At 42.0% G+C, this 576716-nt stretch overlaps 1 protein-coding gene and 1 pseudogene across 1 annotated transcript; both read right to left on the bottom strand.

The window, feature by feature from the left end:
- Nucleotides 1-189802: 189802 nt before the first annotated feature.
- Nucleotides 189803-544892, bottom strand: LOC124788693 (uncharacterized protein YMR317W-like). The gene is made up of 2 exons (XM_047255974.1): nt 544850-544892; nt 189803-192291 (listed from the first exon to the last, which is right to left on the bottom strand). Exon 2 carries the CDS (start codon nt 192224-192226, stop codon nt 189803-189805), a length of 2424 nt encoding a protein of 807 aa, XP_047111930.1. The 5' UTR covers nt 192227-192291; nt 544850-544892.
- On the bottom strand, nt 505450-505567 carry LOC124790695 (annotated as a pseudogene).
- Nucleotides 544893-576716: the final 31824 nt, after the last annotated feature.

The following is a 576716-nucleotide window of genomic DNA, read 5'->3' as shown; positions in this document are numbered from 1 at the left end:
CATGGACTATCAGCTCGGAGACCATGGCTGCGGTTACCCTTGACGCTGCATCACAGACAGGAGCGCCTGCGATGGTGTATTCAACGACGAACCTGGGTGCACGAAAGGCAAAACGTCATTTTTTCAGATGAATCCTGATTCTGTTTACAGCATCATGATGGTCGCATCCGTGATTCGCGACAATGCGGTGAACGCACATTGGAAGCGTGTATTCGTCATCGCCATACTGGCGTATCACCGGGCGTGATGGTATGGGGTGCCATTGGTGACACGTCTTGGTCACCTCTTGTTCGCATTGACGGCACTATGAACGGTGGACGTTACATTTCAGATGTGTTACGACCCGTGGCTGTATCCTTCATTCGATCCCTTCGAAACCCTACATGTCAGCAGGATAATGCACGACCGCATGTTGCAGATCCTGTACGGGCCTTTCTGGATGCAGAAAATGATCTACTGCTGCCCTGGCAAGCACATTCTCCAGATCTCTCACCAATTGAAAACGTCTGGTCAATGGTGGCCGAGCTACTGGCTCGTCACAATACGGGAGTCTCTACTCTTGATGAACAGTGGTATCGTGTTGAAGCTGAAGCTGCATGGGTAGCTTTACCTGTAGACCCCATCCAAGCTCTGTTTCACTCAATGCCCAGGCGCATCAAGGCCGTTATTATGGCCAGAGGTGGTTGTTCTGGGTACTGATTTCTCAGGATCTATGCAACCAAATTGCGTGAAAATGTAATAAAATGTCAGTTCTAGTATAATACACTCCTGGAAATTGAAATAAGAACACCGTGAATTCATTGTCCCAGGAAGGGGAAACTTTATTGACACATTCCTGGGGTCAGATACATCACATGATCACACTGACAGAACCACAGGCACATAGACACAGGCAACAGAGCATGCACAATGTCGGCACTAGTACAGTGTATATCCACCTTTCGCAGCAATCCAGGCTGCTATTCTCCCATGGAGACGATCGTAGAGATGCTGGATGTAGTCCTGTGGAACGGCTTGCCATGCCATTTCCACCTGGCGCCTCAGTTGGACCAGCGTTCGTGCTGGACGTGCAGACCGCGTGAGACGACGCTTCATCCAGTCCCAAACATGCTCAATGGAGGACAGATCCGGAGATCTTGCTGGCCAGGGTAGTTGACTTACACCTTCTAGAGCACGTTGGGTGGCACGGGATACATGCGGACGTTCATTGTCCGGTTGGAACAGCAAGTTCCCCTCGACGATCACCAGTGGTGTACGGCCAGTGTAGGAGATCGCTCCCCACACCATGATGCCGGGTGTTGGCCCTTTGTGCCTCGGTCGTATGCAGTCCTGATTGTGGCGCTCACCCGCACGGCGCCAAACACGCATACGACCATCATTGGCACCAAGGCAGAGGCGACTCTCATCGCTGAAGACGACACGTCTCCATTCGTCCCTCCATTCACGCCTGTCGCGACACCACTGGAGGCGGGCTGCGCGATGTTGGGGCGTGAGCGGAAGACGGCCTAACGGTGTGCGGGACCGTAGCCCAGCTTCATGGAGACGGTTACGAATGGTCCTCGCCGATACCCCAGGAGCAACAGTGTCCCTAATTTGCTGGGAAGTGGCGGTGCGGTCCCCTACGGCACTGCGTAGGATCCTACGGTCTTGGCGTGCATCCGTGCGTCGCTGCGGTCCGGTCCCAGGTCGATGGGCACGTGCACCTACCGCCGACCACTGGCGACAACATCGATGTACTGTGGAGACCTCACGCCCCACGTGTTGAGCAATTCGGCGGTACGTCCACCCGGCCTCCCGCATGCCCACTATACGCCCTCGCTCAAAGTCCGTCAACTGCACATACGGTTCACGTCCACACTGTCGCGGCATGCTACCAGTGTTAAAGACTGCGATGGAGCTCCGTATGCCACGGCAAACTGGCTGACACTGACGGCGGCGGTGCACAAATGCTGCGCAGCTAGCGCCATTCGACGGCCAACACCGCGGTTCCTGGTGTGTCCGCTGTGCCGTGCGTGTGATCATTGCTTGTACAGCCCTCTCGCAGTGTCCGGAGCAAGTATGGTGGGTCTGACACACCGGTGTCAATGTGTTCTTTTTTCCATTTCCAGGAGTGTATATTTGTCCAATGAATGTCTATCATCTGCATTTCTTCTCGGTGTATCAGTTTTAATGGCCAGTAGTGTACCATTGATTACAAGGTCGAAGCATTGTTCCTGGAAGAAATAATTTCATGGAGTTAGAGTTAACTGATAATGAAATATAGTTAAGATAGTTAATAAAAAAACGTAAGATCATTTGAATGTCAAAATTATTTCTTTAAATTTTACAATTCCAGTTAATACTTTCTTTTTGCAATTACTATTTTATATTTTTTGTAAATATATCTTGAATATAGGTGTGAATAAGTGTGAGGGAATTAGATTATGAAATGAGACACTTAAAGTAGTAAAGGAGTTTTGCTATTTGTGGGGCAAAATAACTGATGATGGTCGAAGTAGAGATGATATAAAATGTAGACTGGCAATGGCAAGGAAAGCGTTTCTGAAGAAGAGAAATTTGTTAACATCGAGTATAGATTTAAGTGTCAGGAAGTCGTTTCTGAAAGTATTTGTATGGAGTGTAGCCATGTATGGAAGCGAAACATGGACAATAAATAGTTTGAGTAAGAAGAGAATAGAAGCTTTCGAAATGTGGTGCTACATGAAAATGCAGAAGATTAGATGGGTAGATCACGTAATTAATGAGGAGGTATTGAATAGGATTGGGGAGAAGAGAAGTTTATGGCACAACTTGACTAGAAGAAGGGATGGGTTGGTAGGACATGTTCTGAGGCATGAAGGGATCACAAATTTAGCATTGGAGGGCAGTGTGGAGGGTAAAAATCGTAGAGGGAGACCAAGAGATGAGTACACTAAGCAGATTCAGAATGATGTAGGTTGCAGTAGGTACTGGGAGATGAAGGAGCTTGCACAGAATAGATTAGTTTGGAGAGCTGCATCAAACTAGTCTCAGGACTGAAGACCACAACAACAACAAGTGCGCCTTGTGTGAATAAATATGACATGCACCACAGGGTGGGGGGGGGGGATTTGTTACCAATCTGGATAGCATGATACTATTCCAAGGTTAAATAGAGTTTCATATTGGGAACTTGTGAGAATTTGAAATAATGTTTCGCAACGCGACCGTTCGGTTAGGGACTGGTAACTGGTTGTACTTACACTAATGTCCTACACACCAGGAATAAATGACAAAACAAAAAAATGAACAAGAGCTATATTAGTAAATAATCTGGGCAACAGCATTGTAAACCTGAACCGTTGGCTCGTCCAGATGGCTGTTTAGCTGACGCTTTCCCGAGACACTACGAGGGATGTTTATTATGTGTAACGCTGGGTTGCCAATAAAAAAACTTCACTTGATTATCGCCATTATTAAATGATTACAGTTTCATTTTGTGAAAGACTGTTGTCAGCGGACTAGTGCATTTTGTAAAAGGACTGTTGCTGTTTCAAACGACGCTTTAGTGATCTGTGAAATGAACAGCGTTATATAACCGTATTAAATGTTGTGGTCACCGTATATGACGGAAAAACAAGTACATCAGCTGATGTGGTGGATCTGGATTAGTGATACAAATCAGTGCACGTTGCTATAGACGTCAGTGACGGTGTAGCCAACCGCATCCGTTGTGTGTCAACACGGAATGGTGAAATATGTGCAGGAAACATACACTGGATACCCACCACAGTGCGTGTGTGTGGAATGAACCCACTTTCCTAAATTGTGCTGTGTGAAATATGGAGAAAGATTGTTACACTTTTAAATAATTAAGTCACGTGTAGACGAAAAGAACTGGACGAAGTAAATAAGTTCACAAACAAATACGAACATTAACTACACGGAAGCGGACACAATATAAAATGTGCTAATAAAACTTCTTTCCAGATGTAGGCTGTGTAAGTGTGAATTCTAATGCACATGAGACTTATTTCATGTATACGACTGTACTGATGTAGGCGAGACGCGCGAGCGGGCTAGCGGATGGACAACAATGCAGAGCGCGTGGGCGGGCGACTGCAGTCTCAACGCCACAGCAGCACGCCGTCTCCATCTCGCCGCGGACCGACACAACAAATCATCACCAACGAAAAAGACAACCTTTTCGTCATGAAAAATAAATAATGACTTTATTGTTTCTACAACTTCCATTTCGATGAGGGCAACCTAACTATTTTCTACCTATATTCCAAATGTAAAACGTTTCTAAAATAGAATTTTCTCATATAATATGTTACTTGTTATAACAACTGCATTCATGGGAAATTACAGTATGTGTCTTTATATTGAAGCAAATTAGACGCTTGTTTCGTGCGTAGTCTGAGGCCCTGGGGTGGTTTTTTTCCGTGTTTTCCCACTCCCAGCATAACCTGAATGGGAGGGGGGGGGGGTACTTTTTTTAACCTGTGGACTTCGTTATCTTCGTAACAGACTACACGCAAGTCAAGCAAGGGAGTAGTAAAGATAATCGAAGTACGTAGAGGGATAATACTTGTTACTTTGTACAACTTGTCCCTATAAAATACTGATGTTTAATTAAGAGAGAAATGTAATAATACAAATTTTAAAATGGACTCTAGATTTAAAAGTGTGGGTAGCCTTTGTAGTTTTCTAAGGGACAAATAACTACCATTTTTTGTGTGGGGGTGGTGAAGTTATTGTGAATATTTACGACACTAGTACGACGATATAAAAACAATCGTAATAACGAAAATATTGATAAAAACCAAATAGATAATGTGATTATTGCAGTGAAATATTCTGAATGAGCCAGCCGGGGTGGCCGTGCGGTTCTAGGCGCTGCAGTCTGGAGCCGAGTGACCGCTACGGTCGCAGGTTCGAATCCATGCCTCGGGCATGGATGTGTGTGACGTTCTTAGATTAGTTAGGTTTAATTAATTCTAAGTTCAAATCGACTGATGACCTCAGAAGTTAAGTCATATAGTGCTCAGAGCCATTTGAACCATTTTATTGTGAATGATACAGAAAAAGTACAATGAAAATTACTATTAATACGAAAACTATGTATTTCAAGGATAATCTGTGAAGGAAGATAAGATTGAATGGACAGTCCTCTAACGAGGAAGAAAGAGAAAAAACTAACTACTCGTCTCATAACATGTAAGCTTTCACGGCCGGAGTCTTCATTAATTAAAACATCCGGGCTCAGTTGCCGTGGTCCATATATGTAACTTCTTCTCCTTCCTGACGTTTCGTTGCCTACTGCGGGCAACATCTTCCAAGGTGAGTCTGTGACGCTGCTAGGCGCTGGATATCCCGCTTATATAGAGCGCTTAGGTGGCGCCACCACTCATCACGTGCTTTCGACTTTAACTCTGACTAGTGCGATCTCTCTCGATTACAGGTAATCGATTGTCACTTCGTTGGTGCCAAGTCGACCGCCGTTTGTTGTCTAGTTTTAATCCTTCTTCTTTTTTATTAAAGTTATTTTCGTGCTTGTAGATCTCTATAGGTTCTCTATACATGCGGGTATAATAATGTGAGATCCTAGCTATCACGTTTGTCTCACTAAATTTTATTTCATGATCACCGTCTTTGGAAACGTGTTCCGCTACAGCTAATTTGTCAACGTGTCCCAATCTACAGTTCCTTTTGTTTTCCGTTAGGTGGGTATTAACACTCCTTTTAGTTGTTCCAATATAAACCATCCCACAGCAACACGGAATTTTATACACACCTGGGGTAGCTAAGGGGTGTCGTGCGTCTTTCACCGATCTTAAACTTTCACTAAATTTCTTGGTAGGTCGATTCGTGATGAGAATGGTATGTGTTTGTTACTAATACTGTAAGAAAAACCATTATTATGATAATAATAATTAGTTCTAAAAATGTGTAAATCTGTGTTTTCCTTTTATTAGTGTAGGGACAGGCATCCCATAACTCTTACTGAATAATTTGCAGTTTTCATATACTGAGCTGATTTTGTTTCAATGACGCCTTTACGGACGAGAACATAATTTTAAGTTTTTCATTTCGCCACACGGCTTAAAAATAGCAACACACTCACTGAGAATTATCTGCTTAAGTGTTTCACTTGAAAATGAATTAATATTTCATTACAGAAACAGTTTTTGTGTTAGCCTGGACCAGTCAGCACGGATCTATAACGAGATTTCAATGCCAACCTCACAGAAAGCCCAGAGTCTCATCTCTCTAACAGAACAATGAAATTGGTCGGATTTTAATGTGCGCAACATCTAGCTTTGCTAAATTTCACGTCTAATACGTTCAACAAACACATGCTAGACTGCTTAAACTGCCTTTCACACAACCGTCCAGATTCTGGTGCACTTTAACAAAGAATTTCAGCTTCGTGTTGCAGAGTGGCACTTCGCTTCTGCAAACTACGAAAGGTACGTGAAACATAATGTTCTAATATCGACTGGCCCTCAGAAATCGAAAGTGTCTGGGGCCAAGGCGCCCAAGGTAAAGTACACTTCTTTTTAGTGAAAGTAGCAAAGCTCCAGTAAGGTGGTTTTAATGGTGTTGCACTTTCTAATTTGCTACCTTTCATATCAGAGAACATTATTAAGTTTTTGTAGAATTTAGTATTCTGCATTTTCAACGGCATTTACCATTGATACTGAGACTAAGTCATCTGAATTATTTCTTGTGCTACACGAACATTGACAATAACATCATAAAAATCGGATAATAGTACAGGGAAAACAGAAATTGGAATAAACCCAGCTAAACTGATACCTAGTTGAGTCAACATGATCTTAGGGGGAGGTTAAATATGTTTGGGTCTGTAGTCTAATATACAGGATGTTACAAAAAGATACTGCCAAACTTTCAGGAAACATTCCTCCCACACAAATAAAGAAAAGATGTGTCCGGAAACGCTTAATCTCCATGTTGGAGCTCATTTTAGTTTCGTCAGTATGTACTGTATTTCCTCGATTCACCGTCATGATTTCGTACGGGATACTCTACCTGTGCTGCTACAACCTGTGCCTTTACATGTACGACACAACTTGTGGTTCATGCACGATGGAGCTCCTCTACATTTCAGTCGAAGAGTTCGTACGCTTCTCAACAACTGATTCGGTGACCGATGGATTCGTAGAGGCGGACCAATTCCATGGCCTCCACGCTCTCCTGACCTCAACCCTCTTGACTTTCATTTATGGGGGCATTTGAAAGCTCTTGTCTACCCAACCCCGGTACCAAATGTAGAGACTCTTCGTGCTCGTATTGTGAACGGCTGGGATACAATACGTCATCCTCCAGAGCTGCATCAGCGCATCTGGGATTCCATGCGACGGAGGGTGGATGCATATATCCTCGCTAACGGAGGACATTTTGAACATTTGCTGTAACAAAGTGAAGTCACGCTGGTACGTTCTGTTGCTGTGTGTTTCCATTCCACGATTTATGTGATTTGAAGAGAAGTAATAAAATGAGCTCTAACATGGAAAGTAAGCGTTTCCGGACACATGTCCACATAACATATTTTCTTTCTTTGTGTGTGAGGAATGTTTCCTGAAAGTTTGGCCGTACCTTTTTGCAACACCCTGTATACCACAAGATAAATCGTTTAAACACATTTACATGACTTCAAAAGATATATTTATTTAACATGCAAACTGATGTGAGTGATAAGTGCAAAGACGAATGTTCCTGTAACGTAAAGAAAAGTCGTAGCAAGTGACACACTGAGATAAAGGAAAGTCGGAGAAGGTGAATAGTTCTACGAGTAGGTTGTGTCGTTTGCAAATACAAAAATTCGTGATTATCGGCATAAGAGAGGTAGAGTACTTTCACATTGCATTGTTACGCTGGAAGAAAGCTACATGTTCTTCCTGTTTAATAACGTCGTCTTCAAGTTCAACTGTTCTCTTAGTTCTCTTCAAATGAACTGAGGCTTAACGCAAGCAATATCAACGAATTTTCCATTACTTGGGCGTTTGGGGGAGGGGGGGGGGTGAGAACGATGGAAGAGCTTTTTGTCCAATATAAAAAGATTAAAAATAAAAAATCCAGTTTATTGTCGTTAGCTTTTATTATCAACATCCTATTTAAGTAGGGATTTATGTGTAAGTAGAGTCCAGGACGTGAAAATTTCTTTTAGCACAATATTAGCAATACAAAGCATTTTCCGTAATGCTTACACAGAGGGGGGACACCCCATGATCAAAACAAAATAATGTTTAAAAAATACAGATTTCGTTAACTGTCTAAGATTTTCGTTCACAACATAGTTCTTAAAGATATTCGGATGTGTAAGAAGGGTAATGGACTTGAACATATGAATATTATAATCGTTGCGAAAAGTCACATTAACTACTATGACTTAAATTTTTGGGTCTCGTTCTACGTCAAAGTGTAAAACAATTAAGCAATCTGGTATAAGAATTCATTAGCAAATTAAATATTTTTTCAGAATTTTGAAACTTACAGTATATGGCTACATTAAAAAATTCTTGAAAGGTGGGTATAAAGTTCCCCCCCCCCCTTTCCAAAACCGCCCTTGCGTGTTGCTGTACTTAGCGATTTCATGTCTTCGATTAGAAATACGGAAATATTAATAATTAATGTGGTGCGGTTGTACTTGAGCACTGATGAGTAAAAATTTAGAATGAAAGTAACTTTCGCTAGATGTGGAAGTGCTACGCGACGTAGCTCGATGAAACTTAACAATGCATTGAGAAAAATGGTGCAGTGTAGTACGGAAGATGAGAAGCTATGAGACCTAAAGAAATGACACTTTTACTCAAAGACATTATTTATACTACAATTGAACGTCACATTTGGCGGAACATTTGATCACCACGGACAGAAATGCATGCTGCTCAACGCACTTCCATGCTGGCCGGAATGTTGTTAAGGACTTCTCGTGATAAGGCGTTCCATAACTCCACCACCGCTGGTTGAAACTGCGGAATGGTCGTTTTTTCACGTGCTCGTGGTGCAATACGCCTTCCCAACGCATCCCACACATGCTCGATATCACTTAAGTCGGGAAAGCGGGCGGGACTATTCATTTACTGAATGCCCTCTCCACCAGCTGCAGTATTCGATGCAATCGGGTATTATAATCCATGAAGATGACGTCAGTGCGGAAAGTACCCCTGAAAAGATGCAGGCGAGGAAGTAGTCGGGCATTATCATCTATAAAAATGACGACACTGTCGTATGTCACATCTGAAAAGACGCATGTGTTGTAGTAGTATAGTGTCACAATAGCGTTGACCTGTGAGTGTACCGTGTGCAGTAATCTGGAGATACTACGTCTCCTTACACCATAATAGCGGTGTCATGTTCGACAAAACTGAACGTATCCTCATATGGCGAAAGAACAGGTCATTGTCCAATACATTCGTTTTTGTGGTCCATGTGTTATTGTGTTGGGAAATGTAGTGTTACTTTGAACACGTTGAGCATTGAGCCCTGACCGCATAGAAGAGCGCAGGTGAACAAGCTCTTGGAACTGGAGGATATTCAATGGACGAACTGGCCTGCCTTTACCCCCCGCTTAAATCCCATCTAGGAACACCCCGCCTTAAGAACTTTTTACCAACATTTTGGACAGCGTGGGAACGTATTGCACACCCTGTTAAAAACCATATTCAGTTCTTTGCAATGTCCAGCAAGCTATTATGAATCAAGGTGACTTCAGTGTTATTATTGTCCTCGAATAAGCCTGTCATTTCTATTCATGTCTCTGCGTATTTATTTTAGTTACTTTCTGTACTATTATATAGCAGTTTTGTTCTATGTATGGTGACTTACACCGAACTACATTACATGGTAGTGGTATATCAAGCGAATGTTACTTTCGTTCATGAATTTTGCAAGAGTTTCATCGAAATACGTTACTTGGGGGTGACACAAGAAGCGAATATTGTTCCGTTCTTAACTTTTTAACCCCAGTCTATACAGCGTGTTCGGAAATTCCAGGTACGAACTTCTAGGACTTGTAGAGGGGGAATGGGTACATAATATTTCGAGTAAGAACACGTGTCCGGAAATGTACCTTTCCCGTGCAACTATCATTTGGAAACACGTTGCTGACGTGACCACTTGTAGAAGTAATTTATTAGCCCTCACTCAACACATCACTTGTTGTGCAGCTCTACTCGTTAATAATCGAAGAAACAAAAAAGAAACTTAATCAGGTTTCGTAAATACTGCGCCTCTTCCAATTCGGGCGCGCAGCATCTCCTTGAAGCACCACGATCACGCGTGCTGAAGATGAACGCATCCCTTTCTCGAAGCTGTTGTGTAATTGTGGCGAATATGGTATGCGATGGAGTCCGACTTTGTGGGTAACGATCTTGACAAAGAATACGAACAGATCATCCAATACGTTGAGTTTCGCCATACAGAAGTATCATGTCGTTCTGCAAACGTGTAGTCATCCGTGTTGCTTAAACGCCCTGAGACACGTAAATGAGACTCCAACCAGGTCAGAGAGGTAGGATAGAAGTCTAATGACTTCAGATGATCCCACGTAAGCACCCCGCTCCCTTCCGCTTCCCCTCGCCCCTTGCATACCTGCCTAACAAAAACATTTTCAGACTGCTCTAGTACGGTAACGACACGTTTTTGGACATGGGTTCCCATTCAAAATACCAGGGTTGCCCAGAAAGTAGTGCATCACATTTTTCTTGTTCAACAATTCTTTACTGAACGTAATGGGAATTACACACACCCGAAAGAAGGCCACACATCCTATTTTTCCTTGCAATCTCCATGTCGCTCTATGACCTTCCTCCAGCAGGGAACGAGGGCATTTATACCCTTTCAGTACCAGTCCTGGTCTGGTGGTGGAGCCAGTGCTTCACTGTGTGAATCACCTTCTCATCTTCCTCAAAGTGGTATCCTTTAATAGCCCAAACAAGTGTAACTTCGAGGGGATAGGTCAGCTCTCTCAGGTGTGACAGCCGTGAATGGTCTCCCCGACCGTCGCAAATCGTGGAGCTCGTCCGACACGCCTTCTGATGAATTCATCCTCGATGCCCAGCGACTAACTGTACTTCTGTCGACAGCAGATGCTCCACAGTCTTTGCACAAGCGTTTCTTTCTCTGCGGTGAGAAATTTAATGACGACACGTTGCTTGTAACGAACACCACCTAAAGACGCCATTTTGAAACTGTCCTGCAGCTATGCTATCTTTCGGAAGTGATAGAAACTTGGCGCACTCAGTCAGGAGACTTCAAATAATACATATCTAACGTTTCGCATTCGTAGCATTGTTTCCGGCTGAGAAAAAAAAAATAGCTGCATTACTTTCTGGCCAACCCTTGTATTTTTTACTCACGTTCCTCTATAAGTACTAGAAGTTAATAACAGGAGTTCCCCAAAACGCTGTATACTTAAACAGTACAGCTTTTAGATAATATTTTAGTAATAATTTCGGTACCTGAAGGTACGCCCTTCTGTTTTCACCTAAGCCATCTCCATCTCTGAGATTCCTCCACTCACTGCTCCTTTCCTACACTGCCACCGGCAATGATTGAGCTGACGAGTTACGTGTAGAGTAGATAAAACGTGTTGTCGCCCACATTAATAATATATATGGCAGGCACGCCACAAGCAAACAACGCCTTACCAGCTGGAGATCGTCGGCCGCGTATGATGCGAGCAGGTGCATCAGGTGTCAATTTGCACAGAGCGATGGTTTGCGTGACTCGGCGGGCTCCGCAGTTTGTTTTTGTTGTCACAGGTGGGCCCCGGCTCCATTAGTCGACCAATAGCAGGCCCAGGATTACGTGCCAAGCAAAACAGCGCCGGTCGGATCACGGCGACGGCGACCGCGACCGCAGCTCTCGCCCCCTGGTGCAGCAGGAGGTTGCGTGACCACTAGTCCTCGTGCGGACTGGCGTTCTCTACACCGCGACCGCCCTGTTATCTGTCACAGCAGGTCAATATTTATGATCTGAACGAGGCAGACCAGCCACGAACAATGACTTTCACCGCGTTGCTACGAGGGACGTTCAATAATAAAAAATAAAAGAATTACGGAAAGAGGTTGGTTTTATTCTGGATTCCAATACAATGTATTATTCCCCACTCTTTCGGCTGTAAAACCCTATTTTTAAACATAATAACCTTTTAATGCGATGGCATTACTACACTTTAAGGGGAGGGCCTCTAACCGTACGTCGTACCATCTACTTGTCGATACTGGAGACAATATCTCGCAGCATCAATAACATCCGCAATAATCCATGTACCGATTCTCTCGGAGTGAATTCTCCATTCGGTCAAACAGGTGTGAGATCCGGGCTGTACACTGGGTGAGGAAGAACCGTCCACACCTTTGAGTACCCCAACTTGTGTTTAATTGTGTTCTGTCGATCACCTCGAATGAGAGTGTCCGCTCGTTCCAGCATTGCAGTTTTAACAGTTGTGTGCTGCCAGCTGGCAAGCGGGAATCGTACTAGTACACGCGATCTTGTTGCTATATGCTCAGACGCCTCGCCCAACTTTTTGTCGTACTCTTGTTCACTGCCAGGTCTCGACAGACATTCTGCAAGATACTCTTAAAATCCGTGGTGCTGAGGTTTTCCATCAAGAAAAAAAAAAAAAAACCAGTGACAGCCCTCTGCTTTTTCAAATGGCACTGAGCACTATGGGACGTAGCTTCTGAGGTCATCAGTCCTCTAGAACTTAGAACTACTTAAACCGAACTAACCTAAGGACATCACACACATCCATGCGCGAAGCAGGATTCGAACCTCCGACCGTAGCGGTCGCGCGTTTCCAGACTGTACCGCCTAGAACCGCTCGGCCACCCCGGCCAGCCTCTGCGTTTTACGCACCTCCGTTGCAGACGCTATTTTCAAGGCTACTTACAGGGCTTCCACCTACCAGAACAACAAGAAACTATAGGAGCTGAAGTAGAAAGGTTCCACGTTGTCCCACAAAAAATTCCGCGTTTTTTTCAAGGTAAATTGGCTGAAAAAAAGATGTGTTGTGTTACTTATTGAATGCCTCTCATGCATCCCCCCTTCACGAAAGGTAGTCTTAGAGCTTAAATTATCATCTGTAAAATGTCATGCTGCGACCTTAGCTACACATACATCCTTCGATGCGATAAATTTTCCTCACCTGATTTGGTATAGACATTGGCTGTATCAGCTATTTTGGCCATTCAGGAAATGTTACACCTCTTCATCGTCCTGGAAGCGTACCTTTAGCGACGTTTTATTCATCCGAAGAAACCGTGAAGAAGTCACGCAGTGCCATCTTAGGATAGTGCCGGTGATGAGACAATAAGGGGCAGTATAACGAAGATGCATGTGTGACTGCGTTCTGTGTAGAAGGAGTTGGGCCCAAACATTCTCTTGGTCAATTACCCACAACTCACACTGTTGATAGTGCCCTTTACTCTTGTCAGGGTATGTCAGTAATAGCATACCACCAAATTGCAGTCCAAAAGTACACAGAAACGAAGAGGCTAGGCAGTTTTCGATTCTTGAGAATTCAATAATGTTGTCGCTGCTTGCTTTCCTATTTCGTCTCGGGGTCATAGATGTACAGCAAAGACGCGGCTGATATGATTACATGCATTAGCCTGACACAACTGCAGTATTTCCGCTTCTGCTTCCGCTCGGCAGGCTTCCTGAACGTGTGTGAGCAGTAGCGGAATACAGCTGACAGCGAGAAAATATCGCGCAAAATGTTGAAAACTTATCCGTGACATTTTGATAGCCCGATTGTGATACATCGGTTTTCAGTCACCATAGTTTTCGGCACAATACTCCGTTTTATCAAATGGTGGCACCAAACAGTTCTGGCTTCTGTGGCGGTGTGTCATAACATTGAGGCGCGAGGATTACAACGAGATTTACAACGTGTACCGCGACCAGAAACATGTCCCTTCAAACTAACACAGAAGTAACTATGTTACTAATTTTTATACTTCATAGTTAAAAATTTATGACCAGGTATCTAGACACTAACTGGTATCTTAAATGCGAAACCAATGTCATCATGGTTCAAATTGTTCAAATGGCTCTGAGCACTATGGGACTTAACATCCGTGGTCATCAGTCCCCTAGAACTTAGAACTACTTAAACCTCACTAACCTAAGGACATCACACTCATCCATGCCCGAGGCAGGATTCGAACCTGCGATCGTAGCGGTCACGCGGTTCCAGACTGAAGCGCCTAGAACCGCACGGCCATACCGGCCGGCGAAATGTCATCATCAAAGATATTTTTACGCCGTCTTCAGGTCAATGATACATAAAAATTTGACATTATCTTTGGATAAGGACATACTGACAAAGAACCTTAAATAATTATGCAAATAGGTTTCGTAGACGAATACAGGAATGGTGATAACATGAAAATCGAAGAAACGAAATACCGGTACAGAAATATTACTCGACCAGGGAGTCATCGGAATAATTCAAGATATGCATCGTTAACATTCAATGGTTCGCAATACTGCTAACTGGCTGAAATTGGGAATTCCACACCTTCACTTTTCACCACACCTACGAAACCTTGTTCCGACCTGTTCTTTCCTGTGAGAATGTAGCATGGATATACACTACATCTAAGTTCTCTAAGTGCCACCAAATTCTTCAGTGGCTTGCTGTCTGTCTCACTTTCCACATCCATTTACATTCCCCCCCACCCCATATGAATCCTATACCTTGTCATCAAATACCTCGTCTCCACACTCACAGTGAACATCTTCAAACAATTTACCACTGCAAACACGACTACTAAAATCCTACTGTCTCACATTTATTTTCCACTCCTTATAGGATTGTCTACCGATACATGCCAACAACCTTAAAGCTGCACACCCACTTCCAACTGTTTGCCTCTTCAGTACCATGAACTCTTTCCCAAAAACTACTCATCCTGCCAAACATACATCCTCCGCATTCATTCCATCTCACTGCTCCCTTTCCCCTCTCCACCCTCCTTTCCCTACTCCCTTTTTCCCCTTAAAATTATGGCCTTACGAAGACTACCAACTACTCCTCCTTCCTTGTCGCCCACCATCCATTCCATCGATACTACGCATCAATGGTCCATGCCCCTACCCTCCTCAACGCCAAATCTTTCCTTCAACAACAGACACACCCTTTCTCAAGGACACGTATTTTCAGTTTTAGTGACAGTGAATTGTCTTTCCTTGTTATCAGTGGTTCGTATCGTGTTTTAAACGTGGATTTTCGTTTTACCTTTTTAGTATTGCTGTGTTAAATTGAAAGCCAAGAAAATCATTTTTGTGGTATGCAAAACCTTACATTGATTTCTAGTTCCAAATTTTTATTCATCTGTAAATCTTCCACCTTTATTTTACGTTTATTATGTCTTAATTTTGGCGGGTACTTGTCTGAAGATCGGGGGGAATGTACCGCTGACAGAACACTCCCTACATGGGCGAGAGGGATAAAATTACACCAAAAGAGAAAAAAAAAATATTTTGGGTTCGCTTTAGGAAAACATTGCTCACGGCTTTGAGAGACTTGACCTGAAACCACAGGGAGGAAGTTGCAGCAAGCTACAGTTACCACCCTTTTTGACTCATGATTCACACAACTCACTACATTGTATGACATTCGCTAATAACGATACACCATGAAGCCGAAGACGATCAGCGTACAGCGAGAAGGCTCTTCAGTTCATGCTGAACAACATACGAAGAAATTATTCTCGCTGGAATGTATTTTCCATAAACGAGATACAGCTTATTTGATAAGCTCCAGCCCATGGTCATTCCGACATGCTCTCCAGTTATGCTGCACTCACCTCTTTGAGCCTTTACCCCGGAATGATTCCTCAAATGTTTTCCGCACTGGGAATGTGTTGAGAAGCGTCTTCGATGCCAACCGTTGATAAATGATTCTTCGGTCGCTCTTATGAGATCACATAAGCGAAAATGCTGAAGCGTACTGGTTACTGAGCCTTGTACGGAATAGATTTCTGCCTACAAAGTGCGGGAGGAAGGTTATACCTCTCAGTATCTGCAGGGGCCCCACTAAGGAACCATGGTAATTTATAAAAAAGGTAGCAATCAGCATACACAATTTATGGAAGTATTGAAACAGTAATGCTCCAACCGATAAATATGACCATAACCTTCGACTAATTCATGTTTATAATGCTTTACGTTGGTGCCTTTGTAGTATGGTCAACCGGTCAAGGAGTCTTGTTCACAATATAGACACAGGCTCTGATTTTGCATGTCTCCTTTTGAATAAATTTGAAACTGCCGGAATATTTGGACAAGAAAAATGATAAATCGCCCTCCTCCGTCCCCTCTGTTCTGTTTTTCTCTATTCTTGGTCAAGAGATGCACGTCCGGCTATGTCATGTATTAAAATGTTCACCGTTATCTACAAGTGACGTATTTACTTACTACAACTTGCTTAAATTTATCATAAAAATCTTCAGATAAGATTACATTCAGAAACGGTGGCAGAAGGTTTCAAGTTTAAAGAGTTTCTGCAATACGCTAGAGGACGAGATCGGATTGTTTCAGGACACCATCTTACCTTTGGGGTGAGCAACCGCTCCTAAAGACCGAAGGAAATTGAAACCACAGCCGTAAAAGCTCACACTGTGCGTCTCCAGTACCTGCAGCTGGTAATTTAAAAAAAGTGTGATGATCACATCTACATCGATAAAAGGTTCCTACACACTCACCTATTCACATCTCCCTAACCGGGCTAACATACAACCATGAGAAAGAGATGAAAAGTCTACGAAAGAGCAAAATATTACGACTCGGAGAGTGGAATATCAGAATAAAGAAACGCAAAGTTTCAGTCTAGAAAAAGGACCAATAAAGCAAAACAGAAAGATCCGAACACGTAATAACTGTCTTATATAAACAGCAACAGGAAAAGAATAACGGGAATAATATTGTTATAACAGGGATGGGTAACGAAGGGTGAGACAGTGTGAACAGTTCAGTAACAGGATCTGTCCAGTCAGAATCGACACCAGAGCAACGCCAAGTAGAATATTTCAGCCATTTATTAAGACGTCACAATCGATATATCAAAAGCAGGGATGTATGAAGCTATTGAGTTTGCAGCTCAGTACGAGACAGGAGATACAAATTTAAAAACCATAGGGGATTGGAATGTTATAATAGGGGAAGGAACACAACAGACATGTAGAACAGAAGAATATGAAATCGGTAGTGGCAATGAGATACGAGGAAGTTTTCTTGAGTACAGCAATAAATTTAAGCCAATAATAAAAAGGACATTGTTCAGGAAGCAGAAGGGTGGGAGCTATACTTTCAATAAGCCTGGACAACGATGCCAGCTGCAGTATGTTCTGGTGAGATAGATTCCCAAATAAGACAGAGTTCAATAACGGGTACCCATAAGTAGATACAAAACGGAGATAATAATTTAGTAACGAGAAAGAGTAGGCTAAGATAGGAAGAATCAATGGGTCCAGAAGAGGAACACTGAAGTACTGAAGAATGGTGGCGAGCGTTTGAAATTTTCTTAAGGTGCAATGCCTTCGGTAAAAATACCAAATTAAGCAGGTCATTTTAATAAGGCGATCACTGAAATGCGGCAAATCAAAATAGAAAAGCAACTGTGATTAAAACTTGGGATAATGAAGAAATATATCAATTAATCGACAAAAGAACCAAGTACAATAACGTTACAGAAAACAGAGAATGGGAGTTTTATGTCTTTTAAGTGCTTCAAAATAGTTTCAAGAAAAATCTGAAGAAATCGAAAGAAATGGACGACATGTAGGGAAGCAGCCTACTCACGCCGTATAAAATTCACATCAGTCTTACCACTGTGTGCCAGCCAGTCCGCTGTAACTAGCTCTGACGTCATAAATGTTGCGCAATACTTTAAAAATCAAGTAAATAACCTGAAACGTTTCTAGCAAGTCAAGAGAAATACTAAATCAATGTGTGTTGAATATCAGTTCAATAACTTTAACCATTTTCGAAATTTGGACGTTTTTCTCTAAAAATCATTGGCGCAACAGGAAAGAGCTAGAAACTTAAAAATTTATATTTAGATTCCTTTTTCATAATAATTTAGTAGAAACAGTATTCTGGATCTCACGAATTAAAATTTTAGTTGAAATTCATGATTTTCTGGTTTTTGTCTTAAAAATTAGGGAAGCAAGATAGATTAAGTAGGCGAATAAGTAAAGCTAGGATATTTAAATTTAAGTAGAAGGGAGATCCGCTATAAACATAAAGATGTGAGAAGTTTCAACTAAATAACTATAGCTACAGCCTATCTCCAAAGAGCAAGTTCTGAGCTCGTCTACTGCGTGTAGTGCTATTAAATTAATTCTCTCGCCCAAAATATTTGACTTAGCCACGTCAGACTTTTATTATGATTACTTACCTGTGAGCTGATTGCACATTTCAATTGAGAGCTTCATCGGCATCAGCAAAAGAAGCAATGATTTATATATAAGTACGCTGCGTGAAAAAGAAGGGCCCCAGTTCTCTCCAGACGCTGAGTAGCGCACCACCTGTGCCGGGAGTCGCGTCGCGTCAGTATCATTGCTATAAACAGCCTCGGATGCCGTAATAAGTTACTCGGGATATGCGTACCCATGAAATCGTTTTCGAGTGAAGTGTTAATTCTGGGATGACTTTAATGATCTATCTTCAGTTTGCGTATGTCGTATTTTCACGTGCCGCTGCGGAACAGACGTTCTACCATTATTTAGCGTGGTGTTTGATGAACATAATCATCAAATTACGGCGAGCATTCACTGAAACATTTAATTTGAACAATTATAGTTGCATCAGCGCATTAGAGTCTGAACTGCTCTGGTAGTTGGATTGTGTGGATTCTTTTTGGTCTGTGACTTTCAGAATATAGTGGACATTTTAGAGAAAATGGTTTTTGATCATGAATCCCAGACAATCTCCTAATTCCTCAGAGCTATAAGCTGTAGCTATAAATGTATTTCTCAGATGAAGTGGGCACTAGGAATTCTAATTACAGGCTTCACGTTTTGCTAATCACTTTCTGGTTGCCAATATTGTAGTTAGAGAGCCAGTGTTGAAAATGGCAAACAACAGCATTAAATAAATAAATAGTAGGAACATTAGTATAACAATAATTCCACCGACCGCCCCACAGACAGATTAAGTAAATAGAAAAGTCAAGATATATCTGGGTGGAATTACAATCAATGGTGTCGGCGTTAAAATTACGAAGTAATTCCACCGTTAAAACTACAGGAGGGAACGAATGGACAAATAAAGTATGTTGAGGGCCTCTACGATGGAAACTAATTGTCTGATAACCGAAAACGCGATAAGATAAATAGTGTCGGTGTAGTTTGACAGAGTTCTAGCAATTCTAAGATCGAGAAAGTCAGAAACATAGATAACATATCAGTGGAATTTTTAAAACTATTGAGGAAAGTGACAACCAAACGATTGTTGAATTTGATGTATAGAACCTGTGAAACTCAAGACATGACATCAGGCTTTCTAGAGATTATGATCTACACCATCCAAATAGTGGAAAGAATCGATTTATGTGAAGACTTTCACACGTTATGAATGAATGTGGCGACCAGTGTAAATTACAGAAGAATGGAGGATACAACTAGGATTCAGTTACTTGAGGCTCTAAATTCCTCTCCATTTGCTATAAGGTCTGAGAGCGGAGGAGTCAGTCCCCTCACTACCTAGATCCATTGTAGGAGTTGGCTCCGCAGCCATTCAGACACTAGACAATAATCTAGAGTCTCTACATGTAATCATACCAGATTTATAATTTTTGAGGTTCCATCAGGTTACTAAATGTGAGTGCTTGGGTAGTTCTTTCTGTACTTTGCATGTGATATATTTCCCTGTTTTCATCAAAATCTGAAGAAGAGGAAATCAGGGGAGAAGGCCTCTTTCGAGTAATGGTGGTTTCCTCTTTTGCCTAGGCGTCATTGTATGTCATTATGGAGTAATATTTGGTCAGATAATCACTCTCCCGTCGTGTGTCTCAGATTTCAAGGGCAGTCGCTGAGTCTATTTCAGATAGCTCTCCTGTTGTTCTTACCAACAGAGTTTGCAACATTCCATTCTCTTCTTCAAGGAAAATTCCGTGGTAGGTATTCTGTTGTTGTTATTGTGGTCTTCAGTCCTGAGACTCGTTTGGTGCAGCTCTCCATGCTACTCTATCCTGTGGAAGCTTCTTCATCTCCCAGTACTTACTGCAACCTACATCCTTCTGAATCTGCTTAATGTATTCATCTCTTGGTCTCCCTCTACGATTTTTACCCTCCACGCTGCCCTCCAATGCTAAGGCAAACAATGAGTAAAACGTAATAGAGGCCATTAATAGAGCAACTTGACCATTCCGGTCAAGGAAGGAAATTATCACAATAATGAAGATTTCCACTAAAAGTTAACTTGTTTCCTTAGAATTATTAGAAAGTACTCTGACCAAACTTTCATCAGAGTTTTAGTGATACAGATTAATACAAAGTTCTATACTGTCAAATTCGTGGCAAGAAGTTGTAACCAAAACTGATCGCACACAGCAGGTAAAGTGGACCCCTAGAACCCACTAGCTTGTGTCAGGCCGCCACCCACAGAGAAGGATTCGACATTGCTAAGCTGACGACTTATATCCTTAGGAGATAAGTGTGAATAGCTGTATCCGTGATTAATGAAAATACAGTAGCCTAATATTAAGAGTATGTTACTTGTGCATCCTCCTTTCTAGTTCTAGGCACGAACACCCAAACCATTATTTAGTCAATTTGACACTCAACCTTAAGACTTGATTCAGGCTGCTCTGTTTAACGAAACCCGTACAGGGAACATATGGAAATACCGATTCTATTTCTCTACAACATAAAGAATTCTTAAAGCTTGCGTGCGTTACCCATGTGCAACAGAACCGATAAGTAAATCACGTCAACTTTTATTTTAATTACTGAAACGATAGGTTAGGGCAAACAAGAGAATAAACTAGTTAGGGAGGGGATTGTTAACTTTAATTGATCATGGATTGTGTCGCATTAACGTTGACACCGGCCAATTAGTACGTAAGCTGTGGAAAATCGGCTTTCGAATACACTTCATAATAATGCAGCAGAGCCATTTACGGATTCAATCACATGCAGCATAAAGAGCAGAGATTGATAAATGGTAATGTCAATTTCTTCACAACAGGACAGAAATACATATATATTGACGTTAGTGAACGATGTTGTGTGTGTTGATTCTCTCTGATGTGAATGAGTTAGCTGGTCCTATGTACCAAATTTTCTTCATTATGCTTTCGGATTCTTTTCTCGAAACGATATACGTGTACACATTTTACGTCTCACTAACAGTAAGTATATAATACCCACCTCTTATTTCTCCAGTGTTATCAACAGATACAAAATTAATTCATCAATATATCATACAGAAACACCCAACTTCAATAAGAACAGCTATGTAATAACAGTTCACGAGATGATAATTGTCCAGTCGAGACAAAGTGGCGTACACTTTTAGGAAAGAATATGCCACTGAAACACACTGCCCCAAGTCGTTTATTACACAATGAATTTGAAGGAAGTCTCTGTACAAGTTGTTACCGATAACTGTATACAGAAGTGTAGCGGAAGTGGAACCGAACAATTTCATACACTTGTGCTAGATGAAATGGAAACGTGGTATTCCGGCACATCAAGTCGGGAAACTACCACAAACTAATCTACAAAAACGATATACGCTACAGCGCATATATCTACATGGTGCACGAGATGTTATTTAGCTTTATACACCCGCTACTGGTCCTAGATGGAAATGAATATGACCTTTTTTTTGCGACACGTAATTTAGTTTAATCTGATTTGATCCATTATAAATGGTTTTTGAAATCCTGCGACTGTGAAAACAATAGATTTGTTTATAAATAAATATTCTGCTACCAGCCACGATTTTTCTTAATTTACTTTTCGCTCGACGCGTTTCGGCAAATGATTCCCATATTCAAGTGCTTTTGTTGTGTGTATTAAGCCATTTCTACTGATGTTGTCAATGTGTTAGAGTCAGCTTCATTTCGTTTACTTTTAAGTTTTGTAATGGTATTTTTGTGCAGTCTCACACACACCAAACATCACACACAACTTGTTATACACTATACACATCGAAAATATCTTTATATGAGATATTTACGATGTGTGTGATGTTTAGTGTCTGTGAGACTCTGCACCCTCAGAAAACTTAAAAGTCAACGAAATGAAGCTGACTCACATACATTGACAACATCAATAGAAATGGCTTATTGCACACAACAAAAGCACTTGAAAACAGGAATCATTTCCCGAAACGGGTCGTGCGAAAATTAAATAAAGAAAAATCGTGACTGGTAGCAGAAGATTTACGTATAAACAAATCTATAGTTTAATCTAGTAATGTGATACGTTTTCATTAGATGCCACAGATTATGAGTTACTCAAGAAAACCCGGCAAAAGTGGCCTTCACACAACCACAAACAGCACCAGCACCCTCCCCCCCACCCCCCGTTCACGATTTTAGGATTTTTGGTAAGTCGTTCCAAGCACTATCTGTTTCCTTGTAGTCGTCAGTCTTCTGATTGGTGTGATCGTGCCCACCAAGAATTCCTCTCCTATAGCAAACTTTTCATCTGCCGTCCTCACTTATTTGATACATGTATTCCACTCTCTGTCTTCCACTACAGTTTTTACCTTTTACATTTTCCTTTAGTACCAAGGAAATTATTCCCTGCTGAATCAAAACATGAACACCTTTTCCTTCTTCTTGTCAGTGTTTTCAATATAATGCTTTCCTCGCAGGTTCTGCGAAGAATCTCCTCATTCCTTACCTTATCAGTCCACCTAATTTTCGACATTCTGCTGTAGCACATTCGATTCTCTTGTGTTGCGGTTTACCTACAGTCCATGTCTCATTACCATATAATGCTGTGCTCCAAACGTACATTCTCAGAAATTTCATCCTCAACACCTATGTTTGATACTAGCAGACTTCTCTTGGTCAAAAATGTCTCCTTTGCCTGTGCTAGTCTGCTTTTTACGTTCCTTGCTTCGTCCGTCACGGATTATTTTGCTGCCTAGGTAGCAGAATTTCTTAACTTCATGTTCTTCGTGATCAGCAATACGATGTGACGTTTCTAGCTGTTCTCATTTTTGCTATTTCTCATTACGTTCATCTTTCTTCGATTCACTGTCAGTCCATATTCTACACTCATTAGGCTGTTCATCCGGTGCAGCAGATCCTGTAACTCCTCTTCACTGAAACTGAGGATAGCAACGTCGCCACAAAATCTTACCACTGATAACTTTTCACCTTGAATTTTAATTCCACTTTTGATCCTTTCTTTTATTTCCTTCATTAATTGTTCGATGCGTAGATTGAACACTAGAGACGAAAGAATTCATCCCTGTGCTATACCCATTTTAGTCTGTGCACTTCATTCTTCGTCTTCCACTCTTACATTTCCCGCTGGCCTCTTGTACATACTGAATATTACCCGTTTTCCCCTATAGCATATTCTATTTTTTCTCAGAATTTTGAAGCCTTGCACTACTTGACACTGTCGAACGCTTTTTCCAGGTCAAAAAATCCTATGAACGTGTCTTGATATCTCTTTAGTCTTGCTTCCATTATCAACTGCAACGTCAGAAGAGCCTCTGTGGTGACTTTACCTTTCCCAAATTCAAACAGATTATCTAAAACATCGTCATTATCCTTTTCCCTTCTTCTGTGTATTACTCTTTTCAGCAGTTGAGCTGTTATGCTGCTTTTGCGATAACTCTCGCACTTGTCGGCTCTTTCAAGCTGTCAGGACCGGGCGTGAGTCGTGCTTCGGTAGCTCAGATGGTAGAGCACTTGCCCGCGAAAGGCAATGGTCGAGTCTCCGTCGGGCACACAGATTTAATCTGCCAGGAAGTTTCATATCAGCCCACACTCCACTGCAGAGTGATAATCTCATTCTGGAAACATCCCCCAGGCTGTGGCTAAGCCATGTCTCCGCAGTATCCTTTCTTTCATGAGCGCTAGTTCTGCAAGGTTCGCAGGAGAGCCTCTGTAAAGTTTGGAAGGTAGGAGACGAGATACTGGCAGAAGTAAAGCTTTGAGGCCGGGCGTGAGTCGTGCTTCGGTAGCTCAGATGGTAGAGCACTTGCCCGCGTAAGGCAAAGTTCCTGAGTTCGAGTCTCGGTCGGACACATAGTTTTAACCCGTCAGGAAGTTTCGTATCATTTGGTTGGTTTTTCAGTCTTTGTCTCATCGTCACCTTCCCCTTGGCAGCCCTCCCGGTATCCGAATGGGTGACTAATACAAAATTTTTGACAATGCAGAAATCATCATGGCGTTTTTTCAAGTACAGGCTACATGTCTTGCGGGCACAAGTGTATCTAATGCAATGGTCTCAACTGTCTACTGCATCCTCATGCCGTTGAGGATTGCTGATTCTTCCGCCTTCAGGGGCAGTTCCCCTCCCATAGGGCAAGCGAGTGCCCTGAACGTGTCCGCTCCTCCGCCCCCTTTGACAACGGCGTTGGCAAGGTGAGCGGGATACCATACCGGCAGTCATTGGCCGCCGTTGCTTGATGATTTTTATTGAAAATTTAATCGGTGGCGGGGTTAAAACCTGGGACCGAGGACGTTTTCATCACTAATCAAAGATGCGTACCCAGTCTTCTTTTCTATGTTTGTTCGTGTCTCTTCATCAGAGAATCCTTTTTTTAATTACATAGGGCAGTCAGCGAAGGCTCAGGGCACTCCCTGATCGACAGTGCTGAGCCGTCTCAGTAATAAGTTCCTCATGAGGTAGTTGGAAGAAAGAAAATTTTGTAAACAGCAGAGAAACCGGTTGCAAATATTTTTTTTATTCATTGACACAGACTGCGGCCCCTCTAAGTATGCTTTCATCAGAATGAAACTTTAACAACCGTTAAGTTACATTGTGAGCAGACAGTGGGCCGCTCTAAGTATGCGTTCATCAGAATGAAACTTTAACAACCGTTAAGTTACATTGTGAGCAGACAGTGGTCAAAATTACGAGCAGACATGCTCAAATCAAAAATTAAAATTCAAAATGTTACAGCGTTTGGTACGTACACCTTGTGATGAATAATATCAGTCCCAGTCTGAATCTGATGCTACTCGTCAGCAACTCCAATTCGCATGGACTCGACAAGTCGATATAAGTCCTCTGCAGAAATATTGAGCCATATTTCCTCTAAAGCCACACATAAACGAGAAAGTGTTAATGAGTGTACGATTTTGTACACGAACTAACCTCTCGATTATGTCACATAAATGTTCGATGGGATTCATGTCGGGCAATCTGTGTGAACAAACCATTCATTAAACTGTTTAGAATGCTCTTCGAAGCAACCGCGAACTGTTATGAACCGGTGACATGACGAATTGTCAAGAAGTCCATGAACGGCTGCCATGGCGCTCTGTAAGTAGCCGAACATAACCACTCCCATTTACTTATCGGTTCTGTTGGACCAGATGACCCAGTCCATTCCACGTACACAGCCCCCTCCATTACAGAGTCGCCACTATCTCGCATCGCTCCTCGTTGAGAACTTGGATGGATTCGTTGGGTCTGTGCCACATTCCAACCCTGCAAACAGAAATTTGGACTCATACGACGAAGCCACTGTTTTCCAGTCGACTAGTGTCCAGCCAATAGGATCACGTGTCCAGGAGATACGCTGCAGGCGATGTCGTGCTTTTAGCAAAGACACTAACGTCGGTCTTCTGTTGCCACAGCCCATTAACGGCAAAATTCGCCGCACTGTCCGAATGGATACGATCGTCGTACGTTCCACATTGATTTGTGCGGTAATTTTATGCAGTGTTTCTTGTCTGTTAGCACTGGCAACTAACTGTACGCAAACGCCTCTACTCTTCTGAAATTTGGTTTTCTCGGCACCCTCTTGAGACTGTGGATCTCAGAAAATCTGATCTCAGAATACCGAATTACCTGACGGTTTTCGATATGGAATGTCTCATTCTCCTAGCCCCAACTACCGATCCACGTCCATTGTCTGTTAATTCACGACGTGCGTCCTTAATGACGTCGGAAACTTCTTCATATGAATCTCCTGAGCAAAAATGACAGCTCCGCTATTATACTGACCTTTTATAACTCGTTTACGTGACACTACTGGAATATGTATACGTGCATATCGCTATTTGATGACTTTTGTCACCTCAATGTACAGATTCCTCCTAATATGACCTATTTAATCTTCCGGTTTCTGAGGTATAATATTGTTTTCTGTCACATGTATGTCTCGTTGCTTTATAAATTTCTCTAAACTCAGCTATAAAGAATTTGACAAGCAACATGAAACTCAGATTATCCGACGGAAAACGGACACTGATTCAAGAGCTATTCTGTAAAGTATAACGAAACGCTGACTTATTATAATGTCCTAAATAACTGAAAAATTCGATTGGTGATTATTAAAATCCCCCGCATTTCAGAACCATTGCACTTGTTGTTGTTGTTGTTGTGGTCTTCAGTCCTGAGACTGGTTGGATGCAGCTCTCCATGCTACTCTATACTGTGCAAGCTTCTTCATCTCCCAGTACCTACTGCAACCTACATCCTTCTGAATCTGCTTGGTGTATTCATCTCTTGGTCTCCTTCTAAAATTTTTACCCTCCACGCTGCCCTCCAATACTAAATTGGTGATCCCTTGATGCCTCAGAACATGTCCTACCAACCGATCCCTTCTTCTAGTCAAGTGGTGCCATAAACTTCTCTTCTCCCCAATCCTATTCAATACTTCCTCATTACTTGTGTGATCTACCCATCTAATTTTCTGCATTCTTCTGTAGCACCACATTTCTAAAGCTTCTATTCTCTTCTTGTCCAAACTATTTATCGTCCATGTTTCACTTCCATACATGGCTACACTCCATACAAATACTTTCAGATGTTAACAAATTTCTCTTCTTCAGAAACGCTTTCCTTCCCATCGCCAGTCTACATTTTATATCCTCTCTACTTCGACCATCATCAGTTAGTTTGCTCCCCAAATAGCAAAACTCCTTTACTACTTTAAGTGTCTCATTTCCTAATCTAATTCCCTCAGCATCACCTGACTTAATTCGACTACACTCCATTATCCTCGTTTTGCTTTTGTTGATTTTCATCTTATACCCTCCTTTCAAGACACTATCCATTCCAGTCAACTGCTCTTTCAAGTCCTTTGCTGTCTCTGAGAGAATTACAATGTCATTGGCGAACCTCAATGTATTTATTTCTTCTCCATGGATTTTAATACCTACTCCGAATGTTTCTTTTGTTTCCTTTACTGCTTGCTCAAAATACAGATTGAATAACATCGGGGAGAGACTACAACCCGGTCTCACTCCCTTCCCAATCACTGCTTCCCTTTCATGCCCCTCCACTCTTATAACTGCCATCTGGTTTCTGTACAAATTATAAGTAGCCTTTCGCTCCCTGTATTTTACCCTTGCCACCTTCAGAATTTGAGAGAGCGTATTCCAGTCAATATTGTCAAAAGCTTTCTCTAAGTCTACAAATGCTAGAAATGTAGGTTTGCCTTTCCTTAATCTAGCTTCTAAGGTAAGTCGTAGGGTCAGTATTGACTCACGTGTCCCAACATTTCTACGGAATCCAAACTGATCTTCCGCGAGGTCGGCTTCTACTAGTTTTTCCATTCGTCTGTAAAGAATCCGCGGTAGTATTTTGCAGCCGTGACATATTAAACTGATAGTTCGCTAATTTTCACATTTGTCAACACCTGCTTTCTTTCGGATTGGAATAATTATATTCTTCTCGAAGTCTGAGGGTATTTCGCCCGTTTCATAGATCTTGCTCACCAGATGAGAGAGTTACGTCAGGACTGGTTCTCCCAAGGGTGTCAGTAGTTTGTATTGCTTTTTGCCTGCTTCATTTACTGCACTTTTATATTTTCTCCTTTCGTCAATGAAATTCAGTACTTCTTCCGTCACCCAAGGACTTCTACTAGCCCTCGTCTTTTAGCTACTTGCTCCTCTAGTGCCTTCACTACTTCACCCTCAAAGCTACCCTTTCTTCTTCTACTGTATTTCTTTCCCCCATTACTGTCAATTGTTCCCTTATGCTCTCCATGAAACTCTGTACAACCTCTGGTTTAGTCAGTTTATCCAGGTCCCATCTCCTTAAATTCCCACCTTTTTGCAGTTTCTTCAGTTTTAATCTACAGGTCATAACCGACAGATTGTGGCCAGAACCCACATCTGCCCCTGGAAATGTCTTACAGTTTAAAACCTGGTTCCTAAATCTCTGTCTTACCATTATATAATATATGTGATACCTTTTAGTATCTTCAGGTTTCTTCCATGTATACAACCTTCTTTTATGATTCTTGAACCAAGTGTTAGCTATGATTAAGTTGTGCTCTGTGCATAATTCTACCAGGCGGCTTCCTCTTTCATTTCTTACCCCCAATCCATATTCACCTACTACGTTTCCTTCTCTCCCTTTTCCTACTGCCGAATTCCAGTCACCCATGACTATTAAATTTTTGTCTCCCTTCACAATCTGAATAATTTCTTTTATTTCATCATACATTTCTTCAACTTCTTCGTCATCTGCAGAGTTAGTTGGCATATAAACTTGTACTACTGTAGTAGTCGTGGGCTTCGTTTCTATCTTGGCCACAATAGCGCGTTCACTATGCTGTTTGTAGTAGCTTACCCGCATTCCTATTTTCCTATTCATGATTAAACCTACTCCTGCATTACCCCTATTTGATTTTGTGTTTATGACCCTGTAGTCACCTGACCAGAAGTCTTGTTCCTCCTTCCACCGAACTTCACTAATTCACACTATATCTAACTTTAACCTATCCATTTCCCTTTTAATTTCTCTAACCTACCTGCCCGTTAAAGGGATCTGACATTCCACGCTCCGATCCGTAGAACGCCAGTTTTCTTTCTCCTGATAACGTCATCCTCTTGAGTAGTCCCCGCCCGGAGATCCGAATGGGGGACTATTTTACCTCCGGAATATTTTACCCAAGAGGGCGCCACCATCTTCAGGCACGCAAGCCTCCCACCAACGGCAAGGTCCATGGTTCATGCACTTATTGCAGATGAACTTCAGAGTATTAAGCCACACCGGACCAAACTATGAAATATCAACTGCAATGAATTCAAAACGGCTCACATCACCGATATCAGACTGATACAAAATATCATTCACAATAAGTTTGTAAACGGTTGAATCTAAGGGCCCTGTAACTCTTTATCTACATTTGCATACGCACTCTGAAAATAGCTAAGTAGTTTATGACAGAGGGTGCTCCTCGTTGTACCACCTATTGGGCACTCTTCTCGTACCATTTACTGAGGATGAATGACCGACTAGATGCCTCTGTGAGCTCTGTAATTGATATGTGGTTGTTTTTACGCTTCATTTCGGAGTAGACACGTGAGTCTTGTAGTATATTCCTCGACTAGTCCGTCAATACTGGTTCGTGAAATTTTATGAGTAGGCTCTCAGGGGACAGCAGTCTTTATTTTCTATCGTCTGCCAGTTCACATGTCTCACATTTCTTTGACACTCTTTCGCGAGTATGGTATGCGTCAGTACAGTCTCACGGTTGTTTTCTTTTATTTTTTACTTTTTTACAAGCAGTCTGCTTTGTCACTGTATTTACCGAGTACATCTGAGGACATAAGCTTTACGAACGGATCGGCCTACGTGATCATTCAGTTCTATATCCTCACAACTAGTAAAGTCCGCCACCGTAGCTGAGTGGACAGCGCACCGTCTTGTCATGCCGACGGGGCCCGGTTTCTATTCCCGGCTGGGTCGGAGATTTTCTCCGCTCAGGGACTAGGTGTTTGTCTCGCCTTCATCATCATCACTCATCCTCATCGATGCGCACCTCAAAAGACTTGCACCAGGCGATCAGGTATACCCACTAGTAGGCCCTCGCCCCACGGCATTTCATTTCGATGCTAATAAAAGTGTACATCACATCTGTTGCCTGCACTAAAGCGTCTAAATTACAGCAATGCGGAAAATCAAACTTTCGATATCCATCGTGTAAGGCGCATTTCGATAACTTAGCAAGACTTGAAGTAATGCAATAGCCTAAATAGTGTGCACTGGGTGTGGGCAAGTGGTGCTCTGGTGGAGGAGCAGGACTAGATGCAGAATACGATGGCAGATGCAGGTGCTACATCTCTGCCTGTCCAACTTACAAGTGAATAAATAATTTGTCACCACTGGCTCCTCCCATCTTACGCTCTGATTCTCTGCTGAAGAAGGGTGAGGAGTGCAGCCGAAGAAGTTTCGATCAGCGTAACATTAACTTATTTATTGTAGCCTGTTTACAATCAATGGCTAGGAACGAAAAAAAAGGATGGCGGGCAGAATGAATATTACGGCGTTTCTCAGTGCAATGAGAACCGGCTGCTGGAAGTGCGCGCCTCTGCTGCCGTTGCTGTTGCGGCGTCTCTAAGATTCCAGGTATCCTGGTCGGCGCCAATTTGGCCGACAGCCGTTGCAGTTAGTACGTCAGGCTGCGGCACGCTGACACTCCAGCGAGGGCAGGGATAGCTGTACCCTCACTTCCAACATCTGGGACGGTTGAAAAGGAGTTGCTCTGGTGCCCAGGCAACGGGCTATGTCCCGGCTGTGGTAGAAGCGTCAACACCATCAGCATGGCACTGAGTAACACAGGCTCGACATCACGTAGCTGATTAGAAGTGCGAATGATGACGGGGCAGTCCGGCTTCTGTGTGTCATGTCGAATTATCTGTCAAAGATGCAATGTTCAGCTTAACCAGCAGTGCGTTGGCACATGGAATGGTATGACGTGGAAGAGGTGTTGATACACTCAGCACGAGGGCAACTGATCCTTGCCTGACTAAGTACATTGTACATAGATTACTAACCTGGTGCACAATTGCTGCCTTCAAGTCTCATTTTACTTTTGCAGTTCATCCACTCTAGGGAAAAAAATTCGGTCTCGGTTTGTGATTCAACAAAGACGCTGATTTATGTACACTTATTTATACTTTAGATTTCCGCCTACACGCAGACTATCATTCTGTTCTTCGCAATATTTACGTTGTCTGTTCGACTTCACAAGTACTTGTCTCTATACAGAGACGTTCCTTCTTTCATTTTTCGCTTTATCCTACGTCAAATTGGTTCTTATTTCAGAGTAGCTTTTAACTCCACAGCATGGGAAGGAAGAGGTATTCGGGTGGCTTCCTATCACTACAATCCGATTTGCTCTTATGTACTCCTCCCTATATAAATTTACACTAATAACTTACTACTTACCTTAAACGACTAACAAGGATAATAGATATATTGTGCACTCAGTCATATCTTAAACTATGAGGAACAAAACTGGCCTTTTTGAACAGAGTGGTTCGTGCTCTGGTCTCTTCTTTAGTCATAAGAGCCAGTATAATGTTTGTGGTTGATGCAGTGTCCTTTTGGTACATGCTAAAAGTTTGTTTACAACTGTAGGAGTGGGTGGTAAACTTGCTTTGGTCGCGGTTTCAGGTTATAGTGACTGGGGAATCTATCCGAACTTCCGTAAGTCTTACTCCTTTATTGATTCCGTAATAATTCCTCTCGTCCTGTGAGATTTATCCAGTAGCCTCACTTCAAAGAGCTGTCCGATACCACTATATCAGCGCCGTATGTGTTGCACACTAATCCTATAATTCTCCGAGCTACAGGCGTTATGGCAGGCCCACCTGTGCTATAATTTAACCCCGTAATTCTCCCACCTACAGACCCTACACCAGCCCGACCTGTCCGCAATCCGACAGTCTCACCTGTGCTGTGTATCATTTTCTTTAAACTCTTCCCCAATCACAGGCCCTACATGAGCACCACCAGAGCCATACAATAAAAAAATCATTTAATTTCTCTATTCCACATCCATCACCTAAGAGACTGTCCCACTAAGTCGCTTTTTTGGTTGGTTGGCTATTGCTGGTAGATCTGTAGCTGTCATTAACACTTCTTCTCGATGGACGCGGAACAGTTTAACTGATTACGTGATTTCTACTGATCATCTCGCAACTATGAGCTATCTCAGCACTGTTGCTGTTTCTAGACAATGTTGCGAGATGTGAAAGCAGTAAAATGTAACCTAGTATTACTGTTGTAATTTCTTCTTCTTCTTCTTCTTCTTCTTCTTACTTCTCGAACTGTACCAAGGCTTAGAGCTGTCTTAATGAACCAAATAATAACGGTTAACTATTTTACCAGAAAGCTCATTTTCCCACATTACATGTTTTAATATTTCTTTCTTAGCCATCATCTTAAATCGTACATGAGCCAATTTTTAATACTGATATATACTACTGGCCATTAAAATTGCTACAGCACGAAGATGACATGCTACAGACGCGAAATTTAACCGACAGGAAAAAGATGCTGTGATATGCAAATTATCAGCTTTTCAGAGCACTCACACAAGGTTGGCGCCGGTGGCGACACCTTCAACGTGCTGAGATGAGGAAAGTTTCCAACCGATTTTTCATACACAAACAGCAGTTGACCAGCTTTGCTTGGTGAAACGTTGTTGTGATGCCTCGTGTAAGTAGGCTTCCGCGCTTGCTGTTTATCGTATCGTGACATTGCTATTGGCGGTGGTCGAGATCCAATGACTGTTAGCAGAAATTGGAATCGGTGGGTTCAGGAGGGTAATACGGAACGCCGTGCTGGATCCCAACGGCCTCGTATCACTAGCAGTCGAGATGAGAGGCATCTTATCCGCATGACTATAACGAATCGTGCAGCCACGTCTCGATCCCAGAGTCAATAGACAGGGACCTTTGCAAGACAACAATCATCTGCATGAAAGGTTCGACGACGTTTGGCAGCAGCATGGACTATCAGCTCGGAGACCATGGCAGCGGTAACCCTTGACACTGCATCACAGGCAGGAGCGCCTGCGATGGTGTACTCAACGACGAACCTGGGTGCACGAATGGCAAAACGTCATTTTTTCGGATGAATCCAGGTTCTGTTTATAGTATCATCATAATGGTCGCATCCGTGTTTGGCGACTTCGCAGTGAACGCACATTGGAAGAGTGTATTCGTCATCGCCATACTGGCGTATCACCCGTCCTCATGGTATGGGGTGCCATTGGTTACACGTCTCGTTCGCCTCTTGTTCGCATTGACGGCACTTTGTACAGTGGACGTAACATTTCAGATGTGTTACGACCGGTGGCTCTACCCTTCGTTCGATCTCTGCGTAACCCTACATTTCAGCAGGATACTGCAGGACCGCATGTTGCAGGTCCTGTACGGGCCTTTGTGGATACAGAAAATGTTCGACTGCTGCCCTGGCCAGTACATTATCTATATCTCTCACCAACTGAAAACGTCTGGTCAATGGTCACCGAGCAACTGGCTCGTCACAATAGGCCAGTCACTACTCTTGATGAACTGTGGCATCGTGTTGAAACTGCATTGGCAGCTGTACCTGTACACGCCATCCAAGCTCTGTTTGACTCAATGCCCGAGCGCACCACCGTCGTTATTGCGGCCAGAGGTGGTTGTTCTGGGTATTGATTTCTGAGGATCTATGCACCCATATTGCGTGAAAATATAATCACATGTCAGTTGTAGTATATTTGTTCAACGAATACCCGTTTATCATCTGCATTTCTCCTTTGTATAGCAATTTTAATGGCTAGTAGTGTACATGTTACTCCTACCGCCCTCACTAATACTAAAACCTTTACTCAATACATTTATTATTTAAAGTAAAATCTGAAGTCTATTCTGCCTCAATTAAAAAAAAAAAGATAAAAGGAAAAAATTCCGAGGTCTATTACAGGAGTTAAAGGTACAGTCCTTAGTCCCTTATTAAACTCTGCAGCAGTATCTACTTTTGAGAGTATGCGAAAATAGGGAAAAATCAGACCAAAGGGTGTACGAATCCCACAAATCAAAATTAAATTTCACCTGCTATTTATATATAGTCCTCCCCGATGGCTGAGTGGTTAGCACGGCGGTCTGTCACGCCAAGGTGCCCTGGTTCGCTTCCCAGCTTGGTCGGAGATTTTCTCCGCTCTGGGACTGTGTGTTGTGTTGTACTCATTGTCATTTCATCATCATCAGTGGAAGGCAACGAGAAACATTTCATCATCATCAGTGGAAGGAAACGAGAAACCACCACTGGAATCACTTCCCTAGACGCTCATGTGGTGGATCTCTCTAATAAGGCTTCCCCCATGACAAGACCTGCGGTAAAGCAGAACACAAAATAATAATATTGATATATTTTGCTGTCCTACACAATTCTTCAGCTTTATGTCTTGTGGTCGCTCCCCTTAGGAAGGTGCTGCTACGGACTACGTAAAGCGGCGAGGTCGGGGAAGGTCCGATCATGCGTTACAACATCTTCTTTACAGTATCTTTCATCTCAGCACCACCATGTAACTGGTCAGAAGTGGCTGTGAACAGGCATGAGAAATAACACAAACAAATCTTTAGTTAACGCATCCAAATTTTATAGTTATTCGAGCGTGTTTCCATCTGCACATAATAATATGGCGTTGTAGCAGCAGACGTAGCCACACAGTGGAATGCCGACGGCGACTATCCGGACACTACACGTGGCTTAGCTGTGGCGCACTGTGGGGCAAGGTAGTGACGGCCCGTACTGAGCGGCAGGTTGCGGCCCTGTAGTGACACGGTGACGAAGTCACCCAGCGTTGAAGCCTGAACTGACAGCTGAAGAGCGGGGCAACCTGCTGGCGGAGTGTTGGCTGCCACAGCTGGGCAGCCCCGTGATGGCATAGTGATGGCGAGGACTGCAGCTGACACAGAGTGGGTGTCACACACTGCACAGCTTGCTAAAAGTTGACAGGCTAGTTCAGGTGGGCTTAAGTGCGGCTACTCACTGCCCACTCTGCGGCAGTCACTGCGTTTATGTGTCATATCGAATTATCTGGAAAAGGGCCTATGACCGGTTTTCGCAGCCATCAGCGGGTCGGCGGTAGTTCTTCCTGGTGACTGGCCTGGTTTTGACGGGAGACTGTCCACTCAGCTTGAAGGTTGCTGACCAGTTCTTATCTGACTCTAGATTACTATACTGGCATTCCATTGCTGACGTCAAGTCCTGTTACAAGTAACTTTATGTCAGAAAGTTATGGACGAAACACAAAAATGGTTTACAGCAGTAAACCACAAGCTGTCTTTCCCTTTTAAGCCTAAATGTAAGAGGAAATCATTCACACCATAGGAGCTAAGCTACTAGAATATTTATCAGAGCTAATGTGTGGGATGTTGTTGAAATATGGCATCAAAATGTGCGTTGCTAGAAAGAAAAATTACGTATTTTCGGTTAATGTGTCTAAAAATATTATATGAGTTTTAATAAATCTGACGTTATATTTGACGTTACTAAGTTACGTGAGAAACAGTTTACTTAACCCTGTTAATGACTCAAGCGGTCGGTGATCATTTCAGATTGAAAGCTCTGGTATCCACCTTTATGAGCGTCTGTGTTACTAGTGAAAAGCAGACAGTGTTTATAGTGACACAGGCCAGTTTTTAGCATAGATAATAAGAAAGTAAGTTCCCTCGTATGTCCTTCATGAGCGAACTGAAGATTTCATGAGCTGCGGTTTGGTATTTAAATAACCACCTAAAACCGCATCATATGAAATTTGCCATATTTTGCCAACAATAGACATTTAAAAATTTCAAGCAACCCTGATGACAAGTTCAGTTTCAGTGTGTAAAACATTATTTAGAACATACCGAATTCATGCATGAAACTTCTGACTGGTTTGATGCAACCTGCCACGAATTCCTCTCTTGTGCAAACTCCTCATCTCAGAGTATCACCTGCAACCCACGTCCTCAATTATTTGCTGTCTCTTCCTCTAGAGATTCATTTTGGAAAAGGGGATTCTGTATATCAAGAGGAGCAACACCAGATTGTTTCTGCAGTTGACGCCTCCACGCTGGTGGTTTTATGGCTGATCAAGTGCATTTGTTGGTATAAGACCAACGCACTGCGTGTATTTTCTAGCGACAACATTATGCACGAAGCTGATGGTTATCGTGTGACACGTTGTTGCTTATAAATGGCACACAGGAACATCGATATGTGGACTGTGAGCGAGAACTCCTCAGTTTTTTAACTACACGCTATGTGCGTTATTAATTGTATAAATCGTAAAGTGTTTTGTTTAAACTATGTCGTGAGCTGCACTTTTAAGTGGAAATTAAGTAAGCTTTAGCCTTGTACCGTACATGAGACATGGTTGTCCGTAGGTCTAATTTTTGTGGCTTTGCAAATAGAGAAGTTTCCAGTTGCGCAGTTGTGAAAAGTGTTTTTAAGTTTTAAATCTATGGTGCAATGCACAGTAAGTGAGAATGGTTGCCGCTGTGGAGTAGGTTGACAGGAGGTGTTATGTGAAGACTGAGGGCTACAGTTCCATTGGTGCAATTGTAGTTGAGAACTGTGTGGGAAATTCGGTAAGGCACTCTCTGTTGCACCTGAAGCAAAGGCTAGTGTTCTTCACGCTAACTTAGCCTACGTAAAATTTGAGCTACAGAGGCTGCAGGGGGAAAAGGCTGTGGGCAAATTGATGAAGGTAACAAGTAATGAATGAAAAGCGAAAATCTCAGTTACACCTCAGTTTCCAGTATCAAAAATTCTTGTCTTTTGGGCTGAAGTATGTGGGGAAAAGCATTATCCAGGAGTAGTTAATAATAATGTGCAGCATATTTCTAGCAAAAACTGGGTGTAGATCGGTAGCAAAACCGTCTTGTTACTAGTTAGTAGCTATGTTAGGAGCGTAGGAAGATGGTTCGGGATTACTGATTACAGGGTATCAGGTCACAAATATTGTGAAACCTTGACCGGGTGAGTAGAGGATATAGGGAAGTCGCATGAGGATTTTGACAAAGAGGAACAGGCTGAGTACAGACAGACATTGTCGCATTTGGGGTGACCTGGATGGAATAGGATTTGTAGCTGCCCGGCCAAGTGTGAGATTTGTGTGGAGGCCCTATAGCGCCATGACCAGCGCTTTCAACACTTCCATGAGGATTGTGAACACGAAGTTGAGCAGGCTGCTGTTGATTGAAATGCAACCTCGCATAAATTCAGTGCCTATTGCTACATTTTGAGACAGGGTGTTTTGTATAGATCACCACATAGATATTTCTGTTTCTGTATTAATACCAAAAAATTGCTCATTTGTAATTGTTTCTGTGGGTAGATCCTCGCTGAGACTCTGAAGTATTTATGAGGCTTGTGTATCCCTACAATAATATATGTATAATGAGAAGAAACAGATAATAGTTGTGATTGTAGTGTAGATTTCCTAAAAAATTCTGACAGGAAAGCCGATTTGGAAAGGTTACGTGGAACCTACTATTTGATTTCAGTAATAAACATTCCAACGTGGATGTAACTATGATGGAAAATGGTACTGTACATGTGGAACCCTCCGATGTAATACAGGACCAGAAGCCCCTAATCACATCAAGTTAAATAAATAAATATAAAGACAGTTGATCTTTGACTGATATTTTTTGCTTCGCTGAAGCTACAATATAACTGTAAGTCCGGTAACCAACGCTCATTTAATTGCGATATGTATGGAAGTCTATTATAGTATGGATATCGACCAGTGGAAATCAGTTATACTAAATACACAAGTGGTCCAGGACCAAAGTTTTCAAGATTAACTGACAAGAGAAATGTATACTGAACCAAATGTTGACTTTGTGAGAAAATATAAGTGTGAAATTTTCTTGTAAAATTTCCCACTTATATTTTCTCACAAACTAATCACGAAGAACCCGTAAAACCAGCAAGAATCATTACAGGCAATACTGTGTCTTATAAAAGGGATGAGGACATGTATCTTTTGACAGGAACAAATAAAGATCCTATAGTATTTACCCACTACAAAAACGACTCAAAATTTCTAAAAAAATACAGACAGACCAACAAACACCTTCCGAACAGGCGATGAACACGCAATGGAACCGACCGACACGCGCGTCATCCTCACTCCTTCGACGTCATCGGATGCGGCTACAGAGGGGCATGTGGTCAGCAAACCGCTCTCCCGGCCGTTGTCAGTTTTCGCGACAGATCCCGCCCCACACCTCAGTCAAGTAGCTCCTCAACTGTCCTCACAAGGGCTGAGTGCACCCTGCTTGCCAACAGCATTCGGCAGACTGGATGGTGGCACATCCAAATGTTAGCCTATACCGACAGCGCTTAACTTCGGTGATCTAACGGGAAATAGTGTTACCAATTAGGCAAGGCCATTGGCAAAATTACTAATAAAGGGAATCAGTGTATTTCATGTCAGAAATCAACAACTCCGACAACAGAGTTAAGTCTGTATGGAGTGTAGTGAAACAAGAACAACAGTCATAGACCGGGATAACACCACCAACAGTTGGAATGACAGATACATTCTCCCTTCCGAAGAAATTATTTTTGTGTAAAAATTTATGTAAATACTTTGAAACGCGTACGTTTCATAGGCAGCGATGGCGAGCCACAGAATCTCTGATCAGAGAGCATGTAGTTCAGTTGCGAGTTAGCAATGGGAGAGTGCAGTTCTGTGGCAGTCGAGTTACGAGACAGTTCAGTGGCGATCGAGTTGCGGGTTAGCAGTTGTGTGTGAGCAATCGGCGGGCGTCGACATGGCATTCTGGTCAAGATTCAGGACGAGGTATATTACTTTTAAATAAGGTAATGAAGCAGCATTGCGCTCAGCTAATGATGTAAATTAACTGTAACTAATTTATTCAAGAATCGCCCCAATAATAATTTTGTTTTTAAACCAACCATTTTTAATAAAGAATCCTTTTTTGTAAGAATATTTGCCTTACATTTCCATAAACAAAAGTTCCCTTTAACTTCAAAAAATATATATTTTGCGATGCATTTCCTCCAAGCTATGGCGAAAAATAAGAGCAGAGGCAGTTTTACTAAGGTAAGAATTACAGTTTAATTAGTGAACAGGGCTTAAGATCGACATTTCGGTCTATTTGTGTTTTCATTGTCACTGAGATTTTTTATCACTGAATTGACTTTCATTTTTATTGTGAGGAACTTATACTTGGGTCAGATAGCTAGTTTTCATTTAATTGTCATTGTCTTTAAACTTATTTACTGGGAGGTTACATTAGGTTGTATTGTCGTTAACATTTAAATTTTTTACTTTTTCAAATATTTGCGGGGAGGTTACACTTAGCTCTATGTCTATCCTCATTTAAAATATTATTCTAAATTTCTCTGGGGAGGTTACACTTAGCTCTAGGTCCATTTCCATTAGAGTAAGATTAGACTTACATTTCTGTGGGGAGGTTACACTTGGCGACATCCAGTCCAGGATCGTATTTCGTTGAGAATCTTCTGAAACGTAGCCAGATATCTGCTCTTATTTGTTTAAATATAATTAGCATTTGGCGCAACGCTTTTACTAATTTGTGAATTTCTTTCCTCAGACCATCGGCAATTCTTTGCTCTGTTGTATTTGTGTTTGTTGCTATTTGCATTTGTGCTTATTTCTTTTGTGAGTAATTGTGACTACTGTAAAAATGCCGCGAAAGACTGTGAATAGTGTATCGCGAGGTATAATGAACGAAATTACCGACTTAAACAATTTCACCAATGGTACTAGTGACACGCAGTGTAATGATGACAATCCTGCGTTCACTGACAATCAGTGCGTTCCAACTACTAATAATAATTTTTGTCTTAATGATGAACAAACGAACTCGGTTATGTCCTCTGTTGATTTGACGACAATTGATGACGCGGGGCGCTCTATTGTAATGAGCGCTGCCCAGCTTAACACAACCGGTTTACTAAATTTACGTGACGAACACACAAATTTGTCTAATGAAAATGAACAGGATACACAAAGTACGACGGATTTATTTAATCCCGAAATAACGTCTGACAGTGTACATCCGACTGACAAACCTTTTTGTGAATCTCAGAATAACCAAAAGGTTACGGAAAGCGAGACAATTCCAGGTACACCACTAAACAACACGAAGAATAGAAATGATAATTTTGTGTCGGATCCAATTAGGGCATTATTGCTACAAATTCTTGAATCAAACAAACAACAGAGTGAAGATTTCAAACAACAATGAAAAACCAGACAACAATGATGAAAATTTCAAACAACTTAATGAACAGGTCAGACAACAGAATGAAAAACCAGACAAACTTAACGAAAAATTAGACAACAATTCCAGACAGCTTAGTGAACAGATTAGAGACGTTGCCGCGCAGTGTCATGATACCAAGGAACAGTTACGCGAGGAAACAGAGGCTTGTTCAAGAAAAAGTAGCGAAGAAATGAAGTCTGTTGCTCAGGAATTACGGAAATTGCAAACAGCTGCAGCAGAAACACTCAGAGACGAAATTAGCGGAGTCGCTAAACAATGCTCTAAAAAAGCTACACAATTACGTGACGAGTTTAAAGCAATGACAGCAGAACTTTCGCGCACAATGGATGAAAAGATTGACGCGAAATTCGAACAACAGAACACTTAGTCTTCACATACAAAACAGTGATACGCGTTTCCGCAAATTTATTCAGGATCAAAATAAAGTCAAACGTCAAGTCATGGAAACAATCACTGCTCAGAGACAAGAAGACAAACGTAAAATGTTTGCGAGGACAAAAACGTATGTAGACAATAATATTGCCACAGTGTCCGACGAAATTAATACTATCAAACAGTCGAACACAGAATTACGTGACGAAATTTCGGATCTTAAATCGAAAACAGGCACATACACAACCGATTTTCAAACAGTCACCGACAGACTCGAACAATTAGAACTAACACAGGATTCGGATGTCGTCAAAGCTGACGTTAAAAAACTGAACGAAACTACACGTAAATTGCAAAAACAGATTAATGCCACTGACACTAAAACCGATGATCAGGTAAAAATACTGACGGAAAAATGTGATGAACTGGCCAGTCGTATTGACGCCATTGAAAGTAATAATGACAGCAAATCAGACGATACTTCACCGGTTTCATTTAATCAAACACCTGATTTTCAAAATTTACAGCAGACAATTAATGAGATCGATTCGTCTAATAACACGTTGCGTAGAAAGTTGTCAAGTTTACAACAAGAAGTAACAGAGATGAAAAGTATTTCAGTTAATAACACAACACAGCAGACGCCACCTTGCGAACATTTGTCAGACTCGCGCAACGCGTATAATTTGGGTAATCTACAGAGAGTACGGGACTTAGATTCCGAACAACCACAGTTCAACAGATTCTCTTACAATCCTGAACCTGTTCCATCACAGAGAGACGATAATTTCGATTACAAACATTTTCTGTCAGTAAGAAAATTTACAGTGTTTAAGAATGACAGAACACAGATTCACCCACTGGATTGGATACAACAATTTAGCTTTGCTTTTCCACCGACTTGGCCCGTTACGCTTAAACTTGAATTTATTTGCAGTTTTTTGGAAGGCGAACCGGCAACTCGAATGAGACCGATCGCGAGACAATGTTACTCGGTAGAAGAGTTTCAGAATGCTTTTCTGTCAGCGTATTGGTCGAAGACGACACAGCGCGGTATTAAAGATCAGTTAATTAGTTTACAGAATTACGAGAACTCAAATTTTCCTAGTGTGACGCAATTTTTTGAGCACATGGTGCAACAAAACCAGTATTTAAGTGAACCCTATAGTGAATCTGCACTAATTCAATTATGTATCTCTAAATTACCACGATCATTAGGAGTGTCACTCTTAACAGGTCAGCAAAAAGAAAATATTTCGGCATTCAGGGATCTGCTGCAGCTTTTAGAAGTACAACAATCTGATTATTCCTTTGTAAACAAAAATTTTTCGTATAATAACCAAGGCCAACAAACTTACAGTAATTATGATCAGGCAAGTAATTTTAATAGGAAAGGCAACAGACGCTTTAGGAATGACAACCACCAAAACTTTAATAACAGACAAAATACTAATTATCAATATCGTCAAAATTTTGAGCAACAGGAAACACATTTTGGTAACAATAGACGTTTTCCACCGCAACAGCATGAAAGTCATCCGGTTAGCATACCTAACCAACAATGTAATGCACAAGGTCAACAAGGCTTTAATGTTTCGCCGCGTGCACGTGTAGTCCCAGATCCAACAAATAGTAACGCACGGCAGCAAAGGAATAACTACGTACAGAAAACGCAGTATTTCAATGCCTATCGCAATGCACCGTATAGGAATGACTATCACGACAGACGTAAAAACGATGAGCACAATTATCAGCGTACATATAATAACAGTCGGTCTTACCAACAGCAAAATCGTCCGCAAGAACATATTCTCATCAATGAACCCGACAGTAGGTATCATCCAGAGCGTAATACGTCTGGAAGAAATGATAGAACAGTTCAAATAGTAGAAATGCCACAACATCCTCCTGAAAACAGTAACACGTCAGATAGAATTTGACTAGATACAGTAAAGATCGCATCTTCCAGTAACGCGAGCACTACTTTAGACACGCAGAATGTTGTTCACGAAAATGTAATTACTTTTGACGACATCAGAGACACACTTTTGCAGGAAAGACCAGTTGTTCAGAAAACCATTTCACATCCTGTCATCGAAATTAAGATTGGTTCATCCAAATTTTCAGCAGTAATCGATTCCGGATGACCTATGTCAGTTATAAATGAGGAGACTTTCGAGTGCAACAAAGAGAATACTTATCCCACATTACCTTTAGGCAAAACGAAAGTGAAAGGAGCAGTATCGAGTAAAGGAGTAGACGTTAAATTACAGACGCATTTATCATTTTGTATTGCAGGTCACACATTTCACTCAAATTTTTGGATTGTTCCCTTATTGACAACAGACGTTATTTTAGGCACGAACTTTCTGGTAAAACACGACGCAGTGGTTGATTTTCAGAATTCTTATTTAATGTTGAAGGACGAAAATATACAATTTGCTATAGATTTTCAGCACTCATTATCGGCAGAAGAAGAAACAATTAATTGTACACAGGTCATTTCCGTGTTACGTAACATGGACTGTAATTCCGCATTGTTCACAGACACGTACGTACATAACTATAATACTCCAGACGAAGCTGACTACGACGTAATGCAGATGATTTCCGATAAGGTTAAACAAAGCAGTGCAAATACAGACGACGAACGCACGCAACTACGCAAAATTCTTTTACAGCAAGCTCCAGTTTTCGACAACATTCCTGGTACTATGTCCGAATTTATGTATGAATTTCAAGTCAAACAGCACGACACATTTAAAGCAAAGCATTATCCCATTCCATATATCCACCGAGAACAGGTTAAGAAAGAATTGCAGGATATGCTTGACCAAGGAATTATTGAACCAGCAGTTAGTCCGTACATAAACCCGCTACATATTGTTAAGAAAAAAGATGGCTCACTTCGCCTCGTACTTGATTCACGTCACATTAATGACATTATTATTAATGAAACAGATCGACCACAGACATTAGACGAACTTCTACAGAAATTTCACGGTACAGCTATTTATTCCACACTAGATTTTAACTCGGGATTTTGGCAAATTCAGCTTCATCCAAATTGCAGAAAGTACACAGCTTTTCTCTGTTTTGGCGATTGTTATCAATTTTGTAAATTACCGTTCGGCTTAACTATTTCTTCTGCAGCTTTTATTCGCGGTTTGAACACAATACTTCCAACAGAACTTAAAGACAGAATCACGACGTACGTAGACGACATTCTTATTGCAGAAGCTAACTGGTCTGAACACAATATGATTCTAGAACGACTGTTGCAAACTTTTCATGCACAAGGACTCACAGTTAATCTCAGTAAATCGCATTTTGGCAAAACTTCTATAAAATTTCTTGGACACGTAATTTCAGCAGAAGGCATTGCACCTGATCCGGTAAAACTTCAAGCTCTACGTGACATTACTGTTCCTGCGACGAAGAAACAACTACGCAGTATTTTGGGCTTAATTAACTTTTTTCGTAAATTTATTCATCATTCTGCTTTAGACACAATTAGATTATGCCAATTAACAGTTAAAAACACTATTTGGTCATGGGATAAGCAAGCACATTCTGAATTTGTGAACTTGAAAGAAGCTTTGTTGAATGCACCACTTTTATCGCACCCAGATCTTACTAGAAATTTTTCCATTGCCACCGACAGTTCTAACACCGCTTTGGGCGTACACATTTTTCAGGAAATTGAAGAAGATGGCTCTACAGTAATTAAAAACATCGCATTTGCAACCCGCATTTTGTCACTTGCTGAACGAAATTATTCCGTTACAGATTTGGAAACATTATGTGTTGTATGGGATTTTACGAGATTTCGGCACTTTCTTTATGGCAGACATACCACCGTCTACACAGACCGCAGAGCGATACAATTCTTACTTTCGGCTAAATTCACTCACGACAGATTAAGCAGATGGAAACTTTATGTATAGGAATTTAATTTTACGATTGTCCACATTCCCGGCACACAAAATGTTATAGCAGACGCACTATCGCGTACTCTCAGCAAGAATCAGCAAGACGTAGCAACCAACTTCTGCAAAGCAAATTTCAGTGTCATGTACATTCAGCAAGTTGCCTTTGAAAATTTTATTTCATCGTCATTACAGGACATAGCAAAAGAGCAAAGTAAAGACAATGTGTGGAAAGAAATTAAACACCTTTGGCAAGATAAGAATAATGTTACGATTAGGAACCAATACACTGTACGCAATGACATTCTGTTTCGCCGCTCTCATCCAGACAGCAACAATTGGTTATTATGCATTCCTGACGAACTTGTTAACAAATTAATCTGGTACACTCATTTAAGCTACGCACATTACGGAGCCAGAAAATGTTTTCTTATACTGAGACAGAACTGTTATTTTGCCAACATGGACAAACGTATACGACGAGTTTTAGCGTCATGTAAAATTTGCCAGAAAGCTAAGTCAGACACCACTTCACATATTCCTCCATTATATCCCATTATACCTATTAAATTAAGACATATGGCCGCAGTAGACATTTTTGGTCCAATTCCGAGAACTAATAGAGGTTATTGCTACATCTTTGTCGCTGTTGAACTCACTTCAAAATTTGTTACTATCACTCCGTTACGCAAAGCTACTGCTAAAACTGTTTCGAAAGCATTTGTAAAACATTTTCTATTTCATGTAGGGCATGTGGTGAGAGTAATTTCTGACAATGGATCACAATTTCGCTCTGCTATATGGACACGCATGTTACGAGCTAGAAGCATTTCTCCGATCTATATATCCAAGTACCACGCTTCTTCGAACCCTTGTGAACGATTAATGAAAGAAATTGGTAAACTGTGTAGAATATACTGCCACAAAAGGCACATTAATTGGGATACACACATATTCTCATTCCAAGATGTAATTAATTCCATTCCAAATGAATCCACTATGCTATCTCCGTTTGTTATACTGAAAAACGTTGAACCACCAAACAAAATTAAAGAATTAGTAAACTTCCCTACCTGTCGTCGACTAAGACACCACGAAATAATTGATGTTGCGCTGAACAACATCAAACGTGCCGCAGAGCGCCGGAGAAGACAGCAAAAACAGGTTTGTACATGCTGTGAATTTCACATTGGACAGAAGATATTAGTACGAACACACTATTTATCCAGCAAATTAAAAGGTAAGTGCAGTAAATTTGAACTTCTATACGCAGGTCCATATCGGATTCGCAGCATTCCTCACCCCAATGTTGTACACGTCGAAACATTGAGAACCAAAAAATCGAAAGGCAATCACCATAACACCAATGTTAAACCGTTTATTGAATGAACATACTTTAGGATTTATCACACTGTAATACATTTTCCAGATATTTATGTGAACAATTATTGATGATTATCGTATTTTTTCTTGGCAAGTGCCCGGCAAGGTAAGGTTAGCAGGTCGCTTTTCTTGTCGTTACACATCAGACTGTGAACATTTTTCCATTTTTTATGTATGTACGATTGTTTTCATATTTTGTTTGTATGCACTGTGATATAGTTAAGGTATAACACACCAGTTGACTTTGACATTTTTTGCCCTGTGATATCTCAACATCATGACTATTTTACATTTTCCTTTTTTTTGCTGCTGCATTGCGATATTCTCTGTACATTTTTGCCTTTGAACACTGTCTATGCTTTTGACATATTACGTTTTCTGTCATGTTATGCTGTATGGTTAATTATGTTACCATAAACCAGTCATTATTTAGTGGGTATATGATATAAATGCAAGGCATTAATCTTTGTTCATCAATTTCAGAAAGTAATGATGCGTAAAGGAAATAAATTAAACAGAAATGGGAATTTCAACTACGGAATAGACGAAAGAAGATACAAACACCTTATGAGGAAGAGTAAATGGATCAGAATTAACAAGCATTAACAAGAATATACTATACACATCGTAGAATAGCAGTCTTAACTAAGTTTTTCTTTCAGAATACAAGGCGATTGATGCAGGCTGTCAGACAGAACTACACATCTTTGTTTTAAGTGATGAAATATGATAGAGATAAGGAATAGTTGTATAATTATTAATGAAGTGATTTTTTGCAGATGATAATGAATGCTGATGAATAATGATGAAGAATATGCTACTATGAAAAATGAGGTTTTTCTTTACAGGTGATGATAATAATGAAGTTATGATAATATGGATAATGAAGTTTTTCTTTACAGATGAGGATGATGTTGAAGTTTATGTATTTATGCTATGTAGTTATTTAAGTATTTGTTGCAGTTTGTTTTGACAGTATGTTTTATTTCTATTGGTATGATGACTGAAGGTTTTGGAAAGGACAGCTATGGAACACATTTTTATACACATTTCACCACCTGTTAATTCGAAATTCACTACATTTCAGCATAGTCTGCGTTTCTTCTTTCAGCTCAATAATCCATTTTGTATTCTTTTCAGGAGAAACTTTTCATGATACTTACTAAACCTGTTACTTATTACACCTGTTCTAGTACTTGCATTTTTATTTTACCCATTTGTGTCTATCATTTATAAATGTGATCACATATACTGTCTTGTTACATAACCTTGCTACAGCTGACTCATGACGAATGATGTTACCTATCCTCATTTACAGCAATAGGTCACAAGCAAATATTGTTATGCCTCAGCAATTAATTATTGATCCTGATGCAATGCATTGCTAACACAAAAAAACAGTCCCAAATAATGTTACTAGTTTAAGAGAATTCTGAATAATACTGATCAGCTCTGAATAGTATGTCACTTCAGTAATGACTTCTTAATGATAATATATATATATATAAAATAATGCTTTGTAAATGGCTAATAACAGCCACTGTTTATTGTAAAGAGACTACTTATAATGCCCATGATGATTAATGCTATGATTGTAAGTAACTGATTTTTAATAATGACTTCTTAATGATCTGAATAATACTGAATGATGAACAATGTTTTATACTATTCAATACTTGCTGGCCACTGAGTGCCAATAATTAACATAACTAAATGAATTATCACTTTTCATATTTTGCTAACTGGCCAATAATTAATGTCACTAAATGAATTATGTTATAAATTATGCCATTAATTAGCTCCTGTTTTCAATTATGACTTTTCATGTTTTGGTAACTGGCCACTGAGTGCCAATAATTAATGTAACTAAATGAATTATGTAATTAATTGTCATCAATTAGCTCTTGTTTTCAATTATGACTTTTCATGAATTGGTAACTGGCCACTGAGTGCCAATAATTAATGTCACTAAATGAATTATGTTATTAATTATGCCATTAATTAGCTACTGTTTTCAATGATGACTTTTCATGTTATATAACTGGGCACTGAGTGCCAATAATTAATGTCACTAGATGAATTATGTTAATAATTATGCCATTAATTAGCTCTTGTTTTCAATGATGACTTTTCATGTTTTGGTAACTGCCCAATGAGTGCCAATAATTTGTATAACTCAATGTATTATGTTAATGCTAGGCCAATAATTGACTCTTTTTTTTTAATGAAGACTTCTGATGAACATTATTCTGTCATACTAAATATGTTTGGTAACTGGCCAAAGACTGCCGCTGTTTATTGTAATACGATTACCCATGATGCCAATAATTTAATTTTATGAACATTATTCTGTAATACTAAATACATGGTACAGAAATGTTCAATAACTGGGCTATGAATGCCGCAAACTACTAATGTAATTCCTAATCAAGACTAGTCTGTGATTTAATGTCCTTCACCTTCTGACCTAACTACCTGGAATTACTGTAATATCCATTTGTCTTGTCCATCCTCATGATCATGGAGCACTATATTTGGTTTTTGCTCTAATTCTACGTTGGTGTGCCTTGTAAGAGCGTGGTGTTGACACGACATGCTGTCCACCACCGTGAGCGATGAAGACGTTATTATGGTCACACTGTTTGGTGTACCTAATGTACTGCCTAAATGATAACAGGAAATATTACTACGACAGTTCAGTGTCTTGGATACGCTGATAAATACTAATGGAAAAAGAACTTCAAATTGTGTCACTTGGTGTTGTACTTCTGTGGAAAGATATGGACTTTCAGAGCAGCTATGTGCAATCTAAAGTGCTACAACCATGATGCAATCCTTCCCTTTCCTATCCTAATTCTTGTCACATAGTGAAAATCATTTTTTGCTAACATCATTTATGTTCATGGCCTATACATTTTTTTCGATTTGCTGAACTCCAATGCAAGTACACTTATGTCACCTGTCGACATGATTTTTTGCCATGCTAAAGACATTTTTCGATTTGTTCCGAAGTACAGTATATGTGCACTCGTATCTTTTATATTGTATATATATTCTTCTGATTTGCTGATACGCTCTGTACTCATTGTATACATTTTTTGTCATTGTCTAATGTTTTGTACTCGGTGCATGTGCACCACTTTTAATTCATGTACTATATCTGTATATATGCTGTAACTGTAAAGTTAATTAGTTAAAAAAAATTTCTTGCGATGGCAATTCCAAATGACTCACCATCGCTGCAAAAATTTTTGCCCCCCCAGTGGAGGGTTATGAAACGCGTACGTTTCATAGGCAGCGATGGCGAGCCACAGAATCTCTGACCAGAGAGCATGTAGTTCAGTTGCGAGTTAGCAATGGGAGAGTGCAGTTCTGTGGCAGTCGAGTTACGAGACAGTTCAGTGGCGATCGAGTTGCGGGTTAGCAGTTGTGTGTGAGCAGTCGGCGGGCGTCGACATGGCATTCTGGTCAAGATTCAGGACGAGGTATATTATTTTTAAATAAGGTAATGAAGCAGCATTGCGCTCAGCTAATGATGTAAATTAACTGTAACTAATTTATTCAAGAATCGCCCCAATAATAATTTTGTTTTTAAACCAACCATTTTTAACAAAGAATCCCTTTTTGAAAGAATATTTGCCTTACATTTCCATAAACAAAAGTTCCCTTTAACTTCAAAAAAAATATATTTTGCGATGCATTTCCTCCAAGCTATGGCGAAAAACAAGATCAGATGCAGTTTTACTAAGGTAAGAATTACAGTTTAATTAGTGAACAGGGCCTAAGATCGACATTTCGGTCTATTTGTGTTTTGTCACTGAGATTTTTTATCACTGAATTGACTTTCATTTTTTTTGTGAGGAACTTATACTTGGGCCAGATAGCTAGTTTTCATTTAATTGTCATTGTCTTTAAATTTATTTGCTGGGAGGTTACACTAGGTTGTATTGTCGTTAAAATTTAAATTTTTTACTTTTTCAAATATCTGTGGGGAGGTTACACTTAGCTCTATGTCTATCCTCATTTAAAATATTATTCTAAATTTCTCTGGGGAGGTTACACTTAGCTCTAGGTCCATTTCCATTAGAGTAAGATTAGACTTACATTTCTGTGGGGAGGTTACAACTTATATACATGGAATCGATCTTAATATTTGCGTTTCCGTGTAATTGAAAGAAGCCACAGCCTTCAAACATTTCGGTGAACAGCCAGGAGAAGCTATCTGTCCGCGCTTGTCTTTTTGCTTTTAGGATTTCGATGTGAAACGATCGCGATCTGTAGTTGAACTGACTGCACAATGTACTAACTTATATTGTGTTACTTAAAAGCTGTTTGGTTACTAATTGATTGGTCCACATGTTTGTTTCATTATTCACTGTATTACGAGTTTTATTTCTCAGAAGTTTTTAGCAGGGAAGTCCCAACACTTCGATTTGGCACCTGTCTGTCATCGGCGCGATATCATTACTAATTCGCAATGTCCATTCTTTCTTATTGTATATGCAGAACCTGCGGTCATTCTGAAAAGAAGTTCGAGTTTTTTCTAAATCAATCGTAAAGTATAAAGCCATTGCCTAATCGTGATACCCAATTAAAATTTCCTAAAGATTCAATCGGTCCACATCCTCTGTTTCGCCGCTCCCACCACCAATCTGGGATTACGGTCTTCATTGTGGTGAAAACCTTTCGAAATATTTAACCTGGCGGAGGTGGAAACCAACTCACACAGGACTATACATGATCAATCACAGGTACCAGGTTCGTTTTATAATTATTTCTTAAATATAGTAAAAATCATAATGGTACAACCTCAAGAAAGATCTCAGCGTACGTTCATTCTAAAATTTCATATAGACTAATGTTCTTGGTTATCTCATTTTTAATGAAAAAAGTCTTCATTGGTCCAAAACATAATGGAACAATAATACGCTGTGCTCACTCATTACCACCTTGTAGAAATCTGTCTAAGGAGTTACCTTTTTTCTCAACTGAAGTCTATTGTAAAAAATTATTACAGTTCAAAAGCGAGAATGATGTACATATTTACAATATCAGAAGAAATTATGAGACTCAGTAACTTACTTCTGGGTGGTTTTTAGCACAAGATGGTCTACATTATGCTGGCACCAATTTTTTTTATCAGTTACTTAATGACATAAAATATCTGGTAGACAAAGAAGTTAAATTTAAAACCACACTGAAAGAAAGAATTTCACGCTGAAAATGTCTTGTATTCAGTAGAGGAATGGTTACTTGTGTTATAAGTAAAGGCTGCTGGTAGGAATTACAAATTTGCATCTGTATTTCAAAAAACCTCTTATAAATGGTCAACATACACCCACATCCACCTTTAAGTCATAGGGGCCTATCTAACTGCAATAAGAGTTACTTATTACTGTCTGTCGTATTTTATTTTTCACAAAAATATGCTGTAAAAAATACTCGATGTGTGAAATCATGGTGTGATATAAGAGAGTGTCTTAAATTCCTCTTCCGTTGTGCTTAAATAAATAAATTACCTAAATGTAAAATGACTTGTTCCACCTCAATACGATCATTTATACAACGTATCAATGAAACAAGAAACTAACTAATTACAAGTAAAGCCAGTAAAGTGCAATTTAAGAGCACAGAAAGAAAACAGAACTGTAATATCATCAGGCACCTTTTGGTAAAAATTTGTTTGTTTTAGAAATTAATTGAATAAAAACAATCGTCGTGACGCTATTGGTATTTCTCTTTATATTGTATGGATGTTTACAGGTGATGAAGTTGTCGGTGACGACATTTTTGCAAGAAACTTATATATTGCCTGGTAGAGTGTGCACATAAACGCCGCACACACGAATACGCATGCGTGTTTGCGAATATTGGAGTACTGGTTATCAGAACGGGAGATGGCTAGCCCTGAAGCATTACAATATACCAAGTGCCTTCTGCGCATGTGTTGGTTTCTTGGGAGGTGAGATCTTTGTTATTGACTTTTTTTATTTCTTTTTTTAGTCAACATAGCCCGTACGAAAATTGTAGAGGGCGATAGGGGAATTGGGGGAAGGAAGGTGGAATCGTACAGCGGCGTATCCATCGCGATAGCCCGGGACGTCCGCCGTTACCTCTCTGCCCACGGCGAGCAGTGGGGTCCAATCACCAGAAAACACGTGAGGGACCAAGAAACCTATCCCAGAAGCCCAGTAATCCGATTGAAGGGAAGAAGAGGCGGCTGCTGTCTCTCGGTTCGCCAAATTGTGTGTGTGTACCATGCGACGGTCGCGCGTCTGCAGTAAGGGAGCGCCGACGATGTGAGAAAGGATCTCGATATTTCTAATGAAAAATAAATTAAACGAACATTTGGCATCACATATGTGAGATGTGTAAAACATTTTAATTTTAAATTACCCATGCATTTCTTATCATATTTCTTTTCTCAATATCATTTCAGCTTTTCTTATGTTTCATGAGGCCTGGTGAGAGGAAGTTTTTCACGCGAGAAGACTAATCTGATATATATATCTGCGGTAATTATTGTTGACGAGTAGTTAATTTGAGGTAGGCCTACATATTTCCTAATATCCATGTCTGCCAGAAGGCGCGAAAGAAAAGCGCAAAGCATAAAATGGTTTTTACACAGATACTTTAGAAAATCCAACAATCAGCACGGCACTATTGAAATGTTCAATGATAGCTTGATATAGAGTATGCAGTTTATAGCCCTCAATCATTATCAAATTTGGTGAAAGATTCTGACTAGGTCGTTTAATGTATTTTGTAAGTATCATATTACCAGTGAACCCGGTAGTATTTCGCAATTGTTAAATTTATATGGTAATTGCACATACACACTGAATTCCTCCCCCCCCCCTTCTCAGCCCATCTCTTCATCCCTCCTCTCCCTCCGTACATCTCCTCCCCCCCCCCCCCCCCCCCCCGGCCAATCTGTGCACAACATCCTCCACGTTCTCTACGTTCATTTACGTCTGAATGTTCAGCAGAGTACTGTGTAAAAATTCGAAGTGAAGCCGTCACGTCCTTTTCGCAATTTTTGGTATGAGCGTTTCTCTGTTACGTATTACAAATTACTACCCATATATTTATATATATTCATTGGAGTACCGTGTAAAAACTGGAAGTCTATCGGCCAAGAATTGCTCGTACTTTGTGCCAAAATACATTTATATATGTAATACGTTACATAAATATACACATTATCTGCCTGTTAGCGTCTGAAGGTTGGTTAGAATATCGTGTAAACTTCTGAAGTAAATCGGTCAAGAAATGTTCGAGATTTTCGGTTACAAAGTTTCCAGTATATATAATATATACACTCCTGGAAATGGAAAAAAGAACACATTGACACCGGTGTGTCAGACCCACCATACTTGCTCCGGACACTGCGAGAGGGCTGTACAAGCAATGATCACACGCACGGCACAGCGGACACACCAGGAACCGCGGTGTTGGCCGTCGAATGGCGCTAGCTGCGCAGCATTTGTGCACCGCCGCCGTCAGTGTCAGCCAGTTTGCCGTGGCATACGGAGCTCCATCGCAGTCTTTAACACTGGTAGCATGCCGCGACAGCGTGGACGTGAACCGTATGTGCAGTTGACGGACTTTGAGCGAGGGCGTATAGTGGGCATGCGGGAGGCCGGGTGGACGTACCGCCGAATTGCTCAACACGTGGGGCGTGAGGTCTCCACACTACATCGATGTTGTCGTCAGTGGTCGGCGGAAGGTGCACGTGCCCGTCGACCTGGGACCGGACCGCAGCGACGCACGGATGCACGCCAAGACCGTAGGATCCTACGCAGTGACGTAGGGGACTGCACCGCCACTTCCCAGCAAATGAGGGACACTGTTGCTCCTGGGGTATCGGCGAAGACCATTCGCAACCGTCTCCATGAAGCTGGGCTACGGTCCCGCACACCGTTAGGCCGTCTTCCGCTCACGCCCCAACATCGTGCAGCCCGCCTCCAGTGGTGTCGCGACAGGCGTGAATGGAGGGACGAATGGAGACGTGTCGTCTTCAGCGATGAGAGTCGCTTCTGCCTTGGTGCCAATGATGGTCGTATGCGTGTTTGGCGCCGTGCAGGTGAGCGCCACAATCAGGACTGCATACGACCGAGGCACACAGGGCCAACACCCGGCATCATGGTGTGGGGAGCGATCTCCTACACTGGCCGTACACCACTGGTGATCGTCGAGGGGACACTGAATAGTGCACGGTACATCCAAACCGTCATCGAACCCATCGTTCTACCATTCCTAGTCCGGCAAGGGAACTTGCTGTTCCAACAGGACAATGCACGTCCGCATGTATCCCGTGCCACCCAACGTGCTCTAGAAGGTGTAAGTCAACTACCCTGGCCAGCAAGATCTCCGGATCTGTCCCCCATTGAGCGTGTTTGGGACTGGATGAAGCGTCGTCTCACGCGGTCTGCACGTCCAGCACGAACGCTGGTCCAACTGAGGCGCCAGGTGGAAATGGCATGGCAAGCCGTTCCACAGGACTACATCCAGCATCTCTACGATCGTCTCTATCGGAGAATAGCAGCCTGCATTGCTGCGAAAGGTGGATATACACTGTACTAGTGCCGACATTGTGCATGCTCTGTTGCCTGTGTCTATGTGCCTGTGGTTCTGTCAGTGTGATCATGCGATGTATCTGACCCCAGGAATGTGTCAATAAAGTTTCCCCTTCCTGGGACAATGAATTCACGGTGTTCTTATTTCAATTTCCAGGAGTATATATATATATATATATATATATACATATATATATATATATATAAATATTACGTAAGTATTTACATATAACTGTAAAACTTATTTTTTTGTTATCAGAATATCTAGCAGCAGAACTGTCGAACTGAACGTAAAGTTTAGTTTCTTTTTATACCTAATATACCATTTCAAATACACCACTACATAAAAAATAATCTATTTCAACAGTTTTGAGTTTGGCTGTCATGACGGTAGTAGCCTAAAAATGTCAATAACGAAGTAGATAACAGTCTAGGCAGCACTGTTCGAAAAAAATTTTCAGTTCGTTTTCTTAATGGAAATGAATCATCCTCGGAAACTAGGTATTATGTTTTTATCATTTTGATAGCAAGAAAATACAGGTAGTTTCCCCTATCAAGACTATTTGTTGCTGGCATAGAATGAAATTTTTTATACCACCATGACCAATGCTGGCTTTGTACAAGCAGCTTCGTACCTGTTAACGACGTATCAACGTTGGTTAAGGATGCGAAGCACTAACTTCGTTTTTATCTGCAGTTAAACACCACGTGTCGTTTGCTCTCCATCCACATGCATGTACCTACAAAGAGAATGTATTACAGAGCGTCATCATCTTGTGTACATACCTTTGGAACCGCTCTTCACTGGTCACCACTACGTGATCGTCTGAGAAAAACAAGGTGTACATCTCTTGTTACCAGAATGGCCAACCCACCACATCTACTTTGTAAATGTTTATTATAAACAATATAGAAGAAAATCCCCTTATAAATTTGAAAATCTGTCGCTGTTGGTCCTGTTCTTTCAGGATATTTTTCCTGCCGCAGCGGTGTGGGAGATTTGATGTTTTACCGGATTCCTGATATTCACGGTACACTCGTGATATAGTCGTACGGCAAAATCCGCACTTCATCGCTACCTCGGAGATACTGTGTCCCATCACTCATGCGGTTACTATAACACCACTTTCAAACTCACTTAAATCTTGATAACCTGCCATTGTAGCAGCAGTGAACTATACAACAACTGCGCCAGACAGAAGGTAGTTTTACTAAGGCGTTGCCGACCGCAGTGCCGTATTCTTCCTGTTTACGTATCTGTGTATTTGAATGCCCAAGCCTATACCAGTCTCTTTGGTGCTTCTGTGTAACATCCTAACCAATGTTATGATTACAGGGAAAACTTGCATCTCCCACGTGGGGCCAGACGCAAACGCTTCAATAATTTAGGAAAACTGGGTAGCCTTTTGCACAGACTACACATGATGGGAAGAAGTGTAACCAGATCCCATATAATGTTGTAAAGCAAACAATGCCAGCCCTTATACGAGTGGGCCAAATAGAAAAAAATGAACAAATCATAACTTTTCGTAACCTCGGCAAATCAGACGAGCAGCAGCAAGTGACACGACAACGACAGGGGAGCTGAATGGGCCACATTTCGGGATAGCACTTCGCATCCCACTCGAAGAACACTCGTCTTGTTCCACGCCGATCGGTAATCCACAAATCCCGTAGCACCCAGCAGTGTTTGTTCCATGGTCCCGACAGTTCAGCAGTTTACGCAATTCTCAACGGTGGCTGTCGATAATAGAATCAGACCAACTTGCACTAACGATCCAGTTTCTACATCCAAAGTGAACACTCTGAGACAGGGTGTAACTAAAGGCTTCAGTAACGGATCAAACGTGTCACCATGTGGTAGATGCAACTGTATGCATCACTCAGTATCACGTTTGAAGGCATGCCTGGACAAATCCGACTGATCTGCTACAATGACTTTAAGAACTCGCACTGACAACCAGTCTAGATCACCACTCATATACAGTCTTTAAAAAAAGGAGAGAACAACCTTCTTTCAACGCGTAATAAAATACTTAGTTTCCGACTTCACCCAGTTCTCATAATGTCCGCGTATCTTCAGAGCTCCTGCACACGCGACCGCATCACTAGCGTGATTTCTTTTTGCGAACAACGACAGTCATACTGGTAGTGCGAAGTATTAGCCTTGTAATATCGTTCTGTAAATTAAATTTCCACAATATTAATCCTGGTCGTGGATGATTTTCAATGACCATAATTTACAAAGAATAAAAATACCTGGCACTATACGACATTACCAAAATCAAATAAATAATATACATGGTGATAATGTGGTTCAGGCAACGGAGAAAAGACACAAACCAAAGAATAAAATGCAATGATAGTAGGGATGCAGTTGAGGGGACTGTGCACTTCCATCGTGACTAACCGATCGGAGAAGACAAGTCTTAGGAGCAGTAATTTGATAATTTCGGCTTGTCTCCTGTATCTCATAGTTGGGCTATATCTGCTGATGATGCAGTGTGTCACCTCACCAAACACAATTTTTGTAACAAAAGAAACGTACAGGTACTTGCTTCTGGATGTTTTCCCAGAAGTTGATTCTTTTAAGAAGTTAATTGACCCGTGAATCACGTTTATGGGAAGGCACCAACAAACACAATCACATAGGATTGATAATTTGTGACATTTATGAGTACGGTAGTGCGTTGACAAGTAAGTGGGACAGAAATAAAAGATGATTTGTGTACTCCTTTGCCCAAGTGAATAGGCAGAAGAGGCACTAGATAACTTTGCAATCAAGTCAATTACTTTTAGTTTTAAAACCAAATTCCACTATACCAACAGCGACGCTTCTTCGCTACAATCATGCCACATATTCTGTAGAAATGTTTACAGCATTGAGATTGCTCCTTTCGCCCATCCGTGTGCCTGCATATAATTGAGAGACTTTTTGACAATGTGAAAAGAGACCAACTCTCTTCCAAATACCACCACTGAACAATTTGTTGGTTCATACGCCATTTGATTACACGTCGTTGCATCACGAACTGTATACCATCAGGTTTAATGTAGTCACATGAAATTTTCAGACTGTTAAAAGAGTTTATAGTTGTGGACCCCAACACTGAACTTATTAGGAAGAAAATATTAAATGGTTCTCCGTAGGGTTGCATCCTGTTGAGTCCATGAATTACGTAAATGTGGTTTCATTCACAAATTACTGATATGAAATTTTTATTAAAACATGAAACTGTCACATAGGCTAGATGTGCTGCATCAGTTGTGCCACCATGCTGGTATCAGTGGTCCCGTAACATTCTCACAACCGTAGATGAGATTCTGGGCGTCCACGCATCACAGACGCCCGCCAGAATCGTCTTATTGTTAGGGCAGCAGTAGCATATCGTACAGCTACCACAGTAACACTGTAAGACGTGTGTGTTTCTATTGTCAAACCATAATTTATAAAAGATGTTTATATTTTATTAATAGGATTAAGTAGGAATAATTAATGTTTCTCATGATGGAAATAATTGTGGTAGCAGAGAATGTCTGCACCGAAGTACTGTTGGCAGGAGAGGCCGCACATTGATATAATTTTAAAAAGGGCTGGAGAGACAGCGTATGGATACATTATAAGAAAAGAGCGGCAAAGGCGGCGCATTGATACATTTTGTAATGGTAGCAGGGACTGTCTGCACCAAAAAGCATTCTTGGCGGGAGAGACCACACTTCTAGCGTTCGTAGAAAGTCAATAGTAAGCGAGAAGTGAAGCGAGTCGGTAGCAGGTGTGAAGCGAGAGGTTGAGAGGAGCGGTGTGCCTGCCAGCCACCAGCTATGATTTACAAGAGACTATAAACGGATGTACAGAGACATAAGCTAACTATTATTATAAGAGGAACTAATATTATTGAATTTTTTTTTTTTTTTTGAGAAACTCAAGACTACTGAAGGTATGTTTGCGCAATGCTAGTTGTAAGATTATTGTAAAAAGTAGGTCCCATTTGAACGTTTGTAAAATCATTTCATTCGGAATATAATTAATTTTGGCCAGCAATATTGCATTACTGATTATAATCCATCCCAAGAACCGTCAAAGTAAAACTTTGGAAAATTTTACTGTTGTCAAGAAAAAGTTTAACTGTGAATTGCGTAACGTCAGTCTAATTAATTAAAGAATAACGTCAGCTTTGCTATTAAAGAATAACGTCAGCTTTGGTAATAAATAGAGCCACTTATTATGATAGCCCACCAGCAGCTAATAGAGTATAGTAAAACATAGTACGTATATTCATGTCGCAGTTCGATGTAGCTGTCAGGCGAGGATCCAGTAACAGCAATAAAGGAAAGGAACAGTTTTGGGTTATTGCAGATAACGGCTGAGGGCCACGACGACGACACGTTCTATGTTTCGTTGAAATAATCAGAAAATCAGTTTTAATAAGCAGCAATTAAATTTGTATGCGAAGATTGAGAAAGATAGTAAATTTCAAAGGAAAGGTTTCATTTGTTATTATTAAGCAAGAGATAGAAATCCGGAGGAAAGGTTTCATAGGTTATTGTAGAAGGGAAGGTTTCGTAACGAAAGAGACATATAGAGGAGACGGGAAGGTTTCAACACCACGGCATCGATGAACACGGTTCGACTGGTGCCATCAGAGGATCACTTGGAAGATGGAGCGGCGCGCCGTGGTCTTCAGCAATGAAAGTACTTTCTGGCTGAACGCAAGTGATGGTGGTTTGTGCGTACGACATAGACCACGGGAGCACTGTCACATACAATGTATTTGTCCAAGATACAGTGGACCAATCCCAGGCCATAAGTCTGTGGTGCGACAAGCTGCAACTCAAGTCCTTCTTTGATGTTTCTGTAGGGGACGCTAACCAGTGCTCCGTATACCCAGAATGTTGCTAGTTCCATTATTTTGCCCTTTTTTTAAAATAGAAAGATGATGTTTCCTTCGAACAGGACAATGCTCGCCCACACGCTCGTGAAATTAACGTCCTCTGCAAGACAAGCAGCAACTTCCGTGGTCAACACATTCTCTAATCGATCATGCTTGTGATATGATAGGACGAGAAGTCACTCATAGGACCTGACCAACAATTCGTATAAAAGAACGTCAACAGGTCAAGCAGGCGAGGCATAATGTGTCCCAGGACAGTATTCACCATGTGTACGATCGGCTAACCGACTATGTTGCCGCCCGTGGAGGCGACACCACGTTCTAACGTGGGCGTTTCAGAATGCTCAATAATCGGTACTTCAGAACTGCTCGTGCTATTGATCTGTAAATACAATCCTTTCACGTACTTCCTACGCTTTGCTGTAACATTAAATTCTGAGTGAATAGGAAACCTCTAAAGTGGTCTATAAATTTTTTCCGACCGCGTATTTTAGTTCTCGTTAAACTAGTAATGAAAAAATTTTACGCAGTTATCATTAGATCGTTCCAACACAGTAATATTTCTTATGATACCAAGAAATTATCTAATACTTGATATTGTTACCGACACTATAGCAATATAAAAATAGCATTCACGTTCGTTTCAGTATATACAGGGTGGTCCATTGATCATGACCGGGCCAAATATCTCACGAAATAAGAATAAAACGAAAAAACTACAAAGAACGAAACTCGTCTAGCTTGAAGGGGGAAACCAGATGGCGCTATCGTTGGCCCGCTAGATGGTGCTGTCACAGGTCAAACGGATATCAACGGCGTTTTTTTAAATAGGAACCCCCATTTTTTACTACATATTCTTGTAGTACGTAAAGAAATATGAATGTTTTTTTCGTTATGTGTTAGATGGTGCTGTAATAGTCACAAATGTAAGGCTCACAGTTTTAGGCGTACAGTTGGTAACAGGTAGGCTTTTCAAATTAAAATACAGAACGTAGGTACGTTTGAACATTTTATTTCGGTTGTTCCTGATGTGTCGGCAGCTGGGCCAACACCTTGTAGATCGAGATGGCTGAAAATGCACGCTAGACTAACGCAGACGGGCGTGAAGTACTGGAACAGGCTACGTAATTAATGCTATGAAGAAAAGTACGTAGCTGGATTAATACTTATCTTTAATCAATCATTGTGGTACATCGCTCTTGACTATACACAGGAGACTTTAATTACAATCACTGTAAGGCTAATGGCGCCTTGCTAGTTCGTAGCCATTAACTTAGCTGAAGGCTATTCTGTCTCTCGGCTAATGAGAGAGAAAGGATTCGTACATCTAGTCGCTAGCTAGGTCGTCCGTACAACTGGGGCGAGTCCTTGTTCGTATCACGAGACCTGCCTTGTGGTGGCGCTAGATCTGCGATCACACAGTGGCGACACGCGGGTCCGACATGTACTAAATGGACCGCGGCCGATTTAATCTACCACCTAGCAAGTGTGGTGTCTGGCGGTGACACCACAGTTCCAATGTCATACATGTACCTGTGTGAAATTATCATTTCTCAGAACGCATGCTGCTACAGCGCGATTACCTGTAAATACCACATTAATGCAATAAACGCTCAAAATTATGTCCGTCATCCCCACTGCATGTGGCAATACGTATAACGACATCCTCTCAACAGCGAATAGCTCGCCTCCCATAATGTTCGCACATGCATTGACAATGCGCTGACGCATGTTCTCAGGAGTTGTCGGTGGATCACGATAGCAAATATCCTTCAACTTTCTCCACAGACAGAAATCCGGGGACGTCAGATCCGGTGAGCGTGCTTCGACGACCAATCCACCTGTCATGAAATTTGCTATTCAATACCGCTTCAACCCGACGCGAGCTATGTGCCGGACATCCATTCCATCATGTTGGAAGTACATTGCCATTCAGTCATGGAGTGAAACATCTTGTAGTAACATCGGTAGAACATTACGTAGGAAATCAGCGTACATTGCACCATTTAGATTGCCATCGATAAAATGGGGGTCAAATATCCTTCCTCCCATACTGCTGCACCATACAGTAACCCGCTAAGGTCTCTGACGTTCCACTTGTCGCAGCCATCGTGGTTTTTCGGTTGCCCAACAGTGCATATTATGCCGGGTTACGTTACCGCTGTTGGTGAATGAAGGTTCGTCGCTAAATAGAACGCGTGCAAAAAAACTGTCATCGTCAAGTAATTTATCTTGTGCCCAGTGGCAGAACTGTACACGACGTTCAAACAAGTCGCCATGCAATTCCTGGTGCATAGAAATATGGTACGGGTGCAATCGATGTTGATGTAGCATTCTCAACAGCGACGTTTTTGAGATTCCCGATTCTCGTGCACTTTGCCTGCTATTGATGTGCGGATCAGCCGCGACAGCAGCTAAAACACCTACTTGGCCATCATGATTTGTTGCAGGTCGTGGCTGACGTTTCACATGTGGCTGAACACTTCCTGTTTCCTTGAATAACGTTACTATCCGGCGAACGGTCCGGAAACTTGGGTGATGGCCAGGATACCGAGCACCATACATGGCACACGCCCGTTGTTCATTTTCATCACAATAGCCTTACATCAACACGATATCGATTTTTTCCGCAATTGGTAAACGGTCCAAACAGTCACGGGTAATGTATCACGAAGCAAACACCGTCCGCACTGGCGGAATATTACGTGATACCACGTACTTACACGTTTGTGACTATTACAACGCCATCTATCACAAAGCGAAAGAAGTGGTCGAACTAAAACATTCATATTTCTTTACGTACTACTCGAATATGTAATAAAAATGGGGGTTCCTATTTAAAGAAACGCAGTTGGTATCTGTTTGACCTATGGCAGCGCCATCTAGCGGGCCAACCATAGCTCCATCTGGTTTCCCCCTTCAAGGTAGACGAGTTTCGTTCTTTGTAGTTTTTTCGTTTGATGCTTATTTCGCGAGATATTTGGCCCGGTCAATATCAATGGACCACCCTGTATATCTGTAAGTCTACTTAGCGGTAGAGTAGAGGAGAACAACAAGCGGACTGAAGATTCAAGAAGGCTGTAAGCTTAATCTGGATCTGACAATTCGAAAGAGGATTTCCTTATAAGGCATAACTTAGGATGCATGTCCTGGTCCGGTATACTGTTTTAATTTCCAAGTAAATGTCATTGCAGAGCATACACAGATATTACGAGTGGAGGATTCTCGAACACGTGCTGTTGGTAGAGGGTTATTCATTGTGATCTTCTCCTCCAGTTAAAAGTAAATGAAAATTATCTACCTCGTATTCCTTCTAGATACGACTGCCACCTTACAGCAAATAAAAGACGTTCAACCTGTCGCCGCCATTTATATGACATTAACAACCCAAGCAAACACAGAGTGTATCCCGGCTCCGCTTACATCCTCTAAAGTCAAATAACACTCAAGAAACGATTCAGGAAAGGAGACACTGTTCTTTAACAACGAAGTTGTCGCGGAGTAAAGTCATTATTTGCTAAGTGTTCTTGCTAGCGGCTTCATTAATATAATTTAATCGGTGCAGGGAGAGAGAGAGAGACAGAGAGAGAGAGAGAGAGAGAGAGAGAGAGATATCGGCGCTGCGTTTCGAGACTAACTACATGCGTCGTGGTAACAGAGGAAGGCAGTTCTGTTTCGCAGGATAAAACAGTGCAATACGTTGGATTGCCACCACCGTGTAAACATCTGGCGGCTACCCCAGAAAGCAAATTTCCTTGCGTACGAAAGGACTACTTTCTGCAGTTCTGTGAAGATGAAGGCAAACTGGAGACTGCGAGTCAATTTGTTCCTCTCTCAAAGGAACTGTTGAGAACCTGGCAAGCCAATAATAGCGGAACTCGAAATAGCGGTGGAATGTTCCCTTTGTAATGCTTGCTTTAGCCATCTCGCTCGGCATGCTGCGATAAGCATACGTAAGGAGCACAAAAGGCCGCTACCAGCAACAGGGCACTCCTGTCTCACAGACCTAAGCATCAAAGTTAAACGAAACTTTAAGTGTAAACGAGGTGTAATTAACTTAATACGAAATGTATGGTATTCTGGATATATACGGTTACATACGCGAGATAGCTGCAGTTGGCTACCGAGTAGGCTAAATATGACACTAAGTGCGAAAAATACTTTTGCATGCAACGTATAAAAGATTGTGTCATATATGCTGCTTCTGGTTCATGCATTAAATTTCCCGAAAACAAAAAGTGAATAGTATTCGACACGTTACAATCAGAATAAAATTTTCTTCTTACTGAAAATCATTTTGCTCTGTCTTTTTTTATTTTTACATGTTGCGATTGTCACTAATCATCGTAATGCACAGAAAGTTCTCGAATCACGTCTTCCGTGAGGATACATGCGTGGTATTCTGTCACTCTTTAAGTACGCTGAAAACTAAAATTAAAAATATCAGACCGTTATACAGAAATTCAAACCAAATTCAGAGTATTCAGTTCGTTCGTAATATCATAGTCCAACATATCCACCTGCTGGTTGCTTGTGAACAGAAGCGAGGGAATGTTATTCCAAATGACGGACCATCCTCACTATTCATTCAAAAACCAAAGTACCACCTTTGTAAGCAATCGAATTAGGAACATGTAGTACTTATGAAAGAGGGAAATGTCGCCATCGCAATTGGAATAGCTTGGTGTGTCACGTGGCTGGAATTTTGTTATACATTGGCCGTCTGCGCCACGTCATTTGCTGTACGCTTAACGTACTAATCGTCAGTGCATTAGATCGCTGCCGGACTTCTTTAAACTGGGACGTAAACGAAAGTGACGAAAGTTGTGAAAATTTTATTTATTGGATCTTAATTTCGTAGATGGTATGGAAATTTCGATTCCTGAATATTATATTCGAATTACACTCCAAATTGTGACAAAATAATGATTACCTAAAGCTTTCACTATGTACGCCCCTTTGTTGTTCTGTGTTTCCACATATTATTTATTCCTGCGGGGTTTTCTTCCAGTTTCCTGGGGTCACGATGTGGAGAATATTTCGGTTTTTAGCAGATCCTGAACTTATACGTAAATGTGTGCATGAAAAAACTCAAAATTCTAATGCGGGAAAATATGCTCCGAGGCAATATTACTTTCCATAACTGCTGACGAAACTGGGCTAATCTTTAACTGCGCCAGTCTTGGAAGACTTGATCCAGGAGCTTTCATACTATCGATAATGAAAGAAATCGATAACAGGAGAGATGGTTCACCTGACGTGGTTGTTACTCAGTTTGAAAATCAGGTTAATCTAAGAAGACAAGTTAATAAAAGACTACTTGAGGATGAAGAGGAGAATGCATATGGTTTGCATCAGTGCGCCTACATAAGGTAAGGCCTAATACAAACACTGTCAAATCTTTGATTCAGGTATTCGTAATTTATGTTTTGGCTACTTTATGTACCTTTCCCTCACAAACCACTGATATTATAGTACAAAAATTTTACAAAACGCTAGTCCTTACGATACTGAAACATCCTGTGGCAGGAATTTTCATTAGCTATAATAGTGAGACATTTATGTAAGGCTTTTATGTAAGGGAAAAACCATAAGATGTGGTACATTTTTTCACAGAAATTTGGAGCGCAATAAAAATCTAGCAAAAGAAGATTTCAATATTCTGTTCCACAGACATTTGTAATAATGGCATATCAAAATTTGCACAAAAATACATTAATTTTGTTCTGAGAGATTTTTCAAAAGAGGAATATTTGTAGTCACCTTGTTGAAAAAATTTCAGTTGTTTACAGTTAAAAACATATAGCTTCAATAAGCATGAAAACGTATGTGTGAACCTACACAACATTTCTTAACAACATTGCCCAGTTTAGTTACATTATCTTGTAGAATTTAATAAGGTTTTTCAGAGACGCAATTAGGAGGACATACTGTTAGTCTTAATTTGTTAGGGCGCATAAAGTAAAAGATATTTTTATCGTAAATGGTGACACGAAGAAAGGCAGGAAATAAATGAAACCACAGAGAAAAATTATTTAGTTCGCCATTCAGTGAAAGAATACCGTCAAAATATCTCAATAGCAAGCCTTACTTCTATAACCCTCAAGTCGTCGGAGACAAGTGTTCTCGCATGCCCGTGGTAGACACACATCTTTCTCACAAAGAGAATACACGGCTATTTGATTTTTGGAACTCTTTTGTATTTATGGTACGTGAAGTTTAGAACAAACATAATTCTCACAAAGCATTTGGTTCATTTCTTAAAAATTATCTGGAATATTGACTTAGATTTTTCAGAGGGACTTTAGTACTCTACAGTAAAATCCATATTTCAAGAAGTAGAATGAGTGTGTTGTAGAATCCGAGGGACACTTCAACGGTCCTGCACACCGTAAGATGGAATTTAAGAGAATAATTTATTTCACAAAATACCTTTACAGGTCTTCATTATAATCTCCGTTCTGACAGCTCCACAAAGTTTTTGACAATTTCTGTATTGGAGACAGGGCAGCTTCAATGTTGATTTGTATAATTATTTGTATCACTCCACTGGAATATTAATCAGTTGTATTAGGACTTTTACCCCTGAGTTGCTCCTTCACATTGGCAAACAAATCAAACGTTAGGGGCCCATACCAGGACTGTATGGTGGACGAGGAAGTATTTTCCACCCACATTTGTCTAGTGTTTCTCCCACTGGCAGGGCAGTTTGCAGTCTTTCATTATCGTGAAAAATGAGGACACCATCTGCGAGCGTTTCAAGCCTCCTTCGACGGATTTTCGGATCAAAATATTTCGCTAACAGCTGCTAGCACGCCGGCCTGAGTGGCCGTGCGGTTCTAGGCGCTACAGTCTGGAGCCGCGTGACCGCTAGGGTCGCAGGTTCGAATTCTGCCTCGGGCATGGATGTGTGTGATGTCCTTAGGTTAGTTAGGTTTAAGTAGTTCTAGGTTCTAGGGGACTGTTGACCACAGCAGTTAAGTCCCGTAGTGCTCAGAGCCATTTGAGCCAGCTGCTAGCACGAGCCTATTACAGGCGTCCCCTGGGGCACTCGATTTGTAGCTATAACTCCGATTGTGTTACACGCAAAGATCGTCATCAATTTCACCTGCGATTGCTGACAGTTGAAATTTCCACTGTGACGACTGAAACCTCAGTTCTGGCTCAAAATCTCGTATCCAGGTTTCATCAAGTGCAAAAATCCTTTTCAGATACTTTCCTCCTCCTGTTCGATAACGTTGAAGCAACGCTTTCCGCTCTTCACTCAAATCCTGCGGAACTCATCTGACATCAAATTTTCTCCTCTTTAACTTTTCAGCTGTGATTCTGTAAACTGAAATGACATACATTAGACATTCTGGCCGCAGATGCTATTTCCTCACATATTTTTTGTCGATCCTCTCACAAAATATCTTTAACAATGATCTCAGAGCTCTTGCAGTTGATGGCCTACCATTTGTGGGGTTGTCATCAGAGCTTACCTGACCTTCATGGAAGCGAATAGACTACCCTGATACAGTGTCACGATTCATTACACTATTCCCACACACCTCCCTCAAAGCATTGTCAATTTCATTCGGATTCTATCCACGTAATGATTCGATTTTGATGTAATAACGCTAGTCACTATGTGTAATCCAACCTGACTGGCTTTCAGCTTCCATTTTACAACTGAATTAGTAACGACACTGGCATGCGAACCAGCAAACACATATAAGACCGTTTCACCTAAAGTTCCGCTCACTGCAGTTACGAATTTCAACTTGATCACGCCACTGTAACGGTCGCGCATGCGCAGTGTACAGAACTTTTCAAATTCCCCTCGTACTTGCTTGCCACGTGGATTGGCTGTGTTCGATTCCTCGCTATCGTAAATTTTTAATCCAAGTTGCCTGTTAAACGAGCATTCCTGAGAAGAAGAATTTTTTTATAAATTTAAATTATCTTCGTCAATAATCTTTTGCAAAATATCGGTAAATAACAATATATATATTTGCAACAGGAACTGGATTTTGGTGTATAGTACGTATTTAGAAACCAGGCGATGTGCCAAAATGAAAATTAGATATGTGCCAATCAGCACATATTTGACGAATCTTATTTTAACAGATGTACGGAATGGAAAAAAATTTAAAAGAATAATGTTCCAGCGATTACCAGTTTCGAGCGCTTCCCACTTCCAGGAATCGAGATCAGGCTATCAACTTCGCAGTTGAACACTCTACCACAGAGCAATGGATGATGAACGCCCGTTTAGTGTAACCAGTAGCTCCCCGAATTTTTAAATTTATACTTATATCGACACAAATCAACAAAGAATTTAATACAAATTTACGTGACAACTGTGTAACGTCGATTTAATATAAAGTGCTTGGTCTGATACATGAAATTTAATCTTTGCAAATGTTATCGAAATGGAAAGAAAAGTTGAAGAGATGGACCTAAAGGAGACGTCAGTTGATATACGGAGGAATAAGTTTTTTTTGTGGAAAGTAGTTGTTTCCTTCGTCGTAACTGATAGATGGTAAAATGTGGAGACGAGAACCAGAGTACTGATGTGTGGGCAGTAGAACAGAGGAGGCTGAAATGTGGAGACGAGCAAGGAGGGCTGCCTGAGATACCCTCCTGGAAATTGAAATTAGAACACCGTGAATTCATTGTCCCAGGAAGGGGAAACTTTATTGACACATTCCTGGGGTCAGATACATCACATGATCACACTGACAGAACCACAGGCACATAGACACAGGCAACAGAGCATGCACAATGTCGGCACTAGTACAGTGTATATCCACCTTTCGCAGCAATGCAGGCTGCTATTCTCCCATGGAGACGATCGTAGAGATGCTGGATGTAGTCCTGTGGAACGGCTTGCCATGCCATTTCCACCTGGCGCCTCAGTTGGACCAGCGTTCGTGCTGGACGTGCAGACCGCGTGAGACGACGCTTCATCCAGTCCCAAACATGCTCAATGGGGGACAGATCCGGAGATCTTGCTGGCCAGGGTAGTTGACTTACACCTTCTAGAGCACGTTGGGTGGCACGGGATACATGCGGACGTGCATTGTCCTGTTGGAACAGCAAGTTCCCTTGCCGGTCTGGGAATGGTAGAACGATGGGTTCGATGACGGTTTGGATGTACCGTGCACTATTCAGTGTCCCCTCGACGATCACCAGTGGTGTACGGCCAGTGTAGGAGATCGCTCCCCACACCATGATGCCGGGTGTTGGCCCTGTGTGCCTCGGTCGTATGCAGTCCTGATTGTGGCGCTCACCTGCACGGCGCCAAACACGCATACGACCATCATTGGCACCAAGGCAGAAGCGACTCTCATCGCTGAAGACGACACGTCTCCATTCGTCCCTCCATTCACGCCTGTCGCGACACCACTGGAGGCGGGCTGCACGATGTTGGGGCGTGAGCGGAAGACGGCCTAACGGTGTGCGGGACCGTAGCCCAGCTTCATGGAGACGGTTGCGAATGGTCCTCGCCGATACCCCAGGAGCAACAGTGTCCCTCATTTGCTGGGAAGTGGCGGTGCGGTCCCCTACGGCACTGTGTAGGATCCTACGGTCTTGGCGTGCATCCGTGCGTCGCTGCGGTCCGGTCCCAGGTCGGCGGGCACGTGCACCTTCCGCCGACCACTGGCGACAACATCGATGTACTGTGGAGACCTCACACCCCACGTGTTGAGCAATTCGGCGGTACGTCCACCCGGCCTCCCGCATGTCCACTATACGCCCTCGCTCAAAGTCCGTCAACTGCACGTACGGTTCACGTCCACGCTGTCGCGGCATGCTACCAGTGTTAAAGACTGCGATGGAGCTCCGTATGCCACGGCAAACTGGCTGACGCTGACGGCGGCGGTGCACAAATGCTGCGCAGCTAGCGCCATTCGACGGCCAACACCGCGGTTCCTGGTGTGTCCGCTGTGCCGTGCGTGTGATCATTGCTTGTACAGCCCTCTCGCAGTGTCCGGAGCAAGTATGGTGGGTCTGACACACCGGTGTCAATGTGTTCTTTTTTCTATTTCCAGGAGTGTATTTTTAATGGGAAGGGGGTGATATTTTATGGATCAAAGTAATTTTCGGTGTGGTAATAGCTGGATTGTGTAATGTGAGGAGAAGAGTAAAAATTTCGAGGCAGTGGAAGAATTTCATTGAAGTTCAGGAACGAGAGGAACGTAAACGTAGCATGAATCTTATCATGACAGCATTTCTGTAATAATTACTAAATTTTAATAGGAAAGACTGATTTTGGAAATTCTTAATGGAGAAGAGCGTCTGGCGGGAGGAAACGCAAGATAGAAGTCAGAAGACTCGAAGATTCAGCTTTAGGATCTACAAAAAAGGCAACAGGGGATAGAAAGTTACAGGCTGCTGGAAAGAAGAGTGTCATAGGTAGCTTCCGTCACAAAATGCGCGTACATGGTGCATTAACAGAGAATGTGTAAGAAGCTAATAATGGCGTTACTTCGATTACACCCGGGATCTAGGGATAGCTTCTTTGATTAGTAATCAATATGTCACCCGTCCTGGGGTCGAAGCATGCGGCTGCCTAAATTTTGAATAACATTCATCCACAATGGCGACTGAAGACTTCCAGCATTAGAAGTTAACCTCGTTCGGTAGTGGCCATGTCAAAGCGGGCGGAAGCGGAAAGAGGTTCAGGGTACTCGTTTGCCCTTGGGGTGCGAAACTGCCTGTAAATGCGAAAGAATCAGCAATGATGAATGGCATGAGGATGCAGGGGCAATGGAAACCACCTCGTTAAAGATACATAATGTGTATCCACAGGACATGAGGCTTGAGGAAAAGTTTCATAACGGTCTCTCGATTGGAAAAAAATTACGGACTAGCCCCCATTCGGATCTCTGGAAAGGAACTTCCAAGGGAGATGTGACCGCGGGAAAAACATTGAATAGCCAACGAAAGAACAACGTTCTGCAAGTCGGGGTGAGAAATATCAGAAGTTTGAACTTGGTAGGGAAGTTAGAACATCTGAAAAGGCAAGTGTTAAGGCTCATTCTAGATTTAGCGCGGTCAATGAAGTGAAATGAAAGACGACAGGGCTTTGTGGTCAAAAATGGCATGACAAGAGTAGAATTCGTTATGAACAGTTAGTAGGACCCAGTGTGAGTGATTGCTGAAGTGTTCAAACTCAGAAGAGTCTTCCTGGAGCCACTCTGTAACAATTCTGGACATATGGGGTGTCACAGTGTCCCGCTGGATCGTAGGAATTCACAGTGCACTTGAACGTATGCAGATGGTGAGACACGATGCTTCCGTACGTGTCACCTGTCGGAGTTGTATCTAGACATATCAGGGATCCCATATCACTCCGACTGAAGACGCCCAATACCATTACAGAGCCTCCACCAGCTTGAACAGTCCCCTGCTGATATGCAGGGTCTATGGATTCATGAGGTGGTCTCCATAGCCGTATACGCCGTATACGGCCATCCGCTCATTACAATTTGAAAGCCGCGTGGAGTGTCCGCGCGGTTTCATGAGCCATGTTATGATTTGCACGGCCTCTTCCGCCGGAGATTCGAATCCTCCCTCGTGCATGGGTGTATGTGATGTCTTGTTCTTAGCATAAGTTAGTTTAAGCGGTATGTAAGTCTAGGGACCGATGACCTCAGCAGTTTGGTCACTTAGGAATTCACACACATTTGAACATTTAAACAGTGTGAAACGAGACTCGTCCGATCAGCCTACATGTTTCAGTTACCAACAGTCCAATGTCGATGTCGACGGGCGAAGGCGAGGCGCAAGCTTTGTCATAAAGGGAACACAAGTGGGACTTGGCCTCCGTAAGTGGTGGCTCAGCATTGAAATCTGCAGCAATTTGAGGAAGGATTACACTTCTGTCACATTGAACGATTCTCTTCAGTCCTCGACTGTCTCGTTCTTGCAGGATCTTTTTCAGACCGCAGCGATGTCGGAGATTTCATGTTTTACCGGATTCCGTACATTCGCGGTCCACTCGTGAAATGATCATACGGGAAAATCCCCACTTCATCGCTACCTCGGAGATGCTGTGTCCCATCGCTCATGCACCGACTGTAACACCACGTCCAAACTCACTCAAATCTTGATAACCTGTAGTTGTAGCAGTAACCGATCTTAACAACTGTGCCAGACACTTCTCTTATATAGGCTTTGCTGACCCAGTCCCGTATTCTGCCTGTTTACGTATTTGAATAAGCATGCCTACAGAGTTTCTTTGGCGCTGCGGTGTAGTAAGGTATCGTTTGCTTCGAAGCGAAGTACGCGCTGCAGCAAACACTTGCAGTTCCTAGATCGTGGTACCACATGGCGCGGAACGACAGGAAATCCTGTCCCCTTCTCTTGTGGCAACTCAATCTCCGGCGAGAAGGAAACTTGGTCTGCCTCCTTAAATTGGCTCTCGCGGGGACGCGGCTCCGAGAGAGGTAATTAATTTAACTTTTAAGCGCTGCCGGCCCTCGGAATTGCGGCGGGCTTTGGACAGTCCGGTGGGGGCAGAGCGAGCTGTGACGGCGTCGGCCTGCAGTGCCCCGCCGTGTCAGCAGCGCGGCGCCACAAAGCAAGCCGCTTGCAAATTAGCGGCGGCGGCGGCGGCGGCGGCGGCGGCGGCGGCGGCGCAGCTAGGGAGCGCCTTAACAAGCAGCCGGGGCAGCTAACGAGAACCGGAGGCGCCAAGCTGCCTCGAGGGCGGATCACCGTCCGCCTGCACCCGGTCCGCTGTCGGGTGGCGCTGCTGCATAGCCGCATTTCTGCAGCTGCCGGTAGGCTCACCGTGCCTGCTACATTTGCTCGATAACGCCTTTTCGTTGCATAGAAATCCTGGCAGACTGCTCTAATGACACTAAACTGATGTACACTACTGGCCATTAAAATTGCTACACCAAAAGGAAATGTAGATGATAAACGGTTATTCATTGAACAAATATATAACACTAGAACTGATATGTGATTACATTTTCGCGCAATTTGGGTGCATAGATCCAGAGAAATCAGGACCCAGAACAACCACCTCTGCCCGTAATAACGGCCTTGATACGCCTGGGCATTGAGTCGAACAGAGCTTGGATGGGGTCTACAGGTAAAGCTACCCATGCAGCTTCAGCTTCAACACGATACCACAGTTCATCAAGAGTAGTGACTCTCGTATTGTGACGAGCCAGTTGCTCGGCCACCACTGGCCAGATGTTTTCAATTGGTGACAGATCTGGAGAATGTGCTGGTCAGACCAGCAGTCGAACATTTTCTGTAACCAGAAAGGCCCGTACAGTACCTGCAACATGCGGTCGTGCAATATCCTGCTGAAATGTAGGGTTTCGCAGGGATCGAATGAACGTTAGTGCCACGGGTCGTAACACCTCTGAAATGTAACGTCCACTGTTCAAAGTGCCGTCAATGCGAACAAGAAGTGGCCGAGACGTGTAACCAATGGCACCCCATACCATGACGCTGGGTGATACACCAATATGGCGATGACGAATACACGCTTCCAATGTGTCTTCATCGCGATGTCGCTAAACACGGATGCGACCATCATGATGCTGTAAACAGAACTTGGATTCATCCGAACAAATGAAGTTTTTCCATTAGTGCACCCAGGTTCGTCGTTGAGTACACCATCGTAGACTCTCCTGTCTGTGATGCAGCGTCAAGGGTAACCGCTGCAATGGATTCCGAGCTGATAGTCCATGCTGCTGCAGACATCGTCGAACTGTTCGCGCAGAAGGTTGTTGTCTTGCAAATGTCCCTACCTGTTGACTTAGAGATCACGACGTGGCTGCACGATCCGTTACAGCCATCCGGATAAGATGCCTCTCATCTCGACTGCTAGTGATACGACACCGTAGGGATCCAGCATTGCGTTCCGTATTACCTTCCTGAACCCACCGATTCCATATTCTGCTAACAGTCATTGGATCTCGACCAACGCGAGCATAATGTCTCGATACGATAAACCGCAATCACGACAGGCTACAATCCGACCGTTATCAAAGTAGGAAACGTGATGGGACGCATTTCTCCTCCTTACACGAGGCATCACAACAACGTTTCACCAGGCAACGCCCGTCAGCTACTTTTTGTGTATGAGAAAGCGTTTGGAAACATTCTTCATGCCATCATCTTGTAGGTGTCGCTACCGGCGCCATCGTTGTGTCAATGTTCTGAAAAGCTAATCATTTGCATATCACATCATCTTCTTCCTGCCGGTTAAATTTCGCATCTGTAGCACGTCGTCTTCGTGGTGTAGCAGTTTTAATGGCCGGTAGTGTAAAAAAAAAAAAAATCGCAACACAAAGTAGAAGTTGTACGACATAAACAAATGTCTGTTCATAGATCTGTAAGATGTCTATTGAAATTTCGCTTTAGTTGCGAACGAGGTTGCAAATCAGGGTTGCTAACTTAAATAGACGTTGTAAAGATCTTTAGCGTTAGATACCTTTGAGATTGGACTTGGTGAGTTGATGTCAGTCAAGAAAGCTGAGCCGTGGGCGGCTCGCGGTCATGCCGTTTATTGCTCGTCATCTTGTTTTTGTGGTTCTGTAGCCTGGTTTTTCTTTTAATTCGATTTACTGGCATCACAAGGCTGCTGGTTTGCTTGCCCGTGAGTGGCAGCAGCAGCGCATATCGATAAGGGCACCATCGTACCATCTCTGGAGCGACCGCTAATATTTCCGGGTCGTCGTGTGTTTGGAGTTCGGTCGGGGACGGAGCGCCAGTGAGGCGCGGACAGCCAGTACATGCCGACCGATGTCCACACACATCAACTGACCGACGGAAGGAGACTGGAGCGGGAACGACTTCCGGTTGCTCGTTCGGTTGGTCGTCTCATTGAGCGACGTGTATTTGGTCTTTTGACCGTTTCTGGGCCTCGTCAGCTGGTCATCCTGCCGGATGTGGGGCGGTTTCTTCCTTGTGCAGAGATGTCGAGTGGCCAATGGGCAAGTGTTCCTTCTGCATGGTTGGGTCCGAGCCAGTGTTCCCGGGTAGCCGTGTCTCCGAGCTCCGAACGGACGTGGATTGAGTCGGTATGGAGCTGCTATGAGCTCCGGACAGCCAAAACTCGCCCGACCGTTGGTGACACACATGCCTTGAGTGGGGACGACTTTGGTTGGTCGTTCGGTAGGTCGTCTCATCGGACGATGTATATTTGGTCGCCGACCACTTCGAGTTCTCTGTGTGTGTCGACTTTTCATTCGTCCTTGTTGTTCCACAGTGTTTGCTTTTACGATTGCTCGAGTTCTTTTGGAAGTGTTTTCGTGGAACTGTGTCTGGCTTGTGTAATTTCGACTGAGCGGTTATGTTAATGCTGTCTGCGTATTAGAGTAGGCAGTCGGTCGGTTGGGACAGAGCAGCGACGAAGTCTCGCCGGTGTCATTAGCGTAGTGTTCTGCAGTGTGTTTTTCCTCGCGGTGTTGATGCGTCGACTGTATTTAGACGTCAATTGACGAGACGTAGTGTGCTGGTATCTTCGTCCTTGCTGTCATGCCGTTGGTCGGGTGAAGGGGAATTGATTAGGTTGTTGGTTGGTTGGTCGTGTTGCAATCCAATTATTTAGTATTACGCTTGGCTGCCTGTGTCACCTAAACTTATGTTAGAGTTTCCTCCCCAGGCCGACCCTTGGAACACTTCTAAGCACCACTGTTCTGTTGTTTGTGATAGTCAGCTTCTTTTGTCGCAAGTACTGTGCCAGGCCTTCAGCCAAAAATGTTCAAATGTGTGTGAAATCTTATGGGACTTGACTGCTAAGGTCATCAGTCCCTAAGCTTACACAGTGCTTAACCTAAATTATCTTAAGGACAAACACACACACCCATCCAAGAGGGAGGACTCGAACCTCCGCCGGGACCAGCCGCACAGTCCATGACTGCAGCGCCCTAGACCGCTCAGCTAATCCAGCTCGGCGGCCTTCAGCCGTGTATTAATATGTCTGCTTTTGTTCAGTATATGGCCTTCAGCCGAACCTTATGTCAAGTATTTTAAGATTAGGATTTCAGCCGTGATTTATTTAAAATTCTTGTTGGCTCTGTATTTAGACTTTCAGCCGCGTTTGTTTTAAAATTTGAGGCTTTCAGCCGTAATGTGTAAATTCCTGTCTGTAGGGTTTCTCTTTAACGATTCTGCGTAGAACCTCCTCATTCCTTACCTTATCAGTCCACCCAATTTTCATCATTCGTCTATAGCACCACATCTCAAATGCTTCGATTCTCTTCTGTTCCGGTTTTCCCACAGTCCATGTTTCACTACCATACAATTCTGTACTCCAGATGTACATCCTCAGAAATTTCTTCCTCAAATTAAGGCCGGTATTTGATATTAGTAGACTTCCCTTGGCCAGAAATGCCTTTTTTCCATAGCGAGTCTGCTTTTGATGTCCTCCTTGCTCCGTCCGTCATTGGTTATTTTACTGCCTAGGTAGCGGAATTCCTTAACTTCACTGACTTCGTGACCATCAATCCTGATGTTAAGTTTCTCGCTGTTCTCGTTTCTACTACTTCTCATTACCTTCGTCTTTCTCCGATTTACTCTCAAACCATACTGTGTACTCATTAGTCTGTTCATTCCGTTCAGCAGATCATTTAATTCTTCTTCACTTTCACTGAGGATAGCAATGTCATCAGCGAATCTTATCGTTGATATCCTTTCACCTTGTATTTTAATTCCACTCCTGAACCATTCTTTTATTTCCGTCATTGCTTCCTCGATGTACAGATTGAAGAGTAGGGGCGAAAGGCTACAGCCTTGTCTTACAACCTTCTTAATACGAGCACTTCGTTCTTGATCGTCCACTCTTATTATTCCCTCTTGGTTGTTGTACATATTGTATATGACCCGTCTCTCCCTATAGCTTTCCCCTACTTTTTTCAGAATCTGGAACAGCTTGCACTATTTTATATTGTCGAACGCTTTTTCCAGTTCGACAAATCCTATGAAAATGTCTTGATTTTTCTTTAGCCTTGTTTCCATTATTAGCCGTTACGTCAGAATTGACTCTCTCGTTCCTTTACTTTTCCGAAAGCCAAACTGATCGTCACCTAGCGCATTCTCAATTTTCTTTTCCATTCTTCTGTATATTATTCTTGTATGCAGCTTCGATGCATGAACTGTTAAGCTGATTGTGCGATAATTCTCGCACTTGTCAGCTCTTGCCGTCTTCGGAATTGTGTGGATGATGCTTTTCCGAAAGTCAGATGGTATATCGCCAGACTCATATATTCTACACACCAACATGAATAGTCGTTTTGTGGCCACTTCCCTCAATGATTTTAGAAATTCTGATGGAATGATATCTATCCCTTCTGCCTTATTCGACCGTAAGTCCTACAAAGCTCTTTTACAGCTATGTGTGCAAAACTCAGGTGTACTGAGAAGTACCTGAAACTAAAAGTGAAAGCTCGTTTTGCGAAAATATAACATCAATGGAAGTATCAAAAGAAGCGAGTGGAGCAGAAGGTGGCAGAAATATTAGGCAGACTTATCTTGAACAACGCAGACAAACTGCTTGCTGAGTGGAAACAAACAAGCAAAGTGGCAAAGAGAAGACGTTTGTAGATCAGTTATTCTTAGTGCTATATCTAGGAAGTGTTATTTGTTTGTAAGGAATAGGGTTGGATTCCCACTTCTAGGACGATCAACACTGAAAAGGTGGACATCACAGTCTTACATTCCGCTCTTTCAGATGCTTTTCTGGTGTGCTTAAGGTTGTTTGACATCTAATGAAAGCCCAGTCATTTGTATTGTCAAATACTGAACATGTGTGTGTGTGTGTGTGTGTGTGTGTATGTGTGTGTGTGTGTGTGTGCTTTCATACAACGAAATGAATGTCGAAGATAGTTTTGTAGGGCCGCACACTAAAGTGTTATTTGTTGTGGAAAGCGGTTTGTTTTCTGGAGGGAACAAACCAGTCTACTCTGATTTTGACACACAGATAACAGCTAATCAGTTAAAACACTGTCGTCTGCTCCATACACGATGCTGACTATAATGTTGTTACGGTAATATGTGACCTCGGCAAAAAAAAATCGCTCCATGTGCAAAGATCTTAATGTAACAGAGACAAATTCCTGCTTTCCAAGTCCACAATATGAAAATAAGCGAATCTGGGGTTTCCAGATGTTCTTCATTTATTCAAATTAATAAGGACTCACTTTCTGAAGGATGGAATGAATATTCCAAGTGTAAAAAACTGTTAATAAATCTGTTGTAGAAAGTTTTCTCGCATTAGAGAGGAGTGAAATGAAATTGTGTCATAAGCTGTCACAAATTCACCTCAGCGTCAAGGGCAGAGAAGGTCAAACGGTTTGTTTAGCTATTCATCTTTTTTTCGAACACTACGTCTAATTCCTTAACACACGTGGTGCCCGAAGAAAAGGAAGCAGCAAATATTTTTCAACTTGCAAACGAAGCATTTGACTTCCTTAATGACCGATGATGCAACGACAAGGCCGGCCAGAGTGGCCGAGCGGTTCTAGGCGCTACAGACTGGAACCGCGCGACCGCTACGGTCGCAGGTTCGAATCTTGCCTCGGGCATGGATATGTGTAATGTCCTTAGGTTAGTTAGGTTTAAGTAGTTCTAAGTTCTAGGGGACTGATGACCTCAGCAGTTAAGTTCAAAATGGTTCAAATGGCTCTGAGCACTATGGGACTCAACTGCTGTGGTCATAAGTCCCCTAGAACTTAGAACTACTTATACCTAACTAACCTAAGGACATCACACACGTCCATCCCCGAGGCATGATTCGAACCTGCGACCGCAGCGGAAGCGCGGTTCCAAACTGAAGCGCCTAGAACCGCTCGGCCACTCGGGCCGGCAGCAGTTAAGTCCTATAGTGCTCAGAGCCATTTTGGCAACGACAAGAATACGATATCCTGTGGTTGTGGGATGGACAAGGATGTTCAGGAGAGAATATTAAGGGAACTATACACGTGTGCAGAAAAAAGGCACTTAGGCAGCACAAACCGTTTGCTTCCATTTCAGAAAGGGGCCAGAAGAATCAACTGTCAGCGAGGGACTCGACTAGTCTACAGCATTCCGATACCTGCACTGCGTGTCGTGCAAAGAAGTATGACGACACACTGGGAACGCCGTCTAGTGATATTTTAACTCCTTCTCCAACAGATGTGGAAGATTTAGGCTGGATTTAAGTTATATCACTCGCGTTGAGCTTACAGTCCCGCCCGATGCCTGGCATCATAAAGCGTCACAGTTGGAACTTCCTTTTTATGAATTTAACGGTTGACAGAGTATTTCGAAGGAAGAAATATAGAATAAACAGTTTGTGCTGCTGTCGAAACTGAATATGCTGGTTTTTCACCCCAAAAAATCAAACCGTGTGTTAGAACAAGACTTTTCATTCCCATGCGCTTCCGTAATACGAAGCTGGAAATGCAAAAGGCGGCAGCAGCACAAAAGTGGAAATCCCGACAGTGGCGCTCTTCATCGACAACTAACATCTAAATAGGTAAATCAACTGTTTAAAATAATTGTATGAGAACTTATTGCTGCTATATGTAGTTATTTGTGCTTAAGAACCTTCCGCTCCACCAGCTGCTGCTTCGCGTTGCTCCTATACTGACGTCACTGCTCCAGTCGCAGTCCGTTTAGCTTTGAGCCCAACCTCCTTTTTAATAACCGTCATGAATACGTGACTGGGTGCGGCTAGCGCCAATCATATCTCTTTGTGGCACAAAGGCCTGGTGCTCAAAAATTGCTCCCCACTTCGGCGACGTGTGTGCCTTCAACCAACATAGGCTGTCGAGGGGAAGGGAGACACAAAACTTAAAATGCATCCTTCTAGAGGTGGAATGTGGTCGGAGTGAGGGAAACGCTGCCCCCGATCCCTTTCCCTCCTCAGTCTAACACAAACGCTGCATCCACCAGCAGTCAATCAGACAGCCCACCCATGGGCGTGCGCCACAGCTATGGAAGCGGACAGACTTTGCCTTTACTTTACAATAATAATGAAAATTTTGTGTAGTAGAGAGGTCTAGTGGACGTCAAAACTTGCATGCCACTTCGGCCACTTGCATGTCCCTCAACATCCATTGTAATCATTGTAATCACACTGGTGGAATGGGATCTACACTTATAATGGTTTCAGAACACCGTGTCGTTAGAGGCCACATGAGTGAAATGTGGGCTGAAATATTCAGTGGTCCGGGATTCGCGATCACTGTATTTCGGTTTCCAGATACCCACGTTACCACCATAGTCAGATTCACGACCGTTGGCGGTTCGCAAAAGTCGTGGCATGTACGAGATTGCAAAGTTGCCGGTTCCAAATGACTACTGCGGTACGCACATCTCGGTGCTTTGCTTACAAGAAAGTCTGTATCGTGTAGGTTATGTCTCGCGATTGCTTATGTAAAATTCGTCGCTTATCACCACCATCTGCCGATGTAGCCCATAACAAGCAGAATAAAAATCCATTAATAGCTCGCTACGATCGCGTTAATTGCTTGCACTGGCACTGCGTGACGTCATGTACGCAGAATGTGTCTAAATTCGACGGCTGTTGTTCGTGATTCCCATTATCGATCAGCAGGGGCGATACGTCACAGCCGGCCGCGGTGGTCTAGCGGTTCTAGGCGCGCAGTCCGGAACCGTGCGACTGCTACGGTCGCAGGTTCGAACCTGCCTCGGGCATGGATGTGTGTGATGTCCTTAGGTTAGTTAGGTTTAACTAGTTCTAAGTTCTTGGGGACTAATGACCTCAGCAGTTGAGTCCCATAGTGCTCAGAGCCATTTGAACCCTTTGACACGTCACAAATATTGCACTCTACATCAAAAAATGTGTAATCAGTGATGGAATTAGTAAGAGGAAAGAACAGTTGAAAACTATTACACTGAAGCGCCAAAGAAACTGGTGTAGGCATGCGTATTCAAATAGAGAGATATGTAAACGGGAAGAATACGGCGCTGCGGTAGAAAACACCTAAATAAAACAAGTGCCTGGCGCAGTTGTTAGATCGGTTACTGCTGCTACAATGCCAGTTTATTAAGATGTATGTGAGTTTGAACATAGTGTTATAGTCGGCGCACGAGCCACGGGACACAGCATCTCCGAGGTACTGATGAATTGGGGATTTTCCCATACGACCTTTTCACGAGTGTACCGTGAATATCAGGATTCCGGTAAAATCTCGCTGCGGCCGGAAAAAGACATGCAAGAACGGGACCAGCGAAGACTGAAGAGAATCTTTCAACATGACAGAAGTGCAACCCTTCCACAAATTCCTGCATATTTCAATGCTAGGTCACCAACAAGTGTCAGCGTGGGAACCATTCAACGAAACATCATCGATCTCGGTTTCTTGGAGCCAAAGGCCCGCTCATGTACCCCTGATGTTTGAAGCCATCAGCAGTCCAATGTCGCTGTTGGCGGGCCCAGGCGAGGCGTAAAGTTTTGTGTTATACAAAGCCTTATGCCTCACCTCGGCCCTCAACCCCGACATTGGACTGTTGATGACTGGCATGTTGGCTGGTCGGACGAGTCTCTTTTCAGACTGTATTCAGCGGATGGACGTGTAAGGGTACGGTGACAACCTCATGAACCAATAGACCCTGCATGTCAGCTGTTCAAGCTTGTGGATGCTCTGTAATGGTGTCGACTTATGCAGTTGGTGTGATACGGGACCCCTGTTACGACTAGGTACGACTACGACAGGTGGCACGTGTCTCAGTATCAATTGCATCCATTCCTGTCCACTGTGCATTCCGACGGATTTGGGCAATTCCAGCAGTACAATGCGACACTCCACGCGTCCACAATTGCTACAGAGTGTCTCGAGCAACACTCTTCTGAGTTTAAACACTTTCGGTGGCCACCAAGCCCTCCCCATCCCCGACATGAACACTACTGAGCATATCTGAGATGCCTTACAACGTGATGTTCAGAAAGGATCACCACCCGTTCGTACTTTTACGGAATTGTGGACAGCCCTGCAAGCCTCATGGTGTCAATTCCGTGCAGCACAACTTCAGACATCAGTCGAGTCCAGTGATGCTGCGGCATTTCTGCGTGCTTGCGGGGGGCCGTACATGATCTTAGGCAGGTGTACCACTTTCTTTGGCTCTTAAGTGTATTTTTGTATTTTATGCTATCGTTCTCCCGTGATTTGAACGTTTCTTACGTGGTGTCGAGTTTTGGATGGGAAGAGGATCCGGAGAAGGGAACCTCAGCACCCATTTACACCTTAGAATAACAATAAAGTAAATAAGTCTTACTTAGTTCAGTGTGAAATCATCAACATAAACATGATGGCAGGAAGCATTGCATGTAGAATTTTTATTTCCAGCAAAGCCACCGTTGCGTAATCACAGTTCCTCAAAACGGTTTTTTCGCGAAACAGTACCGAGTAAATCATCTCGCAGCGTTTCATGGCGAGCCGAAGTAATCTAAAACTCTAGGGATCCCAGCCACCTCAGTTCGTCAAAGTGGCATCCGCTGCTAAACAGCATCAGCTCAATGGCCAAATATCGGGCATAATTGTTGCAGGCTTTACTGGGGCACTGTGTCCAACACCGAAGAACTAGTATGAGTTTCTTATATTCCTGGCCGATATTGGACGAGAAAAAGATGACGATCTGATCAGTTTTCGTTCGCAATGCTGGTCCAACATTCCTAGCCATAAAATGTTAGTCGTTTCCAGTAAGCTCTCACTACAACTTACTTTCAGTGCGGAGGGTGTAGGATGTGTCTATGGGATCTCCGGGGCTGATACAAGGAACAGCCAATTCATACATGGACATCGAAAAAGAATCAATGTCAGTATCAATATCGACTGGGCCAACGAGTTTGAGATACTTCGGAAGAATTATTTTTCATACTGAACAATTTTTACTTTTTTTATTTTCGTTTGCAGATACGGATTTAGCAAATTTTACAGTTGTCGCTTTTTTTCGCCGTCTCTATTATTAGCAATACTACGATATTTTTCAATCAATTCTAATACTATCAAAGCTGTAAAGACCGACATACGAAACATTTGTATCCCATACGTCAGTTGACCCATAGAAAGCGACATACGTACCTCAGTTCAACTACGAAGCTCAACTGTTCAACTGTTCTTTAGTTAACTCACGTAACACTGGCATCCTGTAACTCAGTTGAACTACGAAGGTAGTATCCCGTTATTCAGCTGACCTATACAACTCAACTGAAGTACCGGAAACATGTGTATGTCGCTATTTTTCAACTTCACTATCACCAGTAGTCCATATACCTAGTAGGTCAACAGAAGAATAGAATACAAATTTTTCCATTTTTTTTTTTACTTCACTAGCACTAGTATCCCGTTCTTCGGCTGATTTATGTAGCTCAACTCAAGAAGATGATATTACCTTCGTGGTTATACTCAGATGCAGGACGCCTTTGTTACGTATGTTGGTTTCTTCATCCTCGCTAGCGGTAGTATCCCACTCTTCAGTTAACCTATATAGGTCACCTTTACTAGCACTAGCATCCTATTCTTCAGTCGACCTGAGTAGGTCAACTGAAGTACGGAATACATATTTTAACCTTTGTCGGTTTCCTCACCTTTGCTAGTACTACTATGATACTTTTCAGTCGATACTATTGCTACTGAAGAGAACAATTAAATTCTATCCCAACCTTCGGTTGACTTGTATAGGTATGTAGCTGTTTTTGGCCTTTGCGTACTTCAACTGAGGTATAGGATTCCAATGTTACGGGCGTCGATATTACCTTTAATTATTCTACAATGTCTTTAATGAATTATCATATACCTAGTCACAACAGGGATTCGAATATTACTTTCAGTGATGCATACACAAATCTGACGAAACCCCTCCAGTACGCAAACAAGCAACAAATACACGCAGCAAAAATGCAATTTAACAAAAATACTCGATTAATACAAAAATCTGCTCTGGCGCCACTAGCACGATCAGGGCAGGCTGCGAACTCTCCTGAAGCGCGGATTGTCTCCACACCAGTCTGTGTCCGACTGCTCTCTACAATTGTTCTCTCGCTACCACTAGGGATAATAGTATTTCAGACTCAGAGTTTATGTATGTACACAGTAGCAGAATCAATGTCCAACTTCCCAAAAAAGATATGAATGTCCAACTTTCAGGTGTTCCAAAAACAAATTTTCCGAACGATGCAAATATTTCTGTCTCATCATCCACTCTTCTAAGGTGACGGGACCTAAAAGGATGATACTGATCATGCCGCAACAAACGTTGGTCGAAAAAGACCTTGTAAATTGGTTTCCAGTGTAGCGTGTGGCTTTCCCACAGACGATGGTAAGTTGGTTATAAGATGATTATTCCGGGTAAAAGTAGCTTGAGGGGTGAATAGTATTAATGGACTCAAATGAATATTGACATTTATCCAGAGACAAAATTCAAACAGCATGGCATTGTCGCCAGTGTGAAGATTGTGGATACGCTGCATGTCATATTGCGATAGGTGCAGGAAGTTGACGCGTGTTGGTAGTAGGACAGTACTGCACCATTTCAATGATATGTTGCTATGTCTACACGGATTACTAGGCTACATGTTCGGAAGTAAACTGGAAACTTTGAAGGATATTGTTCCACAAAATTTGCTGAAAACTCTGCTAAACACTGTACGAACAGAAGTTCGACGTGACGGAAAATGCTGACAGTTTTCTTCGTAAGCTTACCATCGCAGAAGCCGCAAACATAAACCACGTCTGCATGTTCTTCATTGATGTAGGTAAGTGGTATTATAGCCAGCTCGTGTACAAACACAGTTAACCGAAGCTTCTCTCTGACACATTCTGATTACCTCGCACTGCTTAACTCACAAAAGACCGTGAACAACTTCACGTTAAGCGGCCCAGTTTAATGGCAGAAAGGCTTCACGAGCAAAGGTATTGAAAGCAATAGCGTACCTTGAGATAGAATAAAAAGTGAAACTGGCTGACTGGGTAAGAAACGTACGTGGGTGCCGTTACTGCAAAAACAAATGTACATAAAAAGTGTTCAATCTCGTAAACCATTCGGAGTAGGGCATATTTCGATAGGAAATTTTTTGCTTCAGATGAGCGTTCCTGTCACGTCGCTGAATGTTGACCATCCCTGCCTGGACACTCCGTGTAGCAGGACAACATGTGGTGACATTGGTAGGGCGTGATCGGCTATGTCTACACCTGCCGCACGCGACGCAACCAGCACGCCGCGCCAAAGGCTTCCGAGGCTAGCAACTCTACGCTGACTACCAAAGGGCGAAGCGCTCACTCCATTTTCTCCGTCAACGGCCCCAAGACCGATGGATGACGTTACCTATGAAGGCAGAGATCACCGCAAATGGACACGTCCACAACAGAGCAATTAGCATCCTTTCGCGCCTATTGATATTTCGTTAAAGGCAGAGATCAGACAGACGACACATGCCGAATCTTGGAAGCCTCTCATCGACGCAGACACTACAAGCATCAGTTACTACAAGCAATTACTCGGAATCGAGGACAATACTGTTGTGAGACAAACCATTGCAGATAACACGGAAGAAGTGTTTGTCTTTGCCACTTCTGGTTAAATGTGACTATACTAAATAGAAGGGTGCGAATTTTAACAATAAGCCACACGTCCTCGTGTTGGCAGATTAAATATCTACACCAAATCCGCCACCAAAACGTACGGACACTGCTGGAGGTAAGGGTGAAAACATGAACGTGGTGCGTGCATGTATAGTGTAACTGATAGTGCACTGCCCTTACACAGTGAGGCAAATGCTGCGTGAACCTCAACACCACCCACAAAACTGAGCCGTATATCGGCTTGTACGATAGATGTCTTTCCCATGTCGTATCTTTGATTCTGTAACCTAGCAACGATTGCCATGGATGGTCCACCGGGGCAGCTGCAGGGTATGCACTGCAGATTGCTAAGGGAAGGGTCTTGGTTTCGATTCCTAGCCAGGTCGCAGTTTTTCTCCGCTAGGGGACCTTGTTGTGTTGTCCTTACGTTCGTATCATAATAACTGACAGTACTCAGTTGAAACAGCTGAATAGTGCTCAGAGCCATTAGAGCCAAGTAAGGGATACAGATTTTACAGCAGTAGCTTTTACCGCCTTCGCTGCTACTAGCATCGTATCTTCAGCTGATACTAATCAAAACGCGGAAGGAGAAAAAGGTCTGAGTAAAGTTGTCAGTGTGTGAATCGTCCATTTTTTGAATATAGTGAATTAAGAGATTTCATTGGTTCCTTTTATTTTTTTCCATCACATATAGCTTGTTGACAAAACCCCTCCTGATCTTTCAGCTTCAGTAAAGAAAAGGGCAATAGTTACATCAGTAGTTGTGAGCTTGCACTGTACTCTGCATGGGTAGCAGTGTTTCTTTTGAATTATTTTAGCATGCTGCTGGATGCTCTATACTCAAGCAGCTGACAAGCTGTACGGCTACATCTCAGGTTTTATGATACCGATAAAAAAGTTTCACTAGACAGTGTAGCAATTTTTAGAGGAAATAGTATAGATAACGATTATATTGACACATTTCCGTGTGTCTATTGCCATAATAATAATTTTTGACAGGAGTCTTTCACAAGGCTAATAATAATTACAGTTTTTGATAATAAAACTTTCACATCTTGTCGATTATGGTTTGCCTATATGGGCTTTAATGTACTTCAAGAAATACGGAGACCCACCACATTTCACCAGACGTGTGAAGCAACATCTCAAAAGCACGTACCCTAACCGCTGGATTCGTCTTGATAGCACAATTTGGTAGCCTCCATGATCGCCAGACCTTATGCCATTAGGTTTTTGCCTATGGGGTTGGATAAAATGTCAGGTATACAAACTAAAGGTGAATATGCGAGATGAACCGTTTGGTCGCATAATGAACGCTGCCGCCCCCATTAGCGAACGTGCAGAGACACTCAGATAAGCAACACAACGTTTTCTCCCTCGAGTATACAGACGCACTGAACTTGAAGGTGCGGTAATCGAACATTTAATTTGCACTGTGCAATAGCAGTAATGTGACGTGTACGATAATGCTTGGAGGTAAATACGTTAAAAACACCAATTTTTTCAATCGATACTTCATAAAAGATGTGGTGTAATGGAACTTCCTGGCATATTAAAACGGTGTGCCGGACTTAGTCTCGATATCAAGACATTTTTCGTGCACAGGCGAGTGCTCTACCTACTAATCTATCCAAGTACTACCCACGGTTTTACTTCGGCCAGTTGCTTATCTCTTACCTACCAAACGTAACAGAAGCTCTTCTGTGAACCTAGCAAGGGCTAGCCCTACTGCAAGAAACGATGCTGAAATGTTTACTAAATGTTATACATGTCTACGTGTGTGAACCTAACGATGTGGTGAATAATACGGAAAATAAATAACACTCTACATTAAGTGCACTCTACGCAGGAACGATTGGGAATATGGTGTAGGTACATATGAAGTATTTTGCTTCAAATGATAGTTCCTTTCTTATCCCTGACTGTTGACCATTCCTCCTGGGACAACCGTATGGGTGGACAAGGAGGACATTGCGAACTCCAAGTAATTTATTCATCCCTCACACTGAATCCTAAGGATAGGTTCTAGGATACGTAGACATGCGTGTGCTGTATGAAGAAGCGACTCAGAACTCTTTCAAGGCTCATATACTACAAACGCTACTCCAGTAGACAGTACAAAATATCCCTGACTTATGCTAGTAGGGAAATGCTTCTGGATGAAAGAGAGGGGCGTGTCCATCCCCATTCCTTAAGTAACAGCCGATGAGGTACGTACACAATCAGGAGATAGCGTTAGACTTAGGGAGTTATATAACTGATGATGGTCGAAGTAGAGAGGATATAAAATGTAGACTGGCAATGACAAGGAAATCGTTTCTGAAGAAGAGAAATTTGTTAACATCGAGTATAGATTTAAGTGTCAGGAAGTCGTTTCTGAAAGTAGTTGTATGGAGTGTAGCCATGTATGGAAGTGAAACATGGACGATAACCAGTTTGGACAAGAAGAGAATAGAAGCTTTAGAAATGTGGTGCTACAGAAGAATGCTGAAGATAAGGTGGGTAGATCACGTAACTAATGAGGAGGTCTTGAATAGGATTGGGGAGAAGAGAAGTTTGTGGCACAACTTGACTAGAAGAAGGGATCGGTTGGTAGGACATGTTTTGAGGCATCAAGGGATCACAAATTTAGCATTGGAGGGCAGTGTGGAGGGTAAAAATCGTGAGGGAGACCAAGAGATGAATACACTAAGCAGATTCAGAAGGATGTAGGTTGCAGTAGGTACTGGGAGATGAAGAAGCTTGCACAGGATGGAGTAGCATGGAGAGCTGCATGAAACCAGTCTCAGGACTGAAGACCACAACAACAACAACAACAACAACTGTTCCACATGATCCTCTCAAGAACAAACGAGGATTTTCACAGGCGTAGAATTACAGCCGCGCATATGATATTCGGGCTTTGAAAATCCATTGCTCTCCTATCTACCAGCCACAATCACATCTGGAACTTCGTAATCATGACTCTCACCCGCGGGTGTTCTTATGTCTGAGGAAATAGAACATTTTGTACAATGAGTGAGCACCGTTTTAACATTTCCGAACTAATGATGATTCGCTAACGATAGAATAATTATTCTTCCTCGTTCTCCGCTCTCTGAAAGCGAATAATACTCAATGGATACATCAGACACAATTCTTCTTTAAAAGAAAGAGGGTGAGATAGTTTTTCGATAACGAATTTTGTCCTTATAATGTGACTTTATTCGATATAACTGACCTATTATACGGCTGTGGGCTAGTGGTGGGCTCCACTTGTGTTCTAAGACTTCACTGACAAATGAGTACGTAATTAATGTTTTTAATTGGCAGAAAGCACAGTGAATGTTGGACCCATTTCGAAAAAAATTATTCCCGATGTTTCTCAGCTGCCTCGATAGCCAAGATGCCACAGCGTACGTACAAGTTCTTACGTTGGCACTACGACACCGACACCGACGACAGCGCCCTCTAGCCGGCGCTGTGCAGCTCTACAAGCGCCGCTCCATATTCTACCCATTTCATTCAGAGTTGAACAACAAGCAACATTTTTTCGATTTCATAGTGGGCGAGCCACTTCAGATTTTGCCTGTGTAACTTCTGTGAGCTTTGATACATCCGGCTTCGCACCTACGCGCTCCTCAGTAGGTATTCACATTATGTATTAAAGTTAATATTCTTGTGATATAGTTAATCCATTTCTAATAGCAGTACCGAGAGATTTTTACCTCACCTGCTCCTACTCGCTTCCTAGATTCGGCCTACTCTTCAGTTTACAGGAGGAGACCCACACGCCGCCTATCAGGCGGGATACAAAACCTTTATATTGGTTTCCGTAATTGTATGAAGGACCTCTCCCACTCTGCACTGTTGCTAAGTTAACCTATTTTGAAATCTGTGATGAACCACCACTCATTTATACACCACGACAAGTAGGTTCATACGCCTGGTAAGTGACTTTATTCAGTTTTACTGTCAGATTTCAGAACACAGGTGACCATTTCTGTGTATGACACAAAATCATTATATGAGTCCATGATCATTAAGACCATTTATATCCACATTAAGAAAAAATAACGTACCATGAAAGATTTACCTGATTCGGACGAAATTAGGTAGATGTAATGCACGTGTACAGACAAACAAATGATTTAAATCACAAAAAATTAGGTGATTTACTTAAAAGGAAGAGCTTCATTAATTGAGCGAGTCGATAACGCATTGTCATTACTTGATGGAGAAATATAACCATGGTAGAGGCAGGGGACCACTCAGATTCGGCACAACTTTCAAATATAGTAATTTCTTGATCCCACAACATCTTTCTACATTTCAAAGTTGCGCCAAATAATGTGTTGAGACACCTGTGGTCCTTATACCAGCTGTTATTCTTTATACAAGCTTATATTCGGCTTGACATTAATTGAAAGCGTTATTAGAATTCCTACTGAGGGATTTCGCCAAATTCTGCCCTATTGGAGCATTATAAAGTCAAAATCCTGCGCTTGTTGAGGGGTCCTGACCATAATGCTCCATCGGGTCGTCATGGCCAAGATAGAGTTTGGCAAACACGGAGGTAAGCATTAGGAGCTCCTGCCATATGCGGGCAGCCATTATCTCGCTGAAATATAAGCTGGTCATCTAAGCGGGAATCTCACTGAAGGCAGTTCTGCTCCAGTCAATGAGATTTCAGGTCTAAGATGTGACGGGAGACGCCCCAGGCAGCGGTGGGAACCCAGCCTGACTGCCGCCCGCCATACGGCCCGACACCCAGGAGTTATGATGGTCTCGGGGGCCAAGCCAATTCCCTTCGTAGCAGGACACCTTTGGATGGTATACGCCGCACCCTATACTACAGAGGTACGCTACATTTTGTTACCCTTCAAGGCAAGCCATTGTGGGCTTATGTTTCAGCAACATAATGCCCACCCGCACACGTCGTGACTTCCTTCTGGTTGACTCCATGCCTGCCAATCCCGACCTAGGCCAGCCAAATCGCTGGATCTCTCTCCAATTCAGAATGTTTGGAGCATTGTGGCCATGACCCTCGCATCTGCTCCGGATTTTCACGATCTAACGCGCCAATCGGACAGAATTTGGCACGATATTAGACTACTGACCACTAAAATTGCTACACCACGAAGATGACGTGCTACAGACGCGAAACTTAACCGACAGGGAGAAGATGCTGTGATATGCAAATGATTAGCTTTCCAGAGCATTCACACAAAGTTGGCGCCGGTGGCGACACCTTCAACGTGCTGACATGAGGAAAGTTTCCAACAAATTTCTCATACACAAACAGCAATTGACCGGCGTTGCCCGCTGAAATGTTATTGTGATGCCTCGTGTAAGGAGGAGAAATGCGTACCATCACGATTCCGACTTTGATAAAGGTCGGATTGTAGCCTATCGCGATTGCGGTTTATCGTATCGCGACATTGCTGCTCGCGTTGATCAAGATCCTATGACTGTTCGCAGAATATGGAATAGGTGGGTTCAGGAGGGTATTACGGAACGCCGTGCTGAAACCCAACGTCCTCGTATCACTAGCAGTCGAGATGACAGCCATCTTATCCGCATGGCTGTAACGGATCGTGCAGCCACGTCTCGACCCCTGAGTCAACAGATGGGGACGTTTGCAAGACAACAACCATCTGTACGAACAGTTCGACGGCGTTTGCAGCAGCATCGACTATCAGCTCGGAGACCATGGTTGCGGTTACCATTGACGCTGCATTACAAACAGGAGCGCCTGCGATGGTGTACTCAACGACGAACCTGGCTGCACGAATGGCTAAACGTCATTTTTTCGGATGAATCTAGATTCTGTTTACAGTATCATGATGGTCGCTTTCGTATTTGGCCACATCTCGGTGAACGCACATTGGAAGCTTGTATTCGTCATCGCCATACTGGCCTATCACCCGGCGTGATAGTATGAGGTGCCATTGGTTACACGTCTCGGTCACCTCTTGTTCGCATTGAAGGCACTTTGAACAGTGGACGTTAAATTTTAGATGTGTTACGACCCGTGGCTCTACCGTTCATTCGATCTCTGCGCCTACATATGAGCAGGATAATGCACGACCGCATGTTGCAGGTCCTGTACGGGCCTTTCTGGATACAGAAAATGTTCGACTGCTGCCCTGGCCAGCACATTCTCCAATCTCTCACGAACTGAAAACGTCTGGTGAATGGAGGCCGAACAACTGGCTGGTCACAATACGCAAGTTACTAATCTTGATGAGAACTGTGGTATCGTGTTGAAACTGCATGGACAGCTGCACCTGTACACGCCATCCAAGCTCTGTTTGACTCAATGCCCAGGCGTATCAAGGCCGTTATTACGGCCAGAGGGCCGTCCGTTGTGGCCGAGCGGTTCTAGGCGCTTCAGTCTGGAACCGCGCGACCGCTACGGTCACAGGTTCGAATCCTGCCTCGGGCATGGATGTGTGTGATGCCCTTAGGTTAGTTAGGCATGAGTGGTTCTACGTTCTAGGGGACTGATGACCTCAGATGTTAAGTCCCATAGTGCCCAGAGCCACTTGAACCATTTTAACGGCCAGAGGTGGTTGTTCAGGGTATTGATTTCTCAGGATCTATGCACCGAAATTGAATGACAATTACTCACATGTCAGTTCTAGTATAATAAATTTTCTCCAATGAATACCCGTTTATCATCTTGTTCTTCTTGGTGTAGCTATTTTAATGGCCAGTGGTGTATTTAGGTCGACATCCAACACCCCTATCAACCAGTGCCGAACACATTAACTGCTTGCATAAATGCCAGAGATAGACCAGAGGGTTATAAACTTGCTCAAATCATGAAGCGCTTTCTCTTAAATAAATAACGTAATTTTTCTGAAATTGTTATTATTTCTTTGTTCGTACACGTGTATCACGTATACCGATTTCCATCTCTTTTTGATAATTTCATCATGGTGCATGTTTTTGTATTATTTTCCTTGTTTGTCTCAGAGTATGCTTACTTTTTAAAAATAAAGCTTAACGTGTTTTGGCCAGGCTCATAATCAGAATCGCGTTTAAGAATTTTATACATTGTACCTCTCAGTTCACAGTATCCTTGTAACCATGGTACGTCGAGTTTTAAACGTGACTGTGATTTTGGCAGTGGCCAAAACTCGTTGAGGTGTATTCGTAAAAAATTATACATGTAATATGTGTGCGGAGGACACGTGGCCTCTAACTGAAAAATTGTCATGATGATCTCTCCACTAGAAAAAGGGAAGAGTCCCCCATTCGGATCTCCTAGAGGGGATTACCCAATGAGAGGTGACCGTGAGAAAAAGAATGAACAACCAATGAAAGGGTAGCGTTTTACTATTAGGAGTGTGGAATCTCAGAGGTTTGAGAGTGGTAAAGAAGTTAGAAAATCAGAAAAGTGAGAAGCTAAGGCTCAATCTAGATGCTGTGGGGATCAGTTACGTGAAATGGAAGGAAGACAAGGCTTTCTGGTCAGATCAGTATGGGTTAATAACAAGAGCAACAGAAATTGGTATAACGGGAGTAGGATTCGTTACGAATAGGACGGTGCCGCTGAGAGTGATAAGGCTATTGTCATCAGAATCGGCAGCAAACCAACACCAACAACGATACTCCAGATTACGTGCCGACGTCTGAAACCGAATGCCAAGAGATGCATGAAGTACATAAAGATAATAAACGGGTAATTCAGTACGTAAAGGAAAATGAAAATCTAAGAGTTAAGAGGCATCGGAATGCCGTTGACGGGGAAGGAGTAGACGGAAGGGTTACAGTAGAACGTGTTCTTGGCACCAGGAGTGGTAGAGGAGAAAGACTAAATGAGCTCTGCACTAAATTTCAGCTGGTAATAACGAACATACTGCTCAAGAAATACAAGAGGAGCAGGTATACTTAGAAAAGGCCGGTAGATACGGGAAGATTTCAGTTAGATTACGCCATGGTCAGCCAAAATTCCGAAGTCAGATATTGGAATGTAAGGCTTACCCAGAAGCGGATATAGATTCAGATCACATTATAGTAGTGATAAAGAGAAGACTGAAGTTTATGAGAATACTCAGAAAGAATCAATGTGCAAAGAACTGGGATACCGAACTACTAAGGAACTGAGGGACGCGGTTGTTAGTTCTCTAACGCTTTCAGATACTGCGATAAGGTATAGCTCAATAGTCAGTTCAGTAGAAGAGGAACGAATATCTCTAAAAAGTTGAAAAAAAAACATATATACGAAGAAGGTAACCGCGAAGGAACTACGAGTAACACAAGGAATAATTCAGTTGATCAATAAAAGAAGGAAATACAAACAATAATCGTGGAAATTCGGGGATGCAGGAAAGCTAAAGCAAAATGGATGCAAGAAAAATGTCAAGAAATTTAAAAAGAATTGATTATCGGAAGGACGGGTTCAGCATATAGAAAAGTCAAAACCCCCTCCAATACTAAATTGGTGATTCCTTGATGCCTCAGAACATGTCCTACCAACCGATCCCTTCTTATAGTCATGTTGTGTCAGAAATTTCTCTTCTCCCTAATTCTAATCAATACCTCTTCAGTCGTTATGAAATATACCCATGTAATCTTCAACTTTCTTCTGTAACACCACACTTCGAAAGCTTCTATTCTCTTATTGCGCAAAGTATTTATCGCCACACTCCAAACAAATATTTTCAGAAACGACTTCCTGACACTTAAATCTACACTCGATGTTACAAACTTCTCTTCTTCAGAAACGCTTTCCTTGCCATTGACAGTGTACATGTTATATCCTCTCTACTTCGACCATCATAAGTTATTTTGCTATCCAAACAGCAAAACACATCTGCTACTTTTAGTGCCTCATTTCCTAATCTAATTCCCTCAGCATCACCTGACTTTATTCGACTACATTCAATTATCCTCGTTTTGCTTTTGTTGGTGTTCATCTTATATCCTCCTTTCAAGACAATGTCCATTCCGTTCAACTGTTCTTCCAGGTCCTTTACTGATAGAATTACAATGTAATCGGCGAACGTCAAAGTTTTTATTTCTTCTCTATGGGTTTTAATTCCTACTCCGAATTTTTCTTTTGTTTTCTTCACTGCTTGCTCGATATACAGATTGAATAACATCGGGGATAGGCTACAACCATGTCTCACTCCCTTCCCAACCACTGCTTCCCTTTCATGTCCCTGAACTCTTATAACTGGCTTCTGGTTTCTGTACAAATTGAATTATCTTTCGCTCCCTGTATTTTACCCCTGCCATATTAAGAATTTGAAAGAGATTATTCCAGTCAACATTGTCAAAAGCTTTCTCTAAGTCTACAAATGCTAGAAACGTAGGTTTGCCTTTCCTTAAACTAAGATAAGTGGTAGGGTCAGTATTACCTCACGTGTTCCAACATTTCTAGGGAATCCAAACTGATCTTCCCCGAAGTTGGCTTCTACCAGTTTCTCCATTCGTCTGTAAAGAATTCGCGTTAGTATTTTGCAGCCGTGACTTATTAAACTGATAGTTCGGTAATTTTCACATCTGTCAACACCTGCTTTCTTTGGGATTGTAATTATTATATTCTTCTTAAAGTCTGCAATTAACTGAGGACGTAGGTTTCAGCTGCTACTCTGGGATGAAATTAGTGATTCGTGGCTGGCCACGTCGAACCAGCCAGAAGACTGATGACTCAAAACAACTGTACCGCTTTCCTTACAGAGTTTCTCAATAAACATTCTCTGTTGTTGGCAGTTGTTCGACAATAGGAAGGTAGATTTAGTGGTTTGAATATAATGCGGTTTCTTCACATCAATATGTGTTTCAAACTACTCTTGCTATGTATAAAACTTTAATAAAAAGAAAAAGGTTTAAGCCACGTCTACCCACCCGAATAGTCAGATTGTCTGAAGGAAGTACAGTATTATGTAAGTCTGAAGGCTTTTGTGGCCACTGTCACTGAAGTTAAAGTCTTCTGAGTAGTTACGCAGCGTCATATTTCTTCTATACATCGACGTTTTGAAAGCATTGCTGGGATTTTCTTCAGGAGCTTCTGGTGTTCACGGGTGACTGAACGCACCTAATCCTAATCACTTTCGACGACACACTTTCCAGTCACATTAATGTGACCACCTATAAAATCCTGTGGAAGCAACGTTTGCAGCACGGACATACAGAAAGAGAGACAATGAGGTTACGAAATCTTTCTTATCGTATCATTATTATGCAGCATTATTTCTCGTCTTTGCAATCAATGTTACTTTTCAAAATGAGTTTTATTAGTTTTGATATTCGTTCCATGCATTTTGTTTCCAATATCGATTGTTCTTTAGAGTCTATAGTATCTGCTGTCTTCTAGCGAGCAAACTCGTCCATCGAGTTGCATTTCCCTCGTCTGCGAATAAGGCTGAATGTCTGATAAAATGTCTATAAAATGAGGGCTGCGTAAAACTGAAGCAGAGGGAGCCGACAGTCAGTTGCACCAGTCCCCGGAAAGTGAAATTAGATTTCGTCTCGATTCAGTGCAGCTCGTTATTTTGAAAACTTTACAAAGCACAGCTAGCAATCTATCTTTCGTATACCGTGGAATACAGCAATTTGTTCAATGGTGTACATCTACTGTTACCCTGTAGCTTTTGCGTTGCCAGTGATTGTTTCCAGGGAAACAAGGCAAATTTGATCGCTAACTCTGAATTCCAGGAACTATACGTGTGCGTGTGTGTGTGTGTGTGTGTGTGTGTGTGTGCGAGCGCATACGTTTTATTTCTGTGGGTGGAGGGTGGGTTGTCTGGATGGCATGCTCGCGCAGGCGTATGAGAATGAATGTACGCCTGTGTGTGTGTGTGTGTGTGTGTGTGTTTGTGTGTGTGTATGTCAGAGAGTGGGGGAAAGGGGGGGGGGAGAGAGAGTGAGGCGATGGGTGGGAGTAGTCGGGGGCGGGGTTGACAGGGGCTGATCCATCATTTTGGAAGTGCTCGCTACACGACGATCAACTGTTGACAAAAGTTAACTGTATTCGAGTACACGTGGCAGTCAAACAAGATACTGGATGTGTTCCCCGCAAAGCATGAAGTATGATTGCGAACAACAAGAATATTCAATAATAAATAAAACTTTGTTATTTAATGTACTGTATGAAAAACTTGGCGATGAATTGCTTTCTTCTAATTTGCGGCGTTAAAGCGTCCGGTATAATAACTCCACTGATAGGTGTTGACGAAATGTCTCTGACGAGTCCTGCAATGCAAACCACGATACAGAATGTGACAAACTTCGGCATTACGCCATGTTAACATCCATTATTTATTTAAATTCAACATCACCAGGTTTTATGTTGATTATAATCAACAAATGGTTCAAATGGCTCCGAGCACTATGGGACTTAACATCATAGGTCGTCAGTCCCCTAGAACTTAGAACTACTTAAACCTAACTGACCTAAGGACATCCTGACACACATCCATGCCCGAGGCAGGATTCGAACCGGCGACCGTAGCAGTCTAGCGGTTCCGGACTGAAGCGCCTAGAACTCGGTCACAGCGGCAGGCGATTATAATCAACAATGAAGAACTTCGTGCGTGTCAGGACGAAACTGGTAAAAATAAAACCATTGGTTACTCTTACACAGTTTAAACAAAGCTTTCTTATCACAGCCTTTGGCATACCACTGAGCGTCTAACGAAGTGATTCAAGAAGTCAAACAGTGAGGCAATATTAATAGTTTTTGCCTTTGTCATTTCATTGTAGGACAGTTCTATGTGATGGAATCGTATTATTTTATTAGCATTCCTTTCTCTCCGTGAAGAGCAGTACCACAGTAATACTCTTTTTGTTTTTTAATGTATTTTTATTTTAACTTTGTGATTAATTCCGAGGTAGATACTCCATTCTCGACTATAGTTCGTATGATTAGTAAAGCTGTCTATCCCGAAACAGACATCATCACTGGTCAACGACTAACTGCGATACAGTGTAACAGTGACCTGTATTGCCGTCTTTATCCAGGTTGACAGCCTTCCTTATTACAAGATAGACAGCTCCAGAAAGAGGCTTTGTGTTGCGTTAAGGTAACGTGTGGTACCAAAAAAAAAAAAAAAAAAAATTCCCTCCGTGTTCTTTATGTTTGCAGTTTGAAACTTACGGGTTTTACCTAACTGGAGAAGAAAGAAAATTAAATGGTATTTCTATCGTCATTCAAGTATTCATGTTAACTTTTATTATATGCAATTAAAACGTAGTCATTAGTTAGCTGAATATTATTAGTTATTATTACTATCGCAGCTATTATTATTATTATTATTATTATTATTATTACATGGTTTCGAAATTGCTGTAGCCTACATGATATCATGAGAACTGACTAGGTTTCCGCAGTAAGGAACGGTCCAAACACAGTTTCGTGAAAAGGAATATGGTGACGTAAGGTTTGGTAGCTGCAAATGAGATACGTTAGTTTCGGTCTTTCCACTGCTATCAATAGGGCAACGTGTAAATCTCTCAGACTTTGATTCAGTTGTCAAATAAGCTCCTAATTGTTTACATGCTTATCAAATATTTTTATGACGTTAATTTCTCTAGCAATTAGCAACAAGAAAGTTCTTTCTGATACTTCCGTCTTTATATACAGGGTGACAATTGTTGAACTACATGAAAAACACGTAAATTAGTTACGAACTGTGGTGTGCAAACACTTTATGCAACGTGTAAACGCCACTACAGATATTGAGATTTAGTTTATGAGCTGTTCGATATGCCTAGCATCACTGACGATGATGTGGCGCAGGCGAATGGCGAAATTTTGCATGATCCGCTGAAGGATCAGAACGTCGATTCTGTCGATGACCTGAATAGCTGTTTTCAGCTCAGCAATGGTTTTGGGGTTATTGCTGGCCACCTTGTCTTTGATACAGTTCCACAAATAGGGTCGCATGTTTTCAGATCCGGGAAATTTGGTGGCCATTCGAGGCCCATTCCAGTGGCCTCTGGGTATTCCAGAGCGAGAATGCGTTCCACAAAGTGCTTCTCCAGGACATCAGTGTCCTGCTTCGATGAGGTCGAGGTCCGTTTTGCATGGCCGCGCGGGGTAGCCGTATGGTCTCAGGCGTCTTGTCACGGTTCACGCGGCCCCCCTACGTCGGAGGTTCGAGTCCTCCCTCGGGGCAAAGGTGTGTGTGTGTGTGTGTGTGTGTGTGTGTGTGTGTGTGTGTGTGTGTGTTGTCCTTAACATACATTAGGTTAAGTTAGATTATGTAGTACGTAAACCTAGTACCGATGACCTCAGCAGCTTGGTCCTATAGTCCTTACCACAAATTTCCATTTTTTCCGTGTTTCATGAACCACATCTTGAAATCAGGGTCACTTTGGATAATGTGGATGAAATCACCTTCCAAAACTTTCGCTTACCGTTGGTTAGTCACTGTGCCATCAAAGAAATATCGCACCGATTAATCTGTGACTGGACATTGCACACCGTGCTGTCACCTGTTGAGGGCGAAGAGACTTCTCGACACGAAATGCGGATTTTCAGTTCCCCAAATACAACGATTTTACTTATTGACTAACCCATCCAAAAGAAGACGAGCTTTGTCGCTAAGGCAAACCATATAGAAATCAAAGGCCTGTTCGTCACTTCTGTGGACAATAGTGTGGGCGAAACATAATCGCTGTTCGATGGCTTAATGGCTGACGGGTTTGAATTTTGTATGGAAAAAGATGCAGGTCTGCAACAAAAATTTGTTTCAGTGTTCGTCGGTTGATTCCCACCTGTTGTGCAGCTCGTCTGATCGATTTTCAGGGGCTGGTTTGAAAAATAGCGCTTGTCTTCTTGAAGTTTCCAGATGTTTTCACCCTTTATTGACGACCGATACTGCTAACACTGTCATCACGAACACTACCCGTTCTCTCAAACTTGCAAATCAATTTCTTGATTATTAGCACACTCGGACCGGTTGTGTTCAGCTCGAACTCGATCGCAAACTTTCTTTGAGCCGCGGTTGGGCTGTTATTGACGGCATAGTAGGCCTTCACAAGCGCTATACGCTCAGGCACATGACATTTTCACTTGCAAATGGTCAACAACCTCTTGGTGCTTATGGATGCGCATACTAATTCCCAACATTAATGATTATGAAGAAGCCGCATCGATTGGAAATAGAAACCGGATGTTGACCTAGGTTTCGGCGCGGATAACCACGCCTCCTTCGGAACACACTAAAACTACAAACTGCCTAAAGAGGCATGGTCCAACATTAATACAGAACGCCCAAATGGGCAAAAGACTCGCATGAAACGTAAAATAAACGGTACGTGTGTACCATGTCAACAGCTGTACCGTTTATTTTACATTTCATACGAGTCTTTGTCCCATTTGGGCATTCTGTATTAATGTTGGACCATGCCTCTTTAGGCAGTTTTAGTGTGTTCCGAAGAAGGGCTGGTTATCCGCACCGAAACCTAGGTCAATATCTGGTTTCTATTTGCAATCGAGGTGCATTCTTCAAGACCATTAAATTATTCACGATTGCTGACGCGCTGCAATGTTAAAAGTTTCCATAGGTGAATGCGATTTAAATTTCCTTTAGACGATTTGTCGACAATGTCTGAAATATTCCTTTGGCTGCGAGAAATAGTATTTAGCCGCATATGAGCAATACAGTTGTGATATAGCCCACTGCAGAAAATTCTTCCTTTTGTGTTATCTTTTTGAATCTTGGGGAATATTGGAGAGGTGGTAAAAGCAAGGAAATAATAACGAAATTACCTAATATATGCCAAAATTCTGCGTATTTACTTCTAGTGGTAAGCTTCAGCGCCTTATTTGATGCTGTATGTCTCTATTCTAAAGTTTTCTGTATCTTTACAAGATTGTCGTACTGTGTGGCTATTCTGTGGAGAAGACAACCTAATGTTTACACTCTAATAATGTTGTTTCTAAATTGGAAAAACTACTAGATTATCATGGAATAGTAGACCATTTAGCTGGAACACAACAACTATAAGAAAATGCATGTCTCTCACCAGACGCATTTCGCTTTATTGAGGTACAGTATCATCAGTGGTCTGTGATGAAAGATATTTACAATCTGTTTTCTAGATAGAAAACAGTTCGTTAACAAATTTTTGGCTTTTATCTACGTAATTTCTGCTTGGTTTCTCGCCTACGTCAGGAAATACCATCTGCTAACACGTTTTTGTTTCGTTTCTTGGTTGGGCACTGATAACTGTAGTCTAATATTACGCTATTTTGCAGAACTGTGCATTTTTACGTTTAAGAGAGCACAATTTCGAACACCATTGTTAATGTTTATTTTTATACTTGTAAGTGGTTGTCATGCTATGTAGTGTTGCCGTCATTCCCACTAGCTTTGCTTTGCCCTATATTTTTTCCTTTCTCTGTAGTTCACTTTAAGTGCCTAACGAACAGAGGAATCCAAAACGTACAAACAGACGCCATTTCCTGCTGTAGGCTAAAAACCAAACAGATATTACCGTAAGCAAAATCCAACAATTTTTAACGGACTTTTTTTCGATCTAGAAAAGAAATCAGTTTCTGAATATCTTTAATTAAAGACCACTGAAGATGATGCACTTCAATAAAGCAAAACGCATCTGGTGAGAAAAACGCATTTTCTTGTAGTTGTAACGGCGGGACAAAAATACAGTCAGAAATTGTGAATCATTTGCGGATGATATGACCACACAAATAAAGGATTTAGTTTTTGCAAAAACTTGGATCTTAAGACTCCCCAAAGACCAAAACTATAAAGAAATGGATAACCGAAATACGACTGCGAAAACTGTCGAATTGAGATGTTAATTGACTGAACTCTGTAGCGAATACATATTAAACGGTATCGAAATTTCTTGCGTAGAACAGTATATTCGAGATTATTCGCCCTCTGATTTGGTATCTCAAGGAGAGATGTTACCAGCTATCTCTTCATTGGTGTAACATCTACCGTCCTTTAACGACAGCAAAATTTTTAACAAAACTAAGAGTAGTTATGAGACTGAAACTCAAAAGTAACGATTGATCACGGTCGCCATCTAGCGTATAAGGAAGGGCGTTGTGTCACATGTCTTTTCTTCAACATTTGACAGTAGCAAGATATGTCGCACTGAAAATCATCTTATAAATTTATGTGAAAGTTACGCTCAGAATTTCCTTATGAAATTATTGAGGTATAATGTGCATGTCAGGATGATATCAGATGGGCATCCGGGATGTCTGCGCTACACGGAAAATGATAAAAGCCAGGATTCAGGGATAAATGGGTTATATTCCCAAGGTCTATCACTCAAGGATACGATGTTCATGAGAACTGGCTGCCGTCGCAGTGTGAACCGCACATGGTAAGGAAACAGCATTTTGCCCTCAATAGGAAGGACGGGTGGACACATTCACTATCATTTCACAGTTTGTATCCCAGGTCTGTTAGACTATCGAGAATGCTACTTATACATTCACTCACTGTTGCACTTTGATTTTTTTGTGATATGACGAAGGTATTTTATTTCGTAGAACACGTTATGCAGAAATACTTAAGTAATATGGAACTGATGCCTTTAGAAGCAACCGGGCTGAATCATACTTGACTGTCAGAATTCAAAACGCTACGTTGAATAATTCAAGATACGTTTGAAGGAGAGGAAACTTAGGCGACTGAAGAAAAACCGCGTAGCGAGTTTAACAGTACTTAACTTTGAATCCAGTCCTATTCCTTATAAATGTGAATTACTTTCGACTTTTCATTCATTTACCAGAAATGATACTCTTCGCAGACGACGCTTGTAATAGATACTATTGGAGAGAAAGCAACAGGAAAAACGCCAATGTTATTGTTTTCAAAACAATGGCAGTCTGAAAATTGATTTTTCCTTACTTTTGTGAAAACAAATGGTTCAAATGGCTCTGAGCACTATGGGACTTAACTGCTGAGGTCATCAGTCCCCTAGAACTTAGGACTACTTAAACCTCACTAACCTAAGGACATCACACACACCCATGCTCGAGTCAGGATTCGAACCTCCGACCGTAGCGGTCACGCGGTTACAGTCTATAGCGCCTAGAACCGATCGGCCACTTTGTGAAAACATTCACTACTTACTTCTGTACAGCAAAGACAGTCATACTAGCAACTGGTGTAGCACATGAGCAGCAACCAGTAAACAGTGCTGAACGTTCAAACTTTTCGCCTGTACATTTGATAAAATCTTGAACTGGAACCAAAATATCGCTGAGCTGCTCAAACAGCTAAGTTCAGCTACCTTTCCTCTTTGTGTAATTGCTAACATGTTTTGCGTATTTAGCTCACTACTGTGTTGTGGACTATTTTTCTGGGATATTTCATGAGTTAGACAGAAACCACAGGTCGTAGGAAAAAAAGTGCTAAGAATAATGTGTGCTGTTCATCCGCAGTCATCTTATACGTTCTTTTCCAAGGAGTCAGTCATTTAACTACACCTTCAAAAGAATGTTTAAGTCCATGCCTATAACACTAGAAGAAAAAAATTACTTTTATTACTCAGTATTGAAGGTAACATTGGCTTCAAAACGATTTAAATAGGAATGGCTACATCTACATCTAACATGTACATCCCACATATATCTACCTCTATACTCTGCAAACTACTGTGAAGTGCACGATAGAGCGTACGTCCCATTGTACAACTCGTGAGGGTTTCTTCCTGTTCGATTCACGTATGGAGCACGGGAAGAATGTTTAAGTGTCTCTTCGCATACTGTATCAATGTAATCTTGTCCTCAAGGTCCCTAAGTGAGCGATACATAGGGATGTTGTAGTTCCTAGAGTTATAATTTAAATCCAGTTGTTGAAACCCTGTAAGTGGGTTTTTTCGGGGTAGTTCATCTTCAAGAGCCTGTCGTTACAGTTCCTTCAGCATCTCTGTGACACTCTCTCGAGGGTCAAACAAACCTGTGACCATTCGTGCTGCCATTCTATTTATACGCTTATACGCTTAGTTCTTTTGGATTTGTGTCCCATACACTTGTGCAATATTATTCATAAGAAGTCTCCTATCTAGCCGATTACAGTAGTATTCTACCATGTAACGAAGTCTATCACGTGCTTTACCACGACCGAACCTATATGATCATTAAATTTCGCATCCGTACGAAGTGTTACATCCAGGTATTTGTACGAGTTGGTCGAGTCCTACTGCGACCCATAACAAGTGCACAACAAAAATTTTTCATCATTTGTCCGACAACACGAAATATCTTGCAGGTGGTAAAGCAAGCATTAAATCTAACCTCCATTCTTCATCTATACCTACATGTACATCCATACTCTGCAAACCGCTTTACATTGCATGGGAGAGGGAACTTCAAACTGCAACAGTTATTAACGCAACTTTCCGCTTCATTCACGCACGGAGTGCACAATGATTGTGTAAGTTCCTCTGTGCGCGCTTCAGTTAATCTAATCACGATCTCTTGGGGTTAGTATATTCTTTGAGTTACCATTTCAGACTTTGCATGTCTGCTTTCCCGGGATAGTTTGCGTCAGATGTTAAGTCCCATAGTGCTCAGAGCCATTTTATCTGAGTTGACAGATTCCTAGTACATTTCGCTGACAACTAAGTCACAGGATACCACGTTTTTCATTTTGTGAGATGCAAAATTGTTGATTTGTGAACATTTAAAGCAAATTGCGTCTTCGCACCGCTTCGGAATCTATCAAGATCTGACTGAATATTTGTAATTTTTTTTTCTTTTGTTTCTCACACTGTCCTTCAAGTTCATGAATAGACAAGATGAGCACTAAGGGTGTCAACAGAGTATCCTGGGGCACACCCGAAGTTCTACATGAGTCAGCGGCCCTCCATTCAACATATGTTACATCCTCCTTACAAAAAAATGCTAAATACAGTTAATTATTTCGCTTGATACCTATGCGACCATATTTCCGATAATAAGCGTGGTATTGAATAAAATGCTTTTCGAACATCGAGAAATACTGCATCTACCCGAATGCCTTGATCCATGATTTTCAAGATGTAATGTGAGCAAAATCTGAGTTGGACTTTAAATGACCGATGCTCATTATCTTGGAAGAGATCATTCGAGGTTCTTTATTCCGTTTGCATCCAGAATATGCTACCCATCTTGCAGACGGGTGTGCCTTCCTCCAACTGATGGGCGTGGTGTTTTCTTCCAGGGATCAACGACGATTGCTGTTGAAAGATGGAATAACTCAGCCGCAAATTCTGTGTAATATGTCTTAGGGTTTCAATCGGGCCCTGGAGCTTTGCTCAATTTTCTCGTTTTCGGATGTTTCTCAAAACCGCTCACTAATATCTCTATCATTCAACTTGGCAGTTATGTGAGAATTAAACTGGGTCAGTACCCTTGAATTTTCATTTGCAATGGGATGTTTGAAAACAGAATCCAGCGTTTCTGTTGTTTCTTTGCTACCTTCAGTTTCTGTCCCTATCTCGTCCATGAGTGGACAATAACATTCGTACCAGTACATATGACCGGAATTTCTTTGCGGTTGGTGAGGGAGCGTACAATAATATATCGCTACAGTATTTGCTGAAGGTTTCATGCATTGTCCTCTTGACAGTGAAATGCATTTCATTCAGTATCTCCGTATCTCTAGCCCTATGCTTTGGTTTACGCCAATTATACACAGGTTTTTTTGCTGTGACAGTATGCCATGGAGGGTCCTTCTCAGTATTTCTTCTGGACAACTTTTAGTCAAGAGGCGAATTTTTATTAAAAGCGGGAAGCCTATAAAGAAAACCTTGTTTTAATTTTCTTTGTACGAGTAGGGCTGAACCAGTATCTTTACTAACGTTGAATTTAGGCCGGTGTGAACTTTACGAACTTCTAAATGGCCAGAAAGTAGCCATTGACAGAAACTAATCATGTACAGGGTGACGCAAAAGGCCATGAACCATTAAAATTTTAATACTTCACTAAATTATGCAACTAGAGAGGAAAAAATTGTTACACATGCTTCAAATGACATGGGGTTTTATTGAAAGCAAAACATTATGCACAAAATAATCAACAGATGGCGTTTTACGTGATAAAAAAGCAATACTTACCATAAAAATTGATGCTTAGCAAAGACGATATTATTTATAATAAATGCTTAATATGTCGGTCGTCATTCACCAACAATAGGGTGCCTGTAGTCGAAGCACAATATTGTGAACAGCACTGTGCGGCATGGTGAGAAATTGCCGTCGGGTGTCGTGTTTTACCATCCCTAATGACGTCGGACAATTGCAGTAGACTTTCGAGATTTAACTCCACAAGTAATAATCACACGGATTGAGGTCTAGAGACCTTGGAGGCCATAGACGACGAAAGTGGTGACTCAGCACGCGATCCTCACCAAACGATGTGCAAAAGAAAATCTTTGACATATGTAGCAGTATGGAGCGTCATCTAGCAGGTAATTGTAGGCTTGGCTATTGATGATGCGATTTGTAACATATCAACAAACTTCGCACCCTTAACGCTATGACTTTATACACGATTTTCACGCGGCGTCACTTATGCGTCGCTGCCGGTCGCCATCTGTTGGCCTGTTTTCGCAGCCGCTTCCGGTTTTACCAAAACCCTGCGTCAGGTGTTACCACCCTACCTACATTGTTCTGTGGAGAAGTGTATTTTCAAATGTTAACGGACTTTTGGGTCATCCTCTATAAATATCCTGAAAAATGACTCGTTCCAGAACAGATCGATGAAAAAATTTTCAAATTGTCTACTGAACATGTAACTAAATAACCACCGGGCTGCGAATCGTGCATGAAAACTATGCTAATAAGATCAAACAAAGGAAAATCCAGGATGGAATGTAACAACATTAAAGAAGGAAAATTGCTACTCACCATATAGCGGAGATTCTGAGTCGCGATAGGCACAACAAATAGATTCACACAGTTGTAACTTTCGGCCATTAAGGCCTTTGTCAGCGATAGACACACATATACACAGGCACACATACACTCACTCAAGCAAACGCTACTGGCACACCTGTCTGCAGTCTCAGGCGGTGTGCTTTCAGTTGCAGAGACTGCAGACGTGTGTACGAGTTGCGTTTGCCTGAGTGCGTGTGTGTATGGGTGTCTATTGTTGACATAGGCCTTAAATGCCGAAAACTACAATTGTGTGAATCCCTTTGTTGTCTCTATATAGCGACTCTGCTAATAAGAGCATTTCAAAGACAACCATCCCGGTTCTGTGCACTGTCCATTAGAATTATTAATGTACCTGCGAGTTTCAAAACAGCGCACTCTCCACTACATAGCGCAATACTCATTCGTTCGGAGTATCTTCTCTTCAATGAGTTGCTATCAGGCAAGGAGGGCGGGAGAGCTTCTGCGAAGTTTACAAAACTATTCTTTCAAACTAATGGTTCAAATGGCTCTGAGCACTATGGGACTCAACATCTGAGGTCATCAGTCCCCTAGAACTTAGAACTACTTAAACCTAACTAACCTAAGGACATCCTGACACACATCCATGCCCGAGGCAGGATTCGAACCTGCGACCGTAGCGGTCGCGCGGTTCCAGACTGTAGCGCCTAGAACCGCTCGGCCACAACGGCCGGTTTTCAAACTAATACAGTAGGTATTTCAATACGGAACATACGGACTCTGAAGTCGTTTTGTATTGTAAGGTAACATTTTGTTAGTCGTGCTGACATAAGTTGTTGTGCCGGTGTCGCTGACTGGGAATTTGTACTGCTATTCAAATATCCAAAATTCCCATGTTTGGGCATATGTGAGTAGACAACGTACTCGATCTTTTGCTCATCGACAGCGATTCGGTGTTAATGTGTGAGCCGGTATTCACGATGCGAGGTTGACTGGACCACACATTCTATCATTCTGCCTCAGCGGATGGAGATATCACATCTTCGTGGAACGCGTGTAGCGAGAACTGCTGGAGGAGGTATTGCATGGGGGCTTAATTAAATATGATTGAAAATATTTTTTCAGTTTTTAGTAGCTGTAAGTCCGATTACGATGTTTCGTAAACGGTTGGCCCTGACTAGTTTTATTACGCAATCTGACTGCTTAGAACAACAACAAAGAATGAAATGAAAATTTTCGTTAACACAATTAATTAATTAAGTCCCCAGCAACTATAATAACTACGAAGCCAACAAAGCACAAGTGTAGCTGTTCTGTATGTGGTAGTATGACTCAACGCACATCTGGCACGGGTCTTCTTCAACAAGACAAGAATTTTTAAATACCAATTATACTGACGTGATAAAAGAAACTTAGAAACACTATAATTACGCAAGAAAACCAGAATTACACTCTAATACAAGAACACAAGCCAGATGCTTTGTTGACTGAACCTGTAATGATGCATTATTTGAGACACACAAATAATAAAAGAACATAGTGGTTTTTACCTTCATATATATTGACGAAATGCACTCTGATCATTACAGTATTTCCATTAGAATAACATCTGCTATCTCTCCCATCAAATAACTGCATAAAACATGTAACAACACTCTCCACTATCACATCTCACTCCGACTTCACGACAAGCTGTGCCCACTAGCACATCTCGGCACGAACTGACTACTACGAGCTCTGGACAAGCACTGACTGCTACGAGTTCTTAACAAGCACTGACTACTACGAGCTCTCAACAAGCACTGTGGAGGCGGCAGAATAATACTCTTTGGCGCAATCTCTGGCGCAGTGGCTCAGTGTAGCCACCTTTCATATGCCCCTCCTCCACAGGCCAAAATTTGATGGTATTTTTGCCAGCATTGGTGGTGAAAATACCACCAAATTCGTCCACAAAAATACAGACAAAAATAAAAGATAATATTAATACCTAAATATCACATAATTAGTTAAAATTTTGGCTTTGCACTGACCTTTCAATAACCTAATATATAAAATACAGTAGGCAATACAAATTCTTTCATACATGTGGCTTTACATAATAGTTTACAAAATACACAAAGAATCAGTTTATACAAATGTTCACATAAAATGCTTTCAATGATTAGTTCCAGTAGTAGCACCCAGCGATTGTCAACAGGTGCAAACACCAACAAGTGACATCGTTTCACCAGAAGCAGTCCATCAGTTGCACCCAGCAATGTTGAGCAGGTGCAGACACCAACAAGTGACATCATTTCAGTAGAAGCAGTCCATCAGTTGCACCCAGCAATGTTGAGCAGGTGCAGACACCAACAAGTGACATCATTTCAGTAGAAACAGTTCTAACAGTGGCACCCAGCAATGTTGAGTAGGTTCAGAGAGCAGTCCATAATATTCACTATCACTGATCACACAGTTCATCAGCAGAAATTAAACGTGTCCTAGTGGCACCAATCATGTAGAAAAAGTGCAAGTAACAGTCCATAATATTCACTATCCCTGATCACACTGTTCATCAGCAGAAATTAAACATGTCCTAGTGGCACCAATCATGTAGAAAAAGTACAAGTAACAGTCCATAATGTTCACTATCACTGATCACACAGTTCATCAGCAGAAATTAAACATTTCTAAGTGTCACACATCATGTTGAAAAGTGCAGGTAACAGTTCATAATATTTACCATCACTAATCAGACAGTTCAGGCATGAACAATAGTTTGAATGCACATACAAATGCTTTTACACTAAACATACAAATCATAACAAACACACAAATGATGTCAGATAATTTTCATATTAACTATTACAAATACTCAAATATCAGTAAACCTATAATATTTATGGGTGTCAGTGCAAGCCACTACAAACAAATAAAATAATATTTAGGAGATAGGTGGGTAGGATTAGGAAAGGAAAACACACAAAACACACTCACTCATCTTTCATCCACATTAAGTACTACTGTGTAATTGAATAGTGTTAACTGTGTAAATGCAATTCTGTCAAAATCTGATGTTCATCATGTGTATCAAGTAGTAGTGGCATCAATGTATAACAGTCAATAATAGTTAAGTCAACGTCATAGTCATCATGTCAAGACCAATGTTTGCCAAGCCAGATCAAATGTACTGTTGTTGAACAACTGTCAGTCAGCCAAGATATGCAAATACTTCCTCTCTTCAAAAAAAAATATATACTGCTTAGTGATTTAACAAAGTGTGTGTATAGACTGTCTTCCTTCTACTTTAGTGTTCTAGTCTGCTATCTTCATCCTCCTTGTTCCATTAAGACCAACAAAAAAAAAAATGCTCCTCACTTACTTTACCTCTTATACACCAAAACTCCAATAATCATCAACTTCACACAATCTCAATAATACCTCAATAATACCTCTTCAATACGTCGATACATATAAACCTTATTGCCAATATATGCTCCTCACTTACTTTACCTCTTATCCACCAAAACTCCAATAATCATCAACTTCACACAATCTCAATAATACCTCAATAATACCTCTTCAATGCGTCGATACATATAAACCTTATTACCAATATCATTTCATTTCCATAACAACTCTTTCCTCTAGTCAGTCTCCTCGAACAAGTACAGATAAAATCCTAATACAAACCTCATCATCCCATACAATCCGAAGACACACTGTCAACACACAACCTCTGTGTAATCCATCTGACTCAAATCTTCTACTCATTGTGAATTATAAACGAAGAAATGCATACATGACCTCTAACAGACTTAGTTCGGATAACTCTCAGTAATTAAGTACGATTACGGAGTGTGAATGATCATAATATTTCACAGTGTGTACATCACTTCAAGAATTATGGCAGAAGCAAACATGTGGAGTATTTTTTATGTCAAGTGTCACTTACTATTTCAATTGCTCACGAAAAATGCAGCGTAATAACTGTCAATGGTCTAAACCTAGTTTTGGTATGTCATGTCGTTAGCTTCCTTCCTATTAGCATAAATTTATACAACTTCCATAAAACCTCCAGGTCATGTGACTTCTATGAAGTTTCTTGTACTAATGTCGTTCGTCGAATTATAGCAGTTCGTTTTCTTATCTTAAAAATATAAGGCACTGAGCGTAAGCAAAACATGCAATAGCGAGTAAATATACCAGTAGAGAACTGAATGTCAACAAGTGGATGCAGCACAATTCCTACAACGAGGCTCTGCCAAGCGAACAATCTATAATTAATACCATAGTGTGACCTAAACTCTATGTTTGTACACCTTATATCAGCATTTCTATATACCAAATTAAAGAGTAGTTATGACAACAACAGATAAGTATAAATATGCAATCCATACGCAAAGCAGTAAACATGTCATTAGCATCATATCAGCATAAGCAAATAAATGTTCATATGTCATCTTAATAAGTAAACATGAAGGCGCAAGCAGATAAATCACAAAGTGTAACTTACATACATATCAGCACAACTAATCAGGTGACAATTATAATTTAAATAAATAAGCACAGCAGGCACATAATTAAAAAATATGACATCAGTGAAAAAGCAGTGCAGCCAAGCGATGCATAATATGTACAAATAACAATCCTGTTCATTAATAAAACATTGACAAAAATCAGCAAATGTACGCAAGCACGTCGCTTCACACGTAAATTCATAGAACATGAAATTAGCACAAAGTATGAATCACGTAATCGCGAGCAGCAAATTACGTCTAAAGTACGTACCTAAGTGGAAATATGTTACCTGAAAAATGAACTCAATTAATCGTTACCTTTTTTAGTTTATTAGTTTCTTCTTCAAAATTACATTCTTCCTGAAAATTTCTCGATAGCAAGTCGTCTTAACGTCGGACACGAACAGAATTTACCTGAACTTCTTAAATATTTTATAGAACCGTATCCTGAAAAATACTGAATGTTAATAACATAATTCTTCAAGTCACTATAGCTTTATACTGAATTTAAACGGAGAAATTAATCTGTTTATTTGTTTACGGCTGTCAGAGCATTCGCACTGAGCGCTCGATCAGCTGTAAGCGCGTGACGTAGGAAGCAATTGTTCGCGGTCAACGACTGCCTTGTGCGGCGCGCAGACTTGACTGTTGCTTTGAGTATGTGCCGCCGCCAAAACACAGCGCGGTATCCTTGTGCTCTCCGCATGTTTACATCTAGCTGTTAGTTTCTATAAAGTATGTCATTCCACAAAAATTTTGACGTTAGATGTATGATGTATTCCTTTAGAGCGTCGAGATTTAAGAGTTTCTACTTCGACAGTGTTATCATGAATAATTTTGCGAATTCTATATGGACCGTTATAAAGCAGAAAAAATTTGCGACACAAGCCTTTTCCTTTGTGCGACAAACGATGAGACTTAATCAACACCTTCTGACCAACTGACAAGATTTTTGAACGACCAGGGTGCTTAGCTGATTTCTCTCTTCGAGCAGCCGCAGATGCAATATTTCGTAGAGCCAGGTTGACAACTTCAGAATGCCGCAGTTTCCGTGTAGGAGGAAAAGGAACGATTTCAGAAATGGGATTTGTCGGTGCTTTATTTTTTAATACCATTATAGGCGGTAAAGAAGTTGAATCATTAGAGAGTTCATTCAGAATGTTTTGAAAAATATGAAGATACTGATCCCACGTTCTGTGATTCTGATGACAATAAAGTCGACACAATTTATTGATTTCCTTCATCCATCTCTCTGAAGCGTTAGATTGAGGGTGAAAAAGTGAAATGAAAATTGGTTTAATTTTACGACGCTGTAGAGTACGAAGCCAAATTTTAGAACGAAACTGTGATCCATTATCTGATATAACCTTATCAACATCACCAACTTCTTTAAGAAAATGTTTGATAAAAGCGTTAGATACTGAACGAGCTGTTGCTTTGCGTAACGGTGTAAAACACACATATTTTGACGTCAACTCCACTGCTACGAAAATGTACGCAAAACCATTAGTAGATCGAACCACTGGACCGAACAAATCGACTGCAGCCATCTCCTTTAATTTCGCTGGAATGATAGGAAACAACGGTGCTCTGTGAGAAACTGTTGGCGGCTTAGCCTTTTGACATAATTTGCATTTGGCCAGAACAGATCGAATACGTTTTTCCATATTACTGAAATAACAATTTTCTCGTAATTTTTGAAAGCATTTTCTGGGACCAAAGTGTGCAGAACTGAAATGCGTATACCAAATCAATTTAATGACCCACTCATCAGGAATACAAACTAACCAAACAGAGTTGTCGACCGATTTTCGTTTAAAAAGAATGTCATTGCGAACTAAATAATGCTGTCTAATCGCTACGCTTTCCTTTCTCCTCCACTTCTCCTTAATGTCCTTCCAGATTGGATCCTTATTTTGCTCCTTAGCGATGTCCTGGAGCGAAGACGAAATAAAGTTCTCAAACGCAACACCTTGAATACACATCAAACAATAATTGTTTCCTATGCAATCCTCTTCAGCACTTTGTTTCAAACCCATAGGTGCACGTGATAAAGCATCAGCAACAATGTTTGAAGAACCCTGTATATAAACAATACTAAAATCAAATTCCTGTAGATACAACGCCCATCGTGACAATCTGCCGTGAGTTAATTTTGTTGACATAAGAAATTCCAGAGCTCGATGATCGGTGTAAACCTTACTATGTCTGCCAAACAAAAATGTGCGAAATTTTGTGAAATCCCAAACAACAGCCAAAGCTTCAAGTTCCGTAATCGAATAATTCTTTTCTGATTTAGAAAGAACGCGACTTCCAAATGCAATAGTTTTCTGTACTACAACGCCGTCTTCTTCTATCTCTTGAAATAAGTGTGCCCCTAGGTCCTTGTATGATGAGTCCGTTACCAAACAAAATTCTTTAGATAAATCCGGATGTGAAAGAAGTGGAGCAGCAACTAAAGCATCACGAAGCTGTTCAAATTCTGACTGAGCTTCCTCATCCCAACACCAATTAGAATTCTTTCCGCATAGTTCACATAAACGAGGTATGGCCAAATTGTCCAATCTAACAAAGCGTCGAAGAAAATTACAGACACCAAGGAAACCTTACTGTAATGCCAACTTTTGCAAAGATACCTAATAATGAGTCCAAAATTTTGTTGTTCTCACTCCAAGAACGTTTAGCAATAAGAATATCGTCAACATATGAAGTAATATTGTCACGAAGATAAACAGGTAAAATTTCATTTAAGCTACGAATGAATGCTGCTGAAGATACAGTAAGTCCAAACGGTAATTTCCGAAACTGGTAACAGTTACCAAAGGCTAAAAAGGCAGTATATTTTCTACAGTCAGGGCGGAGTTCTATTTGCCAAAAACTTGCGCGCATATCAATCGTGGATAAAACTTTAATTCCATGAAAATGTTGAAGAAGTTCATCTAAATTTTGTGGACGGTCAGTTTCAGGAATGATGATATTATTTATGTCTGGAATCCAAAACCAAACGAATTGACCCATCCTTTTTAAGATCAACGTGTAATGGGCTAGTATAAGGACTGACTGCAGGCTCAATAATGCCCTGATCTAACATGTACTGAAGTTCATTCTTAACCTTGTCTCTGTAAGCCAAAGGAATAGCGTACGTTTTCCCGCGAAATGGTGTGTGTTCTTTTACTTTAAATAAATATTGTAAGCCTTGTATAGTTCCTGTGTGATGACTAAACACTGTAGCATGTGAAGTCAAAATGTGGTGCAGCTCTTCTCTTGCAACGTCATCTGGCACTTCAGCTTTCTTAACCTTTTCATTAATTAATTCTTCGCTATTAATTATATCATCCATCGCGTCTCTGTATCTATTGTCATTGTCATGAATAAACACACTGTCGTCATAATGCTCAACGAAAACATCAGAAGTAAGAAACCTTAGACATTTTGTATCTGACTCAGATCTTGTTAAACACTCGAAAAATTTCTAACATTTCGGCATTCCGGCAACAGTCAAATTTACACTTCCTTCTTTAAAGTTCAAAATTGCCTTATGTGCGTTAAGAAACTCCATACCTAATATAATTTGGGTACCGAGTAATGGAACAATAATAAAATTAGCAGAAAATTCGTATCCTTGACAAATGAAATTTAAGTTGGTCTGTTGTTTGACTTCCACACTTTTTCCAGAAATAGCACCTCGAATTGTAGTTTTAGAAATAGGTAACACAGGACAGGCAATAGTTCTTTCACATATACGAAAAACTGACTCACTAATGACATTCAATGGGCTCCCAGAATCTAAAACTGCAGTGAACTTATTCTTACCCACACATACTTCAATAACAGGATGTAAAAATGCGTCTACATTATTTTCCTTTTCATCTAACAAAATGTCTCTCATGTCTTCCAGGCGTACGTAGTGTAAAGTCGTAGTGTCACTACTTTCTGAACCGTCTATATTGCTGCCAGAAGCCGAAGCTGCAAGTCATTGTCGATTGTTTGCGTCACGTCTTTGATTATTCGCGTCATTTCGCGGATCAATTTCTACTATTTGCACTTGTCTCTCTGAAGTTCTGTTACGTGGAGGATGCCAATTAGGTCCCTCCTGTCTGTTAGATGCAAATTCTTGGTTGTGTCTGTTATTAAAATTTCTGTTTTCCTGTCTGTCTACATAACTACTTCTTGTGTAATTTCGACTGTCACTTCTGAAATTATTGTTGTATCTACTACCTTGGTTATTTCTGTAGTAAGAATTTCTATTATTGTATGAATAATTTCTGTCTTGATGATACCGATTACTGTTTCCGTATGATTGATCATTCCGGTAGGAATTACCGTTATTATGATTGTCTGTGTAATTTCTGTTAGAACGTCTGTTATTGTCATAAGGCTGGTATCTATTGTCCTGTCTGTTTCGTCTGTAATTATCAACATTACCCATATAACGCCCGTTCCGATCACTATCCCTTTTCTCTGAAAATCTATTGTAATTACTGTTACTGAAAAAATTACAGTAAGTCCCATCGTCGTTGTCATACTCTAGTTCTTGCAACAAAGTCTTAAAAGTCTCAATGTCGTCTTTACATCTTCCGGCTAAAGCAATTTGTCTTATGGATTGTGGCAGCTTAGTTAAACAAATGCGAATTAATTCAGTCGGGCTATAAGGGTTGGAAAGGAACTGATTCTTTCGAATCGTGTCTTCAAAATATTCTGCTGGCGTGCGGAACTCAGACTGTTTGAAATTACGCTGCATAATAAGACTGTGTTTGACTCTGTCTTGTGTGTTTTCGGACCAATATGCCGATAGAAATGCATGATAAAAATCATTCAGATTATCACAATCTCTAATGAGTGCGCGCATCCGCGTCGCCGGTTCGTTTTCTAAATATCCACACATAAATTCCAGTTTGTGACTTAGTGGCCAATTTGGTGGAAGTGCGTACATAAATTGATCTAACCATGCACACGGATGTATGTCATTCTTAGAGTTGCGGAAGATCTTAAATTTCCGAACAGTCAAAAAGTGTTTAGTGTCAAAGTTTTCGCCTCGTGGCGACAAAGACCTACCGCGTCTGTCCCAGTCCCAATGACGATTATTGTCAAGTTCGCGCGCCTGGCGCTCTCTTGTCGCATCCCGTAAATGAAACAAATTATTTTCTTCAAACCCCTCTGGTATCTGTGATTCTAAATTTCTTTTGCCGTCTTTTCCTACGATTTCGCCCTCAATCTGTTTGACTTGCTTTTTTAAAGCCTCAAATTCCCTTTTCACGCGTTCATTAAATTTTCCATGATTTTCAACATGTTTATTTATGTCCTAATACTCTTCGGTTTCTGCAAATGGCAATGGTGCTGTATCATCCGAATCTCTGTCCCCATGTAAACTAAGATTTGTCAGTTTATCTGAAATTTCCTCAACTCTTTCCGATAAGTCACCTAATTGTTCTTTCTGTTTATTTACGTCTTCCGTAAGTGTCGCGACTCGGGTTTCAGTATTAACACATTTGGTAGTTAACTGTTCATATTGTTGTGTTAGGTTATTTATTCTGTCATTAGGTACGGATTCCTCGATTCTCTCAAATATTACTTTCTTATCGTGTGCACGTTGTAAATTTAACTCTGAAAATTTCTGTACTATCACGCGATCTCTTTCTTCCTGTTCTCTATCCTGTCCCCTTTGTCTGATTTCTACTGCAATTAATCTATTATTGTGAGCATTCAAAATTGGTTGTACTTCTTCTCTGATTTCTTTCTTTAATTCATCTTTCATATTTTTGAAACATGTCCCTATTCGTGAATCTATCCTTGTTTCCAAAGTTCCCATCACTGTTTTAAATTCAGATCCTAACCGTGTTTCCATTGTTCCCATATCAGTTTTTAATTCAGATCGTAAAGTTCCCATCTCAGTTTTAATAGTTCCTATTTGTGATTCCACTGAGTCTAACCCTGTTTTTAATTCAGATCGTAACTGTGATCCCAAATTTAATATTGCACTCATCAACTGCTCCGTACTAACTTGTTCCAAATTCTTTTCGCCCCTAACATTTCCCACAAAACCAGTTTCCTTCGTCATAGCTGTAAAGCTATCTGTGTTCGATACTATTCCAGAATCTTCTGTCGTCAATATCGGATTCTGTGAATTTTCTGATTGAGAAAAAATTTGAAATGGTTCCGGACTATTTTCCCGACTTATTACATTGTTGTCCCCTTCATTATCCATCATACTGTCTTCCTCTGTCGGCGAGTTCGCCATGATAACAATTTCGTCATTCTCACTATTCATCATTTTTGCCTTTTTCATTGATCAAGTAATCATTTACAAAATATACAAAACTCGTCACTATATGAAAATTGCACACAATGACACTTATCTCCAACAATACCATTCACACAAAATATTTCCCTCAAACACGATTAACAAACAATTGAAATAATTGCACAAAATTGTCAAAATCGTATACAAGACAACAAATCAAATTCTGAGAAAAAAAATACCATTAGAAGAATGACAATTACCAAATCTACACATGCGAAATAGACTACAATTACTAACTACAAATTATTACAACAATACTACTGTCTACTATTTTTACAATCAGAAGAATCCAAGGGACGATCCGAAGCAGCGGTCGCCACGTGCATGGGGGCTTAATTAAATATGATTGAAAATATTTTTTCAGTTTTTAGTAGCTGTAAGTCCGATTACGATGTTTCGTAAACGGTTGGCCCTGACTAGTTTTATTACGCAATCTGACTGCTTAGAACAACAACAAAGAATGAAATGAAAATTTTCGTTAACACAATTAATTAATTAATTAAGTCCCCAGCAACTATAAAATCTACGAAGCCAACAAAGCACAAGTGTAGCTGTTCTGTATGTGGTAGTATGACTCAACGCACATCTGGCACGGTTCTTCTTCAACAAGACAAGAATTTTTAAATACCAATTATACTGACGTGATAAAAGAAACTTAGAAAAACTATAATTACGCAAGAAAACCAGAATTACACTCTAATACAAGAACACAAGCCAGATGCTTTGTTGACTGAACCTGTAATGATGCATTATTTGAGACACACAAATAAGAAAAGAACATAGTGGTTTTTACCTTCATATATATTGACGAAATGCACTCTGATCATTACAGTATTTCCATTAGAATAACATCTGCTACCTCTCCCATCAAATAACTGCATAAAACATGTAACAACACTCTCCACTATCACATCTCACTCCGACTTCACGACAAGCAGTGCCCACTAGCACATCTCGGCACGAACTAACTACTACGAGCTCTGGACAAGCACTGACTGCTACGAGTTCTTAACAAGCACTGACTACTACGAGCTCTCAACAAGCACTGTGGAGGCGGCAGAATAATACTCTTTGGCGCAATCTCTGGCGCAGTGGCTCAGTGTAGCCACCTTTCAGTATCTCCGAATGTTAGACAAAGGATATACTTTCAGCACGATGGGGTGCCAGCCAATATCAAAATTGCTGTGAGGGTGAGGATTGATCTGAGAGCCAGCTTCTGGAATTGACGGATCGATGATGATGATGATGATGATGATGATGATGTTTGGTATGTGGGGCGCTCAACTGCGCGGTTATCAGCGCCCGTACAGATTCCCAACCTCTGCTCTGTCCGAACTCGCTACCTTCAGGAATGATGAAGAAATGATGAGGACAACACAAACACCCAGTTATTTCATGGCAGGTGTAAATCCCTGACCCCGCCGGGAATCGAATCTGTGTCCCCGTGCTCGGGAAGCGAGAACGCTACCGCGAGACCACGAGCTGCGGACTTGACGGATCGCTCGCGGTGGCTCAGTGACCTGGCCAAGTCACCTGACCTCACGTGTCTGGAATTATTTCTCTGGCGCTCATGAAACAGTTGATGTATAGAACCGTTGTGGAACCAGAGCAAGACGTCATTGACAGAATTGACGTCGCTGCTGGTACCATTGCGGACGTGCCAGACAATCAATGGTTCGATAATGAACAGCTGGCATATGGACCAATGGTCAACTATTCGAGCAGTTCTTGCGAGTGCCACTGCTGTAATTAGCATGCTAAACTACCATCAGTAGAAATCGTCTCTAGAATAAAAAACTACCATCAGGTACTATATGCACCATAACTAAATATATTTGTTTTGATGTTCTCTTCCTCTTGTTTTAATCCGAACGAATAGTTCAAGAACAACTTGCGTAGCTCAGTTGGTGCTCGCTTCAACCGCCACTGACTGGAGCTTCGACTCAGTCGCGCACAAAAATTTCAATACCACTGCCAGTAACATGCAAAATGGCCTTGGCGATCCGTTAACACACCAACATGTTGATATGGGATGTATTATTGCGTGGTTTGTAGTACGTGTTACCAGTGTACGCTTGATCAGCTGTAGGCAGCAGGTGATAACGCTAGCAGTCCCTGTTTAGTAGGCAGCCGAGCGAGCGGCTGCCAGCACGTGCCACGGGACGTCAGGTAGACACGGGCAACGCACACGCCCACTATCGATTCCCGGCAGTCATCAGCATCGCGTGTGGAGGCGGCGCCGCCCCCAGCTGCAAGCCGCCTCCGGCATGCCTGCCCTCCAGCTTACCCAGGGGACTCCATGAATACTCGAGTGCGACGCTCGTGGCTAACTCCGTTAAAAATTCCTGACCGAAAGATGCAACGTCCTGGAGAGTCGATATTTTTTTTCCGTCGCAAACCAAGTGGTTAAATGACTGTCTGAGTCTAAAAATGTAAGATATTTTCAAAATTTCAGAGTAAACAGTGAGCAGTTGGCGAAACGGATTTCGCATGTAGAATTTATTGGCATCCTCCGTTACCGTGAACGCAGGAAGTGAACTTGCATTGATATGGAATTCAATCCGAAAACTAGAGTGATGCTGCTCTTCACGTAAGTCTTTCCTCTGCAAGCCTTTTTATCTACGAATAATTACGTTATCAAACTGACAAATGCCTCAGGGTGTGTCATATCAACCGGTTTCTTCTTTCAGGCAATTGTGTGTGTGTGAAATCTTATGGGACTTAACTGTTAAGGTCATCAGTCCCTAAGGTTACACACTACTTAACCTCAATTATCCTAAGGACAAACACACACACCCATGCCCGGGGGAGGACACGAACCACCGCCGGGACCAGCCGCACAGTCCATGACTGCAGCGCCCTAGACCGTTCGGCTAATCTCGCGCGGTTCAGCCAGTTGTACCACGCGATCTTTCCATATAACCTTCACCTTCGTTTTGCAACACTACATTTCAAAAGATTATATTCTCTTGTTTTCTATACTACTTTCCGTTCATGTTTCACTTGCGTACAAGGCTACACACCAAAAATTACTCTTCAGAGCGGATTTCGTAACATTTACATTAAATGTTTAAAAATTCCTCTTTTTCAAAAATACTTTCCTTGTTATAGCCAGTCTGCACTTTGTGTCCTCTCTACTTCAGCCGTTATCAATTATTTACTACCAAGACAGAAAAATTCTTCTACCACCTTTATTGACTCATTTCCTGATTTAAACCAATCATCCTTCCCTGACTTAGACTATATTCTGTTCCACTTGCTTTACTTCCATTGACGTACATCTTAATACCTATTTCCATGACACTACCGAGTTCATTTAATTCCTCTTGCAGATCGCCGGCCGGGGTGGCCGAGTGGTTCTAGGCGCTACAGTGTGGAACCGCGCGACCGCTACGGTCGCACGTTCGAATCCTGCCTCGGGCATGGATGTGTGTAATGTCCATAGGTTCGTTCTAAGTACTAGGGGACTGATGACCTTAGAAGTTAAGTTCCATAGTGCTCAGAGCCATCTAAACCTCTTGCAGATCCTTTGCTGTCTCTGGCAGAAATACAGTGTCATCAGCAAAACTCAAAGTTTCTATTTCGACAGGCAACACAGTAACAAGAGAGAAATGTTCCAACATTCTATTCTTCTCGCACATATTCCATAACTTAGACACAGCGAAAACTTGAAAATATGTAACAATACACAATAACAGCAACTGTAAATCTTATACCTTTGTCAAATCAATGCTAAGACATTTACAAAAACAGTGTACGTAACATCTGGTTTGAAACGTATTCACCTATTTTCGTAATTAGTCCTGTTTGTTTAACGCGATAGCGCAATAGGAGTGACTCAAAAGATTACCAACATACCTGTTGATCACGGATTTTGAAGAGTCGTATTTATGTAGAAGAGAGACCTATCTTATCTTTGCAGCGGCTTTACATACGACAGCTGCTAGTTTCTGAGGAAATCGACGTTGAAATGTCGAGCGTACCCTTTATACTGGTAACGCTGCTCACACTTCGACATAGCGAGCTTAGCGTAACTACAACCCCGGCGGTACGAATTTTCCAACCCTGTGATGTTTAGTTTAGAAGGCAGGTGAAAATTTTAACAGTTGCTTACCAATGCTGTATGTTGCACTGGCCAACGCCAATGGGAGGGGTCAGGGACTAACCCCACAACCATCACACATTCTCAATCTAGGATAAATCACGTTACTTATGTATATCCATAATTTTGGCAGATAAGATTAAAATGTTGATTATTATTACTGGGAAAGGGTTTCTGGGACATTTTTAGTAAAAATTAAATAGTTTTTTTTTACATTTATTTGCATTAATTTCACAATTGCAAGGATTAATCAGACTCACATTCAGAACACTTTACAATACGAACTATTACTTCTTTCTTGGTGTGTGCAGAGCAGATATACTTCCTGCAAGAAGTGCAAGATTTCATGTACTTACGGTCTTTGCTTCTGGCGCATAAGTAACAGCGTCCTTTCTTTGGCAGATTATGCACAGCTGCACGTATTACTTTCCGTCGCGGCTCCGTAACGTTGTTTCCTCTGCTCACAGCACCTTGATTTTGATCACACTAATACCCAAAAGTTGATAACGCTGTAGTGTATTTTGATTGTAGGCCTACAGAATTTTGAGCGCGTCTTTTCATGTTGAGTTCACAACGTTCACGAGCAAAATCTTTCAGGTACTTCTTTCTTCCAGAACTCTTTGTCAGGTAATTCTTTGTCCATTCCTTGTGTGTATCTTGAAATACAACAGATGAATTGTATGCTTCAATGTCAATCAAGTTGAAAAACACCGCCATTGGCCATCGACGCATTGCTCGACGGCAGCTGTACGTTCTTATACACTTATCGAATGTATCCACTCTTGACTTCCTACAATTGTAGAAAAGGATGATGTCTGCCTTCTCTTCCGTCACATTCATATCATGATGTTGGGATGACAGCACTGTGACAACCTTTCCTTTCTTAGGCACGTAACTGACTAAAGTGGCATCATCACTAAAGGCAATTCGGATTGTTCCCGGTGTACCTTTTTTTTTTAGAGAAACAGGACGGAGTTCTGTAGGAACATGACGTTTGTCACTTCGATTTGTACCAACTGTAGCTATTTTCTCTTTCAGAAGATCAGATGCGAGTGGAACGGTAGTGAACTTTCTGTCCATAGTAGCATTTCTTCCAGATTGTTTCAAGTTAGACATTTCATTCAATCTTATAACTATTTCCGGGCCACTGTTATGGCTCTTCTCCTTAGAATGCTTTACAGCGTAGGGATCCGCAGCGAAGCAGTATTTCGTATCTGAATCACATAACAGGTTTACCTCTATTACATATTTTCCTGATTTTGTGGGAATATATAGCCTGAATGGGCATCGCCCATGGAAGGTCACAAGTTCTTCATCCACTGTGACTGACTCACTAGGATTATAAAACTCAGGAAATGTACTAACTATCATGTTCCATATATCCCTGATAGCAACAAATTTGTCGGTCCGTCTTCCAGCTGCTCGGTTACAGCATAATCAAAACGCAAGTACTTATGTAAGAGCCTCAGTTTATGCTCCAAAAATGACGTTAGGTGCATCGGAAAGTTTTCTTTACTAATTATATCACGTAAACTGTCCTTGTTCTGTCTACGGACTCCACAGTTCAATAGAATTCCAATTGCTGACACAATTTCTTCCCTTTCAAATGCTTTCGAATTTTTTATGAAAATATCTTCAAATGATTCCCTAAGGTTTACAAGCTTTTGATTGTTACACATCAAAATATTATCCAGGATGTTATCATCGAAGTACATTAGAAAAGCTTTACCTGGTGTATCAGGTTTTATCCCTGGCTTAGTTCCTTTCGGGGATCTCATTACGTTAACAACAGACCTCCTCCTTTGATTTACGTGAGGGCTTCTCTTCCATATCATACTTAACGGGGTCACCATGTCTTTTTCAAGTTGATCAATTTGTGCTTTCGGCCTGGGTCGTCTTCTTGTTGGCTGAATATCTATAAAAATATGAAAACATAACCGAACACTAGCAAACTAAGCACTCTACCGAGACACACGTCCTAATATACTCCAAAATATCTGCAAAAAGTAATAAAAATCAATACTTACCCTGCTCACTTTCACCCAACTCGCTACTGTCAGAAACTACTTGATCTGGAGTTTCCATGTGTTGTGTACATAGTTCCGTGTAGTCAGCGCGTACACGGATTTCCCACTGGAGCGCGCCCCGCTAAGCACAACCGCGCAGGCGCAGCGCTCATCCGTCTCCGCTCTACAAGGTGGCGCTGCTATAAAGACGGACCAAATTCTGCTTCCGCCGATCCGCGTATTAATATGTAACGCACCCAATGAGATTGCTGATAACGTAGAACCTTTTCTCGTCGCGGATCACACTCGCGCAGTGATACCTGAACGCGCGAGGTATTATAACGAGTGTAAAGACCTCCGATCAGTCAGTCTGCATTTGTCTGCACCAGTCTGTACCAGTTTGCGTTAGTCTGTACCAGTCTATAGTGAAGTTTCAGTCTGCACCAATAAGATTATCATATTCCTGTACATAGCCATGAAAAGAAATGTATAGAAACTTTGTCAAGTATCAGAGATATGTGAGAATAAGATTAACGTACCAAGACCAAAGGAACTTCGGATTGTCAATTGCAAATAGCATCCAGAATCAAGTTACGTAATGTCTATGCTTTTTATTATTTTAATAAATGTGTGTGAAAATTAATCAAGTTCTGTTTAAAGTTGGTCACCGTCAATCTGCTACTCTAATCGTGCAAGTGTCATTTCTATCGTCTGACCTAAAGGCAGAAGATAAACACGCCACGCTAAGACCAAAGACATATTGCTGACACTCGCCTACTTCGTTAGAGCGACAAGTCAAATAATCTGATGGTGTGTGTACCGAAGGTCTTACAGTACGCACACAAAACCATGACTACATCTTCAGTTTCACTGCTTGAGCTTTCGGATAGTTCAGCACTAGATTCATAGTCTGAACTCTCCTGCAAATTTCTAATTTCGTCATCTGTCAATTTCATCTTCTTATACATTCAGTCAAATGCCACAAAAATATTACCCTCCACTCACCACACTGTTTACCAGTTGACTGTGAGTGGTGAATGTTGAACAGCTACACCTTCAGTTATAACAATCGCTATAACTCAACAATGAGTGTAAACCAAAAGCTGTTCTTATTGTCGATTGTAGCAATTATAATTACGATAAATGTCATGTATAGCCTAAAAACGTCTTTTGGGTCAGTTACTGACCCCCCCACAATTGGTATTCTACAAGATTTCGAAATGTTCCCGGCTTACCAAAGATTAATAAATAAATCTTTTGGAGGGGAGATAACATAAAAATTAGTTCTTTACTTTTGCATCAAATTACTGCATCTCATTTCATAGGAATGAAGAAATACTGGTAGTCTGCATCGACATTGGTCCAATAAAAGCAATAATTTTGAACTAAAGCGAACTATGTTTTGTATCGCTTCTGAAATGTCTGTGCCTGCAAGATAGTAGTTTTCATGAAATATGCTTTGTGCTCTATGGAGTTGATTCGCTTATTTCCACTACAAATACCATCCAGAATAGTGTCCTAGCACTGCAAGCGGAACGAGTAAGCAGATTCAGTAATCCATTGTGTTAAAAACAAAATACATTCTTGAAGGAAGATTACTATAATTTACTAACGAAATTCCTTTGGCGAAAATGACTGTTTTTGAATAAAACAAAATTTTCACTTTGCAACGGAGTGTTAGCCCATATGAAACTTCCTGGCGGATTGAAACTGTATGCTGAGACGAGACTCGAACTCTGGACATTTGTCTTTCGCATACAAGAGATCTAATGAGCTTTTCATTAGTTTTGCATGACATGTACTATTCAATAACATGCTTTACGTTGCAACTGAAGAAAGAAAGGTAAAATTAGACGGGCAGGGTTTCAACCTGTACCACCAACAGCCAGCATGGTTGCTATGTACCTTAACCTCTGCACTAAGGTCGCGCGCTCAAAACATGACTAACATTACCGTTATCAGAGGCAAACATGAAACTTCAACATTGATTTTTATAACTTGACGTACAAATACTTCCGTAGTAGAGTTAGGTGACCATAGAGATTTGGCACACTTTCAAATGTTGCAAAGTATTGAGAGCACATTTCTTTACTAAGCGTTACACGTTTCTAAATTCCATCGTCAGACTGAAGCTGTGGAATGAAGCGTACAAGAAATTAATGACAAAAAATAACCATAAAAGTGCATCTAAGTATTCCAATTTACAGATATTATAAGTAGTATTGCACTTACGTAAAAAACAGATTTTAGTTCTAAGCTCACGAAAGTGAACACATAAACTGAATACAATGTAAGTCGCATCTCGTGTAGGCATATTTGATGGTGCCATCGTCTGTCAAACAGTACCAAAGACAAACTAATTGCGGCGATTGAACTATCAAAGAGGTTAACGATGGCCAGTAGGTGGTGACAGCATTGACCATAGATAGTAAGTCAAAGAGTTACTTCACAATCTTCTGAACACTGGGATTAAGTACATGTCAGCATCTCAGGAACAAGTTTGACAAAAACATTTTTGCTACTTTCATAGAAAATAAACTCATAGTAACAGCATGAAAAGTGCGTCGTTATGTAATATCGTAAACAATATTACAGAGGCAGCCTTTAGTCAGTAATCAAAACAGAAGACCATTTCAACCAATAACTGGAGTGGTACAATGTAAACATGAAACCAATATGAATAATAAGTGAAAGGTAAGTGTGAAAGAATAAGTTCACAACCATCTCAAATTAAATGATCCGTTTATTAAGACCTCAACTACTGATCTTCACTTCATCCGCAAGAAATAACATTTTCAATAACGACTTTATTTAGTCTGTTTCTGCTGTTGTTCTGAACAGTAACGAAATTTCACAGACTTGAAAAGTAACCAATTCACAAATGACCCTACTGCAGCTATCAGAATTTCGATCACATTTGTCATGTTATTGTGTTGTTAATTTCAAGATCCTACTAACAACTCTCATGACACCCCTTCCAGGCTTTGTACACTCTTCCGCGTATGTTCTATGAACATCTATCAAATCACCTCATTTCTTCTGGTGCGTTTCGCTGATTCAGCATTACGTTCTACTCTTCTCTGAAAACTATTTATATTCGCCTCAAATGTCCGGAACCGCACTGCTGCTACGGTCGCAGGTTCGAATCCTCCCTCGAGCATGGATGTGTGTGATATCCTTAGGTTAGTTAGGTTTAAGTAGTTCTAAGTCTAGAGTACTTATGACCTCAGATGTTAAGTCCCATAGTGCTTAGAGCCATTTTATCCATTTTTTTGTAACTATGTTAATATTCCGGGAAAGGGAGCTTAATATTGTAATGACATGTAGTGATGACAACCAGCAGCACGTTGAACTTCCAAAGTAGGTAAGATGTCGTTATTGGAGGACAAGCCATGGAATGGTGTGCGCGTATTATCATCTACGTAGACTGCTGTGTACGAACGACTAAAAGCATTAAACCTCCTTCATAGTCTAGAATATCAGAAAATATTTTGAGAGCTACGATGTATCAGTACTGAAAGATAACTTTGTTAAGTATTCCATTTTTGACGCAGAGCACGTTCTGTAACCAAATTTTCTCTATAACGTCGATTACAGTTACTTTAAATCAGAAGGACACTGTAAATGAGGTTAAATTTTATCGTGACGTAAGTGAAAGTCTTATACATATATTCCCTTTGGCCATTGCTTTCATTTTTATCGCATTCACATGTGTTATGCATTCCTGGAACCGTCTGCTGCGAGGTGTAATTTTTAATTTCCTGTTTCCATTGGCTTTTACAAAATTTTAATCACTGTATTTGTTGGCGTACCTGCTCTATGTCTATACGAACTTGGTTTCAATTTTTTGTGGTATTTTATGACATAACTTGATGAAATGTGGCAAATAGGATCTGCTATGAAGCCTTCTTAGTTCAGGAAAGAGTAGATGAATTTTCATTGGTGAAGTGTTTGTACCGCAAGAAGAATCTGAGAATACCGGATACTTAATGCCTCTAGAGTTAGTTCGCACAAATTACTGAATTATCAACGGCCAGATGCATATGGTCTCTGTCAAATTCGAGAGATATTTTCATGCTAATTTGCAAAATGCCGCGCATCTCTTGTCAGACAGTGCCAACGTGTAGCGTTCTGCTTGATGTCGTAAGCGTCGTTTCGCCATTACTCAGCAGCCACATAAAGTACGGGACTGAATTCTGTATTTGGTGTTTAAAAATATTTTTAAAAAAATATGAATGTGTTTCTCAAACGGAGAAACAGTCTATTGTGAGCTATATATTAATGTTCTTTATTTAATTTTTGCGATTACCTAATTTCGACTTTCCGTCATTTTCAAAAATATGTGTAACATCAGGTTTTACATCATGTCACAATCGGATTCGTCTCACACATATGCAGAGTGTTAGTAAGAGGAGAGTGAATACATAATATTTTTAATAGTAACCTATGACCACTCTGCGACGTTTTCAGTTCAGATGTTTAACTCACCCATTTCTGCTTACAGAATTGAATTAGGCGTGGCGCCGTACAGTTATCAGTTATTAGATAACACTTTGAAAGGAATCATAAAGAAGGATCCATTTATCACTTAAGCGCATTTATTTGTATTAAAACTTAAACATTACGCATTTTTATGAAGGTGGTATCTGTTCTATCGAACATATCCCAAAGAACAGATACCATCGGTGATGATGCAGCCCTTTAGAATGAAATGATAATTAAATCTATACCCTAAGCTGTCGAGAGGCGTTGATATAAATCAACCGGGACAGTTGAAAATGTGTACCTCGACCGGAACTAGAACCCGGGATCTCCTCCTTACGTGGCAGACGCTCTATCCATCTGAGCCACCGAGGGCACAGAGGATAGTGCGACTGCAGGGACGTATCCCTTGCACGCCCACCGTGAGACCCACATTCTCAAATTAATGTCCACACATTACATTCGTAGTACCCCTGCCCATTACACTCAATACTCGAGGCAGACAATTTTACCGAGTCCCATATGAGTTCGGGCAATGCGAGTGCATCAACACAGAAGAAGGAGGTCAATGGCCGGTTAGCCTTAACTATATGAAGTTGGTATCTGTTCATTCGGACATGTCCGAAAGAACAGATACCATCGGTGATCAAGCAGCTCTTTAGAATGCAATGATTATTAAATCAGTAGCACTATCCTCTGTGCTCTCGGTGGCTAAGATGGATAGAGCGCCTGCTATTTAAGCAGGAGTTCGCAGGTTCGAGTCCCGGTCGAGGCACTCAACTGTCCCCGTTGATGTATATCAACTCCTGGGGCAGCTAAGGGTATTGATTTACTTATCATTTCACTCTAAAGAGCTGCATGGTCACCGATGGTATCTGTCCTTGGGGACATGTCCGAAAGGACACATACCATCTTCATATACTTAAGGCTAACCCGCCATTGACCTTCTTCTTCTGCGTGGATGCACACACATTACCCGAACTCTTGTGGGACTCGGTGAGATTGTCTGCCGCGAGTAATGAGTATAACGGGCAGGGGCACTTCGAATGTAGTGTGTGGACATTACTTTGGGAATGTGGGTCACACGGGGAGCGTGCAAGGGATACATCCCTGCAGTCGCACTCTCCTTTGTGCCCTCGGTGGCTCAGATGGATAGATTGTCTGCCACACAAGCAGGAGATCCCGCGTTGAAATCCCGGTTACGGCACACATTTTCAATTGTTCCTGTTGATGTACACTCCTGGAAATTGAAATAAGAACACCGTGAATTCATTGTCCCAGGAAGGGGAAACTTTATTGACACATTCCTGGGGTCAGATACATCACATGATCACACTGACAGAACCACAGGCACATAGACACAGGCAACAGAGCATGCACAATGTCGGCACTAGTACAGTGTATATCCACCTTTCGCAGCAATGCAGGCTGCTATTCTCCCATGGAGACGATCGTAGAGATGCTGGATGTAGTCCTGTGGAACGGCTTGCCATGCCATTTCCACCTGGCGCCTCAGTTGGACCAGCGTTCGTGCTGGACGTGCAGACCTCGTGAGACGACGCTTCATCCACTCCCAAACATGCTCAATGGGGGACAGATCCGGAGATCTTGCTGGCCAGGGTAGTTGCCTTACACCTTCTAGAGCACGTCGGGTGGCACGGGATACATGCGGACGTGCATTGTCCTGTTGGATCAGCAAGTTGCCTTGCCGGTCTAGGAATGGTAGAACGATGGGTTCGATGACGGTTTGGATGTACCGTGCATTATTCAGTGTCCCCTCGACGATCACCAGTGGTGTACGGCCAGTGTAGGAGATCGCTCCCCACACCATGATGCCGGGTGTTGGCCCTGTGTGCCTCGGTCGTATGCAGTCCTGATTGTGGCGCTCACCTGCACGGCGCCAAACACGCATACGACCATCATTGGCACCAAGGCAGAAGCGACTCTCATCGCTGAAGACGACACGTCTCCATTCGTCCCTCCATTCACGCCTGTCGCGACACCACTGGAGGCGGGCTGCACGATGTTGGGGCGTGAGCGGAAGACGGCCTAACGGTGTGCGGGACCGTAGCCCAGCTTCATGGAGACGGTTGCGAATGGTCCTCGCCGATACCCCAGGAGCAACAGTGTCCCTAATTTGCTGGGAAGTGGCGGTGCGGTCCCCTACGGCACTGCGTAGGATCCTACGGTCTTGGCGTGCATCCGTGCGTCGCTGCGGTCCGGTCCCAGGTCGACGGGCACGTGCACCTTTCGCCGACCACTGGCGACAACATCGATGTACTGTGGAGACCTCACGCCCCACGTGTTGAGCAATTCGGCGGTACGTCCACTCGGCCTCCCGCATGCCCACTATACGCCCTCGCTCAAAGTCCGTCAACTGCACATACGGTTCACGTCCACGCTGTCGCGGCATGCTACCAGTGTTAAAGACTGCGATGGAGCTCCGTATGCCACGGCAAACTGGCTGACACTGACGGCGGCGGTGCACAAATGCTGCGCAGCTAGCGCCATTCGACGGCCAACACCGCGGTTCCTGGTGTGTCCGCTGTGCCGTGCGTGTGATCATTGCTTGTACAGCCCTCTCGCAGTGTCCGGAGCAAGTATGGTGGGTCTGACACACCGGTGTCAATGTGTTCTTTTTTCCATTTCCAGGAGTGTATATCAACGCCTGTCGACAGCTTAGGGTATTGATTTATTTATCATTTCATTACGTGTTTACGTTCTTCCAAAAGAAGAAAAGAACCTAGCACCCTCTACGTACCGAACAGTACAGATGCATTACAACAGCTGCTCGATGTGCCAACCAGCAACGTTGTTATGGACGTTGTACCTGCGAAGCAAGTTCTTGCACACACTCTCCATCCCACCTCGTTTATCTTCAGTTTATAGTGCAGCAGCCAGAACTCGTGCCAGAAGACCTTACTTTGTTTCTATAGGTCTCTTGTAAACTAAACCTTGCATACAACCATACAAGAGGTAATCCATAGGATCTAAATCCGACGATCGCTCCGGGCACTCGGTTGGACCAACTCGGTCTATCCACCTTTCACCACACAGTCTGTTGAGATGTGTGCGAACTGCACATGGGAACTGAGGTGGTGCAACATCGTGCTGAAACGACATTTCTTGACGGAAATTAAGTGGTACGTCATCCAGTCTGCCCAACTGCATACCAGGACAAGCAACTATGGGACTTTCCACTTTCCCTCAACAGACGTCTCCGCATTACGTAGCTGAAGTGAAACCGTCGTAGAACAGAAACGGTATCTATCTGGAAATGGATTCCTACACAAAGTATTATGTACTCACTCTCCTCTACAGGATCTAAAAGTTTGTAACGGCAATTTCCGAACATCCTGTATGAGAACACTCCATAATTCTCTAATACGAATCCGATACTTAGATAACGTAGAATGCAATATACAAACGTTGGTGTCGTGAAAGTGCTTAATATGACGCAAAGTGTAGATCAGAAAATGACACAAATTAAATAATGAAAATTAATTTGCAGCCTACAACTGATCACGATTTCATTTGTGGCATATTCAGAGGCTGTGGACCCACACAGAAACAAAACAAATTAATGATTGCGTTTTGTTATATCTCGATAAATGCTGCACAGATTAACAGGTGTTGACTGTCGCGTTTAATCATGAGAACTAAATCACTCGAAAATTGTGCCGGTCTCTGGGTAATGCAATAGGTTGTTTAGGTCTGATTACTGGAATGATACACCCCTCAAGTATTTTATACAATTATGTATAAAAAGGGACAGCCTGATATTCATGACATTTAGCCGTTCGTTAAGGTATCAGCTTTTACTGAAGAATTTATATTAAAAATTTAATTTTATTTTATTTTCTAAAATTTCCTTTCGACATAGTTGTGAAAAAAAATTTCTGGTCCACTTACTTCACTAGTTAGTGAATGTTTTACGATGCAACTAAATAATAATTCACAGAACTCAGCACAACGAATAGTTTTTCGATCTTACAATGAAGATTGCTGTATACACAGCAATGAAAATAATCGATATAATTTCAGCTTTTGTTGCATGTGGGCCTCGGAGGAATATCAGAAGTTATCACTGTTACCTTCCACATTGTATGACAGAAGAAAATTTTAATACTGCAAGACAAATGTTTTTTGAACTATTCATATCTGAAGTAATGTAACCTGAGGAGAGCTACCCAAAATAGTATTTTCTTTGCTAAAGCGTGTTTGTTGTTGTAAATCGCTTTAATTGATTTATAGTCTCATGAAACAGGAAAATGGCGTGAAATTTCTTACACGTAATATGATCAGTGTCAATTTCCTTTTGTTGTGCCCCAGTTAATTTTGCCCTTTTGTGCTCTTTTATCGCTCAACTCCATCGATTATGAATTAACAGTCAGAGACTTTTCGTATGAAATGAATCACGCTTTTGATGTTGAGCTTTACGAAGAGCGTGCTTGTAGTCATAAATGGATTGCCAAATGCAGTATGCCACTGGGAATTAATAGGAAAGACTGTGTAGCTGAATTTCTTTACAGAACAAACTGATGGATTATTTTTATTAGTGAAAGACGTATGTATTCATTACCAGCGATGGCGAGGCATGACAGAATCTCTGACCAGAGAGTTATGTATCGTTGCTAGTCTGCGCTTGACCGTGCGAGACGACAGTTGCGTGTAGCGAGTCGGCAGGGACAGTCCTGTTGTACTCTGTCTGTAGTACCGAGTGGACGGTTGTACTGAGCAGGCGTCGGCATGCGTCGACGGCGCGTTCTTCTCGCGACTCTGGTCACGATTCGGGACGATGAGTATTATTGTAGAAGGTAATGAAGCAGCATTGCGCACACCTAGTAATGTACGTTAATTGTAATTAATTTGTTCAAAAAAACGCCCCAATATTTTTTTTATAAAGTAACTGTTTTAAAAAAATATTCATTTCAATTTAAAGAATTTTTCCATTCTTTTGAAGAAAAAGCATTCATTTCAATTTAAAGTATTTTTCCTATGCATTCCTTGCAAGAATAAAAGAAATACACTCCTGGAAATGGAAAAAAGAACACATTGACACCGGTGTGTCAGACCCACCATACTTGCTCCGGACACTGCGAGAGGGCTGTACAAGCAATGATCACACGCACGGCACAGCGGACACACCAGGAACCGCGGTGTTGGCCGTCGAATGGCGCTAGCTGCGCAGCATTTGTGCACCGCCGCCGTCAGTGTCAGCCAGTTAGCCGTGGCATACGGAGCTCCATCGCAGTCTTTAACACTGGTAGCATGCCGCGACAGCGTGGACGTGAACCGTATGTGCAGTTGACGGACTTTGAGCGAGGGCGTATAGTGGGCATGCGGGAGGCCGGGTGGACGTACCGCCGAATTGCTCAACACGTGGGGCGTGAGGTCTCCACAGTACATCGATGTTGTCGCCAGTGGTCGGCGGAAGGTGCACGTGCCCGTCGACCTGGGACCGGACCGCAGCGACGCACGGATGCACGCCAAGACCGTAGGATCCTACGCAGTGCCGTAGGGGACCGCACCGCCACTTCCCAGCAAATTAGGGACACTGTTGCTCCTGGGGTATCGGCGAGGACCATTCGCAACCGTCTCCGTGAAGCTGGTCTACGGTCCCGCACACCGTTAGGCCGTCTTCCGCTCACGCCCCAACATCATGCAGCCCGCCTCCAGTGTTGTCGCGACAGGCGTGAATGGAGGGACGAATGGAGACGTGTCGTCTTCAGCGATGAGAGTCGCTTCTGCCTTGGTGCCAATGATGGTCGTATGCGTGTTTGGCGCCGTGCAGGTGAGCGCCACAATCAGGACTGCATACGACCGAGGCACACAGGGCCAACACCCGGCATCATGGTGTGGGGAGCGATCTCCTACACTGGCCGTACACCACTGGTGATCGTCGAGGGGACACTGAATAGTGCACGGTACATCCAAACCGTCATCGAACCCATCGTTCTACCATTCCTAGACCGGCAAGGGAACTTGCTGTTCCAACAGGACAATACACGTCCGCATGTATCCCGTGCCACCCAGCGTCCTCTAGAAGGTGTAAGTCAACTACCCTGGCCAGCAAGATCTCCGGATCTGTCCACCATTGAGCATGTTTGGGACTGGATGAAGCGTCGTCTCACGCGCTCTGCACGTCCAGCACGAACGCTGGTCCAACTGAGGCGCCAGGTGGAAATGGCATGGCAAGCTGTTCCACAGGACTACATCCAGCATCTCTACGATCGTCTCCATGGGAGAATAGCAGCCTGCATTGCTGCGAAAGGTGGATATACACTGTACTAGTGCCGACATTGTGCATGCTCTGTTGCCTGTGTCTATGTGCCTGTGGTTCTGTCAGTGTGATCATGTGATGTATCTGACCCCAGGAATGTGTCAATAAAGTTTCCCCTTCCTGGGACAATGAATTCACGGTGTTCTTATTTCAATTTCCAGGAGTGTATATATAGGCCAGCATTGCACGAAGCTGTGTCGATAAATAAGAGCAGATATAGATGCAGTTTTTTTATTGAGGTAAGAATTTTTGCTTTTTTTTTTATTCATAATACAGGGCCGAAGGTCAGCGCTGCTGTCCTTATAAAATTTATCAGGTTTAATTATTGCACAGGGCCGAAGGTCAGCGCTGCTGTCCTTATAAAATTTACCAGATATTATTATTTCTGTTAGGAGGTTACATGTCATTCATGGTTCATTATTTAATTAATATAATTGTGTGGTTTTTGGTCAATTTTCATTTATCAATTTTGTGGGGAGTTCACGCATGGTCCCATTTTGCATTTTCATTTAACAATAATTACTGTGGGGAGGCTACACTTGGCGACATCCGGACCAGGATCGTATTTCTTTGTGAATCTTCTGATAAGTAGTCATATATCTGCTCTTATTTACTTGAATGTAATTAGCATTTGGCGCAACGCATTTACTAATTTGTTTCTCTTTCTTCCACAGATCATCGGCAATTTGTAGCTCTTTATTGTAATCGTGTTTGTTGGTTTTGCATTGTCTTTGTTTCATTTGTGAATAATTGTGATTTGTGTAAAAATGCCGCAAAAAACTGTTAACAGTACATCGCGATGTGTAATGAATGAAATAGCCGATTCTAATAATTTGAACGATAGTACTTGTGACACACAGTGTAATGATGAGAATCCTCCGTTTACTGACAATCAGTGCGTATTGACCATTAATAATTATTTTTATCTTAACGTTGAACAAACGAGTTCAATTGTGTCCTCTGTTAATTTGACGACATTTGATGACGTTGGGCGTTCTGTTGCAATGAGCGCTGCCCAGCTTAACACACACGGTTTGCAGGATTTACGTGACGAACGGACAAATTTTTCTCATGAAAATGAACAGTGTAAGCTGAGTACGAGAGATTTATTTAATTCCGGTGTAGTGACTAACAGGGCACATCCGATTAGCAAACAATTTCAAGAATCACAAAATGACCGAATGGTTACACAAAACGTGACAACTGCAGGTACGCCATCAAACAGCACAGAGATTAGAGTTGTTAATTTTATATTGGAACAAATTATGGCATTATTGCTACAACGTAATGAAAATTTCAAACAATTCATGAAAGAACAAGAAGACTTTCTCAAACAACTTAGAGAACAGAACAAACAACTTAGAGAACAGAACAAACAGTTTAGAGAACAGAACAAACAATTTTCTGAAAGCATTAAACAGCCGAAAGAAAAACACGACAACCTTAACGAACAGAACAAACAAGTTAGTGAACAGATTACAGCTGTTACCGTGCGACGTCACGACACGAAAGAACAATCATGTGAAGAAAGTAAGGGTCATGCTAGGAACAGTTATGAAGAAATTACATTTGTTGTACAGGAATAAAGTAGTACACGTGTAGACACAACAGAATCACTTAAAGACGAAATTAATGCAGTCACTGAACAATGTTCAGAAAACGCAACACAGATACGCGACGAGTTTAATTTAAAGTCACTAGAAGTTTCACACACTCTGAATACGGAAGTCGATAATAAATGTGAACAACAGAACAACCAAATTGACGAACATATTAAAGTGACAGTAATGAAAAATGTTTCAGTCACTAATACGTCACAGAACACGCCACGTTGCGAGCATTTGTCACACACAGCCAGTGTCATTTAGGCAATTTACAGAGACTACGTGACTTAGAATACGAAGTGACAGAGACAAATTGATTATTATGCAATCTTGAACCTGTTCACACGTTCAGAGACGATAACGTTGATCACGAGCAATTCTTATCCGTAAGAAAATCTAAAGTATTTGAAAATGACAGAGCACAGGTACACGCTTTGAACCATATACGACAATTTGTTTTAGTATTTTCAATAGCATTGCCTGTAATGCAGAAACTAGAATTAGCATGGACACAGCAATTTATTTTTGAATTTTCACCGGCATTGCCTGTAACGCAAAAGCTAAAATTTATTTGCAGCGCGTAATAGACCTCAGGGTATTCATTACGTTTTAATGAATATGTGCCGTAGCGTGCATAGGGCCCCAAGCCGTAGTAGTGCTGTTTCATCTTTAGTTTTCTGCACTACTGCCTTCTCTTTCACTATCTTTTATATCAAAACAGCTCTTCAACTATTGCTCTACCTAGGATTAAGAAATGAGTCAAGAAAACCCGATATGACAAGTTTTTACCGAAAGTGACATTTGATCATTAGACGCTCCAGGAATGACAAACACGAGAACTTTAATAACAGATTAAATTATAATCATTAGTATGTGTAAAATTATTAGCAACAGGAACCACATTTTAGTAACAATAAAGGTTTTTCACAACAACAGCAACAAAACCAGCCGGTTAGCATACCTAACCAACAATGTAATGTACAAGGTCAACCAAGCTTTAATGTATCGCCGCGTGCACGTATACCTTCAGCTCCAACAAATAGTAACACACAGCAACAAGGAAATCAGTACGTACAGAAAACACACTATTTCAATTCCTATCGCAATGCACCGTAAAGAAATGACTATCACGACAGACGTAAAACTAATGAGCACAATTTTCAGCGTACATCTAATAACAGTCGATCTTACCAACAGCAAAATCATCCGCAAGAACATATTCTCATGAATGAACCAGACAGTAGATATCATCCAGAACGTAATACGTCTGGAAGAAATGACAGAACAGTTCAAATAGTCGAAATGCCACAGCATCCTCCCGAAAATAATAACACGACAGATAGAATTTGATTAAATACAGTACAGGTTGGATATTCCAGTAACGCAAGCAATAATTTTGACACGCAGAATCTTGTTCACGAGAATGTTATTTGAAACATGCTTTGTTGAATGCACCACTTTTATCGCACCCAGATCTTACCAGAAAATTTTCCATTGCCACCGACAGTTCTAACACCGCTTTAGGCGTACATATTTTTCAGGAAATTGAAGAAGATGGTTGTACAGTCATTAAAAACATCGCTTTGGCAAGTCGCATTCTGTCAGCTGCGGAACGAAATTATTCTGTTACTGAAATTGAAACAGTATGTGTTGTTTGGGCATTTACGAGATTTCGGCACTTTCTTTATGGAAAACACACTACTGTTTACACAGACCACAGAGCTATACAATTTATACTTTCGGCTAAATTTACACACGACAGATTAAGCAGATGGAAACTTTACTTGCAGGAATTTAATTTTACAATTGATCACATTCCCGGCGCTAAAAATGTTGTAGCAGATGCACTATCCCGTTCTCTTAACAACAATCAGCAAGACATCGCAACCAACTTCTGCAAAGCAAATTTCAGCGTCATGTACATTCCACAAGTTGCATTTGAAAATTTCATTTCGTCGTCATTACAAGACATAGCACAAGAGCAGAGTAAAGACAACGTATGGAAAGAGATTAAACACCTTTGACAAGATAGAAAAAATGTTACGATTAGAAACCATTACACTGTACGCAATGACATTCTGTTTCGCCGCTCTCATCCTGACAGCAACAATTGGTTATTATGCATTCCTGACGAACTTGTTAACAAATTAATCTGGTATACTCATTTAAGTTACGCACATTACGGAGCCAGAAAATGTTTTCTTATACTGAGACAGAACTGTTATTTTACGAACATGGAGAAACGTATTCGACAAGTTTTAGCCTCATGTAAAATCTGCCAGAAAGCTATATCAGATACGACTTCACATATTCCTCCATTACATCCCATCGTACCTGTTAAATTGAGACATATAGCCGCTGTAGACATTTTTGGTCCGATTCCCAGAACTAATAGAGGTTTTTGCTACATCTTTGTCGCTATTGAACTCACTTCAAAATTTGTTACCGTTACGCAAAGCTACTGCTAAAACTGTTTCGAAAGCATTTGTAAAACATTTTCTATTTCATGTAGGGCATGTGTTGAAAGCAATTTCTGACAATGGATCACAGTTTCGATCTGCTATATGGACACTTATGTTACGAGCTAGAAACATTTCTCCGATCTATATATCCAGGTACCATGCTTCTTCGAACCCTTGTGAACGATTAATGAAAGAAAATGGTAAACTGTGTAGAATATACTGCCATAAAAGACATATTGATTGGGACACACACTTACTCTCATTCCAGGATGTAATTAATTCCATACCAAATGAATCCACTATGCTAACTCCGACTGTTATACTGAAAAATGTTGAACCACCTAACAAAATTAAAGAATTAGTAACATTTCCTACATCTCGTCGACTACGACACCATGAAATAATTGACATTGCGCTGAACAACTTCAAACGTGCCGCAGAGCGCCGGAGAAGACAGCAAAAACAGGTTTGTACACGCCGTGAATTTCACATTGGACAGAAGATATTAGTACGTACACACTATTTATCCAATAGAGTGAAAGGTAGGTGCAGTAAATTTGAACTTCTATACGCAGGTCCATATCGGATTCGCAGCATTCCTCACCCCAATGTTGTACATGTCGAAACTTTGAGAACCAGAAAAACCAAAGGAAACCACCACATATCGAATATCAAACCTTTTATTGAATGAAGATACTATATGATTTACTATGCTGTAATGCCATTTGCTAATTTTTATGACCACTTATGCAGTTATATTCACATGCATACTTACTGATGATTGTCGTATTTTTTCTTGGCAAGTGCTCGGCAAGGTAAGTTTAGCAGGTCGCTTTTCTTTTCGTTATACACCCTAGAACGTGCATATTTTCCATTTTTTATGTATGTATGATTGTTTTCCTGTTTTGTTGGTATGGACTATGAAATAGTTAAGAAATAGCTAACACCAGTTGACTTTGACATTTTGCCTTATGATATCTCAACATCATGACTACTTTACTTCTCTTTTTTGCTGCTACATTGTGATACATTGGGTACATTTTTGCCTCTGAACACTATCTATGTTTTTGACATATTACGTTTTCTGTCATGCTATACTGTATGCTCAATTATGCTACTATAAACCAGTTTTTATCTAATAGGTATATGAATTAAATGCAAGACATTAATCTTTGTTCATCATTTTCAGAAAGAAATAACGTATAAACGAAATATATTAAATAGAAATGGGAATTTCACCTTCGGAATGAACGAAAGAGGATGCAATACTTTGTGATGAAGAGTAAATGGATCAGAATTAACAAGCATTAACAAGAATATACTATACACATCGTAGAATAGCAGTCTTAACTAATTTTTTCTTTCAGAATACGAGGCGATTGATGCAGGCTGTCAGACAGAACTACACATCTTAGTTTTAGTGATGAAATATGCTAGAAATAAGGAATAGTAGTGTAATGAGTAATGAAGTGATTTTTTTGCAGATGATAATGAATGGTGATGAATAATGATGAAGAAAATGATACTATGGATAATGAAGTTTTTCTTTACAGTTGATGATAATAATGGAGTTATGGTAATATGGATAATGAAGTTTTTCTTTGCAGATGAAAACAGTGATGAAGTTTATATATTTGCTGTTAGTTAAGGGGTGCTATGTAGTTATTTAAGTATTTGTTGCAGTTCCTTTAGACAGTATGTGTTAAATTGCATAGTATGATGACTGAAGGTTTTGGAAAGGACAGCTAGGGAACACATTTTTTTATACACATTTCACTACCTGTTAATTCGAAGTTCACTACTTTTCAGCATAAAATGCGTTTCTTCTTTCAGTTTAATAATCCATTTTTGTATTTTGCAGGAGAAATTATTTATGAAATTAATGTGCTATAAGCAGTTGTTCATTAAACCTATGTCATTTATGAATGTGATTACATATACTCTACTTGTTTCATAATTTTGCTACAGCTGACTCATGACGAATGACGTTACACATCTTCATTTGCAGCAACAACTCAAAAGGAAATATTTTCATTCTTCAGTAATTACCCAACGCAATGCATTGTTTAATATATATATATATATATATATATATATATATATATATATATATATATATATATATATATATATAATGCTTTGTAATTAGGCAATGAGTGCCAATGTTCTCTGTAAAACAACTCATGAACATTATTCTGTAATACTATGTCATTTATTACCTCCTGTTTTCAATGATGACTTGTGATGGTTTATAATTAGGCAATGAGTGCCAATGTTCTCTGTAAAACGACTCATGAACATTATTCTGTAAAACTATGTCATTTATTAGCTCTTGTTTTCAATGATGACTTCTGATGGTTTGTAATTAGGCAATGAGTGCCAATGTTCTCTGTAAATCGACTCATGAACATTATTCTGTAATACTATGTCATTTATTAGCTCTTGTTTTCAATGAGGACTTCTGATGGTTTGTAATTAGGCAATGAGTGCCAATGTTCTCTGTGAAACAACTCATGAACATTATTCTGTCATACTATGTCATTTATTAGCTCTTGTTTTCAATGATGACTTCTGATGGTTTGTAATTAGGCAATGAGTGCCAATGTTCTCTGTAAAACGACTAATGAACATTATTCTGTAATACTATGTCATTTATTAGCTCTTGTTTTCAATGAGGACTTCTGATGGTTTGTAAATAGGCAATGAGTGCCAATGTTTTCTGTGAAACAACTCATGAACATTATTCTGTAATACTATGTCATTTATTAGCTCTTGTTTTCAATGATGACTTCTGATGGTTTGCAATTAGGCAATGAGTGCCAATGTTCTCTGTAAAACGACTCATGAACATTATTCTGTAATACTATGTCATTTATTAGCTCTTGTTTTCAATGATGACTTCTGATGGTTTGTAATTAGGCAATGAGTGCCAATGTTCTCTGTAAAACGACTCATGAACATTATTCTGTAATACTATGTCATTTATTAGCTACTGTTTTCAATGATGACCTCTGATGGTTTGTAATTAGGCAATGAGTGCCAATGTTCTCTGTAAAACAACTCATGAACATTATTTTGTAATAATATGACATTTATTAGCTCCTGTTTTCAATGATGACTTCTGATGTTTTATAATCAGACAATGAGTACCAATGTTCTCTGTAAAACAACTCATGAACATTATTCTGTAATACTATGTACATGGTACAGAAATGTTCAATAACTGGGCAATGAGTGCCACCAACGATTAGTGTAATTCTCAATGAAGACTAGTATGTGACTTAATGTCCTTCACCTTCTGACCTAATTACCTGGAATTATTGCAATATCCGTTTGTCCTGTACACCCTCATGATCATGGAGCACTATATTTCGTTTATGCACTAATTCCACGTTGGTGTACCTTGCAAGAGCGTGGTGTTGACACGACATGCTGTCCACTACCGTGAGCGATGGAGACGCTATTATGGCCCACTGTTTGGTGTACCTAATGTACCACCAAAAGGATAACATGGAATATTACTACGACATTTCAGTGTCTTGGCTACGCTGGTTAATACTTCTGGGAAAAGAACTTCAGATTGTCTCACTTGGAGTTGTGCTTCTGTAGAAAGATATGGACTTTCAGTGCAGCTGCGTGCAACCTAATGTGCTACAACCATGATGCAATCCTTCCCTTTCCTATCCTAATTCTTGTAACATAGTGAAAATCATTTTTGCTAACAAGATTTGTATTCATGATCTATACATGTTTTTTGATTTGCTGATATGTTCTGAACTACGGTGCGTGTGCACTTTTGTCATTTGATAACATTATTTCCACTAATTGCATATACAATTTTGATTTGCTGATATGGTCTGAACTACAGTGCATGTGCACTTATGTCATTTGTTAATTTGTTTTGTACTCATTGTACATATACGAGGGCAGTTCAATAAGTAATGCAACACATTTTTTTTCTGAAACAGGGGTTGTTTTATTCAGCATTGAAATACACCAGGTTATTCCCCAATCTTTTAGCTACACAACACTATTTTTCAACGTAATCTCCATTCAATGCTACGGCCTTATGCCACCTTGAAATGAGGGCCTGTATGCCTGCACGGTACCATTCCACTGGTCGATGTTGGAGCCAACGTCGTACTGCATCAATAACTTCTTCATCATCCGCGTAGTGCCTCCCACGGATTGCGTCCTTCATTGGGCCAAACATATGGAAATCCGACGGTGCGAGATCGGGGCTGTAGGGTGCATGAGGAAGAACAGTCCACTGAAGTTTTGTGAGCTCCTCTCGGGTGCGAAGACTTGTGTGAGGTCTTGCGTTGTCATGAAGAAGGAGAAGTTCGTTCAGATTTTTGTGCCTACTAACACGCTGAAGTCGTTTCTTCAATTTCTGAAGAGTAGCACAATACACTTCAGAGTTGATCGTTTGACCATGGGGAAGGACATCGAACAGAATAACCCCTTCAGCGTCCCAGAAGCATTGAAATACACCAGGTTATTCCCCAATCTTTTAGCTACACAACACTATTTTTCAACGTAATCTCAATTCAATGCTACGGCCTTACTCTGAAGTGTATTGTGCTACTCTTCAGAAATTGAAGAAACGACTTCAGCGTGTTAGTAGGCACAAAAATCTGAACGAACTTCTCCTTCTTCATGACAACGCAAGACCTCACACAAGTTTTCGCACCCGAGAGGAGCTCACAAAACTTCAGTGGACTGAGGGTATGGCTGAGGGTATGGCTTTAAACTTTTTCTTGGTAGGGGAGTGGGTGTGGCGCCACTCCATTGATTGCCGTTTTGCTTCAGGTTCGAAGTGATGAACCCATGTTTCATCGCCTGTAACAATCTTTGACAAGAAATTGTCACCCTCAGCCACATGACGAGCAAGCAATTCCGCACAGATGGTTCTCCTTTGCTCTTTATGGTGTTCGGTTAGACAACGAGGGACCCAGCGGGAACAAACCTTTGAATATCCCAACTGGTGAACAATTGTGACAGCGCTACCAACAGAGATGTCAAGTTGAGCACTGAGTTGTTTGATGGTGATCCGTCAATCATCTCGAACGAGTGTGTTCGCACGCTCCGCCACTGCAGGAGTCACAGCTGTGCAAGGCCGGCCCACACGCGGGAGATCAGACAGTCTTGCTTGACCTTGCGGCGATGATGACACACGCTTTGCCCAACGACTCAGCGTGCTTTTGTCCACTGCCAGATCACCGTAGACATTCTGCAAGCGCCTATGAATATCTGAGATGCCCTGGTTTTCCGCCAAAAGAAACTCGGTCACTGCCCGTTGTTTGCAACGCACATCCGTTACAGACGCCATTTTAACAGCTCCGTACAGCGCTGCCACCTGTCGGAAGACAATGAAACTATACGAGACGAAGCGGGAATGTTTGAAAATATTCCACAAGAAATTTCCGGTTTTTTCAACCAAAAATTGGCCGAGAAAAAAAATGTGTTGCATTACTTATTGAACTGCCCTCGTATTTTGTCATTACCTGATATCGTCAGTACTCGGTGCATGTGCACTATATTTACTTCATGTTCTACACCTATATATCTGTATCTTCTGTAATTCTGTAATTGTAAAGTTAGTTACTTAACAAAAAATTGTTGCTCATGGCAAGTCCAAATGAGTCACCATCACTGCCATATTTTTGCCCCCCCCCCAGTGGAGGGTTATGAAAGACGTATGTATTCATTACCAGCGATGGCGAGGCACGACAGAATCTCTGACCAGAGAGTTATTTATCGTTGCTAGTCTCCGCTTGACCGTGCGAGACGACAGTTGCATGTAGCGAGTCGGCAGGAACAGTTCTGTTGTACTCTGTCTGTAGTACCGAGTGGACGGTTGTACTGAGCAGGCGTCGGCATGCGTCGACGGCGTGTTCTTCTCGCGACTCTGGTCACGATTCGGGACGATGAGTAATGTTGTAGAAGGTAATGAAGCAGCATTGCGCACACCTAGTAATGCATGTTAATTGTAATTAATTTGCTCAAAAAAACGCCCCAATAATTTTTTTTATAAAGTAACTGTTTTAAAAAAATATTCATTTCAATTTAAAGAATTTTTCCATTCTTTTGAAGAAAAAACATCCATTTCAATCTAAAGTATTTTTCCTATGCATTCCCTGCAAGAATAAAAAAAATATATATAGGCCAGCATTGCACGAAGCTGTGTCGATAGATAAGAGCAGATATAGATGCAGTTTTTTTATTGAGGTAAGAATTTTTGCTTTTTTTTTGTTCATAATACAGGGCCGAAGGTCAGCACTGCTGTCCTTAGAAAATTTATCAGGTTTAATTATTGCACAGGGCCGAAGGTCAGCGCTGCTGTCCTTATAAAATTTAAAAGATATTATTATTTCTGTTAGGAGGTTACATGTCATTCATGGTTCATTATTTAATTAATATTGTTGTTGATTTATGGTCAATTTTCATTCCGTAATTTTGTGGGGAGTTTACATTTGGGCCATTATCATTCCTTAATTTTAATTTAATTCTTGTGGTTAGTATAAGCATGGCTCCATTTCCATTTTTAATATAACATTTTTTGTGCGGAGAGGTTACACTCGCCTCATTATCATTGTCTTATATTTGTGCGGGGAGGTTACATTTGGCTCCAATTTGCATTCTTATTTAACAATATTATTTGCAGGGAGGTTACGCTTGGCTCCATTTCCATTTACATTCAAATAAATGTGCGGGGAGGTTACATTAGTGAGGTCGAATGTATTCAAGGGAAATGAAACCAGACTACGAGGGGGTGCTGCAACGTAATATCTCCAAATTTCTTATATGAAAACTCTTAAAGCTTTTTAAATAAAACAAACATTATTAACGTTCAACATATTTATTCTTCAAGTCAATATATTTATTTGCCAACGTATTGACCCTTGCGACAAACACTATTGTCCCAATGAGGGAGTAGTTAACAAACTACCATAACTCTAGAATGTTTGACGCTTATAATGGAGCCTCAACCTCGCGTATGATTGGCCCACCTCATCACCATCGAAGAGCAGTTCTAGAAGGTGTTCAATAAGTTTTGGAAAGATGAAAATCGGATGGGACCAAGTCGGAACTGTGTTGGGCACGATCGGTGACAATGAACACCAAGTGGTCGGATGGTTGCTGATGTCGCAACTCTCGTGTGCGGTCTGTCATTGTAAAGCTTAATCAGATGGTGCCCAATGTGTGAGCGAACTCTTCGAAACCGAAACTTGATCACGAAGCGCTGTTTCTCATGCATCGATATACGAGGTGCATTCAAGTTCCTGGACCGATTTTTTTTCTAATTAACTACTCACCCAAAATCGATGAAACTGGCGAAACTTCTCGACGTAATCGCCATGCAGATGTACACATTTCTCACAACGCTGACGCCATGATTCCATAGCAGCGGCGAAGGCTTCTTTAGGAATCTGTTTTGACCACTGGAAAATCGCTGAGGCAATAGCAGCACGGCTGGTGAATGAGGGGCCACGGAGAGTGTCTTTCATTGTTGGAAAAAGCCAAAGGTCACTAGGAGCCAGGTCAGGTGAGTAGGGAGCATGAGGAATCACTTCAAAGTTGTTATCACGAAGAAACTGTTGCGGTAACGTTAGCTCGATGTGCGGGTGCATTGTCTTGGTGAAACAGCACACGCTCAGCCCTTCCCGGACGTTTTTGTTGCAGTGCAGGAAGGAATTTGTTCTTCAAAACATTTTCGTAGGATGCACCTGTTACCGTAGTGCCCTTTGGAACACAATGGGTAAGGATTATGCCCTCACTGTGCCAGAACATGGACACCATAATTTTTTCAGAACTGGCAGTTACTCGAAATTTTTTTGGTGGCGGTGAATCTGTGTGCTTCCATTAGCTGACTGGCGCATTGTTTCTGGATTGAAAAATGGCACCCACGTCTCATTCATTGTCACAACCGACGAAAAGAAAGTCCCATTCATGCTGTCATTGCACGTCAACATTGCTTGGCAACATGCCACATGGGCAGCCGTGTGGTCGCCCGTCAGCATCCGTGGCACCCACCTGGATGACACTTTTCGCGTTTTCAGGTCGTCATGCAGGATTGTGTACACACAACCCTCAGAAATGCCAACTGTGTAGGCGATCTGTTCAACAGTCATTCGGCCATCCCCCAAAACAATTCTCTCCACTTTCTCGATCAAGTTGTCAGACTGGCTTGTGCGAGCCCGAGGTTGTTTCGGTTTGTTGTCACACGATGTTCTGCCTTCATTAAACTGTTGCACCCACGAACGCACTTTCGACACATCCATAACTCCATCACCACATGTCTCCTTCAACTGTCGATGAATTTCAGTTGGTTTCACACCACGAAAATTCTGAAAGCTAATGATTGCACGCTGTTCAAGTAAGGAAAACGTCGCCATTTTAAGTATTTAAAACAGTTCTCATTCTCACCGTTGGCGGTAAAATTCCATCTGCCGTACGGTGCTGCCATCACTGGGACGTATTGACAATGAACGCGGCCTCATTTTAAAACAATGCACAGGTTTCTATCTCTTTCCAGTCCGGAGAAAAAAAATCGGAGGCCTTAGAACTTGAATGCACCTCGTAGTTATGTTACGTACGAAAATGTTACACGCTACAAATCGGAGTCCTCTAACAGTATAAGGTTGCAACTTACGTCAGCGAAGCTAGGAAAGTCAACCAAGAAATACTCAATATATGTAATATCTCGACCGGTACTAAGAACACAATAAAATAAATGTTGGAGGCATTACTTTTCATCAAACCTTCGTATATCTAAGTTGTATAAAATGAATGGGATCTCTTTATGGGGTATCTTAATGTAGTTAATAATAAGTGCGTATTGCTTAAGCAGACATCGCTATGAAGGGCGCATTCCACATGCAAAATCCTAATCAAATTTATAAACACTAAACATAAAAAATACTACCTTTTATGCTTTGGACGTACATGAACACCTGGAACCCAGAAGCCACCGAACGGAATGTGTGTAAAAAAGAGCACTATAGGTCTAAAATCATTGGGGGAAGTGGCAACAAAACGACTATTCACGTTGGTGTGTGGAATATATGAGTCTGTACAATCCGACTTTCGGAAATGCATCATCCACACAATTCCGAAGACGGCAAGAGCTGACAAGTGCGAGAATTATCGCACAATCAGCTTAACAGCTCATGCATCGATGCTGCTTACAAGAATAATATACAGAAGAATGGAAAAGATAATTGAGAATGCGCTGGGTGACGATCAGTTTGGCTTTAGGAAAAGTAAAGGGCGAGAGAGGCAATTCTGACGTTACGGCTAATAATGGAAGCAAGGCTATAGAAAAATCAAGACACTTTCATAGGAATTGTCGACCTGGAAAAAGCGTTCGACAATATAAAATGGTGCAAGCTGTTGGAGATTCTGAAAAATGTAGGGGTAAGCTATAGGGAGAGACGGGTCATATACAATATGTACAACAACCAAGAGGGAGTAATAAGAGTGGACGATCAAGAACGAAGTGCTCGTATTAAGAAGGGTGTAAGACAAGGCTGCAGCCTTTCGCCCCTACTCTTCAATCTGTACATCGAGGAAGCAATGACGGAAATAAAAGAAAGGTTCAGGAGTGGAAAATACAAGGTGGAAGGATATCAATGATACGATTCGCTGATGACATTGCTATCCTGAGTGAAAATGAAGAATAATTAAATGATCTGCTGAACGGAATGAACAGTCTAATGAGTACACAGTACCGTTTGAGAGTAAATCGGAGAAAGACGAAGGTAATGAGAAGTAGTAGAAATGAGAACAGCGAGAAACTTAACATCAGGATTGATGGTCACGATTGGCAATGAAGTTAAGGAATTCTGCTACCTAGGCAGTAAAATAACCAATGACGGACGGAGCAAGGAGGACATCAAAAGCAGACTCGCTATGGCAAAAAAGGCATTTCTGGCCAAGAGAAGTCTACTAATATCAAATACCGGCCTTAATTAGAGGAAGAAATTTCTGAGGATGTACGTCTGGAGTACTGCATTGTTTGGTAGTGAAACATGGGCAGTGGGAAAACCGGAACAGAAGAGAATCGAAGCATTTGGGATGTGGTGCTATAGACGAATGTTGAAAATTAGGTGGACTGATAAGGTAAGGAATGAGGAGGTTCTACGCAGAATCGGAGAGGAAAGGAATATGTGGAAAACAGTGATAAAGAGAAGGGACAGGATGATAGGACATCTGCTAAGACATGGGGGAACGACTTCCATGGTACTAGATGGAGCTGTAGAGGGCAAAAACTGTAGAGGAAGACAGAGACTGGAATACGTCAAGCAAATAATTGAGGACGTAGGTTGCAAGTGCTACTTTGAGATGAAGAGGTTGGCACAGGAAAGGAATTCGTGGCGGCCCGTATCAAACCAGTCAGTAGACTGATGACAAAAAAAAGAGGTCTACACTCCTTTTTGTTGCATTTGTTGACTTCTTTAATCATAGCATCGTAATCATTAAAGGTAAGCTGACACATAATCGATCATGGGAAATCGGTATTTTGAGTGGAATTCAGACCATAGTGCACAATACCACCTTGTATGGAATCCCATAGTATTTGTCTGAACATTTTAAAATGATGTCGCTAAGAAAACCAGAAAAAATCCATCAGCGCTTCTTACAGTCTTCTTTGTTTATTTTTGGTAATCCACCTTGGTAAGTGTCACGGAAAAACGAGAAATACCTAATAATTTCTCATTAACTTATCTATCTTGAAAAAGCGGAATAGCGACGCTCTAAGAGTCTGAGTCTGAATAGTGATAAAATCAATTTCGAAACCCAGCCTTTGCGAATTGTCGGTAGTAATTATTTACATTCATTGCTTTAATAGTACTTCATATAATTCAGCTACTCGACACTTTTCTATAGCAAATGATCTTATCATTAAGTTGCTGATACTCAGTTTGTGGTGTTCATTACATAAATTAAGATAAATGGCACTTAATATAGATCATTTCATATATTGCAGCCGTGCAGTAAGTCGTAATCTTTCTCAAGCATTGGGTACCATGAATATGCTCCTGACACTTCTGGAGTCCGAGAAAGTTGTGAGCTAATATGTCTGAGGGACTATTGTGCATGCCCCGCTTGTGTTTGTATTTCAAAGATGTGATAACGGGTAGTTAAATGAAAACGAGACAGATGGAAAAATAGTAAGTAAACTGTTCAATCTTTCAAAGGTAATCGCCGTAACTATTAATACATTCACCCCATTTTCTGACAAGCCGATCAATGCCTTCATGGGAAAATGTTTGCGGATGCTCGCGGAAACATGATTGTACCCATGTGCGCATCTCGTGGCCCGAAGCAAATCGACGGCCATGAACATATTTCTACAACGGTATAAAAATTTGTAAATCACATGAAGAGGGATCGAGAGTGTATGGAGGGTATATACGGGCTCCCCAGCGAAACTTCTGCAGTGTAATAGAAACAACATTGGAAATATGTAGGAGAGGTCACATCATCCACACATCTCCGATGTTAAACAATGCGACTTCAGAGGCCTGAAGAAAAACATTCACGGTCGTCGATTTGCTTCGTACAAAGGGATGCACGCCTGGATACGATCATGGTTCAGAACACAGCAAACTTTTTTCCATGAAGACCTGTTGTCTCACATTAGGATAAATCTGTTAAAAGTTAAGGCGATTACTTTTGTAATATTTAACAGTCAACTTACTTTTTCCATCTGTCTCATTTGAATTTGACTGCCCCTTATATTTGGTCAACATTCAGCCATTACTTCTATGGAATATTTAATGTTTATAACACTTCTATTGCATTAAAACGAATCGTTACTACCACCGGACATGAAGAGAACCAGCTAATTGACATGATTTAACCGACTGCCAAATAAGAGAACACAGCCCGCTGTGCGGTTGCGGTTTGTCAAGTGGACGATTTTATGTAAGGGGAGGGCCCATAGACTAACACGTCTTTTATCTGATGAACGTCACAAACTGAGTTTCAACAGTGAGATGCTATCTTAGCTCATGAAATACGTAGTTGGTTTGTAAGAAATGGTATTAACGTGACTGAATGCAAGTAATTATTAATGACAATGTATCACAAGCACTACATTATATCCGAATAACTGGTAATATTAAATCATTAAATCACTGTTAACTGATTTATTTGCCACATTAAGAACGCTAGTTTCTATTAACATCAAATGTGGTGAAGATAACAAATTATTCACAAAAGTGTATAACACAAATGGTCACCTAGGTTTCATAAGAAATTTTATTAATAGTCTAATTTGTAACCTTACTGCACTTGATAACAGAAGCCGACCTTCTTAAACATTTAGAGTATCCAATAACTGATCCACAGTGAGAGAAGCAAAACGTCTCTTTTAACACAGTTAGAAAGTGCTGAAATTAAGATTTTTGAACTTGCGAGTCATCATTTAAATGCGTTTCCTTGGAATGCGTATGATATTTACCTTTTCCATGACTAAATTTCTGCGATTACTGCACCGTAAATCACATCATACCCAGATATGTTACTCACAGAGTTTACTAAATTGTGAAATCGCTGAGACTGCATTTTCCCTTGTGGCGACTGGAGGGCAAGTCATTTCCAAACTCCGTTTCAACCCAGCGAGCCGTAGTAATTAGGTGGTTTCTTGACATGCGCCTAGCAAGCCGCTAGTGCGGCGCGCACCCCATTACTGGCAGCGACCACTGTTACCACACCCATAGCAACCTCTCGCTGAGTGAGAACCTTGCGGGAACGGTGCGGTCGGCTGTGTCGCGCTGTGTAAAGGTCATTGGGGCGTGCCGCCGTAGCTATGGCAACTGAGCAGATGACGTCACGACGCACGCGGTGAGGAATTCGAAAGGAGGTGAAGAGTGAGCCCTAATAAGGTTGTCACTGCCGGCGCGTCTGCATCTGGTACTCAGACTAAGTCAACAACTGGAGCTAAAGAGAAAAATTAAAAGGGTAATCGTATGAGAATAAGTAATGTTTCACATTAATAGCAGGTCGCGTGAATCAAAGCACTGGGACAAAATTATCCAAGCGAATTATTATGAGTGTAAAGGGATGATAATATGTTACTAGTTCCTGTATATATTAGTAGCTGTAAGGAAAATAATAGTCAATGTTATTACCTTAAAATGATTTATATGTGTTATGTCGCCAAAGTAGTGTTAAGTGCTACAAATACTTAGCATTTTTGACAAAGTTGCATTGATTAAAAGTTCACTGTCAGTAACATACAGTACAAAATTACAAACCATTTTGTCAACTTGACGTTTTATTGAGTGTACCGCCCTGACGGAACTGGTGCGACTTCGCAGATGACTCCCGAAGTTCATAATGTTGGAAAATTGATAAGATCTTGAGAACCGCCTTTTATTCAGGTCAAATTTTGTGTGTGGATCATCCTTCATCGTAAATTAGTTTCTTCATACGGCATCGACTTAAAGCGATCGGAACATGGAAACCGATATAAATAATCAACTACTAAAGTAATGAACATTGGTCGTTGCTCTGAATATACAGCTGCAATACTAGACCCTAACGGTATATTCACAGCAGCACGACATTCGTCACTGTTTATGTACTTTGTATACGAAAATATCCTCTTGAGTAAAGGAACTATATTACCGCAGACAGTCGCACAGTATTTGGCCTTTAGGAAATCTCATATACGAAACTCGTTGGAACATAATCGATACTACGTAATTATTTACTACGGCGCGCATGCCGTTGCATCGATCAAAATACTAACCGTTATCATGCGTCATTACGTTTAACAATGAAAACGTAAAGCCACTGCAACTCTTTAACACACTGAAAACGATGTTTTGGAAAAAAGTATGTCAGTTCCGAAACTGTTTAAACTACAGTCTCAAAAGTATACAAAGTCTTTTGTGTAGCGAAAAATATAACAACATTCTCTGCCTAACATTTTGGCATTGCTGACAAGAAAACCTATATCCACCATCTAGTTACGTATAGCCTCATTAAATAGCATAAAAATCTTTGAGAAACACATAATCTGGTGCGACAATGAATATCAGTACCTGTATTGTTGCAGTATGCTTTCATATGGTGTAGTTAATGTCGTTCTGTGCATTGCTTTCATGTGGGATTTAGAAAAGGACCATTCTGTTGTAAGAATTAGATTACACATAACCATCCTGCAGTACACGCTTATGATTTAAATGCAAAGCATTTCCGGGTAATCGAGGACATGCTGTTGCATCATTTTGAAACTATTAAAGATATTGATCAAAGCTGAGGGACATTGCATTTACTGAAACTCTGAGAGAAGTATCTAAGCGTACATTTCACATCTAAGTAGTGATTTACATATACATAATAAATTACAACAAGCAACATATTGGTTCGACCAAATAAGGGCTACCAGTTAAAGATGAAGCGACCACATCCATTTAGTGAACACAAGAGAAGTCATACTGTTTTAAGAGTTAGAGAGGAACATGTGATGTAACGGAGTTGCTCCGTTTTGATTTGTTGTCGAAACACAATCATTCTCATGTACAGCCTTCTCTTTCGTAGTGGGACAGTGGAAAAAATAAAAAGGCACAAGTATTTGCCACGTTTTCCTTCTAACGGTCGATCTGTACCCACATGCATTCCAATATGTTTCCCAGACGATGGAAACATTCCATATTTCACCATGTCCTAATATCCCGCAACTAATATCCCCATACCTAATACTGCTAGACTTCTGTATAGGACAGTATACAGTAGTTCACGTAAAAAAAACTTAATATGTGAAATTAGCAGCTAAGTTGTCTGATCGACAGTGCATCCCTCTTAAAGGAATGCATAAAAGCACAAAAACAACAACGAGGAAATTGTTTTCCTGAGAGTAGGAAAATTTAGTGAAGTTCATAGCGTTTATTTCAGATGTTATTAACTATTTAAAACAGATTGTGAGCTGCCGTCATTCTGTTATGCACAATTATAAACTGTTGTAAATTATACATTGTTGTAAACTTATAAAGCAACATACACTAAAAATTAATACATTAAGTAAAATAATGGAAATATAGCGTTTCGCAGCGAATACATGTAGTTCCATATGATTATCTCCACATCATTCAAACAGGGATCATCTCTCTACGACGTCTTTCACTTCATTCTCGTAACGTCCAGGAATATTAAAATTTCCTTTTCGGTCCCAATATATGATGGCAACATGTGTCGCCTTGTAACTTCTTGTCAAAGCGACAATCGTACGACAGAGAGTGTAAGGGAAGACAGATGTCGGTTTGTAGCCGCACGTGATGTCCTAGACCTCGTAGTATTACGAAACAACGAAAACTTCATGCGTGAGAAACTTTAAGACCTGTTGGAAACCTTTCGTAACTGATACTCCAACTAATACGGTAACTGGGTTGCGGGTGTACCTCTGAAACATACAAATCCATAATGTCACTAATACATGGTACTGGTTCTTTCGTAAAGCGACTGATTTACGGACCCGCCGCTCATCATTTCATTGCAGGTGCTGCTCTCTCTTGGTTCGGAGTAGAATCTTCCGGCAATTCTGCGCGTGCGCACCCCGTACGGACTCGGAAAACGGCCGACAGATGGCAAGCAAGTCTTACACCCACAAGCTCTTCTGAAAGCTGTCGTTCAGGCAGCGCGAAATCGACGTTGGTCGCTAAGCTAACACGAGGTATACGCCACCTAGTCTAAATAACGATTATTTCCAACGCATATTAATTGTGGTCGCCACTGTTAAGGCTTTATAGTTCTGTACTTCGGATCGCCTCGCTGTCTCACAAACATACAGTGTCATATGTTAGGCGTCTGAACCGTTACGCTGTGCGAACGACATAAACGATAAACATCGCTCTAACAGCCACGCACAATGCACATCCACGTGTACAAATCGAAATAGCTTGAAACGTGTTCACTGAAACACTTATAAACTCACATCTACGGTAAATTACTTAAATTTTAACCTTCTTTTTCACAGACACCTGGAGTTACTGTTCAAACTGATTCGCCTGACTGGTAATTTTATTAGTGATACAAGCTTTGCCTTTGTCTCAGTTCTACGAAGAAACTTTACCCGACAAGAATAACACGTAAATGGCCACAGCCAGGTTGCAAGTAAAGCAATTAAGTAGGTCCAACTGAATATCTGTCGTTCTTATCATACCTACAACTATTCATTCTACATATCCGAGTGACGTGATAGTAATTTGTAACTACATATTTCCTCGAAAAAAAAATTTAATGAGATTTACTATGGCGATAAAAAGTACGGCGGAAAAACAAGGCAAATGGAGTCAATTTTAAGGTATTTATTAATAGCAAACCACCGCCAGAAAACCATCACATTGCCCTTACACATCAAGAACTTTTTCGAGGTGATGTAAATAGATTCAACGAAAAATTGATGCAAGTACTGATTTAAACAGTTTATGAAAGAAACTGTGTCTAAAGATATGCCGCTATTTCATGGTGGCATGCCAAAGTTGTTACAAACAGCAACATAAACTAACATAATTTAAGGATTTCATTCAATGTTCATACAGCTAAGAAGATGAATAGCAGAAACAGACAGCTAATAAGTAAATTAAGACATTGCAGAATTAATTCAGTGATGTGAATAATGGTATAACATGTAAGGAGGAAACCAAAGTGCCTGGAAAGACTGTGTTTCAGCAAAAATTATAATTACCTGAAAGGAAAGCGATATGACATGAGTTATCAAATTTGTGTACTAGTCGTCTAAGAACAAAGATAATTTTTCTTAATTGAATCAATTATTAAATGTTGTTATACTTTTCAACGATAGACAGGAGCGGGGGAAGGGGAAGAGAGAGAAAGGCAGACAATACAGGAAGACATGTCTATGTATAAATATCTGTCCATCATCTAGTAAGTATTCCCCAGAATTGTCGTCAACCACATAGAAAACACACTGGATTTAAATGAGGCAAAGGAACAAACTGAATCTGTAAGTGGATAATGCAAATAATATTGTATCAAGACATTCGGAGAAAGGGATAAAAATTAACAATGAATTCACAGAACCAATTAATGATGATTTAAGTCTAGGCAAACTGTAGAAGTCTGATAGAACCAACTACATTCTCCTGGATGTAAATCTACATAAGCGCCAAAGTATCACCAGGAGCTCCCAGGGAAGTGTTATACGACTTCGTATGTTCTTGACAAACAGTTCTTCTTATGCGGCAGCCGCAACTGTGTTAGTCCATTTTTGTAAAATGAAGGAACCGCACAAGAGCTGATTAATCCGCAATCTTTTCTTGTGTACACGTCCGGTTTCAGGACGCCTAGAGTGCCCCATCATTTGGTGTAAAAAGTGAAATCATTTAACCAGCAGAAGTCATCCTCACCCAAATGTTATCCGAAAGCGGTCGTGTACACAATAAGAGAGTGCTGATTAAGCAACTGTATGCAGTTTCTTTATTTTACAAAACTTCTGTTTTCCATGTTGATAAACGATCTGTCGAATAGGGTGAGCAGTATCTCAGACTATTTCTCGATGACTCAGATGTGGCCTGGGTAAATGTCTTGGCTGCGTAACTATTTTGAGATTATGAATGGTCACTTACTTTAAATACGGGTCAATGTTAGTAAATAAATAGGTGATATACACCTACAATTTCTGAAACAGTAATAAAGGTACGGCGAATGATACTGCCATGTGGATCAAATAGTAAAGCGTTGTAATTGTTGTGGACTACAGTGCGAAGACTCATTTCACTCATTTGTAGGTTACATGCTAACTGATTTGTAAAACCCTTATCATCGTGGCATAACTATTGTAACCTACACCCCCTCGAACGCGCTTAGGTCTACTGTAGTCAAAGCTTTGTCTTCTACTACGATTTCTACTCTTCACACTTCCTTGAATTACAAAATTGACTGTTCCTTAAGGCCTCGAGATGTGGTCTATGAGTCGATCACTTCTTTTAGTCAGATTGTACCTTAAATTTTTTTCCCAACTCGATTCATTGCTTCTTCATTATTCGATCTACTGGTCTAGCCTTTAGCGTCATTTCTCGGCACCACACTCTAAGGGTCTCGATTTTCTCCACGTCTGCACTATTATAAAGTTGACGTACCACTTCTGCCTAGAGCCACTCTCCAGAGAAATAAACTAAAAACAAGACCAAATAATACATGAATTTATATTATTTCAAGTTTTCGGAAACAGTATCCTTACTTTATCAGCCAGATATTTACACCCTCCCCTGTTCAGTTATTTGCTGCCCAAATATCAAAATTCATCAACAACATCTAGCATCTCTTTTTCTAATTTGATTCCATCAGCATCTCCTGATGTAATTCCACCAAACTGAGTTACCTTTGGTTTAATTTGGTTGACATTCACTCCCAAGACACTATCCATTCCATTAGGCTGATTATTGAAGTGATTTTCCATCTCTGACAGAATTAGTCACCCACAGAAATGGGAAATGACATAAACTCTGATATCGGGTGCAACTGTACACTTAAATGAACTCACTGGGCCGGCCGGAGTGGCCGTGCGGTTCTAGGCGCTACAGTCTGGAGCCGCGCGACCGCTACGGTCGTAGGTTCGAATCCTGCCTCGGGCATAGATGCGTGTGATGTCCTTAGGTTAGGTTTAAGTAGTTCTAAGTTCTAGGGGACTTATGACCCCAGCAGTTGAGTCCCATAGTGCTCAGAGCCATTTTAACCAAGTGAAAATCTGTGTTGGACCGTAACTCCAAGTCAGATTTCTCGTTTCAAGCGAGCGGTCGTCTTAATAGCCTCTGCTATCCGAGAACAGTTTTCGTCCAACCCAAAGTCCTAACTTTTCGCTCACTACCTACGTAGCGCTCCGTGTCCGACATACTCATCGTCCACCTCGTCACACTCGATTCTGATGAGTTCCGGAGAGAGGTTGTATCCGCACAAAAGTGATCTTAATGGCCGTCAAGCCGTATATTTTGATGTATGTTTGGTGTCCGATACCGCAGTCAGACTGACGGTCATTAAAATCATTTCAGTGTGGATCCAGTCTCTCTCCTACACTCTTGGAGGAGTCGAGCTTTCTGAGGTGAGCAATGAGTGTGGTCGGCACAGAGTGCTACATATATAGTGAGCGTAAAGTTAAGAATCTGAGTTCAACGGAGCGCTTAGATAGCCGAAGCGGTTACGGTGCCCACTTAATCGCTAAACCCGGCTGTTAACGTCAGTCCGATCCTAATTTTCACTAGTCCCGTTGCGGCCGATCTTAGATTTTGTTTCATGTGTATCTACGGCTGAGAGGATAAGAATGGTGTCTGTTTTTTCGGACTTGTCTGAAAGAACAGATACTACACACGTACACACTGAAGATCGAAAGAAAGTGCTATAGGCATGCGTATTTAACAACAGAGATATGTAAACAGGCAGAATACGGCGCTGCCGTTGGCAAGGCCTGTAGAAGACAATAAGTGTCTGGCGCAGTTGTTAGATCTGCTACAATGGCAGGTTTTCAAGTTTTAAGTGAGTTTGAAAGTAGTGTTATAGTCGTCGCACGAGCGATGGGACACAACATCTCCGAGGCCGTGATGAAGTGGGGATTTTCCCGTACGACCATTCCACGAGTGTATCTTCAATATCAGGAATCCGGTAAAACATCTACTCTCCGACATTGTTGTGGCCAGAGAAAGATCCTGCAAGAACGGGACCAACGACAACCGAAGAGAATCGTTGACAGAAGTGCAAACCTTCCGCAAATTGCTGTAGGCCAACAACAACTGTCAGCGTGAGAACCTTACAACGAAGCATCATCGATATGGACTTTCGGAGGCTGGCCGTGGTGGTCTAGCAGTTCTAGGCGCGCAGTCCGGAACCGCGCGACTGCTACGGTCGCAGGTTCGAATCCTGCCCCTGGCATGGATGTGTGTGATGTCCTTAGATTAGTTAGGTTTAAGTAGTTCTAAGTTCTATGGGACTGATGACCTCAGATGTTAAGTCCCATAATGCTCAGAGCCATTTGAACCATTTGAGCCATTTGACTTTCGGAGCCGAAGACGCACTCGTATACCCTTGATGACTGCACAACAGAAAGCTTTAGGCCTCGTCTGGCCCGTCAACACCGACATTGGACTGTTGATGACTTGAAACTTGATTCCTGACCGGACGGGTAACGTTTCAAATTCTATGGCGCGGATGTACATATACTGGTATGGACACAACCTCATGAATCCATGGACCTCTGCATGTCTGTAGGGGATAGTTCAAGCTGGTGGAGGCTCTGTTATGATGTGAGGCGTGAGCAGATGGAGTGATATGGGACCCCTAATAGGTATAGATACGACTATGACAGGTGACACGTACGTAAGCATCCTGTATTATCACCTGCATCCATTCATGTCCATCGTGAATTCCGACCGACTTTGGGAATTCGAGCAGGACAATGCGGCACCCCATATGTCCAGAATTACTACACAGTGGCTCCCGGAACACTCTTCTGATTTTAAACACTTCCGCTGGCCACCAAACTCCCCAGACATGAACATTATTGCCCATATGTGGGATGCCTTGCAACGTGCTATTCAGAAGTGATCTCCACCCTCTCTTACTCTTAAGGAATAATGGACAGCGCTGCAGGATTAATGGTGTCAGTTCCCTCGAGCACCACTTCAAACATTTATCGAGTCCATGCCACGTCATATTTTGCACTTCTGTGTGCTGAAATGGTTCAAATTGGTCTGAGCACTATGGGACTTAACATCTGAGGTCATCAGTTCCCTAGAACTTAGAACTAATTAAACCTAACTAACCTAAGGACTTCACACACTTCCATGCCCGAAGCAGGATTGGAATGTGCGACAGTAACGGTTGTGCGTTTCTAGACTGAAGCGCCTAGAACCGCTCGACCACAGCGGCCGGCTCTGTATGCTCGCGGTACCCTACGCGATGTTATGCAGGTGTGAGCATCTTAAAGGAACTCTCAGGTCTATCTTTCGTCAGTCTAGTCCTTGTACGTGGTAAAGCAGGACGCGTTCATATGAATTTGCTACGCTACCAGTTTTTCCTGGCGGGACCGAGAATGTTGACGTTATAAATGTACGTCACCTCAGAATGAGTTCGCAAAGGAGATATAAGTATGCCTTTAACCAGCTGGATGCCAGTGCCAGAGAAGTTTATGTCTTGGAACAGACAGTCTTCGGTGGCCACTGGCAGTCAATAAGTTATCGCCTTCCCACGATCCCTACAGGTTACACAGTAAGATCTCGTGATGATCCTACGAATTTTCAGGGATAATTGAGAAGGTTCATGTACCCAATTCGGAAATCTTTCTGATATCTCTGACAGTGGAATTTGTCTACTGGTGCTGTCGTTGCTAAGACGATAGGGAAGCAACTTTCTGCGGTGGAAGTACGGACCATAATAAGAAATAAGTCCAGTAAACGTGAGCATACTTTACGAGCTATAGGCACTTGTTCATTAGCAAAGATACGTTTCAGACAAGTGAAGATGAACAAGGGCCCATTTTAGAATCAAAGATTACTAGACTTGTTTTCTTATTCGGTCCTTACTGCCTCCTCCAAAAATGTGGAAATGAAAGAGCTTCCAGTACAACAGACACGTTTCACAGCGTCGAATATGGACAATTTCTCATAGCTTTTACTGTATGCTTTTCAGAGCTGAAGATTACTGAATGTTTTTACTTCTTTTGGTGTCTGCTACCACCTCAGAAAGTAAACTATCATACAGTCTTAGCAACAACGCCACCGGTACATCTATTCCGCTGCCAGAGGTATCAGAACGATTTTCGCTTATCATTTTCGATTCGTTTGTATCTGAGCCAAGGTCCCTTACCTCAAATGGATACATTTATCCTTCTCCATCGTCCCTGAGTGCTTCTAACATCATAACGGTATCACCACGTACACACACACATAATGTATGGATTACGGCTATATTGTCGGAAATACAGGTTTTAAGGGCACAAGAAACATCTGCTGAGCGAAGCTCTTACTTTATTCTTAGGCAATGCTGAATAACGATCTGATAATAATAGAAGAAAATTTTTTCAGGACAGGCCCTTGGTAATATTATACGCGCTGGTTGGTTTATACGGATAACGTTTCCCTCTCTGTAATTTACCACTGACCCTTCCCGTGCTGTTAATGGTTTATTCTGTCCAATATTGGCAAAGTTTTTCTCTCGGAATCTACAAAAGCTATAAAAATAGGTTTGCGTACTTTCCGTCTGTTTCCTGAGGTAAGTTAAGTTTTTTCATGCGTATTTCTACATTTTTCCATATTCAGACTTACTTTCAGCTATTCCGTCTACTACTAGCGACCACCCCCCGTAAAAAATTCGTGACACTATTGAATGAGCACTCCGCTTTCAGGCCACAAGTGGCCTATCGCGACCATCCGACCGGCGTGTCATCCTCACTGAGGACGTGGATAGGAGGGGCGTGTGGTCAGCACACTGCTCTCTCCGTCGTTACGATGGTTTTCTTTGACCGGAGCTGCTACTATTCGGTCGAGTAGCTCCTCAATAGGCATCACGAGGCTGAGTGAACCCCGAAAAATGGCAACAGCGCATGGCAGCCCGGACGGTCACCCATCCAAGTGCTGGCCACGCCCGACTGTGCTTAATTTCTGTAATCTGACGGGAACTGGTGTTTGCAACGCCACTGCCAGTATTGAATAATAATGGCATATTCACCCTTTCGTTGTTGTGAACGTGTGTAGACGTACTGCTCCGCCATTCTGCAGGTACTGTGGATGTGTACATGTGCATCGTTTTGTGTTTTGCTACAGTGCTGCGGAGACGAGATACTTCCCTATCTCAGTGAATAAAAAAGCTTCGAGTACTTAACATACAACGTTTGTGCATTTTACAGCGTGCTAACAGTTACAAAAAACTTCGTTTCGATGCCTTTGAGAAACATGATGACCGTCATGGCTACATAAATCCTGATTCGGAGGGCCAGAAATTTGGGCGTCGTACGCAACTGTACAAAGGATGTAGAAATCAATAACTTGAGAACGAAAGCTCTCAATTTGAAATAAAGTTTCGACATCTTAGCTGCCTTTTATATACAGCAATGTATGACGTAAAATTAACCATAAGCGAAGTTTACACAATGCGGTTTTTTGTCTGCAAGCTCTTTAACATTTTGCACAGTGTTTTACTTCATTTGATGCAGTGAAGTAACTGTGACAAACAACGAAAAGAAATTCAGTCCTTTATCGAGCAAGAGAGAACACTACGGCATTGTTCCCTTACCTACCTTACCTTTATCGCGAATCTCTCGCCCAGCACAAAATCCCAAGCGACTGGAGAAAAGCGCAGATGGCTCAAAATGGTTCAAATGGCTCTGAGCACTGTGGGACTCAACTGCTGAGGTCATTAGTCCCCTAGAAGTTAGAACTAGTTCAGCCTAACTAACCTAAGGACATCATATACATCCATGCCCGAGGCAGGATTCGAACCTGCGACCGTAGTGGTCTCGCAGTTCCAGACTGCAGCGCCTAGAACCGCACGGCCACTTCGGCCGGCAAAAGCGCAGATGACTCCTATATAAAAGAAGTGTAACAGAATGAACCCGCAAAATTACGACCAATATACATAACTTTGGTTTGCAGCAGATTTCTTGAATATATTCTCAGCTCGAATATAATAAATATTCTTGGGACTGAGAATTCTGTGTCCACGAATGAGCATGGTTTTAGAAAACATTGAACTCGGCTTGCTTTCTTCTCGCATGACATACTGCGAACAATGAATGAAGGGCAACAAGCGTATTCCATATATCTACATTTCTGGAAAGTATTTGACACGGTGCCCCACTGCAGGCTGTTAACTGAGATACGAGCCTATGGAATGAGTTCACACATACGTGAGTAGCTTGGTAACTTCTTAAGCAATAGAGCACTGTATGTTGTCCTCGATAACGAGTGTTTATCAAAGAGTAGATTGTCGTCAGGAGTTTAAATGGTTCAAATGGCTCTGACTTAACTTCTGAGGTCATCAGTCTCCTAGAACTTAGAACTACTTAAACGTAACTAACCTAAGGACATCACACACATTCATGCCCGTGCCAAGATTCGAACCTGCTACCGTAGCGGTCGCGCGGTTCCAGACTGTAGTGCCTAGAACCGTTCGGCCACCCCGGCCGGCTCGTCAGGAGTGCCCCAGGAAAGTGTGATGCGACCGTTATTGTTCTCCATATAAATGAATCATTTGGCGGGCTGGGTGGGCAGAAATCTGCGGTTGTTTGCTGATGATGCTACGGTTTGTGGTAAGATGTCGACGTTGATGAAGCTGACTGCAGACTTGGAAAAAATTTGTAGTTGGTATGACGAATGGCAGCTGGCTCTAAATGTGCAAAATGTAAATTAATGAGGGTGAATAGGAAAAATAAACCGGTAATATTCGGATACAGAAACAGTCCTGCTTGACCCTTCCGTTTAAATACCTGGGCGCAACGTTGTGTTGGGACATGGAATGGAACGAGCATGTGACGACTGTGATAGGAAAGGCGAACGGTTGACTTCGGTTTATTGGGAGAAGTTTAGGAAATTGTGGTTTATCTGTAAAGGAGACGACTTATAGGACACTGGTGCAACCTATTCTTTAGTACTGCTCGAGTGTTTGGGATCCATACCAGGAGCGATTGAACGAAGACCTAGAAGCACTTCAGAGGCGGGGGCTGCCAGGTTTGTTACCAGTAGCTACGAACAACATGTAAGTTTTACGAATATGCTTCGGTAACTCAAACGGGAATTCCTGGAGGGAGGATGACGTTCTTTTCGTGGAACACTACTAAAAAAATTTTGAGAACAGGGATTTGAAGCTGACTGCAGAACGATTCTGCTGCCACCAACACACATTGCTGTCGGTGAAGTTGGGTCGTTCCAGTGTTTGGATTGCCACTTAGTTTTTTGAATTCTAAGTGAAAAATCGACATTTGTCACATGCTATGGCTTTTTTCAAGAAATTAAGACTATTTCAAATGACATTCAAATGTCAGTACATACATGAGCTTCTTTTTGTTCGATCGTGAAAATTTTCGGCACCGGTTTCGCAAAAACCTTTCCTCACGTTAAACTGGATATGTGAAATTTTCGATACGCATCTTTCGTCAATTCCTACAGTATCAGCAATCGATCGAAGACTCTACCGTCGGACAGATCGAATCAGATCGCCTATATTTTTCGATACTTATAACCGTTGTTGATGTTGAAGGGCGTCTCACGAGGGACTCATCTTCAACGTCGTCTCGGTCATCTTGGAAACGCTTGAACCACTTAATAACTTACGTATATCTTCAATAGTATTCGATAAACACTTTTAGTAGAAGGTAGGTTTCGGGAGAAATTTTACTAAGTTTCCTGTGAAACTTCACAATAGGGTACGTTGTTCTGTTGTTACACTCATCACATTTCCGGCAAAACAAAATAATAGCACTTAAACAAAAAAAGACCATGGCCACAGCGATTTTTCTACAGACACCAGAGATTAAGCATTCTACTGAAAAGACTTCATTGTTCTCAATTATTGGTTGCTCATGTTTCGTGCAAGCGTACTTACTCCGTGACAGCTACAGCCACATTATTTTATAGTCACAACTCGTATTTATTTATTATTCCTTAAAAGGTGCATTTCGAAGAACATAAGGGCATCCATATAAAATGTTTCCTATTAGATTGTTTCGTGACTCTTATCGTTAGTAAATTGTTGCGGAGATTTCGTATGATTTTAACGGGCCAGCTTCGCCGACTGTTGTGACCGAGCGGTTCTAGGCGCTTCAGTCCGGAACCGCGCTGCTGCTACGAGGCCAGGTTCGAATGCTGCCTCGGTCATGGATGTGTAATGTCCTTAGGCTAGTTAGGTTTAAGTAGTTCTAAGTCTAGGGACTGATGACCTCAGATGTTAAGTCCCATAGTGATTAGGGTCATTTGAACCATTTTTGAGCCAGCTCCTTACCATTCAACCTTTCAGCTGTTTATCGCATCAAAGTTCTCGGCGAAGACTAATGATAAGGTGTGGCACTGCAGTATGTGATCTAGACCTGATCCACCCAAGTCCAAAAAGAAGGGTCTCAAAGCTAAGCTGTGATTTGATACTTTTCAAGACTATCTTACGTCCTGCCTCGAAAGCGCGTTAATTCGTATGGTTATCAGTGTTTCTGATGTTACCTAGATTATGTTGAATACCAGTGTATGGTCTGATTTTCTTTGTTTGTTACTTGTACGACCAGAAGCAAACACAACGATGACGAGATTTCCGACTCGGGTACTGCACGCAGAAAACTGGACTTTCAGATCCCACAGCGACATCCCGAAGGTAAAGCCGCCTTTACTGTGGCTGTTTCCTGAGTCAGTTATTTGTATATGAAACGAATTTGTTGACACTGAAACAATATTTTCCTAGCATTAAAAACTGAATCATCCTCTATTTGTATTCCACCAAGGCAACATCATGTTGTGTAAAACAATAGATTGGCAGTATGTTGTGTAGGCCCACTATAAAATAATATTACTGAGAGAAACAATACAGTACAACGAACAATGTGGTGTAAATCAAAACATCTTCGTTTTGTGAGATTATTTCACATTTATGATCGGCATAAGAAGACTGAGTTGTTTCGGTGTCAGCAAGTATATCCTGCCAAATATTTCAGTGCACATTTGATTAGTCCAATAAATTACGAAGAGCGAATCTTTCAACTATATCAATTCCATCAACTGAAATTTGTCATGACAGAAAGAGTGGTATAACACTTAAAATAGTGAATATTCGTCTGATTCGTCACTGATTTTCAAACAAAGCCAGTTACAGCATCTAATTCTGAGCGGTTTCAGAAATATTGCTACAATAGTTCCGTTCTTTAATAAGGTCATGTATTGAGCACTATCTTTGGTACGAGTAACTATAGCATAGGAGATACACTTAAGATTTAGTTAGCTCGAACTGCAGGGTGTTGATCAGTGTTTCGTCAGTCAGTAATAGCTGTACGTTTCATGCACCTGGTCTACAAAACAGAACATCTGCAGCAGTGGAAATTACTTTGGAGAGGAAAATTTACATCGCCTCCCTGAGCCTACTTACTAAATATTAGAAAAATGTTTCGCATTGTGCGACTATGCGTTGATTTCAGCTATTAACAACAAATGAAAATTTGTGTCGGACGGGAACTCCAACTCGGATTTCCTGCTATCACGAACAGTGGCTGTAATCACATCTGCTATCCGAGCAAGCCTCCAGGACCGATTCAAACTTCCTTCTGTCACGTTTTCCAAGACGTGCGCTCGTACAACTCATGATTCCCACATAAGGAGTCAAATATTATATCATCATTTAACTCCATAGAGACATGGATACATAGTCGATTGTTCGAATGTCTGTGTTTATACTGAGACTGTATGTTCACAATACATTGTTCTTCTGACATGTATGAGTGCATTCAAATCTCAAGAACATTGTATCTAGAAGATACAGACCCTGTATAACTACCGTCATGCATTCTTGTCTTTAGGGCATTGTATTATGAAGATACAGACGTATAAACACAGACATTGTAGGCATCAATGATGTACTTAATAGTCTACTGAGTGTCACGGATTTACCATAAGGCTATGAAGTGAAGCTTATTGTTAGTGGGACAGGTAGCGCAAAAAGACTTAATCTGGCCTCACAAAAATGGTTCAAATGGCTCTAAGAACTATGGGACTTCACGTCTGAGGTCATCAGTCCCCTAGACTTAGAGCTACTTATACTTCACTGACCTAAGGACAGCATACACATCCATGCCCGATGCAGGATTCGAACCTGCGCCCGTAGCAGCATCGCGGTTTCTGGCCTCACAGATTTGCAGTTGAATACAGCCGTCAGCGTAGCAGAACCTGCTTAACAGTTGGCGTTGCCAAAATGCCATTACAGATGAATTAATTACGTGCCCAGTTAGAGGGGCGACACTACTTGAATGAAGCCATCTGTGATTCAAGGAGGAGGAACAACATAAACCCAGTATAGACAAATGTATTCTTGATTTCGTGTGAAACAACACGATTGCTCACAATGCTTGAAAGCGATGGGTTATTACGCTTCTAGGGACAAGGCCGCCCTGGGATCCTTGGAAAGCAGAGCTCCTGCGAGCTGCATTTGTTACGCAGGCAGACGCAGGAGGTTGAGAGGACTGCGTACACGCATCAGCGGCTCATGAATTACGCAGCCCGGGAGCTGTAAAGCTGCAAGGAGCCGGGACCAGCGCTCGGGCCGCCCCCGCGAGTGCAGCGTCGTAATGAATTTTTGAGGGGGCGGGCGGCTCGCCACGGCACGTAGTCCACCTCTCCCCTCCTCCCCGCTGCTCCTCTGCGCCGCTGCCAAAGCTACTGTCACCCTGAACCAGCGATAAAATGCCGCCACCCCCACCTCACCCTGTTGCCAGCAGCCGAAACAGGGCGCGGCTCGTTACGGTAAACTCGCTGTGACAAATGAGTGGCAGCTGGTGGCAAACACTTTACAGGCAGCAGGGAGCTTCCCAAGGGACAGAGAGCAAAACGGCGCCAGGGGTGCGTGGAACAGGGCTGAATTCCGGCGGAAACGGGGATTCGGATTGGCGGCTCAGGCAAGCGAGCTCTCATTTGAACTACTATGGGTAATACCTGTCACTAGGATTCCTGTGTCAGGTGTAGACGCTTTCTGACGGCTACTGTAAACGATTTGCTCGTTTTCAAAGTTCCGTATTTCCCAAAGTGTTAGACGTACATTTATGACTGTCGCATGAATAGGGCCGTAATCCCACCGAGTTAGCATAGTGCCCATCAGTTACCGTTACGAGTGTAATCCCTTGACAAAATGGCGACAAATCAAGGAAAGAGTTTTTATGTGTGGAAATATGCGAGATGTTTATGTGCTATAAAACTGCAGCGTATATTCAGAAGGAGTTATGGAAACGAGCTGTGATATAAGCGCAGCATTTTTAGTCAGTATCGACAGTTTAAGGACATTGGTTCTCACTGTAAACAGAAAGGTACCTGTTTATCAAGAGTGCCATATGTAACTGTGGAGAGGGCGAGGCAGCGTTATCTAAGTGCGTGTAGGGCTTGCACTTTGAGAATTGCGTATAAACTTAATTATGCAGTTAGATCATTCATCTACCCCGTCATTCGAGAATCTCGACGATTTTTACCCTTTATTCATATCGATACGGGCAATTCATTGGCATTTTCAATTGTAATTCCTGAGGAAAAGGGGTCTTCACAGAAGGACTGACGGACAGTGAATCGGTTAGCAAATGACAAAATATTTTTCGTTTGACATACTTATATGTTAACGATTTTCGGGTTTATTTCCCTTACTCCTCCAGTGAGACCTTGTTCCTTGCTGAATTTCGTGACTGTAGACCAACAAGAAGAACTCCGAAAGTTTTTGTTGAGTGAGTTTGCTAGAATCGAGATATGTGACATGAATTGCCGTATTTATTGACTGCATTGCCTCAGAAGCTGACTCATCTTGCAGTTCCAAGCCAACGCAGATCTTAGTCTCTGGCATAAATTTGAACGTGGTACGGGTACCCGTTCTTGAGGAAAAGAAGAAATGTACAGAGAGACCTTTCGATTATCATTTTTCTCCTTCAATTCAAGTACCTACATCATTTGAATAGAACATTCATCAACTATACGTAATCAACACATCTAATTGTCATCTTTATCGAAATTGCATGTCATCTTACTTCAATATACTGAACACAAAAATCCATTATTCAGTGCAACCAAAAATTCTTACTACTGACTTTTTATAAAATATCGCTAATGAAGGTTTGTGTAATTAAAAGACTACACATTAACTTTTCCTGTATTTCTGTATTTAACGCTTCATGTATAGGTTCATAGAACACTCATTATTGTTTAAAAATTGTAATCCTCCTTGTATTAAGCCCAGGGCCCCTACGTCTCAAGCAAGGACTGTACAATATAGCTACACCACTTATCGAAATAAAGTTACATCACTCTATATTAAACGTGGTTGAAAACGTTAGTAGTCGATTGTCTACAGAATATTTGAGAGTTGCATTGAACTGCATTGGGGTACGCGTATTTTAGTTTTGAACTGCACATACCATAAACAAAAAATTACGAAATTCCGTTGAAAGGTAACTACACTGTGTCACAGCGCCAGAGATTCCGCCAAAGGGTATTATTCCGCCGCCTCCACTGGCAGTGCTTGTTGAGAAGTCGTAGTGGAGAGTGCTTGTCGAGAAGTCGTGGTGGAGAGTGCTTATTGAGAAGTGGGCAGTAGGAGTTCTGATGTAGCCGTGACTAGTTGTGAGCATGTTGTATGCAGTTGTTCTGATGGGCTAGACAGCCGATGCTGTTCGATTGCGGATGTTGTAATGATCAGAGTGTATGTTACGTCAATATATATGAAGGTAAAAAAAATTTTCTTTTTTTTATTATTTCAAATGTCCTAACTAACAATGTCTCTTCGTCACAGGTTCAGTAAACCAAGCATCTGGCTTGTGTTCATGTATTAGAGTGTAATTATGGTTTTTATGTGCAATTATAGTATTTCTGTTTTATTTTAATTACTTCAGTGTAAATGGTGCTTAAATACCTTGTCTTATTGAGGAAGAACCGTGCCAGATGTGTACGTTGAATCACACTTCCACACACAGAAGTGTTACACTTGTGTTTTGTTGTTCCGTAGTTTTTGTTCCGTAGCTTTTATAGTTGCTGGGGACTTAATTAATTAATTGTGTTAACGGAAGTTTTGCTTCATTTCTTGTTGTTATTCTATGCAGTCAGATTGCGTACTAATACTAGTCAGGGCCAACCGGTTACGAGACTGCGTAATCGGACAGACAGCTACTAAAATTAAAAATAATTTGCATTCTATATTTAATTAAGCCCCCATGCACCGTCTGCTGTATGGTACCCTCGCTATAAAAGGCAGGCAGTGTGGTCACAGGGACGGAAGGGTGGATTGGGGGGATGGGGGGGGGGGGGAGGAGCCACAATTAAATTCTACTCATGGAATGATTGATACTTAAATTAATAAATTTTAGGGTTCATCTTAAGCGTAGGGTATGGCATACAATGCCTTGAGTATCATTCAGTGAAGTGAACATGACGGCATCTTAATACCATACGCTGGTAAGACTCAGGTCATCTCTAAAAAATCGGGAATGAGCTGTGGTAAATTTAACAGAAGTCAGCTCGCCGTTTAATTTTGATCGAGGTTAGTGCACCAGAATTTTGCGGCGGACAGGATTTTTTACCGTGTTTAACTTTTAATCGATCGAGAATGTTGCTACACAAGATACGAAATCAATGTTAACTATCACTCGGACGTGTGTCTATACGACAAGAGAAGCACTCATGGAGCATGCGTGCATCAGAGGTAGCACATTGTAACATATAGCACTGGACTTTATCCGCGTTGCTTGTGGCAATACTGTAAGCAAGCTGGCCTGTTTTCGTTGTGCTGCTCCTTTGTTTGTAATCTACCATCCCCGGCACAGACCCAGTGCACTTCTCTCGTAGTTGGCGGAGGGAAAATTATGTCAGTATCTTTTATTATTCGAGGAAATGGATATTCACTGTTTCAGCCAATCATGATTGCCAGCGGGATTTCAACAGGTACACTGTGTGATGAGAAGTTTCCGAACAACTGGCTGAAAATGACAAGTTTGTGGCGCCCTTCGTCGGTAATGCTGGACTTCAATATGGTGTTGGCCCACCCTTAGCCTTGATGATAGCTTACACGCTTGCAGGCATACGTTCAATCAGGTGATGGACGGTTTATTGGGCAATTGCAACCGATTCATCACAGAGTGTTGCACTGAGGAGAGGCATCGATGTCGGTCGGTGAGGCCTGGCGCGAAGTCGGCGTTCCAAAACATTCCAGTGGTGTTCTATAGGAATCAGGTCGGGACTGCGTGCAGACCAGTCCATTACAGGGAAATTATTGTGGTATAAAACACGACCACACCATAACACCACCGCATCCGAATTTTACAGTTGGCACTACACACGCTGGCAAAAGACATTCATCACGCATTGTCCATACCCACAGCCTCCTATCGGATTGCCTCTCTGTGTACAGTGACTCGCCACTCCACACAATGTTTTTCCACTGTTCAATTGTCCAATGTTCACACTCCTTACACCAAGCCTGGCATCGTTTGGCATTTGCCGGTGTCATGTGTGGCTTATGAGCTGCCGCTCGACCATGATATACAAGTTTTCTCACCTCCCGCCTAACTGTCATAGTGCTTGCAGTGGATCCTGATGCAGCTTGGAATTCCTGTGTTATGATCTGGATAGATGTCCGTCTATCAGACGTTACGAACCTCTTCAACTGTCGGCGGTCTCTGTCAGTCAGCAGACGAGATCGACATGTAAGCTTTTGTGCTACACGGGTCCGTTCACGTTTCCACTTCACTATCACATCGGAAACAGTGGGCTTAGAGATGTTTTGGAGTGTGGATATCTCACGTACAGACGTATGACACAAGTGACACCCAATCACCTGACCACGCTCGAAATCCGCGAGTTTCGCCGAGCGCTCCATTCTGCTCTCTCACGATGTCTAATGACTACTAAGGTCTCTACCTGGCAGTTGGTGGCATCACAATGCACCTGTGGGTGTCCGGATACTTTAGAACACATAGTGTAGCTGTCTTCCATAGGAAGATAGTTTCGTTAAGCTATCCTTCCTGCAGTTCAGGAAGAGGACGGTTCAAGCAGTGACACCAAAGTCTCGATTGGTAGTATATTGTTAGCCATCCCAGTAATCATGTTAAATTTTCCAGTGAGAGTACTTTAAATAACGCTTGCGGATCCTTAAGACGACGGAAGTTTTGCAATGGACGCCCTACGAGAACAATAATGGTTGAAACAGAGACAGTTAATAAATAATTCATAATAAAACATAGAAACATCACTCTTAATGATTTCCAAGGAAAGAAAATGTCTATTTCTTAGAAAACAACAATCAGTAGTAGCTGCTTGTCTTCATCCAGGGCGTATGAGAAGCTTGTAAAATTTGTTAATGGAGGTGAATACTCATTTAACGCTTTGCAATTTTACGCGGTCCGTGTAGGTGACATGTTCGAAATCATATTGTTTATTGTACAGTGGTCTACTAACCTGCAGTTGTTGACGAAGACGGAGTGATTTATCACAAGCGGAAAGTTATTGTCAGGAACCATTGTGGCTTCAAGGCTACGAAACCGATCGTTAGATCAATTACTAAAAAAGAACTGCCAAGCGGTTATTATTCAAGAGAAACCACACTGGTCACGAACTAATGTAACAGCCACGTGTAGCGTTGAACGCTCTATGTCTCTCTTTCCATGGGTGGGCCACTCCTTGTACAGCTGCTACAATGGTACTTAGTGATGGAGAAATATAACAGATGAAGCTAATGTATAATTTATTTTCCATTCTACAACTGTTTCGGTCAGAGACAATTTTCTAGTACCTTTTGTACAGCGTTATGTATACAGGATGATTTTCATGTAAAAGTGATGTTTGAATAATACACTAAAAGACAATCAATACTTAAAACACTTTTTATGATAGCAGATGTCAAATATGATGTTGTGGCCTCCACTCCGAAGACTGGATTCATCCATCTCTCTACATTACTCTATTCTCAGCAAGGCTCTTCATCTCCGAATAACTGCTGCGTACAGCACTTGTCTGTCAAAATATAATATTTATGAATAATATTTCATTATGCAAAAGTAGACGAGTGATGTGGCAATTACGTAACTATCAAACGAAACCCAAAGCAGGGGAATATAGATCTACAATCACACAAAAGTGACAGAAACTTTCCACATTATGCTGAGGATCAGAATTTCATTTTGAGTGGCCACTTTGAACTGAAGAAACAAAATACCTTTTGAAAATGTTGGTAATATTTGACTACAGAGACAATATTTGTCATGATGGCAGCCAAAGAAATTGAATAATCTCTTTGGGGACAATTCTTTGCTCATTTCAATTGTATGTTCTTTAGTTAGATGCGTAACTGAAGCTCCTTTCAACTTATTTCCATAATAAAACATTAATTAAAAATTTCATGTTCGTTTGAAGAGTCATCAGGTGCAATTTCTTTGGTGTTTCGGCAGGGATTTACAGTTTCTTGTTGGCAGTGTGTAGCTGGGGTTAGCCCAGACACGTACTACTTGTCACTTCTTTCGGATGACGCCAAGTGTCAACGGAAAGCATCGCTTTGCTTCCCGTTTCAAATGATTTTTAAAGGGGGGTTTTACGTGCCCTTTCCATAGAGGCGGTCTAAATTAATGTAGTAGGATAATCGTTGTATCGATATGTATTAAGAGAAACAGTAAAACGCAAAAATTACCAATACTCTAACAGCTACTGCGCAGCGCTGTTACATGACAGAGCAGTCAGCGCAAGCCATGGCGGTGTTGTAACTGCTCGAGCACTGGTTATTCCAGCTTGTTATTGTCCCTGTTAATACATACCGGTAAAACACATATCGCACAAGACTAATTTGCTAATTTGTGATTGCTCTATTTAACGGACAGAATTCAACTTTATAAATAATTTTGCTTCTATCAGGAAACCAACGACGCTTTCTGCCGACACTATGAGCAATATTCTAGGCGGTGAGGGGGAAGGGCACGCCGTGATTCCAGATGCACAATGTATCTCCGAAATCGTAAATTCCTGACCAAAAGCCAGAGAAAGTGCACCTGACGTCTTTTAAGAGGGACATCCGATGTGTGTAATACCTGATATCAGCAAATATTTGTAAGTATTACTTGTATTTAGCTACAGGTTTCAAACATAATTCTGTTATATTGGATTCATGCTGACATCGTCAGCAGGAGGTCGATCTCTAAAATCTCTCTCAACTTTCTTGATAGAGAAGTTTATTTCCCAGGTCTACATCTACATCTACATCTACATCCATACTCCGCAAGCCACCTGACGGTGTGTGGCGAAGGGTACCTTGAGTACCTCTATCGGTTTTCCCTTCTTTTCCTGTCTCGTATTGTTCGTGGAAAGAAGGATTGTCGGTATGCCTCTGTGTGGGCTCTAATCTCTCAGATTTTTTCCCCATGGTCTCTTCGCGAGATATACGTAGGAGGGAGCAATATACTGCTTGACCCCTCGGTGAAGGTATATTCTCGAAACTTCAACAAAAGCCCGTACCGAGCTACTGAGCGTCTCTCCTACAGAGTCTTCTACTGGAGTTAATCTATCACCTCCGTAGCACTTCCGCGATTACTAAATGATCCTGTAACGAAGCGCTCTGCTCTCTGTAGGATCTTCTATATGTGCAAGTTAAATGGCTATCTTCAGATAAACTATATACACAGACCATTGAGCCACTTTGTGTGTTCTGCACGGTCATTTCAGTTGTTCGATTGTGTGTGAAGTCCTAAGGGAACAAACTGCTGAGGTCATCTCACACAATACTTTAAGTATTTAAACAAACTAATGCTGAGAACAAGACACACACACCCATACCCGAGGGAGGACTCGAACCTCCGGCGGGAGGGGCCGCACAATCCGTTCATGGCGCCTCTAACCGCGCGGCCATTCCGCGCGGGGCACGATCATTTAGTCACGGACACATAACGATTTAACTCACTGAAGGGGAGGTGCCATTGTGGCACGTGGGCACTATTAACAATCTTACATTATTGACATGCGATGATTTACTGCGGAACACCTGGCTTGCATGTTTAAACTAATCAGTAAATTGTATCCACCAAGAACGATGTATATCAAAGTTCTGAATTGGCGCGAGTTCACTAAACTTCATTTAAATTCTTACTTTAGTCAACAGTTTTACAAGCTTGCTCGAAAGGAATAAAGTTATGGCAAGCAGTTGCCGACAACACTGAATTCACACATTCACAAAGCGTCCGCTCGCCAGCGTCAATAGTCTTCCATATCTCAGCAGTGTCTCTGCACTACTGTGCGTCGATAAGATGTTCAAAGTTTCACGTGCTTCTCGGCCTTAATGTGCGCTAGATTTCGAAATCCGAAGAAGGCGACGCAGATACTCTCTCAAACCGCAATTGCTTCGCTACTGTTTAGCGACCAAATTGGTGCTGCTTTAATTGTTCTTTGGTTGGCCCTTATACAAACTTGTCCGACTCTCAACTTCCGGGATATGGCCAGCAATAATCAAAATGTAATATCAAATTTCTAACATGTACACGTTTTCAATTGCAGTGCTCGAACACACCACGACATATGCGTCGTTCTGCAAGCTTTACATTACTACCAATACTACTAGACCTATTATTTTGCATATGAGCCGTACGAGTATATTGTCGTATGAATGATTACAAAGAAAAGTTGGTGCATCTAACACAGAATGGAGAGGTAAGACACTAATTTATAGTATCATCTGTTCACTTGTAACCAGTGGACATAAATATGTTGCCGTAAATAGTGTGCGTATTATTACTTGAATTCAGTTTCATCACATTTTTCATTTAAAGTTGCTTATCCAAATATTGTCTACTGCAATGTCAGGGACGAAAATAACTTATTTCTTAACTACATCTTATTGTATTGCATGCTGTTGTGGTTCTGTGGAGTAGTGTATCTGTTTTTGTTCACATATTTCCGAAAAAATCTCTTGTGTTGCCAAAGACCTTGCCGCAGTGATAACACCGTTTCCCGTCAGATCTCAGAAGTTAAGCGCTGTTGGGCTGGGCTACCATTTGGGTGGGTGACCATCCAGTCTGCCGTGCGCTGTAGACAAGCGGGGCGCACTCAGCCCTTATGAAGCAAACAGAGGAGCTAATTGAGAAGTAGCGGTTCCGCTCTTGGAAACTGACATACGGCCGGGAGAGTGGTATGCTGACCACATGCCCATCCGTATCCGTATCCAGTGACGCCTATGTTCTGAGGATGACACGGCGGCCGGTCGGCACCGTTCGGCTTTTATGGCCTGTTCGGGAGGAGTTTCGTTTTAGTTTAGTAAATGGTGCGTGTTGGACTGAACGACGAATTTGAAACGAGATTTTGCTACTGACATAACTAAAGGTGAACAAAATCAGTTGTTGAATGTTTCGTGAATGGAACCGTTAATGCACACAAGAAAATGGAGGAATTTGTTTGGTGATGTCAAAACCAAACGTGTCGTTCAGTGCAAGGCCTATGTGATGAATACCTTATTATGTGTCTAACACAAGCGGATAAAACAGTAGCAGCAGAGCACGGTCTCAATAGAAGCAACACATCATGTACGGAAAGACAAAATTTTATACTCTCAGCTTAGTCTTTCTGAGACAGTAAGAAAAAAAAAAAAAAAAAAAAAAACGCCTGTGAATGAAACTGTTAGTGCAGTCAAGAAAAACTGACGTATGTAGTACGTAGCTAACTCTGCCACTGAATCTATTACATCCAACTTCCAGTTTTAAAATAACTCTTAATGGAACGTTAAAATGTGATTGTAATTGACTTGATTTGCCACATGTGAAAGAGAAACCTCAGCCATAAGTGCGCATAACGCGCGACCAGAAAGTCGAGTGTGGTGCGACGTAGCTAGTTGTGGCTAAACAGCAAAACGTAACGCTTACCTACTCAGGACTGGAAAGAAATGTGGTTCCCCTTCTAGTTTTATCGCCATTTTGTACTCAGCAATATATGATCTAACTCCCACCAAACGTAACCTGTCCAGCGACTACATCCTTCACTCCAAACTTCTCAAAATTTAGTACTTACTTGCAAAGTATCACATTAACTATTGACAATAACGAAATAAAAACCAGTTCATTATCAAGGTGTGATGTCTGTCTGTAAGATGTGAAAAAATAAACTTATTTACCGAATGTTTTCCTCATAATAGAAGGACGAACAGCAGCAGACGCGAGAATTATGAAATAGTGGTTTTTCATTTTTTTTACACGAGAAATTTATATTTCGAACTACATAGACGAATATAGTTCTACTTTACCTTGTAGTTTAACACTTCAAACTAATGAAAACAGCAGCGCGCCACTTGAACGTCTCCACTTCGCATCACTTTGGTGCACCACTGATGGATGCAAAGGAGCGTGGTGCGAACCACCAAATGACCCGACTCGGCCACGGCACCTTTTGTGGATTGCATGTAGGATGTGCAAAATGTAACACGGTAACAGCAGAAAAATATTTGCACTCTAAGGCTAAACGAATTAAACGATAGTAGGACAAATTGTTGGTAGTAAATTATCTTTTTATCTGTAAATGGCAATTTCTGGCGAAATACTTTAAAGCCAGCTGAATGCATACTGTAAATAAGACATTTGTGTACACATACTTATATGTACAGATATTTGATCATCATTCCGGTTTATAAGTTAGTTGCAAGAAACACTAAATTAGAAAGTTGGAGGGTGAGATGAGAGCAAGACATTAATTAGGCAGTTCATCATGGTAGTTTATATTCACAGAATTATATGCTGATGGCCGACCGCGGTGGTCTAGCGGTTCTAGGCGCTCAGTCCGGATCCGCGCGACTGCTACGGTCGCAAGTTCGAATCCTGCCTCGGGCATGGATGTGTGTGATGTCCTTAGGTTGGTTAGTTTTAAGTAGTTCTAAGTTCTAGGGGACTGATGACCACAGATGTTAAGTCCCATAGTGCTCAGAGCCATTTGAACCATTTTTATATGCTGATGTCTACACTGCAGTGATGTGAATGTTAGGGGTCCAATCTGTATCTGATTCCTGCGTTTGATTTCTGTGAACAGCCCACTAAAATCATTTAGAAAGTGTTGGTATGATCGGAGAGTGTCAATATATTTTTGTAGTTGTTCTAAGTGGTCCATTTTCTTGCCTTTTTCAGTGGGGTCCAATCTGTATTTGATTCCTGTGATTGATTTCTGTGAACAGCCCATTGAAATCATTTCGAATGTGTTGGTATGATCAGAGAGTGTCAATATATTTTTGTAGTAGTTCTAAGTGGTACATTTTCTTGCCTTTTTGAGTGGTACGTAAAATCTGTAATTCATCATTAACGTTCGAAGCAGAGTGTCCATATTGATACATGTGTCCGCAGCTCGTGGTCTCGCGGTAGCGTTCTCGCCTCCCGAGCACAGGGTCCCGGGTTCCATTGCCGGTGGGGTCAGGCATTTTCACTTGTCTCGAGATGATTGGGTGTTGTTGTGTCATCATCATCATTCATACCGACTACAGTCGGAGGAAGGCAATGGCAAACCACCTCCACCAGGACCTTGCCTTGTACGGCGGTGCGGGTCCCTCGCATCGTTCCCGTACGCTCTGTCAGGGAGTATGGGACTTCATCATCCTTGATTCATGTGAGAGACAATTGCAGACATATTTAATTTTCTGTATAAAGGCCTGCATATGTTCACAATACTTTATACTAAAGCTTCTGCCTCTCTATCCAAGATAAAAGATGGGGTAGTTGTCACAAATAATTTTGTAAATTCGTAATTTTCCTAGGGCTAGGCTGGAGATTTGGTGCTTAGGTAATATTATGTTACACAGTGTTATTGGTGCGGATACTTATGTGAACTCTTCTCTTTAGGAAAAGATTGACAATTTGGTTTGAGATTGTACCTAGGAAGGGACTGCATGCAAATAATTGATTTTCTGCTGCTGACTCTGAATGTACTGCAGGTGATTTAGTATCTTTAATTTTATTGTACATGTGGTCAATTATTCGTGACTATTGGTCGCTATGGTTCTGATAATATTCATTTCTTTCTCCTTGGCAGATGAACTGAGGGTAATTCTATATATACAGATAATGGATCTAAAATAGGCCATTCAGTGTTGTGTAGTGTGGTATGAAGAAATATCTATAATTACATCTGTGGTGGTTGGTTTTCTATGAACTTCAAAGGCACACTTTTGTTTCAGCTTTTTCATTCTCGGATCAAGAAAACTGATATTATCTTCTGACTGAGGCTCCACAATGAATTTGATACTGGAGTGGATGTCATTCATGGTAATTGCAAATGATTCTGTTTCTTCTACTGTACAATCTTCCCATAATGACTACCTCTGCACTATAAACATAAACATCAAGCATACTGCGCATGTGGGATTCTCAGTACTGACATTAAGAATATTATTAAGTGTACCACAGTAATATGTTTACAATATGTGTGCTGTGTAGAATTCAACAACATATACATCGATCTGTGAAACCACATGGACCACTACAAAACAACTCGCCATTTACAGAGACACACGTAAGGGATTACAACTATTCTGCATCATACATAAATAGATGCTGATACTTCAGGGTATTTTCATTAATGAAAGAACTTGTAAAATTGCACTAAATACTCAAGTATTCCTATGAAGTGTAGGGGCAGACCACATACTGTTGGTCAAAACATCTGTGGAACCAAAAATATTAGCCATCTAAAGACGGATATGGTACCCCAAAACCGGTTATGACACTAAAATAAAACATTTAAAAAGTATCTGTGGCTGGTTGCGTCATTCAGCAACAATCATTAACTGCCACAGATTGTCGAAGATCCGACATGGATATACAGGTTGTTACAAAAAGGTACGGCCAAACTTTGAGGAAACATTCCTCACACACAAATAAAGAAAAGATGTTATGTGGACATGTGTCCGGAAACGCGTAATTTCCATGTTAGAGCTCATTTTAGTTTCGTCCACCTACGCTCAATGGAGCATTTTATCATGATTTCATACAGGATACTCTACCTGTGCTGCTAGAACATGTGCATTTACAAGTCCGACACAACATGTGGTTCATGCACGATGGAGCTCCTGCACATTTCAGTCGAAGTGTTCGTACGCTTCTCAACAACAGATTCGGTGTCCGATGGATTGGTAGAGCGGACCAATTCCATGGCCTCCACGCTCTCCTGACCTCAACCCTCTTGACTTTCATTTATGGGGGCATTTGGAAGCTCTTGTCTACGCAACCCCGGTACCAAATGTAGAGACTCTTCGTGCTCGTATTGTGGACGGCTGTACGCCATTCTCCAGGGCTGCATCAGCGCATCATGGATTCCATGCGACGGAGGGTGGATGCATGTATCCTCGCTATCGGAGGACATGTTGAACATTTCCTGTAACAAAGTGTTTGAAGTCACGCTGGTACGTTCTGTTGCTGTGTGTTTCCATTCCATGATTAATGTGATTTGAAGAGAAGTAATAAAATGAGCTCTAACATGGGAAGTAAGCGCTTCCGGACACATGTCCACATATCATATTTTCTTCCTTTGTGTGTGAGGATTGTTTCCTGGAAGTTTGGCCGTGCCTTTTTGTAACACCCTGAATAACATTAAGCTGAAATTCTTTTACTGTTACTACTGTTGCCTTTTCTGTTGTCAGCAGTGAGATGTATCGAACTTTATCAGAATCTCTCTAATAAATGACTAACACCGTAGCGAAAACTAAATTTACAAAGGAACAGAAAAAACCGTTTTGATTAAGAGAAGCTAGGAGAATAAATATAAGAGTGACGTATGACTGAGACTAACAGATGGGTTTACCATATACGCAATTCAATTTAACAGTAGCGTAATGTCATTCCTCTCGCTTGATGTCAGACCTCTAAAGTAAACATGGTAGACGTAAATTAAGTGTTTGTTCTAATTAACTCTTTGGTTCCATAGCTAGTTTAACTGCATAACCAGCAATTAATGCTAATCATACAGTAATGTTTTGCATGTGACATGTGGAGAAATAGTACAGAAGCACAGTTAAAGTAATTTAGTAATGCATTAAAATTTGGTGAAAGATACATGTATCCAAAAGTAGGCAGAAATGAGTAAAGATCTTAAATTCTCTTGAAGTTTCCAAACGAGGGTATTGTTAATCAATATTGTCTCATATTTGCTATAAATGTTGTAATATTTCTTATTATCTTAAAAAGCAGTTAAGCACGACACGAAAATTTTTAACTTCAATAGAACATAGTGGTCATATTAGTATTATAAATAACGACATATTTAATAGTGAAAGTTCCTTGTTCAATTGTAAATCCATTTTCTGTCAGAATATTTTGCGTTCTAAGATTGCCAGTTTGTCCTGTGGTCAGTTTCGATTAGGCAAGCCAAGCTCTTTGTCTACACTGATGCATAGGGACACAAGCCTTGGTCTGTAATTGTACAAAGTCACGTTTGCTGCCGAAATGGTGGCTTACTGAGAGGTGCGGTGGCTGTAACTTCTACGCTCTGTAGCAGCGTTGGATGACGTTTCCAGTCAAGGGATCAAAACTTCGAACTGCTTCTCAAAACAGCATCTACAACCCCTCAAACGATTTCATTTTCTGCTAAGAAAATAATTTGAGAGATAACTGCACTGCCTCACGGTACAATAATGATCATCACCCAGAAAGGGTGGTAAATATCAGCACAAAAATACATTTGAACTCGTTAACGACACTTTTGCGGTAGTGTAAGAGCTACTTACAAAATAGGAGCTACACATAAAAAAATTGTAGCTAACAGTTTCGGATACTATGGGTTGTAGATTAGTTTTTAGTCGATATACGTAATTATATGACAATTCGTCAATTTGAACAGAAATCAGAGGGCAGTTATAGGAGTTGAGGGGCACGAAAGGGAAACAGTAGTTGAGAAGGGAGTGCGACAGCGTTGTAGCCTATCACCAGTGTTATTCAATCTGTATATCGAACAAGGAAATAAAAGAAAAATTTGGAGTGTGAATTAAAGGCCATGGAGAAGAAATATAAACTTTGAGATTTGCCGACGACATTGTAACTCTCTCAGAGACAGCAAAGGACCTGGAAGAGCAGTTGAACGGAATGGACAGTATCTTGAAAGGAGAATGTAAGCTGAACATCAACAAAAGCAAAACGAGGATAATGGAATGTAATCGAATTAAATCAGGTGATGCTGAGGGAACTTGATTAGGAAATGAGACACGTAAAGTGGTAAATTAGTTTTTCTATTACGGGAGGAAAATAACTGATGATGGCCGAAGTAGTGAGGATATAATATGCGGACTGGCAATGGCAAGAAAAGCGTTTCTGAAGAAGGGAAATTTGTTGACGTCGGGTATAGATTTAACTGTCTGGAAGACCTTTCTGAAAGTATTTGTATGTAGTGTAGCCACATATAGAAGTAAAATATGGACGATGAATAGCTTAGACAAGAAGAGAATAGAAACTATTGGAATGAAGAAGAATTCTGAAGATTAGATGTATAGATCACGTGACGAATGAAGAGGCACTGAATAGAACTGGAGAGAAGAGAATTTTGTGGTACAACCTGACCAAAAGAAGGGATCGGTTGCTGAAATGTCAAGTGATCACCAATTTGGTACTGCAGGTAAGCGCATGGGGTAAAAATCATAGAGGGAAACCAAGAGATGCATACAGTAAGCAGATTCAAAGGGATACAGGCTGTAGTAGTTACTCGAAGATGAATTGGCTTGCTCAGGATTGAGTAGTATGGAGAGCTGCATCAAACCAGTCTTCGAACAACATTATACCGGTTAAAACATATACATACCTTCTGATGTGCTATCCATCTCATTTTATCGTGACAACTAGGCAGGATCACTGTCATTTATTAAACAGACCACACAAACAGTAACTGTCTACTGTTGCGGCACGCGTCATGTCCTCTCGAGACTGGAATGACACTGCAGCATCCGGCAGGTATGTACCAGTATAGTCTACATAAGATTTCACGTGGCCAAAGACGGAACACAAACATTGTTTTTCTATTCTGTGCTGGTTTTGAAGCGCATTGGCCCACTGTGCGTGGGAAGGTGGTCCTATTCGTCTATATTAATATAATGACCTTTTATTTTGAAAGTGTCTTTTTAAACAGCGAGAGATCATAGACGATAGTTTTACACCACATTAATTGTTAATTATGAGGTACCTCATTTGTTCAGGGAGGTCTCTCGGTGATGTGTTACACATTTTGGTATTCAAAGTAGTTAGTGTGTCCTTGCAGATAGCTAATACATCATACTTTTAGTGTGTGGCCGGTACAAAAACTGGTAATGTGGAGCGTGAGCCACTGGTGGTACACGACTATGTGAATATGTTAATATGTTGGTGTTCTGAAGTTGAGGAGTATTTATTACAAAGGAAAGAGGCCGTGGTTGGCAAAATTACACAACATTTTGTTTTATTTCATTATACTATAATTTCACAGTTCAGTTACAAAGACTTTAGTTAGCATCACGGTGTGGTCTCCTTTCTGAGCAATAGCTGTTAATATATTTAATACGCACCACTTTCCTTTAACTCGTATTTCATTATTAGTCTTCAGGTTTCTGATATTGTCTTTCCTTTCCAACTCAAGGCAATGAACATAAAAGATTCATCTCCGAAGAAACTGAAATGGAATCTAATATTGCTGGCTGCGTATAGGAAAATGAACAAGACCGTGTGTAAGTAGGCTATTTAGTTTTTTATGTTGGTGACGCCAGGTAGCGCTCTGTATTGAAATCGCTGACTGCGCTGTGTGCAATCTGTGGCTGGTTGGACTCATTGTTGGATTCTTCGCTAGTGTAATGTTGGGCTGTAGGATGTGGACAGCGCGTAGCGTTGAGCAGTTGGAGGTGAGTCGCTAGCAGTAGTGTATGTGGGGAGAGAGATGCCAGAGATTTGAGAGGTTACTACGAGTGGACGATTTGGACGTGTGTTCGTCAGAAAATGGAAATTTGTTTAATTAATTACTCTTGTACACTATTAAGGTGAATACATTGTTTGTTCTCTATCAAAATCTTTCATTTGCTAACTGTGCCTAACAGTAGTTAATGCCTTCAGTAGTTAGAATCTTTTATTTAGCTGGCACTATTGGCGCTAGCTGTATTGCAGTAGTTCGAGTAACCAAGATTTTTGTGAGGTAAGTGATTCACGGTTATTGTTGGTCAGGGCTACTCTTTAGTAGGGTTTATGGAAAGTCAGATTGCGTTGCGCTAAGATATATTGTGTCAGTTTAGTCATGATCAGAAAAAGTAAAGAGAAAACTGTCTGAGTACGTTTAGTTTTACTCAACTGTTTCAGTATCAAATAACGTAGAAATTTACCAGCACAGTCATTACTAATTTTTCGAAGGGGAAGTTTCAAGCGTTATAACCTATTTACCACAGAGGTCAGACAAGATGGTCACATTCAGCGTTCCTTATGCGATAAACAAACGAACTTTCACTCTGCTAAATCTAGCGAAAGTACAGTAGTGTGCAGCCGAGTTGATAAGTCCAAGCCGGCCGAAGTGGCCGCGCGGTTCTGGCGCTGCAGTCTGGAACCGCGAGACCGCTACGGTCGCAGGTTCGAATCCTGCCTCGGGCATGGATGTGTGTGATGTCCTTAGGTTAGTTAGGTTTAACTAGTTCTAAGTTCTAGGGGACTAATGACCTCAGCAGTTGAGTCCCATAGTGCTCAGAGCCATTTGAACCATTTGATAAGTCCATAGCGCATTGGACTCTCATTCTTGTGTACGACGGTTGGAGCTTACATCCGGCAATACTGCTTTACTGATAGCTGCTATTAAAATTAGCCTTGGTCACAAATTTATTTGTTCTGGTAACCAGTTTCGACCACGCCTGCGGTCATCTTCAACCCTACAAGTCAAATACAATGTCTGATGAGAGGGCTGCTTACATTAAAGATAATTATATAAAACTACAAAGTTATAATTCGACGAATTACCAAAATGCTGTATGAGCAGGGGCCTCCTTCTGGTGGTAAATCGCTGCCAGATAGAGCAGTGCATGTCTTACTTATATATTCGAGGCATCGTCCACTTTTGACAGAATGATATCATCGCTAACGAATGGGTTGAAAACCAAATAATAGCGCAAAATATGATAATTAAAACAACAATGACAAGAATGGAAAATAAAAATATGACGAAATTAGGTGGTTCAACAGCTATTGCGAGATAAAATAAGCAAAAATATTAAACATATGAGATAAATAAAAATCGTTTCGACAGTACATGAGTTGCCCTCTCTGGGCCTGTTGGAGAACCATTTAGAAACTACTGTTGCCATAGTAAGTATAGACGCTATTCCAAAGATGTGGCAGCAGGCTACTCTCCAACGAGGTTGTTGTAATCTATAGCCAAAGGCTGTCACGTCAGACGACGTACCATGAACAGCAGCATGTTGTTATGGAAACGATAGACGCTCTACCAGGGCCGCTTTCTATTAGGGAGGCTCCAAAAAACGTTGACTGACGTTTTGTAAGAAATGCTGCACAGATACAATTTCAAGGTGTAACAAGAGACATCCATTTGTGTAGATTATTCGATATATAATAATTAGTTCTTGTAGACGGAAACTGAGAAAGAAAGTAATCGAGAATGCAGAGTGCTTGTGCATGTACTTAAAATAGTGCCTATGACGCATCTGTATGTATTACAAATTTTACATGTGGCAATATTAAACGGCATTGCTATGTTTTATTTTACATGCCAACGTTATAATAAATATTGTAGTTAAAGTATAAAAAATAGTACTATAAGACTAAGAATAAAGCAATGAGAGTGTAAGGTACGGCATTATCAGGTACCTGAGACAAACACTGAAGCAGGTAACATCGATAAATAAAGCATATACATTAAATAACAGTTTATATAAGATTCATTTCTTTATAAAATGTGAAGGAAAGGGAAAAACTGAAGAGTGGATAAGACTTATGAGACAGACTATGTTATCAGAGAATAAGACCTCTGACACATATGTATACAAAAATGTTTATGGAACGAATATAGAAACATAAATCGTGTATACACCATTAGTCAGAAAGTAGAGGGAATTTAAAATACAATACTACAAGCCATAAAGTCAAAATATTAAAAGTATTTTAATTTCCATAATGCAGTCCTGAAGCGAGACAGAAGTAAACATTCTAAAAACAGATTGGCAGTCATAAAATAATATTTGGCAAAATAATGAAGGTTACAAAGTATAAAATGTTATTTAAAAGTTTAAATAATTTTTTACAAATGAGAGACAGAAAAGTGAGGATTCTAAAGCAAATCGTCAAAATCTGAAAGAAGTACACCGTTATCTGTTTTAAATGAGCAGCTTGAATTCAAAGACAAGCATTTGTGTCGCAGTATGTACCACCGGCGAAGCAGTAGCAGGTGTCAACCGCGCTGTTGAAGGAAGGGAATGCCCCACCACAAAATCCTCTTACCAAATTTGTGGCGAGCATGGTACAACGTCACAGAGCTTGCTTTGACTACGGTAGTGATCAAACACCCTGTTAAAAACCATGTCCCCCTATTTGTAACGTCGAAGGGACCATCGTACATTGCCATGGCCCCAGTGTAATTATTGTCTTTGAATAAAAGTGTCAAATCTGTTCGTGTCATTGAGTATTTTATCAAAACCTTGTGTAGCTGCGTGTCTGAAGTGTAGTGTGGTGACACACTGGAATGTCGCAAATACACGTCAGGTGTGTCGCGAATTTTAGTGTCTTCTAATCTTGCGGAGACAAAATACGTAAAACATAAAAAGTGCATCGCGAAGTCGTGTCTTGGATTAGAGGAATTTGCAATAAATCACTCAGAGAGTTGTATCTCACTAGTTTTCATTTTAGTGTCTTTTTATACTTCTTTTGTTAATGATTATTTTTATGTCATAAGTATCTTTTATTGGTTTGTGAGATTTGTATATCATAGTCGTACCACAACAACAAGGTATGTATTGTATGTACTTTCTTGTACTTTTTGTTTTTGTGTTCCTATGTAACAGTAATAAATAACTTTTATAGTATGTCTTTTGCCTATGTTGGTAAGTTCCTACTCAGGAGCCTTTGCAATAAGTTTGTAAAGTTTGTATTTAGTAACCACCCCATGAAAAGTACGTACTCTATGTGTTTGATTCTGTGCATGTATGATGAAAATCACATGTAGAAGTTTGTGTCGTATTTCCATGTGTATCAAAAGGGAAAAAGAACCAAATCAAAAAGTTGAGTAACCAGATTATGCGCACTGTTGTAGCAGTAGTTGCCAGTATAGTGCACGTTGTTCGAGTTATGTTACTCGGCAGTGACACATCAGGCGAAATTTACTTTTGTCCTTAAATTCTCAACACCAGCGTATTTTGAAGTAATAGTAGGCTTCTCTTTTACTTCGAAACTATATCAAGATATTAGCCAAGGTACATTCAGCGTTTATAAGGAACAGTAGCGGAGATATCAACCTTCGGTACTTTCTCCAATTCCCGTTTCCAGTCTTCAGTTGTAAAGGAATTAAACATGAGTGCGCGGTGCGCTGAGACGAGAGCGTCAGCATTTACGTCACCACAAAGAGCACCTCCGCCTGTGTCACCAACCGTGTATTCAGTCATCCGTGATTAAAACTTTACTTTTACGTAAACTGATGGGGAAAGAGGCAGAAAGGAAAAGAAAGGGAAAGAACTAATGGTATAAGCTACATCGGGACGCTGTGCGGCATCAGCGGTGAGGAGTGAAAATGTGTGCAGCACCTGGGCAGGGACCCGGGATCTCCTGTTTACCAGGCCGTAGCATTAGCCACTGTGATGCCCTTACAAAGTGTTTGTCTCAAATACGTGAAGTATCTTGGCACGCTCCTCAGCCGACTCACATTTCCATACAGCACCACCTGTCCACGGTCCCCGTACATGTCCTCCACGCCCGCGAATATTATTTTCGCGCAGGCGAAGCAATTACATGAATGTGTGGTGTCTGTTCATTCGGACATGTCCGAAAGGAAAGACACCACGCGTTCATACACTCATCAACCATAATATTATAACCACCGACCCGTCCAGTCCATAGCAGCGTCACCTGGCGATCAATGACTGCTAGTCAGACACACGTACTGTGCATGTAGGATTAGTGACCGCGATGTCCGTCTGTAGAATGGGGAAGGCGCGCGATCTATCTGAATTTGACGGAGGACAGGTTGTGATGGCCCAGAGGTTCGGCACGAGCTTTTCGGAAACTGCAAGACTTGTCAGATGTACGAGGGTTCGTGTGGTGAATGTTTGCAACAAGTGGCAAAACCAAGATAAACCACGCTCAGACGTCGTAGGGTTGCGTAACCACCCGTCATTACAGGCCGGGAACTCTGGTAAAACAGAACAGGCTATGAATTATGGCGGAACTAACATCAGACTGCTATGCTTGGTACAGTACAAGTATGTCTCAACACACAGTACGCCTCCACAGCCGACGAACTACGCTTGTGCTAATCTTAACACCACGACATCGGCCACAGCTTCCGAAATGGGCACGTGACCAGCGGCACTATGCGTCGGTGCAGTGATAGGGGACTGATGAATCCCGATAGCTTCTCCATCATCCCGAAGCAGGACGTCTTACAGGGAAACAGCTCCTTGACATCTATACTGCGGCACGGAGACAAGCTGGCCGCAGCTCCATTATGCTCTGGGGAATATCCACGTGTGTATTCCTGGGTCTAGTAGTGCTAGCGAAAGGCACTCTGACGGTCAAGGAGTATCGTACATTTCTTGCAGCCCACGTACACCCGATCGTGATGATAAAGTTTACAGATGTCAGTAACATTTTTCACCAGGATAATGCGCCGTGTCACAGGGCCAGGAGCGTGACGGAGTGGTTAGAGGAACACAGTGATGTGCTAGCCTGCCAACTCGCCAGATCTGAACCTGATCGAACACATCTGGGATGTGAGTGAACTTAGCATCAGAGATCATGCCCCCCGTCCCGGGGTATTTACAGGAATTAGGTGACTTGTGTGTGCAGATGTAATGCTAACTCCGTCCAGTGACCTACCAAGGCCTCATTGGTTCCATGCCACGACACGCCGCCGCTGTACACGTAGCGGATATTAAGAAGGTAGTCATAGTGTTTTGGCAGATCAGTATATAAAGCTGTACTGCTGACCCGCAACAGATTTTTAAATTCAAATTTATGTGAATTCCTAAGGCACCAAACTGCTGTGGTCATCGACCCCTAAACACTAGGTAAACTTACATTAAGCTAAGGACAACACGTACACACTGTAACGCCCCAATGACCACCTTAAAGTCAATTAAGAAAGAACATGAAATAGGGAAAGTTATCTTGGCAGTTACGACATCTTTGCCGATGAGCTAACACGAAAGAGTTTTGTCAACAACTACATTGTACATCACTGAATGCTCAGTGAGCGAAAGAGAAAGACGAAACATCGTATTTCAGCAATGGACAAATATCCATGTGAAAAATGTGAAATTAATATCGCAAAAGTTAAGTCCACAGTAATGTCATCAGAGATAACTTTTACGTGGAAGAGAGTTGTAAGCGCAACGAAGAAATTCAATGCGCCTACAATGCTCTTCCACAGAAGAAGTCGCTTGCTAGAACTCATCCAGTGCAGACGTACGAGAGCAGTTCTGATCTGAATTATTGATATTACAAATCGTGACGAGATTGTTTTCGAGTTTACAAGTGTTTGTTGCGTGACGGGATTCACGGCTTAAGAAACTGATTTTATGAACTGAAACAGGAACAGATAGTCTCATTTAACAGTGCACTACGGGTTACTTGAAATCTAATAACGGAATTAGTGAACATTGGAATTGATTTTAAATTAGTTGACCTTAAGGAGAAGTGAACATTCTATGAAAGAATACACGCAGTTAGTCCTGAGTAGGACCCAAGTACACGTCATCATGAAGATAAAACAACTACGCTAAAGTGTCGAGTTGTGGTAATTGCCAAGAAACTGTAACTCAATCGGACTGACTTAACTAAACTACTCCGTATGCGTGTGGTGCACGAGTTATAAGCTTTTAGTGACAAAATAACAATAAACTGTTCGTTACCAGTTAAATACCCGGTGTGGACTACATCATTAAATAGTTTGATAAATGACTAAATCAACGACTATTCATGAAAGACTACTTCATTGAAGTGCAAATATTCACGTCATTAGTTGAGCAGTGAACTTTAAAATATTTTCGAATTACGACGCAATCTTACAAAGACTGAATCAAAGAGTATCTCTGGATCTCGCTGCATACCAGCACAGCAATTCCGTAGCAACGAGACAACAGCGTAAGAAAAAAACTGTTAACTGTAATATTTCCTCAATATCAGTGGTGTGTGCTATGCGAATGAGAGAAGAATTAATAACTACTGCAAATCCGGGCAATGAACAATAAAACATTAATAATAAAAAGCATCAGTTATACGAGTACGCATAAGTGGAAACGCTGAGGACATGTAATTGAGAGACAACGACTACGCGAGGAACGCCTTTTCGGAAGATTTTCAGGTTTTTTTTCCCGTTAACTTACGGGTAGTGACGTTATATCGCATCGTGTCTCTACTCTGCCGCGAGAGCTGTGGCACTAACAGCTCCACCGCGTCGACTACATCAGCACGCGGTTGGAGTCCGAGGGCACGCGGCACACACACCATTTTGACTACCTATATGTTCATTATCTGGTTTTGCGTCATTATAAAATTGTCGCTCTGATACTCGCGCGAGCTGTACATGACAATCACGAACAACTTGATTTTTAATATGATTAAATTCATCAATAAACTTATATGTCAATTCTTGAAATTGTTTACCTTGACCGATTAAATAATTATCGATCCTTTAATCCGTCTTTTGTTCAGTTTCATTCAGGTGGTCCTTGATATTACTAAAATTATCTGTTAATGAATTAACTCTTATGGATACCACATCGCATTGTTCCAATAATTTACTAAGATTCTCTTGCAATTTATCGATACAATCGATAATTTTATCATCCTGTTTTTCTTATTTGGTTAACCTGGATTCAACATCTTCAAATTTGTTATCTACTTTAACTTTTTGATCCTCAAATCTAGCTTCAACATCCTCTACCCGACTCTCTACTTCTGAAATTTTACTATTTACGGTTGCCTGTAATATTGCCTGTTGTTCGGCTAATTCGGAAAATTTACTATTAAATAATGCTTGCTGTTCTGAGAATTTAATAGCTTGCTGTTCGAGTACTTCAGAAAATTTATTATTGAAAAATGCTTGCTGTATTGCCTGCTGTTCTGAAAAATTCTCACTAATCGTATTTAATTTTGATAACATAGTACTAAATACGTCTACACCTCCAGAGATGTTCGGTGCGATGTTCATTCTACAGTCTCGATCGGTACCTACTCTAACATCAGAATTATTGTCTGGTAATTCTACGACTTTATGCCTTGTTCTAATCCCCGATACACTTGGTATCGCTTCCTTCTCTTTTTCAGTAAACATGTCATCGGACCCTAGACATAAACACTACCTAAACTTACTTTAAGCTAAGGACAACACGTACACACCCATGCCCGAGGGAGGACTCGAACCTCCAGGGGAGAGGCCGTGTAATCCGTGACATGGTGCCTCTAACCACGCGGCCAATCAGCGGGTCACGGCAATAGATTGGGTATTACAGCAACCTGCTCCAGATCAAGTACAAGTTGGGCACCTACCTTTGATGAAGTCGACCGCCATCTCCAGCCCGTACGTGTCCTTGTCGCAGTCGTCAAGTATGTGCGCGCCGATTGTGACGTTGGGCAGCAGCGAGGGCGGCGCGTTGATCCTGTCCAGCGTGTAGAGCATGGTCTCGAGCGCCTGCACGCCGCCCTGCGGCATCACGGGCCCGCACGTCACCGTGTCGGAGCGCTCGTGCACCATCATGAGCCCGCCCAGCACCAGCTCGCCCTCGACCACCGCCGACAGCTTCACCGGCCACCCCGACACCGAGTCGTTCCCCGACGCGCCCCCGCCCGATTTCGCTGTGCTCGAATTACCGCCGGCCGTTAGAGTTTCGTTCGAGTCGTCATCCAGATTAGCATCCGTTGGCTTAAAGTCAAACTCATTCTCCGTTTCCGCACTGATTGCTGACAAATCCGCCGTACTAGTGGTGTAAACATCCTCCGTGTTTCGGTATTTACTGCTAGTCCCTTCGGGAAAACGTCTTTCTGTTTCGGGTGGTGGAACACTCACCGATATATGTTCCCGTGTACTAGGCGCTGATGTAACAGACCACTTTTCGACTGTACTTGTCACCTGTTTATTTAGCATCACGCTTAAAACTGGCGTTACTGGTGTCGTGACAGTAAGTCTGCTACTTCCTACGGATCGCTCGTTATTGTACAATAGTGGTTTCTTGGACTTCAACGCAGTTCTTAGAGATTCCGTTATCGCACCGTTACCTGTAGCTGCTGTTATCGCCATTGCGGGACCGTCGTTTTGCATACCTTCATTCCACAAATACTCTTTTATACTTGGTAAATGGTCGTTCACAACACTGCTAGGACGTATGGTAAGTGCTGCGGGTGTTGCTGCTGTTACTTCTTCTGATACCTTGTTCGGCAACTGAGCGGTAACCTGGTGATGTTTCGTCAACTTACGGTCAATCGTTGGTCTTTCACTTCTTCTTGAGATAGTGCTGACGTATTTCTCGTTAATACTGCCGCCTCCTTCAATTTCTGCAGTCGCCTCGACGGCATTCAAGTCTGGCTTTTGTAACGTCGAATCTGCAGATTCTGCGATAAGGCTGAACAGTGTTATGTCCTTGTTATTAAATCGACGTAAATATGTCGACCTACTTGGAAAACTTCCTAATCCAGCACTTTTGGACTGGGTACTGAAACGATTCGAAAGAGTCGTGCTGAATGTGGTATCGACAGATAGAGTACGTTGCGTGCCCATACCTTCACTTGCGGTCGTTGTTATTTCATTGAAGTTATCGGAATTGGACGAAATTCTGAAGTTTTGCTTTTGCTGCTGAGGCGTCGCGTACGTAAGTGAATTTTCATTTGATAAAGATGTTGTGTTCACTTGGAAATATTCGTCGAATTCTCCTTTGTCTTGCTTGAGGTTCGTATAATTAGTGGTGCCAAAAGTCTTATTAGGGTTGAGGTTGGCTAGGCGCGACGTAATGATTGTGCTTTTTACGTTACCTCCAGCGTCTTGGATCGTGCGAGAAGTTTTGATACTTTGTGCGTTATCGTCGTCGGGCGCAGACGTCGACATCCCGTGGTCACTGCTTCCTTCGCTATAGACATCCCCGGTGGTGCGGTTGCCGTTTACGAGGCTCTTGGGGCGATCTGCGGCGCGTAAACCGGTCCCCGTAATGTCCCCATCAGCCGTGTGCACAGGCTCCACCGGCGGTTTCTGCCGGGAGAACACTTCGCCCGACCCACCAGAGACACTATTCGTATAATCCCGTCCATTTTGTGGCACATTCCGTAGCGGCTGAACTGAGGCCTCCTCTGTTGACACCTGTTCCACTGGGGAAAGCGCCTCAGTCTGCGATTCAGTATCGAAGGTGATGAGACTTGCTGGAGACGATGCTTCATCTCTTACGCTACGAAGAAACCGATCACGGCGCCGCCTTAGGCCAAGAGGCATTGCAGCTGTGGCCGGCTTAGCATGGCGAAATTTCTTCAGACTGACTGACCAGCTGAGAGCTTCATCGGATTTTCTCTTCGACGGAGAAACAATCGAACCGAATTCTTTTATCGGGTTAGCTTCTTTCGTTCTGGTCCCAGCCTTTTCTGTAGACGGTCTGTACGCATCGCGAAATCCGTTACTGTCTTGGAAGGTGTAATAACCATTCGATGCAACCTCGGTATAATTCGATATATCATTCTCTAAATCTGTCGATCGCTTGCCGTGCTGTCTGTCCGGACTCGATGTCGATGTAGTGAATCCAAAACTGGAGGGAACGTGGGATGTTTCGACGGTACGCTGGCGTTGTTTCAACGATGGGTCGGAAGACATGCGTCTGTGATGGTCTTGCAGCTGGTCCCTGACGGCTGACCCACTCAGGTGAATGTTGGCGTTGACGATGAGCAGCAGCTGAAGGATGGTTGGGCTACCCATGTCGTCCGTCCAGACCTCAAGGCAAGCTCACAGCCGCACGCGTTGCCATCCCAAGCGGTTCACGCCTGCAACAAAGCAACCAAACACACTGTATACAGGAAAGTATTGATAACTGTACGCAGAAAAATGCAACGATGTATAGAAGAGGGTGAATATTAGCCCTCTTAAAGTAACAGAATTGTTTTATATTTCATAATAGTGATCGTGGAAACAGGGTGTAGCAGAAGATCCACTAACAGTCACAATTGAAGGTGATTTATTTAAGACAACACCAGTTTCGCCCTTGTGCCCATCTTTAAGTGATTATGTTCTCTAACATACACAAGCAAAAGAAAGACGCACCACAGAGGAATTATGCGGATGGGACGAAATTCTGTAGATGTACACATACAGACAAACAAATCACTGCAGTTTCAGAAAAATTGGCTGATTTATTCAAGAAAAACTCCTTCACAGATTGAGAAGGTCAATAACGCATTGGTCAATTTCTGGCCTTGTGCAAGCAGTTACTGACTAAGTTGTTGGATTTCTTCCTGAGGGATATCGTCCCAAACTGTATAATTGCGGCGTTAGATCGTCAAAATCCTGAGATGTTTGGAGGGCCCAGCCCATAATGCTAAAATTATCATCAGTGTTGGAGGGATGAGCCCTGGAACCTCATTGAATCCAGTAGGACTGTCTTCGTATTGAATCCTGATGACCAGTAAGAACGTGTCTGGAGATGTCTTAGACAGCGTTCGTATATCGTACGGCCCGACAATCACGAGGGACAGTCTGCCGTGCCGTTGCTTTTCATAATATTTTGGTGGTATTCTGCCCAACCTTTGGTACAACGATAAGTCAATGATATTGTACTTTCTTTTTTCTAGCCACTCATGGCAAGCAATCCTGGGCATACAGTTCAGCAAGATAATTCCCGCTCGCACACGGCTCGAGCTCCTAATGCTTGTCTTCATGCCACAACAAGTTCACCACATCTCTCCCCAACTGGGAGCTTAGGATTCTGAAGATCTAACGCACCAGATTAGCAGAATTTGTCACCTCAACTGCCAGGAGGACATCCGGCAAGTGGATCAAACTATGCCAAGCCGAATAGCTGCATGCGTAAGGGCCAGAGGCAGACGAACGTGTTATTGACTTGCTCAAACGAAATGGCTCTGAGTACTATGGGACATAACATCTGAGGTCATCAGTCCCCTAGAAATTAGAACTACTTAAATCTAACCAACCTAAGGACATCACACACATCCATGTGCGAGGCAGGATTCGAACCTGTTACTGTAGCGGTCTCGCGGTTCCAGACTGAAGGGCCTAGAACCGCTTGACCACCCCAGCCGACTTGACTTGCTCAATGTGTGAGGGTATTTCTCTTGGATGAATCACCCCATTCTTCTGAAACAGTATTTATCTCTTTCTCTGAACTTGTACATTATATTTACTTTCGGATAATTACTTCGTGTTACGTCATTGTCTTGTCTTAATTTGTACATTCATTTACATATTTCAACATTCAGAGCTGGAGCTCAATGTTTAAATAAAATGTAAATTACCTGATGTTTACTGAAAAACGAAATGAAATAATTGGAAGAGGCAAACTAATGTGTGTAGAAAATATTTATGTACTTACAACTGGATTTCGATACGCCACCCATACTGAAGTACATTGCAATTTTTAACGCATGTGATTTTCCACGTCTAATTCCTTCAGTTGTGTTATTGAGCCAACTTCACGTATTTGCCTTTCATTTGAAGAGTAAACTCAAACAATGAATGTAGAAACATGTAAACGAATGCATGACCTTCCGAAGACGGGTTCAAGCGCAAAACCTTTCGCATTTTCAATAAATCACATTCAGTTGTGACTGGTAGCGGATCTTACTCTACATCCTATAGAGGAACGGTCACAGAGTTCAACAGCATCCATTATGTATAAAATTCACGATTCTGAAAATAATTGCCACCACACATACCTGACTTATAATTAATTCACATATGATACAGTATCATTATGTGGTTTCTGTCATGTATGACTTGGTCTTCTCAAATGAGATACCCTCTACGCCCCTTGCGAAAGAATCTCCAGATTGAGGTAAAAGTTTACCCCTCAAATATATTAAAATCATAACTTAAACGTCTTCTGTGTTTCACTTTCGACACAACTGACCAATTCGTGAGAGACGCAACAGCCTCATAAAATACAGGAAGAAAACATTATCCTTCTTCTCTGTCTCCGTGTGAAATAAATATCGAATTACAAGGACGTGTTGACACATAATGGCTCCGAATTTTTTACGTGTAAACTGTTAAACCTTTTTAAATAAGAAACTTTACTAACATTCTACATCTTTATTCTTCATCTGTACATATTTGTTTCTGAACATAGTACCCCTGGAGATTACCCTGGAGACGAACACACATCTCCAGACGAAAGAAAAGCTTGATGACACCGCCACTGTGGACGGTTTGTTGACGGAGCCCCAATCTTACTCCGCTTGCGCCGGTGCACCACTGCCAAAGTGAATTCCTCGTAGATGTTCTTTCAGTTTGCGAAGCAGATGAAAATCGGATGGGTCCATGTCGGAGCTGTGTGGAGGAAACGATTACCAAAAACGTGGTAGCATCTGTACATGGGCATTAGGACAGGATACACCGTATCTACCGTGTTTCTTAGCTTGTAATGAAGACTCATTTACCAGTCACCGCCAGATAAACCGCTTTAACGTGCACTACTGATATGTTTATAACCATCGTTAGCTTCGTCAGGTGGAACGTCTGCGTCTATGGAGTGTAAACGTGTGGTGTGGGATAGGGAACCGTCAGCTCATAGGCCCGTTGTTCATAGACGGAACACTGGACGGGCACAAGTGTCGCAGCCTTCTAACACACCATTTACCACGGATGCTAGAAGAAGTTGGTCTGCAGAGTAGGTGGAGCACGTAGTACCAACATGATGGCCGTCCAGCGCATAATGCACGACATACTACAGCATGTCTCCACGAATTTTTTACAGATGTTGTGACCGGTAACTTGGCTGGCCCGTTCCCCGGATTTGACACCTGTAGATGTTCCCTTCGGGAAAGCTGAAAGACGCTCTCTACGTGTGCATATCAGCTACACCCTATGATATATGGTACAACGAGGGATTATTGCAGCCCGTTAGGACATCTCCGCTAAAAAGTTGGGATGTGTGTGTCAGATGTTCCGTACCAGATTGGTGGTCATTGTGAACACAACCTGCGATTGTTGATTGTCTCATTATTGATCAGAATTCAGATAACTGACGTATGCAGTTGTGTTGTTGTTTATTGTATGCTACCGCAGGTATTGTACAAGAGTCGGTGTGTGAAGTTTTCAATATATAATATCTCGTAAACGACTCGAACTAGAATCCTGCAACAGACATCACTATTCTAATGTATACTACTTTTAGCCTGTTAATGTCAGTAAGCACTGTTCCATTAAAAAAAAGTTTACAAAAAATACGCTTTCTAAAGATTATTACAATTTGTTTATTTGCTAACAGTACGAGCCCCTGACAAACAACCCATTCTCTAAGAAAAAGCACTTTCCATTTTTGCAATATTAACGGTGAAATTTTTAGGTGATTCGCCCTGTACAGTAGTACAGTTTTGAAATTTGATTTCTTAGACCAATTTCAACATGTTAAATATCCAGTCATTAAACGGTATCAATGTGTATTATAAAAATGGAATAAATACAATATCCATAGAAATATTTCTAAAACCTCCCATTGTTGCTACTCTTGTAGTCGTCAGTCTCAAGACAGTTCTGATGCAGCTATCCATTCTGATTTGTCCCGTACAAGCCTCTTTAACTCTGCATGACTACTGCAAGTGAAGTCTATCTACACTTGCATACTGTAGCTAATCCATATCTCTCTCCATAATAAAATTCACGAAATGCTTTCTGCTCTGGATGTACCCTGTCAACCGATTGCTCTTTGAAGGAAGTTTTGCTATAAATTTCGTTTACCCCGATTTGATACAAGCACCCCTCCATTTCTTATCCGTATTACTCATTTACTCTCGAGCATTCTTTTGTAGTCGGAGTACTTTTCAGGTCTGTAGATTACCTACTGCGAACTCAAGCATGTCAGGGTGAATGTTTAGTATCTTCATAATAAATAACGTACATGAAATCCGTCCTTAAATAAATTGTTCACTCCTTCCTCTCTCCAGCAGCCCAGAACAGGCTTAGTCCTTTTCCCAATATTATTCGACTCCAGACCGCCATCTTGGATTATATCACAGGAGAGATTGAGGCACACTCTGCTGGCAGTGCTGTGTACTAGGTGAGTTGGACTCTGGACCCCATGGTCAACAGAATGCATGGAGGCACTTGCCTCAAATTGTTTAAATAAAGACTGTTTAAATGAAAACATGTGTCCATCCTATGCAGCACAGACTGAGTCCTTTTCCTGCCAGTTCACTGTAGGTTGTGGTGGTGGTGGTTGGAGGGAGGGGATGTTAACACATCGCTGCGACAAGGACATTCCCACCAATAAAGCGAAATTCCCGCCAAAATTCAAAATATCTCCCAATTGTGTAGGTTGGGGAGAGGGGTGGGGGTGGGAGGGAGGGAGAGGGAGGTGGGAGACGGGGATGAGGTGGCTGGGACCATGTGCAGCTGGAAAAACAGGTGACATCGTGCAGGGGGCGTGATCAATTTAATTAATTTGCTTATAAATTTGATTTCAAAAGCTTCCTGACCCTACCACTACACCAATACTTATAAAATCTATACACAGGTCGCTGTTTTACCTTTTAAGACGAAGGGAAATATATTCACCCAGTTTAGTACTGGCGATTGTCGTATTTAATTATAATTTCATTTGCATTTTTTATATGTCATGTCAAAAGCGGAACCTCTGCCAAACGAAATTACTTAAATGGGAACGTTTAGAATGAAAACAAGACTGTGAAATCAATTGGCGCCAATGATATAGCATGCGCAGGCTGCACTCTGTTGTATAATGTAATAATATATTACTGTATTTTCTCACATGTTGCGTATTATTTGATGAGGCATTTACATGTGATAATAAAGTATCTTTGAAGAAATAACAAATGCCTGAGAATGACAAATAATCCAATGTGAAAAATATTTCCCTGTTGTCCACAAGTGATATCTTTCTGAATCTAATGTTTTGCTTTTTATCGTAATAATCATCATATTTACATATATATTTGGGTTTTATTCACAGATATTGCTAGAAGAGGGCGCACAGAAATCCGTATGTTAGGTGATGACGTATTACATTTACTCATTGCAGACAACAGTGATGAAGAAGAGGAGAGTCAATTGGGTAAGGAAGATCAGATGTTCATAGATAAAGATGTCGAAAATGGTATCGCTGTAGTAAAAATAGAGGAGTCTATTAAGGTAACGCATTAAAGCGTTATTCCACGCACCGTTTCGCGCGAGACTTCGGAAGCTGTCTTCTACTTTCGATGGGGAAAGAAATCCTATTCATCTTGCGCATTTTATGATAGTGCAAATGAATTGGGTTGTATAAATGTATTCTCTTATCGGCAAGATACGTTGATACCAACGCATTTTTTTATAGAGATGACACAACTAGGTAAGATAGTGACTGACATTGTGTTAAAATCAGGAATGAAGCGTGCGGAAAAAAAACGGACGTCCTTTTACCATTGACTCTGAGGAAATGAAGGCGTTCTTGGGCACGAATTTTGCAATGAATTATCACATTTTGCCAACAGTTGAGAATTACTGGTCAACTGGTGAAGACATGGGCCTCCCTTTAGTTGCTAATGTTGTACCAAGAAGAAGGTCTGAGACAATACGTCCAAATTTATGTTTTTGTGATAATGATGGTCACTTACAAACGAGTGAAATAACATATAAAATTAGATCAGTCATGCTGAACTTGAGTTTATATTTTGAAAAAGCTATGAACAACGAACATCTCTGAGGGACAGTCCATCGGTCAACAAATGAACATGGTCAAAGGTCACAAAATAGTGAAACGATACATCAAGAACGAACCTATGAAATGAGGACTCAAAACTTGGCACATGGCTGAGACTTGCACATGGTAACCATCTGAATTTGATTTGCACGTAGGCAAGAAGATGAACACGAAGTATTAAGTTTAACGGAACAGCTAAAAGTCTTGGATGCAAAGTGTACTTTGATAACCTTTTCAATTCCCCATTTTTCCAATACAAGTTGATGAAACAAAATACTAAGGTCTGTGGTAGTGTTTGCACTAATAGTAAAATTGTGCGCAAGTCTTTGTCGTTGGACAGTAATATGCAGAAAGACGACATTCATTCCGAAATTTCAAATAGCATATCAACTGTAAAATGAAACGACTCCAAATCGATTCATGAAAAAAAAAGTTATTTGTCCAGGAATCGTCGTATGCTAGAATAAACGTATAGGCAGTGCCTACCTCATGGCTTATCGGAAAGCATGCTGTGGTGTTAACAGTAAAGGTAAAATAAAATAATACCGGCGTCTAATGTTTGATTTATTGATCATAGCGCGAAGCAATGCTTATGTAATATTTTTAAAGTAGCGTGAGGGACAACGGATGGTAGGATCGCTTCTGACCAGCCTCGAGTAGCGCCGACGCACACCACGAGGAGTAATAAATAGTTATACATGCCGACAGCGGTCAAGTTCCACTGTAGTCACTACTGAAATGAGTATTGGTATAAAACGCAGTTTACCAGCACACAACGTGCAAAAAGTGGAAAAAATGCCTCTCAGAAGGTAGGACACATTGTATGAGTACCATGTGCAATGTCCGTGTTTTCTTCAGAACTAAAGAAAATTACTTCGCACAACATCATAATTAGAACATCAGTTCGTATAGTAATAAATTTGTGGTTATTAATTTTCACTATTTTTGGTACCATTTTGTTATAAATTACCAGTAAATAAATAATGAGGTAAACTATAATATATGGCCATTGGGAAACTAGCTCCCATCAAATACATATTTTTATGTATTTTTCTTGTTGCTCTTACTTATTTTACGTTCAAGCAAACTAAAATCAAGCGTGACATACTAACATTTACTCTTAGCAAACTTACGATCCTGTAAAGGGTTAACCGTTTAACGTTGCTACCAAAATTCTCGGAAACTTGTTGTCCAATCTGTTTCACATTTTCAGAAGATATTCTAATAATGTCTGACTGACATAGGCTACATATTATATGACATATATGGTACATAAATATACATGTAATATATCAAGAGGTAAAGCTGTTAGCAAAAATCTCGAGAAGTTGTGGACGATTCTATTTGAAATTTTTACGTGATGTTATATATAATGTCTAAAGGGGAACGTTTTTAGCATAAATACCGAAAAGTTCTTGACAGTTTTGCCTCAAATTTAATATACGCATAAAGAAATTGGTACATCTGCCTATTATCGCGTAGGGCCCCTTGCGACCAAGCAGAAGTGTTGCAACACAGCATGGCCTCGACTAATGTCTGAAACAGTGCTGGAGGGAACTTATACTACGAATCCTGCAAGGATCTGTAGGAGTACAAGGGTGTGGAAGTCCCTTCCGAACAGCACGTTCCAAGGCAGCCCACATATGATCAGTAATGTTCATGCCTGGGGAGTTTGGTGGCCAGAGGAAGTGTTTAAACTCAGAAGAGAGTTCCTGGAACCACTCTGTAGCAATTCTGCACGTGTGGAGTGTCGCATTGTCCATCTGGAAATGCCCAAGTCCGTCGAAATGCACAATGGACATGAATGGAAGCAGATGGTCGGAGAGGATGCTTACGTACGTTTCACAAACGGATCGAGACGTATCAGGGGTCAAATATCACTCCAATGGCTCACACCCAACACAATTACAGAGCCTCCACCAGCTTCAACGGGCCCTGTTGACATGCAGGGTCCATGGATTCATAACGTTGTCTCTATACCCGTACACGGCCATCCGCTCGATACAATTTGAAACGAGGCTCGTCTGACCAGGCAACACCTTTCCAGTTATCAACTGTCCAATGTCGGTGCTGTTGTGACCAGTCGGGGCGTAAAGCTTCGTGCCGTGCAGTCAAAAGGGGTACACGAGAGGGTCTTCGGCTCCGAAGGCCCATATCGATGATTTTTCGTTGAGTTGTTCGCACGCTGACACTAGTTAACTGCCCAGCACTGAATTCTGCAGTAATTTGTGGAAGAGTTGCACTTCAGTCACGTTGAACGATTCTCTTCAATCGTCGTAGGTCCCGTTCTTGCAGGATCTTCTTGCGGCCGCAGCGATGTGGGAATATTGATGTTTTACCGGATTCCAGATATTCATGGTACACTCGTGAAATGGTTACACGGGAAGGTCCCCTCGGAGATGCTGTGTCCCATTCCTCGTGCGCCGACCTTAACACCACTTTCAAACTAACTCAAATCTTGATGAACTGCCATTGTAGCAGCAGTAACCGACCTAACAACTGCACCAGACACTTGTCTTATATACACATTGACGACCGCAGTGCCGTATTCTACCTGTTTTCGTACCTCTGTATTTGAATACACATGGCTATACCAGTTCCTTTGCTGCTTCAGTGTATATGTATATATGCGTAGCAACTTATGATTCGAATACTCTTGTGCAATAGAATCTTGCATTAATGAACCCAAATGATTTTCCTATTTATTTTAAGTGACTTCATTTCCCATTCAAGGTTTTGTTTACAGTAGGAGTGCATAAGGGTCAAGGTCAGAGAGAGAGAGAGAGAGAGAGAGGGGGGGGGGGGAAGCGAGATGACCAATGGGGAGTGAGAGCAAATGGACAGAGAGAGGTGGAAGGGGAGATGGACAGACAGAGAGAGACACGTGAGGAAGAGAAGGAGAGACATTGCGGGGGGGGGGGGGGGAGGGTGGAGGAGGAGATGGACAGGGGGAGGAGTGAAGTAGAAGTGATGAAAAGAGAGAGGAAGGAGAAGGGGATTAGGACGTATATAAAGTTACTAAACATGTTAAACAGTTCTGAAGCAGTTCCAGGTTCAGTAGTACAGATACAAAAATAACTTGCAACTAAGCAGAAATGATTAAAAGAGTACTTCATTCACAATGAACCTCACAAATATCATCACCTCTTAAATTATGGTGATGACGCTAGGAAATTTACACCAACACATATCTTTGAATCAGGTGATGAGTCTCATCGGATACACTGAAAACATAAATTTGTTATATTATTAGGGCGTGGGAATGAGGAATTGCATGTAGTGACCCAAAATATTTTTATAGTAATTGAAACATTAATATATATACTAATGCCTTGGGTCACTGACGTAATAGTATCTCTGACAGCTGTGTTACTGAAGATTGTACTCAGCATTAATCTTTAAGTAAGCAAGCATGTCCGCTGAATTGTAAGTAATCTATTGGCAGCACATGTAGACAACAGGTGTTACTTTCAGTCTTTGCCAACTTCCACGCCTCCTCGGCTTGCTGCCTCATCCAACTGAAGTGTTCACACTTATACTCCCAACGCACTGCTTCAGTTTCTAGGCAATAGAGAAAAGAAATCGTACTTTGATACATCCGTATCCAATTGCGGCTGCTCAGAATCGTAAATTCTTCAACCGTAATTCTCAACCTCCAGATTCTAGAGTTTCATATAACTGCAGTACCATTTTAACTTTTCTTTTACGCATAGAGGGATGTGGTACCGTTGAAGTAAAATATAGCAAACGTGTTGAAATTTCCGTAGCAGCCTTCACCGCATTAAATTGTATAAATCCAATTTCTCGTTCTATAATATTCTCCCTGGGGTTATTAAAGGACAGTAGAAACGCCAATAAGTACGTAATATCCTCACATGCACAGCGAACACGAGTATGCGATAGAAATCCAAAGTCGTTAAGGAGCGATGCGATGCGATATTAAAATGCGGGCACTGGCACCGCATGCGGAATGTGGACGGGCACCGTAAGCGGAAGCAGTTGGCCACCCTTATTGGAGGGTGTGCAGGTATGCCCGGCACGGTTGCCATCCGGGTGACATGTGCTGCGGTCGGCTACGGATGGCCCCAACGGCCGTTGCCAAGCAACCAGCTACGTCTCTCCTCTGCCGTTGTCTCTATCGACTGTACTACGAAGTAAGAGGGGATCAATTATTAAAGCAAAAATTTTGTGGTAGTTAACAAAGATAAGTGTTTGGTTGAATGTCACACGAATTCAGTTTCACCCAGTGAATAAGTAGTCGCGTTCCAGTGTACAGTGGTTCCTTTCGTTACTTCCTTGTTGCATATACATCGAAAATGAAAATGAGTTTGGTGTCGAGTGTGACAGAGTCCAGTGAACACTATTACATTATTGACTTCAATAACATTATACACACCGAGCGAGGCAGCAGAATGCTGTCATTCAGAACTCTCATTCAGGGGGGAATCGATTCTAATCTCCATTCCATTTTATACATTCAGGTCTCACATAATTTTCCCGAAACATGTATGGTGAGATGATTCCTTTGAAACACCCCTACGAGTTTCCTTACCAGTCTGAGCTCGTGTTGCTCAATAAACTAATTTTCGACAACACGTTAAACCCTACTACTTTTTTGTGCAGGAATGGAAGGGTTAGTCCTGGTACAGTCAATCTACCTCTAAATGAACGAAGTTGGAGGCTATAACAATTGGTGAAAGCAGCAGAACAATTGTATAATTACACCAAGAAACTGAAATTAATTTCATTCCGTTGCAGGTGCTATGAAGGTGTATGTTTTGCTTCAGTATTATTCGCATCTTTTCTTTAAACCAACGAAACTGCCCTTCAAAATAATGTACCCAGTGTTACGGTTTACTGACGATATGGACGTGTTATGTAATTGACTGAAGTCACAGTTAAAGTTGGATAAAGTGTCTTAATCCATCATGGATGACCCAAGTGCTGATCGTGTGGGGTCCAAGGTTTCCATTCTCAAACTATTTCCTGTGTACTATTAAATGAAAATTGCTTGATTCTGCAGACTACTGTGTTGCATCATTGATATGTTAGAAGTAACTGATATGACTATGTTACTGCAGAGTCTATACCCTTCCAAATTTACGATATTGTATGGCAACAGGCTGTGAATGTATTTGTATGATTGCAAAGCTGTGCAACATTATGTAAAAAATACTAGTGCGGTACCGGTTTCATATTTTGTACTAAGCCGATGCCATATGACAAATTTGTGTCATATAAGGAATACATGATACTAGGTGGCGCCTTGGTAGTGATTGTGAAAAGTGAGGATAAAGGAGACGACAAATTCAGAATGTGGGTGTTCCATAGGTAATCTGCTATCAAGCAACTGTTTGCATTATCATTACCAAATCCTTGGCAGCTTTATTAAGGACAATTATTTTCTCATTGTTATTCATTTGCAAAAGAAGCTAGAACCGCCGAAGGCCAACAGTGATCTGTGAAACATAGTTGCCAACCACAGCATTCATATTAAATCTAAGGATAACGTTGCAAGTTGTTTGTCACATATGTCAACTTACAGCTTACTATTTTCGGCGGCTGTTAACTCGCGAACATTACTGCTAACTAACATATTCTGTGTCCACTAGTCGATGTCTGAAATGAGTACAGTCTATGCTCAGTCGAGAGCAGTAGAACAACGATATCAGGAACTGAGTCCGCCATGATGCAAAACACCTTGTTTTGGCGGACTCAGTTTCTGATTTTGTTGTTTTTCCTATGCAAATATTGACCAAATGGAATAGTTCCAGGACAAAATTATCGAGAGTATTAGCTTAGGCACATTCTTTGGCGATCTGCGTCTCTGCCAGTAAGAGATCAACGTGCCTTTGCTGGTACAGCGTGGTTGGTGTTCGAATGGAGTCACAACAGTCTTTATGTACTCTGGTTGGAAGAAGTGTGTCGTGGTATGGTAACTAGAGGAAAGAGGCTGCCTGATTATTGCTGCTTGTTTATTGATTTATTTATTTATTGATTTATTTAACCTGGCAAGATTAGGGCCATAAGACCCTCTCTTACATCTAACCAGGCTTGTGTCTGTATATGTAGGTTTTGTGCCGGCACGTTCCTTGAAGAGAAGACTGGTGTGCAAATTAACAATGAGATTTGCTTCCTGCATTCTCTAGTTACGAGCTACGAGTTATAATGAGGTAACGCATTGCACAGCATCACTTAACGTATCATTTCAGGGCAAGGATTTCACATCTGTAGCGAGCGATTGTGGGGAATAGGATTTAATAATGTACTGTATACTTTGTAAAGGAACGTACTCAGTCTTGATTCAAGTGGGCCACAAATCTACCGTAAATCTCATTCGAGTCATAAGTGAACTACATAAAGCCCTTCCTCACTCACATAACAATTCTTGACATTTTTATGGGTCTCTTGAAACCTCATTGTGTAAATCTTTCTCCATGCAGTAGCGTAGTATTCTACCAATTGATCCGTGCAGCAACAACTCAGTTCTTCCAGATATTATGAGTGATGTTTTGAGTGAAAGCAATCAATGATTTTAACACGACCTCTCTGAATTTATTTAAATAACTTGCCACTGTTATACAGGTACCGGTAGCTAAAATTTAACGATACTATTTAGGACGCCGGGTTCTCATTTGCTTTGCAAATTAAAGAGCAGTAGAGATGACGACGTCCCCCTGATGCGAAAAGGGTGTCTATGGGGTGAGGGGACTATTCTGTCTCCGTAATATTTTACCCAAGCGGATGCCATCATCATTGAACCATACCGTAGAGCTGTATGCCTTCATGAAAAATAGCGACTGTAAATTCCCCGTTGGTTTCAACCGTTCGCAGTACCATCTCAGCACTGACATGTTGGTTGATGATACAAAGCCAGATCACTCACTCATCCTCACTCTTGCTCGTGCAACTAGTAAAAAGATTGCAGCCCTTCTTTAGGACCACACGTACGTCTGGCTGCGCAACAGATACTCCTCCGTCCGAATTTTTTATGTGAATACTTTTCCAATAAAGCAAACGTTATAAACGTTCTACATCTTTATTCTTTATTCGTCAGAATGGCAACGAACACATTTCTTTTGTGTTAGCAGAAGGGCCAACACCGTGTTAGGAGTGGAGGCCGAAATGGACGCGTTTCAGCTCACGCAGCCTGGCGTGAGGAGGGTAGAACGATACTGACATGAGGTCTGGAACATGACAAGGAATGAGAATTCAGAAAGCGAACGTAATTAGTTTCATACTTAACTTTAATCCATTAATGATGAACGTCCCTCTTGACGGTACATGATCCACAATATTATCAGTTCGGAATACATATTTGAAGTAATTATAGTAACTGAATATGGAGCCTTGCTAGGTCGTAGCAAATGACGTAGCTGAAGGCTATGCTAAACTGTCGTCTCTGCAAAGGAGAGCGTATGTAGAGAGTGAACCATCGCTAACAAAGTCGGCTGTACAACTGGAGCGAGTGCTAGGGAGTCTCTCTAGACTAGACCTGCCGTGTGGCGGCGCTCGGTCTGCAAGCACTGATAGTGGCGACACGCGGGACCGACGTATACTAACGGACCGCGGTCGATTTAAAGGCTACCACCTAGCAACTGTTGTGTGTGGGGGTGACACCATAATTTTTATCAACGAGAGACCTATTTTTGGCAGCGTTTTCGTAAAATGTTTGACTTTGTGACGGAGCCGCAGCCTCACCTCTGCTTGCTCCTCTTCGTATACTATGTGAATTTCAGACTTATTCCAAAATCCCAGATTCCCGTCTTGACGTAATACATTGTACAAGACTATTGCAATCTTACGTAACGTAATGTATCCTTCTGAATTTCAGATTCGAGATGTACGTTTCTGATAGTCATTTGCTTTCTTTCCATTGATTCTATCGACTGTTGACGGCATCGTATTCACCAAGGCTGCGTGTTACTTTACGTACAAAATTCCAGGGTAACAGTCTAGATGAGTTACTGATCTGGCGTTGTAACATCAAATATCTGATCACTCATATTCCCGTTATGAGTTGGAAATGATATTAATTTTGATCGTCCTCTCTTTCAGCATGATAGCTGCGGATCACACACGAATGCTGCGGCATCAGCAAGAATACGATGCCTTGGGTTCACTGTCGTCGTTGATCGTCCATGTAGTACCGACCTGGCAACATTCGAGTTTCATTTGATCTCCATGGTTAAAGAACATATTCGAGGATTTAGCTTCGACAGTGATGAACTAATTTTGTTGTTATAGTAAATGAGGGAAGTTTATATCGAGATGTAAACTTCTACGGACATGGCGGCAGTAAAAATGTTGTCAACAGCGAACGCAAAATGAGAAAACGCTCTGTGGTTTATCAGCTACACATATGATCCATGTTACAAAGTTTTAGACATAATTTAAAAATTTCAAACTTAGACTTGTGCAAATCGTTCGGGGAAACCTGAGAAACGACACAATGGGGTCGGTCTGCTACTATGATTGAGAAGGGACTATCTATGTCGTGTGGCTAGGGCCTCCCGTCGGGTAGACCGTTCGCCTGGTGCAGGTCTTTCGATGTGACGCCACTTCGGCGACCTGCATGTCGATGGGGATGAAATGATGATGATTAGGACAACACAACACCCAGTCCCTGAGCGGAGAAAATTTCCGACCCAGCCGGGAATCGAACCCGGGCCCTTTGGATTGACAGTCTGTCACGCTGACCACTCAGCTACCGGGGCGGACGAGAAGGGACTAAGAAATAGGTAATCGATAAATAAGGTTTCCAATTGGAATACCCACTCTGGATTGACAAGCAGTGACTGTGCAGCAGTGTCTGTGTCTGTGACTACATTTTCGATTAATAATAAAAATAATATCAGTCAATACTTACTTAACGAAAAAAATTTAACATTAAAAATTTAATTAAAGCAAGCTACGCGAAATAGTATCCGGGGTAAGAAAAACATGCGCAGTATAGGTACAAGGGATGCAGCTGTGCAAGATATACCGTAACACAAAAATCCACAAGTAGAATGTAGACCAGAAGCTGCAGTCACAGAACTGAAGTTAATTACCTGATCACTTGTGATGATAATTACTATTTGAGTTAGAAACAACTACCAAATTTCCTTCACACCAATCATCAATGTAGCACGTCTGCCACAATACAGAAATCTTAAGTCTCAATACCGAGAACTTTTTGGGCAGCACAGAGGTACAATGGGAAGGCTGTCTCAGAGACCAGTTAATGATCGAATCGTGGAGTAAGTCGTAAGAAATACCGACAGTCTTTAGTTGTTCTAACAACAACGAAAACTAAAGATCTATCGATGTCGTATGCATAAAGACAGTGTGAAACAGGTTTAGACAAACACTTCCCGGACTACGATTCAGATGCTAATCAACCACAAGGGCACCCTTGATGCGCGGCACGCTTTTTCAACGTCAACAAATTTGATTACACAGTTTCCTGAAAATTATTCTAACCTAGGAAAACGAAGCTGAAAAACGGAAACGCTGTAAGGATGGATGATACTCATTCCGAGGATTCTCAAATACCATTGCTAATAGTTTTTCTAATTAATAGTAACACGGGGAACTGGGCTGTCACTGAATATTAGAAGAAGATAGAGCAATGCCTAAGTCCGTAGATAAACATCCAGCTTATCGTGAATGCAACAAACCAATCGGTCTCATTAATACACCTGCAATAGCTCATAACAGGCTACTGTGTGACAATTATTGTCGCACAACTAACTTAATCAATACGGACTTAATCAATACCAGTTTCTTGAAATTACTGCAAACAGTAGCCGTTTCTTTTTTTTCTTCAAATTTTTTATCACTCCATTACCGGTTTCGAACCGCCTAGCGATTCAGCATCAGATCATCAAGAAACCTTTATTCATCACAGTTGCAGCATTCCTCGTGCATATTGGATAGAAGTTTTAATCAGTGCCGCTTTTGTTGTAGGACTTGGAAAATAATTGAAGACGCATCCAAGAAGGCGATCGAAAGAACAGACGCGTTATCTATTGTGAGGTCATACTGCAAGCTATAAGTAAAGAGATTACGGCGTACAAATTCTCCAGATGGTTGATTCATTTAATTTAAAATAAAACATGCTTCAGGACGACAGGATTCAACAGCAAGTTCTATTCACAAGGAAAACATATTTGGTTATTTCAAATTAATTAACATACTAACATAACAAGTAATTGATGTCTACAATGTTAATGTATTAGCAATAGATACATATAATTAAAAGTATACAACTGCTTTATTAACTGACATGGCGTGAGTATCTGAGAGTTTAGGGTGGTTTGCGTTCATTGCAAAGAAACTATAGCTTCAGGCGGCTCACCCTCTAGATATTTTTTTTTTGTCACCATCACAAAAACAAAACGAGTATCCCAATATCTGTACTCCATTTTTGCCAATTACTTTAGGAGCGTGAAATGTTCAGCTGGCACTAAGAAAAATAAAAGATAAAGTTGCATAACACATTCATGCAATCACGCACAAAGTAAGCAACAGTATTCACAAAGATGCCAGCGCCTTCACATCTACTGAAATGCTACCGCTGCATGTAAACAAGGACACATCGCGATGTTATTTTCAAGGTCCTCACATGCTACACAGGAGGTAACTGACAAAAAGACATGTTCGCACGGAACTGCAGAATTCTGCAACGTCCACAAAGGGGCGTGCATCACAGACGAACAGCCGCCTTTGGCATCACGCCAACCGATGCTTGATTGGTGGCACTCTGAATCTACCCAGTAGACGTTACGGTAAGATGTTGTGCAGCCTCCTTCCGGTCCCGTAACGGTAATCTGCAAAATCCTACAAATCACTGAATGAAGGGTAACAACCGCAATCCAGCGTTTGAACTGTAAGGTATGTGCGTGGCTCGCGTGAGATAACAGTTACACGGACCGAAGGGTTGATTAATTTTTGTCCGTGCAGCCCTCAGTCAGAGCATAGACATTCCTTAAGGGGGCGCCGCAGAAATCAAATTTTTCCTGTACGGATTCAATAGCAAAAATAGCAATTACCGTCAGTTTGATCATATGTGAACACCCCACCACATCATCTGTAAATGTTATGTCTACAGGGTGTTACAAAAAGGTACGGCCAAACTTTCTGGAAACATTCCTCACACACAAAGAAAGAAAATATGTTATGTGGACATGTGTCTGGAAACGCTTACTTTCCATGTTAGAGCTCATTTTATTACTTCTCTTCAAATCACATTAATCATGGAATGGAAACACGCAACAACAGAACGTACCAGCGTGACTTCAAACACTCTGTTACAGTAAATGTTCAAAATGTCCTCCGTTAGCGAGGATACATGCATCCACCCTCCGTCGCATGGAATCCCTGACGCGCTGATGCAGCCGTGGAGAATGGCGTATTGTATCACAGCCGTCCACAATACGAGCACGAAGAGCCTCTACATTTGGTACCGGGGTTGCGTAGACAAGAGCTTTCAGATGGCTCCATAAATGAAAGTCAAGAGGGTTGAGGTCAGGAGAGCGTGGAGACCATGGAATTGGTCCTCCCTTACCAATCCATCGGTCATCGAACCTGTTGTTGCGAAGCGTACGAACACTTCGACTGAAATGTGCAGGAGCTCCCTCGTGCATGAACCACATGTTGTGTCGTACTTGTAAACGCACATGTTCTAGCAGCACAGGTAGAGAATCCCGTATTAAATCATGATAACGTGCTCCATTGAGCGTAGGTGGAAGAACATGGGCCCCAATCAAGACATCACTAACAATGCCTGACCAAACGTTCACGGAAAATCTGTGTTGATGACGTGATTGCACAATTGCGTGCGGATTCTCGTCAGCCCACACATGTTGATTGTGAAAATTTACAATTTGATCACGTTGGAATGAAACCTCATCCGTAAAGAGAACATTTGCACTGAAATGAGGATTGATACGTTGTTGGATGAACCATTCGCAGAAGTGTACCCGTGGAGACCAATCAGCTGCTGATAGTGCCTGCACATGCTGTAAATGGTACGGAAAAAACTGGTTCTCCCGTAGTACTCTCCATACAGTGACGTGGTCAACGTTACCTTGTACAGCAGTAACTTTTCTGACGCTGACATTAGGGTTATCGTCAACTGCACGAAGAATTTCCTCGTCCATTGCAGGTGTCCTCGTCGTTCTAGGTCTTCCCCCAGTCGCGAGTCATAGGCTGGAATGTTCTGTGCTCCCTAAGACACCAATCAATTGCTTCGAACGTGTTCCTGTCGGGACACCTTCGTTCTGGAAATCTGTCTCGATACAAACGTACCGCGCCACGGCTATTGCCCCGTGCTAATCCATACATCAAATGGGCATCTGCCAACTCCGCATTTGTAAACATTGCACTGACTGCAAAACCACGTTCGTGATGAACACTAACCTGTTGATGCTACGTACTGATGTGCTTGATGCTAGTACTGTAGAGCAATGAGTCGCATGTCAACACAAGTACCGAAGTCAACATTACCTTCCTTCTGTTGGGCCAACTGGCGGTGAATCGAGGAAGTACTGTACATACTGACGATATTAAAATAAGCTCTAACATGCAAATTACGCGTTTCCGGACACATGTCCACATAACATCTTTATTTTTGTGTGAGGAGTGTTTCCTGAAAGTTTGGCCGTACCTTTTTGTAACACTCTGTATAATGGAATTAAGCTTACCAACCTTTACCCGAATAGTGGACAATAGACAATGTCGATGAAGCTATTTCCCCATACGAAGAATTACAAAATGCCAGGATACACATATTTAGATAATTCTTCCAATCCCATATAAAATTTGAATTGTAGCGTGTAAGTGAATGACGTACTGCTAGAGAGTGCATCTAGTGTTTTAGATGAAGTGAATGGTAGTATTGTGTTAGGAAACGCGCGTTTGCAGTCACTATCACAGTGCCACATCAGGCGGAAAACGCAGTACCACCTCAGCCCCAAGCCACCAAAACTTAGTGATCAAACTTAGCGATGGTGGTGATGAACTGCACGTCGGAAGCTGATGCGTAACACGTGGCGAGTAATACAGTGCCGTAAACAGTCAGTTTTATTTAATTTTTTGGGTCATCGGTCTTCTCACTGCTTTGATGCTGCCGCCACGAATTCCCCTCCTGTGACCACCTCTTTGTCTCAGAGTAGCACTTGCACCCTACGTCCTTAGTTATTTTCTGGATATATTCCAATCTCTGTCTTCGTCTACAAGTGTTGCCCTCTACGTCTCCCTCTAGAACCATGGGTATTAGTCCCCGAGGTCTTGACAGATTTTCTACCATTCTGTCTCTTCTTCTTTTCGGTGTTTTCCATATATTACATTCCTCACCGATTGTGCGAATAATTTTCTCATTACAAAGCTTGTCAGCCCACTAGTTTTCATTTTAAATTTTTTTGTAGTACCACATCTCAAACGCTTCGATTCTCTTCCTTTCCCTTTTTGCCCACTGTCCGTGTTTCACTACCATACAATGGTGCGCTCCAAACGTACATTTTCTGGAATTTATTTTGCACAGGAATGCGCTTTTTGTCTGTACTAGACTGCTTTTGGTATCCTCCTTGCACCCTCAGTCACGGGTTATTTTGTTGCCTAGGTAGCAGAATTCCTTAATTTCATCTGCTTCGTTGTTCCAATCCCTTTGTTATGTTTCTCATCGCTTTCAATTCTGCTAGTATTCATTTTCATTTTTTTTTTCGATTTATTGTCTGTCCATATCCTGTACTCACTACACTGTTCATTCCGTTCGGCAGATCCTGTACTTCTTTTTCACTTTTACTGAAGTTAACGATGTCATCAGCGAAAGTTATTAGACATCCTATCGCCTTGAATTTTAATTCCACTCTTGTACCTTTCTTCTAATTCCGACGTAGCTTCTTCATTGTACAGATTGAACAGTAAAGACGAAAGAGTACATCCCTGTTTTACACCCTTTCAATCCGAGCACTTCGTTCTTGGTCGTCCACTCTTATTTTTTCCCCTCTTAGCTCTTGTACATATTCTATGTTACCCGTTTTTCCCTATTGTTTTTCCCTATTTTTCTCAGAATTTCGAACTCCTTGCAGCGTTTTACATTGTTGAATGCGTTTTCAAGATCAACAAATCCTTTGAATTTGTATTTATTTTTCTTCAGTCTCCCTTCCATTATCAACCGCAACGTCAGAACAGCCTCTTTGGTGCGTTTAACTTCTCTAAAGGCAAACTGATCAAGGTCTGACACTATCTCAAATTATTTTCACAGTCAGTATACTCTTCCGAAATTGTTTTTAAACCAAAAAATACTGATAGGTAAGTATTGTAATGCTTGCCGACGCCATTTTGTGCATACATATAACCACCGATATCTTTGTAAGGTGGTTGTACTCACACTGACTCCTCTTTGGGGTTACATCTCTTATTTAGAACCACGTTAAAATGTCTCTTATTGTCAAATTGTATCTGTCTAGATTTCATTCTTTTCAAACATCCAATGTTTTTTTTTGAGGCAATGTTCTCTGAATTAACACTGCTACTAATGAATACACTTTCAACGTAACTTAATTCTTCTTCTCCTTCTTCTTCTTCTTCTTCTTCTTCTTCTTCTTCTTGTTTCATATAAGGCACCTGAGAACTACGACGGTCAATTACTGTTTTTTGTTGAATTTTGTCATATTGAGAAAATTGGAGGAGAGATCTATATTTAAGTTAAAATACTTTCTGTACCCAAGAAAGCATTAACTGATATTTTATACTGACGACCGGTTTCGACACTCCAAACTGTCATCTTCTGATATTCAAAACCTTTTGACTATAAATCGTGTTACATTATGCAACGCAGAGATCCACCTTGTACTTCGACTGAAATGCACTCATGATATATAAAACATCTCATGTCAACGTAAACCTTTGGACAATTATGCATTTTTACTATATACAGTAGGAAATCAGTATAAAGGCGTGGATACTTGCAGGAAAATTAATATTGTTCTTTGCACTGAAGTCACTTTTCTTCTTTATTGGTATTTTGTCCTGGAACTTCATTTACTTCAGCATTACCCTACCTCATCAGCACAAGATTCCTCTAATATGGCGTTGGAGAAAATCTTGTATGTGACAGGTATCAGCGAGATTCCTTGATAACTACTAATGGCAGTCAGTCTCATTTATTGTGCAAGGGACTAATCAAAGCGGAATTCGAATTAGTAAGTAATGTTTGTCTCCCAAGAGTTTTGTAGTATTCCGTCAACCTGTTTACTGTCCTCCTTCCTGTTCTTATACCTATTATTATTATAATTATTATTATTGTAATATTAATATTTTAATATCGTAATTATTTATATCCTCAAAGTAAACTTAACAATTAATGATAAGGTGTAACAGTCCGCCACCGTAGATGAATGGACAGCGCGCCACCTTTTCATGCCTGGGGTCCCGGGTTCGTTGTCCAGCTGTGCTACAGATTTTATCCGCTCAGGGACTCGGCGTTTCTGTCGTCTTCCTCGTCATCATTTCATCCTAACGGACGCGCAAGTCGCCGAAATGGCGTCACCTCAAAAGACTTGCACCAGGCGATCAGATCTGCCCGCCGTGAGGCCCTCGTCACAGACATTTCATTTCACAGTTAAACAAATGTTAAAAATACGTCGTATTACATAGTTATACACAGTAGGTTCAAAGCCAGCAATAGATGGATAAATAAATAGATTGTCTTTATTGCTCAATGATTTCGACTTGTAGGATACGGTTGACAACATGTACCTTTTACTGTGTTCATTATTCAATTCGTGAATCGTTCCATAATTTGTTTACTATTATAAAAAATTTAATTGCTACTGTTATTAGTTTTAGTGATATATTTACTCTGGACAACCACAGTTACTCGGTTATCTTCTTTTTCAGTAATGTTCGTGTATATTATGATGTAATCATTAACATTATAACATGTTTCCCATATTGGAAGGAACATTTTACAGTTCTCCTTCCTGTTAGTGATCTAACTGTCGTGATTTTTTGCATTAACGTATTTAGACACACTACCTGGTTCCACTCTCCTGCCCCAAGTCAACAACCAAATGCTTTCAGCAGAGAACATTAGAAATACGAGCAGGTTGGTACTGGCGTGTCAGAAAACGAACTGATAACCAGGCGATAACGGCGCTGCAGGGAAACGGGGGATGGTATTACTATAAAGACAGGTCTCGTGATTTCTTCCGTGATACTTCTTTCTGCGCTGTTCGATTGACGGTCATTCTCAGAAATCGTCAAAGTGATCACGAGCTTATCTATGTCATTTGCCGCAGCGTGGTCATTTGCTCTGCTCACGGCAACACACTGTGTCAGGAATGGTCTCTTGTTATCGCCACCGTTCCATTCGGCTCCGCCATTCAGTTTCATCGGCAGCGGTTTCCTCGCCTGTCGTTGATATGGCGCAACAATGGAGTATCATACTGAGCTGCGAACGTAGCAGTTTCGGTCGACGGGAGGGAGACAGAGAGAGAGAATGCAGTAGCAAGTGATGGCAGTATGGGAAGAGAACCGACCATTCGCACTGGACATCAACGAAAAAAATTAAACAGAAGGGTGTGTCACTGTTAATGGAAGGGTGTTCATTCTGGATGGAACGTCAACCCAACACCACTTCTCTTAGCCCAGTGCGAAATGGTGAAATTGAGATTATTAGATATTAAACGTGGTGTACAGCTCGGAATATAATTCCAGAACTAACATCATAGTAGCATCAGCAGCTTGTTAATAGCGAGCGCAAAATTCATAAGCGATGTTCTTGATAAAGACTGAACTGTAGATTTTCCGATCTCCTGATTAAAGAAAGTATTGGAAATGTGTCGTACAAACATTTTTATTTACTCTTTCGATAAAAATATGCACATGACAAAGTGAAACTATATTCCAACTAAATGCATTAAGTCAACTTTATCGATTATATTTGCTTTTCTTTCTTAGCCAAAAATGTCAAAAACTACACTAGTTTTCTCTTTCAGTAGTATTGCGTTTTTCGCTGTTAAACGAAATGGTTCAAGGAAGGCCATTTCATCTATTCGCTTTCTTATTTACGATCTGTGTGGTATTTTTATTTGCGCAGGTCCTGTAAAATACAATTCTTTTTCGTGTTCAGGGATGTGGTCTCTTTTGTGGAATAACCCTAAATAACTTGTACTACTGTTCTCAGATTTGCAGGCTGATTTTCGACAAAATTTGACAGAATATCTCTAAGCACAAACTGGCTGCGTGTTCAGGTGAGACTCGACAGTTGCTGGAGGGAGTGACATTTGTAGGCCAGCAGCCATCAGAGAGTACACCGCGTGTGTTCAAAATGCCGCGAGTGGTGTCCCCACTGTACACGCTACGGGCAGCACCGCCGGCATTGAGAGTAAACAAATACGAGGTATAGCAGCTGTAACTAATCGTCCCGCACTGTTCCTATGACGGCTTGGTTGATTACCGCTGTTTGAATTGCATTCTGGAATGTTTCGGCGTCGCGTTCTTTTCTGGGACACCCAGCGTAAATCGACCTTGGGGTTTCCGACTAGTTTGATGGCACGTTCTCCCTTCTCAGAACTGAAGTGTTTCATTCGCAGAGGGACACTAACTTTATGAGTACGTTCTCCCTTCTCAAAATGAACGTGTTTCATTGGGAGAGGGACAGCCGGCTTACCATCTCGTTTTCCCATCTAAATATGACGATGTTTGATTGAGAGAGGGACATGGATCTCGAGGCGTTTCTGAAAGTGAAACGGCTGCACACCAAGTTGTATACACTAGTACCTGATCAGATTAAAGGAATACGTGTATTGAATTCAGAGGCACGCTGCGAGATCTATTACCAGTTGGGTCGATAAACATGCAAGTATTATTGAGATTCTTCGCAAACTCCAAAGACAAGCTCTGTAAGGCAAATGAGCTCATTTTCAGGAAACAATACTACAGAACTAGCATTTGTATGTGAATGCAGGACTGTTATACTGCCGCCATCATCTCTTTCGATGTATGACGTAGGCAAGATAAAACAAACTGGGATCGCGAAGAGATGTATAGTCAGTAATTTCTCTCTTCTTCCATTTGTGAGTGGTAAGACACAGGACTAATATTGGTACAAGGTACTCTCCACCTTGTTCTGTATGGTCGTGAGCTGCACGGGGTAGCCGAACGATCTCAGGCGTCCGCGTGGCTTCCCCCGTTGGAGGTTCGAGTACTCCCTGGGGCATTAGTGTGTTTGTGTCGTCCTTAGCGTACGTTAGTTTAACTTAGATTAAGTATTGTGTATGCTTAAGGACCGATGACTCAGCAGTTTGGTGCCATAAGACGTTACCACAAATTTCCAATTTCCATGCTTGTGTAGCTGTAGCCTTTTTCAAGTTTTTCTCCTCACATTTTATGATATTTGCGTAATGAATTTTCATACGAGTCTTTCTTGCTTCATTTACTTTCCGATTCGGCTTTTGCTCGACGATTTTTCTCTTGCATTGCGCTCTTATTGTATGAGTGGTTAGAGGGTAGCTTGCACCAATGAAGGTTACCCACCTCTCCATGCCTAATCTAACATCTCATTCCTGTACTGACTTTTTCCTTAAATGCATCTGGTTCTGATCAGGGGAATTCCTTTTCGATGGGGCGAAAGCTTATGGAACTTAAACGCGCTGTGATTGAGCTGCTTGTCACTTCGAATGTATAGTCACGTGTTCAGTAGGCCTCAAGGACAGTCGAGCTAGACTTTCATGGATTATCCTTCTGGCTTAGCTTCCGCAGGCAATGAGCGGTGGAACGGAAGACTTGTGTCCCCTATACAAAAACTGCAAACCACTGGTGAAATGGGTGAGAACTTCGCTTTTTAGTAAACTTTGGGTGGAGTCCTTAGCTGTCCATTTGCCATTATCCTGCTGTGGTGCTCTCTAGACACGTTTCCTCAAGCAAAACACGTAGCCACTCGTACATCTGCAGATTTTCAAATATTGCTCTTCCCGTAGTGACGTTGTGCGAAGCCCAACATTTCCAGAATTCCATACGAACAAAGTCTGTATGTGTGAATAGGTCGAGACTCGTTCCCCATTCCATATACACATATCTCAATGGCGGACCACTGGACCCCAGAAATCTGGCTGGAAAAGCATTTACTCTTTTCAGGGATTGGCTAGAAAGATTGTGTGGATGCTTTTCTGAAATCTGAAAGAACGCTATCAAAATTGAGAAACAGTAGTCCATTCTGATTCGAACTTCTAATTGGTGATTCTACTCTGGACCCCTTTCTCGTACGAGTTATTAATCAACGTCAGCTTTCTGCTAAATCTTCGTAGTTTCACTTTGAACTGAAGCACATCTGTGACTGTTAATCAGGAAGGTGGCGAGATTCGCGATTCGCAGTCATACCACATTGGCTCAGCCCAGCAACAGTTAGCAGCTGCCGCAGTTCGGCGCTGGGCGACGTGTCCGCTGCCTCGTTGACAGCAATCACGGCAAGACCGCATTTGCAATGCATACTCGCGACTTCGGAAAGCGCAACAGAGTGAAGGGAGAGGACTTCATTCCCGGCTTCTGTTTTTAGTCTCCATACCTTGATGCATGCACCTCATGCACTAGTATGCGTATTTTTCTGCAGTCTAGTTCTTTTGTCATGGGGATTCTTCTCCGTAACCACTCATGGTTTGTTTGGTTACCGAGTTAAATTCATTGGAGCTCTCCCAGCTCCTGATTATCCTTCCTGAGTCTTCCTTTATTCACTTATATGTTGTGTGCTCCGTTCTAATTTATATTCTTTTTTGTGTAATCTTATATATTTACAATCACAGCTGAAAGTGTAATTCGTGTCCCTTACGTGTCTGGGCTTCACCTCATCCGTAATTGGCTGGTTGGTTCAAATGGCTCTGAGCACTATGGGACTCAACTGCTGTGGTCATCAGTCCCCTAGAACTTAGAACTACTTAAACCTAACTAACCTAAGGACATCACACACATCCATGCCCGAGGCAGGATTCGAACCTGCGACCGTAGCAGTCGCACGGTTCTGGACTGCGCGCCTAGAACCGCGAGACCACCGCGGCCGGCATTCGTAATTGTCCAACATCTCCATCTTCAGCTACATCTATACTCCTCAAGCCGCCTGACTGTGTGTGGCGGAGGGTACCTTGAGTATCTATCGGTTCTGCCTTCTATTCCAGTCTCGTATTGTTCGTGGAAAGAAAGATTGTTGGAATTCCTATGTGTGGAATCTAATCTCTCTGATTTTATCCTCATAGTCTCTTCGCGAAATGTACGTAGGAGGGAGCAATATACTGCTTGACTCCTCAGTGAAGGTATGTTTTCAAAACTTCAACAAAAGCCCGTACAGTGATAGTCTCTCTTGCAGAGTCTTCCACTGTAGTTTATCTATCATCTCCGTAACGCTTCGCGATCACTACATGACCTTTTAACGAAGCGCGCTGCTCTCCGTTCGCTTTTCTCTATCTCTTCTATCAACCCCTTTTCTTATGGATCTCACATCAGTGACAAGTATTCAAGCAGTGGGCGAACAAGTGTACTGTAACCTACTTCCTTTGTTTTCGTACTGCATTTTATTAGGATTCCTCTAATGAATCTCAGTCCGGCATCTGCTTTACCGAAGATTTATTTTATAAGGTCATCCCATTTTAAATCCCTCCTAGTGCCTACTACAGATAATTTATGGAATTAACTGCTTCCAGTTGCTGACCTGCTATATTGTAGCTAAATGTTAAAGGATATTTCTTTCCATGTATTCTCAGCACATTACACTTGTCTACACTGAGATTCAGTTGCCATTTCCTGCTCCATCCGTCAGTTCGTTGCAGATTCTCCTGATTCCGCAAAAAGCCTCAGTGAACTTCCGATGTTATCCATAAGGTCATTTATATATATTATGAATTGCAACGGTCCTACGACACTCCCCTGCGGCACAATTGAAATCACTCTTACTTCGGAAGATTTCTCTCCATGCTGCGTTCTGTTATCTAGGAACTCTTCAATTCAATCACATGACTGGTCAGATAGTCCATATGTTCTTACTTTGTTCATTAAACGACTGTGGGATACTCTGTCAAACGCCTTTTGGAAGTCATGAAACAAGGCATCTACCTTTGAACCCGTGCCTATGGCCCCCTGAGTCTCGTGGACGAATAGCGTGAGTTAGGTTTCACATGAACGTCTTTTTCGAAACCCATGCTGATTCCTACAGAGTAGACTTCTAGTATCTAGTAAAGTCATTATACTCGAACATAATAGATGTTTCAAAATTGTACAAGTGATTGACGTTAGAGATATAGGTCTATAGTTCTGCACATCTGTTCGACGTCCCTTCTTCAAAACGGGGATGACCTGTGTCCTTTTCGAAACTTTTGGAACGCTACGCTCTTCTAGATACCTACGGTACACCGCTGCAAGAAGGGGGACACGTTCCTTCGCGTACTCTGTGTAAAATCGAACTGGTATCCCATCAGGTCCAGCGGGATTTGCTCTTTTGACCGATTTTAATAGTTTTTCTATCCCTCTGTCATCTATTTCGATGTATACCATTTTGTCATCTGTGCAACAATCTAGAGAAGGAACTACAGTGCAGTCTTCCTCTGTTAAACAGCTTTGGAAAATGACATTTAGTGTTTCGGCTTTTAGTCTGTCATCCTCTGTTTCAGTACCATTTTGGCCACAGAGTGTTTGGACACTGTGATTTTGTCCACTTACCGCTTTGACGTTAGAGCAGAATTTCTTAGGATTTTCTGCCAAGTCAGTACATAGAACTTTACTTCCGAATTCGTTGAACGCCTCTCGCATAGCCCTCTTCACACTACATTTCGCTTCGTGTAATTTTTGTTTGTCTTCAAGGCTTTGGCTATGTTTATATTTGCTGTGAAGTTCCCTTTGCTTCCGCAGCAGTTTTCTAACTCGTTTGTTGTACCACGGTGGCTCTTTTCCATCTCTTACGACCATGCTTGGCACATACTCATCTAATACGTATTCTACGATGGTTTTGAACTTTGTCCACTCATCCTCAGCACTATCTGTACTTGAGATAAAAATTTGGTGTTGAGCCGTCAAGTACTCTGAAATTTGTTCTTTGTCCTTTTGCTAAGCCGAAAAATTTTTCTACCTTTTTTAATATTTCTAAGTACGGCTGAAATCACCGATGTTGTAACCGCCTTATGATCGCTGATTCCATGTTCTGCATTAACTGTTTCAAATAGTTCGAGTCGCTTTGAAACCAGAAGGTTAAAGATAGTTTTCAGATGATGCACTTAAAAATATTTCAAAGTTTGAGTCTCCCAGTCTATATCTGGTAAATTAAAATCTTCACCCTAAACTGTAACATGGTCGGGAAATCTACTCGAAATATTTTCCAAATTTTCCCTCAGGTGTTCTGCCACAACAGCTACTGAGCCAGGGGGCCTATAGAGACATCCAATTAACCACGAATTTTACACAAATTATGTCACATCTCGGATCTCCGTCAATTTCCTTCGATACTATTGCACTTTTTATCGCTATAAACACGCCTGCCTCTTCACTGTCCACCCTGCCTATGCAGTATACATTCCAATCTGAGTTTAGAATTTCATTACTGTTTACATCTGGTTTCAGCCAACTTTCCGGCCCTAGTACTATGTGGGCATTGTGACCGTTTATTAATGAGAGCAGTTCTGGGGCCTTTCTATAGACGCCTCTGCAGTTCACTATTACCACATTAGTATTGTCATTCCCTGTGGCGCTTTGCCTGCTGCTACCTTCTCGCGTCTCAGGAGGCGTCTTGTCGGGCTTAAGGAGGGAATTCTCTAACATAAAAAACCCACATGCGCACTCCACACGTACTCCACTACCGTTGTAGCAGCTTCCTGCGTGTAGTGCACGCCTGACATATTCAGAGGTACCCTACATTTCTCTACCCGATAGCGGAGGTCGAGAAATTTGCACCCCAGATCTCCGCAGGATCGTCTGAGCCTCTGGTTTAAACCTTCTACTCGGCTACAAACCAGAGGGCCGCGACCGGTTCTGAGAACGATGCTACAAATAGTTGGCTCAGATTCCACCCCGCGAGCAAGGCTTTCCGCCTTCACAAACTCCGCCAACCGCCTTTATGAACTGTGGATGACCTCTGAACCCAGACGGCAGGAATCATTGGTGCCGACATAAGCAACAATTTGCATTCGCGTGCACCCAGTGATCTATCGCCGCCGGCAGACCCCTCCGGCAAGCAGAGTGAACACTGGCCTTCTTCCCCGACCTTTCCGCTATTTCCCTAAGGGGCTCCATCACCCGCCTAACATTGGAGCTCCCAATCACTAATACTGGTAGCGACCCTAATAACCATTAATTTCTGGTATCGTTGTTCTATTTGAATTATGTAAATTCATTCCCAAATTGTCTCATAGCCTCAAAGTTTATGTGGCCTGAGTAATTTTTCATCATTGCTTGACTAAATTTTATTTCACAGACTAAACTCTATCATTCAGCAACCATTAAAGTAAACTATTCAATTTAAGCACCCAGGTCCTTCAACCATTGGCAACAGGTAGGGCCCCTGAGCTGTTCAGGAACATCTCAAATAACGTTTCCGATGTGCGCAGGAGTTGATATTTGCAAGTATTCTGTTGGCTTAAGTGAGGTATTCTATGATTTTTTTATATTCTGGGATACACACGGTGCACCTGTTGGGCAAGAGTTCGCGTTCACAGCACACTCTGTGTTGGCTTATGGAGACTATATGTGGAGGTAGATAGAACGAATTGGGGAAAAAAGTGTCATTGACGTTCCGTGCCAACATCTTTCTCATGTAACCCCACGTTCGCATTAGGCACGCAATTTAATCTCTAATAGTGGTGCTCTGTGTGGCACATTGGCTACACTGTGGAGCAGTATGGCGTCCTAAGGTGTAAGCGAAACATGAGTGTTCTGGACTAATGTCATTATCACCTTCAGGTTAAAGTCCTAGGGGTGGGCCTTTCTAAACTAGGTAAGGAGACTGAACAACTCCAGCTGACGCCTTCAGTAAGCAGACAAGGATGGTGGAAGAAATGGCCAGTACGCGATTGAGAGACGGTTATTCAGCGAATGGCTGGAAAACATTAAATCAGATTAACCAGACAATAACTCAAATCCTGGTCGCCAAGAAAATACGTTTCAGGTTGAACTTACCTGAAAGGACGAGTTCTTTAAAGATGGAAACCAACTTCGTATCCAACTTACATGACCTAGGAAATCAGCAACGACATTATTCAAGAATGAACTGCTACAAGATAACACAACGGATGCCACGAAAACTTTTCCCAGGCAGAAAGCTCCGTCCTCCAGCGAGGACCTTCCACTTCACGCGGCACATGCGAACAGCTATCTGTCTGATGGCTTCAGTGGACGCCCAGTGTCGGTACTCGTGTGCAGATTCCAGTCTTCGTCGCCGATAAACAGCAGTCAGCACGGGTGCTTGAACGGGGCGCATACTGCGGAGACCTAAACCGGCCGGTGTGGCCGAGCGGTTCTAGGCGCTTCAGTCTGGAACCGCGCGACCGCTACAGTCGCAGGTTCGAATCCTAACTCCGGGAAGGATGTGTGTGATGTCCTTAGGTTAGTTAGGTTTAAGTAGTTCTAAGTTCTAGGGGACTGATGACCTCAGATGTTAAGTCCCATAGTGCTCAGTGCCATTTTTTGCGGAGACCTATACGCAGCAGCGTTTGGTGGAATGTCGTTGAGCGGGTACTGTTGGTAGCCCCGTGGTTGATGTGGGCGATAAGTTCCTCAACGGTTGCACGTCTATTCGCTCGTACACATCTCTGCAGCCGGCGTTCACCCTGATGGCCCGTGATGCACTACAGTTGCCTCGGTGTCGGGTTTAGATAGCGGCATTTTGCCATGCGCGGAAAACTTTAACAACTGAGGCACGCGAACAGTTTGCAAAGTTAGCCGTTTCGGAAACGCTTCCACCCCAGCGACTGCACTGTTTTACATGTCCGCGTAATAGGCTTTATAGACCTAGCTAGTGTTGCCAACTGCCCTTTGGGAGTCGTTAATCTATATAGAAGGTGGTCACTTTAATGTGACTAGAGCGGGTATACAACCGTTAGCAACGAATACAGCTCCACAACGCGTGTTGGTCGAGTTCCTATAACAACAGATAAATTTTATCAATATGTCATTCTGAACCAATAATTTCTAAATCTAAATATTTTATCAGACAACTACTTATAACAAAAAGTTTTTTTTTAATCATATTCACAAATTGCAAGCACAGTATTTATCATACGAAAAGTGATCAATAATGCTGCATTCACTTACAACAAATAAAAGTAAGGAAATCATACATGCCTATACTCCATGTTCACCTTGAAATTCAACTGGGTAGACACCAGTTGGCGACGGAGAAGCAATTATAGAAATTTTGTAGTTTCCGAACATAAAAAAAAATTTTAGTTTCAAATTAACAGAGAAGAATATCAAGTATCAAGGGCATGTCATACTGGGAACACGCCATCACTTGGTTACGTTTCCAACGTAGTACTGCAACTTGAGATAACTTGTTAGATAGCAAGAAAACTAAGACTGCTGTGTAGTTCCCCCTTTTAAGCGTCACACGTACGACAAATTTCAGATGTAAAATTAGTCTCAGTCGTGCTCCAGAGGGTGTTTTCGGGCAATTTACTTTTCGGAATGTATCAGGGGCAGATAAATGAAAACGAGACATTTGGAGGAAAGTAAGTCAACTGTTTATTATTTCAAATGTAGTCGCCTTCACTATTAACGCACGTATCCCATTGCGAGACAAGACAGTCAATGCCTTCATGGTAAAATGTTTGCGGTTGCCTGCGAAAGAGTGTACTCAAGTGTCCTCCTCTCCGACCGAAGACAATCGAAGGATGAGTGTTCTTCTCCAGGGCTTTAAGAATATGGAAATTGAATGGGGAGAGATCGGTACTGTATGAAGGACTTGGAAAGCCTTCCCACCGAAAGTTCTGAACCGTGATCGTGGCAACCTTGGTAACATCAAGATGAAATTGAGATATCGTTACCAACACCGAAGCATACGAACATTCGTTCTTACGGCGAACATAACGCGACTAGAACAGGAAACGGGGTAGATGACACTCGTACACAAAGCACCCTCAGCCACATACCGTAAGGAGGCTTACGGAGTACAGATGTAGATGAATTAGATTAAGATATAACGTACCGTAGACGAAAAGTTCATTAGTAACGGAGCACAAATTCGGCTGTGAGACGCAGTAGGGAATCGACCACGTCCCTTTCAGAGGTACCATTCCGGTAGTTGCCGTAAGCGATTTCTGGAAACCAGTGAGAACATAAATCTGGACACCCGAACGGAGATTCGTACAGTGGCACCCCTAAAAGGGAGTTACGTGATAAACACTGCTCGATTCGATCGCGCATGGCAGATAACACGACCTCAACATACTGACAACAGGGAAGTGAAAGTTGTTGCCACTTTATGTACACACAGACTTAATGCCAACAATTTATTTTCATAATTCTGCTACGGATACCTTTTTCTCTTCGATTTTTCCTAATTGCCGTAAATTTTTATGATTTTTAATATAGAACTCGCACTAATTCTGTACGTTTATTCGTGAGTTACGCACAAAAGTTATATTCAACCGTGGTTAAAAGGCGTACATGGCTTGCGCAGTGTCTGCAGTGAAAATACTATAATCTAGACATATTCTCATCATTATGCGTTTTGTATTCATCTTTGATAAATCACATTTGTATGCATAATGACATATCGTGAAGTGATCCAGCCGTCTGCATGTTCAGAAGAGGAAGAAGATTTAATCTACTTCCCAAGCGGAAACGCTGCAGCCTCCGACGAGATACACCGGTACGACCGGCTGCTGTGATGCTTTTAATAAAAGCTGGCTCGATTGCTCCTTTCCGCTGCATATTGGAAGCTAAAATTATGGCACTGCTAAAACCTGCACTGAACCTACCACAAAGCTACAAACAAGTTTCGGTACTCTCTATCACCTAGCATTGACGTCAACGACTGATACTGGACAGAATAGTATTAGTAAGTCAATCGTTTATCATAGATTCAACCAGAACTTTGGCTTAAAGTAAGTAGGCTTTATTAGAAACACAGTATAACGACGAAGAAGTGTTGCTGTCTTCCTAAAGGTGTCCGCAGTCTTGTAATTAAAATGGTACAAGCTATTTCTGACACAAATATTATCTCTTCATTGGCTCAGTGGATTTATTAACGACACACACAGGCTCAGCAGAGTGAATTACAAAAAACAAGTAACGAATGGCATCAACGTTAAGCTCTTTTCTCTATACTGTTAAATATACACTCCTGGAAATTGAAATAAGAACACCGTGAATTCATTGTCCCAGGAAGGGGAAACTTTATTGACACATTCCTGGGGTCAGATACATCACATGATCACACTGACAGAACCACAGGCACATAGACACAGGCAACAGAGCATGCACAATGTCGGCACTGGTACAGTGTATATCCACCTTTCGCAGCAATGCAGGCTGCTATTCTCCCATGGAGACGATCGTAGAGATGCTGGATGTAGTCCTGTGGAACGGCTTGCCATGCCATTTCCACCTGGCGCCTCAGTTGGACCAGCGTTCGTGCTGGATGTGCAGACCGCGTGAGACGACGCTTCATCCAGTCCCAAACATGCTCAATGGGGGACAGATCCGGAGATCTTGCTGGCCAGGGTAGTTGACTTACACCTTCTAGAGCACGTTGGGTGGCACGGGATACATGCGGACGTGCATTGTCCTGTTTGAACAGCAAGTTCCCTTGCCGGTCTAGGAATGGTAGAACGATGGGTTCGATGACGGTTTGGATGTACCGTGCACTATTCAGTGTCCCCTCGACGATCACCAGTGGTGTACGGCCAGTGTAGGAGATCGCTCCCCACACCATGATGCCGGGTGTTGGCCTTGTGTGCCTCGGTCGTATGCAGTCCTGATTGTGGCGCTCACCTGCACGGCGCCAAACACGCATACGACCATCATTGGCACCAAGGCAGAAGCGACTCTCATCGCTGAAGACGACACGTCTCCATTCGTCCCTCCATTCACGCCTGTCGCGACACCACTGAAGGCGGGCTGCACGATGTTGGGGCGTGAGCGGAAGACGGCCTAACGGTGTGCGGGACCGTAGCCCAGCTTCATGGAGACGGTTGCGAATGGTCCTCGCCGATACCCCAGGAGCAACAGTGTCCCTAATTTGCTGGGAAGTGGCGGTGCGGTCCCCTACGGCACTGCGTAGGATCCTACGGTCTTGGCGTGCATCCGTGCGTCGCTGCGGTCCGGTCCCAGGTCGACGGGCACGTGCACCTTCCGCCGACCACTGGCGACAACATCGATGTACTGTGGAGACCTCACGCCCCACGTGTTGAGCAATTCGGCGGTACGTCCACCCGGCCTCCCGCATGCCCACTATACGCCCTCGCTCAAAGTCCGTCAACTGCACATACGGTTCACGTCCACGCTGTCGCGGCATGCTACCAGTGTTAAAGACTGAGATGGAGCTCCGTATGCCACGGCAAACTGGCTGACACTGACGGCGGCGGTGCACAAATGCTGCGCAGCTAGCGCCATTCGACGGCCAACACCGCGGTTCCTGGTGTGTCCGCTGTGCCGTGCGTGTGATCATTGCTTGTACAGCCCACTCGCAGTGTCCGGAGCAAGTATGGTGGGTCTGACACACCGGTGTCAATGTGTTCTTTTTTCCATTTCCAGGAGTGTATATGCCCAATATCCATCACAAATTGATCTCGCAAGCATGTATCCTCCAAAGACAATTCTCTGGTAGCTCAATTTGTTAAATTGTTAGAGGCAGAATATGAAATACATTAAAGAAATGGGGAATAATTGTGACCTGCACATTTACTATGTCATCAAAGTATCCGGACACCCCGAAAAACATACGTTTTTGATATCAGGTACATTGTGCTGCTACCTACTGCGAGGTACTCCATATCGGCGACCTCAGTAGTCATTAGACATCGTGAGAGAGCAGAATGGGGCGCTCCACGGAACTTACGGACTTTGAACGTGGTCAGGTGGTTGGGCATCGCTTATGTTATATGTCTGTTTGCGAGATTTCCGCACTCCTAGGGCTACTATTTCCGATGTGATAGTGAAGTGAAAACGTGAAGGGACACGTACAGCACAAAAGCGTACAGGCCGACCTCGTCTGTTGACTGACAGAGACCGCCGAGAGTTGAAGAGGGTCGTAATGTGCAATAGGCAGACATCTATCCAGACCATCACTGACGGATTCCTAACTGCATCAGGATCCACTGCAAGTACTATGACAGTTAGCGGGAAGTGAGAAAACTTGGATTTCTTGTTGGAGCGGCTGCTCATAAGCCACACATCACGCTGGTAAATGCCAGACGACGCCTCGCCTGGTGTAAGGAGCGTAAACATTGTACGATTGAACAGTGGAAAAGCGTTGTGTGGAGTGACGAATCATGGTACACAATGAGGCGATCCGATGGCAGGGTGTGGGTATGGAAACTGCCCGGTGAACGTAACCTGTCAGTGTGTGTAGTGCCAACGGTAGAATTCGTAGGCGGAGGTCTTACCGTATGGCCCTGTCTTTCATGGAGGGGACTTGCACCTCTTAACGTTTTGCGTGGCACTATCACAGCATAGGCCGACATTGATGTTTTAAGCACATTCTTGCTTCACACTGTCGAAGAGCAATTCAGGGATGGCAACTGCATCTTTCAACACCATCAAACACCTTTTCGTAATGCGTGGCCTACGGCGGAGTGGCTACACGACAGTAACATCCCTGTAGTTTACTCGCCTACACAGAGTCCTAACCTGAATCCTACAGAATAACTGTGGGATGTTGTGCAAGTCCGACTTCGTGCCAGGCCTCATCGACCGACATCGATACCTCACGTCAGTGCAGCACTCTGAGAAGAATGGGCTGTCATTCCCCAAGAAATCTTCCAGCACCTGACTGAATATATGCCTGCGACATTTGAAGCTGTCATCAAGGCTAAGGGTGAGCTACACCGTATTCAATTCCAGCATTACCTATAGAGGGTGCAACTAACTTGTAAGTCACTTTCACCCAGGTGTTCGGATACTTTTGATCAAATAGTGTACGTGGGCAAGGATGCGGGTAACAAGTTGCTCCTGAACGCGTGCATCAATTTCAGCCAAATTTTGTACACATATTACTTTCTATCTAGAAAGAAATACCGTGGGCGAAGAACCACCAACCCCATAATGGGTTGATGTGACGGACAAAGAAGAGTGTCGGAGGAGTTGGAACTGTGCGGGAAGTAGGAGATGGACTGACAGATGGGAAAGGACTGAGTGAGAAGGAGATAGATATAGGTAAGAGAAAATAGAGAAAGTGGAGGAGATGGAAAAAAGCAGAAGAAGATGTACAGGCGGAGTGGATGGGTGGAGATAGAAGAGATGGGATGGAGAGAGAGGTACGTAGAGAGAGGGGAGGAGGAGATATACGGCATGGAGGTGACTAGCAGATAAAAAATAAATAAATCGCCAGGTCCTGATGGGATCCTAGTTCAGTTTTACGGAGAGTACTCTACTGCATTGGCTCCTTACTTAGCTTGCATTTATCGCAGATCTCTTGCCCAACGTCAAGTCCCGAGCGACTGGAAAAAAGCGCAGGTGACGCCTGTATATAGGAAGGGTAGAACGACGGATCCTCAGAATTGCAGACCAATATCGTTAACATCGGTTTGTTGCAGGATTCTCGAACATATTATCAGTTCCAGTATAATGAATTTCCTTGAGGCAGAGAAGTTGCTGTCAATGCTTCAGCACGGCTTTAGAAAGGATCGCACCTGCGAAACGCAACTCGCCCTTTTTTCACATGATATCTTGAGAATCATGGATGAAGTGTATCAGACGGATGCCATATTCCTTGACTTCAGGAGAGCGTTTGACTCGCTGCCCCAGTGCAGACTCCTAACGAAGGTACGAGCATATGGGATTGGTTCCCAATTATGTGAGTGGCTCGGAGGCTTCTTAAGCAATAGAACACAGTCCGTTGTCCTCGATGGTGAGCGTTCATCGGAGGTGGAGTGCCCCAGGGAAGTGTAGTAGGTCCACTGTTGTTTTCTATCTACATAAATAATCTTTTGGATAGGGTGGATAGCAACGTGCTGCTGTTTGCTGATGATGATGTGGTGTACGGAAAGGTGTCGTCGTTACCTGACTGTAGGAGGATACAAGATGACTTGGACAGGATTTGTGATTGGTGTAAAGAATGGCAGCTAACTCTAAATATAGATAAATTTAAATGAATACAGATGAATAGGAAAAAGAATCCCGTAATGTTTGAATGCTCCATTAGTAGTGTAGCGCTTGACAGAGTCACGTTGATTAAATATTTGGGCGTAACAATGCAGATCGATATGAAGTGGGACAAGCATGTAATGGCAGTTGTGGGGAAGGCGGATGGTGGTCTTCGGTTCATTGGTAGAATTTTGGGAAGATGTGGTTCATCTGTAAAGGAGATTGCTTATAGAACGCTGGTGCGACCTATTCTTGAGTATTGGTCGAGCGTTTCGGATCCCTATCAGGTCGGATTGAGGGAGGACATAGAAGCAATTCAGAGGCGGGCTGCTAGATTTGTTACTGGTAGGTTTGATCATCACGCGAGTGTCACGGAAATGCTTCAAGAACTCGGGTGGGAGTCTCTACAGGAAATGAGGCGTCCTTTTCGTGAATCGTGTTATATCCTAGCCAGTAATGCCACCCGAGCCCGCTGCCAAAAGGTTGGCAGCATCAAAGTCCGGACGCCGTCCGCATAAGCAGCGCCAGCGAGACAGGAAATCGCCGCAAGTCTGCGCGCGCCACCGCTGGCTTCTGGTTTCTTAAGCGCTGGAGTCGCGAGCGCTAGGACAGTTCTGTATTCGCCGCTCAGTTGTATACTCGCCACCGAATTGTGTACTTGCTAGTCAGTTGTGTGTTTCTCACAGCAGAGTTGTTGTTTGTCGTCAGCCGACGCTGACCTAGCCGCTCCGACTCGAACTAGACAGATCTCTGTAGTCACGGAGTTCACTATTGTGTTTCTGTATGTTCATCAATAAAGATAAGTACCGACTTTTATTTAATCAGAGTGTTTGGGTTTTCATCTTTCTGTTCACTGTTCCAGCGGACCGGTCGGCCCGCTATTAAAAGTGTGGCGGTGACTTCGTAAGCCGTTTGTCGCTACGAACGCCGCCACAAAAAATCGCTACTGAGGAAATATAGAGAACCAGCATTTGAGGCTGATTGCAGTACAATATTACTGCCGCCAACTTAAATTTCGCTGAAAGACTACAAAGATAAGATAAGAGAGATTAGGGTTTGTACAGAGGCATATAGGCAGTCATTTTTCTCTCGTTCTGTTTGGGAGTGGAACAGGGACAGAAGGTGTGTATGGCGTTATGGTCACTATGTGTGGCATTATTTAGTACTTCTCAAGTGTCGACTTTCGCATTTGCTAGTGAAATGTCGATGTAGCTGGTTCCTCCAGCATTGTTGCAGTATCTAGGTGTTTGTGTGGCTTTGTTAAGAGAAGAGAGGCAGCATTTATTTATTGTTTCAACGTAATCTGTCCCCTGTTGTCCTTTCGACCGTACCTTAACATCGCTAAGCAGATCTTTTGTACCGGGAAAACTGTGCTACGTCTCTTACTTAGCAAAGAGCTGTACTATATAGTAATACTGTTTAGACATGTGTGTGGCTACATGATCAGAAGTTTGGGAAGGCCTGGAAGTTTCCCGCTATTCACTTACGGCTCTTGAAGTCAATTTATATTCAGATTATATCCACCTCTTTCAGGAACCCAACCAGTTCTAAGCCAAACGAGGTGCTCCTAACGCAGTTTAGGTGCGTAACCTTAACAGCGAATATCTAGTAAAAGTAAAACCGATTTTTCTCCTTAGGGCCGAAATAAACGCGCCCATGCGCCCCCACCGAATCCTTCTAAGGTTTATCTATGTTGATACCTATACCTCTTCGTAAGCATCTTTCTTATAAGAGCTTGCAGAGTTCACGATGATCGGTTACCTGTTTTCTGTCATTTGTATTACTCTGTCTTTCTGTTCCGTAGTCGAGAAATATATTTTTCTGCGATTCGGGTACTTGTACCTTATCACCAGACGCAGTCTGAAAATGTGTCCTATTTTCTAACCGAGATAGGTGTAAGTCACCACTAAGATCGGCACAATAAATTACAGTGTTTTCTCCGTTATTTAAGGATTTTGTCTGTGTCCTGTGAGACATCCAGACATTTGTCTTCCTCTGTTGTTAGTTTACAATGCGAATTGTGTGCGGATGAAGTATTTGTATTATTAGATATACTGTCTGTATTTTGCATTTGGCTTTGGTCTCTTTGTTATTAGAATGCTGTTAGCCTACATCCAGGTTATTTGGCAACACAGTGCCTTCTTTATGGTTATTTCCTTTTGTGTCTGTACAGTGTGTACTGCCACCATGCATATATTGGATTGGCTAGACACATATTCTGAATTAGCTTTTAATGATGATTTTTCAAGTAGCGAAGCTATAACTGGTGTTGTATTCTTTTGTGTTTCTTGTATTAGTGTGTCAGTATGTCTATATGTTTCTTGTAAATCGGTGTCAAAAAAAATGGTTCAAATGGCTGTGATCACTACGAAACTTAATTGCTGAGGTCATCAGTCCCCTAGAACTTAGAACTACTTAAACCTAACTAACCTAAGGACATACACACATCCACGTCCGAGGCAGGATTCGAACCTGCGACCGTAGCGGTCGCGCGGTTCCAGACTGTAGTGCCTAGAACCGGTGTCAATACGTCTATCTGTTTATCTGTTTCTTGTTTTTCGGCATACTCTTGCATACGATTTTTCCATTGCTTTCTTACATTCTACGCTGCTTTGGTGGAAAACATTCTCTTCCAACTCCTCCACTCATAGCACAAGTCAGGTTTCAAAGATAGCACACTAGGACATCTAGTGACTTGTTTGCCTAGCTGAGTGACAGTCAGTGGCTACCTACACACACATGTCGTCGAGTAAGCAGTGACGTTAAAATACTTTCGGTGCGTTATGTCACACGTTTGCGGCGAATGAAGAATGTTCGTTTCTTGTTCTTTCAATTGTGCTATACCAATGTGGTGTCGCCAGGAGACCGTACGCCTCCCATCTCTCCCATCTCTTGTTCTAGTTGACAGAAAGGTAATGTTTGTGCATGCGTGTATTGTTAATTTGCATATCTATACCAGATGCAAGTTTTCGCGACGTATGTATGTAACCAACGGTAAGTGTCAAAATGTTGGCTTCCAGTAATAGTGATGTGTGCTTTGTTCGTACCAGGAACACGTTTATCAGGAACAAATTCGAGAATGATGTAAATAATTGCGACTCAGCTAGACTTCCGGAAAACGTTATTGAACGCAAAAGCGCTGGAAAAGATTTTTGTAATCACGTAAATATTTGTAATTATTGAAGCCAGTAAACAGTGTCAAGTTGTGTTTCTTACCGCTGTTCACGTGATTTTACGTGACAGTGTGAGAGAAAAACGTTAAGGGACAGATTGTTTACGTGATGTAGCAAGGCAGAATAAAATTAATTTTATACTATGCTAAATCACAGATTCGATTTGAAGTGGTTAGACGTAATTACTTCACAAACTGTTGCCGATAATCTTATTTGGACATTTCAGATTCATTTTTTTTTTAAATTTGCTAGCAAGTTAACAGTGCTACGTCAATACTAGTCGATGTTAAGCACAGTCAGACTACTAGTAGATAATATTAGATACCTATCGATAAATTTTTAAGAGGAAAATTTTGAATAGAAATTAAGGTTTAAAAATTATGAGGGCATCCTACAAAGTATGGTCTCCGAATCTGTTATGTGAAAAATCTCAAAACCTAAACAAAACCAACGTTGTTAACCTTCCACTTCAGTATTCCTCATGTGTACATATCTATTTCTCAACATACTGACCCTGGCAACGGACAAATGTCTCCCAACGATGATACCGTCACTGTACAGTATTTGACTTCGTTGACGAAGCCACAGCCTCACATGTGCTTACGCCGCTTCATCAATATCAAAGTGAAGTCGCCGAAAGCGTTTTTTAAGTTTTGGGGACTGTATGGAGGATGATGGATAAAAATGAACCCAAGGCATCGGATTGTTGCAGATGTCACAGAGTTCGTGCGTGGTCTTGCTTTCTCATGTGGAAAGAGAGAGTGCTCCATTTATGGATGAACTCTTTGAATTCCAAAGTTGATTACAGCATGCTGCACCTCACCCAGCGACACGATTAGGTTACACACCAGATGGCAGCAAAGAGGTAGATATGAAGACTATAGATGTAGAATGTTTGTAAAACTTGTTTTGTTGGAAAAGCTTTAAGAGGGTTCACATACAAAATTCGCCGGTATCATTTCTCAGCACACCCTCCTAGATACATACGTATATCCACTTTCATAATATGTATGGATACTGTAATATCTCCTATTTTGCAAATTTACAGCAAACTGTCACCACAATAAATTATCTTTTATTGCAAAGGCTGATTAATTTGAAATAAAATATTTAACTACGTTGTTGTAATTTTCTGTTGATTTTGAATAGAAATTGACTTTTTAATCATTCACAAGTTCCAATAAAACAACAGTAGCGAAAACTGTGATTCCCGTAAAGAAATACGGATGCGCTCCGTGCCATGCTCGCAGGATTGTAATGCCCGACCACTTTTTTCGAGGCTTGTGAATTAATAAAAAACGGTCTGCAGGCTCGCTCGCAGTCATCTCGAGCTCTTAGTTACCCCATACGAGAACGAATGCCTTAATTCTTCAAATATTTGATTAAAAATAATCAGGATGCGTAAATAATCTGATTAAGTGTCAGTTTATGTTCGGAGCGGCATTCCGTCATGAAATTCAACAAGTTGTACAATGAGCAAACGCATCAATAACGATTGTGAAATTTCACCTCGATCTCCAATACAGTTGCGGAACCAAAGGTAATAATATTACATGCTGCTTCTCAATAAAGAATAGAGACAACATAACGTAGCATAAGATCAATCTTATATGTCGACCCCAGCCAGCAATTTGGTGCATTGTTAGTAAACATATTTGCTTTGAATACATAAGTGAAATATAACAAAAAGTCATAGTTACGAGCTGTGGTTGTGATGAGGGTAGTCGCCATTCCCAGAATGACACTTCAATGACCGTACAGTTTCGCGAAGTATCAATTTTATGTCAGGCAGTGTAGTCATTTCTTCGATCGTTATGCTAGTTACTAATTTCTATACTCCGTTTAGTGTTGACGCATTTATTGGAAAACACTCTCCAGCAGTCTCTACGCATTGCGTTGTCACTGGTTAAAAAGGAACGCAGCGGAATAGTCAGCGTAAAGTTGTGGAACAACCTTTAGTTGCTCTTTGTGACACTGCGAGGTAGACACGCATGCTCGCTTTTCAGGTTCCAGACTACATAAAAAAAAAAAGAATGTAATTCGCCGCGAAGCAGTTTTATGCACATAAGTTTCTAGCCTTCTGAAAATGTTTCTGCCAGGCAGCACAACTACCTGTGTTTCTGTTACATCCTCGTCTACATATGATTACTTCGGCTGCTGATGATGGTAAGAGCCAGTTTGCTTGTTTCGAGAAATTGTGCAGTGAAGTTTCAATGACATCTTATAAACTTTGTATTTCACGTACATCCATTGGGATATTTTTATTCAGAGAAGTCATGGTTTTCCAATATTTCCAGAGTAGCGACATACGAAGATATGGACTCATCAAGAAGTAATGGTCTCATAGAGATGAAAAATGAAGAAGGCAATACTGAAATAACGAGAGATTCCTTTATAGCGGCCTGTAGTTCGCCAATAGTGTGGAGTCCAGGTGCGGAGCTGTTGAAGATCCTGGATACACCCAAACGAAAGAGCGCAGATGTGAGTATTTCACAACGTTAATGAAAATGCTTTAGAAGGTATTCGAAGATAGTGCTAGTAGGATACAACATACTAATAAATAAACAGTACAAACTAATAAGTAGTTTGAACAAATTAGTGAGAAAGCGGAGCAGAAGAGCAAAAATGTGGAAACGAATAGTAAAGAAATGGAACAGAATAGTAACCAAATGAAACAGAAAAGGATAGACGCATTCACGGCTCGGTTAGGCCAGCTGGTCGAAGAGTATACGAAACGTTTTGTGTAGGTCGAATGTTAAATCGACGAAGTGCCAAAGAAAGTCAGCTGAAACTTCGGTCTACGATGATCATTTGGAGAGACTGGGTGGGGAAATACGAGAGTGTAAACTTAAGGAGAAAGCCGTTGTACTGACATAAGGTGCTTACGTACGCCGTGTGGAGCCGGTGTGCGCTAAGGTAACGAAGAAACGATCACTTATTGGCAATATTAATCAGTAGGTTGAACAATGAGTCACAGATGACGTACAATCATGATTACGTTACGGGCACGTAAAAGGAAGCAACGTAATAGGTATACAAAATGACGAAGTCTTCCTTAATATCGGGAACTTTGAAAAATTTGATCCCAACGGAAGATGGTTTCCGAGGGACAGTTACGTCAGTTTCAAGGGGTTCTACATAGTCGAAGCATTATGGACAAGTGATTGCAAAAATTATTTTCCGGAGAACAAACATATGAGCGAATAGAAAATTAAATTTTAAATAGTATTTGTTTATTCTGAAATTCGTTTTAATACAATATTCGTCCACGCGAAAACATACAGGTGCTACCGAAACCTAAAGACTTTTTTCGAAGACCACTGCAAAGGAAATCTGTATTTAGACGAACCTGTCAAAATTGAGGTGACAGCTTCTTTGATCATTTCCACACCGCCGGTAGCAAGTCAGGAAAAGTTGCTGGCGATCCCCCAGGACGGTCGAAAAGCAATAAGGACAGCTGTGAGACAAGTACACATGTTGTATGAACTAAGAGGAAGAGAAGAATCCGAATTCGATAGAGGGCCGTCGGGAAACGGCGAAAGGAACACTGGAGCGTGATCAACTGTTGACAGAATATGTAATGGCCAGTGTTGTAATGAAGTAGACGATAGATTTGAAGGAAGTTTTCGAGGTCGTGAAGTGTACCGCGTGCAGCGCGGCGGCTACGGGCGCAACAAAATGGAGCGCGTGACGATACTGGGATTTCAGCCTGGTGACTGAGAACGGAATTCAAATTCGACCCTGAAATGGTGCTACATGATGAAAGCGAGGAAATCTACATCAGGGGCATGACGCGGTTCGCTAGGAAACAGATGAAGAAGGACCAGTGGTTAATGTCAATTCGCAAGATAGATGACACAACAGATCTGACAATTTGATGGCGGGAAATGGCGGAGAGCCTGCGAACGTATGCAGACTTTAGTAGATGTGTTGTTTATGGAACTCGGATAGATGCACTGGTCGACTCAGGTAGAGAAGTCAATGCTGTCTGACGGATACTCTACAAGCATAAAGTGCTTAGAGCAGAGAAGAGGAATACCAAACTTTTCAGTGCATCGAATAAGTCATACAAATGCTGTGATTGCGAAAGAAAGATATTTACGGGGTAAATACTAATTAAAGTGACGCTAAATTTTGAAGATTATCGTGTATCAGCACATGTGGTATCTGGGTTAGTCGTGGAATGTGTAACAGAGCAGAAATATCTTCAGAATTTTGGAAGAGGTAGTCCAGAAGTAAGGGAAGCATATCGTTATTTACTTTAAAGGGGAATTATTGTTGAAGAGGCGGTAGGAGCCATTAAAGATATGTTCTATATCTAATTTGCAATTAGCACCACAGAGTACCGCAAGTACAGACTCCACAGCATTACGTAAGATGCAATAGAATTTGGATGGAATGCAGACGCAGAATCTCCTAAACTTGTAGTAAAGCAGAAACTCAAGTCCCTGGAACAACGAAAACGGGCATAAATGAGGGAGAGAGATCCTGAGGAGGGATAAGTAGATTTTCTAGAGCAAACGAGGAGAGATTAAGGCAACATGATGTAAGCAGCAGGTCTGAGAACTTGAGCTATTTCTTTTATACGACTATAAGCGATCTCGCTGTCAAAACGTGAACCAGTGGAAGAAATTCAAGAGGTCATACAGAAGAACAATGTAGGGCTATAACTCATAACTGAATGTAGCCCTACCTCTAATTCAGTTGGAAGAATTATGAAGGAAGTCTACCACAGGTGTTGAAAGTATTGCCCCTGCAAACAGAGTAGATGAAAGAAAAGTTCAGAGAAATTGAAAGCGGAATGAAAATTTGCAATGAATGTGACTCTGTGGCTAGCCAACATTGTGTACTGACAATTTATGAAAATTGTGCAGAACTATCATACTTTCTTTAACAATTTAGTAGGAATTTCCTTTGTACGTTTTGGACTTGTAGAGTGCGGACGCTCATGTAGAGAGATACTTAGTGCAGTACTGAGAAGTTTTTTAATTCTAAGTCATCCGACATTCTCTCCATATTTTATGTGTATATAATAAGGGTTGTTTCATGTATATATTTTTGCTGTGGAGGAGCCAGCTGCCTAGAGTCTAACTTTGAAAATATGTTCCATAATTTTTAGGTATGTTGGATGGTTTTTCTCCAACAAAGACATTAACTCTTATGTTATTTGGGCATAACACCTCATATTTACGATGGGCACAGTATTTGCTATGTGCACATGATCATTTAAAGTTTTTCAGATGATATTTAAGTTCGTTTTTTGTTGTTTAATATTTGTTGAGAACATAATAAGGGCTACTTCTGCTAAATTTAGACAACATTTATGATGAGTAGGCTAGGAATAGGTCAGTGCTGTCAGGGCGCTGCCATGCTTGCTTCATGTACACCATGTACTGATTACCACGAATCGGAGGTGCTGATTTGATGAGTTATCTGCTTGTGTAAGCGGGCAGGGCCAAGACACAACATCCCCTCCCCACATTTCTATGTGGCGAACGCTCCAATGGTGCAGTGCTGTGAGTAGTGAAAATCTGTCGTGTGTGCATAGCCAAGCTGTGAAGGGGGAGTGGATGCCTTACTTTGTGATACTTTCAGCGATGCTTAACATGAATGCATCTTCTTTCGTATTTTTGCATCTGAACTCAATTTTTTTGGGATTTAAATAATATTATATTTTGTTTTATTTTCTTTCTTTTTCTGAACAAGATAAAACATAATTAATGTTTTTGTTAACTTTCTCGTAACGGACTGCACAGTAGGTAGAAGCGTACATGTTTCCTTTGCACATGGATTATAATATTTTATTTTCTGATGATTGGTCCAAGTTTCATTGTATGACTATATGGTCATCATCTAGCTAAGGATGCGGCAACGTTCCCCACCCCACCACCATTCTTATTTTTCAATATAGTCTCCGTTCTTAGGAAAGCAGTTGGCCCAGCGGTCCACAGCTTGTGTATCCTTGCCGAAAAGACGGTTTTTGGATGGTTGCAAGGCCACTCATTTACCGCTTCCTGCACCTCTGTGTCGGAGGAAAGCTCATCACCTCGCAAAGCGTCTTTCAAAGCCAAAAAAAAAAGTCTGATGGAGCAAGTTGTGTACTGTAAGGTAGTTATTTCACCAGCAAGTAAGCAAGTTCCTGGATGGTTTCAAGGGTGCTGTGAGCCATGTAAAGACGGGCATTATAGTGCAGGAGCATCTCGTATTTTGCTGCGATTTGCTCCATTAAATTTGGTAATCTTTGTTGATGGTTTTCTGCTTCTTCATGTAATCTTCCAGTATACGGCCTTTTGCGTACCGAAACACAGTTAGCATAACCTTTGTGGCCATGCCACAGACTCTAATTTTTTTCTTCCCTGGTGATTCAGCATTCCGATTCTGCCTCATAGAGATGGGCTCACGTCAAATCACAAGTCATTAATCTTTCCAAAAAATGCTCGGCTTCTCTGTTGTAACGGTCAAATAAGCGTTGGGAGATCTGAAGACGTTTGAGTTTGTGTTCTTTAGTGAGTTGTCTCGGCACCCATCGCGAACAAATTTTACGAAAGCCAAGCTCGTCATAGATGGTGGTGTAGGCAGAACCATGACTTAAACGCAGACTCTACGCCATCGATTGTAATCCGTTCATTCATCCAAATCATCAGTTGAGGTTGCTACATTCTGTCGGCCGCTTAGGACCTTGGTGGGCTGCCTGATTCCTGTTGTGCGTCACATCTGTCAGGCCACATTTGAGCTTCTCCATCCACTCGAGAACACTTGATCACTTCAATGTACTGTCTCCATAGTCTACAAACAGTCTACGACGTATTCCAGCCCCATTCACTGTTCCTGACAGAAGAAGTATCATTGCCCTTTGTTCTGTCTTCGCGCAAAATGCTAGCGGAGCTGACGTGTTTGCACTGCCACTGCCGCCTCACTTCTGCTGCGATGAAGATCAAATGAGCCGCACGTCACCATTGTAGTACCAACTACACCCGCATTAGCTGGCTGGTGACTGTTTTCGGGGGAGGTGACCAAACAGCGAGGTTACCCGTCCCATCGCATTAGGGAGGGATAAGGAAGAAATTCAGCCTGCCCTTTCAGTGGAACCACCTCGGCATTCGCCTGAAGCGCTTTAGGGAAACCACAGAAAACTTAAATCAGGATGGCCGGACACGAGTTGAACCGTCTTCCTCCCGAATGCGAGTCCAGAGAGCTACCCACTGCGCCATATTGCTCGGTCTACGCACACACTCGTGGCACGTAATACGAATACTGAAAGATGTTTTAAATTTTCGCAGAAAGCTAATTTAAAAGAGTCGTGGCTTCGCTTCCGTGGTGTGCTGATCATGCAGCGCCAAGGCTGCGGCTGCAGAATGCAGTTCACAGTAACTTGTTGAAGTAATTAAAATTCTCGCCACGGAAGTATTTTATACACTACCGGCCAGTAAAACTGCTACATCAAGAAGAAATGCAGATGATAAACGGGTATTCATTGAACAAATATATTGTACTCGAACTGACATGTGATTACATTTTCACGCAATTTGGATGAAAAGATCCTGAAAAATAAGTACCCAGAGCCATCACCTCTGGCCGTAATAACGGCCTTGATATGCCTGAGCATTGAGTCAAACAGAGCTTGGATGGCGTGTACAGATACAGTTGCCAATACAGCTTCAACACGATACCACAGTTCATAAAGTGTAGTGACTGATGTATTGTGGCGAGCCAGTTGCTCGGCCACCATTGACCAGACGCTTTCAGTTGGTGAGAGATCTGGAGTATGTGCTGGCCAGGGCAGCAGTCGAACATTTTCTGTATCCTGAAACGCCCGTACATGACCTGCAACATGCGGTCGTGCATTATCCTGCTGAAATGTAGGGTTTAGCAGGCATCGAATGAAGAGTAGAGCCACGGGTGGTAACACATCTGAAATGTAATGTCCACTGTTCAAAGTGCCGTCAATGAGAACAAGAGGTGACCGAGACGTGTAACCAATGGCACCCCATACCATCACGCCGGGTGATACGGCAGTATGGCGATGACGAATACACGCTTCCAATGTGCGTTCACCGGGATGTCGCCAAACACGGATGCGACCAACATGATGCTGTAAACAGAACCTGGATTCATCCGAAAAAATGACGTTTCGCCATTCGTGCACACAGGTTCGTCGTTGAGCACTCCATCGCAGGCGCTCCTGTCTGTGATGCAGCGTCAAGGGTAACCGTAGCCATGGTCTCCGAGCTCATAGTCCCTGCTGCTGCAAACGTCCTCGAACTGTTCGTGCATATGGTTGTTGTCTTGCAAACGTCCACATCTGTTGACGGGGATAGAGACTTGGCGTCACGACCCGTTGCAGCCATGCGGATAAGATGCCTATTATCTCCACTGATGTGACATGAGGCCGTTGGCACCCAGCACGGCGTTCCGTATTACCCTCCTGAAGCCACCGATTCCATATTCTGCTAACAGTCATTGGATCTCGACCAACGCGAGCAGCAATGTCGCGATACCATAAGCCGCAATGGCGATAGGCTAAAATCCGATCTTTATCAAAGTCGGAAGCGTGATGGTACGCATTTCTCCTCCTTACACGACACATCATAACAACGTTTCACCAGGTAACGTCGGTCTACTGCTGTTTGTGTTTGAGAAATCGGTTGGAAACTTTCCTCATGTCAGCACGTTGTAGGTGTCGCCAGCGGCGCCGGCCTTGTGTGAATGCTCTGAAAAGCTAATCATTTGCCTATCACAGCATCTTCTTCCTGGCGGTTAAATTTCGCGTCGGTGGCACGTCATCTCCGTGGTGTAGCAATTGTAATGGCCAGTTGTGTGTAAGCGTCGACGGTTTAGTATTGGTGACTTATTCGCCAGTGATAATTCCGAAATCGTATGTTGCGTCACGAGATCAAGAATCAACCGCCTAGCGACTGTTATGGGACAAGTAAGATTTACTGGATAATTACCTGCATTAACACTAAAAGTGAGAGACATGTAATCGGAATCACAAAATCTCACGTGCGCATATACTTTCCGTTCGGATATCTTATCACCAAATGCCCAAGCAGCCCCGCCACGATGGATCATGCGTACGTGCGTCAAAATAACTTGTAACGCCACTAGAAATGATTTATGCTGATTGTCAGAACTGAGCCTCCATTTAGACTGAGCTTGTTTTAAGAGTGCATTTCATGTGTATCAAAACTGAGTGTTCAACTTCGAGTGGGCGAAGTGACTTAAGTGCCAATATGTGAGTAACGTCAACGACTTTGATAATATAGTTCTTAACAGTTCAGTCCCAATGTACTATGTTTTATTAATTGAATGTATTTGAATCATTCCAGATAAAGTTAATTAATTAACATTACTGGAAGGTATCCTTAAATGGTTGTGGGAGAACCATCTATACGTACATGGACAGGAATACTCTGCAAATCACTTTTAAATGCCTCGCAGAGGGTTTATGGAACCGCATTCACAACAATTTTGTGTTTTTTCAATCTTGTATAGCGCGTGGAGAGAACGAACACATATATCTTTCAGTGCGAGCTCTGATTTCCCTTATTTTATTATGAGGATAGTTTCTCGCTATGTAGGTTGGTGTCCACAAACTGTCTTCACATACGGAGGAAAAAATTGGTGATTGAAATTCCGTGAGAAGATCTGCCGCAATGAAAAACGCCTTCATTTTAAAGATGTCCACCCCAAATCCTGTATCATTTCAGTGACACACTCTCCCCTCTTTCTCTATAATGCAAAACGTGCTGCCGTTCTTTCAACTTTCTCTATGTACTCCATCACTCGTATCTGGCAATTATCCCACACCGCGCAGCAGTATTCTAGAAGACGACGGACCAGTGTAGAACAGACAGTCGCTTTCGTAAATCTGTTACATTTTCTAAATGTCCTGCCAACAAAACGCAGTCCCCCACAATTTCTTCCGTGTGTTCCTTCCAATTTAAGTTGTTCGTAATTGTAATTCCTAGGTATTTAATTGAATTGACGGCCTTTAGAATTGACTGATTTATCGTGTAACCGATGTTTAACGGATTAGCACTCATGTTCATGACCTCACGCTTTTCGTTATTTAAGGTCGATTGCCAAGATTTGCCCCACACAGACAATTTTTCTAAATAGTTTTGTAATTTTTTTGATCTTCTGTTGAATTTATTAATCAACAAACCACAACGTCATCTGCAAACAACCTAACGGCTGCTTATATTGTCACCTAAATCGTTTATATAGATAAGGAGCAGCAAAGGGCCTATAACACTACCTTGGGGAACGCCAGAAATCACTTCTGTTTTACTCTGTTTAACGTCAGTAATTACGAACTGTTACCTCTCTTACAGGAAATCACGAATCAAGTGAATTAACTGACACGATAATTCCATAAGCACGCAATTTTACTATAAGCCGCTTGTGTGGCACATTGTAAAAAACCTTCTGGAAATCTAGAAATACGAACTGCATTTGAAAACCCTTGTGAATAGCACTCGAGACTTGAGTTTCACAAGAACGATGATTGCTAAATCCTTGTTGACTGTGTGTCCATGGACCGTTCTCTTCTAGGTAATGCATAATGCTCCAATACAATACATGTTCCAAAATCCTGTTGCATATCACCTGTAATGATATAAGCATTTAATTTAGTGGATTGTTTCTACTACCTGTCTTGAATATTGGTGTGATCTGTGCATCTGTCCAGTCTTTGGGTACGGATATTTCGTCGAGCGAAGGGTTGTATATGATTGCTAAGCACGGAGCTATTGAATAAGCATATTCTGATATGGATCTAACTGGTATACAGTCCGGACTGGAAGACTTGCTTTTGTTAAATGACTTAAGTTGCTTCACTACTCCTGGGACATTTAGTTCTACGTTACTCAAGTAGGCAGCTGTTTTTGATTCGAATTCTGGACTATTTATTCGTCTTCTCTGGTGAAGGAATTTCGGAAGGCTGTGTCTAATAACTCGCTTTGGCGGCACTGTAGTATTTCCATTGCTGTCGCGCAGAGAAAGCATTGATTGTGTCTTGCTGCTAGCATACTTCACATACGACCTGAATCTTTTTGGATTTTCTGCATGGTTGCGAGACAAAGCTTCGTTGTGAAAACAATCATAAGTGTCTCTCATTGAAGTCCGCTCCAAATTTCGAATATCTGTAAATGATCGCCAATCTTGGAGATTTTACGTAAGTTTAAATTTGGCATGTTTTTTTCGTTGTTTCTGCGACAGTGTTCTGACCTGTTTTGTGTACCAAAGAGGAGCAGCTCCGTCATTTGTTAATCGACTTGGTATTAATCTCTTAGTTGCTGCCGATACTGTTTCATTGAATTCAGGCCGTACCTGGTGTACATTTACACTATTAATTTGGAAAGAGTGGAGATTTACTCTCAGGGAGGAGCCAAGTGAATTTTTATCTGCTTTATTTTGAATAGGTATATATTTCGTTTATTTTTGGATGATTTGATGGGTTACAATATTCAGTCTCGCTACGACAGCCTTGTGTTCACTAATCCCTGCATCCCTTTCGATGCTCGTTATTAAAGCAGGATTATTTGTTGCTAAGAGGTCAAGTGTATTTTCACAACAGTTTACTATTCGCGTGGACTCGTGAATTAACTGTTCGAAATAGTTTTCAGAGAACGCGTTCAGCACAATTTCGGATGATGTTTTATGCGTACCTCTGGATTTAATCATCTAATTTCGCCAACGTATCGAAGGTAAACTAAAGTCACCATGAACTATAATATTATGAGTCGGGTATGTGTTTGAAATTAAACTCAAGTTTCTTTGAGCCCGTCAGTATTTATATCGTCTGAACAGGGAGGTCAGTATAAAGGATCCAATTATAACTTTTCCCCGTTGCCAAGAATGACCTCTGCCAATACTAACTCACTGAAACTATCTTCTTCAATGGTTCAAATGGCTCTGAGCACTATGCGACTTAACATCTAAGGTCATCGGTCCCCTAGAACTTAGAACTACTTAAGCCTAACTAACCTAAGGACATCAAACACATCCATTCCCGAGACAGGATTCGAACCAGCGACCGCAGCGGCCGCGCGGTTTGGGACTAGAGCATCTAGAACCACTCGGCCACAGCAGACGGCTGTCTACTTCTATTTGGGGACAAGATAGACTATTGCAACACCAACAAATAGGCCACTGCCAGCTAAGTTCAGCTTATCATGTAGGAATGCTGTTAGATTTTTTGTAAAAGTTTCGGCTGCACTTAACTCCGGCTTTATCCAGCTTTCAGTGCCCAAAACGATTTCAGCATCAGTGTTTCTATCAGCGCTCGGAGCTCTGGTACTTTCCCAACAGAGCTACGACAATTTACAACTGTTATACAGATGGTTCCTGTATCTATGTTCTTTTTGTGTTCGGCGTGCACCCTTTGTGACCGAACCCCTTTTTTGTTTCACCGAGACCCTCTAACCTAAAATACCACCCGGTTCTCGCCACACAGCTACCTGAGGTGCCGCCTCTTGCGTGTAGTGGACTCATGATCCATTCGGCGGAACCATAAACCCTACCACCGTATGGCCAAGTCCCTGGGAAGTCTCCCACAGTCCCACTCGACCACGGATGAGTGGTCAACCTAAGTGAGAGCGGTAATGGGGCTGGCGGCATGTGAGGATCGATCCGATGACTCTGACGTGCTGGACGTTCGTTAGATCCTCATGGCCGGCTCACAGCAATGATGCCCACTCACTGCAGCTTAAAGCTGTGTAATAGAAGCCATCACAGCCTGGAGCTGAGAGCGAAGTGTCACCAATTCGTCCTGTATTCGCACACAACACTTATGCTCCCTATCGATACTAAAGACCAAGGAAAACTTCACTACACAAAAAACGGACTATCCACACATGCTGCGGAGCTGTCCCGTAGACCCTGACGAAAACGCAAGAACTATGTCAAATAACTTGGATTAATACGTGGAGATTCTAAAATCGAAATACCGAATCACTCACTTGAGAGCACATATTCGCTCTTGATTTGGAACTTGTAAAATAGGTTTACTGTCCGATGCAAACTAAAACGAGAAAACTGGGTATAGCAGAATTTAATTAACAAGCAGTAACTCAAGAAACTGAACAATCAGAGCACACAGATGAAGTTATGCAATTCGCTCCTGATTACGAACTCGTAAGAATCACGAAATCGGCCTCTTCCTTGTTGCCGCTTCTTTCAAGGCTGGTTGCTGCTGCCTGTCTGGCTGGCTGACGCCAACGAGAGCAACTACCGCATTGAAAGCAGTACGTGCAGCTTAACCGCGCTGTCGTAAAATGTCTAACACTCGTCCCTGCGTACGGAACTTCGTGCAGCATTCGAAGTGAGAGAAACCAATTACTTCAGGAAGAGTTATCCTCCAGGTGTGAAATAAGTGATATAATGGGCACAGGACGTTACCTTCTTGCAAACAAGTGCCTGCAGTAACGAGTACAGTTTAAATATGAAAATTAGTTTCAGTAAAGTGAGTTCTTTGTGAACTTATTTTTTACAATGGTTCGTAGCAATGACGTCGCAGAATTAGGCAGCCATTTTAATGGAAATTGTAGCAAATAAAAAAGTTACTCAACAGAGCAACAGACAGAGAGCTCGAATTAAAGCATCTGTTCTCTAACGCTCTAAGCGACAGAAATTAATGTCAGCGCAGAGGTTTCTCCCTCCGTGTTTCATCTTCTTCCTTCAAAGTACTTCTAATTTACACCATCTGAGCACAAAGATACTACACGAAAAGGGTCAGTTTCTGTGACTTTGCGGCAGTATAACGGCACAGTGCCATCCTCCGACACAGACTATATTTATACATGGAGAACTTACTCGCACACTCGGACGCAACAGAGCTGCTACTTGCATACTGACAGTACAAACATGTCTCAAAGAAAATTTCGTGCCGTGCAACCTTGTGGTATAAAACGTCCGAAAAAGAAAGGCAATTTGGCAACTTCGTAATCAAATGTATGATAATTAACCTGATAGGATACTATGTATGTCTTACAATTAATGCAGTAGGTGTCGTTTTGCGTTAGTATGCTCAGGTTCTGGAGAGTTCAATGTTGGGCCCAGGAGCAATCATTTTTATTTTGTAACGTTAAACTGCGTGCTATAGTATCTGGCATCTTAAAAGTTATACAATACTTACAGCAGGCCTTACAAGAAGCTCTCCAAATTATTTAATATCAGCACAGAAATGGTAGTGCTATTTTTTTTTTGTGCCACTTTTAGAGACGCTTTTCGTTTTTAAAGATTTACTGTTTTCTCTTCCCTGGACGACATCACTCCATGCTCTCTGGTCTATTGCCAGCGTTGCTTACTTTTTCTGCAGTTATTCTCTTTCCCCTAATCTAAAAATAACAAAATAAAAAAATCTGACTCAGCCGCTTTCCTTATTGCTCTTTTCCTATTTTCTTTATACTAGGTTGTTCTCTAGCAACAATACAAATCACAGGGTGTATCATTCAAGTGAGTTGCTTCGCCGCCACGCGGAGTGGCCGTGCGGTTAGAGACGCCATGTCACTAATAGTGCGGCCGCTCACGCCGGAGGTTCGATTCCTCCCTCGGGCATGGGTGTGAGTGTTGACTTTAGCGTTATGTTAGTTTAAGTAGTGTGTAAGTCTAGGGACTGGTGACCTCAGCAGTTTGGTCCCCTAGGAATTCACACAGTAGCTTCGCCCTCTTTCATCAACCACATTCGAAATCAATCTCCAGTGTACCCTCGTGCCACAGGTTCTGTCGATTAGTACTCCCTATTTCTTTATAAGAAGACATTTTAAAGGTCGCCGCCTCGGCTGTTGTTGACAACTATTTACTTTAATACATATTGCACGACTGGCAGCTTTACTAGAACAGTATGTGTCAATACACTCTAAAACTATCCGATTGCAATATATGACACTACTGCACTTGCAAATGGCTTGCAAGGCCGAAGTGGCTATTCGTGTATGATGTGCAATACACTGAATACTTCTCAACAAAAGTTGAGTTGAAAATCTTTAAAATGTCTTACAACAAATACAGGATTGAGGTACCCCACATTAACAAATATTTCTTTATGATATTACGTAGAGCATTCGATCTAGCAGTTAACTAACGCTCACTCTTACATTTATTCTACTTCGTTTAATATATTATTATTGGTTAGTTAAAACAGTCTTTATTTAGTATTACAAATAAATATTCTTTATGTGTGATTTTATTTTAATTCCTGTTTTAGTTATTAGTTTTAGTTGCTTTACCCTAGTTCCGTATTTCCTCTTATCTTTACTCTCCTGAAAACGTTGAAAATATAGATATTTCGTTTTAAATACCACAGGAGATCAAGAGATGTATTTCGCAGTGGTGACATCGAGGAAATTCCTCGTCGTTATCTGCTCCACCTGAAATCTCTAAAACCTTTATCCGCTATGCAGATCGCTCGGGACATCTATGTGCTGTGTTGTTTGATGAGTCCGGATGATCGGTCCAACAATTTAGACAGTTAAATTTTATTAATTCGGAGATAATCTCTCAATGAACTCTGACCATGGAAAATGCAGGTACACTCTATCGTTTCAAACTTCAACTACGATCGATGTACGTCTCGTAATATCTGTACCGTGAGAATTAACTAATTTCGGTATGGAGATATACACACCTGAATACTTGATGTTAGCTACCGGATTTATTTTGTGCAAAACAACTATTAGAACATTTACTACATACCGTAATGGCGTCTCGCAACAATACAATCTCTCTCTTCCTCTCACATGTCCGATCTCTCCATTTTTCTTCAAAAAGAGTCGCCAAAACGATATCTTTGGTTCGATAAGACGCAGAGATGTGTTCGTTACACGAAACGTCTAATTCTCCCTATCATTATATGCCGTTGACTACAATATCCATGCATTGCACCCGAACTAGCACTTTGCGTACGTTGATACATGATATCCGCTAATGAATGTGGATTATTACCTGCACACTTGTATGCTCCTTTTGTAACTGTGATTACAACTATGGTACAACGAGAAGCGTGATTCAATGGGTCGCTAAATACCAGGCTTTGCATGGAGACTATGTATGCTTTGTGAAGGTCTTATTGTGACTGATAATTTAAAGTATTACAGAAGGCTGTTCTGAATGTAGTATGAATGTTTAACATCTCCAATGACTAGTAATTTATTCGTAAGTGGTTATTACCTTTCATGTATATGTGTGGAATGACCAGCAATTAATATGTTGTACATTAAAAAATCTGTAGTTGATGTATCGTTTAAGAAACAGTGTACGCTACAGGTTATTGGGCAGATGAAAATTATAAACATACAAAAAAATTCACCTAGAACCGGAACAGAACTTTAGTAATCGAACGCAAAACTCCAACCACTGGTATACCCAGGCAACACAGTTACTCAGTATAGAATCAGAGTAAGTGTTTCACGTGCTCACGTTGATGTTAAATTGCCTTCCTACCGAAAATTTGCATGAAAGGAAATTTTATTAGATATCTTTTGTTATCAGCATGAAAGGAATGACGTCGGTGTGCGGGATATTTTGTCTTCCATACATACAAGAGGGGCGTTCAAATAAGTAATGCAATAATTTATTTCTGAAAGCACGCTGATTTTACTCTGTATCCCATTATTTCTACAAAACCTGTAAGTCGGCTGTTTAGGTTTGTATGTTGGTAACGCCACGTAGTGCTCTGTATGAAAATCGATGACTGTGCTGTGTGCAGTCTGTGGCAGGTGTGACTCATTGTTGGAATATTCACTAGTGTAGCGTTGGGCAATTGGATGTGAGCCACCAGCAGTGGTGGATGTGGGGAGAGAGATGCCAGAGGTTTGAGAGCGGACGATATACATAATGACTTTGGAACACTATTAAGGTAAATACATTGTTTGTTCTCTATCAAAATCTTTCATTTGCTAATTATGCCTGTCAGTAGTTAGTGCTTTCAGTGGTTAGAATCTTTTATTTAGCTGGCAGTATTGGCGTTCCCTGTATTGCAGTAGTTCGAATAAAGACGATTTTTGTGAGGTAAGTGATTCATGAAGGGTATAAGTTATTGTTAGTCAGGGCCATTCTTTAGTAGGGATTATTGAAAGTCAGACTGCGTTGGGCTAAAATACTGTGTGTCAATTTAGTGATGATCAGAATAAGTAAAGAGAGAAATATTTGAGTACGTTCAGTTTTACTCAGCTGTTTGAAAATCAAATAACGTAAGAGTTTTTCCAGCATTGCCATTCTTTGCATGCAGAGGGGAAGTTTCAAACCCTATTTTTCAACGCAATCTCCGTTCAATGCGACAGCCTTGCGCCATCTTACCTGTGGGGCCTGCATCTCCGTATGGTATCACTTGGCTGGCTAACCTCAGAACCATCGTCTTCTTGCATAAATAACCTCGACATCATCTACATACTGCTTCCCATGGGGTGAATCTTTCTGTGGGCCAAAAGGATGGAAGTTGGAAGGTGCGAGATCCGGGCTGTAGGGTGGATAAGGAAGAACAATCCAATTACGTTTTCTGAGGATGTCCGACAAAAAATGTTCAATATCAGCCTCGTAACACACAAGAAAATCCGCAAAGATGGTCCTTCGTTGCTGTTTATGGTCTTCTGTCACACGGCGAGGAACCCTGCCTGAACACAATTTGGAGTTTCCCAACTGGTGAACAGGTGTGTCAGAACCATCGTCTTCTTGCATAAATAACCTCGACATCATCTACATACTGCTTCCCATGGGGTGCGTCTTTCTTTGGGCCAAAAGGATGGAAGTTGGAAGGTGCGAGATCCGGGCTGTAGGGTGGATCAGGAAGAACAATCCAGTTACGTTTTCTGAGGATGTCCGACAAGAAATGTTCACTATCAGCCTCGTAACACACAAGAAAATCCGCAAAGATGGTCCTTCGTTGCTGTTTATGGTCTTCTGTCACACGGCGAGGAACCCTGCCTGAACACAATTTGGAGTTTCCCAACTGGTGGACCGTTTGTGTCAGCAATAGCAAGGACACATCCAGTTGTGCAGGGAGGTGCTTGATTATGATCCGTCGATCACCTCAAATGAGAGTGTGCACAAGTTCCAACATTACAAGAGTCACAACTGCGTGCGGCTGAACGGCACGCAGCAGATCAGACATGTTAGTGCTACCTTGTTGCGATGATTGCAGATACCTCGCCCAATGATTCACCGTGACTTTGATCACTACCAGATCGTCGTAGACATTCTGCAAGTCTCTGTGAATATTCGCCATCCTCTGGTTTTCCACCCAAAGAGACCAAATGACAGCTCTCACCTTGGAAAGCGTCTCCGTTATAGTAGTTATTTTGAAGGCGTCGCCACCCATCAGAATGTTATGAAACTGTAGGGGCTGTAACGGGAATATTTCATGATGTCCTACAACAAATTTTGCATTTTTGCCACCGAAACTAGCCGAGATAAAAAAGTTGCCGAAATATGTATAGGACGCCCCTCGTAGTTTGTAATTTCTTGGTGAACTAGCACAAAATATAGAGTTCTGGTACAATATTAATTACAAGCTAACGAAGATATGTGACTTATAATATAATGGAGTCTACAAACCGAACTGATTCGGAATCGATTCTATGCAATATTTCTAGGGATATGGGAGAAACATGCAAGTTACAGTCCAGGACGTTATATTCAATCAACATTTTGGACCGAAGTCTAAGCGTATATTACAATGTTTCGGCGAAACATAGGTTCTTACACTGACATACTAATATCGTCTTTGAAAATTTAACATGTGTGAAGTTCGATATTGGACTGCTTGAATGCAGAAGTGACGCCGAATGTGAAAAAGTGGCTCAATTCAATACTTCACTGAAATCCTACAGCTGCGCTTTGAAGACCCAACAGATGTGCCACACTATCACACCATGTGATAGAGATTGTTGTTCAGATAGCTTAATAATTTCAAGTGAACAGGAATGTAGATAATTGCCACATTGAAATATATGAGATTCGGATCGTATTACGTTGACATTTTGTTTCTTCGCATTGCCAAAGTTTCTCTCTTAGTCTTTGAACAGGTGACCATTCAAATGTCTGCCTACCTACTGCTAAAAGCACGTTTCAGGATGAGCGTTTTATATTTTCAGTATATTTTCGTGCTTTTCTAGCATTAGAAGTTACTCTGGTCACTTGTAAGATGGACCCTATCTGTTCACCTGCATCTATTGTTTGGCGGATATCGCACATAAATAAAGCATTCCATACTGCATACAAAGTTTTCTCGACTGAGTGAAAACACTGAACGGAGCTTAATTTCTTCCAGTAACGTGATGTTGTTTGAGTTTAGTTTACTGTGCCACATAGCGACACATTGTCGCTGACGCGAATTATTGTGATCTTTGTCTCCTTGCGGCGGCTCTTCCGATAAGGTGAAGCCAAAATGGCTGTGAAGACAGTTTGGTATATGCCTACGATAAGGAAGAATATGAGGTGACAGTAAACAGATTGCAGGGAATCGAAGTGTGAACTCGGAGTGTTATAGTACTGTAGAAGAATGTGGGGGCCCAGTGGTAGGCCATGGTGTTCGTAACACAAGGTTGGTTTTCATCAGTCCTGAATTTCAGATTAGCGGCCACTGCTGTGGATGTAGGAAAAGCAACCATCTCAAAGAAGCTTTGGTTCATCTGTTTCAAAGTAGTCGGATTTTTGGAAGCGTACAGATGCATTCTACTCAACGTTATATACCGGCTGTTTATAACACGGAAACTGATTACCGTACGAGTACCAAACTCGACAGCTTTAATGTCCAGAGTATGGGTTGCATGATTTCCATGCGTCATAGCACCACCGTCCATTCCAACTATGGCCACCAGGTGCCATGATGAGTCATCGTGATTCATCGCCTCAAACACTGACCAGTGGCAGCTGACTTGTTGACTTGTCGACATGAACTTGAACAAAAGGTACAGGGAATTACTGGTGAAACTCTTTTATCAAAACAACAGTAATACTGGAGCTGCGCTTCGAGAATATTGCTGGGTGAAAGGATTACTGAAGGGTCGTCTTTCTCCACTTGATGTACGAATCATGATGAAGTAGTTCGAATTAACTAGAGAGCTGTGCTTCGCTCCGGGACGAGCCCGACGACCTATGGCGCCACAGGTGGTTGATGAAATCACTGTTGCTATGGCTGACAACTCAGCGCGCATTTCCCGCTCATCAGGGAGTGCGCATGCTGTGTCACGACAGTTGAACATTCCGTGGTCCACTGTGCGGAAGGTGTATCAAACCACTCTCAAATGGTACCCGTACAAGAACCATATCGTACAGCAGCTTGCATCACAGGACGCAGAACAACCTGTTGACTTCGCTCTCCACTTTCTCGCAAGGACTGAAGTTGACAAGGCATGGCCCTGGACCATCCTATGGACAGACAAAGCTCATTTTTATCTGATGGGTGGGGTGAACACACTGAATTGCCGAGTGTGGGGATCTTCATCTCCAGTGACTGGGCCTGAAGTTCCTCTGTATGGTGAACGTGTCACTGTACGATGTGACTTCACGATTACGTTCATCATTGACCGATTCTGTTTTGATCATGTTGGCGCTCAAGGAGCAAAGACGTACAGTGTGACTGGCCAACGTTACTGCGATACGCTTCGCCAGCATGTCATACCCGCCCTACAAGAGAGAGAGAGACTGGTTGACCTCAACAGTTTTCGTGCAAAATGGAGCCCCACCGCAGACCGCTCGTGACGTTTACCTGCTTCTGACAAACGCATCTGGAAACGATCGAATTATCAGCCGATCGTTTCCAAATGCTAGGCCGGGACGAAGAGCACCTAATCTCACTCTCTGTGATTTGTAGTTGTGGGACTACCTTAAGGACAGAATTTACCAGAGGAACATTTAGACATGTGCGGATCTGAAGCGGAGTGTAACACGAGAGGTAGCGCGCATAACTACTGACATGCTTTGTTCTGCTTTGTAGAGTGCAATAAGGCGCTTTCAGACTCTTGTGGACACTGATGGGCCCCATGTTGAACCCCTTTTGTAGCAATAATGGTGCCGGTATGAAATGGTATGATGTACCGTAACAGAGCATTAAAAGGTTTCAATTGAACTGATTCTGCCTTATTTCTCCTCCCCATGTACTTGGCATTAGTGCTACCAACTTAGATACTCGTACGGTTATCAGTCTTGCGTGTTATAAAGTGTTAAATAGGGAAATTTTAATGTAAACGTAGGCTTCCGCGGGCTTTGTCACATAAAATTCTTCTGGGTTTGAGGCGCTTTGCAATAGTCGTCAAAACGTCGGAATTTTACAGATGGCAAAAAAATGGCTCTGAGCACTATGGGACTTAACATCTGTGGTCATCAGTCCCCTAGAACTTAGAACTACTTAAACCTAACTAACCTACGGACATCACACACATCCATGCCCGAGGCAGGATTCGAACCTGCGACCGTAGCAGTCGCGCGGTTCCGGACTGAGCGCCTAGAACCGCTAGACCACCGCGGCCGGCTTACAGATGGCAATGCGGCGTCAAACCCAGAAGAATTTTACTGACAGGGAAGATTTAATTTTAGCCACCCGGTAGAATGCAATTAGTACGCTTTCATTGTTATCTATTGTAGACTCTTTAATCGTAGACTGCGTTTCAAGTCGGTCCACTCCCTATGGATTGTGGAGTTGGAACTGACAGTATCTACAGCGCGTTCGTTTCCAGGTTCATCGTGTTTTGGTTGGGGGAGGCGAAGTAGGCTGGAATTAGTTCAAAAATGACTCTGAGCACTATGAGACTTAACATGTGGGGTCATCAGTCCCCTTGAACTAGGAACTACTTAAACCTAACGAACCTAAGGACATCACACACACCCATGCCCGAAGAAGGATTCGAGCCTGCGACCGTAGGGGTCGCGCGGTTCTAGACAGAAGTGCCTAGAACCGCTTGGCCATAGCCGCCGGCCAGGAATTAGTAACCGGTCACAGTGTTCGAGATGAAGACCGCAACAACCACATGCTGTTACTTACCCAGTTATCACTCCTCTATCGACCTGTGGTACAAAATGCTTCAGCATCCAACAGCAGAAGGACGTCAGCAACGTTCGCTATAAGTTGGGGCCGGCCGGAGTGGCCGTGAGGTTCTAGGCGCTGCAGTCTGGAGCAGAGCGACCGCTACGGTCCCTGGTTCGAATCCTGCCTCGGGCATGGATGTGTGTGATGTCCTTAGGTTAGTAAGGTTTAATTAGTTCTAAGTTCTAGGCGACTGATGACCTCAGAAGTTAAGTCGCATAGTGCTCAGAGCCATTTGAACCATATAAGTTGGGGCATTCGACCTTTCACCACGGGTTTGGAAATATATTCTCTACTTTTGATTATAGTACCGTGTTTGCCTTACACTGTGAATGTAATACGTCAAGAAGAGTAAGCTTTACAAATATTGTCATCTGCATCGCCTGGATCTGCTTGACAATGAACTGAGCAGTGGCTGTCACATTTTGCTGCCTCGTGGCATCTTCCCCTCTCCAGTGCACGGATGAACGGCAGCAGGTGGAGGGCCGGTTCACTGCGCAGTATCTGTGCGAACAACATCGTTGGCCCCCGTGCCGGCCTGGGCCCGCAAGACGAATGGCGGCGCAATAAACTCAATTTGGCCGCAGGCGACGGGAGGGGTGTGGCGCGGCCCGCCGTGGGGGCGGCGCTAATACGCGCGGTGAGGGCTAAGTGGGATGGATAGCCCTGCCACCCCCACATAAGTTAATACTGCCGCTGCCGCCGCATTAGCGTCTTCGGTGGTCGGTCGCCTGTGGCCTGGCGCGGCCCACACAGAAACCCGTGGCCGCTGCCCACCGCGGCAGCTGCTCCGAAATGTTGCTGGATTGGCTGCTCGACGCCTCATAGCGGTAAACTCCCTAAGTGGATAGTTAAAATGCCAGAATTAAAAAAAGGTTATAAGACGGAGATAACTGTTAATGAAGCACTTCGAAATTCTGAAGGAAACAGAGGTGTATTACAACGAACGAAATGGTATCAGCAACCTGTACATCAACCAGACAATATTTGTAAGAGTCAATGGACGTGAAATTGGTGCAATAGTTGACATGGGAGTATGATACGGCTGTAACGTATGAGCGATGTTAGATATCTTTCCCCACGCCATTTCTGCCTGGTTTAGCAACAGTAATTCAATTTTAAAATTAAAAGGCAGAGTATGTCTCTGATATTTAACTTAAAATTGACGCCCTTCCCGCTGGTGGCGCGTCTTCAGTACGCCGATCGACTGATGTCGTTTGACATCCTTCCTACCTCTCTGACCTGGTTCAAACCTAATCCACGTATCTGTAAGTGTTAAGAGAAATATGTCTGTGTTCCCATTTGCAGAATATACTGACATGATGCCTCTGATGGAGCTCATGGCAATGGACATGATGTACTGGGTCGCAATTATTCAGTTACTTGCATAAGTGGTTGTGTTACCAACATATTTTCAAATGGTAGTAGCATAGAAGCGGGAGGTTTCTGCACATGTGTTCCTATTCAAAAGCCCTAGCAGTTCGAAATGGGAATTTCCCAACACCCCGTATATAGACAATAATGTATGTATTACACAAATTTGTAACTGATAGCATAACTAGCCCCTGCTAAGTACATTCCGCGCAAAATGCCGTGGCCGAAAGATGCGCAGTTGGCTGTGGAAGTGTGGGAAGTGTGGCAGTGGTGGGAGGTCGTTCAGAGCGCTGTATGGCAAATGCTGAGAATTGAAGGCGAGGTGCCGTTCTGAACTGAAGCCTACACACACGTTTATGGCAACCATTAAGTGGGGCCCCTCCGCAGCCACACTCGCATGGTGACCAATCAAAAAGATGTGCCACCTCTCCTGTTGTTTGTATCTAAAATGCAGCGATTTACTTTCGCCTGGTTTGTTAGCCATTTCAAACTTTCAGAAGTGTGTCACAACTGGAGAATTTTGAGTAAAAATTACACATTTCTCTGAATACCATGTTAAAACTTGATTCTTTTGCCAAAACTCAACGGAGTTTACATATCTTACCCTACTAACATCTTGTGCAGACACAATTGTGAGAGAATTCTGAAACAGTGGTTCATTAAGTTTATTATGTGAGGAACTGAGGAAATGTATGGTCAGCATATCATGAAAATGCACATCCTTGGTACACATTAAACTTGTCATTACAAAACTCATAGCATTTCTTGTTTCACCAACCATCGATTGTCCTTAAAGTGCCGGCCGCGGTGGCCGACAGGTTCTAGGCACTTCAGTCCGGAACCTCGCGACTGCTACGGCTGCAGGTTCGAATCCTGTCTCGGGCATGGATGTGTGTTATGTCCTTAGGTTAGTTAGGTTTAAGTAGTTCTAAGTTCTAGGGGACTGATGACCTCAGATGTTAAGTACCATAGTGCTCAGAGCCATATTTTTTTTGCCCTTAAAAATTATATTCTTTCGTCAGAAAAGTCTGTAGTTAGTAGAATAACATGGTAGATAAATAGGTTTTACATAATAACCGTACGAGAAAATACTCTCCTCTTTGTTTGGTATCATTTGCCAAAATCGCATGTCGATATCTCAAATAGTATACATAATATGAGGAATGTTGTGTATATTTCATTCTGCCTTTATCGCTGGTGCGGTGCGATCGCAAATGAGTACACTACATCAAATCAGTTTTATCGAGGCCAGTGACACACAGATACGTCCAATAACGTCTACTGGAAAATTCAATATGTTATCTAAATTTCATATGCAGCAACATACATTAAGGACACAAAGAAACTGGTACACCTGCCCGATATCGTGTAGGGTCCCCGCGAGCACGCAGAATTGTCATAACGCAACGTCACATGAACTCGACTAATGCATGAAGTACTGCTGGAAGGATTTGACACCGTGAATCCTGCAGGTCTGTCCATAAATCCGTAAGAGTACGAGAGGGTGTAGATCTATTCTAAACAGACGTTGCAAGGCATCCCAGATATGATCAATAATGTTCCAGTCTGGGGAGTTTGGTGGCCAGCGGAAGTATTTAAATTCAAAAGTGTTTTTCTGGAGCAACTCTGTAGCAATTGTCGCCGTGTGGGGTGTGGCATTGTCCTGCTGGAATTGCCCAAGTCAATCGGATTGCACAATGGACATGAATGGATGCAGGTGATCAGACAACCTGTCAGAGTCGTATCTAGATGTATCAGGGGTTCCACATTACTCCAACTGCTCAGGCCCCACACCATTACGGAGCCGCCACCAGCTTGATAGTTCCCCTGTTGACATACAGCGTCCATCGATTCATGACGTTTTCCCCACACACGTACACGTCCATCTGCTCGACACAATTGTAAATGAGACTCATCCGACCACGCAACATTTTTCCAGTCATCAACAGTCCAATGTCGGTGTTGACGGGTCCAGGCGAGGCGTAAAGCGTTGTGTCGTGTCGTGTAGAGTACACGAGCGGGCCTTCGGTTCCTAAAGCCCATGATGTATCGTTGTATGGTTCGCACGCTGACACATGTTGATGGTCTGTCATTGACATCTGCAGCAATTTGTGGAAGGGTTGCACTTCTGTCACGTTGAACCAATCTCTTGAGTCGTCGTTGGTCCAGTAATTGGTGGATCTTTTCCAGCCGCAGCGATGTCGGAGATTTGATGTTTTACCGGATTCCTGATATTCACGGTACACTCGTGAAACAGTCGTAAGAGGAAACCCCCTCTTCATCTCTATCTCGGAGTTGCTATGTCCCATCACTCGTGGGCCAACTATAACACCACGATCAAACTTACTTGAATCTTGATAACATACTATTGTATCAGTAGTAACCCTTTTAACAAATGCGCCATATACTTGTTGTCGTATATAGGCGTTGCCGACCGCAGCGAGGTTTTGTACCTGTTTACATATCTCTGTATTTGAATACGCATGCCTATACCAGTGTCTTTGCCATTTCAGTATACTATGTAATATGCGACAGACTCAAAAGTTATAGTGATCCCTGTTTTTCATTGCAATGACGTGTGTCGCTTTGGATCAGAGGAGATTCTCTCTGGTTTCGGTCGGCTAGCGGACATGTTGAAGACTGCCAGTCTTGCTTGCGAAATTAAGGCGGAGCTCACCATCTGCGGCATCGTTGATGGAAACGACTGTGGCCCTTTGGTGCAGAGCCGAGTGGAGGGTCTCAATCAGAGGCTCCAGTGGTTCTGTGACCGTGTGGGCAGCAGATTCCTTGACTTGCGACATAGGGTGGTGGGTTTCCGTGTTTCGCTTAATAGGTCAGGAGTCCACAACACACTGGAAGCGGATACACGGGTAGCGGGGGCTGTGTGGAAGAGACTGGGTGATTTTTTACGACTCAGGAAACCACAGAAAGGGCGTCCGTCTAAAAGGGGCAGGTAAAACACTGTAAGGTAGTTGAAACACCAATTGTTATTGCAGTTGTAAATTTTCATTGCCGTGTTGGGAAAGAACCAGAGCTCCAAGGCCTAATAGAAAGCACTGAAGCTCAAATATTTATAGGTACGGTAAGCTGGCTAAAGGCGGAAATAATGTCTGCTGAAATTTTTTCAAACGACCTAACAGTGTTCACAAAGAATAGATCAAACACAGTTGATGGTGGAGTATTTATTGCTGTTACAAGTAGTTTACCTTGTAGTGAAATTGAAGTAGATAGTTACTGAAATAGTATTGGTAGAGGTTATATTTGACAGTCCAACTAAGCTATTAATTGGATCGTTTCACCGACCCCCCCACCCCGAGGAGTTCAAAGAAAAAGAGAAAAAGAGTCTCATTTCAAATAGGTAACAAACTCAGAGAATTATAGTCGATGGTGACTTAATTCTACCCTACACTGGAAAAATTATGCGTTTAAAGGCGGTGGCAGGCCTGAAACGTCACTTGAAACTGTACTGAATGCTTTCTCAGAAAATTGTCAACAATTAGTTCATGAGCCCATTCGAAGCGCAAATGGTTGCGAAAGTATACTTCATCTCTTAGCAAAATTTGTAAATTTGTGGTAAAATCTTATGGGACCAAATTGCTTAGATCATCGGTCCCTAAGATTATGCACTACTTAATCTAACTGGAACTAACTTACGGTATTGACAACATACACCAACGCCCGAGGCAGGACTGGAACCTCCAACGGGAAGAACCGTGAAAAGACGCCTCTGACGGCGCGGCTATCCCGCGGCCATCTCTTAGCAACAAATAATCCTGGACAAATAGGGAGTATCACGATGGATACAGGGATTAGCGACCACAAGGCAGTTGCTGCTCAGCTGAATATCACGATAAAATAAGAGAAATCAGGTCTCGCACAGAAAAATTTAAGTGCTCGTTTTTCCCTCGCTCCGTTCGAGAGTGGAACGGAAGATTGACGGCTTGAAGGTGGTTCATTGAACCCTCTGCCTGTCACATTATTGTGAATAGGAAAGTAATTACTTAGATGAAACTTTTTCGAATTTCACGCAGTGTCTAACTTCCACATAAATTTCTAAATAACTATGACCATTAAGGAAATGATGGGCTCATCATAATGAACGTGAGATATAGAGCTACAAGTACAGCAAAAATGAATTTTGTCTGTCGAATAGTCTCTGTAAAATCCTTTGAGAGAGAGTGCGCGTCGATCCTGTCGTCATCGACCGGCCGGGAGATGGCAAACGCTTATCGGTCTCACCTTCTGAACTAACTAATGAACTCGCTCTTTGCACGAAAACTGGTCACTGCCCATTGATCACCGTATCACGTGCGACCTACTGCTATTGACTTATGTAACTTATAAAACAGATTACTTACAAATCCTTCATGTGTCAATTTATGGTAAAAATTATCTGTACTAGATGAATTTCTAGTAACAAAATTTTTGTAGCTTTGGGAAGATTTGTGTCTCAATGAGCGACTTGTCACAAAGACCAAAATTTTTTGTGTGACTGTGATGACAGATTTAGAAAATAAAATTAGTAGCCAATTTTTCTATGGCTAAGTGACCATGAGCAGGTTTGTTGCTGGACGCCTACCACCATGACCTCGTGCTTACTCTTTTAATTTTCTACTTCATACTTGTTTTAACTCCTTTTAAAGCATTATTTGATAACCATTAATTTATTTGAATAGGTACGTCAGGCATTGTTTTGTATTATTGTTTTTCGTTGCCTTTCGTTATGTAAATGATGGCACTATTAGCACTACCACTTGGCACTTACAATCAGCTGTTCTCTCACGTCAGATCGGCACACGGCACGCTGTCCCAGCCAACATCCTGCGTAAGGTAGTTCTTGTACACTATTGTGCGATATGCCTATTTGCCGCATGCCTATCCACACGCTGATTTTCTCCATGATTTGGTGTGACTGTCTAATAACTCCCGGTTACGTTCTTCCAGCCCACAGATACGGAAACTGCGTTCAAGAATTTATCTGGGTTAGACGGAGTTTTTATAAGAATTTTATGGTCTCCTCAAGCTTCTGGTTTTATACTTGACGATTGTGATTACTCTCCATTCAAAATTATCTTTATGACTAGTGCTGTCTACGCCTTGTATGACAAGTCCCTTTTGTAACTTAGTTAAGTCAATAGGGCCTTATGAGGAGTTGGATAGGCTAGTGGTCACAACTTCATGTAATATATACGTTGTTTTTAATTAACAGATATTTCGAAGATTTGACATTAGCGCGAAAAGCGTCAATTTTAAGTTGAATACTTGCAATAGAGACTGCCTTTTATTTTAAAAATATGGCCGATATCATTCAATCTATACATTGACAATCAATACAGGGAACTAAGGATAAATTTGGAAATAGGAATTAATTGCAGGGCAGTGAAATAATATTTGTTGATGTCTTCGTAATCCACATCTAGATGTGTACTCCGCAAGCCACTTTATGGTGTTCGGCGGAGGGTACATCCCCTCACAATTGCCTGTAGTTCACAGGAATGGCACGTGTGAAGAATTATTCTCCATAAATCTCCGTAGTAGCTCAAATTTTTCTGATTTTCTCGTTCTAGCTACTTCTAGAGATGTATATGCTAGGAAGCCGCATGTAGCCCGAATCTTTAAAAGGACATTCTCTGTCCAAATTCCAAACGTAAACCACTGGGTGACGAAAAACGTCTCTATTGCAGCGTCTTCCACTGGAGTTTGTCGAGTATCTCAGTAACTCTCTCGCTCCAATAGAGCGATTCCGTCATGATACGTGCTGCTCTTCGTTGGATCGTTTTCATCTATTTAATTAGTGTAAGACAGTAAGGATTCCAGACTGATGAAGAGTGATCGGCACACTGTCAAAAAGACTGTTTTACGAGCAGGTTCTTCCTTCGATCAATTACATTTCTTTAGTATTCTTCTAATCAGTCCCATCCTTGCGTCTGCGTTTTCTTCCACTTCTATTATGCGATCATGCCACTTCAGGTTGCTCCATGTGCATTACCCACCACGTCATTTCTGTTTAGGATGAATCACCTAAAACTTACACTGCAAATACTGTGGAAACGGAAAGTGCTATGGACGTGCAGTTTTCGCAGAATGGGTTGGTAGTCACGTGATGGTATATTCAGCTAACAAACAGATTGTAACAATACTTAGAAATTGTACTTTGTGCAAACGCACTTTTTAAAATAATAATTATTGATATTAAGAAATTAAAACTAGTATAAATAAGAATGTCAACAGTGTCTGTTGCAGGATTCTAATGCTAGTCATTTACGAGCTATAATATTAAAATAAGTTCCCACGTCGACATTTGTTTGTGCCATTCAACCCTCATAATTGCTAGGTTACTATGTTGTTATGTTTGCTTACAGTGTGCTTGTGTGTTCCCTGAGTGCAGTGCAATTTGCTAGTCAATTAGTATGTGGTAGTCTAAGCAATAGGTCTTGAGTGGATGACGCTATTTACGAGTGCAGAGAAAACCGGCTGCCCATGGTGTTTGCAGATTGAAGGAAGAATGAAGTTCCTTCTTGTACGTTGTATACGGCAAGATATCCCAATAGACGTGAACCATCTCGGCAATTATTTATCAACCTTTTTAAGCAGCTGTGTGACACCTAGACAACGTAACAAAAGGAAACGAGTGACGAAATAAGAGGCAGAATTAATGTTATTGCTGCTGCTGTAGTTGATTCGCAATTACACCTGGCAGTGGCATGAGTCAGGCAGGTGTCCTAAGCATCGTTCCCTCTCCCTCTCCCTCCATTAAGAGCTGCATGGAAACTATAATGAGATTCGTATTAACTTCTGTAAACGAGCATTAAGACATGATACTTCATATGTATCATGTATCGTATTTCATTTTCCAACCACGGCTACGTAACGCGTCGAAATATGCGCTATTGGTCTGTTGACAATCTTCTGCATACGCTAGATGTGTTGATAAGTAAGGAGATTGCTGAACACTATAGGGTGTGTTTCAGATGGACACCGGCAACGACAAAACACGCTTGCCGTCTGGTGTGGAACGACTGCTGTACATGTGCTAGTATTTCAGTGGAGATGTCCGCGTAACACGTCACTGAATCTTATCGGGTGTCGTTGGTATGTTCTAGTAGACAGCGTCTTTCAGCTATCTCCACAGAGAGGAGGAACGTCATCATAATGCGTGGTTTGGGACAGTGAAGGATCAGCTCATAGGCTCTTTTTTCATGGATGGTACGGTCAATGCGTTTCTGTGTAGACTACGAGGAATCTATGGTACCAATACTATGGCCTTTCTGCCCATAGTGCGCGAAGTACTACAGTGAACCTGTAAGTTGGCTGGTTCATTCCTCGGATTTCACTGCTGTAAATTTTTACTCCGTCGGGAAAGCTGGAAAATGATGTCTACAAGGACATACAAACTACACCCGTTGATATTCAATGACGTTTTACAGCAGCCTGCTCGGGCATCTCCGCTGCTATGCTAGCACGTGTGCAGCAATCGTTCCATCCGACTTCAAGCGTGTATTGCCGTTGCCGTTAGTCGTTTTAAGTACATTCCGTGGTCATAAGCTGTCTCGTTAATTGTCAGAATCCACATAACTAGTGAATGCACTTATTTAGTGTCTGTTATCACAGACAATGAACAAGTGTCAGTGTGGGAACTTTTCAAAATGAGATATCTTGTAAACGACTCGCTCTAGAAACCTGCAGTAAATGGTTAAAATGGCTCTGAGCACTATTTGCCTTAACTGCTGAGGTCATGAGTCCCCTAGAACTTAGAACTACTTAAACCTAACTATCCTAAGGACTTCACACACATCCATGCCCGAGGCAGGATTCGAACCTGCGACCGTAGTCGTCGCGCAGTTCCAGACTGTACCGCCTAGAACCGCTCTGCCAACCTGGCCGGCAAACCTGCAGTAAACATTGCTGACTTTCTAATTGACTAGACTTTTAGTTTGTTAAAGTCAATAAGCATTATTGCATTTAGAATCTAAAAGCTCTTTACACTTCCTTAGGGTACTTCTGAAAATACCTTCCCATCCGTCTAAACGGCAACGGAGCTCGAGAATGTTGAATCGAATGGATAATGTCTTCTAAAGAGATTATAAGATGAATACCAACTAAAGAAGAACAAGAGCAATGGAGGCTGCCGAATGAAAGAGGTGATGCTGAGCAAATAGACTAAGAAAACAGTAATGGGTACATGAGTTTTTCTATTTGGGCAGCAAATAAGTAAAGATTGTCGAATTATGGAAGATATAAAGCCTACTTTCACTACAAAATGAAAATTAGTCCACTAAATTACGAGCATGCAGCTGCGCAAATAAAATTTTCTCCACCGATATTTCGGCCGCGTATCGTCCGGCCATCCTGAGAGTGAGTCACAAGACTGACGACAAGATGCCAAGCGCAGCCTTATATGTTCCACCGCGGCTGTACTGCGCTTGAGGGTGACAGATGCTGGTCGGCGGCAGAGAAAAACGCTTACACATGTGCCACTTGTGGCGAAGGCGTACAGTAATTCGATTCACTTATCTATGTATGATCGGCGGCGGTGACACCATGACGACTTCTCTGCAGTTTAATTACGCCAAGAGCTGGATTCTATTCTTTGTCCAAATTAAAAACATTATCTCTATTTATTAAATTATTAACTAATTTAATCTCTATAGCTTCCTTGAAGACAGATTCCCAAAAAGAAGAGGTGGATGTTAAAATCTTCACATCACTGTAATTCATGGAATGCCCTCTATCAATACATCGTTAGGCCACAGCTGACTTGTCTGGCTGTAATAAGCGTGTGTATCTTCTATGCTGCACGCACCTCTCATGAACGGTGCGTATTGTTTGACCTATGTACGACTTCTCACAAATTCCGCAAGGGATCTGGTACACATTCGCTTTACGAGCTGTAAATCGTCCTTCACAGAGCCGAGTAAAGCTGCAATCTTCGTGGGGAGCCGGAAGATCACCTTAACACAGTGTTTTTCAAGAATACGGCCTATCTACGAGGAAAGAGCACGCACATAGAAATTATTATCTTCTTCCTCATCACATACCTGAATTTTAGGTTTTCCATCGAAATCTCTACGAATTTGTTGTGGAGAAAATCCATTCGACTTAAAAATGCTCTTGAGGTATGTGAGCCCTTCTTGCAAATTGTCTTTATCGGATATACAGTACGCCAGATGCACTAACGTCTTAAGGACACCAATGGTCTGTGAAGGGTGATGGCAGCTACTGCCGTGAAGATATAGATTTGTGTGTGTTGGTTTCCGATTTATGGCATGTCCTAATGTGCCATCACCTTAACGGCAGACGACAACATCCAAAAAGGGGAGGCAGCCGTCTTTTTCTATTTCCATATTAAATTTAATGCTAGCGTGGATGGAATTCAAATGCTCAAGAGATCGATGTATTTCATCCAACCCATGGGAACCTTACCACGAATGTGTCGTCGACGTACCTACAGAAGTGATTTAAAAAAAAAAAAAGAAATTGAACTCCTTCTATATGAAACTCCAACATGAATTAACCATATGTTTCTTCTTCTCTTTAAAGGTCTGTTACATCACACAACACTCTCAAATGTATCAGGTCTATATCCTATGCACATCCAATGCACATAAAAAACACGAACCTTGTTAGCATGCATGCCTACTTTGCACCATTTGGTGTCCATCTTCCTGGACCAATGGACCATAATGTGTTAATGTCAGTTTGTCACCTAACACAGACCTCAAAGTCATGGTAGAACAACAAAATTTATGCCGATGTACAAAGCAGTAGTCATGCATTGCTTTGATGTTTTACAGCAAAAATCAATGCATCAAACTGCTTATGAAACAACAGTTTAAATAAATGGTCTTGCTCCATTACAGGTGACAAAACTGTACACAGGTCTGTGGAAGTGACTTCGATCACTACTGGACACCTGCTGCAATTGCCCAATACATATATATTTCATGAGATCACTACATATGGTCGCTGTCACTATGCAGATGGTATATGTTTTCGATACATCGAAAGAGAGATAATCAGTAAAAATCTTCTGAGTTCTCTACCAGATGACATTAGTGATGTTTATAGAGTCCATAGTCTTACTCCACTGGATTTTATAAAAATGCAGAAGACAGAGACAGACAGACAGAAAGAGAGAGAGCGAGAGAGAGGAAAACACTGGGCTGTTGAAGAAGACTATTACGCCATTGCACAGTTGTATATCTGGTTTAGTAATCATAGGAATATAATAAAGGAGGTTACAATACTAATAGACAGTCGTTTGATATCAATAAACTGTAGGTGCTATGCTTCTCAGTTTCTTTCTGCAGTCCATGTATACTCTGTATGGCTGTGGATTTCCTTCTGTATGTTAGGGTGCTATAATTCTCACTGTAATTTCTCTCTAAGCTTTCGAAAGAATTAGAAATGGTCTGTTACTTGACAGGTGACTTCTCTCGCTCGTCAAAATCAGGTGGAGTCAAATACTATATATCGAAGAATGGAGGATTACTGAGGAAACCATAGGTAAGCGATAATCTGACGAAAGGGGATTTGATAGGTTACGTCTATATAGTGACTCAAGTAAAGTTGACAAACATATTAGAAACTCTCACAAACGTCTCATGAAATACTGCAGTAAGAAAATTATGGGCTACTATGAAGGTTCTTAGCGAGAGGCAATGTGCAGCAGAAGTTCTGTCTTTTGTTTTCTCGATTAAAAAGAGAGAACATTCTCCTGTGGATTCTGTGTACCTATAAATGGATTGGCTAACATCTTCATAGGTACCCTAAATTGGAATTTATATCCACATGCATACTTTGCAACCCATCATACACTGTGTCACAGAGGCTAGACTGCACGAGTACTAGTCATTATCTTTTCTATTCCACTCGAAAATAGTGCTAGGGAAAGAAACACTGTATATACGCCTCCATAGCGTTAAATTCTCGTATCTTGTCTTTGTGGTTATTAAATGAAATGTATGTTGGTGGCGGTAGAATGCTTCTGGATTCAGCTTCAAAAGTCGGTTCTCAATAGTGTTCCTCGAACAGAACATTCAACACATTCCCTCCAGGGATCTAATCCTAATGCAGGAAACAAATTACTCACCATGCAGAGAGCATCCCACCATCAATTTAATTAATTAGTCAACCAGTTTGATATCGATGATGTCCCACTGAGCGGGTGGAAGCAAGGGTACCACCGATGCTATTTGCGAGTTGGTATTGGTAATCAGGCGTTTTTTCGATGCGGTGAGACCATTTCACGAAATTTCAATCTCCCACATACGTTCCTCGTAATAAAATGAGGTATATTAAAGAATTTATAAACGGATACCTAGACAAGCCCCTTATCACCTCATCATGAGCCCAAAATGAGATTAATATTCTAGTCCCAAAATGCAGTAAATAAGAGATGTTAAGCTGATTTTTTTTTACCAAATGAGAAAATACTTAGAGGATGTATAGCCTACACCATATGGTTGTACTGTTCTTTCACAACAAATTATAATACTTTAGTGATGTGAAAGTGTATTTATGGTACAATTCCGTCTGTCTTCGAAAATAACTCATATAAAAGGAATCAATCTACATTTCCCATGAGAAATGGATAACAACATCTCCATTTTGGATTTAGTATAGTGGTCTTTTTTAAAATGGAGTGTTTACGGGAGGGTGGAGTTGCTGTTAGAACAATATGTCCAATCTGCTTGTCTAGCAGCGTCAAAATGAATACTGTGGCTTGACCTTGCTTGAGCCACCTGTAGAAAGAATGCTCTGATCTGTCAGCACCTGCCCTCAGCCATTGGGACAGGTCTCGTTGGTGGTTCTCACAGTGTGCTCTGGATGGCTGGACAATGAACTAGCCAGTATGATGGTAGAGTGGTGACAGAAGCGGATGTGTGTTGAGTAAGAAGATTGAATATGGGAAGAGTTTGCGCTATATGATTATTTCCCCTTGTGCAAATTAATATGTTGATGGCTGAGTAGCCACAGAGAGAGTCTCTCCAGCCTCAGCATCTGGTGCCACCATGGCGTGGATACCTGCAGATGAGCTTCTAACTGCCAGCATGGTTGGTGTGACCGCACCTCCATGGCAGTTGGAAAAGATGCGTTTTTTTTTTTTTTCGCCAGGTAAGTGTAATGCCAGGTGGCAACATTGTGGTGGCAGATCGAGCGTATATTCTCAAACATCAGTGCATACCAGACCTGAGATATATTTGTCACTCTGTCTGTTTGTGGAGGAAATTTAATGAAATGATTTGCAAAATGTTTGCGTGAGTGCCCCAGAAATTAAAAATATGTTTCATTACAAACAAGAATCATCGTATTGTGGTGATGAGGGTTTTAAGTAATCTGTGAAACAACTGATCTGATAAGGGGCTACAAATGGATTATTTCCTGACATTCCTGATATTGAGGTCACACCAGCAGTTCCTTCATTCCTAATATTAGGCAATAGAATATGGTATTCCAAGGATTGATGATATCCACTGTCTGTATGCTTGGACACATTGATTCATGCATGTGTTGACACAAACAGGAAGCAACCACATGAGAGAGACAGAGACAGGAAATAAGTCTGGATACACCTCATCAACGAATTGCCACCACCTAATGCTTTCTTCAGGGGTCATAGAGCTAATGGAGGTCCACTTGGTGGAATTAGGACACTGGGCGGTTTTTGAGCTCTGAGGCGACTCCTGGATGAAAGTCACACATGAAGAGGACCCTAAACGGCAGCTTCATTGCATTTTTTGGGAATTATTATGTCATGAGAAGTTGGGGCACCGAGTGCAGAGATGAGCCTCACAGAATTGGAGGAGCCCTGTTTCCCACAAACACATTAAACGAAGCATATGCAAACAGAATAGAACTATATGTTATTCACACTGAACTGAATTTTTTGTCAAGAGATTCTTCCTCTTCAGCACAGTCTTTTTCCCACTAATTTCCAGATGGATGTGGGGGAAGTGGGTGGAGAGGAGAGGAGGGCTGTGGGATTTCTCATATACGGAGGAGCAATTTATAGATCAATTTAATTAATTGGTTAAGTAATTTGATATCAAAAGTGTGCTCATAACAGTGAGGGGGAGGGGGTGGGGTTGGGGATTTTCCAGACGTTTGTGGAGGAGGAGGGCGAGGTGGAGGGTTTTGAGAAGGACATATTATACCCTGTGGGTCAAAAATCAATCAACATAACAATAGGTTAATATGAGGGGTATAGTTCTACCTCCTACATGAATGATGTCTGAAACTGCAGTAAATTTTATTTGACATATTGAATCTGAATTGTGGTACCTGTTGTACAGTACATTGCTGCTTAATACAGTTGCTTGTACTCTCCCTTGTTCATTAACAGATGTGTGCCTAGTTGGTAGTAACACGCCAAAGAGGTCACTCATTGTTCTTTGTTACCTGAGCAATTCGATTACAACTGCGTAGATGGCGTAATTTTCGCTGATGTGTGCCACTGCACCTCCTAGAGCAGAATCATTCCATGAAGGCACCAGTAGTTTCAAGGTCGTCCTCGTAAATAATCATTCAAAGGTTGTCCTGAATAGTCGTTCAAGAAATAGAGCTCCTTCAGTGGGAGTTTCTCCTACCACAGAGATCGAAACGTCTAACCATTGTGACATGTGAGAACCATTCATTATATGTCTTGTCTGGCTTGTTTTGCGAGGGCGCTTGCTACAAGTCTTTGGTGATTTACAGTTTCGTAATTTCATTATATGTGTAAAGACTGAAAATAACGATTTCCTCTCACGTCTAGTGTTAAGTAAAGATATCAGAGTTCATTTAAGTTGGCAAGTGCACCACCATAATGTAAGCGTATGGGAAACACAGAAACAAATACCGTTGTCGAGCTAGAGAGAGACTCTTCAAAGCATAATAGGTTTTTCTCCGTTTGTGAAAGACTCCACGTGCTTTCCCTTTCCACACCTATAGGGAACTAAAACTCTGGATAGTAACTGTAAGGGCAGACATGCAGGGAAACTATGAGACGAGTTTGATTGTCATCTGGATGTCTATCATGTGTCCAGTGGATGTACACTAAATGTTTCAGAAGAACGAGTGAAAACTTTGACGCTAACCGTAAATGTGGAAACCACGTCGATGTCTTATATGCATGCACGACAAAATGAGATATAAAACGATACGGCTCTCATGAAAATTATAAATTCATAGTCCTGTATGTGAGTTACAGTTTTGATCTTCATGCCTTTAGGAGATAAAGTCTCCATGAAATCGAATAAATATTTTTAAAATACCCTATATATTTCATTAACCAATAAGTCATCTGTTTCAACTTCAAAGCTGTCAAGCCCATTTTTTGTTTACATGCTGGACACAGCTCATACGTCCAGATACATCACACATTTAAACTGAAGAAATGATTGTACTTCTTGATCAAGCTGTCTCCTTAATTCCGTGTGGTCATTCTTCCTTAACGCTGATTATAAAAAGTTATAAGAATAAATGGTCATGGTTTCATCGGATAAACTACCTCTGAGCACGAAGAACGACACATCACGGTTTAGAACGATCAAAACCAATTCTTTGTGCATTGTTCATTGTAGAATGAGGCAACAGTAATACTGACAGTTCATAAGCTGTCTTATAGATTGGTATACAACACTAAAGGACCAAATTGGAGCAATATGCATGAAAGACAAAGACAGCAGTGCTCGGATTAAAAGTAAGGCAAGGATGATTTCTTCCTCGGAGCTGTTCCACCTGTCAACACTGAAGAAGCTGTAATATCAATAAAATGAAGAATCATGAATGGGATTTAATTTCGGGTTGAAATCAGAAGATTCATTGAACCTGCTGAACTAAATGCACTGTCTAATGGGCACAGAATATTGGTGAGAGCAATCCAACTAAGGACGAAAATAATGAGAAGTGGCAGAACCGATATTAGTCATGATCTTCAATTAAATTGAGGATTACATAGTAGACGAAGTGAAAGGATTCAGCTAATTGAAACCAAAATATTGCACATGATTCAAGCATGGAAGGTATAAGAAGCGCTCAGCACGGGCAAAGAGGATATTCCTTGCTAGAAGAAGTCTGCTAATATCAAACGTATACTGTAATTTCAGGAAGACATTTCTAACTGGAGCCCATTTTTGCGCGGAAGTGAATTAGGGACTGTGGAAAGCTGTAAATGAGGAGAATCTGGTGTGACAGAAGTATGTCGGAAATAAGTCGAAAGATAAGAAATGAAGAGGTCCACCGCAAAATTGACGAGGACAGGGATATGTGGAAAAAAGCTAGAAGAAGAATCAGGACCTAAAGGCATCAGCGAATCACCTCCATGGTACTATCGAAGAGGGCAAAGCCTGTGTGTGGAGATAGATGTCGAAATATATCAACATATAATTAACGACTTTTGGTGTATGCGCTGCTCTGAGAAGAACAGTTTGGAGCAAAAGAGAAAGATACCGTGGTCGCATTAAATCAATCGGAAGACTTAGAGGGAAAAAAAGCTACCGACAAAATGGGGAGTACATTGGATTTATAACAATTTACGTAATCCATAACGGCATCACAATGTCGATATGTGATACTGATTCCCTTACCTTTGGTAATATGAGGGATGAAGGAATGAAGTCTATACAAAAATACAAGTTTACTGTTTTCCTAATGAATGTAATGATTCTATTTGTATAGACATAATAAAGGAGAAAGGCTCTATAACGTATGTATTTGAACGACGGTTATTTCCTTGCACTGATTACTACTGTCAAATTTAGTTTCACTAACGTAGTTTTGATCTTATTCTGTGAGACATCCGAATATGGTCAGTTCCTGCAGTACAGGCGTTAAGTTTACCTGCGGTGAAACGAAGCTATGTACAGAAAGCGAATCTGTAACACCTCAAACGTGACAATGACAACCAGAGCAGAGGGTAACTTGAAACAGTTGGTAGACGTGTAACGGAATTAAAAGAAAGAACAATGAGGTAGTTTAACTAAATTAAACTGGAAATAACGGCTGGTATAATAGTATCTTGCAGAAAGTTCGCGAGCAGTCGGACTTCTGGAATGGAATTCTCAACAGGTGCTTCAGACAGTATTCGTTTCCTCTTCTGAAGGCTGAAATTAAATAACTCCTGCAAGAGTGGACGATTTATTGCTCTAGAGACCGATTCCTCTAATTTTCTGAATTTGCTTTAAGGAGTATAGAAATCTCTCAGCAAGATGCAGCTGTTACGGCTTAGTGTCGAAAACATGTATTCTGTTAGAAAACCTATCAGGGCCGTTGTGAAATTTGGAGTCACGAAAGGAAAATATAGCTCTCTTCAGACTTCGTTCGAATTGTATTCGATATTCTCGGATGTGGAGAAAAGTTAATCCGAATTTGATTCTTGTTTGCATCGACTTTTATTCAATAACTAACATTTTCACAATATTTGTTTTCCCATCCAAACATGGAAAATATATATTTCCTATTTATAATAGAATTAGTGAAGTTCGGTGGCAGGAGGAACAAGACTTCTGGTCAGGTGACTACAGGGTTATAAACACAAAATCAAATAGGGGTAATGCAGGAGTAGGTTTAATAATGAATAGGAAAATAGGAATGCGGGTAAGCTACTACAAACAGCATAGTGAACGCATTATTGTGGCCAAGATAGATACGAAGCCCACACCTACTACAGTAGCACAAGTTTATATGCCAACTAGCTCTGCAGATGACGAAGAAATTGAAGAAATGTATGATGAAATAAAAGAAATTAGTCAGATTGTGAAGGGAGACGAAAATTTAATAGTCATAGGTGACTGGAATTCGAGTGTAGGAAAAGGGAGAGAAGGAAACATAGTAGGTGAATATGGATTGGGGGACAGAAATGAAAGAGGAAGCCGCCTGGTAGAATTTTGCACAGAGCACAACATAATCATAACTAACACTTGGTTTAAGAATCATAAAAGAAGGTTGTATACATGGAAGAACCCTGGAGATACTAAAAGGTATCAGATAGATTATATAATGGTAAGACAGAGATTTAGGAACCAGGTTTTAAATTGTAAGACATTTCCAGGGGCAGATGTGGACTCTGACCACAATCTATTGGTTATGACCTGTAGATTAAAACTGAAGAAACTGCAAAAAGATGGGAATTTAAGGAGATGGGACCTGGATAAACTAAAAGAACCAGAGGTTGTACAGAGATTCAGGGAGAGCATAAGGGAGCAATTGACAGGAATGGGGGAAATAAATACAGTAGAAGAAGAATGGGTAGCTTTGAGGGATGAAGTAGTGAAGGCAGCAGAGGATCAAGTAGGTAAAAAGACGAAGGCTAGTAGAAATCCTTGGGTAACAGAAGAAATATTAAATTTAATTGATGAAAGGAGAAAATATAAAAATGCAGTAAGTGAAACGGGCAAAAAGGAATACAAACGTCTCAAAAATGAGATCGACAGGAAGTGCAAAATGGCTAAGCAGGGATGGCTAGAGGACAAATGTAAGGATGTAGAGGCCTATCTCACTAGGGGTAAGATAGATACCGCCTACAGGAAAATTAAAGAGACCTTTGGAGATAAGAGAACGACTTGTATGAATATTAAGAGCTCAGATGGAAACCCAGTTCTGAGCAAAGAAGGGAAAGCAGAAAGGTGGAAGGAGTATATAGAGGGTCTATACAAGGGCGATGTACTTGAGGACAATATTATGGAAATGGAAGAGGATGTAGATGAAGATGAAATGGGAGATACGATACTGCGTGAAGAGTTTGACAGAGCACTGAAAGACCTGAGTCGAAACAAGGCCCCCGGAGTAGACAATATTCCATTGGAACTACTGACGGCCGTGGGAGAGCCAGTCCTGACAAAACTCTACCATCTGGTGAGCAAGATGTATGAAACAGGTGAAATACCCTCAGACTTCAAGAAGAATATAATAATTCCAATCCCAAAGAAAGCAGGTGTTGACAGATGTGAAAATTACCGAACTATCAGCTTAATAAGTCACAGCTGCAAAATACTAACACGAATTCTTTACAGACGAATGGAAAAACTAGTAGAAGCCAACCTCGGGGAAGATCAGTTTGGATTCCGTAGAAACACTGGAACACGTGAGGCAATACTGACCTTACGACTTATCTTAGAAGAAAGATTAAGGAAAGGCAAACCTACGTTTCTAGCATTTGTAGACTTAGAGAAAGCTTTTGACAATGTTGACTTGAATACTCTCTTTCAAATTCTGAAGGTGGCAGGGGTAAAATACAGGGAGCGAAAGGCTATTTACAATTTGTACAGAAACCAGATGGCAGTTATAAGAGTCGAGGGACATGAAAGGGAAGCAGTGGTTGGGAAGGGAGTAAGAAAGGGTTGTTGCCTCTCCCCGATGTTGTTCAATCTGTATATTGAGCAAGCAGTAAAGGAAACAAAAGAAAAATTCGGGGTAGGTATTAAAATTCATGGAGAAGAAATAAAAACTTTGAGGTTCGCCGATGACATTGTAATTCTGTCAGAGACAGCAAAGGACTTGGAAGAGCAGTTGAATGGAATGGACAGTGTCTTGAAAGGAGGATATAAGATGAACATCAACAAAAGCAAAACAAGGATAATGGAATGTAGTCTAATTAAGTCGGGTGATGCTGAGGGAATTAGATTAGGAAATGAGGCACTTAAAGTAGTAAAGGAGTTTTGCTATTTGGGGAGCAAAATAACTAATGATGGTCGAAGTAGAGAGGATATAAAATGTAGGCTGGCAATGGCAAGGAAAGCGTTTCTGAAGAAGAGAAATTTGTTAACATCCAGTATTGATTTAAGTGTCAGGAAGTCATTTCTGAAAGTATTCGTATGGAGTGTAGCCATGTATGGAAGTGAAACATGGACGATAAATAGTTTGGACAAGAAGAGAATAGAAGCTTTCGAAATGTGGTGCTACAGAAGAATGCTGAAGATTAGATGGGTAGATCACATAACTAATGAGGAAGTATTGAATAGGTTTGGGGAGAAGAGAAGTTTGTGGCACAACTTGACCAGAAGAAGGGATCGGTTGGTAGGACATGTTCTGAGGCATCAAGGTATCACCAATTTAGTATTGGAGGGCTGCGTGGAGGGTAAAAATCGTAGAGGGAGACCAAGAGATGAATACACTAAGCAGATTCAGAAGGATGTAGGTTGCAGTAGGTACTGGGAGATGAAGAAGCTTGCACAGGATAGAGTACCATGGAGAGCTGCATCAAACCAGTCTCAGGACTGAAGACCACAACAACAACAACTCATTAACTGGATAGAAACAGATTTTGTTTAGTCAACGGATTTTTTTATAGGTTGTATTTCTCTTAAGAAATTTAGAGTCGTACTAGACGATCACCTAATAAAATCGAACGCAAATCAAATACCGATCAGCTTCCGTGTATGGATAACGGAAATATTAGCTCTTATTTTAATGCCAATACTGCTTAATAGATTTTACTTGCTTATAAGTGTCGGTGAGGCCACGCGAGCCAAACCTACTTGGTGTTGGAATTTCTCAGTGCATACTACAAAGAATTGTGAATAAGATACACATAATCTGCATAAAATAAAAAAAAGACAGGGTGAAAAAAACGTGAGACAGTAAGCGAAACCCGGCCGCGGTGGTCTAGTGGTTCTCGGCGCGCAGTCCGGAACCGCGGGACTGCTACGGTCGCAGGTTCGAATCCTGCCTCGGGCATGGATGTGTGTGATGTCCTTAGGTTACTTAGGTTTATGTAGTTCTAAGTACTAGGGGACAGATGACCACTGATGTTAAGTCCCATAGTGCTCAGAGCCATTTGAAGTAAGCGAAGAAGTAAGTTAGTAGCAGAGAAGCATTTTCAGCTACTGTGAAGCACTCGTGTGCTGAACAGAGGTAACGTAGCCTATTACCGAGGTAACGTAGCTTATTACCCCAAGGAAACATTTCGATCTAGATTGGAAAACTGGGATATATCATACAATTTTTCAGTTCTGGTGAATGAAACCTAGTCAATACTGCATAACCTTATAACCTTCTGCATAACGCTTCGGTAAGTCTTAAACCTAAATTGTTACCCCAAACCGATACCTTTTCCTTATAGTATACTGTACATGAATGTTATTGTACACTGTGAATTAGTCGGTATTGTCAACAACAAATTCCATAACGGAGAATACGCACAGCGATAGAAGGAATAGAATTCCGAGGTATTTCATCGATTGTCTACATAAAGTTCGTGAACTAACACTACAGAACTACGTAATCAGCTTTTTTCGGGCTTCGGATCTCCTTGATTGGTGTAGATAATTGCCTCTAAAGACTGTTTCGTAGGAGATAATATAGTGAAGACAAGTGAACCTAAGAAACCTTTGGTTTCCGGGGTTGTAGGATGTGGATATTCTTCTTACTCCCATCAAGAGACTTAGTGATTGAGGTAGCTACAGTATTAATACACACTTTTGATGAACAATATGTCAGTTTCAGCAAAACCAAAATATTTTCGCTAAACTGAACCCCACTGAGGTCGCTTTAATTTTCAGCGACAGAAGTGAAACGAAATATTAATGTAGTATGAAATTTAATTTTTCTCTTACATGGCGCATTGTTATATTGCTGTTTTGTTATTACTGTACTTAACTTACAGTTCAAGAGACTACATTAAAGTAAGTTTATTACAGATCTGGTTAGTGCAAAATGTTATTTAGTGCGTGTACCTTTCCTCGGCTGTTCCGCGAAGAATTTGCGCCCTTCCAACCAGTCTACTTAATTTCTGTGTTCTACTTTAACGTCACAATTCAAACACTTCAGTTATCCATTTTTATAAATTTTCTACAGTTCATAATCAGTGTTATGATGCGCACTAACATTTTCAGAAATGCTTTCTTCCAATTAAAGCCTTTGTATGATACTAGTAAATAGCTTTTGGCGTGAAATGACCTGTTTGGCTGTGCTACTCCCCTTTTTTTCTCCCAGTGTCGACCATAATTCGTTATTTTGCTTTGAAGGTAAGACGATTTCTACGCCTCTGTTCGTCACTATTCTAATTACTGGCGCTCCACAATAACAGAGTCTTATCTTCGATTACTCTCTGTCTATTACGTGCACAGTAGATTGTTCATGCCTTGTAACAGATCCTACAATTAATCCTCAATTTCACACACTACAGAACTCTAAACCATAAACCTTACGACTAAGATCGTTTTACGCCAACTTTAATTCCACTTCTGAATGTTGCTTTTATTTCTGTCGTTGCTTCCATGACTTTTTTAAACTGTCAGTAAATGAGAACATGATGCTGCCATTGTAACGGTTCGCCTAGGATCATTGTTAATTTTACTCTGCATTTAAAAGATAATGATAGCGGGAAGTATGAAGTATACTACTGGCCATTAAAATTGCTACACCACGAAGATGACATGCTACAGACGCGAAGCTTAACCGACAGGAAGAAGATGCTGTGATATGTAAATGATTTGCATTTCATAGCATTCACACAAGGTTGGCGCCGGTGGCGACACCTACAACGTGCTGACATGAGGGAAGTTTCCAACTGATTTCTCATACACAAACAGCAGTTGGCCGGCGTTGCCTGGTGAAAAGTTGTTGTGATGCCTCGTGTAAGGAGCAGAAATGCGTACCATCACGTTTCCGACTTTGATAAAGGTCGGATTGTAGCCTATCGCGATCGCGGCTCTTCGTAGTGCGACATTGCTGCTCGCGTTGGTCGAGACCAATGATTGTTAGCAGAATATGGAATCGGTGGGCTCAGGAGGGTAATACGGAACGCCGTGATCGATTCGAACGGCCTCGTATCACTACCAGTCGAGATGAGAGGCATCTTATCCGCATGGATGTAACGATTGTGCAGCCACGTCTCTATCCCTGGGTCAACAGATGGGGACGTTTGCAAGACAACAGTCATCTTTACGAACAGTTCGACGACGTTTGCAGCAGCATGGACTATCAGCTCGGAGACCATGGCTGCGGTTACCCTTGACACTGCATCACAGACAAGAGCGCCTGCGATGGTGTACTCAACGATGAAACTGGGTGCAACAATGGCAAAACGTCATTTTTTCCGATGAATCCAGCAATTTTAAAGGCCAGTAGTGTTCATTGCTGGTCGGCCGGACAAAGCACAGATATGGGGATATATCTTATACTCATGACGGTCTCATCCGTGTTTGGCGACATCCCGGTGAACGCACATTGGAACCGTGTATTCGTCATCGCCACACTGGCATACCACCCGGCGCGGCGTGATGGTATGGGGTGCCATTGGTTACACGTCTCGGTCACCTCTTGTTCGCATTGACGGCACTTTGAACAGTGGACGTTACATTTCGGATATGTTACGACCCGTGGCTCTACCCTTCATTCGATCCCTGCGAAACCCTACATTTCAGCAGGATAATGCACGACCGAGTGTTGCAGTTCCGGGTCGGGCCTTTCTGGATACAGAAAATTTTCGACTGCTAACCATGTCAGCACATTCTCCAGATCTCTCATCAATTGAGAACGTCTGGTCAATGGTGGCTGAGCAACTGGCTCATCACAACACGCCAGTCACTACTCTTGATGAACTGTGGTATCGTGTAGAAGCTGCATGGGCAGCTGTACCTGTACACGCCATCCTAGCTCAGTTTGACTCAATGCCCGGACTTATCAAGGCCGTCATAACGGTCAGAGGTGGTTATTCTGAATACTAATTTCTCAGGATCTATGCACCCAAACTGCATGAAAATGTAATCACATTCCAGTTCTAGTGTAATATATTTGTCCAATGAATACCCGTTTATCATCTGCATTTCTTCTTGGTGTAGCAATTTCAATGGCCAGTAGTGTACATTGCTGGTCGGGCGGACAAAGCACATATATGGGGATATATCTTATACTCATTTCCTATAAAAACGAAGTAGAAGGAATATTTGCGACGCCTTGTAGTATACGATAGCGCTGATGGAGGTATAGTGCCCAGTGTAATATGTGTGTTTGTACTGACAGTATGGCGACAATACTCCAGCCGCCATGGAGATTCGGGGCACCGCTGATGCTACCAATATACACTGACCAGCCAAAACATTATTATCAATGCCCACCGCGACGCTGGGTGCCACTTGATGTAAATCCTGTGAAACCTATCTTGGCCGCCCTCGGGCGCCATCACCTCGTACGCAAAGCAGTGGCTCATAATTTACACGAATTACGTCACCTGCGCGGAGACATCTAAAGCCACATACCTCCAAAAACCTAGCAACAAACTGTCGGATCCCTGATACGCAGAATCAGTGATGTCTTTCGTTCCAAAGACGGACACTCAAGCAATTAAGCAGGTTGTCATAATGTTTTGGCTCACCAGTGTAAAGTGTAGGTAGCGTCGCATTTGTAGAATGACTGACGCAGTAGTTTATGTTGCGCCAGGCGAACCTTAATGTTACAGAGAACGAAAGTTCTGAAATGGAATGACTAAGGATCAGCGGAAAAATGCTCCTTTCTTAGCACAAAAAGGTGGATAAGCTCCTGTTCAAAAGAACCTGACACTTTTAAAAGTGTGGTACCAGCTGCCTCATTCTACATTCCTCAGCACATTTAAAAATTCTCGCAAGCTTTTTAGCATACGAACATCTTCACACGCTTTTTAACATGCAACTCACTTTCCACTCCCACAAGCCCCCCAATCTGTATCTCTCGCACTCTCACTTGTCCACCGCTGTAAGTCGGTCATACCCATGCGCACCCTATTGTCCATTCTCACTCACCCATTCAGCCCAACTCATTACCATTGTCTCTTTGAGTCGCTGTCACTGTCTCCCGTCTCAGAGCCACAGTCTCCTTCATTACGTTCTGCTACTACTGCCTCCTCTCACTGTAGCTGTCTCCCTCATGTTATCTCTTACTGCTACTATCTCATTCATTCCTGTCCACTGGTGCTGGCTCTTCCAACTGTCTCCTTCTTCCCCGTTATCAGTGTCACAGACTCTGGCTACACTGTCATCACTGGCTCTCACCCAATTCTACTTTCTCCTGCGCTTTATCCCTTTGTCATTGGCACTGTCTCCTTCACTCTTTTCATAGCACTGTTCTGTCACTATGTTCCACTGCCAACCTTTCTCTCTTACTGCCTATACCTCCTTCGCCCTTTCTATACCACAGCTACTGTCTACTATATCCCGGTATTTACTACCTCTCCGTCTCTTTGCCACTGCCACTGTCTCCTTCTCTGTCAGCAAAGAAAAGTGCGAATGGGTTTATGTGCCAAAACATTTTTGAAGGTGCTGTGGATGATAGACTGAGGCTGGCGTTATTCCACTTTTCACTCAGAGTCTTTTAAACAAGGGCGTATTCGCTTTTATAATGCTCCAATAAAAGCTTTTTACTGCTGGTTCCATTTTCTGCTGGTTCATTCTCATAAAAATAACTTTATGGATCAGCAAAATCTTGATAGTTTACTTACGTGAAATCGGAATGACGCAAAAGTAATTTAGCACCTCAGACTGTATTTTCGTTGGCAAAAATTTTTAATTTGCTTCAGTACTACAATATCGGGTTCCCACAACAGAAACACTTTAGAACACATATCTCAGTGCTACGTCACTTTATAAACTACGTTTTCGCCACACGCTGGATTTTACGTGTTAAATTACGTGTTCAATTAGTGCAACCTCGAACTTCTGCATCTCCGAAATGGATAAAGATATCTAGTTAATTTTGTAGGTTGTTGGAGATTTGGATCGTAGGAATATATCGTAAAAATTACAGGCATTTGTTGCACATAGCAGTCTTGGAACCCGTTGCTCGTTTCTGGTACCAAATCACCAAGTTTTCAGGGCGTTTCTCGACAACGATAAATAATTCTGTGAGCAGGAATGACTAGGGAATATATCTTTGAAATTTGCGCAGTTTGCTGCGATTGGTTACTTAGGCACCCGCTGCTATCGGCGAAAAGATGGTGAAAAGCGCTTTTTTTGGGTTTTCTCAGGAACAGCCCATGATCTAAATGGTGCCTTCCTGAGCCCCTTATGGCACACCGTAGACTGCATCTAATGAAAAAATTACCAGTCGATTTGTTCGATTTGCTTAGGCTGAAGGAAGAGCGTACTATTTAAACCTTGACGCCTTACTACAGGATACAGTAAGACGATTCTTCTGTTGGGTATACAAATGGTCCGTAGCGCAAGGGCGCTCTTCATTCTACATGTGTGTCACCAGTAGGATCCGAGGTATGATCCACAGAGAAAATCCCGTTTATATGCGTGACGTTTTGAACATACTAGTAACACATGCTGTCACATGTCCACCGATGCACAGCGAAAACGTATGGAGCAGGGAGCACTTTATAAGAAATTAAAACATAATTAAAATGTGTTACAGTAGTTAACCTCATTGCTGTAGGTACTTTCCAACTGCAACGCAGTCAGATTGAAATACGGGAGCAAGTATTAACACTTCAAGAGCATAAGTTATTGCACATGTACTGGATCTTTAATTTTAAATCTCATGTGGATCGGATTGTGATAAAACGTTCAGGACCGTGATTCTGTGAGCAGATAGTTTCAAAATCACTCGTGATCACCCCGACGACAGAAAAACTTCTCACCGTAAAAAAATGGATCAGTATGTTCATGACATAGGGTGCTGCCCAGCGCAGAATACCCCAAATATCTCTTCCTTGCACACTCCCTGCGAACGACTACTGGTGCCATTGCTGCTTAGGGCAACTACACTTTATGCGACTGAAAACCTGCGCACTGCTATTGAAATTACTTTGTTACTATCGTATCGGCGAGGCGAGTGGTAGGGCACAGCCGCCATCCAATCGTAGTTTTTTGTCGAGCACCACGTGTTCGCTGTGTTGCCTCTTTTGCAGGTACGAGCAGTGCCTTGTGAAGCGTGGCTGGCAGCACGGCGATACCACTGCCGCCGGGCACTGCCATATCTCAGTGACAAAGCAATTTTAATCGACGTATAGGATTTAGATGCTTTATCACGGTCGCCACGAACGTGCCTTGGAGCGCATACGTACTTAAAAATAGTCCGATACCAATAGACAGGTGAAAATAGGTGTAATAAACCAAACCTGGTCTGTGAAAAAACCTTTCACAAGTTGAGGGGTCACGTCATGCCACGCTGAATACTGCCCATTTAAGAGTGCCGTGGAGGCACAGAGGTATATTTTGCAAGAGTCCGATGTTGGCTCGCTGGCGCGGCACAGCTCGCCAGCTCCGCGTCGGTGTGGATGACTGTGCTGACACATAACGGCTCCTGGCAGGCGTCATACACGCCTTTATGTGACGCAGCAGTGTTCACGCTGCGCAGGGCGGCTGTTATGCTAATTAGAGGTCGTTACTAGTCTGGCAGTTTGCCTGACAATGCGCCGGTCAAGGACGGCCCTATCTGTCTGAAGGGCTCCCACAGCAGCAACTGACAATCCAGCTGGAGTGCCAAAGAGAAGGGGGTGGCGGAAGTTCGTATTAATGGCACTACTGAGCTGCGTTTCACCGGTACTTGCACATGCCGTCCCAAGAGCCCGCGAAATAGAAATAGGTATTTGTATCCTGTGATAAATGCCTACTTCTACTGGCGGGAGTGAGTATCTGAGTGAAATCGCCATTACAATACGTCAGGTTTTCACCCCACCTCTTCTCCTTCGTTGACGTTACACTGTTCATTAATCTGGAAACATTTTCTGTGACTAGCATCTGTTCTTCGAAGCAACATTGTCCTTTTCATTGAGAATACAAAACAGAAATATCTGGCAGAGGGATAATGATTACAGAAGCGACGAACTGAGCAGTAAACTGTGTAAATTAGCCTTTAGGCACTACGATTACTACGTGTAGACAATCGTAACAGCGTAGGATTCCCGATGACAGTGCCATTAAGGCAGAGCTATTAAACACGGTTTTCCGAAACTCTTTCACCAAAGAGGGCGAAGTCAGTATTCCTGGCTTCCAATGAAGAACAACTGCCAAGAGGAGAATCGTAGAACTAGATATCCTCGGGTTAACAAAGCAGCTTAAACCACAAAATAAAGGCAAGGCCTCCGTTCCAGATTGTATACAAGTCAGGTTCCTTTCTGACTATGCTGAAACAATAGCACCATATTTAGCATTTACATACAACCGCTCGCTCTCAGAAAGAGCCGAACCTAAAGTCTGGAAAATTGCTCAAGTGAGACCAATAACTAAAGAGGGGTTTAGGAGTAACCCGCTGAATTACAGGCCCATATGGCTAACGTCGATTTGATGTACGGTTTTGGGACATATACTGTGTTCGAAAATTATGAAGAACCTCGAAAAAAAAAATGATTTATTGACAAATAGTTAGCACGGATTCAGGAAATATCGTTCTTGTGAAACATAAATAGCACATAATACTCATGAAATAATGAGTGCTATCGACAGGGGATGTCAAACTGAATCAATATTTTTAGATTTCCAGGAGGCTTTCGACAGTGTCCCTCACAAGCGTCTCCTTACCATACTGCTTGCCTAAGGAATATCGCCTTAGCTGTGAAAACTGTGTAACACCATAGCTCTAATGCTGTACTGATTCATTTTGCTTTTTTTCGATTAATGTTACATTGCTGAGCTTCTGTAAATGTGTTTTTCTGAATCAATAACACAAAACTGTATACTCCTTTTTTTTGTAAGAACTTTGATGTCATGATTTGATTGTATGCAATGTAGTGTATCTGTCATTTAAATTCTTTGTCCCATTTGGAGGGAACAAAACTTACTGTATATAACTGTAATTTCTGTGTAAATAATTTTTTGAAGAAATGTCAATATGTGCAAATGTTCTGTTTTATTTAATGTATTTGGTTACTGTTATGTAAACTGCTGACCTTCACTTAGGGTTCTTAGTTAGTTTGTATGTAATAGGTGTAGTGGCTCCTCTCTGGAACGGAACTGTGTAGCGCGCGCAAATTGTGGTTGGCCTAGGTAGAAAAGGTGGATCAAGAGTCAGTCGGGGACGAGCTATGAGTCGGGGACAAGCTACCAAACTGTGCACTGCCATGTAAAAGTTGCATATTGTGCTGGTTCCGAGAGAGGCTTTTTCTGCTACTTTCCCATGCCTCGGATGGATGGATAAATAGCTGCAACTATTCTGGAATTTGTATCTATCATCGCCACCAAGAACTGACAGAGTCCAGCAATTCTACCTGCAATTCCACCTACCAACATGCAGTTGCCACCACATTGCGCAATCATTGCATCGGAAAACTACAATTATGTACAGTGAAGGATCAGCTTAATGGATGGGTTAGTGTGCTCAAATATAAGGTAATTTATATCTGAATTTATGTACCTACCTTGATTTTTCTCCTCATCATAACACCTCTCAGGTTCCTCTCCGTTTGAACTAAAGTGATATCCGCGTGTCCTTACTGAAAGAACATTAAAGGCCAGTGTTTTGCTGATTGATGCCTCTTGAACATAGTTAAAAGAAAGTTAAAGTTAATGTGGAAGAGAGTGAGTTAAAGTTAATGATGCATGATAAAAATAATTTTCCTAGTAAAACAGCTTATTAATGTGTTGTTGCCAACTTCAAATTAAAAGTTCTTAAGACTGAGGCTTATAAAGTTTTGCTTAATAAATGATCACATTACTGCCTGTTATAAATCGCAAAAGGTGAGTCAGTTTCTTACGTATATGTTAATTTTGTGTCTCACGGTAGTATAAGCGGAAAACTGCAGTTGTGAAACGTTATATACTCATGTTTGCTAAGTGTTTGTCTCTCTTGTGTATTAGAAGTGCATATTAATAGTATAACAGGATCCACAGTTTGTCTATTGTGTTAATACTCGGTAACAAGTAACGGAAAGACCACTAATTAGGAAAACCATAATACCTGTATTCAAATGATAGTGAGAAGCAACCTGTTAGTGGATTCCAATTAACTTTCATTTTGAATAGTAAAGTATTTAACTGAGAGAGACCTAAACCATATCCAGTTAATGATTCTGCATTGAATAGTAATAATAACGTTATAAAGACCATTCAGTTTGTGTAAGCCCTGAAAGTAATAGTGTGTTTCGGTATCTGTTATAATTCTACAAATAGTTTGTGCTGCTCTAACTGTTAAATTCAATCTTACCGTAAACATATGTATGTGTCAGAGTTCACTGCACTCGCGTGTGACAAAGTATAGATTGTGTTTATCCATTAAAGTTACTAATAATTATATTCTTGAACGAGAATGTTAATCATTTTTTGCCTAGTTAGGCTGGCGACCGTTTTCTTTATCCGTTAAACAGTGCAGATAGGCCAAATTTCGTTTGTTACTGTTCAAATATTTACGTAATTCTGACTTTCACTTCCGATAAGCCACCTCCGTTAGGTACAACACGGTCAACACAACAAAATTTCTCTCAGATGGTAACACTGCTCTGTTGCTTTATACCATAATTGCTTTAACAAGACAGTTTTATTTCACGACCTGCCTACAACTTTAAGGTTATGGTGTAGCAGTAGCGGACAGGAAGTGTTATAACTGGATTCGTAATTTTCTGTCATAAAGGTCAAAGTTCGTAGTAATAGACGGAAAGTCATCGAGTTCTAGGGGACTGATGGCGTCAGCAGTTAAGTCCCATAGTGCTCAGAGCCATTCGAACCTTTTCTTAGAAATTTTTAAGAAGTGACGTTTTCTACTGGTATGTAGAATATCTTCGTTGCAATGGAAAGTATGTATTTCAAATATCTGATTCTCATTATTATTAAATGTTGCTTTTAAAAATTGTTCCACTACACAGATTCGCTTTCCTATTGAGAATTAATCGCATTATATACAGCCGGAAAGAAACGCAACGCCCTAAGGACAGTGTTCAGTGGCACTAAGATGCAATATGTGCATAGTGGGGGTTTTTGTTAGTAATTCTTTTATTATGGTCATCAGCAATCGGATGGCACTCAGGAGCCATGACTGTAGGCGCTCTGTTTCGGATCTGCAAGCAGTAGCTATGCTGCGTTCTGACCATTCAGACGAGTAAATGCTCTTATTGAACAGCTTCGGCCATTTGAACGTGGTCGCGTTGTGGGCTTTCAGCAAGCTGGATGTGAGTCGAGCACACTATGTCGGTGATGTAAAATATTTGTACACTGGCAGACCTGTTCTGGACAATCGCGTAGTACAGATGCACGTTAAGATCCACGTATTGTGTGAGCATCTGTGGCTGTTCCGACCATCATCAAGGGACGAAATTCGTACACATGTTGCACTTGCTGTGTCATTATGGGCATCTGGAATCGTCTCGTGGCGGCAGGACGAAGTTCACGTATGCTTCTGGCTAGGCTATAACTCATACCATGACGCTACCAGGCATGATTACTGTGGTGTCGTGAAAAACGTGACTGGAGATTGGAATTGCCCTCTGTTGTCTTTAGTGATGAGAATAGGTTCTGTTTGATTGGGAGTGACTCACGTACACGTGCGTGGCCTAGACCAACTGAGCGGCCAGCGGCCTATTCCAGAGTGCATTCCCTTGCGACATGCAGCTCGCACCCAGGATTTATGGCATGTATGTGTGTGAGGGGATGGAGCTTCAGTTACAACATTTACTCACACTTGATATTTCTGCAGGATACAGTAACCAGTGCCCACCACACTGCAAAGGCACGGAGCGAAGTGGTGCTGTTAAATCGCTCCAGGCAAATGGCGGGACGGTTCAAAATGACTCTGAGCACTATGGGAGTTAACATCTGTGGTCATCAGTCCCCTAGAACTTAGAACTACTTAAACCTGAGTAACCTAAGGACATTACACACATCCATGCCCGAGGCAGGATTCGAACCTGTGACCGTAGCGGTTGCGTGGTTCCAGACTGAAGCGCCTAGAACCGCTCGGCCGCACAGACCGGCAATTTCTAACAAGAGCATAGTCTAGCAATTTCTTTAACTAAGTTGCTTTTCTGATTTTCCTGACGTAAAAACATCGCCTTAAGTCGATGGACAATGTGGTGCCATCTGTCAATGAATTAGAGTAATTTTTCTCAATTCGTTTCTGTGTGTAATGTGATTATGCATGCTGTAACTGCCGATTTCGAAACGGTGGGGACCAGCTCGACATTCACTTGAACGAATACCGAAATTAACTTACAATCGAGAGTGTACTAGGCGAATTGTTAACATGGTGGCTTTATCTTTTACGAATCTGATTCAGGTCGATGATTTAGATACAGACTTTTGGAGGAACACCACTGCTTACCGCCCTTCTAATTTCCGGACAGAAACAAAATATGAATTCTTTCTTATTGATCTGCAGTCTGATACTACTCATCGTCCACTTTTCTGTTAGATTAAAGGAGAAGGAGATTCGCTATGGGCTGAAAGATTATCTACAAGTTGAACAGTAACCAGACTGTAAGTGTGGAAGCCGTAGTTGACCGCAGAATACGACAGTGTTTTAGTCTATCCATTATGATATTCAATCTGTATATTGAGGAAGCTATGAGGAGCAAGCAGAGTAGAATTGGAAACGAAGTTAATGTTGGAGGAGAAGAAACAAAAAAAAAAAAAAAAAAAAAAAAAAAAATCGATGTTTTGGGACGAAATTGTAATTCTGTCGAAGATAGAAAATAACTTGGAACAGCCGTTTAACGGAATGGATAGCGTAAAATGACGCAAAAAGTAGAGCGTGCTTAACACGAATTATTTACCAAACTGTAGGTAGACGCACTAAAAGTGTCAGCCTTCATGGAGGGGCAGTTACTATATTGCTTTGGAATAAAAAGTGCTACATGTACAAAACATAGATAAAATAAAGATACAGCTGAAAGAAATTAACTGCAATTAGAATAAATGTATTTTCTGTAACCAAAATTTTTGTGTATATTGAGCGGTAGTGAAGTTAGCTTTGAAAACGGCGCCGCAGCGCGTAGCGTGAAGCAGTCGCCCTCCGTTGTCGGGCGGTGGCGCCTTTGTCGCAATTTGAAGGCTTCGGTGTCTCCCTCTAGCCGGAAAGGGGCTGTATGGGCTCTCTTGGACAGTTGGCAGTCGGGGCGTCAAGAAGCAGGTGCTAGAGGGACAGCACGCAGACCGCGGCATCAGCGCAAGCGACGCGAGCAGCGGCCCCGTGGTATGGGGCGTTAACTGCTCGTCGTGAAAGGAATCTTCCTGAGCTTGAGCCCGCAAGGAGCCTAATCTGGAGTTCGGCGGTATGCTGTCGACCGGCGAGGAGGTTCTGAAAATCGGCGCGCCTTCCTGCGTTATTGATTGTTAACAGATTTTATGAAGGTTAATTCAATTCAATTTACTTATTCTTGTTAATTACACCAGCCGTATGTTTTGGGGGTTTCCCGCCATTCATTCTCGTCTGCCCACCCCCGGGAAGGTGGTAATATTAGAAAGGGTGGTCCGTTTGTCCCCTTTTGAGGACGAAAGGGGGGGAGTCAGAGTAAATCTGTGGTTCGGATTGCTTGTTTCCCCTTCCAGCTTACCTACGGGTTTATTCGACTGTTAGCCCCTGCCATGTCTGTGACGGCACCAATGACTGTACTGTTTAAATTGCTAGGCACTAAGACCTGATCCATTCTCTCGCCTGCTGTAACTAGTATTACTAGACTCACGTGTAAAAGGTACTCTAAGAAATAAGAAAAACTCCTTTTGCCTCGTGGTAAGAACTAGTCAATTGCATAACGTAATCCTGCTCATCTGGAAGCTGTAACTTACGTAAATTTGTGTTTATGTATATTTGGCTATAAAAAGCAAGGTTGTTGATGTATACCGTAGTGGATTTTTTTATATTGTTTCTAGACAGCAAAAACTGTTGTGTGTTTTTCCAATTCAGTACCTTTTAAGGCTTTTACGCAACGTGCTTATGTGTTCTACACAGGTAGTTTGTTATTAGTGCGTTTTCTTGCCATGTAAAAGTTTGCCGTTTCATTACGGGTAGAAATTGTTGCCTTGAAAAGAGAATGTTGTAAAAGATCGCAAGTCCTGCCTGGCGAGCGTGTGTGTTTGCCGTACGTTAACTGGCAGAAATTTGTGAAATTTGTTTTTTTATTTATTTTGGAAATGTTAGTGTTATTAACTGTGACAGCCCCCCCCCCCCCCCCCAAACCTCCGTGTACATGACTCATGCGTTTTGATTTTTTGTTTTGAGAACTGTTGTAAACAGGATTGTCTTTATATGTTGCAGACAAGTTAGATTCTTCGCCATTTAATGAATGGAGTGAAATTCACCTGTAATTTAGCTGAGCTTGAAATATTATACAGCATCGCGTTGTATACGTTCAATTGTTTGCCTGTAATTGGATTTTACTGGCGTGAAATTCTTTTAATGATAATTTAATAATTTAAAAGTCCTTTCCTTTCGTAAATTGTGACTTATTTGTTAAATGATTGTTGTTTCTTCTTGAAATATCGTAAAGGCTTGCACCAAATTTGAATGAAGTATGTTGTTGAAAATGTGTGTAATTTCACCAGTTATTCCTTGGCACCTACTTCCACTTTACATTTTGTGTATTGATTGAGATTAACAAACTTTGGTGAACCAGTAGTAATTTTACGGTTCATACATTATAGTATGAAAGTGTTAAATGGGCCTTCTTGACGTTCCATATTTGGTGCTCAGACTATAAGTAGCTACACAAGAAAACGTAATAACGAGAATCATGAATGTGCTAAGTATCATGTAGTTAAACATGTATTTAGTAAATGTTTCGATGCATGATTCTCGCTGGCAGTGAACTCTGTCATTTATGCACTTGGGTATGCATCGACAATCATTTCCCCCTTGACAAAGAAATTGAGGCAGCGTGTTATTTTCCATCAATAAAACTTGTAACATTAAGGTGCCAAGATGGTGGGATGGTACACGTCCAGAGGGTCGCCATGTATTCTCTGTAAGTTATTGTAGTTCATAGTGTGTCGGGGATGCAATGATCACTATAGAGGGGAGGCGATCGTCTCATTGTCTTGACGGCAGTGATTCTCCGGCCTCTCCATTGTTGGTTCGATGATTTGGTAAGAGCTACAGTGTCTGACAGAGGTGAAGACGGCTGCAGCGAGATAAACGGTATGCATATAAACTCTTTTTATGGCATACAGTAGTAAAGAGTAGAAATTAGGCAAAAATGTTATTAAAACTCTCTCATATTGCCTCAGGCAAACTCAAGTCATACCAGAGGCATAGGCGGATGCAGGAAGAGAGCCATTATGACGCAAGTAGGTCATGTAGATGACGCTGTCTGCCGAGTACGATATAAGCATTCAGCAGAGAAGAAGACGCAAAATCAAAGGAAGTGAGACAAGTATATTTGTTAGCTCGTAAGGCATGTTGAATGCTAGTGTATTTCGTAAGAGCCCTTAGCGAGGGACTGACACAGTAATTAGTAACCTGTTAAGTAAACGTAACAGAATAAGGAAAGCACATTCGGTCATTAAGAAGTGAACTTTTCGTGCCACACAACTGCCCTTAAATAATCCAGCTCTCCAGCTCTGTGATCATTTGCTCATTCGGATCGACAGCATTCACAGTAATAGCAATCGATTCCATGATTACGACACTGTAGTGAATCTATGTTCTAGATACTCTAGTACAGTCAAGAAGTAGTCGAAGATGTACTCAAGACAATCGCCTTTACATGACGAACTTCCTGCAGCTCACCGCCTAATCCTACTGATGGAGAAACTGTCTTTTGTGGTGCTGCTCCATAGCATAAACCTCTTGCGGGCCCATGTCCCGATTCAACACTGAGGCGCTTTCGGATGCTGAAATCTACCAGGGGTAGAGAGGATATTCTTCGACCACACTACTACCGACTCTAGGTACGTTGCGGAAGGGTCATCAAGGGTAATCGAAAAATTCGGAGTGGGACTGCGGACACTCCGCAGCCGGCACGATTAACACTTCGCGCAGCCGCCACTCTGCTCGCAGGCAGCCCCCACGCCGCCAGGGTTGCTGACATCACCACCTGCGCGAGCTGATTCAACGGACTTCAGCTAGAATCCAACAAACAGTTGAGTTAGTAACAGCCGAGGCTACTGTAGAAGAACGACGACTTATAACCATTGTAAATAAATGACTGAAATCTAATAATGTTTCACCAGCGTCGACCGACGCTGATCAAGTTCCACAGCGTGGTCAGTCGTCGATCTCGCGGTCCATGATGACGAGAAGCGGTACCACGATGACAGCTGCTGTTCTTGTTGTTCCAAGGCCTTACATGGGCGGCATACCTCGACAATACTGCTACACCAGATGCAGGAGTTATGTTATAGTTACGCTGCTGTCCGCGGCGGGGGGGTTAGGGGTGGGGGGAGATTATGTCTCATCCGGTTGAGATGAATGTCAGACGCCGGCAGTCGTCCCCGGATCGAGTACTAGGAGATTACCGGTTAGTGCCTTGGCAGTGGCAACCTGTAGCAGGAATAACGTTGGCAGCCTCACGGCGGAAGCCAACGAACGTTAGACGTCGATTCTAAGCCCAGATACGTTGACCATACGCCCTCCTTTCATACGGGACAGGTCACGTGTTGCTGAAATTTAGGCCAGGTACGTGACCAGTAAGAGCCGTCGAAATGTCACGAAACGCCGGTTACTGCCCCGGTTACGTTCCGTGTTCCGATATCGGCGTCAGGCTCCATATTTTGCCTGTGCAGCTCAGTAGTTATTAACGTAGTTTGATTAACTGCTACAGACATGAAAGAGCGCTAAGGCCTATATGAACACCAAAAGGCCCAAATTCAATGAATACAGCCGGTCGGAGTGGCCGCGCCGTTCTAAGAGCTACAGTCTGGAACCGCGCACCGCTTCGGACGCAGGTTCGAATCCTGCCTCGGGCATGGATGTGTGTGATGTCCTTAGGTTAGTTAGGTATAAGTAGTTCTAAGTTCTAGGGGACTGATGACCACTGTAGTTAAGTCCTATAGTGCTCAGAGCCATTTATTTTTTCAATGCATACAGCCGTAATGTTGGTGTGTAGCAATGCATTTGTTGGGAGTATGACTGCAGAATTTGTGGGATATTACGTACACTGAGGTGTGGAACCAACCTTCTGAAACAAAAAAATTGGATGAATACAAAATTAAATTCACGTAGTATGAATTCAAGGGAGGGGGGGGGGGGGGGGAAGGCCATGACGGGAGGATGCTAGCAATATGATGGCCATTTTGGAAGCAGCCAGTTTATCTAATTGTAATTTGCAAATAGAAAGGACGTAAAGTGACAGGGACATATCAAACAAAAGGAGAACTACATCAGAAAAACAATGGTGCCTTTCGTTCGGTCATTCATTCTTGAATTATGACATGTTTCTTTCGCACAGTTAACACGAATTATGACGGCATTAACACCACCCGAATGCACAGATATCGGGAGAGGGGCCACCAGTGTTGTTACGGAGGACCTGAAACACTGCTATAGTGCGACATTGTAACATCTCGTGAAATGCTGTGAAACAGAGTGCATCGCATACAAGCCGGATTCTATGTGATCGTAAACGGCTATTGATGAAGCAAGACCAAGCCGATCTGGCGACGATCAGTCGGAGTGCAGAACGCTGTACTCTGCACACATAAGATATTGAGATCAGCCACACTTAAAACACGGCGCCTTTGCATCTCACTGAGAACGATCCAAACTCTGAAGTTAAATTTTTAGCATGGCTTAGACATATGCAGGACGAAAATCGTCGTTGACATTGTGACGTACTGTATACAAATGCTCACTGATGTACGAGGTGTAACAAAAAATGTACAGCACAAATTGCCGTATCATTTCTTACACGTTGGCGAAGAAATTATTTTATATGACCATGGCTCTGGAAACGATTTATTTCTGTGTTACACTCATTTTCTCCAACGAGTTTCAACGAGATAACATTGTAAATTTTTCGCAAACGGCATGTATTGGCAGATATCAATCATCATGCAACTGTTGAAGCAACTTATCAACAGATATTTTCTGTCCGTGTTTGGGGCGGCATTGTAGATGATTGTTTGGTAGGGTCTCATTTTTTTCCACCCACACCCAACGAACCAAATTGTCATAATTTCACAGAGAATGTTCTACATGATCTGTTATCAGATGTGCCTTTAGTTGTGCGGCAAAACATCTACTTCATTCACGATGGAGCATATCCCAATTCTAATGTTAATGTCAGTCGGCTACTAAAGGACACATTCGGTGACAGATGGATAGGTAGAGATGCATCAATTGCCTCCACGCTCTCCGGATCTAAACCTACTGGACTTTTAACTGTGGGGAATTTGAAATCTCCTGTGTGTGGAACCGCAGAACAACATGTTCAGGGTCTCCATACCCATATTGAGGAAAGCATCGTAGCCATACACAATATTCCAGGGCTACATCTGCGCCATCAAGGTTCACTACAACAGTGTGTTGGTGCATGTATGAATGCATACTGAGGGTGTTGTGAACATCCCATATTAGAGAGAGTTGCAATGGGTATGCTGGTGCGTTCTGTTGGTGCGTGTTGCCATGATTAATAAGATGGAGAAAATGAGCTGCAGCATGGAATCAAAGCATTTCCAAATTCATGTTCATAAAACATTATTCCTCCATCTACGTGTGAGGAATGTGTCCTGTAATTTGTGCCATACGTTTTTGTTTCATCCTGTAGATAAAGCTAACTTTGAACACAGAGATAAAGCTAAGTATCAAGAGATATTTGTTGAATGCCGCCCCTCAGTGGAAGTATAAGTGGAAGATATCAAATAATTTGATTTGGTCAGGAATGCTGGTTTCCTAATACACCACATCAGTCGCTTGTCTGGTGTATGAGGACAGGACATCTCCAGCTTTCTTTCAGCACAATGATGTTCCTCGTCATTGTGGTGCACCTGTTTTGGCATAACAGGATATACAGATATCCTTGAAGATGAATAGATCGCAGTATGATGGTGCTGCTCCCACTTTTCTCACATTTAACTCCTTAACGTCTTAATCGATGGGAACTTTTGAAATTATTGGGGTATGCTGTGAAGACCAGTATGTAGAATTTCTCCACGTGATATGTTGGAACGAGACTCTTTGCATCAATATGGAGAACAGTATTTGCCATTTCTTATCAATGTGAATGTAATGTATTCCACTACTTAATTACAGCAACTTGTGGCAGAAGTAATGTAATTGACGCCATAGATTTTATGTCGTCTTGTTACTTATTCTACGTGTCTTGACATACTCGACGACAATCTGAGGATTGAAACCGTTTGTAAGAAATAAATTAATATTAGAAGTAGTTAACGGCGAAAATATGACCACATCTGACAGTAAAATGTTGCTTGGGTTGATTGGTCACATTTCCCAGTCAAGGTTTGATTAAGTTATGCCGCGGCGGCTTTCCGAAGTTGTTTCCAAGTGGGTCACAGTGGAAGTTCCCATGAAATCATCGAATATACTGCTTGTAACCTCCCCACAAAATTTTAATGAAAATATTGTAAATGCGAATTGGTCATCGGGCTTAGTGTAACCTCCCCGTGAAAATATGAAAGTGAAAAGAATTTAATAGAATTACGAATAGGGCCAAATGTTAGCTTCCCACAGTAATAAAACTCAATGATAATAAAAATGTGCAAAATTAACGTTAAGATCAACCTGATGAATTTTATAAGGGCAGCATCGCTGACCTTAGGCCCTGTGCAATAATTAATCTGATAAATTGAAGGGCAGCATCGCTGACCTTAGGCCCTGTGCAATAATTAATCTGATAAATTGAAAGGCAGCATCGCTGACCTTAGGCCCTGTGCAATAATTAATCTGATAAATTGACTCTGGGAGGAAAAGCATAGGAAATATTGTTTCAATTGGAATGATTCTTTTCTTAAAAAAAGATTGCTTTGAAAACAAAATTATTATTGGGGCATTTCTTGAACAAATTAATTACAATTAACAGATGTTATTGGCTGAGCGCAATGCTGCTTCATTACCTTATTTAACAATATACCTCGTCCCGAACCGTGACCAGAGACCCATGTCGACGCCCGCCGACTCCTCACACACGACTCCTAGCACTGCCTGAGTGCAACTCGCAACTGAACTACATGCTCTCGCGACTCGCTACGTACAACTACTGCACTCACGCGCGGTCAAGCGCAGACAAGCAACGATAAATAACTCTCTGGTCAGAGATTCTGTCATGCCTCGCCATCGCTGCTACTGAATACATACGTGTTTCATGCTTTAACTTAAATAATCATACACTAAAATATTGGTAGGGGCGGAATTCTTTTTTTTTTCTCTCCGGCATCATATGTTAAATCTTATTTCAACCTCAGCGAATCTAAAATATAGTGAGTACATTAAAATAAGCTCAATGGTTTGGAAATCTCTTGAGTCCGATGGTGGTGACGCCATCTGATAAAAATAAATCTTATTTACAACGAAAATTCTTCAAATGAGTGTACATTCAACGCATTGACTGATACCGCAGTCGATCACTGTCATATCAGTACAGTGTCATTAATGTATGGAAATATTATCACATATATTAGGCCAATGATATTTAATCCTTATTATACTCTCCCTCGATATATTCCCACATTCAAAATCTCGCATACTCGTGTAATAATAATTAGACGTTTGAGATAAGTAACTTTTCGTATTCTGGCGTATTTTCCATTTGCAGCAGTAGCAGCAATATATTTATTTTCCGTTGCTACTAAACTTCCGTTGCAAGTGAATGTAATATTAAAGTTTCGTTCATTACGCAAATATCGACGTTATTATGAGTTCATGGAACTATTGTGATTTGATGTCGGCAGAATGGGCAGTACGTTTTGCTCTTTCCACTGATAATCATATTTCATGAAATTTACACACTGTACTTATTAAATGAAAGTACAGTAAGGCAGAGACTCGAGGAGAATTTCGACTGTATTACTAGAAAATATCATTAGAAATGAAAAACTGTTTACTTAAGTATCATTCGTTAAGCTTCAGTGAAGGTGAAAGAGTGAGAAGATATTTTAATGATCTGCATGAGAACCCGATTTTAAAATCTCTATTTCAAGCATGTCAGGAAGCACAATATGTTGTTGCAGTCACAAACATGAGATTCTCGTTAGCTTTCAAATAGATTATGGTCCTATTATACACATAATCTTTGTCTAGCGAAAGACAATGCAGGAATGCGATGCTGTTGCCCTACTTCTGCGAAACTCATTGTGCACTGAGAGTATTACGTAGCATTGTTTCATAAGGTTTTCATTCCTTCTTCGGTTGAATACTGCGTCAACCATCGTAATATTGCGAGAGTACGTGTATAGGGTAATGGTGAGAGGCGTCTCCCAAACGTATTACCCGCACGCGTGTTAAATTTTCTCATGTCGTGTAGGCCTGAGTAGGTACGAGAGAAGCTATCACGCAGAACTGTCAAGTAGCAGCCAGGCAACGTGATGTCAGAAAGGAGGGAGACGAGGGGGAGAAAAGCCGCCTCAGCGCCGTTGCGCCTGGCATCACCTGGTCCTGTCTCGGGGATGGGGAGCCCTGAGTAATGGCCGCTCTTGACACAACGACGCCCAGGGGATCCCCTAAAACACCGACCATCACTCACCGGGGGAGCACGTCACCTTGCCACTGCATACCACCGCATCTCAGTTACGAGAATTCGGCGACCAAGAAAGCCTTGCGGAAACGCATCGACTGGTGGTGGCGAATGCTACAAGAATTCAAATATTACTCAATTTTCGGAAAGTTTGTTTACCGGCCATTCACTCTCCCTACGTACACTGAAGAGCGACGTGCCATGGACTCGACTAATGTGTGACTCAGTGCTGGAGGGAAATGACACTATGAATCCTGAAGGGCTGTCCATAAATCAGCAAGAGTACGAGGGGATGGAGATCTCTTCTAAACAAGACGTTGCAAGGCATCCCAGATATGTTCATTAATGTTCATGTCTGGGGAGCCTGGCGGCCAGCGAAAGTTTAAACTCAGAAGAGTGTATGCCTAGAGCCACTCTACAGCAATTCTTACTTGTGGGGTGTCGCATTGTCCTGCTGGAACTGTCCAAGTCCGTCGGAATGCACAGTGGACGTGAATGGATGTAGGTGATCTGACAGGATGCTTACGTCCTTGTCACTTGTCAGAGTCGTATCTAGACCTATCAGAGGTCCCACACTTCAACTGAACACACCGCACACCAGTACAGAGCCTCCACCAGCTTGAACAGCTCCCTGATGACACTGCGGTTTTATCGATTCATTTGGTTGTCTCCATACCAGTACACGTTCATCAAAATGGTTCAAATGGCTCCGAACATCTATGGTCATCAGTCCCATAGAACTTAGAACTACTTAAACCTAACCTAAGGGCATCACCCACATCCATGCCCGAGACAGGATTCGAACCTGCGACAGTAGCGGTCACGCGGTTCCAGACTGAAGCGCCTAGAACCGCACGGTCTCACCGGCCGGCTACACGTTCATCCGCGCGATACAATTTGAAATGAGACTCGTCCGTTCAGGCAACATGTTTGCAGTCATCAGCAGTTTACTGTCGGTGCTGACGAGCCAGGCGAGGCGTAAAGCTTTGTGTCGTGAAGTCATCAAGGGTACACGAGTGGGCCTTTAGTTACGAAAGCCCATACTGTTGATGTTTAGTTGAATGGTTCACTCACTGACACTTGTTGATGGCCCAGCGTTGAAATCTGCAAGGGTTGCACTTCTGCCACGTTGAACGAATCTCTTCAGTCGTCGTTGGTGCCGTTCTTGCTAGACCTTTTTCCTACCGCAGCGATGTCGGAGATTTGATGTTTCACGGGATTCCTGATATTCACAGTACACTTGTGAAAAGGTCGACGGGAAAATTCCCATTTCATCGCTACCTCTGAACTGCTGAATAGTATCGCTCGTGCGCCGACTATAACACCACGTTCAAACTCACTTAAACCTTGATAGCATACCAGTGTAGCAGCAGTAACAGATCTAACAAACGCGCCAGATATTTGTTGTCTATTGCAGCGCCGTATTTTGCCTGTTTACATATGTATTTCTGTATTTGAATACGCATGCCTACAGCAATTTCTTTGGCGCTTCATTGTAGTACAGGTAATGTGGTGCGTAGTCAACTGAAACTGAAACCTTTCCACAGGATAATTACAGCAATGATACAGTAAATAAATGTCAAAATAGTCCCATAATCAAGAAATGAGTGCAGAGAGCGGATAGACGAAAACTTCATCGCCACCCTTGGAAGGGTCGTAGTGGAGGAGATTAAACGATTTTCGGGCTTGCAGCCGGTCGTCGATTAATGCATAGCACTATTTCGACTGGGCACCTGACAGTCGGCTACAGGTGAGCCATCGAAGTTTGGAGAATATTTTCTCCGTTCTGCCCTACATATCGCTATCGGTGTATTCCGTGCGTGCGTCAGAATTCAGGTCTTAGAGACGGACCGCACTTCACGGCTGCAGCGTCACAGCGACGTTACTCAGCTATCCCTTGTGTTACCACTCGCCGCCGCTATTGGCGCACTTTGTCGTCTTCGATTAGAACATATTTTGGAGATGACGGTGTTCCACGCATTGTCCAACTGCCAGCCGCTATTAGGGTTTGTCAGATTTTTCGCCAGGCGTAATTCCACGGATTCTTGAATAATAGAAACCAAAAAAAGATGTATCTGTGGTCAGAACCGCTGTTCTATCAAACTCCATTGACCATGTGCGGGCACAGGGACGTAGCCAAACGATAGGGGGGGGGGGGGGGGGGGGGGCGGCGCTTCAAGTGTCTGGAGCCGCCCTTTAACTTAAATGAAATTACACGTCACTGTTGCCATGTACAGAGATTGAAAGATATTTTGACTTTCAATCATACGACGAAAATGTGATACTCACTATTCGATAGTTAGGAAGCAATAATGCCAACAGCAAGGCCGACGACTAACTGTCTTTACATCCATAGCAATATTGGCATTCGCCTATGCTTATTTCAGGCAAGACCAATTTGTTGACCTTGCTTGAGCTCCGTTGTTGTTATGTTAATTAATTCAGTTCTTACTTGCACTTAAATTTAAATTGTTAGCATTTATTGTTTTTGTACTGTGTGCTATTGTAAGAGTTTTTACTGATGGATAAGTAAGTGAAAAGAAAGAAGAACAAAACGGAATATGAATGGTCCGCTAGCGTTATCGTAAGCTAGAAATATGCACGCACTGTTACAGCAGCGTCCGCAGCTCGTGGTCGTGCGGTAGCGTTCTCGCTTCCTGCACCCGGGTTCCCGGCGGGGTCAGGGATTTTCTCTGCCTCGTGATGACTGGGTGTTGTGTGATATCTTTAGGTTAGTTAGGTTTAAGTAGTTCTAAGTTCTAGGGGAGATGACCATAGATCTTTAGTCCCATAGTGCTCAGAACCATTTGAACCATTATCTTATAGCAGCCTAATTAACTATCGACAGCAGTTTAACGTTAGCTTTTGAGTTGTTATTTGGTGTCTGGTAGAACATTGGAGTTGCAGTACCTTCATTTTAATATTTCACAAGTCAACGGATCGTTAAATATCATTACAAACAACTTTAAATTAAAACCAGTGCATAAAAATACAACTGGATATGTCTGTGTTGCCCAAAAATCGCGTTCATCAACAAGAATATTAACCGAACGGCGATGGTTGTATTCATTTAAAAAAATTGCTCAATGTCATTACAAGCCTAAGTGGCGAAATATCGTCCAGTATGATCACCCGGGCGGTTGTCAGTTACGAAAACCAGTTCCGGTGCGGAACGATGGGGAGGGATTTGTGGTGAATAGAAGGGGTATGTGATGACCGCATATTCTATCCCTTTCGTTCAAAATTTCTCGTAATACTGTAATAACTGAAGCCAGTAATTCCAAGCGCAATTAAATCTCATAATGTCCATGAATTCATGATCTATAAATGAGTAAACACCCACAACTAAAGGAAAATATTAAATGTCAGAATTCAGTTTTTTGTTGGAATGTATTTTATTTAAATTGAAAACAATGTAGGCCTACAACAACGAGTATTTCCAAATTTTCCTCCGACTCTGAGCAGCTCTGCGTGTTGAGCTGCTGAGCTAGCGATCCGTGGATTTGAGAGACGAGGTGGCTTGAATCCATCCACCAGCAACATTGAAAGTTGTTTTACGTTGTTTCCCATTTTAAATTTAAAGATATTCTGGGATTGGTCCCTTACTAAGTGACACAGCTAATTCCTTTCGATTTATGTTCTTTCCTGACAGATTTCAGTCCCGTCCTGTACTTAAATGAAAAGAGCTGCACCCAAGATGATCCGAACATCTCTTCGGAAAATCCCAGCATTAAAAGACACACGATAAATAAGTAGTACTAAATTCTCCTCATTTAGGCTCATGCCTTTTTTGTGCCAGTCCATTCTTCAATACAGAAAATGATTTTTCTCACATGGCAAGTAGTGACATATACGTAAATAAGGAAATTTGTAAAAGTTTAAGTTTGAATAATTCCATTTCCTTTGCATTTTCGCGACCAAACATTGTTCTAGCTTCTCTGTCGAACAAAGATCTGCTTGATCAACAGACCTTCCACCATTATCGTAGAGGTCTCTTTATTCCGAAAACCTGTCGGAAGTATCCATGGTGTACCACAAATTTGCGCTCATCCGTTTCTAACAACTTCCTCAGTTCAAATCCAGACTGAAAGAAGAAGATTGTAAAATGAGATACGAGGGAGAAAGGAGATTGGAGCCTGACTGCTTCTTAAGATTTTGCCACACTACAGCGCTCCTTTGTCATAATATCAGTTCTCTACTTGATAAAATGTCTGAGATCACTGATGAAGAAAATGCTTTATCATTCTTTATGGAAATTTTCAGAATAAATTCAAAACACGAGTCTTTTTAATGTCTTCTGTAACCAATCGAATCCACGTCTTCTTTGAGAAAATCCTGGATACGTCTTTGAAATACAGTGTTCGGCAATAGCGGACTTGGTTGGTTTCAAAATGCTAGTGCAACATTGATACTGAGGGTAGCGTTCTTTCAATGCTTGCGGTCTGTCCTATGTTAGCTGTACCACACTGATAAGGTATTTGTAAATTTCTATGTTCCGCAATAACAAGTGATACTTCACCGATCCGCAAATGTCTGCTATCTTAGACCGCAGATTCTTTGGCACTAGCTGAGAAAAAATTTCAGGCAGATGTCACAGCTTTGTTTATGCATGCTCCATCATCAACCCATTTTAAGTTCAATCATGAACGTTTTTAGGAGACTGATGTCGCTGCCATGGGCAGCTCTGTGTTTCCCTTGTTGGCCAACTTTCTTGTGGAGGATTTCGAGGACAGAGGACTTGAACCAGCTCCCTTACACCATGTACATTTTGAAGGAATGTGGACGAACCTTCATGGCGTGGTCTCACGGACAAATTAAATTCATCACCTCAAGTCCATTCATGACAATATTCGTTTCACCATGGAAGTAGTAAAAGATGATTGTCCACCTTTCTTGAATGTCTTGGTTTAACGAAAGAATGATGGTTCGTTGCGACGTTCAGTTGGTCGTAAACCCACTCAGGATGGGTGTATTTGCAAGCGTCTAGTCTTCATCACCTGTCGCAAACTACGAACTTGCTTTAAACACTCATACACAATGTTCACACTGTCTTAAAACTAGACAGTTTATCTAAGGAGCTCGCTCACCAGAAGGTGGTGGTAAGAAAAACTGGACGTTCCATCCAGCAGATTAAAAGGGGACTGTCAGCTAAAATTATGATTCAGGAAACGGATAAAGAGGAGTTTCTTCTATGGACAAAAATTTTGTTTAAAATAACAAGAACCCTCTTTAAATTTCAAGTGAACGTGGTTTTCCGTCTTCCATCTAAGACTGTAAACCTTTTGGCATCGGCGATGGACGATTTGTTACTGTGGAAGGCAGGAATTTATAAAGTACCTTGTCAGTGTGGTATTGCTTACATAGGACTGTCCACACGCACTATGAAAGAACCCTGCGCTGAGCATCAGCGTTGACTCGCCTTTTGCAACCATGCAAGTCCGATATTGCCGAACACTGTATTTCCACTGGACATTCAATGTGGTACGATAGAACTGTGATTCAGACCACAGGTACATCTTTTTGGGACTCCACTATTAAAGAATCTCGAAATACGCCTGGCGGAAAATCTGATGAACCGTGATAGCCCCTACCAATAGGATAGCGAGTGGAACCCGTAATGACAAAAGTAGGACCAATGTAAGTATTGATCCATTTCATTTCATAGAAATTATTTAGTTATTCTCTACCATAGCTGAAAAAATACGATCGGTACGAAGGCAGTTGTAAAAACCTGCGTAAAGCAGTGAGACGACATAGCACTGAGGGCGCATATGCCATCTAATGGCAGCAGGGTAAGGTAAGGCAGATTGCCGCTAAGGTGCTGCCACCAGCATACGAAGAACGGAGACAATAATCTGTAACAGTGTTTTAAATATATAACTGTAAATAATATTCTTTTGAATTAATATCTATACATTGTTAAGTAGATATTACTTTTAAAAGTATCATAAACCTTTGTATGTAAAGCTGTAACAAGTCATGGAATTAGGCTTAAGGTAAAATCTACAGGAACTTCTTCGTGGAAAGATAAGGCGGGAGAAACTTTCTGTCAAAACGTTACAGATCAGTCTTCTTTGTGAGTGAGAAGTGTTCCGGAGTAGCGTGTGGTGCGTACTGTATTGTGTGGTGCTTAAAGTGAGCACAACCGTTGTTAAACGGCCTCAAATGCATGGGAAATCATTGCTACACATAACTCCACAGTATTAAACACCTATTTTTTTACCCAAAAAGAAGTGACAATGCTATTACGAGAGCTAGTGGGAAGTCGTCGTTTGCTGTGAAGGAGGCAGACATTATGATGAAGCATTACCCACTGTACTGGCCAAATATTTCGGTAGGAATTACCACTTGAACACCAGTGTGTAAAATTTGCTTAACAGCAGCAAATCTAGGCAGAGGATGCAATACTTTGCTCAACGCAGCAAAAGAGAAGTTTAGTATATTCTAATTATCATAGCGACAGACATATTGTAAAAGTCATAGAAATTCCTTCGAATCCATATGTGGCATACAGTAAACCAGTGCTTAACAGTATTGGTTAAAAACAGTTTTGGTTGCAATTTTAGTTTTTTTCTTTTTCAACTACGCGTTTCGCCTTATCTACGCATCTTCCGGTTAACTTAATTTGGTATTTCTTAGAAGCATCCTATAATCAGTGTAGCCAAAGGGCATCATCGAATAAATCTGGCCAACATCGCCTTCGTTAAACTCAGTAAAAACTTTTCTAGATGAACGCGAGTGACACCAAGATGCGCCTAACGCGTTCCCGCTCACAGGATAACCGGAAGATGCCTAAATAAGGCGAAACGCGTAGTTGAAAAATAAAAACTAAAATTGCGACCAAGACTGTTTGTAACCAATACTGTAAAAGTCATGATTCGTCATCCTCTTGTACAAATTAATACAAGTTAAGCGTTTAAAAGCCAAAAGCTTTTTCGCAGTGTTGTTCTTTTGGTAGATGTTTAGTGAGTCCTTTTTACATACTTTGATGTTTAATCAGCAACAGTTTCAGATCATAAGCTGGTTGTACATAGACGGCTACAATGCGCTTATAATTGTTATTGACATGTTAAGCAAAGCATCAGATAGTGTACAAAGTGCCAGCTCTATATCACACTGCCAAGGATAGTAAAAGCAGTTGCAGAATAAGACAACAGAAGGTATTGTGCACATTTTCATTACTACAAAAAATATTATTGCTGTCGCGTTCAGAATATACGATTTTACTGATTCATGGCTTGTGACAAACTTAATTTATGTTTCAGCTAAAGTGCAAGAAAGTGTTTTTTGTTATGGTGCATGAAGTACCCTTAGTTCGAAAGTTCTGCACTTTGAAAACTATCAGGAAACATTGGTGTAAGAATTCATTTTCAGTCAGTGGTCAATTCTGTGTAAAGAGAGTGTTAAAGAAAGATGTTTATTAGTTAGGAAAATTACAAAAAAGACCATCACAGTAACTTTGCGTCTTCATTGTTTAGCAGGATCTTTTTCCCCTCAACATTTCAGTGCCATTTTACATAAAAGAGTCTCAAGTTTAAAATAGATTATTCTGTACTGATGGAAGTGTCTTTTGCTGCGGTAACGAATGTAATACACGTGCAGGATCCATATTATCCGCATGCAGCACATGCCACTATTTCAAAGGGGTTATGACTTACGTTCATTACTCTCCTCCCCGTTGTTTGCTTGTCAAGTTACTATATCGGTTCCAGTTATTCAATAATTAAATATTGTATGGTAAGCTGTGCAATTCTTGGAGCGATTAGTGAAATCAACACTGAGGTCTTACTACACGCGTGTGTCCGCCCACTATAATTACTAGTCCGATCTCCAACCAAGGTCATTTGTAAGGATAGAACTGGGTGGTTCATCGCAAACACCATTACCTCGATGATTTGTTCTAACCGAAGAAGGCAGAGTGAGTCAACGGAAGCGGCAGTCGCAGGAGAGCTGAGTTACCCGATTCCACCAGCGAGATCGCTGCTGCTGTGAAGTGTGTGGTCCTTCGGACAACTTTAATTTTGAAGCATGCGCTTAATACTCGCAGTGGGCTAGATAGGGCGGAACGGAGTCTTTGTCAGTCTTCGATGGCTCACCGGAAGACGACTGACTGGTACCCAGCGGAAATACGAGGGGGAACCCAAAAGTAACCGGTTTGTTGTCATAGAAAATTTATTGATTAACCTTTTTACAAAATTACTTCAGTGACCTTCAAAATACTCTCCATTACGTGCGATGCACTTGTGAAGTCTCTTTTCCCACTGTTGGAAGCATGTTTGGAACTCTTTTAGTTAGTCCAGTTCCCTTTGGGCAGCTGTTTTTACCGCCTCCACATCGTCATAACGCTCCCCTTTTAGTGTTTTTTTTTTTCATTCGTGGAGATAGGAAAAAGTCGCACGGGGCTATGTCCGGCGAATACGGAGCGTGGGGAACGACAGACCACCTCTGAGATGCCAAATAGTTGGTCACTCGTACGGCCGTGTGTGCTGGAGCGTTGTCGTGATGCAGAAGCCAGTCACCTGATCGCCAAAGTTCCGGGCGTTTCCTCCTCACATCCTCTCGCAGACGCCTTAAAACATCCAAGTAAAAGTGCTGGTTAACTGTCTGGCCAGGGGGTACGAATTCCCGATGCACAATTCCACGATCATCAAAACTGACAATGATCATCGTCTTCACATTTGACCTCAGTTGCCTTGCTTTTTTTTGGTCTGGGAGAGTTGGGAGTCCACCACTGGCTTGACGCTTGCTTGGTTTCTGGGTCATACCCGTAACACCAACTCTCATCCCCTGTAATGACTTTGTTCAAGAAGTTTGGATCAAGTGCAATCTCTGTTTTCAAGTCCTGACACACATTCATGCGGATGGTTTTTTGCTTCTGTGTGAGAAGGCGCGGAACAAATTTAGTAGCAACAAGTGTCATGTGCAAATCCTCACTCAAAATCGCTGGCACGAGCTGCAACTGATTCCTGTCTCTGCTGACATTTGGTCGATCGTTTGACGACGATCCTCGTTGATCTTTTGGCGGACTTTTTCAATTTTCTCCTCATTTCGCGACGTTGAAGGGCGTCCAGAACGAGCTTGGTCATCAACACACATCTCACCACGTCTAAAGCGCCCAAACCACTCGAAAACCTGTGTGTGACTGGTAGCGTCCTCCAGGAAAGCTTCCTGAAGCATCTGGTGTGTCTCCGTTGCAGTTTTTTTAAGCAGGAAACAAAATTTCACACACTCTCTTTGTTCTTTTAAAGTTGCCATAACGACTTCGCAGAGGTAACCCGCCAACAGTCAGAGAAACACAATATCACACTTGCACTGTCAGCTCTACACTGACGCCGTCTGCACAGCTGTTTTCATAAAGGTCTGTACTTACACCATCTAGCGTGAGAACCCTGCACTACGTCTACGAGTGGCAGCGCCCTCGGAGTCCGGTTTCTTTTGGGTCCCCCCTCGTATAGCGCAATCGACGACCGGCTGGTCGGAAATATGAAGATTCAGTTTGCAGGGAAAATTTTAAAATTCATATTCCAGTGGAGGTGGTTTGCCATCGCCGTCCACCACCCTGTTACGAAGTGTCAGGAGTGAATGTGAGTCGTGTCTAAGATTGTGCTGAGTGGGTGGACGGTGTAGTGTTGCAAATGTGTTGTTATGGATGAAGGGTAGGAAGAGGGCGAAACCTTGTGTTGCAAGTAGCCTACTCCACTCGAACAGCACCTAGAGCGCAGCAGAGCCTAACAGCCACATCTGCCCGATGGATCACTACAAACAGAACCTCATGTCTTCAGTTCATGAGACATTGCGGAGAGGTTTGGAAATTCATCTATGAAATAGTCTCCTTCACGTTCTACCACCTCATGATCAGTGTGGTGTAAGAGCAAGCGTTTGCTGATGGTAATAGCTGTTGTCCTATTGAGACGAATGTATGTATTTGTGTGGCCTCTTGATTAGTATTTGATGATATGTCTGTGCCAAATGAACCCTTCCATACAGTTCTTATCCTAAAGACGAGCTTGTCCCATATTTTAAAAGATAGCTTTCCGAATTATTATTCTATTTGGTCAGCATTTTTTTTGATACTTAAATTATCATTTTATTTTTTCTATTGTTTCTTGGGAATCAATTTTCTTGCATTCCCGCTTTATCTCGGAAAACATAAATTATCCTAGGAAGTGAGTAATGTTTCCTCTGTCAATTATCGGCTGATAATCTTGTTTTTGGAAATACACAAGTTACTAAAATCTGTTTACTGAAATTATATTTCAAATTATTAAGTCATTTATTCTCAGCTAAATACGTTTGACTTCCGCATAACGTGTCTATGCAAAGGTTATCGTAGACTTGCTGCAGTAAGACTACCAAACTCTTATACTATCAAACTGTAATGTACTTGTTTACTGTGAAATAACGAGTCTGAAGACGTCTGTGTGAGATGGTGGGGGAGACTGGAAATGTGTATCTGTGTGATTATATGTTAGCTGAAATTCGACTGTCAGCAAATAAGTATGTGTAGAAGAATTATTCCACAACTGTTTATGAGAAAGGTACAGATTCACTACGATGAATCATCTCTAACACGTTAATGTTCTATCCTCAAACACATCAGGATCAGGGCCTCAGAAGAATGATATCCCAGTTCGTTTTACAACGAGCCGAGCCAACAACAACATCGAGTATATTCCTTGTCCTCTGTTTAATTGCAATAAACAACGCTGATTCCCAAAACTTTTCTACGTCTGCTGGTGCCGACTGATGGTTGAAATGGCTCTAAGCACTATGCGACGCAGCATCTGAGGTCATCTGCCCACAGACGTAGAACTACGTAAACCTTACTAACCTAAGGACATCCCACACATCCATGCCCGAGGCAGGATTCGAACATGTGACCGTAGCAGCGGCGCGGTTCTGGACTGAAGCGCCTAGAACCGCTCTGTCACAGCGGCCGGCGATGCCAACTGAGATATTGAGAAAGTAGTTACGTTTTCAATTAATCACGTTTCGTGTTTATTGGTCTGAGAGAATGGGGACGTTAGACTGTGGTTGTATTCATATTTTCGTTGTGTGAATCATCTCATCATTTTTATTGTGTGCCCAAGGTAGAGAATGGCCTAAGAAGTTGGTTCCAGGTCTGAGATTGCTGTGTGCATTCATGGAACTAACCTTGAGCAAAGTTTTAAATATCCGAGAGTCTCAGTCGTTGCTGAGGCACTTCTAATGCTCACCAATCGCTGCAGAGGCAATTCTTAAGCTTTGAAACGCTGCTCTTCATCAATATTCCACCAACGCGATCAACTGGTAGATGTAAAATGATTTCCTGTAAGTGGCACATCATGGTGCTCAGTATCTGCTATTCTGACAGGAACTCTCTTCTCCTGTGGCCCAACAGCATTCCTACTCTTGTCAAGTGCGTCATTACCAAACACTACACGAAAACATTTATGGGTGTTCACTGTGGTACAGTGCCAATGTAGTAACCGAACAGTAAAGGATGTTTCACGCTATTTACGCACAGTATGATGTTGGTGCAGTGTAAATTCCTACACGAACTGTCGATTGCCCGATAGTACTCCAGCATTTCGCGACAGAAGTAACGTGCGAGTAAAAGCCTGTAGCTATCGGATGAATATCCTGATAACTCAATCTTGGTAACTGCCGACTGTAATAGTAAACAGAAGGACAGAGGCATCATTTGAAGACATAGTGTGTGAGGATCAGATTTGCTTACAAATGAAAACAACGGTGACACTGGATTTTTTAACCTGGGTAGAGTGAAGAGAAATCAGAACACGCTATGTACGAAGGTGTGGAAAGTATTGCTTACGAATTTCGTAAGTGAAAGCTTTCAAATCGTTATAAATAAAACAAACGTTATTAATACGTAGATATTTATTCATCCTGTCTACATGTTTGCAGCTCTCTACCATTAGAGGGCTCCGAACTCTAGCGTCTAACATGATGCTATGTTACGTAACTATGCACCTGTGTGAGAAACAGCTTTCTCTAATCCACTATCTATGTAGAAGAGTTCTTCCACATATGGAGCACCCTCTCATTCAGCGTGACAATGCCAGGCCACACACGAATGGTGCAACTTCTACATCAATCCGACTTCTTGGGTTCACTGTCATCGATAATCCTCCATTCAGCCCTGACTTGGCTGTATCCGATTTTCATCTATTTCCAAAACTCAAGGAAGACCCTCGACAATTAGACTTTGACAGTGACCAAGCGGTGCAAGCAGAGATGAGGTTGTGATCCTGTCAACGAAGTCAAACATTCAACAGCGGCAGTATTAACAAAACGGTCCCCGATGGGCGAAATGTATTCGTCCCCACGGTGACTACGCTGAAAAAGAAGTATACGCACCTGAAGAATAAAAATGTAGGATCTAAATGATGTTTGTTTTTTATTTTTAAAAATTTAGGCGTTTTTGCTTTAAAAATTCGGACTCATTACTTGTCAGCAGGCTCTCGTACTTACAGTAAACCTTCAACTATCAGTACGTACGTAAAATACGATTATGACAATCGTCAGAAAACTGGCGGTTAGCTGCAGAGATAGATGAGTAATTACATCAAGGAACCTACCTGAGACTAATAACCGTAAAAGGCCAAGAATGTCCACTTCATTTGTTGATGAGTACATGGCAGAGATGCAGCTTTTCGGCTGTGCTGAACGACTTCTCCTTCGGAGATACAATGAGCGAGTGGAAAGACATTTCGGAAGAGGAGTAACATAAGATGTGGAGTCAATTTTGTGAATTCTGCCCTTGAATGTAAGACAAATTTAACAGAACTGAGCAACGAATTTAACGGTATGTTCAGGAAAAATTTTGGTTTGAGGATAAACAAAGCAAAGAGAACGGAAATGAAGAATAGTAGAAGGGAAAATAATAATTTTCTTATCGACATTTGCAACGAAATATGGGTAACACGATGTGTGAGAGGATAATGGCAATGTATAACGGTGTGTGGTTGGGGCCTGAAGACAGGAAAGTTTGTGATGTGATTGTATCGAAGTGCGTTAAAAATTAAGTAAATAGCCTGAAAGAAAGAAGTACTGAAAAGAACAGATAAAAAAATAAACATATGGATACTTATTCACAGAATAAGATATCGTGGAATAGCAGTGGAAGATACAGAAGTGGTGAGTATTACTGTTAGAAGTGCCACGTAGAAACAAGAATATGTAGTAGTAATTGTAGAAAACTATGGGCATACGTGTTGATAAAAAGAGTAACCCTAGAGAAGATAATGTGAACAGCATCGAAACTGGTGCAATATTGATGACTACAAAGGAAAACGAAATGTCATGACTGATAGTTTCAAACACGCACTGTATGAATGGGTGGAAGGAGCATGCAGTATGAAACTCGGTCATGTAGAAGAAAACTCGTTAAATTACACTAAACAATATTGCTCTATGATTTTACTATCCGGCAAGATCGTCATCCGAAATTGAATCAAGCGACTACACCTTTCCAAAGCGGTAATGTGAAAAAAGTGCCCTAACATAAGAGTAGTATTATCATCATCATTGACCTCCAGAACTATGACCCAGGTATCCTCATGAAAATAATTAGGAAGAACTAACAATTTCGTAGAGATTTTATATATGAAAATACCAGAGTCGGTTTTCATGTCCTTCATACTTCGCATTATATGACTTACTGATTATTTTGAGACCTGAAAACGTGCTGCACACAGATGACTATTTCATGACTGAAATATACACTACTCACTAGTCCTCTATATGATGGAAACAAAAAGTTACTGCACAAAGAGCTTAATTGAGATCACGAGGGTGTATAGCCATCATATGTGTGTGAAACTAGTGCTAGTTAATAGCAGACAACACGTAAATCTGTAGAGAATGCTAACGGATGTGACGCAGGATGCTGCACACGCTCATTAGCACCGCCAAAGGAAGGTCAAGAAATGTCGACAGAGAAAAATAATTCGTGTATAAACAAATTCTCGTACATTTTGAGGATGGAGTGTAATGAACAACATACTTAGAATCCTGACCGCTGGAGTTTGAGCGTGGGGTTGGAGGCGAGGCGTGTAAAGGCCACATTTTAGATTTTTCTTTAATAATTCCAAACCCGTGAGTTCTAGCAAAATATTTTCCACTTAGATTATATTAAATTTTCTACAAAGAAGTACTGTTCATCTTTTCTCCACAACTAATATTTCACACGGCAGGGGATGAAAAGATCACCACAGATTACTAAAGTTATCGTTTCATGGTATAATCCTCATATTTGCTGTTAAATAAAGTTGATTAAGAACAAATGTTGAACGAGGGAAGCACATATAAATGCAGTAGAACTGTATTGCGGGATAAATTGTATTCTGTGAGTGTAACAAGGTGGAAAGGCGTTGGTAAATGTTAGGTGTGAGGGAAGGTAGTTTCGAGATTGTGGTCATGCGCTTCCCTCCTAGATAGGTCTGCGAAATGAAGAGCTAGCAGGTTATTCGCCAGTCTGCCTACCATATTACGTCATAAAAAGCAACTACAGGGTCTTTCGCTTATGAATCGCTGGTGACGCTGTGTGCGGGAACGCGTGAGATGCCTTTATCTTCCATAAAGTACGTTAGAACTATATCGAATACAGATATCAGCTCCCCATAACACAAACCCAAGAAAACCACGTGGACAGATTCTACGTAAATCTATGTACAGTGTTCTACACTGTTAGAAGGGAAATGGGTTCTTAGTCAACTTGTGTGGCGTTTGCAGCGTTCTTCAGAAAAAGGTGACTTCCTCCACAATGAGCGCGTTTTGCTTTTCAGTTTACAGACAGATCGTATCTCGCCAGCACTTCCTGATCTGTCCTCTCATGTAAGTAAACGAAATAACATGTTAACTTCGATGTTATCTTGTTTAATAGAGCACTTATTTTCAGTTTATTAAATGAGTAGTTATTTTCAGTTGATAAGTGATATTATATGTGAATTACTTTCCGAAATCAATGTGTGAGAATTGCTTAATTTGTAAATGTGATGTCAGTGACCTATGTAGTTTTGGAGGCTAAGGGACTGAACTGGTAAATGGGGCATTTTACACTTGTCTGTCGTCGATAGCATATTGCTCTGCTGTATAAGTAGCTTGGTGGAGAGGTACTGAATGACTAGAAAGTTACTTTATTTCTCTCACCATTAATTGAGTTGCTGACAGACTGCAAAAATCTTTTCCATTCGGAAAAGGGAGCTGCGGAAGGGTCGGTATAACTCTGAAAAACATCCTGTAGATGCTTCCTGTGACGTAGTGCAGTAGACAGTATGAGGAACTGCCAGCTCACTCTTCATTAACCACGCCGTTTCACCCCGTTACAGCCCCAGAACACAGTTAACCCCTTAATATGGTTCTACGGCACTTACTTGCTGTACAGGCATTTAGTCTTTGTTCTTAACCCACATTATTTAACAACGTCATTAATTTTATATAATTAAAACCCCATTTTTAATAATCTGTGATTATTCAGTCTCCCACAACACGGAAACTATTACGCCCAGAGAAAAAAAGACTAGGGTTTTGAAAAATTAATTTAGTTTAATTTTTTACTGGAAAGCATCTTCGTTTGAAGCCACAGTTTCCGAGATAGTTAAGAAAATTATAGAAAACTGGACGCTTAGACACACACATGCCCCCCCCTCCCCACCTTCTCGCTAATACTCTACTGGTGACGATATTTTATTCTTTACACTGTCTCCTACTACTGTACAAACATTTGCGACCACAGTAATTCATCCCCCCCGTTTCCTTCGCTGGCTAAACTACGTTGCCTTATTCCTTTACTGTTAGTATGTAATGCCAAAACATTTCGCTTCGGCGTAGTGTTTTATATTCTTTTTAAACTGAAACTGTGAGTGATTTTCTGTTAAAAATCGGTGTAGTGTTTTATATTCTTTTTAAACTGAAACTGTGAGTGATTTTCTGTTAAAAAAGAGAAAGATAGGCTGCGCGTCAATGACTCGTGATTCGGTTCCAATTACAGAAGCTTTCATCTGTAAAATCTAAGGAGAATACGAGGTCATACGATAGAGCACCCTTTAGCGATTTTATATTTTCACGGCCGTAGGGGCGATGTACAAAAAAATATAAACGTAGAATTCTGTCGGAGATTTTTCAGGTTCATTCTCTACCGAAGAAGGTTAGAAACGGCACGTAGCGCTTACAATATAAAACTGGTGAATTTAACTGTCACGAATTCACGTGTAGCCTTGGGGAACGAGCAGTAACAAAGTTTAAGGGAGATATTGACATTTCAGTTGTAACCTTCCACCCCCTATAAGTCATTTCATCTACATTACCGGTCACAGATTTAAGTAAGGTAATTTGAAATTATTTTGTCGTTGGGGAATAACAGCAACAGTCGACCCACTTTCAACCACTACACAAATTGGTTAGTAGCCCTTTAATCCTATACGTTCCTTTGAATCGCTAGTCAGTGTTCTTCCTCTCATGACGTTTCTCCCGTTTTCCTGTCATCGACATTAAATTCACATTTCATCCTCAGTAATCATTCCACGTAAATATGTAAATTCTTCAAAACCCTGATTGCCTCCACCAGTGCCAGTGACACAATGACAATGTAAAAAAGGAAATCATGCAGACATCCGAAACTTCACACTGACAGCACTAAAAAGTCCAACACGCAAAGGAATTTTGTCCCAGTATATACAGTACGCTTTTACAACACTTATGTTGTTCTATTATTTGCAACTGTGGTTGTCTAGGAAGCACATTAAGTCTAGTATCGTAATACTCGACTTTGGAGACACTAATCTTCCTCAAAAAGTACTTATTCTGTAATACATTAATATCATAAAACTTTCACACTTTGGAGGAAATGACATTCCTTTTAACGAAATTGGTGATTGAGTTACTGTCCATCTTTTTCTTGTTTTTGAGACCTTCATAGAAAGTGAGTGTGTCAAAAACAGAAAGAAGTTAATTTTCATACTATTTGCGTTTCTGCAGCCCAATGAAGACGCTCAGAATAAAAAGAACAGAAGTTTTACTGTCATAGTTGCACGTTATAAATAAGTAACATTGTGGAACCATGTAGCAGTAAATAAACATTTTGAAAACTCATCCATCTTGGAAATGTCCCATGTCACATTCTGCGTAAAGCAACATTATTCATCTTTTTTTTTACATATTTTTAACCCCAAGTAGATAATATCTTTGGGGAAGTGTTGTGCGGAACACTAAATTAGTATTTTGTCCGAAAACCTTAATTATGAGCGAATAAAGAATGTTATACGTACGCACAGAGAAATGGGTAACCCAAATTTAATATGAGACATGAAATCTAAACCACCTCAATCCAGTATAATCTTCTTTCTTTTGATAATATAATTTCCGGTAGTGTAAGAGATGAGACTAGTTCAAGCAACAGAAAATTTTATTTCTGTGGTAGATCCTTGATACTTTGCCATTTGCTATGAGTCTGAGATACTGTTCTTTTCATCAGACGAACTGATAGACGCAGTCTTTTAAAACACTTATCCTGCTTATCGACTTCGTATCCTAGGGATCCCCCAAATCGTTTGAGATGATGCGATGATAGTTTCTGTGAAAAGGAAACGACGGACCCTTGGCGTTGTCTTTACCCAGTTAGGCACTGAACTGTCGTTCCTATTTATGTGTTGGGAAGACACTGAAACATACAATTACACTTTTTCCTCACCACGTAACTTTTCAATAAATCAATCTGCGTCTGAGAGTTAAGTTCAACAAGTTAAAATTTCATGACGTTGCTAACACGCTGATTAAAGCGCTAGTGGTTGCAATCAATACTAATTCGGCCGCTATGAGTTATCAGTCAAAGAATTACGACAAGCCAATATGCTTTTTGTTTTCGAAGTATTAGCTGCTCTTTTATCAGCGAAATATTCAATTTTTCTAGAAGAATTGTATATGTTGTCGTAAACTTCAGTCCACAGATTGGTTTGAAGCAGCCCTACATGCTTCTTTATCCTGAGCTAGCCTCTTCATATCCCAGTAGCTACTGCGCCTTCATCCTTCTGAACCTGCTTAGTGCATTCATCTCTTGGTCTCCCACTACGATGTTTACCCTCCACGCTTCCCCTCCAATAATAAGCTGGTGATCCCGTGATACCTCAGAACATGTCCTACCAACCGATCCCTTCTTCTAGTCAAGTTGTGCTACAATTTCCTCTTCATCCCAATTCTGTTCAGTACCGCCTCGTTAATTACGTGATCTAACCACTTAATCTTCAAAATTCTTCTGCAGCACCACATTTAAAAAGCTTCTATTCTCTTCTTGTCCACGATATTTATCGTCCATGTTTCACGTCCTTACATGGCTTCACACCATACAAATACTTTCAGAAAAGACTTCCTGACACTTAAGTCTATACTAGATTTTAAAACATTTCTTTTCTTCAGAAACTCTTTCCTTGCCACAGCCAGTCTACGTTTTATATCTTCTCTACTTCGACCATCATTAGTTATTTTGCTCCCCAGTTAGGAAAACTCATCTACTTCTTTAATGGCTCGTTTCCTAATCTAATTCCCTCATCCTCACCTGATTTAATTCCACGGCATTCCATTATCTTCGTCTTGCTTTTGTTGATGTTCATTTGATAAACTCCTTTCAAGACACTGTCCATTCCGTTCAACTGCTCTTCCAGGTACTTTGCTGTCTCTGACAGAATTACAATATCGTTCGATGAACCTGAAAGTTTTTATTTCTTCTGCATGGATTTTACTTCCTACTCCCAATATTTCTTTTGTGTCCTTTACTGCTTGCTCAATATACAGATTGAATAACAACGGGATACGCTACAAGCCTGTATCACTCCCTTCTCAACCACAGCTTCCTTTCCGTGCCCCTCGAAGCTTATGACTGCCATCTGGTTTCAGTAAAAATTGTACATGGCCTTTCGCTCCTTGTAATTTACCCTGCCACTAACAGAATTTGAAAGACAGTATTCCACTCAGCATCGTCAAGAATTTACAAATGCTAGAAACGTAGCTCTGCCTTTCCTTAGCCTGTCTTCTAAGATAAGTCGTAGGGTCAGTATTGCCTCGCGTGTTCCAGCATTTCTACGGAATCCAATCTGATCTTCCCCGTGTTCGGCTTCTACCGGTGTTTCCATTCTTCTGTAAAGAATTCGTGTTAGTATATTCCTTCCGTGAATTATTAGAGCAATAGTTTGAAAATTTTCACACCTATCAACATCTGCTCTCTTTGGGATAGGAATTATTATATTCTTCTTGAAGTCTGAGGGTATTTCGCCTGTCTCATACACCTTGGTCACCAGATGGAAGAGGTGTTACGGCTGGCTCTTCTAGCTCTAACGGAATGTAGTCTACTCCCAGGGCCTTGATTCGACTTATGTCTTTTAGTGCTTTATCAAGTTCTTCACGCAGTATCTTATCTCCCTTCTCATCTTCTGTACGTCCTCTTCCACTTGCATAATACTGTTCGACAGTACATCTCCCTCGTATAGACCCTCTATATACTTCTACCACCTTTCTGCTTTCAATCTTTTGTTTATGATGGTTTTCCATCTGAGCTCTTGATATTCAAACAGGTGGTTGTATTTTCTGCAAAGGTCTCTTTAATTCCACTGTAGTCAGCATCTATTATGTATGCTTCTAGATCCTCAAATTTCTCCCCTAGCCATTCCTGCTTAGCTATTTTGAACTTCGTGTTGATATCATTTTTGAGACATTTGTATTCCCTTTCGCCTGCTTCATTGACTGCATTTTTAAATTTTCCCTTTTCATCGATTAAATTCAATATCTCTTGAGTTACCCAAGGATTGCTAATATCCCTCGTCTTTTTACCTGCTTGACCCCATGCTGTCTTCACTATTTCATCTCTCAAAGCTACCCATTCTTCTTCTATTGGATTCATTTCCCTTGTTCTTGTCAATCGTTCCCTAATGCTCTCTCTGAAACTACCTACAACCTCTGGTTCTTTCTGTTTATCCAGGTGCCACCTATTTATATTCCTACCTATTGCTGTGTCTTTACTTTTAACTTACAGTCCATATCCAACAAATCGTGGTCAGAGTCCACATCTGCTGCAGTAAATGTCTTACAGCTTAAAACCCAGTTCCTAAATCTCTGACTTACCATTATATAATCTACCTGAAATCCAGATTCTCCAGGCCTCTTCCATGTATACAACCTTCTATCATGGAGGTTACGAAAGTGTTGTGTAAAAATAATTTAAATCATAAATTCACACAGAGTGTTCAGAATTCTGTTGCACAATTCGAAGCGATAAAATAAATATTTCATGTTACTGACGAGCGTATTCTTTCTTTCTTTCGCTTGTGCCTTTTCCCACAATTAGGCAGGGTCGGCATGGTTAGTCGGATTTGGCACTGTTATTGGAAGGGGTGGCTGGATGCCCTTCCTGCCGCCACCACGTACCCCCCCCCCCCCCCCCCCCAGGATGGAATTAGTGTACCCCAACTGTCTGCCACTAGTGTAGTCCATGGAATAGTACGAAAGTGGTCAAATGTCTGCGAGTCGTGTAACTGAGGCGGGATGTGGGGATCAGCCCGGTATTCACCTAGGAGGATGTGGAAAACTGCCTAAAAACCACATCCAGGTTGGCTGGCACACCGTCCGTCGTCGTTAATCCGTCGGGCGGACTCGAGCCGTGGACGGCGCACCTACCCGAGTCCAGGAAGCAGCGCATTAGCGCTCCCGGTTAACCTGGTGGGTGTTACTGGCGAGTGTATGAGTGCTACAAAAGTACAAGCAACATTTTTTAGCGTTTATTAAAGAGCCAACTGCTAAACTGCAATTGTAGTTATGCTTAAGATAATGCAGGAAGGTACGTTTGTTTTCAATAATTACAGGTTTCCTTTAAAAGACAAGCAACTAACAAAATGGAGAATTCTACGTACGAAAGAAGACATATGGTTTCTGACTACAGTCAGTTGCCTACGTGCAACTCAGTGTACAGAAGACCATAGGTGCTTTATTGTCGAAGGCAACACCACCTGTAATTTTCTACTACACTTGCCAAAGATAAGGGAGAACTTGTGACCGCTACCTAGAAAAGGAGCTTTCGACGATTTGTAAGAAAATGATATTAATGAGACATCAGTTGTACACAGTAAGTCTACCATATAATTTTATTCCATGCTCTTATGACGGTTGCGTAGATAATTCACAGTTTTATGTAGTGACTTTCGTAGTATAATCTTATGTTAGATAATCCCTGTGCCTGATACATATATTTATGATGGCCAAAGTTTTTTATCTTCCAAGCACAGAAATACCGATGACACAATATGTCAGAGTACAAACGGAAAATGTGCTACGAAGAAGCACATAAACCAAATGAAACAACTTCGGGCGCAAAAGAAGAGTAGCATTTTGCAGATAGCTAATTTACTTGCTGGTTTTTGGAAACAACGAGAGCATAATATCAAAATATCAGAGAAATGTTGTTTTGAGGCTATAAATGTGATACAGTTGTTGAAAATATTATTAGTTACAAATGGTAATCATCTTTTCACACAACTCAATTTGTGGAAGAAAACTTTTATAAAATATTCTCGAGCATTATTTTATCTGCTGAATTCATCCCTTATGTAAATCTAAATCTTTCGGCATGGTAAAGTATAAAACTGTAAACTATTTTATTTAAATGTAAGTTGAAGCATTGCAAAAATGTTAATTTTCCTTTTTAAAGACGAATTACAAATGGAAACCTTACAAAAATGAAATGTTAATGGAACATTATAAAATGAAATGTTAACTGTAACTCGTTACTGTTATTGAATTACTTGTGTTAATTACAAGCAACACGTAACTTTTTTAAATATTCTCATCCATAACAGACTGGCTTGTGAGGCTCCAAATTAAAAAAAATACACAATTTCTGCGCCAGTCGCTGCTTCTCCTAGCTAATCATAGACCTAATAGAGGTCTACTCCATTATCTTCAGGTGGTCCCTACTCAGGTCGCATTCAGTTACAGACAGTTTGTGAGGTCAACGGTAAATTACTGGGTAGACGAACAGGATGTTTTAAGTCGTCTTGCAAGTTTGTCTGCATCGAAAAGTTTATCCTTGTTCAGATTAAATCATTCCTCAATGTTACCGCTGTACACTGAAATCACCGCTGTTTACTGCTTTCTGAGTTAAAATAAAAATAGCATTAGCTATAGTGATGTGGCGTTACATACTAGATGACGCTCTTCACCAAAAAAAGAGGAAAATTGCGGACGGGAATTCATTTCACTTCAAACATGGGGTACAGCCACTCTATGACATTTTATCTCGTTGGTGAAGTATTAGTGCAAAAGATCTATGGTTAGATCCCATAAGCCCGGACTAAATAAAATATCACCAATCAGACAGCGGACGCCATTTGCGACACAAGCGTCAGCAGAAGCGTTATGGGCAGAACTGTTATATTCTCATTTATGATATCCTAGTGCGTAAAGTAAATAATGAACTACAGTTTTTAAATTTTCCTCGGTTTTTACCAGAAATATATAGTGAATAAAATCACGTCTTTCGAAATTCTGTCTCTGAGATTATGGCTTTTTATTTTTCTTGTAATAAGGGTAAAATTTACTTGCAATTTGTTTTGTGGTAAGTAATACACTCACTGATGCCCATTCAGTTGGAGGGAAATACTCGTATTTGTGAATTGCAGATCATTTTGAAACACAAATGCATACTTCTGTTTTCATGTTACCGTCTTTAAAGTTTATGTTCGTTTTGCAGATTATAACTCTTTTAAATAACATGATTAGCGAAAATAAAAAGAAATTATCTTCCTGGTGACCTCCTATTAAAGTAACCTACAGTATTTAGCATGCCTATACTTACCTGTCACACTTTACAGTGGTGTTCATGTCTGACTGGCGGTTATATTTTCTCAAAACAATATGCACTCGTTCGTCTAGAACATACGTACAATTTTCTCTGCTACAATGTGACAACTCATAATACTATGCAGGGCTCCCATGGCTGCTTTACATGCACCTCCATGCTGTACTTGAAACGGAAACTTCGATTCCAAAACTTATTTTTCATAGATATGGAAATCCTCTTCTGCAATTTCAATAATGTTTAACACTGCTTCCAATACAGATTCTAATCTGTTGTCAGTCAAGTAATTTTGAGTTCGAATAATCTACGAATTTTGTCTCATTCAGAATGTTCACTTTTCTGAAATTTGTACACCGTACAAAAAATGGCTCTGAGCACAATGAGACTTAACATCTGAGGTCATCAGTCCCCTGGAAGTTAGAACTACTTCAACCTAACTCACCTAAGGACATCACACACATCCATGCCCGAGGCAGAATTCGAATCATCGACCGTAGCGGTCGCGCGGATCCAGATTGAAGTGCCTAGAACCGCTCTGCCACACCGGCCGGCTGTACATCGTACACATCACATAACACTTATCTCTTCTTTGGTTCTTTTACGTTTCCCCGGCTAGATAATTGAGAACAGTACTTCTTGGTATGGAAACTTATGTATGTCGCTTGTTTGTAAATTTTTTCTTACAGGCCTGGCTGCGTCGTTGTTGTTTTGTGACTCATCACAATTACGCTGGTTATAGGTAGTCGATGGGTAACTAAGCAATTTTTGTCTTTCAGTTCCAATGCGTCAAGGTAGGAGATATGAAAATACTGTTATACAGCAAAACGCTGCAGAGGTGTGGTTGTTGCCATATGTAGTACTGTTTTCAAGCAGCCTAATAACACTCATGTGGAACTGCAGAGCATCGTCGTATTTACCTACAAAAGCTTTACAATTCAAATCAGTGAACAATCTTTGTTACAATTATGTAATGGTCTTATTGGTTTCAGTTACTCATTTCACGCGATTACCCAGCATCAGAGTGGCCCGGTTGTCATGTAAAACAGTGTAGAGTGGCGGTGGGAAACGCTCTTGTTGTAATCTAAAAGTTAACGTAAAGGAACCCATAGCGCTAATATTTAGCTGACAAAGGTGTTCTCGATCACCGTTTTACGTAACAGCCGCTCCCTATACCTAACACTTTCAGCGTCTTAACCAATCTGATGGTGCACTAACCACGTAAAACGTGTAATTTGACTTAATAAAGTGATTACACAGTTACAGCAGACATTGTTCACTCATTTCGGTCATTTCTTTACTGGTGCTGCTTCTGTCATTATCGGATGGGATATGTTCAACAGCTTTCCACATTAGAGTTTGCATTTGTCTCCAGGTCATTAATTTAAACCACTGGGAAATTATGTCTATAACATATGCAGTTGATGCAGTATAATTAGCTTTTGCTGAAACATTACGATTTAAAATTTCTTAAGCAAGGTGTATTTACATTTTATCGAAATTTCCGGTAAATTTTCTCGTAGGTTCCAAGCAGTGTCCAGTTCTTTCTCTCTGCCAGAAAAATTTACGGCTTTACAAAAGGCTCAATGGACATAACTGAAAATGGCAAGTCATTGACTTCGGCGACTTGTTTGGAAATAATTATTGTCGGTAATTGCTGAATATTTTTTTCATGTTCCTCAGAATAAGAGCAATATCAGGCATGAAATGCAGCCAGTTAACAACATTAGTGTTATCGATTTCAAGCTGATTGATGTAAAATGAAGATAATATATCACAACAGATTTGAAATGCAATATGATAGGGAATTTAAAGGTTTTAGGTAATCGTATTACGAATAAAGTAATCTCAAAAAGGTAGTAGTATTAAGCGAACAGCAATGAAAAAATAAAAACCTTCTCGCTCTGACTGACACTCGATCTCACGAACATTGAATTTTGAAGCCCAGCACGCTATCTATTACGCTAAAGATGATAACAATTTGTTGGTACTGAAGCACCGGATATGGAAGTTCATTCTTAAGTTCATTCTCACAGTGTGAGAAATGTTTATCTATTTTACATAGTCTAGCCGATTCGTATAGAATTAAATGTGAACATAGTCCGTAGTAGGCTGTAATGTGATGTTACATATGTGCTTGACAATGACTCTTAGTCCAAATTAGCTAATTTCACGTAAATAAACATCGCATTACAGCCTACTACGAACCATGTTTCCGTTTATTAAGCATCTAGAGGCTGTGGATCCCCACAAATACAAAATTCTTCTTAGGGAAATGTATCTTTCCTCCCAACTTGATGCAACCATATTCTGTGTGTTTCAGGAATCATTCCGCCTTGTGTAATAATAATAATAATAATAATAATAAATGCTACCATCCTCTGCCCACGAGTAGCAGTTTACAGCAAAACACCGCGGCATTGTTCACCACAGAAAACCCTTTATTAGGCTCTTAATTTAATATAAAATGAATCTTTATGTTTGCAACACCCATTACACTCTCAAATAACCGCTAATTATATCAATCCTTCATCTTACTCTCAAGTAGTACTTGAGTCCAAAGTCGCTGCCTTGTATTACGTAGCATTCAACTGGTCAATGGCAGCGCTCAGTTGTCGGCAATTATCACAGCCTACATTCTTGATTAAGGTGTTTATGTGTGCTTAGATGCGAACGCCATCTCCGGATAGTGCGGTGCATCTGTTGCAATTGCGGAAGACTATACTAGGAATTGTAACTGTTAGCAATATGGTAGCATGGTATCCTACGATCGATGTTATATATTGAGATATGTAAAATTTGTTAGTTTCACTTGTAAACTATAGAAAGTGCTCATACATTTGTAAACTTATTTCTTTACGAGAAACATTCGTCAGTACATGTTTCATCACAGAGAAAAATTATGAGAAGTTTTGTTTTCTGTACGGTCATGGATAAATCGCCAGTTGCAGAAGGTTGGCTATCTTTAAAGCAACTAATTGGCGACAAGATGTGTTAAGAAGTATTAAGGGGAATCACATTGACTTATGAGAAAGACACAGGCTCTTTAGCTAAATTACTATTGTTCAGCTGAAAAGTGAGTTGTTTAATTAATACAACCGAGCCTACACTTCAGGGTTATAACCTCAAGAACTTAGATATTTAATTTCAAAGTCGCAATAGAATCGGACGTTGTTCTGGTATGTGTGTAACTTTGCGGTAAATTTCGGACTTGTCAATTGTGCCATAGTTATATACAGTGATAAGAACTGTAAGATTTGATCAGCAAATTTATATATTTCTCCTCGTTGAAGAATATCCTGTAAAACCTTTGTCTTCTTTAATATCTTTATTCATGACTTTAAGTCTCTTGCTTTTGAACTGTTTCAGTTTTCTGATTCATTTCCTCCTTCTATACATAAATTTGTCGATTATTGTACTGAAGAAGAGGACAAATGGCGACACAATTAATATGAATTATACCTCTAGTTTATTGTATGTGCAACGACTTGCCGTGTCTTACTACATAATATACGAATATTGTTATAGTTTTACATGGTAAATGGATTCCAGATTTTTGTAGATATCGTGGAGAAAGTTTTTCCTTACGCTTGTTTGATCATACGGTAGATTCTGTGGTATTTCTACTCAGCAAAGTAAGCATCTTTCTTCTACATTGATAACGTGAGCCACGCGGGATTAGCCGAGCGGTCTAAGGTGCTGCAGTCGTGGACTGTGCGGCTGGTTCGAGTCCTCCCTCGGGCCTGGGTGTGTGTGTTTGTCTTTAGGATAATTTAGGTTAAGTAGTATGTAAGCTTAGGGACTGATGACCTTAGCAGTTAAGTCCCATACGATTTCACACATTTTTTGTTAACGTGCCATCACCTACCGGAGAACAATTGTTTCACTAGTATACGAATCTGCTGAGATACTGTTGGGTTATTTTCTTATATAAGATAGGTTAAGTACGTGATACAGTTTTTCTTATATGAGAGAGTGCGGAAAAGAAATCAAATCCCATTTTTACGTGCAAACTCTTAATGTTTTTAAACAAAACAAATTTTATGAACATTCTATGGCTTTACTATTCGTCACTAATATTTATAACTCAATATAGTCACCTTGGCGACGACCACAATTCTCTCAATGAGAGACCACTTTGTTGATACAGTCAGTGTAGAATGTTTGACTTTGTTGACGGAGCCACAACCTCATCTCTACTTGTACCACTCCATACTCTCAAAGTCTGCGTGAGATATTCTCAAGTTTCGGAATCAGATCAAAATCGGATGGGGCCTAGTCGGGATTGCACGGAGGATAATCGATGACAGTGAACTCTAAGCACTGAATTGTAGCAGATGTCGCAATGATCGTGAGTAATTTAGCATTGTCATGCTGAAGGACAAGGTGTTCCACATGTAGACGAATTCTTCTAATTCGAAACTGGGATGCAGTGCCGTGTTTCTCGCGTATCGGTATCATTCCGTTACATATCGCCTGATACACGTTACAATTCGGGGGTTTCAGCGACAAAGAGCAAATATGGAGACAAAAAGAACACAGGTATATATTGTTAATAACGTCTGTTTCATTTAAAAAAAACCTTTACGAGTCCTCACATAGAAATTATAAGGCATTACTTACCAGCGCGTCCTCGTGTTAACGTCCCTGACGGCTAGATATTTTCTGCATTTTCGTATTGTAAGGCACACGTTTACACACAGCAGTCGCAATGGAGAAGATAATTGATACTTTGGTGATGGACGAACCGATATTTTAAGAGACAGAATGAAGTGATTCATGACAGTAACCAATTTTGTTTGGCTGGTATGCTTGTTAATTACTCACACTACGTGAATTGGCTAAATGTTCTCCGTAAATTACTGCACGGTTCCTACGTCAGAGAAAGCAGTAATGTCATAACAAGTCGACCTTGCTTCACAAAATGCTGCTCGCTAACAGAATTTTAAGCTGTGGGAACAAGACAAAGAAATTCTGCGAACGTTGTTTCAACTGTGACAATGGAGTCCAATTAGGGCATCCCCCGACAGCCTCATTTCTCCTGAGCCCACTGCAGGGCTGTGGATTCTCCCTCAGGCAGCTCCTACCATCTCGCTACCTCCTCTGTTCCTCCCCCAGGAGCGCTTAAGGCACCAACAAACACCACCGCACTTGCAAAACGCCGCCACCAAAATTTACTGTTGGGCAAATAGGACTGATTTCGTGGGAGACAATTTCGTAGCGGTTAATAACATAACCACACTTGCGAACTCGATTTTCCGAGAGAACGGCCCCGGGGAGTAGGGGGGCTGCGCATTTAAGTCCCAGTGTTGTTAGGGGCCGTGGTGTGGGCGGGAGGAGGGGGGTGGAGCAGGGGTGCGGAGTTGGGTGAGGGTGGAGAACAGTGGGAAACGGCAGCGTGGGGCTGGTCAGCCCGGCTGAGTAACGCGGGCAAATTACCTGGAGGATAATTGTGTTCAGCGCCCAAATTAATCCGGACCAGCGGGGCCGCCTCCGGTCCACTCTTGGCTAAGTCCCCACCGGCACTATTAACAGACATAGAGATATTTCTTTGCTACAGACTTGTCCTATATTCGCTGCAACGGAATCCTTACAGAGGACGTGCGGAGTTGATATGGCAGTAGCATGGTATTAGATACGACGACAAGTTGGAAAAGTTAACAGTTAATCAGTTTTACTTAATTCATTGGTGTGAATGAATGTGTGGGCAATGAATTCACAACCTTCAGTGCTAACACACATTTACGTTGGGCCTTCAGCGGGAATGGAAAATACGCCTGCTTGTTTATTTTGTTTTGTTTTAGGTAGAAAAAGCAGTTGGGGCCACACGCGCCCATTTCAGAACACAAAGACAAAGAGAGTGTCTAAAATCGACCACACTTTAATCCAAAACAACGGAAGAGAAGATAACTAAAACAGGTACGTGGAGAAAGGTATATAAAATACACCATTGAGAAACTGAGGGTCTCAAATAAAAATTCAATGGCCTTCGCCTTTTTGCTACGAAGGATAAAAAGTAAAAGGCGGTAGACTGCCCACGCGTCGTTCGCTAAAACGGACACGAACTCACATGGCAAACACAAACGAGAGCGTAAGGGATTAAAAAAGAGGGGCATTCCATCACGAAATGGCGGACCGTCAGAGGTAGAGCGCAGTAAGTACAAAGCCACGCGTGATTAGCCGAGCGGTCTACGGCGCTGCAGTCATGGACTGTGAGGCTGGTCCCGGCGGAGGTTCGAGTCCTCCCTTGGGCATGGGTGTGTGTGTTTGTCCTTAGGATAATTTAGGTTAAGTAGTGTGTAAGCTTAGGGACTGATGACCTTAGTTCCATAAGATTTCACACACATTTTTCAGTGAGTACAAAGCGATGGAGGAGCGCCATTTAACAAATGGCAATGGCTAAAAGGACAGTGCCCGATGCCCAACCTAGCTATAATGATCTCCTCACGGTGAGAGGGCCGAGAGGACGTCGTCCAAGCCTCTGGGAGAGACTTAATAGCCGGAGCTTGTTCCTGTGAAAGGAGGACCACTGATGATACCAAAGGGACATCACCTGCTGACAAACAGGAAGACAGAGGTCATTGGAGGGAATGTAAGAACTAGTGGGCTGAGGTATGAGGACTGCAGCCCTGGCAACAGAGTCAGCAGCCTCCTTTCCTGTCAGACCAGGAACCCACATAAACGTCCCAGTGACTTTATTAAGACTGAGTGACAGTTTTCCTAGACCCGTTGCACTAAGGGATGGACGGTGTACAGCACACAGAGGTTTTGAAGGGCACCGAGAGAGTCGGAGCACATGTCGCAACTCAAAAGCAAGTGTCGCCGGTTGTACTGCGTGGACTGATACGGGGCGAAAAGCTCTGCTGTAAATACTGAGTACTGTTCCTTAAGCCGATACTGAAAAACGAAGCTGCCAATGATGAAGGCACACCAGACACAATGGTCAGTCTGAGAGCAATCAGTGTACACAGAGATATTATAACGAAGCTCTGTGCTAAAGACATGGTGAACATGGGTCGTCGCACGAAGCCAAAATGGTCAAGCGTTTACACCCACCATGAAAGATGCAGGTAGCGTAAAGTAGAGCTGCTGGAGCAAGAGACGAAAGCAGAACTCCGGGAGGTAACAGAGAAGAGAAACGCACCCAGTACTGGTGATCAAATGAGTCATCGAAGAAGGAGGCATAGGATGGGTGGCCACGCTTGGCAGACAAACGGCATGCGTGTCTACTGAGGAGAAAGTGGCGGCGGTTGGACGACGGTAGTTTGGCGAATTGGTGTACATGGACGGGGACTGCGTGTAGCTGGTGTTTGGCGGGTGAGTAGGTGAGTTGGGTAGCGCATCGAGACAGTCACCGCATTTGAAATGGACACTGCGTCCGAATGGCACAGTGAACAATGCAACTGCCTAGTAAACAGGAAATCTGCGTTCGCGTCCCGTTCTGGCACACATTTTCATTCATCGCCGCTGATATCACATAGTAGTCTGGAAGCAGCTGATAGCTTCAGTTTCTTCTCTTTCCTTTCCTCTGTCTCCCTCCTTTTATTTAAAATAATTGTATCTTCTTTGCATTTACTAATATAGTGGTCTTCTATACTACTCCACCTAGTATTTTAAATTATTATTTCAATATAATCACAATTATTCAGCCAATTTCATATACTAATACAAAACTGTCAGTGTGCCCCAGTGTTGTGCCAGCAAGATGAGAATACAGGTAAAAGTTGAAAACATTTTTATTCTTAGTAATTATATGACGGAACATTAATTTCTCAAAAATTACTCTATATACGGTATTTAATCCATATATTTTATACTAATAGATGTAAGTACAGTCTATTAAGTAAGTTCGTGTTCGGGTTAATCAGTAGAAAAATGTATTTTCCAACAACTGGAACATATACAGGGTTATTACAAATGATTGAAGCTATTTCACAGCTCTACAATAACTTTATTATTTGAGATATTTTCACAATGCTTTGCACACACATACAAAAACTCAAAAAGTTTTTTTAGGCATTCACAAATGTTCGATATGTGCCCCTTTAGTGATTCGGCAGACGTCAAGTCGATAATCAAGTTCCCCCCACACTCGACGCAGCATGTACCTATCAATGAGTTCGAAAGCATCGTTGATGCGAGCTCGCAGTTCTGGCACGTTTCTTGGTAGAGGAGGTTTAAACACTGAATCTTTCACATAACCCCACAGAAAGAAATCGCATGGGGTTAAGTCGGGAGAGCGTGGAGGCCATGACATGAACTGCTGATCATGATCTCCACCACGACCGATCCATCGGTTTTCCAATCTCCTGTTTAAGAAATGCCGAACATCATGATGGAAGTGCGGTGGAGCATCATCCTGTTGAAAGATGAAGTCGGCGCTGTCGGTCTCCAGTTGTGGCATGAGCCAATTTTCCAGCATGTCCAGATACACGTGTCCTGTAACGTTTTTTTCGCAGAAGAAAAAGGGGCCGTAAACTTTAAACCGTGAGATTGCACAAAACACGTTAACTTTTGGTGAATTGCGAATTTGCTGCACGAATGCGAGAGGATTCTCTACCGCCCAGATTCGCACATTGTGTCTGTTCACTTCACCATTAAGAAAAAGTGTTGCTTCATCACTGAAAACAAGTTTCGCACTGAACGCATCCTCTTCCATGAACTGTTGCAACCGCGCCGAAAATTCAAAGTGTTTGACTTTGTCATCGGGTGTCAGGGCTTGTAGCAATTGTAAGCGGTAAGGCTTCTGCTTTAGCCTTTTCCGTAAGATTTTCCAAAGCGTTGGCTGTGGTACGTTTAGCTCCCTGCTTGCTTTATTCGTCGACTTCCGCGGGCTACGCGTGAAACTTGCCCGCACGCGTTCAACCGTTTCTTCGCTCACTGCAGGCCGAACGTTGATTTCCCCTTACAGAGGCATCCAGAAGCTTTAAACTGCGCATACCATCGCCGAATGGAGTTAGCAGTTGGTGGATCTTTGTTGAACTTCGTCCTGACGTGTCGTTGCACTGTTATGACTGACGTCACGTGAGTGCATTTCAAGCACGACATACGCTTTCTCGGCTCCTGTCGCCATTTTGTCTCACTGCGCTCTCGAGCGATCTGGCGGCAGAAACCTGAAGTGCGGCTTCAGCCGAACAAAACTTTATCAGTTTTTCCACGTATCTGTAGTGTGTCGTGACCATATGTCAATGAATTGAGCTACAGTGAATTTATGAAATCGCTTCAATCATATGTAATAGCTCTGTACATACATCACACATCAACAAAAGAAAAATGCATTTACAGGTAATACGTCCAATCACCTGAAGCGTCATTTGTAGCTTGGTATCTCCGAGGCATTCTTGAAACAAAGATTGTCGGGTACTCACGTGAAAAACATACCTAATTGCGTCTATTTTCCGTTGACACGTTTTTCAAAGTGAAGATATTCTTTCCGTGCCACTTCATTTTGATGTAATACCATTCTTTTTCACAACGATTAGCTCCAGGCGACTGCGAAGGCCAATCCAATACCTGCACATCTTTCCTGTTGCTGCAAAGCCTGCTGCAGTGCTTCAGATATTAGTTCTCCTGCAGTAGCCAGTCTTCATTTTTGTCGATATACCAACGTTTGACAGCCAGCATCAAATATCTTTGATAAATTTATAAAATCTTTTGTGCATTTAAATTGTCGGTGAACATGTGCGGATCTCAGTCAAGAATTCAAAGAAAACTAATACTTCATGGACATTGTATGATGGACAAACGTTTCCTCTTACAATTTTGAAATAACTAAGGATATATTTTTATCATGTGTATGTAATGCCGACCGAGCTCTTACAGATTGTAAGTGTGCATGCAAGTATGTATTTTTCACATCCCCTCGAAAACAACGGGATCGATTTGAACCAAGCTTGTTCCAGATATCGCTTATTGTCTAGAAATAAGTGCTGTTGAAATAAGATCTATCTATCTATTAAAGAGGTGGAGGTGGGAGTGAAAAAGAAATGTAGCGTACGACTTGTATTGTGTGTAGCCTGTTTACATGTTTGTATGTTGGCAGCGTTATAGACAGTATTAATATCGCTGACAGGGCTCTGCGACCTCGGTAAGAGACTCTGTGGATGAACATACTAGTGGTTAGTTAGTGAGCGGACGGTTTGAACTTGTGTCTTTCAAGGAGATTCAGTGTTGGTAGGACGTGCATTGTAAAATGATGATTGATGTATTTGGTAACGTTTCGGTAGTGGAATTACTGATGATTATATAATTCTTGGAACTGGACGTCACATGATTAAGGTAAAATCTGCTAAATACATTGTTTGCTAACAAACAAAAATCTTTCTTTTGCTAACCAAATGGCTACTAGTAGTTAGAGCCAATAGTAGTTAGAATTTTTTTTTTCAGCTGGCTGTAGTTGTTGCTTGCTGTAATTGCTGTAGTTCGTGTTATGAAGAATTTGTGAAGTAAGTGACCTACGAAAAAGTATGGGTTATTGTTAAGGTTTTTTCCAATTTAGGGCCATTCTTTTGTGTTAATTACTTGGTGTTAATTATTTGAAGTCACGTTGTCATTTTAGAGCAGTCAGATTGCGCTGCGCTTGTGTATTGTGGTAATAAACGAATAGGTTAAGTTTGAATCGTCTCTGTCAGGGCTAATTATGTAGGACGGTGTTCTAATGATAAAAATATGTAACGAGGCAGTAGGTTCAGTTGCATTCAACAGTTTCGGTAGAAACTAAGAAGTTTCGCCTACTCAGTTATTTCAGCAGAAAAAAAAAGAAATAAAAAAGAAAAAGACTTTTCACCATATACTCGGACTCAATTCGCCCAGTATTTCAGAATTAGACCACTTAGTCAATTGTAAATAGCTTTACACATAATTTTACGAAACTTTTTCCCGCTAACGACCCCCATAAAATATGTGAACGAAAAAGCTTATCATTTACTACATTTTCTCTGTTCATGCAGTAAAACTACCGCATCAGGAATGACCTTGTAATTTGTTACGTCGTTACTACTAATAGTAATCAATACGGATTTTGCATGTCGTATTCCCTTATACCACTGAAAGTACGTGCAAAATTATGTTATGGTAAGACACATAGTTCAGGAGATATCACTTCATAAACACTGAGATCTTCCCAATACATTCAGCAGACCGTATCCAAAGATGCCGCTCATTACATATGCAGAATTTTACCAGGATACGGCAGATACTTCAGGAGAAGAAACATTGAGCTGCCCGAAAATTACAAGTGAAATTCACTAAAGATACAGGTTAAATATACACTCCTGGAAATTGAAATAACAACACCGTGAATTCATTGTCCCAGGAAGGGGAAACTTTATTGACACATTCCTGGGGTCAGATACATCACATGATCACACTGACAGAACCACAGGCACATAGACACAGGCAACAGAGCATGCACAATGTCGGCACTAGTACAGTGTATATCCACCTTTCGCAGCAATGCAGGCTACTATTCTCCCATGGAGACGATCGTAGAGATGCTGGATGTAGTCCTGTGGAACGGCTTGCCATGCCATTTCCACCTGGCGCCTCAGTTGGACCAGTGTTCGTGCTGGACGTGCAGACCGCGTGAGACGACGCTTCATCCAGTCCCAAACATGCTCAATGGGGGACAGATCTGGAGATCTTGCTGGCCAGGGTAGTTGACTTACACCTTCTAGAGCACGTTGGGTGGCACGGGATACATGCGGACGTGCATTGTCCTGTTGGAACAGCAAGTTCCCTTGCCGGTCTAGAAATGGTAGAACGATGGGTTCGATGACGGTTTGGATGTACCGTGCACTATTCAGTGTCCCCTCGACGATCACCAGTGGTGTACGGCCAGTGTAGGAGATCGCTCCCCACACCATGATGCCGGGTGTTGGCCCTGTGTGCCTCGGTCGTATGCAGTCCTGATTGTGACGCTCACCTGCACGGCGCCAAACACGCATACGACCATCATTGGCACCAAGGCAGAAGCGACTCTCATCGCTGAAGACGACACGTCTCCATTCGTCCCTCCATTCACGCCTGTCGCGACACCACTGGAGGCGGGCTGCACGATGTTGGGGCGTGAGCGGAAGACGGCCTAACGGTGTGCGGGACCGTAGCCCAGCTTCATGGAGACGGTTGCGAATGGTCCTCGCCGATACCCCAGGAGCAACTGTGTCCCTAATTTGCTGGGAAGTGGCGGTGCGGTCCCCTACGGCACTGCGTAGGATCCTACGGTCTTGGCGTGCATCCGTGCGTCTCTGCGGTCCGGTCCCAGGTCGACGGGCACGTGCACCTTCCGCCGACCACTGGCGACAACATCGATGTACTGTGGAGACCTCACGCCCCACGTGTTGAGCAATTCGGCGGTACGTCCACCCGGCCTCCCGCATGCCCACTATACGCCCTCGCTCAAAGTCCGTCAGCTGCACATACGGTTCACGTCCACGCTGTCGCGGCATGCTACCAGTGTTAAAGACTGCGATGGAGCTCCGTATGCCACGGCAAACTGGCTGACACTGACGGCGGCGGTGCACAAATGCTGCGCAGCTAGAGCCATTCGACGGCCAACACCGCGGTTCCTGGTGTGTCCGCTGTGCCGTGCGTGTGATCATTGCTTGTACAGCCCTCTCGCAGTGTCCGGAGCAAGTATGGTGGGTCTGACACACCGGTGTCAATGTGTTCTTTTTTCCATTTCCAGGAGTGTAGGTATGTGTGGAACTTGTTGAATAATTGAGAAACTTACATGAGGTGGGTACACGTTTGAAGCCGGTGCATAATAAGCCTTTCCTTAACCCGTAGATCAGTTTCAACAAATATGGTACTCATGTTCATTATTGTCTGCAGGGGCGTACTGTTGGTGTATGAACCACCAACCTCCTATTGACGTGGGAGTGATGGACAGAGAAGTGGCGACAGAGAAAGGGGAGGAGGAGACGGACACAAATGGCGGCAGGAGGAGATGGGCAGACAGAGGAGGAGGAAGAGGAGAAGGAGAAGGAGAAAGAGAAAGAGAAAGAGGAAGAGGAAGAGGAAGAAGAGGAGACTTACATGGTACCATTCTACTGGTCGATATGGGTCCAACGTCTTGATGCATGAATAACTGAACCATCGCCTACGTACTGCATCCTGCGGAGTGCATCCTTTATTGGGCCAAACAGATAGAAGACGGAACGTGCGAGATCTGGGATGTAGAGTTTATGAGGAAGAAATCCAGAGAAGTTTTGTTAGTTTTTCTCGAGTGCGCAAACATGTGTGGGGCCGTGGGTGATCACAGAGAAGGGGAAGTACATTTGCATTTTTGTGGCGACGAATACGCTGAAGCCGTTTCTTCGGTTACCTAAGGGTGGGAGAACAGACTTCAGTGTTCATTGTGGCACCTTGAGGGAGGGCAGAAAACAGAATTACCATTTCAGAACTCAAAAAACCATCACGATGACTTTACCAGCTAAGGGTGCAAATTTTAACTTTTTCTTCGAAGAGAGGTAACCGGGTGTCGCTCTACAGTTCCAAGTGACGACTAGTGACGACTACATGTTTCAACGCTTGTGACGATGTTCGACAAAAGTTGTCCTGATCAGCGATGTAAAGCTTAAGCAGTTCCGCACAGATGGTCCTGTGTTGCTGTTTAGTGTCTTCCGCTAGACGGTGGGGAGCCTAGTTGACACACAAGCTGGTGGACGAGTGTGTCCGCAGTACCATCCCAGACGTAGAATTGTGCAGCGAGGTGCTTGACTGTGATTCGTCGACAACCCCGAATGAGAGTGTATTTTAACTGGGATCTTCCTATATCTCCCCATCTGTGCCCAGTATACCACATCCTTTGTAATTCTTGAACAGAGTTTTCGGTAGCACAAGCTGAAATTTGTTGTAGATTTCTGTTAGTCTTTTTGCCCCTCTCATTCCTACTACGAAACCTATATGAATCCCCCGTAACGCCTTCTTCTACTCCTTCCCCTACAATCGCCTTCCAGTCCCCCAAGGCTATTTGGGTTTAAACTCCATTTACACATTCATCAACCTTTTCAAAATCCTCATCTACTTTCTGTGTCTCTTGGTCTTCTGCTTGCAGCGCTGGCATGTATACCTGAACTATGGTTGTCGGTGTTGGTTTGTTGTTTATTCAGATTAGAACAACCCTAATCACTTAGCTGTTCGCAGTAACTCATTCTGACCTATCTTCCTAATTCTAACGAATCTCACAACCGTTATACGATTTTCTACTGCTCCTGGTATTATGCTATACTCGTCTGACCATGTCTTATTTTGATGTCACTTCAGTGACCCTCACTTTACCTAAACTGAGTCGTTGCATTTCACTGTTCACATTTTATAGCCTCTGACATTTCACGCCGAACTCGTAGAACGTTATCCTTTCTTCTTTTCAAGGTCACCATCCCCTTGGTGGTCCCCCCTTGGAGAATTGGTGACTAGTGCGAAAGCTTTTGCCAATGAAAAGCTGATCATGTTACAGACCATATGTCCTGTGGATACGCATTATATGTCCATAATGCATTCTACACCCTCATTCCTTTGACCATCGCTGATTCTTCTGCCTTTGAAGAGCAGTTCCTCATTCTAACGGCAAGGGAGTGCCCTGAACCTCTATTTGCTCCTCCACTTTCTTTGGAAAGGCCGTTGGCAGAACGAGGGTGACTTCTTATGCTGGAAGCCTTCGGTCGCTGTTGTTGGTGATTTTTATTCAAAATTTGAGCAGTAACGAGGTTCGATCAGGGGAGTCAGGAAGTAATCCTTTTAGTCAATAATGATACTCGTAGCCCACGGATTGCAACTATAACGATACTCGTGATAATGTGGAAGCTGAAGTGTTCTGCAAGGAGGTAATACTGGGAAGCGAAGCGGTGTGGAGAGGCTGGAGAAAGCATGAAAGTAAATTTAGAAAAAGGCGGCGGTTCAGAGCTGCGACTACAGATGTTGACTCACACGCTTCATGTAATCTGCACTCATGTGAGGAGGGTAATTCTATGGGTAAGCAGCATTACAGCTGAACAGTCAGAGGGAGGAATCATTAACTGCAGAATACTGTGATGGAAATGCAGAGTTTAGTGCGGACGCGACTGAAGAAGTTCTGAAGGTGATGATTTTGCTGCTAGCGTGCAGGAAGAGACAGACGTGGTGGAGGTAATAAGGCATGCAAGGAGCCTCGTGTGTGCCAACGAATTATTATCTGGACAGCAGGGTGCTGCAGTAAATATTGTTACGGACACAGTGGCTGGATCACCGGGCTCTGACAAGTGCAATTTTAAATGGTTCAAATGGCTCTAAGCACTATGGGACTTAACATCTGAGGTCATCAGTCCCCTAGACTTAGAACAACTTAAACCTAACTAACCTAAAGACATCAAACTCATCCATGCCCGGGGCAGGATTCGAAACGGCGACCGTAGCAGCAGCACGGTTCCGAACTGAAGCGACTACAACCGCTCGGCCACAGAGGTCGGCAGTGCAATTTTAAGGTAGGATGAAATTAAATTTGTCGTCATTGCTAAGCAATTTCCTCTCGACGATTTCTGTTCTGACTAAATGAGAACAGGCGAGTGTGACTATAGCCGAGCTTTTACGATGATCGGGACAGATTAGAGAACTGGTTGTTATCACAAAGACAGGCAAATGGAAAATTTGAAGTAACGAGAAAATTGCGTAGTGAAAACAATCCGTGTATAATTTATACGACTTATGAATATAATAACCTAAAATCATCTGGTCCTAAGGAAAATTCCCAGGTAAGATTGCCACTGAAGACAGGGTACTTGAACAAGTCTTCACTTTCATTTATTTAGGCAGACAACTAAGTGTGGACATGGAAAAAGACATAGCATGGCATTATGGCACTGAAAGAAAGAGAGATCAAAATAAAATACACTCAGCAGAGATGAGATTTTTAATAAGTGTTAAAAGTTGCTCCAGAAGGGACCACTTGCAAAATAAACATATTTGGGTGAAACTGGGAATTTATAAATTAAATGAGAAGACTCAAAAATACAGAGATGAACGGAGAGACCTAAAGCGGAGGGATGAAGGCAGATTTCCAGCCGTGGTAAACAATTACAAGACCGGAATAAGATGAGGTACAGGACGGCCGAGAAACAGAAAGATTTAATGATGTCAAGTCGGAAAGGAAATATTGCTTAAGCCTTAAGGTGCATAAGAAGAATAGTCTTCTGTCTCCATGGCCGAACAGTGCAGAGTGTCACCTGGTGAGACATTGTTGGTATTTCACTGTAGGTAACATCTGACGTTGATCAATAGGGTTCTTGGGCCGCACCAGTAGTTTACTGTGTGAGCCTCGTTTCTACATATCAACTCATTCCGTCTCCAAGTCAGCGCAGTCACACCCGCCGAAATTAGTTTCCTTTAGGTTTAGTTTCGTTACCTATATGAGTCACAGATCATACTTGTCACCACTCACAATGATGTGGAACGAATAAATTTCACAGTTACGAGCACATTGTCATGGGGTAATGTGGTAGCAAGCTCACTACTCACATGTCTTAGGTTATTTTAATTTGTTTCTTTTCCTTCTGTTTTAGATGATTTTCTTGCCACGGAAAGCAGATACCAGGGTACATTCCCGTAACTTACAGCAGTATAACATTGAGAACAATTATCGATCAAATATTTTTACATGTATATTCAGTAATTCAGTATTAATTTTATGTCATATTCATCGAGTGACCAAAGGAAATCGATCCCGATATAGTGGAAGGGAGTGATCGTGATTCTGCGCTTGTAGAAACTGTCGTCAGTCATATGCAATACAAAAGCGTACACCGTCTTCACTGAGAAACCCCGAATGTCATGGAAATAAGCAAAAGACTTTTCTTCTGATGAAAAGATAAAAGTAATAGTCCCGATTTCTAATACATTAATGTTCATTATTGGTGAAAAGTAATTATTACAACTTTTCTTTTTTAGCAACCACATGACTAACAGCTCGATTTCGTGATTCTAGAGTCCCCTAAATCATACTCTACGTCCTTCAGTAATGGTTGCCTGAAGAACTGAGGGCTCATTGCTTGTTAAATCAGGGGTCAACAAATTTCGATTTCGCTTTTGAACACTTGGCCTCGATGTTTTCGTTTTCCGGCTCCTGAGAATAGGCATAACAACTAATCACTGGAAGTGGGAGTTCTTCACAGTGCGTAACTGGGCATACTGGGGACTGAGTACTGATAGAAGACATAGAATGGCGATCTTTTGTTACCGACCTCTTTACAACAGAAGAGGAATAATAAATCACCGACCTACTCCTTCTGTTCTCTCTGAACCACAGCAAATGCAGAGGAGATACGCTTTCGTTTTCTTTAATCCCAGACACGAAGCATTTTCTCGTAGTTATTTGGAGTCTATTTCCTGTCTAGAGGAGCAGCACAATCCATAAGAAAAGGTCAATAGGCACGCTTAACGGAAGAAACTACATTTCGTATATTTGCCAGGGTAGAATAAAGCGGCGACAAATAAAACAGGAACAATCAGAATTATTTACATAGTTGTTTAGAAGAAAAGAGGAAACAACAGGAAAGATGCGTTTCCTTCACTTCAAAATTATATAGTTAAAGGGATATGGTTATGCTGTACTTTCAGTAATTATTGCCTTTCATGTTCGATGTTTGAATAAAATTTCAAGCTGCCCTGCAAAATTATAAATCAGTTGGAGATGTTCGCCTCTACAGCTGAGTGGCCAGCACGCCTGACTGCCATTTGGGAATCTGGGTTCAATATCCGGAACAGCCAGGGAATCTACCTTTCCGGGAGGAGTGGTACTGGGTGTGTTAAGTCTCGTAAGAGCAACAGAGGTGCTTCTCGACCGATTAGGTTTCGGTTTCGATATCAAAAAGCGACCCTTCCGTACCGCATTTGATTACGTCATTGACAGAGGACCGCACGGCGCTCGGTAGGGACCTATTGGGCCGTCTACGGCCAGAACGCTGAACAATAGAGGAAACTTAGATGTTGCATTACGAAGAAAAAATGTAAACAGTGTTCACACTCGTACCGTTTTTGCGGAAAAACTGGAAGCGACCGAAAAATGTAACTTAACGTAAACAAAAGAAAAGTTTGACCAGATGGTGCTTTGATATGTACTCGAAAGTGTGGGATAATCTCTTTGCCTTTGTAGCTAATGACTGCTTAATTCACGTCCCCACCGTAAGCCATGAGCGCTCTTCACTGCTTCATTGATTAAATGGTGTAGTCCATGAGAGGGATCTCAGACGTTTACCACCGCTAACTGCATAACGGCCATCGAAGGTGAAGTGCTGCCAGTCAGATGGTACGTGGATGCTATGAGCATTTGCAGGAGTTGAATATGACTTTGAGCGGTTCTATGATTCTCTGTTCTACCAAATTACATTGTCGAGACGCCCATCCGTCGGATTTCGAGGAACTTCGTCTGTTATTTCTGGCTACAGAAATCACAGGTGAAGTGGAATTGATAAGCAGTAGTCATCAGCACTTGTTGGACTTGATGGTGAACATGTTATTGTGCAGACTGTATCAACAGTTATTTGGACCTACCATTGTACCTTATAGTTTGAAAACTACATGTGTTGTTCTGTTTTAGTTTTGAGTTAACCACAATTTTACTTAACAAGTTTACTGGTTCCAGTTTCTCTAAGCTACCCTGCTAATACTGGTTATGTCACAGTTACACAGAGTGAGTTTTCTAGTTTCCGTCTATAGGATTTGATTCCTGCTGGTTAATGATGAATATTACTTGTGCTGGCTATATGTAAAGTATCTAGTACTCAGGATTTTTGTAATTCAATTTCGCTGTCTGTTGTTTTAGTTTAAGGTCTGTGGGTGTTGTTGTTTATATTATATTTAAGCAATGTTTTATAGAATTAGCCTGAGTAATCGTAACTTATAACTAAGATGTGTACGTTCTCTTTTGGTCGAGATTTGCATTTGGTAATTGGTTCCTAGTTTCTAGCTCCTTAATGAGACAACCGTTACCTATTTGTGAGAGCTCAAATATTATTGCCGTGATTCACATAAAGTAAAAATTTAACATTGTTTTTAGAGTTCCTCATTGCCTATAGTGATCTGGTGTGTTTACGGGAGATAATGTATGTGTTAGCAAAATTTTTATTCATGTGTTTTGTATTATTATGGAAAATTAGTTAAATGAAATGTTTTGTTGTGTGTTCCACTTATATCTGATTTCATACTGGGCTTTATGGAATTTATTTCAGACACAACACTTGAGTCACGTGAAGATCTAAGCAAGGTCACAATTTCAAGTTTGAAAGTAATATTCATAAAATCCGAAGCACTACATCATTATTTCTGTGTTTTTTAAATGTGTCTACAAAATTTACTTCATTTGAGTTTGTAAAATTTCATGTGTTTTTTGAAAAACTGATAATGACAGTTTGCACTACTTGTTACATAAATCTGTTGTGGCCGATATGCTGTGTTGTCTGTGACCTGGTACCTCAGCATTCTCCAACCCAGTGTTTGCTAACGATATCAAATGTGATGAAATAACATATAAAATGCCGATAGGCTTCCCATCCGAAATGATAGCATTATCCAGGGAACGGCAGGGCGGTGTAACATTCTAACGGTATTCTTTTACTAAATTTCAATTTTTATGTTTCTCAAAGATTCAAAATATGATTTAATTCAATAAACATAAAGCGCAAACAACAATGTCTCATATTTAAGGTGCAAAAACTAACATCGGCCAAGTGGCGACTGTTCTTGTCCAGGCATTCTTGCAGGAGAGTGGATAAATTGTCCCTACACCTTCCAAGCACTGCAAGGGGAATTTCTCGAACTCCTCGAACAATGAATCCTGAAAGAACTTACGGAGTCCATGGATTAAACCCGAGATTTTAGATAATCCTATAAGAGCTGGAGATGGAGGGGGGCCACACCTCATCCCAACGCTAAGAGATGAGGCAATTTGGAAAATCTTCATTTCAAATCCCATGAGTGATCTTGAGGCATGGGAAGTAGCCCCAAGTTGTTCAAACCAAACATTATCGAGATCAATCTGATATCCTGTCTGTTCCGGCGTAAAAAATTCTCGCAATATCGTGAGGTAATGCGGAGTGTTGACAGTCAAAATGCGTCCATTTTACCGGAAAAAGTAGTGTCAGCTGACGCCGAATAGGACTAATCCACACCACACAATTACCTTCTCACTGTGTAGGGGCCACTCGTGGAGTTCTCATTTAATATCTTCCTACCACTACCGGCAATTTTCTTTGTTCACAGCGACCGATAAGTGAAAAGGATCCTCATCACTCATTATCCAAGGTTTCCAGCATCCATTCTGCAAATATATGCTGTAGTACATGGTCATTTTACTTCTGTTGTTGACTCTTTTCAAAGAGCGAAGCTGAAGTCTAAGTGCAAATTGTGGTGAACTTCCCTTTGTAAAATGTGCAAGAGCGAGCATGTCGTACCGCTCGATGTGTTTTGCTATTCTATCTCTCCGGAAACGTCCCCGAGGTTTTCCAGGTCTCACCGTGTCTCTCGTTCTGAAGCTGTTGAATCACTTTACTACTGATGGGCAACATGGATCAACTTTGTGTCGACAACATTAAACTGATTGCAAATCTTGGGCGCGTATGCACTGCCGAATGAAATGGTCGAATGGCATTGTTGGGCGGGAATTCGGCCGCCGTACTGCAAGTCATTTTTAGTTGACGCCACTTCGGCGACTTGCTGCTCAATGATGATGAAAATTATGATGAAGGACACACAACACTCAGTCCCCTGCCCTGACTCGAACCCGGGCCCCTTGCGTGGTAGAAGGAAACGGTACCGCTACACTACGGAAGCGGACTGCACTACCGAATGACCGCAAACAAAGACTTAACAAAGGCTGTATAAAGGCTCTATGGCTACTGAAATGACAAATAATAAAGAATGTATAGCAACCTCTGCTCATACGCTAGTTCTCCGTCCGGCGCCCCTCCTTCACCACTACCACTTGGGGTATGGCTTATGGCGGTCTCTAAATCGTAAAACCTCTCAGCGATCCCTATGCATACGATAAACTGTGTAATCTTCAAACATTACAGCATTGTTACAACAGGCACAGCAAATGAGGTGAGAAACAATAGTTCTCCCTACCTATCACAAATGTGTTAACAGCTCAGCATGTGCAATGTTCGATAGCAGAGTAATGTTACCAGTGTGGGATTTGTAAACGGCCAACATGAAGAAACAAGGGAAAATTTGAAATCATGTAGCAGGTTAACAAGGATCTATATAAAACTTCTTGGTAAATTAGAACTGTGTGTCGGAACGGGATTAAAACGTGGGATCTCGCGGAAAGCCTTCATCAACTTAGTTATCCAAATACCAATCGCGACCCAATTACACAACTTCACTTCTGCCAGCATCTCTTCTCATATTCATATGGATCCAATGTATGTAGTGTAAATGACAGGTAGAACGGGTGGTTAACTTCTTATAAAACAAAAACGTGGTTCAAACTTTCAGTTAGATTATCCAAAATAAGGTACTGCGTGGCTATCTAAAAAGAAGCGAAAACTATTTAGTAAGTACAGTACAGTAATAAACATTACGTGTTACAATTTGAGACTACATAACGAGGAAAAATGTAGTGGTGAAAACCAGATGCAGCGTGCACGTCGTGTCTAGCGGCGACTATCGGTTTATTCCAGTTGCTTTCTAGTCTGGTTGCACTTGTCTCGTGGTTAAGAATGTTGACGAGGTACAATGTATGTACTGAACGATTCTCTAAGATTGAATAACATTGATAAGGTAAAAAAACCATATTCGTCTCATTATAGTGTGTCTCTGATCAATGGTGAAATGTAACACGTTTTCGTATTATTTGATATCAGTTTTGTATTGTATTTTACAGTCTTTGAAAATGTCCGAATCTCGAAACATGTGAGGCGGTTCTGAAAATAATAAAAAGTGTGTCCAGAACGCCCGAAAGTTATTAAAGTGCAAATGTGAAAGGTACAACAATTTCGCAAATCGAATGAAAAGAAAGTTAAGCGTGAATCACACGCACATCTTACACGAGATTGACGACACTTTGTTTCAAGTGTGCTTTTCCTGCACACAACCGAGCTACATGTTACCGCCTAACAGTGCAGCTACACTGCCACTGTGGCTCTTGACACCAAGCGCCTCTTCCTTTCAGAATCCCTCACAGACTAACCCCAAAGATCACTAAGTTATCTGTAGTCGATATTAAGTACAGAATAACATCTCAGGAGCAGACCTGCAATAACCAGTACGCGCAAATGATCTAATTGTGAAATTGCAAGGTAATTCTGAGAGTTGCAGCGTAAGAGCCAACTTTCAAATTATCTGAAACTTTAGCACTGTGTTTAGACATTATACCAAACCTGCATAAGATATACTAATTTTAAAGCGGTTGAAAGCGAGTGGGAAAGTTAGCCGAGAGATGCAAGTGAAATGCAGTGTCCAAATTTCGCAAGACGGCTCTAATATTTCATGACTACCTTTACATACAGTGAAGCAAAGACGGCAGCTGTGTTTAACTTGACTTGGCACTTGCTGCTAATTGCAGCAGGTCCTCGGAGTTCTTATTATGCTTCCTCTGGATTCCCTCTGCAGCAGACAACTCAAAGCAAGTTCTCATTTGCGCCCGTCTCTCTAGGCTGTCGTTCTGTGCTGCATAAAAGCGACAGGGCGAACCTGCAACTCACCGATTCACTTGCGACTCTCTGATTCAACAGTGGTACATTCCTGTCTATAACTGAACAAAAATCTGTAGCCTGTAAATGATTGTGGAATGAGTGGCTGCGGTTATATTTCTCAATGCACCATTTATTAGGAAGTTTTCGCCATCATTTCGAGTACGGTACTCACGAAGAATGAGTGCCGAAACAGCAGTGCCCTCTGTGAGTAACCTAATATGTCGTCAATACTCAAAATCTAGTCAGTAAAATCAAAGATATGCAGTGTGGTCAAGGAACTAAACTGTTTTCATTAGATATTATGAATTTTTATACTAACGTATCTGCTCAAACAATCATTGGCATCGTTGAAAAAAATCTATGTAGTTTTAAAACATAGATTTCTGACGAGCATGTCACTGACGTAAGTGTTTACTAAGAATAGTAGTGAAATACAATTATTTTGTTTTCAATGGCAAACTATACCATCAGCCTGATGGCCTGGCAATGCGTAACCCACTGGCTGGCATCTTAGCCAATATTTTCATCAATTGGCTTGAAGAGAAATTCTTCAATAATTTTTCTGTTTCTGATCTGGGTATTTTGTCATATGCTCGCTACGGGTATGTGAACGACATTTTGATCATATACCGTGGTTCCCGGGGAGGAATTCGACATTCGTTTGAAATTTTCAATGGTCTTTATGAATAAATCAGCTTAACTTGCGAATTAGAAAATAGCGATCGTCAGCTTAATTACTTGAACCTCAGTACTGGTGTTGACAACGACAGACTTTCTTCCGGTATTTTTAGAAGAGCAGCTAATACAGATCAAACCGTGCCCGCAATTTTAGTGCATCCTCGTTCCCATAAAAAAGCATTTTTCCATTCAGCCATTCATAATACATTTTCTGAACCTTTGCCACCAGAGAAGCTCAATAAAGAGCTGAATGTAATAAAAACTATTGCAGTTAATAACGGCTAAGATCATTCGATCGTTGAAAATATCTTCAAAGTCAAATATGACGCTGAAGTGAACACGTTATCAATCAGTGCTGTTTCTGACAGTAACGAGGACAAAAATGTTTTCCCGATTCGATTTCTAGACCTTGTTCCTTATAAAATTCGTCGTTTCCTTGATAAATAATACGGGTTCAAGTTACTTTCTCCACTAACAATAACATGCATAATGATCTTGTTCGCAATCTCAAGTCCACAGTTGCTCCAACACACAGTTCAGGAGTGTATAAAATCTCCGGTGTGATACGTGTCCCGTTTATTATATAGAACAGACTGAAAGATCTTTTAGTGTCAGGTACAAAGAACATTCAATAGGAAACTAATTTACATAATTTCACTTTTGCTCATCATCTGTTAATTTCCGGTGACAAACCGAAAAACGTTGAAGAAGTTTCCATTTTGCATAGCGGAAAGAAAGATCACAGACTGGACGTACTCGAAGAGCCGGATGTTTTAAGCTTATTTCTAAGAGCGATGGCCTCATACACAATGAACAGCTACAATTACGTAAGAAAAAAAATTTTTTTTATGGTTTTAATCCACTACGAGGGGAATTTTTATTCTTCAATTTTTTACTATATTTTTCTGCCTCTAGTTCCCAAACATCAATTTCTTCGAATTTCACACATGAGTAATACTTTAGTTATCTACATAATTCTGTCCTTTAGGTTCTGTAAAGCCTAACAGATGGCTCTAGTACTTCACCTCCTTCACTACAATGTAATTTCAAAAATACAATTGTAATTTGGTTTTACAATTAAATGTCGTTTTTTCCATTATTTCTGTTATAATGTTTTCAAATGGGCACATGTCACTGTCCGCGCCCGATAAGCGGCACTACTTATATTGTTTTCAAGGCAGCAATGTAAGCCACTAGGCCGATCAGTCGTGTGTTATTGCTAGTTAGGCATACGTGAGAGGGCTGGCGTATTTAATTTTCTTTTTGACTTGATCACAGCTGCTCTCAATTCTGACCATTGCTTTCTCGCAATGTAGTTTTAATCACGTGACTTTTGTACATCATGACACTTGTCATCTTAGTTAATGTCTCTTTTGTCATACTTAAATTTTTTGTATTATCTTACAGGGTTCTCAAATTTTTATTCTGATGAGGTCACCTATAGTAGGTGTCGAAACCTAGGTCAATTGTACCAAACAGTTATTCGCAAGCGGTTGGCTGTGTAATTCCTGTGTTTGATAATATTTTCTGCTCTAGCCCCACGAAAAATTATACGTAACGGGCTCTAGTATAAGCGGTGATCAAAAAGTCTCAGTTTGTGGGTGTTGTTGAAGCGTATACGAAACCCAGCGCGACTCAGATGCGGGTATGTAAGCACCGACATGTCGGCAAGAGCTTAGTGTGCTATTCGTATTTTTCCGATGTGCGTTCCGTAACCACGGAAACTTGAACTTCGGTGACGTTTTTACCAAATAAGTCCAAAGAGAGACATCTGTAGGGTAAGGAGGAATGTGTATGGTGCAGCATCTCTTTCGAAAACTACCGTTGCTGTGTGGTGCGCCACAAGGGGTGCTGATGCTTCCTGGTAATACACTTCCGCATATCGCAAATGTCGTAACGTAGAAGGTACGCCAATTCAAGCACCTCCTCTATAGTCCTGATCTCTCCTCATGCGATTATGACACCTTCGGTCCCGTAGAACAAGCCTTTAAGAGTCAACGATTCCTGTCGAACGACGATCTGCAGGAAGCAGTTGTGAACTCCTTCACTCAGCAGGACACAGTGTTTCACCAAACGGGTCTGTCGGTGGGATGATTGCCTCACTGTTCACGACGATTTTACCTGTCTTGCGTACTGTTTCTGGACTCTACGGCCTTCGAACGGGAAGTTATTGGTCGCTCGGTATACATTCCTAGAGATTCTGCAATTACTACCGTCCTGAAACCTTTATAATCAGACCTAGTTTTTCAGCTTTTTCGTGACGTTTTCTTGTGAGCCACATAGGCCTACGATTTAACTCCAAATCTATTAGGTGGCTAGACAGTGCCTTGTTACCCATAAATTTCTTTTGCACGATCAACGTTTGGACGCTTTCTTGAGATCTTCCCCAGGGTCTTGTGGTATTCACAGCTTCCTGTGTTCAGCTAACCGTGGACATCACAAGATCCTCAAAAAGATCCCATCAGCAGATTCTAAAAGTAGATCGTGTAGAAGAAACTGAAGAACATCACCCAACATAACAACATAAAAGAATTTACGTCTAATGACAGCGGCCGCGAAAGCTTGCTGACTTTCCTATGATTAATCATACTATTCCTCTTTGATTGAGTTCAATATTACGTGTTGCATCTCACTGGTAGCCGAATATCTGGGATCATGGAACAGTGGAGCAATATGAGGTCCAATGATATCTCTTCCGTCGAATGATAATGCTTCAAAATTTTCCGTCACGCTCTGTAGCGAGTCACGTTCGTCTCCAGTCATTTTATGAGTCAAGGCGCAAAAAACTACTGCCGCAGTTTGACAAAATTTTTGGAGATAAGTTTGCAAAAAGTGCAAAAATTGTTGAACATGTTCAATTGCTATGAAAACTATAAAACTTATTAAATAAAAGAGCAGCAGATTTTTATGTATTGATTATTTTTAGTTAGTTTCTGTCGTTATATTGTGAAACCAAAAAGGCAAGTCACGCAACATGCAATACTTGGTTTCCCATAAGACCCAAGCTGGCACTGAGAACGACCCCGAATTCCATACTTCTCCACTATTCGATGTTAGCCTCCCAATACAATTTCTTAAAAGTGATGTCGGTGGAAAGTTCCCTAAAATTTTATCACCACATTTAAAAGTACGTACTGCCAAACAGTTGTAGTTTATTAGAATGTAGGTTAAATCTGCAGTTAAGTGAAACTATATTTCAGACCGGGACTGGAACTTGGAACTGGAGAATTCGTCTCGGCTTGATACGCAGTTCTAATGTACTGGGAAGTTTCACCTTAAATGTTTGAGAGGATAAGAATGTATTCAGTTTCGACATAAAATCACAAATGTAAATGGATTCCATAATATCCGAACTTCATCTTTGTGTCCCACAAATCTGAACTGTTTTATCCGACACGTGTTGTGCAGTCTCCTTTGTGGGATCAATTTCCCAGGATCCTGCCAGTGAACCGCTATCACCCACCTCCTTTACCTACAAATGAGACTATACGGCGAATGCATTTCGTATCCGTACACACTGTTAAACACGTACACGTATTCCTTTGAATTAACTTATTCCTCTCAGACTCGTTGGCAGTGTATTCGTGTGAAACTATGCTTTTGCGTTTTATGGGGTGTAAAATTTAACATTTACGAATATTTAAAGTAGTTTTCTAACTTTTTAACTATGCAGAAGTCTTATCTAGATCTACCAGAATATTAGTGTAGCTTACTTAAGATTGTATGAAGCGTATCCGTAAAGTAAGTCGACAAAATTGTATATTTTTTTGAGAAAAAGTGTTTTAGAAAAGCCAATAGCGGGACGTTGTTAATACATTTGATGTCTATATTTCGATATAACCGCCGTCCTGTTCAATGCATAGGATGAGCAGTGCCACAATATTCTTTATGCCCTCCTCGAAGAACTCTCTCAATAGTTCCTTTAATTCAAAACGTATATTTGTACCTCCTCGTAGGATGAAAAGAAGATAAAAAGATTGTGTATATGAAGGGTGGTTCTGGAAATACCAACGAAATGAATGGAAGGGAGCTTTTTAGTTGGTGAGAACGGGCGTTATGCTGCAAGATGCACACTGCTCTCGTCAGCATTCCCCTCCTTGTGATTTATATGCAACTTTTGTAGGATCTCAAAATATCGTTGTACAATCATGGTCTACCGCTGAGGCGGAAATTCGAACAAAATGATGCCTTTTAGGTCCCAAGACAATGAGGCGATGACTTCTAGGACTGAAATTGTGGTTTTGAATTCTTTTAGGCGGTGGGAAATGGCAGAGACGCAGCTGTGGTCGATGCCGTTTTGTCTTAGGCATGTAATCAGCCACCCAGGTTTCATCACCAGTCACACTAGAGCTCCGAAAACCCGTACATTCCACTTCAAAGCACTCACTATTCCTCTTGCTCTGCTCCGTCAACTCTTTGGGAGCCATCGTGCACGCATTTTCCGGTATTTCGGTGAATGAGAAGTCGCTGGATCTCTCTCCAATTCCGAATGTTTGGAGCTTTGTGGCCATGATCCTCGTACCTGCTCCGGATTTTCACGATCTATCGCGCCAATCGGACAGAATTTGGCACGGTATTAGACTACTGGCCACTAAAATTGCTACACCACGAAGATGATGTGCTACAGACGCGAAATTTAACCGACAGGAAGAAGACGCTGTGATATGCAAATGATTAGCTTTTCAGAGAATTCACAGAAGGTTGGTGCCGGTGGCGACACCTACAACGTGCTGACAAGATGAAAGTTTCCAACCGATTTCTCATACAAAAACAGCAGTTGACCGGCGTTGCCTGGTGAAAAGTTGTTGTGATGTCTCGTGTAAGGAGGAAAAATGCGTACCATCACGTTTCCGACCTTGACAAAGGTCGGATTGTAGCCTATCGCGATTGCGGTTTATCGTATCGCGACATTGCTGCTCGCGTTGATAAAGATCCAATGACTGTTAGCAGAATATGGAATCGGTGGGTCCAGGAGGGTAATAAGAAACGCCGTGCTGCATCCCAACGGCCTCGTATCACTAGCAGTCGAGATGACAGGCATGTTTCCGCATGGCTGTAACGGTTCGTCCAACCACGTCTCGATTCCTGAGTCATTAGATGGGTACGTTTGCAAGACAACAACCATCTGCACGAACAGTTCGACGGCGTTTGCAGCAGCATGGACTATCAGCTGGGAGTCCATGTCTGCGGTTACCCTTGACGCTGCATCACAGACAGGAGCGCCTCCAGTGGTGTACTCAACGACGAACTGGAGTGCACGAATGGCAAAACGTCATTTTCTTCGTATGGATCCAGGTTCCGTTTACAGCGTCGTGATGGTCGCATCCGTGTTTGGTAACATCGCGGTGAACGCACATTGAAACGTGAGGCGAATCTGCCTAACGTAGAATTGAAGATATAACCGGGTTATATAGTTAAATTGTGCACTTTGTTTCCTCTGGTTGTCCAACACGCCATCACCATACTGGAGTCTAACCCGGCGTGATGGTATGAGGTGCCATTGGTTACACGCTCTGGTCACCTCTTGTTCGCATTGATGGCACTTTAACAGTGAAGTTACATTTCAGATGTGTTAAGACCTGTGGCTCTACCCTTCCTTCGATCCCTGCAAAACTCTACATTTCAGCAGGATAATGCACGACCGCATGCTGCAGGTCCTGTACTGGCCTTTCTTGGTACAGAAAAAGTTCGACTTCTGCCCTGGCCAGCACATTCTCCAGATCCCTCACCAATCGAAAACGTCTGGTCAATGGTGGCCGAGGAACTGGCTCGTCACAATACTCCAGTCCCTACTCTTGATGGACTGTAGAATCGGGCTGAAGCAGCATGGGCAGCTGTACCTGTAGACGCCATGCATGCTCTGTTTGACTCAATGCCCAGGCGTATCAAGGCCGTTACTACGGCCCGAGGTGGTTGTTATGGGTACTGATTTCTCAGGATCTATGCACCCACATTTCTTGATAATGTGATCACATGTCAGTTCTAGTACAATATATTTGTCCAATGAATAGCCTTTTTTCATTTCTTCTTGGTGTAGCAATTTTAATGGACAGTAGTGTATTAAATATGTTGTGTAAATGACTGAAAAAGTGGCCTGGAGGCCGCTGTGGAGTATTACGGTAACGGTGCTGGCCATCAACCACTTAATGTCAACATACACGGGGCAATAACAGATTCACAAGTGAAGTGCAAAGCGACGACAGCAGAACGCCTCCGTAAACTTCCCCACTCAGCAATGAACGTTGTAGTAAGGAGGTCGTTTCCTCCACACACGAGCGAATCGGTTTGTTATGGACAAAGTGACTAGACACCAGGTTTAGCGAAACAAATGGGCAGTAGCAGAGCATAAATGACGCTGAATTTGAGGACAGAACGTCACTCAGTTTCAGTACTTGATCATTGCCGAATAGCTCTACCACAACGCCGGAGAACCGCCAGCAGCAGTCTTAAGTTGGCGATCGTCATATGTTTGTTGCCGCACTGGGTGCTTAACAGGACTTGGTGCTACAGTCCCGCTGGCCTGCTGTCCATGCCTACTGCCGCTGACGCTGAGACCCAGGGAGGGACTTGGAGTCACAACGACAGCAACCACCCGCTGCCTGTCCGAGGGGTGCGGGTCTCGACTCGCGCACAGCCGCCTCCTCCAGTGTGGAAGAAAGAGCGGCGGGGCTAACCGGCTGCCATGTCACTCCGCCAGGACGCGCTGCTGTCGCAACTAGCCATTGCATTGCCTTTGTCGCAGGGCTGGAGTCTTGACGCAGCACTGACAGCCACCGTCCTTCCAACCTATGCCAGGTACACTGTTCAGAGTTTATGAGGAGAGGCGAGTCTGCCTGACTTTAAATTGATGATATAATATGAAATTGAAGAATTGTCCATTTTGTTTCCTCTGGTTCCCCAACACGTAAGGCATCACCACGCACGCACCACCCGGTAGAGGAGGGCCACTAGAGAGTAATCCGTACAAAAGTTGTCAGGAGGGCTGACATCAAGGCAGTCAACAGCAGAGGATGTGCCACCCACAAAACATGTTGCTCGAACCACAGCCTAAAATATCACCATTGTGGTGGTAATCGTGGGATCCAAGTTCAGAGTGCGAGATTTTACGGAACCGTTAGGAACTTGTGGATCTGTCGCAATTAAGGAGTTATGGGGAAGATCATTGGTTAGTACGCTGTACTCAGTGCAGTTTACTTGGGCATTCTGCGCCTTGCGCTGGACCAGTAGCGGAACAGCTTTACATATAATCAGATTGGGCATGTAGCTAGGCAATGTTAAGTGTCCAGGTGGCTCACTATTGGGGAGGAGAAGTAACTTGGTAGAACACTTTAGGACCAACTGTTCTGTGTGTATTATTTGTTGTTGTGTAAGTTTTATGGATAATAACGGATGGGTGCAAAGCCAAAACCAGAGACAAGAGGGTTCATTAGTGGAGAAACGGTGGAGTCGAAAGTCTGTGGCTCAATTGAGAGAAGATAATATGGTATGTATAATGAACTGGAAAGAAAGAATAGAGGTGTTGAAGTCGCAAATTCTAGGAGTGGATACCACTGTGGCAAATCTTGTTTCTTCTCCTTTGGTACAGCGTCTGAGGGTATTTTGGCATTTAAAGAGGATCTTAAGTCATCAGCTAACATAGTGGTTCGTCCGAAAACAGTGGTTTCAGGTCGCAAGGTTATTTTTGTCAGAAGAAGGAAAATTATTCCTGAGCTGCACAGAAGCACTGTGAAATGCAGAAACTTTTGACCAGTTTAGACAGGTGTTGGAACAACAATACAGGAAACATGATTGTGTACAGTTTTTTCGTGAAATATTACGGATGGCATGCCCGAGACATAATGACGCAGTAGAAGACTTTGCTGATAGAATTTGGAGGATGAACGAAGAGGAAAATAAAGTGGTGCTGCAAGAGTCCAAGCAACGAGCGCTCAGTGCTTTCTTAGGGGTTTAACACCAGAAATGTCTTGGAGATCTGCAAGAGGTACCTAAGGATGTTCACGAAGGTAAACTTAAGAATATGAAAAAATTAATACGTCGATAGAGATAAGAGAGGGGAAACACGTATATATATCTGTACATGCCATGCTCCCGCATTTAGGGATTTCGTCTTAGATTAGCAATCAAAACGCCCTCGGTCCCGGGTTTGAACCCTACCAACACAAGTTTTGAATAAAAATCAGCACTGGTGGCCGAAGACTTCTATCATAAGTAGTCACGCTCCTCCTGCCAACAGCCTTATTAAGAAGGGCAGAGGAGCCGACAGAGGTTCAAGACAGTCTTTTGCCCATTTGGGAGAAACTGGCCCTAAGGCTGGAAGATTCAGCAATGATAAACGTTATGAGGATGCAGAAGGTTATGGAAACGACTACATTAAAGACTTATATCATGTATCCACAGCACACGTGGCCTGTAATTGAAAAAGTGTCATGACGCTCTTTCTCTTGCAAAATATTCCGGAGGAGTCCTCCATTCAGATCTCCGGGACGGGTCTGTCCAGGGGGAGGTGCCCGTGAGAAAAAGGTTGAATAACCGACGAGAGGATAACGTTCTACGAGTCGGGGCGTGAAATGTCAGAGGTTTGAACGTGGTAGGGAAACTAGAAAATCTAAACAGGGAAATGCTAAGGCTCTATCTAGATGCACTTTGGAGTGGAAGGGGGGGTAATTAAGTGAAATGGAAAGAAGACAATGATTTCTGGTGAGATGAGTATAGGGTGACATCAGCAGCAGCAAAATACGGTATAATGGGTTTCGAGATCCTTATGAATAGGTAGGTACGGCATAGAACGTGTTACTGTGAATAGTTCAGTGATAGGCTGTTGTCATGAGAATCGACAGCAGGCCAACAAGGACGATTACAGTGCAGGTAAACATACCGACGTCGTAAGCTGAAGATGAAGAGAACGGCTAATCTCATGGGAGACTTGAATGCGGTTGTGAAAGGAAGGAGTAGAACAAAGGGTGTGTTGTGAGAGAAAGTTGGTTTGGAACTAGAAACGAAAGAAGAGAAAGAATAATAGAATTCAGTAACAAATTTCAACCTGAATCACAAGAGGGGGACATATACTTGGAAAGGGACGGCAAATAGAGCAAGATTTCGGGTAGATTACATCGTGGCAAGAAAGAGGCTACGAAATGCGATACTGGATTGTAAGACGTACACAAGAGCAGGTATAGACTCATATCACAATTTAGTAGCGATGAAGTGTAGGCTGAAGTTTAAGAAATTAGAGAGGAAGAATCAATAAGCAAAGAAATGGATTACGGAAGCATTAAACAATGAAGTGATACGATTAAATCTCGCTTTAGATACAGGAATAAGGAATAGCTCGGTAGGATGTACAGTTCATGAGGAATAGTCATTTCTAAAAAGGTCAGTCACCCGAACCGGAAACAAAAAATAGGTAGAGAGAAGGTAACTGCGAAGAAACCTTGGTTAACAAAAGAAATACTGCAGCTGATCGATGAAAGAAAGAAGTACAAAAATTTTCATTTAGATTCAAGAGGCCGTGCGGTTAAAGGCGCTTCAGTCTGGAACCGCGTGACCGCTACGGTCGCAGGTTCGAATCCTGCCTCGGGCATGGATGTGTGTGATGTCCTTAGGTTAGTTAGGTTTAAGTAGTTCTAAGTTCTAGGGGACTGATGGCCTCTGAAGTTTAGTCCCATAGTGCTCAGAGCCATTTCTTTAGATTCAAGAATATATAAATACAAGTTGCTAGGTACGAAATAAATACGAAGTGCAGAGAAGCTAAGACAAAATGGCTGCACAAAAAATGTGAAGAAATCCAAAAACGAATGATTGTCAAAATGACTGACTGAGCATATAGGAAAGTCAAATCAACCTTCGGCGAAAGTTAAAGCAATGGGGATAACATTGAGGGTGCAACGGGAATTTCACTGTTTAATTTAGAGGAGATAGCGGATAGGTGGAAAGAATAGAATGAAAGCCTCTATGAGGGAGAAGTTTTGTCTGATGTGATAGAAGAAGAAACAGGAGTCGATTTAGAAGAGATAGGGAATCCAGTGTAAGAAACAGAATTTCAAAGAGGTTTGGAAGCCTTAAGATCAAATAAGGCAGAAGGGGTACATACCTTTCCATCAGAATTTCTAAAAACATTGGCGGAAGTGGCAACAGAACGGCTATTTACTTTGCTGCGTAGAATGTATGCGTCTGGTGATGTAACATCTGAGTTATGGAACAATATCATCCAAGTAATTCCAAAGACTGCCAGAGCTATCAAATGCGATAATTATCGCAGAATCAGCTTAACATCAGAATAATAAACAGATGGACGGAGAAGAAAACTGAGGACCTATTAGGTGATGATTAATTTGGCTTAAGGAAAATGTAATGGGACCACAGAGGTAATTCTGCCGTTGCGGTTGATAATGGTAGCATAGGCTTTGTCGACCTGGAAAGACCGTTATACATGTAAAATAATAGAAGATGTTAGAAATTCTGAGACAAATGAGGATAAGCTATAGAGACTAGTAACAAGAATGTACAAGAGTGGAAGACCAAGAACGAAGTGCTCGGCTAAACAGGGCGTAATGCAGGGAAATTGATTGTCGCCCCTACTGCTCAATTATGCAGTGGATCAGAATGGAAGCAGCTTTGACGGAAATAAAAGAAAGGTTCACAGCTGGAATTAGAAATCAAGGAGTATGTGTGTCAATGATATGATTCGCTGATGACATTGCTATCCTCTGTGCAAATGAAGAAGAATTACATTATCTTCTGAACGGAATGAACAGTCTAATAAGCGTCGAATACGGATTTAGAGTAAACTGAAGAAAGATGAAAGTAATGAGAAGAAGTAGAAATCAGAACATCGAGATAATGAACAGCAGCATTGATGGTATAGAAGTAGATAAAATTACGTCATTCTACTACCCACGCAGCAAAATAACCAATGACGGACGCGGCAAGGAGAACATAAAATCTGATTCGCACTAACAAAAGGAGCGTTTCTGGCCAAGAAAAGTCTGCTAGCATCAAACATAGGCTTTATTATGAGAAAGAAATTTCTGAGAATGTGCGTTTTGGGTACATATGGTAGTGAAACAGTTAAACCACGAGCAGCAGAATTAGGGCTTAGTTTTCATAATTATATATCGAAGAAGAGGAGGAAATTAATAACATAACGTTCTGTCGACAACGAGGTCATTAGAGACGGAGCGCAAGCTCAGATTACGGAAGGATGAGGAAGGAAATCGGCTGCGCCCTTTCAAAGGATCCATCCTGGTATTTGTCTCAAGCTATTTAGGGAAATCAGGGTAAACCTATATCTGGATGGCCGAACGCGGGTTTGAACTGTCGGACACCCGAATGCGAGTCCGTTGTGTATCTCAAGACACCGGAAAATCACTGTGAGTGAATGTGGAACCTAACGTATCAGGTGTGACAGATGTAATACAGCCATTAGAGGGTAGTGAAGGATTAGACACAGCGTCTTGTTTGTGAAACGTAGTATTATACGTGTGCAGGACACAAATGGAGGAAGAGTGGTACTCGTCAATGTGGAAAATTTTGGCACCGAAGATGTAAGGCTGTTGAAGGAAAATGTATCTGCTACATTAGAGATTCTGGAAGCGGAACATTGCTACAAAACAGGTGTGAGCTGTAAGTGGGCACAGGACGTTGCTAGGACTGGATTTCGTGAGAAGCTGAAGGGTTTGAAAGTACCAGAAAGAACACAGTTGGAGGACGTGTTGCTAGAATCCAGGGATCTGTGATTTTTTTTTCTTTGAGAGTGCTGCTGCCTGTCACGCCAGTAACACAACACAGGATACCAATATGGAATGAGACCCCTAAATACCAAAGACAATCTAGAATACTATGGGCACTGCAACCAATTTTAGTAAAGTTCATAGATCAACAATTAGCTGACAGAATAGTAGAATAAAGTAATGGTGCATAGCGCAGGATCTGAAATCGTGCCTCCCGGCTGGAGTGGCCCAGCGGTTCCAGGCTCTACAGTCTGGAACCGCACGACGGCTATGGTCGCGGGTCGAATCCTGCCTCGGGCATGGATGTGTGTGATATCCTTAGTGCAGTTAGGTTTAAGTAGTTCTACGTTTTAGGAGACTGATGACCTCAGACGTTAAGTCCCATAGTGCTCAGAGCCACTTTTTTGAAATCGTACCTAGCAAGTCTATGAACGGTTCGCAGGTGTATCGATTTAGTTGTAATTAATCGCTATTTGAATAGCAAGACTACAAACGTTGCATGCCCAGTTTGGAATGTCACGGAGATCATATAACCTAAGCAACAAGAAGTTTTTCTCGACAATGGACTAGAGTGGATGGCAGCTGTTAGAAGTAGCGCCCGAATATAGACCAAAAGCAGCTTTTTCAGCAAATACGGGAATCTATCAGTACATAAGGACGCCTTTTGGGTTGAAAAACATGCCGTCGAGATTCCAACGATTGCTCGATAGAGTACTGAGAGATTTGAAACCATTCCAGTGCTTAGTATATTTTGATTACATTATTGTCCGTTTAGGTGATATGCAGGAACATAGACAAAGTCTAAAAGAGGTATTCAGCAGATTTTGGGGAGCATATCTCACACTCAATGCTGAAAAATGCAAGATTTTCCAATACCACAAACTACTAGGGACTTACAAGTTTTCCTCGGTTTCGCGAATTATTAGAGAAGACTTGTGACGGGATGCGGATATTGAAAGACTGCTTATGCAGTTGTAGAAGAAAGGGGTTGTGTGGTCAGGGGAATGTCAGGATATATTGGATGAGTTAAAAAAATTGGTTGTCATCCAGTAAAGTTTTGGTGCTTCCAGACTATCAGAAAGGTTTTATACTGTCTTGTGATGCATCGAACTACGCCGTTGGATGTGTTTTGGTAGGTGGTTAGGTAGGGCAATGGAGCTAAGTATATGAACTCATGAGACAGAGAGAAGTAATGAGTACAGCAAACAGTGGTGTTTGCTGAAAATTCGATAAATTATAGGCAAAGGGATTAAAAGGTGAACTAAAAGATTAAATATAAGTAGATAGCATGATAATTACTTAACATATAAGGCATCATCATAGACTGGTGTTTGACTGACTGCATGAAGTATTCTTTAATGTGAACCTTGGTTACTCTGTAAACCATGTTATTCCTAAATGTATGATTGTGTTCTCCTCATCTGTGTGTGTGACCACTATCCTTATTTGTTTATTTCTTGTATCTGATCACTAACCTTATGTGCCTTTTCCTCCCTTACTCCTTATAGTTTTGTGTATTTTCATGGACTTTATACATACGTATTTATTAGAGTAGGTTTAGAATTTTCTGTACGTCCTATCAAGCCTATTACTGTAATCTGTTTGGCATGACTTACATAATGTTTGTATAGTTCATTATTGTAAGACCATGATGCCGTTTTTCTCTTATTGTTTTAAAGACATGGATATCTGTTTTTGTCATTACACTATATGTGCTGTCCATATGTACAACCATGTAAGATTTTATTTTTCCAGTCTTAATATAGGTATTTCTATTTACAAATGTACCAGATTGGAAATTCACCACAAATGGTTTAGAATTGTCAGAATAGAACAATTATGCCTACTGATTACATACTGAAATATTGTATGTCACATGTTGGCACACTTCACTTATACAAGCTGCAACTGAATTTCATAAGGAACTCTTTGACACTGCAAAATGGATTTGGAGTTATCAATGGATCTACAGTCTGCTTCAAGCAGGTAATGTGACATTTTACTGTTTGTGCGTGCTGGGGTTGGTAGCTGAGAACTCTGCTTAGTCTCACTCAGTCTGCTACCACATAACTTTCTACAACTGTGAGATCATGCCAACGAGCTACAGAAAGATTCATCATTTATGGCATGGAAACTTTTCCACCTACTTTCTTCATGCAAATTATTACTGCCATATTTGGTTGTGCTTCAGATCTGCAGGTCTTGTGTGATACAGGCACTCTGACGTACTTCCTGTTCGCTATAAAAACAGTCTAGATCACCAACACAAAATGTGACATACAAACTTTCAAAATAGCCCTGTGCATGTCGTTCTTGTAGACATAACGAAAAATTGAACCAGTTGTGAATATTCTATTGATCAACCATCTTCATTTTCTTGAATTTGGTATAAATTTTTGCTTATAGTTCTTTAACTCATAATCTTGTAAAACTATTTTTATACTTGTATTTATAATTTCAATTTTGTCCTCATACCATTCCTACTGGGGTAAGAGGGAGGATACGTAAGGTGGTCATGTCATTTTCGTTTTTGTACGTTATCGATGTACACGTCAGAGAGAGAGAGAGACAGACACTGAGAGAGAGAAAGTTACGTTACTGTTACTGTTAAACAATGTTTGGTCTTGTCGTAGCATTGTCTTTGCCTCTGCGCAGCCTGACAAATTCTTCGTTGATATGTGGCATATGATGGACATATTTAGTAGTACTGTATGGACTTGTGATTGTATGTGTTAGATGAAGAAAGGACAGCAAGGTGAAAGGTGAAAGAAATATAAATTACGAACGATGTGATTGTCTTTTGTGGAGTGGAAGTTTGAGGGGAGACTGCTGCACTGCGCACCTTGTTTGTAGGAATGATTGTTGTCAGCTAGTCAACTTGCTCGGAGCTGAGTGAAAGACCACCCCACTTCTCTGAGTCATGGATTTGCACATTAATTGATTAAGCTGTTAGATTTTTATACAAAATTTCAGTTAACTTTGTATCATTTTAAATCACTGTTCACTTTGTTAAGCCTAGTGTTGTTCAGACCCATGTTATAAGTGAAGATCACGTGAATTTTTACTCTGTCCTTTTGAATACATATACTCATTTCTAAAATCATTTCATAGGAATAGTTACTCAACCGACAACACTCCCTATCATTACGCATTACCACATATAGCAGTTTGAATAGGTATTTTGAAACAAGAATGTAACTTAGCCGCTGCATGCTTGCAGTTTGCTGCTGTGCTTTCGAGGAACCTGCAACAATGTTGTCAAGACGCGTGGAGGGTGGAAATTTTGGTTAGGGCCAGATAACTATTTTACTTCCGTTGCGCATTTAATACTAAGTCAAGCTGCATTCAGTTCAGTCACAGTTCATTTCATATTAGGTTATGTAAAGTTGGGCTACATTTCAGACAGAAATAAAAATAGGGAGCAACTTACACATTTTACACTGACGGTATCAACAAACTCGTCTCTCGTTGAGAAAAATGTGTTCGACGCCAGGTTATGCTGGGAAATAAACGTGAGGACATGGACAATGAGGGTGTAGAACGTTTAAAAAGCTTAAAAGTTTTTAGATAAAAGAAATCGTTGGCGTTACTTTTCGGCACGCCATCATATAGAGCACGAACATTAATAAAACCGACAAACTGCAGGAACGGATTCCTGACAGGAAATGAAGGAAACACGTTCCTATGAACATGTCTCCGGAAATGCATACTTGCTGTGGTAGATGGCACTGACGAATGACAGTTTCTCTGACCACATGCGCGTGTTCCTTATGTGTTGCAGGCTGTCTGATTGGCGCAGCGTACAGTAAGCAGTAGAATGATCCTGTATTTATGTCGGGAATAAGTCAATATAGTATTTGCGTACGGCCAAGCAGATGGCAACGGTCGAGAGGCAGCATGTCTATACCACAACAGATACCCTCGCTCACAGGCACCAACCACATCACACAATATTTCATGCACATATTGGCGGACTGTGTGATCATGGGTCCTTTCAGGCAAACGAACGTGGAGGGAGGTGGTGAACAGTGGGTAAACCAGATTTGGAGTACCGTGTTATGCCATTCGACCTTTCCCATCTGCTTGGCTGCACACAAACACCGATTGTTCCAGACATGAACACCGAACCATTCTGCTGCATACAGTAGCTGCGTCAATCAGAGAGCCTACAACACACAAGAACGCAAGGCACATGGTGAGAGGGACGTTTATCCGTCAGCGCCATCTACCGTGGTAACAATGCATTTCCAGGCACATGTTCATAGGATCTTTATTCCTCCATTTTCAGTAAGGGATCCGTGTCTGTAATTTGACGGTTTTATTAAAGTTCACCCTGTGTACGGTGTACTGGTTCAAATGGCATTGAGCACTATGGGACTTAACATCGGAAGTCATGCTTGTTTGATCAGATCAGTGTAAGCTACAAATCCCCAGAGAGTGAAGGCTCCCATACTGGACACTGGAGCTCGCCGAGCGGTACACCTGTGTCGGGCCGCCACCCTGACTCGCCGCGCGCTCAGCTTTTCACAGAGATCAGTGGCCGGCATTAGCGCCCGGTCTGCGGGTCGCCTCAATTATTGAACTCCCGCAGCGCAGCTAACAATTCAGCTGGCTCGCCGCGGCCCGCCGCACTCCACTAGTGTAGCGCAAAGAATCCGCCCGCTCAGTGGAGGCCTCTGTTCCACGCTCTGCGACGCCGCCGGTTATTCGCCACCAGATCGAAGGTGTACAGACCTGCTACCGCGGAGCGCTAACCCCTTAGTGTGACTCGTAAGGGCCGCAACTTCAAAAGTATAGTGCTATGAGTAAGGTTATTATTCCGAACTGGGGTACCCCTGCCTAAAGCGAGTTACACTGTACTCAAAAGAACGTAAGCTTCGCAAGGGCTAGTCGTCTCTCTTTCGGGAGAGAATGTAAGATGAGTAAAAAACTGGAAGAACAACAAGAACGAAAGGTGAGGAGCGGATCGCCATCAGATCAATGGCGGCATATACGGGGATCGCAGCCCTCTGTCTATACACCCCTGCTATAGACGGATACGTCAGTGCCGCTGCTGGCACAGTGTTACCCGTTTATTCAATCACTATGTGGATAAATGTGACAGGCCACGGGGAAGAAAAAGAAGAAGAAGGAGTCATTCGGCTGCCCCAGATATTCAAAATTCACCTTCATCAGTTCCCTTCTATTACACCTTAAGTATTGGACACAGGGTCCAATAGGCCCACACAGATTATTTATCGACGGTTCTATTCTCCAGCAGTGTATAAGAAATTTTAACACCTAAATCTTTCCTCAGTTGCTCTGTTTTCTCTTATGTTACTACGCTGTGTGTTTCTCCTTATGTGGTTGAGAATCAACAGAACAAGATGGGTTACTGACGCAAGTACTTAGGTAAATTCCACATTCTTGTAAAATTCTTCTTCTTTTTCTTCCACATACTGTAAAATATATACATATATAGTTTTACTTTGTTTTAGATCTGAAGATGATCTTGAGTGATCGAAACATGTAATATAATTAAAAATGTGCAAATGAAACTGAACAATAAATCAGAATTATCTCAAATGTCAATACAGCCGATGATTCTCACGAGGTGAGTGTGCCAGATATAATTAAAAACAATTGGTTTTCGCAGGAGAAATTGCTGTGAAAAATCTCACGCCAAAGAAGAACACTTTTCTCTCTATGATTGTCACGTCACCTAGCGTTCATTTTCGGTTCACCGCCTCCTCTACTTCATAACAATATGATATGATCAGCCCTTCAAAGAACGTTCAGGTGTCCTCCGTTATCCTTAACTCGTAAAAAATCCATACAGCGCATCAGTACACCAGAAAAAGAAAAACGCAGTGTTGGCAGTCTCCTTAATAGGTCTGTCAAATTGTCTAAGCGTTATGCTAATAAAATGCAGCCTTTAGTCCACCTTCCGTACGAGGATATTCAGTGAAAGGGTTTAACTTTAACTTGTTACTAATAGTAGTACGAAGGTATTTAGTCATCCTGATCTTAGGAGGAAACACGTGAAGGAATCGAAAACGGAATTGTTGTCGTATAGACGAAAAGCCAAACTAGCCTTCATTGAAATTAAAAGCAAGTGAGTCAACATTAAGAATGGGGAGCTCTTCGCTGTCAAAAGTAAAGAACGAATACGCAGAAAGAATTTATTGAAGACATGTATGAAGGGAGGATCTATCTGTTGATGTAGTAGAAAAATAACTCGCTGTCGAAATGGAAGAACTAGAGGTTCAGTATTACAGAGTCTGACAGAGCTTTGGAAGAGTTTCAGTCAAGACGGAAAGCGCAAATTCTAATAACATTATAATAACTACCGTTGAAGCTGGTGTGTAGATTCTATGGACACGACATATGATATCTACACTAGTCCGAGATAGTAAAGGCAGACAAATGCAAGAATTATCGCACAATCAGCTTAACAGCACAGGCATTCAATTTCATAATAAAAATAATACACAGCAGAATGGAAAAGAAAACTGAAGACATCTTAGGTAATGATCTGTTTGGGATTAGGACAGGTATAGCTGCCAGAGAAGCAATTCTGAAGTTGTGATTGGAAAAGGAAGCAAGGCTTAAGAAAAATCAAGACCCGTTGACAGGATTTGTTGATTAGAAAAAAAGTTCAGCAGTAGTAAACGGTGCTAGATGTTCCACATTTCCGGAAAAGTAGATGTAATCTATAATGACGACGGATAACAATCAATGTTTATAAGAGTAAGATGGCTCAATAAGAGTGGAAGAGCAAGCACAAAATTTTCGGAATGAAAACGGTTATGACAGCGCTGCGACCGTTTCCCCTGTTGTTCAAACCGTGTACCGAAGAAGTTGTGATGTAAGAAAAAGTTTGTTTCAAGAGTGTGATTAAAATTCACATGAAAGAACAACAAATATACCAAGCGCTGGCACCATTACTCTCCTTAATGAAATCAGGAAAGAATTACAGACATACTGAGCGGAATGAACAGTCTGCTGAGCACAAAATATGGGTTGATAATAAAATGATGGGAGGTGATAGTAATGAGTAGTAGTATAGGTGGTATTAGTGATCAACTTAAGATTAAATTTATGGACCGCAACGTTGGCGAATTGATGAAATTCTGCTACCTGGGAAGCAAAGTAATGTATGATGGTCAAAGCAAGGAGCCCATAAAAAGTGGATTAGCCCAGGCAAAGAGGGAGTTTATGGCTAAAAGAAGTCCACTAATATCAAACAACGACCTAAATCTAAGGAAAAAAATTCTGAGGAACCAAAGACGAAGGAGAAGAGAATCGAAGCGTTGGAGATGATGAAGATTACATGGTTTGAGGATGTTCTCCACAGAATCGTCGCGGATAGAAATAACTGGAAAGCATCGACAAGAAGAATGGACAGAATAGTAGCATATTTGTTAAGTCAACAGGGATTAACGTCTGTGTTACTAGAAGGAGCTGTACAGGTGGAGACTGCATGGGATGACGGAGAATTTTTGAGGCATCAATCATCTGACCGGTTTGATGCGGCCCACCAAGAAATCCTCTCGTGTATCAACCTTTACATCCCAGAGTAACAATTGCAGTCTACGTCCCGAATTATTTGCTGGGTGCATTCCTATCTCTTTTCTTCCATTATAGTCTTATAGTCTATAGCCCCCTCTAGTAACATGGAAGTTATTCCCTAATGAGTTAACAAATATTCTGTCGTGTTGTCCCTTCCTTTTGTCATTGTTTCGATGTGTTGCTTTTCTCGCCAATTTTGCGTTCCTCATCTTTTCAATCCACCTAACTTTCTGCATTCTTCTGCAGCGACTTCGATCCCTTTCCGTTCCTGTTTCCCACAGTGCACGTCTCACTGTTACGTAATGTTGCCATCCCAACATATATTCTCAGAAAATTCTTCTCAAGTAAAGACCTATGTTTGCTACTAGTTGACTTCTCTTGGCCACGAATATCACTTTTCCAATGGTACTCGCCTTTATATGTCATCCTTGCTCCGTCCGCCATAAGTTATTCTACTGTCTAGGTAGAGAATCCCTTAACGTTATCTACTTCGTCTTCACCAACTGTCGTTGTTCTCATTTCTGCTACTTCTCACTACTTTTGTCATTCTTCAATTCACTACTAAACCCAGTTCCGTACTTATTAGACTGTTGGTTCCACTCATGAAGTCCTGTAAATCTGCTTTAATTTCAGTGAGGATAGCAATGTCACCAGTGATACTTGTCATAGATCTCATGCCACGCTGAATTTTAATCCCACCAATGAATCTTTCCCTTCCTTCTTTCATTGCTTGTTAGATCTTTAGATTGAACAGTTGGAGCGAAAGACTATATCCCTATCTTATACCCTTTTTAATACGAGTACATCGTTCTTCGCCTTCCAGTCTTACCGTTACCTCTTCGTTCGTGCACAGTCTCACCGTGTATCTTACGCCTATTTTTCTCTTAATTTTCAACATCTTGCGCCATCTTGCATAATCGAACTCTTTCCCCAGGTCGACTAATCATATGAACGTGTCTTGATTTTTCTACAGTTTCGCTTCCATTAACAACCGCGAAGTGACAACTGTCTCTCTGGCGCCTTTACCTTCCCGAAAGAAGTCATCTAATACATCCTCAATTTTCTTTCGCATTCTTCTGTATAATGTTCTTGTAGGAGACTTGGTTGCAGGAGCTGTTAAACTGATTGTGCTATAATTCTCGCACTTGTCGGCTCTTGCAGTCTGCGGAATATTGTGGATGATGTTCTCCCCAATATCTGATGGTATATGGCCAGTCTTACACATTCTACACACCAACGTGAATAGCCGTTTCATTGCCACTTTCCGAATGATTTTAGAAATTCCGATGGAATGTTACCTATCCCTTCTACCTTATTTGATCTTAGGTCTTCCAAATATCCTTTAAAGTCTGATTCTAATACTGGATTCCGTATACTTTCCCTATCGACTACTGTTTCTTCTTTTGTCATGTCAGTGTCCTACCATCCTACTCTCAGGTAAGTTGAGTGTGGACTGTTGCGTGTCCGTCTTCACTACCACAGATCTGTTTATAATGAAGTGCTTGTCATCCTATGCCCATCCCATGTGGTAGGATATTTATTTTTACAGTGTAAATTTTGGATTTCTTTCTCCATGTTTAACGTGGGATAGGTGTGTACATTTTTGCAGATTGTGCCATCTAAAATTAGTACCATTTTCCAACATTTCATTATTCACCTCACCGAAAATACTAAAGAAGACAAAAGAGTATCGTGGTATTAATTTCGGTTAGAGACGGATGACAGCCACTATTTCTCAAGTCTTACAAACGACAGTACATGTATAAGAAGTTGATGACATGATCAACACAACCATTCCACTTTAAGTGTTACAAATGATTACTTAATAACGTTGTTGATAAAAACTGTGGACAGTTCAGTGATACGGTTTGCAGTTCAGTGATACCGTTTTTCTCTGCAGAATCGACAGCAAAAACAACACCGACAACAGCAGTTAAGGTATACATGCCAACAACGCATTCAGCAGAATAAGAAGAGGAAGAAGAAGTAGGAGAAGAAGAAGAGAGAGATTATATAAGATACTGAACGGGTTATTCAGTACTTAAAGGGGGATGAAAATCTAACAGTCTTGGGGGATTGGAACCCGGTAATAGGGGAAGGACTAGAAGAAAGGGTTACTGGAGAAAATAGTCTTCGCAATAGGACTGAGAGAGGAGAAAGACCAATTGAGTTCCGTAATAAATTTCAGCTAATAATAGCGAATACTCTGTTCAAAGACCACAAGACGTGGAGGCATACTTGGAAGAAGCCGGGAGTTACGGAAAGATTTCAGTTAGATTTCATCACAGTCAGGCACAGAATGGATTGTAAGGCTTACATAGGAGCAAATATAGACTCAGATCTCAATTTGCATATGATGAAGAACAGAGTGAACTTTAAGAAACGAGGCAGGAAGAATCAGTGCGCGACGTAGTGGGATACGGAATTATTATGAAACAAAGAGATACCCTTGAAGCTCTCTATGGCTATAGGTAATGCAATAATGAGCAGCTCATTCGAGAGTTCGGTGGAAGTTTATTATATTTTCACCCACTGTACTAATGGTCACTGTGCGACGAAATAACTCACATTACGTAATAATAACTCTCATAGAGCAGTTACTAAAATTACCAATTCATAGCTAAAGAATGATAGTTACACCATAACGTTACGAGCAGCACCTCAGTTACTACTTTTAAACTTCAAATTATGATAATCTGCAAGCGTACAGCAACAGCAATCGGTGAAAGAGGTCAGCAGCAAAGTGATGAAGAGGATCAGACGTTGATGAAGAGATGGTAGGAGATCAATATTAAGTACCAGATGTCCTTCGAGTATCTTATTTCAGGGAACCATTTCATATTGCAGCCAGCCTACAATTTCCGCAGTAGGTCGACTTTAAGTTGTGCCGTTATCGGGTGAGTTTGGTTAACGTTCACTACCCTATGGAGAGCGTGAAGTGGTGGGCAAGCCTTCTCTTCTACATTTTGAACGGTATAACTTAGCAAGAGATTTATCGCACATAGTATTTTTTGGGTACCGTTAACCACTACCATTGAATAAGGTAATATGAGTGACGTAAGTGCCTAAAGACCACTTTCTACTGTCATTTCAGATGAGAAGATGTCAAGCTAATGGTGGTCCCTTGACTATGCATCTGATGCTTTTTCCATTTTATAATACAATATTTTGCAGTAATCATATAGCACCTCGAGGCGACTACACTTCTATCGCACAACACGCTATAGGAAAGCTCTCTGAACACAAAGACCTTACTGGTGGTCTTCAAGTCACGGCAATATAAGATTATGGCATACACTGTTCTAGCCTGCATGAAGTATTTTGTGAACTTAAAGTACCTCGTGAATTCACGGTATAAATATGATCCACTCATGGTAGGAGTGATGTGACGTCTACATGAGTGCCTTAGAGGATTCCATCTAATGTTTAAAGTGCTGGTCTTCAAGAATTGCCGCGAGTCTTCCTTTCGTGTTTCTCAAGTGTCAATGGTGAAATAAGAACTCCGACAACGTCCGCTGTAGGACAGTGTCATTTAATACCAAGCAAAAATCGAGGCATAGGCACCAGTGTAAGTGTATTCGACACATTTCTTCAAATTAGGTACTTCCTAGTGTTGTCAAAATGGATAGAAACGTATATCAAGTACCTTCCATCCTGCTTAACAGTTACCAAATTGTGATGCAACAATTGCTGCATCGGGCAGAGAGCTGGATTAGAAACAAAATGATTGACGGAGAGTAGAAAAAACCTCAGGAATGGCGGACCTGATGCAACACATAATTGCCAGTGCATAATCGCAGGAGTGATGACTCGGTTTTGTGTGATGTCCTTCGGTTGGTTAGGTTTAAGAAGTTCTAAGTTCTAGGGGAATGATGACCATAGATGTTAAGTCCCATAGTGCTCAGAGCCATTTGAGCCATAATCGCAGGACGCGTTTCCCAGCCTTGGGTCAATTGGCCACAAAGTAGGAATCAGATCCCAGTCGTGATGATTGATCAGTTTGTTTTATGCTAGTTTCCTATGATTCCTGCCTGGCAGTGGAGAAACTATAAACAGTTTCTCAACATGTCTTCAAAGCCCTTAATGTAGATTTATGGTGTATGTAAATGTATGTGAGTCCCATGCGGCGGACATTAAAGTGCGTATAAATTCATGAATATGTGACATATTCTAGAAATAGTGGTCAACACTAACTTACTATACTTTTACATAACACTGTGTATGAACTAATGACGTCACGGTATATTCTTCAAATTTATGGAATATTTTGAATCCTTTGACTAGTAACGTGGAATATTTCAACATATTATACCGCATGGAACTGCTCCTGCACCGGATTCCTGCGATTTATTAGATTTTCTCTTTTTTGCTTTTCAATTTCGAGAAATAGTGGAAATCCTAAAATTTCTAGGATAAGCTGTAAATTTGTCACACTGGAAGTAAATTTGTAATACTGGCTGGACAACTGGCAAATTACTAAGACACCGAATACAGAAATTGGTAAGAGAGATTGTAAAATTGGAAGTCGATAGGACAGAAAATGCGGAAACTGACAAATTGATAGGTGCAAAGAGCCGAACTTTATATACGGTAAAACACAGGCATGGTTTGCTGACTTTACATATCTTAAGTACAGCTTTATGCCAAATGATTCTTCCAAAAATATCACTCCATGATAACCTCGCAACGATAAAATCTGTGTATAATTTCCTGTATGTTAATAACACAGAATACAGTCCCACTACAACGGACAAGCCTTCATGTATGTATTCTAGAAGCTATGACATCTATGTGAGAGATGGAAATAATAATAATAATAATAATAATGATAATAATACGAATGATAATTATTTTCGAGGAAGTAAGTTTATCATATTGTAAACCCATATAGACCATTTATGTCGTTGTGAATGTATGAAGTCAGTGTCTATAACATTATTGTTATTGTTACTGTTACCTGTAATATACAGTATATATATAACATGAAGCTTTGCCTACTGTACTTGAACTGTATTCTGCATTACTAACATTTGCAAAAGTACGGATTGACGTCTCCGTTGTTTTGTAACAATCATGAGGCATAAAGCTTTGTTTAATGTACCTGAAGTCAGAAATACATGAATGTGTTTTATAATACGTACGGTTTGGCTTTGGTACCTACCAACCTGCCAACTTACCATCTAAAATTTACTTCAAAACTCAAGTAGTCTTTGTTCTCTCTCATCCCTAATGCCAAGCCCATATTCTCACATAACTTTTTCTTCTATATTTTGTACTATAACAACTTCCAGATCCTTGATAATTGTTAGATGTTTATCTCCCTTTACATACTGAATTACCTGTTCAGAACCATCATATATTTTCTCTATCTCTTCATTTTCTACTTGTGACGTTGGCTTGTATACCTGAACTACCCTTGATGGCGTTGATTTGCTCTCGAATCTGACGAGAACAGTCTTACCACTGATGTGGTCGCAGTTACTCACTTTCTACCCTATTTTCCTCGTCATAATGTATCCTACTGCTGTTATATCATTTTCAGCTGCTGTTGATGTTTACGTAGGTATGAACAGAAATCCTGACTTTTTTTTCCATTTTCCTTCATTGGCCCCACTGTATCTAGATTGAGCCTCTGTTTCCTAGCCCCCCTACTACCTTCAAACATCTGACATTCCATGCTCTGACTCATGCAATGTTATCTTTTATTCTTCCCTTTTCTCATGGTCACCTCCCCCTTGGCAGTTCCCTCACGGAGTTCCGAAAAGGGGCTAACCCAGAATATTTTGCCAACGGAGCGATCGTGTTGACACTTTTTTCAATTACAGGCCTCATGTACTGTGGATACACATTATATGTCTTTGATGCAGTAATTTTCATTGCCTTCTGCATCGTCATGCCGTTGATATCGCTGATTCTCCCCACTTTTCAGGGCGTTATCCAACGCCGAGGGCGAGAGAGCTCGCTAATCATCTGTCCACCCCTGCAGTGTCTTTGACAAAGCTGTTGCCACATCGAGGGTGACTTCTCACTCCAGCAGTCTGCATAAACCCTATTTATAACAAGAACCATTGTCTGAGCACTGAGATCGAAATGTGCTTTCACGGCCAGTTCTTGGAATGCTGACACGAAAATGTGCTGACTTGCTTATCTAGAACCAACAGTGCCTTTCTACTGACGACATACATGCTCATTTGTCACTCTCGATTTCTATGTACCAGTCATACCTGGTAAGGGTACAAGACTGAGATACAATGCTTAAGTATCGGTTGTTCTCCTTGAGGATTCATCCAATGAGTCTATGGCGCCTACCTTTTCTACGATTGGTTTTATGTGGTCCCCACACTTTAAATACCGGGCGGTTGTAATTAAACTTTCCCTTTTTAACACATAACGCGGAAACTAATTACCGTACGAACACCAAACTCGGTAGCATAATGTCAAGGATATGGGGAAGAGAAATAATGCAGAATCAATTCAGTTCAAATACTTTAAATGTGCTGCTACGGTATCTCATACCATTACATACAGGTACCATTACTGCTTCAATAAGGAATCAATATGGTGCCCATTAGTGTCCAGAAGTGTCAGAAAAAAATGGTTCAAATGGCTCTGACCACTATGGGACTGAACATCTGAGGTCACCAGTCCCCTAGAACTTAGAACCACTTACAGCTAACTAACCTAAGGACATCACACACATCCATGGCCGAGGCAGGATTCGAATCTGCGACCGTAGCGGTCGCGCAGTTCCAGACTGAAGCGCCTAGAACCGCTCGGCCACACCGGCTGGCAGAAGTGACTGAAAATGCAGGACTTCATTCTGCAAAGCAGATCAAAGCTAGTCCGTAGGTACGCTCTCTTCATATGCTGGGCTCCAGATCAGCATATGTGTGAATTTTCACTTGGGAAACACTGTACTTCAGATAGCCCTATAACGAGAAACCACAGGGAGTGAGATCAGGTAATCGTGTGGGCCAAGCATTTAGGAACGATCGGCTGATAATTCGAACGACTCCAAATGCGTTTTGGTGAAGAAGGTGTACTTCACGTGCTGTGTGCGGTGGGGCGTCATCTTGCGTAAAAACTATTGAGTTCAGCACGTCTCTCTCCTGTGGGGCGGGTATGACATGGTGGCGAAGCATATCACAGTAATGCTGGCCAGGGACACTGCACGTTTCTGGACCTTCAACACCAGCTTGTTCAAACCAGAATGGGCCAATGATGAACGTATTCGTTAAGACACACCGTAAGGTGATACGTTCATTATACAGAGGAACTTAATGCGCAATGAATGGAGGTGAAGATCCTCACACTCGGCTATTCGGTGTGTTCACCTTACCTGTCTGATGTTCCAGGGCCAACTCTCGTCAACTTCAATCCTAGCGAGAAAGTGGAGAGCGAAGTCAACGCGTCATTTTGCGTCCTGTGCTGCAAGCTGCTGTACGATATGGATCTTGTACGAATTTGAGAATGGTTCGAAGCATCTTCCGTAAGGAGCACCAAGTGATGTTGAACAGTCGAGACATAGCTCGCGCACTGTCTGACGATCGGGAATTACGTGCAGCGTTGTCTGCCATACGAACAGCGATTTCATCAACCACCTATGGTGCATTCGGTCGCCGGCCTCTCTCTGGAGCGAAGCCCAGTTCTCCAGTTGATTCGAACTTCTCCATCAGGTTTGGCACAGCAGGTGGAGAAAGATGACCCTTTTATAATCCTTGCAGCCGGCGACATCCTCGAAGTGCAGCTGCAGCTGTACTGTTGTTTTGGTAATGGAGTTTTAGCAATATGGTCTCGGAAACTGACATACGGTGCGGAGAGCGGTGTGTAGACCACATGCCCTTCCATATCTGCATCCAGTGACGCCTATGGCCTGAGGTTGACACGGCGGCCGGTCGGTACTGTTGGGCCTTCATCGCTTTTTCGGGGAGTTTAGTTTAGTTTATAGTTTCAGCAATAACGGCCTGCTCCTTTTGTCCAAGCTCATGCTGACACATCGACAATTGCACTGCGACTGATCCGGTGTGTGAGATTATGAATCACGATGATTGATCACTGCACCTGGTAGCCACAGTTGGAACTGGACGGTGGCACTGTGACGCACGAAAATCATGCACCCCATACTCTGGACATGAATACTACCATATTTGGTAATCGTATGGTAATTAGTTTTCATGCTATAACCTGTTAAATAGGGAAAGTTTAATTATAATTACCCGGCAGTTCCTGACGTACAACGATAGCAATAACAGTAGAATGATTTATCTCTGTGGTACTTTTGTTCAGTACGATTTTGATTCACAGTCTCTTGTCGCTTTCAAACGTGAGCCCTACCTAAACATTTTTACTGTCACATTTTTGATAAAAAAATGCTTTCGTAAATCTAGTGACAACCGTATTTTGGATCCAAAATCTTAGACGTTTGCTTCAGGTTTTATTTGACACTAATTAGTTCAATTTTCGTGTTATGATGTTTACGAAAGCTTTGTTGTAGTGTGTCATGTAATGTGTCAGTTGATGCTGAACAATAAACTCCAGGCTTTGGTTACTGCGGGTGGAATGCTGATTGACTGGTGGTTGCAGATTTATCCACACAGACTCTTGTAGTGTTATTTGAGTCATGTCAACTTTTTATTAATCTGTACAAAACGAGATTTATTAACCTGTTAGCCAATTTTGTGTAAAGATGATGGTCTGTTTGTATCTGTAAACAGCTATGCAGGGTAACTGCCATTGTTTCCAAAAACGACTGGTACGGCTTCCTCTAATTTAACTTTCAAAGGACGAAAAATAATATTAATTGTGTGATCATGTGTATGTGTTTGTGTGGTCTGCAATATTGTCCATTTCTGACAATAAGATATATTAAAGTATCAAATGTAAACGCTCAGACTGGATTTTAATAGCGTCTAACTCAAGCCATATAGTCATCTCATCGTTTGGTAAGTCACAGAACTGATTTTAACATAAATTAGCTGCTAGACTCACGACAAAATGTAAAACGCTTTCCGCTAGAATAGTGGTATACATTATTGCAATGTCTATATTTCACAGTGCCTCTAAAGTTCGATACAATGTTCATTCAGAGATGCGTGTATGTGCGAAGGAGTAGGTACTGCTGACAATTGATAACCGTATTAAATCATGATATATAAATTACCAGATTGCGAATACGGTATTGCCACAGCTATAGGTTTTACTGGAAACAACTGAAAGTATGTGCCAGAGCGGGACTCGAAACGGATTTTTCGTATTACGTGAGCAGTCGGCTTTCCTAGCTCGCCTTAGGAATAGACCCAAATTTCCGTATGTCCCAGTACCCGCTTCCTGCAGTGCTCGCATATTTATGTGATTCCCTCACAGAGACTTATTTACTTTCCTGACCAGGTTGCCTTGGCTTTAATGCCCCAAGGAACGGACATTTCTAACAAATTAAGGTTGAATTAAATCATTTAAATCTATTCGCAAACTGCGAATACTGTTTCTCCACAGCTATACTATTCATCGGAAACAAATGAGAATTTGAGCTGCACTGGGACTGGAATTGGGATATTACGCTTTCAGTGAGTGGTTGACCTTTCAGAGCACGCTGACAGAGGCGAATACGGCACCACCTCAGTTACACAACTTACTGGAAAAAATTAGAAATGTTTGTTGGAGTCGAACGCCGATATCCTGGTTAGAGGAGCGGCCGCCTTAATCGTTAATTCTGCTGAAACTAATGATTACAGTCAAACAAAAATGTGATTTATTTTGTTCATAAAGTACTAGAACAACATGGATGGTACTTGATTTCATACAGAACTGCAGCGTGCAGTAACATGAATGTGGCCAACGCCTCGGCGATGTTCAGTAGACAGGGCTTCTCAAACGACAACTTAGCACCCCTCCTGTATGTACAGAAACGACGACGCCTTGGTATCGTCTTGACTTCCAAAGTACGCCGCTCCGCTGCCATCTATTTTCGGTGTACCCTACAAAGTAACCTCTCGGTAGGAGGCGAAAATCTCCTCCGCTGACTTGATTCTTTACAATTTGTCGAATACTTCTCTCAACATGTGGCGTGTAGGTTGGTCCACAACCAACAGGTACTCCCACTGCCATCAGCTATTAGACGCAGCCTCTAGGCCACTGCCAGTAGACCACATCATTCACCAACTGAAGCACCTCCCTGATTTCATCGTCGACTTATGCTTACACCTACTGAGCACGAGCCTTCCTCGAAGCTCACAATTTCATTACATATCCAGGAACAAAGTCGAACTGAAACATCCATCGACAAGGTGGCCCACGGTTTGGCGTCGTGTCCAACAGCGTTTCGTTCTCTCCAACGTCCTGGCAGCATGGTACCACGTCGCATGTGGAAAATTCGCACAGATCAACAGCTTGAAGCAATCGGATTGTCGTAAGCTCCGGTTTGTTCAAGTTATCACCTCGTGGGTGACGATATCTACCATCTGACTTGTGTTCCAATCAGCGACGTCTGGAAACTTGGTCGACAGTTCGTTGGCTGTTACCTCCGCGTTCCGCCGGTCTCGATTGACCCATGGACTTTTCTCCATCCTGATCATATTCATTTCCCTGCCCCCAAAAGCCATACGATTGTCGAGCACCGATCGCGCTACCGCCCTTTCTTCGCCGATTACCTTCGCGCGACCTTAAAGTCATCCCCGCTCACTGGATGGTGCCATACACGGACGACACTCCCGACCCCCTGCTGACATCTGAGACTCCCTGCGCTACATATCCGTATTGTACCCCATGGCAAGGTAGGCGCATGGAAATGCGTCCCTTTCCTTTATTCAATTACCAGAGCATGCTGGTCATTTCTGCAACTTCACTGTTCCCTTCTCTGTGGCCTCTGGTCCCCTTTCGGGCGCTTCTTCATGGTAGTGGTAGCAGAGACATCGTGGCCAGGCCTCTGGCCTCGGATGTTGACCACTGCCCACTCTGGCTCCACGCCCCATTTCCCGAGCAGGAGGATGCCTGCTTCCCTCTTTGCCTACGGCATCACACCTCTCAGATTATTTGCATTATTATTATTACTATTATTATTATAATACACCTTGTTAATAAAGACTTATGCAAGCCTTGTTCGAGTGTAATGTCTCATGCAGGTTAAGCCGAAGGACAGACTTTCAGTTGTATTTATGCTTGTGCAAATTTTACAAACAAACCACATTTTGTTTACTCAACCCGATTCCTTTAAGTAAAAAGCAGATACCTGTATGAGTGGACTGATACCGAAGGTGAATCGCTGATGTAGTCTAAGGATACTAAGTTTTAGTACTATGTGAAATTAATAATTTCAAACTTCTGGACACATTTTCATCACACCAAATTATTAAAGAGATCCTACTGAATTTTTACACACTGTCTTCGATGTACTACAGAACAGACATTTACGACATCTGCAAAAAGTCTGAGTTTCCTTTTAATGTTACCTGCCAATAATTAATAAACATCACGCTCAGCAAGGGAATGAACACACATTCCCTGGGTACTCCTTTTAATGTTACCTGCCAATAATTAATAAACATCACGCTCAGCAAGGGAATGAACACACATTCCCTGGGTACCGAACATCTTTCTTAAGAAAAGGAAGAAAGATTAGTGTTTAACGTCCTGTCGACAGTGTGGTCTTTATAGAGAGCACATCTTTCGATGATTCTTTTGGCAGGATAAAACGTTGTTGCTTCCATACCAAGAGTTCTTAATCGAGTTACAAATGTTGTTTAACTCTGTAAGGCGTCATGGTCTCCTGAACTTCATTGCTCACATATTCCGCCCTCACTCTCATATTCCACACATCAAGATGCTTCATTCGAACCCAAACTTGGTAAGATAAAGTCAATGTTGTATGAATTCATGTAAACGATATGCAAATAACATGTAAATCGCAAGTGCGCACTGAGATTGAAGTACTCGAGGGTGGCATACACACACACACATTCAAGACATGACGGTCACAAAAGCTTTTAGTTCGGGAGAGGCAAACTGCATGCCAGGAGGCTGGTCCCTTCAGAGGACGAGTCAACCTATCTACGCTGGCAGGCGACCGCCCGTAGAGCAGACAGCGTTTGCCTGCTTATTGTGCGGTGTGAACGGACAGAGCTGTAGTTAGACGCCTGCGAGCGAATTTTTGAGTGGCATCGCGGTGGACTGGTTATCTAACCGGTGTACCACGCCAATAGTTAGACTAGGGGCGAATAGGAGTCTTTGACATCATCAAGGCGTAGGGAGAGTTTGATTGACGAAGGTCAATCCAGACAGAACGAGAGTTATCTTATTTGTCAGCAGCGAGCGGCGCAGACAGCAGTCATCGCAGCTTACGGTATTGTGCACTACAGCTCTTGCGAGCCCCATATTTCCTCTGCAACAGTACACTTCACTGCATGCCACACGTGACAGCCTCGACTGCACCTAGCAACATTCTAACGGATAATGATTAAGGTTGAGTAGGCGTGGCTCTCAGCCATTCTGCCAAGTCAATAACAATCTTAAACTTTGTATAGAAATTTCATTAGCGAATCGTGTCCTTAAGAGGTAATTTCACATTCCGAAAAGAACCCGGAAATAACTTGTACAGTTCATAACTAAAAGTGCCTTTGTGATTTCTCAGAATTTTTGCAAAATTAATAAAAATTTTCGTTAATTTCATGTTTTTCTTACACTAACTAGCACTACTCCAGTACCCAAGTATCCCACTAGTTACGTAAGGAATTTTGTGAATTTTTTGTGTCATTTCCTTACAGCGGACGACTCTAGAAGATATTTATTGCTGAAAGTTTTTCAGGCATTTCTCTTTAGAACGTTAAGAGCGTCTGTCTGACATATGTAGTAGTGTGGGGGTGGAAATCGGATCTGGCAGGAGCCGCTGGGTAAAGGGTACATCTCAGATTAATCCGTTGCGCAGAATGACAGAATAGCATCCACAAGTCGCTCACAACTCATATAGCTTTACTTCTGTTAATTAGCGTTATTACAGAACTAAGTTAAAGGCAGTTTAAAAGTCAGGAAATAATTCATTGAGTTGACCATTGCTTTCACATTATCGTGTGGGAAACTGCAAGTGGGTTTCACGGGACATTTTTCGTTGCAACACATGTTTGTTGGCGGAGATAATTATTTTCAAGACGTCTCATTATGTTTGCGTCCAGATACACGACAATGAGGTTGGACAGCAATTTTGCGGTCCCTTTTTAACACAATTATTTGTAGATGGGTGTGTCCTGTTATATATTCCAACCACTAGGACTAATTTTGTGTTAGCGACATTTACTGTAAATAATGATTGCAACGGAGCTAATATCCGAATATCTGTTGTCAATTTCAACGCAACTTTCTCCTTGCCTACGAATTGCAGGAAGGGGGAGGGGGGAGATTGGGGGGGAGTTGGGTACCTCGTGCTTACCCCACAAAAATTTTTTGAAAAAGCAAAATTCATTAATCATTTTTGTTTTTACTAACAACATACTTTTTGAAGAGTTACTGATGAGTTCGTAGGGTCCAGAACCTGAAAATACCTTTGGAATTCTCTTAGCAATGTCAACGCACTTTTTGTAATGTGTAAAGCTGACTTTTTGAACACTGCAAAAAATATAAAAAATGTTAATTTCGTTCATTATTGTTGACTTTTACTCATAACATATTTTCAAAGAGATTTTGATGTGTAAGGCCCTGAATCTGGAGATATTGAATATGACAATTACCGGGGAAAGTGAAGTCTACCAGCGATTTATTTTTAAATAAAAATTTTGAAACATAGATGGAATCTGCCAGAAGAATTCATTTAAATAATTCCTTCTTTTCCAAATTTAAAAATGTAGCGAAACACACTAAGCTACAATATATTCCAAAGATGAATATCAGTTTGTCACTTGGGTTGAAACGTGGCCTCACCAATTTACGATGAAAACTAAATAGGTGAGCCACAATGGCAGGACGTTGAACAACGTGACCCTGCCTGAAGAAACTTAAGCAGGTTTTGCCTACCGGGAAATTTGTGAGAAATGTTTTCCCGAATTCCTAAGCGATTCTTCTTAGTGGCAGTTTCACTGTAAAATGTTATTCAAGACTTCTGTTTAAACGGTATCAGAAAATACGACAACGTTCCCAACTGATATTTCAGTAAGACAGCATGTACCACAAAGCTACAATGGCAGTGGACATATTGAATGTCGTTAGTATCTTCGTAGTGTGGTTTCCTAACTCTCAAGAGACACCATCTGAAACTTATTTACTTCAATGTTTCTCTCAACTGTTGTCAAGGAATCATTAAGAGAATTTTATGAAAACCAACCTGTATTAAAAACGCCCACACGATCTTACAAACAATGAAAGCTCTTGCATTGACATTGGCCTCTTCAATAGAGATTTTGTAGCTGGCTGGCTCTGAGCACTATGGGACTTAACATCTATGGTCATCAGTCCCCTAGAACTTAGAACTACTTAAACCTAACTAACCTAAGGACATCACACAACACCCAGCCATCACGAAGCAGAGAAAATCCCTGACCCCGCCGGGAATCGAACCCGGGAACCCGGGCGTGGGAAGCGAGAACGCTACCGCACGACCATTTTGTAGCTAACTTAAAAAAATACAGAAATCTGGTTCAACAATGTTCAGAAACACATTTTGTTACCAATTACGATCAATTAACTTTATTATAAAGAAAATATTAACAAATATTTTCAATAAATATTACAGTAGGTACAAGAACGAATCAACTAAACATATATACACATCAAAAAATATTTTTATCACCTCGCTTCCGAGAGTTCCAGAACCAGTACAAAAAATTTTTAATGAAACCAACAAAAACATAATTTCCGCCCTTTTTATTGTTCATTAAAGCCACACATTGCATGTTGCACCACCATACAGTGGGACCTTCACAGGTGGTTGTCCAGAGTGCTATACACACCCGTACCTCTAATACCCAGAACCACGTCCTCTTGCATTGATGCATGCCTGTGTTCGTCGTGGCATATTATCCACAAGTTCATCAGGGAACTGTTGCTCCATATTGTCCCACTCTTCAATTGCGATTAGGAGTAGAGCCCTCAGAGTGGTTGGTGGGTCGCGACGTCCATAAACAGTCCTTTTCAATCTATCCCAGGCATGTTCGATAGGGTTCATGTTAGGAGAACATGCTGACCACTCTACTCGATCGATGTCGTTATCCTGAGGGAAGTCATTCACAAGATGTGCACGATGAGAGCGCACCAACGGCCCAACATTACCCACCCCAAAACAGCAGGGACCCTCCACCTTGCTGCACTCGCTGGACAGTGTGTGCAATGTGTTCAGGTTGACCGGGTTGCCTCCAAACACGTCTCCGACAGGTTGAAGGCACATGCGAGACTCATCAGTGAAGAGAACGTGATGCCAATACTGAGCAGTCCATTCGACACGTTGTTGGGCCCATCTTTACCGCGCTGCATGGTGTCGCGGTTGCAAAGGTCGACCTCGCCAGGGTCGTCGGGAGTGAAACTGTGCATCATGCAGCCTATTGCGCTGCATGAAAAGCATTATTCGACATGGTGGCCTTGCTGTCAGGGTTCGTCCGAGCCATAATCCCTTGGGCGGCCTTAGCGAGGCATGTCATCGACAGTTCCTGTCTCTAGGAATCTCCTCAATATCCGAACAACATCGCTTTGATTCAATCCGAGAAGACTGAACGCTTCTCTTGTTGAGAGCCCTTCTTGGCACAAAGTAACAATGCGGATGCGATCGAACCGTCTACGCATGGTTGAACTACAGACAACACGAGCTCTGTACCTCCTTCCTGGTGGGATGACCGGAAATGATCGGCTGTCGGGCCCCCTCCATCTAATAAGCGCTGCTCATGCGTGGTTGTTTGCATCTTTTGGCGGGTTTACTATTTCTGAACAGTCAAATGGACTGTTTCTGTGATACCATAATCACAGTCAACGTCTATCTTCAGGATTACTAAGAACCAGGGTGATGCAAAAATTTTTGATGTTTGTATCTTCGTTCATCACAGTCAGAACATGTTATGTCAACGAAATGCATTCTGCATATTTCTTTTTACATTTAGAACACATTTTGGTAGTTTTCTTGTGTTTAAATGTGGGACATATTAGGCATCGTGGCATCTTAGACTTCTTTGGCTGAATCAGTCCCACTTGGACTTGCATCACAGAAGTCGACAACGATATCGTTTCAAGACCTTTGCACAGAAATTTGTCCATTGCAGTCTGCAGGTCCCCAGAAAAATTTCTGATATTTGTTTTCCTGTCTTTGATCTTCACTTTCATCACTTCTATGCGAATCGTTTTATGAAACATTGATCCACCATTTTGTTATTATTGCTTATAACGTTTTTTCCTTGCTTTTCTTCGAGAACAATCTCTTCTTCTACCTCTTCATCGGCCTGTATCTCACTATCAGTTTCATGATCAGATATTTCTAGTTCACTGTCACTAGGCTGCATTTTGAAAGTATCTGGTGTGTCCGATGAATCAACAGTCTTCACTAACTAAGAACAAAACGAAAGTTGAACATCGTTCAAAGGTCACTGTTTGTGACAAAAATTAGAAGATTAACTATTTGTGATAGAAATAAGAAGAGTAACTTTTATGACTTCACGAGGTAGATTTCAACTCTAACTGGTACGTATCTATGAAAACAATGGTCGCTGGTTAGCGGACGCCTCCCCAAAGCATAAGTATACAAAGTACATAGAGGCGGAGTGTTAATGTTGGAGTAGAAACAGAATTGTAAGCAAAAGTGTGACGCATGAGATAAAGAATTACCCCATGATTGTAGTTAAGGATTAATGTAAGAAAATCCACAATGGTTATCCGATTCTATTCCTTCAGATTGAGATCTGTTTGTGACTGCCAGAGTTTTCGACTTCGTTGAAGATATAGTTTTCCAAACCTTCCTCTACAGCAGACTGGGGATCGGATTTGCTTACACCAGGGCCGCACAAATACGGAAAACCACACGCGTGCTAAGCCAGGTGCAGCGAGTGTCTGCACTGTGCACCGCTTCAACTCGGCATACTTCGCCTCAACTCGGCTCGCTAGGTGAGGCCGACGCTGTGCGCTGCCGGATGCGCTGTCAGACGGCTTAGTCAACATTGGAATACGTAAGCGCAACACAATTACCGAAATAATGGAACCATCTACTCCAAAAAAAGGGAAAATTGCCGCAAGTCAACAATTTAAACTGGAATGGGAACTCTCCTACTTTTTTGTGCGTTGTGGCGATAAAGCCAAATGTCTAATCTGCGGTGCACTAATTACGTGTGCCAGAAAATCGTCTATTGAAAGGCACTACAGCAAATTGCATTCAGAAAGGTATAGTGATATAACAGGGGATGCCAGAGAGGAAGAATTACGGAAGTTGCAAACTCTTGCAGAAGAGAATTCTGTATCTACAAAAGAGGTTTGTTGCACGTACTTTAGCATGTATATTTTGGTTAAAGGTCATGCGAAACAAAGTAACATTTGTTTAGATTCTTTAGTTTCGTATTCGCATAAATTATTTCTAACATATCTTTTCTTCTCTACTTTAGGGTGAAGAAGATGAGGGGTGTTGCGCAAGGACTCTCAGAGCTAGTTACAAAGTTTCTCTACGTTTAGCAAGAGCTGGGAGGCCATTTATGGACGGGCTATTAATAAAAAACATTATGTTGGACGTAGTAGAGACAATGAATCCCACATTAGCTCCCGCGTACAGCAGAATACCACTTTCCAGAATGACAATACATCGGAGAATCAACGACATTGCTGAGAATTTGCATGAACAACGGCAGCCAAAATTAAAAACTTCCTAGCGTACTCCATCGCACTTGATGAGTCCACGGATACTAACGACACGGCTCAGTTAGCAATATTTTTGCGTGGCGTGAACGACGACCTACATGTAACGGAAGAGCTCCTGGATACGATTTCGTTGAAGGACACTGTTACAGGGGATGGTATTTTAGCAGCTGTTGAAATGGCCGCTGAAGGAATAGGACTCCCTTGGCAAAAGCTATTTTCCGTAACCACAGACGGGGCACCAGCTATGTGCGTTAAAGCAAAATGGTTTATTGGCCTACTGCGCAAAAAACTTAACAAGCCGAATTTACCTTCCGTTCATTGTTTTGCACACCAAGAGGCTCTTTGTGTGAAAGTTATCGGTCTTCAAGATGTGATGAAGGTAGTGGTGCGTATCGTGAAGTACATTCGTTCTCATGGACTCACTTAACGTCAATTCAAAGAATTTTTGATTTCCTTTGAAGAGGAGTATCCAGATATTCCCTTCTACGCTGAGGTGCGCTGGCTGAGCAAAGGGAAAGTGATATCCCGAATTTTTCGACTACTCCACACTGTGGCTCAGTTTTTGGAGAGCAAAGGACGTCCGGCGCCTCTTTTTCATGACCCTGAATGGGTAGCTGATTTAGAATTTTTAGCAGACATTAAGGATCTCCTAAATGATTTAAGTCTGAAACTCCAAAAAGAAAACAATCTCATCAACGATATGATCAGCAAAATAAACGCTTTCCAGTATAAACTGAAGCTCCTCAAAAACAACCTTTCAGAGAAAAATACGCCACACTTTCCTGAACTAGGTAAGCGAGATATAAATTGTACCTTAGGCTGATTTTTATAACCGCTCTAATCAAAACGTTACTATGGTCTAGGGGTAGCTGGCACGGTAGCTCAGCGTGTTCGGTCAGAGGGCTGCGTGCTCTCTGGAATAAAAACCTGAGTCAAGGAACCTATGATCAATTTCAACGGATGTCTTGTGACGTCCGCCCCGACCAAACGCAACGAACTGTATCGAACAAAAAAAAAGGTGGTAGCGCCTTTGATTCATAATCAAAACAACTTCGGTCCCGGGTTCGATCCCCGCCACTGCCTAAATGTTGATCAATAATCAGCATTGGCGGCCGAAGACTTCCGGCATAAGAAGTCAGCCTCATTCTGCCAACGGCCTTGTCAAAGAGGGTGGAGGAGCGGATAGAGGTTCAGGGCAGTCTCTTGTCCTAGGGGTGGGCATTGCCCCTAAAGGTGGAAGAATCAGCAATGATCAACGACATGAAGATGCAGAAGGCAATGGAAACCACTGCATTAAAGACACATAACGTGTATCCACAGGACGTGTGGCCTGTAATTGAAGAAGTGTCATGATGATCTCTCCATTGGCAAAAGATTCCGGAATAGTCCCCCATTCGGATCTCCGGGAGGGGACTGCCAAGGGGGAGGTTACCATGAGAAAAAGATTGAATAATCAACGAAACGATAACGTTCTAAAAGTCGGGGCGTGGAATGTCAGAAGCTTGAACGTGGTAGGGAAACTAGAAAATCTGAAAAGGGAAATGCAAAGGCTCAATCTAGATATAGTAGGGGTCAGTGAAGTGAAGTGGAAGGAAGACAAGGACTTCTGGTCAGATGAGTATCGGGTAATATCAACAGCAGCAGAAATTGGTATAACAGTTGTAGGATTCGTTATGAATAGGAAGGTAGGGCAGAGGGTGTGTTACTGTGAACAGTTCAGTGACTGGGTTGTTCTAATCAGAATCGACAGCAGACCAACACCGACAACGATAGTTCAGGAATAGATGCCGACGTCGCAAGCTGAACATGAACAGATAGAGAAAGTGTATGAGGATGTTGAAAAGGTAATGCAGTATGTAAAGGGGGACGAAAATCTAATAGTCATGGGCGACTGGAATGCAGTTGTACGGGAAAGAGTGGAAGAAAAGGTTACAGGAGAATATGGGCTTGGGACAAGGAATGAAAGAGGAGAAGGACTAATTGAGTTCTGTAACAAATTTCAGCTAGTAATAGCGAATACCCTATTCAAGAATCACAAGAGGAGGAGGTATACTTGGAAGAGGCCGGGTGATACGGGAAGATTTCAATAAGATTACATCATAGTCAGACACAGATTCCGAAATCAGATACTGGATTGTAAGGCGTACCTAGGAGCAGATATAGACTCAGATCACAATATATTAGTGATGAAGAGTAGGCTGAAGTTCAAGACATTAGTTAGGAAGAAGCAATACGCAATAAAGTGGGATACGGAAGTACTAAGGAATGACGAGATACGTTTGAAGTTCTCTAACGCTATAGATACAGCAATAAGGAATAGCGCATTAGGCAATACAGTTGAAGAGCAATGGACATCTCTAAAAAGGCCCATCACAGAAGTTGGGAAGGAAAAAATAGGTACAAAGAAGGTAGCTGCGAAGAAACCATGGGTAACAGAAGATCAGTTGATTGATGAAAGGAGGAAGTACAAACATGTTCCGGGAAAATCAGGAATACAGAAGTACAAGTCGCTGAGGAATGAAATTAGTAGGAAGTGCAGGGAAGCTAAGAACAAATGGCTGCAGGAAAAATGTGAAGACATCGAAAAAGATATGATTGTCGGAAGGACAGACTCAGCATACAGGAATGTCAAAACAACCTTTGGTGACATTAAAAGCAACTGTGGTAACATTAAGAGTGCAACGGGAATTCCACTGTTAAATGCAGAGGAGAGAGCAGATAGGTGGAAAGAATACATTGAAAGCCTCTATGAGGGTGAAGATTTGTCTGATGTGATAGAAGAAGATACAGGAGTCGATTTAAAAGAGATAGGGGACCCAGTATTAGAATCGGAATTTAAAAGAGCTGTGCAGGACTTACGGTCAAATAAGGCAGAAGGGATAGATAACATTCCATCAGAATATCTAAAATCATTGGGGGAAGTGGCAACAAAACGACTATTCACGCTACGAGTCTGGCGACATACTATCTGACTTTCGGAAAAGCATCATCCACACAATTCCGAAGACGGCAAGAGCTGACAAGTGCGAGAATTATCGCACAATCAGCTTAACAGCTCATGCATCGAAGCTGCTTACAAGAATAATATACAGAAGAATGGAAAAGAAAATTGAGAATGCGCTAGGTGACGATCGGTTTGGCTTTAGGAAAAGTAAAGGGATGAGAGAGGCAATTCTGACGTTACGGCTAATAATGGAATCAAGGCTAAAGAAAAATCAAGACACTTTCATAGGATTTGTCGACCTGGAAAAAGCGTTCGACAATATAAATTGGTGCAAGCTGTTCGAGATTCTGAAAAAGGTTGGGGTAAGCTATAGGGAGAGAGAGGGCATATATAATATGTACGATAACCAAGACAGAATAATAAGAGTGGACGTACAGGAACGAAGTGCTCGAATTAAGAAGGGTGTAAGAAAAGGCAGTAGCCTTACGCCCCTACTCTTCAATCTGTACATTGAGGAAGCAATGATGGAAATAAAAGAAAGGTTCAGGAGTAGAATTAAAATACAAGGTGAAAGGATACCAATGATACGATTCGCTGATGACATTGCGATCCTGAGTGAAAGTGAAGAAGAATTAAATGATCTGCTGAACGGAATGAACAGTCTAATGAGTACACAGTATGATTTGAGAGTAAATCGGAGAAAGACGAAGGTAATGAGAAGTAGTAGAAATGAGAACAGCGAGAAACTTAACATCAGGATTGATGGTCACGAAGTCAATGAAGTTATGGAATTCTGCTACCTAGGCAGTAAAATAACCAATGACGGACGGCGCAAGGAGGACATCAAAAGCAGACTCGCTATGGCAAAAAAGGCATTTCTGGCCAAGAGAAGTCTACTAATATCAAATACCGGCCTTAATTTGAGGAAGAAATTTCTGAGGATGTATGTCTGGAGTACAGCATTGTATGGTAGTGAAACATGAACTGTGGGAAAACCAGAACAGAAGAGAATGGAAGCATTTGAGATATGGTGCTATAGACGAATGTTGAAAATTAGGTGGACTGATAAGGTAAGGAATGAGGAGGTTCTACGCAGAATCGGAGAGGAAAGGAATATGTGGAAAACACTGATAAGGAGAAGGGACAGGATGATAGGACATCTGCTAAGACACGAGGGAATGACTTCCATGGTACCAGAGGGAGCTGTAGAGGGCAAAAACTGTAGAGGAAGACAGAGATTGGAATACGTCAAGCAAATAATTGAGGACGTAGGTTGCAAGTGCTACTCTGAGATGAAGAGTTTAGCACAGGAAAGGAATTCGTGGCGGGCCGCATCAAACCAGTCAGTAGACTGATGACAAAAAAAAAAAAAAAAAACTATTTTTTTGTTTGACAGCATCTGCGCAGGAAGGAGCGCGCTTTGAAAACTACGTCGAGGTGCTACAATCCCTTGAAAATGCGTTTAATGACCGATTCGAGGTAATGTGCCCGTATATGACATACAGCTAAATAAAGGTTATTGCGTTACATATGCAAGTGTAACAGTACATTAACACCAATAGTACACATTACATGTTAATTAAAATCTATGGCATTTTAGTACTTCGAAACAACGGCTTACATTACTTTCATTTATTAACATTGGCTTTGTTATTGTTTCAGGAAATTACCTACCTGACGCCTATTCTCGATGTTTTTGTGAAACCTTTTTGATGGATTTTGAAAGTGTGCCTTCAATTTACATTTCGAACTAATTGATTTGCAAAGCGATGTTCACCGAAAGGATGTGTTTTACAATACAAAAGGTTTGCTCCAATTCTACCACAATTTGCCGAAGGAAGAATTTCCCAAATTACACAGAGAAGCAGCGAAGATTATTTCTATGTTTGGTTCCACTTGTGTGTGTGAAATGTTTTTATCTGTTTTGTCTTGTACAAAAACTAGTTAGCGTGCGAGTATTTCTAATTGTAATTTAAAAAATTCTCTCAGAATTGCTGTCAGCGAATCTCTTGTTCCAGTTCTTAGTAGCATAATTGCAAGTAAAATAAAGAGCACATAGGAAGATACATTTGTGTTGAAACCAGATTTAAAATTGTTACCATTACAGTTATTATATAAATCTCTTTTGTAACGGTACACCAAACTAAGCTCTCCACCTAGTGTACATTAGTATTTGGCAATGACGAAGACAACAGGGTAAAAGCTTTGAAACAGGACGAGACAGGCGGCGCGAACGACACAAGCTAAGGAAGTGAGAGGCAGCGCTGTTGCGCAAAGCCGAGGAGTGGGGGGTCTGCACCGTCGTCAACATAGCGCAGCCGTCTTCTGCACTCTGCACTGTGCGATGCACCGGTGCATGCACCTTGTGCGGCCCTGGCTTACACCAAACCACTGACCTTAAATTAAATAACTGGAAAGAGAAATTCGATGAAATGGGAACACGTTGAAAAATTTTATTTTGAACCAGGCCTGCCACTCGTATTAGTCGAAGAGCGCCCAGTGCAGTTATGGGAGGGCCACTTGCAGAAGCCGAGTGGTGGTGCGGCCGATACAGAAATAAAGCGCGGAAGTGCGGCTAGCGCACGAAAGACGCAGCCCAAGCTGAGTGCTGCGAAGTGTTCGCTGCGGGCAGTCTGAGCCTCCACCGGCAGCCCACCCGCCTGTTCTGGTCAGATGACGAGGCAACCTCCTGACGGGGCGGCTGAGTGCTCCAGTCTCAACAGCTGCGTCCGTCCAGCGCCTTCGAAAGAGTTGCTAGTTCCACCGAAGAAAGATTCGCTGAGGCCGTCGCAATACAGTACGAAATTCTCGTGACCTCTATCTAATGCTATGAAAGTAATATTAATCAAGGTAGGCAGAATTTAAAATAATTAAAAGATAAACGGAAGTTTTCACAAAATTTACGAGGTTTCCAAGATACTGCCGATGTTGATATATAATACAAAAATATATGTATGTATGCAAGGATGAAATGTTCCACATGTTAATGTAGGATAATCCACCATAGTTATCGTGTTCTATTCCTTCAGACTATCTACCAAGAATCGCTGTGGGAGTAAGAAATACCTATGCATCAAACATATAACATATTTCATGTTAACCAGTTCATTGTTGATATATGTACTAATGAAGGCTGTGAATATGGAACAGAATACTGTGCCACAGAATCCTCACAACAATACACAGAGCTCTTGCAAGATTTAAGTCTTTGCCCTCTATGTTGTCACTAGAAACGACTTTTTGCTTTCTACTAACTTATTACGATTGGCACAAAAGCAAATTGCTTTGTTTAGTCAAGGTTAAATCCATTATCTGCTCTACACGAGATCTACAAAATTAAAAATTTAACCTCCTGAATTGAGGGCAAACTGATCACTTTGTACCAAGCAGTGAATACAATACTTCTCGAAATAAATTCAATGACTGCGAATCTCATTGAGCTCTGCTCTATTCTGTATAGATGTACCACTCATTAGTAACATATGTTAGTTTATGCCGGACCGGTACTCGAATCTGGATTTCCTTGTTATCGCGAGGGGTCACCACAATTACTGCAGCCATCTGTGCACGGTCCATGGACTGATTCAAACTTCCATACGTCACGCTGTTTACATTTTTATATCGTAGACTGTAGTATCGACAGTTCCGATGCCACAGCCTAGGTAAACGCTCGTAAGTTGGCACTACGAGAGCGAGAGCCCTCTAGTCGATGCCGTGGAGCTCAAAGAGCGCAGCTCTGCTTTCTACCCATTTCATCAAGAGCAGACGGCCTGGAAACACGCTTCAACTTCAGTGTGTGTTGTCTTACTATTGAGACTTAGTACTACTTACGACGGGAATACGGTTTCGCAGCTACGAGCTCATCTTCGCAAAGTTATGTAAGAATTTATTAGCTTGTTTTTGCCTACAGTTAACTTCTTTAACTGCAATACCGAAGTGTTTTACCTCTCCTGCTACTACTCGCTTCCTTCATTCGGCCTATTTTGCAGATCGCAGGAGCAGACCCACGCGACGCTTTCCAGGCGGGATACAAAATAAACTACTAAATTCGTCACCTAATTCTCGCTACGTTGCTTCTATTCGCGCAATAGGGAGAATGAGACAACGAAGAATCGAGACCGAAGTTGTTATTACCGTATGCTCACTTAGGCTTGTAATAATTACATCCATCTTAGAAAGAACAGTGGCTGTTGATGATTCACAATTATACGAAATAATTTTCAAATTAATTCAATGACTGAGAGTTTTCTCACATCAGCTTTATTGGGTATAATGACACAAAAGTTTGGATCGGTCCAGTGAGAGTGCACGAATAGCTAAAGTGGTCAAGGTGACAGCTCATGATGACCGTGAAATCTGGGTTCGAGACTCTGTCCGGTACAAATGTTCGCATGTCAATACTGGGTAACAGATCTGTACCAACTTCAATTGATATAAGGAAATTCGCTGTCAGCGAATTAATTTCGTACAGCTGTCGATCGCCAACAGCGCCTGCCCATTCATGTTAGTATTAGTCTTTTTGTAAGCAACTTTTATCATAATATTAGGCAGGGTGGAGTAGCTGTGAAATTAATTACCATTTGACAGAAACTGCAACTTTATTATGTTCATGTCGCATGATCCCATAACTCTGAAATTTACAACTTCGTTTCCACTGTTCAGTAAAGGTAGAACTATCAGGTTGCTTACCATGATCATTTGACTGAACTACGATTTGCACTCACATTGGCTACAATGCGGTTATAGTGTAACAATGAAGGAGGTTTGTCTTCAGCATGTTAGGTGTTTGCACTTAGCCTAAGATCTGTTAGCCTTGTAAGCATAATTGTTAAGGAAATCCAAGATAAACATTGTTAACTGGTTGCAAATAAGTCTTATGTTCTTAAAAAAAATGTGTTGCATAATGCGAGTGGCAAAAGAACTTAGCACAAACGACAAGCAGGACATCCGGAGGTTATCGGATGAAATTGCTCCGTGGACGAGATCGATAGCAGAGCCCTCTAGCGTCAGGCATCGGAACACTGAAGCGCTGTGGAAAGGTAGTTCCACAATTTGTCCTCTTGAGGTAGCTGCTCATAGCAATGTTTTAATTCTAAGGGTAGTGCTGTGAAATATAGGACGAAAGAAAGAAATGTTCAAAGCGTGTTCTTCATGACAATTATTCAGTCGTTTTTTCTGCGACGTATATGTTCCGGTGTTAAATAGTACAGCCGATACAGCGAAATGTGTGAACTCTTTGAATAAGCTCTTTTCTCGATGGAGTTAATAGGAAATTGTTAATTATGTTTTGCTGGTGAAATATGCTCATTTTTATGCTTAATGCTTGAAGGAGGGCTGCTTTTGGTTCAGAGTTGAAGATGGCAGTACGACAATATTAATTGTTCTGCATGTCATTTTTACTACTGTGTTTAGATTTGAAGAGTATCGAACTGATAGTGTGCCATATCACGAGTACCGAATATGTATCGTTCACCACTACGAATTATACTAACTTTTGCTCTTTCCTATATTAAATGTAGGAAAATATTTGCTGTTTCCTATATGGAGAGTTTTTATAACATACTTTTTATAACAAACTTAATGGAGTTTCTTGTGCACACTGAGACAGACAAAATATGCTCTTGTAAAGAGGGAGGAAGAAAGGAATCTTCCACTACTTTATCGTCAACATAGGTGTACGAGTGGTCGCGTGAACATTCTCACACTCTACATTCCTATTGTAATGATGGAAGCAATGACAGATCGTGTAGCTACCACATTCCTGGTAAGAAGTGTGAACACCGACTTCTGCGAACCACTGGGACTAGGGGAACTCACATTAGCCAGTCTTCCACTCCCACCACAGTATCAACGTGCAAGGCTCGACTGGTGCCATCAGTGGATCACTTGGAATGGTGCGACGTGGTCTTCAACGATGAGAGTAGATGCTGCCTGCACGCAACTGATGTTTACTTGCGCGCACATCGTAGATCTTGTGAGCTCTCTCTCGTAGAGAGCATTCTTCCAACATGCACTACTGGCCATTAAAATTGCTACACCAAGAAGAGTTGCAGATGATAGACGGGTATTCATTGGACAAATATATGGTACTAGAACTGACATGTGATTACTTTTTCACGCAATTTGGATTCATAGATCCTGAGAAATCAGTACCCAGAACAACCACCTCTGGCCTTAATAACGGCCTTGATACGCCTGGGCGTTGAGTCAAACAGAGCTTGAATGGCGTGTAGAGGTACAGCTGCCCATGCAGCTTCAATACGATACCACGGTTCATCAAGAGTAGTGACTGGCGTATTGTGACGAGCCAGTTGCTCGGCCACTATTGACCAGACGTTTCAGTTGGTGAGAGATTTGGAGAATGCGCTGGCCAGGACAGCAGTGGAACATTTTCTGTATCCAGAAAAGCCCGTGCAGGACCTGCAACATGCGGTCGTGCATTATCCTGCTGAAATGTAGGGTTTCGCAGGGATAGAATGGAGGGTAGAGCCATGGGTCGTAACACATCTGAAACGTAAGGTGCACTGTTCAAAGTGCAGTCAATGTGAACAAGAGGTGACCGAGACATGTAACCAATGGCACCCCATACCATCACGCCGGGTGATAAGCCACTATGGCAATGACGAATACACGCTACCAATGTGCGTTCACCGCGATGTCGCCAAACACGGATGCGACCATCATGATGCTGTAAACAGGACCTGGATTCATCCGATACAAATAACGTTATGCCATTCGTGCACCCAGGTTCATCGTTGAGTACACCATGGCAGGCACTCCTGTCTATGATGCAGCGTCAAGGGTAACCGCAGCCATGGTCTCCAAGCTGAGAGTTCATGCTGCCTCAAATGTCGTCGAAGTGTTCGTGTAGATGGGTGTTGTCTTACAAGCGTCCCCATCGGTTGACTCAGAGATCGAGACTTGGCTGCATGAGCCGTTTCAGCCATTCGGATAAGATACCTGTCAACTCGACTGGTAGTGATAGGAGGCCGTTGGGATCCAGCACAGCATTCCATATTACCCTCTTGAACCCAAATATTCTGCTAACAGTCATTCGATCTCGATCAACGCGAGCAGCAATGTGACGATATGATAAACCGCAATCACGATAGGCTACAATCCGATCGTTTTCAAAGTCGGAAACGTGATAATACGCATTTCTCCTCGTTACACGAGGCATCACAGCAATGTTTCACCAGGCAACGCCGGTCAACTGCTGCTTGTGTTTGAGCAATCGGTTGGAAACTTTCCTCATGTCAGCACGTTATAGGTGTCGCAACCGTTGCCAACCTTGTTTGAATGCTCTGAAAAGCTAATCATTTGCGTATCACATCATCTTCTTCCTGTCGGTTAAATTTCGCGTCTGTAGCACGTCCTCTTCCTGGTGTACCAATTTTAATGGCCAGTTGTGTACAGTGGGCCAACTCCAGGCCATATGGTGTGGGGAGCGATAAGCCACCATTCTCATCCACTTTTGGTGTTTTTGGAGGGGACACTAACCAACGCCCAGTATGTAAATAATTTTGTTAGACGCGTTCTTTTGCTGATTTTGCAACAGCAGGGTGATATTTTGTTTCAACAGGATAATGCTCACACACAGTACCCATGATACTCACCATGCTCTGCAAGACGTGCAGCAACTTTCCCGGACAGGACGATCTCCGAACACGACACCAACCAAGCACGTATGGGATAGGATGGGACGAGAAACGTCTCGTGCGACTCGTCAGCCAACAACTTTAAAGAACTACGTGAATAGGCCGAGCACACTTGGAATAACGTATCCCAGGACAGTTTTCGTCATCTGCAGCATAGACTGGATGTTAGAATCAGCGGTTGCACATCCGCCCGTGGAGGCTACACCACGTACTAATACCGGAGTTCCAGCGTGCGTCGATATCTGTTACCGCAGAACCACTTGCGCTATTGATTTGTAAATGTAATCATTTCATGTACTCCATATCCCCAGTTGTAACAATAAGTCTTGCGTCAATCGGAAACCGATATGGGGGTGCATTAATTTTTTTTCTGGCAGAATTTATATAGGGTGTCGACGGCCAGCAATCCGATCTTTGAGCACACCATGCCCGAACTCGTACTGTAATCAGGAACTGCGATTCAGAGGTTTATCGGTGACAACGATACGTCACTAGTATGTAACAGGCTGCGGGTAGTAGGAGAAGCGTGCTCTAATGGCCGAGGCTATGAAGATGACTGCTGTCCACCACCTGTTACCATTTATTCATTTCAATACCAAAATGCGGCTAATGTCTTTAAAACCTTTGATAACTGTTAATGACGACAAAGGGCAGGAATATAATTTTCGTTTTTAGCCACGGTCAGTGCAACTGGGGATTCAATTACGCTTTCTGACACCAGTTCCTGTAGCCCTACAGAGCATTAAGTGCTAAATGTGTATTCATGGTGTCAAGAGTTCTTTTCTCTTGTACAGGTTACTTAATAGCACCAAATTTTTTTAACGTACGATGAAGGTAAGGGTCCGAAAATCGTTAACCAGAAATTGGAAACAGTTTTATTAGTTGCAAAGCTAAACTAAAATTGCCTCATTAAAAGTATTTAGGTGCCTGGTCGCACACTGAGAAGAAATGAGAGTCAAACGTAGTTTTTCGGGGCTTGATATTGTCGTTCGAGTGTGAAAAACTAATGCAGTACTGTTTTAGCCATTATCTCTTACAGAAGCATGTAAAAATGACAGTTTATAAATTTTTTATGAAACATCCAATAGCTTAACAAATTAGATCGGATGAAGCTTTTATTACGTTTTAGCTCATAATAGTCAATATTAGAAAACTCCCCAGTTCATCAAAGAAACGAACATCCATGTATAAAACAGTTTCAAACGTCTGATTACCTTACAAATGAGTTAATGTGTTCAATATTTAGCGTTAACTATGTAATCCAGGAAAAGTTTAGAAAATCTTCGAAATTAGGATTAAAGATCGTTGAAAGTCGCTACGTGCTCGCATTATTGTTAAACACTGGATAATTGTAATTTGCGAAATTTGCACTCCGTCTTAAGCAAAATCAAGTTTGAAAGTTGTATCAGTGATGTAATGGACGCTATCAAAATTACTTGGAAGTCAGAGATTGTGTGGCGACTATTTAATTACAAGTTTCATCACCACATCCATAAGACAATACCAAACCCATTTTGTATTTTCTTGTAAAGACAAAAGACTCCACACATACGTACGAAACTCTGATTAATCTTATTATGTATATATCAAAAAGCGTGATTATGGAAAGTAGTCACTACACAACCAATTATTTCTATGTATTTTTATAGCGTGCATTTCTAACATTCTGCGTGGTGTCTGTCTGTTCTAAGTCGTGTCTCCCTACCACTTTCGCGCAACGACGCTCTGAGCGTGTTTTTTAGGGAATTTACTAGTTTGAATCTGAGACCTGTTGCTGGTAAGGAGACGCCAGACCACACATGACATGTAGAGTTCAGAAGAGTTCAGTGAGACTAGCAAAAAAAAAAAAAAAAAAAAAAAAAAAAAAAAAAAAAAAAAAATTTCAAATGTGTGTGAATTCCTAAGGGACCAAATTGCTTAACTCATCGGTCCCTAGACTTACACACTACTTAAACCAACTTATGCTAAGAACACCACACACACCCATGCCCGAGGGAGGACTCGAACCACCGGCGGGAGGGGCCGAGGAGTCCGTGACAGGACGCCTCAAACCACGCGGTCACTCCGCGCGGCAGTGAGAGTAGCGATGATATTATCAAATACTTAACGATTTCAGCGTCAGCTCCACTGCACTCCCTATAAAAGAATCTTAATACTAATTAAATTTAGTGGAAGGGGTTCAAGGCTTTCCTATTTTTAGTTAGCTGATAAAATAACGTCGAAAAAGTAGTTAAGTTTACCATTGGAATTTTTATTCTACTCACAAAACATTGTTTATAAATTGCACTATTGATAAAAGGAAATATTTTAATACAGGATGATAAAAACCAACTGCGTTCAACAAAAATGTGAACGAATATTCCCTGAATTGGTTTCCAAGTTCTACAATGGATCGAACAATGACCAATGCCATATCACATCTACAGGGTGTTTAAAAAATGACCGGTATATTTGAAATTTGCAATAAAAACTAAATGAGCAGAGATAGAAATACACCGTTTATTGCAATATGCTTGGGACAACAGTACATTTTCAGGCAGACAAACTTTCAAAATTACAGTAGTTATAATTTTCAACAACAGATGGCGCTGCGGTCTGGGAAAGTCTATAGTACGATATTTTCCACATATCCACCATGCGTAGCAATAATATGGCGTAGTCTCTGAATGAAATTACCCGAAACCTTTGACAACGTGTCTGGCGGAATGGCTTCATATGAAGATGAGATGTACTGCTTCAGCTGTTCAATTGTTTCTGGGTTCTGGCGGTACACCTGGTCTTTCAAGTGTCCCCACAGAAAGAAGTCACAGGGGTTCATGTCTAGCGAATAGTGAGGCCAATCCACGCCGCCTCCTGTATGTTTCGGATAGCCCAAAGCAATCACACGATCATCGAAATATTCATTCAGGAAATTAAAGACGTCGGCCGTACGATGTGGCCGGGCACCATCTTGCATAAACCACGAGGTGTTCGCAGTGTCGTCTAAGGCAGTTTGTACCGCCACAAATTCACGAAGAATGTCCCGATAGCGTGATGCAGTAATCGTTTCGGATCTGAAAAATGGGCCAATGATTCCTTTGGAAGAAATGGCGGTCCAGACCAGTACTTTTTGAGGATGCAGGGACAATGGGACTGCAACATGGGGCTTTTCGGTTCCCCATATGCGCCAGTTCTGTTTATTGACGAAGCCGTCCAGGTAAAAATAAGCTTCGTCAGTATACCAAATGCTGCCCACATGCATATCGCCGTCATCAATCCTGTGCACTATATCGTTAGCGAATGTCTCTCGTGCAGCAATGGTAGCGGCGCTGAGGGGTTGCCGCGTTTGAATTTTGTATGGATAGAGGTGTAAACTCTGGCGCATGAGACGTGGACGTTGGCGTCATTTGGACCGCAGCTGCAACACGGCGAACGGAAACCCGAGGCCGCTGTTGGATCACCTGCTGCGCTAGCTGCGCGTTGCCCTCTGTGGTTGCCGTACGCGGTCGCCCCACCTTTCCAGCACGTTCATCCGTCACGTTCCCAGTCCGTTGAAATTTTTCAAACAGATCCTTTATTGTATCGCTTTTCGGTCCTTTGGTTACATTAAACCTCCGTTGAAAACTTCGTCTTGTTGCAACAATACTGTGTTCTAGGCGGTGGAATTCCAACACCAGAAAAATCCTCTGTTCTAAGGAATAAACCATGTTGTCTACAGCACACTTGCACGTTGTGAACAGCACACGCTTACAGCAGAAAGACGACGTACAGAATGGCGCACCCACAGACTGCGTTGTCTTCTATATCTTTCACATCACTTGCAGCGCCATCTGTTGTTGAAAATTGTAACTACTGTAATTTCGAAAGTTTGTCCGCCTGAAAATGAACTGTTGTCCCAAGCATATTGCAACAAACGGTGTATTTCTATCGCTGCTCGTTTAGGTTTTATTGCCGTATCAAATATACCGGTCATTTTTGAAACACCCTGTATAATCTAGGTTTAAGTTAGGTTTCATAAAAGAGAAAACTATCCAAATGATCCACAGTGACCTTCAATTATCTTTAATTACTTACTTAACTTGTCAAAAGTTACAGTGACTGATGTGGCTTCTTAATAATTATATAACAGAAAAATCATCGCGTTTCAGATTTTAACTTCAAGTAGCAAATGTGAATACCATGTGTTTTAATTGACGATCAACACTAGTATTATGTAAAAAGGGGATGTAACAGAAGAGAGTTCTGCAGTTCTGAGTGAAGCGTTATGTGCTGTTATGTGGCATCGTGTGCGTTCATTACCTTGACGGTGTTTAGGCAGCGTCAGGGAGCAGCGGGCGGCACAGCTCCACACAGCTCGTCGTCACGGAAGCAACTCTCTCCTAACTTCTTCTTACTACAACTTACCGAAGTTGGTTTAACAAAAGGTATCTGGCTGTGTTTTCAAATGACCAATCAGAGTCTCAATGTTAACTCTATGCTCCACCTACAAAAATTCTGTCTTTCAATGAGAAACGTTATACTTTTCGTGGTGGGGCAATGTTTTTAACGTTTTCAACGTAACAGAGACGCGAAAAAGTCCCACGCTAAAACTTGCAGCTGGTGTGGCCCTTTTAGTGTTATCGTAAGATCTATACTGTTCCTCTGGAGGGCTCTATCTTTTAACATGGGCTGGGTGGTGGTCCTGGCGGTCAGCCGGCTATGTGGGTATCCGTCCCTTATCGTAGGGCCTTCTAGCTTAACACGGTTCTGCTCTCGGCTTTTGTTATCGTTTCTTCTCTCGGAATTGCGTCTGTTTCACGGTGGGAAGGTATGACATGCATTTAGGAGTTCTTGTTTTAGTCTGTGGTATTCCATTTGCTCACTCGTTGATCGTATTACTTTGGTTAATTTAACGTCAGTATTTATTCGGAGCTTTGTGACATACTGCTGGATTTGCTATCATGTCAGGGTTTACATGGAAGGTGTTGGATTTGTCTGACACCTTACACATTATATCGTTACGTAAAAAGGGGCCGTACGTTTTACGTGACTTCATGGCACACCTGGTAAAATCTATTTAATTGACGCATTTCAATTCTTTTAACGGCGTAGCTCCCGAAGTATGTGTCGTACGACGTGTAATTTTGAAGGAACATTAAGTGGTATACGTGTATACCGTCTGTGAAACGTGTTACGAATTGAATTAGCAGCGAAGAAGTCCTAAACCAACCATCATGCGTGATGCTGAAGTTTTACTGCGCGAACAGCGAAACTGTTGTAAGAGAGAAGTTTTCTCCTTTATTAATTTTTTGATTGGGAGGGGGAAGGGTGGCGGGGGGGGGGGGGGGGATAGCGAGCGGGAATCAGCGAGAAAGGAGGTTTGCTGAAGGTCTTTAAGTGATTCTCTTACTGTGTTAATCTTTCAATATAGGATTGTCCTCATTTATGACTACATTATGACAGCACATTAAATTTTTGAATTTGTTCAATAATAATACGAAACACAAAAAATCAAATTTTTGATTTTTGTTGTCCCAGGAAGACGTTAAACAGACAACCTGAAACTAGGAATTTGAACTATGGACGAGGTAGTTATGTATGGGATGGCTTAAAAGGGAAAGAATGCGTTTTCACTCTCAGTGTAAGCTGTGAGAGTGAAGGGTTACGTTGGGACTTCATTAACCTCTAACCTCTACGTAGCACAAATTCAATGAGAAATCCGAACGGCATTAGTAGGTTTGCGTCCTATTCAGTGGATATAAGTAGAACGCCTCACTCTATGTTAATTCAGTGCCATCATTCTGTGGTAAAAGGGCTGTCAGTGAAGGCTAGTTGGTTAGTTTACACCACATCATACTGGTTAGAAAACGTAGTGCCATTAGGTAACTCAAAGTATGGACGGTCGGCCTCGTAACGAGCATCCACGGTCAACATTGTCAGAGACCTCGACCCGTAAACGACAGCCCATATTTACCCAAGGGAGCTCGTCACTGCCATGCGCAATGACTTTAGTGAATCAGTTGTCTATGTAATGTCCTCTGAGCCACCAGAAACAGTAATCACGTAGATCATTGAAGGTCGATCACCATGTAAAATGATCGCGCTAAGTACGCAGCATGTTGTGCTTTTACTTTACTCTTTCGACCGATCTTTAGAGCACTTGGCAGGCACTATTACTAATCACAAATTCCGTTGCTGCTTGTTAAATGAAAGTGTAGTCAGTTCCTTTACTTGACACGAAACAGTTTTAATGGATAAACACAAATTTTAGTACTTCAGCAAAAGATTGTGTGAAGATTTTGATACAGAAATGGCGTCTTTTGGAGTTGTCTGAAAGCGTAATCGTAAGCCTTCAGATCGATCTGCAGATAGGGTGGCAAAGATTTTGCTGATGATTACTGGTAGCTCGAAAACATTTATCAGGCGCCTTATGCAACAGACTGGTACTAAAGGAACATTCTGTAATTGTGTAAGTAATTATTTATACTTGAAAACATACCCCTTTTCATGTGTTTTAGTCAATACTTTTTAACTCTCTAAAGCCTGGAAGTTGAACTGACTAACAATTCAAAATTTAAAATTTGCACGGAATATTACTTGCTAGTGGAATAAATGTCTTGGTATCTTATTTTCGCGACAGTGTCACCTTCGAATATCTGAGTGCGCTAATATTATTTGCACTAGCAAATCAGACTTCATAGATTAAATAAAGCAAGTTCTGACTAATTACTAAAATTCGTAGTGATCTCAGTGAGGTATCCGTAAAGTCGGCTAAGCAAAATTCGTCCATGTCGATTATTGCCGATCATGCAGTAAGAATCAACAGCATTTCGTTACAAAACCTGTTAATAACGTATAAAATATATGCTATTAGCATGAAATAGTAAGCAATAAACGTAGTTTACTTTACTGTTCAAACTTACTCACATGCACATACACGTGTAACTCGTACAAGACCAGGAGAAGATAAAGTGAAGAGGGAAGTAACACGTGAATGAGGTCATAGAGAAGAAGACAAGGAAGTAAAGAGATACGATATTGAGTCAGCCTCAGGCTCTCAGCACTATGGGACTTAACATCGATGGTCATCAGTCCCCTAGAACTTAGAACTACCTAAACCTAACTAACCTAAGGACATCACACAACACCCAGCCATCACGAGGCAGAGAAAATCCCTGACCCCGCCGGGAATCGAACCCGGGAACCCGGGCGTTTGAAGCGAGAACGCTACCGCACGACCACGAGATGCGGGCATTGAGTCTCTATAAGCCAGATGATGATGAGAAGCAGTATTTTAGTTGCTTCAAGCGATTGTGACTGGCGAGCATCATGAGAAATTATACACCAATTGTGTAAGGATGTGAATAGTCAGTTTAATCGCTTCTATTACGCTGAGAACCCTCACACCGGTCATCAAACTCTTGACGTTCCTTGATCCACAGTTTCTTGCAGTCTTATTATCGGATTGATGATCCATGACTCCATTGCCAATAAGGACGTTTTCCGTCAAATTTTCGGAATCTTATAACCTTAATTAAAATGGAATCACAGCTACATGCCACAGTTCTCCCCAGCTGCTTTCTTGTATGTGTGAAGCTCTCACAGACGAATAGACAATAGGCAGGTGTTTGATGCCGCCTGTTACAATAGTGTGACTCATCTATGAGGACCCATCTACGGAAATATATTAAGGGGGAAGTGTTTGAAAATAATGATAAAGTGGTAGAACATCTGAAGGAAAATATGCGAGGTTAAATTGATTCGTAAAGGGGTTTGAATATCATCTCAAGCCAGCAATTTTACATGGCCACCATGTTCAGCTTTTTTTAAATTTACATTGTCCAAATTTTAAATGTAATTTCTGCTTCTAAACAAAAAGAGTTTCCCTATGACTGAATAAGTATTTTGTTAACGTGGCACCGCTTTTAACCTGGTGCACTGTAGCACTGGGACTGTAGGATTGGACAAGACAATCACAGGAATGAAGCATGAAGAATTAGCATGTGCTTTTGTATAGAGTACCTATCGACCATCGGAGGAGTATGATGGGGAGCTTTATTAGAAAGTCTGTTAACCACTATCTGCTGTGCAGTATCTACTTTCTCTGTTGATTGGTGCCTTCGAGAACAGTTTTCATTATTTTAAAGTCAAGTTACTATGTCCTCGACATAAGCAAGTCACCCTGTTTGTGACCGTATCAACAATTACTTTGATAGACGTTTCTTTTTGACTAGGATTTCCGACATTATGCCAGCAATAAGAAATTGGTGCATGAAGTCACCTGATTTCCTATGGAAGACAAGCTCAACTTTCTGACGCGTTTGATGCCGCCCACGGCAAATCACACTCCCGTGCCAATCTTTTCAACTCAGAGTAGCGATTGGCATCTACGGTCGCAATTACACTAGTGGCCATTAAAATTGCTACACCAAGGAGAAATGCAGATGATAAACGGGTATTCATTGGACAAATATATTATTCTAGAACTGACATGTAATTACATTATCACGCTGTTTGTTTGCAAAGATCCTGAGAAATCATTACTCAGAACAAAAACCTCTGGCCGTAATAACGGCATTGATACGCCTGGGTATAGAGTCAAACAGAGCTTGGATGGCGTGTATAGGTACAGCTGCCCATGCAGCTTCAACACGATATCACAGTTCACCAAGAATAGTGACTGGCGTATTGTGACGAGCCAGTCGCTCGGCCACCACTGACCAGACGTTTTCAATGAGAGACCTGGAGAATGTGCTGGCCAGGGCAGCGGTCGAACATTTTCTGTAGCCAGAAAGGCCCGTACAGGACCTGCAACATGTCTTCGCGCTTCACTCTGGAACCGCGTGACCACTACGGTCGCAGGTTCGAATCCTGCCTCGAGCATGGATGTGTGTCACGTCCTTCGGTTGGTTATGTTTAAGTAGTTCTAAGTTCTACGGGACTGATGACCACAGATGTTAAGTCCCATAGTGCTCAGAGCCATTTGAACCATTTTTGAACCTGCAACAAGCGGTCGTGCATTATCCTGCTGAAATATAGGGTTTCGCAGGGATCGAATGAAGGGTAGAGCCACGGGTCGTAACACATCTGAAATGTAACGTCCACTGTTCAAAGTGCCGTCAATGCAAATAGGAGGTGACCGAGACGTATAACCAGTGGAACCGCATACCATCACGCCGGGTGATACGCCAGTATGGCGATGATGAATACACGCCAAACACGGATGCGACCATCACGACGCTGTAAACAGAACCTCGATTCGTCCGAAAAAACTGACTTTTGGCCAGTCGTGCACCCAGGTTCGTCGTTGAGTATACCAACGCAGGCGCTCCTGTCTGTGATGCAGCGTCAAGGTTAACCGCAGCCATGATCTCCGAGCTGATAGTCCATGCTGCTGTAAACGTCGTCCAACTGTTCGTACAAGTGGTTGTTGTTTTGCAAACGTCCCCATATGTTGACGCAGGGATCGATACGTGGCTGCGCGATCCGTTACATCCATGCGGATAAGATGCCTGTCATCTCGACTGCTAGTGATACGAGGCCGTTGGGATCCAGCACGGCGTTCCGTAGTACCCTCCTGAACCCATCGCTTCCATATTCTGTTAACAGTCATTGGATCTCGACCAACGCAAGCCGCAATGTCGCGATACGATAAACCGCAATCGCGATAGGCTACAATCCGACCTTTATGAAAGTCGGAAACATGATGGTACGCATTTTTCGTCCGTACACGCGGCATCACAACAACGTTTCATCAGGCAACGCCGGTCACCTGCTGCTTGTGTTTGGGAAATCGGTTAGAAACTTTCCTCTTGTCAGCACGTTGTAGATGTCGCCACCCGCGCCAACGTTGTGTGAATGCTCTGAAAAGCCAATCTTTTGCGTATCACAGCATCTTCTTCCAGTCGGTTAAATTTCGCGTATGTAGCACTCTATCTTCGTGGTGTAGCAATTTTAATGGGCAGTAGTGTATTTGCTGAATGTAATCGAATCTCCGACTTCCTCTAGTTTTTTCCCTCTACAGATCTAACTAGATAAGAAATAAGATGATAAATTTTGCCATTGGATTTGACTGTGACATGAATTTAAGGTACTTTGCACTCGTCCGCACAAGGAAATTTCAAGGACAATGCTTCTCATAAAATGTGCTTCATAGGTTTACTTCGTCAGCTGTTAAAAACACATTTAGCACCGATCGAGGTGACGTAGTGGTTAACACAGTGGAGTCGCATTCGGGATAGCGACGGTTCAAATTCGCCTCCATCCTGATTTAGGTTATCCGTGTTTTCCCCAAATCTCTTCAGGCAAATGCTGGGAGGGTTTCTTTGAAAGGGCACGGCCGATTTCCTTCCCGATCCTTCCCTCATGCGATGGGACCAATGACCTAGCTGTTAGATCTCCAACCCCCCCCCCCCCCTCCCTCCAAATCAACCAACCAACTCATTTAACAAATGGAGCTCCAAGGTACAATCTCGCCTGCTACTACCCCTGTTGGAAACCTGTCATTAGTATTAGCTTGAAAACACATACGGAAAATTAGTTTTCGAGTGCGCTACTCTTTACAGACGAAAATTGAACACCAGAATTTTAATATTCTTCATTAATACGTTTTGAATATTTTGGTTTTAATTTTCCATAAGCCAAGAATATTGTGTCAGTACTCGAAACCACTACTCCGAAAACCAGTGTAGTTAAAACCATTTCAGATATTAGATCGTTACTTGACTTTACATACTACTAGCGAACACAGCAGTGCTTCAGAACTGCTAAATACTTGTGGTACTTTGATATACATTCTAAACTTCTTCCCCCCTTACGTCTGCCCATCACCTCCTCCTCTCTCGTTTTTCCGCCTCGACTCCTCCCCTTCTCTGTGCATAATCTCACCCACCTTCTCTCTGTCCACCTACTCCTCCCTTCCATATCCTTTTCCTCCCTCCCCCTTGTATTATCCCTATCTCCGACGGTGATGCTTGTCTATTGTCACTGCAAACGAAAGCTGTACTGGGAGAAGAAGTCGCTAAAAATCGTTTGGGATCATTGCTATTCGGGGTACGAGAGAGCCTCTCCACCAGCTGGCTCTCTGAGGGCAGTAGTTACGATGACAGTACTTCATTTAGTTTTAATTTGCAAGTGAGCAGGATTGCAGCGTTTCGAACGATGCATATTCAGTAGTAGTATGCGTATTCTAATTATAAGAAGATAAGCCATAAATACATTGTTACTGCTCTCTGTGAAACCGACGACAAAGAAGAAAGCAAAACAGTATATCTTTTTGCATACTATTTTAGTTCGAAATTATCTATAAGGAGAAAGAATATGTATATGACAAACAGTTTGTTTAATGGAGGGTATGTCTTGGTGTCGTACTTGGTACTGACTAAAAGAAACAAAACGGAGCCCCACATTTTCACATCACAATCGTCTTTAACACAAACCTGGACACTGTCGTTTAAACAAATATATAGCCTGTATCAATTTCATATCGCATTCTGTACTTATCTGAAATAAGTCCGTCAAGAAAATTTCGAGATATTTTCTAATAGCGTTTCAAATACATATATTAAATCTATATTTATGTATTATGTACGTCAGAAATATATATGCAATGTCCATTCCAATGTTCACTACAGTTTCGAGCAAAAATTTCGAGATTCTAGATAACGACGTTTCCCCTTGTTACATTACGGGTATATTAATATACATATTTAAAATAAATATTCCAATTTTGTCCAATTGTTTGTTAGAAGATCTTGTAAATATTTTAAGTAAATCAGCCAAGTTCTTTTCGAAATTATCGGTAACATCGTCTTCCATTTACATGTCACATTTAGATGTATCCTATGTCCATGCCAGTGTTGATTAGAATATCGTGTAAAAATATAAAGAAAATCAGTCAAGAACTTTCAGAAATTTTTTCTAAGAATTTTATCCCTTTACATATCACATAAATTTTTGTATGTTGTAAAAATAATAAAGAAATATGTTATCCATGTCCGAATATTCATTGTATTATAAAAACTTGAAGTATATAGGTAAGGAATTCCTCGAAATTTTTTGTAACAACGTTTCCTCTTTATAAATAACTTACATATTTATGTATTAAAATAATTTATAGCTTATACCCGTTCGAATGTTCGGGTGTCACGTTAAAATTTAAAGTATATCGGTAAACTATGTTTCGAGATTTTTGGCAACAACAGCTTGTCTTAATGCAGTAAGTCTACAATCTACATTTAGTACCTTCACAGACGTGCCTACGCCGGTACACTACATTGTTGGTGCAGGTACTTCACAGGCCGACGGTGGCACGACACTAATTCGGGGACAGGCTACCGTAAGGGAAAAGAGAACTAGCAGTGCGACGTAATCTATGGCAAGCAGAGAGACAGGTCGCCGTTAAAACGTGCACGCGAATACATTCAGCACCCGACAGGCGCGGGCAGCTAATGACTGAGTACTCGGCAACAACACTCGGTCAGCAGCGCCGGGTGAGGCCGGCAGAGGTTGAACTCTTTGTAATGTCGCAAATCAGTATGATTGAATGTCAAAGACATAACTGCACTGTAGAAAGTTTAACTTTTGTGTATGGTCTACTATCGACGGGAATTTCGTTTTTTAAATGTTTTTCCAAAAATGTGAAAAATATTTATAACTCACTCCTCCAGCTTTCTCTGTTCTTGGTTCCCGGACAGTTGAAAAACTGTATTTAGTTTCTCAAGCCATTCGTTTTTGTGTTTCAGACTCCTTATTGTCGTCAAACTGCCTGCTGTTTGAGAATTCCCTCGGCGGGGCAGAAAATTTCGACGCACATGTCACTCTGAAGCTGTTAGCTGGGCCTAAATTTCGTCGTCCCACCCTCATTCCCTTCAAAACGAGTGGAAAGGTAATGACTGAGCAGCAGCATTGGCAGGGTAAAGGCGTTTTTACTCTTGTTTCTTCGAGTCAGTGGACCATACATTTGGTAGTGACTTGGAAGCTCGACAGCGCCGTGGACCTTTGCGGCGAATTTAAACTGATCATCAGTGCTTAGTGCGTCGCGTGTTTGTTTCCATTTCTGCGCCAGGCTTGTTGGCGAAGTTGTCTATGGTCCAGTCTCTTTCAAGCACCTATTTGCGCGATGCCTATCTGCAATTGCTACTGAACATATTTTTTCCTACTTTCTTGGTGATCAACATCCTTATTAGGCATTACCAGTTTAATCGCCTGCCTTTGTAATCTTGTCTGCACCTCGAGTTTATCGACGGTATTAGGAGCAGCTGATTCAGGGGTTAAGCATTACATTTATTACCTTGATGACATCTGGGTAATAGGCCCTATTCGAGAGGACCACTTAAGAAAGCTTCTGTTGGCTTCCCTTCGCCTCCTGGAGAATGGCCTGCGTTGTAAGTGTGAAAGTGTAGTTTTTTCTACCCAACGGTGCGTTTTCGTGTCATGTGGTTAGTGATGATGGTATCGTCTCCATGGACGACCGCATCAAAGCTATCGCCAATCACGCAGTATTCAAGAATCTGAAGGAGCTTCAGTCTTTTTTGGACAAGAGTTTGTATTACGATCGGTTCATTCTCCGCATCGTGCACATTCACCAGCCTGATAACCGAATTCGACAGAAGGACGTTAACTTATTCTGGCCAGCGAATTGTAAACGGGCTTTTCAGTCTCACTGTCAATTTGTTCTCTGCTCCCTGTCTGTCGTATTTTACGTCGGCTAGGCATTTAACCCTGGGCTGTGACGCATCCCAGTATGGCATTAATGCGGCACTGTCTCGTCGGACCTTGTCACCGAGCGGTTCTAGGCGCTTCAGTCCGGAACCGTGCTGCTGCTACTGTCGCTGGTTCGAATCCTGCCTCGGGCATGGATGTGAGTGATGTCCTTAGGTTAGTTAGGTTTAAGTAATTCTATTTCTAGGAGACTGATGTTAACTCCCATGGTGCTTGGAGCCATTTGAATTTGTCTCTTCGGAACCCAGATGGCATGGAACAGCCCTTCGCCAACACATCTAAAACAACTTCCGGTGCAACGCTTAGTTATTCATAGGTGGAAAAAAGAGACGTTAGCTACCAGTTTCGCGTTTTCCTGTATGGAGCGATGTTCCTCATCAACACGACTGCAGAGTTGGTCCTCCTACTGAGTAACTATTGCTAGTACCTCCTTTATCACTCTACCACCCAACAAACCAATATTGAGTCACTGTCATGGCTGATGATGCCTTGACTTTCCGTTGAAAACAGGGAAGTCGCGATCACCACGGCCGTTGATCGTTTTTGCTCGGAAAATTATTTCGGCTGTATAGCTGGGCTGGCGGCAGCATGTCTTTTCATGGGCAGATCCGGTTGCGGTGTATTTTTTTTTTTCTCATTAGTGCTCGCGACAAATTTGACTAGAGCGTCCTCATGGTTGCCAGGGAGAAGAAATGCTGTCGCGTGGTCGTCTGTCCGGCATTGCTCTCTTGCATATTAAAGATGCTGCATGCGCAGCTATAGGTTATGTCTCAGATGAAGGATTAGGTGAGACCTCACATGTACTGGCCAGTGATTGATCGTGACATAGAATTCCGGGATCTGTGCACACAAACAAGCTGTGCCACTGCGCCAGGTGTTTCCTTCATTCGTCCCAAAACAGCCTTGGAACAAGGCACACGTCGATTTTGCTGGTACCTTTATGAGCACCATTTGGTTGTTGGTGGTCGATCAATTGTCCTATATTCTACACATAGCCAAGTGATCCTCCATGTCACTGACTACCGCTGTTCGCACACCGAGATATTTTTGTCATTTAGGGATCCCCAGAACCCTCAAGTCCGATAACGGTAGACAATTAGCGTCGGAGAAGTTTGAAGACTTTTGTGTTCGCATTGGTATCCAGCATCTCACTACCACAGTTTCACCCAGCTTCTAACTCAGAGGTGCAGCTCTTTGTGCGTACACTGCTTGTTCCCGTGACGATGCATTGTCGAGTTTTCTGGCCACGTTCCAGGTGAAGCTAGTCAACAGGTGCAGTCTGGTGGCACGTTTGCACTGGCTTCAGCTGCGGGGTCGCCTGGATTTGTTGTACCCTGTGTTGCATGCCATAGACCACTGTGGCCCACCGCATTTCCTCCTTCCTTTGGCTGGCAGCAGATTTGTGTGCTGGGTGACCTGTCGGGCCATAAAGGTCGCAGTTTTTTTTGATAGTTGTTGGTCGGGAGCAACTAAACCACCTTCCCCAGTTGGGGCATCACAACCAAGGTCTTCTCGTCACCTGAGAGGCAGGGTTGGTCGCGATGCTCTTTCAGGAGCGGGATCTCACTTGCAGTGGCGCGCCTCTCCAGTGACGCCTCATCCGCCGTCCTTCCGTCATCTTCAGTCTCAGGACCCAGGGAGGCTCAGGCCCATGACCTTTCACCCGCCTTCTTCACCTTCCGCTCCCTTCCTCCCTCTGGCGATAAAGTTAGCCTTGTATCCACTGCAATTAGTGAATCACCAGTTGCCTCAGCAACTGATCCCTCTTGTCGTTACAGTGGAGTCTGCAATGCCATTGTTGCCTCCTTTGGTGATCAGTCTGCTAACAGGTTCTAAAGACCCCTTCCCAGTCCTCCACAGGAGGTCACGGTTAAAGCCTGTCCCATTTCGAACCAAAGTGACCTTTTCAATGGGAGGGATGGGCTATTCCCGCCAGCGCACATCTCGACGCAGGCTGGCGTGGGTAGAGCAGCGTGAGGCAGTAAGCCTAGTGGACCACTCATACAGTAATGTTTCCCTCTTTTTTGTGACAGTACGTCCTTTAAAGGTTAAATGCTTGGAAGTTAAACTTCTGACAAAGGAAGGACACCCCACGCAACCGGGAAGAAAAGGAAAATATTAGCTGCTAAATTCAATGATATGGTGATGCTCGAACTTCTTTAAAATTATAAACTGCAGGCTCGAAATATGGAACCTAAAGCACATTTAACTAACTTTGGAAGATGAAAAACACGTAAAGGAATTTTGATTTGTGAATATGGTACTAAAATATCACTACAAAATAGAACATAATGAATTTCAAGTTTGTTATAATTTCATTATAAAACGGTACTAATAAGATATGTAGGAACTACTTGTGCAGAAGTCCGAAGAAGGAGAAGAACAAGAGTGAGCTTTACAATCTTTTTCACACTTTTGAAAACATTAAAAGACGACCTTTCCGTAGACAGCGGAATATGCACAAAAGCTAAACTTTCCACAGTGCAATTACGTCTTTGATTTGCTACATTATGATGAGTTCAACCGCCACGGACCTCGACCGGCGCTTTTTACCAGCTGCGGTTGCCAAGTGCTCGCTCGTTGGCCGCCAGCGCCTGCCACGTGCTGAGTTTTTTACCGTGCCGGTCTCTACTTGGTTTCGAACTCTGTGCTTCCCATAGATTGACTGCTAACAACGTGAGTTGCCAGTCCATAATCTAATAATGCGCAGCGACGGAGAACGGACCGAAAAAAAGATTGTATTATTTAATGTAAGATATAACCTGATGCAGTGGCCATTGCGTCTCCAGGCATACAAATCCACCACCACTAATATCAGCCCGAGCGAAGCATCGGAGAAATCCCCAGAATCGACTCAGACTCGTGGCCTGCAAACTGTCACAGAGTGTTGCAAATTTACTACCCGACAACATAATCCACCCATGGCCTCCCAGTACAGGCTGACTAAGATGTAACAAACGGCATCCTGGCCAGGACCACTGACTCGTTCAAAGAGCGGAAGGAAACATCGTTGATGACCCGAAAACAGCTGCGGAGTGGACTGTCGATGCCGCAACCAAGCGCGAACCCGCTGGGCTCAGCGCGGGTGAAATTGGATAATTCCGCAACGCCACTGATCTGGATTGTTGCCGGTGGCAACACACCGCGATGGCAGGCGGCGAGGTCACTTGCAATATCCCGCACACACCGAACTGAGCCATCTGCTGATTGTCAGTATTGACGTTACTGCCGCCGTCTTGATCTCACGTGATGCTGGAATGTGGGCAACGTCGGTTAAGGAAATGTCGGTCAACGTCAGTTCCCGAGTCTGTCTGGATTAGACACCATCCAGACAATCACGTTCCAAATTTGAGACTCTGCAAAAGAGGTAGCACCGCTGGGACACTCAAAACGACACTTGCGTGAGAGGTCTTGCAAACACGGATCCACGCAGTATACCAGAGCCCTGGGTATTTGTGGTGCTGGTTAAACGGCAAATGTTCCGCCGCCACGTGGACTTGGCGTTCGCAATACTATGTCAGCAACTAACAAATCTCGTCAATGGGAGGACTCCCGGCATCAGTGGAGACATCCGACAACTCTATGTAAACCCGAGCTGCCGAACAACATGGAGGCCGTATCAACAGGATCGACAATACGCCTTACAATAGCAGTTCTGCAAGAACCGGCACACGTAATTTCCCGCCTTCCGTAGGCTCATTAAAAACCTTAAAAATTCGTTGGAGGGGGGGGGGGGGGGGAGGGAAGGAAACTGCCTGACCAATCGTCAGAGTGGCGAAGGCGCGAACAAATTAGCAGTCCCGATTAGCAGCTCCTGCTTCTGCTCTTCCTGTTGTATCTGGGGCTGCTGTTCCTTCCGTAGGTGCAGCTGTTCCAACCGGCACTGCAGATATGCCGGGTCCATCGTGGTCCAACATTAACACCTGGTAAAGCGAAACAAGGAAAAAAACGTCACACGTGTAAGAACCTCTTTAGTCGTTACTTCATTATCTGTGCAGGCGTGACAACGCTACAACACTACACTGACGCCGCGGCTACTTCACTGGTCGACCGTGTCTCGATAATAATCAGGTTACAGAACGTCGTCAGATGAAACGAAACTCGCAGTGCGAGTCAATCTACGCGATGCATGGAGTCCGAACCCACGTAGAGACGTGAACGGGAATAAACTCTGTATGCGGCTGGTGTAGCGGCTAACGACTGAGCATTCGGCAGCAACACTCAGCACAAAGTGCAAAGCGAACTCCTCGTTGGTTGAGTTCAGGACAAGCACTGGTCTGCTCGCATTACTGCCTTCATGGCATATTTACGCACTGTTCTGCTGCACTTACTCTCGCCAATCCATCCGCATTCATCGCGGTACTCGCTAGTCGGGATACTAATCAACAAATGTTAATGTGATCTGCAGTTTGAAAGCTGGTTGATGGAGCTCTCCACTATTATCTGTGTGTGCCTCTTTATCTGTTCCAATTGTCGCAATCAGCTTGCTTACATAGTCAAGCCTTTGTGTCCTTCTACATTCTTTCCTCACTTCCATTTTCCAGTAATATTCCTTGAACCTTTTTGGTCAAGTTATGAAGTAAAGTCCGCTTATCCTACATGCAGCTCGCTATTTCCTAGTTAGTGATCCCGTCTGTTCATCTACTGGATCAAATGGTTTTAAGCACCTATGGGACTTAACATCTGAGGTCGTCAGTCCCTTAGCCTAAGAACTACTATCTACCCTAAGGACATCACATACATCCATTCCCGAGCCAGGTTTCGAACCTGCAACTTTAGCAGCCGCGTAGTTCCGGACTGAAGCACCTAGAACCGCTCGACCATACCGGCCGGCTATTTATCTAATTTATCTGTAGCACGAAATTTCATCTGACACCTAAAAAAACAGTTACTACTGATGTTAGTAGCATGTATGTACTGGACAGACAAATCCCGTCTAGTCGTTCAGAAAACATCAACACCGAATACTGTATTAGCACTGAGTTACCTATACTCTTCGCTGACTTCAAAATGTTTTATAAATGCGAACAATTCTTAGAAGTTGGTTTGTGGCTCAAAATAACGCCAGTAGATCGATACAATAAGATTTTATATTTTCTCGTTTGAATTTTATTTTATTTAGCCTTGCAACGACCAATAGTTCGCCAGAAAAACTAACGTTTAGCTGTTGGAGGAATACTTTTTAGTTTTCTCCTTAGAGTGTGCATAATGTAGAATATTTTCTTCCACAGAGCATAGACTACCTTTATTTCAATTTGGCACACAAATGCTAGTCACATAGATTTGCAACATATGGAAGGTATCCATTCGTTTACGGGACCTCCGGCTGTATCTTCCCTTGATAAAGAAAAAACCAACGCGTCGATCGTACTCTGTAAGGTTTCAGGACTACTCGAGGGAAATCTTCCAGACTGTAGCTTAGTGGTCCTTGCAACTTTTCCTTCTCAGTGTTTCGACCATGGCTGTGTCAGACATATTGAATATAAAAATTTAAGTAATGGAAATGGAACATCACAGCCGTAGTTTCAAAGTATTTATTATTCAGGCAACTAATTTAAACGCTACATTTGCCTTATCTTTAAATGCTACTGTAAACCAAATAAATACTTCCAGTCACTCAGCCATGCCCATACAATAAGTAGATGCCGTGAATCGCTATTCATCAGGAGTGTATAGTCCGAAAATCTAATCGCCACTACAATTGCATGATACACACTCCAGATACGGCAACCAGTCACTGTATGATGTGACGGAACGTCACATGGATTGACATTTCGAGATAAATTAAAGGCGTTTTTTGTGTGTTAAGAAATGGTGACGTGTGAATTATAAATTATTGAAAGACTGCGTCCGTGTGCGCGATGAATATCAAATTTGGAAAATTGTAGTTTATTATCTGTAAAACTCGCCAACAGCGATGCTTTTAACAAATAGCCTTTTGTGTTTAGTATCTGTGTAATGTAGATGAAGAAGAACAGATATAATGTTTGATTTTGGGTTAGATTTTTTTTCCTGGCTTGTTTCGTCTTGCGGAAGGCAGCCATTGTATCACAGTGTGATATTTAATGTAAGTCTGTCTGTAACTTATCAGAATATATGTTCAATTATTATTAGAAAGTGTTGGTTATTGAAGTAGTTAGCACCTCTCATAATATCCAACATTAGTTGTAATTAATAGATCTATTTCAGAACTTCGTGTTGCGGGGAGCTCTCTTTCCCTCGCAGCATTTGGTCCACCATTACGCTGTCGATATCTTTTCGTTAGAAATTCAGTCTGTAATGTTAAATGTAAATGTGGGAGACTTCTCTATTTTGATCTTTTAATAGTTTCAAATGTAGTAAAGTAAAGACAAACTCCATTCATTAATGCTTTCGTACTGAATGAGTTCATTATGTTTAAGATTGGCCGCTTAACGGCAGATGAGATTCTCCTCGGTTTTTGCCTTGCAGATAACGAATAGAAAATAAAGAAAACTATTCCGTTTAATAAGCATAAAAAATGGTTCCTTTGTGAAAGTTGGTACATAAATGACCAGTATCCCCTGAGAACCAAATTAATCATTACGGTTTGCGTAAAAGCGCGCCTATTTTCTTTCCGTAATGACAGCGCTCACTCAAACTATGTATTAGAAGGCGGTGAGTCGCGCGCTGTGTATAAAATATTATTTCGTGCTTACTTCGCAGTAGCCGATGTCTGTACGTATGTTATCGTGGTATTGGGTTATTTCAGAGTCTCATGCTAGCCCACAATATTTAACAGAGTAAATAATATTGGAGTATTCAGTGTTCTTTTCATTAATCACTGTATATACAGAATTTAACAAAACGCCAAATACCGAGTACCGCAACAATGGGACCTATAAAACATGAGCCACTGACTGTAAATGCTTATTTGGTTAATAGTTGGACCAAAAGATGACGCAAATGTAGTCGCCTGAATAATAAGTGCTTCGAAAATACAACTTTAGTGTTTCACTTCCATTACACATATTGCCCATATCTAAAAGAATTGCAGTCGTTCATACGTTCAATACGTGGTTGTAAACTACACCGGAACCACAAAGAGAAGAGTGCTTGCATGAATGAAGCAATACAAAATCATTGTCGACTAAGAAGAGGTGGTAAATCAAGTAGTAAAGCATGTTCTATAGTCAGGAAACCATGAAGTGGTTTTTGCCGAAAACTAAATTTTCTCTTCAGTGACGAACTACAACCGTCGGATAAATGGAAAAGTTAAATACGTTTTATCTCTGACAGTCGATAGTTTATAAATCAAACGGTAACAAGAATTATCTCTGCGGAAGACGTCCCCAGTTCGCGTTGTTAATATCACTGTCCGCTGTCAGTCGGTGAGACTCAAAGAATAAGGAGAACATTTGAAGATATCCATTTCAGCTCCGGACGAAAAGTTAGGAACAAAATTTTCATTTAGCACTACCACACAACCAGGAAGATCTATCAGCGGCCTCATTCCCATCATTAAACAGAATATTCGAACCCACAAGCGACATGACGTCCTAAGAAAGAGGGTATTCTGAGAGTTCCTTAGGCGGTGCTAGAGACCTGGGCTCCTTAAACACGTTTTAATTAATCTCGGTTGAGGGAAGTTCCCGTGGTCGACATTCCTCGTTCAGCCTACAGCCGCAACAGCCAGCGGGGGCCAGGTAATTAAGCAGCTGAGGGCACTCCAGGTTTAATGAAAGCGCAATCGATCACCTCGCGACAGGGCTACACCTTATGCCGACTCCCAAACTGTTTACAGTGCAGGTGCACCTGTAACTCGTCTATCGCTCTCGGATTCGACTGCACTAGAACTCTTGTATTTTATAACCATCACGAGAGCTGTACTTACTCTTCCGTACCAAATTACAATTTTCGGATCCATTTAGAAGCATAATTAGTGGTTCTGTCTCTCTTCTAGAGAAGGTAGGGGAAAAAACTTTATAAAGCCATGATACCTAAAATAGCATATTGTTGGATGACCGGTTTCGTCAGACCTACGCTGTCATTATCTGATCTTATGCTGTTTAATTTTTGTAACATATTATCCACCTGTGTTAGAAGTTGCTACACACTGCCTACGTACACCACACTACTATGAAGTAAACTACACATAGGCATGTCAGAGGTAAAATTGTTATTTACAAACTTAAACATAAATATATTGCGCTGAATGTGTTCGTGTTGAATACTAGATGGCAACAATTAGAAAGCATAAGATCCAATGATGACACCATAGCTTTGTCGAAATCAGTCATCCCACGCAACGCTTTTCAGCGTTGTTGGCTTATGAAGATTTCTTCGGCTACCACACACTGCAGATAGCCCCAGACTGATGATGTCAGGAATATACAATCTTCTATAGAGGTCATTAATGAGGAAGAGGAACGCAGAATTCAGAAAAGATGTACATAATTGGGCAAGCACGTAAACCATGATCATATCATGAAATACGCTGGTCTACAAGGGCGTACGTCATACTAGTCTCAGGAAACAAGGACTCGAGACAACATATAGCACTTCTTATTAAATAAAACAGTAAACCAGTGAAAAACGGCTTTTAATAAACATTTTAAATACAAGAATGCACTTGTACAATCCGAGAAAACATGCAGCATTTCTTATTAAATAAAACAGTAAACTAGTGAAAAAAAGTTAATGTCTTCTGGGGAGGGGGGGGGGGTGCAGCTTCCACCCCCCCCCCCCCCCCCCCAGCCCATCGCTGAGTACGCCCATGCTGGTCTTTGCTAGTATTTGAACTACAAACTCCAGATGTGCTATACGTTAGAAGTTCTAACGCCATTTATTAATCCTATTTAAACAATATAATAGATCGTAAAGCGCTTTTCGCCTGCAAAACAAAGTATTTACCAGGATGGAAGTGATGTATGGTGGAACGTCAAGTCCTTTAGCTGCAGAATCAGTCACTATCAGTTACATTATTGCCTGTCAAAATTTCACCACAGACTCATTACTCATCGACTTCTACATTCATATCCTGCACATTCATGTTAACTGCATGGCAATGGATACTTCCAATGGTATAAGTTACTATATTGTCTTCCCTTTAAAATCACTTCTGAAGCTCACGAAGGATGAATGCTTAAATTCTTCCGTGCACGCTGTAATTAGTTCCCTACAGTTGCGATATTTGGGGCACTTTATTGCGTTCCTACACTTCTCACTTAATACAGAATCCTGTTATAAGTAACCTTCAAAAGGATTTCTCAAGTCTTTCTTCAAGCATCTGGCAGTTTAGCGCTCCCGTAAATTAAACATGTTTAATTTTAGCGATAAAGTAGTTGGAGATAAAACAGCGATCTACTGCAAGATATCACTTAACGAATCGGTCAAAACCGCAAACAAACAATTACTTAAAAATGATGCCCGCTTTCTGCTTATATGCGGTCCGTTTCCGGATATACAATACCATACCGCAGTAAAATACCGTGCATCAAGCAACCGTTCTATGAAAACCGCCGGCTTCAGCCATGTGTTGCCGTAGATCTGAAGAAGGGCAGCATAAGGGCTAACACCAGTCATCACTTTAAAATAAATGATTATTTGCCATCTTGACTGTTCCATTAAGTGATAATCGTACATGTGATTATTCGAGATGTTCTTCTTGGTTCTGCTCAAAATCCTCTGACAGGTCTACTTCAAACACACGTATGCAGTTTCTTGTGACTAGGTGTAGTAATGTTTTGATAGCCGTCTTCTTTGTAGTCCGAATGTTCTACCCACATCGTATAGATGTACCGATGTGTGTCACCCGCTTTCCCTACGACTGAGTCTACGTATTTTTCCCATTTCGTATCTCCACCAGTTGTGTTACAAACCTATTTGCAGAAGCTGATTCATTCTAGTTGCCAGTCATGGATATTGTAGTCATAAGATGCAACTCTTTTGCCTCTTTTGACCATTTCAGTTTTACGTTTATGAACGTTTATAGCAAAAATGAACGCAAATTCTGACAATACAAGTAAGTGGACCAGTCTGCTACTTACAACTAATTCACACTGAGGAGCAATCTTTTCAATAGGTGTTATACTAATCTCATTAATTCGAGACCGGGGTAATTAGCATCCTAATAGGAACCACAAGTATGACTGATCAGTTTAGAAGAGTTCAGCATCAACCTCTGAGTAGTTATAAAGGGGAAGAAAAATCCATCTCAATCCGACTCTAAAAGAAAGCCTCAGAAAGAGATAACAGATGGCGTACAGAGTGATATCAGTCAAGTGACACACAAGAGTCTTGCTGAGTGAGTGCGCACAATAAAAGACTTGCTAAATGCAGGTGCGATAGGGATGATCAAAGAAGAAAAGTGCATTTCTTTACGAGTTCATTTAGCTACCTATAGACCAGCATTCCGATTCTCAAAAATTCACCATATAAAATTTTATTCACCCCTTAAAAACAGCACTTTCGAGCACTGTAGGTGATGTAAAATGTCATGTCAGGCAGAGATGCATGTGAGGCAGTCAGTTGTATGGAAAAGTAGTCAGATGCGTCAAACGTGAGAACACGGCAGGAAAGAGGTATCACGTTTGGACGTACCCATGAACACCCTCCCGTAAGTTATACCGATTTGGTGGTGTGTAAACGTAGGCTAACCAATTCGTCTACTAGGTATGGTGAATTACTCAGCCCAGAAACACGGTTTTAGATGGTAAAACGTCTTGATCCATAGCAACAGAGATGAGTGTCAGGCCTTGTCAATAACAATCTGTTTCCAACTTGACAGGAATTGCTTCTGTCAGAGAATACTCCATATCAGTGAGTTTACAGCGATCACCTTATGTTGGCAAGATGCGCCCTGGCCTCAAGTTGTTGTAGAGTGACTGTACACAAGAGGTTGTCCTTCGAGATGTACAAATCCATCGATCTCGTAGTTTTTCTGGATTCCATCAACGTCCCTTCACCGAAGTGGAAACGCTGGTCGTGGGACCGCACAGAAGTGGTCGATGAAATGCTGTAATGACGATATATGGAGGAAATCCTTAGTTACTTGCATTGCAGTAAACAGCACGGTAGTTGAATTTTCTTAAGGTATGCGATTTAATGACTCCTGTGGTTTTCCTCATCACAGGGCACAGTGCACTTACGACGTTGCTCAACATTAGTTTTCACTACCATTTTGCAATTGTACGCAGATTAAACTTTTAGTACCTTCGACACTTTAATTACTTCCGACACACTTTGCGCGACCGCTTCGATTGATCGGGCCTTATACAATTATAAACAATATTTTAATTGTATTCCTTAACAATCGACGAGAGCCACATCTGATCATGGTGGCCTTCTCTGCCGGACTACTTTTTGTCATACACTATTAACATAGCTTGCAAGACCACCACGGATACGCCTATTTACTGTGCCCCTGCTCTCCCACTAATAGCCCTGACTGACAAGGAAGTTGGACCTCACTCGCTTCAGCTAATACCAGCAACTGAAATCTCGTTATGCAGTATACAATTGAGCTCAGTTCAACAAGTCGTGAGTCTGTGACGTGAGTGATGCCATGACTCCAGGCCACGTCACCCTCGTGTAACAATGGAGCCTCCACGTCATTCGAACGCCATATTGTCCTTCTATGCAGACAATGTGCTTTTCGTGATATTACACAGACTTATGCAATCCAAGATACCTGTTATCTAACGTTAATTTTTTAAATCCCCGAACGAAGATTAAAAGGAATACTGCACGCAGTAGAAATCTGGAACCAGGCACCTCGCAAAAGATCATTGCTCAAAACATGGGTTTTGGGGGCCAAACAGCACAAAAAGAACAGGGTAGCTGAATGGAGCTGTGTAGTATCGTCGGACGAATTGCGCATTTGGCTCTTTTCGAACAACACAAGGTGCCAGGTACACCGACGTCTACATAATGTGTTTAATTAGCACTTTGTGAATAGTCTAACTCAAAGTAGAGATACTTACGTATTGTTCTGGGGATGTTTTTACTACCATGACGTTGATCCGTTACGTTTCCGTGAACAGTAAGTAAGATACACAGTTTTATACACTATTTGATCAAAAGTATGCGAACACCACCAAAAACAAATGTTCTTCATATTAGTTGCTCCGTGCTGCTACCTACTGCCAGGTACTCCTTATCAGCGACGTCAGTAGTCATTAGACATAGTGAGAGTGCAGAATGGGGCGCTCTGCGGAACTCACGGACTTCGGACGTGGTCAGGTGTCACTTGTGTCATACGTCTGTACGCGAGATTACCACACTCCTAAACATCCCTAGTCATAGTGAAGTGGAAACGTTGAGGGACAAGTACAGCACAAAAACGTACAGGCCGACCTCGTCTGTTGACTGACAGAGACCACCGATAGTTGAAGAGGGTCGTCACGTGTAATAGGCAGATATCTACCCAGACCATCAACAGGAATTTTAAACTGCATCAAAATCCACTGCAAGTACTAAGGCAGTTCGTCGGAAAATGAGAAAACTCGGATTTCATGCTCGAGCGGCTGCTCATAAGCGACACATCACACCAGTAAATGCAAAATGATGCCTCGCTTGGTGTAAGGAGCGTAAGCATTGGACGACTGAACAGTAGAAGAACGTTGTGTGGAGTGACGAATAACGGCACACAATGTGGCGATCCAACATCAGGGTGTGAGTATGGTGAATGCCCGGTGAACATCATCTGCCAGCGTGTGTATAGCCAACAGTAAAATTCGGAGGCGGTGGTGTTATGGTGTAGTCGTGTTTTTCATGGAGGGGGCTTGCACCCCTCCTCGTTTGGCGTGGAACTTACATAGAAAAGGCCTAATTTGACATTTTAAGCACCTTCTTGCTTCCCACTGTGGAAGAGCGATTCGGGAATGGCGATTGCATCTTTCAAAACGATTGAGCACCTGTTCATAATGCACGGCCTGTGGCGGAGTAGTTACACGACAATAACATCCTTGTAATGCCTTGTAATGGACTGGCCTGCCCAGAGTCTTCACCTGAATCCTATAGAACACATATGGGATGTCTTGGAACGCCCACTTCGTGCCAGGCCTCACCGACCGACATCGATACCTCTCTTCAGTGCAGAACTCCGTGAAGAATGAGCTGCTATTCCCCAAGAAACCCTCCTGCACCTGACTGGACGTATGCCTGCGAGAGTGGAAGCTGTCATCAAGGTTGAGGTTGGGCCAACACCACATTGAATTCCAGGATTACCGATAGAGGGGACCATAAACTTGTAAATCATTTTCAGCAAAGGTGTCCGGATATTTCTGGCCACGTAGTGTACGTATTACCTTTCCACAAATAATGAAATGATATCAAGTTCGCCGTCGACTGTGCCATTTGTTACAATTTTCAAAATTATAATTCGACCTAAAGTCGTTTTCAAGCGATTAAGGTACACCCTCAACTCGTTAATCACTTGGAAGTTACATGAGGTCGAAACTGGAATAACAGAAGATAATACGTAGAACCGTCGATCGATAATATGTTACTTCGACAATTATAACCTTAAATGTTTGTTTAAATATTTTAAAATTTTTTGTATAATATTAGCGCCAATTTCCAGAGGTAGGCTATTGTGGGCAATGAAGAAAAGAAAAAGAAAGGAAAAATTGAGGAAAAAAGCAATTGCGGTCTTCGCTAAGGAACGATGATGATTAAGATTTTAACTACGTGACATACTTATCTTAAAGGCTTTAGGAACTTTAAGCAGTTATTCAGTGGCATAAAGTGACATAACAGAATACTCTGTTTCGGATGGCCATCGTTTGCATTTCAAGTCTGCCATCTCATACCAGGAAGTGGACTCGAACTAAATGCTTTTCATAAAATAAAACAAAAATCGGGATGCATTCTATTCCAGTTAATATGATAGCGCTCTTCTCATACTTATTTGTTTGCTTTCTTCCTCTGCGTCACATTAATAAAACTCTATTGTTAGTGTACTAACAGTTAAGTCACATTTCCACATGTTAAAAACTTAAGTCACCTTTAAACATATTGAATAATATATATAAGGTAGTATTAAATAGATAAATATAGCATCGATCTGTGAATGGTTTGTGTGTTGCTGATGAACACAGTTCCTTCTCGACGACTGAGATGTTCCGCTAGTATCAGAGCTGATACTCTGACAATGCTTTGTGAATCGTCACTCGTCCTTAAGCCTTTTCTCAGAAGAGGAGAAGACTACCGTGGGTACCCAACACAGGATCAACTCTGTTGACCGTGTCATAGTCACTCTAATAAAGTACTTCCTCATTTTCTTAACGTTTTGAATCGTCCATCTGTAACATTACTACTTTTTTGGAACCCAGTAAACTGTGATCTAAGCGTTCAAGGCAATTCTTACCAACTGAATTTTAACTATACTGAATAGCCAAACAAGCTGGTACACCTGCCTAATATCGCGTAGGGTCCCTGCTAGCACGCAGAAGTGCCGCAACACGACATGGCGTGGACTCCACTAACATCTGAAGTAGTGCTGGAGAGAAATGACACCGTGAATCCTGCAGGGGTGTCCATAAGTCAGTAAGAGTATGCGGGGATGGAGATCTCTTCTGAATAGCACGTTGCAAGTCATCCGAGATATACTAATAATTTTCACGCCAGGGGAATTTGGTGACAAGCGGAAGTGTTTACACTCGGAACAATGTTCTTGCAGCCACTCTGTGGAAATTCTGTATGTGCTGGGTGTCACATTGTCCTGCTGGAAATTCCCAAGGCCGTCGGAATCCATAATTGGAATGGATGATGCAGGTGATCAGATAGGATGCTTAAGTGCCTGCCACCTGTCAGAGTGGTATCTAAACGTATCATAGGTCCCATATCACTGCAACTGCACACGTTCCACACCATTATAGAGCTTCTTCCAGCTTGAACAGTCCCCTGCTGACATTCAGGGTCCATGGATTCATGAGGTTCTCTCCATATCCGTACACGTCGGTCTGATCAATACAATTTGAAACGGGACACCTTGGAACAGGCAACATATTTAGAGTCGCGAACAGTCCATTGTCGGTGTTGACGGGCCCAGGCGAGGCGGAAAGCCTTGTGTCGCGCACTCATCAAGGGTACACGAGTGGGCCTTCGGCTCTGGGGTCCGAAAGCCCATGTTGATGACGTTTCGTTGAATGCTTCGCACGCTGACACTTGTTGTGGCCCAGCATTGAAATCTGTAGCCATCTGCGGAAAGGTTGCAGTTCTGTCATGTAGAAAGATTCTCTCCAGTCGTCGTTGGTTCCGTTCTTGAAGGACCTGTTTTCGGCCGCAGCGCTATCTGAGATTTGATGTTTTCATGGATCCCTGATATTCACGGTACGCTCGTGAAATGGTCGTTCGTGAAAGTCCCCACTTCATCTCTATTGGGAGATGCCGTGCCCCATCGCTCGAGCACCGACTATAACACCACTCTGAAACTTACATAACTTGTTACATAGGCTTTGCCGATGGCAGTGCCGTATTTTGTCTGTTAGCATTGTATTTGAATTCGCATGCCTATACCAGTTTCTTTGATGCTCCATTGTATATGCTATCGTGTCCTCTGAGGCAAAACAACATGAGTGTCAAGTGTCTCACATATGAAGAGAAACATTCCTTCAAACAAGTGTTAAGTAACGCAGAGCCCCTTGACCAAGCCTCGACTGCAGTGTTAAACCAAATAATAAAACTTTATCTGCATTTCTCCCTCCGACACAACGTATATGGCAATTTTCCTTTGAGTCATTTATCAGTTGTACAGAAAATAATGTTCTCAAGCGGTTACTTTAATCAGTAACGGTAGGTCCGTACACGTGTACCCCGCTTGGCAGTAAGGTTGTAACACGAACCGGCGACAGAACCGCCTGGGCTTAACAGGAGAGGCTGCAGAGTGTGCGCAGGCAAGCTGTTGGCAGATGCAAGCGGCGTGCTGCGGCACGTGCGGCGCTCGCTCCGTCCTGGCTTCGAGTCCCGGCTACGTCAACAGTGGCGGAGCGCCGGTAAACAGACCGCCAGCCTCAACCGCTAATGAGTTCTGCTGTAGTCGTACGCAGGGTTGCACGTCCTCCGTCATCCCATTCTGTACCGTCTTTTCACTAGTAGCAACCAGCAAGGGCCATCAGGAGGCTGCAGCTCAGTTTGCCAACGTACAGTTTCTCTTTGACAAATCGAACAGCATTTTGTAGTGCTTTTAGAAATGTACAACACCTTCCTTCTAATAGAGGTGAAGAGTCGTAGGTGCAGGAGGGGAAATGAAAGGGAGGGAAGAGAGTACTGGACGAGCAAAGTAGTAGAGGCGCAGTGGTCATTCTGTATATCACTACCTATTGCTCCTTCACGGAGACGAGCAGAGGCAAATAAACTGAATCACTTGGTAGTGACGTCACATTAACAGCTGTGGGCAGGGGGCGATTCTCCCAGTATAAGCTACCGTCGCCTCCCGCTATACTGTTAAAAGTATCGAAGAAATTTTGTAGGTGGAACTTGTACATTCTAAGTGAGGGAAAGTAAGTATTATTATCTTCGTTCGACACAGGTTTTCGTTTTTGCGTTTTGATTTCTACTTCTTTTCTGATATTATTTCTGTTTCTCCCAGTGTTGAACATCAAAATGTTAAGGTCTGGAAAACATGATGGAATTCTCAGTCCGCCTAAGAAACGACCGAAAAGGTCAGCATTAAGCATTTCAGAGAACTAAAATGATCGTGAATGTGTACAAGACAGAATTTGATTTACCTCCAACCACAAGATCAAACACTGTTGCTAAGACTTCACATTCCACTGACCGGCTCGTCCGCAAAACGAGTGCTTCGCTAAGATAAAGCTAATCTCATTATTAAATCACCAACGAAAGACAGGCCTCGCAGATGAATAAGCCAAAAAGTGTACGACTTCGACAGAAACGCTATAAGGAAAGAAGTGCACCAGTTCTTCTTACGCGATGAGCTGCCTACCATTGGTGTAGTCCTGAACTATCGGACTTCAGAAAAACAACATTCGGTCTTTATTGAAGGAGATAAATTTCAGGAACGTTAGTCGTGCAGTTAAAAGCATGTTGATCGACAAAGAAGTAATCATTGTATGGCGGAGGAGTTATTTACGGAAAATAAACTCAGCACGCCAGGAAGGTACGAGAATTAATTACTTGCACAAGACTTGACTAAATGCAGGCCACACGTGGAATAAAACCTGCACAGATTATTCAGTATCATCAGCTAAGAAAGCCTTCCCGTCTGGGTTATCTACAGGAAACAAAGCGCAATCTGGGAGGTGAGAACGATTAATAATAACGCACATTGGGAAATCCCTCCAAAACGAGTATTTGTGGACTTTCCAGTGGAAGAAGTCGGGTAGCTATCATGAGGAAACGAACGCCAAGTTCAAAATGGTTTACATGGTTCTGAGCACTATTGGACTTAACTTCTGAGGTAATCAGTCCCCTAGAACTTAGAACTACTTAAACCTAACTAACCTAAGGACATCACACATCCATTACCGAGGCAGGATTCGAACCTACGACCGTAGCGGTCACGCGGTTCTAGACTGTAGCGCCTAGAACCGCTCGGCCACCACGGTCGGTGAAAGCCAAGCCTCAGAATCTTGATTTTCCGAAGTTCTTCCTCGCCTTGAGGATCAATATGTTATTCTATATGATGATGTACCATACCACTACCGCAAACTGAAAAAAAAATCCGAACACGGGCTGACTTTAGTCCCGGAAAAAAAAGAAAAAATACTGTTTGAACCTTCGAAATGCATTAAGTGAAACAACTTCTGGTTGAAGTAGTCACTGACGTAATGCTAAATATGTGGCAGAAATGTTTACAGCAGGAAAAAAAATAGAAAAAAACGTGTGTGGGTCGTGGATAACATTGTAAAACCCCACGAAGAGAGGTTATTGACGAGAGTAATTAGCAGTAGCAGCAGCTCATCTGACTCCTCAGACGGATGATTGTCCTGCCCGTGCACGGAAAATAAGTAAATAAAAAGCTAGCCCCATAAAATTACTGCTGAGCAGTTTTATTAGTTTGTTCCAGCTTTTTCTCCAAAGTCAAGTAAAGCGCGTATCTGTCAGGGAGCACGAAAGACTGAATATAAAATTGTGTTCATAACTATAGATTTTTGATTTCCGAAACGTTATGCACGCTAAGCGCCTTGCTGTCGAGACACTTCGCCTTCCGTTTGTCCACTCCAGCTGAACAGGTGATACGGCGGTGCGCTACCCTCCTGCGGAGCAGCACATCGCATAGCATTGTTTACCCGCGCTGTGTCGGTTTGGCGAATGGAGTATAGCTTTAGTGGAACTAGGAATAATTTGTAAGGCGCTGCAGTGTAGCATTGAATGAAGCTACTGCTGGGTATTAGGCACAGACAGGCATCATGTTGGTCTCAGCAACACGTACACAAACGTCATACACCGAGCAGGGTGGCGCAGTGGTTAGACACTGGACTCGCATTCGGGAGGACGACGGTTCAATCCCGCGTCCGGCCATCCTGATTTAGGTTTTCCGTGATTTCCCTAAATCACTCCAGGCAAATGCCGGGATGGTTCCTCTGAAAGGGCACGGCCGACTTCCTTCCCAATCCTTCCCTAATCCGATGAGACCGATGACCACGCTGTCTGGTCTCCTTCCCCAAACCAACCAACCAAACGTCATACGCAGTGGAAAACGGCACTGCGCAGCGGTAATAGCAGAACTGGGCAGAACCAGCAAGCTATCGCCGGCCTGAATCTGTGGAGTTGGATGTGTCTTCCTCACGTTGCTGACGACGTAACATGTATCTGAACCTAATAAATTACTGTTTCTCGGCCATCATTGTATCTACTGGGCTCCACCAGCCCGTCCCCCCTACCACCCCCACTACCGCCGTGCCACCGAAACACATAGCACATGTGTCTTAGACGAATAGCTGGGGTAATGCGTTCGCCGATACGCTGTTAACTCTACCATATTAGTGCATTATGCTCAATACACAATAAAATAATGGTTTTGAATTGTACGTCAGTCAGCAATCAATAATAATGAAGAAACGCTTAAAAGTTTCCGAAGCGGCGCATATGACGCTGAGACAAGTAAGTTAATATAAGACACATGGGGTCTTAATGTTGGGAAATTCTACAAAGTGGATGACAGATTTTGACATGTGTAGTCACCAGATAACGTACGTCGCCACACGTGCAGCGATGAAGCCTAGCAATCGGCTGCATTTTATCATCCCAACACAAGTTAAATATTCACGTCGTTGTGTCTACGGACCTACGGGTGCGACGTAAGTGCTTGGAGCTCAGGGTTCAAGTTTTTCTTCATTGTTTAGACAATTATGTGTTTACAATAAGGGAAGTTCCTTATTTTGTATACCGGTCTCGCGGTCACCGCTGGTTTATTGCACAGTGCAGTACAATAAGCTCTACCGTACTGAGTCACAGGTACGAGCTTCCAAACTGCTTCGCTACCAGTAAATGATCTATGTTCTCTTTACTAAATAATGGCTGTAACCAAAACAATGGAGATGAAAAAGGAAAGAATCCAAAATACGAACAGCTTTTACTTATATACAGCGAGGACAATCATTTTGTAACTACGTTTACATCAGATCATATTATTCACCAAAAGTATTCTAATTTTTCACCGCTAGAACTCAAATATTGCTACCGTGAATCATCCCGTCACGCTCATGCCCAGCCGCTGCGTGTGCGGTCAGGAACGTCATCTGGTGACTTCACTTGCTCAACATTTCTCATTCGTTTTGGGGGGATTTCCCAATGTTTGTGACCCCGAGTGTTTTGTATTAAATTACTTGTCTCAACTTCATCTAGGTCGCTTCGTTGATTTTTTTAAGTGTTAATAAGAATTACTCTCTACAAAATGTCCGCAGTTAGTTATTTTTCCTGGAAAGATCAGAGGTTATTTTCCATAGTCCAGAGTTCAACAAACATTATCAAAAGAAACTGGCTGGTAATCTGCAGAAGTAATATAAATATCAATGGTCCTTGTAACCATCTAAGCAAAGTTCCGGTTGCTTTTAGTCCGATGAGAGTATTTAGTGTATATTTTTAATGACTGCGTGAGGCGTGTAGTGATGCAGCATTGAAACAACGTGAGCCAGACGTTCAGCACACGCAGGAGCTCCTTAGCACATGGGGGTGGGGGACATTGGAGCACCTACCATGTCCACCCTATGTGAGTCCGTGCGATTACGATATTTTCGCCAAAATGAAGGGATGTCCTTATGGGACGCGCTACAACACAAGAGAAGACTCCATCCGTGCCATAGGATGGTCCCTGCGAGACACCGTCAGATGTGGACGCACTGGAGGTGTTCGACGTCTTCCACTTGTGTGGGAAAGATAGTCGAGAAGTGGGTCAGTTATATTTACCGTATGTAATATGGTGAACGTCTGTCTTTAAAAACTTGTATGAATTATTACAGTGTTGCCACCACAATTTATCTACCCCATGTAAACTTACGATGTCTCACAAATTTTCGTCATGTGGTGCAACTCTATTGCCGTCCGGTGTGGCCGTGCGGTTCTAGGCGCTTCAGTCCGGAACCGCGTGACCGCTACGGTCGCAGGTTCGAATCCTGCCTCGGGAATGGATGTGTGTGATGTTCTTAGGTTAGTTAGGTTTAAGTAGTTCTAAGTCCTAGGGGACTGATGACCGCAGATGTTAAGTCCCATAGTGCTCAGAGCCATTTGACCCATTTTTTTGCAACTCTATTAACTATTCGTAAGTGCTTAGTTGATTAAATAATTTGGGTACTCTGTTGTACCTCACATAGAAATGAAGCTACTGTACTTAGAAAGCTGGCTGATTCCCTTGCTTTCAATCGAAACCCGTACAAATGTAATACGGGAAATACTGTTTCGTATTACTTAAAAACTTTGAAGGTGACATTTCTTTAAATGTAAACACCACTGTTTCAGTTCATATGATGAGACTTACTTTCCGCAACGACCAAGAAACTGCTCTAAATGTTAGCGCACAATAAATATTTCAGTAGAGACAAGGTTTGTTTCTGGCGAGCTTAAGCACTGATGCTGTGGGCGCGGCAAAAATTTTACTGTATTCACGGCGCGCATAATTTTTCTCGAGGCTTCGCAAGACCTTTACAGTGAGATAGAAGTGCTCAAGACTAACTGGGCCATTAGGCCCTATTCACACGGAAACGGCTGGCACGGACGTTTGGCAGGCTTTTACACGCCGCCTCCTTGTTAGGAAATGAGGCAATTCACACAGACGTGGGAAGGCGGACACGCGCCGCACCGTGGTCCCGCGTGCCCAAAGAGATGTTCAATGTAGACTGAATAAATCTTCATCTGACTCTGAAAATAGTTTCTCAATAAAACCCTTACTTTTCGTGTAAAATATTTAAAAGCACTATTTCGGGATTCGCGCGTGTTCTCCAGTATGAAGTCCGTCTCATTCGATTTTGAGGAAACTGTTCGGAATAAGAAACTGATTTTGCGGCATATTATGGTCTCATATTGCAACTTCAAAGTGAACATGGTTTTATTTTAATAATTGAGATTCTTGTGAAATGAGTAAACCACCAGGAGCATTTTGAAAAGTTTGCAGTGAAGAACGTAGTTGCTGGCCAGTTTACGATTTGGAGAGCTTTAGGACGTTTAATGCTCTTACGAAATAAAGATAACTTTCCTACACTGTTTTTAGCGGTGGAAGGAGAGTGATAGCTTTTTCCAGGCCCAAGAAAATAAGTGACTTATTTCGACGTTCGGCCACGACCAGCTACGGCGCCCATCACTCGTCGTTGTGACGAAGCCCTCTACGGATCTGTGGCTCGTGTTGACTTTAGATATGTGGTTCGTGAAAAGATAATCATATTTTACGATAATATTGCACTAGGACCTGTTTTTCTTTTAAAACTGTAAGTAGACTACCGCAGACCAAACGACGGGTTTAACTGGATACTGTACACATAAATATCCCTTGTGTACAGTAACAGTTTCTGTCAAGATGAATTCAAGAATTGGATCCGTTCACATATATGCGAACAAATGGTGTGTTCCAGCGAACAATGAAATAGAAATCAAGTTTTGCTATTGGTATAAGTAAAGTAGTCTGTGGTCTAGATATTTAGTGCTTACCTATTTGCTTAACTATTTTATGCTAACGTGTTTTGGCTTTCTTGGTGCACTTAGTGTACGTGAGGTAACACGCCATTTTCCATATTCTTATAACTGTTATTACACAATTACCTCTCCTTTTTTACATTTCCTGAACGAATAACGCTGAATCTCTGTAGTTACAACTCTGTGCTGCTCAAATACTCTCATTTTCCTGTGTTTCTTTTTTGTAGATATAGAAATCTTATTTTGAGAAAGCGGAACAACACTGGTCAAAAGAGACACTGTATATTGATATACAGATCTGCAGAAGCAGCATAAGATGAAACGGACGAATTTGTTACTGTTAAAATCGCACTAAAAATGTACACTAGGCACTCACATTTTCTGTGCCGGATAAACTGCTTTTTCCAGAGGGACATGCAAATACTCTATTCAATTGGTACTTTCTCATAGAAATTCAGTTTTTCAGCTGAGATACACTGTCACTTTCCAGGTAAGGTTCCTTCTTGGCACTTTTCACCGGCAGAATTTTATCACACAAGACAGGGAAAACGTAAATGTTAACTAGCGGTAGAGTTCTTTTCGCGGTACCTCTCGGATTCATTGTAATGCTTTGACACATGTACGGTTGTCGGATTTTATGATTTTTCCTTCCCCTTAATGTAGTAGGGTTTTCAGGTGATATGTGTAGCCAGAGATACTCAGATATTTTGAATAAACTTCTGTACTACTTTTGGTATAGTGCGCTAACATCCCTGAAATCCTTTGAATCCATTGGTATTGGCAATAAAAATGGTTCAAATGGCTCTGAGCACAATGGGACTCAACTGCTGTGGTCATAAGTCCCCTAGAACTTAGAACTACTTAAACCTAACTAACCTAAGGACATCACACACATCCATGCCCGAGGCAGGATTCGAACCTGCGACCGTAGCGGTCGTGCGGTTCCAGACTGTAGCTACTGGCAATAACAGGAATCCAATTGTCTAGGTGAAACGATATTTTGTTCCTCTCTATAAAGGCAATGTGAAATGGTGCAAAATGTTCGAAATTCTACAAAAAATATGGGTGAGCTGTAGGGAAAGATTGGTTATACACAAGATGTACAAGAATCAAGACGGAACAGTATGAGTGGGAGACTATGAATGAAGTGCTCTGATTAAACAGGTTTTTAGGCAAGGATGTAGTCTTTCGCACCAACTGTCCAATCAATGTTCGAAGAAGCTATTACGGAAATAAAAAAAAGGTTTAACAGAGGAATTGAAATATAAGGTGAAAGGATATCAATGATAAGATTCGCTGATGACGTTGCTGTCCTCAGTGAGACAGTTAAATGGAATTAACAGTCTAATGATTAAAGCAAACTGAAGAAACAAAAGGGTAACGAGAAGTAGCTGAAATAAGTACAACGAAAAAGTTAACATCAAAGCTGGCGATCGCGAAGAAGACGAAGGTAAGGAGTACCGCTACCTAGGCAGCAAAATAAGTTTTGACGGAAGGAGTCATGAGGATATAAAAAGCAGACTAGCACTGGCAAAAAGGGCATTTCTGACCAAGAGAAATCTACTAGTATCAGACATAAGCCTTAATTCGAGGAAGAAATTTATGAGAAAGTACGTTTGGATCACAGCATTGTATGGTAGTGGAACATGGACTGCGAGAAAATCGGAACAGAGAAGACTCAAAGCATTTGAGACATGGTGCTACAGAATAATATTGAAAATTAGGTACACTGATAAGGCAAGGACTGACGTGATTCTCCGGAGAATCGGCGAGGAAAGGAACACTGACAAGAAGAGGGGACAGAATGACAGAATATTTGTTAAGACATCAGTGAATAACTTTCCTGGTCGGCCTACTGGTAGAAGCTGTGGAAGGTAAAAACTGTAGGGAAGACTGAGATACAAATACGTCGAGCAAATAACTGAGGACGTAGGTTGTAACTCTGAGATGAAAAGTTTGACACAGGAAACAGTTTCGTGGCTGGCGGCGTCGGTTAGTGAATGATGAAAAAAAGCCCAAAACTTTTATCACATGGGAGGAAACTACGCCCATTAACGAGGAATTTCTGGTCTATAGCAGTGAAATATTTATGGAACAGCAAATTTTACAAAAATGTCCAAATAGTATAACATCCCTCCCAAAAACAGCAATATCTAGGGTTACATTCGAAAGAAAATCATATAAAGAATAAGAATTATGATCAAAACTTTTGAATTTCACTAGATTTTTCTAAAAGTTGTCCTTCACTTCGTTAACGCAATACAGTAGCTCTTTTAAGACATTCTGTAAAAATGTTGGAAACTTACGCGATACATGATCAACTGTTTCATTGCGTCGAAAGTGTCAATATTTTCCCCTTTTTTCAAGCGTAACATAAGTACCCAACATCTCCTTTGCCACTCTGCACTTGCGAGTTACGAGAGATGCACCAATATCTTCATCTGGTGAAGACGACATATTGATCCATTCGCAGCACGAACGTCCCGCGTCTCTCTGACAGCGCCACTTCCGTGTGAATTGCCCATGTCTCGTCCGTACCACGTCCCTCCGCCAGGTGTACAAGGCATACCATTTCTGTCTGAAATTGGCCGTAGGTAGACGAAACGACGCAGTTGTGAGGAAGGGACTTAAATGTTCCGCAGATAAATAACGAGAGGCATGTCGTAAACTGTAATGTGAAAATAATAAGAGATAAGATATGTGTAGTCTCCCTGAAATACCGAGTCTTGCGCGTAATTACTTTGCAGCATCTCCGACCATTCCAGATATATTTGAATCGTAGTTTATTACACTAGCCTAGTGTATTAGAAATAGCAACGTGTAGTTCTCCTTTATATCCCATTTTACAAATTCATAGAGCGCACTCTATTGTTTCCCATTCTTTGGAGTTTGTTCAAACTTTTCAGCACTGTCGGGCTACAGTCCGAATTCGAATCAGTATCGGACTTGTTTTTAGTCAGTCATTACTCTTCTAATCATAACACAGTATCCCCGTTGAATGGTCTTCAGCAAGAATTTCGTTCTACAGATTCACTTGTAATTGTCGCCTAAAAACAACTACATGCAGTTACAGATGTCTGCTTCCTTTTATAACGGGATATTTTGCACCGATTGCAGTTCGTAGAGTGTACAGTCTCACAAGCAGGAAAATCCATGGGATTTTTATCTCTTCTCTCTTTTGTGACCAATTCACGTGGCCCACTGCATGGTCAACCGTTTCAGAGGTAGATGCGTGAATTTGTGTAACACTAGTTTTGAGTTGGCTTCGTTTGATTAATGCGATTGGTAGTACCATTACTACTACAGTCGTTGTCTTTCTCTTACTTGCTACCGCAATCTTAAATGGTCGATGATGCTTCTGTGGTTAAACAATAGTCACTTGATGCGTGTAAGCATTCGCTCTTTCACACTGAAATTACTGATATCAACTATCTAACTAAAAAAAAAAAAAAAATAGGTTAAGCACCTAGATGGATTAGATGGAGAGGAAGAAACTAAATGAACTTTCACGCTTTTAGAGGTTGTGTAATGTTATGTCTGTGACTACAAAACTCAGCTGAATTAAAAAAAAAGAAGAAATGGCAATAAGAGTCTACGTTTCAGTTGACATTGCACCACATCCGGCTAGGAGGCATCAGTCCATCTTTTCAGTTAGGATCTGTGTCCCAAGGCAGTTGTGCTCTCTTCTGGGTCAAACAGTGCCACGACTGTGGTAACTGGTCAGTGATGTTCTGGGTGTTGGCAGCAGAACGGAGCTCACAACCGATCTGGTCCCACAATTGTTCTATCGGGGACAGTCTTGGAGAGCCGATCATGGAAGTGCCCCAACATCACGCTCGCATTTCGTAGATCTTTGAGCCTGTTACATGCTGTACCAATCTGTAATCCGAGTGCTCTTGATATGGCAGGCGGCCGATGTTGGCATCATGTGGGGCCTGTAGGCGTGCCGTGCTCGTATGTAACAGCCTTTGTATTTAACCATGTATTTTGGCCACAGCTGTGTATTTGATGTAAAATATAGTAATGAAGCGTTGTGAATCTAAAACTGTTGCCTCTGCGTTATGTTCCCATGTGCCCCCGAGTTTGAACGTAATTTTGTCGTTTCGCCTGTGCTCATGATTGTTCTTGGGCTACTTAATTTGTCTGAAATTTAATTCTAATTATATATATATATATATATTACTCGATCTCAACGAAGTTTTCAGAAATTTAATTCTATATATATTACTCGATCTTAATGAAGTTGGAAGTTCCTTATTTTCATGGTCTGCTTTTAAGGCAGAGTCGACAGTTGACAGTTCACCGCCACGGTTGCCTCAGTGCCTACCAGCCGTGACGTGAGGTACCTCATGCTTCGTGCGCCATGACTCCATCACTGCGCCACTGCAGGTCATTGCAAGAATTGGACTTCTCTCCAGGTCATCATCGTACTCCCCGGCGATAGTCATTTCGAGCAGCGCAGAACGGCGATTCATCTCTGACCGAAATATGAACCTAATCATCAACAATCCATGCTACCTGATCACGGCACGATTAAAAGTACAGGTATATGTGTTGTTGTATTAATGGCAGCCTACATATGAGACGATAATTTCCTAGTACCAGCTAGTGCTAGTGTGTGATCGCTGTCTCAAAAATCAACGGACCCCAGTCGTTGAATACTGGCCCCTGTTTTGGCTGGACCGGAGGTGGGAATCTTCTTACAAGTCTGTTATGGGGCCTGAATATGGCGTAATATATCGCCGAAACTAGTTGCTCAATAAAATAATCTCGAAATTTAGACGGCTGAACGGTGTTTTGATTTGACATTCTGTTTCTTCGCTTAAAATGAGTGCGCAAATCAGTTGCGATCATTGTTATACGGCGTATGGGAGGGATCTCTCCATCTGATACATCCTTGTATATACCAGCTTCAATGACATTATTGTCCGTAGTTTCAGTCCGCGGAGGGCTAGGGTTACAAAGTTTCGAGTGATTCAGATTCCGTTAGAGTAACTCAATAATAAGCCTTATCAGCATTCGCACCTTCCTACCGCTTGTCCCATTCGCCTCGACTTGTAACGACTTAGCCGGTCGGGGTGGCCGAGCGGTTCTCGGCGCTTCAGTCTGTAGCCGCGCAGGTTCGAATCCTGCGTCGGGCATGGATGTGTGTGTTCTCCGGAGGTTTTTTTTTTTGGTCATCAGTCTACTGACTGGTTTGATGCGGCCCGCCACGAATTCCTTTCCTGTGCTAGCCTCTTCATCTCAGAGTAGCACTTGCAACCTACGTCCTCAATTATTTGCTTGACGTATTCCAATCTCTGTCTTCCTCTACAGTTTTTGCCCTCTACAGCTCCCTCTAGTACCATGGAAGTCAATCCCTCATGTCTTAGCAGATGTCCTATCATCCTGTCCTTTCTCCTTATCAGTGTCTTCCACATATTCCTTTCCTCTCCGATTTTGCATAGAACCTCCTCATTCCTTATCTTATCAGTCCACCTAATTTTCAACATTCGTCTATAGCACCAAATCTCAAATGCTTCGATTCTCTTCTGTTCCAGTTTTCCCACAGTCCATGTTTCACTACCATACAATGCTGTACTCCAGACGTACATCCTCGGAAATTTCTTCCTCAAATTAGACTTCTCTTGGCCAGAAATGCCTTTTTTGCCATAGCGAGTCTGCTTTTGATGTCCTCCTTGCCTCGTCCGTCATTGGTTATTTTACTGCCTAAGTAGCAGAATTCCTTAACTTCATTGACTTCGTGACCATCAATCCTGATGTTAAGTTTCTCGCTGTTCTAATTTCTACTACTTCTCATTACCTTCGTCTTTCTCCGGTTTACTTCTTAGGTTAGTTAGGTTTAAGTAGTTCTGAGTTATAGGGGATTGATGACATCGGATGTTAAGTCCCATGGTGCTCAGAACCATTCGAACCATTTGTACCGACTTAAATACAGCTATCCCGTTATTTGTTAAAACCTACTACGGGTAAGAAAACAAAACAGCACATAGTTGTATACGTAGTTTATGTTTAAAACTGCGTGTCAGAAGAAGGAACATAATTATAAGTGAGAGAAAATTGGGGCTAAAATGCCCTGATATCGTAGTTCAAGCAGACAGCGAGAAAGAGAACGAAATCGCACAATTTGACAGCGCAGCACTGGACAGCAGTTTAACCAAAATTCTGTAATTATTGTTTATAAAAGTACGTAGATCGACCAGAAAGTTTATTAGGGTAACGTGTAATAAATTAAGTACATCGGCGAAGAAATTCTCGAGATTTTTGCTCACAACTTTTCCTTGTATGGCGCAATACCGTCCAGACGCTTATCGGATTATTGTGTTCAAATCTGAAGCAAATTGGTAGATTCATTTCGACATTTTAGCAATCACCTTTCCTCGTTCAAATAGTGTAAACTATGCCCGTCTGAATGTTTACTAGTGTATGGTGTAAAAATTACAATAAAGTCGGTGAAGAACTTTTCGAGGTGTTTGCTAACAACATTTCCCCTTTATGGAGTGCACTGAAGCGCCAAAGAAACTGGTATAGACATGCGTATTCTACTACAGACGTACGTGAAGTGGCAGAATACGGTGCTGCGGTTGGCAGCCCGCCTATATAAGAAAAGTGTCTGACAAAGATGTTAGAGCGGTTACTGCTGCTACAATTGCACCTTATCAAGATTTCAGTGAATTTGAACGTGGTCTTCCAGTCGTTGCGATGGGAAGCAACATCTCTGAGGTAGCGATGAAGTGGGGATTTTCCCGTACGACCATTTCAAGAGCGTACCGTTAATATCAGGAATCCGGTAAAACATAAAATCTCCGACATCACTGCGGCCGGATAAAGATCCTGCGAGAACGGGACCAACGACGACGGAAGATAATCGTTCAACATGGGAGAAATACAACCCTTCAGCAAATTGCTGCATAATTTAATGCTGAGCTATCAACAGGTGTCATCCTACAAACCATTTAACGAAAAATCATCGATAGGGGATTTCGTTCCCAAGGCCAACTCGTGTACCCTTGTTGACAGCACAAAGCCTTACTCCTCGCCAGGGCCCGGCAACACCGACATTGCACTGTTGATGACTGGAAACGTGTTGCCTGCTCGGACGATTCTCGTTTCAAATTGTTTCGAGCGGATGGAAGTGTACGGGTATGGAGACAACCTCATGAATCCGTGGACCCTGCATGTGAGCAGGGGACTCAGCAAACTGGTGGAGTCTCTGTAATGGTGTGGAACGCGTGCAGTTGGAGCGATATGGGACCCCTGATACGTCTAGATACGACTCTGTTTAGTGACACGTACGCAAGCATCATGTCTGATCACCTGCCTACATTCATGTCCAGTGTGCATTTCTATGGACTCGGCCAATTCAAGCAGGACATTGCGTCTCTCCGCACGTCCATAATTGCTACAGAATGCCTCCAGGGACACACTTCTAAGTTTAAACACTTCCTCTGGTCACCAACATCCCGAGACATAAACATTATTGAGCATTTCTGGGACATCTTGCAACGTGCTTTTCAGAAGAGATCTCCACGCCCTCGTAGTCATACTGATTTACAGACAGCCCTGCTGGATTCATGGTAACAATTCCCTCTAGCACTATTTCAGACATTAGTCGAATCCATGCCACGTCGTGTTGCGACAGTTCTGTATGCTCTCGGGGACACTACACGATATCAAGCGAGTGTACTAGTTTTTTTGGCTTTGATTTTATAAATATTTATTTATTATTATTTACTTTATTAATATTTTTGATTCAATTTAGTAATCCGTGTAATACTGATGGAATTGGTATATTTATTTGCGTTGCTGTTGTTAACTTATTATGAAGTACATATGGTTATGGCTGTGAGCACTATGGGACTTAACTTCTAAGGTCATCAGTCCCCTAGACTACTTAAACTTAACTAACTTAAGGACATCACACACATCCATGCCCGAGGCAGGATTCGAACCTGCGGCCGTAGCGGTTGCGAGGTTCCAGACTGTAGCACCTAGAACCGCTCGGCTACCAAGGCCGGCTATGGTTATGTCGTAAGGTTTTTAGCATATTGTTTAAAAATTTGTACCCAGTCGTCAAGAACATTACTTTAAACAACGATAAGTCAGTGTGGATTATAAATCCACTTAGGTCTGAGGATGGCAATCAATGACTGAAATTAGCAACCCGAATGTGGTCCTTGACTGGATTACCATTGAGTTCACGAAAAATATCAAGGGTAAACTTAACGGAAGTCTCCCTCCTTAGCTACGCCGTAGGCATGTCCGTTTTTTATTTATCTATTTATGGTTCCGTGGGACCAAATTAAGGAGATGTCTCCATGGTCATGGAACGCGTCAATACATGACATTATAACACGATATTAGAAATAGATATAATATAATTTAAAAAAAAATATTCAGGTGACAAGTCGTTAGTTCAAATGAAGAAAATCAACAATGTAACACTGGAATTTGCTTAATTTTTTAGCTCTTCCAGGAGCTCCTCGACAGAATAGAAGGAGTGAGCCATGGGAAACTCTTCAGTTTAGACTTAAAAGAGTTTGGCCTACTGCTAAGATTTTTGAGTTCTTGTGGTAGCTTATTGAAAATGGATGAAGCAGAATACTGCACTCCTTTCTGCACAAGAGTCAAGGAAATGCATTCTACATGCAGATTTGATTTCTGCCTAGTATTAACTGAGTGAAAGCTGCTAACTCTTGGGAATAGGCTAATATTGCTAACAACAAACTCCGTTACGCCGGTCCCAAGCCCGGGGCCTCACCATACAAGAGGTGAGGAAGGAAGAGGGGGAGGAGTAACCACCTCGTTAAAAAACCAAGGTTCACCTGGCCCGGGTGATAGCACCTTGTAAGGGCTCCTTGCTAGGACTACAGTGGAGACCTCAACGGTAGTGAAAGCGGAGGGAATAGTTCTCGGTACGGCGGAACTAGCGGAAGAGGCAACCAAAGAAAAAAATCCATTTGGCGTCTGTCTTGAAACAAGCGGCTGTGGTCAGCGTCTGTCCACCAGTGGTGCGGCTGAAAACCATTCCTCGGAGCTAATAACCTCGAGTAGAATCCTTAGGGGACTTGTTCCCCTAACCCAACAAACAATCAACAATGGATACGCACCTTGTAAGAGATTTTACCCTAGGGAGTAACCAATCTCCAATTTCCAAGGAAATTAAAAGTTGGCATTCGGATTCTGGGGGCCTACAGCAAAGTGCAAAGGATGAGTCGGAGCATCCTGAAACCTGCCTTAAGGAAGCAACAAATAAAATTAAACACAAAAATATGAACTACTTGGCAACGTTCAACGTAAACTCACTCCTAACACGTTAATAAATTTTTAAAAACAGAAAAATATAATGACAACTGCACTCCAAGAAACAAGGTATACTTATGAACATTCAATTGATTCAGAGGGATTCAGAATCTTCAAAGGGAAAGCAGGAAAAAGAGTTATGAAGAATGTACCCCAATTTGGAACAGGATTCATTGTAAACCAATACATATTAAACTCGATAGTAGAATTTAAATCTGTCAATGAAAGGCTTTCAACATTAACCTTCAAATCAGTAAACAAACTGTATACCATTGTAAACTCACATGCACCAACAAATGAGAAAAACAGAACACAAAAAGAACAAACAGAAATTTTTTGGCAGGAACTGTCAAACACCTTAGACCAGATTTCATCCAAAAACTCAATAATATTGTTGGGAGACTTTAATGCTCAAATCGGCAAAGAACGTCATCACCAATCCATAGTAGGCAAATTCCCTGACCATGAAAGAACCAATGCAAATGGAGAAAGACTTATTAGTTTATGCAGAGAACATGACATAATTCTAAAGTCTACATATTTCAAAAAACTCCCTAGAAAAGAAACTACATGGGTATCCCCGAATCCAGTCTGTGGGGAGAAACATCTTGACCATGTTGCTATAAGCATACTGTCTGCATCAGAGATACTCAATGTAAAAGTTGCTAAGTGTGCAAGTTTAGATTCAGATCACTATCTATCTGTCGTTAAATTCAAAATTAGACCAATATATAAAAGAAAGAGCGAATATCAAACTAAAAAGTTTGACAATCAGAAATTAACCAAGGAACACAATTTCAGGACACTTTTGGAAAAGAAACACCTAAAACATGGGATCAACTTCAAAAAGATATAGTACAGACAGCAGAAGAAACCATTCTCCTTACCAAAAAATGGAAACATGCCTGGTGGAATGATGAGTGTGACAAACTAATCCTAACAAGACAACGAGCTTGGAACATTTGGAATGCCAACAAAAATGATAAAAATAGGAACTCCCTATAAGAAGCCCGGAAGCAAGCTTCAAAAGGCCTTAAAAAGATCCAAGTTCAATACATAAAAGACCAACTAGCATCAATAGACTCCAACTTCAAACAGAACAATGCTAGGGACTTTTACAAAACCTTCAAAAGTAACATAAAGAAATCCTCTCCTCCTAGTCTATTTTTCCCAGACCCAAAAACGCAGAAAACTGCATACAATAGCATAGAGAACTGTAGAATACTTGCTGAATATTTTGAAGAACTACATAACTGTTATCCACCGAAAGAAAAATTTAATCTCAATATTGTAAACCCAACACCACCAGACTCCAAGCCGCCAACCACAGAAGATATAAAAGAAATCATGAAAGAGCTTAAAAATAATAAAGCCCCTGGAGAGGATAATATAGTTGCTGAACTATGGAAGTACTCCAGTGACAACATGATACAGTGTCTATCAGAAATACTAAAAGAAATCTGGACAACACACAGATTACCACCAGACTGGACATCTGCATTAATACATCCACTACATAAAAAAGGGAAGAAAACAGATCCTAGCAATTATAGGGGAATCTCCCTCTTGCCAGTGACCTGTAAGATCTTGTCTAAGGCGCTTTTAAATAGAGCGGAAGAGATACTTGACAAACTGCTAGGAGGGTATCTGGCTGGAATTGGGAAGGGAAGGTCATGTGCAGAACAAATACCAAATTTAAAGAACATAATAGAAATGAGGAAAATCAGGAATTTAAAATATGTAATTACTTTCGTGGATTTTAAAAAAGCCTATGATTCAATTGACAGAAATACACTGCTTGATGTCTTAAAAGAATTGGGACTCGATGCTAAAACAACTGCAATAATTAAAGGTACTTTGACAAATACAAAACCGAAAGTAAAATTTAGGGGAGAGCTCTAAAAATCGTTTGAAATAAAGTCAGGTGTTCGACAGGGAGATGGTCTGTCACCTCTGCTGTTCAATTGTGTCTTGGAGAGGGTAGTTCGAGAATGGAGGAAGGCCATCAATACTAAAGGGATTCAACTAGGGAGAGATCTAAACAATATCACTGTCGACTGTTTAGCCTTCGCAGATGACATGGCATTGATTACAGATTCACTAGACAATGCCCAAGAACAAATAAGAGAACTACAAAAACAAGCAGCCAAAGTAGGACTACAAATATCCTACGAAAAAACAAATTTTATGACAAACATCTGTGATGCTCCTCAAAATATTGCAGTTGACAACAACACAATACACAAAACAGATTCCTTTAAATACCTAGGAGAGTGGATTACATACAATGCCAAAGAAAAGACAGCTATAGAAACTAGAGTCCACAAAATGGAAAGAGTGTTTCATATGACCAAAAACGTTTATAATAATAAATCCTAGTCCTGTAACACGAAATTAAGACACTACCAAAAAGTGGCCAGACCTGAATCTCTCTATGCGGCAGAAACACTTAAACTAACAAGAAATGGAGATCTTGAGAAACTAGAGAAGGTCGAAAGATGAATTTTAAGGAAAGTACTGGGAGCTAAAAGAAACGATAATGCTGAATACAGGTTAAGACCAAACAGAGAGCTATATCTGAAAACGGAGAAACTAACTGATGTAATGAGGAAGAGGAGACTACAGTTTTTTGGACATATATTCAGAATAGATAACAACAGACTAACCAAACGGATATTCACATTACTCAATAGCTACAAATCCAAGCCAGCATGGTTCATAGATACTGAAAAGGACATTGAAAATGCTGGAGTTACAATAGACACAATAGAAAACAGAACACATTTCAGAAAGGCAGTTCAAAAGGCAGAATTTCAGGAGAGAAAGAAAATAACTAGACGAAAGTGGACTCAAGAAGAAAGGGAAAAACACTCTAAAAGGATGAAGGAAATTTGGAAACTGAAGAAATCTAATACAATGAAGAGTAGCCAAAGTTGATTCATCGTACCCTCCAAATGGGTTACTCGAAAGAAAAAAAAATTGCTAACAACAAACGACATTAAAGAAAATATATACTGTGAGGGCAATGTCAGAATTCCCAGATTTTTGAATAGGGGTTGACAGGAGGTTCTCGAACTTACACCACTTTTAGCTCGAACAGCCCGGTTTTGAGCCAAAAATACCCTTTTTGGATCAGAAGAATTACCCCAAAAAATAATACCATACGACATAAGCGTATGAAAATATGTGAAGTCGACTACTTTTCGTGTTGAAGTATCACTTATTTCAGATACTGTTCTAATGGTAAATAAAGCAGCATATACCTTCTGAACAAGATCCTGGACATGGGCTTTCCACAACAGCTTACCATCTATCCGAACGCCCTGAAACTTGAACTGTTCCGTCTCGCTTATAATATGCCTATTCTGTCTGATCTAAATATCGGTTCTTGTTGAATTGTGAGTTAGAAACTGTAAAAACTGAGTCTTACTGTAATTTAGCATCAAATTATTTTCCACAAGCCACGAACTTATTTCATGAACTACATTATTTGATACTGTTTCAATATTACACACAAGATCCTTCACTATGAAGCTGGTGTCATCAGCAAACAGAAATATTTTTGCATCACCTGTAACACTAGAAGGCATATCATTAATATAAATAAGAAACAGCAGTGGCCCCAGCACCGACCCTTGGGGAACACCCCACTTAACAGTGCCCCATTGGGACTGAACATCACTACCACTCTCAATATTGCGGATAATTACCCTCTGCTTTCAGTTCTCAAAGTAAGAGGCGAACCAATTGTATGCTACTCCCCTTAATCCATAATGGTCCAACTTCTGCAGTAATATTTTGTGGTCAACACAGTCAAAAGCCTTCGTTAAATCAAAGAAAACACCTAGAATTCGCAACCTTTTATTTAATCCGTCCAAAACCTCACAAAGAAAAGAGAATATAGCATTTTCAGTTGTTAAACCATTTCTAAAACCAAACTGAACATTTGACAGAAAATTATGTGAATTTAAATGCTCCAGTAACCTTGTATATACAACCTTCTCGATAACTTTAGCAAACACCGATGGCATAGAAATAGGTCTAAAATTGTCAACATTATCAATGTCTCACTTTTTATAAAGTGGCTTCAATACCAAGTACTTTAATCGGTCAGGAAACCGACCACTCCTAAAAGAAAAGTTACAGATATGGCTGAGAACTGGGCTAACGTACATAGAACAATACTTCAGTATTCTGCTAGATACCCCGTCATATCCATGAGAGTTCTTGGTCTTTAGTGATTTAATTATTAACTCAATCTCCCTCTTGTCAGTATCATGGAGGAGCATTTCAGGTAACAGTCTCGGAACACTTTTTTCTAAGAGCGCTATATGATTCCCTGTTGGGACTAGGTTTGTATTTAGTTCACCTGCTATATTCAGAAAGTTATTATTAAGTACTGTACATATATGCGAGTTATTAGTAACACGGACATTCCCACTACGCACTGATTCTATATCCTCGACCTGTCTCTGCAGACCAGCAACTTCCTTTACGACTGATCGTATGGTTTTAATTTTATCCTGAGACTTAGCTATTCTATCTGCATATCATATACTTTTTGCCTTCCTAATAACGTATTTAAGCACCTTACAATACTGTTTGTAATGTGCTGCTGCATTTAGATTTTGACTGTTTCTAACGTTTTGATATAATTGCCACTTTGTTCTACAAGATATTCTTATCCCTCTAGTCAGCCACCCAAACTGCCTGTTTGTGCTAGGACCCTGTTTTAAACGTTCTAACGGAAAGCAACTTTCAAAGAGCATGAGAAAAATCTTGAGAAAAGCATTATATTTATCGTCTACTGTACCAGCGCTATAAACATCTTGCCACTCTTTTTCCTTTATAAGGTTTACAAAGGTCTCTACAGCAACTGGATCAGCTTTCCTGAACAGCTGATGACTATATTTAACACGTGTTGCAGCACAAAAATGTTTTAAAGTTAAAATTTGTGCATCATGATCTGAAAGGCCATTCACCATTTTGCTAACAGAATGCCCTTCTAGTAATGAGGAATGAACAAAAATGTTGCCTATGGTTGTTCTACTGTTCCCTTGCACTCTCGTTGGAAAGAATACGGTTTGCATAAGATTATATGAATTAAAGAGGTCTACCAACATCCTCTTCCTTGCACAATCACTTATACAATTAATATCGAAGTCACCACATATAACTAACATTTGTATTTCCTATAAAGTGAACCAAGAACCTCCTCTAGCTTTAGCAAAAATGTTTTGAAATCGGAGTTTGGGGATCTATAAATAACAAGAGTAAGAAGTTTATCTCCATTAAATTTAACCACACCTGCACAACATTCAAACACCTTTTCAGTGCAGTTCTTTGAAACATCAATTGACTCAAATGGGATGCCGATTTTCACATACATGGCTACTCCCCCACACCGCAAAGAGCTCCTCGAAAAGCTGCCAGCGAACCTGTATCCTGGTAAAGGAAGCCTCTGAATTATCTCCTTATTTAAGAAGTGTTCAGATATACCAATAATTTCAGAGTCAACATCTATAAGCAGTTCACTAACTTTATCTCTAATACCTTGTATATTTTGATGAAATATACTAATTCCCTCATTCCTCGGATACCTAAGCTTTGTCAAAAGTGATTCCCTCGTTATAGAGACTTCCCTTAATCAGGAACACCTATCAGCTGACTTCAATCTAAAACAGGTACAGCTCTGACACCCACTACTGCAGGAATTTTCCCATGAGTGATCCCACCAACCCCACCTATGCTGTCACCTATAAGCTTTGCCATCCTCCCCTTCCCATACCTGTTGAGGTGCAGGCCACGTCTAGTGAAACCCGTCCTGCTGATAGACTCCACCGACACCACTGAAATGTGACCCATGCTTTCTGTCATCAGCGCATCCCAAAGTCTCATGTCATTACGCCTGACGGCTGTATTAAGATGAGGCCGATCGTGACGCTGAAACAGTTCCACGAAATGCACATTCGTGTGGCCAGTCTGAGTGGCTATCTTTTCCAGGTCACCATCTATGTCATACTGCCCATCCCTATCAATACTATTACCAGCCCCACCCACAATCACTACCCGCTCCTCTTTAGTGAAATCCCTACATAACCCCCCTATGTCAACAGTCACCTGAGCCAACCCTGCATTGGGCTTCACAATGCTGGTGGCCTGGTACTCACTCCCCGGCACTTCCTGGAACTGCTGGCCTACACCTCTGCCATGAGAACTACCTAACAGCAGAACCTTCTTCTTCCTCTTCGACTTTGCAACTGTTCTAGGCACAGTAACTACAGAGGTCTGCTGCATACTTCCTACATCTACAGCTACCAGAGATTCCTCTCTGACAGTTGGTCATATCTATTGTAAACACCAATAGTAAAACTATCTGAAAGTTATCTTCTCCTAGCAGATCTCTTGCCAACAGCCAGATCCCATTCCCCAACCCCCTTCTCTCTCCTCATCCTATCTAGCTCCTCCTGTGCGTTTTTCAACTGCACCTGAAGGGCACAGATCTTACGCTCCTGCTCCTCCATCAACCTACTCTTGCTACATAACCTGCAGTTCCAGGAGAGGATCTCACCAGAATGCCCACTGGCTTCCCCACTGCATTCCCCCAAGTGAAAATACTTCGAACGAGTCTCACACCGCAATCCACTACTCACGATCCTACGGCATAGCCCACACTTCTCACTCATGGTAAAATTTTACTTTTTCTAAGTTCCGCTACTACAATAAGAAGATGTTAAAAACCTGACTACAATAATCACAAACTTACTCTACAAGGGAAGTAACAACTATTATTAACAGTATTAGTAAACAACAAATGTGAATATAGCATAAGACTAATACAGAAAGAGAATCAAACGTCTAATGACACAGTAACGGACCTGAAAACAGTTCCCAAAAGATTCTTCTGAAATTATTTCACCAGAAAACACCAAGAACACCGGTTGAAGACTACTAAAGTTCCTAAATAAACCACTATACACAAACAATTAATTAGTACTTAGCTTTCGATGCGCTATTACAGCTGCAACTGCTCAGCGCGGAATGTAAACACAGGCAAGAGGTTTTCCTCGTGAAGGACGTAGATTTAATTGTCGATACTAGAGTGGATATTTCCTTCGTAGGGGGACTGCAACGGGGTGTAATCAGGTTCATGCCGCCGTCTAAGGAGAGACATTAGTGAGAAGTATCAGTTCCATGGCGTGGAAAACTGACAACTGCTAAAAGAGCGGTGTGCTGACACCGTTACCCCTTACCGGCTACGAACGACGTAATTCGCAGCGGTTGGTTCGGCGGCTCGTCAGCACCGAATGGTCGTCGGGACCGGAATTTGCAGTTAGTAATGACCTAAATGTATAGGAACATATACTGACTGGAAAACGACTTTTAGCCATTAATACAAGCACTGTATTCGCCTTCTGTAGGATAAGAAGATGGCATCTGCTCTTTCGGTCATGTCCGAAAGAACAGATTCATCTTCATATATTTAAAGCTAACCGGCTGAATACCTTCAGTGCGGATGCACACGAATTGCCTCAACTGTTACGGGACTCGGTGGATTGTCTGCCGCTAGTAATGGTTATAATGGCAGGGGCGCTACGAATGTAGTGTGCGGACTATAAGTTGAGAATGTGAGTCTCAAGGGGAGCGTGCCAGAGATAAATCCCTGCAGTCGCACTATCCTCTGAGCCCTCTGTGGGTCAGAAGGATAGAGCGTCTGCCATGTAAGCAGTAGATCTCGGGTACGAGTCCCGGTCGGGGCACACATTTTCAGCTGTCCATGTTGGTGTATATCAACGCCTGTGAGCGGCTAATGTTATTGATTTAATTGTCATTTCATTCTGTAAGATATGAATAAATACGTTGATCAAAATTCAACCTTTCTGATACGTGTGACGTATAAGGTGCAAGGACGTGAATCCATGTCATCCTTCACCTGCATATTATTATGAAGGTGTTTAGTGATAAGTGGTATCGTCATGTGATGTTTGCCCATCCAGTAATTAAGTTTAGCCTTTGTTCTATGCTGACCTCTGTTTTCAACGTATTAATAAAAAGAAACCCGGGAACTTGAAACGTTATTGAGCTGTGAAGCAGAGCGTAATACGGAGACTTTTAATATCTCCGCGCCCCGTTGTACGAGCGTAATAGCTATTCTGTTGAATTAATCTGAATCTCATCATCCCGAAATTTCATGACGCTGTAACCTTCACTTTGTATGGAAATTAAATAGGAGTTAAACTATCGTCAATGTAAACAGATTATTGAAGTCTCATAGCTTTTATTCTCTGAAGTAACCGATGCGCAGCTGCCCTTGCCAAGTACAGAAATGCTACTCTTTGTTCAACGTTCGTAGAACTTTAGTGTAAATGAAAACGCTCTTCAGCTAATGGTCGCCGGCGGCAGTAGGCGTTCACCTGCAGTTGGAACAGCACTGGAAACAGTAGCTAATTATACGTTGTGTAGTTTGTTGTCATTGTAGCGTGAATAATACAGTGCAGCGCCCTGTACCATCAAGAGTCTTCAGCGTTGTTGCTAACCACAATGTCAACTGTTTAACACAGTTCTCGTTTGACAGTCACTTTCTGCATTCGATATTAGTGCCCATCTTGTCTTTGTCGTTCGCTTGCGCTGTGAAAATGCGTGAAGTGGTTGCATAGTGAATCAAACCATTGTGAACTGGCGAAAAATTACTTAATGTTTGGGGCAAGTGTTCAGAAAAATCCGTCGCAATAGGGAAGATTGTAGAAATAACATCATTGTTTGCAGGAAGTTTTATTTTAAGTGTATTAAGTGCGCAGAAAGAAAAACAGTGGCATTCTATTGAATCCTGGTAAACTGACGAAACGATACGAGTGACTGCCTGTGTATGTACGCAATTTTGCTTCAGGAATGTTGCACCAACTACTACAGCTGCTGTCGTGTAACACTGTACATGTTGTTGTTGTTGTTGTGGTCTTCAGTCCTGAGACTGGTTTGATGCAGCTCTCCATGCTACTCTATCCTGTGCAAGCTTTTTCATCTCCCAGTACCTACTGCAACCTACATCCTTCTGAATCTGCTTGGTGTATTCATCTCTGGGTCTCCCTCTACGATTTTTACCCTCCACGCTGCCCTCCAATACTAAATTGGTGATCCCTTGATGCCTCAGAACATGTCCCACCAACCGATCCCTTCGTCTGGTCAAGTTGTGCCACAAACTTCTCTTCTCCCCAATCCTATTCAATACTTCCTCATTAGTTATGTGATCTACCCATCTAATCTTCAGCATTCTTCTATAGCACCACATTTCGAAAGCTTCTATTCTCTTCTTGTCCAAACTATTTATCGTCCATGTTTCACTTCCATACATGGCTACACTCCATACGAATACTTTCAGAAATGACTTCCTGACACTTAAATCAATACTGGATGTTAACAAATTTCTCTTCTTCAGGAACGCTTTCCTTGCCATTGCCAGCCTACATTTTATATCCTCTCTACTTCGACCATCATCAGTTATTTTGCTCCCCAAATAGCAAAACTCCTTAACTACTTTAAGTGCCCCATTTCCTAATCTAATTCCCTCAGCATCACCCGACTTAATTAGACTACATTCCATTATCCTTGTTTTGCTTTTGTTGACGTTCATCTTATATCCTCCTTTCAAGACACTGTCCATTCCATTCAACTGCTCTTCCAAGTCCTTTGCTGTCTCTGACAGAATTACAATGTCATCGGCGAACCTCAAAGTTTTTATTTCTTCTCCATGAATTTTAATACCTACTCCGAATTTTTCTTTTGTTTCCTTTACTGCTTGCTCAATATACAGATTGAACAACATCGGGGAGAGGCTACAACCCTGTCTTACTCCCTTCCCAACCACTGCTTCCCTTTCATGTCCCTCGACTCTTATAACTGCCATCTGGTTTCTGTACAAATTGTAAATAGCCATTCGCTCCCTGTATTTTACCCCTGCCACCTTTAGAATTTGAAAGAGAGTATTCCAGTCAACATTGTCAAAAGCTTTCTCTAAGTCTACAAATGCTAGAAACGTAGGTTTGCCTTTCCTTAATCTTTCTTCTAAGATAAGTCGTAAGGTCAGTATTGCCTCACGTGCTCCAGTGTTTCTACGGAATCCTAACTGATCTTCCCCGTGGTTGGCTTCTACTAGTTTTTCCATTCGTCTGTAGAGAATTCGTGTTAGTATTTTGCAGCTGTGACTTATCAAGCTGATAGTTCGGTAATTTTCACATCTGTCAACACCTGCTTTCTTTGGGATTGGAATTACTATATTCTTCTTGAAGTCTGAGGGTATTTCGCCTGTTTCATACATCTTGCTCACCAGCTCGTAGAGTTTTGTCAGGACTGGCCCTCCCACGGCCGTCAGTAGTTCCAATGGAATATTGTCTACTCCGGGGGCCTTGTTTCGACTCAGGTCTTTCAGTGCTCTGTCAAACTCTTCACGCAGTATCGTATCTCCCATTTCATCTTCATCTACATCCTCTTCCATTTCCATAATATTGTCCTCAAGTACATCGCCCTTGTATAGACCCTCTATATACTCCTTCCACCTTTCTGCTTTCCCTTCTTTGCTTAGAACTGGGTTTCCATCCGAGCTCTTGATATTCATACAAGTCGTTCTCTTATCTCCAAAGGTCTCTTTAATTTTCCTGTAGGCAGTATCTATCTTACCCCTAGTGAGACAAGCCTCTACATCCTTACATTTGTCCTCTAGCCATCCCTGCTTAGCCATTTTGCACTTCCTGTCGATCTCATTTTTGAGACGTTTGTATTCCTTTTTGCCTGTTTCACTTACTGCATTTTTATATTTTCTCCTTTCATCAATTAAATTCAATATTTCTTCTGTTACCCAAGGATTTCTACTAGCCCTCGTCTTTTTACCTACTTGATCCTCTGCTGCCTTCACTACTTCATCCCTCAAAGCTACCCATTCTTCTTCTACTGTATTTATTTCCCCCATTCCTGTCAATTGCTCCCTTATGCTCTCTGTACAACCTCTGGTTCTTTTAGTTTATCCAGGTCCCATCTCCTTAAATTCCCTCCTTTTTGCAGTTTCTTCAGTTTTAATCTACAGGTCATAACCAATAGATTGTGGTCAGAGTCCACATCTGCCCCTGGAAATGTCTTACAATTTAAAACCTGGTTCCTAAATCTCTGTCTTACCATTATATAATCTATCTGATACCTTTTAGTATCTCCAGGGTTCTTCCATGTATACAACCTTCTTTCATGATTCTTAAACCAAGTGTTAGTTATGATTATGTTGTGCTCTGTGCAAAATTCTACCAGCCGGCTTCCTCTTTCATTTCTGTCCCCTAATCCATATTCACCTACTATGTTTCCTTCTCTCCCTTTTCCTACACTCGAATTCCAGTCACCCATGACTATTAAATTTTCGTCTCCCTTCACAATCTGGATAATTTCTTTTATTTCATCATACATTTCTTCAATTTCTTCGTCATCTGCAGAGCTAGTTGGCATATAAACTTGTACTACTGTAGTCGGTGTGGGCTTCGTATCTATCTTGGCCACAATAATGCGTTCACTATGCTGTTTGTAGTAGCTTACCCGCATTCCTATTTTCCTATTCATTATTAAACCTACTCCTGCATACCCCTATTTGATTTTGTGTTTATAACCCTGTAGTCACCTGACCAGAAGTCTTGTTCCTCCTGCCACCGAACTTCACTAATTCCCACTATATCTAACTTCAACCTATCCATTTCCCTTTTTAAATTTTCTAACCTACCTGCCCGGTTAAGGGATCTGACATTCCTCGCTCCGATCCGTAGAACGCCAGTTTTCTTTCTCCTGATAACGACATCCTCTTGAGTAGTCCCCGCCCGGAGATCCGAATGGGGGACTATTTTACCTCCGGAATATTTTACCCAAGAGGACGCCATCATCATGTAATCATACAGTAAAGCTGCATGCCCTCGGGAAAAATTACGGCTGTAGTTTCCCCTTGCTTTCAGCCGTTCGCAGTACCAGCCCAGCAAGGCCGTTTTGGTTATTGTTACAAGGCCAGATCAGTCAATCATCCAGACTGTTGCCCTTGCAACTACTGAAAAGGCTGCTGCCCCTCTTCAGGAACCACACGTTTGTCTGGCCTCTCAACAGATACCCCTCCGTTGTGGTTGCACCTACGGTACGGCTATCTGTATCGCTGAGGCACGCAAGCCTCCCCACCAACGGCAAGGTCCATGGTTCATGGGTGGGGAACACTGTACATAGTATACATAAAATATGGATTGTAATGTAATCATTTGATAATTCGCAATTACAGTCCTCGCCCGATAGTCGTAAATCGTAGAACACAACAAAAGAATGATCTAAAGCATCGTAGATCAATAATCCGTAGAACAGCAATCGAAAATATAGTAGAGCTGAAATACCGCTAAAAGTCGGATCACTGAAGTTCGCTGTGACCGTGGACTTAAGAACAACACTATTCGAAGTGTTTTGCAATGGCCCAGCAACTGGGTTTTGTGTCAGATCGGGAGACGTTTTCAGCAGACATCGCAAAATATCGACCTCGCTGTCGGATGCAAAGATAAAGCACCAGCAACAAGGAGGGTACTTACGACGATAATAACTTCTATTTTAAGAGAAATATGTTCTGCAAATAAGCGATATATATTGGTTTGCAGTACTCAGATAGGAAACTACATTGTATTAAAATGCATGGGGATTATATTTCTTTGTAAAGGAGACGTTACAATAACTAGACCCAGGTTTTCAGACATGAGGAACACAAAATACAGTACGTTGATAACACCTGGGTTTACCGACGACAGTTAATGCAAAAAGTATTGCGTAATAAGGGCGAAGGTTTTCTTGCAGGTCTGTAACACGAGATAAAAAATTGGACACAAGTGAAAGAAGTGTAACTGTTGCATCTGTAGGTACCACAAGTAGTCTTTTGATGAGTGAATACTGTTTTTTCAAAGTTGTAAAATTTGTATCCTCAAGATGACAAGAATGGTCGTTGGGAAATGATTCAGTGATGTTCTGTCGAAAGTAGAGTCCTCTGGAGTCTTAAGGTCAATGCTACATAATGCAACATCAGTTTGAATCCAGACTGTAAAATCTGGAGAAAAGCAAGAAAAAGGCTGAAAGACAACCGACGTCGATCCAACTGCAGTTGCGCTGAAATGACGTCCACCAATTGCGGATTCTAGTGTAGCCTGCTCCATTGTTGAAATGGTAATAGCCCATTGTTGTTATCCTTTGCTTTACCACAACTTTAGCCTTGTACAGCTTACTTACGGCCAGGTAGAATTGTATATAAATGGAAAACAGAAATACTTAGTCTTCCGATAGCACTGAAATGAACAAACTAGCTTTCTCACATACTACTGCCGACCGCTGCTAAGATATAGAAAGACGTTCTATATCATAAGAAGGCAAAATGGAGCTCTTGAATGGCTGGGCAACCTCTCGTCGAAGTGATGGTTCACAGTTTCATTTGTGATCTGTTTTCCTCCAGTTTTGACAGTCTTAATATGGAAGGACTGCTGGAACACCAGGCGCTTGACTGTATAAATTATCTCCAAATTAGTCGGAATAAGGTTATACCATGAAACCTCTTCAACACTCGTCTTCATTACAAATTCCTCGCGAAGATAAAGTAAGTTACTTTTCTGCCGGGTTTGTTTGAAGCTCGTTTTCTCGGCTAACTTATGATTAATAGCGAGAGATTGTGGAATTTATTAGTTGAATGTTATCGTACTTTCCCTTTTTCCTAAACGACATTATTATTATTATTATTACAGGATACATCAATACAAAGATTAATTAATAACAACATCATGTTGTATTCAGAATGAGATTTTCGCTCTGCAGCTGAGTGTGCGCTGATATGAAACTTCCTGCCAGATTAAAACTGCCTGCGAAAGGCAAAGATCCCGAGTTCGAGTCTCGGTCCGGCACACAGTTTTAATCTGCCAGGAAGTTTCATCATGTTGTATTACTGTTACATTCCGCCAACCCTCCCTATGCAGCGCATCTTCCTTGTCGATGCTACGATGTTCCATTACTCCAATTATGTGATCTGTCGAAGAACGTCGTGGTGTTCCATGCTTACCTCTGCCTGATGGTTTCCATTTGCAAACCTTCGTTGGCCACTTATGATCTATCATTCTCATCATATGTCCGTATCATTTTAATGATTTTCTTTCAGTTCTATCACTACAAGACAGGCAAAACTACCAGACAATAAATTACGACATAAGAAACAGAATTAAATTAGAAAAGAATAAGATGTGGGAACAGAAATGTACTGAATTTGAGAGTCTAATAGGTGGATCAGAAACAACAGAAGTGTGGAGGATAATTACCAGTATGAAGACAACACAAGGAAACAAAGCAGTAGACAACGTAATTCCCTTAAAGAAATGGAAAAAGCATTATGCAGACCTTTTAAATGAAGACAGGTCTTATTACACGCAAGGGAACGAAGAGAATATGGAAGTAATTGATCGAAATATGAACATTATAATAGAAGAAGTGAATTGTGCATAGGATGCATATACAGGGCCTCCGAAGCCCTTCTATGTCTTCATTTTTAAAAAACTTGTGTAATTTTTGGTTTAATTTCAAACTGCTTTCCAGTACTCTTTCACTAACACTGTGACATTCCTCCTATCATGTCTGAACGAGATACCTTTTTAAGTTTTTTGTATAATTCAATACGTTTACCCGTACACCGTGAATGCATAAGCAGGGCTTCAGAAGCCCTCACACATTTATAACTGTTCTTTAGCCTATATTGTCTTCAAAATTTGTTTGGGAGCAGTTATTAATTCAACAGTAACTGTAGTGGCATTTCCAGCAACAGGAGTGCCAACAGCAGCAGTAGCTGTAGTAGTAAAACTAAAAAATAGTACACATTACTTTCACATATTGGCGATGTCGGTGTATTATTGATCTTTTCGCTATCAAATGTTTTATTATTGCATAGTATTGTTATCCTGTGCTGCTCTTGTCAGCCTCATAGTTACTGTAGTTTGTTGCTGCAAGGCCCATACTGTTACAAGTATGACTCGTTTAGTGCTGCACACGCTGCTGTTCGAAAGACATTTCTTTTGCTGTGGCTTCGAAACGCAAAGCAAGAGAGTCACCCCTACGGACAAATACAGCTACTTTTGAAAGTGTGGTGGCTCAGTGGCTTGAAGAAGATGATTCTTGCGAGGAAGGAAATATTTTTGAAGATGCAAGTAGTGAAGAATCATCCAATGAACCTGCAGATGTGAATATTGAGGCAGATGACAGTCCTTCCGATAATATTACTTCATCAGAGTCCGAAAATGAAGAACTGCCACAAAAAGGTATAGAAGACCACACATACATTAGTCGTAATGGAACGATTTGGAAATTTGATCCTCCTGCAACTTTTCGTACGCCTGTCCAAAATATAGTAAAGAGGGCCACTGGTCAAGCCCGTTGTTTGAAAACCTGTAAACCTAAGGATGCCTGGTACTATTTCATCTCCAAGAAAATCATCAACTGCACAAGTATTGAAGGCAGAAGAGTGGTTGCTTTACGAAGTAAAACGTGGAAAAACGTTTCGCTTGTTGAAATGGAGGTTTTCTTGGTCTTTTACTGCTTTCTGGTGTTGAGAAGAGTTGGGATGTCCCTATTAGAGAATTATTCTTGGATGAAAAGGCAAATACTACATGTAAGGCCAAAATGTAAGTAAATAGATTCGAGGATATAAGGAGAATGATTATATCTGATGACAGGCGTACCCGTGAAGCTCGATCTGCAGATGACAAACTTGCAGCTGTTCGCTATGTATGGGAACTACTTCTTGACAAGTGTAGAAATAGTATGATTCCCAATGATTCGGCCACAGTTGACGAACAGCTAGTCCCATTCCGTGGAAGATGCAGGTTCACCCAGTATATGCCCTCTAAACCAGCCAAGAATGGCATAAAAATATTTTGGTTATGTGACGCTACATCTGTATATCCTTTGGACGGGATTGTTTACACGGGAAGGAAGCCCCACGAACCTATTCAGAAAAATCTTGGATTGAATGTGGTGTAAGATCATGTTAAAAGCATTGAAGGATCATAAAAAAATACTACTGTTGACAACTTCTTTACTAGTGTGCAGCTGGCAGAAGAGATGATGCAGAAGCAAATTACAGTGGTGGGAACAATCAAATAAAATAAACCAGAAATTCCTAATGAGATGAAACTATCTGCCTCAAGAGAGAGTCATTCCTCTTTGTTTGCATTTAGAGGTGTCATTACAATGGTGAGTTATGTTCCCAAAAAGAAAAAGTCAGTAGTTCTCAATAGCACAATGCATCACGACAGAAACGTTGATGAAACTCATGCAAAAAAGAAACCAGATATAATAAAGTTCTATAACTCTACGAAAGGTGGAGTAGATCAAATGGACCAGAAAATTCGTTATTACACTTGCAAGAGACAAACAAGAAGATGGCCATTTGTATTATGGATGCATATGATGGACGTCGCAGCAATGAAAAGTGAAATTTTATTTTCCGCCCAACATCTGACATACCATAGTGGAAGAAGTGATAAAAGGTGTTTGTTACTAAGAGATTTAGCAGAGTAAATGGTAAGACCACTAATGTAACTTCGTATACAGATCCCTAATCTTCCAAAGAAATCATTGATGCCATGCAAAGATGTGATGCTCAAAAATATGTCATATTGCCGAACCAACTACCTGTTTCAGGAAAAAGAAGAAGATGTAATTATAGTCCATACAATAAACACCGGAATAGTGCTATGATATGCATTAAGTGTAAAAACAACATTTGTAAGGAACGTAGTGGCGTTCTTTGTGCTTCTTGTTTGTCACTAAGAAAAATGCCATTTTATGTGAGCGATGAATAATAACTTTTTGTCAAAGTATTGCTTATATACATAATATTGTGAATAATGAGTTTGTTTTAACAGAAGAAATTGGTTGTAACAAATGTTATAAAATGTAAACTGCAACTTATAAATAAATTAATAAAATTATTTGTATATGTTATATGTAAATGGATGTAACTAATAAAAATTCACTCTTAGAGTTTTTTAAAAAGTTAATAAAATGTGAATCAGGCCCACCAGATCCTGTTACTGTATCTTAGGAATCTTTCAATATGACAGTAAATTTGACAATAATAAATTTAACTCCAAAGAATGATTATAAGAAAAGATGAAAATTTTAATTTAAGGCAGGGCCTTGGAGGCCCTGCATATGCATTCATGTGTGTATTCGGCACCTTGCATCCTAGGGTTAAAATGAAGAATGGCCGATGGTCCAGGAAACATTCCAGTTGAATTACTAAAGTCTGGAGGAAGATATCTGAAGAAACGAATAGCCTGCCTGATGAACAACTGTTGTAAAATGATTGAAATTCCCTGAGAATGGAAAAAGTCATATATGGTTTCTGTTTTCAAGAAAGGGAATAGAAAAGACACAAAATGCTATAGAGGCATTAGTGTCAACTGTACATTGGGCCGCTTATTTAGCAAGATAATGTTTAAAAAAATTAGACAAGATGTTGGCCACCATATTGATGAGGACCAGAGTGGTTTTAGGCAGAACAGATCATGTACATATAACATACTTATTTTACAACAACTGATGGAGAAATTTATAGCAGTAGGGAAGGAACTACACACTGCCTTCGTAGATTTAGCAAAAGCTTACGATACAGTCCCTAGATCTAAGCTGAGGGAAGCTCTGAAAGGTATAGGTATGGATGATCACATTTTACAAATAATTATTAAAATGTTCAGAGATAATGTCTTACAGATTAAACGAAGTTCGAAGTTATCAGAACCTATTAATGTCACTATAGGTTTGCGACAAGGCTGCAGTATGTCACCCAACTTGTTCAATTTATATGTAGTGTTAGGGTGCATGAATTCTTTTTGGAGGGATAAAAATATTTCCATCAGCAATAAGAAAAGAGTCGGTAACATAATAGTTGAATCAGTGCTATGTTATGGATCAGAACTATGGATCTTAAATGCGGATCTCAAAAGAAGACTAATAGCTGTGGAAATGGGTTATTTGAGTCGGAGTGCCAGAATATGAAGAATAGAAACAAAAACTAATGAGGATGTAAGAGCTAGAATGAAGGCAAATGATACAGTGATAGATAAATGACATTAAAATTTAATTGCTTGCCATTGTCTGTTGACTTTCCGATCCGCATACATACGAAATATATTCTCTGCTGTTTGCTAAAGTACAGATTAGGTGATCTGTGACCTATAAGGGTTGTTGGCGACTGCACTAAACAAGCACGGTTTACTTGCGAAGGAGAACCAAATGAAGCAAAGAAACACGTTATGGTACATAAGGAGCATTGATGCCATCTCTGGTAGGCTTAAGCTGAACAGAATCTAGTCACGGCTTAGATAATTGTCACAAATGCTAACTGAACAACTAAATACATTTCCCAGCTGAACTTCCACATCCTGGACAATTTTTCTACAAACCAACGTCACGGTCTAAACGAAAAGTTTTTAATCCTGATTCATGATATCTTCTCGGTGTAAAGAGTATTCCATGAAGTTTCGGGACTGCAGCAGGATAAAGCCTACTCTTGCCACGGTATCTCGGCTGAAAATCACTCAACCACCTTGTGTTGCAGACTGCAAGATCACATGGCTATATGTATACCAGAAATTGGCGCAAACACGCATGCAAAGAAGCTAGCCGCTACGTGAGCGACGTTAGTCGAGTTTCGCGACCTCATCGAATATTAATTAATTAATTAATTAAATGTCGGTAGACGTGTCATTGGCCATAAGACGTTTGCTTTCTGAAAAAATGAAGGAAACCACCGATTCCTATGCCTTTTTCAGTTGAAAGCCACGAACACGATAATAAGATATTGTGCTAAACATATTTTCACAGATTCCTTAATGACTGGATCGTAGAAGAATCTCGTCAAGACTTCCGTGACAGAGTAATGTAATGGTTCAAATGGCTCTGAGCACTATGGGACTTAACATGTGAGATCATCAGTCCCCTAGAACTTAGAACTACTTAAACCTAACTAACCTAAGGACGTCACACACATCCGTGCCCGAGGCAACATTCGAACCTGTGACCGCAGCGGTTGCGCGGAACCAGACTGAAGCCCCTAGAACCGCTCGGCCACACCAGCCGGCGCAGAGTAATCCACGGCTACGTCTGACTTATTGGGCTGCGAAAGGCGCTCGTGGCGATCATGTGCACGCAACTTTTAAGCACTGACCGCGTTCTCTGACCAATGTAGGCTGGGCCTCACCAGCAAGATATTCCGTATCTTCCAGCCTACCGGATTCCCAGAACGTCCTCTGCCGAAAGAAGAACGTCACAAGTCGTTTTAGGTGGGCAGAAGATTAATCTGAAGTGATGTCTCCTTAAGATTCTAACTAATTAAAAGAAATTGTCGACGTATTGGAGGAACGCCCTGGCCTCAAACCGCTCCTTCTCCTCTTGATTTTGTGGATGGTCACATTTCTTCTTCTTAAAGCGGCGCTAATCTGATGTGGAGAATATCCATTACGTTTGAAAATTGATCGTAGGTGTTGTAGCTCATTTTCAAGGCTGTCTCAATCGGCAAAACATGTTCCCGGTGCACCAACGTTCGAAGAACGCCCTTGGTTTGCGATGGGTGGTGGCTTGAAGCCTGCAAGTACAGGTCTCTATCTGTCGTCTTGCGCTGAAGTGTTTGCAACAGTGACCTATCCGCTTTCCTACTGACCAAGGCGGCCAGAAATGGCAGCAGCCACCCTTCTGCGCTTCCACAGGAAATTTATTATTCTCGTGGACAGAATTCATATTCTGCCAAAATCGTCACAGTTCTTCTTCACCGCGAGGTCACATACAAAAATACCATCCAGAATACTTTCGGTTTCAGTTATGCCGTCTTAAGTGAAGTGCCTTTCCTCTACGTCTTCTATAAAAACGTTTGTCATCAGATGGGAGAGGGTGATACCCACAGCACGCGTGAGTTTACGGAAAGAAATAAAATGCACCTCAAAATGGGCCGGAAATCCAGCATAGCATGAATCATGAGGTTTAACAAGACTCGACTAAATAAATATTTTGACCGTCTGGAAGCAGTCTTCAAGAAATACGGGTTTCCTCACGATCGTACTAACAACATGGACAAGATAGGCGATCAAACTGCCCCTAAACTACTCCCTAAACGTGTTACAACTAGGAATAGAGAACTGGGGTAATCAGAGGCTGCAGGACAAGGTCAAACAGTCACTGTTTTCTGTTCCCTGTCCCGTGAGTGCCGTGGGTCTCCATGTCTCACCCTCGACTTTGCATGGGAGCGACGTAATCCATTACTGATAAATGGAGGTCCAACAGAAAGTGATAGAGCTGCATCCTATAAAGGCTACACGACCACAATAATGTTAACTACATGGCACAGTTTTTAAAAAGTTTCAAAGAGACTAACTCTTCCGTCGTCTTCGCCGGAATTAGGGACAACAATTGCTCTTACCGTGACAAGGCATTTTCAGAGACCGAAGCTGAGGTAGAAAATATTGCTGTTAAGACAGGAGACGTCGCAGTTGTGAAAGTCCACGGAAAAGCTAAATCTTCGTTTCGCTTTTACCTATTGAAAGTGCTTCTTTGTTTCAGTCATGGTTACGAATGAGTGTTTTTACAAGCGTTTCCAAGACACGTCGAGACTTCAGGCAACAGGCGAGCAACGTTACGTAGAAAATAAAGACCTTTGTAAAAATGTATCTATACCAGTTTGTAAGTAAGTAGCTTTCCCGATGTTCCGTCAGACTTGAAATTTTCGTTCAAATGCAAGTTCGGATAGGCAACATCTAATCTTTTGAATTTACCTATTTCTGTTTAATGTTGCTACAAATATCTTAGTTTAAAATAGCTCTTATCTATTACTTTCCGTTGTTATACAAGAGGAATGTGCATATCTTCCATTGTCCGTTCTAGTTATGTTAATATTCAAAGTTACGTCCACTAATCCTTATTAGTAAGAGAGCTTCAGATTGTGAAATTCTGATGGATAAAAATCCGTTCATAATTCTAACGTAATTATGTTCATGTGGTTATCAAAAATTATAAAAGGTTCCTAATTAGTTTTCCATGTATTTAATTGTAACCCTCTCTATTTGTCGTGGTTGTTGGTAGAAGTCGCACTGCACAGTCTTGCCCCAGGTCTGCGTATGCAAAATTATTTTTTAAAAAAACTTTTATTACTCTCTAGTAATTATTAGACAGCAAAGAAACTTTTACACCACGTTACCAAGAAGTCAAACTAGGTCTTGCTGCGTAATTAATGTAATATTTTTGCGTGTTTCTCTTAAATATTTAGTAAAACGTAAACTGCGTACTTCTGCCCTCACCTATCTCACGCCACCGCCAGGAATTTTGTTCAGACGGCTCGCCTTAATAGGACAGACAAGATTCCATAACTTTCGAACGTTTTTGATTCGCAGCTTTAAAGACACTCCATAACTGAACCTACATCGAAAACGCCAATATCAGCTATGGGCAAAGAACTGTACGTACTAAGGCCAGCATTTCCGTTAAAATCCAGCGAAATATATTTGTTCAAATAAATGATAATTAACTGAACCCTCAGCTGCTGGCAGGTGTTGTTGACATACCTAGATGGTCGGACAGCTGAAAATGTGTGCCCCGACTCGAACCCGGGATCTCCTGCTTACATAGCAGACACACCATCCATCTGAGCCACCGAGGACCCAAATGAGTAGCACGACTGCAGGGACTTATCCTTTGCATGCTTCCCGTGAGACCCACATTCCCAAGTAAGAGTTCGAGCAAGCTGTTCGCATTCGCACTCCCCATCAAGGTACGTTAACAACACCTGTCGCCAGCTGACGGTTCAATTAATTATCATTTATTATAGAGAAGCTGCACGGTCCGTCAGTGGGATCTGTTCTTTCGAGAACAGTTACTATCTTCATATAGAGTTAAATGGCTACCTGGCCATTGACATTTGTCCGTGCGAGTTCGCAACGGGTTGCCCGAACTCTTACGGGAATCGTCAGCTTAAGTGGGCGCGAGTAGCGAGTGGATGGGCAAAGTATCTATTAGGAACATTACGTATGTACAATGGGGACAGCTGGGAATGTGGGTCTCACGGGAAGCGTGCAAGGGATATGTCCCTGCAGTCGCACTATTCATCTGTGTCCTCGGTGGCTCAGATAGATAGAGCGTCTGCCATGTAAGCAGGAGATCTCGTGTTCGAGTCTCGGTCGGGGCACATATTCTCAGCTGTCCCCATCAAGGTGTGTCAACAACACCTGTCGGCAGCTGAGGGTTCAATTAGCTATCATTTTTTCTAGAGAAGCTGCACGGTCATCAATGGTATTCGTTCTTTAATGAACAGTTACAATCTTCATATTTGTTCAAATGGCACTTAACATCTGAGGTCATTAGTCCCCTAGACTTAGAACTACTTAAACCTATCTAACCTACGGACATGACACCCATCCATGACCGAGGCAGGATTCCAACCTGCGGCCATTGCAGCAGTGCGGTTGTGGACTGAAGTGCCTATAACCGCTCGGCCACAGCGGGCGGCAGATGGTTTTCTGACACCTGACTTGTATCGAAGTAGACGGCAAGACAATTGTCCTCAGCCTGCAATCAGTGTATTGTACACAAAAACATCGCTTTCGCTGCTACATTGTATCTGCATTGCATTAAAAATTTCCGTTCACCATTAGAAATCCTGAAACGAAACAAAGTAAGTGGTTAAGACGAAGAACGAGAGACCAGAATACTTTTTTTTCCTGGAGACTACCCGTTATTTTTCATTCAGTCGGTTACTCTCCTCTGTAGTAGTAACCAAGAATAGTACTACTCACTAAGTCTTCGTACAGTACTACTCACTAAGTCCCCCCCAGGAGCTCAGCATTCATTTGCTGAGTACGGGCTTGGCGACCCCGGGGTCCTGAGCTGGGGACTGGTCAGCGCCGCCAGTCTCCTGTCACCGTAAACCCCGGACATGCTTCAGCGACCACTGCATGGCGCAGCGGTGGAATGTTGTGTGCTGCGGGGAATGGTAATCTTGGCTTGACCGCCTGGATTGCGAGGAAGGTAAACCTCTATAAAAACCCCTCAATCTTACGGTGTGCTGCGCGCCTATAAGATGCATGGCTGTTGGGGTGGAACAGTCGCAAGCGGGCAACCCCTCTGGGGCACCTGCCGCACCCCAGTTGTGTAAGGCTTACTCAGGCACGCGGGGCTCTGTCTGCGGACCTTTAGTTCCCTGCTGCTCGTGGGACCACAATGGACCCTTCGACCTCTACATTTCCCCCTACCAGAGGATTGTGTGGCCCACTGGTAGGAAAACACACCCAATCGAAAAAGCGACTTCGTGCTGCGAGTCCTCCAGCGCCTGGTGTTACTAGAGATTTATCAGACTGTCGTAACATGCTAATAATCAGAATGTATTTTTGATTGCCAAACGGAAGTAAGGTAGCTTTGAGAGTGTTTCTCCCTTTTACATCCACAAGGGTCTTGAGGGAATTGCAGGAACACTGAAATCTGTGAAGCGACTGAGCAATGGGACTCTGTTAGTTGAAACTTCTAGTTCCAGTCAAGTCACTTCTCTTAGGAAAGCAACCTGTCTCGGAGAGTACGCAATCGAGACCGAGCTCCACTCCACTTTGAACTATAGTAAGGGTGTTGTGACATGTAGGGACTTGGTGGATATCCCCAAGGACGAGTTGAAATCTGAGTGGGCTGACGAAGGTATTGTCGACATGCAGCATATTATGAAACGAGTCGATGGGGACCTAGTCAAATCCGACTTGTTTATTCTCACGTTCAATTGCCCGATACTCCCGGAGCCTGTTAAAGCGGGTTTCTTACGTTTGCCAGTACGGCCATATTTCCCCAACCCAATGCGCTGTTTTAAATGTCAGCGCTTTGGGCATACTACGTTGGGGTGCAATGGGATAGCCACTTGTTGTAAATGTGGTCAGCCTGCCCATGAAGGAGCCGATTGTTCATCGCCTGTGAAGTGCGTAAATTGCTCTGGGAGTCACCCTGTCTGGAGCCGGGTCTGCCCCATGTATCTCGAGGAACGGAAGATACAGGAGATCAAAACATCTAAGCACATCCCCTATGGTGGGGCCAAGAAGCTCTTTAAGGCGTTGCAGCCTCCTGTGTTTACAACATCTTTCGCTTCCACTCTGCAGAAACCGGTACAGTTGGCCACTGTTGCTACACAATGTTGCTAGTGTCAGCACTAATACCTGCATTTGCCAGTGCACTTGTGCTGCTGCGGTTGTTTTGCAACCTGCAGCTCTCCCCACAACGTCGGACAAGGCCGTGGTTGCTGACATTGGGGTACTTCCTGCCCCTCCCCATATAGCACCTTCTGCCCAGGCGAGCAAAGCTCCAACTGTTGACAAGGTTCTGCATTCTAAGCCCCCCAAGACGAAGACGCCGAAGGTGAAGGTTTTGCCACCTGAGGAGACTAGTCAAGGTCAGTCCGATGACGATGCCATCGTACTATCTGACATCTCCCTTGGGTCGCTATCGGAGCTGATGGACATTGATGTCGACTGGGGGCGATCTTCTCGCCCCAGGATCTCCGGCCAGTACGGGCTCTCCTCCAAAGTACAGGGGCAGGGTGAAAATTCAGCCACCATGATCACTGGCTCCCATATTACAGTGGAACCTGAATGGGTTCAGGACGCATGTGGCCGAATTACAGCTCCTTGTACGAGAGCGCCTCTTGTGCTTATGTCTCCAAGAGACACATTTCTGGGCCACTGATGCTCCTTCTCTACGGGGCTATACCGTGTATCGAAAAGATGATCTGATGGGGGAAAGGGCAAAGGGTGGTGTTGCGGTTTTTGTCCATGACATGCACCACTCATCTGAGCTCCCTCTCGTTACGGACTTGCAAGCAGTTGCAGTTGACCCTCTTGTGGGGCGGAGGCTCACAATCTGTTCCGTTTACTTACCGCCTCAGGATGCAATAGACTCTGAGGCTCTCACAGACCTTATTACCCAACTCGCCCGCTCATTTCTCCTTCTTGGGGACTTCAATGCTCATAACGTCTTATGGGGCTCTACGACTACTTGCCCCAGGGGTCGCATTCTGGAAAGCCTCATGGCATCCGAAGAACTGTGCATCCTCAGCTCTGGTGCTCCCACTCATTTCCGTACTGCTTCTGGGTCGTCGTCAGCTATTGACCTTTCCTTTTGCTCTCCAGCACTCGCGGATTCTGCTCTGTGGGAGGTTGCCACTGACCTCCATTCTAGTGACCACTTCCCCCTTTGGATTCGCCTCCTGGTTGAGACTGTGGTATTACCAGTGCCGCCCAGGTGGCACCTCTGCAGAGCTGACTGGACACTTTTCAGCGATTTACCTGTTTTGGAACACCGTGCCAGCGTCCACGAATGGGTCGACCATGTTACAGCCGTGATCTCCCATGCTGCTGAATTGTCGATCCCACGGTCCTCAAGTCATCCCAAGAGGCGCCCTGTCCCTTGGTGGACCACTGAGTGCCGCTCAGCCATCCGAGCCCGCCGTGCAGCTCTGCGCCGCTTCAAGTGCCGTCCCTAAGCTGACAATCTTGCGGCCTTTCGGGTGGCAAGGGCCAAGGCGCGGCGAGTGATTTAAGAGAGCAAACGACGGCCATGGCAATCGTTCCTGAACTCCATCTCCCGCTCCACTAGTTCTACAAAAGTAAGGGAAGCCATCAGGAGGATTTCCGGGAAACGCAGCCAACTACCTGTCACGGCATTGCTGCATCAGGGTTGTCTACGCACGGCGCCGAGAGACATTGCCCAGACACTGGCCATGTATTTTGCCGAATCTACTGCCACTATTAACTGTGATCCAGATTTCTGCCGCTACCGCACTGCCATCGAGAGGGATCACTTGGACTTCCGGTCTCCAAATTCTGATCCCTACAACTGCCCCTTCACAATGTGGGAACTGGATTCGGCGCTGTCTGTGGCTCATGATACTGCGCCAGGTGATGATCAAATCCTGTACAGCACGCTGCAGCACTTGTTGCTGCCATCCAAGGAAGTTCTCCTGAATTGTTTTAATATGATATGGTCATCCGGCACGTTCCCCGACTCGTGGAGGGAGGCGATTTTGGTTCCCCTCCTCAAACAGGGAAAGGACCGCATGCATCCCAGTAGTTATCGGTGTATTGCTTTGACGAGCTGTGTCGGGAAGACATTGGAACGCATGGTCAACCGTCGCCTGGTTTGGCTGCTCGAGACCAGGCAGCTCCTTAGCCACTCTCAGTGTGGCTTTCGGAGATGTCGTTCGACTATAGACAACTTGAGCCTGCTTGAGGTGGCCATCCAGCAGGCCTTCCTACGTATCCAGCCTGTGTGCTGAGGCAGGGGAACCGCCGCTCGCCATCCGGTGGGAACTCCTCATGGTGCGACGGGTGTGTCAATTCCTTGCCTGTCTTACCTCCCCAGCATACCCTACTGTTGCCCGACCGCCTATGGAACGTCTCTTTTCCAGTCGTCCAAGGGCAATGAGACCATTTGGGATTCGTGCCAAGCATTTGCTTGAGTCCCTTGGTGTGGAGCGTGTGGCACCCCAACTCCAGGGTTTTACCCGCCTGCCTCCCTGGTTGCTTCAGAGGCCCAGCGTCCTTTTAGACTTGTCAGAGTACCGGAGGAGCTGCACTCCTGCGTTTGTTTTTACCTCCTTATTTCACGATATTTTAAACCAGCATGCCGAGCATGTACCAGTATTTACGGATGGCTCTAAACAGGGGGACTCTGTTGGTTGTGCTATTGTTTTCCCTGACCGAGTCGTCAAGTTACGGCTTTCTGCAGCGTTTACCATCTTTGATGCCGAATTGTTTGCGATCTTGCGGGCATTGGAGCAGATGAGATGTTTTCCCAGTCTTAAGTTTCTCATCTGTTCTGACTTCCTGAGTGCTCTTCAGACCATGCAACACTTGTACCCAGCGGATACGGTCGTCCAGAACATCCATGATGCCCTACTCCACCTGCAACGGCTGGGGAAGGAGGTTTCTTTCTGCTGGGTGCCGGGGCACGTGGGTATTAGGGGAAACGAACTGGCGGATGTGGCTGCCAAAGATGCATGTTCCCTCCCTCACGTTCTTGAATGTGCCGTCCCCCTCCATGCTGTTACCTCCCTTTTGCGTTTTCGTGTTATGCGTCAATGGGAAGAGGAGTGGCTGGCAGTCGGTGAAAATAAGCTGCCTCTGGTCAAGACCACCACGCGGCCATGGCGTACGTCCTACCAGTCATGCAGGCGGGATGAGGTTCTCCTCACTCGCCTCCGCATCGGGCACAGTCCCTTAACGCACGGTTTTTTACTCCGGCGGGAGGACCCCCCAATCTGCAGTGCTTGTGGCGTCCAGATTACTGTCCGCCACATTTTACTTGACTGTCCTTTATTCTCTGACCAGAGGGCGGTGGTTTCCTTGCCACCGGATTTGCCTTCTATTTTGCAAGACGACGCAACGACTGCGGTTAAGGTCTTACGGTTTTGTGTCCTGTCCAATTTGTTGCCTCGGATTTTAGGGAGAGGATTTCAATGTGCTGCTGGGTGACTGGCTCACCCAGGCTTTAGGTTAGAGGTCCGCCAGTCACGATTACCTACTTGTTTCACTTCGATTTCTGTTCTCTTTTCCTTGTGTTTCCTTTCCTTTTTTAGTGCGTTTCTTCTCCTCTTGTTTTGCCTCTGTATGTGAGGATTTGTAACTGCGTCAGGCCTGTGTCTTTTAGCCGTTCTCCTTGTTCGCTGTCCGTCTTCGTCCCTTCACTGCATGTGTTCCTGTTTCTATGCGTTTGGGCGCTGATGACCACGCTGTTTAGCGCCCGAAAACCTCAAACCACACACGCATACTCACTAAGTCTTTGTTAAAACAGGTATCGTATGTTGCTTTCTGTTTCCGTTTATATTCCCTTCTTGGAGAATAAAAGCACATGCTCACATCTGGAGACTCAGCTGATGTTACCGTACTTGTTAGTAACGATTACAGCCGACTACAAAATATCACAAGCTTCAGCAGTCAGTTTAAGAATCTTTGGAAAACTTATATTATTCCTGGCTTCTTCACTGTTGGTCAAATCAGTTATTAAAGCTTCAGTAGATTCAGTACGATAATTTCAGTTGATTTTAGAACGCCGTGTCACCTCTCACACACACCGACCGATATAGGCCTTTTTCCACTGCATTACGCTCTCTACAGGACACAAGTCAATTCATCTTTCGACGGAATTACGTTACCACACGTATCACACAAACACTGGACACGCAGATGGCGCTGGTTTTCGTCGCTGCTGCGGCAAGTAGACAAATCATAGCACCTCGCGCCTGATGACTTCACGTGGCGGACATCTTGAGCTCCCTATTTTGGTGACGGGCACTTTAGATGTTGCATATCATGATGAAAGCTCCGCTATGGGTTGGTCCTCCAGGCCTTCATTATCGGCATCATGTCTTGGTTTCGTCGACTGCGTTGAATGTGACAAACTGACTACCCGCTCCTTCTGAACACCATCTTCTGGTGATTCAGCTCGGAGCCGATGTGCTCTTCGTCCGAAATAGACCTGGCCCTGTGCAGTAATGTCTCGTTAGCATAGTCCCTTTCTTTGGTGGACAGCAAAAGCTGCGCCCGTAGAAGTACAGGACTGCATGCTTCGGTTTGTGATACACACTATGGCCCAGTCGTGTGTCTGCTTTCCATTCAACCAACTGAATGTTACAGCTACAAAGAAAATAATATATACAAGAAAGGCAACTTTCTATCATTCTCCATGCCCATCGTGAATCCTATATTTGGATGCATACTATTCACGTGACCTGATGATCGTGTTCCACAGTTTTACCTCGGTTTCCTTGGCCAGGAATTTGGCAGGTAGAAGCATTTGGAGGGCCCAATCCTGGAACATCCAGATCTATGTGGCATTCGGGTGAGTTAACAGCCCATTGTTGGACTGCAGGGGACGCCAGGTATATTCTTCTAGGGTCCGTTTGACCAGACAAGTGAGGATCGCCGTAACGTGCATAAAGCACATCGTAACCTCTTAACATGTCACAAGTAATGTACTCCTTACAATGTTCTGTCGCCCCAGACCATTGGTGCCGGCCGCGGTGGCAGTGCGGTTCTAGGCGCTGCAGTCCGGAACCGCGGGACTGCTACGGTCGCAGGTTCGAATCCTGCCTCGGGCAGGGATGTGTGTGATGTCCTTAGGTTAGTTAGGTTTAAGTAGTTCTAAGTTCTAGTGGACTTATGACCTAAGATATTAAGTCCCATAGTGCTCAGAGCCATTTGAACCATTTTTGAACACCACTGGTCGAAGACCAGCAGGTGGACAAAGCAATTATCATATACCTGCCCACAGTTGCTGTTCTCTCAGGGACAAAAACAGCTAAAACTGGAGTGTGGCCTTGACCACAGAGCATGGAGTGCTGATGATTGACGTTGCACTGTGTTAAGCGGTGAATCTCGGTTCCGCGCTAACCCGTTGCCGAGTCTGTCGGTTATCTGGCGAGAGGGCCCATCCTTACATTGGTTTAAAGAGGCGCAGTGGAGTTACTCGTGGTGTCGTTGCACGGGGTGCCACCAGGTGAGCCATCATGGCTGATAGTGTCTCAGAGAAATCAGATGGCGCAACTGTTCGTCACGGACATCCTGCATCCGCATTCGTTACCTCACATACGACAGTACCTGGTGTCAATTTTTAACAGGGCAGCTCTCGCGCAGACATGGCACGTGACTGTGTGAATTGCCTGTGTCATGTTGAGGTACTCCCCTGGCGAGCAAGGTCCCCAGATCTGTCCCCCATAGGACGTGTGTGAGGCGACATAGGTGGCCAAACCCGTCCCAGTGGCAGTATTCAGGTTATTAAAGGGAAGACCTCCCAATTTCTTAGTGAATTTGGTTCGATTTTGTAATCATTACACTAAAAATATATTCCACCTCAGTCCTTGACATTTCAGTTCGCTTCCTGCCCCTCATGGATTCTTAACTGATTTTGTCATGCTTTGTATGTTTGGTTGCTTCTGTCTGCTTTGATATGGTCATCATAATTTGCAACTAGACTGTGGCACGAACTGTGAATTCTGTGCTATGAATTATCCTTGCATAGGCATCTTGATGGAGGGAGGTGCGGAGCTTCGCATCATCTCTGATGGCCAAATGAGCACTGCTGGCTGCCCGTATAACAGGCACGAAATTCTAGTGCGATAATTTTTCAGTTGTCTTTCCTTACACGCAACAGTCACCAGGAAGAACTTCATTCTCACAAGTAGTAAATGAAATCCTTCACGCATTTATTAAGTGGATTAAACAGCTGACTAAAATTTGTGAACCAAAAAATGATTTCTGTGAACGACAAAGTACACTCTAGAGACTGCAATATCACCTAATTAGAGAAACATGAATGTATCAACCTAGCTCACTACATTATGTGCGTAGAGAAATACTTCAGCTTACACCTTTAAAAATTCTCGTCAGCAACAACAGACTCTACATTATTACGTCATACAGTTTGCAAAGATTAACAAAAGACGTAATAACAGTGTGGATAGGAGTGTGTAGTTTTGTGCTGTGCTGACACAAGACCTTGGTGGTGTAGGTAGAGTGGCTTTAACAGCAGAATAGCACGCATACAGGTGAACGATATCAATACCAATTTCGATTGAAAAATGATACCTATTGAGAAAAAAGGTGCCAAAAACAGTTCTTTTTGGTGGTAATAGAAACAATGTCATAGTATTTATCTGCTAACTGTAACATTTAAGTGAAAATCTCGGTTTTGGTTACTACTGAGGATTTACGTGTAACTCCTTTAGTATAGCGAAAACTATATTTATTCAGCTGCGCATGTTCAAAGAATATGTAAAAATAATTAACATCTGTTACACATATTGAGCCATCAGACGACTATTATATATTAGATTAGCTTTACTTTTCGATCCAGCTGACCCACATTGAAGCGATCCTCCAGGACGTATAACATGGCAGAAAAATATACAAAGAAAAACAAGAATACTTTGTTAATACTTTCTTAACGTCTTTCTAACTTCTGCTTATTCATAACGGATCATAAGGACAGAAACTGAAAACTGATTCCACTTATAGAAAATGGTTCAAATGGCTCTGAGCACTAAGCGACTTAATTTCTGAGGTCAACAGTCCCCTTGTACTACTTAAACCGAACTAACCTAAGGACATCACACACATCCATGTGCGAGGCAGGATTCGAACCTGCGACCGTAGGGGTCGCGCGGTTCCAGACTGTAGTGCTTAGAACCGCTCGGCCACTCAGGCCGGCTCCACTCGTATACCTTTGGACGATAGCAAGCGTAACATTTCCATAACATATGGTACATGTGTTTTGTATGAATTATTTTAGTTAAAACAGAGCGAAAGAAAACTATGCGCGATACTTATAACGGCCCTGCAGAGTGCGAAGGTATGCCAGTGGTATGAGAACTGATGTCAACAGCTGGCTCCCACGAGTTCTCCGCACAGATCTGTTTGATGGTCTGCAACCGTACACCTCCTACGTGACTTGCGCGCGGCTGCCTTCATGGTACACGTGGACCGTTCGGTAAACACACGTGTCGGACCGTCCACCGTGGGTGACGTTGCTGCGTGGCGTCCGGACGAGGCGCGGGGTAACTTCTATCCACAGCTGGAGGGAAAACTCTGTACTTAGTCGTTTCCCACACATCATACATACCTCGTTTAATTACCCTGACATAGTTGATTCGAATCATTCATTACTATTTGGAATTCATCTAAGAAGAGGATGGACTAGTATGCAATAAACGTAACCAAAGTATTAACGTATTTAAGCACTAAAAGTATGCTAAAACATACAATAAATTCCGAAAATATTCATACAGAATGCACTTTCAGCGCATCATCCCTTGCACTAAAAATATGTGAACCAATATAAAGTTCGCCTAATAAGCAAAAAAACGTTGTCTAGATCACTTCTTTCATTGGCAGTGATATTTGTAGGAAATAACAGAAGTGAACTAGATGGCGTTAATTTATGTTAAAAAAGAAGGCACAACAGTATACGAGGAAAGAAGATAACCTCCTTGAGAACTATTCGACTGTGTGTTACTGTACAGTTCAATCAGCAATGGAAGAACTGCTTGTATTAAGAGACAACGATGTTGAGTCAGCCGTATGATACTCACGAGGTTCTAAACGAGACAGCGTACGCAGAGGATGTTCACCTCCGTGTGTGTAGATACCACAGGCGTGCAACCCGTCCTGTACATTGGCACAGAATATTATACAAATCAGTCTGCATTCGTTCCTTGTGACCGTAACTGCAAAGTGTACGTGTAATACCACCTATGTTCAGCTAATTTCTGGTACCTAATCTAAGAACCCGTAAACAATACCTGTGACGTGGTACCCGCTCAAAGAAATTACGAGGAACGCCGGGAGAAGACATCCATTGCTTAGGTTACGAGTTGTATCCGGATTAGATGGATTCTTAAAAACTAGAGATTACTTTATCTTGTAATGCGACTGTCGATTCAAAGTGTCAGCTGCAACCAAATGCGTGTGCTAACGGTAGCAGTCTTGAGGTCGTTGTCTTCATACACCCAAATAACGTTTTGTCTGAATGAGTGACCTACATCGCATTTTACTCTACTGAAGTGCTGAACAAATCTTCAAAACATCTCCAGTATTTACCGGATTATCATGCTTGTCTGTCTCATTCTACTACGAAACAATTAACTGCACACGAAGTCTTCACAGTTTCTAGCCCAGAAATTTAAGCATTGCGGAAGGATGTCGCCATGATGCTTTCTAGCAGCTTAACGGCATTAAAAGCAAAATGAGTCCACTTCGCTTGAGATGCCGCCCTTAAGCAGTAACGGTCCTACAGTCACTGCAGTGGACACTTACAGTACTGTTATAATAAAGAATGGAAAATAACTCAACGAAAAGCTAAAATGTGCGAGCAAAGTCGTTGTAAAAATTCAGCATGGAAATGAAAAAGGTATTGTTGAAGGAAACAGATCCTCAGCTGTACTAATTACTTGTTTTAGTTGACACAATCTGACTCGTGTTTGTAATACAGATTTCACAATGTAAATTTACACTTAAAAACTTCATGCTGCTTTCAGCCTCCAAATTGTTGTTCTTCAGGATCCGAACAAAATCCATAGTTGAGGTATCCTAAGTTCTCTAGAAGATATTTTTTTGCAAACGCATCGAAGTAATTAAACTTTTCCAAGAAATGATATGGCCATGAATTGGAAGACATGAGTGGTGCTCTGCCTTCGCAAGTGTATCCTGTGCCAGACATAATATCTGAGTTACATCTGCAACCTCGACGCTCTTGAATTGCTTACTGTATTGGGGTATTTTAACCGCCCCTCCCGCTGCCGCCCCCCTTAACCCTCCGGGGAACAGGCCGAGTAAGGTACTGATCGTCTACGTCCAAATCATTGGTATGAAAACAGTTCATGAGGCCATGCTGTAGTGCTACGTGGACTATGGGCTGGACAGCCATTGTGTTGGTACCACAGGTTCCTCCGGTCTGGAGAGGAGTGTCTTCTACCATCAGTGGAAGATGGTCTGTTAGGAAGCTACGGTATTTGTGAGCGTTCAGTGCTCCGTCTAAGAAAAACGAGCCTATGAGCTAGAGCTTCACTGTCCTATGCCGCTCGATTACATTCCATGGATGGTGATGTTCAGCTGGACGAAGCTAACGGGGACTGTCAACAAACCAGTACTGTATGTTTCGGCGGTTTACCTGGCAGTGACTGTTATATGTGGCGTCATCCCTAAACAAGATACATGATACATCTGGAGTATCTTGTCTTGATGCCCATGTACTAAAGTTAAGGCGACTCTCATAATCATTTCCCGGCAGCTCCTCGTGTAGAGAGATGTGAAAGAGATGGAGCGTGTGTCGATAAAGAATTCATAGGACTCTTGCTTGACACATGTCACTTTCTCCTGCGTTTGCCTGGGACCTAACGTTCGGATAAAAATCAAAATCAGAAAGGACATTAATTTCCTCCTCCTCTGTCGTCACGTGTTTCCTTCTGTTACGTTATGTAGGAGTTACACTATCAACTCCACGTAACTGGTAAAACGAGTTTGACAAATAGCTGTCGAGATGTTTCATATCTATTGAGATGTGGCCACATACACCATAGAAGGAAGAACTGCTTTCTTCCTACGCTCTCCATACATCCCGCGCATATTGGCTTTTTCAGCATTAGTAAATCCCGTCGTCTACTCACAACCTACAGCTTGGAGTGTCTCCCACTGACAGACTAGCAACTCGCAATGCACCCAAGAAACAGCCAAGCACACTGCTAGCAAACATAACAAGCAACTACACTACTGGGCATTAAAATTGCTACACTATGAAGAAACGCAGATGATAGACGGGAATTCATTAGACAAATCTATTATACTAGAACTGACATGTTATTACATTTTCATGCAATTTGGGTGCATAGATCCTGAGAAATCAGTACCCAGAACAACCACCTCTGGACGTAATAACGGCCTTGATACGCCTGGGTATTTAGTCAAAAAGACCTTGGATGGCGTGTACAGGTACAGCTGCCCATGCAACTTCAACACGATACTACAGTTCATGAAGAGTAGTGACTGGCGTATTGTGAGGAACCAGTTGCTCGGCCACCATTGACCAGACGTTTTCAGTTGGTGAGAGGTATGAAGAATGTGCTTGCCACGGCAACTGTCGAACATTTTCTGTATACAGAAAGGCCCGTACAGGACCTGCAACATGCGGTCATGCATTATCCTGCTGAAATGTATGGTTTCGCAGGGACGGAATGAAGGGTAGAGCTACGGGTCGTAACACATCTGAAATGTAACGTCCAGTGTTCAAACTGCCGAGACTTGTAACCAATGGCACCCCATACCATCACGCCGGGTGATACGCCAGTATGGCGATGAAAAATGCACGCTTCCAATGTGCCTTCACCACGATGTCGCCAAACACGAATGCGACCATCATGATGCTCTAAACAGAACCTGGATTCATCCGAAAAATGACGATTTGCCATTCGTGCACCCAGGTTCGTCGTTGAGTACACCTTCGCAGGTTCTCGTGTCTGTGATCCAGCGTCAAGGGTAACTGCAGCCATGGTCTCCGAGCTGATAGTCCATGCTGCTGCAAACGTCGTCGAACTGTTCGTGCAGATGTTTGTTGTCTTGCAAACGTCTCCATATGTTGACTCGGGGATCCAGACGTGGCTGCACGATCCGTTACAGCCATGCGGATAAGATGCCTGTCATCTCGACTGCTAGTGATCCTGAGCCGTTGGGATCCAGCACGGCGTTCCGTATTACCCTCCTGAACCCACCGATTCCATATTCTGCTAACAGTCACTGGATCGCGACCAACGCGAGCAGCAATGTCGCGATACGATTAACCGCAATCACCATAAGCTACAATCCGACCTCTATCACAGTCGGAAACGTGATGGTACGCATTTCTCCTCTTTACACGAGGCATCACATCAAGTTTCACCAGGCAACGCCGGTCAACTGCTGTTTGTGTATGAGAAATCCGTTGGAAACGTTCCCAATGTCAGCACGTTGTAGGTGTCGCCACCGGCGCCAACATTGTCTGAATGCTCTGAAAAGCTAATCATTTGCATATCACACCATCTTTTTCCTGTCGGTTAAATATCGTGTCTGTAGCACGTCATCTTCGTGGTGTACCAATTTTAATGGCCAGTAGTGTATGCACATTGAATGGCACAAATAAGTGTCGGTATCGACAACTCCTGATAAGGATTTCAAAATATGATACCTCATAAAAGATTCACACTAGAATCCTGCAACAAACACCACTGAAATTCTAATTTATCCTACTTTCTGTTTGTTAGTGTGAAAATTCATTGTTCCATTTATAAAAGTGAATGTTTGCAGCTGGTATCCTTCCTGTAGTGGTACTTCATTTTGCTGCTTCGCATTTATCTTGTAGCCATTCCAGCTCTGACCTTGTGAAGATTCTATAAATCGTATTCCTTGGGTATTGTTTCCATTCGTCTACTTCAACTCCGGCATTGCAATATTACCTCCCTTTGTCAAATAAATTTGTTACCTTGTATGGTATCTAAAGATTACTACCAACACTCCTTTTTTACCTGGTTTTGTTCCTTCTGTATCTGCTAGACACTCAGCTTAGCATTTTTGTGTCTGAAGGACAAGGATTTAGCGTTTCGTCGACTACGTTGTCTTTACGTACCGAACATATAGTCGGGTTGTTGGAAGAAAGACGTGGGAGGAAATTAGTTGGGTGCGTTTCAAAGGAGCTAACTCTGGGTTCCTTTAAGCCGATTTAGAGAAACGGCGGACCAGCAAAGTCTGGTTGGACGGTCGGGGAATTGAATCACCGTTCTCCAGAATGGAAGGCCGGTTGGTAACCGCTGCTCGCTCGCTTTCCTTCCCCGGATCGATCCCGATAATATAAAACGTAAGTATATAGTATATGGAGGCAAGTATCTTTGTAGATCAAGCATGCGATCTCTAAGATTTTGTTTTACAAATTGGTGAAGAATTCTTTAGGAAATGAACTACGCTTACAACGCAAATATAACATACGCATAAGCATCTGTAAAGTCCAGTGCCACGAGGAAATTATTAGTGGCGAACGATAGCAAATCATTAGATCCGAAAGGATAATAGGAATCGGCTTCAAACGCATTGGAATAAAACAAAGTTTGGGCTGCGACCTTTTCCAATACCCACATTTTTTCCAGTAATATGTGTGCAAGAATTATTAAGCTGCTTCGATTGGGTACACGTTATAAAGTGAAAGCCCTTGCTATAAGTTGGAAGCTAAATATTTCCTTACGTTTAGTTTCCATAAATATTACTCTATTAATTTAATTTTTGTTTACGGATATTATAATAATTTACCCCAGGCTTAGGGATGCTCTTAAACGAATGTGTTCTGTAGTTAGCCTAAGAAGCACTGAAAAAGTATGATACTGTACCATACTATTTTTCGTTTAACACTAATGTTAAAGAAGAATCTGTTTTTTGGTACAAATGAATTTTACTTTAATAAAAATGCATTTTCTGATTAGCTGTTACCAACATCAGTGTCCGCGGCTCGTGGTCTTGCGGTAGCGTTCTCGCTTCCCGCGCACGGGGTCCCGGGTTCAACTCGCGGCGGGGTCAGGTATTTTCTCTGCCTCGAAATGACTGAGTGTTGTGTGTATTTCATCCTCATTCACTCGGAAGTCGCCGTGGTGGCGTTAAAGATCTTGCGGAGCGTCAGCCGAACCGCACCGCGAGGGGTCTTCCGGCCACCCATGCTCTAAGCTCATTATTATTATTACCAACATCAGTCTCAAACCTTCGATTCTTGAAAATGTAGTGGTTATTGAAATATGCACTAAATTAATGAGCCCTTTTTTTTTTTTTGTTAGAGCGTCTCGAGGAACCACAGAAGGGACGTCCGTCTAGAAGTAGGCAGGTAAAATACAGTAAAGTAGTTGTAGAAACGATTGGTATTGTAGTTCTACATTGTCGAAGCAGTTTTGGGAAAGAACCGGAGCTCCAAGCCCTAATAGAAAGCACTGAAGCCCAAATACTTGTAGGTACAGAGAGCTGGCTAAAGCCGGAAATAACTTCAGCTGACATTTTTTCAAACGATCTAACAGTGTTCAGAAAGGATAGATTAAATACAGTTCGTGGTGGAGTATTTATTGCAGTGGAAGATAGTTTGCCATGTAGCGAAATTGAAGCAGATAGTTCGTGTGAAATAGTATGGGTAGAGGTTATGCTGACAATCGGACTAAACTATTAACTGCATCGTTTTACCGACCCTCGACTCAGATGATATGGTTGCTGAACAGTTCAAAGAAAACTTGAGTCTCAATTCAGATAAGTACAACGCCCATACAATTATAGTCGGTGGTGTCTTTAATCTACCCTCGATATGCTGGAAAAATTATACGTTTAAAGCCGGCGGCAGGCATCAAACGTCACTCGAAATTGTACTGAACGCTTTCTCAGAAAATTATTTTGAACAATTAGTTCATGAGCCCACTCTAAGAGTAAATGGTTGCGAAAGCATACTTGACCTTTTAGCAACAAATACTCCTGGACAAATAGTGAGTGTTGTGACGTATAGAGGGATTAGCGATCACAAGGCAGCTGCTGCTAGGCTGAATACCATAACACCTACAACCATCAAAAAGAAACGCAAAATATATCATTAAAAAAGCTGATAAAAATGCTCTTAAAGCCTTTTTAAGAGACAGTCTTCACTCCTTCCGATCTGATCATATAGGTGTAGAAAAGTTGTGGAATGTTTCCAAAGGGATAGAATCAACAGAAATTGAGAGAAATATACCACATAAATTAATAAATTATGGTACGGATTCACCATGGTACACAAAAAGGGTCAGATCGTTGCTGCAGAAGCAACGAAATATGCATGCCAAATTTAAAAGAACGCAAAATCACCAAATTGGCAAACTTTTACAGAAGATCGAATTATTCCGCGTACTTCAATGTGAGATGCTTTTAATAATTTCCACAACGAAATTCTGTCTCGAAATCTGACAGAATACCCAAAGAGATTCTGGTCATACATAAAGCACACCAGTGGCAAGACGCAAATCAATACTTTCACTGCCCGATAACAACGGTGAAGTCACTGATGACAGTGCCACTAAAGCAGAGTTATTAAACACGGTTTTCTGAAACTCCTTCACCAAAGAAGACGAAGTAAATATTCCTGAATTCCAATTAAGAACAGCTGCCAAGATGAGAAACATTGAAGTAGATATCCTCGCATTAACGAAGCAGCTTAAATCACTAAACAAAGGCAAGGCCTTCGGTCCAGATTGTATACCAGTCAAGTTCCTCTCAGAGTATGCTGATAAAACAGCTCCATATTTAGCAGTTATATACAACCACTCGCTCATAGAAGGATCCGTACCTAAAGACTGGAAAATTGCTCAAGTCACACCAATACCCAAAAAGAGAAGTAGGTGTAATCCTCTGAATTACAGACGTATATCACTTACGTCGATCTGCAGTAGGGTTTTGGAACATATACTGTATTCGAACATTATGAGGTATCTCGAAGAAAACGATGTATTGAAACATAGAGCCGGCCGAAGTGGCCGTGCGGTTAAAGGCGCTGCTGTATGGAACCGCAGGACCGCTACGGTGGCAGGTTCGAATCCTGCCTCGGGCATGGACGTTTGTGATGTCCTTAGGTTAGTTAGGTTTAACTAGTTCTAAGTTCTATGGGACTATTGACCTCAGCAGTTGAGTCCCATAGTGCTCAGAGCCATTTGAACCATTGAAACATAGTCAGCACTGTTTCAGAAAATATCGTTCTTGTGAAACACAACTAGCTCTTTATAGTCATGAAGTAATAAGTGCTATCGGCAGGAGAAGTCAAAGTGGTTGAATATTTTTACATTTCCAGAAGGCTTTCGACACCGTTCTTCACAAGCGTCTTCGAACCAAACTGCGTGCCTTCGGGGTATCGCCTCAATTCTGTGACTGGATTCGTTATTTCTTGTCAGAAAGGTCACAGTTGGCAGTAACAGACGGAAATTAATCGAGTAAAAGAGAAGTAATATCCGGCGTTCCCCAAGGAAGTGTTGTAGGCCCTCTATTGCTTCTGATCTATATTAACGACATAGGAGACTATCTGAGTAGCCGTCTTAGATTGTTTGCAGATGATGCTGTCATTTACTGCCTTGTAAAGTCATCAGATGATCAATACGACTTGCAAAATGATTTAGATAAGATATCTGCGAAAAGTGGAAACTGACCCTGCATAAGGAAAAGTGGGAAGTTATTCACGTGAGTACTAAAATAAATCAGCCAAATTTCGACTACGCGATAACACACAAATCTGAAGGCTGTAAATTCAACTAAAAACTTAAGGATTACAATTACAAATAACCAAAATTGGAACGACCACATAGATAATATTGTGCGTAGAGCAAATCAAAAACTGCGATTCATTGGTAGAACACTTAGAAGGTGCAACAGGTCTACTAAAGAGACTGCTTACACCACACTTGTCCGTCCTATTCTGGAGTATTGCTGTGTGGTGTGGGATCCGCATCAGGTGGGACCGACAGATGACATCGAAAATGTACAATGAAGGGCAGCTCGTTTTGTATTATCACGAAATAGTGTCACAGATATACAACCCACCAGGGTAGCCGAGAGCGCTAATGCGCTGCTTCCTGGACTCGGGTAGGCGCGCCAGCCTCGGATCGAATCTGCCCGGCGGATTAACGACCAGGGCCGGTATGCTGGCCAGCCTTCATGTGGTTTTTAGGCGGTTTTCAACATTCCGTCAGGTGAATACCGGGCTGATCCTCAGGTTCCTCCCTAGTTACACGATTCACAGATATTTGCAAAAGTTCGCACAATTTCATGACTTACACTAGTCGCAGATAGCTGGGGTACACTGATTCCGTCCCTGGGGGTTTGGGATGGCGGCAGGAAGGGCATCCGGCCACCCTCTGCCATTAACACTACCAAATCCGTCATAACAAAGCCGGCTCAGCGTTGGAGAGCGACAAAGGCCCGAGAAAGAAAGAAAGAAAGGAAGTGTCACAGACATGATACGTAGATTGGATTGGCAATCATTAAAACAAAGGCGTTTTTAGTTGCGACGCGATCTTCCTATGAAACTCCAATGAACAGTTTTCTCCTCCGATTGCCAAAAAATTAGAATTTAAGTGCTCGCTTTTCTCGCGTGCCGTTAGAGAGTGGAATAGTATAGAGACAGCTTGCAGGTGGTCATTGAACTCTCTGCCAGGCACTTTATTGTGAATAGCAGAGTAATCACATAGATGTAGATTCCGTGGCAAGCTATTTACCACCCGACCTTTAGAGGACACAGCAAGTTTGGGAAGGTGAGTCTCTACGACCTTTTTTTTGGAGGGGGCAGCATAAGAAATCCCACAGCAGCCAGTTTATTTTCCGTGAAAATTGGTGACTTCTGGTACCCTTCTTCGCTTCAGACGGTCCATATTCCATCAAACGGGGGATTCGTATCGTTATTGTTGAATTTTTCAGCATTCTGGCATTTTGAGATTTCCCATGAAATGCGTCTACATGTCCACACCAAGGACTGGTAAAGTACTGTTCAACGATGGAAACTCATTGCTACTTAGTTACTGTACCAAGGACATGAGCCCCCCCCCCTTTTTTTTTGGATGCCAGGTATTCCGACCAAGTTACAGCACATTCAGTGTAGGGTGTTCGTCATCTTCGTTGCTTCACATTTCTCTTGTGCTTCGTTATCTTCGCTGAACTGAAAGACAACTTCTACAAAATTTAGTTTCAGCAAATAAACATTGTCCTTTACTGTCTAATGAGACAAAATCGCTCCCCCCATTACCTTCCTCTTATAGACAACTTACATTGACCACGTTCGCGAAATAGCCAAATGTATTGCGTGAAGCATTGGTGCAAATAGATTTGTCATTGTCAATGTTCATGCGGGAAAGGTGTTCACTTGTACTACGATTCTGTCATTATACTATGTTCGACGTTTTAAATTTATATTCATATTATAATTTCGAATATCCACATACCAGTTGGCGTGATGGTGCCTTCTATGATGTTCCTGCAGTTGGCAATTTCTTTCATACTCCAGAAAGTTCGTCATACATCGTCAAAGATCTACCAGGGATACTTCTCATCCAGATATCAAACGCACTGTTGAGGATCATCGCAAAAGACCAAAAATACATTTTTATTTGGTGGTGCATTTAAAAATTTTGTTTTTGAATTAAGAAGAATCTGCATGCAATTACACTTCAAACATTGCATATTGTTGCAATATAACAGCTAGCTTCCATGGAGTGAACACAGGAAGTACGGCTCACATGTTTAAAATGGCTCTGAGTACTATTGGACTTAACATCTGAGACCATCAGTCCCCTAGAACTTAGAATTACTTAATCCTAACTAACCTAAGGACAGCACACACATCCGTCCCCGAGACAGGATTCGAACCTGCGACCGTAGCAGTCTTGCGGTTCCAGACTGAAGCGCCTATAACCGCTCGGCCACAGATGCTTAAAGAAGTAAAGCTTTCCGAAAATTTCTAGCGAACTTCGTTTTATACATTACTTCCATTGTTTTTGATGTTATTACTAAAGTTGCTAAGGTATCAAGCCAAACCCTACGAAACATAGAAGTATGTTACCTCAAAAGTTTTGGGAAGCCAACACTATCCTTTCGTCCTTCTGGCGTTTGGGAAGATTCTAAATCTTTGGATTTATCCCAGTACCTCTGTATAGTTTTTTTTTCTAGTTGTGTTAAATTTTCTGCTCACTTCCCTGATAGATCTTTCATTCCGTGCCGACCCTTGTGGCCGAGCGGTTCTGGGCGCTTCATTCCGGTACCACGCATTTGCAGCGGTCGCAGGTTCGAATCCCGCAACGGGCATGGGTGTCTATGATGTCCTTAGGTTAGTTAGTTTTAAATAGTTCTAAACCAGATGGCAGTTATAAGAGTCGAGGGACATGAAAGGGAAGCTGTGATTGGGAAGGGAGTAAGACAGGGTTTTAGTCTCTCCAAGATGTTATTGAATCTGTATATTGAGCAAGCAGTAAAGGTAACAAAAGATAAATTCGGAGTAGATATTAAATTCCATGGTGAAGAAATAAAAACTTTGAGGTTCGCCGATGACATTGTAATTCTGTCAGAGATAGCAAAGGACATGGAAGAGCAGTTGAATGGAATGGACAGTGTCTTAAAAGGAGGATATGAGATGAACATCAACAAAAGCAAAACGAGGATAATGGAATGTAGTCGAATTAAGACGGGTGATGCTGAGGGAATTAGATTAGGAAATGAGACACTTAAAGTAGTAAAGGAGTTTTGCTATTTGGGGAGCAAAATAACTGATGATGGTCGAAGTAGAGAGGATGTAAAATGTAGACTGGCAATGGCAAGGAAAGCGTTTCTGAAGAAGAGAAATTTGTTAACAACGAGTATAGATTTAAGTGTCAGGAAGTCATTTCTGAAAGTATTTGTATGGAGTGTAGCTATGTATGGAAGTGAAATATGGACGATAAATAGTTTGGACAAGAAGAGAATAGAAGCTTTCGAAATGTGGTGCTACAGAAGAATGCTGAAGATTAGATGGGTAGATCACATAACTAATGAGGAAGTATTGAATAGGATTGGGGAGAAGAGAAGTTTGTGGCACAACTTGACCAGAAGAAGGGATCGGTTGGTAGGACATGTTCTGAGGCATCGAGGGATCACCAATTTAGTATTGGAGGGCTGCGTGGAGGGTAAAAATCGTAGAGGGAGACCAAGAGATGAATACACTAAGCAGATTCAGAAGGATGTAGGTTGCGGTAGGTACTGGGAGATGAAGAGGCTTGCACAGGATAGAGTAGCATGGAGAGCTGCATCAAACCAGTCTCAGAACTGAAGACCACAACAACAACAACAAGTCTATGCGACTCATGACCTCAGATGTTAAGTCCCATAGTGCTTAGAGCCATTTGAACCTTTTCTTTTTCATTCCGTCTATCACTGCCTGTCTCACAGTTGCTACAGAAACATTGCCTCTTGTCGTTTTATATTTGTAATTTTGAGTCATATTAAAACAAAACGGCATAACGAATGTGAGTAAAACGAAACTACATTCAAAGATGCACACTGATTCGACAGTTCAAAGTATATATACTGCAGAGTCCCATTAGTAATAATTTCTAATTTATATTACTATATTTTAAGCTAATTACCTAAAGATAACTTACTAATTTTGGAAGGAAAAAATCTAATATCTAATAATGTTACCAGTTTAAAATCTATTCAGGAGACAATTGTCTTACATAAACATTGTACTGAATATGTTCTAGATTTTCACTACGTTGGGCCTATTAATGTTATTAGGAATAATGATTTAAAAAAAAACAGCGGGGCAGGTTAGCCATACGGGCCGACATGCCCATATTTAAGTGGGACACTATGTCCCATCGCCATGTAGGAATTATATTAGTTCTTTTACAAAAATGTTTTTAACACTTATCACTGTCCTTGATCTATAGACTTTAATCGTTGTATTTATTTGTTTAGTGAGAGCGTTACATGGGGTGGACAACAAAATATCTTGAGCAAGTAAAATTTACTTACACTAACAAGAAAATGTAACATGCGAGCCCACCTCGCTCGATGATCTAGCTGTACTAGCTCCACGTTCTAGCTGTAGTAGCGCGGTTGGGGAAAGGCGGCGGTATTTTTGCCATCAACCGCCTCGGTCGGTGGCGCATTCTAAAGGAGATTTAACGAAAGAATATAGAATGACTATATTGCTCATACGACCAACGTGCCCCAGTCTCCCATATTTACAGTTTATGCATTAAATCATCATCTTACTTTCAAGGATTAGGCTATTGCCTTTCTGTACTCAAAAAGAAAATCGTTTCAAACGGTGGATTATGGTAAATGTAATTACTGTTACTCCCTTTCCCGGTTTTGAATTTTTTATTTAGATCTATCTTGGCGTCCAGTGTTGGCCATGTAATTTTTTCCATCTACATATTACTCCCTTATTGACTACATTTTTGCGTCCAACGTGGAGCCCCTCTATTCCACTGGCATATAACTGTAGTGGCGTTCAGTCTAAAGACTGGTCTGATGCCGCTCTCCTGTCTAGACTTTCCTATTCAAATCCATTCATCTATACATCTCTACTGCAACATACATCCATTTGAGCCAGCTTACTGTACTCGGGCCTTAGTCTGCATCTAAAATTATTATTTGATTTAAAAACAGGCTTGATTGCAATTGATTGTTTGATTAACAATTCGTTTCGCCTTCGCGGAGCATCTTCAGATTATCTGTATGAATAATAATATAAGCAAAGTTGGACACGGCACGCGGCCGCGTCCCCTGTTCGCGTTTCCGTAGAGACCGGAAGAGTGGACCCATTCTCCTTACCTGAATGGAATCTGTCAATTTTACTCATTGACATACCACCTTTTTAGTGGCGTTTTGTTCTGTCGGACAACGAATGTCGTGTACAAAGCTCCGAGCTATTTACCTATAACGGATATTTGGAAATTTGTAGTAAGGTCTTATGGGGCAAACTGCTGAGGTCATCGGTCCTTAGACCTACAAACTACCTAATCTAACTTAAACTAACTTACGCTAACGACAACACACACATCTATGCCCGAGGGAAGACGCGAACCTCCGACTGTGGGAGCCGCGCGAACCGTGGCAAGACCCGCTGACCGCGCTGCTACCCCGCGAGGCGTAGCTATGATGATTTAGCTATAGTTTCACCTGCAGATGTGGATTAGCACCATGAAACTGGCAGTGATCTAAAAATAAGAAACTAAATATATCTGAAGCGATTTACAATACCCAAGATGATTATTAATATTTGTGGTTGCCGTAACTGCTAGACAGTCTGCAGCAAAAATTAGAGTATGGTCCTAGTAAGTACGTTTCTAAATGTGAATAAGAAAATATTACTAACTTTAAAATTTTATTTTACAACATTCTGAAAGACATAAAAGGGCCGTGTGCTGGATTGCAGCACGCGTCGAATCAGACGAACCCGAAAAACCTAGTCAAAAACAACTATTGCAATATCGTGTAACCGCAGCAAAGAATGTTAAATAAATATACCTTAATAAAGTCGTACGAGCAGACCAGAATGGTATGCGTATTTAAACATAATACGCAGAGATGTGCGAGCGCACGGACGCGCAATGGAATGGAACACGTATACGATGACTGCAGGGGGCACACACAGTTGGCACTGTAAGAGATATATGACAGCATATTTGATGCACATAAAAAGCGTGTAAAAATTTCATTAGTCCATCTTTGTACAAGTTGGTTGAGGGACTTCAGCTATTCACAATAAAATGTAAAACTAAAAACGACTTCACCAGTCGGTATTTTGAAAGTAATTTCTTTATGTGATTAGTTCTGTTGTTTCAAAATGCGTCACTTTCAGGTCCCCCGATCAACATCATGTGCAATCGAAATAGGGACGAGAATTAAGCCAATGGTACAAGTAGATTTTACAATGCAATTACTTCGTTCATAAACTGAAGACTCAAATCAAATGCCGACATTAAATCGTCCGTGTCTTACTTTTGTTGAAGTTTATATTATAATCCCTCCCCCCCCCCCCCCCCCCCATGAACCATAGACCTTGCCGTTGGTGGGGAGGCTTGCGTGCCTCAGCGATGCAGATAATTGTACCGTAGGTGCAACCACAACGGAGGGGTATCTGTTTAGAGGCCAGACAAACGTGTGGTTCCTGAAGAGGGGCAGCAGCCTCTTCAGTAGTTACAAGGGCAACAGTCTGGATCATAGACTGATCTGGCCTTGTAACAATAACCAAAACGGCCTTGCTGTGATGGTACTGCGAACGGCTGAAAGCAAGGGGAAACTACGGCCGTAATTTTTCCCAAGGGCATGCAGCTTTACTGTATGATTAAATGATGATGGCGTCCTCTTGGGTAAAATATTCCGGAGGTAAAATAGTCCCCCATTCGGATCTCCGGGCGGGGTCTACTCAAGAGGATGTCGTTATCAGGAGAAAGAAAACTGGCGTTCTACGGATCGGAGCGTGGAATGTCAGATCACTTAATCGGGCAGGTAGGTTAGAAAATTTAAAAAGGGAAATGGATTGTTTCAGTTAGATCTAGTGGGAAGTAGTGAAGTTCGGTGGCAGGAGGAACAAGATTTCTGGTCAGGAGACTACAGGGTTATAAACACAAAATCAAATAGGGGTAATGCAGGAGTAGGTTTAATAATGAATAGGAATATAGTAATGCGGGTAAGCTACTACAAACAGCATAGTGAACGCATTATTGTGGCCACACCTACTACAGTAGTACAAGTTTATATGCCAACTAGCTCTGCAGATGACGAAGAAATTGAAGAAATGTATGATGAAATAGGAAGTCCCGTGCTCTAGGGGTAGCGTCTTTGATTCATAATCAAAACGTCTTCGGTCCCGGGTTCGATCCCCGCCACTGCCTAAATTTTGATAAATAATCAGCATTGGCGGCCGAAGACTTCCGGCATAAGAAGTCATCCTCATTCTGCCAACAGCCTTGTCATAGAGGGCGGAGGAGCGGATAGAGGTTCAGGGCACTCTCTTGTCCTGGGCTTGGGAAATTGCCCCTAAAGGCGGAAGAATCAGCAATGATCAATGACATGAAGATGCAGAAGGCAATGGAAACCACTGCTTTAAAGACACGTAACGTGTATCCACACGACATGTGGCCTGTAATTGAAGAAGTGTCATGATCATCTCTCCATTGGCAAAAGATTCAGGGATAGCCCCCATTCGGATCTCCAGGAGGGGACTGCCAAGGGGGAGGTTACCATGAGAAAAAGATTGAATAATCAACAAAAGGATAACGTTCTAAAAGTCGGGGCGTGGAATGTCAGAAGCTTGAACGTGGTAGCGAAACTAGAAAATCTGAAAAGGGAAATGCAAAGGCTCAATCTAGATATAGTAGGGGTCAGTGAAGGAAGACAAGGATTTCTGGTCAGATGAGTATCGGATAATATCAACAGCAGCAGAAAATGGTATAACAGGTGTAGGATTCGTTATGAACAGGAAGGTAGGGCAGAGGATGTGTTACTGTGAACAGTTCAGTGACCAGGTTGTTCTAATCAGAATCGACAGCAGACCAACACAGACAACGATAGTTCAGGTATACATGCCGACGTCGCAAGTTGAAGATGAACAGATAGAGGAAGTGTATGAGGATATTGAAAGGGTCAAGCAGTATGTAAAGGGGGACGAAAATCTAATAGTAATGGGCGACTGGAATGCAGTTGTAGGGGAAGGAGTAGAAGAAAAGGTTACAGGAGAATATGGGCTTGGGACAAGGAATGAAAGAGGAGAAAGACTAATTAAGTTCTGTAACAAGGTTCAGCTAGTAATAGCGAATACCCTGTTCAAGAATCACAAGAGGAGAAGGTATACATGGAAAAGGCCGGGAGATACGGGAAGATTTCAGTTAGATTACTTCATGGTCAGACAGAGATTCTGAAATCAGATACTGGATTGTAAGGCGTACCCAGGAGTAGATATAGTCTCAGATCACAATATAGTAGTGATGAAGAGTAGGCTGAAGTTCAAGACATTAGTCAGGACGAATCAATACGCAAAGAATTGGGATACGGAAGTACTAAGGAATGACGAGATACGTTTGAAGTTCTCTAACGCTATAGATACAGCAATAAGGAATAGAGCAGTAGACACTACAGTTGAAGAGGAATGGACATCTCTAAAAAGGGCCATCACAGAAGTTGGGAAGGAAAACAAAGTAACAAAGAACGTAGCTGCGAAGAAACCATGGGTAACAGAAGAAATACTTCAGTTTATTGATGAAAGGAGGAAGTACAAACATGTTCCGGGAAAATCAGGAATACAGAAACACAAGTCACTGAGGAATGAAATAAATAGGAAGTGCAGGGAAGCTAAGACGAAATGGCAGCAGGAAAAATGGGAAGACATCGAAAAAGATATGACTGTCGGAACGACAGGCTCAGCATATAGGAAAGTCAAAACAACCTTTTGTGACATTAAAAGCAACGGTGGTAACATTAAAAGTGCAACGGCAATTCCACTGTTAAATGCAGAGGAGACAGCAGGTAGGTGGAAAGAATACACTGAAAGCCTCTATGAGGGTGAAGATTTGGCTGATGTGATAGAGGAAGAAACCGGAGTCGATTTAGAAGAGATAGGGGATCCAGTTTTATAATCAGAATTTAAAAGAACTTTGGAGGACTTTCGGTCAAATAAGGCAGAAGGGATAGATAAAATTCCATCAGAATTTCTAAAATCATTGGAGGAAGTGACAACAACACGCCTATTCACGTTGGTGTGTAGAGTATACGAGTCTGACGACATACCATCTGACTTTCGGAAAAGCATCATCCACACAATTCCGAAGACGGCAAGAGCTGACAAGTGAGAGAATTATCGCTCAATCAGCTTAACAGCTCATGCATCGATGCTGCTTACAAGAACAATATACAGAAGAATGGAAAAGAAAATTGAGAATGCGCTAGGTGACGATCAGTTTGGCTTTAGGAAAAGTAATGGGACGAGAGAGGCAATTCTGACGTTACGGCTAATAATGGAAGCAAGGCTAAAGAAAAATCAAGACACTTTCATAGGATTTGTCGACCTGGAAAAAGCGTTCGACAATATAAAATGGTGCAAGCTGCTCGAGATTCTAAAAAAAGTAGGGGTAAGCTATAGGGAGAGACGGGTCATATACAATATGTACAACAACCAAGAGGGAATAATAAGAGTGGACTATCAAGAACGAAGTGCTCGTATTTAGAATGGTGTAAAACAAGGCTGTAGCTTTTCGCCCCTACTCTTCAATCTGTACATCGAGGAAGCAATGATGGAAATAAAAGAAAGGTTCAGGAGTGGAATTAAAATACAAGGTGAAAGGATATCAATGATACGATTCGCTGATGACATTGCTATCCTGAGTGAAAGTGAAGAAGAATTAAATGATCTGCTGAACGGAATGAACAGTCTAATGAGTACACAGTATGGTTTGAGAGTAAATCGGGGAAAGACGAAGGTAATGAGAAGTAGTAGAAATGAGAACAGCGAGAAACTTAACATCAGGATTGATGGTCATGAAGTCAATGAAGTTAAGGAATTCAGCTACCTAGGCAGTAAAATAACCAATGACGGACGGAGCAAGGAGGACATCAAAAGCAGAATCGCTACGGCAAGAAAGGCATTTCTGGACAAGAGAAGTCTACTAATATCAAATACCGGCCTTAATTAGAGGACGAAATTTCTGAGGATGTACGTCTGGAGTACATCATTGTATGGTAGTGAAACATGGACTGTGGGAAAACCGGAACAGAAGTGAATCGAAGCATTTGAGATGTTATGCTATAGACGAATATTGAAAATTAGGTGGACTCATAAGGTAAGGAATGAGGAGGTTCTACGTAGAATCGGAGAGGAAAGGAATATGTGGAAAACACTGATAATGAGAAGGGACAGGATGATAGGACATCTGCTAAGACATGAGGGAATGACTTCCATGGTACTAGAGGGAGCTGTGGAGGGCAAAAACTGTAGAGGAAGACTGAGATTGGAATATGTCAAGCAAATAATTGAGGACGTAGGTTGCAAATGCTACTCTGAGATGAAGAGGTTAGCACAGGGAAGTAATTCGTGGCGGGTCGCATCAAACCAGTCAGTAAACTGATGACAAAAAAAAAAGAAGCTGAAATAAAATGAATTATTCAGATAGTGAAGGGTGACGAAAATTTAATAGTCATGGGTGGCTGGAATTCGGTAGTATGAAAAGGGAGAGAAGGAAACTTAGTAGTTGAATATGGATTGTGGCCAAGAAATGAAAGAGGAAGCCGCATGGTAGAATTCTGCACAGAGCACAACTTAATCATAGCTAACACTTTGTTTAAGAATCATGAAAGAATGGTGTATACATGGAAGAACCCTGGAGATACTAAAAGGTATCAGATAGATTATATAATGGTAAGACAGAGATTTAGGAACCAGGTATTAAATTGTAAGACATTTCCAGCGGCAGATGTGGACTCTGACCACAATCTATTGGTTATGACCTGTAGATTAAAACTGAAGAAACCGCAAAAAGGTGGGAACTTAAGGTGATGGGACCTGGATAAACTGAAAGAACCAGAGGTTGTACAGAGTTTCAGGGAGAGCATAAGGGAACAATTGACAGGAATGGGGGAAAGAAATACAGTAGAAGAAGAATGGGTAGCTTTTAGGGACGAAGTAGTGAAGGCAGCAGAGGATCAAGTAGTTAAAAAGACGAGGGCCAGTAGAAATCCTTCTGTAACAGAAGAAATATTGAATTTAATCGATGAAAGGAGAAAATATAAAAATGTAGTAAATGAAACAGGCAAAAAGGAATACAGACGGATAAAAAATGAGATCGACAGGAAGTGCAAAATCGCTAAGCAGGGATGGCTAGAGGACAAATGTAAGGATGTAGAGGCTTATCTCACTAGGGGTAAGATAGATACTGCCTACAGGAAAATTAAAGAGACCTTTGGAGATAAGAGAATCACTTGTATGAACATCAAGAGCCTAGATGGAAACCCAGTTCTAAGCAAAGAAGGGAAAGCAGAAACGTGGAAGGAGTATATAGAGGGTCTATACAAGGGCGATGTACATGAGGACAATATTATGGAAATGGAAAAGGATATAGATAAAGTTGAAATGGGAGGTACGATACTGCGTGAAGAGTTTGACAGACCACTGAAAGACCTGAGTCAAAACAAGGCCCCCGGAGTAGACAACATTCCATTGGAACTACTGACGGCCTTGGGAGAGCCAGTCCTGACAAAACTCTACCATCTGGTGAGCAAGATGTATGAAACAGGCGAATACCCTCAGACTTCAAGAAGAATATAATAATTCCAATCCCAAAGAACGCAGGTGTTGACAGATGTGAAAATTACCAAACAATCAGTTTAATTAGCCACAGCTGCGAAATATTAACACGAATTCTTTACAGACGAATAAAAAAACTAGTAGAAGCCGACCTCGGGGAAGATCAGTTTGGATTCCGTAGAAATACTGGAACACGTGAGGCAATACTGACCTTACGACTTATCTTAGAGGAAAGATTAAGGAAAGGCAAACCTACGTTTCTAGCCTTTGTAGACTTAGAGAAAGCTTTTGACAATGTTGACTGGAATACTCTCTTTCAAGTTCTAAAGGTGGCAGGGGTAAAATACAGGGAGCGAAAGGCTATTTACAATTTGTACACAAACCAGATGGCAGTTATAAGAGTCGAGGGACATGAAAGGGAAGCAGTGGTTGGGAAGGGAGTGAAACAGGGTTGTAGCCTCTCCCCGATGTTATTCAATCTGTATATTGAGCTAGCAGTAAAGGAAACAAAAGAAAAATTCGGAGTAGGTATTAAAATCCATGGTGAAGAAATAAAAACTTTGAGGTTCGCCGATGACATTGTAACTCTGTCAGAGACAGCAAAGGACTTGGAAGAGCAGTTGAATGGAATGGATATCGTCTTGAAAGGAGGATATAAGATGAACATCACAAAACCAAAACAAGGATAATGTAATGTAGTCGAATTAAGTCGGGTGATGCTGAGGGGATTAGATTAGGTAATGAGACACTTAGAGTAGTAAGGGAGTTTTGATATTTAGCAAAATAACAGATGATGGTCGAAGTAGAGAGGATTTAAAATGTAGACTGGCAATGGCAAGGAAAGCGTTTCTGAAGAAGAGAAATTTGTTAACATCGAGTATATATTTAAGTGTCAGGAAGTCATTTCTGAAAGTATTTGTATGGAGTGTAGCCATGTATGGAAGTGAATCATGGACGATAAATAGTTTGGACAAGAAGAGAATAGAAGCTTTCGTAATGTGGTGCTACAGAAGAATGCTGAAGATTAGATGGGTAGATCACATAACTAATGAGGAAGTATTGAATAGGATTAGGGAGAAGAGAAGTTTGTGGCACTACTTGACCAGAAGAAGGGATCGGTTGGTAGGACATGTTCTGAGGCATCAAGGGATCACCAATTTAGAACTGGAGGACAGCGTGGAGGGTAAAAATCGTAGATGGAGACCAAGAGATGAATACACTAAGCATATTCAGAAGGAAGTAGGTTGCAGTAGGTACTAGGAGATGATGAAGCTGGCACAGGATAGAGTAGCATGGAGAGCTGCATCAAACCGGTCTCAGGACTGAAGACCACAACAACAACATATTATAATCTATTTTCAAGACAATATACTTCTATTCAACGACTCTTAGAAGTATTCTGTGTCTCTGAGAGAATTTGCAATGTCATCAGCGAACCCTCGCCCTGAACTGTAATTTCTGTTCCAAACTTTTGCTTGGTGTACACAGTTTGCATATCGTGCACACCGAATAAGATTGAGGAGAGTTTAGATACTTGTATCAGTCACTTCTCAACTACTGCAAACCGTTTATGCCCTTCACTGTTGTAACTACATTATCCTTTCTCAGCAATTTGTTTGTAACCTTTCGTTCCTTATATTCTACCATCTTCTCTTCAGAATTTGATTGAATATAGTCCATTCAACATTAACAAATCTTCTTTGAAATCTACATATTCTATAAACGTAGGCTTGACTTTGTTTAATATATAACGTCAGGAAATCCGTAGGTCCAGTGATGACTTGCGTGTTTCTACATTTCGTCGGAACCCAAACCTGATCTCTAGCAGTTTATTCATTCTTCTGTTAGTGATTCATGTGTTTATTTGGCAACCATGACTTATTAAATTCATATTTAGGTAATACCCATCTCCATCTGCATCTACCTTCATTGGAAAAACAATTGTTCTATTCACTGGGGGTTTTTAATCAGTCTCATAATTCTTCCACAACAGGTGGAATAGTTTGCTATGAATGGCTCTCCCAAGGATCTCCATGAATCTGAGGGTTCAAATGGTTCTGAGCACTATGGGACTCAACATCTTAGGTCATAAGTCCCCTAGAACTTAGAACTACTTAAACCTAACAATCCTAAGGACATCACACACGCCCATGCCCGAGGCAGGATTCGAACCTGCGACCGTAGCAGCCTCGCGGTTCCGGACTGCAGCGCAAGAACCGCACGGCCAGAATCAGAGGGAATGTCTTCTTTTCCGTGAGTCGTCTTCTGACTCAGATCTTTCAGTGTTCTGCAAAATTCTTTTCAGAGTATCGTGTGCCCCATCTAACTTTGTTTTACTTTTCCTTCTTTTACTTGTAACATCGTGTTCAATTCCCTTTTATAGCCCTTTTACACTTTCTTTCCAAGTTTCAGTTTTTTCTTCTTAGATTCGTGCTGGATTACCATCTGAGTTCTTGATTTTCATACACCTGATTCCGTTTTCTCCTTAGGCCTGTTTAATTTTTTTATAGGTATCATCTATCCCTCCCCAATAATGTATCATGATCCTACGACCTTACATTTGTCTAGAGATTCCTACTTGGCAAACTTGCTCCTCTATATTCCCCTGCTTCGTTTGCTACATGTTTAGGTATTCTTGCTCATTGGTTAATTTCAATACTTTTGTACCCCAGGAGATTTACTGGGCCTTGTCTTTTTATCGGTTTCATCCTCTGCTGCTTTCAACCGTTACATCTCTCTTTTCTGTAGTATTCTTCTCCCTTTTGAAACTCTCAACAACCTTCGGTTGACTTCTTTTTGACTCATTTCTCGACGCTGATGTTGTCTCCCAATTTTCCTTCTCAGCCTTTTCCAACTATCTCCCATCAGGAATTTTCTTCTCTTTTAACTATTATTGTAACTGCTTTTATATCGTGGTTAGCAGTTATAATGTTCTAACTCATCAGTACATACTTATTAAGTCGTTGATAAGAAAATATGTACGAATTTTTCCAGTCTCGGCATGGTGGTCCCTTTCACACAAGGCAAACACTGACGCTGCTCTCATGATGATGAAGGTGCCTTGGTCATGTGTTGTTGAGGTTTTAATATGTAGTTGTACAACATTATCATAGTTCATAATCTAGTTGTAACTAGTAAATTGTTTATTGCTAAACTAACATGCGCTTGAACTTGCCCAGTGCACGCCATTTTGATACAAATCCTAAATTGGGCTATTTTGGCGTTCTAAGTCCAGTACTTCTCTTTGCGGTATTTATGATTTTGAGCTACAGCTGCCAAGTGCTGTAAAAATTTATTTAAGCACAGCAAGAATAGTCATACACAAATCTAAAGATAACAGCTGGATCCAGCTGGTGGACCCTAATAGAATTTTCATTAAATTACTGTTGCAGCAGTCTCCCACAAACTGGTCCATAGCCTTCGTATGTGATTAAATAATTAGAGTACAAAATGTCAGTACGATCTCTATAGTACTTTGCATGATCGTTTGTGGGTAGCATAGAAGTCGAAAGGAATAGAAACATTAATAGTTCAGCGTGAGAATGTCTTGTAGTACCGTGCTCAATTTTCAACGACGCGGCTGTCTCCGCACATACATTGAGTATTAGTAATACACCAAAAGCAGAGGATATAATAACAAAGAAATTATAGCTGTATGCTGAAGGTCGTTATGTTTCATTCTTCTGTTCGACCATCTGAAAGAAATTGGTAACATACGTATACAGAAAAGAATTCAGGATACTGGAAATACACCTTCTAGTATTAAAATACTATTCTCAGCAGCTGGTTTTGTTAACAAGGATAGTCAATCAAGTAAAGCGTTATGCTGAAAAGAAATCCTACGGTTTTAATTATGGATATAGCTCAACATGATTACTGCAATTAATCGCATACCTTGGCCACGATGAGGATGAGTTTCAGATGAATTAAGTACTTCTTTGTTAATTTGTACTGAACGCTAAATGAATGTATTTTGTTATCGAGCTGTACGAGCGTCGTTTTGCATTTTTTTCAAAAAGCATTACAAGGCGCGCGCAGTTGGTTAACATCCCACACGCTGTTCCAACCGCTGCATTACGGAAGCTGCAGCACTGTTAATGCTGGTACGTACAACACAGAACGCTCGTTAGGTGTCTGAGTGTATGTGAGTTAACAGCTGTGAAACGAAATAACAGAGTATGCGCGTTTGTTTTTGTGTTCAATGAGGGCTTTAGAGCAGAAAATGGGTTACACGTAGTGGAACATAACTGTTGGCACGTGTCATACACAGTTGTGGAAATCATACATGTATGTCCCAGATAGCCAGGAACAGTTTTGTATACGAATAAATACAAGAATTCATTATCATGGAATAAGTATCTTGCTTGATGAATGTTGCTGGAAGTAAATGAATGGTAAGGTTTTGTTAACTAATGGTTTAAAACATAACATAACTATAAGAAAGAAATCGTAATGACATCATCAAATACTGAACACTACTCATACGAGAAAACACGTAAGTGACGCCGTGTAGATATATAGCTGTTGGAGAGGTACTTTATCTAAAGTCTTCTAATTGCACGTATTCACAGTATGTGTACCATATATCTAAAACGCAGGGATCCACATGGGTTGAAATGAGTACGTCTCTATCAGTGCCCTAAAAATCAATATATTACGGCCTCTTCCTTTTCAATCACAGATTATGTGACGTAATTAACACTGTTTATTATTTTCTATGTTAGCTGTTATTACGTTAATGTTATTGACGTGGAACGACTTCAGAAGGCTGAAGACAATCCACTTTTTAACATTAGGTCTTGCTACTTTCATAACACACTGATACGATAAGGTTTCAGTTTCCAGCATTTCTGTGACATTCTGACTCAAAAAAGCTTATAACCACCGTGTCTGGCCTTTACCATTGTTATTGCGACATCATAACCGTTACGTTCCATTGAGGTGGTTTGAAAGTTTAAAAAAATTGTCATTCACAGACAAAACGCATTTATCTCTCATTCCACCAATCAGCTATATTTGGTTGTAGGTCTGCAGCTATGTTGCATTATCTCTTTATGAAACCATATTTCCAAGTATTTACATGACTTGTCATGTTCCAGTTGTCAGACAAGCAGAGTATTCAAAGAAACTGTCCTATGTTACATGAGATAATGCTTCCCAAATGTAGGAGAAAAGCTTTGAAAATGAATGCTTAGAAACAGATCCTTTTTCGGGTAGGGTAGTTTAACGAGCACAGTCAACACTGAGGGGCGTAGGCTGTTTTGCTTCTATCGTTTGTTCCTCATCTGGATGTGTGACACTTACTAACGGCGGACTATGCCATTACAGAAAGGAAACAGATGTGTGTGATGCGTCACGGAACGCCATCTGATCTTCACCTTGTATGACAGGACGTAAAACGCACACTGAAGCGGTAAAGAAACTGGTATAGGCATTCATATTCAAATACAGAGATATGTAAACAGGCAGAATACGGCCCTGTGGTCAGCTACACCTATATAAGACAAGTGTCTGGTGCATTTGTTAGATCGGTTACTGCTGCTACAATGACAAATTATCAAGATTTAGGTGAAATTTAACGTGGTTTATACCCGGCGCACGAGCGATGGGACGCAGCATCTCTGTAACAGCGATGAAATGCGGATTTTTCCGTACGAACATCTCACGAATGTACCGTGAACATCAGAAATCCGGTAAAACATCAGATCTCCGACATGTATGCGGCCGGAAAATGATCCTGCTAGAACGGGACCAACGATGACTGAAGATAAACGTTCAACGTGACGGAAGAGCAAACCTTCCACAACCTGCTGCAGATTTCAGTGCTGGGTCAAAAAGAACTGTCAGCGTGCGAACCATTCAACGAAACATCATATGTATGGGATTTCTGAGCCGAAGGCCTACTCTTGCACCCTTGATGACTGCACGACAAAAAGCTTTACGCCACGCCTGGGCCCATCAACCCTGTCATTGGACTGTTGACGACTGGAAACATGTTGCCTGTTTGAAGGAGTCTCGTTTCAAATAGTATCGAGCGGATGGACATGTACAGGTATGGAGACAACCTCAAGAATCCATGGAGCCTGCATGTGAGCAGGGGACTGTTCAAGCAGGTTGAGACTCTATGAGGCATGAGCAGTTGCAGTGATATGGGACCCATGATACGACTCTGACAGGTGACAGGTACGTAAGCATTCTGTCTGATCACCTGCTTCCATTCGTGTCCATTGTACTTTCCGACGGACTTCGGCAATTCCAGCAGACACTCCCCAGGCCCAGAATTGCTGCAGAGTGACCTCAGGAGCACTGAGTTTAAACTCTTCCGCTGGCCACCAGTCTTCCCAGACATGAACATTATTGAGAATATATGGGACACGTTGCAATGTGATGTTCAGAAGAGATCCCCCTCGTACTCTTACGGATTTATGGACAGCTCAGCTTTATTCATGTTGTCAGTTCTCTCCAGCACAGCTTGAGACATTAGTCGAGTCCGTGATACGTCTTGTGTTGGCACTTTTGCGTGCTTGTGGAAGGGGCTGTACACAATATTAGGCAGGTGTACCAGTTTATTTGCCTAGTGTGTATAATAAATTTCGCTATCATGCTCTTCCAGCTCACGTGACCTCTACGTTTCTGACTATGCGTCCCTCTATGGGTATTATTGTAATCTACACCTATCGTCACACTCCATATGTTAGAGGAGCGTGTCTGTAACGCATGTGTCCAGGAGATGAAGGATGAACAAGAATGACTATTATCCAAACAGATCACCACCTGTAGTATTAATAAACCTGTGTCTGCCGTAGTACATATTTCCCCACGACTGAAGATGTATTTGTTTCTGGACATTAGGACCTATATTTGACCTGTAATATCTCCCGTAAGCAAATGACAATTTTTTTAAAAGTTCTGTACACAGTTATATATACACTCCTGGAAATAGAAAAAAGAACACATTGACACCGGTGTGTCAGACCCACCATACTTGCTCCGGACACTGCGAGAGGGCTGTACAAGCAATGATCACACGCACGGCACAGCGGACACACCAGGAACCGCGGTGTTGGCCGTCGAATGGAGCTGGCTGCGCAGCATTTGTGCACCGCCGCCGTCAGTGTCAGCCAGTTTGCCAAGGCATACGGAGCTCCATCGCAGTCTTTAACAATGGTAGCATGCCGCGACAGCGTGGACGTGAACCGTATGTGCAGTTGACGGACTTTGAGCGAGGGCGTATAGTGGGCATGCGGGAGGCCGGGTGGACGTACCGCCGAATTGTTCAACACGTGGGGAGTGAGGTCTCCACAGTACATCGATGTTGTCGCCAGTGGTCGGCGGAAGGTGCACGTGCCCGTAGACCTGGGACCGGACCGCAGCGACGCACGGATGCACGCCAAGACCGTAGGATCCTACGCAGTGCCGTAGGGGACCGCACCGCCACTTCCCAGCAAATTAGGGACACTGTAGCTCCTGGGGTATCGGCGAGGACCATTCGCTACCGTCTCCATGAAGCTGGGCTACGGTCTCGCACACCGTTAGGCCGTCTTCCGCTCACGCCCCAACATCGTGCAGCCCGCCTCCAGTGGTGTCGCGACAGGCGTGAATGGAGGGACGAATGGAGACGTGTCGTCTTCAGCGATGAGAGTCGCTTCTGCCTTGGTGCCAATGATGGTCGAATGCGTGTTTGGCGCCGTGCAGGTGAGCGCCACAATCAGGACTGCATACGACCGAGGCACACAGGGCCTACACCCGGCGTCATGGTGTGGGGAGCGATCTCCTACACTGGCCATACACCACTGGTGATCGTCGAGGGGACACTGAATAGTGCACGGTACATCCAAACCGTCATCGAACCCATCGTTCTACCATTCCTAGACCGGCAAGGGAACTTGCTGTTCCAACAGGACAATGCACGTCCGCATGTATCCCGTGCCACCCAACGTGCTCTAGAAGGTGTAAGTCAACTACCCTGGCCAGCAAGATCTCCGGATCTGTCCCCCATTGAGCATGTTTGGGACTGGATGAAGCGTCGTCTCACGCGGTCTGCACGTCCAGCACGAACGCTGGTCCAACTGAGGCGCCAGGTGGAAATGGCATGGCAAGCCGTTCCACAGGACTACATCCAGCATCTCTACGATCGTCTCCATGGGAGAATAGCAGCCTGCATTGCTGCGAAAGGTGGATATACACTGTACTAGTGCCGACATTGTGCATGCTCTGTTGCCTGTGTCTATGTGCCTGTGGTTCTGTCAGTGTGATCATGTGATGTATCTGACCCCAGGAATGTGTCAATAAAGTTTCCCCTTCCTGGGACAATGAATTCACGGTGTTCTTATTTCAATTTCCAGGAGTGTATTACAATGTGCACACTCGTACATGTTCGAAGATACATCGCGTTCTATTTCTGGACATGGCAGGCACTGATAATGTATCGTTCGACACCAGGAAAGAGACGTTCAATAAAAATGTATTCCCTGTAATGGAATACCATAGAGAATGTACCAGTGCACCTTGTCAACACATGGCTGCCGAGGTGTGGAAGTTTGGGTCTGGGCGTGGGGACTTCACAATGGTAAGGCGACCACTCGCAATTAGCGAGAAATCCGGGACAGGGTTCTGGTCTGGCACAAATTTTCACTGTCGTCAGATGATCGTTGTCCATATTCGCAACTAGGAATATATTTCACGTATTTCATAATGGCTGTAGTCGCTGCAGTGCCTGTTCCTTCGGGCTCGTAGATATGTTCATTAATTGGTGAACTCGCGAACCATACTGGTTCTGCGTTCTGCCACCAGTTGAAAATATGGCGCTGTAAGTAACCAGAAGGAGTTGCGGCTGCAAAAAAAGGGGAGGAACGATTAGACACATGATACCGGTGGTTCGTTACAAGTTACAACATACGCTCAGCATCGTTTCCTGACTCAACAGCAGCCTGCTTCCGTAACACGGCATGATCGAGAGTTGTTCGTAGCATATCAGGTGTAATCAGTGTGATATGTCGTGGTCTGCTGTTCTTCAGATCAAGATGAGTCCGGATACATAGGCACTTACTTTCAGATATCTCCACAACAAGAATTCACATGGATTCAGGTCTGGGGATTTGGAAGGCTACACATCTTGAAATCGCTCAGAGGTGATTCCCTCGTTATCGAAGTTTTCTTGAAGCAAATCCTTCAACTGGCTAACGATGTGTGGTGTCACCCCATCTTGCATGAAAATAGTAGTGTGGACACACCTACTTTCTAACAAAGCTGGAATCACGTATAGCACAAGGTGGTCCTTGCAACGTGCCGATATTACTGTACACCTAACAGACACTCGAGATGTCATCTGCTGAAGACAAACCTGTAGAGAATGATCGAGGTTATGAATTCAGAACACACGGCCACTTTAGCTGAATGCAGTGGACGTTCCTGCCCAACACGAGGCAGAACGGAACCCCATAAGAGACAGTTCTTTGTATTCATGGCACCGTGCACAGTAAAATGTGCCTCGTCATTCCAAGAACACTCCACAGCTACATGTCATTCTTTGTCATGGGTGTCAAAAAACCAAAGGCGTTCTGGACTATCTTGTGGCTTCACTCAGTGCACATTCTAAAAATTATAAGGACACCAGTGTAAAATGAGCAGCAAAATTTTCTTACCTGTTGAGGAGGCGAGAGACAAGTCCCAGCCCCGCGGGATTAGCCGAGCGGTCCTGGCGCTGCATTCATGGACTATGCGGCTGATACCGGCGAAGGTTCGAGTCCTTCCTCGGGCATGGGTGTGTGTGTGTTTGTCCTTAGGATAATTTAGGTTAAGTAGTTTGTAAGCTTAGGGACTGATGACCTCAGCAGTTATGTCCCATAAGATTAAACACACCTTTATTTGACAATTCCCATGACACGTCGCCAGCCCTGGCTGCAGAACTTGAGACACGTACAGCACGGTCGGCTATAGCTACAGTACATTTATTAACAATTGCGTATTTATTGATTTTTTAGCAGATTTACTGACGTGGAGCCTCCTTACAGCTGCTTCTGTCTGCGATATTCCCGCAACGCAGCGCCACTATTGCTGTCTTTCTGATAAAGTAACTTCATCAGCAGTGCCTCGTCTTTCTTCTCAATAACCACTGCATTTCGTACGGAAAATTTCAGCCTTCTTAATGCTTTACATCAACAGTTACTTCACAAAATAAATCAACACGGACAGCACGCGGACATCAAATCAGGAAATATTTCACTTTCTGACTGCTTACAGCAGGAATTTTTCGCCTGGTGGTAGAAAGTGGTGCTACAATTTTTTCAGCATACTCGACGAGTTAAACGATTAATGAACGTACCTCAGTTGTTTCAGCGTCCTGCGACGTAATAGCCCGACTGCTGCACTCGGAACACCGTCAGTTTAATTACACCCAGAACGGGGCGCCTGATCTGTTGTGGCTCGGTCCGAACGTATTTGAAAGTACGAGCAAGTACAGAGGGTGGGATTGCTTGCCATTGATAGCTCCAACTTCAGGTGGGTGATGGAGCCCCTTGGGGATATAGCGAGCAGGTCGGGAAGGGAGATCAGTGTTTACAGATTGCTTTATGGCACTTTATGGGCCGCGGGAGATTGACCCAAAGGGGAGAGGGGTGGGGAGGGGAAGGGAAGGGGGGTGGAGGCTCAGCAAGCAGCGATTGCGCGCACTCTGTGCACCCGACGTCAAATCGTGCCTCATATTCGCACGGATGACACTTTTCGCTTGTGCTCTAATGTCATTCTCACTTCCCACAAGTGTCTGCCTGGTTTGGTAAACACAATCAGCTCCGCTCACAGGGTGGAGCCGAATGGAAGGCTTAAACCAGAAGCTTAGACAATTCTCTGATGTTTGGTATTATTAACCGCTTCAGCTGCATTTAGCCCTTTGTTACTGTATCACTTCCGGTTTGGTGGCGCTAAAAGCCACATCTTCAAGTGAACAATAGATGAACAAATCAGAGCTGAAGTTCTCTAATGTTTCAATCATACGATCACCTGAAGATGTCGCTTTTAGGGTCACGAAACTGGTAGTGATACAGTAATAAAGGACCAAATACAGCTGAAGCGGTTATTAATACCCAAGATGAATACTCATAGCTGTGAAATCCCACGCACAAGGTTGTATCCGGATTCTGTGATGATTTCGGTTGCGATTTTTTAACCCCTGCTGACGCGTGGAGAGATCCATGTCACACCTTCATTACACGTACGAGTACGTGTTCTGTGCAAATGCAGGCTTTTCAGTACACAGAAATCCCTACAGAGGCCTGATAAGATGTGTTCCAACTTCAGACAGAACAAAATATTGTCTCAATTAATTGAAAAGCGTATCACTCGTCTTCGCATATCGGTAAAAAAAATATGTTAATACAGCATTAGTTAAATGCAGGTGAGTCTATGGAAAGGCCCCAGAAGTGGTCTTCAATCCAAACGATAAAAATGCTATGGTAAGAAAGCTGTCTGAAATCAAATGTTTATAGCTATGAAGTTCTAAATGCCGACTGGAATGGATGTCGCGGTGATATGTTAAACAGTAATGGCAGAGGGCTTTTTACTGACGTAAAAATTTCGATAATGTCTAATGTGGTAAGTACAGATTCCGGATCCGAAATACTTTGGGGAAAGGTATGTGTTAAATGTGGTTAAAATATCGGCTTCCGATGCTTCTCTAGACCTCTTGCCCCGAGAGCGCTCGTGACAAAGTATTTGAGGGGATACTAGGACAACACTTCTCGTAAATTTACTGGTTATATTATAGTATTGAAACCTGGGAGGATGAAATGATTACAGGGGAAGATAGGGACAGGGAATCTTCTTAGTTGTTCTAAATATCTTATACGGAAAAACTTTAAGCAGTTAATCAGAGAAACTACTGGTAAAACTAACACATTTGATCTTGTTTTCACCAACAGGCCGGAGATTATCGACTCAGTGTAGAACAGTGAACCAGTGATTGCACGATAGTTACAGTGTCACTGAATATGGCTGTAAATAGAAATATAAAAGGAAAGATGAAGATTTTGCTTGGGAAGAGCGGCAAGAAATAGGTATCAGATTAATTCAGCTGTCAAAACGAAAATTTCATCCCTAGCACTGACAATGTAGAGTAACTTACACAGTTATGTACCCAGATAAGATGTGAGAAATGGGAGGCGCCCACATGTTATACAGCTTGTACTAAAGCAAATAGAACTAAACCGCAAATTTAAACGTAACCAAACTCTCACAATAATTGAAGGAGGCCAAAGTTAGCACTGGGTGAGTCATGTGTTCAGTGAATTCGAAAGTAAATTTCTATCTTCCGACGTATAGGAAAATCCTGTGACTTTTTGACCTTATGTTGAATGAGTAAACGGATTGGAGCCCTCAGTCAAGATACTCCTTGATCACAACTGCATTTAAGCGTACGATGACAGAGAGATGCCCGAAACCTAAACGTCTTTTTCTGAAACTGTTTCACTGAGGACTCTCGCACTGTAGTCGCATTAAAGTCAGAATGATCTACATCAAAATAAGTGACCATGACAACTCATATAGCTCTAAAGACGAGCAAAGCGTTCCTACTGATCGGAAAAAGCGCAGGTCGATCCCAGTTTCAAGAACAGTCGTCGATCAGGCGCACAGATTATAGGCCTATTTTCCTCCTCGTCGCTCCATTGTGAACTATTGGAACATGTTTTATGATCGAAAATTACTAAATTGTTCTACATATCTTATCTGAAAATCTCTTATGTATGAATCCATAAAAGTTCCGGAAAAGACACTGAGTGGAAACCTAGTCATCCCCTTCACATTTCACTGCATCTACAGCTTCACGGCAATGACTTCCAAAACTGGTAACTGTCCTCCGAATGTTATCCACAGAAGAGCAAAGTGATGCCGCATACGTATGCAACATTTTGTTTAAGGAGGAAGCCTCGTATAGAAACCATCGAGAAGTAAATCATTTCAATACGCATTAATAGCTGAAAATCCATGCTGACTCAAAGAAGGGGATACAAACGCTTTTTATCTATCAACGTTTGGTGCGGGTTTGCCAGACCCTTATCATTGGTAGCTGTTTATTTGATGGGAATTAAAATACTCTAAAGTATATCTAGTTCATTAGGTACGTTACTGCCGCAATTAGTGAAAGACATCCCTCTGAATATTGGGCAACCATTGTGGAACAAACGCTACGAATGTCCTTCCCATCCACATACATGAGGCCCTGTTAAGAGAACAAGTTGATTGATATGTAACCGTCGTTCAGGGGCAGCCACACTCAAAAATCGTAGCACTTCCATTCATTGATCTGTGTCGAAAATTAGAATAGCGGGGCTTTCAGGATTGACGACTCCCAAAGGCCTGTGCTGCGTTTGCTATAAATGAAATTCAGCGTGCAGTTTTGTTTCTACAGGATCACTTCGTAGCTTGTAGCAACGCTCAAACAATATGGCAGGCGTTTATGGAACTTGTTCTCCTGGTTGCCGGACGATCGTTTATGGCGCTATTATCTTGATGATGTTTGATCGAGTCCCATACATGTGACGAAAAAAAGGCTCTGTGAACGATAAGAGTTATATACGAGTGTCCGCTATAACTTGGCAAAACCGCCTCATGATATATTTATTCATTCAAGAAATACTTTGGGTGGCCTGTCTTAGCTATATTGCCCTATATAGATTTGCAAGGTACGGTCAGAAAAGCGTATCACAATAACCCCACTGCGTGGTATGCCTTCCTGACAAGCTGCATAAAGTATTTATGGTAATAAATACTATAACACATCCCTTAGAAGAGCATTTTTTACACAGTGTGTAAACAGCGACCAGTTACACTTGCGAAACGATCACTTACGAAGTGTAACTATTTTAGGTATCCAACCGTTAGTATTAAGTCAATTTATGCAGGGTGTTAAAAAAAAGACACAAAGGAATTACAGACGTTGGCTGCAAGTGGGATTGATTTAATCAATGGAGAAAGTCGAAAATTTGTTCCGCGCCGAGACTCGAAACTGTCTCTTGCTTACCAGGCAGTTGCTGTGACTACTAACCCATCCAGACATTGTGACCATCGCAACTTCACTGACTACTCTACCATGACCCACATCAGACCCAAATTTGCAGTTTATCCATACACTACTGATGTAGTGCCCCTCCGTATTATCCTCACGCAGCATTTGGAGCCTGGTGTTCCTCAGTATTGAAATGCTCATTGGCCATCCTCCCCTGCTGGTGCCAGTTCCATATACACATATCCGAAAGAACCGGCAGATATATAAAAGATTTGCATCACTCCGGTTCCCAGATCTTTGTAGTTCAACCATGCCTAGACGGTGAATACCGCAGTTCGACCACTTTGTGCCAGGAAGGGGTCTTAACAATAGAAGTGTCAAGGTGCCTCGGAGTGAACCAGAGATGTTATTCGGATATGGAGGCTATACAGAGAGACAGGAACTGTCGATGACATGCCTCGCTCGGGCCACCCTAGAGCTACTACTGCACTGTATGACCGCTACCTACGGATTATCGCTCAGAGGAACCCTGACAGCAAAGGTACCATGTTGAATAATGCTTTTCGTGCTGCTACAGGACGTCGTGTTACGTACGACTGAAACTGTGCGCAATAGGCTTCATGACGCGCAGCTTCACTCCCGACGTCCATCGCGAGGTCATCTTTGCAACCACGGCACTAAGCAGCGCGCTACAGGTGGGCCCAACAACATGCCGAATAGACAGATCAGGATTGGCATCACGTTCTCTTCACCGATGAGTTTCGCATGTACCTTCAACCAGACAATCGTCGGAGACGTGTTTGGAGGCAACCCGGTCAGGTTGAACGCCTTAGACACACTGTCCAGCGAGTGCAGCAAGATGGAGGTTCCTACTGTTTTGTGATTGCATTACGTGGGGCCGACGTACGCTGATTGTGCTAACCGAAGGCACCCTAACGGCTGTACGATACTTGAGTGCCATCCTCCGACCGATATTGCAGCCATTACGGCAGCGTATTGGCGAGGCATTCGTCATCATGGACGACAATTCACGCGGCCATCGTGCACATCTTGTGAATGACTTAATTCAGGATAATTACAGAGCTCGACTAGAGCGGCCAGCATGTTCTCCAGATATGAACCCTACTAAACGTGCTTGGGATGGATTGAAAAGGCTGTCTACGGACCACGTGATCCTCCAACCAACCACTCTGAGGGATCTACGCCGAATCGCTGTTGAGGACAATCTGGAGAGGTGGTGGTATGGACCAAAGCGAAAAAAAGTCCACTAAACATAAGGAATATACGAGTGTCCGCTAAACATAGGCAATAAAATACGTACCTTATGGGCGATGAGCACCTGTTCATCTTTCATATTGTGCAACTTATCTCTCCTAGTGAAACCTCTTCGTTTTTACGAACACCTTACAGAATGCAGTGAATTAATGAGAACACATAACATGCAGTAAACACATGTTAGCGTTGATACCGCAATCTATAGTCACAGTTCTGGGTAACTGCATGCCTCCATTCGTTCTAAAGGAACCAATGTGGAATAGCAGGCTTCTATTATTTCGCTAAATACTGGAATAGAACTACATTGTAAAAGCGTTTTACAGACGTAACACTAGACAAACTGATTCCACTAGAGCTAATACAGTATATACACTAACACAAAACTGTGACTACAGCTTACGGTTTCAACACAAAGCCAATGTTTACTGGACATTATTGGCCATTTTGTTGCTAATTTTGGTCGACACTAGCACCTTTCAAAATATGGGTCACTTGCGTTTAACATTCTTTATGAAAAATTGGTAATGTCAGATCTAAAGGAGGAGGCTCAATGCAACTCCCGATCTTGACTATTGTTTGTAACTATCTTATCTATTCTTATCCATCTTTCTTTTATTCCCTTTCAAATTACTTATATTTTACTTAATGTTATCTCCAAACCTCACTTCATTTAACTAATTTGTAGTTTTCCTCTCGTTTCTAATTCATTATATCTTAGTTGTCAACAATATTTGCATGCAGTATGGAAAAAATTATATTACTACATAATGAAATCTGTCAAATAGTCGGGGTGTTTTAATGTACTAGGTAATATCCCACCAAATATTCAACAAATGAAAAAGGAGACTATTGTCTTCCTTTTCTGTTCCGGATTTTTGTATATTTTATGCTTGATCTAAAATTTCTCTGTTGTCAGGTACATATTTTACAGTCCAAGTAAAATTTTGCTTCTCATGACGATCATGTCGTAGGCATGATAATCATTTGGTAACATTTCGGGATCTTGGGAACCATTCTTCTCACGAATCGTCTGGGTTGAGTAACTCTGTGTATTAATTACGTTTCTGCTTAGAATGCTCCAGCTGGCAACTGTAGAAAAACGCTGTTATTTTGACACACTGTTAACTCGGCCAGCCCTGCAATACTACAAACGCTCCGAAATTTTGGCCTGTTCACTAAAATGTTCTTCCCCTCGAATACACCAACTTAAACCGCACTTATTAATTAGTCTACCTGAAAAATAAACAAAGGAACTAAAAACATAGCTTTTGGTGCAGAGTTAGGGTTTTGGCATAGGACCATGGGTTTTTACATACCTTCAGGAGTACCACTTCAGAGATGGTATTTGCTCACAGAATAATTTGTGACCAAAGTTCGTCAACTAAAGTAGGACCAATTGGGAAAATAGATCTTCGTCTGAAGCCAAAAAACACTCTTTCACTACCGCTCCTGAAACTTTTCACCTCGTTCTCAAGTGAGGAGCACTCCTTTCGCTGCAGAACATTTGCTTTAACTCTCCAATAGATAAATTTCTGGTTGACTTACGTGACCTGCTGAGTACTCGGTAAAGTTAAGAAGCTCTTACAAGATGCGAGGTGCCTGCTTCGAGGGTTGAGAGCTCTCAACGCAGCTCAGGTTCCCACACGTCTACTCCCACCACTTCCCTTCCCTTCACCCCACTTTGCAGCCATCTTTCCGGTGATAGCATTTTCGCTGCACGCGACGGCGCATTCTTGGCTTTCAGAGGAAGAGCACGATGCGACGCTTGGGGACTCCCGAAGTACGAGAGGTGGCTTATATCGTCGACGCTTAGTGGAAGAGCTCCAGACCGCGACCACATCACCACCGCCTTACTACTTTTGCACCAAATATATTATTAATACTTACCTCAATAAGTTCCTGCTGAATTTGATCATCCAAGTAAATCTTATGCTGCATGCTGTAATTTTTCTGCTCTCTGTGTTTGATGATGTATATCCTTAGGATCGAGACTGTTCCCGATATACGTAACGACTTGGCACCCCATTTGTAGCTTTATCAAGAAACTCATAAATGGTTCACGGTGGGGTTACATCGGTATATACGTGCTACAAAAGGTAAGGAATTGTTTAGTATCAATACGTGATGTAAAAACACGTAGCTTATTTTCGATGACAACAAACGAAGCGTGCTGTTCGATAATAAAGAAGTGTTGAGAAATTAGCACCGATTCTGCATTTGGTACAACAACAGTTCCTTTATATGTTTGTAAACGTTCGTTTCAATGCCAGTTACGGTTAACAAAGGTAACACCCGATTATAAGGTAAGTGAAATGATTAGTGGAGCCATTTAAATGTTGATCGATAAGACTAATACACGATATGTAATTGGATGAACTTGTACATTCAATAGTCGGTAAGTTGACTGGAGATTTTTATTTTACAGAAGTGTCCTTTGTAGTGGTTTTGAAGTATCATGTTGCACGCTAGTGCGGCCGTTTCTAGAATGCTTTTCAAGTTTTTGGAGCGTTAGTGATTCAGAGGCGGCCTGTAGAGCACGTAACATTTTGACGACTTTGATTTCATTTGAATTGGACTTTTAGCAAGAAGGACGATGTTGTTTTCACAAAACCTTACACAGTAGATCTGGAGACGCAGTATTCGAGGAGTGTCCGACGACCAGTCGATCTCCTGCGTTTATCAGGCTACAGAATCCTACAGACAGATACGTTTCCCACGCCCATTATAGAACCTCACATTCAGGAAAGAGTGATACGAGGCATTCCTAAATACCTAGATACACATATGTAGAACGAAAAGGTGGTTCTGTGATGCTTGCTCGGGTATAAAGGGATGAAAACGAGAATTGGTACGCGTAAATTGTAGTCTCAGAAGATTTATCGATTTGACCTGTGACGTACGCGCTACGTAGAGTGGCCGAGCTTTTCTATATTAACTCGATAAAAGCTATTTAATCTCCGACGCCCTCTGCGTATGTGACAGATATGAGAACTCCAGTCAGAGAAGTGTCTCTGAATCACTAGTAGAGTAGGTAGGTACTAGGTTTCAGAGGTCACTTACAAAAGACTGCAGGTATTCCACCGCAAGCAATGTAGGGCCTTCTTCTCACTTCACATTCGTACAACACAACTATAGGACTGCTGATCTCCAGTATAAGCTGAATGTAATCTGGCTCCACCAAGCACAAGGGTTTCTAACATGCACTCCGTCTTCAGGCCACAAGTGGCCCATCGGGACCATCCGACCGCCGTGTCATCCTCAGGTGAGGATGCGGATAGGAGGGGCGTGTGGTCAGCACACCGCTCTCCCGGTCGTTACGATGGTTTTCTTTGACCGGAGCCGCTATTATTCGGTCGAGTAGCTCCTCAATTGGCATCACGAGGCTGAGTGCACCCCGAAAAATGGCAACAGCACATGGCAGCCTGGATGGTGACCCATCCAAGTGCCGGCCACGCCCGACAGCGCTTAACTTCGGTGATCTCACGGGAACCGGTGTATCCACTGCGGCAAGGCCGTTGCCTCAAGGGTTTCTAACATGTCGGTTATCCTCCCGCTCGAGTTGTCGTGTATTCAAGACTGTAAATAAGAGATCCATCTTTCCTTGAAAAGTGATTGCCTTTACACAGATTTTAAATCCCTATCTTTTGCTTCTTACCCTTCAGCCTTCATCTGTATTCACACGTGACGCCAAAATTTGCTGTCATCCGATGTGATCCTGAACTCTATTTGAAGTTGATCTATATTTGAAGTTGATCTCAGGTTGTTGTAAGCGCCCCACAGTCAGTTTCGTTAAGGGACATAGGCTGTGTTTACGTCTTACGGCGGACGAATGCGACCATTTCCATTGGCTCTCGTAGATACGGATTAGTCATCCGTCTCTGTAGACTCCTAAAGGGTATTGTGACAGTTGGAAGTGGTAATAGGTGCTCTCGTAGCAGCTCTGTCTCAGACGTCCTGTCACTGATCCTCACATTCCGAATCTCCCCACTCTCATTAAGAGCGAGTGCTTGCAATTTAAGGAGGTATTTAATCTTCCAGAGCTGATGATGACGTGACGGGAAACCGTGTCGTCGGGCTCTGCCCACCACTGTAAAATGTACTATAGGGCAGAGCTTTTTTTCTTTTTCTTTGGCGATGTGTGTGGGTACAGGGGTGGACGTGTGGTTGGGGTTATGGCGATGGGGAGGTCGACTGTCATTCTCTGCTTCGATGCAACCCACACCTCTCTGCTCTAGCAGTTTTTCTGTGTAGCGCATAGACCCAATGCCCTCAGTTACGTGTTGCATACTCCTAACTAATACCGCCATACTTTATTTCCGTGGACATTATTCCCTATGAACGCCGATTCTGCGGAGAACACCTTCAAACTTAACAGTCTGCTGAACTGTCGGCATCTTTCTTTAATACCTTGTCTCAAATGCTTTGATTCTCTTACTTCCCGTATTCTCGCTGTCCACAACACATTATGTACAATGCAGCACTACAGCCTTACATTCTCAAATATTTGTTATTTTTGTGATGGATGTTTCTTTTGTGTGAAGTAACCTACTTCTTACGTATTCCTTTCTCCGTCCGTTACCGTCACCTTGATTCCACGGTAGCAATTTTGTCATTAAACCATTTTCTGCGCTCAGTATATTATTCAATTTATTCAGCAGAAGCTACAGCTCTTCTTTATTTGTCACAGAGGTAACTAATCATCTCACCATTTCCTTAATTTCGTAATCAATTATAATATCGCCTTTGATCCTTTCTTGTCGTACCTTATAGTGCCACTGTACATCTATAGTGTATGTATATGAAGTTTTAGAATTGTCAGGTGCGTTTTCTCTGGCGTTTGGGCACATATTTCAAGTTGGTTTTTGCGTTTTTGGCACTGCGTAGCTAGAGTCAGGCCAAACAAATACTACATGTCAATTCTGTCATTTGACGCCGACGGAAGGAATAATGCTCCCCTTAAAAAAATAACAACAAAAAATTAAACGGAATTTTATGAGCTTATTTGATACTGTGGTGTTAGATTAGTCGAGAGTGATATTTGGTTTGTCGACATGTATTATAGAAGTTTAAAAGCAGAAGAGCTAGAAGTACTAAAACAGTGAACCGGGTGCCGTCCTGATCCGCGTTGACTGCTACTTTGATGTAGCAGCGCTACTCAGTCGCCGTTTGAGACTACTTACCGTTTTTCATGTTTTAATGTTCGAGTGCATACATGCCGAATTCAACCGAATTTCTCACTAAACTAATTTGGAACTGCTATCAGACTGACACGTAAAATCCCGCTTTAACCATATACGACGTTTTGCGAAGACACAGGACGTAGCATGAAAGACGTGATGAGTAATACTTTTCTTTGTTCTTCTTTTGTTGATTCCAGCTACACAGTGCAAAAACGAAATCGCAAATACTTGCAGAAACGCCAGGCGAAATGCGCGTGAAGGACCTTAGCAGTATCACCCTACATATACACTTCTCGGCGACATTGGGCATCGTTCTAAATTAGATATGCTCCTGAGAGACGGTAGGGCACAGGCATTCTGCGCCGATCCTATGTAATGTATGCTGCAAATTATCCACCATCTGGCCAGTATGAAAGGCGGTTGGCCACGGGTAACTGAAGTTCCTGATTCGCTTCTAAGTTATCCTTCTCCGTTTAGAGACACTCATGGCTTTCTTGCTGAAAAACACTCATCAATTTATCAGGATAAGTAGTATGCTGCGCGGCTGATTAGTAGACATACTAGTTCGGTAAGGTTTCCTCGTCCTAGGGTCGAAAAATACTGGAGAACGTCTACTGGGACGGGGAGTTTCGGCGAACTTTCTGCCTCTAAAACAGTTGTTCCGAATGACTTGATATATCGCCTCTACACGTCTGTTGCAAAGACTTTGAAACAGCAAGTATACATACGAGATCTTCCAGGAATCTTTCAGATTTTTGATGGATTTTGCTTGGTTAAAAAACACTTATGGAAACTTCTTTATGTTTCCATTACCAAAAAAAGCGTTGACCAGCCTCCCTGGTGCCTCCGGTTTTCTAATTTCTTTATCACATGCATATTTATGACATTCCACGTTCCGTCTCGTAGAATGTTAGAACGATTTCCTGTCATTGGCTTCTGAACCATTTTATTCCCCATTAGGAAACTCCTCTCGAAGATTCAAGAGAGGTAAGGAGGGGGGGGGGGAGGGGGGAAGGGTGTTGGTTATTACATAATCTTCTGAAAATGAAGAGACCATTATGAAGCTATTTCAATTTCTGGTCCACACAAGTTACATATCTTTAATGCAGATGTTCATTTTACTGAAGGGCTTTCTACATTTATCATTGCGTCTTTAGGTATAGTTACGGAAACCAAAGTGAGAGGGATGCTGAGCATCCTTACAGATAGTTCCTCCATGTTGCAAGAAGGTCGTTGACTGAATGGAATGGCTTTATTGATATTTATTATACTAGGTAAACCTTTCACGATCGGTCTCAGTCTGAAAAAAAAATGATTTTGGGTGCTCGGCCGCGTGATTATAAAACAGTGAAACAACTATAGGAACCACTTTCGAATGTCCTTCCAGTGATCACGTTGAGATCGCCATGACGTGGACCGCTGCAAAGACTATTGGATCGTTGATTGTATGGTTCGTTCTTTTCGTTTGTAATGACGTGACGTAACTCCCGAAATTGACTACAATTTATTATACTGTCTGAAAAATTTAGGAGCATGCAGAACTAATGTGATATCATCGTATTTCATTCTACTGAAACAGAACTATTCTTCTTCAATAAAATTCTTCAGGGTATCGGAACGCATCGTCATAATTTAAAATGCGCCAACGTTTCGGCCAGCGTTGCAGTTAGCCTTCATCAGGGCCTTGATGAAGGCTAGCTGCAACGCTGGCCGAAACGTTGGCGCATTTTAAATTATGACGATGCGGTCTGATACCCAGAAGAATTTTATTGAAGAAGACAACGGCCGCGGAAGCCTACGCTTACATTTAATCAACCTGTATGGGCAGGAAATCCACGGAAACATCAAGAAGTTAAAAGCACTGCGTTTAAAAAGATGTAAACGGCTGAATGACCTTGCGTTTTTGAAGACAGATTAACGTAAGGCCCTGATGAAGGCTAGCTACAACGCTGGCCGAAATGTTGCCGCATTTTAAATTATGACGATGCGGTCTGATACCCTGAAGAATTTTATTGAAGAAGACAACGGCCGCGGAAGCCTACGCTTACAGAACTATTCTTGTTCAAACAACTATTCTTTATCGTCATATTTAATTAGCTGCAGTTTTCAGATATTCAGCTATCGGTTTGAGATTAAGTCAATGCACGGAAGAGTTTAGAAAGTACGTACTTGTTGCGCATATCGTTCCGGAGTTTAGCACATTATACATTGCAGCTTGTAATCGAGTAACGTCGCAGCTTGTAATTACGTAATAGCAGAGCGCCTCGTTTCTGCAGGAGAGGACGCCGCTATAGATGACTGATGTGTTTCGGGAGCGGGGATTGAGTTACGAGTCGGTGTCGTTTTCAGAGCTCGGCGTTGCAAGCGCTAATAATTACTTCCTATTGGTCATTGTCCTCGTACCGCTTGCACTGATTATTTTCCAGATTAATGCTGGCATATTGCCGCTGGATTTAGCGCAGTGGCTACAAACCACCACCATTATCAAATCACGTCCTGTTATTACGGTATTCACTAGAAGACAAATAAATCTGAAACGGGGACAGAAAGTTATTTATTATTTCAGCACGACTAATTGTGTCTGATTACTGTGCTGCTTACACAGCAACTTTCGAGTACTACATGATCAGGAAGAGGTAAGCGTGGGAGTTTGGGGCCCAAAGGACTACATGGATTAGAGTGCAGCAAAGGCTAGTACACTCCTAAATTTAAATTCCACAATCCACAGAACAGTGGCGGACGTATATGGTATCTTAGAAACATCTGCCCATTCCCTGTTTTATTCGGAGATGGTGCATGGGAAGCAATACTGCCAGTAACCATTTTTATACACCCACGTTTCTCCTCGTGATTATCATCGAAGACTTCCCAGGATTCACTATTTACGTATGCAATGGTATCCTTGAATCAATTATGGATAACGGTTGGTTGATTACTTCAATATAGATAAAACCACCTTTCCTCCTCCATGCCCTACATAATATCTGCTTCTTCAATAAAATTCTGTTCGTAATAAAAATCATAGTAGGTGAAAATGGAGAGCAATGATGTTGACCACTGTGCACACTTCCCTACCAGTGGAAAAAATTTCTACTACAATTTCAGAAAGCACGAGTACATTTCCAACACCTTATACCCAACATGGTAAAATGGTGCAAGAAGCTCGAAATTCTAAGAAAAATAGGGGTAAGCTGTAAGGAGAGATGGGTAACATGCAATACGTAGAAGAGCCAAGAGGGAATATCAAGAGTGGATGAACAAGGACGAAGTGCTCGAATTAAAAAGGGTGTATGGCATGGATGTAGTCTTTCGCCCCTACATTCAATCTGTACACTCAAGAAACAATGATGGAAATGAAAGAAAGTATCAGGAGCCGAATTAAAATTCAGGGTCGAAGGATATCAATGATATGATTCGCTAATGACATTGCTATCCTGTCTGAAAATGAATAAGAATCGCATGATCTACTAAATGGAATGAACAATCTAATCAGTACGGAATATGGCTTGAGAGTAAGTCGAAGAAAGACGTAAGCAATGAAAGTAGCAGAAATGAGGACAGTGAGGAACTTAAAATCGCGATTGGTGGTCACGAAGTTGATGAAGTTAACGAATTCTACAACCTAGGCTGCAAAATAACCTATGACTGTTGAAACAAGGATGATATCAAAAGCGGACTAGTACTGGCAAAAAGGGCAGTCCTGTCCAAGACAAGTCTACCAGTATGAAACATAGGCCTTAATTTGTGGGGGAAGTTTCTGAGAATGTACATTTGGAGCACAGCATCGTATGGTAGTGAAACATGGACAGTGGGAAAACCGGAACAAAAGTAAATCGAAACACTTGAGACTTGGTTCTATAGTCGATGTTGAAAACTAGGTGGAATGATAAGGCAAGGAATGAGGAGGTTTTGAGCAGAATCAGGGAGGAAAGGACTTTCGGACACTGACAAGGAGAAATGGTAGGATGATAGGACTTCTCTTAAGACATGAGCGGATGATCTCCATGGTACTGGAGGGAATTGGCAAAAACTGTAGAAGAATACATCCAACATATAGTAGAGGACGTGGAGTGCAAATGAAGAGATTGACACAGGGGCTGAATTCGTAGAGCGTGGTGCACCACATGCAACCAGTCACAAGACTGATGACCCAAAAAGAAGAAAGAAATAAAAGGAAAGAAAAGGAGAAATGCCCACCATAATGACTGAGCTGACTCTCAAGTGGTTGATAAATCTGAAATATATTATGTCTCGGCACAGAATTGCATCTTCCCTTCGTGAAACTTCTGTCTTCGTAAGTGTTGCTAGCTTAATGAGTTAGTTTGGTAAATTACTATCATGTTTGTAATACTGACAGAGTAAAAGAAGACGATGAAACGTAACAGCACATAAACCACCACTGTCAGTATCGTAACATACTGAGTATACGTTTGGAATTCAATTCAGGACGTTGGCAGCTACCACCGAGTGGAACAACACAATACAAAACTTATTTAGCAATCTTATTTGGGGCTTCCTTCATTCAGTTGTATCCCGCCTTGGATGCGTTCAATATCTTCTCGTGAACATCCTCCTATCTCCCTGGTAATAGTGATCATGTTTAATACATTACAATGACAAATCATCAGTTGTAAACTTAGTAGAGGCAAAGGTAAAATACTTCTTCAAAACTTACATTATCTTCAGAACTCTTGTAAATCAGAACCTTCTTTATACTAATACACAATACAGTCACCTCAATGTCACCACTGCATGTTTTAGACGTCAAAGTGCAATAAAAACTTACCGACGGCAGGTGGCAACTGAAGTAATGAAGTGAAAATGAAGCGTTTTGAAGAGTGGGGTGGCTAGGCGGAAACGGGGTAGGGAAGCGGACAAAGAGAGCAGTCGTTATCGTAATGCGGAAACGGAGCAATGTATCTTACCTCCAAAAGGACATGATCATTAGCTTTCGGGTCAAGAGCGGAAACGTTTCCGAAACGGCGAAGTGTATGAACTGCGTGCCGCCGTGGTTAAAGTATGCCATGCATGGCGAAATGGTACTATCCAAAACCGCCACCGAGGCAACTGTGACGGATCACGCTACATAGGTGACAGGAGTGAACGTCAGTTACGGATTTATATGCGGGCGAGTAGATATGCAACTCTTGAGCTGCTGACCATCCAGGTGAGTCAACATGCTATGAACAGTGTCTGCTCAACGACCGTTGAACAAACGTTGCTGTGTAGTGGTCTCCGCAGCAGGCGCTTGGTTCTTACACCCACAAATGCTGACCGCGGCTCATCGGCGACGAAGGCTGGTTTTAGCAACAGAACTCCATTGAGTAGTGAAAGGCGGCCTTTCCAGATGAAACACGTTTTATGCTCCCTCGGACAGATGGTCATTGCCGTGTACGGCGTGAAACGTCTGAAAGCAAACACGCTATAGCAATTGTCGGAAGGGTCGAGGCCAGAGGAAGGAGCTTTAGGGTATAAAGAAAGCTTTCGTGGCATTCACTGGGTATTTTGGAGGGCACAACGGATCAACACACATACGGTACGCATCTGTCCTCTAGGAATACGTCATCCCATACATCCAGTTTGTTTTTCCTCTGCCGATAACATCTTCCAAGAGGACAATGCAAAGTGTCACACAGCAGGCAGTGTAGCACCAGGGTGAGGCTGCCGTAATCCCCTGGTCACTGGACTCCCTCGATTAAAGCCCAATCGAAAATCTGAGGCCACTTGTATCTGGCTGTTCACGCCACCGATCCTCAACCGAGAAATGAAGCGCAGCTGACCACGGCAGTGGAGTCGACATGGTTCCAGAAATCTGTCGGTACCTACCAGAATCCCACTCACCCTCTTCCTGCACGTCTCGCAGCCGTCTGCGCTTCAGAGGGTGGTTGATCAGGCTTTCGACAGGTGGTCACACTGATGCGACTGAACAGTATACGTCTTCTTTCGAAATAAAAAAGCCTCGTAAGACCACGTCCAAGAGAAAACACAATAATTCGTCTCCAAAATAAATCGTCAGGAAACTGAACATAGTCTTGGATATCAAGTATGCTCTTGGAAAAAAAAAAACAATGGAACCTCAGAACTCTCTTTTAATCCAAAATTCCTCTCAAAATTTCCAACAATTCTTGAAAACTAAAACTCTTTTTGAAACCTAAAAACATGATTGAATTCTGAGGATCTACGTCAAAAGTAAAATTACACCTGAAGACAATTATTCTTGAAATACCTGATATTTATTATATCACATTTCACGCAATACTGATGGAGTTTTACCAGACTCAGCTGAAAACGAACGTACACCTTTACTGGCAGTGCTCTATTGCTCGTCAAAATCTGCTGCACAGTAACGTGCAAAAAGAACGTCCAAGAATTAGTTTACCTAAATGTGTAACAAAATTTTTTGGGAAGGGTAGTTTCAATAGCGCGCGGTTGCCTTTAACTTTATTTTTCAACGCCACAGTAAGAATGACAGCATTTACGTTACGAACCAAGTAACTTTGTGTTACGTGGTGACGGTCGATTGACTGGAAAGGAGAGTGACTGAATGTTTACTCCAACGATGACTATCTTGGAATTATTCAATTTTTAAAATAATTATGGGTGCATTCATAACTGTCGAGATAATTCCTACTCATATGTCTAATTTTGCCTTGGATGGAAAGTAAGTTGTTGATTTGTCTCTAGGTATCGTTCTGCTAAGAAGGTATAATCAGATTATTGTGGAATATAATTTTACACATACCTCCTAAGGCACTCTGAAGTAGTTAACATTCCGTTAGAAGTTTCAGAGGAGGGGGTAAGACAAGAATAGAACATGCAGTTGAGAGTATACTAGGATCAGTGTCTACATAGGTGCGAACAGGCTACTGCTATACAGGAAAAGATGAAGATTAGATAAACTAGTAGAGGTACTGAAGCCTTAGTCAAAGTAATTTCTTAATGTCCAGAGTTATTTCAAGGACGTAAATAAATCTTGTGAATATTTTCAACACCCTTGGACAGGAAAATCTACGATCAGCTCGTCTGGTGTATCCTTGGAACAACTATGATGTAGTCGTATGGGCTGAATACTGTATAAAGAAAATGTGTCATTAAGAAACTTTCCATTAGTCGCATCTAAAATTAAGAGACATTTACAAAAGTATTTAACTCACTTTTTATCATTGTTTTCGTGAAAGGAATCCATCCCAGATGTTTGATAAAGCGAATTTTGTCTTGCTTGTGCAGTCCCAGACTTAAAACCTTCTTAAAATGACAAATTGGAAGTCAATGTATTACATACAAAGGAGTAGACTTATGAACTCGCTAATTACCAGGGTTAACTGGTAATGCCATTTCATTACATGGTAGATGCTTTTTATTTGTATATCGTTAATAGATGTCCAGCAACGTCGACCCCTCTATACTGAGCAGCTGTTTGTGCAACACTAGACGCAAAATTTCTCTCGAATGTGGTTTAATTGTTCTGTCCCAAGCGACCTCCAAGGGATGTACCCGTGTTTTATTGAACGCAATAAATGGAGGTGAGGAAAACACCGAAAGACATTATTGGCGGTTTAGCGCGAAAGGGGTCCTATAGAATTACATTCCTGGGTGAAAGCGTTACTTGTAAAGGCCATGTGCTTTTACGCGCTTTTTACGACCAGTTCTAGCAATCTACACCCTGTGATAAATGTGGGTGAGGGGAAACCTGTCAGTTTTCTAATGGACGTAGAGGATGCTTTCTGTCGCATTTACTACGCTTAGAATGTTTTGTTATTGTGAAAAGGGGGGCAGTGTCGAATGAATTGAGTTTGTCTCGTTCTCTACTTTCGTTACTCACTCCACGAGGACCACGAAACAAATTTGTTATTAACCTGAAAATAATTCAAAAACTAATTACAAACGGTTTGTTGTCCACGAACTGACATATCAACCCTATGCTTGAACAAATCCTTAAGAGAAAACCAAAATTCACTTAATAGCATAGTGCAACTCTTAGATTTTCCGTAGAATATCAACATAAATAATTTTTTCAAAGACTGAATTGTATAATGTAAGGTGTACGTTGTTATTATTTTACTGTGTAAATATCAACACAAATACTCGTTGTTTTACGAAATTTCTGGCGTGTTCTTCGAAAAATGTATTTTCTTAGGACTATGTTAACAACACATAGAAATACATTTCATTGTTTTCGTTGCGCAATGATTGCTTCATTAAGGTTTAGGCGCGCACCCGCATAATTTTCACTTCTTCTAATATTTTAGCCATACACCGCTCAGGCATCTTCATAGTGGGCCGGAGTGTGACACTCCCTCCGGCCTTTTAACCACACAGACCTCACCACATACGGTGACAGTTACACAGTCATCAGAGACGTTGATCGGCGGCAAAGAAATACACATACGCAGGAACTTAACCTGTGGCTACGTGCCGGCCGGGTTGGCCGAGCGGTTCTAGGCGCTACAGTCTGGAACCGCGCGATCGCTACGGCCGCAGGTTCGAATCCTGCCTCGGGCATGGATTTGTGTGATGTCCTTAGGTTAGTTAGGTTTAAGTAGTTCTTAGGGGACTGATGACCACAGCAGTTAAGTCCCATAGTGCTCAGAGCCGTTTGAACAACTTTTTTTGTGGTTACGTGGTTGATCCAAACTGCGAAGTCGATGTATCATTGAGGGCCGCACTGTGGTGACGCCCGTGCAAGGAAGAGAGGAACTCCTTGATCCATCCAAGCTGAAACTGCTATCGCAATTATATAAATTCCACGCCAAACGAATGTCATCTGCTCGTTTCGCCACCGTGTCCCAAAAAGATGAAGTCGACGACAGAACTTCAACACTTTGGTGCAGCACAGAATGAACAGTATCGATGCAGTGCTCTACTAAAGCTGATTTACTGGGCTGTAAGAGATGTATGTATGTAGTTGCGTGTATCTTTCAGAGACTGCGCGATTCGCCTGTCAGAAGATCGCAGTTTAAAAGATCCACTGCGAATGTGGCCTGTCGTATGGCGTACAGACGATTTGCACGTAAAACGGTAGGTACACCCAACTCTTAACAGCCTAACAAAATAGCTTGGTACGCTGAATTCCATCACTGACTTAGTCTTTCGGTGGTGAAAGATGCATGCTGAAATTTGTTTGGAGAATTAAATTAATTAAGATACCCTTCCAGGTTTGAGAGGTCATCGATTTGGTGCTTTCGTTAATAAACTTGCAGAGAGGTAGCCAAAGTGCGGCTCACAATTATACATCAACTTTGCAGCGTGAATACACCGCGTAGCCAAAATTAAATGTATACATACTTATTTTCCTACCGATCAATGTCTCTGTGACGCTTGTGTACATGTTTTCGCATGTGCAGTGGCGCGGTCCGCGCTCTTAAAAAGTACAGAGCTAGTACTATACCGCCAGCCTTTCGTGTACGTGGGGTGTCTTTTGTTATACACACGTCCGAAAGAATACACGCGATACATATGTAAATATAACGGCTGAGCTCCTACGGGAAACCAGCGCGAAGCAGCAAGCATGGAGCGTAAGTACTGGGCGACAAAATGGGAATTTACACCAGACGGAAAACGTGCTCGGATAGCCGACTGCTTATGTAAAGCGGTAATGCGGGTTCGAGTCACAGTTGGTTACCAAATTTCACTTGCAGCCGATGTCAGAATTTATTTCATTTCGTTATGTCAGACTTTCGACTCACTGTGTGGATGGCTGAGCGATGTAAGGCCAGATTAGAAGAAGACGAAAAAGGAGAAGAAGAGGAGGAAATGGAATTTATGCACCTGCACGCTGGAAATTTGATGGAGCAACATTTACAATATATTTCATTGTGGTGTCGAATGCAACAGTTATCAGGGTTATGAGTTTTAATAAAAACTGTGTGTATTCATTATTTATTTTGAATATGTTTCACTACAACTTTGCCAATTAAAATTAATATTGCATTACGTTTACCACGGATGTAGGTTTCTATCGATTTGTTATTGCAATGTATGTCCCTTGCTAATAACTGATTCCTGATCACTAAGCTATTCTACAAAATGTACGCTGGTGAAGCAAGAATCCTGTTGAAAAGAAGGTGGGCGGCGTTAACTAAAAGTTTTTGGTACATTTCGCTATATCTGTTTTCAAAAGCATTTATAACTACATCACAGATGCATATCGATGATAAATCTGGAATGTTTCTCAGCATGTTGTTACCTACGGTAACTAAAGTAGGAGGTGTTTTTCAGTTATCTCCCTCACGGTTCTTTGAACCTGCCGTAAATCTTCTAATCAGTTTCCCTGTAACGCTACCTTGGCCTTCGGCTACAAGCAGAAGAATGAGAAGGCTGCCGGTTAAATGTTCAGGCAACACCCGCTCTCCCATGTTCAACCGTTAGAAATATTTGAAATCCTGACTCTGCAAGTTTTCTGTAAAAAGAAAGATATATTTAGTAACTTTGTTGGCGTTTGTCTGATAAGGCGTTTCGACACAGCATCTCAGCCATGGGTCCACTCAAGTCAGTAGAACTGATGATTTAGATTATGTCCTCCTGATGAAGGTACATACGATCCGTATAAGGGACGTACTAAGGTGATGCTTCATTACGAAACTGCACAGATTAAGTGCATGCAACTAACTAAAATTCTGCTACCAAGTGCTTTTTTGGGACTGGCAAATTGTGTTATCACAATGTGTATTAAAGGCATAGTAGCTTTGGCATGATATTACTCAAACCAGGATAAAGAAAAACATCCTCATCAGTAAACACAGTTGTACAATCGTCACTGGGGTAGTGTCTTTACACGCTATCGATAAATAGGATATTTTTCTATACCTATTTATACCACCTCTTTTTACTTGTCCACAATGTAGCAACATATTGTGCTGCATGTTGGTACATATATTTCATATTGTCTATTATTAAAATCACAAGGCATATGTGTCATTAGAGATTTTGTACCAGGTAAATGTTACAGCAAATGGTTTTTAAGAGCTCTTTCACATAATTTTCGCACTAACCTTAAATAAAATGTCGTCAGGAATCATTAGGAAGTTGTGTGACATCAGATATAAGTTGTGGATGTGAAATGGAGAAAAATGTATGAGAAACATGAAAAGAAAACGACATATCATTTATCCTTATACCGGAAAAACCTCATGAAACATCTTTATGGATAGCTAATGCGCAGCTAGCGGATTACAAAACATAATTAGAGCTACGTACTGAGGAAACAGATAATAAGTAATGAAAAGCAGTACAAAAATGGAAACAAAAAATTATTGACAATCAACGGAAACCGTGCAATAAAACTGGTACATGAGTTCCGAACTCTGAAATAATATAACGGCTAGGTTGAACAAATTCTTGAAAGTGGTTCATAACGGACAATGATCGTTGGCGAGAGAATTACCCCGTCGTTCTGTCGTGTCTTGCTTCCAAATTCCTCAGCCTCAGACTCATAATCCATTGAAATTATAATAAAAGGTGCTGAAGGGCTACTTGATTCAATTCCGCAATTATAATTCTCAAAGTACCCGGCGTCACTCCACAGTTTTTGCCGATTAACTCCCAGAACAGGTCGTATAATCAGTATAGACTACTGTTATTACACGAATCAAAACGTGTGGCACCTCGGTCACAGTTTAACATAAGACTGTTAAAACACAGCCACATGTTTTCGATCCATATCCAGTCATCTGCATGAAAGTGCGTCAATGTTTCGTTTCCGCACCTACAATGTGTTATACACTACTACAGACAAATAATACTTCTTCCTTGATACCTACCTCAACGAAACGCTTCAATGCATATAAAATGTTACGATATTTGTTCGCCACAATCTCATACATCGTGCGGCAGATGTGAAAGTTATTAAGCTGTTCCCACTATGCAATATATTCTCTCCTCTGAAAGGCTCTACACGATCCGCCTAATGGCGATAGTTACAGGCTCCATATTCCACCGAAAAGTCGATAAACATACATATATTTGTACATGAATTAAACGTAATGCTAACGCATCTGGAAAACGATGTTCATAAGTAATTGCAATATCGCATGAGAATACCATACCTCATTCTCCAACAAGAAATGACATATCTCGAATCAGGTATAACACTGAAACTGTCTAGTATTATTAATACTTACTCTTGCATTTTTTAGTACACTCAGAATCCACAAATTATTATCACTTCACATCTACTGCAATGTGGCAGACCAGATGTGCCCACATACAGTCTAGGCTGTCGGGGAAACAGGAATCGATACTAATCACTAACAACAGACAAGTCTGACCTATCATACAGATAAATGCTGTCAATAGTCAATTGTTTGGTTTCCTTAGCAACGTTGTGTACAGGTAGCTACACATTCAAATCTAAACACAAACAAATACAGCTGAGGTGACTAAACAATCACATGCCTTGACGAAAGACGTAGTAGCAATATATGCGACTCAGTCACGTACTGAGAAGATCTTAGCTATTCAAGAAGTTTACACATCGAACTAGTGATACACATACCGCGCTTGATGTCGAGCAAGAATGCTACAAATTACAAACGTGTGACCGTTGAGTTTCTATTCGCTGAAGAGAACCACGAAAATAGATCTAAACACCAGTAATACGGTTGACTTGAGCGTTTGATAATGACGCAGATTATCTTCTACTTCTTTACTCGTTATTTTAACAAAAGAGATCGTTGTAAAACGTCATATCAATCCTATTTCCGAAATCCAGTTATAGTGTGCACTTTAGCAACACTAGCGGGAATGTACAATGGCGTGTTAAAAAAGTGAAGTGCTCAGAAGGGGAGGAGAAAACGGGTTAGAACTTCAGGGATTTATAGGGTGCGTGACTATCTCGGTGAAGTATTTTTGGGTCGTCAGTTTTCTGAGTTGTTCGATGCGGCCCACCATCAATTACTCTCCTGTGCCAACCTCTTCATCTCCGAATAGCAGCTGCAACCTACGTCCTAAATTATTTCCTGGATGTATTCCCATCTCTGTCTATCTCTACAGTTTTTGCCCTCTACAGCTCCCTCTGGAACCATGGAAGTCACTCCCTCACATTTTAACAGAACTTCTCGTTAGCAGTTTTTTCACATTTTCCTTTCCTCTCCGATTCTGTGCTGAACCTCCTCTTTCCTTACCCTAACAGTCCACAAAATTTTCAACATTTGTCTGTAGCACCACATCTCAAATGCTTCGATTCTCTTCTTTTCCGGTTTTCCCAAAGTCCATGTTTCCCTACCACACACTGCTGTACTTCAGACGTAATTTCTCAGACATTTCTTCCTCAAATTATCGCCTGTGTTTGACGCTAATAGAATTCTCCTGTCGAGGAATGCACTTTCTACCGTTCTTACCCTGCTTTTGATGTCGTCCTTGCTCCGTTCGTCATTGGTTGTTTTAGTGCCTAGGTAGGAGAGTTCCTTAACATCTACGGCGTGACCATCAATCCTGATCTTAAGTTTTCGCTGTTCTCATTTCTACTACTTCTCATTACGTTCGTCTTTCTTCGATTTGCTCTCAGTACATTCCTTGAACTCATTAGACCGTTCCGTTCAGCAGATCACGTTATTCTTCTTCACTTTCACTCAGGATAGCAGTGTATTCAGCGAATCTCCTCAGTGATATACTTTCAGCTTGAAATTTAATTCCATTCCTAAATCTTTCTTTTATTTGCATCATTGCTTCCTCGATGTACAGATTGAACAGTAGGGGCGAAAGGCTACATCCTGGTCTTACGCTCTTTTTAATACGAATACTTCGTTCTTGATTGTCCACTCTTGTTATGCTCCCTTGACTGTTGTAAATATTGTATATGGCCCTTCTCTCCCTATAGCTTACCTCTACTTTTCTCAGAACTTCTTAAGTTCATCTGCTTTGTGACCATCACTCCTGTTAAGTTTTTCGCTGATCTCATTTTTGCTACTTCTCATTAATTTCGTATTTCTTCGATTTACTCTCAGTCCATATTTTCTACTCATGAGATTGTTCAATCCACTCAGCATATTTTATAATTCCTCATCACTTTCACTCAGCGAAAAATATCACAGAAATCCCCTCACCTAGAATTTTAATTCCACTCCTATATCTTTCGTTTATTTCCTATGAACGTTTCTTGATTTTTCTTTAGTCTTCCATTTTCAAGCACAACGTCAGAATTGCCACTCTGGTGCCTTTACCTTTCCTAAGGCCGATCTAGTTGTCATCTAGCACATCCTCCACTTTCCTTTCCATTCTTATGTATGTTATTCTTATCAGCAACTTGGATGCATGATCTATTGAGATGATTGTGTGCTAGTTCTCGCACTTGTCAGCTCTTGCACTCTTCGGAATTGCGTGGATGATATTTTCCCGAAAGTCAGATGGTATGTCACCAGACTCTTATGCTCTACACATCAATGTGAGCAGTCGTTTTGTTGCCACTTTCCCCGATGATTTTAGAAATTCTGTTCGAATGTTATTCGTTCGTTCTGCCTTATTTGATTGTAAGTCCTCTAATGGTCCCTTAAATTCTGATTGTAATACTTGATCCACTGTCTGTTCTAAATCGGTTCCTGTTTCTTCTTCTGTCACATCAGACAAATCTTCCTCGTCATAGAGGCTTTCAAAGTATTCTTTCCACCTATCCGCGCTCTCCTGTTGCACTCTTGTTTAGTGTTGTTTTGATTTTCCTTTATGCTGAGTCTGTCTTTCCGACACTCATTTCTTTCTCGATTTCTTCACTTTTTCATGCAGCCATTTCTTCTTAGCTTCCCTGCATTTCCTATTTATTTAATTCCTCGCCATCTTGTATTCCTGTATTCCTGAAAGTCCCTGAACATATTTGTACTTCCTCCCTTCGTCGATCAACTGAAGTATCCCTTTTGTTAACCATGGTTTCTTCGCAGTTACCTTCTTTGTACCTATGCATTTCTTTCCACCTTCTGTGATGGTCCTTTTTAAAGATGACCATCCCTCTTCAACTGTACTGCCTACTGAGCTATTTCTTTTTGCTGTACCTGTAGCGCTTCAAGCATATCTCCTCATTCCTTAGTACTTCCTAACTCACTTATTTGCGTATTGATTCTTCCTGACTAATTTCTTACACTTCAACCTACTCTACATCCCTGAGTCTACGGCTTAAAATCCAGTATCTGATTTCGGAATGTATGTCTGACAATGACGTAATCAAACTGAAAATCTTATAGACATGGGGGACTGGAATGGAGATGTAGGGGAAGGAGTAGCAGAAAATGCCGCAGAAGTATATGGGCTTGGGACAAGGAATGAGGGAGGAGAAAGGCTAATCGTGTTCTGCAATACATTTCAGCTAGTATTAGCAAATACTCTGTTCAAAAATCAGAAGAGGAGGTGGTACACTTGGAAAAGACTGGGTGTTGTGGAAGATGTTCTGTATTACCCTTTCAATATCCCCATATACTTCGTCTTCAGCTTGCGACGTTTCCATGTATACCTGAACTACCGTTGTCGGTGTTGGTTTGCTGTCGATTCTTACAAGAATCTGTACACAGTAACATACTCATGCCCCACGTTCCTATTCATAACGAATCGTACCTGTGTTATAACATTTTCTGGTGCTGTTGCTATTACCGTATACTCATCTGTACAGAAATCCTTGTTTTCTTTCCATTTCACTGCACTGACACTCACTATATATAGATTGAGACTCTGCTTTTCCCTTTTCAGTTTATCCTGTTTTCCCAGTTTTACTACCACGTTGAAAGATTTGACATCCCACACCCCGACACGTAGAACGTTATACTTTCGTTGATTGTCCAATCTTTTTCTCGTGGTAACATCCCCCCCCCCCCCCCCCCTTTGCTCCCGGAGATCCGAATGGGGGACTATTCCTGAATGGAGAGATCATCGTGACACTTTTTCAATTACAGGTCACATGTCCTATGGTGCACGCTACGTGTCATAAATGCAGTGATTTCCACTGGCTTCTGGAACCTCACACCGTTGATCATCGCTGATTCTTCCACCTTAAGGGTAGTTATCCACAGTTTCGCTGTAGCAGTGTGTACTACATCACACAGTTTTTTGGGGAATATCAATATGTACTACGAAGAGGCACTAAGTCGTTAGTGGGGATGTAGCTGGCGATGTCCGTACTTAGTACTCCTCTACTGGTTTAACAGGACACGTGACCAGATCTGAGCACTGGAATTTTTACTTCCGTGTCTCTCCTTAAGGCAACTGAATAACGGGCTACAACACCGCTTCAGCTTCCCTCACTATAAACAGATATATTGACGAACGAGTGAGTAATAAGGAGGTACACGAGGTATCAATTTAGGTCATACTGACAACTATTTATTTACGGTTGCAAGCAGATTTTTTTTTGGGCTGAAAGAATCGTGGAATTTGAGTCTGCCACGTCTATCATTACTATCTGCAACACAATTTTCATTACCGACTACGGGTTTCTGCTCCAGATTATCTTCAGGTCCATCGCCGCAGAGTGCGGTTTGTCGATAGTAGCGGAAACTAACACCAGACTTGAAGATGATACGCAGCACTGATTCAGACAGGCATCGGGAGCAAAAAGAAATGATCCAGACGGTGTTAGTTCATTTACCCGTCACAAGAGTTTCGCTTTCTTCCTGGAAATGAACAACGTCTTTATCACTTTAAACACAATTAATTCCCACGAAAAACAATATAAATGTTTATACATGTAAAGTAACTCAAAAGATTCTCATAACCTTACACCAAAGGTGTCTCTGAAACAAAAACAATGAACTATACCAAAAATTAAATGAATCGGAAAGTTAAGCGGAGATGGGAATGAGTGAAAAGTTAATTGCTCGGTTTTTTCTGTAGTCCGCTTTGCCCTTTATCACGCCAGCAAGTACATGCGACGACACGGAATCTATGTGTCTGTCGTATTCTCTGATTCCCACAATGTTGTCCAGAGACTCTGTACGCAGCAAATGAGTCAGTATTCAGTACAGTATGCCTGTAAACTGAACCGCGTGCAGGAGAGTTAGCACTGTATCAGCAGATCGCTTCATAATGTCGCACAGATCAATCCTTTTACACGAGAGACAATGCAGTGATCAGATAAGCTTGTGAATGTTTATTTTTCACCAAATATGTTAACTGTTCATGAGAAACAAAATTAATAAACAGTTAAAGAACGCAGGAAACGCACACTAATAGAATGTACATCTCCGCACGCTGCAGTGCACTGCTAGAGGGGAAAACGATTTTTAGTCATCCTAAACGGCAGCTAGGAGCTATTCTGGGTAAAACGAAATTCGCTGCTTGTTCTCAAATTTACTGACAGACTGTACACTACGAGGTGCATTCAAGTTCTAAGGCCTCCGATTTTGTTTCTAATTAACTACTCACCCGAAATCGATGAAACTGGCGTTACTTCTCAACGTAATCGCCCTGCAGACGTACACATTTTTCACAACGCTGACGCCATGATTCTATGGCAGCGGCGAAGGCTTCTTTGGGAGTCTGTTTTGACCACTGGAAAAATCGCTGAGGCAATAGCAGCACGGCTGGTGAATGTGCGGCCACGGAGAGTGTCTTTCATTGTTGGAAAAAGCCAAAAGTCACTAGGACCCAGGTCAGGTGAGTAGGGAGCATGAGGAATCACTTCAAAGTTGTTATCACGAAGAAACTGTTGCCTAACGTTAGCTCGATGTGCGGGTGCATTGTCTTGGTGAAACAGCACACGCGCAGCCCTTCCCGGACGTTTTTGTTGCAGTGCAGGAAGGAATTTATTCTTCAAAGATTTTCGTAGGATGCACCTGTTACCGTAGTGCCCTTTGGAACGCAATGGGTAAGAATTACGCCCTCGCTCTCCCAGAACATGGACACCATCATTTTTTCAGCACTGGCGGTTACCCGAAATTTTTTTGGTGGCGGTGAATCTGTGTGCTTCCATTGGGCTGACTGGCGCTTTGTTTCTGGATTGAAAAATAGCATCCACGTCTCATCCATTGTCACAACCGACGAAAAGAAAGTCCCATTCATGCTGTCGTTGCGCTTCAACATTGCTTGGCAACATGCCACACGGGCAGCCATGTGGTCATCCGTCAGCATTCGTGGCATGCTGAATGACACTTTTCGCATTTTCAGGTCGTCATGCAGGATTGTGTGCACAGAACCCACAGAAATGCTAACTTGGGAGGCGATATGTTCAACAGTCATTCGGTGATACCCCAAAACAATTCTCTCCACTTTCTCGATTACGTCGTCAGACCGGCTTGTGCAAGCCCGAGGTTGTTTCGGTCTATTGTCACACGATGTTCTGCCTTCATTAAACTGTCGCACCCACGAACGCACTTTCGACACATCCATAACTCCATCACCACATGTCTCCTTCAACTGTCGATGGATTTCAATTGGTTTCACACCACGCAAATTCAGAAAACGAACGATTCCACGCTGTTCAAGTAAGGAAAACGTCACCATTTTAAGTATTTAAAACAGTTCTCATTCTCGCCGCTGGCGGTAAAATGCCATCTGCCGTACGGTGCTGCAATCTCTGGGACGTATTGACAATGAATGCGGCCTCATTTTAAAACAATGCGCATGTTTCTATCTCTTTCCAGTCTGGAGAAAAAAAATCGGAGGCCTTAGAACTTGAATGCACCTCGTACAACGGACCCAGAATGAATTCACTTTCTCACGAATGCTGGCACCGATACATTGTTCGTTTCGGTACCAGAACATGTCAGCGCGTTTGAGAACGAGGCTGCTGATGCTACTAGGAGGCCTTCATCTCTACTACCTAGGCATCATAGATGTTTTGCTTCCGGGACGGTGTCAGCGTTGCTACGTGTAGGAACATTCTGTCTTTCTGGCACGAATACTGGTCATCTCTTTTTGAGAACAGCATCTGGGTTCATTGAGAATTTGACACACCCAGATGAGTAGAAAGAGTGGTGACTCCCTGCCGTGGGTACTGTCCACTGAAACCGGTAGCCAGTAGGATAAATAAAACTTTGCGATTATAAACTAAACTATACTCAATCGCAGGGAGATTATATTCGTCTCAATGTCTTCCTCTAGTCCTTCTCACCGTGATTGAATCTTTCTAAATTCACCATGCATAGGGCATTGTCTTGTGAGGCATTGTTATCTTTTAATTTGTGACTCGGTATCGTATTTTTCCGCTGTAACGAAACGTGTCAGATTTTTGATTTCCACGCTTTAATCAGTATTTACCATCTGAACTATTCAAGGTTTTACGACTTCCAGCACGGACTGTAGAGTCTAAGGTGCTGCAGCCATGGACTGTGCGAATGGTCCCGGCGGAGGTTCGAGTCCTCCCTCCGGCATGGGTGTGTGTGTGTGTTTGTCCTTAAACTTAGGTTAAGTAGTGTGTAAGCTTAGGGACTGATAACTTTAGCAGTAAAGTCCCATAAGATTTCACACACATTTTTGAACAGACTGTAGATCACCTTATAATCGTTACCCTCCGAAGCAACATGGTGCAAGAGATTTTAATTCCGCTTCTGATTGTCCTAAAAACTATCACCACATATCTTCTAAAAAAGTGAGGTCTCTTTATTTTACATACCCTCTGTGTTTGTTACTCTTTAACTAGCGTTGCAGGCTCACTACCATTATTCATTACAATGTTACCCACCTATGTGTCAAGTAGCTTCAGGAACTACAGTACGCTACCCCAAAAAACGCCATATTTTCAGTCATAATTTCGGTGTTCAGGTCTTCAGTTATTCATTGATCGAAAGCTTCAGCGAAAAACAAAACACCAAACATTACGCATGCGCATCAGGCACCACTGACCTCACTATGACGACTCAAAGTAGCAGCTGACGTGCACTGTGACAATGAAATTACAGGACCCTTCTTTCCGATGTTGGTTTGCGGTAGGTTCTGCCTGGTTGGATGGTAAATGACACAACTTTATACCGTCTCCCATGGATCAAAGGAAACTGACGTAGAGGTGATATTACTAAATCAATGAGTAAGCTTACGTCTTTCGTACGATTTTAGTGAGTAATAAGTGGCATAATTGCCACTTAATTTTGATTGTAATGGTGATTATAGCTGACTGCATTTCTCTGTGACAGGAAGAGTAATCCTATCGCAATTCTTCGTGATGAGAGGATCAGTGTATACATCAGAGTTGCGAGAGAATAACGGCATAAAGCTACGGGAAAGGCACGCAATAAGTAAGAGAAATATTCCTGACTAATATATATATGCCAATAGAAGGTTGTACGTTCAAAAAGCACTGCAAAACTACTATCTTCTTACGTATTTTGGCGAATTAGTTTCACCTTTCGTGCTGATTTGTGTATTGCCTAAGGGTTGCAGCGCATGGCCAGTCCGGGGCCGCTGGCGGCGAGCACGCGCTGTTGAATCATGAGGCGCTAGCTGCGAGATGACTAAGTTCGTTGCCCACAGAACCTGGACGCTGAGGTTGAGTGATAGTCAACCTGTTATGAAGCCTCAACTATTGTGATATCTCTTCGTTCATTTGTGGGTTGTTGCTCCCTGGGCCATTCGAGCTAGCAGCAATGTATGATGTGTTGGGGTCGGCGAAATCTTGCTGCCATATTCCTATATTGTGATTAACAATTAAATTGATTGTTAATTACCAGTGAAGTGCCACACCGGTATTTTCTGCCCTATGGCCGTTAACGCTCCAGTTACCTGCCCTGGTCGTTAGCATACTTTTCCGGCAGTGAGCCTTTCCTCATCTTGTTGATGCTGTCCAGCACGGTGTGTAGCTCAACAGCTTTTTAAGTTGTTTGCTTCATATTAGCTTAGAGTGGTTATGGTTTCCTTGGCTGTTTTTAAACGCCAATTTCTGAAGACGTCATGCTGTTCGTATTGTCGTCCTCGGCCGATATTTTCCATCGTTGTGCCATTGGCCGGACTGAAAGGACTTGGTTAAATTGTTGGTCTGTCCTTGGGCCGTCCCTAGTTTGGATTGCCATCCGATTACTTAACTTCAACACTTGGCCGCCTGTCTCACCTCATCTTACGGTTGAACTACCTTCTCAGGCCGAAACCTGGAACACTTCTGAGTACCACTTGTTCAATTTGTTTTAGATCGTGATTTTGATTTAAGTTTGAAGTATAACGCGAGGCCTCCGGCCGTGTATTAATTCAGTTTCTTTTTTTTTTTTTAATTTTACATAAAGGCCATCAGCCATGTTAAATTAAAATTTTGAAGATTGATTTTATTATTTCAATTGGAAATTGTTTGTAGTCCAGGTCCTAATCCGTTAATTGTTTGATGTGTTACGTGTGGCCTTCAGCCAAGGATTTATGTGAACCCCTTTTCATAAGGCCTTCAGCTGTATGTATACTTTAGAGGCAAATTTTTATCAGAAGGAAGGAGTTTAATTTAAATTGTTTGCTGACTTGTTGTTTAGGCCTTTGGCTGTTGCTTCAAATTTGCTTGTGTCATTCATCCGTGCTGTAAGTTGTTATTTATTTGATTAGGCTTTTGGCCATTCTGTTGTAAGTTTAAAAAGAAATTTCTTGGTTGAAAAAATTGTTTATTAATGTGTGTTAGTTATAGTTGTCCTTCAGATGTGTAGTGTAGGCCTTCAGCCGCTAATTGTTTTCAATTGCGTGTTTCTTTAAAGAAGAATGATTCTTTACCTTCTGTTTTTAATTGCTTTTGTCTTATAAGCTAAGCCATTCACCGTTCTTGTTTCTGGTGTGGCTTTGGGCTTTCAGCCCAGAAACTATCTCAGGTTCTTTAAGTAGGCCTTTAGCCGTATTGTCTAATTGTGATCTTTCAAAACAATGTGTAAATGAGTGACTCTTAGAAAAATAAAGTTGTGTGTTTGATTGTGCAACTAACAGTAACTATTTACGGCCCCATCCACAATGTTAACCTTATCCTGTGCGCTCTCTGAGTACCTACCAACCTGGTTTCATATTAGGACTTTCGTTGTTGTGAAAATAAAGTACATGTATATGCGGCTGTACGTCTTGTAATCCATGCTTTAGGTCTTTATTATATCCGTTAACAAATGACAACACTTAGCAATTACACATCGTTTCCATCATTACTAGTTGGCGTCCTTCTTACCATTGCTATTTCTTAACATCTTTGATTATTTGTGGAACGTATATCTACGTCTACATCGACATTGATAGTCCAAGAGCAACCATTCCACTAGTCATTCCCTTTCCTTCCCCATTCGCAAACAGACCGAGTTCTAAACGACTGTCTATATGCCTCCGTAAGAATCTTAATTTCTCGTATCTTATCTTCGTGGTTCTTACGCACAGTGTATGTTGGCGGGAGTAGAATCGTTGGGCAGTCAGTTTCAAATGCTGGTTCACTCTAGTAGCCTGCCTGTGAATTGCTTAGATGTCTTCTTTCAATTCGACCTAGTGCGGTTCCCAAACTCTCGAGCAGTACTCAAAAATAGGTCGCACCAGCGTCCTATATGTAGTCTCCATTATGGATGGCCACTCTTCCTACAATTGCCCCAATAAACCGAAGTAGGCCTTCTCTATCGCACTTATTACACGCTAGTTCCATTTCATATCGCTTTGCAAAGTTACGCCCAGATATTTAAACGACTTGACTGTGTTAAGCAGAGCGGTAGCATTAGTACATCCGAACAATACAAGATTGTTCTTCCAATTCGTTTGCATTAACTTACATTTTTCCATACTTAGATCTAACTGCCAGTCATCACATCAACTGGAAATTTAACTAAGTTGTTTTGTAACTTCCTACAGTCAGTCAACTTAGATACCTTACCGTACACCACGATATCAGCAGTAAACAACCGCAGATTGAGGCCCACCCTGTCTGTCAAATCATTTATTTATATAGAGAACAACAGCCCTCCTATCATACTTCCTAGAGGCACTCCAGATGATACGTACACTTGGAATCGAGAAGATACTTGGTTCTATTACTTAAGGAGTCTTCGAGCCACTCACATATCTGTGAACTCATTCCATATGTTCATATCTTCATTAACAGCCTGCAAAGGGCACCGTACACGAATATAGATTGTGCCTGGTGCCCTTCATCCATAGTTCGCAGTATGTCATACGAGAAAAGGGCAAGCTGAGTTTCACACGAGCAATGTTTTCTAAACCCTTGCTGATTCGTTGACATAAGCTTCTCAATCTCAAGTAAGTTTAATATATTCAGGGATTCCGCAGCGAACAAAAGTTACGGATATTAGTCTGTAATTTTTTGGGTTCCTTCTTTTATTATATACTGAAGTCCATTGTGATTTTTCCCAGTCACTTGGAACTTTGTGCTGGGCGAGAGATTCATGTTAAATGCAGGCTAGGTAAGGGGCCAATGCCGTAGAGTAATCTCTGTGAAACCGAATTAGAATTCCATCTAGACCTTGTGAATTATTTGCTTTCAAATCTTTCAGTTATTTCTCCACACCGGGGATGCTTATTACTACGTCGTTCACATGTGAGTTTGTCCAAAGGTCAAAAGACGGTATGTTTTCACGATTCTTCTGTGTGAAATGGGCTGCTCAGCGGATGCCTCAAATAAGAGCTTATAGCAAGTAAGTCTTATATGGTGCTAACTAGAGAGAATCCTGTAGAGATAGGCAAATAAATGTACAGAATCGTACGAGAGAGTGCTGAAAAATAATGCCTCCAAATTTTTACTTAAAATACTTAAGATATATTTTAATAAAATAATCGCTGTTAACATTCTACATCTTTGTTCTTCGTGTCCACATATTTGCAGCCTTCTGCCACTAGATGGCTCCAAATTGTAGCCTGTAACATGGCTGTGACGGTACACAAGTAACATCATGATGTATGTAATCGTATGTCGAATTCGAAGAGTTCGTCCACACGTGGAACACAATACAAGGTCACACACGAGCGCTGCGACAACAGCGGCAAACCGAAGCCTTGGGTTCACTGTTGTTGATCACCCTCCATACAGTTCCTACTCCGCCGCATGTAATTTCTTCTCTTACTAGAACTTAAGAACGCCTTCAAAGACTTCACTTTGGTAGAAGCGTAGTGGTGCAAGCAGAGGTAAGATGGTGGCTCTCTCAACAAACATTCTACAGTGACGTTGTTAACAAGATGATCTCACGGTGGGAGATATTTTTTCGTGGCCAAAGTAACTATGGTGAGAAATCAATATGTAGACAGAAAGCACAAAGACGTCAAATGTTGATAAAGCTTATTTTATTTAAAGAAGTTTTGAAAGTTTTCACTTGAAAAATTCGGAGGCATTTATTTCCAGCATGCCCTCGAGTGTATTGTCTGTGAAGTGCTCTAAAGAAATAAAATTTCATCATTACCAGTACCAATCAACCGATCATCGTCAGGCACCATAGAATCATTTACATCATTTTGTATCACTTACATGATGTCTCTGCTAAGACATCAAAGGAAGCAGCATCATAGGGTCGTGGTGAAAGAAGTGACTATTCAAGCTGAGAATGTTCTTTGAAGTTTGGAGAATAAAAGCACATTCTACACTTTATTCGTATGATCCAGTGTGGAACACAGTCCGCAGCGCCGTGAGAGAGTAAGATCCCCCCTCCCTACTTTCCGTCCTCTGGGCCACACACTCTTACCTTTAGTGCAGTTAAGGATTGCGCTACAATATCATTGAAATTATAATCTTTGTAATTACCACTGCAAGGATAGCTATCTAAACAAATCATTCAAAAAAATCAAAACAGTTGCTTCAGTATGTTCAGAAAACTTTTCTGTATTATTGCAAAAATTGCTATTTAAATGTGATCATAATTGAGAAAGACATTTGAGACTTTTTGTCATTCGAGTGCTTTTCGAGCAGGTTATTGGAGACCGAATGCTATCAGCATAGAGTGGCGGAAGAAATACCCCTTCAAGCGGTGGTTATAGAGTGCAGCAGTCAGCGGAAGTGAGCAGCCCCTGACATGGCAGCGAGAGGCGTAGACAGCTGCACCCTTAACGTGTAACCACCGCTTGTGGTGTGCCGGAGTGTGCGAGCCTCAGATCAGAATATATTTGGAACATCTTCCTTACCGCGAATAGGACTGTGATAATACTAAGTTACCATTTCATGAAATAAATTTTTCGTGCAGGAGCCTGCTGGAGTGGCTGAGTGGTTCCAGGTGCCACAATCTGGAACCGCGAGACCGCTACGGTCGCAGGTTCGAATCCTGCCTCGGGCAAGGGTGTGTGTGATGTCCTTAGGTTAGTTAGGTTTAAGTAGTTCTAATTTCTAGGGGACTGATCACCTCAGAAGTTAAGTCCCATAGTGCTTAGGGCCATTCTTTTTTTTCGTGCAGGATTAATGAAAGGCTAGTTAGACTGGTGTTAGCAACTGTGAATTATCTTTATTTGCAATTCTTTGTGTGCATCGTGTAACAAAATCACGAGTGGCCAACGGAACATTATACTTTTCAGTATATAAGCTAGCATGTCTATTACTAAGCTGGCCGATGTTTGATGATAATGGTGAATGTAATGCATGGAGTTCTAGCAGAATTTATGATTCTGAATAATCCTAGCTACTGAGTCAAAAGGGTTAGCTTTAGAACGTTTTACTTCAGTTGACACTATCAAAAGAACTTAAAATACACAGAAGTTTCTCAGAAACTTCGCTTAAATAATTTCATTCAAGTATTTTTTCTTTTCTTTCTTTCTTTTTTTTTTTTTACTGCCATGAACCGCTACTAAATAATGATTTTTTATTTGATGAAAGCTCAGATGCCAGCAAGCGTAATTCACCGGTCCCTATTGCCTGGTGGATTAGAGACTGGTGTTATTATTTACAGCCTATTTCCGCAGCGAAAAATCCAGCACTATGCAGAAATGTGTTTTCATCCATCAGAGCTGGCGTGGTGACAATGTGTAGTGTCTCGGATGCCGTTGCACTACTCTTTTGGATATGTGCCTTGACGCTAACAACCTTGTTCCCTTACGGTAGTTGCGCTGTCGTGAACAGCCGGGCGAATTACGAGTCCGTTATCTCTCGCGTTAGTCGCGCGCGGTCGTTGATAACCTGTATGACGTTGAGGACATCTATCCAGAAATTTTTGGTTCCACATTCTCATGAAAGTTACGGGACCTTAATCAAAGCGAGTAACAACACGCAGGAACGATACCCCATAGCCCCAATAGGCTGCAGCTGTCAAATACCGACAGACTTTCGCCTTAGCCAGAACTGTAATAGATTTCTAATACATTCTTTTATTCAATTCTTAAGTGATGGTATGACTTTTTATGTTCTGCAGGCTCTTTCTGAAATTACCGAAAGTGCTCTGGAAAAATTAGGTTTTTCATAATGTGGAGATAATGTTTCTAAACACAAAATGGCCATTTACCAACAAAAAAATATCGTAAGCGTTGCAATTCAGAAAATCTTGTCAGTATGGAACTTAGCCCTCTGTTACATTATTGTAATACTAATGACCAATAATCAGAAAGTGAAATAAAGATAAGCAGAGGTATTATCAAAAACCAATTACAAGTTAAATAAATTTTGAAACAGAAGCTACTGGAAACTAATAAAAATTTCCATTTTCGAGACAGTTAGAAGATGAAAGAACTTCTTCTTTAAGGCGCAAAACGGTGCACAACCATCGAGGTAGGACTTCACTCTCCACAAGTCATACAGATAGTGCTAAAGATTTAGGTTTTATGCATGAAACAGCTCTATACCTGAAAAAATAAAAATATGTACCAAACAGCGGCAAATCCGAAGGAAGAACCGTTTTGGTCGTTTGGGAAACAATAACATTACTGTCGCGTTTCGCCCTTCTGAGATATCATAGAAAAATTTTAATAAGCTGCCCTAGAATGGCAAAAAGCGTCAATAAAGGAATTACTTCCCTTGAAACAAAGAAAGATTTGCTGTACTAGATATGCCATGAAGCAGGAAGATTGTAAATTGCCTTAATAAACGATACAGTGCTTAAATGCGTTGAACATAAAAATATGTACAAATTCTGCACAAAATTTGTGATGGAAGTTTCCTATGGAACCAAACTGCTCAGGTCATCGGTTCGTCGGCTTGCACACTACTTAATCTAACTGAAACTAACTTATGCTATCGACAACACACACGTCCATGCCCAAGGGACTCGAACCTCTGACGAGGGAAGTGGCGCGAACCGTGGCAAGGCGCCCGAGACAGCGCAGCTACCCCATGTCGCTGCTGCACAAAATACAATCTGTTGTCTAAGAACAAAAAAAGTTGTATAAAACGGCAGAAACTGCTTGAAACAGACTATTTCGCATCTCTTCATGCGAGTGTAGTATTAGTCAGTAGACTGAAGTCCCGATTACAATACAGGACAGTATTTTTTTCTAGTCACACACTGATCTGGGTGCAATTAGCAGACGTTTCTCCTTCTTCGACGACAAATAACGTGGTATTTTCAGAAGCCACCAGTGTTCAATGGCTATTAATGGTGTGCTTTTGGGTATACAGCTGAGTTTTGATAACATTTCAATGCAAAGCGTTTCGTCGACCGATCAAATATTCAGTTGCTGCGAACTATAGTGTTATCAAAACTCATAGCACGCACTCCAGCCATAATGTGAATTATTATTTGCTACTGATATCAACAGCCCAATTCGACTCCAGGTGCCCACTATGCTCTTTTGTGCAGATTTGTTTTGCAGGTCACATATTGTAGCGTTACTCTTACGTCTTTGTGTGTTTGCGACAAAATGCTGTTAACATACATATGCAATCGTGTTGTTTGTTACCAATTTGATGTTTGTTGCATGCTAGCATAATGGAGTCGCAGTTTCGATGATCATCGGGGTAGTTGTAGCGTAAAATGTCTCGATCAACATCCTTGTTGAGAACTGTAATGGGCTCGCTTTAACCTAATTGGGCCTACGATTCCAGGGCTGATGTACTAAGCCCTGAACTACGCTATCGCCTGCAGAAGAACCGTGAGTATGCTGAGGGCTTAACGATACGGAGTCCTACTGAGTCGATAGCCCGGGTGCCACAGGTGGAGCGGCGCCTGCAGGGTCGGCAACCGGCGCAGCGCGCAGCACGTGTTCCATCGCCCGCCTCCGGGACCGCTTCTTGCGGCCTGGCGCCGGCTTGTTTGTGCGTGGCGTTTTATGACCGGCGCGTGGTTCAACAACAAGATGCTGTGCAGACAAGAGAGGAAGGTCATTTACTCGGATTCCGAAGTCTTTACTAGTCAACTGAAAGAAACCTTGTTACGTAGAACTTTAAACGCCTCTCGCTTCTCTCAGTCGGAAGAAATAAATTATCGCACTGTAAGTTCAGGGTGTAATTCGAAATATGGATCGTGAAAGACACGACGGGACCAGAAAATTGCAGTAGATTGTCATCAGTGATTTCATTATAACATGGAACTAATAAACAGTCAAATAAAGTGGATGATGCCCATCGTTTCCACAGTGCCTTTTTTTTTGATTTGTCTAACATTTCCACAACGGTTAATAAGCGTGGAACATGTCCTGGAACAACAAACAAAAGCGTAAGAACCATGACAGATCTGTCAATGTAGGCTTTTCTGTATGTTATAAACCAACTTTAATCGTAAGTGGCTATGTCTCTACCGTTAAAACAATGACTTTCGTAAGTGGCTATGTCTCTACCGTTAAAACAATGACATTTCCCTTTGTAACCAACAACAGTGTCATGTTAATGAGTCTACCATACGGTAACAAACGAGCATGATGCCACATTAGTCATACACTCCGTCCCGTGATACAGATACAGTCTTTCTGTCGTTTTTATTAACTTATTTGACTTTAAGACACCGCAGATTTTCTTCCTCATCGTTCTCCACTATGTATTTTTCTGTATTTCTAATGACTAAGACGTCGACTGGACGCAACGTCTACACTACTGGCCTTAAAAATTGCTACAGCAAGAAGAAATGCAGACGATAAACGGGTATTCATTGGACAAATATATTATACTAGAACTGACATGTGATTACATTTTCACGCGTTTTGGGTGCATAGATACTGAGATATCAGTATCCTCAGCAACCACCTCTGGCCGTAATAACGACGTTTATACGCCTGTGCATTGAGTCAAACACAGCTTGGATGGCGTGTACAGGTACAGCTGTCTGAAAAGCTAATCATTTGCATATCACAGCATCTTTTTCCTGTCGGTTAAATTTCGCGTCTGTAGCACGTTATCTTCGTGGTGTAGCAATTTTAATGTCCAGCAGTTTATTTCTTCGTTGAAATGTGTTTCATCGTCTCCAACCATATTAATTATACTGCCAGCTGACTAAGTATCTTTCTACTTTATGAAAACTTAAAATGAGTGGAGTATCTTCTAGGATCAGTTTTTCTGAAGGGCTCAGTCACATTAAGCAAGTCTATAAAAGTTCTGTAAAACGAATGTCACTGATGCATTATTCCAAAGGGATTGAAATTACTGAAATAAATCACTGCAGAAATTGACAGCAGACTACCATTCGGTTTGGTTGATAGAAACTGTGAGTCTTAAGGTATGGAAGACAGCCGTGGTTAATGTGTAAGAACAACTGGAGAATCAGCTTAACGTCTAATAACGCCTAGTTGGTGACACGAATAATGTACATAGAATGGAAAAAGTGATTTTGGAGTTACCCCTAGGACAAGAGAGTGCCCTGAACCTCTATCCGCTCCTCCGCCCTCTTTGACAAGGCCGTTGGCAGAATGAGGCTGACTTCTTATGCCGGAAGTCTTCGGCCGCCAATGCTGATTATTTATCAAAATTTAGGCAGTGGCGGGGATCGAACCCGGGACCGAAGACGTTTTGAATTTGAATCAAAGACGCTACTCCTAGACCACAGAAGAATGGAAAAGAAAATTGAGAATGCGCTAGGTGACGATCAGTTTGGCTTTAGGAAAAGTAAAGGGACGAGAGAGGGAATTCTGACGTTACGGCTAATAATGGAAGCAAGGCTAAAGAAAAATCAAGACACTTTCATAGGATTTGTCGACCTGGAAAAAGCGTTCGACAATATTAAATGGTGCAAGCTGTTCGAGATTCTGAAAAAAGTAGGGGTAAGCTATAGGGAGAGACGGGTCATACACAATATGTACAATTACCAAGAGGGAATAATAAGAGTGGACGATCAAGAACGAATTGCTCGTATTAAGAAGGGTGTAAGACAAGGCTGTAGCCTTTCGCCCCTACTTTTCAATCTGTACATCGAGGAAGCAATGATGGAAATAAAAGGAAGGTTCAGGAGTGGAATTAAAATACAAGGTGAAAGGTTATAAATAATACGATTCGCTGATGACATTGCTATCCTGAGTGAAAGTGAAGAAGAATTAAATGATCTGCTGAACGGAATGAACAGTCTAATGAGTACACAGTATGGTTTGAGAGTAAATCAGAGAAAGACGAAGGTAATGAGAAGTAGTAGAAATGAGGACAGCGACGAACTTAACATCAGGGTTGATGGTTACGAAGTCAATGAAGTTAAGGAATTCTGCTACCTAGGCAGTAAAATAACCAATGACGGACGAAGTAAGGAAGACATCAAAAGCAGACTCGCTATGGCAAAAAAGGCATTTCTGGCCAAGAGAAGTCTACTAATATCAAATACCGGCCTTAATTTGAGGAAGAAATTTCTGAGGATGTACGTCTGGAGTACAGCATTGTATGGTAGTGAAACATGGACTGTGGGAAAACCGGAACAGAAGAGAATCGAAGCATTTGAGATGTGGTGCTATAGACGAATGTTGAAAATTAGGTGGACTGATAAGGTAAATAATGAGGAGGTTCTGCGCAGAATCGGAGAGGAAAGGAGAATGTGGAAAACACTGATAAGGAGAAGGGACAGGATGATAGGACATCTGCTAAGACATGAGGGAATGACTTCCATGGTACTAAAGGGAGCTGTAGAGGGCAAAAACTGTAGAGGAAGACAGAGATTGGAATACGTCAAGCAAATAATTGAGGACGTAGGTTGCAAGTGCTGCTCTGAGATGAAGAGGTTAGCACAGGAAAGGAATTCGTGGCGGGCCGCATCAAACCAGTCTGTAGACTGATAAAAGAAATAAAAAATAAAAAAATAAAAATAAGAAAAAAGGTGAAAGCAGCACAGACGGAGTTATGATTGAATTTGATAATTGAAACGAGACACATTGATAAGATTTATAGATATAGAAAAAATGTTCGATAACTTGAAATTGTGCTAGATACTTGAATTCTCATGGTACTTGGTGTACGTCTGAAAGAAAGGTGACTGATGTACATTATGTGCAATACCTAAGAATGAAAAACAGCAATGGAAGACGAAGAACAAATCTCTCAGATTAGAAATAATTCAAGTCAGGGACGTACTCTTTCGTTCCTATTGTTAAATCACCATGCTATAATGGAAATAACAGAAAATTTCAGGACTGGGATTAATTTTAGAGGTTAATCGATGTCAATGATAAGATTCACTGATGACACTGGTATCTTCAGTGAAAGTGCGGAAGCACTGCAGGACTTTTTCAACGGAATTAAGGGTCTAATGATCACATACAATGGACTGAGAGTAAACCGAATACAGACAAGAGTGACGAGGAGTAACAGAAATGAGATCAAGTACAAACTTAACATCAAAATAGGGGACCATGAAGCACATGAAGTGAAGGAATTCTGCTATGTTGGAACCAAAATAACGCATGACGCAGGAGACAACGATATCATTAAAAGGCAACTAAATTAAAGAGGCATTACTGTCCAAAGGAAATTTACTACACTTATGCTCATAAATTAAGGATAATGCTGACACATGTGTACAACACCACAAGAAGGTCGATATCTCACTATGAGTGCCCGCAGACGGCCACGTAGAACTGCAGGTAGCCTTGCTCGGGACCTTACCACAATCACTGGAACAGTTGTCTCCAGACACACAGTCTACAGTCGACTGAACAGACATGGTTTATTCGCCCGGAGACCTGCAAGGTGCATTTCACTGACCCCTGGTCACAGGAGAGCCCGTAAAGCCTGGTGTCAAGAACATAGTACAGGGTCTTTGGAACAGTGGTCCCAGGTTATGTTCACCGACGAGTCCAGCTATAGCCTGAACAGTGATTTTCGACGGGTTTTCATCTGGCGTGAACCAGGAATCAGATACCAACCCCTTAATGTCCTTGAAAGGAACCTGTATGGAAGTCGTGGTTTGATGGTGTGGGGTGGGGTTATGATTGGTGCACGTAGACCCGTGCACGTCTTTGACAAAGGAAATCAGGTCAGGTCTGTCAGGACGTTATTTTGCACTAGTATGTCCACCTTTTCAGGGGTGTAGTGGGTCCCACCTTCCTCCACGGCCGCACCGAGCTGCCATCGTGGAGGAGTACCTTGAAACAGAAGATATCAGGCGAATGGAGGGGCCTGCCTATTCTCCAGACCTAAACCCCGTCGAGCACATCTGGGATGCTCTCGGTCGACGTATCGCTGCACGTCTTCAAACCCCTAGGACACTTCAGGAGCTCCGACAGGCACTGGTGCAAGAATGGGGGGCTATACCCAGCAGCTGCTCGACCACATGATCCAGACTGTGCAGCCTGTGTACGTGTACATGGTGATCATATCCCATACTGATGTCGAGGTACATGCACAGGAAACAGTGGCGTTTTGTAGCATATGTGTTTCGGGACGGTTTTCTCAACGTATCACGAATACCATGGACTTACAGATCTGTGTCGTATATGTTACCTATGTGCCTATGTGCCTATGCTTTTAGCGCCAGTTTTGTGTAGTGCCACGTTGTGTGGCACCACATTCTGCAATTATCCTTAATTTATGAGCATGAGTGTAGTATAGAACACTGGCCTTACTTTGCTTAAGAAATATTCCTTAATATGTACGTTTGGAATAAAGAACTGTTTGGGAGTGCGTAATAAGCGATGGAAAAACCGGAACTGAAGAGAATCTATGCAGTTTGGAAATGGTGTTAGCCTCTAGAAGGATGTTGAAAATTAGGATGACTGACAATATAGCGTAGTAAATTCGAGAAATTCGTGGAAATTAATACACAAATGAAACAATATTTAAAGGGTTAATTACAGGAAACGTTTACATTTATTATAATGTTGTCAATAGAAGTACAAGCCTCAGTGCCCATTAGACTGAGAATGAACGCCAATCAGTTATTCGGATAATAGGGAGAGATTTACCATGTCACCTCACCACATGGCGCAGTCAGTTTTGTACGGAGCAATGTGCTGCTTGTGCGACGCTCACGCGATGGATTGATCCGAGTGAACAACTGGCAGCTTATGTGTTTCGTAGCTTATTCGTTCAGTTCGACCTTTATTCCGCACTGGCTAATCGGCGACCTTAATCATTCAGGCAACTAGAGGCTCGCCGGCAGACACACTGTAAAAACAGTTGGCGCTCCTTGCAGCGACTGTGATACTGTCTTGCAGAAGCCGTGTCTATATAACGTTTTGAGGATGTCACACAACGAAAATTCTGTGGTATACTTGATGAACCAAGTACTGCAATTCAGCGATTCGTCCATCCAGAATGGGGCGAAAATAGTCACAAAGTGATGATAGACATTGAAGTGAAAGTAAGCATCTCACCGAAAGACCGAAGGCAGTCGACAGTAGGTAGTCATGCCTCCTGAAGTTGAGCTCCCTGCCTTTTCTGTTTCCTCTGATACTGCTTACTGAATGGCTGAATAATGCAGTCACTGTTGCACTGTCTGAATTTCCTGCAAGAATTCCTTCACGTCTGTAGCTTCACAGTTTTATTACTCACCTCATTCGTGCTTTCCTTCGGGGCGCTAAATTTGCTATCCCACCCAATGACTGACTGAAACTGCGCAACCACATCCCCTGTCTTTGTGAAGGTTGAAAATTGCAGATGTGGCAGTGGCTGGCGTGGAATCCAGGTACTTCTGCCTGTTCTCATGTGCTTCATTTTCTGTGTTTCAATTTAGTGCATCCAGCTGTTTGTGATTTGGCGATATCCCTCTTGCAGTCCATCAGACTTGACATGACAACAACCTTTTCTGAAGTGAAACAAACACTTCAGTTGCTATGACTCCGTCTGTATTTAGGGAATGCCTCATGCAAGGAATTTGGCTTAAATGTCCCTCTCATCTATATCGCTTTCTAGCAAACTATTGCGGTTCCATAAGAAATGAGAAGATTCCTCACGAATTGTCATAGTCCCTAGAGATATACCTAGAACGTATTGTGCAGAAATGTACTTCATATTCACGGTACAATATTTTCTGCTGAAACAGTGGCCAGCTACTACCACAGACCGACATACTGCTGACAATCTAATTAAGGTGGCTTTTTCCCATCCCACTCAAGTTTCCATTGGTGCAAATAACGGTGCACCAAATAAAGGTGGGAAAGTTGTAGCCAACAGCACTTGAAAAGTTACCCAAGGAGGTAAATATTATCTAGAACTGTCAGTGACACCCAGTATATGAAACATAGATTTTTCAATCTTTTTGTTCATGAAGGAGGTATCATAAACAAACAGTATTGTATGTACATTCTACTAAGAAAATATGCTTTTAGTGGAAACACACAGACCTTTGGAATAACTGGGAAATTTGTGTCTTTGATGATACACAGTTTTACCCTGCTGTAATTACCATCTAATGTCGCAGAGGATTTGCAGTTAACAAATCCTTAACTGTGAAGAATAGGTACTGTCCGTACTGGTCTACAACTGACCGATATTATGACACTGGACAGATTTCAGATTGAAGGTCACGTTAGGTGACGTGCACTGCTACTGAGGCATAAAATTAAATTCAACCTCCCACTATTTTTCCATTTCTCCTGTAAGTGAGACGCAATAAGAAACAATTTACAGAGAATGGTGAGTTGTGCAATAGTCATTCAACATTGCAAACTATTGGTAATTATTACATGAGGTTACGAGAGAATAAGTATTAGTCACCATTCTGATAACATTTTCGTGGGCACATTTTTTGTGGCAACTCAAGGAAGCCAATTAGTTTGTTATCTTATCAGAATTGTGAATAACTGGCTGTATATATTTTTCGAAAATTTAATTTTTGTGGTTTCGGACCAAAAACTATGGTGGTACATATATCACCACAGCACCTCTGTGAGGCATTTAAACTATGGAGGTAAATGGATTTCTCACTTTCCTTTTGTGAGCTGTTAGATAATACCATTACGCTTTAAAAAATAATGAAGTTTTTTTCGTTTTATTTTATATTTTCTTATACTTTATTTAGAAAATAATTGTTATCGATATTGACGTTTATTTATTCCAATGTGAAAACAATCCTTAAAACTCTGTGATGCAATAAAGGTACGAGCTGATACAGGTCACAATTATGTTCATTATGGAAGCGAAGCAGTGTGTTCCGACAACAGCAGTGATCCCACAACAAACACAAACTTATTGTTGTAGTAGTTTTTATACTTGTGGTGTAGTGTATTACGTAAGATGACAGACACAGACAAAAGTGGTAAGACGATTTCCCCAAAAGCTTTCAGATACCACTAACTTGGAGGTTAGTATCTTTCCCAAGAACCAGAAATGAGGAATTCATTTTGTGGTGAGTATACTTCCCAATCCCCTTCCAGAAACTACTTTGGTGGCAACCATACTTCCCAATAACCATTAAAACACCATTGTTTGGTGGGATATATACTTCTCACAGTCCTGAAAGGTATATTTCCGAATAAACTAGATGCCAGGTGCGTACAGAATTGGTAACACATATTTCCTTAAATAACGTAAGGAAATACATTTAACAGGAAGTTTATCTCCCATGGCTCGTGGAAGGGTTAAAAGTGTCATATTTCCGAAATGGGTTTTGTTTTGAAGGTTCTTTTCGGACATACAGTTAGAAAAAATAACACAAGATATACTAGAAAATTAGAGACGATGTGCATTATGAACACAGCCCTACCACTTCTTCTTCCTCCGTTCACAAAATTATTCTCTTAGATAAGTTGACAGATATGTGAAATGAAGCACTTTAAAAAGCGTAATTTTATTAAGTTCTTAATCGTCGTGTTTCTTTTATTAAAAAAACAAATCATGCGACATGAGGGTAAGTAAATACGTTTTACACTAGTAAAACTAGAAGAATATGACAATTTTTCCGTATTTAAAGTAAGATTGAGCTATATACATTAACTCATCCTTTAAGAGTGAATATCCAGAATGTTTTCCACGAACTAAAGTGATTCCCTGCTGGTTTTTAATCTGCCAATTAATAATATGTAATATGTTACTTTTAGAAAAATTGCTTGGAAAATTGTCAGTGGCTCCAAATTATGTCGTCTACAATTCACTTATCAGTTGCAGTGAAATGGAATGGAACTTTTCAGTACATCACTCAACAATTTGGTTTTTATGTTTACATTTTACTGAAATAATTCTTAATTGTAATGTTATGCCAAGTAATTTCCAGTTGATCATGGATTACTAAGAAACTTTTTGAGATACGAAAACGGGTAAAATTTACCTAACGTACTAAGACATATACATTATGGGAGGTCAAGAGTATGACGTCCTACAACGTAAAAGGTTAAAATTATCTCAAAGTCATACACAAGACTTGTCTGCCGATTGATATGTCAAATGCAAAAATGGTTCTTCATGTCTGATACCTTTAACTCTACTCACCGTTATACAGGGTGTCCCAAAAGAACTGTAAATATTGAGTGACATGATAGGAACGATCATTCGCAGTAAAAATGTCCGGTAAATTTGGGCTCTAAGGCACATACCTTAGGAGCTACCAGCACCTGTTCATCTTTGCCACTGTGAAACATGTATCTACTGTTGAACAAGTGCTCATCGTTCTTAAGGTATCCACATCAAACCCCATGTTTGCTAGACATATTGGTTTCGTTTTCGACAGTGGTACCACAACTTAAGAAACGAAAAACAAAGGGATTGTGGCAACTGTGTTTTGATTCACAATATCAGAGACGAATAAATGCTCGAAGCTCTTAAGGTATGCATTGTGAAGCTCATTTTTTCAAAATTTTACTGCTTCGAATGAGTGTTTGTGTCATATACCTGAATATTGGTCATTCGTTTTTGGCACGCTATGTACAGAGATCTTTTGTATTAGCTTACTGACAAGTTCAATAGAGCTTTATAATTAAACATAATTCAGAGGACCATTGATATTAGTAATTATTTACAGTTTCCCTGTTCCTCTTTCACTTGCATTTTTGGAGATGGAACACAACATAAAATTGAGGAAAGAAACCAGTCGTCCACGTAGCAGCAACTATCACGACAATCATCTTCATTGATTTTAAGAAATCATAGAAAATTGTCGTTGGTGAACTGGGAAACAAACTGAGTCGTCGTTACAAATTGAATTTCCATGTCAAACCACTGTGTCATCTCGTATTGGCTCTCATGTGCAAGGGTTTGATGTATTACAATAGGTTTGCTATGATTCCTAATCAAAGGTCAAGGAGTAATTAATTTCTTGTTTATATAGGCATGTCTGTTGTGACGATTCCCAGAGCTCATGATGACCTCGTTAAATAATTAAAGAGAGGCTTATAAAGTCTACAGCGTGTAAAGGGTCACTCAGTAACTGATACTGTATCAATTGCCTTGTTCCACAAAGAGAAAATCTCTTTTACGCTGTATGTATTGCTGACCAAAAAGCACTATTGCCCATAAACGTTAACGCATAGCAATTCTAATTTTCATTTAACATGCAAAATGTCATTACATATCTAAAATATTGTTTACTTACATTATACGAACAACTCGATGGGAGCTGTCTGCATTTCCCTGAAAAGAAAAGAGAAATATGTAAGAAACACCTGTTTCAAACAGTGAGTTACGTAACATGCTCTTTTTAAATGCTCATCAGCACACATTGCTCTGTATATACTTGCAAAGCTGCAGTAATATTTCCGACATTCCACTTTAATTAAATACTTTTGAAACTAGTGTTTCGCAAATTGATGGCCTTTAATTTGATGGAAAAGTAAAACAAGAAGTAGTTATTGGGAAATTCTATCAAAATTTAATTATGTCATTAAATTAATGAAGTTCTGGAAACGACAATGGGCTTAAAAACTAATTTATGTTTTATAAATTGCTCTACAATTCATTGGAAGGAGTAGGCAGCATATTTATACATAATTGTATGATAAAAATACAATTGTTTCTTTGCAACTTGATCATCGATATGTTCAATGAATTTTATCTTTGTGGTAGAACTCAAGGGCAAACTGTTTAATTGTTAAAAACCATTCAACAGTCAAGATCGCACAAGGTATTTTCTATCTAAGACAACCGGTTTCAAAGCACTATGCTGTCATCTTCAGGTCTCAAAATCTTTTTGTAAAACATATTAATTTTACGCTGACCTCACCCACTAGATGCCAAGTTGATAAAAATAACACGTTATAAGAGATTGTTATCGCTAAAATATTTAGAAACAAAACGCACCTTGCGCAACGGGCTATTTCCATATACATATTGCTCACAGCTTCGTGTTCCTGCACACACGGTGCACAATAGCACAACTGTTTACATATGCTGGACATATGCTAAAATGTATGGATCCACTTTAAACGGCGTGTAAGTTGTACGTCATACGGAATTGTGTTAAAGTTATTATGTTTAAAAATTTGTTAAAGTGACTAGCTTATTTCTTTTGATACTTGGCAATCAAACTGTGTTTAAATGCATGCTTTGCAGTATTTTCTTACAATCTGTGTGGGTACACAAAATTCATTTAATCAAGTTTTAGTCCCTGTAAATTGTTACTAGTCAGTTGTTGAATGTGGGTTTTATGATTCTGCCAGTTATATGTCTTGAGAAATGACTGTTTCTGAAATGAAATGACTAATGGCTTCATTGTGTTGGTATTCTTGATGTTATAAATTTAATCAGTCTTTTTCTTAATGTCGCTCTTTGTTAGCCTCGAGTTTTGGCACGATTTCAGCGAGTTGCTAGTAGTCCAAGATGCTGATTGCCCTAACAATTCGCAAATGTTAAAAGGAAACATCTTACTTAAAATACCATTTTGTTGGGATTTGTTAAAGCTAATGTTTATCATTTTCATGGGATTATTATTTAAATTATTTAAAGATCTGAGAAAAATCTTCTTCCTTTAGAGTTTCATTATTTTAAATAATTGCTATATCAAATTAAGCTTGTCAATGGTTAAATAAAATTTCTATAATAAGTTTTTAACTAAGAATGGTGTTGCTATTACGTTACGCTCGGTTTCCATTCCACACCACAGCTCTCATGCTGACCGTTACTTTCCCCATGGTAAACAATTTTCATGGTGTGTTAGTGGTTAGAAATAAGAATGCCTTTGACAATGTAACAGTGGTAAACCATGGCATAAAATTTTACCTTTAGTGGACACGTCATCAGATATACTTGAAGATACTGAACAGCGTCAATTCAATCATTGTTATACATGTTGATTTCACTGGTAAGTGTGTCAGTTCCGATTTCTGGTATCACACAGACATAAGTAAGATGTCTCACCTAATAGAGACATGTCGATATGTTTATTTTAATATGATCAGAAATATCTGTCGACGAAAAATTTTAACATAATAATATATTACGCGCGGATTGCCTAATTCTACAAACATTCAGAATCGATTATGGCAATCTGTTGGCACCTTACCTGTCGCAAAAATTTTCTTTTGCGGCCTGACGACATGGCACGTATTTCATTGCAGTTTTTTATACGCCTTCAAGACGTTCAGAATGCATACACTCGTAAATCAGTGTCATACATAACGAAAAGACTGTTTGCGGATTAATTATGACAGAAGACAATAAAATGAAGGCAGTGGTGACATGAATATTACAATTATTAGAAGATCTTTACGTAACATATTATCATATAATAAACGTTTTTTAAGGTTGAAGATTTCATTTGACACCGTGTTATCTTTCAGAAATTTGTTGAATTCCAAAAGTACTATCTGCGCATGCGCTAAACTCTATTGAATGATATCTTGAAAAACTTCAGCGGAGCTTTGTGTTGTTATTAAAGGGAATATGGTATCTTTAGTGCTAGAATAATAGATGCACATGACGAACCTCTGCGATATGGGTATTTTTTAGTTAAATATGAGTTCTTTTGTATTGTTTTCCTGCCACTTGGCAAAGCACCGCTAGGCATTTCATTCCATACACCGTTAAGAGACTAGAGTTATCGCTGAGAATGGCGTAAACGTTTGTGTGTTCCGCCATCCAAACAGCAACAACACAAATGATTCCAGTATGCAATGTAAGCTTACTACTTTATTTCCATCACTGAACGTATACACACATATCCGGCGCAAATAATAACACAAACCAGATATTTCAAAATAGTAGTAACGACTGCATTTTTCTGAAGTTGCATTTCAAATGATTTTTGATGCGTAAGTAGATTGGAAAAGCTATGTCTGAAACATTTTCTATTCACATTAATGTAGTTCTTGTTGAATCAGGGATCTGGCTGGACATTATATATGCTAACAACTCTGCGTTGAGCATTCGTCTTCATCACGGAAAACAATGTAGTATTAATGGCAATGATAAAGTCGATGCTTGGTCTGAGGATCAGTCTACTTCAGCAGTCAGTAAGGTACCAAAATTGCGTTTTGGCTTGAAAATGAGAACTGCAGCAGAAGCTTCAAAGTGACTATGTATGCCTTATATTTATTACAAGGGGTTATATCAGCAAGTGTAGTATCGCTATTTAGACCCATCTTCCTACTGTGACTGCGACTCCGAAGAAGTCCTGAACTCTGTCTTTTACTACTGCCCCAGGAGATAGCAGGAAACCAGTAAATTACGGCAAGGATTGGTGTTATTCAAAAATTAGCTTCCAAGGAGTGACAAAACGCTATTAGCGACAAAAGTGATAATCCTACACAGAAAGCAATATAACATTGTATCATAGAGTCAGGTAATAAATCAGCATGTAATAAATTAGTAATGAAACCAAAGATTGGCGCATTATGAAATTATGGTAACACGTTAAGTCTACTTCTTCCTTAGCTTCTTCTGAACTGCAAGGGATTAGGGCCTTCATGTGTTCTCATCTCATTCTACGCGTTTCTTCCATGGCCTTCAGGGATCTCTTACTGCTGTTGGTCTACAAAAATAAAAAATGGCTCTGAGCACTATGGGACTTAACATCTGTGGTCGTAAGTCCACTAGAACTTAGAACTACTTAAACCTAACTAACCTAAGGACATCACACACATCCATGCCCGAGGCAGGATTCGAACCTGCGACCGTAGTGCTCACGCGGTTCCAGACTGAAGCGCCACACCGTCCGGCGGTGGTCTACAGTTCATACCTCGCTTTGTAAGTCTTCCCTCAGGAAACCTATGAGTAAGCTTTAATTATTTAATTCATTTTGCTACTTTTTATGGTTCCACACCTGAATCGGTAGAAACGAAATTCTTATCGATCAGTTTGTTGTGCATTTGTCTGTCCGTCATTCAGCCTGTTAAAACCTATTTTCTCAGGATCGGGTAGATGTTAAAATTTATGCCGAATACGAAGGCCTACGATCCCTTGGTGCTGTAAAAAATTGTAGCTTATAATTCAATGCATTCAAAAGATACGACACTTTAAGTCACTCACACATCAAAACGTATAGAGTACTTCTCGGTTGCCCAGGTTTCGCAGTACAAGTACGGGAAAATAATAGGAAAACTGTCATATCACACGAAAATAATATTTTTTTGTCATTTGATAGCTGACTTCAAAATAAAAATTAAAATTATCTCGAAAGCATTGGAAAACCTGCTACTGATAATGCCAGATCAGTGTCAAAAATGGGTCAAATGGCTCAGAGCACTATATATATATAAGGATCTGTGGTCATCAGTCCCCTAGAACTAAGAACTACTTAAACCTAACTAACCTACGGACATCACATACATCCATGCCCGAGGCAGGATTCGAACCTGCGACCGTAGCAGCCGCGCGGTCCCGTTTGCGCGCCTAGAACCGCTAGACCACCGCGGCCGGCGATCGAATGTACTGCGTACTGGAACCAGTTGTAAGTAACTTCGCAAGTACCCACTTTCTTGTAATACTCTTTCCCGAACCTGGCAGTCGTAGAAATAAAATTTAGTTCACAAGCTGCTACATAGTTGTGAAATGAACAGTGACTCGAAAATAGAATAAATTTCCTTTAGTTCACGTCCATGGTGTCAAATTTTTATGTCATCAGGCTACCGGTTTCGGTCTTCAATATATATGTTTTCATACACAAATAACTACATGTTGTGTGTCGATTATTGCTTATTTATATGTACATCGCGCAAGAATGACTAGGCGCGCGTGGAAGTTGGTGGTTGTGACTGTTTTCGGTACGAATTTCTTTTCTGTTACTAGTAACCTTATAATTTCTGCATTGACGACACTGTCACACACTTGATAACTAACGTTACTAGTAACCTCACATATATATATATAAGGATTTATATAGCACTTTTGTAACTGAGTTACGTAGCCCCTGAATCGGTGTGTCTAGTCCAGGAAAGGAAAGGAGAATGCTCTTCATAGTATGAAACTGACATATATTCCTTAACATTAAAAAATTGTGAAAGTGCAATCTGAAATCATTGTGTATCAAATTTATTCAATGTTAAATACTGATTTTACTGTACCATAAGTTCGTATTGAATACTGAAGCTAAATTACATCAAATACATTTGTTAAGCTTTAACTAACTGTTTCAAAATTATTCCTCCGGAAAGCAAATGAAATTAGTGGAAGATTTTTATATATCACGACCTTGCACCTCTCGCTCCCTGCTCCATGAACTCACTCTATTCCATAATCGAAGCAGAAGAAATTCGAAACTTACTGGATGATCCCGAATTTCTTGACATCAGCTGCATTAGGTACAGAACCTGGTACGCTACAAATTTCCGTACGTCGCTATTGTATAGTACGGCTGCACGTAATATAGTTGTTGCCATAACAATGTCAGACAATAGATTTCGAAGTATTTGGAACAGCTGTGGATCGAGAATAGTGGCTATTCTTGCATGTATGAATGTACCAAGTAGAAGGAGCTGCCACCTGAAATTCACAAGTTCGGCGTCTGTCAAAGGAATTAATCACTGACCCAAGAGAATAAGGTGCGCACGTTCCGAGTGTTTCACAAGACGTAGGCCTCGGCAGAGGAAAGAGATCCCGGTCTATAACTTGTAGTGGAGCAGCAGTACATCAAAGGAGATTACTGTGCAGAGTCTGGTGGGGTGGAGCCGCAGTGGCCGGACAGCGAGAAATCGGTCGGTCTGTGATCTGCTTGAGGTAGATGCCCAAAGAGAATAAACTTCCACCTGCCTTAGGTCGGTTATACTGGTACTTCGGCTGCTGACATGCGTGGTGGTAGTCACGTAGCAGTGTTACGACCGCTTGTGGCAGACTCACTAAACCTGCGATGTTCACAGTCTCTGCCACAGACACGGGATCAAAGATATAAAAATCATCTCGCTGACAGAATCTTCATTGCTTATCTGATCCAAGTGGCTAGAACACTTCTTGTATTAGATAATTTTAGTTTCACTGGCCTGTATAGGCGTTTTGTCTTGCTTACGTAATCTACCAGACATTAAGCCGTTTGCAGAAGCAGTTCTACTTGTGTTGATTTCCGTACTTTCTTGCTACTTCTCTACAAACTGTAACACACAACTTTTGATAATTACAAAATGTTTCAAATGGCTCTAAGTACTATAGGACTTAGCATCTGAGGTCATCAGTCCCTTAGACTTAGAACTACTTAAACTTAACTAATATAAGGACATCACACACATCTGTGCCCGAGGCAGGATTCGAACCTGCGACCGTAGCAGAAGCGTGGTTCCGGAATGAAGCGCCTAGAACCGCTCGGCCACGGCGACCGTTTTTGATAATTACACTCTAAGACAAAAAGAACAAGAACGACGCACCACGATGGGGTTATCCGAATGGGCCGGAAATCGGTAGATGTGACGTACATGTACAGACATACAATTGATCAAAATTTCAAAAAAATTGCATGATTTATGAGCTTCACAAACTGAGTTAGTCAACAACTCGTTAGTCCACCTCTGTCTTTTACGCAAGTAGGAATTCGGCTTGGCATTGGGTGATAGAATTGTTGGATATCATGCAGAGAGGTATCATGCGAAGTTCTGTTTATCTGGCGCGTTAGATTGTCAAAATGTCGCGCTGCTTTGTGCGCCCTGCCCACAACGCTCCAAACGTTCCCTATTGAGGAGATATCCGGCGACCTTGTAACCATAACAACATTTGGCAAGCACGAAAGCGTCGCAGTTAGCGGATAGGCATTATTTTGCTGAAATTTGAGATCAGGATCACTTGCCGTAAAGGGTAATAAAATGAGGAGTAGAATATCATCAACATACCGCCGTCCTGTAAGAATGCCGTAGTTGAAGACCGAAGGGGTCCTACAGTGCAAAGAAGTGGATCCCAGGCCAACAGTTCAAGTTGTCTGACGTACTGCGGTGTATCTCACCACTGATCTCACCAATGCACCTCTGTCCTGGGCATCTCCAGACACGTCTTCATTGGTCATCGCGAATCAGTTCCAAGCAGAATTCATCACTGAAGATCGTTCTGCTCCATTCAATGAGATTCCAGGCCGAAGAGTTCCTGGAGACGCCTGGACAACGGTGGAGTACCAACCTGACTGTCGTTTCCCATACGGCACGACAGCCAGGAGTAATGGTCTTGGGTGCCATTTCATTTCATTGTACAATCTCTTTGTTTGTCATCCGTGGCACCCTTAAAACTCAGCGGTACGTCTGCCCCGTCTGTCACCCTTCAGGTGCAAGCCATCCTGAGCTAAAATTTCAGCCAGATAACGCTCGCCCGCACGCTGAGAGAATTCATATTGTCTTGATACCTGTCAAACCCTACCTAGGCTCTCGAGATCGCCAGATCTCTTCCCAGTCGACAATATTTGTAAATATATGGGCTGAGACCCCATACTGGCTCGTGATTTTGACAATCCAATGTGCCAATTACACAGAATTTGGTACCATATCCTTCGGAACATCGAATAACTCTCTCAATGCCAAGACGAATAATTACTTGCATTAGTGCCACAGGTAGACCAACGCATTATCGACGTGCTCTGTTTGTGGAGCTCTTTCTCTTCAAGAAATCATCCAATTTTCCTGAAATAATAATGTATTGTACGTCTGTACAAACACGACAAATCTACAAATTTCCGTCGCATTCGGATAATTCCTTCGTGCTGCTTGAGAATATAATTCTTTCCGTTTTATCATATACTCAGTTTAATTGCAACGTGTTCTGCATGTCATTTTCGAGCTAGTGGTGGACATCACACTGCAAGAAATAATGTGAAACGTGTAAAGCCATAATTATAATATTTCTGTTAGACATATAAAATTGTAATCCTAGAAACCTGTTCTAAGTAATATACACTACTGGCCATTAAAATTGCTACACCACGAAGATGACGTGCTACAGACGCGAAATTTATCTGACAGGAAGAAGATGCTGTGATATGCAAATGACTAGCTTTTCAGAGCATTCACTCATGGTTGGCGCCGGTGGCGACACCTCCCACGTGCTGACATGAGGAAAGTTTGCGACCGATTTCTCATACACAAACAGCAGTTGACCGGCGTTGCCTGGTGAAGCGTTGTTGTGATGCTTCGTGTAAAGAGGAGAAATGCGTACCATCACGTTGCCGACTATGACAAAGGTCGGATAGTAGCCTATCACGATTGCGGCTTATCGTATCGCGACATTGCTGCTCGCATTGGTCGAGATCCAATGACTGTTAGCAGAATATGGAATCGGCGGGTTCAGGAGGGTAATACGGAACGCCGTGCTGGATCCCAACGGCCTCGTATCACTAGCAGTCGAGATGGCTGTAAGGGATCGTGCAGCCACGTCTCGATCCCTGGGTCAACAGATGGGGACGTTTGCAAGACAACAACCAACTGCATGAACAGTTCGACGACGTTTGAAGCAGCATGGGCAATCAGCTCGGACACCATGGCTGCGGTTACCCTTGACGCTGCATCACAAAAAAATGGTTCAAATGGCTCTGAGCACTATGGGACTTAACATCTATGGTCATCAGTCCCCAAGAACTTAGAACTACTTAAACCTAACCAACCGAAGGACAGCACACAACACCCAGCCATCACGAGGCAGAGAAAATCCCTGACCCCGCCGGACTGCATCACAGACAGGAGCGCCTGCGATGGTGTACTCAACGACGAACTTGGGTGTATGAATGGCAAATCGTCATTTTTTTCGCATGGACCCAGGTTCTGTTTACAGGATCATAATGGTCGCATCCGTGTTAGGCGACATCGCGGTGAACGCACATTGGAAGCTTGTAATCGTCATCGCCATACTAGTGTATCACCCAGTGTGATGGTATGGGCTGCCATTGGTTACACGTCTCGGTCACCTCTTGTTCGCATTGACGGCAGTTTCAACAGCAGACGTTACATTTCAGATGTGTTACGACCCGTGGCCCTACCCTTCATTCAACCCTTACGAAACCCTGCATTTCAGCAGGATAATGCAGGACCGCATGTTGCAAGTCCTGTACGGGCCTTTCTGGATACAGAAAATGTTCGACTGCTGCCGTGGCCAGCACATTGGCCAGATCTCTCACCATCTGAAAACGTCCGGTCAATGGTGGCCGAGCAACAGGCTCGTCACAATACGCCTGTCACTGCTCTTGATGAACTGTGGTATTGTGTTGAAGCTGCATAGGCAGCTGTACCTGTACACGCCATGCAAACTCTGTTTGATTCAATGCACAGGCGCATCAAGGCCATTATTACGGCCAGAGGTAGTTGTTCTGGGTACTGATTTCTCGGGATCTATGCACCCAAATTGCGTGAAAATGTAATCGCATGTCAGTTCTAGTATAATATATTTGTCCAATGAATACCCGTTTATGATCTGCATCTCTTCCTGATGTAGCAATTTTAATGGCCAGTAGTGTACTTTCTTGTGCACATCGTCCTCGCTTTCTTCTAAAATAATTGAGCATCAGTGAACACTGTAGTTTTTATTCAGTGAAGTAATGCTATTTTAGTGTCTCATTTGACCTTAATTATCAAGTGTGTGACAGTGGCGTCAATGCAGATATTAAAAGGTTTGTTCAACAATTTACCCTCTTTTTTCACACTCTTCTCCTGTTCCAGTCGGCGTGAAGAACGAATATCGGTAACTTCGATGTGATTTCGAGTCTCTCTTATTTCACCTTCATGGTGCTCTTGCAAGATGTAAGTAGGAGGAAGCAATACAACCGTAGAATCTGCCAGGAGTATCGTCTACGATATCTGCAACAGCAAAACCACACAGTGACGCAGACGCCTCTCATCTGGCATCTGCCACTGGAGTTCGCTGAGCATCTCCATTACGATTTTGCGCTGGCTAAATGAAAGTGCAACGAAATACGGTACTCTTCTTTCGATATTCTCTGTCTCCTCCGTCAGTGCAATTTGGTATGGACCTCGTTTGCAATCAAGTAAAGGTCCAACGATTATTTTCCAATGAATCTGAGTTGGCACTTGCATTAAATGCGATTACTTTCATGTTGCAGTTCCACTTTAAATAGTAGTATTGGTGCACTACTAGATATTTAAGGAAAGTGAATACATTGAGTGATTGTTTTGCAATCCTCCGCCGGTCGGTGTGGCCGAGCGGTTCTAGGCGCTTCAGTTTGGAACCGCTCAACCGCTACGGTCGCAGGATCGAGTCCTGTCTCGGGCATGAATGTGTGTGATGTCCTTAGGTTAGTTAGGTTCAAGTAGTTCTAAGTTCTAGAGGACTGATGACCTCAGATGTTACGTCCCATAGTACTCAGAGACATTTGAACCATTTTTGCAATCCTCTAAGAGTACAATTTTGGAACTTTCTGCCTATTTAAGCACAATACATTACATTCTTTTGTGTTGAAGTCCCTGCCTCAAGCGCCGATCCTTCGCTGGTCTTCCGGCATTTTGCTACAATTTTCTGACGTTGCAAATACTCTGGTGGCTCTGAGCACTATGGGACTTAACATCTATGGTCATCAGTCCCCTAGAACTTAGAACTACTTAAACCTAACCAACCTAAGGACATCACACAAAATCCAGTCATCACGAGGTACAGAAAATCCCTGACCCCGCCGGGAATCGAACCCAGGAGCCCGGGCGTGGGAAGCGACAACGCTACCGCACGACCACGAGCTGCGGACCAAATGTTCTGGCACACTAAGGCAATATTTGGAAGAACTCTCATGAAACGTCTGACTTTATTCACCAGTTCATTTAAATACATTTTGAAAATAATGCTCTAACATTCCTTTGAGGTAGGCGCGAAGTTACTTTTACCGTCAGTTTTGTTGAAAAGCGTCTGTAAAACCAGAACATGTACACACGTCAGACCTAAATGACTAATCAACAGTGAGAGGTGAAATATATAACATTAACTGTGATTGTATATAGTTAATTAACATAATTTACATTTTTTATTCAGAGTTGCATGGTTTATATTGTATGAAGAAACTTTAAGAGCACATTTCCGTGAGCTGCCAACACTCAGACGAGCTACGAAGTCACACAGTCGGGCAGAGATACCACACCGAGGGATATTCTCGGAAGGAGGGGCCAGCAGAGGCACTGCTCAACACTACTCGGCTGATCAGAATTTCCTTCCAGATGCCACATCTGGACGCCGGGTGCCCCATAAGAAAATGGAGTAAAGCCGCCAGCAGTGACTTTTTACGACTCGAAGATGGACAGAGGAGAAATGCTGATTTTAGTGATGTTCAGGAAGGCACTATGGCGAAACTTAAGTAGAAAGCTTTGTCTGTTTGGAAAAGAATCAGACGCCATAGATAACATCCAGCAAATAGAGTGAGAACCTGCGCTTTGTGACATCTTTGTAAATGTGGGACACCGCAGAATAATGCGTCCACAAAAACTAGATGTTTACGCAATATAAGAAATACCAGGTTTGGATGACGTAAATAAAATGGAAGATACAAATAGAAAAACACGACTCTACTGCGGAGGACCCACTTTTATGGCAAAAGAAAGAGATAGATAGAGAGTGATATGCTCCTTTCGGGCACGAAATGGTAGAAATTTTGGAAATTTGTGATAAGGTCTTGTGGGACCAAACTGCTGAGGTCATCGGTCCCTAAGCTTACGCACTACTTAATCTAACTTAAACTTACAGTAAGGACAACACATACATCCATGTGTGAGGGAGGACTCGAACCGTCGACGGAGGTAGCAGCGCGGACCGTGACAATGTGCCTTAAAACGCGCGGCTAGCACACGCGGCGAAATGAAAGAAAGCGAGCTACTTGTTGACCGCCTGAATGAACGGAACCACCATCTTTTATGAAATCTTTATACTGGTCAGTACTTGCAACACCCATAGACCAGCCATTGTGAATGAATTAAAGAATAAAAAAAATGTAGGAATACGAATCTTCTTTCTCAGCACCAGTTGGTGCAAACTACTTCAACTAAGGAAGTTTTCATCACCGAGAACCTTATTTTCCATCGGCATTCGTTGCCGCCAAAGTCTATGTCCCAGATGATGAGATGAGAATCGTAGAAAGATTTTTATCTGACTTAAGCTTAGCTATTGGGTGAGTCTGAAGCTGATTCGTCCTCCATCTACGTACTGATGCGTTTAAATCGAGCCGAAACAGCGTGATAATCTGCGGTTACAGTAAATTCATTTTTATAGCGTCTAAATAACTTCAAGCTTCAGTTTTAAGACCTGCTTCCAGGTTCATAAAACCAATAGCCCTTCAACTTGGGCCAGAGAGCAACGAATTCCCTTCTCTAACGCTATCTGTCTTTCACACTAAGATCATGACAATCTCTGTACATTTCCCACAACTGTGTTTCATCTTTATACGTAATTATCAGAATCTAATCCCAGGCCCTTCAGTCACAAATATCAAGATCTCTTACTTTGAAACTTCGGTTGCCTCTCGTAAGTTAAATGTGTATCTTTGGTGTAATAAACCGAATAAAATGTGGTCCTTATTTTATTTTGTAGCATTTGATTTCCTAATTCATATTTTTCAAGCTAGACGAACGAATTAGCATACATCTAGACTACCCAACCTGCATCGACGTTCATTGCTTTTACATCTGAAGATTTATCTTCGTTATCCGTGACCGGATGTCATTTGCTTGGTAGGAACTGTTTTGTTCAATGACGTAGCTGGTCTGATATTATTCGGCCCATATCCAGTTTGATTGTTAGTCGCCAGTGCGGAACCGTGTCGAACACCTGGAAGTCGAGGATCACAGAATCAACTTAGGTGTCGATGCCTACCTTCTGCGTCCTGGATAAACAGAGTGGGCTGGGTTCCACACGATCATTATATGCAGAGTCTATATTTTCTGCATCTGTTCGATGTCCCAACTGGAAAACGGGATTGAACTGCATATTTATTGTACTTTATAAAACCAACGTTTTCGTGTAAACCTGTTTTCCTACGGTTAGTCTTTCTATAATATTGTCTCTACGAGAACTTCCAAGGGAAGTGAGTCTCTGGTTATCAAAGACTAGTGTTAATATTTTACTATTTACCTCCCAGCCCCCCCCCCCCCCTCCCCCATGCACACACACAGGATATACCTACAGCACATCGTGGCTGGCAGTAAAGGTTATCAAAAGAAAGGAAAATCGTTGTCAAAAGAAAGGAAACGTTTTCTTAACTCGAGTCGTTCGCATACATGTTTCCTCTTCTCTTCCTCGGGTCTCAGTGTATCACGCACTGCAGTGCAAGACGCCCGTCTGCAACTCCTTGCCATGTAACAGACCGTTGTGTACTGCTAAGAGGGTGCAAATGAAGAGGCTTCAGGCGCCTGCTGAGTGCAGCAGCGGCGCAGACAGGGCAGTAATGGCGGTAATTACGGCGGCGGGACTCACCACCCCCACCCCATCCCCCAACACCTCCTTCCACCCAGGACGCAGCCGCTATCTCACGCGTAGCACGCTAATGCGGCTATCGCAGAGCAAGCACGTGCGCGCTCCACTCCGCCGCTGTCTCCGCCGCCGTCGCCGCCGCCGCTGCTGCTGCTGTCCCACCGGCGCCTCCTCTCGCAAACTTATCGATTAGTCGCGCTGCTACACGTCGACATATGTCCGATCCAGCACGTGACAGTCCTCAGATACAGACAAGAGTAGGCTGCTAATATTCTCTGACTCAGCCACCTCCTCAGATTTCTCTGTATTATTTCGATTTTATTTCACACTAGCAAACCCTTCAATAGTTCGTAATTGCTAAATGTGTATAGGAATTGGATATGCATCGTAACTCCTAAACCCCACTCATAATTCTGCCCAAGTCGTCCTCCCCCTCTCCTTGTTCTTCTCCTCATGCTGCACCTCCTGTCTGTGCATCGCTTCATCTTCTTCTCTCTCACAAGCTGAGACATGGTCGTGGATGAAAACAGTGATACAGAAAGAGTTGAATGAACCTCTTATTCCCGACAGTGATCACAAAGTTTGTAGTTCTTAGAATATCGTTTTCAGTCAGCAATGACCATCTTCAGACCAGCAGCAAATCGTGGGAAATGGAATAGAACTAGTCAACAGATTAAGCTGTCATGACGAGAAATTATTTCTTCATGGATATGAATACGAGGGTGGCTTGTCGGTTTTTATAACTTGTGCTATAATAATAAAGCCATAGTGGCATAGTCACGAAATACACGCAAAATCAGCATAGAATCGTCGTACAAATTTAAACATGATGTAAACTAGGCCACACTTCTGGCAATGTCATACCGTCTCTATCTCTGAAAGTCAAAACAGTCTGAAATTCCACAATGTATGGCACCTACCACCGCCCCCACCTCTTGCCCCGTCTTTCAATGACCCCTCACTCCTTTCTCTGAACTGTTATTCCCAACGAAAACTTGATTGGGAACTGAAGTCGCTTGAAATGCATGGGTAAATCGCTGGGTTATGAGAGAGACCTCTCCCGCTGCTGGATCTCTGAGGCCGAATTTCCAATAACTGTATTTCGCATGGTTTTGGTCTACGAATGAGATAGATTACAAAGATTAGATCGACTCAGACTCCGTAATAGTATTATAATCGTGAATGGAAAAGTCATAAAGGAAACATCGTCGTTTCAAAGAATATATAGCCTCAGTCTGCCTGAATGTTTATTAGTGCATCGTGCAAAAATTTCAAGCAAATAAGTCAAGAATAATTCTAGGTTTTTGGTAATAGTGTTTCGCTTTTATATATTACATGTATTTAACAATTCAGTGACGGAACAGAATCTGATCTCTAAAGATAATTTAATGTGGAATAATGAAATTTAGGGAGTATATTTGTCAAGGTAAAATATTTAAGTGATTAACACTGCAAGATCGCAGGTTAATGAAAGGGCGAGATAAACCATTGCACATGTGAAATGCTGCTACATTGTCATCCGGTGTAACCTCCAGAATATTGAAGGCATATATGCAAACGAGCATGCTCCTTGTATTAAACAGGTGCCGGGTGTTAGTTTGTGGGATGGAGTTGAATGTGTGTGACTTAGCTGCTAAGGTCATCAGTCCCTAAGCTTACACACTACTTATCCTAAGGACAAACACACACACACACACACACACACACACACACACACACATGCCCGAAGGAGGACTCGAACCTCCGCCGGGACCAGCCGCATAGTATATGACAGCAGCGCCTGTGACCGCTCGGCTTATCCCGCGCGGCGTGGGATGGAGTTCCGTGCCTGTCGCACTTGATCGTTCAATACGAGGACGGTTAAAGCTGGTTGTGTATGACGCTGTAGTTGTCGCTGATGATGTCGAATACGTGCTCTACTGAGGACAGATCTGATGATCGAGCAACCAAGTCAACACGTCGATACTCTGCAGAGCATGTTGAGCTACAACAGCGGTATGTGGGCGAGTATTATCCTATAGGGCAACACCCCATGCAATGCTGATCATGAACGGCAGCACAACTGGTCGAGTCAACTGACTGGCGTACATTTTTTCAGTCATGGTGCTTGGGAAGGCATTTAATCCACGGGAGTCTACTTCTTTCTGAATTTGGGGATTATCCGAATTTTGATAACACTTACTCCTGAAAAAGAGGTTTCCACTACAAACCAATAGTAAATTAATGTGTGTACTGTGGGAGTGCGTCTTAAGATCTTGTCGCCATTCACACACCGCATCAAACTTCACCGCCTCTCCACCACACCTCCAACCGACACTTTGAGTTCATGTAGTTCATAGCCTTAGATGAGATATCATACTGTGTCACACCTATCATAGTCATCCGTTCTTAGTCACAATCGTGAACTGTAAGATTCATAAGCACCTTGGCCGCAGTTATCTTAACTTACAGAAACAATTATACGCTATTTTGGCCAAGTCATCCGGCTGGAAATTCGAGAAATATATATTAGCAGTACAAAATTTTCCTAGGAGTATCAAAGGGCTACCGAAATTCTGGATATGAAGAGAACCCAGTCTACATCTCCGGAATAACTATCAGTTTAACAGGACTGTCGTACATCTACATCTCCTCCCGGAATGGTGCCTTATTGCTTTCGGTGGAGGGCATTTCCGGTATCCTTATAATTTACACCACTTTTTGTTCCAGTCTCGATGGTACTTGGGAAAATGTGACGTCAGTAAGCTTCCGTATGAGTCTACTTTCTTTCACTTTCCTGTCGTAGTCATGTGAGAGGAAGTAACATATTGACCGACTTTGCGAGATATGCACTCGGAAATTCGACTGTAAATCTCTCCGTGACAGAAAATGCATCACCTGTGTCGTAAGTCTGTTAATGATATCTGCCGGTCGGAGTGGCCGAGCGGTCCTAGGCGCTACAGTCTGGAACCGCGTGATCGCTACGGTCGCAGGTTCGAATCCTGCCTCGGGCATGGATGTGTGTGATGTCCTTAGGTTAGTTAGGTTTAAGCAGTTCTAAGTTCTAGGGGACTGATGACCTCTGAAGTTAAGTCCCATAGTGCTCTATGAAGTTAAGTCCCATAGCGCTCAGAGCCATTTGAATCATTTCTCGCTCCGACTAAAGTACCACGCGCCCATTTTCGTTCACTTTCGTTTCTCTCTGCTATTAATCTACCTTGATGAGAGCCCGACTCCGATGACAGTACTTAAGAATCGGTCTGTCAAGGGTTTTGTAAAACATTTCATAATATGTAAATTGAAGGCGGAGGGGAGTGACAGGAAAGGAAAGAGAAGGGATTTATCAGCGGCTTCTGGACGTAACGCAGAATCAGCGGCGACTAGTGAAAACGCCAGACCGAGATGTGACGCTAACTAGGTAGGTGCGTTGACCACTGCGCCACCCGAGACACAGTGTTCATCGCACATTTGCTGACTACCTCGGCAAGCCGCACGGTCGACCCACATTTCCACTGAGCGCCACCTATCTGCAGTCCGTGTCAGTTAACTCAGTGCTCGCTACTCTGAGACACCACGCATTCATATAATATTCTCCTTCGTGGATGATTCTCTTAACATTCTACAAATGAGACTCATATTGGCATTAATATACAATGTGGTTTATGTGCTCCTTCACTCTTAGGTCGTCCCGGATAGCAATGCATGGTTGACCTATGCGATTATTGGTTCCTGTAACGTGTTTCCATTAGTGCAATTGAATAACATAGTATTTCTTATTCCCCGTACATCGTGTCTAAAAGCGTCGACGCAGTAAGCCTCGTCTCTCTTCATTCTTCAGCATGTCATTATGCAAACTAGTCACATTTTGCATGAAAATTAGAGTCAATAAAACACGAACATATTTCACACTATATCCAGTCGAAATTGGGGAGACTCTGGAAACGCACATGTATTTCCGATTGCCATACAACAATGATTACTTCAATTTCTTCCATCACGACACTTGTTAATAGTCCATTACATCTACAGGGTATGACCTAAGACGATTTCTGCATGCTGAGCCACTCGTACAGCAACCACAGCAATTCAACATCAGAACCACCCAGCTCCTGCCGGTTTCAAAGGCAGAGAAAGCGCTGGCCTCTAATGCGGGACCCAAGTACGGGAATAGTGATTCTGGAAATGGCCGCAATAGTGCTGTACCCGATTCCTGGAGAGTCTATCGGCCAGGCGCATTCTATAACATCAGTTGCAGCTGATGAGCGAAGGAATCGCGTTGTTAAAAATAAGTCGGTCAGGAGCCCTGAAGATTATATAGCGTAACGTTGAAACTCGTGGCAAAAAGAAACTAAAATCTGTATGCGACTCCGGCCAAAGAAAACCATCATAACGACAGGGAGAGCGGTGTGCTGACCACGCGCCTCTGCTATCTGCATCCTCAGCTGACGGCAACACGGCGGTCGGATGGTCCCGATGTGCCATTTGTGGCCTGAAGACGGAGTGCTTTTTTTAAAATAAGATAGACCGCTAAGAGTGTCAGAGATTACGTAAATAAAAACACGAAAGTTTCAAAGTCATCTCCGAAGTGATGCTCGTATCTTCAATGCCAGAAAGATTTTGTTGATTCCCTCTTGGCATAGCAGCATACCAGTAGTCTACTCCATATCCTCAGATCCTGTGAGGACAAACAGATCGAGTAGTACGCATCTTCCTGGAAGGCACTGTGTTTGGCTGTAAGGCGACCACAAGCAGATCAATAATCAGAAGTGACAAGGACTGTTGAGGCTCGAAGGCCTACTCCGAAGTGGTGCTCCTATCTTCACTACCAGAAAGATTTTGTTGATACCCTCTTAGCATAACAGCATACCAACAGTCTACTCCAGATCATGTGATGACAAACAGATCGAAGCGTACGCATCTTGCTGGCACGCACTGTGCGCGCCGGCCGATGTGGCCGAGCGGTTCTAGGCGCGTCGGTCTGATACCGCGCACCCACTACGGTCATAGGTTCGAATCATGCCTCGGGCATGGATGTGTGTAATGTCCTTAGGTTAGTTAGGTTTAAGTAGTTCTAAGTTCTAGGTTACTGATGACCTCAGACGTTAAGTCCCATAGTGCTCAGAGCCATTTGTACCATTTGAGCACTGTTCGTGGTAGTACGCCTCCCGCAAGGCGATCAATCATCAGAAGTGACAACGACCGTTGACACTCGAAGGCCTACCCCGTGCACCTCTGTATATCCTTGTGCCTGTTGGAGGTGTTGGAACCAACTTTACATACTCGGACTCAGATTGTGATTTGGACTGTGGTATCAGAGACCACGTTAGGAAAGGTAGCATCCTGTCTGCTTGTAATCAGTTGTCGACACCCTAATGTAAAGAAAAGTTCGGGAGTAACATAAGGGAGCGTTAAAATGGCATTATTGTTTACAGTATGAATTAGCGAACCTGTGGATGACACAAGAGTATCCGTGAAGCTCTTCACGGAAGATGCTGTAGTCTGTTGGCATGTTATAACCCCACCAAGACTATAGCGAAATGCTGGATGGCTTGCAAGGGATCGACGCTTGGTGTTGCGACTGGAACCCGACACTGAATGTTGATACATGTTTCCATACCAGCCATCGCTATTAAAGTGAGGAAAATGGTGCTGGCTGAATACCTATCGGGATCTCTCTCCCCCCAATGAACCACACTCTTTAAACTGTGAGTAATAGGGTTCATAAACATTAATTTTCGTCCACCAATTGATCAGTGAGTAGTGGTAATAGGATGGTTCCCTTAATTGTGCATATACATGAAGTTCACAGGTACGATAGGTTTCTAAGTGTATTGGCACAAACTGATTTCGTCTCAAGCATTGTCAAATAAATATGCAAAATTTGCTTGACATGTAAGAACAGTAAAGACAAACAAATAAAAGATAAAATTAAATATCTTCAATATTTCGCGGCCCTGTCAGCAAATTTATAAATATTAATTTTATTTGATTACCAAAATTAAAAGATAAACTGGAAAGAATTATGACTGGAAAAGTTGAGGAAGGGAAGCACTTGGTGGTAAGTTATGGTCTCTAACAAGCTAAATTTTAATTCACTCAAACCGGCGATTCGACAGCAATATTGCATGTATGCTTGGTTTATAGGAGAGGTTGTGGTGCAAGCGTGCCAGCGACGGTAGTCAGGAACAACCTAACACTGAAATTATTCTAGGTTATTAAATTCATCGTGACCAATAAGACATGCGGTGCTCGTAAATCTCACCACCTTCGTATGAAAGTGCTGGCTGCGGAAGGCATCGGTTCCCCGCTACGTGTTCCTACATGCAGTCTAGAAGGCTCCTCGACAAATTCTTCGCCTGGAGCGTCCTGACCGAAGGATATCCCGCTGTGTGTGGAACCCACAGCCTCTGTACCCAGACAAATGAGATGTGACTCTGTTGTAGATGGAAGCAAAAACGTGCTCACTGCAAGCGGAGACTGAATTCACCCTACTCAGCGCAGAATCTGAAGTGGTCAAAAATGCACGGACAGCGTCAGTTCTGCGAATCTATCAGTATCTCAAGGACTACCTACAAAACAGAAAATAACGTTTTGGCCCACCAATTAGAAAATGTAAGCAAATGGCAGTGTACTCCCACCAACATAATAGAGATGCGGCCCTTGTGATAGAATGTACTGAAACCCTTAGTGCAAAAACTTGATTCAAAGTATTTTACCTTATGATTCTCCAGCCTTTCCAGATATCTTTTATTTCGTGCCTTTTCCACACTGTTTTCTGGCGTGCGATCATAAGAAAGAAAGGGAGATATGTTGGGCTAAATGACGCGTAGGCCGCCAAACGTTGTGACCATCATTTCCAGGGACAGACCATGTCTTTCAGGAAGCTTTAAAGATTGTCATGTCCATTACAAAGATCAGGAGGACTCAAAAAACTGGGTATCTTATGTACAAAATCCTCTTTCCACCAGAGACACATTTCACAGATGTCCTTATCACAAAAAGTCCATCTTTATACAGGATGGGGGCGGGATATCGACTGTTCAGTATAAAGTGTCAAATCGAAAACACCATCAGACGTCTGTATTTCAAAATCTGTATGCGTCGGTTTTCTGTACACAGAATGTCTGACAGAAAACCGAGGCATACAGATTTATATCTAAACGCGCGTAGTTTTCACCACCCAGCTCAGAAGAGAGCTATGCTGAATACCTTGGTTCACAGAGCAAGGACTATTTCGGACAAGGATCACTTCGGCTCCGAGATTAACCACCTGACGACGGTATTCAGAAAAAATGCATATCCCGATCGTGATATCAGATCTACTCTGGCGAAGAAACCTAAGAATGGCGCTGTTCGCGCAGATGAAGAGGACCAACAGATCGCGCGGCTACCATTCTGCGGTGCAACGACAAGCAAGATCGGCAGATTCCTGAGCCGGCAGGGAATCAGACCAGTCTTCCGGCCACCCAGGAAGATTAAGGAGATGTTGCGACCCGTGAAAGATAATCTCGGCCTGAGAGTACCTGGAATTTACAGCATTCCTTGCGAGTGTGGCAAAAATTATGTGGGCCAGACTATAAGAACTGTTGCCGATCGCTTGGTGGAACATCAGCATCACCTGAAAAACAGGTATCTAGAAAAATCGGCGGTGGCTGAGCACAGGTTGCTAAATAAACATAAGATTTTATTCGATGAAACAAGAGTACTTGCTCACGCTTCAAACTATTGGGACTCTGTCATCAGGGAAGCAGTTGATATTAGACTCTGGGAAAATAGCTTCAACAGAGACTCCGGTTACGCACTCAGTAATGCACGGAAGCGCGCAATTGATAAAGAAAGAGCGCAGAGGGAGACTTCTCACATTCCTCGCAGTTCTCCACCTGTTGCGATGAATGGCGCTGCAAGCAACGGTGGATAAAGCGCGCAAAGAATATCTATGGATATAGGCCGCCACCTCGGTACGCGCCGTTTTCACCGTGACGTAATCCAGCCAATGAGAAGCCGTCCACTGCTTATAAAAGCGGAAGCCTCACCGGTCCACGACAGTCAGTTTTACCTCTGACGAAGATGACGGAGGTAGTCATCGAAAGCTTGGGATGTTATCCAAATTTGACGCGGCAAGTAAACCGAGAACTTTTTATGCAAGGACTCCGTCGCAAAAGACTTCGTAGTCAGCCAGTTGAGTACTTGGGGAAAGTGGATCTGATTAGATTTTCTCGTCACCTTGTTACTGTTTATTGCGTTCAGCTTGTTACAATTTGTTACGTTCAGTCACCGGTATTTTTCCTGCCTGATGGCCGCTAACGCCCCAGTTACCTGGCATGGGGGTTAGTGTATGTAACGGCAGTGTACGTTTTCTCGCCTTGCCGCTGCTGTCTGGCAAAGCGTCTAGTTTTGACAACTTTCTTGATTGTAGGGCGTTTGTGATTTTTCTACTCTGGTGGTAGTGATTCCTTTCTCATTCTGGGCGCTGTATTCTGGGGGCATAGTGCAGTCCGCCAATTCCGGCTTTGGCGTGTTATTCCATTATTGCGTTTGGTTTATTGGACGCCAGGTAATCTCAGCAAGATTATCATTAATCATTCGTTAGACTGCCACTAGTCTGAGTTACCATCTTGTGAAGTGAATGCAACTCTTGGCTGCTACCTGATCGTTCGCGAAAGTGTTTTTTGCCGCACCTTCTCAGAGGTCGATTTCTGTAGCACCGTCTGTGACTGGTCCTTGTGTTTTATTATTGTATTATTTGTTACCATACCTTATAATGCCTACATTGAAGGTTACGTATGTCTACTTCATAGTTCCGGTCGCTTTCTGGAATAAATCTAGCAGTGTAAGGGTTGTGTTACAAGGTTACCATCATCTTATTTCACCCGTTTTGTTGCCAGTTGCTTGTTTCATTTAATTAACCTTTGCTTCTATTTGGTGTTCTACAACAGGTTTCTAAATTTGTTATATAATTGCCGTTCCTGACGTGTAAGCTCTTCAGCCTTGATTGTGTTTATTTGCTTTAAAAAACCTTATTTACTGCCATTCCTGGCATCTGATACCTTCTGCTGTGTTTGTGCCCACTTGGTTCAAATGGCTCTGAGCACTATCGGTCATCAGTCCCCTAGAACCTACAACTACTTAAACCTAACGAACCTAAGGACATCACACACATCCATGCCCGAGGCAGGATTCGAATCTGTGATCGTAGTGGCCGCGCGTGTCCAGATTGTAGCGCCTAGAACCGCTCGACCACTCCAGTCGGCTTGTGGCCACTTACTTCTTAATATTTCAATACCTGTAAGTTGTAATTACAGCGAGTTCTTAAACATTCTTAATTTATTGCCATTCTTGGCGTGTAAGGCCCTCAGCCGTGATCACAATGGCTTGTTTTTTTTTTTTTAAACATTATCTGTACCTGTATTTTATGGTGATTTTATGGTGATTTGCTAAATTGTAACGCACTGAAAACACTGTTATTTACACAGTTGTTTATTCCTTCATTAACAGAGTGTGGCATTTTTTTATTATTGTGGAGTCTGGATTTACTGTTTTAAAAATTAACTGTAAAAGGCAACCAGTAGTTATTGATTATGGCCCCGCCCACAATCGTAACCGAATCCGGACTTCCCTTGACTATGAGGTTTCAATGCCATGTACATAACACGTTTGCTGACACAAATTGTACTAAGATCACACCTTGTTACTTATTCTGTGTACATGGTAGACTCATGTGTGTCATTGTATAACAATTTATTCAGATATATGGGTATGTAGCTTCCTAGGTCACTGCGAGTAGGTTGTTGCGGTAGCAGTCTGGTGATGACTGGTCTAGACCATTATATGTTACGTAGACGATCCTAGAAAAGTGTAACAGTATTCATTTAAAAATGGTTCAAATGGCTCTGAGCATAATGTGACTCAACTTCTGAGGTCATCAGTCGCCTAGACTTAGAACTACTTAAACCTAGGACATCACAAACATTCCCGAGGCACGATTCGAACCTACGAACGTTGCATCAGCGCGGTTCCGGATTGGAGCGCCTAGAACCGCTGTGCCACCGCAGCCGGCTGTATTTATTTAAGATCTCTGCGATCAACTCTGCATCGCATGGCCGGGGTTTTCCTCTTTGGTCGCTTTTCGGCTATTTAAGCTCACGTCGTTGTGGGGACAGGTCTTCTTTTGGTCGGTTGGTTGGCTTTCCGGTGTGCAGTCTGGTGTCGACGGTCGCTCTGCCTCTTTCTGTCACAAGGGCAATGGCGCTGCGGGCGGAGACGTTCTTGCTGTCGGCGAGTGTGTTGTGTGTCTAGTGAGAGGGCGATGGTCTCATCTGTGCTGCTAAACGATGTGAACATGTAAAAGTGGCTTCGGAATGTATCAACCTGCAACCGGATACGTTACAAAATCAAGCGGCGCGAATATTGAATTTCGTGCTGTTTGCAATTAACGGCTTTATCTGTGTTTGGATGTCAATGTCAATCCGTATTGACCACTGTTGAACAACTTATTGAAGAGTGGTTACCTGTGTGAATGAGGATTGTCTAATTTGGACGCAGCTGAGATATGGGCAAGGGGTTTATATCTAAGGGCTTGTCTGGGCTCTCCGAAATAACCTCAGGTTCCAATTTGTGGCTGTCTGTTGGTGTTTAGGTTGTGTGTTGAGAGGTAAACAAGCAGGGGCTTAATGATGAGAAATTTATTGTGTGCCAGAGTCCTGTCGTATTGTAATCGTAATTACTGTGTGTGTGTTTATGGATAATATATATTATAATTAATCGGTACTGGGATTATGTTATAAGTTACGAGTGTTTGTATTTGAATGTATTATCACTTGCTGCTCTGGCAGTAAGAAGCCTGTCTGCACATAGTATTAATGACAAAGTAGTGCAGATATTTAAAGTGTTTAATTCTTAATTTTGAGTGGCTAGTGGGTCCCTTGTGGCTGGTCCCTGTTTTGAAATTTTTCTAATGTTTTAAGGATTGTGTTACTCTGGATAAAGCCCAGTTCCTGTGTGGTTGTACGTTGTTGTTACAATTCTATATCAGAGGTGCGCGTCGTCCGTTGTAGCTGCTCGTTTAACTGGGGAACGACGCCTTGGCGGCGGCCAGTTTGAGTTATAACCGACAGCGCGGTCGCTGTGTTTATCAGTAGACTCCTGTCCTTTGGCGAATTTAGGTTGAGTATTTTATTACTTCTTCCTGATGAAGCCGAAGCGTCCGCCTTTCCTTCTCCACAGTTCCTTTCAGCTTTCTTTCAGGCTCGATCTGAGTTGCAGTTTCCGTGTACATCTGATGTGCTATTATTTGTCACTGAAATTTTGTAATACCTGAAATGTGCATTTCGTTGTGCGGGGTTTTTAATATCTTATAGAGAAGGAGGAATTGTGAGCTTTCTCCGCTCTTATATCTCAAAGGTTGTCCTGCTTCTGTGGAAGTCTTTCCCAGTAAACCATTTTTGTATATATGGTTCTTAAGATTTTTGTAAGAGTTGGTTTAAAATTATTTATTATTTGGGTGGGGCTTTGATACCAGCAGACATTTTTTCTGTTTAGTAATGTTTCAAATTCTGGGACAGTTATGTATATTATTCTGGAGTAACAGCAGTCTGGTGTTGTCATGCACCGTTAAATAAAATCTCTTGCAAATTACAAGCCAGAGTATGTGTTGGACTGGTAATTATTGCTTTGTCGTTATTGAGTTGAAGTATCCTTGAGCTTGTGTCCCACGTGTCAGTATTTGTTTGCAGGGTGTATCATAATTGATGGCGTAAATGCATACAGTTCAAAATACGCGCTACTAGAAGCAAGAAATTTTCAGTAAACATAGGTCCGCAAACGAATTGTTTGCGGAATAATTGCGACATTGTGGCTACCAGTAATTACTGACGGGTCTCCTGTGTAAATGCCATAGATCGATCAGTGATGTGGTCTTTGTTTACGTTTTCGAGACGTGGAAATGTAAACAGAATGGGTACGACAGTACAGGACACGTAGTGTCATTGAAATCAGCTGTTGTGGAGCGTCTGCGGTGCTGGAACACTACAGTAGCGAAGAGTATGCGAATTTGCACTTCATGAATGGTAGTGGAACGTACTCTGGGGTTAGCGTCATTGATTTGTATTCAAAAAGTCTTCGGTCCCCCGTTCGAAACCCGCCCCTGCATATATTCAGAGTGAAAATCACGAGCAATACCGACCAATGACATTCGGCGTAAGAATTAACCCTCATTCTCCTAACGGCTTGTCAAAGAGAGCAGAGTGGACAGAAGCCCAGGGCACTCTACTGCGCTTGGGGTGGGAGACAGCCCCTAAGAGGCGGATAAATTATCAATGATCAAAAGCATGAGTATGCAGAGGGCAGTGGAATCCACTGTATTAAAAACACACAATGTTTATCCACAGGGTATGTGACCTGTAATTGAAAAAGTGTCATGATGATCTCTCCATTGGCAAAAGATTTCGGAGTAGTCCCCCATTCGGAACTCTGGGAGGGGACTACCAAGGGGGAGGTGACCATGAAGAAAAGATCTAAAACCAATTACACGATATCGTTCACGAATCAGGACCTCGAATGTCACATGTTTCAAAGTGGTAGGGAAACAAGGAAATCTGGAAAGAGAAATGCAAACGCTCAATCTAAGCATAGTGGGTGTACGGGAGTTAAAAGGAAAAAAAAGACAAGGATTTCTATCACTGTATATCCATTGTGGATTTGGGCCAGCTACTGTTCAATTATTTATCAAGGAAGATCGTGATACAGCAGCATGTATTTGAGAATTTATTTTAATTTACGTTGACTACTATTTTCGGAACTTAATTATGCTATCTTCAGGCCCTATATGCACTTCAGATCTCTAAATACCTATATATGAACTGCCTATGGGGCCCGTAGATAACATACAGGAATGTAGACACTGGCAGTCGAAGTAAAACTCAAAAGCTGACGGCTGTTTGGCGATCTCCTTTGCCAAAAAAGGATTTCTTATCAGACTTGTATAGAGTAGTATTATCAGCAGCAGGTAAATGAGTTTATTATGAGTAGGAAGGTGAGATAGAGAGTAAGTTACTGTGAGCTGTTCAGTGACACGGGTGTTCTGATCAGAATCGACAGCTTATCAACACCGACAAGAATAGTTCAATAAGTAAACGGAGATGAAAATCTAGTTGGCAAGGTGGATTGGAGTGCGACTGTTGGGGAAGAGTAGGAGAAAGCTTTATTGGTGAGTATGGACTTCGTAGTAGAAATGAGAAAGTGTACCTGAGTTTTTAAATAAATTGCAGATAGTAATAGCAAATAATGTGTTCAGGAATTACAAGGGGAGTAAGTATACTAGGAAAAGGACAGGCGATACGGGATATTTTCATTTGGATAACATCATGGTCAGGTAGCGACTGCAACAAAATCATATACTAGACTGTAAGGCGTACCCAGGTAAAGATACAGACTCAGATCACAATTGGTAATGGCGAAGATTAGGCTGAAGTTTACTAATCGAGCTACTAAGAATCATACGCAAAGAGACACAGAAGCACTAAGAAATGAAGAGAAACGCTGCAATAATGAATGGCTCAGTAGGCAAATCAGTTGAGTGGACGTCTCTAAAAACGGCAAGTACAGAAGTTGGAGAGAAAATTGTAGGTACAAGGAAAGTAACTGCGAAAAAATCACGTGTACGAAATGTTCATGAACACAGAAACGGAAGTAGCTTAGAAAAGAAATAGATAGGAAATATAGCGTAGCTAAGGCGAAATCTTTACACGAAGAGTCTGAAGAAATCGGACAAGAAATGAGTTCCGAAAGCACTGACTCAGTATATAGAAAGACCAAATAGTCTTCCGTGAAACTGAAAACAATCGCTGTGATATTAAGTTGTTGTTGTTGTTGTTGTTGTTGTGGTCTTCAGTCATGAGACTGGTTTGATGCAGCTCTCCATGCTACTCTATCCTGTGCAAGCTTCTTCATCTCCCAGTACCTACTGCAACCTACATCCTTCTGAATCTGCTTAGTGTATTCATCTCTTGGTCTCCCTCTACGATTTTTACCCTCCATGCTGCCCTCCAATGCTAAATTTGTGATCCCTTGATGCCTCAAAACATGTCCTACCAACCGATCGCTTCTTCTAGTCAAGTTGTGTCACAAACTTCTTTTCTCCCCAATCCTATTCAATACCTCCTCATTAGTTACGTGATCTACCCACCTTATCTTCAGCATTCTTCTGTAGCACCACATTTCGAAAGCTTCTATTCTCTTCTTGTCCAAACTGATTATCGTCCATGTTTCACTTCCATACATGGCTACACTCCATACAAATACTTTCAGAAACGACTTCCTGACACTTAAATCTATACTCGATGTTAACAAATTTCTCTTCTTCAGAAACGATTTCCTTGCCATTGCCAGTCTACATTTTATATCCTCTCTACTTCGACCATCATCAGTCATTTTACTCCCTAAATAGCAAAACTCCTTTACTACTTTAAGTGTCTCATTTCCTAATCTAATCCCCTCAGCATCACCCGATTTAATTTGACTACATTCCATTATCCTCGTTTTGCTTTTGTTGATGTTCATCTTATATCCTCCTTTCAAGACACTGTCTATTCCGTTCAACTGCTCTTCCAAGTCCTTTGCTGTCTCTGACAGAATTACAATGTCATCGGCAAACCTCAAAGTTAAGTGTGCAATGGGAATTTCATTGTTAAAAACGGAGGAGAGAGCGAATAGATGAAAGGAATACATTGAGGGCTACCATGAGGAGGAGAATTGAGCTGATGACGTGACAGAAGAAGAAATAGGAGTCGATGGGGAAGAGACAGGGCATCCAGCATTAGAATCAGAATTTAGAAAAGCTTTGGAAGATTTAAAGTGAAATACAGGTGACAAGTGCGAGAATTATCGCACAGTCAGGTAAACAACTCATACATCCAAGTTGATGACACGAGTAATATACAGAAGAATGGTAAAGGAAGTTCAGGTTGTCTTGGATTAAAATCAGTTTGGCCTTAGGCAAGGTAAAAGTACGTGTAGTTCTGATGTTGTTGTTGGTAATGATAGCAAGACTAAACAACAATGAAGACACGTTCATACGATCTTCCGAACTGTAAAAAAGTCGTGCAAGATGTTCGATATTTTGAGAAACGAATGGGTAAGCTTTAGGGAAAGACAGGTGATATACAATATGTACAGGAATCAATATGGAACTATAAAAAAGGAGGAAGAAGGAAGCACGCGGATTAGGAAGGGTGTCAGGCCAGGCTGTTGCTTTTAGCCCAGCTGTTCCGTCTATACGTCGAAGAAGCAATGGCGGAAATAAAAAGGTTTCAAGAATCGAATGAAAATTTAAGGGGAAAGGATATCAATGTTAAGATTAGGTGATGTAATTGCTATTCTCAGTGAAAGTTAGGACGACTTACAAAATAGGTTAAACGGAAATAATAGACTACTAAGTACATAATGAGAAAACCGACGACCGGGAGAGCGGTGTGCTGACCACACGCCCCTCCTATCCGCATTCTCAACTGAGGATGACACGGCGGTCGGATGGTCCCGATGGGCCACTTGTGGCCTGCAGACGGAGTGCTTTTTTTCAAGTACATAATGAGGGTTGAGAGTAAATGTAAGAAGGAAGAAAGTAACTAAAAGTAGCAGAGACGAGACCAGCGAGAAACTTAACATAATAATTGGTGATCACGAAATAAATGAAGTTAAGGAATTGTGCCACTTAGGCAGCAAAATGACTTATGACGGACGGATCAAGGAGGGATACGAAGTGCAGACTAGCACTGGCAAGAAAGGAATTCCTGGCCAAGACAAGTCTACTGGTAACAAACATAGGTCTTAATTTTAGGAAGAAATTTCTGAGAATATGCGTTTAGAGCACAGTATTGTATTGCAGCGAGACATGGATTGTGGGAAAACCGAAACAGAATAGAACATAAGCACTTGAGATGTGGTGCTATAGAATAACATTAAAAATTATGTGGAGAGACAATATAAGGAATGAGGAGGTTATCCGCAGGATCGGCGAGGGAACGAATATATGGAGGAAACCGACAAAATGAAACGACAGGTGATTAGGACATCTGTTAAGACATCAGGGTATAACTACCGGGGTACGAGAGTGAGCTGTAGAGATTAAGAACAGCAGAGGAAGAGAGAGATTGGGACACATCCCGCAAATAATTGAGGTTGTAGGTTGCAAGTGATACTCTGAGATGAAAAGGTTGGCACAGGAAAGGAATTCGTGGTGGGTTGCCTCAAACCAGTAAGAAGATCAATGAATAAAAAGAAAAAGAGGAAAGAAGAAAAGAGAATGTTGAAATGCGGCAGGCAATATGCCTGTATCAAGACGCATACCCTTCCCAAAGGCACTGCAACTATTGAACTTTTACAAGCTTTCATCAGCGTCTGCGAGAAACTGGGAACATTCCACATGCTGCTGGAGTGGATTGGCCCCCACGAATTACACCTATGCATGACGCTATGGTGATGGAAACATTCGAACACTCTCCACAAAGCTCGGTAAGGACTTTTGCCACATAAATTCCTTGAATGAGCCACAGTAGTGCTTGGAGAATAGTGCATCGCATTGCAGTGTACCAGTACCACCTCGGACGAGTTCAGTGTCTTAGCGAGGCGGACATTATTGATCCTAACGTTCGCTCAGTCGATGCAACAACAAGGTGTAGGGAACCCTACCTTTGACAATACTACTTTATTTACAGATGAAGGGGGGTCCAGCTGTGACGGTGCGTTTAATTTTCACAACTTTCACTTGTGGGGCCATCTAGTCTTCACATCAGCAACGTTTCTCATTGAATGTGGGGTTAGGTGAACTAGGTGATCTTCTTATTCGAACATACATTATACCAAAAAAACTCAGTGGATGCTATTGCCATTGATTTCTCCGGTATCATCCTGAGGGATTGTTGGGGACGTTCCCTTAGAGCAATGACAGAGGATGATTACGTGCATGATGCATGGTGGAGTACCTGCACATTTTGCTGCTATGGTGAGGCATCTAACGCGCCGATGTGGTGAGAAATGCATTGGGTGAAGGAGGCCTTACCGTGGCCTCGAAGGCACTTGACCTGAACCGATTTGAAACTCACTGTGGCGACAGTTACAGGCCTGCATCAGTGTAAAAGGGTGACACTTTCAACACCTCCTTCAAGCATGAGTGCAGTCACATGTCTGTTGTTGTGTTTGTTCAAAACACTTACACTTCTACTAAATTATCTCTAATAACATTTCTTAATCTTGTACAGTAATGTTACCTTTTTTTTAACAGGATGACGTTTATACAGAATCAAGTCACTGGTGGCTGGTAACCATGAAGTTGTCACTATTTTGCAAGCGGTTAGTTTGAAAAATAATGTCTACTGACACATTTACGGTTTTACAATCATGTATACATGAATGTAATTTATTATGATATTTCCTTTATTTCCAATCTAAACCCGATGGCCATATATTGTAATTCCTGATGATACTGCGTGGTTACCTATGCCAAGTCAAAGGTTGAAATTTACGATACACTGAAATATCAGACATTTCGACCGCGTTACTGTAGTCTTACTGAGGGTGCTGCAGGCCGGCCGAAATCGCGGATATTTTAGTATTTCAACGTTGTAGGTATTTTACAAGATGACGCGACAGCACATCCACAAGAATTTATAGGAGATGGACTCCGGATGTGGACAAGTTGCAATGTAATGTGCAAGTCAAGACAGTTATTTTCGTAATCCGACTCTAAATGCTTCTGTCTAGAAACGAAATTTGTGCATCCAAATGACAGTTCCGAGAGGGCTCGGGAACTATTAAAGCTCCATAAGCCCCTAGGAAAAAAGTGGAAGACATTTGTTTGCCGTACGCTGCTTCAGACTGCCACACGAAAGCAGAGGGTTGGATTACCGTAGCTTTGTGTACACATGTGAAGTCCTCGGCGAGCTACCTGGGCTCTTTAAAAAATCGCGGGAGCGGCGGTTGGAGACGCGAAGCGGAGAGGATATGCATACGCGAGGCCAGAGTTAGCATGTGAAGCAGAAGCTTTTGGTAATCCGTAACCAAGACAGAGAGAAACAGAGAAGAGTTAAGAGACAGGGAGAAATGGGTGGAATTTACGTTCTGTAGAGGGTTGGGCGCATACGGTCAGTCGAACCCAAATACAGTATGATTCAGCTACCCCTACCGATGTCATTTTATGCAACGCACCATGTTCTATCTGCCTTTGAAAACCACACTCGTGATTTTCATAATTTCTCTCACGCCATGCGCAAACAGTCCTACAGATAAAAAGGAACAGAAACATTTTTACGAAATTAAATATAGGTAGTTTATACGGGGATACGTTTTCGCCAGAGGCTGTAGTTCTCCGAGTTGTTCAATGAAAACGTACAGCACTGATATTCAAACCCACCGTCACTCCGACACTCAGCTCGCACCACTCAGGATTTCTAGTATGTTGTTCACAGTACTCTCTCCTACAGTTGTAAAAAATTTGCGACTTCACAAATTATTTCCCACATTCGGTATTTTTTGTCTCCATTGACTGTAAATTTCACCTAAGGATTTTGTGTATTTTAGCAGCATAAAGTAAACAAATAGACCGTTGCATTCGTTAGACCTTCCGGCTGCGAAACTACTGTGCTTGTAAGGCTTAAGTTTGGATCGAACTGTCAACGTAACTAGTTTTAGCATAACGTTTACCA

Source organism: Schistocerca piceifrons, chromosome 3, assembly GCF_021461385.2.
Source record: "Schistocerca piceifrons isolate TAMUIC-IGC-003096 chromosome 3, iqSchPice1.1, whole genome shotgun sequence".
NCBI classification, from domain to species: Eukaryota; Metazoa; Arthropoda; class Insecta; order Orthoptera; family Acrididae; genus Schistocerca; species Schistocerca piceifrons.
The sequence above is the reverse complement of the archived record's forward strand: the minus strand, read 5'-3'. Positions and strand labels throughout refer to the sequence as shown.

What these genes read in the sequence shown, in the direction of transcription:
- LOC124788693 (XM_047255974.1), bottom strand. Translation starts at nt 192,226, where the DNA reads ATGGGTAGCCCAACCATCCTTCAGCTGCTGCTCATCGTCAACGCCAAC.